At 39.3% G+C, this 573104-nt stretch overlaps 39 protein-coding genes, 1 long non-coding RNA gene and 2 pseudogenes across 82 annotated transcripts in view; 23 read left to right on the forward strand and 19 right to left on the reverse strand.

Annotated features, from left to right (window-relative positions):
- The first annotated feature begins 4759 nt into the window (after positions 1–4759).
- On the forward strand, positions 4760–23556 carry cblc (Cbl proto-oncogene C). Of its 7 annotated transcripts, none has more exons than XR_015777922.1 (14): positions 4760–4962; positions 5197–5485; positions 5613–5996; positions 12802–12948; positions 13060–13216; positions 14081–14202; positions 15264–15401; positions 15490–15577; positions 15734–15865; positions 19177–19359; positions 19877–20032; positions 20133–20456; positions 21109–21164; positions 22959–23556. XR_015777922.1 is itself a non-coding variant. In XM_042489654.2 (14 exons), exons 2-14 carry the CDS (start codon positions 5310–5312, stop codon positions 22976–22978), a joined length of 1818 nt encoding a protein of 605 aa, XP_042345588.2. In that variant the 5' UTR covers positions 4760–4962; positions 5197–5309; the 3' UTR covers positions 22979–23556. The 7 variants fall into 7 exon arrangements, 5 of the variants coding, with proteins under 5 accessions (XP_042345588.2, XP_042345585.2, XP_042345589.2 ...); XM_042489654.2 differs by having other exon boundaries at positions 20401–20456; positions 21106–21164; XM_042489651.2 differs by having other exon boundaries at positions 4761–4962; positions 20398–20456; positions 21106–21164.
- A 74-nt stretch (positions 23557–23630) lies between these two features.
- On the reverse strand, positions 23631–26860 carry LOC121945468 (trypsin-like). The gene is made up of 6 exons (XM_042489660.2): positions 26740–26860; positions 26444–26600; positions 26061–26159; positions 25776–25939; positions 24070–24206; positions 23631–23974 (listed from the first exon to the last, which is right to left on the reverse strand). The coding sequence occupies exons 1-6, from the start codon at positions 26777–26779 to the stop codon at positions 23822–23824; spliced, it is 750 nt and encodes a 249-aa protein (XP_042345594.2). The 5' UTR covers positions 26780–26860; the 3' UTR covers positions 23631–23821.
- Positions 26861–29436: 2576 nt separating this feature from the next.
- On the forward strand, positions 29437–31621 carry LOC121945469 (trypsin-2-like). The gene is made up of 5 exons (XM_042489661.2): positions 29437–29589; positions 29674–29827; positions 29906–30165; positions 30987–31123; positions 31236–31621. The coding sequence occupies exons 1-5, from the start codon at positions 29550–29552 to the stop codon at positions 31386–31388; spliced, it is 744 nt and encodes a 247-aa protein (XP_042345595.1). The 5' UTR covers positions 29437–29549; the 3' UTR covers positions 31389–31621.
- A 4820-nt stretch (positions 31622–36441) lies between these two features.
- LOC121945466 (trypsin-1-like) lies at positions 36442–38201 on the reverse strand. The gene is made up of 6 exons (XM_042489657.2): positions 38045–38201; positions 37599–37749; positions 37130–37380; positions 36904–37040; positions 36677–36778; positions 36442–36594 (listed from the first exon to the last, which is right to left on the reverse strand). Exons 1-6 carry the CDS (start codon positions 38178–38180, stop codon positions 36547–36549), a joined length of 825 nt encoding a protein of 274 aa, XP_042345591.2. The 5' UTR covers positions 38181–38201; the 3' UTR covers positions 36442–36546.
- A 3800-nt stretch (positions 38202–42001) lies between these two features.
- LOC121945467 (trypsin-1-like) lies at positions 42002–43475 on the forward strand. Its single transcript, XM_042489658.2, has 6 exons — positions 42002–42146; positions 42242–42392; positions 42507–42757; positions 42864–43000; positions 43143–43244; positions 43338–43475. The coding sequence occupies exons 1-6, from the start codon at positions 42068–42070 to the stop codon at positions 43383–43385; spliced, it is 768 nt and encodes a 255-aa protein (XP_042345592.2). The 5' UTR covers positions 42002–42067; the 3' UTR covers positions 43386–43475.
- A 1131-nt stretch (positions 43476–44606) lies between these two features.
- On the forward strand, positions 44607–46082 carry LOC121945470 (trypsin-1). The gene is made up of 6 exons (XM_042489662.2): positions 44607–44755; positions 44847–44997; positions 45095–45345; positions 45433–45569; positions 45664–45765; positions 45900–46082. The coding sequence occupies exons 1-6, from the start codon at positions 44716–44718 to the stop codon at positions 45945–45947; spliced, it is 729 nt and encodes a 242-aa protein (XP_042345596.2). The 5' UTR covers positions 44607–44715; the 3' UTR covers positions 45948–46082.
- Positions 46083–48061: 1979 nt separating this feature from the next.
- On the forward strand, positions 48062–49295 carry LOC148188267 (trypsin-2-like). Its single transcript, XM_088084306.1, has 5 exons — positions 48062–48211; positions 48309–48559; positions 48646–48782; positions 48877–48978; positions 49114–49295. Exons 2-5 carry the CDS (start codon positions 48433–48435, stop codon positions 49159–49161), a joined length of 414 nt encoding a protein of 137 aa, XP_087940432.1. The 5' UTR covers positions 48062–48211; positions 48309–48432; the 3' UTR covers positions 49162–49295.
- A 1783-nt stretch (positions 49296–51078) lies between these two features.
- Positions 51079–52519, forward strand: LOC121939546 (trypsin-2). Its single transcript, XM_042482552.2, has 6 exons — positions 51079–51187; positions 51279–51429; positions 51527–51777; positions 51868–52004; positions 52100–52201; positions 52337–52519. Exons 1-6 carry the CDS (start codon positions 51148–51150, stop codon positions 52382–52384), a joined length of 729 nt encoding a protein of 242 aa, XP_042338486.2. The 5' UTR covers positions 51079–51147; the 3' UTR covers positions 52385–52519.
- A 1748-nt stretch (positions 52520–54267) lies between these two features.
- LOC121945472 (trypsin-2-like) lies at positions 54268–55736 on the forward strand. The gene is made up of 6 exons (XM_088084305.1): positions 54268–54408; positions 54500–54650; positions 54748–54998; positions 55086–55222; positions 55318–55419; positions 55555–55736. The coding sequence occupies exons 1-6, from the start codon at positions 54369–54371 to the stop codon at positions 55600–55602; spliced, it is 729 nt and encodes a 242-aa protein (XP_087940431.1). The 5' UTR covers positions 54268–54368; the 3' UTR covers positions 55603–55736.
- Positions 55737–57474: 1738 nt separating this feature from the next.
- LOC121945471 (trypsin-2-like) lies at positions 57475–58951 on the forward strand. The gene is made up of 6 exons (XM_088084304.1): positions 57475–57615; positions 57707–57857; positions 57955–58205; positions 58296–58432; positions 58528–58629; positions 58769–58951. The coding sequence occupies exons 1-6, from the start codon at positions 57576–57578 to the stop codon at positions 58814–58816; spliced, it is 729 nt and encodes a 242-aa protein (XP_087940430.1). The 5' UTR covers positions 57475–57575; the 3' UTR covers positions 58817–58951.
- Positions 58952–61861: 2910 nt separating this feature from the next.
- On the forward strand, positions 61862–67059 carry LOC121945473 (trypsin-2-like). The gene is made up of 6 exons (XM_088084888.1): positions 61862–61946; positions 64780–64930; positions 65036–65286; positions 66443–66579; positions 66692–66793; positions 66923–67059. Exons 1-6 carry the CDS (start codon positions 61862–61864, stop codon positions 66968–66970), a joined length of 774 nt encoding a protein of 257 aa, XP_087941014.1. The 3' UTR covers positions 66971–67059.
- A 4553-nt stretch (positions 67060–71612) lies between these two features.
- Positions 71613–73961, forward strand: mrpl17 (mitochondrial ribosomal protein L17). The gene is made up of 3 exons (XM_042490497.2): positions 71613–72010; positions 73290–73358; positions 73465–73961. The coding sequence occupies exons 1-3, from the start codon at positions 71837–71839 to the stop codon at positions 73717–73719; spliced, it is 498 nt and encodes a 165-aa protein (XP_042346431.1). The 5' UTR covers positions 71613–71836; the 3' UTR covers positions 73720–73961.
- Positions 73962–75869: 1908 nt separating this feature from the next.
- tmem145 (transmembrane protein 145) lies at positions 75870–125854 on the reverse strand. Its single transcript, XM_042490738.2, has 15 exons — positions 125589–125854; positions 108616–108690; positions 107044–107121; positions 103993–104079; positions 103192–103293; positions 93350–93434; positions 92792–92863; positions 89519–89587; positions 88866–88946; positions 88531–88609; positions 86480–86573; positions 83693–83865; positions 82819–82939; positions 81977–82165; positions 75870–78376 (listed from the first exon to the last, which is right to left on the reverse strand). Exons 1-15 carry the CDS (start codon positions 125697–125699, stop codon positions 78137–78139), a joined length of 1656 nt encoding a protein of 551 aa, XP_042346672.1. The 5' UTR covers positions 125700–125854; the 3' UTR covers positions 75870–78136.
- A 2365-nt stretch (positions 125855–128219) lies between these two features.
- lipeb (lipase, hormone-sensitive b) lies at positions 128220–162890 on the reverse strand. 5 transcript variants are annotated; one of them, XM_088084307.1, is made up of 16 exons: positions 162733–162838; positions 162297–162333; positions 157157–157197; positions 152914–153155; positions 151378–151662; positions 149540–149630; positions 149149–149175; positions 148320–148465; positions 147786–147971; positions 145773–145925; positions 141812–141956; positions 140829–141056; positions 137962–138147; positions 135040–135221; positions 133964–134230; positions 128220–132434 (listed from the first exon to the last, which is right to left on the reverse strand). In XM_088084307.1, exons 1-16 carry the CDS (start codon positions 162821–162823, stop codon positions 132030–132032), a joined length of 2712 nt encoding a protein of 903 aa, XP_087940433.1. In that variant the 5' UTR covers positions 162824–162838; the 3' UTR covers positions 128220–132029. The 5 variants fall into 5 exon arrangements, with proteins under 5 accessions (XP_087940433.1, XP_087940436.1, XP_087940435.1 ...); XM_088084310.1 differs by lacking the exon at positions 149149–149175 and having other exon boundaries at positions 162733–162858; XM_088084309.1 differs by lacking the exon at positions 162297–162333 and having other exon boundaries at positions 162733–162830.
- Positions 162891–163085: 195 nt separating this feature from the next.
- cd79a (CD79a molecule, immunoglobulin-associated alpha) lies at positions 163086–167717 on the reverse strand. Its single transcript, XM_042489130.2, has 5 exons — positions 167558–167717; positions 166752–167084; positions 164980–165095; positions 164649–164711; positions 163086–164454 (listed from the first exon to the last, which is right to left on the reverse strand). The coding sequence occupies exons 1-5, from the start codon at positions 167604–167606 to the stop codon at positions 164329–164331; spliced, it is 687 nt and encodes a 228-aa protein (XP_042345064.2). The 5' UTR covers positions 167607–167717; the 3' UTR covers positions 163086–164328.
- A 1361-nt stretch (positions 167718–169078) lies between these two features.
- Positions 169079–224360, reverse strand: arhgef1 (Rho guanine nucleotide exchange factor 1). Of its 9 annotated transcripts, none has more exons than XM_088084314.1 (33): positions 224261–224306; positions 208512–208576; positions 203014–203100; positions 202800–202913; positions 199230–199328; positions 196837–196879; positions 196573–196678; positions 193114–193254; positions 189955–189984; positions 188927–189038; positions 188255–188330; positions 187997–188026; positions 186970–187170; positions 185856–185997; positions 184297–184308; positions 182889–183050; positions 180439–180629; positions 180207–180353; positions 179808–179890; positions 179339–179464; positions 179114–179228; positions 177905–178005; positions 177672–177746; positions 177481–177556; positions 175811–175978; positions 175615–175702; positions 175426–175533; positions 175232–175284; positions 174977–175120; positions 174738–174863; positions 173707–173891; positions 173060–173164; positions 169079–172113 (listed from the first exon to the last, which is right to left on the reverse strand). In XM_088084314.1, exons 2-32 carry the CDS (start codon positions 208536–208538, stop codon positions 173090–173092), a joined length of 3243 nt encoding a protein of 1080 aa, XP_087940440.1. In that variant the 5' UTR covers positions 208539–208576; positions 224261–224306; the 3' UTR covers positions 169079–172113; positions 173060–173089. The 9 variants fall into 9 exon arrangements, with proteins under 9 accessions (XP_087940440.1, XP_087940437.1, XP_087940443.1 ...); XM_088084311.1 differs by having other exon boundaries at positions 182889–183053; XM_088084317.1 differs by lacking the exon at positions 208512–208576 and having other exon boundaries at positions 182889–183053; positions 224261–224360.
- A 3509-nt stretch (positions 224361–227869) lies between these two features.
- erfl1 (Ets2 repressor factor like 1) lies at positions 227870–335794 on the reverse strand. Of its 3 annotated transcripts, none has more exons than XM_088084897.1 (10): positions 335418–335794; positions 331808–332480; positions 312483–312573; positions 311218–311337; positions 272395–272562; positions 237003–237106; positions 236156–236390; positions 234139–234316; positions 232135–232264; positions 227870–230474 (listed from the first exon to the last, which is right to left on the reverse strand). In XM_088084897.1, the coding sequence occupies exons 6-10, from the start codon at positions 237091–237093 to the stop codon at positions 229657–229659; spliced, it is 1452 nt and encodes a 483-aa protein (XP_087941023.1). In that variant the 5' UTR covers positions 237094–237106; positions 272395–272562; positions 311218–311337; positions 312483–312573; positions 331808–332480; positions 335418–335794; the 3' UTR covers positions 227870–229656. The 3 variants fall into 3 exon arrangements, with proteins under 3 accessions (XP_087941023.1, XP_087941024.1, XP_042345065.1); XM_042489131.2 differs by having other exon boundaries at positions 227871–230474; positions 237033–237106; XM_088084898.1 differs by lacking the exons at positions 311218–311337; positions 312483–312573; positions 331808–332480; positions 335418–335794 and adding an exon at positions 276341–276459.
- A 1543-nt stretch (positions 335795–337337) lies between these two features.
- On the reverse strand, positions 337338–341522 carry LOC121945818 (uncharacterized). The gene is made up of 3 exons (XM_042490162.2): positions 341352–341522; positions 340628–341086; positions 337338–339144 (listed from the first exon to the last, which is right to left on the reverse strand). The coding sequence occupies exons 2-3, from the start codon at positions 341049–341051 to the stop codon at positions 337760–337762; spliced, it is 1809 nt and encodes a 602-aa protein (XP_042346096.2). The 5' UTR covers positions 341052–341086; positions 341352–341522; the 3' UTR covers positions 337338–337759.
- Positions 341523–342555: 1033 nt separating this feature from the next.
- On the reverse strand, positions 342556–368190 carry megf8 (multiple EGF-like-domains 8). The gene is made up of 44 exons (XM_042489533.2): positions 367737–368190; positions 366239–366428; positions 365973–366136; positions 365670–365879; positions 364346–364526; positions 364072–364160; positions 363069–363282; positions 362764–362947; positions 361687–361832; positions 361483–361593; positions 361228–361379; positions 360305–360406; positions 359998–360145; positions 359460–359623; positions 358895–359098; positions 357487–357684; positions 357025–357285; positions 356463–356581; positions 356223–356354; positions 355870–355983; positions 355593–355676; positions 354760–354999; positions 354431–354615; positions 354057–354270; positions 353626–353866; positions 353365–353497; positions 352795–353045; positions 352392–352502; positions 352166–352284; positions 351013–351250; positions 350746–350917; positions 350365–350528; positions 350098–350233; positions 349772–350003; positions 349528–349654; positions 349218–349428; positions 348730–348944; positions 348437–348632; positions 347760–347928; positions 347451–347643; positions 347192–347362; positions 346982–347112; positions 345851–345983; positions 342556–345676 (listed from the first exon to the last, which is right to left on the reverse strand). Exons 1-44 carry the CDS (start codon positions 367758–367760, stop codon positions 344177–344179), a joined length of 8673 nt encoding a protein of 2890 aa, XP_042345467.2. The 5' UTR covers positions 367761–368190; the 3' UTR covers positions 342556–344176.
- Positions 368191–369045: 855 nt separating this feature from the next.
- On the reverse strand, positions 369046–389646 carry trim35-28 (tripartite motif containing 35-28). Its single transcript, XM_042490454.2, has 9 exons — positions 389509–389646; positions 388254–388361; positions 385121–385271; positions 375497–376212; positions 375087–375182; positions 372999–373229; positions 372859–372881; positions 371727–371845; positions 369046–370708 (listed from the first exon to the last, which is right to left on the reverse strand). The coding sequence occupies exons 4-9, from the start codon at positions 375920–375922 to the stop codon at positions 370173–370175; spliced, it is 1431 nt and encodes a 476-aa protein (XP_042346388.2). The 5' UTR covers positions 375923–376212; positions 385121–385271; positions 388254–388361; positions 389509–389646; the 3' UTR covers positions 369046–370172.
- Positions 389580–391249, forward strand: LOC121946046 (C-X-C chemokine receptor type 3-like). Its single transcript, XM_042490455.2, has 2 exons — positions 389580–389969; positions 390090–391249. Exons 1-2 carry the CDS (start codon positions 389580–389582, stop codon positions 390825–390827), a joined length of 1128 nt encoding a protein of 375 aa, XP_042346389.2. The 3' UTR covers positions 390828–391249.
- A 2290-nt stretch (positions 391250–393539) lies between these two features.
- On the reverse strand, positions 393540–402831 carry LOC121946047 (C-X-C chemokine receptor type 3-like). 2 transcript variants are annotated; one of them, XM_088084325.1, is made up of 3 exons: positions 402577–402831; positions 398157–398510; positions 393540–397445 (listed from the first exon to the last, which is right to left on the reverse strand). In XM_088084325.1, exons 2-3 carry the CDS (start codon positions 398505–398507, stop codon positions 396687–396689), a joined length of 1110 nt encoding a protein of 369 aa, XP_087940451.1. In that variant the 5' UTR covers positions 398508–398510; positions 402577–402831; the 3' UTR covers positions 393540–396686. The 2 variants fall into 2 exon arrangements, with proteins under 2 accessions (XP_087940451.1, XP_042346390.1); XM_042490456.2 differs by lacking the exon at positions 402577–402831 and adding an exon at positions 399849–400375.
- An 891-nt stretch (positions 402832–403722) lies between these two features.
- On the reverse strand, positions 403723–406544 carry cxcr3.2 (chemokine (C-X-C motif) receptor 3, tandem duplicate 2). The gene is made up of 2 exons (XM_088084324.1): positions 406451–406544; positions 403723–405419 (listed from the first exon to the last, which is right to left on the reverse strand). The coding sequence occupies exons 1-2, from the start codon at positions 406481–406483 to the stop codon at positions 404313–404315; spliced, it is 1140 nt and encodes a 379-aa protein (XP_087940450.1). The 5' UTR covers positions 406484–406544; the 3' UTR covers positions 403723–404312.
- A 6856-nt stretch (positions 406545–413400) lies between these two features.
- cnfn (cornifelin) lies at positions 413401–415228 on the forward strand. Its single transcript, XM_042490806.2, has 4 exons — positions 413401–413653; positions 413939–414058; positions 414154–414290; positions 414912–415228. The coding sequence occupies exons 2-4, from the start codon at positions 413941–413943 to the stop codon at positions 414999–415001; spliced, it is 345 nt and encodes a 114-aa protein (XP_042346740.1). The 5' UTR covers positions 413401–413653; positions 413939–413940; the 3' UTR covers positions 415002–415228.
- Positions 415229–415661: 433 nt separating this feature from the next.
- Positions 415662–421964, forward strand: tlr21 (toll-like receptor 21). 2 transcript variants are annotated; one of them, XM_088084322.1, is made up of 4 exons: positions 415701–415781; positions 416398–416466; positions 416610–416680; positions 417794–421964. In XM_088084322.1, the coding sequence occupies exon 4, from the start codon at positions 417943–417945 to the stop codon at positions 420838–420840; it is 2898 nt and encodes a 965-aa protein (XP_087940448.1). In that variant the 5' UTR covers positions 415701–415781; positions 416398–416466; positions 416610–416680; positions 417794–417942; the 3' UTR covers positions 420841–421964. The 2 variants fall into 2 exon arrangements, with proteins under 2 accessions (XP_042346730.2, XP_087940448.1); XM_042490796.2 differs by lacking the exon at positions 416398–416466 and having other exon boundaries at positions 415662–415781.
- On the reverse strand, positions 421704–428219 carry prr19 (proline rich 19). The gene is made up of 4 exons (XM_088084323.1): positions 428075–428219; positions 424655–425930; positions 424011–424150; positions 421704–422706 (listed from the first exon to the last, which is right to left on the reverse strand). The coding sequence occupies exons 2-4, from the start codon at positions 425877–425879 to the stop codon at positions 422077–422079; spliced, it is 1995 nt and encodes a 664-aa protein (XP_087940449.1). The 5' UTR covers positions 425880–425930; positions 428075–428219; the 3' UTR covers positions 421704–422076.
- Positions 428220–428378: 159 nt separating this feature from the next.
- pafah1b3 (platelet-activating factor acetylhydrolase, isoform Ib, gamma subunit) lies at positions 428379–433129 on the forward strand. Of its 3 annotated transcripts, none has more exons than XM_042490804.2 (6): positions 428379–428443; positions 428724–428817; positions 429526–429615; positions 429741–429857; positions 430014–430136; positions 431568–433129. In XM_042490804.2, exons 2-6 carry the CDS (start codon positions 428737–428739, stop codon positions 431826–431828), a joined length of 672 nt encoding a protein of 223 aa, XP_042346738.1. In that variant the 5' UTR covers positions 428379–428443; positions 428724–428736; the 3' UTR covers positions 431829–433129. The 3 variants fall into 3 exon arrangements, with proteins under 3 accessions (XP_042346738.1, XP_042346736.1, XP_042346735.1); XM_042490802.2 differs by having other exon boundaries at positions 428386–428443; positions 428720–428817; XM_042490801.2 differs by lacking the exon at positions 428379–428443 and adding an exon at positions 428465–428600.
- Positions 433130–434298: 1169 nt separating this feature from the next.
- Positions 434299–436368, forward strand: LOC148188269 (uncharacterized). The gene is made up of 5 exons (XM_088084326.1): positions 434299–434623; positions 434699–434749; positions 434873–434953; positions 435092–435166; positions 436084–436368. Exons 1-5 carry the CDS (start codon positions 434560–434562, stop codon positions 436182–436184), a joined length of 372 nt encoding a protein of 123 aa, XP_087940452.1. The 5' UTR covers positions 434299–434559; the 3' UTR covers positions 436185–436368.
- Positions 436369–436420: 52 nt separating this feature from the next.
- LOC121945135 (cell adhesion molecule CEACAM5-like) lies at positions 436421–447456 on the reverse strand. Its single transcript, XM_088084321.1, has 13 exons — positions 447197–447456; positions 446693–446983; positions 445176–445457; positions 444817–445080; positions 443058–443333; positions 442553–442804; positions 441756–442031; positions 441128–441379; positions 440743–441018; positions 439658–439909; positions 439289–439576; positions 438165–438422; positions 436421–436991 (listed from the first exon to the last, which is right to left on the reverse strand). Exons 1-13 carry the CDS (start codon positions 447246–447248, stop codon positions 436909–436911), a joined length of 3102 nt encoding a protein of 1033 aa, XP_087940447.1. The 5' UTR covers positions 447249–447456; the 3' UTR covers positions 436421–436908.
- Positions 447457–449953: 2497 nt separating this feature from the next.
- On the reverse strand, positions 449954–454659 carry LOC148188270 (cell adhesion molecule CEACAM1-like). Its single transcript, XM_088084889.1, has 5 exons — positions 454432–454659; positions 454028–454333; positions 450505–450783; positions 450124–450390; positions 449954–450045 (listed from the first exon to the last, which is right to left on the reverse strand). The coding sequence occupies exons 1-5, from the start codon at positions 454475–454477 to the stop codon at positions 449954–449956; spliced, it is 990 nt and encodes a 329-aa protein (XP_087941015.1). The 5' UTR covers positions 454478–454659.
- A 3835-nt stretch (positions 454660–458494) lies between these two features.
- On the reverse strand, positions 458495–463411 carry LOC148188271 (uncharacterized; annotated as a pseudogene). Its single transcript, XR_015778048.1, has 6 exons — positions 462712–463411; positions 462016–462273; positions 461106–461124; positions 460449–460737; positions 460122–460367; positions 458495–460024 (listed from the first exon to the last, which is right to left on the reverse strand). The product of XR_015778048.1 is annotated as an uncharacterized LOC148188271 (transcript).
- A 1098-nt stretch (positions 463412–464509) lies between these two features.
- LOC121945722 (cell adhesion molecule CEACAM5-like) lies at positions 464510–479562 on the reverse strand. Of its 4 annotated transcripts, none has more exons than XM_088084330.1 (12): positions 479407–479562; positions 478429–478746; positions 476799–477077; positions 476221–476487; positions 474148–474426; positions 473715–473981; positions 472935–473207; positions 472562–472816; positions 471482–471598; positions 470604–470630; positions 470427–470467; positions 464510–468412 (listed from the first exon to the last, which is right to left on the reverse strand). In XM_088084330.1, exons 1-12 carry the CDS (start codon positions 479450–479452, stop codon positions 468185–468187), a joined length of 2397 nt encoding a protein of 798 aa, XP_087940456.1. In that variant the 5' UTR covers positions 479453–479562; the 3' UTR covers positions 464510–468184. The 4 variants fall into 4 exon arrangements, with proteins under 4 accessions (XP_087940456.1, XP_087940455.1, XP_087940454.1 ...); XM_088084329.1 differs by having other exon boundaries at positions 470421–470467; XM_088084328.1 differs by having other exon boundaries at positions 470604–470632; positions 471478–471598.
- Positions 479563–480163: 601 nt separating this feature from the next.
- On the forward strand, positions 480164–486370 carry LOC121946059 (cell adhesion molecule CEACAM5-like). 8 transcript variants are annotated; one of them, XM_088084334.1, is made up of 10 exons: positions 480164–480284; positions 481698–482015; positions 482396–482674; positions 483037–483303; positions 483839–484117; positions 484208–484459; positions 484896–485000; positions 485434–485471; positions 485621–485691; positions 485883–486370. In XM_088084334.1, the coding sequence occupies exons 1-10, from the start codon at positions 480239–480241 to the stop codon at positions 485887–485889; spliced, it is 1662 nt and encodes a 553-aa protein (XP_087940460.1). In that variant the 5' UTR covers positions 480164–480238; the 3' UTR covers positions 485890–486370. The 8 variants fall into 8 exon arrangements, with proteins under 8 accessions (XP_087940460.1, XP_087940462.1, XP_087940461.1 ...); XM_088084336.1 differs by having other exon boundaries at positions 485886–486370; XM_088084335.1 differs by having other exon boundaries at positions 485624–485691.
- Positions 486371–489387: 3017 nt separating this feature from the next.
- Positions 489388–505726, forward strand: LOC121965568 (cell adhesion molecule CEACAM2-like). 5 transcript variants are annotated; one of them, XM_088084341.1, is made up of 8 exons: positions 489388–489547; positions 491085–491402; positions 491784–492062; positions 492153–492404; positions 494373–494466; positions 494889–494926; positions 495080–495150; positions 504645–505726. In XM_088084341.1, exons 1-7 carry the CDS (start codon positions 489502–489504, stop codon positions 495130–495132), a joined length of 1080 nt encoding a protein of 359 aa, XP_087940467.1. In that variant the 5' UTR covers positions 489388–489501; the 3' UTR covers positions 495133–495150; positions 504645–505726. The 5 variants fall into 5 exon arrangements, with proteins under 5 accessions (XP_087940467.1, XP_087940468.1, XP_087940470.1 ...); XM_088084342.1 differs by lacking the exon at positions 495080–495150 and adding an exon at positions 504421–504491; XM_088084344.1 differs by lacking the exons at positions 494889–494926; positions 495080–495150 and adding exons at positions 504236–504267; positions 504421–504491.
- On the forward strand, positions 498811–515926 carry LOC121965470 (cell adhesion molecule CEACAM5-like; annotated as a pseudogene). Its single transcript, XR_015777924.1, has 12 exons — positions 498811–498949; positions 500466–500783; positions 501165–501484; positions 501523–501751; positions 509932–510210; positions 510524–510790; positions 512214–512486; positions 512568–512822; positions 513797–513908; positions 514012–514049; positions 514225–514329; positions 514512–515926. The product of XR_015777924.1 is annotated as a cell adhesion molecule CEACAM5-like (transcript).
- Positions 515927–517149: 1223 nt separating this feature from the next.
- LOC121945419 (cell adhesion molecule CEACAM5-like) lies at positions 517150–523889 on the forward strand. 2 transcript variants are annotated; one of them, XM_088084333.1, is made up of 10 exons: positions 517150–517337; positions 519005–519322; positions 519412–519690; positions 519854–520120; positions 520830–521102; positions 521258–521512; positions 522241–522352; positions 522487–522524; positions 522676–522802; positions 523509–523889. In XM_088084333.1, exons 1-9 carry the CDS (start codon positions 517292–517294, stop codon positions 522771–522773), a joined length of 1686 nt encoding a protein of 561 aa, XP_087940459.1. In that variant the 5' UTR covers positions 517150–517291; the 3' UTR covers positions 522774–522802; positions 523509–523889. The 2 variants fall into 2 exon arrangements, with proteins under 2 accessions (XP_087940459.1, XP_087940457.1); XM_088084331.1 differs by having other exon boundaries at positions 517152–517337; positions 522999–523889.
- A 569-nt stretch (positions 523890–524458) lies between these two features.
- LOC121945421 (cell adhesion molecule CEACAM1-like) lies at positions 524459–527139 on the forward strand. Its single transcript, XM_042489578.2, has 5 exons — positions 524459–524593; positions 524683–525009; positions 525168–525440; positions 526128–526373; positions 526471–527139. The coding sequence occupies exons 1-5, from the start codon at positions 524548–524550 to the stop codon at positions 526548–526550; spliced, it is 972 nt and encodes a 323-aa protein (XP_042345512.2). The 5' UTR covers positions 524459–524547; the 3' UTR covers positions 526551–527139.
- Positions 527140–530326: 3187 nt separating this feature from the next.
- Positions 530327–541026, forward strand: LOC121945422 (cell adhesion molecule CEACAM5-like). Its single transcript, XM_088084345.1, has 14 exons — positions 530327–530454; positions 531574–531906; positions 532814–533092; positions 533239–533505; positions 533862–534143; positions 534239–534514; positions 535629–535907; positions 536089–536355; positions 536440–536724; positions 539612–539866; positions 539981–540101; positions 540299–540330; positions 540455–540535; positions 540629–541026. The coding sequence occupies exons 1-14, from the start codon at positions 530409–530411 to the stop codon at positions 540631–540633; spliced, it is 2808 nt and encodes a 935-aa protein (XP_087940471.1). The 5' UTR covers positions 530327–530408; the 3' UTR covers positions 540634–541026.
- Positions 541027–548053: 7027 nt separating this feature from the next.
- LOC148188272 (uncharacterized) lies at positions 548054–554659 on the reverse strand. Its single transcript, XR_015777925.1, has 3 exons — positions 554554–554659; positions 553266–553474; positions 548054–551862 (listed from the first exon to the last, which is right to left on the reverse strand). It is a non-coding gene; the product is annotated as an uncharacterized LOC148188272 (long non-coding RNA).
- LOC121945747 (cell adhesion molecule CEACAM16-like) lies at positions 552912–556701 on the forward strand. The gene is made up of 6 exons (XM_042490073.2): positions 552912–553108; positions 553239–553559; positions 554591–554866; positions 556079–556327; positions 556420–556506; positions 556621–556701. Exons 1-5 carry the CDS (start codon positions 553057–553059, stop codon positions 556491–556493), a joined length of 972 nt encoding a protein of 323 aa, XP_042346007.2. The 5' UTR covers positions 552912–553056; the 3' UTR covers positions 556494–556506; positions 556621–556701.
- Positions 556702–560447: 3746 nt separating this feature from the next.
- On the forward strand, positions 560448–565321 carry LOC121945748 (uncharacterized). The gene is made up of 8 exons (XM_042490074.2): positions 560448–560586; positions 560858–560909; positions 561456–561525; positions 561817–562155; positions 562469–562571; positions 563157–563191; positions 563276–563331; positions 563482–565321. The coding sequence occupies exons 3-8, from the start codon at positions 561465–561467 to the stop codon at positions 563605–563607; spliced, it is 720 nt and encodes a 239-aa protein (XP_042346008.2). The 5' UTR covers positions 560448–560586; positions 560858–560909; positions 561456–561464; the 3' UTR covers positions 563608–565321.
- A 7678-nt stretch (positions 565322–572999) lies between these two features.
- grik5 (glutamate receptor, ionotropic, kainate 5) overlaps positions 573000–573104 on the reverse strand; it is a 118858-nt gene continuing 118753 nt past the window's right edge. For both annotated transcript variants that reach the window (XM_088084347.1, XM_088084346.1), the window contains exon 22: positions 573000–573104. This exon is cut by the window's right edge and continues 2478 nt beyond it. The gene's annotated coding sequence lies outside the window, so the exon portion shown is untranslated.

Consider the following 573104-nt stretch of genomic DNA (forward strand, 5'->3'; position numbering starts at 1 on the left):
GGTAATGCTGATTTTCTCACCTCAGTCTCAGACTATATTGTCACAATTGTGGTACATTAGAGTTGATTTTACGCTTTTACAAATGACAGCTTTCAGGTAAAAAGCAAGCTGAACTCACAAATGCTCAATTTTATGCATTATATGTTCTGTATTGCATATTATGTGAACTTATTTCTTTATAATTGAACACTATTTGACAATTTCAGTCAACCTTATGCTTAATTCTGGATCATTTAACAGTAGTGTCAATTGGAGGACACAGATTTTGCACACTGCAGTACATCAGAGGCATATTGTCAGTTCATCTGTTGCCACGGGTTAGTCATATGGCACCAGACCGGAGACTATGAGCTGAACTTGAACTTCCCAAAAGCAGGAATGCAGAGAAAAGCTGAGAAATTCAGAGAAATTATGCCCTATTTAAAGTGACTTGGTGTCACTGTGGCCCTGCATGTGGCCATGTTAACAGATCACAATACAAACCATAAATGTGCATAAGCATGCATATGCACCCACACAAAATGCACACCTCATCTCCTCAATCCTATCTTACCCCACCCTCAGACCAGGGTCTGATTACCAGGGTCAATTTGGGACTTTCCTCTTTCCACTGAAGTGTGGAGCCAGCAACGGAAAGTCAAGCTAGGTGTCTAAAGTCCCTAAAACACCCTAACACTACACAAACATGCTCTGCAGCTGTCAAGGCACTGAACCATTATGGTCTGGCATTAAGTATCATTGTTTATTAAAGTAGGGCCCACCTCTGTAACGGCCAGTCTTATGCTGAACACACACTTTACAGAGCTCATTGCTTAATGAATGAGACACGAACTTGGGTAAAATGATCTTTAAGAGCACACACATATGTAAATAGAAAAATCCCCATACCTCTTTAATAAATTAGGGGTTCAGTATTGTGAGCCACTGCAGCATTATGAATGCAGAGGTGATCATCAGCGGCACAGATCATGAGGTGGCATGAGGCCCCCTAGTGCCATGACAGCAAAGGTGCAACCAGGATGCAATTAGACTCCACAAATCTCCAAATAATGAAACTACACTGCACAGTAAAGGACAAACTACTGCTCTGTCTGGCTGCTGAGAAAATCTAGAAAAGTATTTTTGTCACCTCTTCAGTTAAGATAAAGACATTTATTGCACAGACATTTATATGGGTTAATCCTTTGAAACCTGGGGCAATGTCCCTTTTTTGGGCTGCATTCAGATGCTTTTCACAAGTATTTATACCTTTGAACCATGAACAAACTGATTTCTTTCCAAAAAAATGGGAGAGAAGGCTTTGAGTAACTTGGCACGAAATGTCACGCAAATTGCTATAAATGAGTACATTTGTACATTAGCACAAAATTAAATAAAAAGCTAGGAAAAAAACTACAGAGAACTATTCAAAATTATTTAATGGAATTATTATATTTTTAGGCTTTTTTTCCACAGGTCATTCCCTTGTTTGTTTTTCTTTTGTTGTATTGTTTCATTTGTTTGTTGTTGTTTTTATGGGTTTCTGTTTGATTGTTTTGGTTTTTTTTGGGGGGCGGGGGGGGTGTTTATTTATTTTTGCTAATTCTTTGGTAATTTTCTTGTACTTTTTACCATTTCCATGCTTATTTCTGGGTCATTTCAGGTTTCAGAGGGTTAAACATCAAATTTCAGTAGTAACACTAAACAGGACAAGCAGTGGTTGCGTCAATGTCTCCCTCTTGTGGATGTTAAAAAAAAAATCTCATTGCAGTGGTGCAGATTATGTGCCATGTGAAGTTTTAGTGCCACAAAAGACACAAAAAATATTCACTTTTTACTAAAGGTATTTAGAAATTAATGACTCATCCATTGTAATGGTGAAAATACATTATAATGTCAAAAGTTCTGGATACAAAATATGTAATATTTGACTGAATATAAGGTTTTTCAAAAATATCCTAATCCTATCTTTAAATTCACAGTCATTTTGGGTGTGAGCTTCTAGTTGACACAGATTCTTTCTACTTATCTGTCTTATCATACACATCAGTAAATATAACAGAAAAGAAATATAACAGCAACTTTCCTACCTTTAAAGTGACAGACACATTGTTAAAGTTCACGCACACATAGTAAGAGTGGAGTGAGAGACTTTTGTACACAGCCACGCTAACATTAGCTAATTTGTGGCCAAGTTGGTCATCCGCATGTTTTCAAGGAAATCAGACCAATTGGGTTAAACAGCTTGTGACAGGCTTTTGAAGCCAGCACAAGAAAACTGATGTCCAACTAGGTTTTTAAAGGGTTAAAGGGCCCCAGGCTGACATCCACGTGATAATTATGACTATGAAGCAAATGCTTATTTTAAAAGATGTTCATAACAATATTTAGCTTCTTTAATTAAATTGTCTCATTCCAAAATGCAATATGCCTTACATAAAAAGGCTGAAAAATAAGTTAACTGCTTCTGCATTTACTAATTTAAGATTACATCTCTTTTACTTTTTGGTGACTCGGTTTTATTTTAATGAGTAATCTGTCATTGCACAAGACTAATTTAATGATATTGTTCTACTTTGTGTGAAACAACTGTTGTGATTAAAATAGTTTAAATTGTTTATTTTCCCAATAAATGCCAACATACATTGGTTTTAGCTTCTTAAATGTGATAATATGCTGCTTTTCTGGTTTGGTATCACTGGAAATTTAATGCTTATTAGTGCTAAACATATTACATCTGAGACTAAGTGGAGAACAGGTGTGCAGGTACAATATTCGATCAGAAAGCAAAATTTGAAAATTTTGACCAGATGATGGCACCGAAGGACATAAACACCAAAGTAACTAGAATTCATCCTGAAAGGGGGCCTGAATTCGTATATTAAAGCGATAGTTTGGGATTTTTGAAGTGGGGCTGTATGAGACACTTATGTATAGTCAGTGTTTTACATACAGTAGCGGGCGGTTGGCGCACTCCAGGTTTGCAGAAACAGACGGGGAGCACACCCATAAGGGCTGATATCAAAACGTATTTTAGCCACTTTAAAGAAGGCCTACGCTTAAAAAAAATAAATCAATATCATTTTAAGTGGATGCTGTATTTAGAGTATTTTCATCACTTTACCTTGCATCACACAGCCTTTCCTTTGGCACTACATTTCTCATCTGCCGTCGGTCAGTTGTTTTGGCCAGAAAGTGCTGACCATCAGCTACTATATTTATTACACTGACTACACATAAGTATCCCATAACAGCCCCAATCCAAAATCCCAAACAATCCCTTTAAAGGTTCAGTGTGTAGGATTTGGGAGCCTCGTCGCAGAAATGCTGCATAATGTTCTATGTTACTACTGTTTTTATTAGTTTATAATGTTCAAAATAAGAATTTACTTTTAAAAAGTAGCAAGTCAGCCTTCCTGTGTGCCACTGATTTAGTATCTATAAGAAATTTTTGTGTTTCATTACCTCCGAATGAGCATTCGATATCTACATAAAGAGCAGATCCACTCCATGGATGCATAAAGAGAACTGCATACAGCGTTGAAGGCAGGGCCCCACTCATTTCAATGACAGTTTATCAGTAGCGCATGAAGCCAAAAAGGCTTGATTTCACTGACATGAAATTGCCCAGATCTTTTGTAGGGCCCACAGAGCAAGCAAACTAGAAACTTACGGTGGTCGAGCGACTAGATTCTGGTTTAGCTCTCCACTAACTTGAATGGGGATAAAATTATTTAATCGAGCAATTCTTCTGGAGTTTTGAATTTTTATCGGACAGAACATATCTAATTCTAATAATGACACAAGTAATTTTGTGCGGGTTGTGGGGGTAAAAATAAAAATGCATCCACTGATTCACAGATATCTCTTTTACAATGCAAGTCTATGAGAACAAAGTCATTTTGAGCCCCATGGCATCACCCGACTGACCAAAACGTTGTGATTCAACATTAGGCCTCTATGTTAAACTTGCCTCAAAGCCCAGTGCAGTTCCTGCCAGCGTGGTCTTCTCCACAGAGACTGCCATCTTGTTCTACATTAGCCCAGAACAGATAAACCAAACAGTGGCTCTAGATAGGGCCACTCATGTTTTGGCATTTCACATCGGCCAACATAGTTCCTCTGCACACTTGACACATGGGAAAAGTTTCAATCTGCAACCTCACCACTAGATGCCACTAAATCCAACACACTAGACCTATAAATGTAATGGCAATCCATGCAATATTTGAAAAATTTCACTCCTGTAACTAAGAACAAATGTCAACTTCATGGTGGCATCAGAAAAAAAGTCAGGGGATCACCAAAGTCACTGGGACTCCTCCTCTTAGGGACAATGTATGTCTCCACATAATTTCATGGCGTTCCAACCAACAGTATTTGGTATTTTAATTTACACTTTACAAGAGACCAACTTTATAGCAGAAATTCTAGTGAAATTCCAACACAATCCATTTAACAACACAACTGCTCTTGCTGATACTGAAGATGACGATTCTTTTACACCCTAACTGTTGAAGTTGCTGAACTTTGACCTTTGCTTTGAACGCATAAAACATCCTGTCTGTTGGTAAGCTGTCTACCTGTCCTACATGTTACTCAGGTCCTCTACACTGCTTTCATTCTTAGTAAATGTTAAATTCTGAGTTCACACCTCTCTGTCTTCCTCCCTCCAATCTCTCTTTCTTTCCTCGCTCTCTCCCTCCCTCTCTCTCTCTCTCTGCTTGCCCGCCCAAGCAGCAGAGCAAAGAAAACAAACCTGTTCGGCAGGCTGCAACCAGGAAACCAATCAAAGGGTGCACCAAGAAGAGAGAAAGAAAGAGAGAGAGAGAGAGAGGGTGACATCAAGAAAGAGGGGAAAAAAAGAAAAAGCAGTTACGTTTCAGCCAATGACAGAGGACATGTTTCCACTGTGCTGCGAGTAGATATCTCATGTTGACCCTGACGATGTGCTCTGCTGTGGAGATATACCCATAAATATTGGTAAGTGTGTTTAAACGGGAATAAGAAAGGCTGAATATGTTTGGTAGAAGAGAGTGAGGATGGGAAAAGTTCAAAGTGTTTCAAAGGTTAAGTGTCAGTTTAAAGCTTTTGTTTTAACTCTTTCTCACGCTCGGCCTCTTGCGTCGTTCTGTAAGTAAGTGTTGTGTGTTGTGGAAATTGTCAAAACAAAAAAGTTATGTGTAACAGATGTTCTATTTTTGTATTTTCCTAAAGATCTGACTGAGGAGTGAGAGGCTACAAACGGACCAGAGTGGCTGTTTTGGGAGGAAATGCTTTGATTGCATTTTTAGAGATGGCGTGATTGAACGTGCTTGTTGGATAATGTGATGCTTTTGGATTATTATTGTTATATGGATCAAGAGCGGATGCTGTCTGAGGAGGCTGAGATGTCTGCTTTTCCAACGGAGCTGGGAACTCACAAAGTTCATCGTAAGGACAATAAATTCCAGCTGAAACACTCAAAATCTCTAGCCAGTATGAACAGCTGCTCCTACTTTTGCTCGTAAGCATTCACATATTCAACCGAAAGCTTTTGCATCTCGTTAAAGCCACTATAATTTACTGTCACGCCCCCACACGTGCAGGCAGACTGATATTTAAGGCCGATTTTCCTTCACATCACTTTACAGCAGCGTAATGATGGCGGAAGCAGGTTCAGGGGCCTCCCTGAGCCCAAAATTGAGCTCCCGGCCCCTTACCAGTGGAGACTGGCGGCTGGTGGACAAGGCCCTTAAAAGACTGGATAAGCTCCACCAGCTGTGCACCAACCCCCGGCTGGGCCTGAGGAACAGCCCGCCATACCTTCCAGAGCTGGTATCTGAGACAACAACAATGCTAGCGCACGTTTGGGAGCCCTACAGGAGCCCCAGGGTCGCAGGCGGCCAGATGCCACGAGGAGATGAGGCCAAGTACCTGAGGGTCCATGTCAGAAACCTGCTGGATAAGACGGACAGGGCTGTGCTGCTGTTCAAGGAGGGACGGGAGAAGATATTTGAGGAGACATCCAGCTACAGGTAAGACGGCCTTTGGCTAACATGCATCCTTACACAAGAAAAGAACAATTTTATTTATTAAAAGGTTTATATAAATCCTTTAATCAAATTCTTTATTCACTCATTCATGATTGCGTCCTTTGTCCTCTGTCTGTTTTGACATAACTCGGAATACGTAATTGATCATTTTACGTTATATGTTCCTTGATTTGGAGTATCGACAACGTTTTAATTAACTTGAGATACATTAATCAGCAAACATTTTTCGATAATCTCTTTAATTGTTTCCATCTTTTATCAACTGAAAATGCCAAAATGTTCTGCTTCCAGTGTCTTAATTTGAGAATCATTGTAAATTTAATATCTTAAGATTTTGGACTGTCGGGTAGTTAAAAAAATATATCCAAAGACATCACCTTGGAGTTTTTGCAATTTTTGAACGCTTCATAGACTACATGATTAATTGATTTTTCTGATGGATGATCTACTGATTAATCAATTATGAAAATAAATTTTAGTTTCAATCCAAAAACTCATATTTTCCATTTTTAAAGAAATATTTCACGCAAGTAAAACAAATAAAAACCCTTTTTTTGTAATTTTCCTGAAACACTATCCAAATATTTTTGTTTTATTTGTGCTTTTTTTGTGATATCTGTCTCCGGTTTCTGCGATTACGGCACTAAATCACGATAATTAAAGAAATATACAACATGTCCTTTGAGAAACAATGTCTCTGTATCTCTGGATAATAACTCTTTAAATTATGAAGTAACTTTTTCTGGAATTACATATTTCATTTGAATCTTTAAAATTTGGGGCGGCTAAAGTGGGTCACCAACTAATCGTAATATCAGCAGATCAATCCCCGACGAAAACTAGAAAGGTGCTATACAAGTGCAGGTCCATTTACCATAAATTAAATTTCATTCAAACAAACAAAATGTTAAAAACCTTAAGACAAAATATAATCCAAAATATATGCATAGCTAGATATTGCCTGAGGTAACCAATCAAATAGCCCATCCGTTAATACGATTAGGCATTTATTGTGGTTGCCGTTTTCTCTTCAACTCAACCGGATCATGTTCCTCAAACCAAAAATATGATCTTTTCCCAGATGAATTCCTCTCTGTAAACTGAGCATGGGGGTCAGAAAGAGGCCCCACATCCATCAAATCTTTATCCGGTACCATGGGACCAGGGCTTGGACTCTTTACTCAGCTCAAGCTCTTAAAAACAGTAAAAGAATCCAAAAATAGTCTTCTATATTAGCATGACTAAAAGAGTCATACTTGAGAACTATGATAGAGGCTGTGACCCACTTTCAACGCTAAATGAAATGAAATGAAATAACTATGTTACACTATCTATATGCGTTGCAGTTTAACAAAATAACTTCTCCGGTTCCCACGAGTCAAATATAGACTTTATTGTGTGCCAAGGGGGAAAAAATGACCACGTTTTTGTAAGTTTGCTGTTTGGCTAAAGTGGATAATTTGGAACAGCTTAAAAAGACTGACTTTTTTATTTTGGAGTTTGGGCTGCGTCTGCTGCTCCTGTTGGGACTACTAATGACGAAGGTGGAAAGAGGGCCAAACCTGCGTCTTTGTGATGCTAATGTGGAGGAAACTTGGCAAAAGCAGTGACAACCCCAGTATGTGAGCAGCTTGGGAGAGAGACTGTCTGGCCTTGAACAGATTTTTTTTTCTGTGTGTGTCCATACAGTTGCATCCACAGGGTACACACACACACACACACACACACACACACACACACACACACACACACACACACAGATATCCCCTGTATTTTCTAACCTGCATGTGGCCTGAATTCAGGACTGAACAAGCATCAACTACTCTGCTGTATTTAGAGCTGGTGATAAAGAGAAAAACAAATATCAAAATATATCTGACCAAACACCTCTATATCGATAATAGTATTGTAGGGTTAACTAATGGTGCTTTGACAAAATATTTAAACAATAAGATAAAAAAAAAAAAAAACAATAACGTGGATATAATGACCAAGTGGGTAAAGGCAATTAATAGAACAGCTGTTTGATAACTTCAGCAAATCACATCATTTTACTATAATGCATCCTTTGAAACAAGAAAAAGACAATTATTACAATATCAAAAATCTAAGACAACATTTAGTCTAATATCATAATATTTAATTATATATATACAACATTATATAATGTTGAAATATCGCCCAGCCCTACTCGTGAGCAGCATTTTTCACAATCTTAAGAAACAAAATGCTAATTGCAGCCCATTATCACAATATTTGTGAGAATAACTTCTGGTACAGATTAAACATTAAGATAAAGCAAATGTCTGCAAAATCCCACACAAATTAATCAAACTAATCAAAACAATAATTTGTTCACTATTATGCATTAAATATCATCAGACTCTATGTGCGTAAAACAAAAACATAAATAACAAACACCAGTGGAGCTTGACAAAGCCAACTCTATCCGAAAGCGTAAACTCCATTTTCTGAGGAAGATCATGTGATATAACCAAAAGCACAGGAACAACTACAAAACTGACTGAACGACTAATTGATTTAGATTTTAATCATAAATTGACTGTAAACATTAATTTAAAAAATCATTTTCTGTAATGCAGCCTTTAAAACGAGGAAAAGACAACAATTACATTACGATGTCGAAAATCAACATATATATATATATATATATATATATATATATATATATATATATATATATTTATATATATATTGCCCAGCACAATCTGTAAATTCATCCCGATACATATAGGAGAGACGAGACTTGCGGCACGTTTATAAGTAAGGCTTTTACTGGACAGAGACTAAAGGTTCAACAACCAGCATGTCAAGAGGACATCGTTTTTATTGAAAGGCACGTATTTATATTTATATTTTATGTAACTTATTGATTCTATTCAATCACATTCCAAAAGCAAATATTGTTGCTTTTTATTCTACTACTACTATATATCTGACAGGTATAGTTACTTTTATTTTGCATACAAAATTAACTTGATTTATTATTGAAAATTAAAGGCTACGCAGACCCACACTGGTGTTTTCAATTATGTGGCTGATTAGACATATTCAGGCTGCAAATCTATGCTGGGCGTTACATGAAGACAACATACTTACTTATAAGACGGATAAAGTCGTAATTTTTACTGCAGTACATTTGTCTCGCGTCTTTATTTATTTTTTCATACCTCATCTGTCCAGTGAATGTAACTAAGCTAAATAAACTCTTTAAATACCCCCTTGGAAAATGCATCATCCCAAAGCTTGTTTTTCTGACAACATGAAAAGTTTACTTTTTCCTCAACTTTTCCGTGATTCGCACAGGACTGCGACACTACAAGCATACATTGATCTTATAGATTACGATGCATTGCTGAAGAATAAACTATCAACAATATATAAAGGTGATAGAATGAGTACAACTTAAAACATCTTCAACAGTAAAATGCAACAATATTAACCCTAAAACATCACATACTATAGTAAAACATTTAACATTTTGCTGCACAATGAGTAGTATAACTTTCATTACATTTTGCTTACATACGGTTTTGAATATAGTACTTTTACTTGTAGTGGAGAATTTGTACTATTACATAAGGATGTGAATACTTTATCTAGTATTTATCAAATCTAATCAAATCACAACAACTTGATTATATCATGTTTTGTTTTACGAAATATATTCACAAATGTATTTAAAAACAAAATTTAGTTTTTTTGTTTTGTTAGTGCATAACAATAAAACAGTGCAAAGCACTGAAGAAGATAAATTCAACATTGTATATGTGACATTATTTATCATTGCCAATGTTAGATATATTAATATCTGAAAAAATATTCTTTTGCTATTATTTGTAATTCCAGCCTTGTTGAGTCAGTTGAGGCACCGCTGAGCTCCAATGTGCACATTGATCTGTTTCCGCTCTACTGTACACAATACGCTCATTATAAGCAAATTATATGCAGTCTTTATCGGAAATTTTATTTCAGCATAATCTGAAAATCTGATAAGGCCACATTTAAAGTTTTACTGCATCATCTTGCACACACAAGATAGCAGATGTTCGCCTCACCACAGCCAGGTCTGCATGGGCACTCATGCAGCAAATTCACTTAGTGTTATGTGTAATGTGACTTAGATTTCATGCCAGATTGTGTAAATATCCTCTTTTATGTTTTTCTTAAATGTCCTGCTATAATATCCAATTATTCTGCATACTCAGTCATACTCAGGCCAGTAATCCGAAGGTACTCAGTCGCTTTAAAATGAACTTGACAGTTGGATGTTTCAATAATAGTCTCACTTTAGTGAGTGAAATTGCAATCATGTGAGTCTGAAAAGAGAACTGAGATCAGACTGATGTTGGAGGCGACAGAAAGTGGAAGGTTTTAGAGGCTTGAAGGTAATTGTTTTTGACTTGGTTTTGACCTCTTCTGACTGGAATTTAAGAAAAACATGCAAATGTGCAAAATCTGCTTAACATACAACTAGAACTGCGAGCATAAACAACAAAAGAAACACACACATTTCTAAGTCAATAACAAAATAAATTAGTTTATGTAAGCTTATGCTTTTAACACTGACAAATATTTGATCATCTCTTAATATCTTTTTGTACTCAAGTGTTCTGGGTGTGTTTTTTATGTTAATTTAAATTTAAATTCTTAATTTGCAATAATTTTAACATTTTTCCAAAAGAAACTGACAATATACCTCAGTGGATTTTAAGATGCGGGATTATAAGGGTCATTCACAGGGAGCTTTAGGTTTTGAGTTTTGAAAAGCAAAGCAAAAATGATCATACTTTCCATACTGTGTCTGAAAATGTACAGCAAGGGGCTTTTACGGTTGTACGAAAGTGGTACACAGCTGTCTATAGTTATGTTAAAAACATACTGAAAAGTCAGGTGGTGTAGGAAAGCCACAAATTTCGCATTGAGCTCCTCCAAGTTGATGAGCACTCAAATCTCTAACACTGACACAAACACAGTTTATGACAATCATCCAAACCAGGGATTACCGTAATACAATGCACTGTCCAGTTTTACTACTGAATACTTTATCTCAGCCATCGTCTACAAACTTAACAGCTACACATAGTGTGTTTGCCGCAAATGTGTCCGCCACCAGTGTTTTTCATCAGATTTTCATACGCAATGTCAGCCAGAGCGGGAGATGTGGCTTACACATTTCCTCCCACGTAACTCTCCTCTCTTGAGCACCATAGAGGTTTTCCTTTCCCCATTGAGGTGGAAATTCTTTGACCACCACCCACACAAACAAATCTGCAGAAAATTCCAGGGGTGCATCAAAAATGTACTGCAATAGAGGAGATGTCTTAAAATGAAGATGATAACTTTTTAATAAGATTTGATACATATGATAGAAACGGCATTCGTGTTACAATAGTGGAGTCATTATTGTGGAGTGTGTATTTTTTTAAATAAAAATCCAAATTTTAGAAAGGAAAACTACAATAAATCAAAGCATATTTCAGTATTTTGACATATTTTTGAATGAATAATGTAACATATAGTAGTGTAAGTTTGATGCAATCAAGTTTTAAAAAAATTAAGCTCTCCTTCACTCAAATATGTATTTTATTGTTACTTCACTTGAATGTTTGATCTGTGCTGAGCAGAACTGACTCTTCAGTGAAGCCGCAAACATCTTGTATAATAGCTAGTTGAACTGTTTTGTTAAAAAAAAACAAAAAACCTGAGACATAAATTAAAGCAATTCACCTCAGACTGTTTTATATTTATTACATAAAATATGTCCAAAAAGGACCCTTAAAGACAGTTCAAAGACAACATGATGCATTTTAACTTTTACACCACACAACTGTTGTCAAAGTAAGGTCTTCTCCTGGCGTTACAGCAGATAAAATTGATTTTGGACGTAGCATTTTGGTAATTTTAATCTATTTTGGGTGTGAAATTACCTGTCCCACCACTTTGCATGTTGACAAAGAAACTTGTAAATTGTGTGTTTCTTTTTTAAATAAACTCTGAGTTGAAAAATGTGCCAAAACAATTGACAAAAAACAAATCAAATGTATGAAATAACCTCAGAAGAGATAGAGAGTACAGTAACTGGTAAAAACTGACCTGAAGTGACACACTGGCCACTGGAACATTTTGTGGTATTTACAGACGAGCATGCTGCAGAGAGCATCCTGTTTGCTAGCTGGACCTGTTGTATGAGTTTGCATGCATGTGTGTATCTATGGAAAGTATCAGCATGCTTCTTTCAACTGAAATGAAGCAGTAGAGTGTCAAAAGTACAACAGTTAGAGCCACAAGTATGGCTCGCCCAAAAAACAAGTGGCTGAGGAATTATATTTTTGATTATTTGTTTCTATCTCTGCACAATCTGCTCAGAGCCAACTCCCAGTGTTTACCTCTGTTGTCTTTGCTGAAAATTCTTGTCTGGTTTAACATCCGCGACTTCACACCTACACAGCAGGGTGGAGTCTTAAGTCTAAGCATGTGATACTTTATGTATGACCTTAATATTTTTTTAAATAGACACAAGTAGATAATTAGAGATAAACATGATATAAGATCAATAGAGACTGCATATTTTTCTGCAGATATACTTTAAATGTCCCAGATCTTTGAGATGTTTTATTGACCTACAAGATGGGCTTATATATTTGTTTAATGGAGCAGAATTTTTCAACACCACTGGACCAGAAAACATTTACATGTCTGAGAAAAGTATTTCTATGCGTATCTATTTCTGCATCTGAAAACTTGCTGTGTTCTTATTTCTCAGGAGGAACTTGACCAAACTGTCCTTGCTGTTCAGTCATATGCTGTGGGAGCTGAAGGCCATGTTTCCAGGGGGTGGTTTCCAGGGTGACACCTACAGGGTGACTAAGACAGAGGCTGAGGAGTTTTGGATGCATTCATTTGGAAACAGGTGAGTGTGGGGAACTTTCATAACAAAGAGACTATTTTGGGCTCTTTTGTTGTTGTTGGTGCCATTTAGGTGTGTCAACATTCACTACATGTTAATAATATGTTCTGACAGGTGCATAGTGCAGTGGAATAGTTTTAAAGAGAAGCTGCGGAGCGTGCATGCCTTTGAGGAAGGGATGGAGTCCATGGCTCTGAAGTCAACTATAGATCTCACCTGTAATGATCACATCTCTGTGTTTGAGTTTGACATCTTCACTAGACTGTTTCAGGTAAGGTGAAAAACTCTTGTTAAAGGTACAAAAAAAAGATTACTTAAAGGTTCAATGTGTTATTTAGTGCCATCTAGCGTTGACAACTGCAGACTGGAAGCAGCTGAAACTTCTCCCATTTTTCCTTTAGTGTTCATTGTTTAGGAGGTTTTTACTAGTAGCCAAATTACAAAAAGACCAGGTGATTAAAAATAATAAGTAAAAGCACTGAATAAAGCAGTTTAACATTACAAAATATTTTCGACATATTTTCAGCTTGTCTAGGCGGGGCTGCTAACTATGTTAGCCAATGCGAAAACACAAAAACATGAACGGCTCTATCTAGAGCCGGTGCTTGGATTGTCAGTTCTGGGCCACTGTAGAAACATGGCAGTGCAACATGGACGAAGACCCGCTTCCTAAATAGATAGAAACAGCTTTTTCTAAAGTAACGAAATACACTGATTCTTACTTTCTTGTGATAATACACTAAAGAAAACATTAAGTACTTATTATATTATATTCCATATCTGTCAGTCTGTCCCACATTCTACACACTGGACCTTTAATGGAATAGTCTGACATTTTTGTAAATACATTTAGACACTTGCCTCGACTTAGATAATTATACATTTAAACATAGCCAGGCTAGCTGTTTCCAGTCTTTATGCTAAGCTAAGTGGCTTTATATTTAGAAAAAATAATTAGAGTGATATCTTCTCATCTACAATAAATCTTGGCAAAACAGCTCATGAGCATATAGAAAAAATGTTGAACTGTCCCTTTAATGATGAACTCTCATCTCCTCCTCTCCTCTCCTCTCCTCTTCTCTCCTCTCCTCCTCTCCTCCTCTCCTCCTCTCCTCCTCTCCTCTCCTCTCCTCAGCCCTGGAGGTCACTCATAAGGAACTGGAACCAGCTGGCTGTGACTCATCCAGGCTACATGGCCTTCCTCACCTATGACCAGGTTATAGCTCGTCTGGAGCACTACCTGCACAGACCTGGCAGGTGAGGATGAGCACAGCGACAAACTCTTACTAAGAAGCAAAGTTAATTAATGTCACACATATCTCCAAATTTACAACAGCACTGTAACGCAGGTTGTTGCAACTGATCTAAACTAAATTAGGTCCTTGAAGCAAGATAGAACCACAACACTTCAATTTTAAGTACCTATCTATTAATTACAAATAGAAGAATTCATTACTTTTTTAATCTGCTTTGACGTTACATGTATTTATTTTCTTTGAGTTGTGGGCCTCTTTTTTTTAAAGCACATCAAACTCAAGGTTTCAAGCTTTCTATCTGGTATTCAAGAAGTGTTGTCGTTATTATGGTTAGTACAGCTCCATGAAATACTGTATGTAGACACAAACCAGGCATGGTCCAAAGTGCAGCAGTGGAAGAGATACTATAGAAATACTACAATGTAAAAATACTCTTTTATGGGGCACCAGGTGGCTCAGTGGAAAGAGCAGCGCCCCATATACAGAGGTTATATCCATGCTACATTGGCCGTGGGTTCGATTCTGGCCTTGGCCCTTAGCTGCATGTCGCCCCCTCTCTCTCTCCCCCTTTCACTCTCAAACGCTGTCCTATCCATTAAAGGCATAAAAGCCCCCAAAATAATCTTTAAAAAAATACTGTTTTAAAAGTCCTGCATTAAAAATCGTACTGAAGTGAAAGTACAAACGTACTAGCTGTCTGTCACCCTAGTTTGGCGGTGTGTCCCGCGGCTGAATTGGCGTTGGGAAACAGAATCAAGGAAAACAAACGACTAAACTCACAAATAAATACATAAAAGTTGCACAAAAATACAGCACTTGTTAATGTACCTTGTTATATTCTACCACTGGTTAGACACGTGTACTCTGTGGCATCAGTATTAAAGCTCTTCTGGAAATGTGAGTGATTTTATCATAATGAATGGCACAAAAGCAGAAGAAAAGAACTTGCAGCCAGAGAAACACTAACACCCCAAAACAAAAAAATGTTGAAGTGACGTATCTGTGAACTCTAATCTCTACATGTAAACAAGTGTGTATTACAAGGATTTTTTTCTCTTCCAGCTACATCTTTCGTCTGAGCTGCACCAGAATGGGCCAGTGGGCTATTGGCCATGTGACCAATGAAGGCAGCATCGTCCAGACCATCCCCCAGAATACACCTCTCTACCAGGCGCTCATTCAGGGCTTCAAGGAAGGCTGGTTAGGACAAACACACACAGCTCTCTGGGTTATTTTTTCTCTTATTTGTGTCTTTTCTCCTACGTGCTGTGTGTTTGTGTACCTGCAGCTACCTGTATCCAGATGGCCGCGATGTGAACCCTGACCTGATGAGCTTGTGTGAACCGGCCCATAGGGGCAAAGTCAAAGTTACAGAAGTAAGTGGATGCAGTTCATACCATTTTATCAATTAATCAAACTGCCAACAACATCCAGAGGCGTTACCGAGACAAAACATAAATCATCTCCAGTTGTTCTTTTATCATTTCCTGTCTACCCATCAACACCAACACCGCTAATGTAACAACCAACAGGAGCAGTACGAGCTTTACTGTGACATCGGCAGCACCTTCCAGCTGTGTAAGATCTGTGCAGAGCGGGATAAGGACACTCGTATCCAGCCCTGTGGCCACCTCCTGTGCCAGCCCTGCCTCACAGGCTGGCAGGTATGAACCCTCATCCACGTGCACATTGTAGGCTTCTGTACAGTACAGTTTCAAAACACATGCTAATCTGCAGTCACCCAATACTGACATGATAAACTGAGGCGGGTTGTTACCGTGATGGTTTTGCTTGGTCAGCAGCGTGAAACAGTCTGAGTTGACTTAACAATTCATTTTTGTAATCCCACCTAAATCAGGGCTTGGTTTGTATTGTAACAGTGCTGGTTTTTTGGATGTGGTTTGGGGTTGATGTCAAAAATATGCTTGTGTTTAACAAAGCGTGCAAGCTATATTTACATGTGTTTCTACATAAGAAAACCCTCACAAATCAATGCCATGACTAGTTTATTCCTTTTAAACTAATAATCTGAAATTTCTCACTATCGCCACAATGTTTTATTGAATTGTCGAATTGCTAAAAAAGAAATTCTTCTCAATTCATTAAAAAAACTCGCAAAACAACAGCCTTACCCTTTAAAACAAAACTATGAAGAAAAGCTGATTCTATAACGTGACTTCCATCGGGCCTTATCCATTGGCACTTTTGACTGCACTCAGTCAAAGTGCTGATTCGTGTCTCCTTTGTCAGTTTCGACATGCACAAACCCCTCATGACTGACCAGAGAGAAAGGTGTTTTTAAAGTCTGTGTTCAGCTCGAAGTGCTTTTGTAGCTTCTTGATGAATCTCTGTGGTTTGGAGTTTCATTTCTCCATCCCTGTTTTTACTTTAGATATCTGCTTTATTTTACGGTTTCATGTTCGCTTTCAGCTGCACAAGAGTCAAGTTACTGCTGAAGAAATCACAACATTTCCTTATTTTACTGCTCCACAATAACAGCTTTTGCATTATAAACTACTAATGGGGGAGTTCATTGTGAAGAAACTATAGGAAATTCCATGTTCATCACTGAATTAGTGGGGGTTTAATAATGGCTTTTCTTCAATGAAAACAAGTCTGCGGACTACACAGGGAGGAAAGAAAAAGCAAAAACAGCCACAGCGAGATGTGAGATAAAAAGCTGCAGACAGCAGACTCTTACTGCACCTCTGTAAACAGCTCAAGTCCAACAGGTAAACTTATTTCACATGCCGTGCTGAGTGATGGAAAAACACTTGTGGAAATATAAGTAGGGAGTTTAGCCATGGATCAGCCCGCTGCTTTGTAACGTCATTACTCAAGACAAGCCGTCATCAGCTAAAGACACACCTTCAAGGGGATGGCCCTGTTGTAATGGAGATGCAAATCCCTGCTGCACTTGCTGAACCAAACCAAACCATGCCAAGCTAGCACAAGTCTTGAAAAGGGGTACATGTCATCTGTAGTGGCTGTTTTAACACGCCCTCGTTCCTAGGCCACTTTGTCTGAAAGGTATCTCAGTTGTGCCTTGTGTTCCAGATTCTTTTCTGAAGACCTGAAGTCCTCACATGAGGCAGGGAAAAACTTTTTTTGAGAATACAAAAAAACAGCTGGCAAAGCCCCTCAAAAATTACATCTCATCTGGTGCACTACCAACTCAGCGTCCTCTTCCTCTGTGATCTCACAATACTGCATGTTATTACACACTATAAGACTGCATAACACGGACTAAAACTTATTACAATCCAAACCTACACAGACTTCACGTCATCTTCCAGCACGTCATGTCAATCTGCTTTTGTCAGGTCCACCAAACCGCCTTACGACTGTATTCTTATACAGAAATAATAGTAAATATAAACATCACCTTAGTGTAGCTCACTACTACGCACTACTGAAAATATACAGAAACTGTTGTGTAAACTTAAATAATATCAGATCCTTTATATGTCATATAAACACAGAATATTTTACCATGCATAAATGCGTGCTTTAGTGGCTCTCACATCGTGCATGATTTTCAATAGCTGAATCTTCCTATTCAAAGTTAATATGAAACTACGACAGTGCCTTTAAAAGGATAACAGAACATGTTTATATCCCACTTCAGTTTTTACAGTGAAGTCACATTGCATCAGCCAGCCTTGTTGACACAACACCTGTGCCTCTGAATTAAGTCACACTACAAAAGCAAATGTGTCAACACTCTTAAACCAATTCTCGCATGAGCAAATAGTTTGATAATTCACTGGAAAGAAAAGCACAAAGCTCGGTTCAATGGTTCAAAAAGAAAAAGGGTGTGAAATGAACCAGTTCTATCAATGACAGATGCAGTCAGCACATAAACAAATAATCGTCAAACTGACAGGGACTTTTAGCCAGAACAAATCTACAAATGTCAGAAATAAATATACAGAATACCTTTCAATCAAATCAATAACATTACATAGATAGCACACAAATCCCAAAAGTCTGCCTGTACATAAATATATGGCCATCATGTAGACAACGTGTCATGTGTGCATTATTCTTTTGCAACGGGACTCCCCCGACTTTCTACTTCCTCTTTTGATCACATACTGACACTGAAGACACCCAGTCAGAATCAACGCTGCTGCTGGCAAATTAACAGCTTCATACTCAACTTCTATTTCTCTCAGATAGACAGCCAGTAGCTTCCCATCTGTTTTAGAGGTATTTAACTTTTTGCAAAGGTTCACAGCATCATGTCCTGACATTTGGCTGATGACTTCCTGAGTGAGGACAGGCTCACATCCTCCTCAAACGGTATTGGTCACATTTACTCTGAGTAAAAGTGTGTACAAGAGAGAATAAAGGGGAGAGAAAGAAAGAGAGAGAGACAGGAAAAGAAAATTAGATATGCATCGTGGACGTCAGACCACAATGGAAAAATTGTAACTCAGTCTAGATTGTGGTAAACCAAACTTCCTCATCAACAGTAAGTTTACAATACAACACAATGAGCAGAGCCAAGTAGCTGCACACATTTGCAGCTGAATGTGTAAAGTTATCAAGAGAATATTAAACTTGTCTCAAATGACTTTGAAAGCAGTAAAGGCAAGTAGGAGTTTGAAATAGGCCAAATAATAATTACAGGTGTATCAGTCAGAAAATGGGCAGACTGCATCTGCAAAGACGATCACTCGTCACATGAATCAACAAAAAATGCACCATTGTCCTAAACCCTAGAGAGACACTGAAAATAAAATGTTACAACGATAAATCTTCATCTGCTTTACGTTCGTTCAAAACCACAACCTACAGAGTCTGTTGAACCGGGTATTTTCCACTTCCTTTATTTCATCTGTAATCTCTGAAGACAAGTCTAACATGTTCCACTTCATACACATCAAAAAATAATGTGTTACTATTGCTTTCTACAGTCATATAGTGTTTCCATTACTCTGCCCATGACCACGCGATGATAACTATCTAGCAGAAGTCAGCTGGCCACACCTGCCCATACTGTCGCTGTGACATCAGAGGGACGGAGTCCATCCTCGTCGAGCCCTACCTGCCAGGCAGCGGTCAGTGGGAGGAGGAGAGTGAGGACGACACAGAGGAGGCGGACCATGAGGACATTGAACTGATGGTAAAGGAAATGGCTGCACTGAGAAAGGTATGTGAATACACTTCTTACATGTCCATCACTTTGATCCAGACTGACATAACTCAACACCTGTAGTATAGTTTGGTGGAGATATTCTTGGTCGTCATTGACTTGCCTGACTTTTAAGTTAAGATAAACTTTATTGTCCCTGGAGGGAAATTTGTTAAAAAAAAACACACGCCCATGACCTCACAGGCCGACACAAGTGTATTTGCTACTTGCACATCGTGGGTGCTGGTTGTGAAAATGATAAATGTGTCAATCTGAAACTAGTAATGGCAACTGGGCTGCACTTTGCACCAGTGTGTGCAAGATAGGGCCCTTAGACCTCTTTCCACGTATTTGTCTCCGGCTGCAACTCATTCAGTCTTTAAGTATTCTTATACAGTAGGAGTGTATTTGTTGCAACATGGATCCTCATCCCTCCTCCGGGTTTCTTGCCACGTTAAAGTAATGCTCTCCAAGGATGAAGAAATACTTGCTGTTTTTTAATTTCCTCACTGGTTGCCTAATTTTCTCTCAACAGTTATCGACTTTGGATTACCAGGTTCCCACCTCCCGCTCACTCAGTGTTCCACCTCTGCCCCCAAAGCACAGCACAATCCCGCACTGTTCACCGCCCTCCAGCCAATCGCAGACATCCGAACCCAAGACACTGGACACACACTTCCATTCCCGTTCAGTGAGTTCCCACAGACACTCTGAAGCTATATGCATATTGTTGCTGTATTACTTTTTGGCAGTTTGGTTAGTGATGTGTTACATTTCTCCATTCCTCACAGACGCATTCTGATGAACGGTAATTCATGCACATCACTGCAAAGGCTCTTTTCCTGTGGTGTGAACATTTTTATCAGCCGGGGGTGGAAGCAAAAAATTACATTGACCTCGTTACTGTGACAAAGTCTTTTTGCTTGTACTTGTACTTTTTGGAGCGTTTTTAACATGTGCTTTTAACTTGATTTTTTTCTCAAGTATTGTACTTACCCACATCGCCGGTGGTAGCTGATGGCTGCGTAATCTTTACAACGTGTCTCCTCTCTTCAGCAGGCCCACAGTGGCAACGACGCACATAGAAGACACAAAAAACAAACAAATGTGAAAAGGTGAGACATTGCTTAAAGCAGAGCAGTGAAGAGGAAATATTCTTTTGTTGTCTGCATGTACATCAGAGGAGTCTAAATTTGAGCATGCTGCTCACGCTTTATAGAGTGACTTCTTTCTTCTGAGATTATTTATAGTGTCAGTTTCTATAAGGGAACTAAGAGAAGATGTTTCCACCAAGTTATTGTAACCTTTAACAAGTGTTCAAAATAATGCAGGTAATATTAGATGGCTTTATATACCCAGAACAACTGTGCAAAGACTCAGCATGTCATATAGATCAAATTATACTGTTTGTTTTGTGGCTGTCATGTCTTTGTTGTTTTAATTTTGTGTCATACATGTTTCTATGCAGACATTGAACAGTAGGCTGTGTCAAAATTTACATTATTGTTAACAGCTCTTGTAGTTAGATACACATAGACTAGCTGTAATTCCTAAGTCCTAACTCTGTTTCTTTATTGTTATTTAGGTGATTGCTGATATGCAATATCCTTATTTGTTTTGGATCATCTCTGTATTGTTTATTGTTGGCTTTTGTTGATGCTGTTGCTAGCCACATACTGGGACAACATCTTTACATTTATTAAGTGTCAGGGGGAAGAGTCACTAAAGATTGACCTATTTTTTTATTTTATGTTATGTTTTAAGCAGCACTGAATTCCGCACAGAAGCAAAACGTTCATCTTCCTCATCGAAGGATGTCGCCAGTAAGTTGTGGCATTTTAAGCTTGTATCTTGAACTGTTTACATACGATGTTGAAACTGAATACAAGTGAAATTACTCTACACTATGCAGACGATATTATCCTAAAACAAAATTTGTGTTGTAATGTTGTAAACTAGTGGTTCCCAATCTGCCGCGTCTCCCTTAAAGGCCCAAACATACCAGGGTGACATTAAAGAACTTGTGGCGCCAAAGGCCGACTGTTGCATTGTTTCATGTCGCTTGTGTCTCGCCAAACAGTTGAACTTGAACATATCACAAAGACTACAGCCAATGGCCAACTAGCATGTTTACGCCTGCATGAGAACACATAATAAATAATACCAGCAGAAGGCAGTCATCTGTAATCCTCATTCAAAAAGGGAAAGTGGGAGACCGACAGGAAGAATTCAAGACGCTAGTTAGCTGGTTAGCACACTAACAACAAAACCTGATGTTAAAAAAACAAAGCATATTTACCTTGCGCTACCGAATAGGAATGGAATTGGTTTCTGCCAAAGAGCTCAGTCATTTATTTGCTTTGCTCACTCCCATTTCTCTCCTCATGCACTAAACTGAACTGCCAATCAAAGTGTTTCATTCACTGACGGGCGCCAATGCCGTTTCAATATGCTGAATCGGCTTAAAAACAACTGACAAGGGCCAACTAGTGCCAATGTTTGGGACACACCACAAAACTACAGCGTCAGACTTTGACCCACAGCCGACTCTCAGCTTGGTGTGTCAGGGCCGACAAAAATTGTCAAGCCAGATACACAGATTGATACCAAACTGGAACACAAGTAACAAAAGGAGGTCATAAAGCCATTATTTTAGATTAAAAGTTATTAAGACAATACACTGCATGTTTCTTTTGGCTTTCTCTCTTGGTTCTATTATGCAAATGAAAAATGTGAGCTCAACTTTGAGGTTTTTCTATTAAAATACACATCTTTCATGCTGTTGAGCACTTTTTTTTTAACTTCTCTTTACAAAGTCTGTTTGGACTGTCTTGTACTTAACATGTTGTTATGCTTTCTGTATGAATCCTGTTAGACTTTGTAGCATCTTGTTATTTTATTGTCCCCTACATGAATCATATTCATAAGCCCTTTTTCAGACAGTTTGATATTTCATTGCAGAAAAGCACAAGTGGAACTATTTACAATAATCCTGGTTCGATTACAGCAGTAATTGCAATGCAGTGCAGTAACGTCAAGCGTGTAGACTTTCAGGTCAACTGTTAGCAGAAATTGTATGTAATATTAATGACTATTTTTCATTAGTTTATAATCACCTGAAAATAAGAATTGTGTTTTTGTTGCCTTAGAATATATACTCATATACATATGAGTGGATGCTCTTATTTGGAGTCTGCCATGTTGTTTCTACAGAAGCCTGCAGTGGCCACAGTAGTTCCTTATACGTGCTTTAATGATGTTACCAAAGATACATTTGTTTAACAGGCTAAAATGTTTGTTATAAAAAAGGTCTTTTCAACTTAAGTTTCACTCCCAGTATTGTACGCTTGGTTCATACACTCTCAGGCTTGCTCTCCAGTTTAAGAACCACTTGTGTAAGGATTCGGTCTTAAGTCTGCTCAAATCTAGTTAAATTACTATTTAAAACTGTAGCAGTAAGCCATAATCTAATAGAAGTCTAATGCTAGAATTCATTTATTTGTCTGAAATGGTGGTACATCTCATTATACAATCATGACTATTTCAAAGTAGTGTCTTTTGCTTAGATCTTCTGGATATTTACTCTTCTCATGTACATGACCTCTCTCTGTGTGTAGGTGGAGTAGCATGGCTCTGACCCTCCAGGCAAGTCAAAAAGAGACGCAAACATAAAAAGAGGGTGGAGCTGAGAAAACTCACAGAGGACAAATGTGACCTGGGGGAGATGTCGACCTGACAGAGAAGCAACCTCTGCAAAATAAAGACTCTTTTAATAAAGTGAGAAATACGTGGCAAATAAAACATCTTCATTTTCAGAAATAAGCCTGCATCGAATGTAAAAATAATTTTTGGTGTCATGATTAACTGTAAGTGATTGTGTGTCAGCTGCACCGCCGAAGTTGTGATAAGTGGGTGGGATTGACAAGAAAATTGCTTACTGAGGCCTCCTACTGTTCAATAATCACAGTGCCATTATCTCCACAGTGGGTTCAGCACTGATTCTTAATAATTTAAGTGATAAGTGAGGCTCCATGAGATTCATTAATGAAAGGCTTGGTGTACAATTGAAGGGGGATATTACTCATCTAATACATGAAACAATAGAAATATGCTACCTCGTCATGTAACCCCTGACATTTTTCTTATAAATAAGTTATGTGAGTAAATAAAGGCCTCTGTATAACTCAATTTTATTAAAATCAAACCTGTAACTGACATACTTGTGCTTATTGTGCAGTGTGTGTTTTTTTTTAATTTATCCCATTGTAGACATGAATAGAGAAATGAAATATACACCAAGTGGTTTTATTTTGTTGTTTACGTTGTGGCACGTGTGTTGGATATATGAGGGAGAAATTTTCAAAGGAGACAAGGCACCGGAGTGACAGAAAAATAAAAGTCAGGGCTTTAAAAGAAAAAAGTAATGAGGAGAAACAGAGGGAGAGATGGGGAGAAATGAAGTGAAAAGTGTGTGATTTCTTCAGGGGTTTGCTGCAATGGTGTCTTCAATCCAGTAGAGGAACTCACACACCTTGACGTAGACTCCAGGGTAGTTAGGCACAGCACATCCCATACCCCATGACACCAGGCCGTGGACCTCTCCAGCACACACCAGAGGGCTGCCGGAGTCACCCTGACACACACAGAGGGAGTGAGTGTGAGCATAGGATTCATTCACACACACACAGAGCTGTGTTAGCCTCTGGAAGCTTTTACTTTAAAACTCACATTGCATGCATCTCTGCCTCCGTCCATGTATCCGGCACACACCATCCTGCGTGTGATCATGCCGGGATAGGCGCTCTCACAGGTCTGGTCGTCAATTATGGGAACATCCAAACACTGCAGACGGGTGGGCACGCTCGCTTTGACAGACAAAAGAGATATAGTCATAAAAACCTCTGAGACAGAACAATTATTTTACAGGAATATGTTGGCAATATTTGTTTTTAATTTTTGTTGCTGTTGTTTTTAAAAAAATCCCATGAAAAAAAGTTTATTTGCCGCCTAAAGCAAATACTATATATAAAAAATATCAACTGAATCTAAAATAAAAAAAATAAAAACTCAATATAATGCATAAAAAAAGATCACAAATATGTTAATTAAACAAAGGTAAATTATTTTTTTTGAAACAGCTGGACACCGTTTTCTTTTTGTGTGTTCGTTGTGCAAAAGCTGTTCAAAACAGAAGAATATAATGTATTTGTTGGGGACTATTTTCAGCCATGGATTAATACACATTTTGTGCCCTTGAGAGTTTTTACCAGAGCAGGATGATGTATGAGGGGTCAGCCACAGGGTGAACTGCAGTGCCAAAATTTATTGTAATAAAAGGAACACATTTCAATGATGTCTGATGTTTTTAGACAACAACGGAGGTCTATGACACAGAGGGAAAAGACTGCGTCACACTTCGGCTTCAGAGGCACTACTTTTGTTTGTATGATCATTTAAGTGCTTTTTTGAGCTTTTGATGAGATTTGATTAGAAAAATAAAGAATCCCACTAAATCCCACTAAAATTCATCCATTAAGGCTGCTATGTGTACTTCTATTTATTCCTATGTTCAACTTTTAACTAAGCGATCAACTTTGACACTATGATTGGGGGAAAAAAAACGATACAGCATAATATTGCATAATTTTGCGTGGCAATATTGAATCAATGCACAGGAATCAATAATCTGATTTTTCATTATTTAAATTATTAATATTACATATATAAATAAGAACGACAGGGGCCAACTAGATAATAACAAGGTTCCCTAAGTAATTTATGTCGTTTCATGTTTTCTTTGTCTTCGAATTTGGTTATTGTAAAACTGGTCTTAAATTTCATTCATAATGGCCTTAAAAAAGTATTAAAAAGTCTTAAATCTAACTTGCTTTAACCTGTAGGAACCGCTGAATAAAATCAATTGCCTTTTCAGTCCACTTGATCAAATTTGCTGCAATAAAAAAAGACTGATTTGAGATGAACAAACTGAAATCTTATGATGATGTTGACTAAAGTTTTCCTTTGGGAACATAATTATTAGTTGAAAAAAAGTTAATATATCAGTGTTTTGCAGCACATGTTATTGCAATACTCAGCATATTGATACACATTAAAAATTGCAATACTGTATCGTGACTTAAGCATCGTGAAAATATTGCATCATGGGGCCTCTGGTGATTCCCACTCCTATTTAACCACCCCCACACCCCACCCCACCCCCACCCCAGGTTGGACATGAGGGCAGAGCTGGTTTCAAAGCAATATACTGAGTCACCAATTTGATCTGAATTGTCCCATTTTTCAAGGACCTAAAAATTTTGCAATTACAGTAATTAAAAAGAAGCTAAAATCACATTATACACTAAAGATTATACACATAATGACATTAGGCATGATGTTAAGATGTACAAGTAAAAACATTTAAATCAACCCACCTTCACTATCGACAGAAGTCCTACCCCAGCCAGACACAGTGCACTGGAGACCCCCCATTGGGCACCATGTGGGCAGAGGGATGGGTGCGACTGCGTTGGTCACCTCCACTGGGTGGAAGAGCTGGATCAGCATGATGTCATAATCCAGAGTCTGGTAGTCATAACTGCACTCAGAGAAATATAAAATAAGCTCTTCTCTGCACTGAATGAACAAATATGATGAGAATGAAATCATGCAAAGGGCAGAAGATTCTCAAGGCAGTATTTTCTCATTTTTTCACTCACCTGGGGTGCCAGATGATGTTTTGGGTCTTCATAAGCTTCTCTGTCCCCTCAAACACTCGCACATCGTGTTCTCCCAGCACAATCTGCATGGCAGTGGGACTGAGAGAAAAATGTGGAAGAATAAAAAGCATTCAGTAGTTTATAACTTATCAATATCATTCAATGTCAGTCTCCATTTTCTTTATTTTGCAGAAAAACTGACACTACTTTTAGAGCATGTCTTCCACATATGGTGCTAAATTGAAAAGCATAAGTCTCACACCCTCATGCTTTACATAAAAAAATCTTAATAGAAAAAAATGCAAAATATCAAACAAGAAAAAAGACAGAGAAATAACTGAAAACATTTAAAAGCAGTCTTTTCTCCATCAGTGCATACTTACCTGTACCAACAGTGGGCAACAGAGAGCACCCACTGCCTATTGATGAGCACCCCACCACAGAAGTGGTAACCGTAGTTGAGGGAGGCCATGTATGGACGAGAGTGAGGCTCACACTCATGCCCGCCAATGATCCTGCCATCCTCACGGGGAACTGCCGCTGTAAAACACACACACACACACACACACACACAAATAAAGAGGTCAAAAGAAAGAGTATGATGTGTGTTTCAAAGTTATCTCCAGTACACCTATGTGTGTCTGAGTGTGTATTCTTGTGAATGTATTTCTGTCTTTACCAGCAGCTCCGATCATCAGCAGCAAAGCCAGCAGTGTCATGGTGTCAAGAGAATGACCAGAAGACACCTAGACACACCCTATCTCATATTTATATCCCAGCAGCCCCCCATGTGCCTTGGCCTGTCTGCCCTCGTCCCTTCCATCTTTCCGTTGACTCCGCCTGTGACCTCACAATGTTGGCACCAAGTGTCAACACAAATATTTTCTCTTATCACTCTCCTATTTTCATGTTTGCCATCTTCTGCCCCAACGTGGCATAACCCCTGTGGTTATGTCATCTGTGCACCTCATTTACAAATGTGGACCAAGGTCTCCAAACATTTAACACCTGTTTATGGTTCTCTCATGGGTCACTCATTGTTGGCAAGCTGCGTCAAAGAAACAGTTAAAACAGTTGCTCACTTCTGGTCAATAAGAAATAAAAGGAAAAAAGAAGAAAATGACAGCAATTTTGAACCAAGACGTTAGCAGACGTTTTATGAATCATAGTTTAGTGAAAGGAAAAGATAAAAATACAGAAATAAGCTGTTTTATGGCTCTGCTTTTAGTTGCCCTTGAATACAAGCCAAGAGAGGTGAGAAAGAAATCATCTGTTGCCTCAGAAGCAGAAAACTACGTGCCGTTTGCTGTGTTGTTTTTGGACAGCAATCAGCCGCCTTTTAAGCTCTAATGAGTGCAGATGAAATTTTAATATTCTATTCCAATATGTACGACATCCTGTTCCAAAACATGATATAATCCCTTGCCCCCTTATAACCCCTTAGGATGCACCATCTCGTTTTCAAGTGGTTCCTTAATGACAATAATAAAATAAAACACAATTAGTCAAAACACACAAACACAAAAATAATAAGATCAGCGTTACCAAATGAAAAAAAAAAAAGACTTAATCAAATAAGACATAGAAAATCAGGAGATCATGCTCCAAACAGAACATGAAAACTGACCATTCATTCATAGATTATAGAAAAGTACAACAAATTCTGACTCCCAACTCCTCAAATACCAATGCTTGGCCAGTGACCCTACATGTTATGACACTCTGGCACGCCTTGAGCATCAGTTTTGGACACTCAGGGACAGTGTGTCACCTTATGCTCGTTAGATGCGTTGTTTCTTCTCGAAATAAACTTCATTTCCTTAAATGTTCACAGTCTGTTTAAAAATAAACTTAGAGCAAAGTTTAAAAAAATGGTTTCAGGTTTACTTCCTTCAGTTTAGCAACAAAAGCATGTGGTTAGGTTCAGAAAAAAGCATGTGTGTTTGTTACTAATGTTAGTATGTATTTTTATGATTATGCATTCGCCATAGTTAGTTCGAGACTCCATGTCTACCTCAAGGAAGACCTACTTATGCTTGACCATGGATACCTGAGCTGGACCAGTGCCAGTAAATTTAGCAACACAAATACATGCCTCATTCCTCAAAAGAAGTCTAGTACCTGACATGTTAGTAATTGATAGCTACCATCTACGTCACAGCATTGTGTAAATACTATAGCCTTTCTATGTGATCGGTGTCAGCCAGCTTTCTATGTTCTGTGTCAGTTAGTCTGCGTTTAGTCTTGTCTCTGTCTGGGCTGACCCGAGCGCTCGTTTTTGTTGTTCTTGTCCTCATTTGTAGTCTTCGTTTTAGTTTGTCATTGTACTCATCTTCATTTATGTTTTACTCGTTTATTGTACTCATGTTCATTGTAATAGTAATTTTAATTGCATACTCATACTTTTACTCATATTAAACTTGTGCTGATTGAAGCTTCAACAGGTGTCTCTATCCTTCAGAAGTCATCACAGAAAACTCTACTATCGACTAACCACTGTTAGCGTCATGTGAAGTGCGTCACATGCAAAGCGCGGTATGCCACACATTTCAGCAAACTATGTTATTATTAAAATAATTTGACACTTTCACACAGGAAAAAGTCTCCCAGGTGAAAGTCCTGAGTTCGTTTAACCTGCCAAACCTAGGCAGACTTTCCCGCTTTTTACACCACAGCAGTTGCTTGGAGCGTCAGAAAATACTGCCACTTAGTGTGTCTCATACCGCAGCTAAAGGGCGCCTTGGGGCGTTAATATCTGATGCAAAGTGTCAGTATTTGAGAAGCTAGGTTTTAGGCCAGCATTGGTATTAAGTAATACGGTTGTAAAACATAATTATAGAAGCTTTATTATGGACATTTACAACTGATGCTATGAGAAGAATACAGCGAATTTTGGAGGGGAAAGATGATATGGATGGAATATTTACACATATGGATTATTTCAATCAGATGGAGCTTTAAACATAGTGGTTTTCTTACCAATCAACTTAGAGACTGCAGGAACAGGAGAAAAAAAACCTGTATAGAGTGTCTCAGTTGATTAGAGGGGAGAGATACCATAAACGGTTTTAAGTAGTGAGAGTAATTGAAATGTATACATTTAAAAACTATATGCAGTATGCTTGGTTACAAAAACTCATTGTGGTGACTGTTGAAAAGGGAGTTACACACCCTTAAAAGAACAGGGACATTTATTGAGGTACATAAAATGATGTGTCAAAAAGAGTACGGAAAACACTCTCCAAGGCCAAAAGACGCCGCTCACTTATTAACTGAAAGGATGGACGTGGCACATAAGAAGATAAGGTTATTTTTCAGGACAGGGAGCGGGGGCGGGAGGAGTGGGCACAGATTCAGCTGTGGGTAGGTGGAGGTGTGGAGGAGGAGGAGGACACTTGGAAGGACACAGAGGAGTTATGGTATAAATGCAGTGAGTGACAGATCATTGACGTCCAGTCTGGTCATAGGAAGGCTTGAGTCAGCCACAAGATGATTGGCCTGATAGTTGTCACTCTCCTGGGTTCTGCAGGTAAACATCTGCAGTAACAGTTGGATAAAAAAGAAGTGTAACTATGACCTGGATGAAGTATTTTAAATTTCTCTCACACCACAGCTGCAGCACCTACGGATGACAGGATCGTGGGTGGCTACGAGTGCGCACATCACTCTCAACCCTGGCAGGTGTCTCTGAATGTCGGCTACCACTTTTGCGGTGGCTCCCTCATCAACAACCAGTGGATCATCTCTGCTGCTCACTGCTGGCAGAAGTTTGTATTACATTAATGCATTCAAATGCTTCTGTATGAGCTTAAAGAGAATTCTGATCATTTTATTTTTTGTCTCAGTCCCTATCAAATGATGGTCGTCTTAGGTGACCATCACATCTGGAACAACGAGGGCTCTGAGCAGTACATGGCAGTGGATGCCATCTACTGGCACCAGAGCTACGACTACCAGACCATGGACTATGACATCATGCTGATGAAGATGGCGCACCCCGTCATCATAAATCAGTACGTCATGCCCGTCGCCCTGCCCGCAGCCTGCGCCGAACCCGGCGTCATGTGCACGGTGTCCGGATGGGGGAACATCTACACTGATCAAGGTGAGCAAGCACCTGATCCTCACATTAAAAGTCATCAAAATGTTTTCCTGATAGCAGAATTAGTATACCGTAGTTATGATGCTGTTGAAGAAACAAAACCTGACATATAATTACACTCACAGCCTTCCATGCTTTTATCATGTTTAAAAAAAAAAACACCTCACCTGAAGCAGCAACGACTTCAGCTGCTATCATAAAAATGATCACATTTTTTATGAAATAAAAAATTATTCAGACAAGAAGAAGCATTATTGCACACATCTGATGTCATATAATTGAAAGAGTGTTTCTATTGTTTTGACTGTTACTTAGTAACAACTAATTCATCACAAGATAAGATGCAAAAGCAATACGTAGCTAACCACCTAGGGCGAAAGTCTGTCTGTCTAAAAATATATGTTTGCAAGTGAGAATATAACATATATACTTTAGTAAAAATGATAAGTGCAAGATACAAATACACAGGATTTTGGCAGTCTATCCTTTGAAAGGAAGCTTGAAAATTAGCTTCAATACATAATCTGACTAATTGACCATTTGTCAATTAGTTTTACAGCTAGTTAATTTTCTTTTTTTTATGAAGCTGGTTGAAGATTCTTTAATATGTACTTGACACCATACTGTCTGCATAATGGATATGATGCTAAGAGATGCTAAAGATCCAAAATGTAGCCTGACAGGTTTGTCGTGCCTAGTTGTGGTCACTAACTTCACAACTTAAAACCTTCCTTAGCTCCATAAAAGTTTCAGAGATAGCCACAGAGGTCTGCTATTGTTAAAAATATTGACCCTTTATCTTCCTGTCTTGCTCTCACCTGCAGTGTTCAACCCGTTTAACCTTCAGTGTGTGAGGGTCCCCATCCTGTCTTACAAGGAATGCGATGGTTCCTACCCCGGCATGATCACGGACCGCATGGTGTGTGCTGGATACCTGGAGGGAGGCAAGGATGCTTGTCAGGTATTTCCACACAATTACACATCACATAAAATAAAGCTTGGCGGTCTGTGACCAGAAAATGTTTAATGGGATAACACGATGAAAGTATTAAACTCCTCTCTTCCCTGCTCAGGGTGACTCTGGCGGTCCTCTGGTGTGTAATGGGGAGCTGCAGGGGATTGTCTCTTGGGGCTACGGCTGCGCTCAGCCCAACTACCCGGGCGTTTATACCAAAGTCTGCTCTCTGATGCCCTGGATCAACGATATTCTCTCCAGATACTCCTAGGCTGTGATCTCCCATCACAGAGCGGTGTGAGAGAGGAGGAACCAGAAGGGAGATTGAAATTGAAGGAGACAGAGACAGGAGGCGGTGGTGGGTAGTGTCAGACAGAGAGGCAGCAGGAGAGCGACTGAGAGATAGAGGCACACAAGGAGAAACAGAGGGAGAGGAAGAGAAAAAGAGATGTTAGATGTGTTTAGTCAGGGCGCAATCAATAAAATCTACTATTTTGTGATGCATCAGTGTGTTTATTATTGTTGACAATATTGTAGTGCTGCATCTGCTCCCGGTGCAGATGCTCTCGGGAAAATATGAATCTGTTTTCTGAATACTTTATTTTAATTCAGGGGTGACATTTCCGCAAAATAAATAGAGACCACAGTCGAGCAATAACAGCTAATGTCAGTAGACTGCAAAAAATTGCATCAGCTTGTGAGCAAATACGACATATTGTGTGTGTGTGTGTGTGTGTGTTTGTGAGTGAATGAGCTTTCTCTTTGACCTGCATCACAATCACTCCATAAAATTTCCTTAAAAATAAGATGCACAAACTGTGGCTTTTATCTTTAGTTCATGTGTGCATAATACACAAGAAAAAACATACAATAACAAAAGAAAATGTTCTATGCAAGTTAATAGTATTGGTGATCGGGATAAAAAATCTGCATGAATAGTTTTAACAGAGGTTTTGTCAGCCTTTTAGGTTTTTCTGATGAAGCACATGAATATGGCCCTCACTCTGATTTTCTGTCTCCTGAGTGCAGAATGCTTTATACACCTGGAAAGGAAGGGCGCAGATGTTGCAATACCCCATTTATCACTGTCAGTATGCGACAAGAATCTGAGACAGAGTCAGACATAGAAATGTGTCCAATGAGGTTCCACTCAGAACCGAGATTCTGGGCTTGAGTCTCTTCTGCAAAAATCTGGTAGCAGAGAAACTCAAAGAAAAGAACAGTTTGTTTCCTCAGCAGGAGGCCTCACTTCTAATCTATATATAAAGTGCTGTGGCGTACAAGTCATGTAGTGGAGGATGACTCACAGTCTTTTTCCCAGCACAACGCTTTTCTGACAATATCTCCTTTTATACTGACAAAGCCTAAACTGATGACGAACATGTCGTAAGGGCAGCGTTGGGGAGTAGTGTTACATCAGTACTGTTAAGAAATAGTACATTTTGCACCACCTCACTGGTAGTTTACATTTAAATTTGCATAGTGATTAAAGTAGTTACATTTTTGCCATTTTTTTGTAAAGTTAACCACAAAAGCATACAGCATACAGTTTTGGGCCAGGAAAGGAACTATTTGTTCATTATTATTATTATTAGTAGTAGTAGTAGTAATAGTAGTAATATTGAGTGTCATTACAATTATCATTAATATATATTGTTTTACCACTGCTTCTCTACTTTAATTTTGAACAGTCCAACAACCTTTTTCTTTCACCCTGACTGCTACAGTCGAGGAAGTGCATTCTTCCGGCAGTATTCATAATGCTAAACTTGAATATTGCTGCTGTCGTGTGCAAACCTCCCCTCTCCAAAACTGCTATTTTTCAATAATTAGAAAAAACACTTTTTTTCAAAGGATTCAGTGGAAACAGGTTTAGTCACAAGTTTTCTAAATATATTTCACTGGTTGAGAAATGGTAAAACCCACTGATGGACGTAGAGGAGGACCAAAATAATCAATTTATGAAAAAAATAAATAAAAATGTGGAGATACGAGGTTTTGCGCCTGACAACAATAATATATTAGGTGACAATTATTCTCAGGTATTGATTATTGCTATTCATTAACAAATGTTCACAGAAGTCGTTGCATGCTATTTTAGAAGTCACCTGGCTAACTGAGTCATCCTGCCCAGTATGATACCCCCATCTGGACTCTTTCTAGAAGGAAAGTGATGGAAACTGTCTTCAAAACCAAAGCTCACATCCTCGCACTCTCCCATGAATAGTGGGTTATTTTATTTTTGGGATTTTGGATTTATCTCGAGACATTGGCTGTTTTTTGTTGACATGTACCCCTTTTGTATTGTAATTTACTCAGGGCTCCTACAGCAAAAGGCAAGTTAGATTAAGACATTTTTTAATGCCACTAAGAATAATTTTATAGTAATCAAATTGAAGAAAATAAAAACAAGAACCAAAATCATTCATGGGTTATGAACAATTTTGCCCAAATGTTTAAAAACGTCACTTTTTTGTCTTGTGGAGGAGATGAGGGTGAAACAAAGCTACCAGAAAAACCTGCCGTTCATTAGTGAGTTTTCTTGGCAAATTTGTGTTTCTCACTCTGCATGTGGGACACTACCTGTATTCCCATCACACTGAGTTTGAAACAGTTTTTACCTTTATCACAACGAGCCTCACGCGATGCCTTGTACAGATTCAGCCATGCTTACAAATCTTGGTTTAATTGCCAACTTTGGCTGAATTCGCACTTTCCCATGTCGTCCGGAGAACAGTCACAGCTAACGGCAGACAGTGGATCCTCCACCATCCCGATCTGTGTGATGTTAATGTGAAAAGCATATGATAAATTATTTTTTTTAAAACAGGTGTTACCAATTGTTTTAACATTAAAAGTAGCTTTATTAAACCAAACTTGATTTCTCCCCTGAGGGGAACTTTGCTGTTGTAAAACTTCTTTCAGTGTGAAGTAACTGGTAGCTTGTAAAGCTATGCTTTCCATGTTATATCCCCAACAGTGTATAAAGCTAAGTCACTCTCATTTAAAAAATTTTCTCATTTGTATACAGATAAATGTATCATCATGGTTCAGTCCAAGCAGAGCATTAAAATCAAGGACCTTTTTTATAGAACTATCCAGTATGAAATGAAGTGACTGTTTTTTAGTTTTGCTCAGGGATTCATTTTGTGATGTTTCTTAAAAATGGTGCTTTAAAATACTTAATGAGAAGGGAATACAAGTTTGTTAAAGAAAAATAAATTAAAAAAAGGTGGGGCACCCACTAGCTCACCTGATGGAGCAGACATCTCATGTACAGAGAAAGTGTCCTTGTATCAGCAGCAAACAATTAACTAAAACATTTAAGCTTTTGAAGTCATTTAAGGCTTGAAGAAAAAAATGGAACTGATGCAACACAAGCTTGAAGTCACATATTTTGATTGTTCAAAAAAAAAGGAAAATCAAAAACCATCTTAAACTGACAAATTAGGGACAACTTTATAATGTTCAAAAACACAACATTTACTTTTGCTCTTTAAGAGGAAAAGAAATGTCATGCTTACCATAACTGTCATGTGTTCCTGTCCTTGAAAGGCTGGTTGCTCTCAGTTGTGATGGAAGTGATGGCTCGTGTCTTGAAATCACGTGATGTACAGTTACACAGAAATATCTCCCATCTGCTCTTCACAGACAGCTGAATGTGGATTAGCCCTCTTCACCATCATCATCACACTGAAACAACATACAGAAAGAAAAGAGGTGATGAAATTGAACATGACAGTTAGACAGATTAGCTAATGAATGACTAAAGCTAAAATTTAAAGTCCCTAATACATATCCATTTATGATTAATTTATTCACGCTTAAAATGCTGGGAAATGAAGTTGAATTATTAACAGGCAACAACCAGAGCAGACATCTCTCCTCTAATGAGTTAGGAGTTTTCTAATGTATAATGCAGAAGTACCTGCAGTCCATTCATAAACGAGCTGTGAAGTTTTGAGTTTTAGCTGGACCCAAAGAAGCCGAAAGCCGGAGTCGAAGCAGTTTAAACATTTTATTAAGCACACAAACGAAGCCATGAGGCGGAGCGGACACAAACAGTGGGGAGGGGAAGCAGGGAGTTTGAGTCCGAGGATGAGCCAGCAGGGACAGGTGGAGGTGATGAATGGAGATGACGCTGGGAGGAACGGCAGGGAGCACACAGGGAGCGACCTGCAGAAGCAATGATGAGTCCGAGGGGAAAAGAGTCACAATAGGCAAAAAAAACGCCGAGCAAAAACACGAGGAACCGCTGAGCGCTGTGGCCGCTGATTACCACCAGAGAGCGGAACAGGTGTGCTCAGCGGGAAGAAGGTGGCCACGCCTCCACACACGCACGCACGCGCACATACGCACACGCACACACACACACACAGAGCAGGGGACAAGGGGCGGGGAAAACAAAGCATACAGGAACAAACACAGGCAACAGCAAAGAACTACAAAACGTCACGGCCAGGGCCATGACATGAGCTGCATTATAAATCCATTAAAATCACAGAAGGTTAAATCTTTTTAAATTAGAGTTGAAATGTTAATGTGGAAGAGACATCAACAATAAAGTGGATGTAATGCTTTACCGCAAAAGATGATTTCATATTAGGCAACCCATTAGATAGTAAACTTACATTTTAGGAGGAATTGATTGCATTTGATTGCAATCTGCAACCTCACCACTAGATGCTACTAAATCCTACACATTAGACTTTAAGGCCAGTTTTGTTGGACTGTTATTTCTACAGTCTGCTACAATATAAAATAACTTCATTTATATAGCAACTTTAACAACAGAGTTTACAAAGTGTGTTGACAAACAAGGAAAAGCAGAGGCAATAAAACCATAAGAGTAATTCTGACCACCTACTTTTTCATTACTAGCATTTACCTGTACTTTTACTTTCAATACTTTAAGTAGTACATTTAATGGCAAAATGACTTTGTTACTTAATTATAGAAAATACCAGATACTTTAAAAGACTTTTACCCAAGTAATATTTTAATAGGTGACTTTAACTTCTATTAAAGTCATTTTTGGTAAGATATCTGTGCTTTTACTCAAGTATGGCTTTCGGGTATTCAAACACCATTGCACAATACACAGTGTAAGGAAAACTTTGAGCAACAAGTGAAGCTTAATGAATCCCATGTACATTTCTAACTATAGCAGCCACTGTTAGGAGCTTTATTTATCATGTGGTTTCAAACCTCATGTCATATTGTTCAGTGCTTTTGGGAAGACAGTCATAATAAAAAATTAAGAGCCACCTTTCTGAACTGTACTCTGCAATGTGGTTTTTGAGTATTTCTCATACCCCAAATGATTTGCTTTAAAGTGTTTTATTTGTCACAATGTTCAGCACAAAAGATGGAACATAAACAGCAAAAGATGTTGAGCTGCTTCACTGAACTTGTTCGTTTCGAATCACTTAGTACTTGGCCATGGTGGTCTTGAGCCACTCGGTGAAGATGCAGACCTGAAAATGAAAAACACCAAAGTTAGAGCAGTGAATAAACCAGACACAGCATGTTAATTAAATTTTCATCTTTGAGAGTTACCTTGGTGTAAACGCCGGGGTAGTCCTTCTCAGCACATCCAAAGCCCCAGGACACAACACCCTGCAGCTCATTGTTACACACAACGGGGCCACCGGAGTCACCCTGGGAGCAGACAGTGTGGAGTGTGAAATGACTTTGAAAAGTTTGATAAAAGCCAACAAGCCATGCCGGCCAAGCCATTTCATACAGTTATTGCTGTATTCCTGCGTGAACACTGAATTACATACCTGGCAAGAGTCCTTGCCACCCTCCAGGAATCCAGCGCAGAACATGGAGTTGGTGATCATGCCTGGGTAGGCGTTTTCACAGTCAGTCTTAGACAGGATGGGGATGTTCAGGCACTGCAGCTTGTTCCTGTCAGCAGCTGGAGATCAAAACAGATGTGAAAACTAGAGCTGCACACTGCAGTAAAAACATACATATTGATAACACAACACAGAAGTTATTACTCACTGGAGCTCATGGTGTTGCCCCATCCGGAGACAAGGCACATGGTACCAGCGGGGGCACAGCTGGTGGGCAGAGCCACAGGCTGCACGTACTGGTTGAGGGTGGCGGGCTCGCTCAGCTTGATCAGCATGATGTCATTGTCGATGGTGTAGGAGCTGTAGTCGGGGTGGCGGATGACACGGGAGGAGCTGATGAACTGCTCGCTGCCCTCGGTGACCTTGATGTTGTGCTCTCCAAGACGCACCTCCACACGACTGGAAAACATTAAAAAACAAGTAATTTAGAGACAAAACACAAATATTATCATCGCATACTATCCCATTATCCTAAGGTTCACACTTATGCACTGCTGCACCTCTTTAAAATGTTTGTTTCTCTAGTTTCCATCTTCAAGTTTATTGTAATTAATATTATATTATCAAGGTAAGACCATCCGACCTATAACGCTGGGAAACATGAAGAATGTGCTTACGACTTGTAGCAGTGAGCAGCGGACACAACCCAGTCCTTGTTGACCAGGGAGCCACCACAGAAGTGGTAGCCGGAGTTCAGAGACACCTGATAGCGCTGGGAGTAGGGCGTGCACTCATACCCTCCGACGATCTTGTCGTCGTCCGTGGCAACTGAAAACACACGTCAGCAACAAGTTAGTTGTTTTCTTAAATTACTCTACACAAGCAAAAAACGTCAACAACACAGACATATCTTTGAATGCAGAATGTCCTTTTGTGTATTTTTAGTCAAACCCTCAAGTGTGCATTTTTAGTCAGAGTACTGTGAAGCTTCAAGATCAATCAGCTGCTCTCTAAACCCTCGCTTCAGGGAGACGCTGTTATTCTGGGTAAAATTCTGGGATAAAGGCCAACCGACTGTTAGCAGACAGGAAGGCAATCTGCTCTGTAAGAACTTCACACTCACAAGCAGCTCCGATGAGCAGAACGAAGACCAGAGACCTCATGGTTGCTGTGTGATCCTGTCGATGGGACGATGTCACTTGGAAACATGGTTTATATCCACATTTAGTAGAGCGGCCCTGCTCTCCAGCCCTCCTCATTGGTCAGCGAGGGGCCAATCTCTGTGGTGGGATGCTTGGGATTAGATTTCCAGAATTTAAAAAATCATTGAAAAGATGACAAGCAAGAATCCCTTTCCTGTCAACAATTTGGGAAATCAAAAAGGAGAGTAAGAATATGAATCGTTGAGGCTCCTGTATTATGTGCTCATTAATTTGTTACAAGTTAAAATAATTATCCTTTGATGAACAAAATCTGGACAGTGTGCAGCTGTTTATCATTACTTCATATGTTTTTTTATATTAGTGTGATAAAATAAATAGTTAATACATGTTTCTTAAAAATAAGAATTGTTTATGGGTATACCACTTAATTAAATAATTAAAAATATATATAAAACTCCAAGGAAAAACTAAAAATCAATGGGATAATTTAAAAAAGAGCACTGCATGACAGTAAAATGCCAGGGGTAAGGTACGATAAAACTCACTGGTTAAAAATAAAATTAAACTCCAACATTTAAAAGAAAAATTCTAGTAAAGACTTTCCGTAAAAATAAGTCTTCAAAAGTGATATAAAAAAAGATATTGATGTCAGCTCAATTCATTGTTTTTTTTTTTTTTTTAATATTAGGAGTGGCTTTATTTTTTATTTTTTTTTTCAACTTTATCTTGACTTACACGATGACAGAGGAATACTCCCTTAGAAAAACTCCTGGATAATATCTGAGACTAAGGACATTGTATTTATGAGCAGTTTTGAGGTGCAGGCATAGTGCTGAAATACAATAACAGTGTCTATACTTTTTATCACTCAATTACATTTCAGAGAAAAACTGTTTTTAATCCACTTCATTTATCTTTCAGCAGGAGTTGCTCAGCAGAATTACAGTTCAGATGCAAAGTAAATGACCCATCTCTATAATATGATTTATTGCCATAACGCAGTATATGGGGTTTGACTGAGAACCACTTTGTCCAACTCATCTTTATATGAAAACATCAATTATTAAACTGCAAGTCTGCAAGGGGAATATTTTTCACAATAACTAGTTCCTCTACATACTTTAAAGATCTGTATGCTGGGTTTTCACTGGATTATTTAGTATTGATACTTTTATTCTGGTAAAGGTCAAAATCCACCACCTGAAAGTTGCCTCATGTTTCTCTGTCCGATTGTGCAGGTACACAAGTCAGCTCTATATTTAGATACGAGCAAACAGAATCTCACATCTGCACGATTCTCAGCCTCTGTTACCTAAACTGGGGTGAGGCTGCTTTGTAAAACAAATAATAATCTTTGAAATAGTTTTTAAAAAGGCACTTTTCAATAAATTAGTAGCCTGAGTGTTGGAGGAAGTAGTCCTTCTCTTAAGTAACAGTAGCAATACCATGATTTAAAAAATACTGCATGTGTTTTTTAGTGTGGTTTTACTCAGCCATCATACATAATAAAATAAGTTTAAACAATACAAACAAAATGAAAAAGCTCTGGCAGAAATGCTCCTCTATAGGCCTGTCCTACATTTTTTATCAATTTAGGCTACCCTCCAAGAATAAAAATAATATATTCAAACCCTCAACACAGCTTTGTAAACCATTCATTTCAAAATCGAAAATTAATTTTTAAATCTATGTTTGCATCGTTCCATCGTTTCCCACTTTTTCGTACAATAAACTCCCAGATACCGCTCATATCGATTTTCTCTCCTGCTCTAAAAAACTTCTGTACAGAGTCTGGGGGTGACTTTGTTTTTGCTCTGAACATTATTTGCACTATTTTATAATATAGCAAATGATTACATTTTCATGGGAATTTGAAAACAGTGCACTAGTGTGATTATAACAACTATCCTTATTAATAAAATGTATGGCCTATTTTTGTGAGAAGACTGATGAATTAAACCTTACTTGAGTAACATATCAAAGTATAACCAAGAGAAAATGACTTGATGAAGAACTTGATGAAAGTCCAGAGGGACCAAAACATTAGTACGCCATAAACAATAAGTTGTGATGGTGAGCGAGAGCAGTGTGTTGGATCTTTTTTTTTTTCCACATTAATTCTTGAGTAAAAGTAGCAAAGTATTACCAGAAAAATGAACTTAAAGTATCAAAAGTAAAAAGGTACATTTCAGAGTAAGTATAGAATTAAAGAGCCCCATAAGTCCCAAACAGTGATACGCTTTTGTACACAAGTTGGTTATCTTGTTGGTCAAGTTACAGCTTTATCGTCCTTATTAGTACACTTTGGCCTCATATAACCCCCCAGCATAGCTTTACCCAACTTCAACCTGAACATGTACAATCAGCCATGTAACTGAAAACACCTGTGAGTACACATAGCAAAATATTTGCATTTGCGATGCAGTGGAATAGAGGCATAAAGTAGCATGGAAAGGTAAGGTAATTTATTTTTCAGAGAATCATGCACCAAAAGATACCCAGCCTGCACACTACAAACATTAATAACAAGTAGCAATTCATGGGATGAATGGAAAAAGTACATCAAGTACATAAGTATAAGTACATCAAAAAACATGTACATCAGCACTGTGCTTAAGTACAATATCTAAGTGAATATACATTTCTCCACTGGCAGAAAAGCTTTGCAACAAGAAACATCTTATAACGTTTGAATAAATAAATAAAAAATCAGCAGCAGGTAAAAATGTTAATACCATAGACTATTGTCATCAGTGTATTACAACATTTATAAATATTGAAAAAAAGATGAAAGGCAAAAAAATAAGAAACCAAAATGTGTTAACATTGAAAAATTATTTTTGAAACGCCTTATGATACAAATGTGCTTTGAAAATTGACTTAAAAGATTAGATAACTCTGCCAGCCTAGGATCCTCGGGCAAGTTGTTTCACAGAACAGAACTATTTAGAATAAAGTTAATTTGTTTTTTTTTTCTTTCAGTCCACATTGGGTATATAAAGCTTACCCAAGTGGGTAAAAAAACAAACAAATCCACTTCTAAATGGTATTGCAGTATGGGATTTGAATGTCTTAAAAGTAAGCTGGTAGTGTTTTGATAACATTGTTACAATGAATAGGGAAAGGGAAGAATTAAAATTAATACAAAGAATTAGGACTGACTACATGAGAATCACAAAACCTGCACAATCATGCAGTTAATTACACTGATGACTGTGTTAAAATTCAGTGCAGATCTGCTGTCGGTGAAGTTTGAGTCAACCTGAGGTACACTCGGCTGTTTAGAAGTTACAGTGGAGCAGCTGCAATTTCACATGATAAATATGCATGAATCGCATGAATATTTGTGAGAGATTAACAAGAACAGGTGCAGTCTGAAGATTTAAAATCCACACAAGGATTTAGAAGGATTTAGAATCCACTATGTACAGTATTTTCTTAGTGAATGGTGGCATTTGTTATAGGATTTTTCCTCACATTTATAGTTAAATGACACTGTCTCAGTTATATTTTTAACCACACAGTCGTTGTTTACTGGGACTGTTAAATGTCACAAAGCAATAATAGGTTGTCAAACAGAAATTAGAAATATGCAGTGGACTACAGTATTTCTCTTCCAGTACAGAAATGAGTCAGAGTTGAGGATAAAAATGAGCAGAATTCATTTGATTATAAAATACACACCCATTATGTGTCATTTATTACATGAGGCTTGTTCTGAGTAAAGTGTCAATGTACTCTTGATTAGATCTCAGCTGGCCGCTCTGGTGCTGATCGCAGAGTCGGCCTTGAGTAAAGGCACTCTGTGAATAATCCAGCTGTTCAGCCATATTGGATTGATTTTTGGATCACAGACCCATGAGTCATCGATTTCTGAGTCAGTCACCTGAAATGAACCGCCTACATCTGGTACCTCACTACCAAGTTTCTATTTTGATTGTCAATTATTGGACCAATCATGCAGCTTAGAACGGATATAAAAGATGGATTCAGGTGAACGGACAGGATCACACACAGCAACCATGAGGTCTCTGGTCTTCGTTCTGCTCATCGGAGTCGCTTGTGAGTACGATACAGTCCTTCATGCATTGTGCACTTTTGTATAGTTGCTATACTACAGCAAACTAATAACGCTTTCTGCTGTTTTACATTTTCAGTTGCCACGGAGGACGACAAGATCGTCGGTGGGTATGAGTGCACGGCACACTCTCAGCCCCATCAGGTGTCTCTGAACTCTGGGTACCACTTCTGCGGTGGCTCCCTTGTTCATGAGAACTGGGTTGTGTCTGCTGCTCACTGCTACAAGACGTAAGCACGCTCTTGATATTTTTAGGCCCAGTCATCTGATGGGGCGATAAAAACACGCAGACATAAAGGAAACAAGCGCTTATCTATTACCATCTGCCATGTTTTATCTTTTAGTCGTATTGAGGTGCGTCTTGGAGAGCACCACATCAGAGTCACCGAGGGCAGCGAGCAGTTCATCAGCTCTTCCCGTGTCATCAGAAACCCCAACTTCAACCGCTACACCCTTGAGAATGACATCATGCTGATCAAGCTGAGCGAGCCAGCCATCCTCAACCAGTACGTGCAGCCTGTGGCTCTGCCCACCAGCTGTGCCCCCGCTGGCACCATGTGCACTGTCTCCGGATGGGGCGACACCATGAGCTCCTGTGAGTAGAAACCACCCTGAGGCCTAAATACGCTGTGTGAAAAATAATTTGTAAACCAACAATCCATCCCTATTAAACACATCCTTGTTGTTGTGATGATGTACAGCTGCTGACGGCAACAAGCTGCAGTGCCTGAACATCCCCATCCTGTCTACTGCGGACTGTGAGAACTCTTACCCCGGCATGATCGACAACACCATGTTCTGTGCTGGATACCTGGAGGGAGGCAAGGACTCCTGCCAAGTGTGTATTTCTGATTTTTTTTTATCACTACATTTTCAAATTGTACTACATGTTTCACTCCTATCTAATTCAAATTTGCTTTAAATGCTGCTTTAAATAGTTAGTTAATAGTATTGCACATTCATATTGCACTCTCTCTCAGGGTGATTCTGGTGGCCCCGTTGTGTGTAACAATGAGCTGCAGGGTGTTGTGTCCTGGGGCTACGGATGTGCTGAGAGGGACTACCCAGGTGTCTACTCCAAGGTAACATTTCAACTAAATATATAACAATTACCCTCATGAATGTTTATCATGTTACACTGCAGCAAACACACTAACATCTTTTTTTATTTTCAGGTGTGTGTGCAGACTCAGTGGCTGCATGAGACAATGGCCAGCTATTAACTCCACATCCAACCTCCTCATCAGACACTGTCCAAATGCCATCTTGTCTGAGCTGGAGTCAAAATAAAACAAATAAACTGTTTGACATTACTCACTGGTTTCTTTGTTCATTTATTAGCTTATTGTCTGCAACCAACTTCCAACCTGTTGCCCTTTGCTGCATGTCATCCCCACTCTCTCTCCCCCACCTTTTTCTGTCAAAACAGCTGTTTTATCAAAAAATTGCCCCCAAACAAATCTTTAAAGAAAAGGCATTTGTCTAATTAATTAATTAGGGTTTGTTCTTAAGTCAACTAGAAAGTAAATAAAGATAAAAAGAAATGAAATGAATATATAGTTTCTATTTGTGGCAATTGATCATGGGTTGATATTAATGACACAGATATTCAGTATTTCTATTATTGATTCATTAATTAAGCTTTGCTTCACCATCTCTTGTATCTGAATATTATTTCTTCAATATTAGTATATTTTATATAATTTATTGTAATATTCCTTCACTCTGAGACAAACAGAACATTGGTGCAATATAACTGTATAAATGTGAGAACATCCTTAGTTAGTTGTTAAATTGATGGTGGTTTTATACAGTGACCACGATTAAGTGATTTTATTCCTCTGTTGCTCGTCTCTTGTCATTTCACTGAATCAATTCTTTTTTTTAATTTGTTTTTGAGGTGGGGGGTTATCTAAAGACACAATGGTTGGTTTTCCTGTGAAAGCCACACTCAACAACTGTGGTTGTGAGCCAGGCCATCTGCAGCCCTGCTACATGTCTTCACAGCGCAAATCCATCCATTGCAAGGTTAAAATTTTTACAAAATCAATCCGGTGATAAACACATGTATAGATGCAATTAGTGTACTCTGTAAAAATGTCACATCGAAGAAGATTTGGTTGAGAAATTCACATCATGGAATCTAGCTAATGCAGAGATCAATTATAGTTTAAGTAAATATAAATTTAAAAGGGCATGCAGGCAAATGTCATAAGAATAAGTGTTATATCAATGGCAGATATTTGTTACACTGAATTTTAAAATGCATTTAAATGCTAGCTGCCTTAATGTCACTCCTTTATAAATTGCACATAACATGCGTCTTAAAAGATTTCCACATACCATTTTCATCCATGTGAAAATGTGAGTGCAGACCACCCTCACGACCAACACAATATTTGCTTTTCCAGGACTCAGAATTGTGTTTTCCAGGATCCTGATTGGTCAAAAACAACCTTGGAGGTGTGTTTAGCAGGTAGAGAGGAGAGGAACCGCTCCATATAAACTGGAGCACCAGGTAAAGTTTCTCATCGACAGGATCACACAGCAACCATGAGGTCTCTGGTCTTCGTTCTGCTCATCGGAGCTGCTTGTAAGCATGTCTCTCTGCTTTAACTTCTAGTAACTGTGCTGAAAAAAGCAGTTACTTGGCTGACTATTTGGCCTCCTGTGTGTGTTTTCAGTTGCCACGGAGGACGACAAGATCGTCGGAGGGTATGAGTGCACGCCCTACTCCCAGCCCCATCAGGTGTCTCTGAACTCCGGCTACCACTTCTGTGGTGGCTCCCTGGTCAACAAGGACTGGGTTGTGTCCGCTGCTCACTGCTACAAGTCGTATGTCACATGTCAAACTACAGAGACCAGAATTCATCTGCTTTTAAAAGGCCTCTTCAAACTCAGCTGCCACTAATCATCTCTTTTTCCGTTCCAGCCGTGTGGAGGTGCGTCTTGGAGAGCACAACATCAAGGTCACCGAGGGCAAAGAGCAGTTCATCCGCTCCTCCCGTGTCATCCGCCACCCCGACTACAGCTCCTACAACATCGACAATGACATCATGCTGATCAAGCTGAGCAAGTCCGCCACCCTCAACCAGTACGTGCAGCCTGTGGCTCTGCCCACCAGCTGTGCCCCCGCTGGCACCATGTGCACTGTCTCCGGATGGGGCAACACCATGAGCTCCAGTGAGTAGCACCTGCATTTAGCTGCAAGCTACACAATGTTTGTGGGCAACATTTGTCATTTTAAACCTTTCGTTTTACACATTGTAGCCGCTGACGAGAACAAGCTGCAGTGCCTGGACCTTCCCATCCTGTCTGAGAGGGACTGTGATAACTCCTACCCCGGCATGATCACTGATGCTATGTTCTGCGCTGGATTCCTGGAGGGAGGCAAGGACTCTTGCCAGGTATGGACTCAGCAGGGGTCCTTGTCTTAGACTAGTCTCATTTGCAAATCAAAATAGCAGAAATGTTCCTCACAAATACACTCTATGTTCTCAGGGTGACTCTGGTGGCCCCGTCGTGTGCAATGGTGAGCTGCAGGGTGTTGTGTCCTGGGGCTACGGATGTGCTGAGAAGGGCCACCCTGGTGTCTACGCCAAGGTAAAACTAAAATATCTTTTTACAATAAAAATAGATATTTGAAATTCAAATTTCAAATTCATGCCCAGTTAAAATTCAACATATTTGCTATTGGCTGTCTGTGCTGAAAAATCTCATTTTGTCTCTACCCACAGGTCTGCATCTTCAACGACTGGCTGGAGCGCACCATGGCCAAGTACTAAGTCTGTTCCTGCGATCACCATCTTACTCTGCTGCCTTTCTGCCATCATTCTTACTCCAGCATTGTTGGAGAGTTTTAAAAAATGTGCAGCCGTTTTCCATCTGAGTCAATAAAATTTTACATCTTAACTTTCAAATGATGTTTCTCTCCTGTCTTCTTGTTTTCACATGCAAATTAACTTATCATAAAGCTGTTAAAGTGTTCAGGATACAGAACAAGGCAATAACTGCATATTCTGTATCTGATAGAAATATAGTGACACTGACAAACTTGTCATTGCATAAACATACAACGTTCCTAACTTAGAATGAAACTGATTTTCATTCACACATATGCCTGCAATCAACTTCAACTATTATTTTCACTACTGATTCATCTGCAGACTATATTCAAGATTAATCTATTAATTCTGTAGTCTATAAAATGTTGAACAATTGTGAAATAAAATGCTCCTCACAATATCCCAGCGCACAAAGTGACCTCTTTGAATTCCTTGTTTTGTCCAACCAACAATCTAAAACCCAAATACTCATATTTATAATCATATATGACAAAGCAAAGCAGCAAATTCCAATATTTAAGAAGCTAGAACAAGCAAAAGTTTGACACTTTTGCTTAAAAAATGACTGAGACAATTAACTGATTACCAAAGCAGTTAGTGATAACAAATTTTCAATCAATTTATCGACTAATTATTGATTATTGCAGCTCTAAACACAAATACATTTGTGCAGTGCAGTCTTGCAAAAATAAACTGGCAATCTGATAAAGAGCATTTATCGTTTGTTACATAAGTTACACAAAAGTTAAAACTGTTCGAGATATCTGTCTTTAATGGTAAAAATAATTCATCTTGTGCTAAAATAGTTTAAAAACACGTGAAAAAACTCAGAATCTGAAGTTGTACTTTAATCATTTTAAATGTCCCTTATCCTCATGCACATCACACACACATAAATGAATCTACATGTGGGAACTACTTTTGTTAACACCATTTCTTTGAGAACTGCAACTAATAATTATTTTTTATTGTTGATTAAACTGTTGATTATTTTCCTGATTAATTTTCTAGTTTCTTGGTCTATCAAGTGCAACAAAATGGTGCAAAATGTTGATCAGTGTTTCCTTAAGCCCAAGATTGAGTCCTCATACAATTCTTGTTTTGTCTGCAACCAAAATATATTCAGTTTACTGTCATAAAGGAGCAAAGAAACTGGAAAATATTCACATTTAAGGAGGTTAAATCAGAGATTTTTTTACTTTTTTTTCTCAAACCAATTACTGAAGCCTTTTCATTGATTTTTAAATGAATTGGTACTTAATTTATTAGTAGACAACTAATCATTGCAGCTTTAGTTTCTTTCACTCAATTTTTTTTTTATGTGTTGTTCTATGAATAACCTGGTAATATGCTCCTATTCATTTTAATCAGATTTACCTAAAATCTTGTCAAATATAACCTGCTCTGCAAACAGCCCATTACTGTGAGCCACATCAAGTTAAGTTGATTTATGTACAGAGCAAATAACACCCCTGCATCGGAAATGAATACATAAACAAATGTAATAGACAAGATAATAGCACTGTAGTTGTGTTTATAACTGTGAGAGAATATGAAGTCACAGAAAATCATTTCACAGATAGACATTTACGGCAGATACAGAGGAGATAAAAACGAAGACTGAGATGATAAAATGCATTCAAATGCTAGCTGCCTTAATGTCAATCCTTTATAAATTGCACGTAACATGCGCCTTAAAAGATTTCCACATACTGTTTTCAACTGTGTGAAAATCTGAGCGCAGACCACCCGCACGACCAACACAATATTTGCTTTTCCAGGACTCAGAATTGTGTTTTCCAGGATCCTGATTGGTCAAAAACAACCTTGGAGGTGTGTTTAGCAGGTAGAGAAGAGAGGAACCGCTCCATATAAACCGGAGCACCAGGTAAAGTTTCTCATCGACAGGATCACACAGCAACCATGAGGTCTCTGGTCTTCGTTCTGCTCATCGGAGCTGCTTGTAAGCATGTCTCTCTGCTTTAACTTCTAGTAACTGTGCTGAAAAAAGCAGTTACTTGGCTGACTATTTGGCCTCCTGTGTGTGTTTTCAGTTGCCACAGAGGACGACAAGATCGTCGGAGGGTATGAGTGCACGCCTACTCCCAGCCCCATCAGGTGTCTCTGAACTCCGGCTACCACTTCTGTGGTGGCTCCCTGGTCAACAAGGACTGGGTTGTGTCCGCTGCTCACTGCTACAAGTCGTATGTCACATGTCAAACTACAGAGACCAGAATTCATCTGCTTTTAAAAGGCCTCTTCAAACTCAGCTGCCACTAATCATCTCTTTTTCCGTTCCAGCCGTGTGGAGGTGCGTCTTGGAGAGCACAACATCAAGGTCACCGAGGGCAAAGAGCAGTTCATCCGCTCCTCCCGTGTCATCCGCCACCCCGACTACAGCTCCTACAACATCGACAATGACATCATGCTGATCAAGCTGAGCAAGTCCGCCACCCTCAACCAGTACGTGCAGCCTGTGGCTCTGCCCACCAGCTGTGCCCCCGCTGGCACCATGTGCACTGTCTCCGGATGGGGCAACACCATGAGCTCCAGTGAGTAGCACCTGCATTTAGCTACGAGCTACACAAGGTTTGTGGGCAACATTTGTCATTTCAAACCTTCGTTTTACACATTGTAGCCGCTGACAAGAACAAGCTGCAGTGCCTGGACCTTCCCATCCTGTCTGAGAGGGACTGTGATAACTCCTACCCCGGCATGATCACTGATGCTATGTTCTGCGCTGGATTCCTGGAGGGAGGCAAGGACTCTTGCCAGGTATGGACTCAGCAGGGGTCCTTGTCTTAGACTAGTCTCATTTGCAAATCAAAATAGCAGAAATGTTCCTCACAAATACACTCTATGTTCTCAGGGTGACTCTGGTGGCCCCGTCGTGTGCAATGGTGAGCTGCAGGGTGTTGTGTCCTGGGGCTACGGATGTGCTGAGAAGGGCCACCCTGGTGTCTACGCCAAGGTAAAACTAAAATATCTTTTTACAATCAAAAATAGATATTTGAAATTCAAATTTCAAATTCATGCCCAGTTAAAATTCAACATATTTGCTATTGGCTGTCTGTGCTGAAAAATCTCATTTTGTCTCTACCCACAGGTCTGCATCTTCAACGACTGGCTGGAGCGCACCATGGCCAAGTACTAAGTCTGTTCCTGCGATCACCATCTTACTCTGCTGCCTTTCTGCCATCATTCTGACTCCAGCATTGTTGGAGAGTTTTAAAAATGTGCAGCCGTTTTCCATCTGAGTCAATAAAGTTTTACATCTTGACTTTCAAATGATGTTTCTCTCCTGTCTTCTTGTTTTCACATGCAAATTAACTTATCATAAAGCTGTTAAAGTGTTCAGGATACAGAACAAGGCAATTACTGCATATTCTGTATCTGATAGAAATATAGTGACACTGACAAACTTGTCATTGCATAAACATACAACGTTCCTAACTTAGAATGAAACTGATTTTCATTCACACATATGCCTGCAATCAACTTCAACTATTATTTTCACTACTGATTCATCTGCAGACTATATTCAAGATTAATCTATTAATTCTGTAGTCTATAAAATGTTGAACAATTGGGAAATAATATGCTCCTCACAATATCCCAGCGCACAAAGTGACCTCTTTGAATTCCTTGTTTTTTCCAACCAACAATCTAAAACCCAAATACTCATATTTATAATCATATATGACAAAGCAAAGCAGCAAATTCCAATATTTAAGAAGCTAGAACAAGCAAAAGTTTGACACTTTTGCTTAAAAAATGACTGAGACAATTAACTGATTACCAAAGCAGTTAGTGATAACAAATTTTCAATCAATTTATCGACTAATTATTGATTATTGCAGCTCTAAACACAAATACATTTGTGCAGTGCAGTCTTGCAAAAATAAACTGGCAATCTGATAAAGAGCATTTATCGTTTGTTACATAAGTTACACAAAAGTTAAAACTGTTCGAGATATCTGTCTTTAATGGTAAAAATAATTCATCTTGTGCTAAAATAGTTTAAAAACACGTGAAAAAAACTCAGAATCTGAAGTTGTACTTTAATCATTTTAAATGTCCCTTATCCTCATGCACATCACACACACATAAATGAATCTACATGTGGGAACTACTTTTGTTAACACCATTTCTTTGAGAACTGCAACTAATAATTATTTTTTATTGTTGATTAAACTGTTGATTATTTTCCTGATTAATTTTCTAGTTTCTTGGTCTATCAAGTGCAACAAAATGGTGCAAAATGTTGATCAGTGTTTCCTTAAGCCCAAGATTGAGTCCTCATACAATTCTTGTTTTGTCTGCAACCAAAATATATTCAGTTTACTGTCATAGAGGAGCAAAGAAACTGGAAAATACTCACATTTAAGGAGGTTAAATCAGAGATTTTTTTACTTTTTTTTCTCAAACCAATTACTGAAGCCTTTTCATTGATTTTTAAATGAATTGGTACTTAATTTATTAGTAGACAACTAATCATTGCAGCTTTAGTTTCTTTCACTCAATTTGTTTTTTTTTATGTGTTGTTCTATGAATAACCTGGTAATATGCTCCTATTCATTTTAATCAGATTTACCTAAAATCTTGTCAAATATAACCTGCTCTGCAAACAGCCCATTACTGTGAGCCACATCAAGTTAAGTTGATTTATGTACAGAGCAAATAACACCCCTGCATCGGAAATGAATACATAAACAAATGTAATAGACAAGATAATAGCACTGTAGTTGTGTTTATAACTGTGAGAGAATATGAAGTCACAGAAAATCATTTCACAGATAGACATTTACGGCAGATACAGAGGAGATAAAAACGAAGACTGAGATGATAAAATGCATTCAAATGCTAGCTGCCTTAATGTCAATCCTTTATAAATTGCACGTAACATGCGCCTTAAAAGATTTCCACATACTGTTTTCAACTGTGTGAAAATGTGAGTGCAGACCACCCGCACGACCAACACAATATTTGCTTTTCCAGGACTCAGAATTGTGTTTTCCAGGATCCTGATTGGTCAAAAACAACCTTGGAGGTGTGTTTAGCAGGTAGAGAAGAGAGGAACCGCTCCATATAAACCGGAGCACCAGGTAAAGTTTCTCATCGACAGGATCACACAGCAACCATGAGGTCTCTGGTCTTCGTTCTGCTCATCGGAGCTGCTTGTAAGCATGTCTCTCTGCTTTAACTTCTAGTAACTGTGCTGAAAAAAGCAGTTACTTGGCTGACTATTTGGCCTCCTGTGTGTGTTTTCAGTTGCCACAGAGGACGACAAGATCGTCGGAGGGTATGAGTGCACGCCCTACTCCCAGCCCCATCAGGTGTCTCTGAACTCCGGCTACCACTTCTGTGGTGGCTCCCTGGTCAACAAGGACTGGGTTGTGTCCGCTGCTCACTGCTACAAGTCGTATGTCACATGTCAAACTACAGAGACCAGAATTCATCTGCTTTTAAAAGGCCTCTTCAAACTCAGCTGCCACTAATCATCTCTTTTTCCGTTCCAGCCGTGTGGAGGTGCGTCTTGGAGAGCACAACATCAAGGTCACCGAGGGCAAAGAGCAGTTCATCCGCTCCTCCCGTGTCATCCGCCACCCCGACTACAGCTCCTACAACATCGACAATGACATCATGCTGATCAAGCTGAGCAAGTCCGCCACCCTCAACCAGTACGTGCAGCCTGTGGCTCTGCCCACCAGCTGTGCCCCCGCTGGCACCATGTGCACTGTCTCCGGATGGGGCAACACCATGAGCTCCAGTGAGTAGCACCTGCATTTAGCTACGAGCTACACAATGTCTGTTGGCAACACTTGTGTCATTTTTAAACCTTTCGTTTTACACATTGTAGCCGCTGACAAGAACAAGCTGCAGTGCCTGGACCTTCCCATCCTGTCTGAGAGAGACTGTGATAACTCCTACCCCGGCATGATCACTGATGCTATGTTCTGCGCTGGATTCCTGGAGGGAGGCAAGGACTCTTGCCAGGTATGGACTCAGCAGGGGTCCTTGTCTTAGACTAGTCTCATTTGCAAATCAAAAATAGCAGAAATGTTCCTCACAAATACACTCTATGTTCTCAGGGTGACTCTGGTGGCCCCGTCGTGTGCAATGGTGAGCTGCAGGGTGTTGTGTCCTGGGGCTACGGATGTGCTGAGAAGGGCCACCCTGGTGTCTACGCCAAGGTAAAACTAAAATATCTTTTTACAATCAAAAATAGATATTTGAAATTCAAATTTCAAATTCATGCCCAGTTAAAATTCAACATATTTGCTATTGGCTGTCTGTGCTGAAAAATCTCATTTTGTCTCTACCCACAGGTCTGCATCTTCAACGACTGGCTGGAGCGCACCATGGCCAAGTACTAAGTCTGTTCCTGCGATCACCATCTTACTCTGCTGCCTTTCTGCCATCATTCTTACTCCAGCATTGTTGGAGAGTTTTAAAAAATGTGCAGCCGTTTTCCATCTGAGTCAATAAAATTTTACATCTTAACTTTCAAATGATGTTTCTCTCCTGTCTTCTTGTTTTCACATGCAAATTAACTTATCATAAAGCTGTTAAAGTGTTCAGGATACAGAACAAGGCAATAACTGCATATTCTGTATCTGATAGAAATATAGTGACACTGACAAACTTGTCATTGCATAAACATACAACGTTCCTAACTTAGAATGAAACTGATTTTCATTCACACATATGCCTGCAATCAACTTCAACTATTATTTTCACTACTGATTCATCTGCAGACTATATTCAAGATTAATCTATTAATTCTGTAGTCTATAAAATGTTGAACAATTGTGAAATAAAATGCTCCTCACAATATCCCAGCGCACAAAGTGACCTCTTTGAATTCCTTGTTTTTTCCAACCAACAATCTAAAACCCAAATACTCATATTTATAATCATATATGACAAAGCAAAGCAGCAAATTCCAATATTTAAGAAGCTAGAACCAGCAAAAGTTTGACACTTTTGCTTAAAAAATGACTGAGACAATTAACTGATTACCAAAGCAGTTAGCAATAACAAATTTTCAATCAATTTATCGACTAATTATTGATTATTGCAGCTCTAAACACAAATACATTTATGCAGTGCCGTCTTGCAAAAAAAAAATTGGCAATCTGATAAAGAGCAATGATCGTTTGTTACATAAGTTACACAAAAGTTAAAACTGTTAGAGATATCTGTCTTTAATGGTAAAAATAATTCATCTTGTGCTAAAATAGTTTAAAAAGATGTGAAAAAAACTCAGAATCTGAAGTTGTACTTTAATCATTTTAAATGTCCCTTATCGTCATGCACATCACACACATAAATGAAACTACATGTTGGAACTACTTTTGTGAACACCATTTCTTTGAGAACTGCAACTAATGGTTATTTTTTATTGTTGATTAAACTGTTGATTATTTTCCTGATTAATTTTCTAGTTTCTTGGTCTATCAAGTGCAACAAAATGGTGTAAAATGTTGATCAGTGTTTCCTTAAGCCCAAGATTGAGTCCTCATACAATTCTTGTTTTGTCTGCAACCAAAATATATTCAGTTTACTGTCATAGAGGAGCAAAGAAACTGGAAAATACTCACATTTAAGGAGGTGATATCAGAGATTTTTTACCTTTTTTCTCAAACCAATTACTGAAGCCTTTTCATTGATTTTTAAATGAATTGGTACTTAATTTATTAGTAGACAACTAATCATTGCAGCTTTAGTTTCTTTCACTCAATTTGTTTTTTTTTATGTGTTGTTCTATGAATAACCTGGTAATATGCTCCTATTCATTTTAATCAGATTTACCTAAAATCTTGTCAAATATAACCTGCTCTGCAAACAGCCCATTACTGTGAGCCACATCAAGTTAAGTTGATTTATGTACAGAGCAAATAACACCCCTGCATCGGAAATGAATACATTAACAAATGTAATAGACAAGATAATAGCACTGTAGTTGTGTTTATAACTGTGAGAGAATATGAAGTCACAGAAAATCATTTCACAGATAGACATCTACGGCAGATACAGAGGAGATAAAAACGAAGACTGAGATGATAAAATGCATTCAAATGCTAGCTGCCTTAATGTCACTCCTTTATAAATTGCACATAACATGCGTCTTAAAAGATTTCCACATACCGTTTGCAAACGTGTGAAAATCTGAGCGCAGACCACCCGCACGACCAACACAATATTTGCTTTTCCAGGACTCAGAATTGTGTTTTCCAGGATCCTGATTGGTCAAAAACAACCTTGGAGGTGTGTTTAGCAGGTAGAGAGGAGAGGAACCGCTCCATATAAACCGGAGCACCAGGTAAAGTTTCTCATCGACAGGATCACACAGCAACCATGAGGTCTCTGGTCTTCGTTCTGCTCATCGGAGCTGCTTGTAAGCATGTCTCTCTGCTTTAACTTCTAGTAACTGTGCTGAAAAAAGCAGTTACTTGGCTGACTATTTGGCCTCCTGTGTGTGTTTTCAGTTGCCACGGAGGACGACAAGATCGTCGGAGGGTATGAGTGCACGCCCTACTCCCAGCCCCATCAGGTGTCTCTGAACTCCGGCTACCACTTCTGTGGTGGCTCCCTGGTCAACAAGGACTGGGTTGTGTCCGCTGCTCACTGCTACAAGTCGTATGTCACATGTGAAACTACAGAGACCAGAATTCATCTGCTTTTAAAAGGCCTCTTCAAACTCAGCTGCCACTAATCATCTCTTTTTCCGTTCCAGCCGTGTGGAGCTGCGTCTTGGAGAGCACAACATCAAGGTCACCGAGGGCAAAGAGCAGTTCATCCGCTCCTCCCGTGTCATCCGCCACCCCGACTACAGCTCCTACAACATCGACAATGACATCATGCTGATCAAGCTGAGCAAGTCCGCCACCCTCAACCAGTACGTGCAGCCTGTGGCTCTGCCCACCAGCTGTGCCCCCGCTGGCACCATGTGCACTGTCTCCGGATGGGGCAACACCATGAGCTCCAGTGAGTAGCACCTGCATTTAGCTACGAGCTACACAAGGTTTGTGGGCAACATTTGTCATTTCAAACCTTTCGTTTTACACATTGTAGCCGCTGACAAGAACAAGCTGCAGTGCCTGGACCTTCCCATCCTGTCTGAGAGAGACTGTGATAACTCCTACCCCGGCATGATCACTGATGCTATGTTCTGCGCTGGATTCCTGGAGGGAGGCAAGGACTCTTGCCAGGTATGGACTCAGCAGGGGTCCTTGTCTTAGACTAGTCTCATTTGCAAATCAAAAATAGCAGAAATGTTCCTCACAAATACACTCTATGTTCTCAGGGTGACTCTGGTGGCCCCGTCGTGTGCAATGGTGAGCTGCAGGGTGTTGTGTCCTGGGGCTACGGATGTGCTGAGAAGGGCCACCCTGGTGTCTACGCCAAGGTAAAACTAAAATATCTTTTTACAATCAAAAATAGATATTTGAAATTCAAATTTCAAATCCATGCCCAGTTAAAATTCAACATATTTGCTATTGGCTGTCTGTGCTGAAAAATCTCATTTTGTCTCTACCCACAGGTCTGCATCTTCAACGACTGGCTGGAGCGCACCATGGCCAAGTACTAAGTCTGTTCCTGCGATCACCATCTTACTCTGCTGCCTTTCTGCCATCATTCTGACTCCAGCATTGTTGTAGAGTTTTAAAAATGTGCAGCCGTTTTCCATCTGAGTCAATAAAGTTTTACATCTTGACTTTCAAATGATGTTTCTCTCCTGTCTTCTTGTTTTCACATGCAAATTAACTTATCATAAAGCTGTTAAAGTGTTCAGGATACAGAACAAGGCAATTACTGCATATTCTGTATCTGATAGAAATATAGTGACACTGACAAACTTGTCATTGCATAAACATACAACGTTCCTAACTTAGAATGAAACTGATTTTCATTCACACATATGCCTGCAATCAACTTCAACTATTATTTTCACTACTGATTCATCTGCAGACTATATTCAAGATTAATCTATTAATTCTGTAGTCTATAAAATGTTGAACAATTGGGAAATAATATGCTCCTCACAATATCCCAGCGCACAAAGTGACCTCTTTGAATTCCTTGTTTTTTCCAACCAACAATCTAAAACCCAAATACTCATATTTATAATCATATATGACAAAGCAAAGCAGCAAATTCCAATATTTAAGAAGCTAGAACAAGCAAAAGTTTGACACTTTTGCTTAAAAAATGACTGAGACAATTAACTGATTACCAAAGCAGTTAGCGATAACAAATTTTCGATCAATTTATCGACTAATTATTGCAGCTCTAAACACAAACACATTTATGCAGTGCAGTCTTGCAAAAATAAACTGGCAATCTGATAAAGAGCATTTATCGTTTGTTACATAAGTTACACAAAAGTTAAAACTGTTCGAGATATCTGTCTTTAATGGTAAAAATAATTCATCTTGTGCTAAAATAGTTTAAAAAGATGTGAAAAAAACTCAGAATCTGAAGTTGTACTTTAATCATTTTAAATGTCCCTTATCGTCATGCACATCACACACACATAAATGAATCTACATGTTGGAACTACTTTTGTTAACACCATTTCTTTGAGAACTGCAACTAATGGTTATTTTTTATTGTTGATGAAACTGTTGATTATTTTCCTGATTAATTTTCTAGTTTCTTGGTCTATCAAGTGCAACAAAATGGTGCAAAATGTTGATCAGTGTTTCCTTAAGCCCAAGATTGAGTCCTCATACAATTCTTGTTTTGTCTGCAACCAAAATATATTCAGTTTACTGTCATAGAAGAGCAAAGAAACTGGAAAATACTCACATTTAAGGAGGTGAAATCAGAGATTTCTTACTTTTTTCTCAAACCAATTACTGAAGCCTTTTCATTGATTTTTAAATGAATTGGTACTTAATTTATTAGTAGACAACTAATCATTGCAGCTTTAGTTTCTTTCACTCAATTTTTTTTTTATGTGTTGTTCTATGAATAACCTGGTAATATGCTCCTATTCATTTTAATCAGATTTACCTAAAATCTTGTCAAATATAACCTGCTCTGCAAACAGCCCATTACTGTGAGCCACATCAAGTTAAGTTGATTTATGTACAGAGCAAATAACACCCCTGCATCGGAAATGAATACATTAACAAATGTAATAGACAAGATAATAGCACTGTAGTTGTGTTTATAACTGTGAGAGAATATGAAGTCACAGAAAATCATTTCACAGATAGACATCTACGGCAGATACAGAGGAGATAAAAACGAAGACTGAGATGATAAAATGCATTCAAATGCTAGCTGCCTTAATGTCACTCCTTTATAAATTGCACGTAACATGCGTCTTAAAAGATTTCCACATACTGTTTTCAACTGTGTGAAAATCTGAGCGCAGACCACCCGCACGACCAACACAATATTTGCTTTTCCAGTACTCAGAATTGTGTTTTCCAGGATCCTGATTGGTCAAAAACAACCTTGGAGGTGTGTTTAGCAGGTAGAGAGGAGAGGAACCGCTCCATATAAACCGGAGCACCAGGTAAAGTTTCTCATCGACAGGATCACACAGCAACCATGAGGTCTCTGGTCTTCGTTCTGCTCATCGGAGCTGCTTGTAAGCATGTCTCTCTGCTTTAACTTCTAGTAACTGTGCTGAAAAAAGCAGTTACTTGGCTGACTATTTGGCCTCCTGTGTGTGTTTTCAGTTGCCACGGAGGACGACAAGATCGTCGGAGGGTATGAGTGCACGCCCTACTCCCAGCCCCATCAGGTGTCTCTGAACTCCGGCTACCACTTCTGTGGTGGCTCCCTGGTCAACAAGGACTGGGTTGTGTCCGCTGCTCACTGCTACAAGTCGTATGTCACATGTCAAACTACAGAGACCAGAATTCATCTGCTTTTAAAAGGCCTCTTCAAACTCAGCTGCCACTAATCATCTCTTTTTCCGTTCCAGCCGTGTGGAGCTGCGTCTTGGAGAGCACAACATCAAGGTCACCGAGGGCAAAGAGCAGTTCATCCGCTCCTCCCGTGTCATCCGCCACCCCGACTACAGCTCCTACAACATCGACAATGACATCATGCTGATCAAGCTGAGCAAGTCCGCCACCCTCAACCAGTACGTGCAGCCTGTGGCTCTGCCCACCAGCTGTGCCCCCGCTGGCACCATGTGCACTGTCTCCGGATGGGGCAACACCATGAGCTCCAGTGAGTAGCACCTGCATTTAGCTACAAGCTACACAATGTCTGTTGGCAACACTTGTGTCATTTTTAAACCTTTCGTTTTACACATTGTAGCCGCTGACAAGAACAAGCTGCAGTGCCTGGACCTTCCCATCCTGTCTGAGAGAGACTGTGATAACTCCTACCCCGGCATGATCACTGATGCTATGTTCTGCGCTGGATTCCTGGAGGGAGGCAAGGACTCTTGCCAGGTATGGACTCAGCAGGGGTCCTTGTCTTAGACTTGTCTCATTTGCAAATCAAAAATAGCAGAAATGTTCCTCACAAATACACTCTATGTTCTCAGGGTGACTCTGGTGGCCCCGTCGTGTGCAATGGTGAGCTGCAGGGTGTTGTGTCCTGGGGCTACGGATGTGCTGAGAAGGGCCACCCTGGTGTCTACGCCAAGGTAAAACTAAAATATCTCTTTAAGGTTAAAAAATACAGATATCTGAAATTAAAATGTCACATTCATGCCCTATTAAAATTCAACATATTTCGCTATCGGCTGTCTGTGCTGAAAAATCTCATTTTGTCTCTACCCACAGGTCTGCATCTTCAACGACTGGCTGGAGCGCACCATGGCCAAGTACTAAGTCTGTTCCTGCGATCACCATCTTACTCTGCTGCCTTTCTGCCATCATTCTTACTCCAGCATTGTTGTAGAGTTTTAAAAAATGTGCAGCCGTTTTCCATCTGAGTCAATAAAATTTTACATCTTGACTTTCAAATGATGTTTCTCTCCTGTCCCAAACTTGTCATTGCATAAACATTCCTAGCTTAGAATGAAATTGATTTTCATTCACACATATGCCTGCAATCAACTTCAACTACTATTTTCATTACTGGTCAATCCACAGAATATATTCAAGATAAATCTATTGATTTAGTCAATAAAATGTCAAACAAATATGAGAAAATGCTGCTCACAATATCCTAGTACCCAAAGTGACCTCTTTAAATAGCTTTTTTATCAAACCAACAATTTAGAATCCAAAGACTCATATTTGCAATCATATATGACAAAGTAAAGCTACAAAGTTGGATATTTAAAACCCTAGAACCAGCAAAAGTTTTGCCTGAAAAATGACTGAAACAATTGATTAGCAAAGCAGTTGGCAATAAAAAAAAATTAAATTGACTTATTAATTACCGAGTATTTATTGCAGCTCTAAACACAAATAAATTTATGCAGTGCAGTCTTACAAAAATAAACTGGCAAACTGATAAAGAGCATTGATCATTTGTTACATAAATTATACAAATGTTAAAACTGTTAGTTATCTGGCTTTAATTTAAATTTAAATAGTTTTAAAATCCTTTTGTAAAAAAAACCCTAAGAATCTGAAGTTGTACTTACTTTAATCATTTTAAATGTCCCTTATGTCATGCACATCACACACATAAATTAAACTACATGTTGGAACTAATTTTGTGTACACCATTCCTTTGAGGACTGCAACTAATGATGATTTTTATTTTTGATTCAACTGTTGATTATTTTGATTAATTGAATAGTTGTTTGGTCTATCAAATGTAACAAAATGGTGAAAAATGTTGTCAGTGTTTCCTAAAGCCAAAGATGGAGTCCTCATACAATTCTTGTTTTGTCTGCAACCAAAAGATTTTCAATTTACTGTCATAGAGGAGCAAAGAAACTGGAAAATATTCACATTTAAGGAGGTCAAAATCAGAAAACTTTTACTTTTTTCCCCCCTCAAACCAATTACTGAAACCTATTAATCAATTTTTAAATAAATTGGCACTTAATTTATTCATTGACAACAAATCATTGTCGCACTAATTTCTTTCACTCAATTTGGGGGTGTTTTTAATGTGTTGTTTTATGAATAACCTGTGAATACGTTTTTATTCATTTTAATCAGATTTACCTAAAATCTTGTCAAATATAACCTGCTCTGCAAACAGCCCATTACTGTGACTCACATCAAGTTAAGCCAATTTATTTATAGAGCAAATAACACCCTTGCATAGGAAATTAATGCATAAACATATGTAAATAAACAAAATAATAGGACTGTAGTTATGTTTATAATTGTGAGAGATTATGAAGTCATAGAAGATAATTTCAAAGACAGACATCTAAGGCGGATACAGCGCTGATAAAAATAAAGATAGAGATGTTCTTTCATCTGAAATGTGACCAATGTAATCATATTAGAGAGGATAATGTGAACAATTCATTTGGCAGCATATTTTGTGGCAATATGTGTGAATGCATGGAGTCAAAGTAAGTAAGAACATTATGATGAACTCACTGACTACAGCGTGGAAACGGGTATAACACTAAACTTTAAATTCTTTAAGACCTTTGATATAATTTTTAAGTCCAATTTAAGGGGGACTTTTGGATATCTACCATCTTTTTCTTATTCAAGAATTGCAGGCATATAATGTTCAAATATACATTCAGTCCACTGCAGGTAGGTTTTATGTCAGACTGTGGTTAATAGAGTGACTTAAGTTAATCTACATTTTGCCTAAAGATTTAGTGGAAGTATGAAGTATGAGTAAAATACTTATTTTGACAAAAAGAAATTAAAAGATGAAACGAATGACATTAAAATATTTGTAGCAATATGGACCTCACGGTTTCAAATTTGAGAGAAGTTAATGATTTTTTAGGTCTAACATTCATCAAATCAAAATTTAAGACACTTTAAAGACTTTTGAAGGAACTTCAGACACCCTAAATTATAACTTTTTTCAAACAATATCACAGCTAGAACAGTCTGATAATTTCAGAAATGACACCACTTTACTGTAAGACAGCCTTTAAAACCAGGAACAGAACACTTTCGATATTATTATCCAAAATCTAAGTTGATATCTAGACTCGTATTACAATAAATCTCAACATATTGCCAAGCACCTGCTCATAGCATTTTACATTTTATCCAATAACATCAATCTGTAAAATTTATTTGCTTGACTTGTTTTCTTGGTGAATCATATTGAACTGAGAGAAAAAGAAATAATTCATCTATACATTATATAGTAGTTGTTCTGTGTAGGTGAGCTTTCCCTGCAGTTTTCATTTGTGAAGGACAGAGCCACTCAGTAAGCCAATCTGTGAGAGAAGCTCCACCTGGCATTGCATCTGAGGCCCAGTGAAGGTCAGGATGCTGATTACAACCTGTACAAAACATACTGTACTGTACTCAAACCCGGCCGGTGCAACAACGGATCACACTAATATAATACACAATTTCAAGGTACATTTTTGTGACAGAACTCAGCAAAATCCTTACACCAGAGCTCCATTATCATAAAACTATAAAGCTGAATCTTATGGCCAGTTCACATGAGCATTATTTAAGGGCCCTGTATTTTCAATCATTTTAATTTTAAGTACCCATAATTTAGAACAGGTTATGCCTTCTATAGCCAGGGAAGGCTGTCTGTGCCTTTGTTGTTGTTTGGGAAGTTGGATGTGTTGTGACACAGGTGATCAGAAAAACAAATATTCCTTTCCCTGTATAGTGACTCTTCTATTCATTATTGACCATCAATAAAAAAGACATTTGAAAGCACTACTGGAGGGTTTTGATTGGTCAGCAGCAGTGGGGGACGTCCCTTGACACTTGGCTTAGTTTCCAAGCAGTCAATATAAACCCAACATGCGTCAAGATAATCTTCGCATCTCCACCTGGCATCAACCAAACATGAGGTCTCTGGTCTTTGCCCTGCTCTTTGGAGCTGTATGTAAGTATGTAAGTATGGATCCCATTTAGAAACAATCACAGAATAGATCTATTGTGGGATCCTTTCAGATTGCGGATTAATAATTTACTGAAGAAAATCTATTACCTAGAAAAAAACACCAAAAAGGCAAGGGGCATATAAAATTTTGGGCATTTGCTGGGCAATGGCGCCCAAGATATTTTTAATGAAGATCTTGGGGTGACACACCAAAACCAAAAGCTATAACTCCATATCAGAAACTCGCTTATGCTGCTGAAGTTTGGTCTATAGGTTGCTTTCAAACTATGACAATCTGCAGTGATGAGTAACCGCATAATGATATACTTTGAGTTCTTACTTTACACTTAGTATTAGGGCTGCACCTAACGATTATTTTTTTAGTGATTAACCTATCGATTATTTTTTCAATTAATCTCACGATAATTTTTTTATTAATCGATTAATATAACAACAAATTTACTGAAAAATAACATTTTAAAATCCTGCATTATTCCCCAACAACAAATAGCCCTGTCTTAACTGGTGATCTGTGTTTTACAGTCTGATATAAAGTCTCTCCAAAATAAAATTAATGCAAGAGTTTGTTCCACTCAAGTAAAAGGAATGTAGCGCAATCTACATTTAGCGATCCAACATTAAAATAAATAAAACAATGTAAAATTCAAGTCACTTAACAAAACAGTTACTTTTTGTTACAGTAAAAAAACTCAAATCTAGCAGTCCAACAAAACATCTTACAGTAAAATTAGTGCAATTTGAATAACACAATAACTTTTCTCTAACAGAAATAATAATAACTAGTACATTCTTTCTGCATCCAAATAGTCCAGCCTTAACCGGGCCTTAAGGCATATCGCTGCCTGCTGATGCCAATGCTGTATTTTCATATTCATAAGCATATATTCCACTCATTTATGAAGTTATACAAACTGCTGCACAGCTGACAACCCCACCCTGTAATTGTTTCAAAATGAAATGCATTGTATCAGCAACTGATGGCACTCTGTCTACAGAGACACAGATAGCTTTGTTTTGAAAGGGAAGCAAGGAAGTTAAGGTAAAACAAACATCTTTGTGTTTCCTCATCTCTGTGACAGAGACAGACTTTAAACTGCAGAATAAAGTGGTATAGTGTCAATATAATATATATGAGGCCAGTGTGTTTTTTTATGTTTTGCAATGAGAGCAGGTGTTTACATTGCACTACAAACACCAGCAGTGTGATGAGACGCTGGCCATGAATTCTGCACTAAGCACTGCAGGTTGGGCGTTTTTTTTTCTGTTGTTTGTGTTTTTCTAGAGCACCAAGAGTTGAAAAATGTTTAACTGTGATTTAAAACACTGCGCTAGTCACTGTTATTCCAGCAATAATAGCAGTAATTTATTTTTCTTAACAGGCTGGTTATCCTTCTCGTAAAAAAAAAAAAAAAAAAAATCAAATATAAAAGCTTTAATTTAAAGGAGTACTTTGGGACATTTACTGGGAACAAGCCTTCTCAGGTATAGCGGGACACTTGTGTGTACACATAGAACGCACTTTCATTAGGTATCTTGAGGTGAGTGTTCAACGGACCCCTGTGAGAAAGGCCACACCAGCTGTTTCCTAATCGAAATTTAGCCTAAATTTGGAGCGTGACTTAGCCTTCTTCCTAATAAGCTATGCAGCTATTGTTGATACCAACGGTTGCCTTAGGTTGTCTAGTTCCACGAGATACCACTACTGTCACGCTAGCTTAAATATGAGCATGCAACAGCTTCTTAAAGACAGTAATTCTTTCATTCATCCATTCATGACCCCTTATCCTATTTAGGGTCATGGAAGGGTTGAAGCCTTTCCCAGGGTGGGAAAGAGGGGCACACCCTAGACCGGTCACCAGACTATCACAGGGCTAACACAGAGACAATCAACCATTCATGCTTACATTCACATCTACGGACAATTTATAGTCCCCACTTAACCTGACTTGCATGTCTTTGGACTGTGGGGGGAAGCTGGAGAAAACCCATAGGATGAAAACTAAAGAATTTTTTTTTTTCCAGACAAAGCTAGTGGGCTCCAGCAAGTGTATCAAGGGACCGACCTGACCCGGCAGGTTCTGGCCAGGCTGGGCCGCAATTTCTCACTATTCCCCAGACTTGACCTGGGTTGGGTTATCACTGATTTAATGTTTATTTACTTAGGCAGGAGTTTTAAAGGACTGAATTAAGAAGGAAAGAGAGAAGGAGGGGGAGAGAGAGAGGGAAAGTGACAGAAGCAATTTGAGAACCGGGGGACAGAGAGTGCGTGTGCACGCTAGAGAGGGACAGGAAACAAAAGAAAGAGAGAGAGGGGCTGCAAGTTGCCAAATTGATTGGCAATGTTTGCCTCTGCTTCCTGTTCCCAGCAGTGGGAGAGATGTGCGTAGCATGTAGTGAAGAGTGGTAATTACTATCCACATGCTACATCGCCATCACCATGCACACTAGAAGCACCAAGGGGTGCTTTGCTGAACCGGTCATGCACGAGAGGAGGAGAAGAAGAAGAAGTGGTGCGAGGAAACCCTCCATCCCTTCCCTTGTAATACATGTTTTAATATTTAAAAATATTCATTTTCTAATATATAAGTGTAATATACTATAGGCCTTGTTTTACAATATAATTTTTTTAAAATCGGGCTCAGGCCAAAAACTGCTGCCATGGATCAGGTTTGGGTAGAAACTATGCAGGTTCACGTAGGGTCAGGCCTGATTTTTGAGCCCGATCAGAGCTTGCCCCCACCCCACTGTATGGGGGGCGCCACTGATGTGGAGTAACTTTTTTGGACAGATATTAACTTTTTTTTTTTTTTTCCAGTCGCCACAGAAGATGACAAAATTGTCGGAGGAAGGGAGTGCACACCTCACTCCCAGCCCCATCAGGTGTCTCTGAACTCTGGCTACCACTTCTGTGGAGGCTCTCTGGTCAACGAGAACTGGGTGGTGTCTGCTGCTCACTGCTACAAATCGTGAGTGTTCCTCAAACATCATCTCCAAAACGTGAAAAAAAAGCCCTAGTCTCTAAAAAGTCAAAATTATCTTTGTCTCACCAACAACTTCTTCCTGTCTTTTAGCAAAATGGACATTGTCCTCGGTGATCACAACCGTTGGTGGTTGGACGGCAATGAGCAGATCATTGCAGCTGAACGTGTGATCCCTCATCCCAGCTACGAGTCCTGGCTGGTTAACAATGACATCATGCTGATCAAGCTGAGCAAACCTGCCACAATCAACGAGTATGTGAAGCCTGTGGCTTTGCCCACCAGTTGTGCCCCTGCTGGAATCACATGCACAGTCTCCGGATGGGGTGTGACCATGAGCTCCAGTGAGTATTAAACACTGAATCTATAAAGGTCTTTGATTATTCACTCTACATTTGTAGCGGTGAAAGGAGCATTCAGATCCTTTACTTAAGTAAAAGTACTAATACCACACTGTAAAAATAGGCTGTTAAAAGTCCTGCTTTGAAAGTTTTACTGAAGAAAAAGTAAGGAGGTTTATTCAGAAAAAGTACTTAGTGTTAAAAGTAAAAGTTCCCAATGCAGAAAAAGCTAAAATACCAACAATAAAACACACCCACAACTCAAAAACGTAAAAAAAAAAAAAAAAACAGAAGCAGACAAACACACCCAAACTCAAAATTATTTGAAAAAAAACCATCCTAAAAACTCAAAATTATTAGAAAAATTAAAACAAAAATCACCCAAAAACTCATTTTTTAAAACAAAAAAAATCCTAAAAATGATGAATAGGAAAAAAACACCTTCAAATCTCAGAAATATTAGTTTAGAAGAAAAAAACCTATAAAACTAAAAAAAAATTTAATGGAAAAAGACTTAAATGTTTATCGAAACAGTTGTTTTTTCTGTTGAATTTTCTGACCAATCATGAGCAGCTCCGTTGAATGCGAGCATATGGATTGGATGTCACGGCTGTCAATCATGGCGGAAAAGCCCCCTTTTGTATAATTTAATAACTCACTAAAACCGAACTTAAACATTAGGGTGATGCAAACTTATTCAGTGACACAAACCATGTTTGGGAAAAATGTATTTGGTGTGTACTTTTATTTTGGCCTATGTCATGCACTTACATGGAGGGGCGGGTCTTAGGACCTGTAATGCAGTCAAGACACCAGGGGGCGACTGAATAGCCTCACTTTGGGGGAGCTGTCATGTTGTCCATCTTTATATTCAGTCTGCGGTGTAAACTGTTAGGTAATCAAATTTATTACATAACATTTTATGGACTCTCATCAGCTTTAGTATAGTAACTAAAGCTGTCAGATAAATGTAGTGAAGTACAAAGTATGTCACCGTTTGAAATTAAGTGGAGCAGAAGTATAAAGTGACATGAAAAGAAAATACTCAAGTAAAGAACAAGTACCACAAATTTGTACTAGAGTATAGTACTTGAATGTAATTACCTTCCACCACTGTACATTAGTCTATAATTCTGTATCTGGCTGTGGATCCCCTCAGCTGCTGACAGTAACAGGCTGCAGTGTCTGGAAATCCCCATCCTGTCTAAAGAGGACTGTGACTTTGCGTACCCCGGCATGATCACTGAGGCCATGTTCTGTGCTGGATACATGGAAGGAGGCAAAGACTCCTGCCAGGTATGACTCTCTGCTGTTGCAAAGTACACAAAGTATTTACAACATATTGGTTTAGTATCTTCAGCACTTAGCAGAGACTTTAATTTTAAACTGCTTTGCTCTCCACTCGCAGGGTGACTCTGGTGGTCCCGTTGTGTGTGACGGTGAGCTCCAGGGTGTTGTGTCCTGGGGCTTTGGGTGTGCAGAAAAGAACCACCCAGGTGTCTATGCCAAGGTAAAAAGAAAAAAAAAGTTTTGCACAGCCATTTTTTATTTCTATATTATGATTCAAAAATATTCTCAAAGCTGACAGTTTTTACAATATGCCTTTTCCATTTATTTCTCTCTCTCTCTCTTGCATCAGACTTGCATTTTCACAGACTGGCTGGAAGAGACCATGGCCACTTACTGAGTCCAATCACTCCTCCACAGCTGTTTCTATACTGCAGAAAAATTCTGCTTCAATGAAACACTGCCTATTGTAATGGAGATGTAAATTAAATACGTGCAACACCTACATTTTAGTGCTCTCTCTCTCTCTCTCTCTCTGATATACACAGCAAATCCACAAAAACGAATGAGACAATGGAAATATTTAACTTAAAGGTCACATATTTTAAAAAGTCAAACTTCCATGTATTTTTAAGAAAGCAGATATAGGTGCTATATAGAAATACTGCAAAAGTATCTAAAACAGGGTTCCTACAACTTAATGCAATTGCAATTTGAGACTTAAAGACCTTTTCAGTGGCACTTGTAATTAAATTTAAGACCAATTTTACAGTAGCCAATATCAAAAGGGAAAAAACATGTACCGACATCAATTACTTAAGGTTACTGGAAATTTTATTTTATTTTCCAATTATTTATTGTTACATAAAGCACTACTCTTTAGTGGTGTTAATGCAAGACGAATTTGGTGAATTATTATTATTTAAGTAACAAGCTTTTGCAATGCTTGAAGTCACAAAAAAAGATTAATAAAGAACCCACCTCCAAATTGTAAGCATTTTAAGACTTTAAAAAGATTTATTCAAGACATTTTAACGTCAATTGAGGCCTTATTTTTATATTAATGGATTCAATGTCATGTAAGACTTTTTAAGCATCAGTGGGAACCCTGATCAAAATGCTCAGTCCACGGAAAAATGCACACAGACTGTGCTTCTAAACAACCCATCAGGATTTCCGTGAAGTTGTGATGTCACAAGACTCGTTCAATCGTTCTGGGCCTCGCGCCCTGAAAGAAGAACAGGCAGCCACAGCAGGACGCAGCGACAATGATCTTTGCGATCAAGTCGGAGGGTTTTCTGACTTTTCCAGCAGCATTCAGACTGAGCAGGAGGTCACAGAAACACTCACATTCTGTCAGATCGGATTCTGTTTTATTACAGCATTATCTGACCCATTTAACAGTTTGTTTGCAGTCTCCAAGTTTGACCCAGGAGCCTATTAAAATGCTCTACAGGCAATCCGTAATGTCTTTTCTTGGTTTAACTTTCAGTTTACATGAATTCTTATGTTAAGTAACATTATATCAGTTTGTTGCTGTATGTAGCTGAGCAATCAGCTGAGCAAACCTGTCACTCTCAAACTACACGAACAAACCAAAAAACATCAGCCTTAGTCACAAAGAGAGAAAACTAAATACAAGATAAAACAGCATGTTACTTATGTACTTGCAGGAGCAGTCTCTAAGGGGTTAACACAATAACCAAGCAGACACCAAACACAAGCACCTACAAACAAAGTCATTTTTGAAACGCCAGATAGTCAACATCTATAACAAGCCTTTACCAAGACAAATAATTAATATGAAAATACTTACCGACGATGTTTTCATCAGGCGGCTGTTAGCTTGAATCCAATCCAGCAAAAATGACGCCTAGTCCACTGGAGCAAATGTCAAGTGTCCACAATGTCCAATGTCTGAATACGAAAACTCCCAAATATTCCCAAAACTGTCCATGGCGATGTCCTCTTCCCTCTGCTTTAGCGCACTTCAAAGCGTCCGACTTGAACTTTTTCCTTCATGTTAGCTAACACACGGCTAACTTTAGCTAGCTTACCCGCTACCTAAAACACATCCAACCGCGCTTCAAGTTCCCCAGACACGATCCGGACTGACGTCGCTGATGATAATTTTGCCTCCGCTAGATTTTAAATCGACTTTGGAAATTATTTTCTGACTTTGAGTGACTCGGAGAAAATGCATGAAGTGTTCGTCCCACATGATATGTTCAAGGACCGTCGGAAATTTAAAAATTCAACGATAATTTCTTGTTTTTACAGTCTCTGGCTTTTATAACTGGTATAATTTTGGCAAGTTTAAAAATGTTGGCGGGTCCAGGTTTGGAAAGCATGTTATCTTAGAAAAATACCCAAAACATTTTAAAAGAAAGAAAAAAATCACTAAAAATTGTGATGGAAATAAAGTCGCTATTTTTTTAAATCTCACAAAATAAAGAAAAAAATTAAAAGAAAAAATAAAACTTTATATATGTAAGGTGCTCGGGCCCTAATAAGTTTAAGATAAGTTTAAAAATGTTGGCGGGTCCAGGTTTGGAAAGCATGTTATCTTAGAAAAATACCCAAAACATTTTAAAAGAAAGAAAAAATCACTAAAAATTGTGATGGAAATAAAGTCGCTATTTTTTTAAATCTCACAAAATAAAGAAAAAAATTAAAAGAAAAAATAAAACTATACATATGTAAGGTGCTCGGGCCCTAATAATAATAATCCCTACAGTTTCAATAGGGTCCTCGCACTCTTTGATGCTTGGGCCCTAAGGAACCAACATTTTTGTACATTAGAGTTAACAGTTTATTGTAACATAAAACATTTCATTTTTGGTTCAGTAAAAAAGTTACATCTGGTTAGAATTGGGAAACGAGCTACCTACCTTTTTGTTTTTTGGTTTGTTTTCTTAATTCCCATCACGGAGAGTTCAAGAACAAGGTTTCAGTATTTTTTATTTATTTTTAATTGACCAGTTATTTTGAGATTTTATAAAGCAATGAACGATTTTTTAAAATAAATCCTGCTTTCCATATCTTTGCATTTTAAGGCTTTTGAAAGGTTGATTTAAGACACTTTGAATCAAACTAAACCTTTATTTTTGGATTAATATTTTCAATGACTTTTTACGGATCGGCGGGAACCCTGCATCACTGCACATTATCAGCAACGTTTTTGGTGCAATACAATAAAATTTAACAATTCTACAATTTTACATAACCACTACCTCACATTTTCCCTCATAGTCTGACACAGGTGAGCACCTACCTGTTCGCCTCGGGTGCTGTTCAGCTCCCCGTCGGTCTTCGCTCAGTTTGGCCGTTAGCCTGTTAGCTTTGCCGAGGAAGCCCAGTTTCCCCCCGTTGTCCTGCTGGTGTAACGTTTGGTAATCCTGTAAACAAGGCGCTTGAGATCCAGAAAGCCTGTTCTTGACCAGATACCGTCCACTCCGAGGATTAAGACACGGGAAGCAAAAACGAGTCCTCTCTGTTAAGCTAACGTTAGCGGTTCCCAAGGAAACACTCCGTGTTAAACCGGATTACTTTTACCGGCGGTTTGGTTTGTAATAAAACCCGGCTGGTCAAGTTTTTCTTCAAAAGACGGACTCTTAAATGTGTGCTGTAGATACTCCACATTGTTTTTGTTGTCTGTAGCTAGGCCAACTTTCTGATAACGTTACTAATTTAAGCTAACTAAGAACAAATCCCAACAACAGCGATCAAATCCTGGAGGCATCAAATTTGGCTTTGAGCATGCGCATTGATGTTTTCCCGCACGCGCGACACTTGCCATTTTTTACTTCCTCTTTTTTTATGGATGTTTTTCAAATTATACAGTACATTGTAGATGTATATAATTAATTTTTAAATAATTGAAATTAAGATTTTTATAACTATTAGGCAGTGGTTGATGAAGTACCCGAGAGCCATAATTGAGTAGAAGTACAGGCATTTTACCAGAAAATGACTTAAATAGAAGTTAAAGTCACCTATTAGAGTATTACTTAGGCTAAGTAAAAAGTCTTAAAGTATCTGATATTTACTGTACTCAAGTATCAAAAGGAAATTATAATATAAAAGTTTATAGGGTATTGCTTTCCTATTTTGTAATAAACAACTAAGATGCTTAAGGAAAATTGGAGTACAAGTAACTATTTTATTTATGAAATACAGTGGAGTGAAAGTTAAAGTTGACAGATACAACTCAAGTAGAGATACTCCAAAAAATACTTAAGTGCTATAATAAAGTAGCCTTTGTTATAGGCCTATTAGACTATTGCTATCAGGCATATCCAGCCACTGACCCTGAATAGTAGAATAGCAGCAGTAATGTTATGTCATGAATTTATTCATAATTTTATTTTATTTTTTCAGTACCACTAAAACCATTTTTTCCTCCTGCCAGAAGGGCTTTGCCAATGAGCAATAACTCATCTCTATTTATTATGATCCACTGAGGCCATGCAGTTATAATAGACAATTCACAGAGTGAATATTGTTAAAATGGGAAACTTTCTCAAAATGTGCACTCTGAAACAATTTACTGAATCATCCCAACGCATTAGCTATGAACTTAAAACACATTACATTAACCCCCTGAATAAAATATACAGAAGGAAAAAAAAACAAACATGGGATAGATGACTCTATCTCAAACAATATTTGTCCTGAGACCACTTTCTTACAGGTGCACATACATTGTATTTTTGTATATAGGCTATTGTCTGTTTTTGTGTAGTATGCTTTAGACATTTTTCAGTGTCCATAAAAGTTATTATTATTATTATTATTATTATTATTATTATGAAACGCTGAATTTAAATGAAAATTGATTTAACATGATTTCCCCATTAAAATTATATTGTAAACTGAACTACATCTTTGAATAAATAAAAATACAAACAAACATAAAGATTAACGGACACCAAACTGTCACTTTAAGAAAAAAAAAGTCAGTATTACAATAGTATTTTGATATTTTTTTCTGTGTTTTTATTGTTTGTGGCTGCAGTGGGTTTAGCGGAACTATCGCTCCTCGGTTCAATGACCAAGTCGGACAGATTTGACGACGCACCATCAATGTCAAACCAGCACACTTCGCACTGACCTCAGGATTTGTTGTCATATTTTCAGGTTTCTGCTTCATTATAAAACCAGAGGACGATTCAAAGACATCACAACCTTCTCCGGTTTATGTAACGTTAGTTGGTTTTCCGTTCGTCTGTCGCGGACTCTCGCGGGAGGAGTCTAACCGGACAAGATGCGCCTCACACTGCAGATGCTGATCTCACACGGCCGGGTGGCCCGGAAGATCGGTATTGGTCCTCGGTCCCGGATCGACCTGCTGCGGAACATTTTGACAGGACTGGTCCGACACGAGAGGATAGAGACCACGTTGGCCCGAGCGGATGAAGTCCGCTTCTACGCCGAAAAGGTAACGACGACCCGGTGAGATGCTACAAGCTAACTTAGCTGTCCGATGAGGCTTTGCTACACTGTGCTATTTTGTCCAGGTCTAATTAGCCAAATAAAAACAAAACTAAAGCCGCCCGATAGAAAATACATGTCGTACTGATATTTTGTTGTTGTGAAGGATCAGTAGGAAGCTTTTGTCCATATAGTTTTAAAGTCAATCACAAAATAAAACCTCAGGTGAAAATCATATTAATATTTACAACAAAAGAAGCTATAAAACAGCGTATGTATTGTTAGCACATTTCAACCAGTTATACACTTTCCAAAATTGCATTGGACTGACAAAAGGCAACTGCCTTTTTACTAATGGCAGCATGTTATCAAGGTATATGTAGGCACAGAACTGAAATGTAAAATAAATAGCATATATATATAGATATAGATATAGATATAGGTATATATAGATATATATATATATATAGCAGCATGTTATCAAGGTATATGTAGGCACAGAACTGAAATGTAAAATAAATAGCATATATATATATATATATATGTATGTATGTATGCTTGTCTTAGTCCTGTCTAGGTTTTGTAATGTTTGTATTTTACTTACTACTTTTGTTATCTTTATTGGTCTGACCAACTACTGCCATCAGATTTATTTGTTCTATTTGAAAAAAAAAACTAATTAAGAGATTGTGGGAAAAAAAAGAGTAAAAAAAAAAAAAAAGTCAGAGAAGTCACAATGAAGACATGAGACATAACATTGATACATGACAGACCTATACAAATAACATGACAACACCTCCAACCTCACAGGAAGTGTTGTACATTTCTTGATCTCACAGATCTATTGCTTTATTTACCAAAATGTTGCATTTTTTAAGTAGAAGTTTTGGGAGCTTTAGTCCAGAGCTGTGATACCCTCCACCTTTCCTTCACTGCATCTGGTCTAAATATTACATAAGATGTGTGTAGTGCAGTGTGATTAGTTTAGTCATTAAAAATGTTTGCACTGTGCAAACTGCTGGTGATTATAATGTGAGGATGGTTGAAGTGTTCGCGCAAAACCTCTGAGACCTCCTCCAGAACGCTTTAGGGTTTTCTGCACAGAGTGTAATAATTACTGCACCAACTGACACCTTCATTTTGCTCACTCTAAAATAAGCTTAACCCACAATACCAAACTTCGTGTTAAAAAGAATATTTTTACATGTAGACAGTCTGATTTTGATTTCTCTCCAAGCCACATGCAGTGGTTTTGACTGTATGTGTTTTTGTGTCTTTTCTCTCAGCTGATTGATTACGCTAAAAAGGGAGACACTGATGAGAAGGCGATGAAAATGGCCAGTTTTTGGTTGACGGTACGTGTCTGCAGCTCTGTTTAACTTTGTAAAGCTACAAGTTGTGTCTGTGACTGCAAAACATTTACTTGAATTCATTAAGTTTGAGTCTGCTTCTTCACATCAGGAAAAGGATCTGGTCCCAAAGCTCTTCAAGGTCTTCGCTCCACGGTTTGAAAATCAAACACATGGCTACACACGAATGGGACGCCTTCCTAACAGACAGAACCTGGACAGAGCGAAGATGGCCGTCCTGGAGTACAAAGGAAACCCCTACCCACCTCTTTATCCTGTGAGGAAAGAGAATGAATTGACACTCATCAACCAGCTGCTCAAAGGCTACAGAGAGGAGAGGGCACAGAAGTTACCTGCAAAAGCTTAATCAGAACCGACCTGTTGTTGGATCAGTGATGGTCGTCTATGAAGGGTGATGGTTGGGTGCTGAAATGCTTCTGAAGAGTCTCTTGCAGATGCTGCAGGTCGTGGCTCATAGACACTGATTCATTTCTTCACTAAGAAAACGATTCAAATGTCCAGCCAAGACATGTTAAGTCAAGAGTGTTTCTGTAAAAGGACATGTATAACTGATTATGTGTTAATAAATATTATTTCTTAACAAAAGTATGACATTTTCACTGTCTTTGGCCAGCACACAACAGCAGCAAACAAAAGGGAAAATGCTTTTATGGTTCGCATTCAAGACATACTTCATTTGGTACTGCACTCCATATATATCTATGGACATTTGGAAGCCCTTCAAAAACAAGTTTACATAGTGCTTCATGGACATAAGAACAGGAAATACACAGTGCAATTACAAGATTGAAATAAGTTCAGTGCAGCTAAAAAAAAGAAACATAAAATAGAAGACAATGGATAACAATCTGAGAATAAACAAACGAATTAAAGCATATAACAAAAAACTATAAAATAGCTATTTTATTATATTTATTTTTAAATTTATCAATATAAATCAAAATGTCAACAGTAAGTCAAGACAAAGCTAAGTTATCAGTAAAGTGGGCCAGTGCGCACAGCAGCAACACAAGATAAGTCTTTTTAATTAAAAGCCAGCAAACATCACAAGCACAGAAGTGGTATAAAAACTGTTAGAAAACCTGCTCATGTCTTACCTTCAGAGGTGCTCCTGGTCTTCTTTGCTGCAAACCTGCTGTCTCCATAGCTGATGCTACAGTTACGAGATTTGTGATTATAAAAATTACAACATGCTGATATATTTTGCTCTAGCTCAGCTATAGACGGGGTTCTCTGATTTCAGCCAGCATTTTCTTAGGCTTGTGTCTCAGGAGGTCCCTGGTAGAGTCTGTTAGAGATCTGGGCCTGGGACTTCAGCCCCAGTAAGCCCATGCAGTAAAGGAATACTTCACCTTTAAAATAACCATTTTAACCATTTTATGTATCAATTACTCACCTTGCGTAACAATAAAATCCTGAAGAAAATGTTTTTCTTGCAAATTCTGTTCACATTCTTCATGAATTAAAGTAAACAGGGACCACGTATAACAGCAAAACTATATCAAAACACCTGTTTAAAAACTTACACAACTCGTGCAGTATATTCCAGGTCCCATCCAGTCGTATGCTCAGTACGTTCCAAACACATGTATTTTCACGACAATATTCTGATTTAAAACACAGTAGGCGTGCACTCATGGCCAAGTAACGTGCCTGGGCAAGCGCATCTTTTTGCAGAGCTTATTTGCATGCTCAGGGCACTACTGTGACGTGAAGTTATTTAAATAGTAAGGTTTTAGCCAAAATGCATGCATGTAGTAATCACTGAGTATATAACAGTGAGACTTGGATTATGCTGCATGAGTTCTTAAACAGATGTTTTGGAGTTATTAAACGCGGCCCCCAATGATTTCAATTTATGAAGAATGTTTGTCTTTTTTAAATTCTCTTTTCACCAGAGGCATGCAAGAAAAAAAATCTTCACAAATTTAAGGTAAGAGGATAAAACGGTACAAGAAATTGATTTACAAATGGTCATTTTGTGGGTGAAGCATTCCTTTAAAGTGGCTATGGTTTAACTTTTGTAATTGGTTGCATTCATTTTTTGCTGATGGCAAGGAGTTAATGGAAGAAATATTTCATCACAAAATAACTTGCATTCAACATCATTAACTGTTACAAAACAAAGCAAGTAGTTTGAATTCCCCCTATAAAAATCGTGGTGGTGATTAGCCTGAAAGCCATTTACAAATTTAGAGCTTTCCTGGAGAACAAGCACAGACAGACGCAGCTTGTTGTGACTCTGCACTCGCAGAGTGAGATACTGGCAGGGACTGTGAAATAATTAGGCTAGCCTACATCAGATTGTGACCAGCCTGGAGTCTGTCCCTGTGGTGTTTTACTTTAATGGAGTCTTGTAATGAGAACAGATTCTAAATATGATTTACGGATATTAGATCGACTCCTTTGGACACGTGCCCTGGTCCTAACTGGAACACAGACGCTCGTGCTTATTATCACAGCAGCCAAATAATACATACACCCAGACGAGGCCTCTAATAAAACCATATTTTTTATTATTTTGGCAAAAAGTGTATATGTACAGCGTATTTAGAATCGTCATTTGACACCATTAAAATGCATTAGAACAGTGCTTCAGTGATGTGCTCTTAACCAGATCGCTCTGAGTAGCCTAAAAGCTGTGCTGTTTTCTGTCATGCATACATAATCTCTTTCGTCAACTTCTCTCCGCTAAAGTGTCTCGGTCCTGTAATTATATGTCAGTATGCACAAGGTTGAAGCAGTGATACAGTATCAGTAAGCCTGTCTGTTAGTCGAGTCAACCAGTGTCTGTTCGGTCAAGTCATGGCAACCATAACAATAGGCAACAGCAGACAAAATGGCAGACATGCCAGATAAAAACCGGACACAATCAGAAATTACGACTAGTACTCTAATTCAAGTATCATTCTGTTTCACAGACTAAGTTACACCTCTTACAAGTTACACACCACAGTCCTAACATCCTACAGTACTCCATTACAGCAAGATTGCCACTGATAAATCTGCGGACTATTAGCTGAGTACCACCGTTTATCAGAAGTCAATGAACGCTCAACATAAAACTGAATTTGTTAGTGTCCTTTCACATGTTTTTAAGCAGAGCTAGTGGTACACTCAGATTCAGTGACTCTTACGCGACTTATCAACTTCGGCAATCCAATGTTAAATTACACTGACTGAGCGCGATGCGTTCCATAAAAATGTCCGCGCAGTCGATGACATTTTCAGACTGTATTTACAGGTGTAATATGCATCTGGAATACTACTCAAAGTGGTGTGAATACAGGTTTCAAAGCAGTTGTATAAGGTGACATCATCACGAATAAACAGACTAAGACCAGGAACATTAAAGTGCTCCATGCAGGACAGACAGAATGTACAATTGTGTTGCCGTTTTCACAGTTCATCTACAAGGCTTTTTTTCTTTAGCTCAATGTTAGGGGATACAAAACTAGTAATATTTGTTTAGCTTTTTGCACGGTTTGAATGTTAAAGTGAGATAAAGCCAATGATTATTAATGTTTCAGGTACTAGACAGGGGTGACGATGAAGTTACTTGTGTTTTTAAAAAGGCAACCCTTCCCTGCTCTTTAATCATGAAAGCCCAAATGAGAGAACAGATAATTTGACAAAAGGTGTACTGTGTTTTCCAGTGACTTGAGAATCACCCCTGTCCTTGTGCTGTATTGCATCAGTACATTCACCAACGTCTACATACACAGAAATGACATTTTCGAGCAGGCATATTCTGCACTCCGGTGTAAATTCAACTAAAACCGACATAGTATAATACTGATTTTATGTTGTGTTTCAGACAGCGCAAGGTTTTGATCCAACAGGATGTATCCAGTTAAAAATATACTAAAGCCTATTGTATGTATTTACAAAAGTATAGACTTCCATACACACAATAAGCGAATATGGTCACGTGGATTTACACATATCAGCTTTTTGGACGGGAAATACGATACAAACATGCGTGTTTTACGAGTACCTAGAAGTGCCCACAGTAAACGTGACATTTTACATTTACACATCAGCATATCAATCCAGAATAACCAGCTGCAATGAAGGCATATAAGAATATAAATTAACCCAACAAACTCCATATAATATCTATGCTTTATCAAAATGTGTCAAACATAAAAAAATTTTTTTTTTTTTTTTTACATGACTTGGGTAAATGTAATGGCATGAGTTTTTTTCTGATGGTCACAGCACCAACTGGAATTTAATGATGTGGAAAAAAACATGAAAACAAATTTCCTTTTTTGTTGAAATAAAACTATATAGAGTGGTAGCTCTCTCCAGTTTTAGCTATTTACAAACTCGCCCAGGCACACCATCAATGCCTCATGAATTTTTGAATAGAAGTATTTCAAGAATTTTGTTCATTTCCGCATCGTGCACAGCTATCATCCTATTGCTCTGGCTACATCCACTTTGTCATCTTTCTCCCTGTGTGCCTTTTACTGGTCAGCATCAAATATTTATTGCTTCTTTATTCTTTAACAAGCTCAGCACTCCTATCTCACAGCCATTTCCCCCACACTCCTCCGTTATTTCCATTCACAGGTAAAAAGGGACCGTTTAGGGATTCAGATGATTTCTCTTCTTCGTCCATCCAAACTTTTTTTTTTTGGCTGTCTTTAATCAGTAACACTTTCACTTCCACTCTGACTCTTTTACTTTGTATTGTCATTCTGTCCGTTCCCTCCGCGCCTTACCCCCTCTCCCTCTGTCCTGCCCTCTGTCCTGCCTCATGCCTTCGTTCCGAACCCCCCTCCTCCTCCACTCTGCATGCTGAAATACTCTGTGAAGGAAGGGAGCCGGGGTGGCAGTGGGGGCGAGCGTGCAGCCAGGCGTGGGGGTATCGGAGGAGGAGGTGGGGGCAATATCGCCGTTAAGTCGGCCGCAGTGGTGATGATCTTCTGCTCACTGTTTCTCGGCACCTCAGGTCCTTTACGGGCCACCGTCTCATCCACCGTCTTCACTGGGTCCTGGAAGGAAGGTGGGGATGGTTTTACACCTTTGACCTGGTCTGATCCTCTGGAGGCAGGTTACTGTGACACTGTGTCAGTGACACCACACCATACATCACATTTTGACAGCTTCCACGAGAGCACACTGATACTGTGGTGGTTATATAGGTCGCGGTAAATTACTCCTGACCTCCAGTTCAGCTACATCGCTCTCCACAAACTGGCCATACTGTGTATCAGTATCTCTGTGTAGGCCTGGGGCAGGCGTCACTTAAAAAAAGCCTTTTTGACTAAAAATGAAAAATGAAAAAATCCACCTGATAACGAAGGTAACATCGCCTGTTCCGTCTAAATCAGCCAGTCAACATTTCTAATGAGCATTCATTGATATGCTTTACCACAACGTGACCACTCTGCACTGGATTATGTGGCACTAATTATGATTATTTGGTAGATGTTTGTGAAAGAAAACAAATCTGTCTACACAGTGTTAAATTCTATTATCAAAGCTATTGAAGTTTACTCAAAGACTTTTCCTTTTTTGGATTTGGAATCCATAGCTGGCCGAGGTCGGGAAACTCAAGACTAGCCACCACTACTGAGGTTTGGACGTAGACAAATGAGACAAATTTCAGTTGACCAAATATTGTGAAAATATGTATTTTTTTGGTGTATAGAGTAACCCAGCAATAAGTCCTAAAACTTGGAAATACATTACCATTTCCACACCTCTGCTTCACTCTTCTAAATGTAATAGTTTTTTTGAATGGGTTTTTGATAAAAGTTTAAAGAAGGTCTGTGGTTCGCTTGGGAGGACTTATAATATATCAGTATAATAACACGGCATAAAATATATCAGTAAATACACCACTTGTGATCTTTTATCACAAGTGGTAATCTGAAGCTTTTATGTATCTTAAAAAGGCCCAACATGGATTACAGACTCGCTATGGTGGCAGCGTTAAATCATGCGACCATAATCGTTACTAGCCTAGCAATACCTTTTTTCTTCTGGCAATGGCATTTAGGCTTCAAAAATCCTAAAAGTGATGTTCAGCTGTGGAGATTAACTTGCTGTTGTGTATTGTGTATTTACTGTGCTTTTTACCTTGCTGTGCAGCACTTTGAAAACCTTGTGTTTGTTAAAATCGTGCGATATAAATAAAGTGGATTGGATTGAAAAAAACATGTAAGTATCATCCGCGTTTGTTTGCCACAGTGCATATTTTCTGCAGTGATCAAAAATGCAACAGAATAATCCAATTATTTCAACCCTACAAAAATCACACAGATTCTCAAGGCCATAAACTGTGCTCCACTGCTATGCATCACAGTGTTTGAGACCAACATTTTAGTAAATAGTTTTGTCAATTGCAATTACAGCTTTTCAACAAGACTCAATAGAAAATAATATATAAGATCACTTAATTGTTGTATGACTGCTGCTTAAACTTGATGACTGAATTATAGGCCAGCTCATCAGTCATGTTGTCCATGTAAACAAAGTAGTAGAAACACCTTCCTATTGATTTGGATTATTCTCCACAATCCACATCTCACTTTTAATTATTGTCATTTAATTCTTTCTTTACATTATTTCACACCTAATGTGCCGCAACCTATGAATGGATCGTTATGCATCCCTAAAACCTGAAGGTAAAGAGTTAAGCTGCTCCAACGTGGGTGTTTTACATAATTTTGTAAATCCAGTATTTTATACTGTAAAAAAATTGAACTTTTCCCATCTTGGAATAAGTAATCGTAAATTTGATTTATCTACGTATGGTTAGTATGTATTTTTCAGTCTGGCCTCTGACCGTATTATAGCTGCTGCGATAACCTCAAAATTCACCCTTCAAGTCAAATACTTCAAAATAATAACACTGCATACTAAAGCTTCAGAGAAAAAAACCCTCAGATTTACTCTTTATACCAAATGACCCTGGTCTAATAGACTCACTGTGTCAGAGGGAGTAATCAAAGGCAACTACATCCCCCTGACTTCAATAAAGACGAGAATGAGTGCATTTCATACGACAACAAAGGGGAGAGATTCTTATTAGCCACACTGACATCAAGGTGAAAAAGACAAACGGCCAAGCTGAAAGCCATGGTCTTTTTTTTGTACCTGGATTTTTAGCAGCCACACTCTTGCATTGTCTTCCAATTAGAGGTTTGCAGCAAATGCAGCAATTCTAAGTGCTAGATTTCTAACAAGAACTCGGAGAGGTAAGCACATTAAGCCTCTTAACATTTGCTTCCAGGAAGTCAGACAATTAATTTAATTCTGTGGTAGTACTAAAACACTTAATGGCTTACATCAGAACCAACTTCATTCATCCTAAGACTCTTTCAAATGCAAATTAAAAGAGTTGCTTGTCTCCTCTAGTGCTCTTTTGGATTATTTATTACTGCCGTGTAACTTTATTAATTAAAATTATCTCATTATAATTACATTTTATGTAATTTTAAACAATGAGCACTCGAAACTTGCCTTTTCATGTCATGACTTTGTGTCGCTTGTCATGCATTTTGTTGCATCACTCCTACCACTCCTAACATGTCTGCACGTTCTATCAGTGTAGCTGAGGAGTCAGAGCTTTTCTACTGTCACTCATTTATTCGCAGAATTAAAAAAAAAAAACAGCATCCACAGATCTGAAAGTTCCCCGAGCTAGACAATTCATCACGACAAACACGACACCTTAATTTGGTCTTGTCAAAGTTTCTATTTAATCATTATTTCCCTGTGCCCAAGTGTTTTCATATCAGTGCGTGTGCTCTGTTACGCTGTGCTTACTGTCATTCACCTGGCGCCCACAGGAAAAGACAGCACTTTCCGCCAAGAAATAATCCTCAAAAACAAGTCTTCTAACAAACGGCATTGTTCCACTGATGCCTTCTAATTTGAGGCATCTTTGTTAGATGAGACAGCGGTTAATTTCAAGCTAGGTTTGATACAGTAATGTTTGCATTTTAAAAGCATAGAAAAATTAGTACAACTTATGTGAATCTAATTACACAAAGCGAGCACTGTAAAATGGCCGGGAGCCATTTAAACTGGATACGGACACACATATAGTGAGTGGGCTAAAATTCTCATTCACCTTTAACCTATTGCTATACCTTCATTTCCTTCAGTTGTTCACAAAAGGGACAGAATTAAAATAAATTAATGAATAATAATAATGGTTTTCACAAAAATCTATCTGTCCAGTAATTGGCATAATTAGTAGGGCTGCGTGATATGCAACAAGAATCGTATGGCAATTATTCTGACAGATATTGTCATTGGAATAAGAGTTGCGATTGCAGTGTGTAATTTTGTGTTTTTATTGTCACTATAAATAATGCTTGGGTTAGTACCAAACAAGCATGTTCCCTCACATCTAGAATATAATTTGCAGGCATCTCTCTGGCACCACATTGTGTCATTTATAAAGCTATATTGTGACACATTTTACCTTTATCAAAAAATTGCAGCTTCTGCTTTTTGGACATCGCACTTGGCATTGTTGCAATTTCAGTAAAACTCAATTAATTGTGTAGCCCTAATAAAAACAGCACTTTGATCCAGGGTTTTAAACATGCACCAAAAACATGTAAAATTAGACTCACTGATTGGATCGAGAAGAGTTCAGTAAAGTTGGGTTGAGAGTCTCCCAGGAAGGAGCCATTTCCATAGGCATGATGGGGGAAGCTCTCCGCGCCCTCGCCTGCTTTCGGACTGGAAAGCAATATCCCGATCTGGGACGTCCGCACATGGTATGGGAAGTTCTTATTGGCTGCTGAGGGTCGCGTGATGACCTAAGGGACAAAGGACGAAAAGATGTGATGATTTCTGTCGATTCTCATACATCTAACTATTTGGTTCCTGCCTCAGATAACCATCTATCAAAACTAACAGATATAAATTCTCTTTCATGCCCTCTGTAACGTACAAGTAGCATCAGCACATCTCCAACCATGCTAGTTTCACATTTTTGCCCTAGGGGTCTCATATTTATTATTTTTTGTTTATTGCTAATGCAGCAACAGTAATTGCCCCCCAGAGACAAATAAATGTCTTGACCTTGAACTATAAACATTGTATACAGTGGATAGCACATAGCCAAAGCATATACAGTCCAAATGAGAATTCTGGGTTGCAATGCATGGAGCGAGCAGGAACATAAAAGGACATTTACGTGAGCAGTACGGCCCATTAGTAAAGAACAATGTGTCGTAGGTGAGGAAGAGGTAGATAATGATGTGTGGAGGAGACAATCAGCATGAGGCAGTTATGACTCAAGGATAGTGAATAATGTATGACTGACAGTGGCAATAATGACTGTTGAATAATGTGAACTATGTAAAAGTGCAAGGGTCTGCATGAGCTCAAATGTGTGTGTGTGTGTGTGTGTGTGTGTGTGTGTGTGTGTGTGTGTGTGTGTGTGTGTGTGTGTGTGTGTGGTACGAACAAGGAAGACGATGTGAGCATAGAGGTGGATGCCGAGCTGGATGCCGTTGACAATCTTCTCCCGGGCCCAGCGAGGGATCCCAAAGTTGGCGATCAGAGCCATAACAGGCACTGCAAAAAACCTGACGAAGACAAGTGAGTAGATTTAAGATAACGAAAAACACATCAAAAGAAAAGAACAGAGTTTGATGGTGAGAGAAAAAAAGGCAGAGGAAGAAGAAGCAGATGTAAAGCACACAGACAGATAAAGATAGAAGAAGAGGGGAGACGTAGATAATGAGGCGGGAGATAGAGGCAGCAATGAGATAGAGATACAGAGATAATATTAGTCTTTGTAATCTACACTTCATTTGAAGCTCATGCTATTACACCCAGTGAGTGAAGGGCAGAGAGCCGAGCAGTGTATTTAGAGGAGTTTTTCTCAGAGTTGTTTAAAAGGAAATCGCTACTTTACAGTACAAAGCTTTAAACTATCTAGAACACACACATATATATATATATAGAAGCATAAATTATTCTAATAGAAGAGACCTCATCAGCTGAGTAAAAATAGATGTTTTCCTCTAGCAATCATTCACTCAAGTACAATTATCTGCAGTGTTAGCAGAGCACAGAGATTGGGCACACAGTGTTGTCGAAGGGTAGTGTAAAATAAACAACTTTTCATTCCTGGACCGCTAAAGCATCAGCTATCTCACGCACATTTTTATAGAGCTGCATAAATTATTCAAATTGGAAAGACCTCAAACAGAGAAATGTGTATTTTTCTACTCCTGCAATCTCTCTCAGGTGCTATTATCTGCAGTGAGAGCAGAGTGTGTTTGCGTGTGTGTGTGTGTGTTTGTGGTGGGGCGGGGGGGCTGTGCGGGCCTCACCATAGCGTGTACGTGGTGAAGAAAGGGACGTAGAAGGGCTGTTTCTCAGGGTAGTGTTTCAGAGAGACCAGCACAGCGTAGCAGAACCACACGTAGGCCAGCAGCTGCAGACCCATCAGTCCGTAGCCTGCGGGGCTGTCGTAGGCATACAGCACTTCACCTGGGTCAAAGAACTGGCACAGGGACATGAGACGTTATGCCAAGAAGAAGACGCTTTAAACAAGCTAAACTTTTACACAAAGTAGAAAAGAAGCATCTTTCGGCTTGGCTACACATTACAGTCTGTGCCCTAATTACTAAGATGGATTGCTCGTGGCTCAGCTGATGCACTGCAACGACCGAGCCAAAGCTCAGCTTGTTGCATGCTGTGTGGGTATTTGACATTGATACTTCTTCTCCACAACTGGGTCATCGACATGTGTGTGCACAGGTTTGTGGGTGTGTGTGGCGCCTTGTGCTTGCATCTGCGGGAACTAGATTGCATTTCACAGTCCAGTGGCTGGTTGGCCATACAGGGTTACCCATAGCTACATAATGCATAGGTCTGTGGAGCTTTTTGGGATCCAACCAGCAAGCCCGAGCACGTCAGATTCCCCAACTGCAGCCCCAGTACCAAGAACACTCCTTGACTCTTTATTTCAGTTCCAATTGTAACCTAGTTTGGCATATTTTTAGCAGGAGCTCCCCTGAGCTTTGAGCTCTTTAATAGCGGGGACCATGTAAGAGGGCAGGCGGCAGATAAATTACACTGCTTCAGATCCACATATTGCAGTGTGAGAGATGGCTATAGGCTCCTGTATTAAATATAGCACGGATACTTCCACTGCACAACTCCCACTGGGTCATTAAAATGCTGTATTCAAAGGCTGTAATCCACTGTCCCTGAATGTACCATCATTACATTGGACTCTGCTGAATTCTCTGCAGCGCGCACAGAGGCATGCAGCTGTAACACTCACGAATGTCTTATTAATTCATGAGCTCGTATGCTACATATGCTATAACATCATAGCTGACGAAATCTGTTTCCGTCCTCACATGCAGAGATGCAGTCTGATGAACGAGTGTGTGCTGATTAGTAATCTGATCTAAGATTTATTATGTCAGGTAAAATACTAAGTACTGCAAACCTCTTTATCTGCGTTTGTAATTGGGAGTTGCCTCGTTGTTCCCGTTTGGATCCATAATTTGTTACTCATCAAGGAATTTATTTTTTATTTTTAACAATCGACTTGATGCATATTCATAATTAGCCATGTATCAATGTAATTAAGTGTCTTGACAGAAAAAGCCATTACAGCCCACGTTGATCTGTGGGCTCGACTCTTGCATGAATATTTATGGGATTATTAAAAAAGCCAAAGACAGCAATAATACGGGTTGCAGAGATACTGTGTCGAGTCAGAAATCATCACTAGTCATGCTGGGTGCAATTTAGATGCTGCTTTCAAGTCACATCTGAAGTGTTGGAAAGTTTCACATATTTTACTTGTTGGAATCTGAATTTTTCTAAAAAAAAGAAACCAAACTGCAATGGACTTTACTTTTGCCATCTACTGTACAGATGATTTTATTTACTCGTGTGAAAATAAGGGCTGCCACTAAAGATTATTTCTGCTGCTCATTATTCTCTCAGTTAGTTCCCCAATTAATCAATTCATCTTTCTCTATGAAGTGCTGTGAAGAGAAGTGTTAAAACAGTGAAAAGTGCCACTCAAAATTTCCCAGAGAATAAACTGAAGTCTTCATATTGTTTGGTCTGTCAACTCAAAAGTCCAAATTTACATAATACACTAGTGAGTAATAGAGGGTGAGGGACATTTGAGAAGCTGAAACCAGTGAATACTTGGAATTAAATGATTTGTTATCAGAACCAACTAATGTTTTTGGCTCTGGTGAAAAAACACAATGGATCATTTTTGAAAGCAAAGGTAAAAAGTGTGGATTTGCTACTTCTTTCTATAAATGTGCTATTCTGGGGTTTTCAGTTCAGTGTCTTTGGGATACTTTATGCTTTGGGAATTTAGTAAAAAGATAAAAAAAAAAATCTTAGATTAAAAAAGTATTTCACTACATCTCATTAAACTGGGCTGTCTATGCAGAAGAAAGACACAAAAACATTTGAAATTGGTGCAACATGACCAGAAAAAACAGATGGCAGAAACCAAAGAAACTATGGCATTTGCTTTTGCTCAAAGGTTTGGAAAACTTACAACTACCAGAATGCACGGCACCTGACCAATAAATACTCCAGCTTTTGGTTGAATTAATGCAAGTCGCTCATACATAAAACAAAATGGCAACAAACGTTTTAGGTAAAGGTGTACATAGTGTATATTGATTTCATATTATTTTGTTTTTATTTGATCTAATTTGTATTTTTGCAATATTTTCATCCTTTTTTTTTAAGCTATTAATCACTTTTTTTTATACATTTTCTCTTTTGCTTCTGACTCTTGAGCTGCTGTAACGTGAATTTCCTTAGTGTGGTATTAATAACAATAATAATAATAATAATAATAATAATAATTTATCTGTAGCTGCCTGCATTCAAATATGTGAAAGTACAGTCTGTAATTCAAACAACAGCCCAAGAGCCAGCAATAATTTGCCGGATGAGGTGTCGCTGGCATATTAGCAGGGAGATCTGGGTGCTGGCAAGATGGAGGGAAGTTTACCACAGTTCAGTTTTCACACACTACCCACATTGTTATGATACAAAGCCTCACTACAGTGCAGTGTGAGTAATATACTCTGTGTATGTGTGCGAGTGTGTGTGTGTGTTACCTCTGCCTCGTAGATGAAGAGGATGACGTAGGTGATTGTGTAGACTGTCATGTAGATGCTCAACTTTACCGACCCACTGTGACTGATCCTCGCCCTGAGACACACACACACACAAACACACACACACACACACACAGACACACACACACACACACACACACACACACACACAAACAGGGTCACACACAAGTTAGCAGGAGATAAACAAATACAGGATCACTCAAGGACACACAAATGCATAGAAACACACACGCAAAACACACAAAGCAAAGACAGCTTAATCTAAAAAGCAACTATTCAACAGCACACAACACAAAAGGACTGGTGTGCTCAGCTCTAAACTTTATAAACATAAAATGGCAGCAGACTCATGGACACGGCAGGCTGTGGAAAAATCTGTCCGCACTCACAAAAGCACAAATTAATGCTTCTTCATTTGCAGTCAACAAACATAAGCATTTTCAAACATCCTTTTGCTCAGACTAATTCAGCGCCACACACCAGAGACAACATATCAAAGTAGTTGGGCAGTTATCTCCAACTGTCAACTTATCAGTCACTGCAGATAAACAGCCATGCTTTTAGCTCGATGCTGATGCAGTTTTGAGTTATTCACCGGGGTTTTTAAGAGGGTTTAATAAGTCTAAGAGATCACAGAATCTTCTGAGCCCAGAGGAGGATGTAATCCTGGAGTTGAAAAAGCCAGCTTAAATCTTGCAAGCTCAGTTTTCGCTACAAGAGTTCAGTCTGGAAAATTTCCACAGAGATTCGACTGAGCCCGGAGCAGGACCAATCTTCAAACTGTGAGCAGCGTTTAGATGATGACTCACCGTGAATCAAAATTCAAAACCTGGTGAACTGCCATTTAATTGAGCTGTTTCTTGCATAAAACTGACTCGGAAACAGACATCTGGGGATAGCTTGGAAGAAGTCTAACAATGTTTCTAGAACAACCGGCATTTTTTTATAACCGGAATTTCAGATTGGAAATGAAAAACTGGAGGGCACTCGTGACTCATCTGTTTTGAATGCTTTCAGAAATGATGCCTGTCCCAAGCAAATGTCCACTAAGTCTTGCCAGGAAAGTGTGCGAACCAAAAATTTGTCAGCTGGCTTTGCTGGGTAAAAGTTAATCCTGCAGCAGACACAAAAACATGAAAATGAAGTTTACACAGGGTTCCTACAGCTTAAGGTAAACTACATTTAAGGCTTTTTTTTAAATAACTACTCAAAATGAAATTAAGACCAATTTTACCATTACCAAAATGGAAATACAGTTTGGCCCAAATGTTTATTATAACATGATTTTTTTTTCCTGTGAAAAAAGTTAATTATCTATGTTAAGTGTTGAAAAAAAACTTTTAAAGTGGAGCACATGGAAGACAACAAACATTTTTTATCATAATAATCTATTTGATTTACCAACCAAAGTAGGAAATATCTGAAAGTTGTTGACCAACTTTGCTGAAAATTTTGTGTTTTTCACTCTGGAGTCTGCTGTCAGGATTTCCATCATGACAAATTCAGGAAAAGGGATTTGGCAAATTATTATTTTCAAAAATAGATGTTTACCGTTATTTATCAATTTTACAAAACACTGTGTAAAAATATAAAATAAATTAAAAATAATCCCACTTCCCATGTCTGGGCATTTTTAAAGACTTGAACAATTAGTTTAAGTTATTTTAATAGAAATTATGGCCTTATTTTTAGATTTAAAAATTCAAAGCCTTTTCAGACTTCTTAAGGATCTGCGGGAACCCTGTTAAAGCATCTATCGTCACATCCCCCCTGACATATCAGGTGTTCATCCGCACAATCACACCCAGCTTACTGACTTCTTGATTGACATCTAACATTGTCATGTCATGAGATACTGTTATGACTGTGACAGCGCAGCCTGACAGCAAGAGACAGTGGCAACATAAACACAACCACACAAGGTGACAGACGTGCCTAAGAAGAGACACACATAGGCTTGAAGAAATATACACAAACACACACATAAGCAGCAAAAAAAAAAAAACAAAAACAAGAGAGTAAACCCCCACCTGGTGACAGTGAAACCTTTGCCCAGTAATATGAGCATCAGGAGGAACACCAAGAAACTGACGGAGAACAGTAATTTCCCTGGAGACAGACAGAGAGGAGGAGTGAGACAGAAAGAGAATTAGGTTGTGGTTTCCGAATCTGTGATATCAGAGGGGAGAGATGAAATCAGGTCTTTACAGGCACGCAGAGTCACGCGTGGTCCTGTCTGTGCCCATCAAACCAGCTACTGCACTTCTTCACCCGCGCACACATCCATCATCTCGTTCATTCTGCTCGGGCAGTGAGTGATTCAGTCAGTCAGAAAGTCGGTGGCTGACGCAGGAGAAGAACTCACCAAGTATTTTCAGGCTGCCGTTGCCAACTCCATCTCTCGCATACAGGCCCCAGTAGACACAATGGAACAACAGGCTGAGCACTGCCAAGTAGAAACAACGCAGGAAGCACGGAAAATAAGTAAAAGGGAGAAGGAGGGGGGGGAGAAAAGAGATGGAGAGAGTAGGAGAGTAAAAAAGGAAGAAATGATGTCAGAGAGAAGTAAAGGTAGAGGGGACAGGGAGATGATAATGAGTAAGGGGCAGGGGTAGGACAGGGGGAGAGAAATGGGGAGTGAGACAGAAAAAGAAGAGGAATTGATAAAAGGAGATGAAAAAGAAGCTTCAGAGGAGTGGGAGAGGAGAATTTAGGGGTGGCAGGAGAATAGAGAAAGGGATTTGGAGAGGGGACAAGCAAGCGAGATAAGGGTGGGGGGGGTGAAAAAGGAGAGGATAGGTTTAGGAGGGTATTCATCAGTAACCATACGCTCCACTGAGCACTGTAACGCAGCACGGCTGTTTGCAAAAGTTCCTATTCAGAGGCTAATAAGGGCGATAATATCTCGCCTCTTGAAGTGGGGATTAAGGTATGAGATGCTGCAGCCGCGCGAGAGCCTCATTGTCGTCTTGAGTGTGTTGTGGCATAATGTGTGTGTATTCAGGACAGAGCGCTCACCCTCCACACCTGCCGCCGTCATAAACATTTTGTAGGTTGTGTGAAGAAGCTGTCTTCCCTTCAGATTGTCTGCAGGGGGGAAAAAAACAAGAATGAGATAGAGGTGATGGAGTTGTGTGTGTGTGTGTGTGTGTGTGTGTGTGTGTGTGTGTGTGTGTGTGTGTGTGTGTGTGTGTGTGTGTGTGTGTGTGTGTGTGTGTTGGGGATAGAGATAAAAAGAATGGAGATATGCTAACAGATGGCGAAGGAGAGTGAGGGCGGTAAAGAGAGGGAGAGAACAAGAAAAGGAGAAGAACAAGGGAGCGGGCCAGATAAATGAGGAGGGGGGAACGACCATTAGTATGCATCCATCTTGTGACGCCGTCTCCAGATTAGGCCTTATACATCTCTTCCACTCCCTCTCCCTGAGCTGTGGGGGAAATATTTTTAATGCCTATTTAAGCAGCCAATTTTACTACCAAAACACTCCTGCAAACAGAAGCAGCCCCGGGGAAAATTTACAGGGGTACAAAGGGTCATAAACGTTCACACACACACACACACTCTCACAGCTGCCCTGTATAACCGCAGGCTTGGCCAGCCAGACGCTGCTGGATCCTCCTGTGACTTCCTCAAACGTACTCTAATGACGGCTGTCGATGGAACATTTCTCCCAAAAGGCCTTTAGGCGTGTTTTGCTCTATTTGCACAGCACTCTACATTGTTAATTTTTATGTCCTTTGTTTGACTTTAACTTGTGCAGATAAATAAAACTCAATAAAACTCAAGTCCCCATGTCAGTGAATACTCAAATGAGGCTGGCAGAAGCGACATGTGCATAGTGAATGAGATACAGCGGTGCATTCAAAGCTTTTTCCCAATCTGCATGAAATCTCAAAAAGATCTCAGCAGAATTCAAGAGCCAAAAGATGCATTTTCATCTCATTATATTTTTCCTCTGCAGGATGGCAAGCAGAGCAAGAAATGCACTTTCCCAAACCCCAAGTATTTAAAGTTCCACCTCCATTTCTGACAAATGTACTTATTTTACAATAGGATACATGTAACTACAAAACGCCTGAGTGACACCGCTTGGTTTCAAGGATATATGATGCCAATTTTGGGGCATAATATACCAACTCTTTTCATTTAAAAGGATCAGTTTTACCATTTTACGTGATAACTAATTACGAAACATAATAAAGAAATAGCCTGGACAAAAGCTATTGACAGTGTGCTCTGTGGATTATGCACAGTATCTGTTTCTGTTGAATTTTTCAAAAGATATTACTTTTAAGCTGTGAGCACAAAAATAAATCCACTTTGATTCTGTTGGAGTGGATGCAGAAATCTGAGGGACAGATATCTTAAAATCCTGGCTAATTAATTGTATAGTAGTTTTTAGCCCGAACGCTGAATAAATGCATGAGAAAGAAAAAAATCCATTTCTGTTGCACCTTTTTTTAAAATTGATTTCAACTTATGTCTAATTTTCGCTGTTTTTCAGGCATTTAAAAATCCTACATAAGTAGCACCACAAAGTACATGTTTTTTAACTTGTCATCGCATTGTCAACTTCTGCACATCACAGAAGACTCCAATAATGCACTTGGGTTTTTTTTGGAGTAGAATATGTTATTGTCATTGTAAAAGTACAACGAGATTCCATGTGCAACTTAGGTCACAATTAGGACTGGGTATTATAAAAAAATAAAATAAAATAAATAAATTTACAATACCAGTACCTTTAAGGTATCACTGATACCAAATTCTTCTTTTGATGCCCATAATGTGAATGGAGTGGTGTACAGTACAACTATACTTTAGGACTTTTTGGTAGTATCTCGGCACGCTGAACTACAAACTCCATCAGTTCTGTAGCCTTCAACTTAACCACAGCACAGACTGGCTGCAGGAAAATGAGCTCTGTGCCGTGAAAGTTGTGACAGTTCGCCCAGCGGCGCACGTACAGTGACAGGGTCTAACTGTCATCATCGTGCAGATAACATTACCCAGCGGTTAATAATCCGTCTAAGGACAGAGTCGAGACATTTTAATGTCAGTGTGAATTTTTTGAGACCATTTAAGAGCTCGGTGTTGTAAGTTAGCTAATGCTGCTGTGTTAGGTGTTTAAATGACTGTTCGCCTGAAAGAGAGCGACACCGAAGACGGCAGCAACAGAAAGCAAAAAGGCGCAGGTATCGTTTGACTGGAGACTCTTTGGTACTGTTACTTTGGACGACAGCTTGAAAGGTATCGAGCACTGTTACCCTGCCCTACTTATGATGGTAAAATAAATACAGTTAGACAATCAGACAGATTATGGGGGGAACCTAGTGGACTGATTCAGTGCAGTTAAAACTCTACAGAAAAAGCTACATAGAAGGCCTTACAACATCAGCCAGATGAAAGGAGTTCGAACATTTTGGCAGTATGGGTGTGTTCTTGGTCCTTTCAGATGCTGGAGTTACTTGGACAACGAATCTGTAGAAAACTGCACTTTAAAATGTAGCTTTAATTTCTTTGGTGTCCTTTGTAGGAGAAAAATATCCTTTCCTTTTCCTTTTCTGTTGTATGTTATCAGTATACCAAGGGCAGCAGAAAGAACTGAGTACACTTTAACTAGTAATTTATTTATTTATTGTTAGAAATATTGTTATCGGGATGTTAGCGTATATCATACATTATCCTCATATTGTGCAACCTTAGATACAAGCCAGTAAAGGTAGGAGCCTTTTCACTTGAGGTAAGAGAGGGAATATGTTTAATGATTGCTTAATCAATCCTTTAACAGTTCAGAAGAAGGCAGGTGGCTGCACGGGAAAACCTGACAGACCTGACAGTGAATGAAGAAAGCAGGAAATGACAGAGTTTTCACTGAGCACTAAGTCATTCCTTGGGCTCTTGTTCTCAGCTTCAGGTTATTTGAGCTGTGACCTTCATGTGACAGACTCGCTTCACTAACCTCAAAGCTACAGCTACCTCCTCCATTCAACCGTTCACCTTTACAGGAGAACCAAGCCCCGCTCTCCATCCTCTCTCTCCTGCTTTCTGTGTTGCTCGTGCTCTGTTCTGACAAACTCACGGCCCCGAGAAAAAACCTGCATATGCTCGCCTTTTACTTATCAGGGGAAACATGAGAACTTACTCCTATCCCATCAAGAAAACATGTAGATTTTATTATAGATCTGAAGCAAAGGGCACTTAATGACTGCTGCGGGCTCTGAAAGTCAGAATAAATTGGCTGGTTCGCAGAGGAAGAGGGATATAGTAAGTGGAAAAGACAGTACTTACAGGCAAAGTAGCAGGAGAGGAGGAACACCATGGAGAAGATGACCAGGAACGTGATGTCCGTCTCCAAGATTCCTGTGAATAGAAGATGGATGAAGAGGAAGGGAGCAGAATAATTGATGGGAGAGAAAGATGAGGAAGATTAGAAAGGGAGGTGAAATCAAAACAAGGGTCAACGAGGTTCAGGGAATATCAGGGTGACAAAGAGAGGAGAATCAGAGGAAGAAAAGAAGCAGAAAAAAGAAGGGATGAAAAACCCAGAGAGGCAGGTACGTGATGGGGATTTTTGATTAGTTAAGAAACCAAGAGAGATACAGTATGAGAGAGTGAGCGAGAGAACGTTGGAGATGTAGGAATAATTCATTTAGAAGCTACTTGGGCCCCCGTCTTCTTTTCATCCCTTCCTCTCAGTTCATCTATCATCATTAATTCATTCAGCCGTCCCTTCATTATTGTAATTTGTTCAGTTCAGTGTGCTTTATTGGCCGTGCTAAGTGGTGTTGGCTTGTGCCATCAGCAATTCCTTCCATAATCTCTCTCTTTCTGTCTAATCACTCTTACCGAACTCATCTGCAGAGAAATGCTGCGTCCAGAAAGACTGGCCATTGGTCAGTTTCATCTCGTACTCCAGCTGCAAGCCATCGCCCTGAGAGACAGAGAGAGAGAGAGAGAGAAAGAGGAGAAAAAAGAGAGAGAGGAGGCAGGTGAGAGAAAAATGCATTCAGGGCTTTGTGATTTGTACATAACATACATTAATGCTTAAAGGTGCAATAAACAACTCGGCAGGTCGTACAAAGAAGACAAAAAAAACAAATTGTATATTCTCTGAGATTGGTAAATTTGTGAAAAAAAATATTCCCTGAGATTCTGAGATTTTGGTCATAAATTTATGAGACAATAATCAGAAAGTCACAAATTAATGAAATAATGCCTTCAGGGCTTTCTGACAGAAAGTCAGGTGATGTCGTATAAAGAGGGACAAAGTTCATGATGGGAGGAAGCCGTCGAGGATGATTTGGTTAATCAGGACTTTGACTCAGGAGATCGGAGTTTGTGTCCTGTGTGAGTCAATGTTCGCTTACTGTTTCTAGACTTAGTTGACTTTTCAACCTCTATTCATAAAAGTGCTGCTTTTTTCTTTTAAATTTGTGAGATTTTTCTCATAAATTTACCATTTCAGTCTCAATGAGAATATCTGATTTTTTAAAAGTTTTCCTTGCCTTTTTTTTAAAATCTACAATGAATCTAATATGCCATTGTACTTATGTGCTATGTTATCCCCTGAAAATAAAATCATATACCAAAACAGAGAAATTTATGTTTTACAGTTTTGGTCGGCTTGCTGGCGCCCCCTCTCTTTGCATTAATCTTTCAAAGTACTGCTTTTTCTCTTTCAAAGCAAATAGTAGAACTTTTTGGGTACTACTGCAAATACAGAGTCTGAAACCAATACCAAAATGAAACTTTGTTTTCATTACCTTATCAAAACTGCAATATGGCCAAGTGCAACATTCAAATTGCAGAAGCTGCAATTTATTTATTTTTTTGTTAATGGTAAAATGTGTCACAAGATACAGTTAAAAAAGAAACATTTTAGTGCTACAGAAATGCACCAGCCTAAAAATCATATTCAAGGCATATGGGAACATGCTTGTTTTGTATAAACCCCAGCAAAAAAATCACATGATCATTTTTATATTTTTTCACATTACCTTTCCCACCCTTATTCACTTACTATGGTCCTGTCCCAAGGTTCAGAGATGGTGGTCAGCAATTCATGACAACATTGTTTTGGTTGTGGGAATGGACATCCCATTTCCACATAGCCTGTATATATTGGGAGATCCTGCCCATTTAAAGGGCACCCCTAAACCACTGATGGGATGGATCCACGCAGTCATCATGCTGAGCCGAAAGCTCACTTGTTAGAGAATGGAAATCAGTGGATCTTCCTCCGGCCACTCTGTGGTCTACCCAGTTTAGCATAGTGGCAGCCTATGAAGAGCTGACATACAGGATGGTAAATCAGTTAGACCTGTACCACACTAAATAGGGAAAATATATTGACCTTACAACAGGACCATAATGTTTTCCATCAGAGCTCTTGATGTTGGCATGCAGCCCCCTGCAGTTCAATGTTACCATTTAAAAATGGTTGACTACTAAGCCTTCCAGTATAGTGTAATCGTGTATTAATGTAATTTACTTTCCATGTATTTTGTGTATTATCTATCTCCTCCTTTTCGTTGGTCTGCCTCTTATTTTTTATTTTTTATTTTTTTTTTTTAAGTTGATTCGTGAGGTTCTGTTCAAACTGTTTGTGTTGGGTGTTCCCTTTCGCTTTTGATTTCTCGTTGATGAATATGTCTGTCTATGTGCTATTCTCTGTCAGTTGCGTTGTTTTAGAAACAAAAAAACAATAAAAAACTTTTGGTCCTAAATTTTTTAACCTTTACCACCAAAATTAGAACTCATGCTGCAATACCTGCCAAAATCAGAAAGTTTTGTCTTTTTTGGGGAGGGGGGGCAGCTCTTTTGTCAACACGCAAAGCAGCGTCTTGTTCCCACAAAACTATTTGTTATTTAGCAAAAGAAGCCAGAGTTGTAAAAAGTTAAATGAAGTCTAAACAGCCATACAAGAACTTTAAAATAAGAAAATAAATTTAAAATAAATAAATAAATTGTGATTTAAATCAGAAACTAAGAGAATATCAAAAATACCCAACCAACTGAAAGTTGCTGATATTCAGTTGGTGCCAAAAAAGTATTGAAGATCAACAGTGAGCCTTATTAACAATGTTGATAAAATGACTGGGCAAGCAGAAGCCTCTAATACTCAGTGCTCAGAAGGATCAAATCCAATCACGGCAACACAGCCTGTAAGACAAGGAAAACAAAAATCCAAACTTGGCCACCAAATTAGGAAAATAAGACTCCAAGAGGATGTTTAGTCTCATATCAAGATGTCAACACACTGATTTTACTTCTTAAAACGCATCTGTAAAAAAAGATGAAAAACATCTTAGTTGCTCGATTGCTGCTGATCATGAGACAGTTCTGCTTTTCTTAGATCACTGATTCATCTTTTTCTGCTGCAGTTATTTTCCCACTGATGTCCATTCTTCACAGCAGAATGTCATGAGAGCGAATGAATATGCTGCATGCAACTTTGTGATTCTGTTTGATGGGACTGTTTTTATAACATAAAATTCCTGCCTGCCACAGCAGAAGTCATATTTCTTCCAACCATTCCTGTTACAAGAGGAGGAAAACATTCAAATCCTCCCTGGGGAGCGACACACTGTCGGTTTAGCTGCTCAGTGTAATTGTGCCCATATAGTCAGTCGGTCCCCCAGTCGGCCTGGAAGTGCCTCGGGATCCCCCAGGTGTGCAGAGGAAGTTAGAGGAGAAATGAAAAAAGGAATCTAGGCTGTTCTGCCTACTGAGCTGCCAATGAGAAGATGACCCAGATTAACAGGAAGGAAGGACAGATGGATCATATCCATAGCAACAGTTTGCTCTGCTTTTAATGCAGTGGCTTCTCTTTTTTAATTCATTCATAGTGTGGCGCACTTATCAATTATTTGTTAGACTCATTATAATTATATGTCAATCAGACATAATTATTCTGCATAGCGATGTTATGAGAGAGAGCAAAGAGAGAGAATATTTGGGTGTGTAAACATGCAGTGAAGGAGAAATACCTTGGAGAAAATAAACGTACCTAAGTGCTAAACCCCTGTTGGAATCATGTTAATTTATTGCAGACGCACAAATAAAAAAGTGTCAAACTGAAAGTGAATTTGGGGAGGTGAGAAAAAAGTATGATGGGGAACAAGGGGTGGGGGGGGGGGGGGCAGAGATGGGTTGACAATCAGAGCACAGAGAGCTCATTTCACACACACAAGTTCAAAGCCAATGGAGTTCGCGCTTGTTGCAGTGGAGCGAGGGGAAGGGGGGGGGGAGAAAAAAAAAAAGACTTTGATTTCATTTGGCAGCCTGAGACTCCATCTCACTCCCTCTATCAAAAAGGGGCGAGAAGCATGGAGCATGCACTGCCACAAAATCAATACAGACACAAAGAGCAAGGAGACAGAGATAAAGAGAGTGATAGATGTAGAGACGGAGAGAGTTAAAAACACAGGTAGAGAGAAAACCAGACCTAAGAGAAAGGAGCACATGCAAAGAAGGAAAGAGTGATGTATGCAAGGGGGAGAGAGGAGAGATGAGGGAAGAAGTAGCACTTCACACAGCAGGGATTATCTCTCGGTGGGACTGACAGGGAGTCACGGGATGATTTTGGGGTAGCTTGTTGGTTTCAGGTGTAAAAAGGCATCCACTTCTGATACACTGCACCGATACATCAAACACTGAATGTGCTCGAATCGTAACACCTGTGTAGTCTTGTACATCTTGTGCTGCCCTTGAGCTGCAGATAACTGCATTTAAAAAGGACTTCTGAGAGGCTTTTGAAGGTTTGCATCTTTTCTCTGGATCAAAAGTATGTATGGAAAGCTGAACGTTATGCTCATATTGTGACTGTTGGACAAGTCACTCCAAAACCACAGAGCATTCAAGAGATACTTTGGATATTTCGAAGTGGGGTTATATAAAATATTTATCCATAGTTAGTGACTATCAGTTGGCACACATCACACATTCAGTCTCCCTCTGCAGAAGTTCATCTGTATGCCACAGTAAATGGCATTTCGTCTTTGCTGTAATTTGTTTTGTTTGTTTTTTTTTCTGGTACTGGTTGTTCTTCATAGAGCGCTTTAAGTCTGAGTCTAGTGCCAAAGGAAAGGGCTGTCTGGCAGCAAGGTAAAGTGATGAAAATATACTCAATGTGACGTACAATTAATCTGATGTTTTTGGGTGAGTCTTTTTTTCAGGGGGGCTAAAATACACTTTGCTATTAACCCCGTTCACAGCATTGAATTACTTAGCTTCTGTGTTGGCACTCCTGTCTGCTTCTCCAAACTGCAGGCATGCTGAACGCTATTTAGTGAAAGTCAGAGGTGGGACAAAGTCATTGTTTTCCAAGTCACAAGTCTGAAGTCTCAAGTCGCAAGCACTCAAGTCCAAAGTCCAGGCTGACAAGTCCCAAGACCAAAATTTTAAGTTTCAAGACCTAAAAAAGTCTAATGCACTCTTCAATAAATGTAATGCAAATAATAACCATACAAATATTGAGAATGCTTCTTAAAATGGACACTGAATTGTTAAAACAAGTTTGTTTAAAAGTTACCCAGCTGTTTAGCTAACATTAGCTAAGCATTAGCTCGCAATGTTAATATTATCCTCGAATTTCCGTTCTTTGTACAAATACAAAAAGTGAGCAAAGTTGACAGTTGTATCTTCTACTGTAATTCTTGACCCGCATATTTTGCAAACTGCAATTAATTTTTTTGGAGACCACCACATATGCTTTGTTTGTGAATACAATTATCTTTAGTATCATCTTTTCCAGCTGGCGCTCAGTAACGTAAAGTTGGTTTGTCATAGTTCACCTGCAGCTTAACTGGACGCTGTTGAAATGAAATAATGACTTGCTGGGAAAGAATAGCGTTAATTTTAGTTAAATCAGAAAATGAAGGGAAAAATGGATTCATTGCACACTTTTTAAATAACACACTTTTCAATATTAGTCTTGAGGATAGGTATCAAATATTTTCAAGTCAAAAAGCTCAAATCCTGATTAAAGCCAAGAGTCATTGGTATTTAAGTCGAAATCAAGTCACAAGTCCTTTTTGATTTTGTCAAGTCGAGTTTAAAGTCAATAAATTTGTGACTAGAGTCTGACTCAAGTCCGAGTTATGTGACTCGAGTCCACATCTCTGCTCAGGCAATACACGGCTATGAATAAGTACCTCATTAAACCCCCACTCTGGTACTTCAGCTGCGCTTCCAAAAAGTTGGGGGGCTCACAAGAAACAGATTTTTTAAAAGGAAAGGTTACATATATCCTGAATTTTAGTGCCTCATATGGTTTACCTCCAAAAATACCATATTTTATATTTCCTGTGATGTAACTTGATGACATATTTTCATTAGACCCTCCCCGCCTGACAGATGCCAGTGTCTCAGACTGCACACTTCCACATTGTAAGGCAGGCTTTCTTTCTCAGACTTGACAAAGCTCCTCCAAAGCCAAATGAGCCCTGTGTCCCTTTAATATGCTGCTATAACAGCCCCCACTCGTCCGGGAAGGCTTTCCAAAAGATTTTGGAACCTGGCTGCGAGGATTTGCTCCCATTCAGCCACAAAAGCGCTAAGTGAGGTCGCGGCATTGATGTTGTGCTATAAGGCCTGGCTCGGGGTTGGTGCTCCAATTCATGTTGAGATTTTTTGATGGGGTCGAGGTCAGGGCTCCGTGTCAGTGCCAGTCAAGTTCTTCAAAAACAAACTCAAAAAAAATGTTTCTTCAAGTTGTTCGCTTTGTTTCCCAAACTGTTGTAGCAGTCTAAAAAAGTCTAAAATGTGCAGTTGCAAAGTCCCTTAAATAATAATTTAATCAAGGAAATCATCACCAGAACAACTGTGGTTGATAATGAAAATAACTATCATTAGCAGCCCTGACAAATTATTTTGACATCCAAATGATATTCTAGCAGAATCACACCCTTAAGTATTGCAGTCCTTGTTTACACTGTGAGAAACACAATCTACAAATCATCAGGTTTGTTCATTTCCTATAAGAGTGAGTATCTCTCCCAAAAGACTCCAAACACTGTCAAATACTCCTGTTATTGTTTCTTGTTTATCACATTAAAGAAGTGCAATGTTTCAAGTCCAAACCGGCTCCCCATCTGGCAGCAGAATGATGTGATAAGGATCCTGACTTTGTATGCGACTCCGTCTAAAGTTCTTGTGAGAGATACAGTTTACAATTTTGGAAGAACCGCAGCAGATGTGGGTGTGTTTCTGCTTTGTTTGGTGTATAAAGATGAGTCACCTGGCCAGTCTAATTTCAGTGCTTCCCTGGTTCCCCACAGAGGTAATTTTGTTTCATTAGCAGCGGCTCTGCTCGGCATAATAAAGCAGAAGTTGATTGCAGGCATTCAAGTTTTTTCTATTTCTCTGCGTTTGTTTGAAAGACCACGAAAATAAACGGCTCATAAAACTAACGCTCAGAGAACAGTTTCTGGGGTCGATGGCAAGTAATGAAGCCATGTTATTTAGATGTTCTGTCTTCTGTTTATTTTCAATTAATGGTATAATTAGCTCCAATTAACGAGTTATTGCAACTCATGAAAACAGGTTCATGAAAGGCAATAACAGAGAAATAAGGGTTGCCTTGTGAAAACTTTGTAGCTGTACAGTACACCGCATATGCAATAAGGACTGGAATGTACATTATGATGTACGTTGTTGATGCAAGTTTTTGAGATGATAAAATATCAAGTCAAAAACTATTAATGCAAAGATGTCCGCAGGAGAAAACACAGCATTGAAGTCGGCTATTATTAGGGAACTTTGGTTACTCTGCAATTTACTTGTCGGATAAACCTGATTGCCAGAGGTCTTCTGCTCTGTAATTTGTGATGACCTGAATTTTATTTATAATGACTGTCTTTTTTTCTCCCTGATGAAATAATGATTATTTGCGGCCTTGAGGTTTCCTGCTATAATTAAACAAGAGAAATTGCCTGGAAATGTTAAACAACAATCAGCCTCACATTTTATCATTTCGTGCAGGCGAGACTACACCTGGGGATTGAGAGCAGACATCCTGTGGTTTTAAGGGGTTTATGGGCTGATATAGATTTAGACCCACTTCAGCACAGGTAAAGACCAAGATGGAAAGAACATGAAAGGAGAGCTGGCTGAAAGAGCAACAGGGACAAAGAGAGGAGAATAAGCAGCAGCACATAAAAGTGAGGGTTCGTGGAAAAAATGCATGGAATGAGCAAGAGGCGAAGGAGAAATGAGACCAGCGAGATGGCAAGATGGAGAGGAAAAACACAATTAGAGATAGGCTGATGGAGAGGAGCAGGAGACGAAGAGGTAAATGGATATGAAATGGCGTGGAGCGCGTCACAGCTTGGTGACAGGGTTGAAAGAGAGCGGGACGCAGCCAATGATTGTGAGCGACAAAGGAAGAAAGACGGAGAGGTGTGAAAGCGTAAGGGGAGCAAGGAGGCGAACGGCGAGAGGCGAGGGGTGGAAATTGGCTGCGGGGCACGTCGTGCATATGTCCCCGGGAGTGGAGACGAGCTTTTACACTTTAGTCGCACAGCATTAGGCAGCGTGTCTATCAGTGGACGCTGGCGTGACACTACACCACACTGTGCGGGAAGCATCCGTCCTAATCATATCCCTCTTCAACTGACAGCACAAAAAACAAACTAGCAAAAAAAAACAACCTCTCTCACACACAAACACACAGACACATGACCAGGAGCATGACACTGATGCAATCCAGAGTGTCACTGATAGGCAGGCAGGCAGGCTCACACACACGCACAGACAGTAATACACATTCAGCAGAAATCTCACTTCCAAAAACACGAAAACATTGCACACAAAAAACAACACGGATCTATTTCCTAGGATTCGTCCTTGACTGAAGCCCTCTGTGTAGGAGGATGTATCATCACTGAGCAGAGCTATCATTATACAAGCTCATGATTTCTTCAACGAGTGCCCCAGTCCAGACTCACAACAACAAACAACACACCGCAGCCAACACTGTGCTCTTTCTTTCTCCCGGCACGCCATAAGCACAACATTGAGTCCCATTATAAAAGAACACAATGCTTAAAAGTCCCTGAAGCTAACTAATCAATAGGCTACAGTGGAGTCCTTGTTAAGGGATGTTTAGCACAGTTTAAGCAGAGAGTCGCATATTAACAGACTCTGCGCTTTGCTGCACAACTGTAGCATGAAAGAGAGATAAAGCTCTTTATGATGTCCAGAGGCAATTCAAAGTAAGATGCACGGATACTGAATCAGCTGTGAATTATGGAGAGAGGAGGGCAAGTGGGTGTGTGAGGCATTTTGGCCTGCAATTATTACTATCGGCTGTGTTACATTCGGGATCGAGTCTGATGCTCTGCAACATGCAACTACATTATCCATCTTTATATGGCATTTAGCAGTGGTATCTATCTTTCCATCTATGGCATCTTTCAGGGATGCACAATATTGGAGTTTTTGCCGATGTCCGATATGCTAAAGTGTTTAGCAACTCATTTGGCCAATACCGATAAATATGCTTTTTTTCTCGATCTAATTTTAGTGTTAATAAAGTCTCTTCTGTAGTGGAATTAACATCACATATGCATACTCGTAACGTGATCATCCACCAGCAGACAGAGGCATAAAATACAATGCTTTTCAGTGTATGTCACATTCATTCATTGTGCAAAATAAGAAAAATACTTCAACTCAGGGTTGATATTTTTGTACATGTTCACTTTGGTATCTATCCTTCTATGAAGAGTATCTATCTTTCCATCTACGGTATCTTTCTCTGCATCCATCAATCCATGGTATCTCTCCCTGTATCTATGATATCTATCTACGATATCTATCTATGGTTTGTATCGACGATATCCATCTATGCTATCCATCTATCTATGACATCTTTTTATGGTATCTATATATATCTATGTACGCTATCTATCTACACGTATCTATCTCTCTATCTATCCATCCATGATATCTATGGTATCCATCTTTCTATGGTATCTGTCTATCTACCTACTTACGTATCTGCCATCCTATCTACACTGGAGACAAACTGTGAATCACAGGGTTAAACTTCCTTGCAGTTTTTCTGCCTGCTTAACTTCCATTACTTTACTTCTAGAATTTAAAATGTAGCCTTGTGCAAAATGCTCAAATGGGAAAGCACATACTGGGACAGAAATTATGCTCAAGTTGATTTAAAATTTATGGCGAGAGACGGCACAAAAAAGTTTCGCAGAGCCCTCCTCGGGGTGTGCTGGTTATATTTTCACCTGAGCTTTCTCATTTTAATATCTGATGCTGCTGCTGCTTCTTGCACCTGAAATCTGCTCATCCAGTTGTTTTGCTTTACTGCAAAAACCTAAATCTATGATTTAAATTGTTGAAATAGCTCCTTGTTGGGGATTTAAATTTTAAAAAATGTATATATATTTCTAAGACATATATAAAATTATTTTCATCAAATACAAATGGAGAGTAATCTGTCTTCATTTCTGATGGATAGACGACCATAACAGCAGTGATTTTTCTATCTGAAGAGCAGCAGAAAACAAACACAGTGGCAGCACGGGTATGTTTGCATGAGAGCCCTCTGAGTCCGTCTGTGTGATAAAGGTGGTGTGTTGCCATGGCAACCACCTTGTAGTGCACCTGCCCCTGTGGAGAGGTAGAGCTGTGGGGTCTGGGGGGAGTCAGAGGTCAGAGCTTACCCCGCACTTGCTGAGAGCGATGTACCACCATCTCTCCCTCACCGAGCGGAAACTACGGCCGCCCACGCAGCTCAGAACCTCCTCATTCCCGTCTCCTTCCACCTGAGAGAGAAAGATAGAGGAAACGCATGAAGGGGGGGGTTAGGGGTGTGCACAGAGGATGTTTTCATCCGAAAAGGCGTCACGTTTTACCTCAGAGACACTCTGAATTATCACAGCAGAGTGGGAGTCTGATATAACAAGATACAAACATATTTCACACCCCAATATAGCCTGAAATGTGGCAACAAGATCCACTAGCCGCCACAACAACAAAGTCACGCTGGCAATCACACTCCCTAATGTGATAAACAAACATGTTATGTTGCTTATTGAAAAAATAAAAAAAGAGGATATTATTTTTAAAAGGTGTTACAGGAAAGAAAGATCTTTAAGACCTGTTCTGGTTGACTGAGATGCATCATGCACAAGTGGGAATGTGCAAATCAGTAAAATGTTACAAAAACACATTACAGGCCATTAGCTTTCACTGCGTCTCTGGTATTTGTTTACCTATTTTACATATCTCTGTTTCCTTTTTTTTTTGCATTACAAAAGAATACGCAATAGGAAAGATGAAAATAAGTTTGACTGTCTGGTGATAAAAACGGAATAATCTGATACTCTGAAACACACAGATGTTTCACAACACAGAGAGGTCAGAGGTCAACTTTGGCGTTATATCCTGCATCTTTCTCACGGACAGGGTGCCCCTGGTAAAAGTGTGTGTATATATATTTGTGTGTGTGTGTGAGCACTTACCACACAACCTGACCAGGTGTAGCGTGTTGTGAGGTTGATGACCTGGTTGTTTTCGGGCCTCAGCACCGCTTCCTTCTGGTAGCAATTCTGAAAGTAGACAACACAGTCAAATTAAAAAAGGAAGACTGCCCTAACTGAAATTTCTGTTGTATCTCATCAGAATTTCTCATCTATTTATACTACAGTTTGTACACATTTCACAAATATTTTTCAACAGAAAAAGTGACCAAACTTGTTGCATTGTGCCGTAAAATACCTACGTACAGCTGTATGCATATTAAAGGATTACTTCTACCACAAATGATCGTTTGAACCCTTTATCAATTAGTCATCCCATGTTGCAGCGAATTTGTGAATCCAAAAACAGAGGGTCCCTCTTTAACAACAGCATAACTGCATTAAAACAACTTTTTACAAACCCTGTAACAGCTTGTGCAATATAATCCCATTGATACAGTCATATGCTCAGTACTTCCAAAAAACATGCATTTTGGCTAAAACCTTACTATTTAAAATGTTATGAATAAAGAGTCTTGAGCACAGAAAAGTAATGTGCTGCTCATTAACAAAGTGTTTTAAACAGTAACTTTTTAATGTGTTTGAGTTTGAGTTAAGTTCTGAGCACACAACTGGACAAACAAGACATGGATTATGCTGCAGGAGTTTGGTGAGTTTTTAGGAGGAGGATAGTTTCACTGTTGGTGAAGGCACTCTTTTATAGCAATTTCTTAAGAATTTTCTCCTATTTTGGATTTTTTGTGTAGCCATACAAAAAAAGCAAAGTTTTCTTTACAAATTTAATGTAACACGGGGTGAGTAATTGATATAGAAACAATCATTTTGAGTGAAGTATTGCTTTAAGTAAGAGACCGTTTTTCCAGTAAGGAATATACAAGGTGCTTTTAATCAAAATGTAATTGAAATTGTTACTACATTGCTTTTTGGTCTATTGAAGCTGCTGTAAGTGAAATTAAGTTGTTGGGTTTTTTTGTCTCTCCTGGGAGGGATTTCTCTCTGTGAGACTGTGAGACTGCTGAATATTGGTGAATGCAGAATAAAAGCCCACACTATTTGATTTTGGGAAACTCACACCAAATATGTCTGAGAGCTGAGAAATGCAGTGCTGTTTGTAGCTGTGCTAGAAATATCTCAACATTATGTTACATCTGTGTGTGAAAAGATGTCAGCAAGAAAAGAAGTACACCACTAGATGACTACCTGGTCTTGGAAATTAGGGCTGTATATCAGCCAAAATCTGGCAATATGATATGTACCACAATGCAGGGGTCATGATTCAATATATGATTAGATTTTGATTTAAAAGCACAGCAACTCGAAGGAGTATCACAAAAATCCCAAAGAATATCAGTTAAAAGCATAAATAAAAACATATATTTCCAAAGCGGTTCTATATGTAAACAACAGGCAATACATGGAAACCTACAAATCACTGCACACAAACAAATTATGTTGTAGTGGTTCAAAAACTTTTACAGACAAACCATAGACCTTCCCCACAAATGCTCCTTCATTTTTGTTATAAAAATTGTTTCGTATACAGGGGCAGGTTGTTCCATAAGGAGACCCCAGTAGAGTAAAAAATAATCTTCATACATACATCCTGTTGCATCGAACATCATAGCACTACTTTTAATGCAATCTAAACAAAGGAATTAACAATTGCCTATATCACAAAAAATAAGTAAAAGTGCTTGCAGAATTGTTCAGGTAAACAAATTGCAAAATAAAACAAATGTATGCAACGTTCTGTAAGAATTACTAGGTATTTGGGCGAGGTTATTCTTATTTCTTACAGTGTTCAACCACCTTAGCATGCATGTAGTACCCACAAAACACCTTATAATGGTAAAAAAGAATTTTCACTGAGAAGCTCACCTTACTTTAATAACACAAGAAACCATCAGATGCTATGTGTGTATAAAATAACACTAAGCTGGTTAAGCTTTAAAGTGGGTAAGCGGCAGGTACCAACGTCTGCCTACAGTAAATGGTTGCATTATACATTATTCATTGGTTGTGAAAGCAATTTAATGTCGACGTTATATACTGTATCATGTTATATCTTTAGAGTACCAACTGACTGACATATACACAGGAATACAACACAGATGAAGGATTCATGCGTGCTACTCCTATAGCTGAGCAGAGTATTACATGAATTCACTCTCTCTAAAAGCCAGAGATTTCAGACCTAAGGCTCCAAATTATGGAATCAACCAGGTGTTAAATGTACACTGCGTAGACCGTGGATGGGAGAATAAGTTTAGGAGGAATTACTCTGAATGCAGACAGTGCAGTCTGTTAAGTACGTGGAAAGAGATACATTTTCTATTGTTTTGGCTCTTTACTGGAGTAGATTGGACTTAAAATAAAACAATAACTACGAGGCTGGAGTGCTGATTTTCAGTTTTAATGGTAAACATCAACATCTCTAATTTTGAACAGTGCAGTGGTAGAAAAACAGGGTTGTAATTCCAAAAAATGTTCATGCAAAATGCAGATAAATATCCTCAAATTGAAGCAGATAGTATGCGCTTTTAATGAATGCTTTATTTAAGAACTAATGTGTTTGTGTACTGTACCAAAACAACCCCAAATCTCTCACTGCCCGAATGCTTGACACGTGTGACACAGGTTTCCAAAAAGGAAAAATAGAAATCCATCCACAAAAAGTCTTCCAGCTATCATTTTCTGTGAAGCAGCTTCAGTTCAGGCAGAAGTCTCTGGTGTCTCACTTTGCGTTCACAAATATGGATTGTACATCCTTGATCACTGCATGTATCATCAATAATATATGATTGGCTGTGAGTGAAAAGCCCTTCAAGAACTCAGAGAGGCAGCTTTGTTTTATTCGAAGCAGCATGAGCAGCGCGTGAGCCTTTAGTTCAAGTTGAAATGTGAAAATTAGCTAAATTGGAGACACAGGGCTTTTTCATTACAACACTTACATGCAAATTAGTAAATGGAGGTGTATTTCGCCTTAATAATGGCTTGTCAAAAGACATGTTGTAGACAGTGTCAGTGTCTCACCTTTTCATGCCTCTTGTACACAGCTGGCCACTGAGAACTGTCATCAAAGTAGAGCAATATGTTCTGACAGCAGCGGGACTGCACAGAGGAGAGACAGAGAGAGGGAGGGAGAGACAGAGAGAGAGGGAGGGAGAGACAGAGAGAGAGGGAGGGAGAGACAGAGAGAGACAGAGGGAGAGAGAGAGCACAGATCAGCGAGGAGGCAGCAAGATGGTTTGAGATTTATACGACAAAAACTGTTTCCAAAGTCTGCAGGCTACAACAGTAAAGCCAGGCATTGGTAAGAGAAGACAGAACGGAAGAACAAAACAGGCGCAGAGAAAGATAGAGCGGGGGAGAGAAAATAGGAGGAGGAGGGGACAGAAAAAGAGGAAGAGGTGGGTAAAGCAGGAATAGCCGGAGGAAGACGGAGAGAGGAAAGAAAGAACGATGGCATCATTTTAGATAAGGTAAGAGGAAGGAAAGAGAGAGAAACAGATAAAGGCAGAGAAAGAAAGGATGAAGGAAGAAGAAGAGTGAAACACTTATGCTGCCAGAGAAGAAAGCGTGGGCAAGCCGAGGCAATGTGGTAAAACTGATTGCGAATAAAAGATGTAGAACAAATGCAAGATACAAACAAAGACACACAGCTACAATAAAGGCCTTTGCATACAGAGTCTCTGTAGTTTGTCTGAAATTGATGCACATTCAATTAAAAAAACAAAAACAAATAAAATACTACCTCAGTTTTTGTCAATCACGTTTACACACCGATTTCAAAAATGTCATCTGCTTAATGTTTTTGGAACAGGTTCAGTTTTCTCGCACATGTAAAAGACTAGAGAGAGGTGTTTGACCAAGAAGCAGTGAAGAAAATGTGCCGTGACCTGCGGGACATGGGCTACAAGAGAGGGACGTAGCGCACAGTATCATTTCATAACTTAAATACTTTCAGTGCATCAGATAGTAACATTCAGGTGGATGACGCTGATGAGGAGGAGGATGTAATAGAGGATAAAGACCGCACAGACAGAGAGAGAGAACAACAGCGTGGAGACAGAGAGGGAGGACAGCTCAGCCCCTTCAGGTAGCTGTGGTGCCAAATTCAAGTCGTGGGCAGAAAGTGGCAGCAGCCAAGGAGGTAACTCCAATGGAGAGAGGCAAGTGAGCAAATGTGTCTTTCAATAAACATGTTTTGTGAGGTCACAGTGACCTTTGACCCTCAAATTCTATTTAATTCATCCTCAAGTCCAAGTGGACCTTTGTGCAAATTTTTAAGAAATTCCCGCAAGGTTTTCTTGAGATATCGTGTTCATGGGAATGGAGTGGTCCAGGTCACGGTCACCTTTGACAACCAAATTCTAGTCATTTCATCCTTTACTCCCAGGGGATGTTTATACCAAATTTGATGAAAATCCCTCTGGGCGTTTCATGAGAAATCTCGTTTACAAGAACTGGACAGGCAATCCGAAAACATAATGTCTCCAGCCCCAGCTATTGCCTACGCAGAGGCATAAAAATGCACACACACACACACAAACATACACAAAAAAAACCCAAGACTTGATATGCAAAGGCTCAAAGTCATCTTACCTTTGGATAGCGAAACCGAAAATCCAAACGTCCAAAGTCGGTGAGAAAGCAGAAGCGAGTGAGGAAAACCCAGTCCTGTGTGCAAAAGACAGAAGAGAGAGGGGTTAAAAGTGAAACAAAATAACAATTATCATGGAAGTAAGAAACAATATGTGACTCTACAGCCACACTAGCAGCTCTGTGCTCACATGGCTAACTCAGAACTGAGTCACATGTTTCCGTGGTAACCATCAGTGACATCTGTTGACTTGTGGCACAAAAAAGACAAAAAGGAGGAAAACATGGGATAGGAAAAACTTTTTAGAGACAGCAGTAACTCAAGCAGTAACTTATGCAGTAATTTACGCAGTAACTTACTGGAAATACACCGCTGTGAGGAGATTGTCAGCTGTTTCGAGCGTTCTGACTGAAGGGTTGGCAGAAGTACGAGTTCTGCTGCATTGGGAAACCACAGCATCTCAGCTCTGCAACAGGTCTGCAATGCGCTGAGATTTCATGCTACTGTCTGAAAGTTTTTGTTATTGTCACACTCTTTGCTGAGTTCTTCACAGTAAAATGTCTTTGCCACTGCTGAAAAGGCAAACACTTACAGATGAAGTGAAGGGAATAAAGTGTATTTATATGCGCCTTTTTAACTCACTGGACAAAGTGCTTTACAATTTACTCTCATTCACAGATACATTCATACACCAACGGTGGTAGAGCTGTTATGAAAGGTGCTGGTCTGCCCATTCAGAGTAATTTGGGGTTCAGTGTCTTGCTCAAGGACATTATGACATGCAAACAAGAGGAGCCGGGGATTGAATCGCCAACCTTGTGATTAAAAGACAACCCGCTCTACCTCCGAACATGCTGTTTGTTCGGACAGCCATGATTATTTAGTTTGAAACAAGTATTAATTTATCCGGAGTTCAGGGCAAATTAGTCCGACTTAATAGTCAAAAACTAAACATCTTTGTTAAAAGGACGTCTTATTATTAGTTTGATCAAAGCCATAGTCAAAGTCTGTCTGTGTCTGTGTCTGGGCCCTGATGATGGTGTGAGATGAAAAGACAACAGATGCCAAAAGTTATTTCAAGTCATCCTGAGAGGAAAATATCTGTACCAGATTTCATGGCAATCCATCCAACAGTTGTCGAGACATTTTACTCAAAACCACAAATGTCAGCCTCATGCCGGCCCTAGAGGAAAAGTCCGGGGACTTCCCAACTCTGAAGCTTTTATTGTCGGAGAACCATAAATGTCTGTGTAAACATTAGTGGCCATCCATCTTTTAGATGCTGAGATATTGCACAGGATAAGTGAAAAATTTGACCTGCTTGTAGCACTTACGGAAAAGTCAAGGGAGCAAGGTGTTCACTCTCTGCTTGTCATGATTATCTGTGCCAAAATTTAACATTAAAGCTGGGGGAGGCAGATAGATTTTGGATTTTTGGACAAAATCCCATAAAAAACTCTGAGCAAATTTTAATATAAGAGGACTGAAAAAACACTAGACTTCTGCATCTCTTTTTAGCACTGTTTTCTTTTTTCTGTCATCTAAGCTATGACGGGAGACTTTGGTTAATCACAGCCCATTTCAGAGAGAGGGCATTCCTATTAGCTGTTCTACAAATGCAGATGCATGTGCACATCCCTTCTGTGAAAGCCCGATTCAATGGTGGAGAATCCTGCAGAGCCAGGTGCTAATCCAGCATTAGAAACAACTGCCTACGCTGCAAACCAACCCAAAAAAGGAAGATGGACTTATCAAAAAGAGTCTGACGATAAACAAAACAAAACGTGTCAATAAAGTGTTTCACAGATGGAGGGAAAATGTTGCCGATAGTTTAACTTTCTGCTAACTGTAGCTAAAGGCTGCTGAGTTCACGTTTATGTAGCTGACTAGGGGTCGACCGATATTGGTTTTTCAGGGCCAATGCAGATAATTAGTAATTAATGAGACCAATAACTGATATGTGGAAGCCATATGCATTTACAATAAAAATGAAAATCTTTCTGTCAGTATTTAAAATTTGGAATATAACAACCTCCAACACAAAATTTTGTTTAAATGCCTTTAGCGAATGTTTAATCGAAACTGAGACTTTCAACATAATATATACAGCAAATTCCCAGAAACTTTTTATATGAAGTGAAAATTTTAAAAATAAATGAATAAATAAAAATAGCTCCCCGAGGTTTTAAAGAGTAAAAGTTCTTCCCATGCTGACACTTTCTTTGCAATTGTTTGATTAATTAATTTTATCAGTGATCATTAAAATAAAACACAGATAAAGATAATCTGCAAAATGCCAAATATCCAATAATAACTCCCATAATCGGCCAGGCCAATAATCTGTCGACCCCTGTAGCTAACATTAGTGAGAACCTCAAACCACGGTGTGCCTCTGCCTCACTCCCAAGCACTATAGACCACGTTACTGGGAGGAGAGTGGGTAGCAGCTCCAGAGACAGACCCCCAGTCAGCGGCCGCAGCAACACAAATCCAGGCAGTACAAATTTGAATGCCAGAGGACTGGATAGCCACATTCCCCTCAACAAATTTTCTGTTGCTGCCCTTACTTAACTTAGACCCAACGCCGCCGCTGGCCACCAGCGCCCCCAGCTTGTCTCATTTGTGGTCTGACAGAGAAAGAGAGAGTGGAGCAGGGAGAGGCCAAAGTGTGCAATAGAATAGGTTAAAATTAATCAATGGCTGGGAAACACTGGGTTACTATATGAAGAGCATCCATATTCCTGTGGTCATCTGATAGGAAGGGCTTAGGACAAAGAGAGGAGAGCTGCAGGAGGAGTGTATTTTGAAATCCTGCCTTTCTAGGTGTTTGCATACCCCAATTTTATTATATACATACAGATGTTGAGGTATTTCAGTCTGGACCAAAGTGACGAAGTGAATGACCGACAGAATGACAATGAGATCCCAAAAGCTAGTGAGGCTGAAAAAAGAGACGTTGTGAGGAGGCATACAGAAGAAAAAAAGATGTAGAAAAGGGAAGGGGAGCCGTGGGGAAGAGAAGAAAGAAGATAAAAGTTAGAAAGGGCATTTATGGGGCAATAAAGAAGAGAAAGAGTGGAAAGCAGGGAAGGGAGTTGAAACAAAAGGGCAGAGTTTAAGAAAAGTTAAAGAAGAGGGGGAAGAGGAGTGAAAAAAAAGAAAGGTTTAGTTATATGAGAAAAAGAAGCAAAGCGGCGAGGAGGGAGGTAGCGCCAAGAGGGTAAACTTTGAGAGAGGGTAAACAGAGAGGGCATCAAGGGGCTGCTGAGCACATTAATGAGGGAGAGAGAGGTGGAGAGGAGGGGAAAAAACCTATCCATTCCTAATATTATTCAGCCATAAGCTTGGCAGCATGAGACCAGATAATAGTGCTGATGGTGTACTTCACTGAGCTTACATAAAGCACTGCAGCAGCATCGGCATGGCGGATCAGTCAGTGGTGGTCTATATATTTATATATATCCCATACAGCTGTGAGCAGACACATACTGTAGATATGGATCGCAGTGCTGAACACAGCAATAACACCACATCACTTATATGATGTTTACACACACTTCTTATCTGGAGGACTGCCCAGTCTGAGTAGGTCCGACTGAGGCAGCCAGAATAAATGAAGAGTTTTGAAGCAGAATGAGACATCAAATCTTTTAGAAAGAGTAACAGCTAGTCTTACAAAATTAGTGCAACAAATGAGAGGCGTTTTATTTAGACGAATAACCGTAGAGAGAGGCCAAGGCTGGATTAAAATCTGGAATACTACATATTTGTGGTAAATGGCTTTTAATCAATAAGATGCCCCCCATTATGTAATCTATGTGCTTGGTTTACAAAATGAATTATAGACTAACACCCAGGCTGCACCGCCTGTGTGAGCAGACCCAAATGAAATGAATTAAGAAATAGTCATCCAACATAATTCATTATGCATCAGCAGTAATTACTTTTAGTTACTATCAGACAAGTATTTAAACTTAGTTTAATTTTGTGTGCCTGTCTCAATCTAATCTAATGCCAATCACCGGCAGTCCAGCACTGCAGTAGCAAGATGTCAAAAAAACATCAGGCGTTTGGAAAAGTTTCAAAATTTGCAAAGATGACCCCCACAAGTCAAGTGTAAGGAACACCAAAGAAAAGCAGTATACCACAAATCTACAATGAGCCTGGCAAATCATCTGAAATTGATATTAACAGTTTCGTCATCTTGCAAACTATTCTTTTTTCTAGCTATTATGGCTAATGGACAATGTGCATGCACGGAGTTTTCAACATAATTAGACTGTAAAAATGGTGTTTTTATAATCATATTGACATCAAATCACCTCTTACAACAAGATCGATGTCCATATATGCATTTTCAGCTCAACACCTCCCGTTTTCGTGTCAAAATAAAAACCCTCTGACAGAATCCCTGCATTGGTAACACTGGGCTTTTTATTGTGAAATATTTGCAGAACCATGTTGCTGACAATGCAGTGGCTTGCACAGCTCTATAAATGTATGGAGTATTAGTTTTTAAATGCAGGAATACAGTAATTACAGCAGCAGGCATCTCTGCAGCAGCGGCACATAAGACTTCCCTTAATTTTCAAAACAAGATACTCGAGATAAAACAATTATGTGTAGTAGTCACGATATCATAAATACATTACATTTGCTTGTTTATACATCTCGCTATGACATTTCTTAAGTGACGTAATATATGATTTGACTTTCTATCAGGCAGTGGAGGGGATGGTGGATCACGTATCATCTAAGCGAGACAACTGCCAAGCTGCAGACCGATGTCAGAAACCAACAACACTGTTTTTTTTTTTTTTTTGGTGACAAATTGTGGCACTTCCTAACGGCATTTGTGGAGCCATAACCTAGGTGTTTTCCATTGACCCATCCCTGCTTTTCCAGCTGCTTTTATACACTCAGATGTAGATGTTTTAAGCAAAAAATATGATCTTTTCCTAACCCCAACCGAGTGATTTTTGTACCTTTACCTAACTTCACTTTCACCACAGCCTTGTTGAGAAGTGTAAAGTTTCTGGGTATGCATTACAAATGTACAATACTACTTTTTTTTCTAGCAGTTGTGTTGAAAAAGTAATATGTTTAAATATTCAGCCCCACTCGTGCTTTCTTTTAACACCTAATCCTAACTGGAGTTATAAAAGTTATCTGGATATGATGACACAACAGGCGTTCAGTAATGATTTCAGAGAACAGTCAGTTTTGCAACGTGGCTTTCAAGACTAGGAAATTACAATCACACAATAAATACTATACAAATAACAAACTCCCAGACAGGCTCTCATATCAGGAGATTATTTATGAATCTCCATATCCTGCTGCAGGTAATGTTTATTTTCCCTTAAATAAGTCGTACTTTTCAAATTTTAAATAAGCAGATCCATAACAACTGTAGTCACACAAAAGTTTCAACTTGTACAACTACACACAAGAATCTGTTGCACAGCTTCTTCAGGGACTCGCACACAGTTCTCCTCTCCTTTATTAAAACAGGCCTTAAGGTTGGTTGTTATGAACTCTTGATCTCCACCCAACCAGCAAAACTCCCCGTGCACCATTATACTGTAATTACCTCTGCCCTGCGTTCTCCCTACATAAACAAGCACAGTAATTTCTGTGCTGAGAAATAAAGTGCAACCAGAGCAGTGTAGCGTGGCTAGCCCTGCTGCCTCCATATATCACAGCAAACAAAACCGCAGCCATATTTCAGCTGCTGCCAGGCAGCTTCATCCCCTGGAGCCTCTGGGTTATAATTCATGGCAAACTCCAAAAGTCACTGAAGCCCGAGACTCGCTCCCCACCTATGTGTGTTGTCCCGGGTGACGCTCAAGGCTGAGACCATGACAACCAGGGCAGCAGAGAGGAGCACTGACCCAGGGACGAATCCCTGGAGAGAGGAGAGAGGGGTGGCCCGGTCGGGATGGTGGGGGGTATCATTTAACTCTCCATAGACGAGGACTGTGAAAGACCCCCTTGTTAGACGCACACAGAATTACCCAGGAGCATCTGTCACACACTTTTACAGCACGGCTGGTCTGGAAACCAACATGCATACCCACACTCATCAACACATACACCAAATGTCAATCCCTTCACCCCACCATTATTATTGTCATAGCAACCGCAGCATGCCTTAGTTTACAGCTGCCATAGAAACATCAAAAGGCCAAGCCGTTCATTTAAACACACACACAAACACTTTTACTTCGTCACGCTCCCGTAGTCCCGTCCTTCAAATTCCCTCCTAACAAACACAGCAGTGGTCGAGCACAGCTCACACTGAAGAATAGTGTTCGGGTCAGATAATTAGTTAGACTTCCTTCTTGCTATATGAGCCAATTATTGAGTCTTGGACACACCAAAGAGGACACAGTGGCCCTTTTTACATAGAAATCGGACTATAGGGCCCTTGCATTTTTACACACAACCATATGGCAGTAGCATCATTCCCCTCCATTGGGTTATCTTTGATAGCATGCCGGCATCTCAGAACCAAAAGTGGCATAAGCGTGAGGTTTAACACAACAGCGTCGACCTTGCATGTGACATATAACATATGTTTATACATACATATAACAATGGCATAATATGGTCTCCTGCTCAGATGGTAGGGAGCCCAGACCTCACTGTTCTCTCAATTTGCAGACATTAACAGCCACTGTTCTTCTTCTTTGAGTTACCCTCTAATTGAGACTAGCTGTTATACAAATCTCTTGCGACTCATCAGTCGGTGACCCCTCAGTCGACTGATGATTTAAGCCTCCGACTATCAAGGGGCAGTCCTGTTTTCCATAAACCACTTTCTGTTTCAATCACACCTGCACATGGGGGCAGATGTAATATTAGATATCTATTATTCAAGTCAATAAAAACAATTGATGACTGTTAACAGATGGAACACAGGTAGAAGTTACCTACATAAAAATTGTATCCAGATGATTTGAGAGGTTTTGAGTAATGGCATTAAAACCAAAAATTGTTCCAACTGTCCCCAGTCTCCCCTAATCACACTTGTGTTTCTAGTTAGAGAGCTGGTATACATAAAGATGCCATTTTCGTCATGTGGACACAACACAGGACGAAACAAAAAGTCAGGAAAGTGAATCTCTACAGAAGCCTTCAGTATGGTGTGTGTTTTCTGTGTGTGTGTATGTGTGTGTGTGTGTGTGTGTGTGTGTGTGTGTGTGTGTGGTGAGCAAGGAGCAAGTAAAGAGACAGTGTGTCTACCCTCGGGACAGGCAAGTGAACTGGACGTCAGTAAACCATGAATGTAACAATGACACTTTTTTAGCGGCACGTCTCTGATAGACCCGTCTGATCTGATTTTTTTTTTTAAAAAATAAGTTAATCAGCAGGGCAGAACATGAAACCAATTTCATTAACTGTTGAAATTATGAGTCTCTTATTGACCCAAGTTTATTAATATCACAAATTCAAATAAATGTCTGTAAAACAACCAATGACATCTAACTAGAAATTCAACCAACCAATCAGACAGTATCTTAAACTGGTCATACAGGACTGTGATTAAACTGGACCAACACATCAGAGCCAACATGAAAAACCTGAACTATGTGACCAAAAGTAAGTGGACTCCCAAACATTACAGCCATATCAGATTGTGGAAAATTTCATTTCTAAACCCACAGAGATTAATATGCTGCTACAAAAGCTTCCACTCTTCAAAGAAGGCTTTCCAAAAGGATTTTGGAACCTGCAGAGATTTTCTCTCTTTCAGCCACGAAAGCACCAGAGGTCAGGCACAGATCTCCAGTGATAAGTCCTGCCTCGCAGTCTGAGTTCCAGTTTATCCCAAAGGTGTTTGATGGGCTCTATGCAGGCCAGTCAAGCATTTCCCCAACAAACTCAGACAACCATGTCTTTATGGACCTGGCTTTGTCAGTGGGGGCACCGTCATGTTGGAACAGGAGAGCGTCTTTCACAAACTACTGCCACAAAGTTGGAAGTAAAATGATGTCTAAAATATCAATGTGTGCAGCGTTAATAATTTCTCTTGAACAGATCTATACAATAGAGCTGAAACAATTACCCACATTTCCAACAAAGCAACTCAACCATCAACAACGTTTGGCCAGAGATTTGGGTTGTCATGTCAGGCCCCCAGGAAGTTTGCCGAACTTTGAGGCCAATTTGACATCCATCATGTGACACCACTGAGCCAAAATACTTTTCCCCATATACTTACATTGGGAAAGAGACATTCTTAAAGCAACATTATGCAACTTTAAGTTGATTGTTAAGTGCACCAACCCAGAAAGTTGTTGACTTGGGAATGAAACTCCACCAATAGCTAGAAGTTGCATAATGTTGCTTTAAATAAATAGATTTTTTTTTTTTTTGCATCACACGTCCCCCAAAATGACTCGTTTTATCATCAGGATTGGATCTATTTGGGCTGCCAACATTTCGCAAGTCCATTAGAGCTGCACAATCATTCAGTGGAGGGCTGAACCGGAAGTTAGCCATTTGGCCGGCGAATGTCTCTTGTGCGCTCGCTCTATGGGTCTTTTTTGGACATTTTTGGCATCATGCACCATGGCTTCATGTGCCATTGAGCAGCTTTCATAGGAATGAACGGACTCTCCTCTCACACTGCATCTAGTTCTCTTTATACATCCACGAGCCTCTTGGTGTTATTTTCATGCATCTAGGGTGGACCAATCGCAAGTGGACAGCACTAAATAAAAATGTAAACGACCACTAATACGCATTGTGGTCCGATCACTCAAACCACTTGCTTTTATGGTCTGAGACACATTTGACCATATATCTTTTGTAGTGTAAATGCAGCTGGAGACGTTTGTAAGACACAGGTGTGAATGGTGCAGTGCTTGGCTGTCTGCTTGTGTTTCCATCTCTGAAACGCAAGTTAATACCATGCATAATAAGGCTCTGTATGTTATGCTAATAGCAGCTAATGTAGCTTTGAGGCATTAGCCTCAAGCAGAGATGAGGAGTGGACTGCAAAGGTCCAGTAAACTCACTTCTTTCTAACTCCACACGCCCAGATTTTTTCAGCCTTTCTGGGACTCTGCATAGTTTTGGTCTTCAGACTGAACTGATGCTGACTGAAGTTTTGTGCAGCTTTTTTTCACACATGAATCAGCACTCCCGGAGACCTGTAAACAGATGTTAATATGTAAAATAGGTGGAGTTGCTCTTTAAGAGGCAGACCACTAAGTCTGACAAGGCCAAGTTTGCATCCACAAGTCAGCATGCTGCTCAGACAACTGTAAGCACAATTTACCACCAGGATCGAGCTATTACACCAACGTCAACAACTTAACCAAGTGGCCGCTAGTTAGCCAAGTGTAGTTTAGTGTGTGTGTGTGTGTGTGTGTGTGTGTGTGTGTGTGTGTGTGTGTGTGTGCGCGCGCGTGCACGTGCGCGCGTGTGTCAGTAGAGAGCAGAAAAGAAACTGAGCCCTGGAGAACGGCAACAGTGGATGAGGTGTCTACCTTAATCCCCTTTTAGTCTTTTTATTTCCCCATGGCCACTGCATTGTGATGCAGAATCACTCAGCCACCTCCCAAGTGTGTATGTACGTGCATGCACATGTGTGCGCGTGTGTGTGTATGTACACCCCATTAATCAAGGCCTATGCCTTGATGCAGTATCCGGTCAATTCAGCATCTCCTCGTCTCATTCCCTCCGACTCTTTCTTTCTTTCTTCTGTGTTTCCTCCCTCACAGTTTCTGTCCTTTCATCTCTGTAGCTTTCTGTCTTTTTCTCTTTCTCTCTAGATCCCTGTTTGCTTGCTAGGCCTCATTAACAATTAATTACCAATCAGCTAGTCAAGTCACCCCTGGACCGCTGGGCTTCTCAATGATTCATTAGTCAGGGTTACACAACGCTGCGATGCATAAACACACTCACGCACCGACACACACAAACACACTCAAGCTCTGTCCCTCTCTGTCTTTCGGGGTGTTTCACGCGAGCACACACAGACTCTGCAGACATGCAAACACACGAACATATTAAAGCAAGCATATGGACCCATGAAAACTATTGTCCTCACACCTGCACACTCACACGCTGCCAGTATCTAATCACAATGTCCTCATTAAAAAGAGATGCGGGGAAAACTGATTGAGTCGGAAATTTAACACATACAGGGCTCCCGAAAGTTACGTCAGTGTCAACTCGAAGGATTTTTCAGTGACTTTCAAAGTCTGCAGAAGTTTAAGAATTCTGTCTTATCTGAAGATAAGACATGACATTAATTAAAATATGACATCACATCGCCGCTTTACTTCATGATCCTATTACGTCCAGAAATCCTGGTGAAATCCTTCATTTCAAAACTGCTGCTATATCAACTCCAACATCACTCACAGTGTTTTTCCTCGGGATGTGAGATGTTGATTTTAGGATGGAGGAAGGCCCGGTGAGCTGAGGCATGCTGATGAATATGGCTGCAAGATTTTTAAATTAGAAAAAGAACTTTCAAGGGCATGTGTTCATTTTCATTAATTTTCGGAAGACAAAAGTTTAAAGACCTTTCTGGTCCAATCCACATTTTTTCATTAACTGCAAAAAACCAAAGACCAAAGACATTTTAACTTGTCTATAGCCACATTTTTTACAGAATAAGTATTCAGCAGTCATTCTCTAAACCCCCAACCTCTATTCACAGGAGAACGCAGAAAACTGGGGGAGAATGATTGATTATTTTTAATATCAAAGTTGCAATTTGAAAGAGTGTCATTCTAATATTTCAAGATCTGCATTTTTTACTAGAAATTATAGACTTAAAAGTGTCAAGCTGGAGCAACCCAGTTCAAGCTGACAAGTATTTTCTGCCCTTTTACTTATTTAGTTGCGGTTAATCAGCATTCAAGGTTCAAGGTAAATTTATTTTTTTCACTTGCCCGGTCAGACAAGCGAGCCAGAAATCTTGCACAAAGTCAAATTTTAATTGTCCCTATACAAATAGTTTTTATTATTAGCAGTAATTAAATAACAACAGAGACTGAAGTCTGCAGAAGAGCAATCCCACTAGAGTATGCAGTGAACAGCTGCATGTTTTTTGAAAAAGCAGCCCCTTTTAGTTTTCTAAATATCGCGCCCTTATGCCACCTTGCCATTCTGAATATAAGGTACAACTGCAGAATAGGGGGACATTTGTCTTGCTTTTAAGCCACCATGGGAGGTAGTATCAGTGTGACGTTTTGATGACGTGTTACGCGTGTGACCTACAGCAGGAGATTTACAGTAAATAGTTGCTGTTAGAAGTTAGTGACTAACTCAAAGTAGAACAGCAGCCGCAAAATGTCAGCAAATTGTAAAAATAATGAGATCCTGGAGGAAGCAGAGGAGATCAGCTACCACAAAACAGGGACGGTAAATTACTGTTTTTACCATGTTATGCCACTGTGATTATTTAGAAAGAGCTGCTGACAGGCATGTTTTATGTTGCACTAGAGGCTGATGATGTTAACTGTCACGCCTTTTTTGATTCCGCGATGCCGTAATGCTATCTGAAACCGCACTGTGTAAAAAAAAATTAAACTGAAATAAACTCACCAACCTCCTCTAATTCCTTTAAAACATTATCTAAACTTGATTAAATGATATAAGTGTATTTTTAAAATGTGCTTCAAATATAAAACTTATTTTTCCTTGTGATGGACAACAATTGGTGGCCTGTGAACGCAAGATGTTTTTCTCTTATCTTGGTACAAGTTGCTGGCATGAATCATCTCGTCTTTTTGAGATGAATGTTTTTATGCATGGTCCTTAGAAAAAGACATGAAAAAAAGAAGAAAAAAAATCAATGGATACAAACAAAAAGAACAAATCCTGGATACGAGTAAAAATAAGAGAAAATTTGTGCGTATATAGTGTCTTGCATGGGGCTCAGTGTCTATAATTCTTCTGTACCTCTTGGCCAATCTAGTAAATGAGTTGCTGGATTAGCTAGCCCGCTGTGGCATTTTAGTAGCCACAGCTTATGGTTGAGCCCTGAATATTTTTTCTTAATTTTGTCAAACAGCAAAAAGTCTGTTGCCTGGTTGATTAACTGTCTTCATGCTGGTGCCTGTTACACGTGGACTTAATGTAGGCCACGATGTGGGCATATGTTTTCTGCTGATCACAAGCCAAGTTCATTTGGTCGTTCACTTTTCTCTACCTGACTGATGTGAAAAAGACAACAAAAAACTGCTGAGGCTTGGTAAAAAATATCCCTTATTTATGTTGACCACAAGTAAGGCCTGTAATTTTATCTATAGAAAATAAGCACATGTAAAAATTGCTATCACATTGGGCCTCATTCACTAATATATGCATAGAAATATTTTCAGTTTGTGCATAAAATAAGTGCACATGCAAAATTAGCATTTGATTCCTGACACATGCACACCGGTTGATCTTGTTCTCACCAAATTGAGTATGTAAGTGAACGAGAATCATTCTAAACTAACGACTCCCACAATTAGCAACCAGCATACTACCAGAAACCCATTTCTCTATATAAGGAAATTTGTTTGCCTTGAAGTTTATCAAGGAAAAACTGAATAGCTGCACATATCAAGGCCCTTAATATAAACATTGCAATGACGTGTTTTCCCCAAATCCTTCTGCATTATTGCAAACTAAGGTTTGAAATCTGTAACAACAAATGTGTGCTGTCAAAATACAACCGAGCAACAACCCACTCCAACCCAAAATTTGACAGGAGCTCTGCTTTTGTGCTTTTGTGGAAGTTCAACATCTCTGTGGACACAGGGGAAACAGACTGCTGGAGGAGTTCAAGGTTTTTTATTTCTCTCCCAGAGAGTCCCAGCTGGATTCATATGCCGACCTTCCCCTGACCTTAAAGCCACTGCTGCTTCTCAAAGGGACATTTTATCGGTTCCTCCACACGCCATGAGCCACTAAAGCTAATTCTACACATCGACCAGGCCAAATAAAGCCTTTGACCAGTCTGCCGCACCGATGCCTCCGGATAACTTTACTTGTGTTTCTCTAAAATTCTCCAGCAACTCCACAGCTACCAACACTTCATCCCTCCCAGTGTGGTAAATTGCATTTGTCAATTTGCAGCTCTGCACAAACTCTGCCTTCAGCTCTGCAGACATTGACACAACCACAGCATCATGGGAGTGAAGCTGAGTGTTTTTGTGTGAGAGTGCCGGGGTGTATTCTGTGTGCGTGTTTATAAATCTGAGGGAGAGGAGGGATGTGGGGGGGGGGGGGTATAATGGGTGACCTTGGGGCAAAAATGCACGAGCAAGACTGATGATGTGTTAAAGTGTACACACGCGCACACACAATATCAATATGTCAAGGCAGGTGTTGCCTGATGTCATTCAGAGCGCGCTGTTGTTTTGCTTAGGTTGTCAAATGATCCCTGACGGTTTCAGAAGCACAAGGGTACGACGGGAAAAGCAATGACAAGGTTCAACAAGGAGTCTGAAAAGCAACAAATAAAGTGCATGCCTCCATGTTTAAACATCGCTTTGCTCTTGTTTACTCATTTTCCTTCTAATTTGTCTAAAAATGGAGAAAATAAAACATAATTACTTGTTAATCCATCAACAGATAATTCACCATAAAATGTTTCGTTAATCTTTTTTGAAGCAAAACTGCCAAAAGTCCACTGGCAGCAGCCTCTCAGACAGATCCATTTTTTGTTGCCTCTATGAAAGTAGACTGAACATCTTTGGGTTTTTCGTAAATAGTTCGAAGCACAGTTCACTTCAAATTTTTCTCTATTTTCCGAAATTTAAAAAAAAATTGAACAATTAAAGAAAAAGAGAAAATTAAAGAAAAGTCATCCGATTAATCAGTAATGAAAATAATTGGTTGTAGCTTACAATTGCACTATAATCTTGTATTTGTGGCCTGCGATAAAGAAAAAAAGGTGGACTTAAAGTATATTTTTATCTATTGAAGGTTTCAGAAGCACAAGAGACGGTAAACCCAATGAGGAGGTTCAAGAAAGATTCTAAACAGTACGAAATAAATCGCTTGTCTCCATTTTTAAACATTTATTTACTGTTGTGTACTCATTTCTTCGTTCTAATCTGTCAAAAATGGAATAAATATTAAATAATTACTTGTTTAACCATTTAGTCAATTAATCCATAAACAGAAAATTCACTAGAAAATGTTCTGGTAATGTTTTTTGAAGCATAAACGCTAAAATTCCAGTGGCAGCAGCCTCTCAGATAGATGGATTTTTGTTTGTTTGTTGCCTTTTATGAAAATAAACTGAATATCCTTAATTTTACTGTCTCATTTGGACAAAACAAGCAGTTCAAAGCACAGTTTACTTTATATTTTTCTCTATTTTCTGACATTTTATATACCGAATGATTAAATGATAAAGTAATCAGATTAATCGATAATGAAAATAATTGGTTGCAGTCTACAAATGCTGTAAAATCTCTTGTTTATGGCCTTACATAAGAAGACAAGTGAACCAAAAGTATATATATATAAATGTATATTTACTGCAGAGGACTGGAAAAGTAGGTGCCCTCTTTGTCAAAAGCCAGAGAGTCATGCACACTAAAGCACACTCACACACACTCATACACCCTCACACACATTCACACACACTCATACACCCTCACACACATTCACACACACTCACACACACACATTTGGAAGTTGCCCAGTGAAACCTATTGCCGGCCACTGAGCAGCTCCACTGGAGCAGGTGCAGATTCAGCGCTGCGTTCAAGGGCATCTCAACCAGTGATGGATGGATGAGTGCTTTTGATTCGATTTATCCATTCAGATTCCCTGTCGTCATCGTGGGGATTCAAACCGGTGACTTCAGTCTCCCAGTTCATGGCGCTTTTTTGAGTCAGAGTTCAGGGAAGGTGAGCACAACAAGTCAGCCTGCTACAGTGAGAATTAAAGCTGTTGGCTTAAACTGCCTGCTGTGCTGATAGATTACATTCTTAAGTTTTTGGGGGGAGCCAAGTAAGGTGATATGCAAGTAAGGTGATACAGTGGTACTAGGTAGCAAATTTCAATGCTTTTTTGCTGCCAAGACGCTTTTTGGCAGCGCATGAAAACCTGTGGTACATGAAGCACCTGAGTAGTCTATACACAATATTTATACCGTGTTTCAAAGGAGGGATATTTCTAAACATGCTCTTGCTTTACATTGTGACCTGAGCCGAGCTGTGTAACAGTATAATCCTTCCCCTGCTGATCATCCACTGGAGATAACAGCAGCTGAAGGTGCTCATGCTTGAGATGAAACAATTTGTTGACTAATCGATAACTTTGATCGATAAGTCACTGCTCGTTCTAGCTTCTCAAACGGGAACATTTGCAGCTTTTTCATGGTTTTTGTCATCGTGCACACGTCACCGCTCTGGGAAATTGTTTTGGTGTCCAACTCTTACATATGTTTGCTCACCCTTTGAAACCTGTGCGACATCAGATTCTTGTGTTATGTTCGGACGCTTTTCACAGGTGTTCAGCTTTTTCGATCTGAGCATCTGGTTTGATTCATTTTGAAAACACGGCTAAAAAGGCAACAAGCACCTTGGCAAGAGACGCTCCAAAAATTGCAAGAAATTAGTAAAAGCTGACAAGAAAACTAACTTAACATCAGTTAAAAAGGAACCATGACAAAAAGACAGAAAGGAGAGAGCAAGAGTCAGAGAAAGAAATTAGAAAATACTTATTTAATTATAATGAAAGTTAATTACATTTGCAGTTTTAGCCCCTTTTTGTAGCCATTTTGTTGTTTGTTTTTTGTTTGTTTGCTGTTTTTTTAACCTTTTTCTTTTCTTTTGTTGCGTGCTTATTTTAAGATAATTTCCATATAACTTTGTTTTAATCCCTTGCTAATTTTGGTAAATTTCTTGTGAAGGTTTTCATTGCCTTACATGTTTTTGAAAGATATTAAGCCTTTTGCTCAGGTTTCAAGGGGTTAACAGGTTGTTTTTTTTTACCCATGGTTAGAATCTAGAGACACAGCTGACCTCAAACATTGAAAGGTCATATGTGTCCTCTGTTGTGTCAGAGAGATAAATACTTCCACAGCACAGATTTGCAGAAATTCCAACAGAACAGACATAATATTCTTAACAATAAATTATTTGGACCAAAGCTTATAACAGCCAGTTTTGTCATAAAGGCTACTTTGTCTGGCCTGCCTTGTTGAACTCACATTAAAATGGGAGCCAGCTCTACTGTACTAGTCATGTATGTCAAACTTGATCCACAAACTCGTGAGAATACAAACCAGAGCTGTGGAACAGCAGGTGGTAGCCTGCTGAATCACAAACAGCCCAGAGCTACAGTATCTGCTCAGCTGCACAGTTAACATTTTAACTCGCACATCTTGTCAGGGCAGCGATGATATCTATGCTGATCTGTCTGAAAACAGACTCCAAAAAAAAAAAAAAAAACACCCTCTCCATGCTGGACTGAGCCCAGTTTCTCAAGGATCACCACAAATCCAGCGCCGCGCGCCAGCAGCCATATGACGCACACCTGTAACGGCTCCTCTAATCACAAACAGAAACACCGCTGCTAATTTACATTTAACAACCGCAATAAAATCACGCGCGATTCAGCTTAAAGATGAACAATCACAACTGGAGACTCGACTGGTGGCCGCTGACTGGTGGGACTGGTGGGGCTACAGTGATGCCAAAGACCATCACAATGAGGGTAAAATATTGCGTTACGCCACAGATGACACGCACGCAGATGGCGCGCAATTGCAAGGCAGAATAGAGGTGAGTGTGCTTCATATGGCGGCAGTAAACACACATGCAAATGTCCGAGGCAACTTAGCGGTGAATTGGTGATAGCCTCTTCGTGTATCAGTCCACCACAGAGACACCTGCGTGCGGATACGCAGTCGAGTCCCTTCCCCACTCCCACTGTGGCGCTGTCATTGACGCAAGTGGCAACTAATTAAAGAGGTAAAGAAGAAAAAAACAGCGCTCACCTCTTTGGTGTTAACGATGCCTTTGACGTATTTCCCGAGGACTGAATCCACGAAGAAGACGCTGGACAGCACAGCCAGGCACAGGAGTCTCTCCCCGACCCTCACCTCCATCTTTCTCTCTCCCCGCTGCCGCTCGTCTGCTCTCCGGGCTCCCTGAAGCCTGTCTCTGCGCGGGGGCGCGCACGGAGCAACGGCTCGAGCACGGTGCGCGAGATAGGGAGAGAGAGTGCGCGTTCACGCTGGTCCCTTCAATGCATGTGGCCCTCTACAGCAGTCGACGCTGGATGGTGGCTGCTGGTGTGTGTGTGTGTGTGGCTGTTTGAGAGGAGAAGGGGGAGAAGGAGGAGGAGGAGGAGGGGGGGGTTAGAGAGTGCGCGCTCCCGGTTCCGCTCGTGCTTTGAGAATGCGACACGTCCACACATTAAAAATGCTTTCGCTGATTGCAATCATGTTTTCATTAGAGGTCACACACCTCTAATGAAGTCGCACTGAGACAGATGATGCCTGGCCTCCTGCCTCAAATTATTGTTTCACTAATCAGCAGGATGTAGACCTATATCAACAGGATCCAATAGGCTGCATTACTGCTAAATTTAGCCCACATGTCAAAAAATGTTGCATCTTTAAAGTGTCTGCAACACTGTGTCCATGCAAAATAGCGTTAGTATATGTGGGCTGAATATAGTATAAAATAGCAGTCTTTTAGAAATGTGTAAAATACTAAAGTATTTTCCCTGCATTCAAATTTTACTTCAGTAGAAGTACAGAGATAACACCAAAATTTACTTTAAGTATGAAAATTTATGAAGAATTATGCAAAATGTCCGTTTTACATGTCGTTTTACATATTGGATTTTAGTTAAATTAATGTAACTGATTTATATACTGTTGGGCAGTTTAGCCATTTAAAAACCTGAGCAAATTGGCTTGATTTCTTTCAAAAACACGGTAAGGCAATGAGCAACTCAACAAGAAGTGACCCAAATATCAGCAAGAAATAAGTACAAAAACACCTACTGAAATTATTTTTTATATATATATTAAAAAAAAACAGGAAATTGCCTTTGTAATTGTAATTTTGTCTGTAACCTATTTTTTCAAGTCATTTTTTGTTGTCTCCTTCACAAGACATTTGATGCTTTTTTTTTTTTTTTTTTGCTGTTTTGAAAAAAAAATCAAATAATTTTTCTCATGTTTCAAAGGTTTAAATGCTTGCAAAAGGTGTCTGAATGCAGCACAAGAAAACTAATGCTGATCCAGGTTTCAAAGGGTTAATCTATACAAAAGCATCATATTTTATGAGATCATCATGTTTTGTATGTTTAATTTTTATCGGCAAACTATTGCTCTCAAAGTACAGCGCATAATTTGATTCACAAATGCAGCTGAATAGAAGTATGAAATATCATCAAAAACTGTAATTAAAGGCAAAAGTGGAAGAAAAACTGAGATGCCCTTCTTAAGAAAAAGTAGATATACCACTCTGATAATGCTCTTAAGGAGTAAAAGTCCTGAATTCAAAGCATTAGGGAAAAGTACATCAATATTATCAGCAAAATATACTTTAAGTATCAAAAGTAAGAACACTCATAATGCAGAGTGGCTCTTTAACAGGGTCAGGTTACTATAGAATACATCATTCTGTTTTTGACACTAGCAAATACATGTACAGTAAGAGCATTTAAATATCATCAATGTGTAGCCAATTTTAGATACTGTATACTACTGAGTACTTTAATAGTAAAGCACTGCATCATGTCATATTAGCATATCATATGTTTTTATACGTAAAAAGTCTCCAGTAACTTAAAGTGCCACACAAGTACAAGAATAAGGTAGCATAGCATGTACTTCAAAATTGTACTTTAGTAAAATATTTGAATAAATATATGTAGTTACATTCCTTCACTGCTTAAAGGAATACTTGATCCACATAACCTATATAAGTTAGTTTCTCACATGCCTCCACAGAAAAAAAATATTGATTTATTTGATTTAACAACAGCAAAACTATATCAAAACACCAATTTACAAACTCTCACACAACTCGTGCAGTATAATCAAAGTGTCATTTATCCAGTCATATGCTCAGTACTTCCTAAACACATGTATTTTCACCAAATAATTACATAGCAAAAATGCATGTGTTCAGGAAACCCTGAGCATACAAACATACATTTCAGTGGAGGCATGTAAGAAAAGAAATGAGGTTTTCCTCACAAATTAAATGTAGCACAGCATGACTGATATACAGGTACAAATGGTCATTTTGTGTTTGAATTGTTCCTTTAAATAACTTGCATACTTTCCACATCTGTGGAGAGAAATGACAAATATATATATATATATATATTGAGTTAACAGAGCTCCCTGCATCGTGCTTTTTTGGGGGGATGTGATCTGACGTTTAACAAAAGGTCAACCTTGTAATTGACATTTCCCCCAGTCGTGACTTAATCACAATTTGGGTAACATTCAGTTGAACGCAATCTTAGCCACAATCATATACAAAACAAAATCAAGTCATCGAGATGCCAAGAAAACCAGATTGAATTATAATCTCTCTCTTTTAGTTAACCTTTAGTTTGATCAATGAAAAGGAAAAGGTTGATTCATGAACACGGCAGCAGGTTCATGGGAGAATATATTTATTTAGATAAAAATCAACAAAAGAAGAGCCAGCCTACTCGTGGCAGATCATACACAACTTTGTAGTATGAAACCTGCAAAGAAAATGCAGTCAAGTCAATCTGCAATCAATTTGATTAGCAAATCTGAAAGTAAAAATATCTACATGAATAATATAATGTTTAATATACATTCTTTTTTTTTTTATTCACAGGTTTGCACTTGTGGTGTTTTGAATAAAATAAAATAAAAACAAGTAAACTTAAAACTACTTTGTTTCCAGTCTATGGCTTGTTTTTTTTTTTTGTTTGTTTGTTTTTAAATACTACTCATATTCTACATCAGAATTACATTTTACAGTGCGGAGCTATTTGCATATGGAGTGCAGACAGGCTATGGCACTGACTAGCACCTGCATCTTCAATGATACCAGTTAACAGCAAACACTAAACAGCAAGAACTACACATCTCTTGTTAAGACTGTGGCTGCAGTCTTTGGTTGTGTTTTCAAACAATGCAGTTAGGATATACAACTGATTGATTTAATTAGTTTTTTTCATTAGGAAATATGTCTGAGGTGTGGTTGAGGTCAGTCACATCAACTCATTGATGCATTTGTAAAAGAATGAGGTTTCAAGGAGGTTTGAAACGAGTGTTGCGGTATATCACTTGGTATGCAAACAATGAAGATTCAAACACATTGCACAAATAAATCACAGCATGTCTGAGTGAGGAAACAAACACTGTGAAAAACAAATGATGCCATGCTGGTGTGTAGCTGCATAGCTTTACTGTAAGTGTTGAAGAAGTTAGCTCATGTTTGTAGCAGCGTTGCACTTTGCATTGCACTTCCAACAAAATCAGCCTGGGGTGAAGAAAATCTCCTGTGAGGAGAGCGTTTGAAGAGTAAAACTGCAAATGAATGCTGTACAACCTGGTAATTGAAACAAAAGACAAAAAAAAGCAGCATTACACTAAACTACTACAAAAAGCTTGTACTCACAAAGACAATTATTAAAATTGGTCTGTTGGTCTCAACAAGTCGACGCTCTATAATGCAGCAACTCTGATTGACACAATATTGAGTCAGCATTTCTAAGCTGCACAAAGCACACAGCCGTCAAACCATGCAAACCAGCAAAACCATGAAAGAAATGTCAGTAATTGGGCAAACTAAAAAAGGTAACACTGCAAACATATTTGTCCAAAACACCACATGGTCTCTCTGGTACGTCACATGCAGTCAGGTTAGCCTGAAGCATGAGTGGTCATCGAGGTTAAGAGGCATACAGAGGTCAATAAACAGAAAGTGGGTGAATTTGACACATTTTTTTAAAAGTCCTCTAGTAGTTCACATCCTTTGTACAACAAAGTGCTAATGGCTGATCAACCCGGCTGCTAGGCGCCGTAGGCAGCGGCGTCAGGATTGATGAAGTCGATGTAGTACACACCACAGACAGAAAATGTTGCCCCATAGTGGCTTGAGGTTGCTCCCAATGACAGATGATAAATACTATGAATAGTCTCTTGACGGTAAAGTGCCATTCCTGCCTTTATGCAAACACGACACAAACAAAGAGGACGCGCTCGCATGTGAGCTCATGTTTCTCACACTCCACAGGGAGTCATCACGTGTATGTGCACATGCAAACTCAACTTGAGCTGCACGTATAGGCACCAAGCAAAAAAAAAAAACACAAAACAGTGACATGTATAAAAGCTTAAAATACACTTGCATGGATCGACAAAGTACTGCAAAAGTGCAGAGTGAGCATAAACAGCGGCCAGTAAAGCAAGTACAAACTTCAGCCCAGTATCTCCGTGAGGATGAGTGTATGACTTTCTTCCTCTTCACGGCCCTGGTTCTCTCCATCAATCTGACTAAAAATATTGCAGTAAGTACTCCGAGCTGACAGAACTGAGCATGGTCTAATCCTGTAGCATGACTTTGTTGCTGAAAATCCTGCTCTTCTACAGGGGGAAGGATTTTGCACTCGGAGCTTCGACTAAATCCTATTCATCAAACAGCATCCCTCTCTACAGACCTGGCAACCCCTCGCCCTGTTACCAGGCAAGGGCAGGACAGTGCCAGCATTGTTGGCATCTATATTTAGTTGGACCTGATAGAGGGACTGACCCTCCGAAGGACATTTTTGTGTACTTCAAAGTGCTTCGGCGGCAGTGCGCTCAGAGGAGCGCCCACAGGTTATCGAAAACAAAGTCAACCTCGAATGTGATGTTGGGGAGCAAATACATCTGCTCCACCAGCCACTTTTAGCTGGCCAAATACAAGTTTAGTGATTTTTACACAGCGCTCCTCCTGCAATCTATTTTGTTGGTCAGAGTCCTCGACTTTTGCCTAAAAGCCTCTGATTTGTAGAAACAGATTGTCAGGCAGGAAATCCCCTGACTCAAGAGAAGTGGTATTTTGACACGCTGCATACTGTGCAGAGGAGTAGTGACTGATAACGCCTGGTCTGGAACTGGAACAACCTGAGAGGAAATCAGTGCAGTGGAGTTTAAAATGTGTATTGATAGCTGAGGGCTTTTTGCTGCCCTTTTCTTTCTTACTCCAGTTCTGCAGAGGGAGAAATGTCCAGCAACTTTCTACTAGAAATTAACATTTCGCCTCCTTCTGACATCTGAGAGCTTGTTCAAGTTTTTAAAGTGAATGCTTGTCTTCAGAAAACGATGCATCTCCACTTATTTCACTGCAGCAAAGAATACAATGCGATCTTTGCATTAGTAATAACAGCACTACAGGCAGCATCTAGATAGGGCGCTGTGTCCCTGTGTAATATTCTACATTTGCCCCGTCCTATCGGTCCGCATTACTGAGAGGAGGACATGAGTTTAATTGGAAAGGCCGGGGTTGTCGGAGCAGCTGTGCCAAAGAAGCAGAGGTAAATATTGAGCACATTCAAAAATGTGGAATAAACAGCATAAGATTACAATAAACAAATATGGAGTACAAATCAACAAACAAACCTGTAATGATTCAAAGATTAAAATACAGCAAAAATATATAAATAACATAAGTAATACTACTGCATAGGGTTGATAATATGATTAAAAACTGCGACAGAATCTCATGAAACAAGTCAATTCATCCAGTTTAGAGCCTTTCAGTCTGTTCCGTTTTAGCGTCGTAATTCTATTTGGGAGAGAGTCAACAGAGTTACTACCCACAAAGTGAGCTGTATTGACTGCCAAACTGGCGTAATGGAGAACACAATGTGGAGTTATTAAGTGTGATTTAGAGTGGCTCCCTAAAGGACAAGTGGCCATTTTGATGCGGATGACTCTATACAGAAGCATATAGTGTTCCTACCGCGATCTGATTAGGGCCTCAAATGACTGCCTTGGCCGAGATGAATCACCCATTCAGGCCTCGTCTTAAGTATCCTCTGCGCTGCTTTATGTCCGAGCCTCAGCTGCCCAACGGCAACTTAAGTATGTGTGCTGCATGTGTGGGTGAGTGCAGAGTCTTTGATCTAAGTAGCTGGTAAATTAACATTTTTATTCTAAAACATGACAGTCTCTTGTGGGTGTGTTGTGTTCGTTTTGTCTGCCGGCTTCGCGTTGGTGCACAACGGTGCAGAGGAAGTTGTATTCTACTGCGCCTCCTCGATTTTTTTTTTTTTTTTTTGTCTCCCAAAAACTGGGCAATCACTTAAGACTACCACCCTTCTGTTTTCTTTAGGATGCTTTCTCTCTCCCTTTTAGGCATTGCACTGCTTAAATTAGTTTGACTTTCATTTACTCTGTCTCCCTTCACTCCTCGGGGTGAACTGCAGTCCTTTCTAACCTTATTTAAGACCCAACACCACCAGCGTCGGGGCTGTTCTGGGCTGCCACAGAAACTAAGCCCTCCCCATCAACAATCTTAGTTCCCCTCCCAATAGCTAGCTCCCCTTCCTCAATGGGGCCGACAAAGAGAGAACCGGCTTCCCCAGAAGAGGCCGACACACCCCTATCGGTCCGTTCCAGCTTGCGGTGCTTGCGTGGCTCCGGGGGTGTGTCCTTCTGGGTGAAGACGGCACGAATTCTCTCCACGCAGACGTTGGCAGCCTCCCTCGTCTCCCTGGAGAGCTGCGATAGGCTGAGGAAGCCGTGGGGGAGGTCGTCCACCACGCACAGAGTGACAGGCTGGTCTATGTTCCTCAAACGCTTGGCAAACATCACAGAGTCATCCAGCATGGGATCTAACGCACAAGCCTAAAAGAGAGAGAGAGAGAGAGAGAGAGAGAGAGAGAGAGAGAGAGAGAGAGAGAGAGAAGAAGAAGAAGCGAGAGGGAGGGGAAGGGGAGGGAAATGGTGAAAAGCAAATTAGGATTCCCTTCAGACATGTCAAGAATCTTAATTAAGGGATGAAGAAAAAGGAAGCCAAGCATCCCAGTCTCTTTTGTCCCTGCTTTCTTTACATTCTCGCTGACTCACTCGAGCCACTTTAAAGTCAGCACCAATTTCTTCATTTTCATATTAACACCCTTCTCACATGAGAGAGCAGGCTTCAACCTCCCCATCGCTCCCATCACACTCTGTCTCACTCCGACACAACAATGTGGGCAGTGCACAGTCCTCAGTGAACTATCTCTATCGCTTAACACTTTTGCCTTGTTTTACCTCTCTGACCTCATTTCTGCTCCTTCGTTCTCTCCACCATCATAAACAAATAATCCAGATCCTGGAAACACATAAGCAACCAGCTTTCTCTTAGAGGGTCATACATGCAAACAAATGTTGACAGTTGCAAGGACTCACCTTTAATGCACTGATTGACAGCTTGGCACTAGGTGTATTTAACTCAGGGTGTCTACAGGTATCAGACACTTGAATTTGATGCTTTTAAAGACTTTTTCAAGATATTTTTAACCAAATTTAAGACTGATTTGAGGAGAAATCATTTCTTTCTTATTCAAGCCTTGCAGGTGCAGTAAGTGTTAAGCAGTATACTGCGGTGCCATACAGAGGCAGGTTTTATGTAGAAATCTGGTTATTAGAGTCAGTTAAGCTATTTATATTTTCCGAGCGGTAAGTGCAAATATTAAGTATAAAATATGGGTAAAGAGAGAATAAGGTTCAGTGGTGGGTTTAAAGATTTGAGAAGAAATGTTGACTTTTACGCAGAAGAGTTTGACTCACAAAAAGAAATTAAAGGATGGATGAATGGAATTACACAAAATGTGTGTCAAGACCTTACAATTTGAAATTTAAGACTAGTTAATGACATCCAGCCTTCCCATATATTTTCAAATATAAATTAAACATAAAATTTCAAAACTTTTCCATAACCTTTCAAGGACCAATAATAATTTTATTTTCCCGACCCTTCTTGCACACCGGGAGTGCGGGAATGCGCAGAGAAAATGAAGATATTAGAGCTAGGTTCATCAGCCACAGAAATTAAATTTGACGTTATGTTACATTACGTGATAGGCTACTACTACTGTTACTATTTCATTAAACACAATAAAATGCCATGACATTTCCAAAATCTTCAATTTCTTTTGCAAATTCAATGACTTTTCCAGGCATGGAAATTTGTGAATGTGAAAATCCATTACTTTTCCAGGTTTGCCATGACCGTGGGAACCGTGGACATCTAAGGGTCTAATATAAATTCAGTTAAATTTAAGACATTTTTGCAACTTTTGTTAGGACCTGCAGAGACCCTGATGTAACTGTATAAACACCCTTCTTCCTACATCATCCTGTCAATCAATCCAACTGCTCTTCCCTCTTACCACTATATGCACAGGAGGCAGCCCTTTCAGCATGCTATCAGGAGCCAGCAGAGGAGAGCAGAACGGATCCTTGACCACGGGAGAGCTCTGTAGCCTCATCTCAGACAGCTGCTCCGAGCGCAGCGGCTCAAACCCCAGGGGAAACTCCCGAGGGTGCTCCAGCTCCGATCCCTCCTCTCCAGCAGGGGGTGGTATGGCCACTGAAGACAGGTCGCTGGACATGAAGTGATCTCCATCCTTGGAGAGGAAGAAATTCACATCCTCTGGCTACATAAAAGAGATAAGAAATAATTCAGATGAGGCTAGACAGCACTGAGTCGAGGGAGAGGGTAATGTCAAGGAAATAAGAGGAACGGCATAAAATATTACACAGGCAAACTTGATTACAAACACACACACAGCACTTTGTCCTTGTGAAAATCTTCTAAAAACCTTGGCTCAGTGCCTGAGACTCTTGGCTGAACAAACCCCATTTCAAGGAGGAAAAGCATATTTAAAATCTTGCGTCACCCCTGCTCGCTATTTTTCCCAAGCCAACCACTAATCCATGCTGCCTGTGTGAAAAGACATGCGAGGATAATCTGCAATACCTCGCCGGTACGCGCGTAACCAAAAAGTTTTGATATTCTGTCAGCATTTTATAGCCAAATCTATTTATGAGGCATGGGTAACATAATCTGAGCTGAGTTCATCGAGATGAAACACGCACATCGCTGCAGGGTGTAGAGCATTGTATGATAGAGGGCCAAAATATCTCCATGCTGATGAACAGCCTCTTATAAAGGCTGCAGCTGTATGCTAAATCATTTTAATGCAAGCTGTATGAAAGCAGAGATAACCTGATCACAGGTGGGAGGCTGCTGTGATTTCTCTTCACTGCAGTGGTGCAATAATTATCATCAAAATACAGACACTTCCATCATTACAGGTTAAATTCCCCCAACAATCCCCTCTATCAGCCAAGTGTTCTTTTAAGCAGCCGCCCTTAGCCATTTAATGCTGTTAACTTCTTCTGGATAAGAGCATCAGCTGAGAGCATGATAATCTCAATGTAAACATGTTCAAGCGTGACGTACAGTGCGCTCAGACAGCAGCGGCGCACTGTGAGAAGTGGAATTGTTGTGGGACCCCAAGTCCTGACAAGTCTGGCTCTTCACAGATAATTTCCTGGATGGGAACTGTGAGGTCTCTGAGGCTACAGGGGGGTCAGCGTGTGGAGAAGAGATGGACGCCTCCGAGATACTCTTCCTCACTGTGTCTAAGAGACAAAATGAGAAGGGGGGGGGGGGGCAGAGTGAAAAATGAGACATTCGGCAAAGCCAAATCAAAATGTTTGAGACAAACACATGAAGGAAATTCAAATGGAGGATAATTATGAGATTTTTTCTGACACTAGAAATAGTGGTTTAAATTGGCCCAAAACCCTCAAATGAATATTGTGGTGCACAAATTTGCAACCACACTCAGATATACCCTAAATTAAAAACCTTTAGGTAAAAGTTCACCAAAATCTCACAAAAGATCCAAAGGTGGTACTACTTGGAGTAATACCAGAGGGCATCGATTGAAGACCAAAAACTCTCTTTTAAAAAATATTGCTAACAACCGCAGTTAAAGGCATTACAATTACATGGTAAAAACCAGACCCCCAAACAATTAATTAATGGACTAAAAAGGTATGGGAACCATACCAGGTGGACTAAATAACAAAATGATACGTTTATGAAAAGGTGGAGCCCCTGTTATGGCTATATTCACACAGTAAAGTAATCTAATTCCTTCAGCAACCTGAATCATACATGTAACTCATCTTATCTCCTTATGCATGTGCACACAAACACTCATACCACACACAACTCCTCTGACCCCTACCCCCCATCCACACTTTTTTGGCCTTTTTTTCCATTTTCTTGTATAAATATTTGTTCTTTTTTTTCTATTTTGTACCTCTGTTCTACTCTAACCATTACGATAAAAAATTCAAGGTTAAGTGTAATGGTGTGAGGACCCTCTTAAATCTGAAGGGGTTATTAATTATCATTATCATTATTAATATTATTATTATTATTATTATTATTATTATCATTATTATTATTATTATTATTATCTCAAATTAGGGATATATATTGGCAGAAATTGAATACAATATAGTAAGTTTCCTTTAAGGTATTATCACCTTAAAATGAACTGTTTATATCTACAGTATATAGGGAGCGGATCCTTGTCTATGGAATCCACCATGTTGCACAATAATGTTGCTTTACAATAGAGAGGAAACAACCAGTGGCTCCAGAAAGGGCTATTCATGTTTTTGCATCGGCCACCGTTTTTAGCAGCCCCTCAATGACAAGCAGCGTTGGAACAACACTGATTTCTTTAACGTGAAACTGCTTTATTCAGTATTTTACCAGTTTAAATCACTGGGAGCATTTGTTTTGGAGAGGAGGACACCCTTGTGAACATTGGGGCTCATGGTAAAAACCTCCTGAATGTCTGGATCAGAAATAAGGTGAGCACACATTAAGTTATCTGAAAAAAGGTAAGCTCACAATAGCAGGTGCTGGGGAACAGCATCAGAGAATAATTGATTTTTAACATGAGTTTGAACATAACTGCCTTGCACCGTTTATTCTGGTTCGGAGAGGAAGAGATCTCTGAGGATAATTCAGCTTCTGCTAAAAATCTTCTGAACAGTGGACACTGAAGGAATTCTAACAGGGGGAAGTTTCAACTGATTGTAATCTGCTGTCCTCACTGCTAAATGCTGCTAAATCCTGGTAAACCTTACACACTGCTCCTTTAGATTGTATTCTGTTTTTACTAATTTATCTACGAACCATATCAATATAGCTAAAACAAAAAAAAATGTAGATAAAATTGTGATTATGATTATATAAGTATCTGAAAGCGAAACAAAAACTAAGTTAATAAAATGTGTGAGACAGTCAAAAAAATAAGTCTATGAAAAAATAACCTTTAACCACATAAGCTACAGTATATGGTGTGTAGAGGATAAAAGAGGCCACTCAAATTTACTTGGGGTCAATAGCAGCTGGAGGACACAGAGGAAAAAGTACACAAATAGTAGTACACAATCACTTAAAACTTATTCTCCCGTTTCCACTTATCATATGTCCTCTGGTTGACAGCCAACAGTTAAAAGCCTAAAATGCTAATTGGGATATATCAGGAAGAAGAGAGGAGAAGTGGGTGGAGGAAATTCAAATAGTGCTGTCATGGTGATATCATTCCCCCGCCCCAGCCGTCAAAACACAGCTGTAAGAGTCGTCATGGCTGGTCTCTCCACAAAGAAAGCGCCACCGATCTCCCATCTCTTTAATAATGAACCATCTCAGCACCATGATGGCCTTTTAATAATGTACACCCACCAATGACATTCTCATTAGTTTGGGCTTGCAGCTGTGGGGGTGTCACCTGGCTAAGGGGACACCGGGGAAATTACGATTCGCCACCAGATTTACGGTGGCTACAATTAACAATTACTGTCGAAGCTCGGCTGCTCCAAAGAGGTGAATTGATATGAATGGGCTACGGGAGTGTTACGCAACAAGGTGGGATAAAGTGATAATTGGTTAGCTGAATGCTGAATAATGGGGATCCATGTCAATAACCTCCTCCATATGGGCTGTAAATGAATTTTGGGGCAGTTGATGTTGTGCTCATAACACTTAAATTGGCTTAATGAAGACTATGAAAACGTGGGCGGTGTACACACACACACACACACACACACACACACACACACACACACACACACACACACACACACACACACACACACACATTAAGCTCTGATCTGAGCTTTCAGCAGATAGATGATCAAAGACATGAGCAGATTGCATCTATAAAAAACTCTGAACACAGTAGCTGCCGAGCAAAAACACATTTGTGCCACCCACATCTTGTCTAATGTTCCCACCTGACTGCACATGCACGCACAAACACACGCATACACACAGACACAGTCGGCGGTATACCAGTGGCTGCTGGTGGCGCCTCTGCAGCTGTGCTCGGGGAGGCCGAGGCTCTGTTGGAATCCAGCAGAGAGTGGATCCAGTTGGAGGCTCCCTGTCGGAAATCTCTGAGCAGCAGAGCCGTGTCTCTCCTCACAAGGCTCAGCGTGCTCACTCTCTCTACCTGCGTCTCTGTCTGCGGCTCATTGCCTGGAGAAGATAACACGGAGTAAGGTTTAGCGGGAGAAGATAGATGTTAAAAAGAGATGAAAGTGTTTTTGTTATTCTTCAATCAGCATGAATGAGTAACAGAAGAGAAGATGGGAAAGCAATAATAGGAAAGGTATAATAGTAAAAAAAAAAAAAAAAAAAGAAAAGCACTGACAGAGTGGGTTCAATACTGCAATACAGCAATTTGTATTATAGGCAGCAATACATAGTGAAGACAGAGGGACTGAATAGAAAATGATTAGTGTTTTAGTTCAGTTATTGAAAGGCGACAGGATAAACAATATCTCTGTGTCAGAATTTGGCATAGTTGGCCAATTACTACAGTCCTCCTTTTCTAGTGAGACAACAATTTATCAGAGGACTCGTAGGAGTTTCTCCTGCTTTTTACTGCATTAATGACAACACATGAAAAACAATCTATATGCTAATAAGCTGAGATGTTAGTGCAGATTTTTCAGATACAATACAACACGACGAGAATAAAATCCATAAAGATTTATGATTACAATTTTTATGTTATACACATTGTGTATTACATAAGGAATTGAGACAAAGGTGAGATCCAGACAAGAGCAAAACAGTTTTATGATTAATATGATGATTATTCCTGTTCTGAAACAAAAAGATGGGGAGTGTCAACAGTTGAACTGACATAAAATCCCTTTCAATTTTGCTCATCAATCAAAATTGTCAAAACTGCTTGCTTTTTCCTATCATAAACTGAAAACTGATACTTTGTGTTTGAGCTGCAGGTCACACTTGGTGAGTAATTTAAAGACATCACTTTGGGGCGTTTCTAATAGAGTAACTTTTTTAAAAAAACTAATGGCTCAGAAGAGAATAATATAAATAATGAAAGCAAATGCTCCAGCCCTGCAAAAAAAAAACCAAACACATCAACTTACAGGGATAGGTAGTGTTTTTTTTAAGTAATAACTTGTATGAGGTATTTATCTATTCTCTAGTCAGTGTATTACCTACAATAGATGGCAGTCAGCACGCCCCCACTTTGGAAAAGCAGTTGGATGTATCGCCAAGGAAGCTAAGCTATGTACTGCTGTGGACGGGGGTTAGCAACCAAACACATTTAAGCCACTTTAAAAGGTCTACCTAAAAAATCAACACCAGATTCAGCGGACTCAATATTAAGACCATTTTCACTGCTTTTTCTTGCTGTCAGACAGCCCTTTCTTTTGGCGCTGCATTTTCTCAACTTTTCAATTTTCATTAGCTGTTTGAGTCAGAGAGCTTTTTTGCACAATCCAGCTGACACAAACTTTACTCTTTACTCGCGCTTGTGTTTTTGTGTGCGGTTCAAGCAGAAATAAAAACAGTTTTGGCAAGCTGCCCTGAATATAGACATCAACACTGCGCCCATAAGAGTGATAGAAGTCGGCGTTTGTCAGACCATGTAAAGCCACCGCTATGTAAGTGAGAGAGACACTTGCTGAAGAGGACATTACCTAATCATCAGTAAAGTGTGAAGCGCTGGCATCCTCTGATTCATCTCTTTTTTGGCCTCCAGTTTCCTCTCTTCTTGTTCTGTATTCTCTGGTTCATGAATGCGCCCTTTTGTCTCACAGTAAACAGCATTTCATTGTTGCTGTCATTAATCACTTCAATTCATTTAATTTAATTGTTACTGGCATAATCACTCATATAATTTTCATGTATTATTTGTTGTTTCCTCCATAAACTGCTGAAAGTCTGACCCATAGAGCTGACTTGTGGGGAAGAGCCTGTACACATGCTGCATTTTTTGCACCCTCAAATCAATCATTTTTCATGTAGTCCCTCAGAATGTGCACCCAAAAGCAGAAGGAAAAACCAACCACAGTGGGTAGATATCTTCCCTTTCTTCTGCAAATATTAGTCTGTGAAAAATATGGTGCAGAATTTGATCATTTCAGAGAAAGGCTACCCAGAGCTTTACATCTGTCCCACTGAGACTATTTACGGCCCAATATACTTTTACAAAACAACACCTGGATGAAGATCTGCTCCAAATTCTGGATTTTTAGTAAGTAGGCTTTGACACGTTGCTAGTCATGGCTACTTGGCAACGTCGGGCCCAACCTGCCTCCATGCCCTTAAAAACTGGCACAGAGTAGGTACAAGAGAAGCACTCAGCACCTGACCTTGCGTTTTCCAGATGGTAAAAGACGTGGCATGTGTTCCCGCACTAATTTACTGCGCAGTATGGTTGCCCTTCTGCGTAAGAATATGGAAGTTACACAGCTGAGAAAATGTGGTGCCAAAGACAAGCTGCTGTCTGACTGCAAATCAAAGTCGTGGAAATATTCTTAATATAGAGGACACTTACAAAGATTTTAAAAAATTTAAGTAGGCCTTTTTAGTTTCTTTTTAGTGGCTAAATACATTTTGCTGCTAACCTCCATCCACAGCAGTGCATTACTTAGCTTCTGGGTTGGTACTCCCCCCTGTTTCTTCAAACTGGAACCGGGCCGACTGCCATCTAGTGTAGGTAATAAACTCACAATGGATAAGTACTTCACAAAACCCCACTTAAAAAAATCCTTATTATAATAACCTAATCACTAAACAAGTAGTTGTCAGCATCACTGTTGTTAACAACAGTGCAGCACAGTAAAGACCATTATGTATGATGTGGAACAGCAAACATACACACACACCCCTACCTGCGTAGGCGCTTAGACACCTGGAGAGCACACTCAGTGGCAGCAGGGGATCCATAAGTGTCAGCAGACGGGAGGGCGATGCGTAGGCGGTCAGCAGCGTAGCCGGGTAGGCTGCCACGATGCCATCTGGCATTCGCACACCGAAGGCAGCAGCGCGCATCGACGTCGTCACACACAAGTTGCCTCCAGCGCTGTCACCAGCCAGACACACTTTCTCTCCGGTCCAGCCTGGAGAGATAAAAATAGTCAGTGATGATAGAGGTGAAGTGAAAGTGGGAAAGAAACAAAAAGCAAATCAATAGGGAAAACACAGAAAAATGGAGCACAAAATAAAAAGAGACAAGAAAACAAACATCTTTTCTGCAACTATAAGAAATCCAGTGTGGTGTAAGAAAAAGCAGTGACACACATCAAGGAACAGGATCCCTTTTCTCTACTATAACACTGCTGAATATTTGGCTGCTATGAGGGGGTATTGTCTCGCCGTCTGCCTCATGGCCATGATATTGTCTTCTTGTACTACACCACTACAATATTGCGCTGCGATCACTGTTAATTTGACACAGCGTGCTTCAGCGGCCGGATGTATCCGAAACCGACCAGAGGTCTTTTGTTGTATGGAGGAATACTGAGTATCACAATTTGCGTGATATTGCAGAACAAAAAGTACAGCGCAAGACATCGTGCTGCAGCATGATTACTTTCAAAGTGATGAATGAATCCTCTTGAGAAGTACAGGGAGTTAGTAAATGTAAGTGAGGATATACAGAGACAGTCTACAGGACACCTTCACTCTGCAAGAAGCCTCTTTGTTGTGCCTGCTCATTAATTCTAATAAACCAACTTTCTTTTACCTGCCTAATGTATTTAGCATTTCAACTACATATACTTTTCCCTTTACTTAAAAAAAGTGAACAGAAAATGCACTAGGGAGCTAAAAAAAAAAAGCCAACAGTCTGATATAAACAATGCTGTGTTTTTACCTAGTAGGTGGTGGTTTCTAAGAGCCCAGCAGTAGGCATAGAAACACTCCTCAAGAGCCCTTGGGAAGGGGGCCTCTGGGGCCAGAGAGTAGTCCACTGACAGGATAGGGACACCAAGGTCCTGGGACCAGCTCTTCAGATAGGGCTGCATGGGATAGGAGACATGGGAAAGCAGTGGTGAATTTATGAATGGAAAAGCTCTCAGTTTTGGTTTCACAGTGAATATATTATGTGTTGTTAAATTTATGAGAAACAACAGCGGACACAATAAAACACAGAGGAAAGGAGACAGAGGGAGAAAGAAATGTGGGGGAGAGATGCATGGGGGTGAACATTAAGAAGCAAGGATAAAAAGTTATGAAAATTATGAGTCCCTCTGATGTCATCTGTCTACTTTCTGGCTTACAGTCTAGACAAGGGGAGAATGAGCGCTGCCCTCACAGTCACCTTCATTTCCTTTCTTCTCATACAGTTATAAAAAAAAAAAGGTGCCCACATGTCCTAGTTTGTGGGGATGAAGGAAAAAGACGAAGACAAGGGGATGGTGTGGATTTACAGGGATTGTCTCCAAAAACAAACTCACTGTCAGAATACTGAGTGTTCCCTTTATTTTTTGTTGCCACAGTTAGGTTAAGTGTTTACTATTCCTATGCCAACCTAAGGTAAGTTCTTTACTTCACAACTGCAATGCAGTGACCTTGAGATGCAAGAAAGGCATCAAAAATTGACAAAACATTCCTTCTACAAAGCGTTCCTCCTTTCCTCCTCTGTCTTTATCTTCTACCAACACCTTTTTGACTAGCTATGACAGGGCTGGCGGTAAAAGCGACAGCTCTCCGTTCACAGTGCCAGGAACAACACGCTGTGTGTATGTTTGCATGTTGCTTCACCCACCAGTGATTCAGTATGGAGAAAAAAAAAGTAGCTCAGGCAGTCAGCTGTGCCGCCTTAAAGTGCTACCTGTCACAATAAATCTTAAAGGGAGACTGCTGACAAGTGAGTGTGCAGCAGTTAAAGCACTGTTCAGGTTAATGTGGGATTGTACGAATAAGCAAAGTTCCTCCTAAGGTGTGTGTGTGTGTGTGTGTGTGTGTGTGTGTGTGTGTGTGTGTGTGTGTGTGTGTGTGTGTGTGTGTGTGTGTGTGTGTGTGTGTGTGTAACTATGTGTGAAGCTATTGTTGCCAGTGAGTGTCAATATATGCCAGAGTCCATGGACAGGTGTGTCATTCAGACAGTTCATCATCTCCCTGCAGCTCACAACAAATGACCCACCGGGCAGAGAGGACGCACAAGTGTGTGTTTTTGTTGGGCCGGGACCAAGGGTAGTTAAATTTTACATGACTCAGGAAACTCTTCTTGTACACACACTCCAATTCAGAGGGTCCCAGATCTGTTCTCAAAGCAGGAATTAATGGGAGCTGCAGTCCCACTCATTCTCAGACAGACAGAGCAGTTAATCTGCAAGCTTATACCTCTGCAGGGATCGTGTGTATGTGTGTGGTCCGCACCCGAGTTGCTAAATGCACAGATGCCAACACATCCATTCCTGTGATCTCAGCTTAATTGGGCAGTGAGAGCACCAAAGGCTCATGCCACTGAAGTCCGACTCTCCATCTCGCCCAGACAACAGGAGAGACAGAATTGAGGGAAGGATACAGGGGTAGCAGACAGATAAGAAGTATAACAAACAACACTGTCCACTGCCCTCAGAGAAACTTTTCATTTTTGTATTCCTCTTCTGTGGCCTTGCTTCAGGGATTAAGAGAACAGAAGGCAGCTAGTAATAATAGGAAGGCTAGAACATGTAGCCCAAATAAGACAAAAAGGAGATGGGAAAAAAAAGGACACTGAGTGAACAAAAATGATTTTGTAAGATATTAGAACGATTTAGAGGGAGGATGTAATAAAGAAAAGAGCCCTGAAGAAGAAGAGAGAAGGATAGTCTGACAAGTCTTCCATTAGTGCCCGGGGTAATCTTTCTCTGCGGGGTTGTACAGTTCTCCGTTAATTCAACATGACAGCCTTGTTCACCCCCATCTCTGATTGCTCCCTCTCATCCTCTGGTTGCTATGCAGCTGCAGATCAAGGATGCCCATGTCCTTGGCGATTTCACAGAGCCATGTCTTGCAGTAGCTATAAGCAGCGGATGCCACATAAAGACCGCACACAGCCACAGATGACCAGATCAGCGTAGGAGAGGTGGGGGCACAAACAATACACTTTCTCATTGAGATGAACTAAGTAGGTTAAATGCTTCTTCCTGCTACTATTACACATGTTGTCACTAATGTAAAAATAAAATTGGACGACAAAATAAGATTTTCTTTAAGAGCTTTCCAGAGCACATGACAAGAGCCAACAATTTCTTTAAATGATGTGATGCCAAAACTGGGTGTTTGCTTTGGTGTCCCTTTTTTATCACAGTGATCTAAAAATTAAATTTAAGACATGAGTTTCTCCTCTATTGAAAACAATGGAGGGTTGAGGGTGAGGTGAATAAAAGGAAGCAGTAATTTACATGAAAAAGGAGAGCAAGCTCTTTGTGCACTTTACTCATAAAGAGGGCATGGAGGGAGGGCATAGTGTCTGTATTACATTTTGAGGGATTAATTACAAAATAATTAGCACAACAGCATTCTATGTAACACTGTTGATGGAGGAAGAGATTCAGACTGGTAACTCCTCTGTTCCCCTGCTGTCAACTACTGTCTGTCTCCTCAACACTTCAATTAGCTGGTGTTCAATTACAATTAGTCCGAGAAAAAAACAGAAATTGAAGCCTAGAAGGGATGAAAAGGTGAACTGGATGAGGTTTGTTGCAACACTGGCTCAAATCCTGCAAAAACAACACCTGAGCCAGGCGTCTAATGGTGGAGGTGTAGTGTTGTTTGCATCTGTAAATATGTAGGCGCCACATCACATATTATACACTGTTTCCTGTGTTTTGGCTGTTCCATTACAGTGGAAACCACATATTGTGATCATATGGATCAAAAATCTTGGAACAGAATCATTCCTATACACATGTTGTTTAAATAATTTGCTTATAGAAATGAAGTAGTCTCTTACAGTGCTCATTTTGGCTGTTTTCATACATCACAAAATATGGAAAAACAATGTAAAACTGAAGTTATCCCATCCTTTTTTACTTTACTTCCATGATACTTTGCCTTGCGGTACCCCGTCTGCTTCCAGCTGGCTACAAGAGGCTGGTGCTGAGCGCACATTGAAATCATGAAGGGAAAGGAAGTCATTTTCTCCTAATGAAAAACGTTGTCTCCTCGAGGCTTATGACAAATTGGCAGAAATGAGCCAACAAGATGCAGCAGCAAAACCTGGTGTTCCTCAGGCTGCTTCGTACAGTCTACTCAGACAACAAGAAACAGTCATGGCTGCTGGTGATGGAGACAGAAAATTAATGTGCACTGGGAAAGCACTTGTGGTGGAAGCCCCACCCCCCTTGACAGGTGGCTAGATAATGACCAGTAAAGAAATGTCCCCTGTAACTGCTGTGCTGTTCTGTAAATAGTGAAGCTGTCTGTTACATTACTTCATATTCATGTAACAAATATACACATCGCCACTTTAGAAATATAAGGTTCTAATTGTGTTCTGAGCAGTTTTGAGATATTTAACTTCAAAGTTTTTCAATTCCAATAGCAAAAATGATATAGACCTTTTTGTGTTCTAAATAAAAAGTCCAAAAATACATAGAACTTAATATATACCTCAAATAATGTTGGTTATCATAATCCGCCTCTTTTCAATTTGACTTTGACAGACGTGATCACCATTAGCAGTTTCCACTGTATAACTGGGTCAAATACTGTCACAAACACTACATGATACAAATATGTGAACAGTTTTTGAATTTTTTTTTTTTTTTTTTGCAAAATAAAACTTATCAAACTGCTTTGCTATTCAGGGTGAGGAAAACCCTTCTTTAAGAGTACAATCTCACCTCATGGGACTTTGAGGTCTGGGCCACAAATCCTCCCCCGTGGAAGTGGATCAGGAGGCAGGGAGATGAGGGGAGGCGCTTGGTCTTCAGCCCCAGTGACAAAGAGATGGCGCCCCCCTCAGAGCGGGAGAGAGATAGCAGAGTCTCGCTGTCCTGAAAAGAGTGAGACAGACAACCAATCAAGTTGCAGTTTACATCCATGTCAGTCCAGATTAACATAATACATGTAGTATAGATCTTGAATGAATTAACAAAAACGGTATTACGGTATTTTTTTTGGCCAAATGGAAGTTATTGCCATATTGAAACATATTATTCTAGTGAGTAATTTCCACTGAGAAACATGCCATTTGTTTTTTTAAAGGGGAGTACGGAGGACTGACAGAGAGTAGTCACATGGTGCAAGCCAGATATCAACAAAACCAGTGAGCTTCTGGTGGACTACCAGAGGAATAGGAGCCATTCTTTCCTGTTTGTAGTCCAGGGAGAAGACAAGAGGTGAGTGGACTCATACAAGTATCCAGAGTCAAATCCTTGTTTGTGTTCACACGCTTTGCAAATAAAGCTGATTCTGATAGAACACAAAATTGTTGCAATGATGCTTCAAATATGGATGTTTCTGCAAAGAGGCTATAAATTGTAAAAGGTGGATGCTCAACACACATCTTCTACCATGCAGAACAGAAGATCTATACACTCAATTACAGGATGGACACCCGAGATAATGTAATCAATTCAGTATCTGACCAAATGTCTCCCCTTCTGTTCTTGAGTCATGGCGTTGAAAAATGGCCAGAAAAGTGCTTTTGCAGAACATCTGATGTCACAGTTAAGTTGACCTTTTGGATATATATGTCATCATTATTATACCCTATATGACATTTTTGTGAAATTGTGTCATAATAACAGCATTATTTCTTGAGTTATGGTAAAAATGTGTTTGATGAGGTTACAGTGACTTTGACCTTTGACCACCAAAATCTAATCAGTTTATCCTTGAGTCTAAGTGGATGTTTGTGCCAAATTTGAAGAAATTCCCTCAAGGTGTTTTTGTGACATCACATTCACGAGACAGGAACAGACAGACAACCCGAAAACATAATGCCTCTGGCAAAGACTGTTGGCGCCATAAAGGCATTACAAAAACAAATCACAAACAAATAACAAATAACATCACATGACGACAGATGGTGATGTTTGCATCACTCTGATAACTGTTCAGAGACAGTGTATATTGCAAACAAAGCCGTGTTTTCATTGTTAATATATTTTATTGCTAGTGTTAGCAACAGGGCTCCTCTGAGAGAAGGATTAACTAGCTGTTCTGCGGCAGCTTGCTGCCAGCCTCGCCTGCTCCTGCATGAACGCACACTAATTCCCATTCATTAACAGAAACAAGGAGGGAGGGAGTTGTGTCTGAGGAGGAGGGTTTCCGCTGATGCAGGCTTGTATTCTGCGACATTAAAAAAAAGACACTGTTGTTTTGTTGTAGCGTGATCAATGGCTGAAAGTGTTTGTTGATAGCATGTCTGGGTAAATGCCAGGCTACAAAGAAAGGAGGAGCGCAAGCTTGGATCGAGACAGGGTGTCTCCTGAGAGAATTAGGGATGGAGGCAGAGTAGAAAAAGTGAGAGTGATACCTATGACAGAAAGAGAGAGAGCAAGAGAGATAATGAAGAGGATTAAGTCCATGAGGATGAGCTGGTGCTGTCGTTTACTCTGGCTCAGAGAAATACCAGATATGCCATTACATATTGTTAGAATATTTTAAGAATTTCTATGACTGGTATATGCAAGGTGGTTTAAAAAGAGCCAGTGGAGGAAAACTGTCATAAACTAGGTCACACAACAAATACTTTATACTTAGACAGGCTACAAGGAAGTAGTGTGGGACAAGTGTGCAGCAAATACAAGAGCTGGTCTAGTTTCAAATCAAACTTGACATTATGAAACTTTTCTTATTGCTTTTTCCACAGTGCCACTACAGTGTGAACTGAATAATGATTTAAATACCTGTCCTTCGCGTAAGTCACAGGAGATGAGCCTCATCTGAACTGGAGCAGTGCCGATGTGTGCTGATGGTGGAGCTATAGTCACAGATGCTCTGTGGTTGGCTGCCAGGGGAAGGTCAAAGGGCACGGGGGGCACAGAAAGAGCCCGGTTCACCTTAACTTGAGTGGATGTCATACTGGCAAGACTCTGGAGGAAGAGAGATGGACAGGAAGAATTGAGACGGAGAGAGAAACAGAGAGGTGCAAGTTACAGAGCGAGACAAGTCACCCGAGAGAGAGAGAGAGAGAGAAAGTGAGAAACCGAATGAATAAATCATGAACCCCATTGAATAAATTGAATTCCACTCTATTATTACTAACGGCCTGTAGGCCAAAAATGCATAATGATAGAAAGGTTCTTTTACCAGAGGAAAGTAAAATATTCCTGTTTCAGTTTTAAAATTAAAAACAGGGCAGAGCACTTTTCTGTGAGCATGGGTTAGTGGTGACAACATGGGGAGATTACAGATGTCGTCTGCATTAACAGTCAACTCACCGACAGGACTTCTGTCTCAGTGATGTTCCAGAAGGTCTTCCAGAAATGGACGTCTAGGTTCTGGGTGATGCGTTCAAATTCTGCCCCTCTCAACTCTGGGTCTATGGCATACTTCCCTGAGGTAAAGAAAGAGCTGGCTGCTACACCTGGGGGAGGAGGGAAGGACGACACAATGAGGAGGGTATGATAATGGGTAGGAGACACAAGAGACAGGACATGCAGAGGATAGAGTAAAGGAAGGTGTATGGTTGAGGAGGTAATGGAAATGGAAATGGAAATGAAAAGTGATTGGCAGACAAAAGCTCAGAAAAACGGGAATGAAAACAGAAATTTCACAAAGATATAAACAGTAGGAAGGGGGGCAGGGAAAGGGGACATTTAAAGTGAAGTAAGTGACTGGACAAAGCACATAAAACAAAAATAAAAGAAAACATAAACCTGCTGACAATGTGAAAGGATGGAAAGAAAGATGATAAAGAAGGAAATCGAGTGCTATAACTCCAACAAACCTCAGGGAAGTGGCCCCAACTGAGAACAATCGCCACACTCAACAGTGAATTTATGTTCTCACAGTACTATAATCATATTGCCACTGGTTAAAATAGAAGCATTTCATGGTATTACAATCAAATTCTACCCTGCTTCTTCAATGTCCAGCAAGCAGTACAGAAAGGGGAAGGAATTGCACTCAAACCTCCAACTGTGAACCAAGATACAGACATAGGACAGCTAAGGAGCTGTTGAAGAGCTACTTCTTCATATATTCATATAGCCTGTGTTCACTACAGAGGACTATGATGAAGGGGTGAGGGGGTTCAAGTGCACTCACCATATGGTGCAATACCTCCTGCCTCCACTGTGGTGCAGCACAGAGCACAAGAAACCATGAGAGTTGAATGATTCCTTTTTGAATGTTAAATATTTACATGTGTGCACGGTGAAAATGTGTATATGGCGGTGCATCTTCTTCCATCTCTGCCTCTGTACATAACTGTGTGCATGTTCAAAACATTTTGAAATATAGAAGAAGCACGCCAGCTAGCCGTCGAGATTCAAAAGGATGAAAGAGCATCTACAATCCAAGCACACAACATCAAAAGCTACTCAGTCAGGGGCCAAAGAGCAATGTAGACGAGGGCGTGTGGATGAGAACGATCTATGAATGAGAATTAAGTGACTGGATGATGAGAGGCTACAGCTGCAGACGAGATGATGCCGACCTATTCCTGATTGATGGCGTCTGTAGTTTTCTCCAAAGGCCACAAGGCCAATAGCGATGGTCTGGAGACAGGGCCTGATGGCTGGAGTGAACTGGAGGGATGGACAAAAACAGAGACAGGCTTTAAATTCTAGTCCACTGTCCATTAAAAGACATGAAATAATATCACAATTAACACTGCTATCAATCAACCACAGAGAATGAAACATAGATGGTGGGATATCAGAATATGAGATGATTCTTACACATTATAAATTGATGGAGACAGTGCTGGGGAGGTTTCATCATTTTTTCCCTTTAGTTTGATTTTGACCTCTGTCTGCTGAGGGTTCAGCCTCTCTCGTTAAACTCAACTAAGAACAGAGACTGTGGCTTTAAAGAGGAGCCTTCCCTCTGTCCATCCAAATGCTTGACTCACTACATTTCACCTGCAGGTTTGGGCAGCAGGAGTCATTTGTAGCTCTGTATTCCTTTTCAAGCTTTTACATATCAGACTTCTGACCACTCTTGCTCAGTTTTCAGGGCATATCTGTTTAGTCTGATGACCTGGTGACAAAATAACCCGTGGCAAATCAACAGGTCACTTCTTTTTTCTTAAATGGCATTCTTTTTTCATTGCAAGACTATAGGAGCTGTGGTGAGCTTTACTCTGTACATGAGTGCATTAAGTAGACACCAATAACCTGTTATTGAAGTTTATCCCCGTTATGATCATATTTGGGATATGTTGTTCACATGAGCACAGAGAAATTGGGATATTCATATTCCCCCTATACAGAAAAAATACTTAAAACTGATTACTGCAGTCTCTTTGCACAAGCACTGGGATGTTTCAAAAACAAACTTACAACAGGAGATGAGAGCAACCGGAAATATTAAACACTACACTGTACATTTATGACCACTTGACAACTTCACTGCCTATTTCTTCTGTGCTCCCATCACCAGCAGCTGTCTGCTCTGCGCACATCCCCGTCTCTCTTTCTCTGTCTCTCTCAACCGCACACAAACACGTATTTACTCACCTAACGTTTCTAAAAGCAGCTGAGCAACTCCTATATATCATAGTTATAGTGGGGAGGCTGAGGATGAGGATAAAGATGCGCAGCCTCTTTCATTATCAAAAGACAAAACCCCTTTTTTCATCCTGAAGTGAGACATTGTTGCTGCCGTCATTTTTTGTTTTTCTGCCGGTGTAGGTAGTCGGCAGACTCGACACCTCTCAATAACCGGAATAAGGTGTACACACGTAAGAGTATCTTGGTTATTTTTTGTAGTACTAAAGTTAGCATTTTTGGGTTTCTCATGAACAGGATAAGGGCTAATTCAGGTTTCTGAAAACGAGATATTATGTTTATATGATTAAAAACATCAAGAGGATACTCCAAAAACCCATTTTCATTTATTCATATAAACACACTCACTGACAAGTCTTAATATAATTACACATAATTACATTTTTAGAAGCTGCAGAGGGTAGCATGGACAGTAACATGCAAGCGTATCTTTGGGTAGTCAGTTGCTTGTCTGTATGTGTCAAGTGAGAATTGGTGAGTCTGATGTTGCCTTCAATTGTATTTTCTCTGTATTGTTGTGAGATGTTTTATTGTTGTAGTTTTAAATGAATATTCATCTCACCCCTGATTGCCTACAGTGGTAACTTTAAGCACATTTAATTATTTCCTGCCTTTCTTAATTTCCAGTGTCCCACTTCACCTTAAATCCTACCTCTAGACCATCAAGCATGAAGTGCTGCTTTTCTCAACCCTCCCAATTCTTGACTCTTCCCATTTCTTATCTTTCCCATTTCTTATCCCTGTGCCACGCAACTCATCTCACCTGAAAGCCAAGGCAACGGCCATAGAAGCACCCCTTGTGCATGGATGCATATTCACGGACGAAGCTCTCACTGAGGCCACTTTCATCTTGGAAAAAAAGGTTGCCATGGCTGTTGTCGTGTAGCATACGCTGAGCCAGGTAGAGCAGGGCGCGCAGCTGGCACAGAGCGTTGCAGTAGGCCTCCATCTCCCCCGCATTGTGTGCTACTCGAAAGAAGATGCTGCGGCGGTTGGTGGTGATGTAGCGCCCCTTCTGGATGATGTGGAGGAGGCAGCAGCGCACTACCTGGAAAAGGATGAGGAATGTTTCAATAAAAATTAAGGATAATTGGTGAGTCTTAGAGCCCTAACACACCAAGCACGTGGTCGGCCACTGGTCAATGTTGGGCCCCCAATAAGCGCGTGTTGCACTAGTTCGGCTTTTTCTTGGTGTCGGAAACAGCAGAGCTTCAAAGCACGAAAACACAAATGGAAGTAAGGAAAGCAAATAAACAAAGTCAAAAGGGGGTAAGATTGAAACAAACGTGTTATAATAGATTGGATCACGTTTTTAACTATTGAGCTCTTTAGCAGAAACAATTCATAACTGTTGTATTGTTTGCTTTGCACAGTTAATTTGTTCTTTCTCCATCAACAATCGGCCTTTGTCACCTCTAGTTCTTTGATGTTGGTTTGGTGTGTCTGAGCCTTTATTCCAAAAATGTGGTATCTTACTGTCCCGTGCCGTCCTCTCTATATGCTGAATTAAAACCAGCATAGCAAAGTTGGTTAGGTTGAATTGCAAGCGAATAACATAAGTCATGTCATAAGCAAATAAAAGAATAGAGTTTTTACAAAATGATAAATGTAACAATGCATATTATTAAGATAATCAATGGTGATTTTAGGGTTATTATTTCTTTTCTACAAAAAGTGATGCATTCTGCACTATAACAAAGCAAATCACAGTTCTTTAATTGTGCAGTCATTACAGAGCCATGTCTTCTGGGTCTGCTTAAGTTGTAATTAAGATTAGGGTGGTAAGCTTGAAGGGAAAAAAACGATGCATGATAGCATGCCTGAGTGCAAGCATGTGAAAGGCTTGCTACTTCACCAGGGTCTTACAGATTAGTCCAAGTAGCACTGTGGGAATGAGACGGATTAAAAATGGGGAAATCGAGTGGCAAGAATACAGAGCAGCATTCATTTGCTGCTCTGCTAGACTTTTGCAGTTATGGTGGGTTGCAACTACTGAAGGTCATGATGTTTCATCAATAATGGTAGAAGATAAAGTACAGTGGGTACAGTAGATATTCTGCAGCTGGAGGAATTTATCTAACCTGATTTGCAACATAAAATCAATCTGTAAAACAAATGGACTGACCTTGGAACAAAGCGATATGAAGGTAAAAAGGCTGGTGAGCAGTTTCTCACAGTGTGGAGAGAATATTGATAAGAATGTATTGCGGTATGGGGGCTTATTATTCTCAAAGCTGCAGCGGATGGAAACAGGAACACAGACACAGATCCGAATCTCACAAAACATCCCACAGCTTACCTTAACCAGTGAGCGGTAGCCATTGGCAGGTATGTGTGGGTCAAAGTCAAAATGATGGTAAACTGCTGCGAAGCCAGAGATAACAGGCTCCAGGCTGCGAGCATGCTCCTGGATCAGCTTCATGGTATCCACCAACCTCCGAGCCGCATCACCTTGCGACCCCTTGGCTCCTCCTGAGAAGAATGTGGCATTCTCTTCGCACACGCTGTACAGGGCCGTAAACACTGCCTTGGTGTCCATCACTAAGAACAGTGAGACAGAGAAGCAAGGCGAGGTTGAAACAAAAACAATTGTAGGCAAGGGTGCATAATAATACTTTCTATAATTATTAATGTTATGCTTTATTCATTCTAGTGGGTAACATCTTTTTCATTACTGACACAGGGGCTTAAATCCCAATAGCACCCACTGATCTCTCTATCATTTATGCAACCTCGCTGACCCACATGCATGCTTAATTTGTAAAATTAAAGATCTTTTTTTTCTGTAGCTGTTAAAACTTGACTGTCAGCTGGTATTTGGCCCCGCAAGCATAAAAAGGAGCACCCTGATCCCTATTCTGTGCCGCACCCACTCTTGTTATTAGGATGTAGACACTGTACGAGGTGGGATATCATTGGATATATCCTACATAATGTTCTCTTACCCCTATTAACTAATCCCTAACAGCCTGGCGTATAGAAGCCCATTGATTGAAACGTGTTAAGCAAGCCTTGAAATTAAATGATGTAAAGCCGGGGCTAAGCAGCCAAAATCCATCGAGATCTAGGCAGACATGCATGGAACAGGAGGAGAAGGCAGAGGTCCTTTGCTAACGTCATGCTGCTGGGAACAAGCACAGTTATTAGTCATACACTGCCAAAAACACATAAACAAACTCACATGAGAGTCCCAAAGGGAGGTATACAGCTGCAAAAACACAGCTGAGTGTGTTTATCAACTGTGTCTATATCCCTGGCCTAATGCAGCAACAAAGATAACAAAGATCTATGTCCCTGTTGGATTCCTACTGCTGAACTGAACTTCTCTGTTGAGTCACCTGAGACATCTGTTTCCACAACACCTAAGCCTGGGAAGTATCTGGTACTTACTGTATAGGGTGACTGGCACGCTGAGAGATAAAAGAAAGAGGAGAAGGGCTGGTGGACACACAGAGACTAAAACAAAAGGCACAGGCACAGCAGTGCCTCCCTAATAGATGAGAGAGTGAGAATTTTAGGGGAGAAGCGGAAAAATAATTTCTTTGTTATGGATGGGTGTTAACCAATTACCTTGCAGGACTGAGGCACATTTATGGAGAGATAATAGATCGTGATCAGTTCAAAATGACTCTGTGTTAAATCATCTTTAGTTAAACTATGCATACCTAATGAAAGTCCCAAATGACATCAGTCGCCCTTGGAAATTAGCACACACTCATCCTCAAACTTTTGCTATTAAACTTCCACTGAATAAATGCAGAAAAATAAAAAAATAAAGTAAAAACAGCACAGAGGGATGTGGCGGGGAGATTGCATATGCATGCTAAGAACTGAACAGATCCTGCAAATGTGAAATATTGTTTTGAGGGTCAAAGAAATAATGGAGCCCTTATCGCACAATTATTCTGCTATTCCCTGCCATTCAGGAAGAGTAATGGGAGAGGCAATTTCAGTTTGCTGGGAGGAATCGCAACCCTGACATCCATGAAAGAACATTTATCAGCCAGATGACTTCCAGCACACACGTACTATATTACATGAAAAATCTCTTTAGCCGTTGCCCGTCATCTCATTTTGCCGTCTTGTCTTTACCTCTTGCTTCACTTCTCTTTCAGAGGGATTTTTTCTAGCATACCATACTAGGCAAGACACCCTTGGAGCTGGCCATCCATTTAGGCTTACTACTCTGCTACTGGCTTCTATTATGCTTAAAATAAATGGGACACTGACACAGTGACTAGGGTGTGCTGCCTCACTGTTTCTTCCACTTGGTATTGGAAAAGATGCTTATCTGACCACACCCAACTTTAACGCCATATATTAGACAGAAGGCCGTTGTAAGATACGAGAAATCAATGACAACACAGAAATATGTGTGCTAGTTGTGTACCAAATTTCCTTATTTATGTCCCCAATTCTTTTTTTTTTCAGGACTGTTTTCTGGTCTTTTTGCAGTTATTTGATGGGACAGCTCAAGCGTGAAAAGGGGAGAGAGAAGTGATGACATATAGCAAAGGGCCACGACCAGAACTGAACCTGTGGCCACTGTGGCGAGGACAAAGCCTCTGTACATGGGGCTTACACTCCACCAGGTGAGCTACTAGGTGTCCCTATGTCCCCAATTTCTGTGATAACTTGTCTTAATTATTTGCAAACAGGAAAGCCTCTGTATAAATGTGTGCGTGATGTTGTCATCAAGCCCATGGCGAATGTCCCTTTAAATTCTAGGGAGGCAGTCCCTGGCCGGGGGGTATAAGGACAAACCAAAACAAATCTGCACAGCAAATGAGTGGACTACCCAAAACAGCACTGCAGCTGGGGGAAGTTTTTAAATTGTAATAACGTTCCACGTATTCCCACAATGCTTAATAAAAGAAACTAGCAATTTCACATTGATTCAACCATGTTAAAGGAACACTCTCATCTGGCATGAGCTCATCCCATGACTTAACAGAAAACTCCACACTAAAACAGAATTTACATTGTGCTAGGATATAAATATGGCCAACTGTCTCCCTAAGCTGCCTCTGAACCTCAAGACTTTGTGATCTCTGATGACCCATTTTGATTCATTTACAGTTAATTAACATTAACATCAAGGGCTGGGCTCAGAAAATGTTTTTTAACCAAACTACTTTCACTGGAATTCAGAGCTCACGTCTGTAAATGAGCAGTAAAATGTCAACTTAATTTCCTGTTGTCAGAAGAGCTGCAGGATACATCTCCACATGACCACATAACTATGGATTGTTCATTTTAGAGACTTCCAAACAAAGAAAGAGCTGCACAAGATCATGAAAATAACATAAATAACATTTTTGGTTGGATGTTATCTTATTCAATGTCTCAAAGATTGTAGAGGTGTAGCAAGAGAGAAGAACTGAGGAGGCACATAATGGGAGTAAACTGGAGTTTTGCAGATAAATTATGCAGATACTAATTATTAAGATCAGTGAAAGAAGCCTACTGTACTTGTAAGCATCCTGTCAAAACAACTGAGCAACAAATACACATATACAGTACAATTCGGGCATTGTTGCTCTGTCTCCAGATTTGGCCGAGAACCAGTGGATTACACGCCAATTGTGAATGTTCTGAACACACAGGAAACGGTTACTTAATGTGCAAAAACCCAACACATTGCGTCAGCATAAAAACCAAGAGACACGCACAAAGAACATCTATAAATACACATTCATCTGTCTGCATGAACACAGGCATCGGTGTGGCCTTAGGGGACATAATGACTTCCTTGGTCAAGCAGTCACCCAAATGCTGCAGGACCAGCTATAGCAGTGAAACCAGTTTGGGCAAGCAGCCAAAATTAAAATTACATTGCTTAATTAGAGCTGGGGGTACAACTCTCTCAGCTGGGCAAGCCGATAGGCCTTACGTTGACAGAGTAAGCTAGGCATGAACTTTATGAACCCCTGGATCAGCATAAGCTGCTCTAAAACTTGCTTAATGATAATGAAGCCAGCCCACATTACACCCCTGTCTAACGGCAGGGAGTATATCGTATGCAAATACTATGCAAATGAACACAGTTATGTGAACCGGAACAATCTAATCGAGAGCTCACTCGGAGTTCAAACATGGCATGGCCCAGTGAAGACTTCACCTTTGTTTGACATAGGATAATGCCTCAGACAGAGCTACAATAAGCTGCCACTACATAAAAACATGACTCACCCGCTTGCCTTATCACCCCTGCCTTTTTTTGCAGTAGCAAATGTTCCACATATCCACGTCTGGCTATGTCACTACCAAGCAACATGTTTCAGCATCATCCCTTCCTGTGTCACTGACACAAGTGACCACTGTAATCCCATTGCAACCATTAAGTTGCACCTGTTCTCTCTACATTAAAGATGGATGAGAGACGGCATTAATAAGTCATGTAGGACAACCAACAGTAGTGACATTACAGACATAATGACTCCTGCGAGGCCCACATACAGTGTGAATTGAGTGTTTGTATAAAATCACCCACAGGCTGCTTCTGGCAAAAGATAGAAGATTAAAAAAGTAAAAGTGTTTACCGGCATCTGAGTTCAAGGCTCTGTCCTTGTCTGTCTCCTCTCTTCCACGAAAGCAATGAGAGCATGGAAAAGAAGAAAGAGAGAATGAGAGAAAGAGAGGGAGGGAGAGGTGGCAGAGAGGAAAGAGGTACGGTTGTTCTCCCCCTCACTGTCTGTCACTCGCTCATCTTTAGGATGTAGCTCTTCTCCTGTCAGCCTCTGTATGTCAGCCTGTCACAGCCAATACTACTCAGAGGCAATGTGTTGTCCTTTTCTTTCCTCTCTGCTCGTCCCTCCTGTGCCTCTTTTAAAAAGGAGAAGGGAAGCTACAGACAACCCTGTCCCAGTTAACTTTCTCCTTGTGACAGTGGTCTCTTTTGCCATAGGCTGTTCAGCTTGTAACTCCCCGTGACCTTCAACCTAATTGGCAGATCACACACATGCAGATATTGGCAGAGACACAACCGAGAGATTGTGCGATGATAACAATTTTTCAAATGTGACTCTTTCCTTTCATTGCATCTTGAGTGCTTATTCACTGTTTAAAAGGTCAGAAATCAACTGCAGAGAGCAGTGAAATCAGTAATTATCAATGAATCTTTTCATTAAAAAAGCAGAATAGTTGATAAAATCAGAATTTTTGGCTTTGAAATTTAAAAATTATGAGTGCAGTATTTATCAGGGGCACACGATGATGTTTCAAAATACCTTATTTTGCCTGATCAACAGCAAAAACAACTAGAAACGTGAACAAATGACAACAAACAAAGACCAGGAAGAAACTAATCACGTCCTCGCTAATCACGACTTTACAGTACATTATTGTATCAAACATTAAACCTACTTGATTCCGGGCAACTGCAGACCAGATTTCAGTGCGGACGTACTGTACCCCAACTGAGTGACGTCAAGTGAGACCGTGACTATAAAGACAGTCCTCACATAAAACTTGGCTGTCTCTGCAGCAGAAAGATGCAAATACTTTTTAAATTGGTGCTACATGACCAGAGAAATCAGAGAAAAAAAGGTGCTTTTGCTCAAGAGGTAGAAAACCTACAAATACTAGAAAGCTTCGTTGGTGGGTGACATAATGTGGACTCGTCCATGTGAAACAATGCCGGGTGGCCAGATCTCGTATTACAGTTAAATGGTAACAGAATCTTGGTTTATATTTGATCGGCACCACTTAGTTTTACAGTTTGATCTCCAGTTTTTCAGCCTCTGTTTTCACTGTGCAGGAGGCAGTGTGGCATCCAATTCTAGTTAACAAAACCTCGCCATTTCAGCAAAAAGAGGCATTTCAATACATTTATGAAAACATTTTAGGCAAGAAAAAGGCAGTGCAGTAATGTAGTCTCCTTGAAATGACATAATTTACATAATTTGTTTCACTGTGGGTGGAGGAGGGATATTTTGGCACTGGTTAGATGGAGGAAAGTCTACCACGGTTCATCCACACATACCTTTACTACCCACATGGTTTTGATACAAAGCTGGTTGAAAATCAGTGAAGTTTTCCTTTGTAACAAACTGCTTTATCTGGTGGTTTTTCCTGGTTAAAATCCCTCGTCTGTTAGTTTTAGAGATAAAGAGACCTCTGTGGATAAATCTGCTCCCGCTAAAACCACCACATGAACACTGAGTGAATTCTAACCAGGAGAAGTTTCAGGTGGTCGCAATCTGTAATCCTCACCGCTAAATCCCTCTAGATTTTAAACATTGCACCTTTGAGTCCTGCACCTACAACTGATTATACTATTGTAAGTGCTGTCTTTTGGTAGTGTCTGTGCTTGACTTTCACCTGCGGCACCTTTGAACATGTATATTTGTTGTTAGTGTATACGGCAGAAATGCTCTGCATGTGTGCCAGCTGTTTAGAAATACTAATGTTTAGCAATGAAAGCCACGCATGGACAGCGTGTGCCCACCCAAAACAGAGTGACAAAATGTATTTCAGAGAAAAATATGCGCTTAGTTTAGACTTCTTGGCAGATATCACAGATGACAGTTCCATAACTGCAGGAGCTGTGACATGAACTCTCACCCACTCACAGAAATACAGAAAAACACAAACACACCCGGGAACACTGAGTCACAGATACCACTAACACCATGTCGCACCTGTTGCAGCCTGTTATTGCCTGTTATTGTCTGTCATTCAAGACACATAGACATTTTTTAGACATTATTGTACATGCTCGGTCATTGTTACACTGTCATGACTTTTTGGGACACTTCACAGAATAGTACCATCACTACTGTTAGCAGTAACATGTACTTTCCCTACAATGACAAATCAATATGTCTGTAAGCTACAAGATAAAAAACTGTAAATAAAGGCATTTGGTGAAACGTAAGTCCATAACCCAGAGTTCAAATGAAAGGTCTTTGGTGTGATTTTTTTGTTTGTTTATATTTCTTAACTATTGTTATACTGGGCATTTTTAGCTATCTTCCCAGTTTTCTCATAACAAAGCAAAATAGATTTAAGACTTTTTAAGACTATTATTACCACTTAAATTAAAATTTAAGACCAATTTTACATTAACCAAAATTTAAGAATAAAAATATGAACTGACATCAATTACTTGTTAGGGAGAATTTTGCCCAAATATTTACTTCAAATTAATTTTTTTTTGTTCTAGATATAGAGTTAGATGATCTTCATCAAATGCTCTAAAAAATGTAACTTTCTAGATTCACAGACATGTAAAATAATGAATATATTATGTTATTAAGGTATTTGTTTGGGTTACCTTGGGAAAAAAGCTTGTTCATTTGTCATGTGATTAGATGTGGTAAATGTACAAGTATTGGTGGTTCCTTCATCCTAATTTGTGTGATGTTAAATTTGATAATTTTTTTTTTTTAAAAGATACCAATTACCAATTATTTTGAGATTCTATAATGCAATGTCAGAAAAAAAAATATAATATTGCCCTCCTAATGATTTAAGACATTTTAATACCAATTAAGGCTTTATTTTTAGATTAATGGATTTAATGCCTTTTGCAAAGATTTTTTTAAGGATTTGTGGAAACCCTGCATAATCCTCTCTGCATTTATCTGCAAAGAGCTTGTCTACTAGTATGTATCTTTTTATATAGAGGGGGGGCCTTAATTGTAGCAAATTCAAGTCAGACTGTGTAAAAAAAAGTCCTATTTAATGTGTTCTATAACTGAAATATAGTTTACAGTTATATATCCTCTCTCTGTGGGAACTGATTAAATGTTAACAATGTTTCAGACCATATGCAGGTGCATCCTATAACCCAAACAGTCTTGTGTGCTCCTAATAGGTTCAGAGCTTTTTACTGCATAGTTAAGTATACAGAAATAGGGCAAAGTCCTTTACTTTTTTGTCACTCCTTCTGCAGTGTAAGTGTAACTTCTGTACAGACATGCAGATAACCAGTTGTTCTTGTTTGTAAAAACCTGCCTCTTGGGCTAGAAAGTAGAGCCCAACTGTTTCCTTCCACACAAAAAAAACTCTAACTCACAGCTCTCATGTGTTTCTCTTATCACACCTAAACAGACAGTTTCAAGATGTTCAATAAGTCTGGCTAAATGTAAGTCAAAGGATATGAGAACGCAGCGGCTGTTCCTTGAAGTGGAACTCACTGTCACAATGCAGTGTTTTTTTATATCTACGCAAATGCAGAGTCTCAGTCTTTGTCATACATGTTGAGACCAGACAGTGTGTTTTCCTTGATAGATAAACTATCTTGTCAGTCTTTTTGAACTTGACCAGATATCTGATACTCTACAAAATGTCGTGTCTATAGGAAGCAGGCTATAAAAATAGAAAACTCTGAGCAGCCCATAGGCAAGAGGAAGCGCCAACAGCAGGGGCTCTGTCGTCTCGTGTTTAGGAGGCTTTGACCCCTCTCCCATACAGAGCACCTTCAAACACACAAGGCCAAACTGAACAACAGGAAACTAGCAACAATGAGCCTCCACACCCCCTTCAAATGGGACATACAGGGCTTCCCTTCAGTTTTATAATGCATTCAATGAAACAGAAAATTATGAATCTGATCCTCAGGTCAGCTGAGAACAGAGCACAACAAATAAGATTAAGTAAAAACACTTCTAATCCAATTATCCAGGCCTAAGTCTATTATAAACAAACCATTCATAAACAGGCAGATATGATTTTTTTAACCGTAGCAAAGACATTGTGTGGCATATTGTTAGGCTCTTGACAAAGCTAAGGAATCCTTTTGAAAGTAATGGTCGTTTGAGGCAGTTTGGATTGTTCTAGTCAAAGTGAGATAGTGGTCCAGACAACAGGAGGGCAACAGGGGGAGTATTTAGTCATAGCACCAGATCCACAATGCCTGTCCTGCATCCTGTTAAGTCTGTTACCTTCTGCCCCTTGGCACAGTGGTGGAGAAGTATTCAGATCCCTTAGTGAAAGTACTAATACTAAATTGTAAAACTACTCAGTTAAAAATCTGTTAAGTAAGTCCTGAAAATTTTACTGCCCCCCCCAAAAAAAACCATAAAATTAAAAAAACTGGTAAAAACTAAAGATTGGGGGAAAAGGAAAAAACACCCCAAAACTCAAACTTATTTTTTAAAAAATCAAAATAATAACAAAATAGAATCAAATACCCTCAAATATCAGAAAAAAACCCTCAAACTTATTATTTTGTTAAATAGAAAAAGGCTTGAATGTTTATCAAAATAGTTGGCAGGTAATTTTATGTCAATTGGCAAATTGATAAATCAACAAACCATTTGTACTTGTATAAGCTGTTAGGTAATTAGATTATATTTTATTAACTCTGCTTATGTTTATTAGGCAAAAATATTAATATGTACACGAACTTAAGTTGTTCAGTAAATGCGGTGAAGTAAAAAGGACAATATCACCCTCTGAACTGAGTAGCAGTATTAAGTCACATGAAAAGAAAATACTCAAGTTACAAGTAGTTCTAATTTGTACTTAAGTACAGTACTTGAGTAAATGTACTGAGTTACATTTCACCACTGCCCATTAGTCACCACGTGTGTCCCTGTTATTATGCCACACAGGCAGAACTGATGACGGCTTCACCAGTGACTGCATCACTTCGATTAATCGATTTATGCTGGGAAGGTTAATCCAGTTACACTCCATCCTTTACCCTAGCCTTCTTGTTTATGTTTGGAGTACCTGTTCATGAGGGTCCTGTCCGTGTCTGCGGCTGAAACTAAGGACACAGATTGTGAAAAAGTGAATATAAGTGGAGCCAAATACAGTGAGGACATTACTACTAAGTTACTGCTAAAACAAACGACACACACAACTACTGTAGCTGTGACCTAGGGATGCTCCTAACTACGGAAATGCCGGCAGAGGAGGCTGACTCGTTTCATGAGCGCGTTTAAAAGTCTCCACATCCTCGTTTTGATGTCACACAACAATCACAGCGGCTGACACAAACCAAGCGGCTTAAATCCAAGTTGTTCATTTCGGCTACCCGAGGCCAGCTAACGGGAATGCTAACGACCGCTAACGGGAGGAGGGAACGGCTCAGGAGGGGACGTTAATGACAGGAAAAACGACGGGGGGGGCTGTGACGACGGTGACACGACACAGACAAACTCACCCACTGGACCCTCTTTGTGTTTGGACGAGCGTCTTCCATTCACACCTTTCTCAAATCTGCTACTCCCACCACTCTTCTTGCTCGACGCCATCTTCGCCCACTCTCTGTTTACGCACCGCCTCTCCCTTCACATCTCCGCTACATACCTGCCTGCGAGCCCCGACGCCCCGCCCACGCCAAAACTGGGAGCCAATGAACGACAGCGCCGCGGCCGAGTAACCAATCACGACGCTCAGAAATCGATTAGTGTCCGCCCCGTTGCCTTTGTTGTACACTTGGTCAAAGAAAAAGTGAGCCATTCATAGCAGATTAGGGATTATGTTTGCAGACAATTCACAAAAGACTTAATCAGATTTTTTTTTCTTTTACACAACTTTATTCTTTAAGCAATGGCAGGAAGCAAATAGATTGTCACACATCATAGAGTCATTAAGTAAAATTCAAGAAATTCATTTTCATAGATTTTTTTTTGTTGGTGAACATAAAATGATGGCAAAACAATCTCACCACATACTCGACTCAGAATATATTCTGGAGCTTTTGAACGCATCACACAGTCTCAGCAGATGGAGCTGCTTGGTTGTCATGAAATTTTAGGTGTTACCATTTTTTTCTAAGCACTTTGACCCTGGCATGGAAAGTTTTGTTTTGTTAACAGGTTTTTATTTCTACATAGAGTAACTACTGTCATTACTAAATTATAATTGGCAGAATAAATTGGTATAAAGACTGCGTTCCACAGAATAGTGGAAGCTCTCTGAGGCCCCTCTTCATAAACTGCTGGATCACCAACACACACAATCATATCATATCTATGAAGAGAAATCAGGGTTTTTCTTTTCCAAAAGGAAAAAAAAGAAAAGAAAAGAAAGTTAAAGAATGAAAGCTAAAAAACTGGCTGTAAAAAAAATCAAAAGGTGCTAGAGAGAGACATAGATCAAGAAAGGAAGGGCGGGGTGCCCACAGAGATTGCTTACGAATAGGGCCCAGAATTTGGTGCGACACCCCTGTTTAAAAGATGCACCAAGTTATGTTTGAAAGGTCAGAACAGCAACTGAGTGCAAGGCTGCAACTACTATTTGGGTACACCGAGAAATCAAGTCCTCTGTTGTTGCTGTTGCTGCTGTTGTTGTTGTTGTTGTTGTTGTTGTTGTTGTGTAATTAGGGTAACTGAAGGGTTGTTTACATTTAGCCATTTTAAGTTATACATATAAAAGACAGATATGATTATTTTTATAGACTCAGTGTCCTTCAATTTAACACACTAAACATTAGGATGTATGTCGCATCAAAACTATCTTGGACTTCTGGCCTCTATTATCCTGGCTAAAGCCGTGACTGAGCGGACCCTGTTGTGAGACTGTTTTGCCAGCTGCTGTTCCCACAGTCAAAAAACAATTCTCAATCTCAACTTAAACAAGCTAAATAATCAATATGTTATCAGATGCTGAAACTGCAACCGCAGGTTATGTACAAAACTGTGTGTGGCAAAGAATGAACCTAATATTCAAATATCACACAGTGAAACATTGGCTCTCAAAATAGACTCAGCACTCTCCCTTTCTTCCTCCCTTTACTCTATTTTTCCACTTTCCCTCAGGGTTTCTCCAGCTGGATCGGCTCCTCTTCTTCCTTTACGTTGCCCACATCCTGGTACGGGCCATGTGTCTGGGCACGCTCGATCTGATCATACGTTGACCAACATTCGTCCAGATTTAGCCCCTGGTATGTGAGATAACGGATATAGAAACCGAGTACACAAAAAAAATCAATAAAACTTATTCATGTTAAATTGATTAGTACAGGATAACATGTTTATTCATATCTTTGTTCCTGTTTTAAGCAATGTGACTTGCACAAGTGTTTCCCAAATGCTGTGTCATGCGTTTGACGCAGAGAGGATCTGACTAATTTACCTGATATATGTTTTCCTCTTCCTTTTTCACTTTCTTCTTCTCCAGTTGGTTTAGTCTCTTTGACTGTCAGGGGAAAACAGAAGTTGGTAAAATTGTGAAAAAGTACACCTTCAGGAAATGCAAGAAACTCAGAAAAATAATATCAATTTAATAAACTCGTGGACAGTCCAAGTAGAGTCTTTAACAGATCGCAATAATTATTGGTGTGTTGACATGAACTATTTATTGAGACATTTTGGAAAGCATCCGTTGCTTCAGCGTTGAGTCAGTGGTGTTTGACAGATCAGTGGAGGGTAAAGTACACACAGTCTTTACACAGTGACCTCCTGACCTTGAAGAGAAAAGTGATAGAGGGCCCGAGAACACACAGTAGCAGTAAGACTCCTTCAGCCGTCAGGATCTTGTTTTTGGTGCTTTCCTTGAGGTTTAGCGTCTTCTCCAAGTGCTCTAAGCATACAAACAAGGTTCAGAGGTCAAACAAAATAAACATACATGTTTTCATTGGTCGATACTAAAGATTACTTGTGATTTTCTCGAGTATTTTTTTTTTTCATGCCACTATTTAATTCTACACCACTACAATTCAGATGGAAAATTGTACTTTATACTTCACTACAAATATCTGGCAACTTTAGTTACTTTATTAATTACTTTATGTATGTACAAAGAATGTACATTTACTCAAGTAATTACTTGAGTAATTTGAGGTATTTTATTTGGGTATTTCTATTTTATGCTACCTTCTACTTATACTCCACTACATCTCAGAGGCACATATACTTTTTACTGCATTACATTTATCCGATGACTTTAGTCACTCGTTACTTGGTTTAGTTATGTTTTGTATCAATAACCTAAATTTGCAAATAGGTTTAATCTGTTATTTTTGACTATACAAAGTAATTTGAATTCACTCCACCCTCACCAGCTTTAACATTAAACTGATGCATCAATAATCATACTCAAATAATATAACAGTGCATATTATTCTGAAATGGGCCATTCTGCTTCATATGTGTTTTAATTTCTGGTATATTTTATGCTAATAGCACTTTTAGAAATATATTGAATGTAGTACTTTTAACAGAGTAATTCTACATTGTTATATTTTTTCCTCAACTAAAAAAATCTGAATACTTCATCCAACACTGCATTCAAAGCACATTAAGAGTTTAGAAAATATGGGTTGTTATAAATTAATACATATCTGTTGTCACAATTAAGTAAAATCCTCACTTGGGGAGCCCTTTAATCTCTTATTTGGGATTTAAAATGATCTGAAGTTAAATTTTGCAATAATTAATAAATCTAGCAACTTCTAGCAACCCATGTCAATTTCAGGTTTAAAATATCAATTTCCAATCAAGTCCCACCCATTTACGCTTTAACCCCCACGCCCTCCCAGTTTTAACTACACCCATTCTATGTACAGGTACTGATATAGATTATTCAGTTGGTTGAACAAACACAGATAAAGATAATGGTGTACTTTCTCATCTGTAATTTTTACAACATGGCATTAGTACTTTTACTTAAAGGATCTTGATACTGTGTACATTATTTTCGTTTTAAGTGTGAATGCACGTCAAAGAAAGTTGAGTGCACATAAACAGTTAGGCTAAACAGACTTACTTGGGGATTTATTGTTTCGCTACATAGCAGTACTATTTAGTATAGAGAACAAAGTCTAACATATAGAACTGATGAATAAACAATTGATAGTTGGGTAATGGCACTCTTGCAAACGAATGCACATAATCCCCGGAGGAGTTTAGCGGTTGTTTTCAATTTCCACATCCGCCATCTGCTTTTAATGAGATTATGATGCGAAATGGCATTTCAGTGTGACAAATCCCTCTATACATTAGCTTGACTGCAACTTGATCTAATCTTGGTGCTATTTAAAGTAAATGACTGGGCAGCAGACTGCAGTGAGACCATCCTGATGATGTAAAGATTAACCAAACTGCAGCATTGAGTGATGCTGCCACTCACACAGCTCTTGGCTAGACTAACGTTAACAGGATTTATGGCTTATGAGGTGTTAGCAGCACTCAGAGCTTGCTTGACTCCATCTCACTCATCACACACATGGACACTCACTGTAGACCTGCAGGTAGGTGCCATGGGAGAGGAGTTTACTGTCATTCAGCCAACACTGGTACATCCCGGTGTCCTCCAGCTGGACTCGCTGGAAGGTTAGGGTGGAACAGGAGAAATTGGCAGAGAGTTTTGAGCTTCCTTTAGTCACAAAGTCCGAAAGCTCCACAGCACGTAGAGCCTGGGTTTTGTTGGAACTGCGTTTTATCCAAGTGATTTCTGACGGTCTGGTGGTTGGTGAAGAGTAGCAGCACCTCAGCTTAACTTGGTTAAGGACCTTCACCCTCTCAAATGGCTTGTCCGGATGTAAAATCACCTCACTCTGAGCAATACCCACTGTATTGAAACAGAAATTATTATTATTATTTAATGCATTTGTTATAAATGTGTTCATCATTTGGTTTGAAACCAACATTTACTAAATTATTTAATTATGATTGCATATATTGTAATAGCATAACCTGCATTTACAATGATATATAAAAGTTGACCAACAAAAATAAATAGAATGAGCTGTAAATGTGTAGCATAACGAACCAAAACTAAGGACAAAAATACAATATGAGAGCACAGCCATCTGCTGTGACGGGAGATGTGGCTCACTGAAGCAGAACTCAAAAGAGCTAAATTTGAAAAAAAGTCATTTAAACATATACTAGCTTTAATTTACAGACATGCTTATTTTCTACAAAACCCAGAGAATTATTGCATCTACATAAATATAAACAGTTGTGTATATACTTGTTTATATACTTAACAATGCGTATTTCTGTTAATATTGCATCTAAAAATGAATTAATCTGACTCACCAACAAAGCTGCAGAGGAGAAAGTTTGTCACTGTGCCCATTGCGATCATGAATGTTTGATCTGGAGATCAAAAAAATGTACCAAAATACTGCAGGGAAAATTGTTTAAACAATACTGATCCCAGTCTTCACTGCTGTGGCCCAAGGCACTGGTGTCTTGTTTTTCTCGGTCAGGATTTACGCTTGAATGCATCTGGACTGTTCAACATTTGCATTAAAGTTATATCTGTATACATTTAGAAAACAGATCACTATGGTTACTCATTAGTTCTTTGGCATAGATACTATATTGCACAGCTGCCACACAAAAAACTTTCTAGGCCCCCGTATGTTTCTTTAGAGGTTCTCTGCTCGTTCCTTGCCCACAAAACTAAGCAGAAGAACCAGGAGAGACTCTTCTTCAGCTTGGTTCAATTTACAGAATAAAAACACAACATTAAAATAGCCCACAAACAGTGTTTTTCCAGAGGATGACACATTAAAGCAGTGTCTCTAAACCTTTGTGCCATGTGAACAGAAATATTCCACGTTTGAAAATATAGTGTATTGCATTTCTCAGTATTTAGTACAGCAATCTAAATCTTCAAAGCCAACATTTCAGAAGAAATTCTTAATAATCATTTGATTTGGGATCCCAGTGGTTTTAAGTAAAAGTGGTATTATCTGGCATCATTTAAGTGCCCCCAGGCTCAAATTTTTAAAAACAATAAAGTGTTATTTGGTATCTAATGGTTCGATATAGCACAATTTGACAAAGGTCCTGTATAGCACATTTAAAGGTCCACTTTGTAGGTTTTAGTGGCATCTAGTGGTCACGCTACAGAACTAGAGGCAAGGTAAGTTTATTTCTATAGCACAAACATCAAAAACATCAGAAGCACCAAGAAAAGGTGCAAAAGAAACATATTATGAAAGGACATTTATGATGTCCTTAAACATCTCCCATCATCATCTGTGAAAAACGTACAGGAGAACTATGGTGGCTGAAAAACACAACAACATAAACAAAAATGTGAATGGCCCAATCAAGAGCCAGTGTCTGGGTTGCCCATTCTGGGCTACGAAACAACACGGAGGACTCCTTGGACGAAGATCCGTCCCATACATATATATAAACAGCTGATTTGAAGGTAACAAAAACACAAGGATTCTTATTTTCAAGTGATTTTACACTGAAGGAAATGTGGTTATGAATGTTATGTTTCATTTCTACCAATTGATGCCTTTAAATCCTGCACACTGGACCTTTAAAAGATGGGTGCCAAATAGCACAAAAACAGGTTCCCCTATGATTACACACCAATTTAAAAATGCCATGTTTGTTTAAACTGCATATGTTCGTTTCTTCATGAAGGATTTTGTATGTGTATGAAATCAACATACTTATCTTTGGACAATCCCTCACTAAACCCTGTATCTATAAAGAGTCAAACCAAACTAAACACGAACTCCAAATCAATAGTTTACAAATTATGCTATCATACGCACTGGCTCGTAGCTATATAAAATGACAAACCAGGAATTTATTTCCCCAATTTATTTAAAAAATGAAGAATTAAAAAACAGAACGTACCACAATTTTCCTTAAGTATACATCATTAAAGAGCCTCTTACACGATAAAAATCAAACCCCAAATACACAGTATAGTTCTTGCATATTCATCGTTTATAGATAGACAAGACGCCTGTATGACAAGGAGCAGTGTCTTTTCTATACAGGGCACTGGCTGGCTGAGTTGGTGGAGGGCTCGAATCCTGCTGCTGTAATGGAGGTGGACACAAAAACAGAATCCTGGGATCATCTCTTGATCGTTTTCAGTCTTTTTGTCATTGTCTCCCACTATCAGAGGTCGCAGTCCTCCGTGAGAGAGCGCAAACAAAACAGTGATTGTGTTTATAGACCTAAGAGCCCTTGATGAAGATCATCGGAACAAGGCACCACTCTATAAATACATTTTCTATACATCTAGGTATTGGTATATAGAAGGCGAGAGGAAAAGCATCTGGAGGAGAGAGAGCGAGAAGCGCCTGTAGCAGTCGGTCAGCCAGCGAGTGAAGGTGTCGCTGTAAGCCGGCGTTTGACCAGCAGTTAAAAATCCCTGGTTGAGATGATCTGTTCAAATGTATCCCATCGGTAAGCTGGATGGCCACAAGACAGAGTTGCGCTTTAACGTGCACACCAAAAGAAAGTCGTGGTTACAATATTTGCATAATTATAAAACTCATTCATGCATAGACAAGTTACAGACAAGTCCTGTCTCTCTCACCGTTATGGCCAAATGCATAGTACATAATGACGAAAAATTGCTTGGAAAAACAAACAAAACAAAAAAAAAACAGTAACAAAACCTCCCCTACCCATTTAGGTAAATCAAATGAAATACACAACATATGATAAAACTGTGCGGTAGGTAGGAAAAGGTGATCATGCCATCACATGTGAGCATCAAGAGGTGTATGGAGCTGATAGGAGGACAAATGTATGCTTTTTCTACAATTGTTTTTAAGCTAACATCTATTTACAATTTCTATGAGGAAGACACGGGGAGAGATGGCAGTAATTTTCAAACACAATGTTATAGAATTTAGCATCTTGTGACTAATGGCACTGACATTTGCATAAGTTTACACTGATGTTCAGTGGGGTCCAAAGGGGGCGTTTGTTGTTGCAACAACAACAGTGAGAATGCATATCAGGAAGTGATGGTGATCACAGTGCTGGCGACTGCAGTTTTCCTTCCTCCAAACCTTAAACATTTCCTTTGTGTCCTCATCAGGCTTCTTAAACTTGTCGCCTTTTTTCTGCAGCTGGAACGGGTCCCATGTGTCCAATAACTCTTTACAGTCACACCACAAGCTGCACTGTAGAAATCTACACAATATCTTTGGGTTTGGTCATGAGGTGAGGGCAGTCTAACATTCATCTTTGCATCAACTTGTACAATTTATTAGAAAATCCAACATTTTTCAACCAGTGCTTTATTCTTCTATGTGCTTTTGAAATCTTTTAAGTTGCCAAATGTTTGGGGAGAGGAAAAGCAGGTTGTGAGCAATCACTCCTGCATCAGTTTTAAGTGACAAGCTACTGCGCAGATGAAGCAAAAGAGAATTACAGCTCGTATGAGGATCTAACGGTGCTTTGTTTTTGTCTTTGGTCCTGTGTGCATGGCCACAGTTATGCCACTTCTCAGAAATTCATTATAATTACAATCAACTGCTGAATAAAATACAAACACAGAGATCAGTTCTGATGCAAATATTGCTACCAGGGAAAAATAGAATCTTCTGCTAATCTACCGTCATATGATACAGTTTATTACCCCAAGTTAAGTCCGTGTTTTGGATCAGGAGGAGGAACTGCAGGATTGATGCTGCCTTTGTGAATACTTCTGTAGCACTGGGCTCTCAGTGTAGGTCGGCGTACATTTCTGTGTGTGTGTTTACATTTTTCAGTACATTGAGCACAAATCCTAACCTTATTTTCTACACATCTTCTCATGACCGTCTGGTTCAAGCTGGCTTCAAATAAACCAAAGCAACCTCTAAACTCACGCCCCATTCCTTTCCGAAATCTTGCTTCTTCTCTCTCTACCTTGATCTTTGTTACACATTCCAGATTTGCCTTCTAACATTTTCTCTAACGCATTCTTTTTCTTTGGCCCAGTGCTCAACAGTTTCAGTCAGTTGAGGCAGCTCACTGACCAAAAAGAACTCAGAGGAATAAATAAAAGTGGTAAATACAAACTCCATTATTAACAGCATGATTACCTATAGTGCCACTATTTATACATGTTTCTATGTGACCTAATGACAGCAAGAACCCTCAAAATAAGCACATCCTTATTAAAAACTTTGTAACACACATACACACACTTTCTCGCATGCAATCTTTTCATTAATGAGTGCTGCCTACATGAAGCTCAACTGTTCAAAAACTGAATAGAGAGTAAATAGATTTCGCAAAAACAGTGTGGGTTCAACTTGGTTTGATCACAAAAAAAGTGCATCTCTGTGATACTTTGGCATAGTCAAGAAATAACACTATATATCAGCAGTAGTATTTCAATACATCTCCAAACGCTACATTGGCCCCTTAAAGGCTTCCACCATTGTAAAAGCTAACCTGGTGGGCAAACATAGGAATTTCTTCGTTACTGCACATCTGCTATTGGTAATAATGATAATTATTTTCAAGCTCGCATGTCTCTGGTGTGAGTATGTGTGTTACAGCAAATAACTACATTTTGATAGGCAGCATCTCTCTCACAGCAAAAATATTGCTTCTTTTTTTGGCACCTCTCTGCAAAATCAACCTCCTACTCAGAAGTAGGACGTCTCCTTTTTTTTTTCTTTGTATACCTCTCTATCAAGCATGCACGCAAACAGACACACATACATATGCACACACCTCCAACGTTCTGTCACTGAACCACTGCACTGTGCATACAGCCCCCTAATGCAGCAAAAGGGTCCAGGCATGACTTGTGAGGTTTTAGGAATTTCCAGGGAAGCCTCTGAAAAGTCACTCTTGCACTCCAAACCAGCACCAGTAAAAATCTGGAAAACAGGAGAAAGGACGAAGGGAAAGTCTGAATGTGAGATGACAACATGTAAAGTTAATGAGCTTAATTATGAACAACGGTGTAATTTATGCTGGGGTGGAGGGTTGGTACAATTCAGCGTATATCTGTATGAATTTAGTATGTTTGTATATGTGTTAATGTTTATATAAATGAAAAACTCTTGAATTTAAAGCTGCAACTATGCCAATAAAAACTAAATTCAGCAAGCGATTTTTTAGAAATTTTTACCTGCATACCAGGCTAAATACAGGTTGTCCTATCTTATTCATGAGGGTTTTTTGGGTCGTATGTAGCCTGACAGGAAGACACCTGCAGACCCCTCTTAGAGCTGAAAAACATCCTTCCATTGTGCATGTTTCTTGGCTTCAAAATGTATTCAATATCTTTTATTTACAGTTGCTATAACAGATGCATGATCACTGAGTCTTTATCAAGTAAACTATAATGATTTTAAGTTGGTTCATTGCATAATTAATCCAAAAATGTATATTACATTATAGGGATTATTACATTATTATATATGTTTTACATTTTAGATCTAATACATTTTATCCATTTTTTGTTTATTTAATCATTTTACCTTTTAGTTTGAGTGGTCAGATTTTATTTAATGCATTTTTTTACTTGACAAAAGAGTGTAAAGGCATTTTATACGTCTATTCTGAAAAGTGCTTTGGGAGTAAAGTTAATTAGCAAAATATTCTCATTATTATGGAAAGCTTGTTAACCAATTTTATTTTTATTCTGGTTTGATGGAGGAAAAAAAGACACAATCACATTTTGTCATTAAAAAATATATTGTCATACCCATGATGATGAATGGTGAGACTTAATCTGATTCTTCTGCTTATATTATACTGGAGCATCACTTAAATTACAATAATAATACTTCAGTTACATATTTAGCTCAGTTTTCTCACCTAGTGGCCAGCAGGTGGCGTGATGATGTCTTACTGAAAGTTACCCCCCTCCAGTGAGAACTTGGAAAGGGCCTCCTGCAGCTTGTGGTGCTCCTCTTCTACTGTCTGCAACACACAAAATCAATATCACCTAAGGAACTGAGGACAGACATTTGTACCCCCCCCCCCAACCCCTTTCGCACACGCACGCACAAAGAGACACACACACACACACACACACACACACACACACACACACACACACACACACACACACACACACTTCAACCTCCTCCTCTTAACATCCTCTCTTCGTCTCCCTCGCTGCTTCTCTGACACATCCCATTGCAAGCGCTGGACATAATAGCCATTTTCAGAGAAGTCCAATTTCACAAGGCAATTTTCAGCCAAGCAATAACAGCAGTGGTTAAATGGTTTTCTATTCTCTAGTTTCTCTTTTGTGCCATTTTGGCCCCATTTGTCCAAAGTATACCACAGCTCGCTCCTTACTTAAGTTATCCTCTGTGAAATCCTTGATGCCCAACTGTGTGTCTCTTTCCAGTCGGCTCCCATCTTTTGTTATGTCTCTCATCTTTATCTGCCCCTGTCATACTACCTGCTCCCCGCTTTTCTCTCTGTTCTCTCCCTTTCTGTTCACCTCCCCTCACCTGTAGTCTCTTTAGTTGTTCCTCCAGACTGTGGAGCCTCCTGCACACTTCCTCCATCCTCTCCTGGGACAGCACCAGGGGCGCACTGATGCTCCTCTCCTCCTCTCCTTTCGTCCCTGCACCTTCTTTTTCACAGGGGTTATCGTTCTCCTCCTCCGCTGCCCGGTCTTTCGCCTGGCTCTCTTCTGTGGATGGAAAGACTCAGTTTAGATGTGTTATGAGTCAGCTTTGCTTTGAAATGCAGTAAATTTTGGTCAGTACAACTAAATTCAATCTGGTCATGTGGTTAGGTCTGAGAAGAAAATGGTACATTTCCAAAATATGTGAAAAAGGAATGTGAAAATTCAAAGAGTAAAGAAATTAAAACATCTGCACAGTTACAAAGACAATAAACAACATTTGGACTTCTATCAAGGCTAAAAAGCTTTACAACCAAACTTTAACCTGATGTTTAAAGGACAACCTTTTGAAAAATACACTTATAAGCGTCATTGCAGATAATTAAATAAGAAGATCTTTACAACGCTTACATTTCTCCGTATAAATATAAATATGAAGCTACAGCTGGGAGATTCTTAGCTTAGCATCATGACTGGAAACAGCCAGTCTGGCTCTATCCAAAGTGCCCACTAGCATCTCGATAGGTAACATATTAAATCTTGCTGGTTTTATTCGTACAAAAAACAAAGAGGAAAAATGACAGTTTGTGGTTGTGAGCACTGCCTGGTAACATTAACTTTACAGTGATGTTTCAGGGAGTCACTGCTCTTGTCCATGAGTGATAATGAGACACTGGGCACAGACATGCAAAAGGCAAAAGTCTCTTTGGGTTATTTTGCCCATTTTTTGCAGTTATTTTTGTCTCTTTACAGCTCTGTTGCATCTCTTTGTGGTATATTTATGTCTCTTTGTGGTCATTTTGAGTTTCTTAGTGGTTGGTGCGAGTTATTTTGAGTGACATTTTGCAAGTGAACGCCAGCCCATTAATGAATAATGTCAAAGTGTTCCTTTAAAAAAACACAAACGCCTACCCGTCGCCTGACAGCTATCCGTGTCTTGACTGGGCCTTTCTGATTGGTCCTCTCCATTTTCTTCATCAGGCTGTGAGTCCACTGACAGACTGATGCTGCCCACCAACAGCCTTTTCAGCGACATGACTAACACAGGAGACACATTTCATTATAAGGACAGGCAAGCTGTTATGAAAGAAATGAAAGGCAAGAAAAATAGAGAAATCATCTATAGAAGCACAAGGAACCCCCTCAGTCACCTTCATCCAAAGCACTGTTGGCCACCTTCTCCTGATCGCTGTTGGAGTGGCCTATCAAGTCGAAACCTTTGTCTGACAGGAAATCAATCAGCCTGTGCCTGGGGTCTGAAGACTTGTCATCTGTCAAGCTGTCCTTATCTCGATCTACAGACAGACACAAGACTTAACTTTAGCTCAAGCTTTCCACAAATGTGTAACAATAACAAATGTGTGCTTGTTATTAAGTTCTCTGTTGATCAAGTGCTGCGGTCTCACCACTGCTGCTTTTCAAACCCCCATTCTCAGTCGGGCTCAAAGGGGCAGACAGCCTGATGGAGAGAAAATGACAAAAGAAATGAGATATCTCGAGATGGGTGAACTTCGGCAGCTGATGAACACGTCCCGCTCTTTCAACAGATGAGTAAAGCACACACACACACGTACACACAAAAACACGGATTGACACATACGGGGAAGGACTGAAGGGAGCTCCTCCACTTAGAGGAGGCAGCGCCAACCTCATGGGTGCTCCACTCTTCTTCAGATCATCCACTGCTGTCTTTATCACATCAGTCCAGCTGTAAACACACAGATCAGTTAAAAATGCGTCCTATGATTGGCCCTCTGAAACAAAAATGGTCAGTCTGTGTATTTCTTACATTTTCCGCTCTCCGATAGACTGAGCCACCAGTTCATAGATCTGAGCACCGCTGTCCCAGGTAAATATCACATAGAAGGCCTTCCGATCTGACAGAACAGGAAAAAACAGCAATTGGAAAGTTGAATTGTATTGATCTCACAATGTAAGTGAGCTTATCTGTCTGTGAAACTACTGTACTGTCGTGTGCGGCTAACCTGTGGCCACCTCACGTAAGAAGACTGAGTCCAGCTTGATGATGGGACTCAGCATCTGCTTGCCTTCCTGCACGGCGATGGTACTCTTGCTCTGGCATTTGAGAACCATCTTATCGTCCTGCCTCTGAAGAAGCACCAGCAGGTCCCCGAGCAACACACACTGCACCTCTGAGAGACGGGGAGGGGAAAGATTAGGATGGTGAAGGACAAGGATGAAGAGAAGGAAGAACACAAGAAAGAGAGGTTCTCTTCTATTCGTTTCCCTTTCACTTTCTAATAGGTAATTTTTTATGCGTATATCTTTACTGTTCTCTATCTCTATCTCTATAGATAATCTGGACTGAAACCCATTTGTTTTTGTGTGAATTTTGTTTTTATTTACTTCAGAAATGTTTTTGCATATTTCCTGTGAGATGGTTCATTGTAGACAAGCAAAGTTTTCACCAATGATTGAAAGCTGTGTGCAAATGCTGCTCAACAAATACGATACCAAATCGGCCAGATGGGGCGCTATAATCAAGGCCCAAAAATTCAATTTTTAAAAAGGCCACACTCCTAACATGGTAAATCGAACTGACTTGAAATCCGGCACACAAGTACAGCTCAGTGTACAAAAAAGCACTGAGAATGACTAAGGGCTGCTGAACTAGATCTTCCAGCATTTTGACCTTTTTGACAAATTTTGAATTCTCCTTCTAAACCTAAGTCAAGCTGTCCACAAATGTGTAACAATAATAAAAATCCTTAATCTAAGTCTGTATTTCTATCAGATTTTCTGCGGATCAATGCTGGATCAAGTTTATTAAAAGTTGTCAAGAGCTTGTTGAAATCGCACTGTATTTTGAAGATAATGACCAATGAACTTTAAGGGGGCATGGCTCAGCACATTAATAGACCTAACTCTGGAAGCGTTGGTCCAATCATCACAAAAAGTGCAGAAAATGTCGACAACACCTGAAACATACCATGAAATTTTCATTTAAATCTACCACTAGGGGGCACCACAAAAATAAGTGTGGAAAAACATCACTAAACTTATTTATTTATTTATCAATTTTAAATCAAACTATTGAAGCATGTCTCCAAAATGCTTCTGCGACTGATCAACTGGGATGAACAGTGCTGCCAAAGAAGAGCGTGGCCCAGATTTGAAAATTAATGCGCATTTGTATCCGTTGATCCAGGCTGCACACACTTGCCCATGCAGGAATAAATAAGTTGAAGTGAATTGAAATGAGGTTTGCTTATTGAACGGAACTTAGTTAAAAAAAGGAAGTCAAGGGGACAATGAGATCTCACTTAAACAAAAAAGAAGAAGCACCTTCACTGCAGCTGGGTTTCCTTATATAGCAAACATTAATCTACAAAATGTAAAAAAGGGGAAATGACAACAGAAAAAAAAGGTACTAATGTTCTCAATATCTCAAAATAAACCATAGTGGTTTTTTGGGTTGTGTGTTTTTTTGCCTTTTGGAACAATATAACTGACCATGTAAGTACATTTTATAAATTAAATGTCATACATATTACCCTAAAAATTGTTTAATTTCAGAGAACTGTTCAAAAATAGTTCAGGTATTTTTTTAATGTGCGAAATATTAGTTTTTGTCTCTGCAGCAAACGATCCAAGGCAGCTTGCATGCATTTGATGTACACAAGCATATATTTACCAATGGCCTTCTCCTTTGTGACTCTCCAGGTCACAGGGCCTTCATAAAGCATCTTCTTATGTGTCAGGTCGATGTTCTAGAAAAGACGGAGAGAGAATAATGAGATCATTTCATGCAACAAAAATGTCAAGAAACTAAATTCTGTAAAGTTCAACAGTGTAAGCAAACAAACTTTGTTGAAAAAAACTTACCTTATATTCAGTATAAAGCTCATTACTGGGTTTGAGCCCTGATGTGTCCAGTCTTCGCTGGTAGTCCTTCAGAGTCTGGGAGCAGAGAGAAAGGTTAGCTGGTCAGAGGACACAGAAGTAGAAGCAGTCTAACAAGCAGAGACCTTCAGAGTTCTCAAAATGAATTCACCAGACTCCAATAGGTGCTCAATCACTACTTAACAGTGTTTTGAGTGATGGATTGTGATTCTCACCAATAGGTTCTCCATCACTTTGACCTCCTCATTGACATGGTTGAGGATCTTTCTGCAGCACTCTGCGCTCTGCTGGATCCTCTCCTTCTCTGTCGGGTCCTCTGTGGAGAGACAGAAAAACACAGAGGTGAGGAAAACACAGCTTTCACAGCAGAGCCCAAACAAAAGCCATAAATCACAAGCGTACACCAAAAATGTGGGGCAGTAATCGATTGTTTAAATGTTTTGCTGGTGTGCTGAAGTTTGTCCACATTTATCCTGGTTTCTGATATAGATCGGCATATATTGTTTAAAACATGAGTATAGCAATTATCTGCTTTCTGGTCTGGAAATGTGTCACATTTTCAAAAATGCATGGATCATCAAATGGCTGTCATAAAAAATATAAACCCATACGTCAGCTGTCAACATAAAACCAGACATGGAGTCATTCGTAAATAAGTCTCTTTCATTTTAATAATTTTTATTCCATCTTTCTTTTTTAACACACTTAAGTGATATGATAATTATTCAAGTTTTGTACTGTTAACATCTGAACAAACACCCAAACTGATTTCGGTACCTAGATTTTGGAATCGGTACACAAGGGTGCCTTTTTTTCTGTTTGAAAATGAACCTTGTGGCTTCCTGGAGCTTCACACCAGACTTTTGGGTGCTTGGCAGCACTTCTGCCTTTTATCTAAACGCAGTGTTATTACCCAGATGTGCTGTCAAGTACCAAAGTTGGCACTGATGTATTTAACATCAATCGGTACTTGGTAGTATCAACGTACTTCTGTCCATACCCTTAAAAGAACCGAGTATGGTACCCAACCCTAAAGATTATACACCATGAGACAATATAATATTTTTAGTTGATATCTATTTTATATAAGTGTATGTGTTAGAACACTATATTTTTGCATCTATGTAATACAGTTGCTTGATTGGTCAGGTATTTAATTCGCTGAAACAACAGATATTCCTGTCAATTTACCAATATTTCTTTCCCAAAAAAGTATTATATTACAATATGCAGTATACTGATATCAGGACATAAAATTAAATACAACATGATGTCCACTTCACATTTTATTTAGCAAAATAAAGTCACCTGCCATCAGTTAACAGCATAAAGGTCTCATTAAAATATTAACAGTTATGCCAGGAGCATACTGACTTCCAAAAAAAACATGAGCCAGACAGACACACACACACACACACACACACCTGTGTTCTTGGCAATATTTTCCAGCAGCAGAGGGTATTTGGTCAGTCTCTGCATCTCTATGGGAATTATGTCCTTGAGCTGCAGCCTGCGGCACTGGGGCCGACTCTCTGCCTCCTGGGATTAAACACACACATACAGAGTCAGAGTGAGAACACATGTATTGGAGCACTTAAATGACCTTGCATGTCCATGCATCTGTGTGTGTGTATGGTGTGTGTTTATACCTGTATGAAGGAGTTGAAGCGTGGCTCTTTCTTCTGCCTGCTCTTGATCTGGTCCAAGGCCCACGACTGATGACTGCAGAACCGAGCTGTCAATTTCTGGAACCACTCGCCCTCTGTGCCTTCAAACTGGAAAACACACAAACACAGAGATGATGCTGTGCTGTAGAAGCCAGAAGTAAAAAAAAAAAAGAAAAAAAGGTGAATAAAGAGATGGACAGATGGAAGAAGAGCTGGAAAAGGTACAGAGCAAAGACAACTCATTTAACGGTCTACATGTTACAGCCAATATTTTACTTTTATAGACAAATAGCTTTCAGCATTTGTTAAACCGACAAAATCAGATTTTGGCACGACTACTGCCAAGTTATGTTAAATTAAATTGTCAGCACAAATCCGTTTTCCTAACAGCAACACACATACTGAGAGAACAGAGAGCTGGGATAATATAAAGAGAAAGATTATGACTCACTCTGTTGAGCACTGTGGTGCTGATAGATTTGACTATGAAGTTGTCATCCAAACGCAGTTTCTTCAAGTTCTCATAGAAGTTATCTGCATTCAGAGCCAGAGGGAAACAAATGAATCATTTATTTTTAAAATACACTGAGCAACTGTCCGTCATACAACAAATCACCAACGATTTTTTTTTTTGGTGAGTGGTGGGATTATTTTTGATTTCTGAGTTATTCTTGAATGCGTTATATCCTTTTCAAGTAGAGACTTTGTGCAGGAAGTTATCTTTATAATTGGCCACAAATACACACAACAAGCAGCTTCACAACCAGAGCATAAATTGAGATTCACATCATTCATGTGTCTGACTGTGGGAAGACACAAACACAAGTCAGAAAAGGCCTCTGGCACTCACAGTGCATCTCAATGATCTCATCCAGGTTGGGGAAGATGGCGGACAGCTCAGGGGAAGTCAGGAGCTCCTCTCTCTCCAGGGGCTTTGAGAAAACCATCTGAAGGACACTGAGCATCCGCACATGGGCATGCTCCGTTGCAAATAATTCTGAGAGGAGAGAGGGAGTAAACACGGATTTAGAAACACTAAAAAGACTCAAGTTTCCTTCCCACTTCATCGTTCTCCTCCTCACCATTGATGACCTCCTGCCTCTTGGTTTCCTTCTTGCTGAGACTGGACAGGGCTTCAGGGGGAGCCAGCTCCCTCCAGTTGGGCGGGTCCTGCTCAAACTCCAGGAGGCGCGGCTCTATCTCCTCCAGCTGTGGGGAGGGGCTGGTGGGGGAGTGGCCGGGCCCTTCGGGAAATCCGACTGGTCCATCGAAACTGGGGAACAAAGAAAGTGGGAGAGGGATGAATTCAGGAAGGCTCACTTGTGTACAACGTAATTCAAGTACGACCCAGGTGGCTATCCAGTGACGGTACACACACACACGTGGCACCAGTGGAGGTTGTTGGCTGAGGGACAAGAGTAGCTGTGTGCAGCTGGTGGCATTTCTAATAAATGCACTCCAGGGATGTCTTAACATTGCATAATGTAAATGTTAATGGCTTATGGAGTATTCAGTAGATAAGCTAACTGTCAATGTCCTGTTGCTGTTCCTGTAGCTTAAATACAGTATTTAAGCAGAGCCTAGCATATATATTATATATCGCACTACTTTTGTGAACCTAGACGTTGGTAAAACTATTTCAAGCACCAGAACAAATGGTTCACAAACGTAAAAGTATGTTTCATTAAAGGTGGAAGTAACAAAAATTAACTTATAAAAATGGAGGAAATGAAAATGAATTTAAATTAAAAACAGAGGTTTAAAAATGGCTTTGAAATATAAAATAGAGTGATAAATTATCAATTGATTTGATTAATTTATTTAGATTAAAACAGTCATGATATGAAAAAAGAGCCATGCTTCATCATTTTCCCCGCTAACTGAGCAGCCGCTGCTGCCGCCTCACTAACTAGCTCAATTAGTCTAGGATGTATTTTAGATCACTTATTTGCACAGTTTCAGTAAATGATAGAAGCCGGTCAATGTGATATTGAAAAACATCATTAGTAGTTGAAAAATTATCTACGGAGATTTGTAGGATAAATTCTCTCACTTTCCTCCCTTTATTTCCTGCTGCCAAGCCAAGATAAAAGCTCACGAGCACGCCTGGCCTGCAAGTTAGACAAGCAGGCATTGTTTTTGATTTGACATTTTGACAGAGGTAAATGAAATTGCTTGCTGTAACAATAAAAGTAAGATCGGGTATTGTAAATGATGAATGGTATATAATACCACAGCCCCGTTTATTATCGGCGCAACACTGTTTTAAATGAAATGTCCATCAAGTTTATCAAATCAATTTTGTCACTCTATTTTTCATTTTTCAATTTATATACATTTTAGTACATTTCTTCTATCATTTTTGTGACTCAAGTCCTTGAGGCCGCTTTCCTGAAATTATAAATGGCCTTTTTGTGAAGCATGTAAGACGAGAGAAAATGAAACATGGTTTCCATCATTTCATTACTGTTTTAATCAAATCATCTTTAAATAATGAAATCATTTGATAATTTATCACCCTATTTTTGCATTTTTGCTACATTTTCATCATCTCCATTTTTTCAGCTTTAGGACCAAATGATCTCTTTGCACAGTTTTTAAGGACAAACTGCTTCATTATACAGAGAGCTGAAATACTCTAAAAATTTAGATAGAAAACACATGGGTATCATTTTATATGCAAGCACCTTTAAAAATTAATAAATTTAACCAGATATATAAAATCCAGAAAATGCCGTTAGACCTGAGAGGATATTATAGTTTTGGTAAATAGTACAGTTTCTATACAGTGACAAATTAAAGGTGATGATTTAGGTTGAATAAAACTGAAGATTTTCAATTCAGACTTAGGGAAGAGCCATAGCAGTTTTCTGTTGCACAGTAACCATTACATGACGGACATGGTATTGCATCAATTAATTAACTTTAACATCACAATTTTAAACATTTTTCCCTCTTTTTCTAGCCTTCTTGTTAAACACCATTGGGTTTTATCTGCACGTAACAGCTCTCCCCTCAACCTCTAGATGTTTCCCTCTGATTCCTGACAAAATGCAACTGACTGCGTTGTGAATTTATAGGCAATTAACAGCCAACAAGCTAACCCTTAATTAGGGGTTAATCAATGATCGATTATCATTCCTCTACAGAGCAACATGTCTGAGCTTTTACTGAAAATAGGAGAGCTGTTTAACTGTTTATCACTCCTGTCAGTTGGAGCACAGGTCAGCAAACCCGTCTGAAGGTGAACAAGTCAGTAAACCTGTCAGCCAGATCGATTTAGTTTGTGTTTACAGGAGACAATGGACACTTACATTTAAAAAAAAGTCCCTTTCACAAAGATCAATTTAAATATTCTATCAAAGTGATCTACCCTATAGTTCTGAATGAGCCAGGTTGGTTTGATGCATCAATTTTCTCATTATTACTTTCTGATTATTTCACTCATCCTGTTTTGTCTGCCAGCCTGTCTGTCCCTGCAGTGCTCCTCTCCAGTCAGAGAGGCATTAAGACGGGGGTTTGTCCATCTTACGGATGGAGGTGCTGAGGGGTGAGCGGGGCAGGTGTCGTTGTCGTGGCAGAAGGCGGCTGGAGGTCCACATCACTACGGGAGCGAGACTGTTTTGCCCGGGAAGAGCCACGGCGGCGAGATGAGTGCCGGTCCACGCGCGCACTCTCGCTACGCATCACTTTCCTACTGTAGGGAGGGAAGGATGAGGGAGGGATGAGGGACAGAATAGAGGGAAGGAGGGGTTGAGATAGGGAAATAATGTGGGAGCAAATGCAAGAGAGGACAGATGGGTAAGAAAACAGGAAAAGAGGCCACAGAGATGACGAGGAGAAAACAAGAATAAAAGTGTGTAAGGAGGAAACAAAGAGATCCAACAGAGAAGAAGGAGGAGATACCAAAAGGAAAACATTTTTGAAGGAAGGGACAGCAGAGGAGAAAGTCATATGCAGCCAGTGTGCACAGACATTTGTGTTAATGATGAGGGAGAGTTGTTCAAAAAGGAAAAAGAATCACATCAACAAAAGATAGAGAGAGATGAGAAATGAGTGAATATGCATGACACATTGTATGCCATGCATATACTGGTTAGACTAGAGAACAGATGCTTTATATACTGTAGACATGACAGCAGTTGAATGTCTAATGTCTGTCTAATGAGTTACTGGGACTACAAGAAAAAGTACAAGAGTATGTTGAAACCTGAATCAACATCACTTTTCTTGTGCTGCTTTTGGATGCCTTTCACACATATTTCTTACTTTAAACCCAGAGCAAATTGGTCTGATTTCTTTCAAAAACACTGGACAAAAGGCAAAGTACACCTTGACAAGAAATGTCCCTCAAATTTCAAGAAATCAGTAGATTTGGGAATTAAAAAAAGCTTGTAAAATGTGTCCACAGGGCCATATTTACAATTATCATATTATCATGATAATTTATTGAAATTATTTGAATTTTTTCCTTTTTTTGTTTCATTTTACTTTTCTTTCTTTTTTTTGCTTATTTCCAGGAATTCTGTCTCTACTTTTTTAATAATTTCTTGCCATTACCCCATTTTTGGGTTATTTCTTCTTAAGGTGCTCATTGTCTTCTTGTGTTTTTAAAAACAAAAAAACCAAGCCAATTTGCAAAGGGAGCAAAGGATTAAGAAAGTAGCCATGCACTGCTTCTACATTATGTTTCTACCAGGAGGTTGCAGTTAGGCAACTTAACTGGTCATTTACGTCAACAAATCCACACAAACGTGCATTCACATCCACTAAAAAAAATCCAACTGATCTCAACAATCAAGCTTTTTCTAATTCCTTCACAAGCGAACACATGATACTTAGCCATGTTTGTGTTGGTGTGTATGCATGTAAGTGTTGTTTGTATGATCACTATAAGGCCTGAAGCATGTCCATGACTCAGTCAAGGCGCTGACACCCACCTTGTCTTCCGTCTGTAAAAACACGGGACACCACATTGTTACACACCTGCCTTTCAAACAGCTGTCAGCCACAGTTGCAACCATCACATGCAATAGGCACACCCCGACATGATATACTAAACTAGTTCTAACCTCCTTCAGTGTAGCATGCCAAGTAAGATGCCAAAGCCCCTGGCAAAACATGTAACCGCACACACTGTGGAGACAAGCAGGACAAAGGACGGGCCCTGGCCACAACAGACGCAGACACCTTGGAAAGCACACGGGGCGAGCAACAAAAACTGAAATGTCAAATTAAACTTTTTGTCCACTTTTGACTATTAGAGCTTGGAGTTGGTAACTCTTATGAAAATAACTTTTTGTCATGTTTGCCGAAACTATCAGTACTGCCACACAAAAGCACATGAGGGCCCTGACAAACCGGGCCATCGTTAAGTGTCTGATGCCCGTCCATCGTCCATCTAGTTGGCTGTTGGCTGAAGTCTTTGCAGTGTGGTCAGATGCAAAGTTTTGGCTGAGACACAGGTGATGTGGGGCGTTTCAAAAGTCGACCTTCTTCGCCAATAAGTTGTTTTTGTGATTCTTGAAAATGCTATAGAAGCACTACAAGGAGGCAGAGGAACATGATTTTATTAACAGAGCAAATGTCTTGTACTACTGCGTGGATACAGTGACAGTTTCAGCAAATATGACAAAAAGTTATTTTGATAAAAGTTACCAGCTACAGCTTTAACTAAATAGCTGCACAGTGTGAATATTAACCACGTTGTCTAAAACTTTGCGGTAGACTCAGAGGCAAATTTTAACTTTTTTTTTTCAAGCTGTGGAAAAATTTATCAGTATCACCATTTCTATGCATTCGCTAAATTGTCTAAATGAAATGCCAAACCTGTTTACTGGTTAGAGAGTTGCAGCAGAGTAAGCCTCATCTATAATCAGTGCCATACAACCGTGGCAAGTACAAGTGTCTCAGTCTAGGAGAAGTCACCAGTGCATTGACCAACAAGTACCTGAATCCAATAAAAACACGAGAGTCAGAACTACACAAACAATGCCTGCAACAAAAACTGCAAGGAAGCTCTGTTGTTAACATTAGGAAATGCACAACAGGATGCACACAGAAGAAGACAAATGGGACAGAAGGATATTAGAAGCACACGAGCCGTTGTGAGAAGAGAAAGAAGAGAGGGCAGGGGGAAGAGGGAAGGCAAAGGGCTGGAGGGGAAGTTTGGGTCCGAGTTCACCTGGTCAGGGTCCTTCTCAAATCTGCAGGATCTGTTAGCGAGCGAGCAACGGGCAGCATGACAAAAGCTTGCACACGGCAGGGACAGACTGCTGGGGGGAGTTTTACCATGCTCCCTCAGCCTGAGCACCTCAAACGTGTCCCCCTTCCCCCTGGTCATTGGATTTATACACCTCTCATACAGTCTGATTATAATCTCATTACAATCTCTAATCCTGTAATTTCTTATTATTGAGTCTCCACACAGCAGTTATTATCTCACTCCCTGGATGCTACTGTTTTGTTTTTTTTTTATTACCATCTCCTTCATTCTCACCTGTCTTTCTCCACATTGTCCTCAGTGGGAGTGTCCATGGGTGAGAGGGGCTCCCCGACAGTTAGCCCTACTCCCAGCCCGACAGGGGACACGTCACCACCATCTGACAGGGTCGGAGGCTCTAAGCGATTGCTTGGGAGGCCTGGAAGATTAAAAAAGGAAAATTAGTTTGTGCTTTTATCCTGCAAATGAACCTATGTATATCTCATTAACAATAATGGATAAATAAAGTACAGGTATATCTATTTACACAAGATATATACATTTATATCTTTTTTTACACCAGATATCAAATTGTGATTTTTCTACTTCAAATGCTGATACCACACAATCATGATATGCTGTTTATAAGCCAATATATATATATATATATATATATATATATATATATATATATATATATATATATATATATATATATAGTATTTCTTTTTTCATTATTTTAATAGAAGTTTTTTTTTAGATAATTTGAATGACTAAACTAAGGAGTCTTGAGTGTGCCACCAAACTAATCACAAACATCTTAGTGTTTATCTGCAAGCAACAAATACATTATAAAAAGCAGTGACATGATTATTCACAGTCACATTAAATTATGTATTTAAAGCATGTTAACAAGTTAAACGAAGGTGGTGAACATTGAATATTAACCCCTTGAAATCTGGAGTGATATCACTTTTCTCGTGCTGCTTTCGGACGCCTTTTACAATTATTTGATAGGCAAGAAGAAAAAAGTGAGGGAAAACTGTTTTTTTTACTAATTATATTTACATATTTAAAATTATGTTACAGAATTATTGTGATTTTTTAACACTTTATCCAGGTCAGTTACTTGTTTGTTGTTTTACTTTTTTTTAAATATACTTTTCAGGTAATTTTCTTGTACTTTTTGCTAATTTCTTCCTAAATGTCGGGCCATTTCCTCTTTCATTGCCTTTTTACAATGTTTTTTGACTGAAATCAGGCCACATTCCTCAGGTTTCAAAGGGTTAAACCTGCTAAACATCATGTCAGCACTGCCACTGTGAGCATGCTGAAAATAGCATTAAGCTCAAAGCACCACTGTGCCTCACAGAGCTGATAGTAAGTTAGTCCATTCAATGAGCAGGTTTACCATCCATGTGTAAAGACTCGGGGCTGTTGGCGGTGCTGATGTTGTTGCCTGACCCCTCACTGATCTCTGACCCAGGCAGGGAGGCGGGGCTTCCAGAGGAACCAGACTTCCTGCTGGGAAGGGAAGGAGCTGCAGGGTCGGTCAAGGAGCATCTGCCGGGAGTTGGACCCTTACGCTCTGGATTCACTTTCTCCTTTTCCGCTGAAGAGGAGGTAAAGGTGTGACAAGTTAAACAGTGCTGAACTAAAGACTAAGAAGATTAGGGCTGCACAATATTTTTTTTTCATCATCTTCACGATGTCAACAACACGATAAACACATCGCAAAAGACTACAATATTACACTCAGGCATCTTTTGAGTTAGTTGAAAGAGAGAATTAGTAGAAAACTGCACTTTAAAATCATTCTTTTTTTAACTGGTGTCTTTTGTGTTCACTTTAATGTTTAATTTGTTCAATAAAAGAACACTGGAAATAATTTCCTTTGATTTTATTAGCTCAACAGCCAATTTTCTGTACTTAAACAGTTTACTGAAAGCAACAGAAAACTGAGCACAGTTTAATATTTGTTTATTAAGTAATATTTTGATTGTGCAACAGTGTTATCGCATATCACGTATTTTCCTCATATCGTGTAGCCCTAAAGCAGGTACCACAAAAAAAAAATGTTATAAAAGCACTTTAGTCAATGAAAAAGGGACTCTGAGACAGACAAACAGGCAGGATGAGTATGGTGCAATCAGGGCCTCTGTAATAAATAAGAGGGTTAGTTTGGTGCAAGAGAACACCCAAAACCCCTGCAGATGGGATACTATGTGAGCTGTGTGAGGTTTTTCTGGTAATTACAAAATACACAGTGCAACTAATTCTTCAAACAACCACCCTGCAAAACAGAACTACACAATTCTCCACCCACATCCCCTCCCAGTTTGATTTGGGACATGCAGGCATGCTAATGGTGTTGATTAGTTCGGATGTGAGCAATCTACAGATAAAAGGGGGGGTTGGAAACTCCGAACGACTAGTACCTTCAGCCTCCGTTTTAGGTTTGACGTCAACTGTAACAGGAAAGAAGGGCAGGACAACATGTTCTCATATCCAGGCCACTCATGAAAAATCAGTATTCAATAATACCACATAAAGATATATGTCACTATAATGCATAATCATACATATTTATGCATACGTGTAGAATACTTTCAAAAATCATTCAGAAATGAAATAAAAGATGCAAAAATAAAGTAACAGAGCTAATGTTTGCTGGGACAAAAAAAGCAGATACATACTGTTGCCTGCGATCCAGCTGGGGATGCCAGGAAACACCCCTCTGGGCTTGCCCTTTGTAGATTCATCCTTCTTGTTCTGGAGAGACAACACAGGTAGGGGCAAGGGAGGTAGTCAAATATGTGTGAAAGCATTTTTTGTTTCTTTTAGCCCTTAAAACATCGATACTCAACCTATAGCCTACGGGCCAAATCTGGCCCCCAGCTGTTTGCCAGGTTGCCTCCACCATTTTCTAATTCATGATAAAAATGAAGTGATTCACAGTGTGACTGTGAATTGTTTTTGTACTTTCAGTATACATAAGGTGCAATCATGCATAAAACAGCCTCAAAATAGAGCTTGTTTATCAAAAAAAAAGGGCCAGTGGAGGACCCCCTGCATCCCCAACAGAGGTCCAGCAAAACCCCTAATGTTCCTAAAATCCTAGAAACATCCTAAAATCCAAGAAACATCTTAAAATCCTAGAAACATCCTAAAATCCTAGAAACATCATAAATTCCCAGAAACATCTTAAAATCCTAGAAATGTCATAAAATCCTGGAAGGAGATGAGTATCCTTTCCTTAAAGGTTTCATAAGGACAGTGCATTTATTGACTTCGGTGATGATTGATTTATTTGGTTTTTGCTAATAGGATGGGGATGTTGTCCCTCCACATATGTGATGGCGGCTCACCTTCACTAGCTGTCTCCTGAAGAAGCCTCCTCTGGACTTCTTACTGTCCACCGCTCGGGTTTTCACCCCGAGGTGCTTCATGTAGAAGGCCACCGCTGTAAAGATGGATTGGCTGCGAGAGAAGTTAGATAGAGAGTATTAATTAAAAATACCCATTGCTGTTTTTACTTATTTGTTAATGTTCTGTTTTGCAGAATTTTTTAAAAAAGTATAATTAAACTTATTCAAATTCATGGTAATACGATTCTTGTAGATGCTTCTGTCCGTAGTGTATTTCACATTTAAGGCTGCAGCAAAGTATATTTGCATAGTCTCTGGTGTTACTCATTATAATGCTGAGAGACTTGCACAAAATGGACAGTGCAAAAGCGGGGAGAGAGGATGAAAATGAGGATGGGCAGATGGAGGGAGGTGGGAAAAGGGGAGGTGGAGAGTCGAAGAGGTCCAGAGAGGGAGGAGGAGGAGTTGAAAAAAGTCAGGAGGAGAGTAAACGTGACAGATAAAGACAAAGGAGGAGTTGAGAGAAATAAGAGAAGTTGTGAGGAAAAAAAACTTAGGGAGGGGCCTCTGGGGATGTGCAGAAGAGAAAAGCACAAGTGTCTCAGTTTTACAGAGCATGCTGTCTGAATATACCGAGTCTAACATAAAGAACTTTAATCACAAAGGACCAGAACTGGTAAAAGAAAAGGAAAAACAGTGCATGACAGGGTTTAATAATTTACTGTATGTGCAACACATTAATCAAGATGATGAACATTTTAAAATGCATTGCAGTCTTTTTTACAAGTTTAAATTATAAAGATATATATTTGCACAAAGGACATATTATGTAGAAAAACTAAACTGAAATCAGCTCAGACTTTAATGAGTATTTGTTGCACATTAGCCAGTATAAAAATCTTGTGGTTTGACCACACCCAGGCTCGGAGAAGCATGCAGAGATCAAATCAGCTCCACATGCACAAATACAAACTCAAACAGAAAACTCATGCAAATATTACAAACATCACTAAAAAAACTTTACTCACCATTTTTCCTCGTCTGAGACAATTGTGGGTCTGCAAAGAGAAAGACAGGTGTCAGTGACGTTACTATTAAAAAGGGACAAAAGCAAAAACAGGCTCGCTTATCTTGCAGCACCAAGCTCACCTCTTCCTCTTAAGTAGCATTTTTCCTTTCTCTTGCTCGACTGATTATTAGGTTTGTTTTGGGCCGGTGGAATCTGAAATGACTTTGCTTTTCCTGAGCCAACTCAAAGCTGATTGTTGTGTTTTTGTGTTCAGAGCAAAAGCTATTGAACATATTCTAAAATTTGCAGAAAAAAAAAGAAAAAAAAAAAAACTAAAAAAGATCAAAAAAGTAAAAGATGCATCAAAAGCTGCACCTCTGTCTGCTCTAGAAAAATCAAAAATCAACTGCACTCTTAAAGATCTGCAAATAATTTAAACTTTTGCCCCTAGGCTGTCTAAAAGTTTTTCTGCTCTGGTCTGTGTCTCCGGTAAGCTGTCTGCAAAAGGGAATCCGACGTAAGAAACGGTCAAGCACAGCGGAAATGTCTATTTAACCATGTTTTTGTCTGATGCAACATGCAGGCAAGACTGTGGAAATTGGATACTCATGTTTTGAACATAAAGGGTGGGAGGGGTTTCCCCGGGAATTCCCTGCATAATCCAATGAAATGGTCTGGTTGCCTCATTGTCAGCACCAGAAAGACCAATGAGAGGGGTCACTGTGTTGTGGTCGAATGGGAGGGGGGTCAGCGGGTGCAAGAGTGTGGGAGACGTGTGAGGGTAACAGAGAAATGACTGTCGGCAGTAATGAATAAAGTAAGTGAATCTTTTGTGCATTGTGGATAAAGATCCAACTGTGTGATGGTAACCGAGTGAGTCCAAAGCTGAATTTTCAGAGACACAGAGTGCTTTGTCGGCTTTTTGTGTCTTCTCCACTGACAGCGCGGTTATATCCACAGGACGAGGGCAGCTCGTGCACAGTGCATCTCCTATCATTTCTGTTGTTCTTTTTTTTTTCTCTGTTCTGACAAGATGAAGTTAGACAGTCTCCTGCCCTCTCGCTGGCCTCCTCTCCCTCTCTGTCTGACTTGCTTCTTGTGGAGGATAACACATTGTAGTTGGCCACGGGGTCAAGGATAGATTAACTTTCCCCTAGATCTCTTGCTTTCTTTCTTTAACCGTGTCCAGGGCAGGAGCTGTCCAGCACTGATAACCCTCTGGCCTTTTCTCTCCCTTTGCTTCTTCCGCTGTGTAACCCCCCACAAACACCAACACCCCTCCCTCCGCTTGGCAAAATGCCATGGGAGAGCCTTCCTGCCAGCGTGGCACTGCTGACTCCATCTTTTCCTCTCTGCCTCTTCATTTCCTTCTTGCTCTATTGTGCTCTCTTCCAATCACTGTTCCCTCTCCAGCTCTCTAGTCTACTGAGTTTGATTTTCTCCATCTCCTGCCGGAGTTGTCTCTGTGAGCCTTGCACTAGATTGGTTTATGTGCAGAGCTAATGCTGAATATACCTACTATAGAGCCTTATAGAAAGTGTAGTGCCAACTGCAGAGGGAACGGATTCAAAAATGCTGCTTTTCCACCTTTTTTATCTCACAAACCAATCATCCCCTCAGCTTTAAGGGCAGAGCAGCAGAGAAGAGAGAGGACACTGAAGTGTTTTCCCTACTGTCCAATTACTATTTAAAAGTTGTTGGGTTTTTTTATAATATCATTGTGACACTCAGAAGTATTGTTTTCTCGTGGGTGAAAATTGCATTTCGTCTTTTAATCAGTCATCAGCCACACTTGCCTGATTCCCTCAGTTCTTCAGATGTGGTAGTGCCAACAGGAATACACAAGAAGGCCACTTAAGAGATTTTCAGACTGGAGAAAGTTATTCCTAGTTCTTATTCATAGGTGCAGACACCCATTTTTGTTGTGTCCCCACCGCAAGAGCTGGGAAGGATTGTAGTTGTTAGAATGAGGTTTTGAGGGACATTTTTAGCTCCCATTTCAGAGAAGGAACTCGCCCCGCCAAAAGAGGAACAATGAGTGATGGAAATCTAAAAGTGTATTGATTTAAACTGCTGCGTGTATACCAGGTTTCTATAAAGCGAAAGCTTCACTGTTAACAGCGTACACAACCAAAGTGCTCCTTGGAAGTGGCGATTGATCTCTCCTCATGTGTTTAAACTGGAATACAAGTTTTTTTCCTCAAAGAACCCGATATTTTCTACAGCAGTTGCTATTTTTGTCCACTGATGATGTGACTGGTCGAGTTTGGTGTCCTCCCAAGCTTTTGAAGTGCTCACCAACATCTAATTAAATGCAGAAAATGAATTTCACTTTTACTTCGGGGCACCCAAAATGGTTACTCAACTAAGAATTTTCGACTCCCAACAATTACAAAAACAATGTACTCGAGAAAAAACAATAACAACTTTTCCACATCCCATTTTGCAAGCGCACCCTTATTTTGTCTTGTGCCATGAGTGCCACGTGCATGCACTTTTTTGCTGCTCCTTCCCTCAGCCTAAGCTCAACACAAGCAGCTGAAAGTACCAGCGAGGCAAGTTGTATCAGCACGAGGGAAGATGACGGAAGAAAAGTAACAGTGTTTGGTGAGCAAATTAGGCAGGACTAATTCCGTCGTATGGGAACACTTTGGATACGAGGCATCCGACGTGGAGCAAAAAAAAAGAATAAAATGCAAGATTTGCTACATGGTGGTGTCTGCACAACACGGCAACGCGTCAAATCATTTTAATCAATTTAAGTTTAAACACAAATTTAACGATGACCAAATAACAAAAAAACAAAAGGGAGAAAAGAACAACCCCATCGAAATCCACTGCAAGTCATCAGTTAACGACACATTATAAAAAGTGACTCAATAGGAATTCAATTAAGGAATTAAAAGAAGCTCAATGGGAAAAGTTTTAAAGGGAAATTAAAATTCAACTGTTTATAGAAGTTTTTTATGTTCAATAAATGCAACATGTTTACAATGTAAATGAGTAATCATGGTAAACAATCCTGACATCAATATTTACCTAAATAATCGTGATTACGATTTTTGCCATAATCGAGCAGCCCTAAGACAACGATACTGCAAACAACTCCTCCTAATAGGAAGAATAAATAATCTTGTTCTTGCTGCTGTGAGGAGCAATGAGAGAGAGAAACACTCACTGTGTCTCAGACATCTTTTCCAGCAGGTTCTCCGCTACAGACTTCTCCTTCATCTCCATCGGGATGCGGTCGGTGGGATAGTGGCTCTCCACGTCGATGAGCTCAGCCTCGTTGGGTGTCATACCCATCATCCTCTTTTGCCTGTGCAAGATACAGCAGAAGGAGTTTGGCCAGATTAATATTGGGGAAAAAAAGGATTATTAGAGTAAAGTGATGAATGTTTTCCTGATTCTGTGAGCAGACACATAATATAGATGAAGAGGGCCGCTCAGTGCATTGCCATGCCTAAAATATGCCTATTCATCAACAGTTCCAAGTGAACAGAAACCTTTTTAATTCACAAAAAGACACTAATTATCATTATCCTGACCGTGATGTGCACATTTTTTTATTGTGAGCTATGCTTTTTGGCAACTTACTCTGAAATCTCACATTTTCCTGTACGTTCTTATCCAAGGCAGCACAACTTCTTTGGATCAGATTAAAAACTAATCTTAAGCATCACAGGGGCAAAATGCTAATAAATGCGAAAAAAAGTAAGAAAGATCAAGATGACCTTTTCTTGCTTTAAGGGAATGTCCTAGGATTTCTCCCCTGGCTGACTAAACTGTGCCCAGATGATGATGATGAAGTGTCGGAAGAAGCCTGAAACTCCTGCAGGGTTCCTACAGTTAAAGGCCATTTTTTTAATGCTGCTCGGGATGAAGTTTAAGACCAATTTCACAATAACCTACACTGAAAATGTAAAAAATAAATACATAAATAAAATAAAATAAATTAACAAACCTTTTTTACAGAGTTAAGAACAATTTTATTCCAAATCTTTTTTTATTAAATTTTCAACAAAGCGACATACAGAGATCGACAACATTGTGGAGAAGTTTGATTTGTGCATCAGTAAGTCTAGTTAAGAACAATTTTGCCCAAACATTTATGTTAACAAAAAATATTACATTTTTGGTCCAGTGGAAAAAGTCTGACCTGGTTAGAATTGGGAAATACCTTGCATTTATTAGTTATTTTTATTACTGATTCTGTGTGCCTCACACTGTATGTGGGATTATTTCACTGCTTTAATTCCCATCATGAAGAGTTTGAAAAGAGGAATTAAGTGAATTATTAAAAAAATAAATAAATGTTACCATTTATTTAGTGACTTTACAACGCAACGTCAGAAAATAGCAATTCATAACATCCTACTTCCAATGTCTTTGACTTCTAAAGATTTTGAAAGATTAATCTTAGACATTTTAATACAAATTAAGGCCGTATTTTAAGATTAGTGAATTTAATGCCTTTTAAGACCTTTTAAGGATCCATGGGAACCCTGTCCGACACTGGATATGCGGAGAGATTAAACGCTGGAAACCATTGCATGTGAAAAGATGTTGGGAAGACTGAAGTGTAAAAGTGAAATGGTTCAGGAACAATGGGATAGTTTCAGCAGATATATGTCTGGAGGGAACAATTTGACCATGTAAAGTTACTGATGGTTCTGTACAGTGAACTTGTGAGTGAAATGTTGCAGTATTGCCTGGCACATTATTGTGACTAAATAGTTGCCTTTTTTGTATCAATGTCTGTCACTACTTGTTAGTTTACCTGCCTGTTTGTTTGTTTTGTTTTTATTTGTTATTGTCTCATTCTTTTTCTAATTTTCTTGTTAAAAAATCTAATAAAAAATTTCACAATAACAAAAAAGAAAGATGAACTTTTCTTGTTGTCATACTCCTGCTATTCACAGTGAAAGCCTTTCAGAAAAAACAATGTATATATGGCTTTAGCTGCGAAGAAGCAACAACAGAGAGAAACTTTTAAGGACGTCCTAAGTAGCGCAGCATTTCCACATTATGGTGTGCAAATCTCTACTCAACTTGACTTGCTCTTTTTCCGTTTTCCATCAGCAAAAGCTGTGAATCATACCTGTTACTGTTTTGGTATCAGCCAGTTGAGCCAATACTAGAGAGTGAAGTTGACACCCTGCAGACCACTGATTGGTCAGGGATGGGAAATCCGACAAACCCGACAATTGAAAAAATAAATAAATAAATAAATTATATATATATATATATATATATATATATATATATATATATATATATATATATATATATAAAGTAGGCCATATAACTATGCCCCACACTGTGTACTCTGCGCCTGACAATCCTGCCCACTCTGAGAGGGAACTATCTGCAGTGGAAAACCTGATAATGGAAATCTACTAAAAGTGAGGTGAGTCGATCTCTGCAGAGGAAATGAGGCATAAAAGTCAGTGGCAGCAGCTGCATGTAGGGTAGTTAGATTTTAACAAATTTTTAGGGAAATGATGGTTATATATAAAATATGAACACACAATTAGCTTCCTCTGAGATAAATTACTCATCTAAAGAAAGTTTCAAAACTCCTCTCACACTTGTTTTTGGTGTAAGGTTGTGGAGCCTGGAGTTTTGTATGTGTGTATTTTATCTGCAATGTTTAAATTTTAAATAGAGACTTCATGTCAGCTTTTTCACCTTATTACTTTGTTAATTTTTTCTTATGTAATGTTTTTATTTTATTTTTACAAAAACCTTTTTTTGCTTTATTTTTCTTTTGTTTGTCTTTTGTCTTTATCACTGTTTTCATTGTTTATTTAGGTGAGATATTTTAATACCCTTTATGGATTTTTTTTTCTCACCTGCACAATCTGTTTTAATCTGCAGTTTTACTTTATTGTGTTTTTTTGTGCAAATTACATAAATAAAATTCAAATTTTTGCTACTCTGAACTGTGGCTGTAACTAAACTGTTGAGAAAATAGTGAGTTGCAATAAGTTGTAGTCTGCAGGCTGACACATGTAAAAAAAAATTAGATCACTTAAATTGACTGTTTCTGATTACCTCACCTCACCTCTCACAACTCTAAACAAAAAAAATGCCACAAAAAATAGAAAACAAACATTGACTGCAGGATTCAACTTTTACTGATACAAAAGACAAACATAATCTAATAATCGGTGCCCTACAGATGAAGCCTGACTTGCTCGTGGACCTGTTAAAACTACAGACGATTTGCTAATTGTACGTGGCTCTTGTAGAACAATATTATGACGATTTATGATGATTAATGATGATGATTTAGGCAGCAAATCAACTCTGCCTGGTCGCTCCACAAAAAAGAATCAACATCGGGCATGAGAGTCCTGCGTGGACTTTTCCTAGTTGTGTTCAAGTTGTTTTGATTGTTTTTGAACTTTGCAACAATCAACCCAAACAAAAAGCAGTTATGTCTTATTGCACAATCCAAATCTTTTTTAAACTTGCCATTTTCATTGTGGAGGTTGGACAGTGTTGCTTTTGTTTCCCACAGCAAAGGGGATTTTTAAAACGCTAATATGCAGATATCAGAAGGAGATTGGGGGGATGACTAAGTTGAAACTATGCTTTACTGGCTGAGTAGAGGTCAGGTTGGGATTCTCACCTGAAATCATCCAGCTGTTTGGCCACTTCAGCAGCCTGCAGGCTCTGAACCTCAGAAGCATAACGCCTTTGGGTGTCCTCGTGGAGCAGATCTGGACGCGTTCGGTCTTCGTGAAAGAGGACAGGAGAAACAAATGAATGAGAATTAGCAGGACAGTAAAGAAGACACTCAGTGGGGCTGCTGAGGTGTGTATAATATAATATGTATAATGGAAAATAAATGCAAAATGCCTTTTTTTTAGAAATACACCACAGGAGAACTTACCCAGTTCATAGGCTACATTAGGTGGTAGCGCCACTCTGAGAATCTGTAATGTGAAGACAAAAGACAAAATGAGTACAGAGACAGAAAAATAATATTATATTAGTGTTTATTACATAATATATATAAAACAGACATTTACAACTTATGTCTGAACCTTATTTTACTTTGATCCACAATCATTTTCCAGTTTATCAGGTACACCTTGTTAAAAATAATCCTGTCTAAAACAACAGTTCTGCAGTAAATCTTTCATGATGATTATAATCTTCAGTTTTTGTAGAAACTGTTTGAGAGAGTTGTTGATTAAAACTTGTGGTAATTTTTGGAGGCTACAGTTTATTGAGATTAAGTTTTTATTATTCTGTCCACTCCACTTATATCAATTGATGTAAGCTAATCAACACATATACCTCTCAATATAATGCAATACAGTTAAACTGGGCTGGACATTAGTTGGACTTGTTTAGGTCAGGTGTACCTACTAAACTGGCAACTGAGTGTCTATTGTCTCGTTGTTATGCATCATCCCAAGAAAAAACAGTGCAGTATCAACTGATTGGCATCCAAATCCAGTATGTAGTAGCTACATTTCACCACAAGGGGTCATTTTAACCTTAGAAATAAAACAACCCCAGGAAAAAGCACATGTTCCAGATAGGAGACACACACAGCTCTGCCTCTGACATGAAAATAACCACATGGGCCAACATCGAGTCAAGAGATGAAAAAAAAGAAGAGCATGATTCCTCCCAAAGGGCTTTCCCACGATCCTGACAGGAAGCTGTGGGGTCGGACGAAAGACAGACAGACAGACAGACAAGAAGACAGACAGACAGGCAGGCAGGGAGCGAGTGCAGCACAAACCAGCTGAGCTGACAGACGTGTGCAGTGCATGAGATCTGAGGAGGAAATATAACAGAGAGGCGACAGAGGCCAGGTGTGCAGGGAGGACTGATGGAGAGTGACGGCCAGAAACTGAAGGGTGCTGCACAGACACAGAATAAAGGCAAAGTAAACAGAGTCGACATCCGCAAACAATTCATGTGCACACAGACTCTTCTGAGTTCAGCTTATGGACTACAGCTGTGCAGTAGATCAAATTCCTATCGATGTAACACAATGAGAAAAGAATATAATATCTATGTTGCGATGGCTGCGATGTTTATCTGAATTGATTTTTATATAATGCACAGCACCAAACACTGAAAGAGCGGGAATTAGCGACTAAATGACATGACTGCCTTAAGATAAGAAACACCGAAATATAAAACAGAAAGAAAGAGAGCCAATAGGAAGATTCAACCCTAAAGTCTATTATTATAGGACTATATTGGAAGTGTTTCAAACCATAAAACCATGCAAACATAAATAATGTGTTAATTCAAGTCATATAGTATCTTTGACATCTGCTAAGGCAATCACAATAAAGTACAGAGTCCAAACAGTACAATGGAGCTGTACTACATATTCAGAAAGTTGCAACCGACCAAAAAAAGATGCTCTGACTTTCTCCCCGCTCACCCCAAAACCCAAAAACACAATTAAATGTCCAAACACACACTTGGAAAATGTAATCAGATTGACTATACCACCCTAAAGAGAAAGTGATACCACAGCAGCATATCGTTTTCTCTGTAAGAGAGAGTACATTTCATAAATTTGGGCTTGATAATTCCTACCATACACGAAAATACTTTTAAAGACTGAAGTATGACAACATTTCACATCTACACAATGTCAGTTTTTAGTCTTAAATAAGATTTTGCAAAAACTGGGAATCTTGCAGGGGTCACTATTTGCAAGACTGCAGCTCGATTTCTCTTGACATCATTTTCCATCCTGCTCCTGGTGGAAAATATTACACCAAACTCCCTTTAAGAAATATGACATATTAACAATTCCTCGTGCATCCGCAAAAACACACAACTCGAGAAAGTCAAGATAATAGGCATCAATAGGCGACAGAGTTCTTGTCAATTTTGCATCACTATGTTTTATAAAGAAAAACTGCGTTTGCATACAACAGATACATTTGGGGACTTTGTCGCCTCAACTTGCTGCCAGCCTCCGTTGGTTCGCTGCATTTTCGTAAAAGGAGACAGTAGGGAATCACTTAAATAAGCGCTGGTTGGTGGATCACATACACACCAAAAAAGACACATTTAGTCCAAAACTCCATCAGTTTTTCCTCCTTTTTTAAAGTACACCAGTTATCACGTTATCAGAGTGACGTCCTCCCTCTCTGTTCTCTGGCAAGGTTTTATATTTTACTGATTTATTACTTATTTTACCTTCATTTTACAATAAACTCCATAAAGTCCATTCGCCTCCACATAAAGCTGACTGATACAGACAAATATGTAACAAGAAATGCTGTGTGGTGTGCTACTTACTGCACCCTTGTCCAAGAACGTGTTGAAGAACTCCACAAATTGCTTCTTCGTCTCTTTGGCGCTGAGGTTCCTGAAGAGGTCGGCATGGAGGTAACACAGCTGAGAGAGGGGAGACGGACAGAAGGTCGGTGAACGCTGACAAAATGTCAACAGTCATTTGATGTCCTGTGTGTTTTGTTAATGTCTTTGCCTCCCTTGTGTGCATCGACTAACCGAGTACTTCATATCACACCTCAGATGATTCACTGGAAAATCATAACATATAAAAACCTCATTTCGCCTAATTTCCCCTGACCTCAATGTCAAGCTGCTGACATAAAATGAACAAAGTGCTGTTCATCAAAACACAGACACTAATTGGGTATTTTAATCATAATGATAATATCTCATGAAATAACAGTCATTGTCAGCCATTATCGTTCACATACCTTAATCTCAATGAATCATTAAACACTATATTAACTGTCGTCTGTGCCACCGATTCAATAACAAAGATAGTTAATTTAAAGGAATATTTCATCTTTAAAATGACCATTAAAATTACAAGAAAATTCAATAGTCACTCTCCTTTTAGCTTTGTTTATCCCTCCAACACTTTCCAGGGGAAATATCTGTCTTTTTATCTGTTGAATGCTTCATTGTGTTCACCACCTAGTTGCTAACTTTGGGTACCATTTGTTGCTGTGAAGTTAATTAACAGTGGCATTTTTGCTAAAAAAAAAAAAAAAAAGAAGAAAAAAAAAGCTCCCTCTTTTGCCTGTCAATAATGCTGATGCGAGTTGATAGACTAACCCAAAATAGTAAACCTGTGGGCGATAAAACCAAAACAAGTTAAAAGGCACTTTAATGCTCGCTTGAGTTGAAGGACACTGAAGAGTGTGGTGATCTTCTTGACCACTTTCACATTACATGTAATTATTTGAGCTATTATTAATAGAAACGACATTAAAGCAGCTTTTAAGACGTTACCAACATACTTGTTTACCTATGACTCCCGAAATCCCAACCATTGAAGAGTACCAGCGAAACACGCACAAACTAATGGTCATAGTTTTAAACAAATGTATTAACGTTTTAAAATGTTAGATTTTACAACAGCAACACTTAATCGAAACATCTGTTCACAGACTAACACAACTCGTGCTCAGCTCAACACATTTATCCAGTCGTACGCTCACAACTTCCAAAAACAAAAACGTTAACAGTTTACAGCAGGTCAATACAAACAGTGTCAGGTACGTTCAGGGCTTGCTGAGTGTTTTATATTGAAGTTTTTCATTTAAAATGCATGTGTTTGCAGAGGACTGAGCATACTACTCGATAACTGGACCTGGATTATCTAGTACGAGTTGTGCGAGTTTGTAAACAGATGTTGTGATAGATTTGCTGATGTTAAAAGTGGACCATGATTGCTTAAATTCATGGAGAACGTTTGCCGTGTTTGGATTCTCCGTTCACCCCGGAGGTATACATGGAGGTATGACACACTTTTCTTCTCTACATGGACCTCTGTGTTGTAAAGAAGGTAATGAAGGAGAGGGTGAGGGAGGGTGTCATGACTGTGGGAGGTGTAACAGTACCTGGGTGGGTCACGGTGTCTGCATGCAGAACAAAGGGGAGAGGACGGGCATGCTTTACATCAGCACTGACACACAAGTTGTCAAACACACACACAGAAGGGGCCATGTTTCCAAATATGCAATCTGAATCCACACTTCAGTAAAAGCTCACAGTGTGTGCATGTGTTGTTTCATGAGTTTCACACAAGCTATAACATAACTGACTCTTTGTGTTTAGACTTGCATCAAATCAGCTGACTGTATTCGCAGGTAAACCGTCTGTCTGATCGTTTGTTTTGAGGACGCTAGAATAGTTTAATTATTTCAGCATCCCAGAGTTGCTTGGCTGCAGGCAAAGAAAAACCTGTAGTGTAACATTGACTGTTTGTTCTACTTTTAACTTCTTTAGTTTATGTGGCTTAACTCGGATTTCTTTATAACCTGTCAGACTGCTTGTCTTGTTTACCCAAATGGACTTTATTGACGAGTGGAGCTGCCAAACACCTCAGTTTGTGAATGAAAAGTCATCATGACAAAAACAAAGAGAATTTTCCTCAAATAAAAAGAGATAAAATGTAAATCTATCGTATAAGATCGATGAGCAATCATCAACAATCAATAAAATGAGCATATAAACCTCTATTATTTTAGTCACAATCTTGGAGTCCTTTTAACTTTCCCATAGAGGAGGCATTTGTGTGGCTGCGTGGTTAAGACAATGTCTGTATAACCAGAAAGTACCTGGATCACTTCCAACCAGGAACTCCGCGAATATCATACCTCTCTTCTCTGTCTGTCAAAATCTCCTGTCTGTATCTTTAAAAACAACAACAAAAAACTCCCATGTGGATCTGTAACCTGTTTCAAATATTAAACCAATCAATGATCTGATGCATGTGATCAGTGCGGGCAACTACTGTAACCCAGGGATATCTGCGATTAGTCGACTAGTCAATTAAACTTTGCTGCCCTCACTAGTCAGCACCAGAAATACTACTTGATTAATCTTAATATTAAATGAAAATGCTGTTGTAATAATCAGACATGTTTCCTAAAGATTCGTCTTGTTATTTGCTAACTTTTACTTAATGTGCATATTCATAATATATTTCAGTGGCACGATTTGGTTGTTGAAAAAACGTAATAAACAATTTTATATAGCTCTCTATATGCAAAATTTCAGAATATTTCAGACAATCAACCTTATTGATTAAACTCTGCTGAATTTTGACTGTTTTCTTAAGGTTTTCTTACTTTTAGATTAGTCTTTTGTTAGTTTAAATTTATGTTCAAAGGTCAGGTCAAATAGTTGTTGGAAACATCCCTACTGTATACTGACTAAAGCTGATCTTACTAAATATATCAGGACATCTTTCTGTTCAAATACATACAACCCCAATTCCACAAAAGTTGGGATACTGTCTAAAACATAAATAAAAACAGACTGCAATAATTTTCAAATCCTTTTAACCAATAAAACATAATTAGTATGAGCGTGAGAGTATGAGCATTAAATATCTCGTCTTTGGACTGATTTTAATTGCATATAGGTCAAAAAGGATTTGTAAATCATTGCATTCTGGTTTTATTGATGTTTTACACAGCGTCCCAGCTTTCTGGAAATAAGGGTTTTGTATACTGTGGCTAATTTAATCAATATTTTTTCGGATTTTTACGTCCATCAAACTTGTCATTGATTCATTTTTTGTCAACCACCTACTTGAGCAACACCTAAACAATGTTTGTGTTAGATGTTGTTTCAGCAGCTGTATACAAACACGCACACTCCGGTTAATGAACACACAAACTGCAGCAGCGTGTCTACGCAGACTGTGTAATGAAAACAGCCTCTAAATCCTAAAAGACACTTATGGCCTGTGCAGACAGCAGTATTGATTAAAACAGACACATGTCTGTTTCATTAGAGATTTACGAGATGGATGACCGAAAAACGTGGCTGAAACACATCCTGTGTGACAGGATGGTGCATTATGGGAGTTGTGGTTCTCACCAGGGGAGCTGGGTCAAACTGTAGAATGACATGTTGCGTGAAGACCAGCAGGTGGGTCGGGTGATCCTTCAACAGGTCTATGTTGTTGAAGTGTGGGCACTGCTCATCCGTCACCTGAGAGACAGAGAACACCAACAAAACAACGTGAGAGAGAGAAAAGGATAACGAAAAAAAGGGAGAATTTCACTCAGCTGCCACTCTTTTATTGACTCACATCGTTCAGATCATTCTCGAAATCCTCATCCTCAGCCCCGATGATGCTCATGGCTGGGTTAGAGCACTTAGCCCCAAACACACCCTGCTGTGGAGAGACAGAGAGAAAGGGGGAAAAAAAAACAAGATAATTAGCAAACATTATGGGCTATACTTTGAACCGGTAGGCTTCCTCTTTGACGCCCTGAGCCCACGCTGAGCAGAGCCAGACATTAAGACACATTAGGGTTTGGACAAAGTGAGCTTTCCCAGTGAAACTTCACATCAAGCGTAAAGCAGGAAAACTTCCCAGCATCTAATCATGACTCATCAAAAGAGAGACAGAAAGAGCGACAGACAGGCCTGATGTGTCATAACGCGTACCGTCTTTGAAGTAAGTGGGACGCCATTCACGTGAGCCGATTTAAGGCAAAGAAATACAAACCATCAGGTGCAGGTAAAGAGATATACAGTGTATAGAGTCTGTGACTTGAGCCCTGTCTACATGTAAACAGATTAATGCTGTCAATGATTCTTTGTTTTTTAAATCACAATTAATTGCAAGATTTTAATCGTTACTCATAATAAATCACCTTTTTGAATCACACGTTTTCAATTCCATGATTTTGCATCACAGCAGTTCTGAGGTTCATAGTGACAAGGTGAAGCGGTTCTTACCAGACTGTCTTGATTAGGAATCAGGTGATGGCAAAAAACTGTTTCGGACGAGCATGAAGTGGGCAAGTCTGTAAAGGGGAGACTCGTGTGTATTCACTGAAGCTGTTTTCATTCAGATCTGGGGGAGATATTGTGTTAACGCTGTGAATGTGTGCGGCTGTGTTCTCTCGAATGAACACTGATTAAATGAACATGGTTTTTTTTAAAACGCCTTCTCAAGGTGAAGATTTTCAAAACTCTAGTTACTTTGCGTCCGTGTAAACGGAGTATTTGGTAACACATGTCCATTGTTGTTTTGTGTATTAAGAATGCACCACAAACAACAACAGCAATGGCGTGGTACCAGTTTGTCACCGTTCAAAGTCATTTTTGCACTCTAATTTCTATGGAAATATTTTGTAAAACGAAGGGCCTATGATCTTGGGAACCACTGACAAAGCATGCAGTATTCACAATATTTTCCTTTAGTAAAGCTTTTTTTCTCCTGAAATAAACCATGAGGCTACTGGGTATAGTACACTAACAATAAGTGATAATGAACTGATAATGAAGCAATTAAAAACTATTTTGAACTAAATAATTTTGAGTATTTTATTAAGATGGTCCTCTCCCCCAGGCCAAACTGAAACATTTAAATTGAATGTGAAAATCAAGGGGTAAAAATTCAGTGTTTAACATGCATTACAAAGTAGCATTTTTTAATCTGAACTTTCTCTGAAGTTTGGCCAAATTTTGCTTCTGAATTTCTTTTTCTTTTAGTGGTGGGTTCAATAATACACTCAGTGGAAAAAGCTCTTCTAGCTGGCATGACATAAACCTTCCAGGTCTAAAAATGTAACTAAGCTAATCTGAAATTAAAGGTTTATGCCAATCCTTGCCTTTGAAATCCATGAATGGGAAAAAATGCATTGGAACGGATGACCAATTTACCCCCACCATTTACACCCTGCATCACTTCCCCTGCACGCATACACACCCAAAACACACAAACAACACATAGCTCTTGCATTCAGTTCTCTGAAGGCCGCAGACCCAGCGCCGCTACCAGGGAACACCCAAACACAAACACACATCAAAAAGCCAACACTGTACAGCATTTACCATTGTCCACTGCGAGGTGAGGACAGACGACAGAGTGTGAGTACAGCGCTGTAAAGAGGTGTGAAGAATGAGCCAAAATAATGAAAGGAAAAAGTGAGTCGTTTAGGAAAAAAGTCTTAAGGGCTGTTGGTAAGGAGGTTTTTTGTTTTATTTAGTCATTTTATCAGCCCAGAGTTATGAATACTGTCCCATTATTTCACACATTCAAATCTGAGTTTCATGTCCATTTTGTATGATGGTACTGAAAGACAATATGAACTCAGTTTGAATAATTTTTTAAGAAAAAAAAGCTAACCCTTTTCTGATATTCTATATACCAAACAACTGATTGATCAATTGAAAAAATTATCAATAGAAGAATATTATTTTCAAACCTAATTTTCTGGAAAGGGCCAAGCCCCCAAAAATCAGGAATAATCAGCCTGAGAGGATGCGCTTCACTTAGTCTGTGTCCACTTTATTTATTACACGGTATATACACTGATTTTGGTTCTGTTCATTTTCTTATATGACCATTTTTAACCTGTTTTTCAGCCTTTATCGTTTTATCTAGTTTTATTTTCCATTTTATTGTACTATTACTTTTTTAAATTGCTTTTGGTCATTTTTAGATTTTCTTTGAATATACTATCTATATACTAACTATAAATACAGTTTATATAATTAATTGATTATTATTATTATTATTATTCCTGCTATTAATAGTCGTCATAGTAGTAGTAGCAGTGGTACTAGTAGTTCTAGTAGCACTAGTAGTAGTGTACAATGAAACGATAAAGATTTGTAAGCCACCAGTGATTTTGCCATTTCAGCTGGGATGGCTAATCCTTTAATAATTATGGTTGTATGAATCTGAGTAGCTTTATGGGAAAATCTCTAAGCAGAACAGCTTAATAGCAAGATTGGATTAACAAGATTGTTGCATCAATGAAACAAAATAACTTGACTTGTCAGACATTACGGTGAGGTTAAATGTAAAATTAAATTACATTTTTACTTTAAAGCACTGTATTTTAATAAACACCAGTGACATGATATAAAATGACATATACTGGAATAGAGGATTTTGAATATTTTTCAATGTAAATATTGGCACAAATGTCAGGTGAACCATATTGCCAAAGCATCAAGGATAACACAGTTCAACCATGACATAAGAAAAAGAGGTAAATGTATAACAGCACGAGAAAATGTGAAACATAAACATGTGTTTTGCGTGTGTGTATGTGCATGTGTGTGTGTAAATGCATGCGTGTGCTGTGTGCGTATACGTGGGTCTGTGTCTCGGTAATTTCCTGTCCCTTAGGTTGTGTCATGTTGATGCATATTGAACGGCAAAATATGTTCCATATTTCACTGAATGTTTCACAGTGTTGCAGAAAGTGCATCTCTATCTCAGTTTATATCACTCACCCTTTCTAAGCATCTCCAAAAGGCTCATTTAATCGATTTACTGTATGTTCTCTGGGTGTTTTCCCTGATGAATAATAATACTTAATAAGAAATTCAAAACTATTCTGACTGGATGTGCAGACTTGATAATGGTTTCAGATTTGTTAATGATTTGAATAAAAACTGAATTGAAGAGCGTTTTTGTACATGGTTGCATGTTCACAGAGCATGTCTAATTATACGTGTGAATGTGTGGTTACATGCAGGTCATTAAAGTGTTATTAAGTAGGAACTGAAAAATCACTAAGTGGTGAGAGTTCATACAGGAAGTGTGTGTTTGAACGACCGCGAGTTGATTCTCGGCCTGAATACAGTGTTTGTGAACGGCGGCGGACACAAGAGCTGTCAAATGCTTTGAGGTCAAGGTGAGTTCTTGTAAAGAGAGAGAGAGAGAAAGAGGGTGAAACTGAGAGATACACAGACGGAGAGAGAGAATGTGTTCATTCATGGCTGTATCCAGTGGGCTGCGGGTTGAGAAAGGCCAGTGTTGGAGCAACATGCGTAGGAGGGGTTAGCCAAACAGAGAGTCACAGGCCTGTCAGGGCCATGAACGCACATCTGCATGGACACTCAGACATAAACACACACACACACACACACACACACACACATGGACACACCTCAGCTTTCACACACGCATCTCAGCCACCGAGCTCCTTATCAAAACAACACCACCAACACCACCAACACCACCTCAACAGCAAACACAAAGTAATTTCCGTTGACAACTACAGCTACAAATGACGAATACCAAAAAGGCAAATCTAGAGATTTCCTGGTGGAAAGATGAGATGCTTTCACTGTTACAGCTTCACTGAAAAACTATTTCCGTGCAAAATATAAAGTCCTTATGAAAGGTGCGTCGATTCATAAACTCTGATCACTGAGAGGGAATAGGAAATTATGGACAAAGCCGGTCACTTGTTTTCACTTTATTTAACCTTCGTTTTTTGGTATGAATTAAAGTTTGTGACTTTGCTGCCATGTTGGAAAGTCGAGCCAAATCATCAGCGGACGGAGCAGCTTTCTTATTTTACAGCTATTTTGCATGCGGATGAAAGGCCAAATTGCAAAAAGCCATCTTTTCTAATATACCCGTGTACTTGTGGACAAGGCCTATATGTGATATAGTGACAATTTCAGCAAATCGGACAAAAGTTAATTTAAAAAAGTTACCAACTGTAGCTCTAAATGTAAACTTCTAGTTGGACGCAAAAGCAGAAGATGTTTGTGAAACTTTGCTGCATGACAGCAGTATTTAAGCCTCCTCATTATAGGAGATGCTGAATCCAATCCCTCGTTATTCTTAAGTCTCGGAGTTACTGTAAGACATGTTCGTACTCTCGAGAGATAAATTGGAGCGGTCAGCGGGGGGGGGACGCCAATCGCGGTTACTCAGAGGGAAGCAGGGAAGGTCACCGGTGCTCTGCTGTTAAAGAGCACATGAGTACAGAGAGCGGCAGGAGCCTGCTCTGCCCAGACGGAGCCAAGCGGTACATTCCAGCATATGGCACAGTTCAGACAACAGATGGAGACAGTCTGTGATCCTCAACAGTAACCAGACCCTCTTCCCTTCACCTCCATTAGCACACGATAGCTGGCATAAGCTCCGAACTGAGAGGGTCCTTCCTGTCTGATACAGACGTGGCCGAGCTCGAGAGGAAAAGACCACGAGAGCACAGTATTTGAACAGAGCGTCCCAGAGGTGCCGAGATCAGCTCCGGTGCTCCTGAGAGTCGGCAGCTGCCCCCCTGCCCGGCCCTCCCCTCCCTCCCATCACATTCCTGCACTAACTAAGTGTCAGGTGGCATCAATCCAATGATAGCCATCAAGCGTACGTGCCTTTGTGTGTGTGTGGGTTAAGACCGAGCACGTATGTAGGAGGGGGCCATTCCTATGTGATTGTGGGGAGCTGCCGGTGAACGTGTGAGTGTGTGTGTGTGTGTGTGTGTGTGTGTGTGTGTGTGTTATATGACAACTGGTCAGCAGCATTCCTCTCCATCTCTGACCAGCCGAGCTCTAATACTGTACAGAAGCAGGAGGAAAAAAAACAGCACCTGTTTACTCAGACCTCTTGAAAATTTAGACAAAGTCGCAGCTCAGTTTAGCATTTCATATTTCCACCAGGTCACTAAGAGGTTACGCTGCAGCCTAATAATAGCTCAGTCTTTGTTACATCAGCTCTTATGAAAAGCCCTCGTCCATTGTGAAACCGCTAAAACAATTAGCTGTTCTAGTTAAACCCCTCAGACGGAGAAGAGAGGAGGAGGCAAGTTGTCGTGACCTCACCCCGAAGTGGGCATCTTCAGCGTCCATGCTGCAACCGCAGAGGCTCGCACCTGTCAATCAAGCTCCTGCAATAACATGACGGTGGCTGTCAGAGGAGAGTGCGATACGTTTAGTACAGCAGGATCATGACCAGGTCAAATGATACAGTGCTCATACATGCAGCAACACCACTAAGTGCTTTAAGTGTGCCGATATCTTGTTTTTCAGAACCAACCAGAAGAGAGAGTTCATCATTAGGTGGATTTGCCTAAAATGATGAAATTTATTATTGCAGTTACAGTCTTTTATTTTTATTGTCTTCTTCAGTCAGCAAAATTATTATCCAGATGTTTCACTCCATCCAGACAAGTCATTAAAGAGGAAAATTTAAAAAAAACCCAAAAGTGTTTACACAGTGACATGACAAACAACAAAACAGTTTTTCTCAAAATTAGCAGTGGTGTAATAATGAAGCAGAAATACCTCATGTACTTCCTTTTTTTTTAAGAGTATCTGTACTTTACTTGAGTTTTTATATTTCTAGCAACTTTCACTTTTACTAAATTCCCTGAATAAAATGTATACTTTCACTCCAATATATTCCCCCTAAGCTTGTTTGTATCTTTCTTACTTTAAAAAGAAATCGGTAGGTTTGGCTTGCAAGTTACGTCAAAGGTCGATCAGGGCGAGAACAAACAACTGCTCTCACAATTTCCAGTGAAGTCCAGGCTTCATGTCATATCAGATACTGCATGCTAACAACAGAAAGTAGAGTCCCATAGCTGATAGTGGAAGTAATGATACAAGGAGATTAACATGTGTAACAAGTGCTAAAAACCTCCTGAACAGAAAGGAAAACTCACCGGAAGCAGTTTAGCTGGTTGCAATCTGCAACACTCACCACTGAATGCCAAAAAAATCTCCAATAAATTGTACACATTGGGCATATAAGTACATTAAATATGATAAAAAATGCTTTTGATATATAAGTACAGTAAATATCAGATACTTGAAGACTTTTCCTTCAGAAATATTCTTACAGGGGACTGAAACTTTCAGGCTTTCAGGTACTTTATATAACCCCGACATAAAACTCTTCACTCAACATTATATGAGCTGCGATTTGATGCAATTTTTAAAAAACATTATCATCATGCTTTTTCAGGGCCAAGCTGATACTGATTGTTTGTGCTTAATGAGACCGATAACGGATATTTGGAACCGATATGCATTTACAATAAAAATGAAAATATTTCCTTCAAAATTCAATATTTGGAATAAAACAAATTCCAACACAAAACTTTGTTAAAATGCCTATAGAAAACGTTTAATCAAAATTGAACCTTTCAACATCATATACAGCAAGTTCCCAGCAACTATATTTTTTATAACATTCATGATTTTTTTTTTTAAATAAACATTAATGAATAATAATAGCTCCCTGAGGTTTTACAAAGTAAAAGATCCTGCCATGCTGACACTTTCTTTGCATGTGTTGCAGACTGTCTTCCCTGGTGTTGGCTGAGTGTAATATGCACACTTTTTCCTTAAGTAATTTTTATCAGCGATTATTAAAATAAAACGCAGATACAGATGATCAACAAATATCAGGCCTAAAAATCGTCCAGGCTGATCATTTGTTGACCCCTACGTAAAAGTTTAAATGATTTGAACTTTGAGTGCAGCAACGAGATGTAAAAAATTAAAACATTCCCTGTCGATACGCTCTCCAGAGGAAAAAATCAGTAGTGGTATCTGCAAATCAAGGAATGCTCGACTTCAATCTTCCTGCACAAAAAAACACTACAATTAGATCTTCTGTCATGCACAATCACTAAACGCACCTGCACAGAGCCCATTGTATAAACACAGGTCACCGTTCCCTCCTTATACTCTGTCACAATAGACTGTGTCCTGTCCTCTATATGCTATGAGGGCAGCGGCCAAAAATAGCACAGCAGCTAATGGCTATAGCTTGCTGTGTTTGTACTGCTGTTTATCTGGCTCTCTCATCAGGCCACAGCCTCATTAGCAGAGACGTGGGGATTCCTACCAGCACCGCTGCTCCTGCACTAGCAGCTCCCTGAGGCGCCTGAGCAAAAAAAAAAAAAAAAAAAAAAACTGGGGGAAGGTGGCAAATGGGGAGGCACATAGACGGGAAGTGGGTGTAATTTCCTCAGGAAGCTATCAGAGCCATTTCTTGTATGACCTATCAGATGAAAAGAGAGACAAAGAGAAAGCGAGACCGAGAAAAAGGCAGAGAGAATGAGAAAAGGTGAGGAAACAGGAGCCCGCAAGAGCTTCCATGAGAAACATTAAAGACAAAATAAAAGTATCAAACAAACCTCCTGTGCCAGCGTGCCGCTTGTCTCTCAGTTCACGTGGGAACCAGAAAAGGAAGTGACCGAGCACAGTGTGAACGAAACCCAGCGATGAACAAATGAGGAACAGAGCTTGAGAGAGAAGAGTGTGAACAAGAGAGGAAGGAGCCTGAAAGTACAATTACATTGTAAGGAGGTTTTTTTAGACACCTCATAGATGTTTTTGCAGCATTAAGATGGTTTTAAGGCCAAGAAGTGAAATAAAAGTGGGATTCTTTACAACATTAACAGTATAGTCATATTTGCATCTCAACAATTGCTTTTTTTCAGATTTTCACATGACTTATTAACGTTTAAACGCCAGAAATTAACTTATTTTTTGTACTTTTACTGATTTCAAGACCTGTATTGCATTTATCAACTTACTTGGACTAGTAAACACAACTGTGGCTGTAAGCACTAGCCTATAGAAACACTATAGACTAAACAGAGAGAAAAAAAAAAGCAAGGGGCCAAGTAAGGAGGGAGGAGGAGGAGAGGGAGCGTGGAGAAGAAATTTAAAAGAGGGGACACACTGCAGCAGGAAATGAAGAACACGGCAGTAACAGTGGAAAAAAATCAGGCAATGGAAACATCAATGTGAGAACCTCTGGAAAGTCCAGCAAACACAGAAGCAACCAGAAACGGTGTTTGAGCGCAGACCTGCACCTGAAAGCTTACAACCTGTAAGCAACAACACACACAAACAAGCACACACACACTGAATGCTGTCAACCTCGACCAAGAGGTTTTAACTGCAGCTGGCAGAGTCCACAGTGAGCTAGCACCTCGGTGAAAACAGACCCAGAGGCATCTGTGACTGGAGAGTGTGTGTGTGGGGGGTGTGTACATGACTTTATATTTAACATGCAGCACGGCAGCGTGCTACATTGTTACATAACTGGAAGGTGCATGGAGCCTAATAATGTACATAAGCAGAGTGTGTGTGTGTGTGTGTGTGTGTGTGTGTGTGTGTGTGTGTGTGTGTGTGTGTGTGTGTGTGTGTGTGTGTGGTTAGAGTAAGATCTGAGATGTTTAATGCTAAAGTTAACTCAGTGTAATAAATAAAATGGGCTACAGCCATGTGCTTTCAGACGACTGGAAATAAACACAAACACGGGCCAATAAAAAAAAGAAAAAGAAAAAAAGAAGTTTTTTAATTTGTCACAAACACAAAAGAAATGTGCAGTGAAATGCAGAATGACTCTATGCTAAACTATGTGTATAATGAATACTGTATAAAAGTACAAGTATGAAAGTATAAATAAGAATCTGACAAAAAATTAAAAAAGGTAAGAATATGTGTGATTTCAGTAATTAAATGTGAGCAGCTTGGTGGAGTGTGCAAGTGGGCTGTGCATTTGCATTTCATGTTAAAACTGTAAAATGTCCATAGACTGCAAGTATGAGGAAAATTATACAATAAAATTTGGTATAAACTTGATCAAATATGACAATTTAACTAGTTACACCACTATTTCTCTCACTGTCTGTCTCTCTGTCTCTCTGTCTCTCTGTCTCTGTCTCTCTGTCTCTGTGTCTCTCTGTCTGTGTCTCTCGGTCTCTGTCTCTCAGTCTCTGTCTCTGTCTCTCTGTCTCTGTCTCTCTGTCTCTGTCTCTGTCTCTGTCTCTCGGTCTCTGTCTCTCTGTCTCTGTCTCTGTCTCTCTGTCTCTGTCTCTCGGTCTCTGTCTCTCGGTCTCTGTCTCTGTCTCTCTGTCTCTCGGTCTCTGTCTCTCGGTCTCTGTCTCTCGGTCTCTGTCTCTCGGTCTCTGTCTCTGTGTCTCTGTCTCTGTGTCTCTGTCTCTGTCTCTCTCCATCTTGTTGTGAGGACACAGGAATTAGTGTCACAAATTTTGGCATTAGCCCGTCATCGTGTCAGCCCATGTGTAGCTCGACAAAAAAACTTGATGTGTAAATGTGACAGTAGTCACAGTGGAAAAACTATAGAAGAAATTAAAGAGCATTCAGGTCCGAGTGAAAAAAAAAAGTCTCAATATTTTTGGATTTTTTTCAAAAGCAAAAGAAGAAAAGGGTAATTATGTTGCCTATGCAATAACTTTTAAATAACATACTTATTTTGCTGCACTTGTAAGTTCTTGACATCAATAACAAACTATTTGGTAGTAATCTGCCATAGCATCAAGGATATCACTGTCACAGTAATACCCTGAATTACTGTAATATAATTTTAAGGCCATATCAGGCTGGAATACCTTATTCACCTTATGCTGTCTGAAACACTAAATTTTGGTACCCGTCTCTTTAAGCCCCCTTCCTGAAAAGCCCAGTCCGCTGTGATTGGTCGGTGTTTCGAGGTGTTCTGCGTCTGTGATATTGGTCATTGCATCAAGAGCAACTGTAAAGGAGAACAGCTGCACTTTTTATCGTGAGGAAAAAAAAAAAGCTTCTAAACACAACCGACATGTTCATCTGAAATCTCATATGAAATTAAGGAGATATTAGAAAAAAATCCACAACCAAAATTACATATTTTCTTAACATCTTGCTACATGTATAAGTGTATGTAATGTAAACACTTGCATAAGCATGCCAGGAGCAGATGACCATATATAAAAAAAAAAAAAAAAAGAGACAAGAGTAAGAGACAGAGACAGAGTATTCAGCATGGTCTGGGGTTTTAGCTCACAGGGATTACTTTAACATACATTTATTTTACATTTTAAAATGTGGCAAAGCATAATAGGTCCTCTTTAACAAAGAGACTTTGTCACAAACTGGCAATGTTTAGAGAAATGTGGACATTTAGCGGACATGAGCTGTGCTGAAAGACGCGGTGGAGTTGGACTATAGGAAGTGCTTGACCCGCACTAATCTCATCGTCCGCTGCTCTGATTTTGACCTCTATCTTTTGTCTTTCCCAAGCCCCCCGACTTAGTGAAAGTGCAAAAAAGGTATTACTTCTGAACAAATTAGCCTAACAGACAACACAGGCATCTTTAATTATTCTACAAATAAGACTCGATTTAAGATAAGGCTCTTATCAGCTCACGGAGATAAGACATTTCAAGATAACAAGGCCAAATGTGACTGAGTGTCTGTATGTTAGCTGGAGGAGGTAAAAGGGCAACAGAACTGTGGTCTGAACATTACAGAGGGCTAAAGTTATCCCAGAAATCTCGTCACTGCACTGACAGTAAAGCAAACAGCAGAGGAGAGGGTGCACTGCCAGATACTGAAGATAGCGCGTGCACAAAGGAAGTGACATCAGCGTGTGCGTGAGGAGGGGAGCGGCTCGTCTGTGGCAGAGGTGTAAAAAAAAAAGAAAAAAAAAAAAGATGCCTTTTTGGAAAGACTTCATCCTCCTCTTTTTGACAGCCACAGCTTTTCTTTTACCATCTCTGTACATCTTGTTTCATTTTCCTTCCTCTCTTAACCTCCCTCCTTCGTCTCCACCTTTAGCTTAAAATAAAGCGGCCCCTTGTGCGAGCGCTCCAAGACAGCCAGTGCATTCATGGCCGGCAGACAAGGGCCAATTATGTAATTTAACGACCATTACGTAGCGGCTAAAATAAGATTATGTCCAATAGCGCAGGGAAAACACAGGCAGGTCTTTTCATTGCTTTACATGTTCTTTAGCTGTAAGTATTGTTGAATCTCTCTGGGTTTCCTGATTTCAAAGGGACTTTTTGCACCACCGACTCCGAGAGTTTTACTGCAGTGACCTTTTCTTGGTACGAATTTATTTGGATGCAGTCGCTTCAGAGAATCATTGACCTTCTCTTCATATGATTTCAGTTGAGCGGACATTGCTCTCAGAGGTTTTTAATGATGCTCAACAATCCCAACCCCCACTCTCTTAAAAAAAAAAAAAATCTAAACGCAGGACATTTAAGAGTGATGTTAAACAAAGTAACAAGCTACTGCTGCTGAGCGTCCGCCCTCCCTCACGCACGCAGCCGTGCATATTCACCGAGGCCTAACACACCTCCTCGTTCTCTCTCGTCTCTCCTTGGAGCCAAAGTACACTTCATTCTCCTGCTCCAACAAACTGACACCCCGCCCCCACCCAAACCCACCCCTCCCTCTCCCTCTGTCCCCATATAGAGGTCACTGGCTTCATGGAAACAGTTGATAGGCTGGGGCCAATCGACTGGCATGGATTGGCAGCTCGCAGAAAACCTCCAGCTTGGCCTAACTGCTTCCATCTGTGTGTGTGCGTGTGTGTGTGTAGCTGTAGTTTCTGCAGCAAAAACACACAGAAACGTCCGATTGACATTTTGTGACAAAAACCGCTCTTCGTTCACTCACAAGCGTGTTTATGTGTCCGGCGTTCACTCGCTGCTGATTTTAAGACGACACCAAACAGAGCAGCAGCAACAACAAGCCGATACCAAACAGTTTTTCAAAGGAATTCAGCCTGACCAGAATCAAGGTCTCCGATGCCAAAAAAGCCTCTGGACGTGCACACAAGCACACCTTGGTTCACGGTGCTAACCTCACGCCAACAATTTGCAATTCAGATATGCAACATTCTTCTCTCTCCCTCAGGACAGAACGATTAATAAGGCATAATAATCACGCAATAACTCAATCTCTATCCTGGCAGTTTTCCGCTCTGATCATAATCAATGTTTTATAGCAAATTTTAATCGACAACGAAATCACGACTCCAAACGCAAACACTCTAGATAAGGCAATCGGAGCTGATAACTTCCATATTTGAGAGTCTACAGCCAAAATATTCAAAAACAAGGTAGAAGAGCACTCCACTGATTTAACGTTTACACTGTCAGACTCAAAATGGACAGTTTTTATTAGGGATGCATCGACCGTGAAATTCTGAGCCAATACCGATGTTTACAAAAACAGTTTGGCCATTGGCCATTGTCATATCAAAAATAATAGTCATTCATTACAATACCTTTAAACAAACACAAATTCATTCATACACATTTATGAAACGACATGTAATAACCGTCCACATAAACTGCATGAAAGCCTTTTAACTGTATATAAAGTATCACAATTCTCTCTCTTATGTCTAATTTATATTGTTGTAAAAACATCAGCACATTTCCCCTTCAAAACAACTGTATTTATTCGAGTTTCTTTCCAATAACTACATTTTACAAGATAACATCTGCATCATTTTGTCCTTAGAGCGTCCAGGGAAAGACCTCTGTCAGACCCTAACATGTTTTCTATTGTCCCCAGAGAGACAGGACACTGTAAGTCTCATGTCCTTCTTTTTAGCCGAACATAGTGAAAAACCATCGGCCGCTGCGATCGGTGAGAGCCGTGTCGTTTGACTGACTGACGGCAGTCAACACAGCAAATATCAGCCGATGCTCATGTGCTGACAGTAAATCAGTACATCCCTAGTTTTTAAATTATTACAATCAAAACTGCAGAACACCCAATATGGCCTTGTTTAATCCAGGTGTTCTTCTTCTTCATTAAAATCTGACACCTACGTTACCCACAATGCAACTTGACAATCGACGGTCCAATTAGAGATTTGAGTGTGTTATCCTCGTAGCAGCTAATACAGCTTTGCGCCGCCGCTGGCCTCAAGCAGAGATGAGGGATGCTACGCGTAAATTTACTTGTTTTTAACTCGAAACCACCAGAAATTTTTTTTTCTTTCTTTTTTAAACTTGTCTTCAGCCCCAACTTATGGCGACTCAAATGACTTCACTTCAGGCAGTTTATTAGATTTCACACAAGTCCTTAAGAAGCCACAAAAGACGTAATATACCCAACAAAAAAATTATCGCAACAATTGCGTTTTTGATCCCATTTTTCACAGGTTTAAGTTAAATATCTGAGACTTTTTTGAATCCGCTCGATAGATATATTTCTCTCAAATTTTGGTTGCAAATTTGTTAAAATCCATGTCAGTGAGCATTTCTCCATTTCAAAAATAATCCATCCAGCTGACAGGTGCGGCACACCAAAATGCCGATTAAACAGCAGCATTACAACACAGTTGTGCCTCGGGGATGGTGAAAAAAAAGGCCGCTCTAAAATGTGCAGTTTGTTCACACAGCAAAATGCCGCAGATGTTACAAGTTTTGAGGGAGCATGTGATTGGCATGCTGACTGCATGTACTTCCACCACAACTGTCGTCTTAGAGCTGAATGTTCATTTCATTACCATAAAACGTCTCCAGTGTCATTTTTCACATGTGGAGCAGCTCAGGACCTCCACATCCAACTGAGATCAGCCACCCAAACTTCTGACGCAGCAAATGCTTTGCACAGACGAAAGATTTCTGCAGAAACATTCAGAAATCGTCTCAATGGCGTTCATCTGCTTGTTGTCTTCAACAGGGTATTGACCTGACAGCAGTTCGTCATTAGGCAGGTTTCCATTGCAGATTTGCTTGAGCGATATGTTGAAAACATTAATAGGTTTATTTCTATTGCAGCCACCGCACTTGCTGTCATTATTTCCAATCGCGGGCGACGTGGACAAGGCAAGGTCCTTATTTGTGGGAGTGGCCATGTATGAGGGATTTCTGGGAGGTGATTGGCCACGATTTCACAGAGGAATTGTGAATTCAAAACTTCCGGATGATACGCTCAACTTTTGAAGAGTTATGTGATGCTTATTCTACACTTATTGTAGCGCCTCCTGCATCGTGCCTGAGGGAGCCAGTTCTAACCAAAGGCTCATGTGACTGATATAAGCCAAAAAGTGTTTCCATTGCATTTTTTGCAAAATGTGGCTTTTTCCAATCGCCTGAAATACCACTCCATGCAAGCAAAAAAAATTTTTTTGCGATAAATGGAAGGTGTAGGTTTTTTTTTAATTGACGTGTTTTCGGTGCATTTTAAATTTGCAATTTCAATTTGTGCAGTTTGAGGGTTAATGAAACCCATCTAATGCAACCAGCAAGTGTGGCTGTGAGAACGCAGAAACCAGAAAACATTCATTTAAAAAGCTGTATTTAGAGATTTTTTTATTTTTTTCTTGAAAATTACCCAAACTGATTAACTGATTAACAAATTAGTTGGCCATTAGTTTAATAGTTGACAACTAACTCATTAATTTCTGCAGCTCTAATCTGTGTTAGCATTTACGATATGACGAATACAAGATTCGTATTTGTTTGTAAAGGCCTGAGTGGCAACACACAGTGAGCACAGTGTCTACAGAAACACTCAGTCAGACTGGAGGACCTTTCACCCCACCGTACCCCCCATCATTCACTCCTCAAGAGTAAACATCATCTACGGAGTCGAGGCTCGCTTTTTCCACCCTGACCCTCCAATGAAAGAGCTCATTCTCTGTTTCCTCACTCGCTCACACACTCTCCGTCACATCAGCTTTCCAGCCATCGCTCTGACTCACACTTGGACAGAAGGATGTAACTCTTTCCATTTTCTACCTTTTTTTTTTTCAGAGTGTGAGGAACAAGCTAATGCAGCCGGGGTTTATACTTGCACCAAATTTGCCTGTCATCGAGTGAGAAGAGCTGAGATTGGCTGCATTAGTTTTGGTGAGATGCACACATGACTCACGTCTTACACATGCACTTGACCACACACGCTGCAAACAGGGAGTCTCGTCTCGTTTAACTGCTGCCTGTGAATCAGTCCTGAATGACAGCAGGGAGGTGACGGAGATTAGCAGGTGAATACAGCTGTCTGTGTGAGCTAATTTAAAATCAAAAATGACTGTCTGTGACTGAGCTGATACCATATGAATACTGAACAAGTGGCATGTATGTGTTAGCTACACAGCAAATGGTTTGAAATAAGCATTTGACAACAAAACTCATCAATGATTAACCTACATTAAAACACTGTCGGATCAAGAAAGGGGCAGAACAAAACATCGAGTTAACTTATTATTACTACTCTGGTTGGGGAAAAAAGTTGTAAAATATATTTTATTTTATTTTAAGTCCGAGAATATAACCGAGATGATGTCGTGGTTCCATCGTCGGGGTCATTGAAGTACAACTGTAAACATGACGAAGCAAAAGAGGAATGAAATGACAGATTAAGATGTTGTTGGTGCAACTGGGAAACAGGCATGGTCACGGTTTTACAAACACAAGAGAGCCAGCATCAAACACATCGCCATTATTTCGTTACATTTTTTGTTCCTGGAGGCTCGTTCCTAGCACCTCCTTCCTAATGACATCAACCATGTGATAAAAGACAAATGTGCAGTCTGTCATGTCTCTCAGCCGAGTCACAGCAAGACATTATGACTCTGTGATCGCCGAATCAGACACAGTGACAATCGTAACTGGAAAATATCCAGTTTCAAAGTCAAGCGTTTCAAAGATGTCAGCATTTACCAGGCAAAGAGGCTCTCATGAAATACACTGTTGGGTCGCATTTTGTAGAATCAAATGTTTTGTGTGCTTGACGCATATTTAGGACTAACGCTGTGTGACATTTAAGCCCGAAGTCAAAGGTGAGAGCGGGGAATAATATCACAGCCGAGCTGACCACTGCTAATAAAAAAAAAGTAAGAAAAGATGTTTTTAACAATACCACTTGATAACAACACATTACACTGTATTTTGTGCTTACAAACTCTGTAGTGACATGTCCAGTAATAGACGTTTGACAGTAAGTACAGTACAGTTGTACTATACATTTTGTGTTCTTTATATTCTATTTTTTCATTTTATTTCTTTTAAACTGCTTCTATATTTTTGTCTTTTACTATTTAAATTCAATATTTTTAATTCTTCCTTTATGTTAATTGTTTTGCACCAAAACACCAAGTCAGATTCCTTGTATATGTAAATGTATTTGGCAATAAAACCGGATTCTGATTCTGATTCTGATTCTGATTCTGATTCTGATGTGTGTACGACTGTTAAAATGAGACTCAAATAGGACCACGGTGCTAATATGCAGCATATTAGTACATTTTTCACCACTGCTGATGAGGGTAGCAGCCATGCTGTGTGAGGTTCGGGTTGGTCATGTTCCCCTAAGTTTTCGTTTGAAATTTCCACTTAAGAACTTGTAAATTCAGGCTTCCCAGTGCAAACTGAACACACCATAAAATTCAGGATTTCTGAGCCTCTGCTGCTTTTATTTTGACATTTCTGTTTTTCATCTGTCTCTCACAAGTCCTCCACTACACCCATACAAACTAGAGATCAGCAGCATGGCTAAAAACAGCACATTCAATCTTACACTGCAATATACTGTATTTATACTGTGATTTATGGTGTAAATTTTACTATAAACGACTTAATTGCTAACCGTCTCTATACTTAGTTCTTCTTTGATGTGTCCTGAAGTGACTCCCACAGCTGAATGAATAAAGTGGAGTCCGTGACATGCACACAAAATAATGAGGCATGCGATACAACACCTGTCACTGATGATGCAAAATTATCATAATTAGTAGAGTAGTAATTTACAGCTCGCGGCAGAGTTGGCGATTATAAGAGAGAATTGAATGAGGGAGTGATTTTATGATAGGTCTATTTCACAGCAGGCATTTTATTCTGACTCATCATAAAACACAGGTGTTACCAACAACATCAGCGACAGCTCTGTCCTATTCAAGTGTCCCAGTGAGTCACCAGAGTGAGACAGTGAACCAGCGGGCACAATACTAAGACTCTGAAACCGCAGCAGCTAAATGGAATACAGCCAAATATATAGCATTATTTACACCTGTGCTTTTAGGGTGAAAAGAGATATTGTTGTCTGTTAAACTATCAATTCTTTGTCTTTTTATGGTGCTGTTGGAATATTATAAAAGAGAGTACTCTCCAAAAATTTGACTATGAAGTCATTTATAGATAAGATGCCCAGATGGAGATATCTGTTTGTGGCTAATCCAGTTTAAAATCCAGTAAATACGGGACAAATGCAGGCACGTAAACCATTCCTGCTCACTGATTTACAACATTACCCTCTTTGATTGATTGATTGATTGACGGATAGTTTTATTTTTGTGTCACGGTGACACAAACATTTGCCCAACCCTCACAACTATATCAGACACTATTACAGTTTATCTGCAGTGATCAAAACAAAATACATGTTATCTTGCTGCTCAGTCCGTAACAAAATACTCGGCCTTTTTTCCCAGGCCCGGCAAACACCGTCCCCCATAAGAAAGGTTCCCCTTCAGAAAACACAACTTAAATTTATCTCTGTCAGCCAACCAAGAGACATAACTATAAATGGACGTCATTTTTACGAAGAAGTACATCCCTTATGTCTTCATACGCAGGACAGTAAAACAAAAAAATGAACTGCATTATCTTAACATACTTCAAGTACATGGGTGTCCATGTAAAAGGGACAGTCGGCAGGATGGGATTATGAACGGGACAAGTGAGACATTTTGACGGCTTGTTATGCACACAACTGACAGTGGGAGGTCGTGGGAGGACAGTGAGAAAACAATGAGATTTGGGAGTTCCTTACCCTCTTAGCAGAGGATGAGATAAGCTGGAAAAATACAGAGACGGTAGATGACCGCTATTGCAATGTGATGCAGTTGTTTAGAAAGAGCTGCCGACGTGTATGCTATCATACAAAATAAGGAGATGCTGTTGTGTTACACGTCATGCCCTATTGGTTCTGCAATGCCGTCATGCTATCTAAAAATCACACACTAGAGTGCAATTATGCTACCACTGTTTGGTTCTGTGTTAAAATGCAAAGGATGTGAAAAGAAGGGACTTAGTGGTGGCCCTGTAGTGCAATCTTTGTCTAAAAAGGACAAAAGTCTGGAGCAGCATTAAACCTACCTACCTCCACATGACCTATGACATCCACAGATATTTAAAAAAAAATCAAAATGTAGACAGATCTGACAAATCTGTATAGTCTGGTTTTACATTTCTAATAACATGCTGCATACGTATCCCTGAGTGATCCAGTGTGACAGCTGAGGAAACACACACTGCGTCACCTTGCTCAGTGCTGAGATTAGTTGCGGTTTCAGGTACAGCTGTGTCAAAGGCGCAGCACAGAATAACCACCTTCCTGTGTGCACATGCACACACAGAAACACAGACTTTAGGAACTTCACCCCACCTCACCCACTGCGCTCACTCAGGAGGAATCAGTAGATTTCACTGCTGAGCCGCAGAGAGAAGAAGAGCGGCCCAGTCCGCTCTGTCTCTCATTATCTGCTGCCTGTGCGTCAATCTAACTGCAGCCAGAGAAGAATACCTGTGTTCCCTTTGAAGTCCGAGCCTGACTACAGTAAATTATTAGCTTGCCTGCAACACAGCTCCAGGCCCTTAGGACACCCCCTGGCTGTTCCACCGCGGGTGCCATTACCTGTCATTCCAGTTGTTGGGTATCTCTCATTGAGGCTAACAACAACGCCACGCCGCAGCCCTATCCGAGTTTATTCCCCTACCCTCTGAGAGACGGTGGATGTGGGTGAGTTTACGTGGGCCTGTAACAATCGAGAGAGAGTGAGCGAGACAGGGAGGGAGAGAGAGCGGCACAGCAACTCAGATTAAATAGCCAACATTCCTTTAAAAGGAAGAGAAGGTAGCCTTTGGGCTCCAGACAGGCCTGCACTTGTAAAACGTGGAGAGAGAGAGATGACAAGTGCAGTGCTCCTCTAGTCTAGCAGAGCGTAACAGGAAGTGGCAGGGCTCTGCTTCACATGGGGCCTCTGGGGTGCAGCGTCTGGCCGGGAACGCGTCACAGTCTCCGAAAAACCGCCAGCTGCAACGCCCTTAACGTACACACATGGTCATGTCTAAAAATCAACTCGTTATTAAAATTAAGTGCTATTATGAGTTTGTCAAGACAGAGCTCGTGTATGCAGATTTGAAAAAAAACTGCAGGAGTGAAACTCGGAGAGGTAAGTCAAACTGGCCTGGCAACCTGGCAACAATAAAGTTATTTTTTGAAGAGCGATTAATAAAAACATGACTAACGGCTTACTGGCAAGCACAACCCACACTGCACACTCCAGTTGCCTATCTTTAGTTAATGACTACAGTGAGATAATGAAGCCACACTGGATGTGGAGTAATTGCAGTTTCCTGTGAGCACAGGAAACTCTCGCCTATTCTGCACAGGCAATGTCCTCTATTTCACAAGGCAAAATCATCATGGGTAATCAATTATATGCAGACACTAATTACTGACTGTCTGGACTGAAGCACCCACTCTATATGGCTGATCAGATCAGTGAGCGGTATAGGAAAAAAGGAGGAGGGGGTGACTCATGTCATACATAGCCTCATTTCATGCTGTGCAGAAAAGCATGGATGGATTACTGAACTGGCCCACCAGGCACAGGGGCCCAAAGTTTTAGGTGCCCTCGCCTGCAAAATGTCAAATTAACACCAATCAGTGAAGACTTAAAAAGATTACAAAGGACACAAAAACACCACAAAGAGATACAAAGAAATTGCAAAGAGATGCAGCATAACTATAAAAAAGGGCAAAATGACAAAAAAGACATAAATTCCCTCGCAAAAGACACAAAATGACCTCAACAAACCCCAAAATTACCTCAAGGAGCCACAAAATTACTAGACCAAGGCAAAAAACAACCACAAGAAGACACAAAATTACCTCAAAGACACAAAATGGAGAAATAATACACAAAATTACCCTGAAAGACACAAAAAGTGACTAAAAAGAGACACAAAACAATGTATTAGGAGAGGTGATGGGGCTTTTTGAATGTCTCAGCCCAGGGGCCCATTATCTCCTAACCCGCCCATGGCAAAAACCAATGTTGACTAACAGATAAGAGGAAACCAAAAAAAAGCTTGATCTAGCACTTATTATCTAAATTAAGTCTGTAATCACAGAGTCTTTTTGATCAAAAGGATAAAGCAGAAAAGATCATTTTTAAAAAGAAAAAAGAAAAGCAGGTTCATACTCTAAAGCAGCATTTTCCCTGAGAAACAGCCACAGCACCTCTATGACAAATGCCAGCAGGATACTCTTGCAAAGAAGATAAGGATACATAAAATTTCACAAGGTCACCAGCTATAAACTCCAAATGACACAACATAAGCCCCTTTGGAAATATTAAAGTGATTTGTGGTTTGGTAAACGACTCGTAAAATACTGGATGGCTTTGCCAGAAAACACTCACGGGCCAACTCTGCTACCTGAAGTTGTTCTGCCCACAAAACTGCTCCTGACACATGCTGCGAGTTTCCTAACGGGAGTCACATTTGCTTCAATGCCACATTCATTAACCACGATGTTAAATAAAAGCGTTATCAGCTGGTTTTTTCATCCACAGACGACGTCGTGCACAGCCAGCCGAGCACAGCATTCCTGTATGCGGACGCTGCCGTCTGCAGCGCGGCCGGGCTGCGGAGGGCAGGAATCAGCCGTTTCTCTCGGTAAAACAAACAGCCGTGACGGTTTTAAAAGACAACATTTGACCGCGTGAAGCCTTTAAAAGTTCAAACTCTTTGAAATGTTCGTCAGCGTTAGTGTGGAAATTAAATACTCACCCGTGAATACAGAGAAAGCGACAGTCGAAGCGTCTAATAGGTTTCCTGTTCGAAAGTTGCCGTGTGTCAGTGGGAAAAAAACATTGTACGCGGAAGTACACATCAAAAAAAAAAAAAAAAAGCACAGGGTGATCAGAAGGCGGATACAAAGTAAACATTGGCTGCCAAAAAAATCGATTACAATGTGTCCCATAACATAAAAAGCGCTTTACATGCAACTTTTTTTTTTCTTTTTTTTGCGCTTTTCCGGCTCGATTGAAAGTTTTTTAAAAAAGTAAACCGTCTAAACGGGTTGTTTCCGCACTGTGTTACACAGTAACTCGTCCCCATTCAGTCCTCACCCGCTGCTGTACTGATTATAAATATTTTATAAGCGTGATATTTACGATTTTACATGTGCATTTTGTAAAAGCGACATGATAGTCTTTGGTATGACAGAGTGTTATTTGCACTTTGAAACACTGCTCTCATATGCTGTCCATCATTTTGATATTTTTTAATTAATATTTTTTATTTTTTGCTGCTGAACTACCCACATTAATGATAAATCACCCCACTTTTACATTTTTTTCGCAGCTGGTGTGCTACATCTATTTCATAATCAGCTCAACTTAATCTATAAAGCACCTTTCATACAAACATTCAACCCAACGTGCTTCACATAGCAATATTAAAATAGCACAAACATAATTGAAAGGATAACATCAATAATTACACAAAAAGTTTTGCAGGGCTAGAAAACTATAACAATAACATATTTTTCAAAAGCAAACACAAAGATCATTAAAAGTCTATAGAATAAAAAGAAAATAAATAAAATGATTTAAAAACAAAACAAAACAGCAGGGATAAAATAAGGTAAACCAACTTAAACTTAAAGAATAAATAAATAAAATGCACACATTACAGTGAAGCCATGAATAGATTATAGGCTAGTTGTTTCAGCGCCATAAAGGACGTGAAATCAAAGCGACTGTTTGCAGAGTTGATTGCTCAAATCAAACTTTATCTGCTCGGGCAACACTTACTTCCTCTATTCTGGCCTCCTTCCGCCACCTTGTGGAGAAACGCAGGCACGAGCTGCAGATCCTGCTCACATCTGCACATTTACTCACTCGGCTGACCTCAGAATTTGACCTGTACTCTCAAAATAAAATGTTTGAAAATCTTTCAGAAAATCGTTAAGGTTTTTAAGTCACAACAGAATAAAATATCAGATGATCTTCATCATAAACAGTTTTCATGAAACTGTAGATATTCAGAGACATTCGAAGCCTATTTGCTCATGTCCGTTTCTTAGATTTTGGAATACAGGTCGACACAGCACTGTACAATGTACCTCTCTATTTAAATCCTATTTAATTTACTGAAGCTTTTAAATACACTGCCCCGGCTTCTTGGAATAACAAACAGAAAGACCTGAAATTGTCTGAGCTGATTACTTTGGGGGATTTTTTGACAATTCTAAAAGATCAGAAAATAGCAGTCTTGGTCAGTGTGATTGCTACTCAAATTTTCACTGAAATCATTTTAGAAAACTGTATATGTTTATGTATTTAAAGATCTTTTTTGGGGTGGCTTTTTTGGCCTTTAATGGATAAGACATAGTAAGTAAGTGTGAAAGGGGGAGAGAGAAGGGACGACATGCGCTGTGGCGAGGACACAGCCTCTGTACATGGGGCGCCCGCTTTACCAACTGAGCTAAGGTTTTTAAATGTTTTTTGTAATTCATGTTAACTAGATGTTGTGCTTACTCATTTGTGGTGTGAAACTGCTGACTCACCTGCTTATGTTTATTGTTGTAGCAATGTTTAGGCTGCCCTTTTGGCCAAGTCACTCTTGAAAAAGAGATTTTAACTGGCTGCACTGGCTGTTTGTCTTAAAATAAACGGATAAAAGGACCTTGTCACTTCCTAACAAAGGCATAGGTTTCATTTCAGTATTATGGGGGACACATATGAAACGAAGGGTTTAGCTCTGCCAGAAAAATAAGACTCAAGCATGTAATTTCCTGCACTCTGGTCATTTTTATGCACCAATTTGTGCCTTCTCAGCAAACAACTCGTGGTGTAGATATCTGTAATTTTATCAGAGTAAAGTTCCTCTGCTAATTAAAATGTTTTCATCAGGGAAAAATGCACATGTACTAAACTTTGAGAAAGAAGTTCGCTGTCCCCCCGGACAATCTACGCCTGTACTTTTCTCATAGAGTCAACCTCTGTGTCTGTTTTTCCATCAGGTCCACTCCTCATTGTTTGTATCATGGTCATAACCTTGATTAAATCACACATTTTGGGCGGCTGCCATTCGTCAGTTTAAGATTGTTGCTGTGATAGTCGAGAACACGAGGTCATAAGGTCATTTCATTGACTGTGAGAATGTACAAACACTCCTGGGTTTTGCCCTTAAAGTCCAAACTGTGTGAATGTACTTAAATGATGTTTTCAGACCTCATACATCATGTCACTGATTGTCACAACTGCAGAGTTTGACATGTTTTTCATTCAGGTTATGACTTAAACATTTTTTATTGCTGTCACACAACTTGGATTTCAAACTAGTAATTGCGGAGATCACAGTTAAGGAAAAAGATACTATTTTCTTTTTTAAAGATTATTTTTGGTGCTTATTGCCTTTATTTGATAGGACAGTTTAAGCACAAAAGGGGGAGAGAGAGGGGATGACATGCAGCAAAGGGGAGAGGTTGGAATCAAACCCACGGCCTCTGTGACCAGGACATAGTTCTGTACATGGGGCGCCCGCTCTACCCGCTGAGCTACTGTACGCTTCAAAAAAGACCAGTTTTGTGAATTCTTATCTTTTTTTTAAATTCTCGTCATGAATTGGAAATATGGAAAACGCCTATAAAAATGTAACAGTAATTAAATACAAGCTCCAAAACTGTGTGACTGCATCATTATTATTGTTACTGTTGTTGCTATATACATATTGTTATTATTATGGGAAAAAAAATAAAGTGTGAGTATTTTTACCAAATTATTGTAGCTACCAGTAAAAGTTAAACAGGAAAACAATAATTTGAACACACCAAATTAGTAGTAAATTGTAAAAAATACAAAACCCCATTAGGCTTCAAATCTACATATTACTATTTTTGGCCATTCCCTGATTATTTAATTGTTTGTTTGTTTCATTTTAAAAATTTAGAGCAAGCAACACTTTTTGCATTCTGGTGAATTTATATGCACCAATTTGTGCATTTTCTGCATTAATTTATAATATAAATGTCCTTAATTTTGACAAAATAAAAGTCTCTGCCACTGTAATTGGGGGAAGGGGACGACAAATACAGATGGTCGAAATATTTAGGGGGATGTGTCACCTGTGTTCCTCCTCCCAAAATCTAAACCTATGATTCCTTTAATGATTTTGTTAATCTGATTAAATGACAAACTCAGTGGTCAAATCTGAAATATCAATATTATACTTCACTGTCTATCAGAGATATAAAATGACCAGATAGAAAAATGTAGTCTCATTTGAAAAATTTAAAGATTTTTTTTTTTTTTTTTGCCGCTCGATGTCATGCAATAAATGCACAGTCAACAACAGTCCACTATCCAGAATAATGTTTATTGCTTTTGAAGATATTAATCTTTTTCTTCTTTTTTGCACTTTCCATTTTTCCTCTTTACAGTAAAACAAAGAGAGATGACAGGTAAAACCACTGCATTGTCATTTTTGGATGTGTACACACACATACACACACAAAGGAAACAGTATTTACAGCTGTTAGTTAGTGAACTTGACGTTTGTGGAGGTGACTGGAAGCCTTTTCCCATAGCAACTCAACAAACATAGAGCTTTACATTAACTTTACAATAGAGCTTTCACAACTAATCGTATACCGCCACTGTTTGACAAACCATAGGCTATAAAGGCTATGAAGCTGTACAATATGGTTTAGTGTTCACTCTGTGCAGAGAAACGGGGCCGGAGGAACGATGTCGGTCATTTGATTTGCAAACATAAACAGTTTTAGATTTAAAAAAAAAAAAAATGTCCTCAAGCAAAACCAATTGCCCTGCTGCTGGCATGGACAAAAAGTACTGATTGAAAAATAAAACAGATTTTCGGGGAAGGATTTAAAAAAGAAAATGCAAAGACCAATATTATTCACATTTGACTAATTACAGTACAGTTACACTGGGTGAATGCTAACTATAAAAATAAGTCTACCGGCATATTTTTGAACCCAAAGGGTTCGTACGTTTGGGCGTCTGGCAAAAATGACCAAAGGGCACAATTAATTGGGGTCGAGAAAATCAGACACAATTCCCAGTGTGAACTCTGTCCTCATCATAGAAAAACATCTTCAGAGTGCAGATCTTCTGCCATTAATAATTTAAACTTTGATACACCTAAGCTTATAATTTTTCCAACATGTTTAAATACTGAATTAAATCACAACAATACAGCTAAATCTTATCAGAGTGAATAATAATTAAATGTAATGTACACCATAATAAAATATATACACTGAAATATTCATACAAATTTCTAGTTTGGTCCGGCTCCCTTCGCTCTCTTTTTCTTTCCTTTGAGAAAATGTGCAGGAAAATACTTGAACCACAGGACAAAATAAATATTCACAGACTATCACAGTCAACACTATAAAATATATGGATTTTAACATTTAAATTAATCCGCAGGAAAGAATATCGTAGCCTATAAAAAGAAAGCGCAAAATAAACTAAAGGGCGACGATTTCACAGGATTACGGAGGTGAGATGATTTCACTGAAGGAGACTTTAATCGAAAGGACCACTGGGTGGCAGTATTTGACTATGTCTCAAAAGTCATAGTGATTATAGATAGTCCAAATCTCAAGAATTACAGGACAAATCTGTAAAATTGGATCGATCTGAGCATTATTTGTTGTTCTGTTCTGTTAGTATAGGGATGTTGTTTGTTAATGTTTGTCAAGGCCAGCGTTGCTGTGTTGCAATTTACCACCTCGCTGCCTTCTATCATAGCTCGGCCGCAGACAGCAAATTGTAGAGTCCTGCTGGCAACGCGTAAAACAAGTCTACAAAGCATGGAGCAATCATTTGGTGTGAGAGATCAAAACAGAAAGGACAAGATGGCGATGCAGACAGCCGATACCGGCAAAACTGTACGCCCCATAGAGTCTAAGATGGACGAGTCGGAAGTGTAATGGACTGTGGGAAAGTTAAAAACTTACACAGCAAACAGGGAAACGGTAATTTCAGAAGTAAAGAGCAGAAGTGCCTTTCCTTGTAAAAAGTATCTATCGAGAGTGATTGTGGATTTGACATTTTAAAGCAGAACAGTGTCTCCGAGAAAAGAGAGGAGAGAAAAAGAGAGTTATCAGAGCACAGACTGGCAAGATGGTGGACGCGGGAGAAAATGTATTAGCTGTGTATCATTTTGAGAGTCTCTGTCTCCCTGTGTCTTTCATGCAGAGCCATGGAGGGGGAAAGTGATGGAGGCAGGGACGGGGGCGGGGGACTGATGGGCATCAGGCTCTTCAGAGGATGCGGGGACACTGTCGGGGGAAGAGAGGAGATGGGTGGCAGCACGCTCCCTTTCTTTCCGTCCAGCACTATCTGTGATCGGTTCGCCAGGCTGGAATCCTTCCTGATGCTGAACTCGTGCTCGTTTTCGTTCTCCGAGCTGCAGTCGCTCAGATCTGTGATCTCCAGGTCTGAGTCTGACTCCGGGTCCTGCTTCACCCCTCCTCTCCTCTCCGTGGGGCTCTGCTGCCCCGTCCCAGTCCCGGCTCCCAGGCCGACCGCTCCCAGCCCCAGACTGAGCCCCGTGCCCGGAGGATTGGCCTCCACCCTCTCTCTCTCCCCCAACGCCGCCCCGTTGCCAATGTCCGTCCGACCCATTGACAGGCTCCCGGGGTAGGGTGGCAGGCACAGTCTGACCGGCTGACCACCCGCCGTGCCGTTTGTCCCTCCGGTTTGGCCCGCCGCTCCCCTCTCGCCCCCACCTGCCTCCCCTGGGGGGAGCAGGGAGGAGAAGGGGTGAGGCAGCTGGGAAAGGCTGCTCTGCAAAGGGTTGGGGTAAAACTGGGAGGGGTAGAGGGAGCCAGGGGGCAGTTTGGGGCAGTTATTGAGAGAGAAGGCCCCTGGGAGGTAGGGGTTGAAGCCCCAGGGGTAGTCAAAGGGTGGGTTGCGAGGGTACGGGCCCAGCAGGGACGGGGGTTTGGTGTAGCACGGGGCACCTATAAGACAGAGAACATCCAGGGATGGCGGTGAGCTCTCATAAGGGCCAAAGGTTTCTTGACATACAACATCCAAGAATGTTCACTAATTATGCTCATCGGTATTAGCAAGTCTAATCAGAAGCCACAGGGGCCGATTCTGCTTTCAACAAAAAAAAAACCAAAAAAAAAAAAACCCGATGGTTCATTTATGCATACCGGTACTGAGCAGTGGCTGAAAACCAGATGTGAAAAAAAAAATCTAATCAAGCAAAGTTTACATCCTCCAAACGTTGTACTATGTGTTTTTGTATGTTAAAAAAAGGAGATGGGCTGCCACTGCCACACATCATCACAGCGGTGACAGTCACCTTGTTGAAAAATGCAGCAGAGAAACAAAAAACAATGCATCAGCGCCCTGCTCCGTGTGCTTCCAGAGGTTAAGCAACTGACAGAAAGGAAACTTGCAAACTGTCGATCTCCTGTACCCCGAATGTTCTCGTGTGTCACCCCATCGTTTTAGATTAAAACCTTAAGATGGAAGCAAATTAAACATAGCACCGCATTTGAATTCAGTTCCTTGTGAGCAACGCTCGGTAACAGAAAAAAGGGGGTAAATTTGAGGTGATGCTGGAATTCAATTTTAATGAACAAACAAAAGCGTTGCCTCTCCACCTACTGTACTTCCTTCCAACTGACAACCAACTCAAAGATGCTCTCTCTCCGCTGCACCCTCCACCTCTCTCAGCCTTCTTGCCTCTCTCTCTCTCTCACTCTGTTATTTACTATGCAGGGCTAATTTGACAGTGGTGAAGTCTCTGCGTGCTGGGCCAGGAGTAGCTGGCAGACACATGAATATTGAATCAGTCAGGCAGGCCTCACTTGCTTATGAAAACACAGTAATGGGCGCCCACAGGCCACAAACTGAAGCCTGCACCCTCAATTAGGGCCTTCCTGCCTGGGAAGGGATTAGGACAGCAGGGACACATGGGAGGGAGAGGAGGGTGAGAAGGGAAGAAGGGGGGAAAAGGACCTGAGGACAAACAGAGTCGGGGAGGAGGAGGAGGAGGAGGAGGAGGAGGAGGAGGGGGCAGGTTGTGTGATGAGGAGTGCATGTGTGTGTGATCTGTTTACACACTGCCTCTCTGGCTCTGCACACACATTCTGATGCACGTATAGAGCGCGCAGGAGTGCAAACAAAGGCAGACGCATTAACGAGCGTATAGTGATAATTATGCAAACAAATAAGTGTGTTTGTTTCAGAAAGAAGGGGACAAATGCGGATGACGGTGCCGAAAAAGGTGGATGATTTCTCCAGCTTTCAACTTGTTTCTTACCACTGCTGAAATGCATAATTCACAAGCTAACCTGGTCTCTCTCACCTGAAGCGCAGCCTCACTGCGGGCTGCGATGGGACAGCCATCTCTCTTATTTCCTTTAACAATAAATGTTCATGCCTCCCCATATCCTCATTCCTCTCCCCGCTCTCCTCTTTCCCTCTACCTTCTCCTCCTCCCTTTGTTTAAGAAGCTCTGTTTGTTGCCTGTGCGCCTCGTGCCGCTTCGGTATAAGCTGTCTCTCTCCTTACCGAGAAGGCTTTGTCTCTGGGATACAGAAAGATTCCTGTTTTTGCACCGGCACTCAGAGTTTCTGACAAACTTTTCTCCTTCTGTCAGCTCACCTGAACTGAGGAAGGGGAATGTATCCAGCCTCAGCTTGTCTCCTTCGGGCCCTGGCGCCGCGGTGCCTCGATCAAACAGGGACGTTCCCCTGCCAGAGTCTGGCAAACGAGGAAACAGGGACTGTATGGCCTGAGCGGCAAAGAGAGGGGAGAAAGATGAAAATGAGTTTGCATACTTCCAAAACAGAGCACACATACTGCTACAAATCCACTCTGATGGCGCTGCAGCGACGTAGAGTCATATGTCGACAGCAGCGCCCTGCAGAGTGTGATGCAAACAGTGACAGAGTCGCAGCAAGGACAGGATAAAAAGGGGTGTCATGGGACTCGGGGTAAAAAGGGAGGTAGGAGGACGCAGAGGCTCAGAGACTCAAAGGCAGGAAGAGTACAGAGTCAAATGGAGACCAGCGATTAAGATTGTGGGCACAAAGGATAAATGACGAGGAGAGAGGGGGATTGTGGGCCTTCGTCCTGCGTGAAGGGACACAGGACGAATAGGACTGAGATCTGAGAGAACGACATCCATTCAGGATGCGGGGCAGCTGCGTGTGTGTCTGTTATCGCACATATTTTTGTCTGTAAAATCCATGAAGGAGAAGGAGGCAAGGTAAAATAAATGAAACAGTTGAATCTCAGGAATCACAGGGACAGAGGGGGGGATTTTTCCCCCCCCTTCGCAGGACTTTGGATCAATAGTATCTGTCACCCCGCAGCCCCAAGTTTGAAAGGCGAGACTGTACTCCCAAGCTGCGAGATCTGCGTTGCTTAACAAACCGCATTAATGACCCGCCATTGATCTGATCTGACGCGACCCCTTTGCTTTCTATTTCTTTCATTTTCAATCGATGACAGATGGATACGCCATCGGAGACGGGGATGAGAGAAGGAGGGGATAACGTCTTCTTTTGTTTTAAGGACAAGTTAAAACCGCCCCCCCCTCCACTGTCTCCTTCAGAGTCTGTGTCTCCTTATTCCATCTTAAGGAGAGCGCAGACAAATGATGGATGAGTCTCTCTTACTGTACTTTCAAGTTACTTTCTAGGACATTAGTTGCTTAAACTAAAATTATCTGCACACTGGCATTCACATCAAAGTTAAAAAAAAACAACTATTTATCCATAATATGGTGTGGAACCTAACACATTAAAATGAATTTGTTCATTGTTTTAATTTTTCTACATATGTTATCACTTTAAAGACCCATGAGTAAAATCATGGCATCATTTTTTAACTGAATTCTGACATTTTTCTTTCTCTGATCTCATACCATTTATCTCCTTAAAAATTTCACCATCTCTCTGGGCAAATACTAAGTATTCTATTACAATCACTATTAGAGATGGTGAATGAAAGATAGACGCAATGATTACCACCTATTCTCTTGTTAAAAGAGAACGCACAGCAGGGGCCTGAGAAATACAACAGCAAAATCACTACGGTGAAATGGATTTCAGTTACCTGAATTAAATCACTATTAATAAAAAATTAAGGCGTTGAGCAGCGTCCCTCGCTATTTCTCCTTCAGTTTCTTTGTTCCAGTTTTCTGTTTTGTTTTTTTAAATTCCTTGTGTATTTCAAATGCTATGTTTATTACCACACACTTTAAAATCAAGGAGTTAAAAATAAAATATAGTTATTATAATTTAGATTTCAGTCTGTAGGTGTTAATTTCTGTTCATTTTTTATATCAGTGGTTTCCAACAGGTCCAGATTTCTCCTTAGTCATAAGTTCAAGGTCCACATTTTAGAGAAATTATATTCATATTCAATTCTATTTCACAAAATGTGAACAGCATGTTGGCACAGAACACAAAGAAATAAAAGATATTGTAAGAATAAACAGAAACGGCTCTTTAAATAAAAGCTCTGTCCCAGAAATTCACAGCACTTTGTGTGTACTCACGTGCGGACCACAGCTCTATATTATCAAACTTAATTATCTGCATTTTTATCATACAAAATATATCCATCTATCAATCCCACCATCTCCCAGTCCCTCCGTACCTCTGGGCTGCAGTCTGGTGCCGTGGAGCCCCCATTGAAGTGATTCTGGGCCAGGAAGAAGGGAGAGTTGGCCATGTCCAGGATGGGGTAGTTCACCAACACCACCTTACTGAAGTTAAACTTGTAGGTAAAACGCTTCCCTTTGGTTTTGTGCAAAATGCGCTTGTTGTAATAATACCTACAAAGACGGTGGAGAGGATATTGAAGGAGGGATGGAGTGGGGGGATAGAGGATAAAGGGAAAAGGAAGAGGAAAAGGAAAAGAGGAGGGAAGGATTAATATAATGCTCGCATCAAGGTTCTGTGTTTCACCGCTAACAGAAACGAATAAGTAAACAACTTCAGCGCTGTAGGACAAGAGCTATGCTGATTTCCCACTGTTTTTATTCATCTCCTCCTCGCTCGAATCAATTCATGTCTGACTGCCTTGATTCAATACGATATGGTTCTTTAAAGGGAAATTTTATTCAGCTGTTAACAGACAAAAAGCCAAAAAGCAGAATCCCTTTGAGCCTCAGAGGCCCCGAACATACAGTCAACATAAGAATAAAAACAACAAAAGAAAATACTCCTTTCACTGTTCACTAGATTATATCAATTCAAAAACAAAATGTCTGATTGTGATATAATATGTTATGAATTATAGGATAAAATAAATGAAAAGATACAATTATGATCCTTAGAAATATTGGTGTCTTAAAATGACAAATTCTGCATACTTTTACCAAGTTAAAAAAAATGTAATGTAAATTTGGTAAATTTTTGGATGGATTGATTTATTTTTAATCATCAAACGAAAATTGGGCTCTGAAACGTGATATCCAACCCAGTTGATGTGTAAATGTAAACGGCACTGAGATGCCGCCACTGTTTTAGACAGCAAAGCACATTTACAAAGACAACAAGAGGAGTCTCCATGGTAACGACCTCAGGTGTCTCCCGCTGGGCATGTACAGCCGTCGTCATGCCTGTTTCCTGTGCCACCCACTGAGGTGTCACAATGTACAGTCTGCCAGGATGCGAGTCTGATCAACAGTAAAGGAAAACATGGAGCCATCTGGTTCAGGTAAAGGAGCTGAGTGCTCAGGTGGGGGAGTGCAGAGGAGTGTATTTGTATGTGCGCACGCGTGTGTGTGTGTGTGTGTGTATACGCTACAAACTTAAAAACCTGCACATCTTATCGCGAGACAGAAGTTTAAATCCCGGACGTTGTTTCTTTGAGCACTTTTTTGTTTCAGAGTGACCACAGTGAGTGCAGCAAATACAGAATGCATTAGACAACCTCAGCATTAAATACTGGTGAGCAACGGCTCATTATGCAGACGCACGATACCAACAAACACAGCAGCATGTAAGTATCAGCATGTATCCACAGTGGCTGCGCCCGGCGCAATGATGTGTACGTGTTTTGCTTTGCGTGGCAATTGTGCCGTGGCCCTTAATTGAGCAATTAAGTGAGGCTAATTAAGAAGGCTAATTGTGGCCCCAGCCAATTCATAACAATTAGTCTCTGACGACAGCCCCCATTAACAAGAGGCCAAAGGAAAGCAGAGGGAGGGGGCTGGGGTAGGGAAACAAGTCGGGGTAGTGTGTATTTGCATAAGAAAAGTGTGTGTGGAGTTGGGAGAGTACACTGCTGAAGGTGTGGAGTGTATCATTTTAATCACCTTCGGCAAGTTCGGTGCCGAGCAGTTTCCCCGTTTTCCACTCCGAAGAAGTCCAAGCAATTTCAGACTGGGGCTTAATTTTGAAATCCCTATTGAATTTTTTATTTGGCAGCTCAATGGTGAACTTTCCATTAGGATGTCCACAGATAAGGAGGAATTGAGGGTATTGACGTTCCCCGGGAAAAGTCCCACCTTTATCTTTCCATTAAACCAACATGAAAAAGAGACACGTTAAGTGAGGATTCGGCCAAACAAGAGTAAACAATTAATGTAAACCAGAGCGTGATAAACATCTTGATTTAACCGATACCAGCAGTGTTTTTGTTGGCATTCAACACATCATGTACAAACCTCAGTGCCCGGCTCAGCTTGTCGTAGTTCATGTGAGGTTTGCATTTCCGTATCCCCCACAGCCGAGCAACCTCGTCCGGGTCCTTGATGACAAACTCTCCGTAGTCCCCCTGCCACGCAATCACCCCCTGGTACTCCTCCTTCTGCAGCAGCTCCAGGATGAAGTGCCACAGCTGGATCTGCCTGGACCCGGGGCTCGACTCAGGCTTGTAGGCCCAGTCTGGGAAGGCGAACCCTGGGCAGAGGGGAGCAGGAAAAAGGGGAGGATGAGGTTAGGGCCTGTCATTTGTCCTGCTGTTTGCCAGGGGGGATCGCTGTCTGGATGACTGATGAGTGATGGAGGTGAGGGATGATGTGTTTAATATCACAGCACGTGCCTTGAGCAATGTTAGTCTGCGCTAATGCCCTCTAGCCTCAACAGATTGGTCAGTGGAGTGATGACAGCTCGCTGGGAGAGGTCTGATTGATGCTGCTTGGGCCCAAAAAGTCGAATGTATGCACATCATAGACGGAGTTAAGTAGCTTTTTTGAATCATCCCACAGTGAATCTGGCGCTAACTAGCCTTGTAAAAATATTAGATACACAACCAATTACTACCAGAGACTGAATTTGTTTACCAATGTGAGCGTGTATGGTTAACTTTTTTAAATAGCTGAAACTTTGAGGCGCATTTTTATCAGTTTGATTTTCATGATGATGGTTATTTTTTATCATAAACTGAATTTTGGCTGTCTGATTGCACTCGATTCACACACGTGACCCGGGTGAAGATTTAGAGATATGTTTGAAGATGCATGCTTTCACAAAATACATGAGAAATTAATGCAAAAAAAAAAGAAATTATACCCCTTGCATGAGCTTGATGGTGGGACTGACCTGGCGTCCAGAGTGCTGGCACCGGGGGGAGCAGCAGATCACTGACGCAGTTACAGTCCATACCTCCACAACACCTGAGCACAACAAAGAGATGACAAAGAAGGAGAAGACAAAATGAGTTAACACGGCTGACTTTGACATGTGCGTTTGTACACTCTGAAAAAAGGTGGAAACCAGAGGAGAAACATTTCAGAGAAAAACCAAAGCCAGAGACAAACTACCCAGCAGGTTTATATCACTGAGCTGAAGTTGAAGAGTGTAAACTTTGTTGAAAATAGGGGTATTGCATAAGGGTCTAAGGGCGCAATATGAGTTCAAAAACAAACTTTAAATCGAAGTGAAATATGGCAAGGTTATGTTTCATATGTCTTTGGTAGAGATCAGGTGTTTGATGGATGTGATCTTGTGTGGCCACCTGCGGCTGTGTCTGATGCAACACGGTGGACATCCCTATAGTGCATTTATGAACAGGAGGAATTAAATAGACTTTTGAAAACCAAGTTAGAGTTGAGACATATTATAAATTTAAAACAGGATCTTTTAATAGATAATGTGGTTTGGCTATTCCTTAGTGGAGCTTTTAAATTTGAAAACTGCACATTAGGTCAAAAATCTCTACGTGCAATGTTATGTTCAAGTGTGCTGCAAGAACTGGTAGGTTTAATGGTCTAGAAGAGCAAAGGCAGGTGTGCTTTGTGGTTTAGGCATTTATACCAATGAGAATAGCGTAAATAAGAGCAACGCCTCTCAAAGGGTTCCTAGGCAAGTTAGATTTAAGACTTTTTAAGACTTTTTATTGCCATTTGGAATTAAATTTAAGACTAATTTACAATAACCAAAACTTTAAAAAAATAACATTACCTCTATCAATTACTAAGGTTTAGGGACTATTTTGCACAAATGTTTATGGTAACATCAAACATGTTTTTTTTGTCTCATGGCAGAGAAGAGGGTAGAGCAAAACTGGGAAATGCGTGGCATTTGTTGGCAAAATGTATGTATGCCACTGCCTTGATTCCCATTGTGCTGAGTCTGAAAAAGTTTTTGCAAAAATATACCAGCCTTATATGCATTGCCTCATAGCGGTTTGAGCCATGCTGTAAAGTACTGGTCATATAGCCAGTTTTCCTTAAACTTGCACTCCCTTACGTTGGAGGATACAGTGACAGGTAGCTAGCAGACAGTGGATCACCTGCTCTGAACATCCCAGCTGTAAACAACAGGATTGTTTTTGGTTCCACTGGCCTGATCTGTGTGACATTAATGCAAAAGGTACTCTGCAACAACAGAAAAACAACTAGCAATAAATTTCTTCTTCCCATGTCTGAGCATTTTTAAGTCTTTTAAAATATTGGTTTAGGGATTTTAATACCAATTAAGGCCTTGTTATTAGATTAATGACTTTAAGATTTTTTTTTAGGGATCCACAGGAAACTTGTCTTAATGCAGTTCAGAATGACCAAAAACTACAGCCTCCAAAATTACCATAAGTTAAATTAGTTACTAAAAAAAACCACCTCAGTCAAAAAAAAAACACATAATAACCTTTACGAGGGAGGATTTATTCCATGACTGTTGTACTAGACTTACTCAGTTTTACCAAGCTGCACCAAATAACCTGAGAAAGTGTCTGAAGTAACATAAAATGGAAACGCTCAAGTACCTAAAAACTGTACTTAAGTGCAGTACTTTGAAGACATTCCACCACTGTTAATTACAGTTTTTAATTAATACTTGAAGACAGGAAAAAAAAAATCTAAATAAACTTCAGGTTATATTACGTAGCCATTAAAAAGTCAACAAATACAGTGATGATTATACTGATGTTCTCTGAACACTTCCAGGTTAGATATCACAAAGGACCAAAATATACAAAATATATACAGCTGCAATAGACAAAAGTGAGTAAAATGTATCTCTAAAACAATAACTAACTCAAATCTATTCTCTATTGTATTTGATTTTTTCTTAAAAAAAAAACTCAACCTAAAAATGACCATTTGGATATCAATTAGTCCCCCCATGTTACTTAAATTCATGAAGAAAACAGCAAACATATTGATTTATTGATTGGTTGCGGACCCATTTAACAGCAACAAAATTATATGAAAACATCTGTTTACAAACTCTCATACAACTCATGCGGTACAATCTCATTTATCCAGTCGTACGCTCAGTGCTTCCTAAACACATTTTTGGTAAAACATGAGTACCGCGAGCTGAGCTGAAAACTTATCCATGCTCTCTTCAAAGCCAGACTCTTATACTAAGATGGTTTATCTGAAGTGCATGACTGTTTGTAAACTGATGTTTTGATATAGTTTTTGCTGGTGGTAAAGGTGGTCTTCAATCAATCAATAAATCAATGTGTTTGCCATTTTCCGTGGATGCGTGTGAGAAAAAATTGAATGAATTCAAACATGGCATGACTCACTGATGTTCCTTTAATATCTCAGCTGTTATTTTGCATCATTCATCTCTACAAACTCAGCTGAGCACCTCATCTGTGAAAGCACCACAGGTGTGCACGAAAGCCTTTAACAAACTGTTGACTTTCAATCCATCGCATTGCGTCACACTCCTTTTTAAGATGCGAGCAGGTGATGTGAACACACCCCAAACAATAACGTGTGCGTTAAATGACAGCTAATAAAGAAAACGCCTGCCAAAGAAATGCATATAGACGTCTGCTGACAGGAGGAGGTGAGGAGATTTTAGTGTTTCCATGACGAGCGAGGGGACTATGAGACGTGATCTAGTTTGGATATCACAGTTTCATCAGGGTTGTTTTACAAAGCTCAGATGGAAGAGATACCCTGCTGCTACACTGGTATCTTTAATGCTGGCCTCTCTATCTCTCCCTTCACTCTCTGCCTCTATTTAATTATGCTCTGTGAATTTTGGATTTTCCCTCCAGCATTGAAATGGAACGTGAATTATTAAGGTGTGTTTGTATAAATTATTATTGCTAACTCCAGGCATTTCTCTCTCTCTCTCTCTCTCTCTGACCGACTCTATCCATCTCTCGCTCGCGCTCACCCTGCTTCTAGCCTTTGGATTGTGGCCCCTCTCACTCTCTCCTCCCTCTCTTCATCTTTCTTGTTTTCAAGCCGCTCCTTCTGTCTTCAAATATAGAGTTGGCATTCATCCTATCTCACTCACAATTTTTTTCTCCTTATCATTCATGTTATTTCTTATTTTTCATCTTTTTTTCTGTCGGCCTTGTGTCTCTGCCTGCGCTCACTTTCCCGTAATGAGTCAAAGTTATCAGCAGGGTTCAGATAACAGTTATGTCTTCACAAAAAGCTCCCCATTTCCACGTGGGATTTTTCCACGAAACTACACTACACGCAGCCTGTTAGATCGTTTTGTATTCAGTGCACCAGTAGGATATTAAAACACACATTGGCCTTCGCACAATTAGAAACGCCTCTCTTCCAAATGTCCTTCCATTAAAAGTTGATACAGCCTGTACATCTGACCGAAGGCCTCAGCGGAGACTGGTCCGTGTCTTTAAAAAATAAGATATTCTTTGTGTTTGAGGTAGTAATCTATAAGTTTCCTCTTCCCTGTGGGCTACAGGTCATCAATACTGCATCATCCGTTACATTTGCCATATTCTCGTGGTCCACCGCATGTATAAGCTGGTCTCCTCTGAGGATAATATACTATATGTGTGCTCCTATCTGTCAGGGTCTCTCCGGCTACCTCTCATACCACCTACACACCCGCCTACATCTATATCCATCCTCCATTTTCCCATCCACCAGCGTGAGTATACAGGTGAATCCTCCTTTCCTCTTTCCCACCTCCTTTCTATTCACACACACCTATCCACTGTCTGCTCCCCCGCCCCACCCATCTCCTTTTCTCTCCCTCTCTTCCTGCTATGTGTGTTTTGCTTCGGCGCAGTAATTTTCCGTTTGATTTCGGAGGTAATGCATTTTTTACAAATCAAAGAGGAAGCCAGGCAGCCCCCCCTCCTCCTCCTCGTCCTCCTCCTGCCTCCCCTCCCTCCCTCCTCCTCCCCTCCCTCCCTCCCCAGTCTCCCGTTCTCGCCCCCCTCGGCCCCCCAGGCCAGAGAGGAGATAAAGGAGCCCCCATCATTTCCTTGTTAGTTTTGATTTGGGCAGCGCAGGGCTTTCAAGTTCCCCCCATCACCCCCAGAAACATTATAACTAGCAGCCCAGGGAATACTGTTCCTCGTACGCACACACACTCTTACACACACATGCACAGACTGTCAGATACAGACGCTCGCAGATTGTAATGGATTGTACATGCACAGTAAACACACAGTCTCGAGCTGAAATGCCACAAATACACAGGTATTCAGGTAGCTGGCGCACACACACAGAGAGAAGCAGCACACAAAATAAGACATGGAGCCCATAGATATTGACTGAATCAATATAGACACACTAACACACATCTCACAGAGCTGAAAGAGAGAATGCACTTTGTTTACCGAAGATGGTACTGATTGAGCGCAGAGATGTGCGAAGACAAAAACACAAATGCAACACAGAGCGACTGTGGACACAACAGTCCAAACAAAGGACCTCTCGCCCACAAAAGGCCACCGAGAAAGTCTGGATGATGGATCACACAGTTAGCGGTGACAATGGCAAAGACATACAATAGGGGCACCGGGTTACTGTACACAGTCACATGTTGACAAAAGCACCTTCACCGTTCAAAGGAAACCTCAGCTGTGCTCCTCCACATGTTGTGGGCCCACACTAGTTTTAGCAAACACACATTTCTGCTGCAACCCTCTGGTGTGTTGATGAGTCAGAAGCTTTTGATAATTCAGTTGAAAGAGTCGACTGATTTTAGGGACAGTTTTCCTGTTTCTTTAGGATGCTACAAGGATGCAAGGACCCTTATGTCAAGGCTGAAATGTCTTTTGCTCCACTTTTTTTGCTCCAGAAAGGTCAGTGCACATTTTTCAAAATCATCTTTTAACCAACAATAATGTTGGGTTTTTTTTGGCCTTGTGGGAACGATGGAAACAAGCTGTAAACACAACAATTTAATATAAGCACCTTCCAGTTACGATTATTTTGGCAGCTCACAGTTGTTCATTTACACATGCAGAAGACTCAGAGCAACATCGGCATTCATTTAGAGCACTTATTTAGACACATATAGATTATATTTGTAGGAAGTTACAACAACACATTTACCTTCTTAGGAGATGGAGGCCATTTCAAGGAAAAAAACAGATCATGTTATTGTTTTTCCAATCTATAAAACAGAGCTTTATGCCATATGTAGGGTTGCAACAGTATGAGAATTTCATGGTGGGATAACCGCCTCAGAAAATAATGCGGTTTCACGATATAACAGTATTACATTATTATCATCAGTCAGAATGACCCTTAAAGGACTAAAAACAGATTCATTAGTTTTAGTTGAACAAATGTTTTATCTCTATAATTAAGACTTGAAACCCCTTTTTAAGATGGAAGTATGTGTAAAAAGTCTACCTTTTGAAAAAAAAACTAAGATAAAGGTGTAATTTTCCATCTAGCTGCATTTTTTTCAATATTGTAGATAAACAAATGTACATAGTTTTATAACCGTGAACTTTGATATCATGATATACCTTAAAACTGGTATATCTCTGCAAGCCTAGCAGTAAGGAATCGGTGCATGGTAAAGCTGTCTCTTTGATCGGCTTCAAGCTAGACTCTCTTTATGGCTATGTATTTGCTCAAAGACTGTGGATCAAATGCTTGAGAAAAGTTTTTAAACTGCATGTACTAAAAGAATGTTGTCTCTCGCAGTTAATATTATGTCCATTTTCTAAGATTTTGAGTCCCATAAGCTCGACTGAACAGGTTGAGGGACTCTTTTGTTCCTCAGTCTGTCAACCTAGAAAATCCAAGTATGGTCTCTAAGTAGCCTCAGTGTTATGGGGTTGAACACTGAATGAAAGACAAATGGTTAATTTGTTGCACTGCATCCACTTCTCGTAATGTCTGATGTGATTTTTAACATTAGTAGAGTGTTTTTGTTGTGTAGCTTAATAATGCTTATGTATTCATGTGAAGCAGTTGATGCTAGTGAAATTTCAATCAAATCAAGTCCCATGCTCACTTCCTTCCAAATATATGATTATTTTGCTATTTAATGTCCCACTTCATTCTCCCTTCTTACATTGTCCGTCTGTCAATTATTGGCAGACAGGTAGTGTACTGTGGGTTTTTAAAGCTTTTTCATACACTTTAAGAGGTTTAGGGAAACCAGAGAGTCAGCTGCTAATTCTCTGCAGGCTCATCACTACATCACCCCTTTCACATTGCATAGTCATTTAATCATTTCAAAAGAAAATTATATTGATTATAGCAGCTTTAAACTCACTTTTTCTTGATTTTATAGCTTTTGTTGTTTGCGCTCTTTGTCTCCTTATATGTATTTCTTCTTTGCCTTATTTTTCATTTCTTTTGCTTAAAAAGCACTTTGTTCCTTTTTTTGTATGCTTGTTTTACTTAAGTCTGAAATTTTCAGTCGTATTATTTCAACACATTTTTACTGAGTGGAATACATCTGCTGACTGATAACTGAAAAAGATTGGTGGATCGGGCATCGGTATGCACCAATCAAATACTGGTAATATATGAGTTTGTTTTGTTTTTTAAGATCATTTTTTAAGGCTTTTTACCTTTATTATAGTGGAGCAGTAGAGAGACAGGAAAGTGGGGAGAGAGAGCTGGAATGACATTCACCAGTGGACTGCTGCAAAGGCCTCGTCTATACGGGGCGCACAATCAACTGAAACATAGTTTGACACCAGGATGAAACGTCAGTGATCCTGGAACTAAATTTTTCTCGCTGCTCTAAAAAAGTAGCCTACATAGCAAGTAGCTCTGTGCATCCACCAGCAAATACTGCTTTAGAGGGGCGAAGAAGGTTTGATTTCTGATTAATAGTGTACCATAAGTTGTTAGCAAAATTTCAAATTAGATAATAAAAGAAAGTTCTATGGCGTTTATTCCCTATACGTATTTTCTCATGTTTTACAAAGGGCTGATTTTGAGCCATGCTATACTGCAATGACAGCAATCATTTCACATCCATACAGGGTTGCAAGTATATTTTTAAATGCAAAGGTAACAGATCAGTACTTGTTATCAGCCGATACGCAAGTTCAGGTATGGGAATCATTACTGCGAAGGTAAATATGGTATTTGAACATCTCTACTCATAACTGGAATAAAGTCGGGATGCACAATATTGGATTTTTTGACGATAAGCCTATATATAACCACTCATATGGCTGATAACCGATACTGATATCAACTTATCCACTTTTTTTTTAATTTTAGTGATCGTAAAGTCTCTAAGTCTGTATTATGCATACTCTTATCATGATGACCCACCAGCAGATGGAGACAAAAAATACAGTGCTTTTCAATGTATTCATTCACAGCACAAAATAAGAAAAATACCTCATCTTAGGGTTAATCATTCGCACATGTTCACTTTGTCAATTACAAAAAAAAAGTTTTGAGATATCGGCCAAAATCCGCAATTGGCCGATCCCGATATTACCGATGATGTGCCAATATTTTGTGCATCCCTAGTGGAAAGTCATATAAAATTAAGGTAATTACTTTTAGCTACAAACTTGATGTAACATGAGGCTCAGTATTTTCTGCTGTCGACAAACTATTGTCCAACAAAAGATCAAAACAAAAATTCAAGCCAAACTGAGTCCAAGAGTCCGAATTTTCTAAGTTTTCAGTTGTATGGACGAGATCCGAAATGGATGATAATTTGGAACGTAACATCTTCTTCCCAAACACGACTGACGGACACACACTGATGCAAGTTTGCAACCGGGCTGGTAATCTGTAGGACCAGGCCCGTCAGCAGAACTGGCGTAATCGTGGAGCCAAGGTTAGTAGGCCACCGACGGGAGCGAGAAGGAAACAGTGAGCGGAATACACTGTAGTACCAACTCTGTTTTGAAATTCTGCAGAGTGACTGGGGTAGAAGGAGGAAGGGGGGCGGCCTGACATTCAGGCAACATTATATCTCCAGTGCTGTCTAAAGAAGGAAAGAGTGATGGGTCACGATATAAAAAGATAGAAAAATATGAGAAGCATGAAGAGTCTGGCCTCTCCCGCTTTCTTTTTCCACTAGATGAAACGGGCTCTGTACATCTGTCTCATCTTCCTTTTTTTGGTTGCCCCTGAAAGAGGCCCAACTGAACCCTCTCTCTCTCCCTTTCTCTATACTTGCCTCTCTCCCGCTATCTCTGTCTCTCTCTCTCTCTCTGTTCCTCTCCCTGGTTAGCTCTGACACACTGGTCAGCCTCAGGGTGGAAGAACAGAGGGACTCTGCTATGGGTTTGTTAGAGGAGATGGAAAGAAGGAGAGAGGAGAAACAAGGAGGGGAGAAAGAGGGGAGAGAAGGAGGAGGGGGAGGGTTGGTCAGGAAGAGGGAAAAAGAACCTGTCCATCCAAATGTTAGAGAAAAGTCAATGCTGAATCAAATTTTAAATCTACAGAGGCCTAGAATTCTCCTGATTTAGCTAAATCGCTTCTATAATTTATGAAGTAACATTACCAACAGGGCAACAAAAAGGAATAATGATTTATTTATATCTGTTATTTTCATTAAATTGTTTTATGTCAGATTTTTTTAAACAAATTTTTTTTTTGTCTGTCTTAAAAAATCTTGGAACTATCTAAGCAATAACAGTTCTCACTTTTGTTATTCCTTGAATTGATGTGTTTGTAGATCCATGAATTAATAAAGTCAAACTGTGATCTCTAAGAACACTGGAAAAATATTTTGTACAGTGTTTCAAAGAGCTGCATACACCGACACTTTACGGGCTGTTTTTCAACTGTTGTTTCAGCTAAATGTCCACATGTTGGCTCCTTTTGTACTTTGAGCTCTGTATACCATACAGACAGAGCAACACTGTGATATGAACAGACAGCAGTGCAGTACTGTCAGTGTATTTAACCAAGATGTATAGTTACAGGAGTACTGAGGCTTTGTGACTCTCCAAAAGAGCACCCATTACTCCACACTGCAGGGGCAAAGTTAACACTGAGTCCTTCACACCGGGAGACCGGCTATCAGCTGACAGAGCCGGCTTTTTTTAAACAGGCAAAGAAATGTTTTGATTTTTAAGCAAATGTTCCCCAAACTGGAGTAAACTGTGCACAGGGACTATTTTTCACTCGTGGATTAATACACGTTTGGTGCCCCAGTGAGTGTTTACCAGGAAATGGTGTAAGGGGCTGGTATAAAATAAACTCTAATCGCCACGTTCATTATAACATTAGTGTAGATTCCAGGGGCGACGCAGGGGAAACTTCCCCCTCAATATTAAGAACATGTCCATTTGTCCTCCCAAAAATAATGTGAAAGTAGCAGAGTGTTTAATGCTCAAAATACTCTGGCAGAGGACCCCGAATCCCCCGTTTTATATTTGTCCCCGCCCCCTCAGCATTGAAAGAAAACCTACCCCTAGCATAATAATCCAGAAACATGTCAGCCAATTCAACATGGTATCACAGTTTGTGTTTTAAATGGGGCTGTCGGTGTTAATGCTTTTCTTGCAATGCGATTAAGGTTCACACATAACACTTTTTTTGGGTTTTTTTAAAATTACAAATTAATTGCCGGACGACATTCCTGTCTTTCAGAGTTTCTTTCGGGCTGAGTTTTATAGTGATTACACTGGTGTCATATGAAACTAGACGATCTGAGAAATCCAGTGATACCAACCATGTCATGCCATCTGCTCAGCGAGGGGGCTAAATAATGCTCCAAGACTAGGCTAAATGTCTGCGTTTTAAAAACATCATGGCCATTTTACAGGGGTCCCTTGACCTTTGACCTAAAGATAAAATGGGTTCTGTGGTTACCCATGAGTCTCCCTTTTACAGACATGCTGAATGGTAGTCCTAGGCAATTTTTTTGCAGTCATTTGATTTCTAATCAAGACAGTACAGTAAGACTTGATTTACCTTGTCAGTTTGAATTTAATAACTGTTTTGTTATGCAAAATAATTAAATTCTTAACATGTGATTAAAAAATGTGAAATGAAATTCTGCTATTAATTGTGATTACAAAAAATTAACCTATTACTAACCTGAGTTTTTGATCATTTTTGGATAACAATGAGGGTCTAAAACACAGAGGAATACGCACACTTGAAAAGGATAACTTCATTGTTGGATTTGTTGAGAGTAATATAAATATAAAATAAAAGCAGCCTTAGTTTCATTCATGTTGAAGTTTCGGAGCTCTAATGATTCCTACAGTCAGGTGAGGTTGAGACTGTTCAGGTCATAAATAGGATACAGTATCTTCTGATAAATAAGGAAACCTGTTTTTGGGGCTTTTCATTAAAGGTGGAGAACTCCAACAAGTTTAAGAGGAGGTGAACGGAGATGAGGATGTGAGCGCGTGAACCGGTATTAGTGTGGTATGGAGCGCCGGCCTTAAGAAAATAAGGAAAAGAAGGGGAAAAAAGGATGAAGAAAAAAGTATCAATCGATAGGGTTAAATTATTCATCGTCATTAATTATCGATCGCTCTCCGCTGCCGGCTCGTCCGCCTCGCGCCAGAGTTGAAAGGAGGGAAAGCGCGCTTTATTAAAACCGGCTCGAGCCTCATTGTTTCATGTCCCGCGGCAAAGAAAAAGCTCGAGTTTGGCTCTGCCCGCGCCAGTAGAAAAAACACACGCACGCACGCACACACGCGCGCGCGCGCACACACACACACACACACACACACACACACACACTCACACACACACACACACACACACACACATTGCTCCACCTCTCTCTTTTACGTTCTCAATCTCTCCTCCTCGCGCTCTCTCTCTCTCCGGACGCGCGGGAGGAGCTTTGGGGAGCCTCGCGCGGTGTTCACGGGGCGGCTGTGTCTCGCGTGGATCGATGAGGGATCAATGGCTCGCGCTGACTAATAGCCAGAGAGCGCCTTTGATCTCGCGGCTGAGAGATCAAAACCTGCGCGAGAGGGAAGAGAAATAGGAAAAGAAACTGCGCCGGCGAGCTGACCTTCACTCACACTCACACTCACACACACACACACACACACACACACACACACACACACACACACACTTACGCAAAACCCACGTAGCCTACGCACGCGCGCAGCTTTTAGGAATTTGACTGCAGGACATCCTAACAGCAAACAAACGATGAGAGATGCATCACTGACGAAACTATAGGCGAATACGCATTGGACACACTTACAGTAATAACCAGTCTATCTATAGGCAACCCTTCACACTTCCTCTCACACCACAAACACGCATATATATACATACACGCAGGTGCACGCGCACTAACTTGCTTCCTAGTCCTAGTTGTTGCTCTTGATTTTGACTTCCTAAGACAAGGTGATACAGTGAGAGCAAGGAGACCATCTGTTGTTTCCAGCGAGCAGATGAGTGTCCTATGGGCTCAACTTCACGCCTATAGAGACTCAAGAGGTGTGTGTGAACGTGTGTCTGCGTGTGGATGTGTGTGATGGATAAAGAGGAGGAGGTGGTTGCAATACCTTGAAAAGAACAGTTAGAAAAGGGCAACAAAACCATCTCAACATATAGTTAAATTTGTTTGAGATGTGTAAACAGATTGCTTACAAAAATGATCATGAACTCTTAAAGGAACCTGTAAATTTATGTGAGGAACACTGTAGTGATAATATGCTGTAAAATATAACAAGTGAATCTTACTGACAATCATCTTGAAAAACTGAAAAAAGTAAAGTAAATCTAACTATAAATCTCAATGTATGTTTACTTTATATCTAAGTGTTAAGTTTACTTCAAATTTAGCTGTATTTACTTAATTTTGTCAAGTTTTTGCACCTCGAACAAACTGACAAGAGAGATTACCTTGTTAGCAACTTCAGTAAACCTGTTAGTCTGATTTACCTTGATCATGAAAAAGAGGATTTTGGTAATTATTAAGTTAGAAGATCTGTGAATGCTGTTTTATTAACATGTTTAAGAATACAGAAATATGACTGACTAGATTTTAACCAGCAGAAAACAGAGATATAGCACTTTAAACTTGGTTTACTGAAGTTGCTAAAACTTATAAAGATTAATTCTATTAAACTTGTCATTTTTAAGTTGCAGCAAATAGTTATATTTACTTACATTTGCAATCGGTTTCCTAGATTTCCTAGAACACATAAAGCAGTACTGCCCCCAAACAAGAAATAAAGCCCTTTGTAATTAATTTTAATTTTAATTTATAGCAGGGATGCACGATAATGGGTTATTTGCAAGTAGCTGATATGAAACCCATTTAGCTGATACCAACAGATATATCCACTTTTTTCTGCCACCTAATTTTAGAGATCATCAGGTCTCCTCTGAAGTGAAATTAACATCAGAATATGCATACTCTTGTTGTGATGGCCCACCAGCAGATGGAGACATGAAATACTATTCCTTTCAATGTAGGTAATATTCATTCATTGTGCAAAATAAGAAAAAAAATATTCATTAAGGTGTGTTTGATGTTTTGTACTTCATCACTTTGTAGAAACAAAAATAAAACAAAACAAACCCACCAACACTGGCCTGTTGTTGGACATTTCTAGTATTTCATTTTAAAGCCAATAATTGACGATACTGATGACGTGCTGATGTTATTGCGCATCCTTATTTGATGCTTAATGACGTCTCCTAAAATCCTGAGAATTGCTTGTTAATATAATTACTTTTATGGGTCTGCTACATAAAATGACACATTATTATCAAGCCTCAGCTGTGTCAGTGCGATGTGATGCAATACTTTTCTACAAATTGAGGTTTAAATAAGGTCAGAAGAAAAAAAAACAATATTATTCTTACACATTCAGCAGTGCTACCCCCAATACAACAAGAAATAAAGCCCATTTCAACAAAAAACAAGGGTTAACAGAGCCTGAATTAGTCACTAAGAACCCCAACATCATCCATTGCAAAGTAGTGTCTTGTTTTTTCACACTTTTACCTGAGGAAATGCACTTCTCTCTCTCTCACTCTACTCATCCTCATCACCCTCTCTCTTTACCCCCCCCACCCATTCACCCGCCCTCCCCTCTCTGGTCAGTGAGTTACTCTCTCTATCGCTCTCACTTCCCGAATTAACCACTCAAGAAGTCACCACCGACTCAATCAATAGCTCATACATAAACCCTGCTATAATCGCTCCCCCAGCCTGTCTGTCTGCCCCCTCCCTCTCCTCTCCTCTCCTCTCCTCTCCTCACCCTTTACCCCCTTCTTCATTCAGCTTCTAGCTGACACTCCTCTTCCTATCCTCCCCTGCTTCACTGTTTGTCTTTTTTATGTCTTCATCCTGTCCTTTTCTAATTATTTTAGACACTCTGCTCTCATATAACAACACCGAGCCTCTGTCAGAAACACAAAGGAGGTAATTACTGCTCTTTAAAAATAAAAGTCCTTATACCTCTGCTTGTGCATCCTGTGCAACTTTTCTCAAAGAGCATGACATTGGGCAATTTTGACCTAATTAAATGCAAAGAAATTTCTTTTTTTTAATAACAAAAGCTGCAGACCATGTCCCTAACCTTAACCAAAATAGTATAAATTTGTAAAATGGCTCTGCAGTTCTCCAGGCGAGGTCACATTGATTTTGCACATAGCTTACAAATATAAAAATGTCACTTTTTGTACATTTCCATATAGAATTTTGTTCTTTTGGAATTTCTAAGACTGCCATATTTAGTTTAGTTTGGTTTACACAAAATGTATTTTTTATCAATACAACATTTAAGACCTTAGAACAATATAGTCCATAGCTACTTATCCCTGATGTTTACACAGTCCATCAACCTTTACCGAAATGTTAGAAAATTAATCATTTGAATAAAAAACTAATAGCCTTAATAGTACAATTTATTACTCACCAAAACACGTCTATGGAGTCTCCTTAAGGACATAAAGATATACAACGCCATCATTCAGTGACCATGATTCATTTTGAATTGTGCCACCTCCAAAATCTTGAATTTAAAAATCCAAATGCATTAAGAGTCAAAAATGAAAAATAATAATCTGGATTTGTGAGTCTTGTGCTGAATACTTACTCTGAAATGTGACCTGATGCTACTTTGGGAGTATTTTAACTCCTCTGGTTTCACTAACTCTACTATATTCCTTTAGGGACTTTGTATTTGTGTAGCATCCCTCTAAAATGTATTACAGGATCACTGTAATTCTTTTAAGTGCGAGGGCACTATTGGCCCATCATGTTAGTGTGTCCAGCCAGAATGGGCCCAGTATTGCGTTATAGCAAAGACAAGGAGACATCAATATTGCATTATCTCATGTTTAACTGTGAGACACAGATAGTTGTTTTGGGGGCCTTAAAGATATTGTATTACCAAAGGAGATACAGGCAGACATCAACACACACAAACACAAGAGGAGAGCAAGAAAAAAAAGGGAATAACACACAGAGAATTTTAAAATTATAAGGCCTCTACACACCCTCTGCTCGTACCCCTTCTCTCTCTATCTCTCTCTCCTCTTCTCTGCCTCTCTCCAAAGTCTTTGATTCGTCCGTACGGTTTGATCTGCGAGAGAGCGAGTTTTGTAAACACATTTTTCACGATCATATAGCCACGGGCAAGGGGAGCGTGAGGCGCGGAGGAAGAAGAAGAAGGAGAGGGAGAGAGGCTGAGAGGCTGAGAGAAAGAGAGAGAGAGAAAGAGAGAGAGTGTCTATGTGTGTGTGTGTGTGTGTGTGTGTGTGTGTGTGTGTGTGCGTGTGTGTGTGTGAGAGAGAGAGAGAGAGAGAGGGACGTTTAATGAGCGTGCAAGATGGAAAGACAGACTGACAGAAAATGCAAGGATGGAGCCTCAAATATGACTTATACTGCACAGAACAACAAAGACACACACACACACACACACACACACACACACACACACACACACACACACACACACACACACACACACACACACACACACACGGAGCCCAGACTGATGGTTTTGGCACAAGTAAAGCATCACAGGGGTTGACGAAATGTGAAGCAACAAGGAGAAAAAGCAAGTTATTCAGTTTTCCTCATCATGCAGAGGAGGGTGACACTCCAACACTGTATTTCCCGATATGACACTTCCTGACTGGTGCAACCACAGTCACAGTCTCTCTCTCACACACTCACACACACATACACACACACACACACACACACACACACACACACACACACACACACACACACACACACACTGATGCATCTCGTTTGGGATGATGAACACAGAAAACCGAGAGAAAACAGCGTCTGAAAAACAGATTATGGCGCGAGCCAATAAAACGCAGAGCACAGACGGTAAACACACCGAGGTGTAAAGCTGAACTAATAAAAGTGCGAGGCTCTCATTCCTTACATTTCTTTTTTTTTCACTTGGTTGGAACACTTTCTTTTTTCATCTGGCAGCTGCTAATCCGGTTAGCTTCGATTGGCTCCGGTAATGGCGCTAACGCGTCGCTTCTGTACCGAGTCCTCTCCACGGGACACGGCGGAAAGGAGGCGACTCCGGCTGGGAGTGAGCGTCACACAGACACCGATGAAAGTAACGACCGAAGAAAATGACAAAGTGTAATTTGTCCCCACAAACTTTCAAACTTCCCTTCATTTCTGCCTTTTTTCTTTTTAAAAGAGACCATGCAAAATTAAAGGTCTGAAAATCACACACAAAACTCAGGAGGAAATGTTGACTTCCTTTTTGGGGAAAACAGTTTAAAAGATACATTTTGCCGCATATCCCTTCAAAATAAAAGATTGCATTTGGACTACTGCATGCATTAAAACGCGTGCGATTTTGCATATGGAGGCCCTAAGGCCAATAATATGCATTAATTATCACCCCGCAATAATAATAATTATAGTAGCACTACTAATAATGATACTATAATAACAATAATTTGCATTTATGTCGAGCCACAGCCGAGCGCCTGCTCCAACTTTCTGATGAATTGGCTCCTTCGACTTTTGGCAAAGCACGGGCTGGGGTTAGATGCAGGCCATCACATTTAAAGTGCTTTTCCACTTCGAGATTTGTTTGTTTTCCTAAAAGACTGGGAAACACTCCTCAACAATTCTGCAGAAATCCCTCGCGTCAGTCGTTAAAAAATGATTTTCTTTTCATTTTTCCTTTCCTTCCATTCTTTCTTTTTTTTACTTAGCCTACTGCTTTTTAGAAAGAAGAATAGCTGCAAGCAATAAAGTCGGTTGTCAGAATATGTGTGTGGTGTGTTTGTGTGTGTGTGTGCATCTAGTGCAGTGCAGTGTAGTGTAGCGTTTCCTCTTCCTCTCTCTTTCTTCTCTCAGTCTTTTCTGTCCGGGGAATTGTTCACAACGTCCACAAACACATTGCAAATACCCGCCGGCCCAGCTGCATCGATTTCTAATTAGACGCCAGGATAATCGTTGGAGAGAGATGAAAAAAAGGAGAGTGATAGCGAGACCGAGTAAATAAATATATAAACAAATTAGAGCCCAGATTAATTGAATGAATATGAGCATTAAAAAAGAAACAAAGGTGATCTTGGCGGATAAACCTTGCGTGGACTGAACGGGAAATAAGGCTTATACACACAAGAGGGACACATACATGCAGAAAAAAATGTGCTTATACTAATTGATTTTTTTTTTTTTGTCAAACGTATCTTTTGCAATCAGCGTTAAAGGTGCGCGTTGATTTGATTATTAATTCTTAACATTTTTACATAAAAGGTTTCCATAATTTGCATCAGATAGATGTACACTGCAATCTAACAAGTTTATTTTACTTTTTAGAAAATCGATTGCCTCAAAAAATGTGAGTAAATATAACTATTAGCCTTATTTAACTTTAATTAAGTTTACTGAAAATTTTGTGATTTTTGTGAAGTTGTTGCAACTTAAATATGACAAGTCAATCTAAGTTTTGGTAACTTAAGTAAACCAAATCTACCGTGCCATATGTATTCTGCTGGTTGCAAACTAATCACATTTGTATTTTTGTATTTTCTTGTTACATGTTAACAAAACAGAACTGGCAGATCTCCAAAATGTATCACTGTTAAAATCCTCTTTGTCACGATAAAGTCAGATTAACTGCGTTTATTGAAGTTTCCAACACTTAGAAAGAAGAAGGTCATTTCACTTGTCATTTTTTTAGTTGCAACAGCTTCACAGAATCAAGTATATGCAGCTAAATTCCTAAACAATTAGACATAAAATAAACATAAATGAAGATTTATTATATACTTTCCTTTTTCAAGGCAATCGGTTTCCAAGATCAACTTGTCAAATTTTACAGTGCAAGCAAGAAGGATGCAGTGCAAGAAACTATCCCCGAAAGCAACTAAAACAAATTCAATCAGAAGTGGAGGGATATGATCATAAAAGTCTGACAAATATATATATATATATATATATATGCTTGTATAAAACAGCCCGAGCATAAAGAGTGCACTGATAATTGCCGCATGTGGTCTGCAGACCTGCGCCTGAAACTGTGACAGCAATCAACCTTGAACTAAAGCCACAGCTGGATTATCCAACTTCTCTCCTGTTCAGTCAAATTTCCACCCTGCCTCCTCCTCCTCCTCCTCCTCCTCCTCCCCCGCCTCTCCTCCCCCCTCTTTCTGTCTCCTGACAGAGTGTGACAGGGGGTTAGCCGGGGAGCTCAGGTAGCTCGTTTACTTTAATTAACGTTTCATCATCCTCGGAGCGGGACCGCGCGCCGTATATACTCTTTCATGCTGCTCCGTCTCTCATCCCTGTTCTCCATCCATTCATCATCAGCCCTCCCCTCTCTCCGTCTCTTTCTCTCTGCTCCCCACCTTCGGGCTCAACTCTCATCTTTTTCTTCAACAACTCGCCATATCGCCCCCTGCTCTCTGTCTCATGTCCACTCAGGCATATACAGGATAATAATTCAAACACTTTCCTTCCTTACTTCCCTCCGCCTCTTCCTCCTCCTCCCTCAACTTTGTTACTTCTCTCCCCTCACCTCGACTCCTTCTCTCCCCTCCCTTTTTACTATCTTTTATTAACCACATAAATACAAGCTGGTTTAATCATTATTTTTTTTAGGATCCTTTAGCACAAACATGCACGTTCAGACTATTAATATGCAATATTATAATACAACTCCAAGTGGACACATTGTGGCAGTGAAGGGAGGATGAGATGAAAAAGGAGCAGGGTTATTGACCGGTATTGATTGCCTCTGATCATATAATGGAAAATAAACCTCCAGTCGGTGATCATCATCAGGCAACCAACCGCGATAGATAAAATCAATGTTTAGGTCTCTTTCAGGAGGCTCGAGAGCCAATTAGTGAGGTCATGTTTCTATAAGAAGAGCGCCTTGATATTATTATTTATGTCTAACACAGTTATAGAAGCCAACAAAATTAGGCCAACGATTTTTAAACTGTGGCTATTTTTTGTTGGTCCTCGTGTGTAGGAAAGAGGGATCCAGTGAAGGAAAAGTGCACATGAAACGACTTCTAAGATTAGTGAACACAACATCACTTCACCTCTTACATCTGGTTAGATCTGAGTCACGTGGTTCTTATTTCCATCATGATTCTGATTTGTTGTTTCTGTGTAAATTTAAACAGATTGGTGTCTTAGACAAGTGCTGCGAAAGACAAAGATTTGATTTATTTTAGATTTTTTTAAGCAAAGATATTGCAAAGAGCATCAGATAATGAGACTGCGCAGATGAACTTAAGAGACAACTTCGCACTTTGGACAATTTTGTGCACAATAAACTATAAATAGATGCTGTAAGAATAATGGCTAACTTCTCCACATGCTTCCAGCTGATGGGCGGTAACGCTTGGGAAACGCTTTACAAATAACTTTTGTCTGTGCGCAAAACGCCATGAGTTCCAGCGTTATTAATGCGAATATGATACGTAATAAGCGATTAATTACATATTATTTAATTATAAGTTTAAAATGCTCAGAAATAAGTTGCTTTACATTAAAACAAAACAAACAAACTCCCATCGCCTATCATCAGTCCCGTTTATCTTTTTCTGACAACAATGTTATAAGGTTAAGCCACCTTATCGCATGTTTGAGAAAAATAGCCTTTTGGAAAGTTATGAAAAAGTGAAAAGATGGCGTGATGAATTCGTGTCTTTGAAATGAGCATCAATGTATATTTAGAGGTTCTCTTATGGCTGAAGGCTCCGCTCATTAAATAATTTCTCTGTGTCTTTCTTCTTGCAATAATTGGTCCCTGCTCACTCTTATTTGAACTTTGAAACATTTTCTTGGTCGTTTTAAGGTTTACTACATTTCTATATAATTCTTATTCACCTGTGAGTCACTTTTAAGTTTTGGACAATTGAGCTGGTGGTTCAATCTTAATTTTAGGCCTTTAAAAGGTTCATTATGCTAATGGGAAATATGTGATCAAATGTGATAGAATTAAAGCTAGTCAGAAAGCCTTTAGTCTTGATGTGTTCATATTGATTATTATGGACATTACAATAATCCTTTAATATTGATTTTTGGTTAAAATAGAACAACAGTCATTCAGGGGATTGTGCTGATATACTCCAAGTGATTAAGTGTAAAAAAAATCCAAAGATAAAAACTTGGAGGATAGTCCAATCACATAAAAGTGTTTTATATTTTGCTAACTTGATGTTAATGAAAAAAGGAATGATGAAAATGAATCAATAAAACCAGCAGGAAAAACTTGAGACTATCACAAACCAATAGTACTGAATCCCCTCGGAGTTGTCTTGGAGCCTGAGTTTGATGAAGCGGTGGAAATGGCAGGTGTTATATGAAGCAAAAATAAGATAATAGAAAAAAGTAAAGTAAATGCAGTTAGACTCATATGGTTCAGTGTGGTCCGGGCGTGACTGGAGCACGGCCTGGGACTCAGCATGGAGCATTTTGATAGTTTAAACAGTTTAAAACACTTACAGTGGTAACCGGATTTGTAGCCTTGTGGGGTTAAGAACTTGATGAAATCCACCGTGCCCACTGGGACTATAGAGGTGAGCGCTCACATACAAATTGCCATTGATAAAGAGAGAAGGGGAAGCCCCAACATCACAAACCTTAAACCCTCTCACATGGGTTCAGACAAAAAAAAAAGACTATCCTACCCACAGTGCACTGCTGCTGGCACCATCTGGGATCCCAAAGGGAGGAGAGATCGACATTATTGCATACAAATTTTGCAGTTGTTTTTAAATGGAGCCATTGACTGGGGATCACCCTACAACAGCATATGCAATCAATATTGTGTGACATGTGGGGAAAATTCAGCTTTGCTGAAGTGCAAGTGTTGACCTTTGAGAGTGCAGTGCAGCCAGTGACTGCTGCTGCTCAAAGGTGCTATCAATAATGGAGGACTAACTACAACAAGTATATCTACAAGCTTGTTTGTCTGAATTTCCAGAGATGATTATTTGGTGCCATTCAGCATCCACAAAATGCAAAACAAAATGCCTTAAAAAAGGAAAAAATAATTAGGTGACATTAAGACGGGTAATTTGGATTAAATATAGACCACAAATTAGGTATGAACGAGTTACTTAAGAGACTCGTTCATACTCATTCAGACTCTATGTCCTGGATATAGGATGCTGAAGGGATGATGTTTTTGTAGGCGTCGCCAGAAGTAGCATCCCCCTGGGACCCTTGACAAAAAGCCAATGGGATTATTCCATTGGATGTTGTATTATTGCAGAAAATAATCTCTGGAAATGAATAAAATGTACACCACTTTTTGAAGCTTAAATGCAATCACCAAAAATAAAAAGGTAACGTTAAGCTATCAAGAATCTACACCACAGCTGCATGACTTCAGCGTCGCCACCACAACAAGGCTGTAAAGCTGTGTTTGGTGTGATGACATCCTGTAGTCTCATTGTTAGCAACCTCTTTTTTAAAGACGCGGATAAATTTAATCGTATCATATTTCACTGCAATTTCACAAGTGGGGTATTAATTGACGTCTTTTATGTCGTCGAACAAAACATGAAAATCTCTTAAGCTTGATTTAACTACAGACCTTATTTCAGACATCTATATGAAAAATCAAGCAGCACCATCTGAGGCTGAAAAATGAAGCCAACGCGCAAGTGTAAAAACTGCAGTTCCTTAAATGGTCACTTGAGGCTGTGCTCTGGAAGCTAGTCAATTCTCATAGACATCCATGCTAAAATGCCCAAATTCACAGCAGAAATAAACATGTTTACAGCCTGGTACAACAAACACTTTTGGTCTCTAAACATTCAGACAACTGTACGAGAGGTGAGTTTTTATATAAGTCACCTGTTTATTTTATCACAGATTAAACTTACGCATATTTAAGGGTTAGGGCCACTTGAGTGACAGGCTGACTGCAGGGTGTTATCAAAGTCTCGGAGTCAGATCCACCCTTCGCTCCTCCACAACCCCACCCTCTCTTCCAAATATGGTCACTTCATGCTCCAAAAAAACCAAGATGCCAACAGCCAAAATGCCGAACTCCAAATCTTCAGAACTGGAGTCCACAAACCAATGGGTGACATCATGATAGCTATATCCATTATTTTATACAGTCTATAGGAAAAACCCATTACATTTGAGTCAAGGGAACCTAAAGTGCAAAAATGCGAAATCATTTTTCGTGTTTTAGGACTCATTCCTGCAACACTCTAGGCCTGTTAATTGTTGCTGGTATTGAGATAGCACAAAGGAACCAAAAGTGCGGGTAGATTGGATTTAAAATCACGTCTCTAAGTGAGCTGGAGCGGTTAAACACTGAACTGTACAAAGCAGCATGCACTGTGCAAGAGTCATGTTTGCCTGCGGTCATGTCAATGTTCCGTTACCACGTAACCAGATATCTAAGGCAGAGCTGAACCGATGAATTGGCCAGTGTATACGCAGATATTTGTTTTTATATAAACAAACACAAAACATAAGATAGACAGAAGCAGGTAAGATAAGATAAGCACCTGCCTTACGGGATCATTCTTATGGATCCATCCCTTGTGCATTCTTACCCTAACCACCACAACATCTTACCTAAACTCACTATGCCCAACTGAACCTACACATTACGATTTCTCAAAACTTCTTGTGGTTTACACTGAAACATAATCATTTTTTAATCTCACTTCTACTCACAAGCTTTGGGTTTGATGGGCCTATCATGGTGCTTCTACACATGGGATGCTCAATTTTACATCAGAGTGCAGAAGTTTGCAAAGACGCCCACTAAAGATCTGGGAGACGTAATGTTTGGATCTCTGTTTGTGGACTTATTCCACCACTGTGGGATGAGTTAGATAAAAGTTAAACAAAAACTGGCACAGCTTTACGCTGCTGTTGTTGTTGTAGACTGATGAAACCTTGGCGAACACCTGGCCAATGAAGCCTCCTGTTACATCCCTTAAGGGTGTCTAATATTACTCTTCCAGTGTCTCTCCCTTTAGTCCATTATTATTAGTGTCTCCATATGATCTAATAATAAAACGTGGGGGCGTCCAGGTGGCTTGAGGGTTTAAGACGCTGACCACATAAACACAATGTCCCTTTTGTTGCATGTCATCACTCCCCTCTCTCCCCTGGTGTTCTGACATCTCTCTATTATAGCTGTCAAATAAAGGCAAACATGCCAAATAAAAACGATTTAAGGCGGCGCAAGTAGACAAGGTGATGAGATGTGAGGTGTGAAAAAAGGACAAACAATTGATGGGACAAAAAGTTAGATCTTAACTTCTTTTCAAAACTAATTTTGTAAATAAGCTTGTATTTAATGTATTTTGCAATTTAGTCATTTTATGAATTATTCAGTTCTTTGAAACCTTCTCCCAGTGTTGTTAAAAACATTGATTTATTGATAGTACTCATTGACTCAAAATACTGAAACAGTTTCAATACTCATTTTCTGCATTATCAATATGATACCAGTTGCACTTTCTTGCTCTCTCTTGTTGTTTATGTTTACTGCAGTCGTTCTGATGTTCTCTACTTACCAAATAAAAAGAGGCAATAGCTGTTATGTTATACTCTTGTTATATTTACATTTTGATTAAAAAAAATCATGTCTTTAATGTCAATTTTTCCCTACAGTATCAATAATGGCATCATATATTGATATATTTCAAGTTTATCAATGTTAGAAATTCCAATATCATGACAACACTACATTGTAATTTTAAAGAACCAAGTAAATATCAATCACAAATGTTGAGAATAAATGTAACTTAACACTATTTAAAAACAGCCTGGATTTTGTGCTGTAGGCTTGTATGATAGCCTAGTTTTCAGTTTTATATGCCCTATACTGGTCGGCCGGGTTACTTGGACCTTAAGGTCACGAAACATATTCAGCGCATTGATGAACACAAACTTTGAAGTCAAGAAAAATATTTCAGACACAAACAAGACAGGGCAAACTCTGAGTTCAATGAGCACAGATTCTAGATGAATGGATATAAAGTTTCCATGATGTTCTCTCATTCACTTTTCTGAGGAACATGCTTTCTAAAATGACTCCTCTGCTATCACTGTACTATGATTTCTTTGTCTTTTTAATACTATTTCTGTCTCTTCCAATAACACAGACCTCTTGGAAGTCATATATCCATGTGCACACTAACACACACACACACACACACACACACACACACAAAAATTCAATCTCTCCATCTTTCTATCTGTGTTTCCATCACTCGCTCTTTCTGATACGGACACACACACACAAATGTGCATACACACACACTCCCGTCTGCCCCGGCCCCCGTCGGCCCTCTCGCCTGTGTGCGCGTGTCAAATCGAATCTCCACCTCGGTGCGTAGTACACCTGCTGTGCCGGCATATAATGCGCTGCATACAGTGAGTGCACGATGACGGATTACTGAATTAGACCAATAATGACAAGTGACACTTCTGTTACCGCTCCCTGAGCCACTGCAGAGAGACGGGGAGAGGTGTAAATAAAGAACAGACACAGTGACAGAGTGAGAGAGAGAGAGAGAAAACAATAGATCAGAGACAAAGGAAGTCATGGAGAAAGATTGGGAATTTTCAGCTTGTTCTGTAAAAATAAATAAGTTCTGTTTCATTCAAGTGCAACTTCTATGTCCTGTATCTTTTTTTTTCTGTTCCTTCTCTGTTTCTACCGTGACACTCAGTTGTCACGGACTCATGATGTCAGCTCAAAAAAGATCCGTATCACAATCACCAGTGACAGTTTTTTATACCCAGTGTAAACCAAAAGCTATTGTTTTTCAACCTTAATACAAATTTCAAGACGTGGTCCCACCTGGATTCAAACTGAGCTTGAAAGTTAAATGTGGTCAAGGCATCAGCTTGGGTAAAATCCAGGCAAAATTGCACCAACTCGTATGTTTGGCAAGTCAGAACTGTTAGGAGAACTTTTGGCATGTTTTCATAATGAATATACATGAAATGTAGAGCAGGGTAATTTGCGAGTGTCCACCAGTCATAGATAGGGGCGGTGTATCTGCAGGATGTCTGGCCCCCCCATGGACCCCAGGTCTCCGCAGGCCTGTGCTCAGGATACTAAACCATGCCAAATGAGGAAGAGGAGGTGCAATCCTCCCTGGGACCACATGAATAAATCAGCCTACCACCCGGTGCTTCTGTATCGGGGCAAAGACTGACTGGAGGAGTGCACATACAGAGAGACGTACACAAACACATGCATTCATTCATACATACATGCAATCATGCAGAAGAGAAAAACAGGGACAACGTAGGTGTGATAGGTGTTTAACACCAGTGGCTGTCTGCTTGTTTTTTGGGGGGTTAGACGCAGACTTTATGATACAAACATCAATGAGAATATTTGCGTTGGCGCTCTGTCAATGATGTCAATTTAACTGCAAGGCTCATCATCGTGCCTGTATTGCATCATAATGTGGGAATCAGCGGGGAATACACGCCTGCCAAGTCCTCGGGCCATTGTGCCACAGTCGTGTTTGGCTTGCAAGCCAATGCTCAAAGGCAAGGACGATTTCCAAAACGTACACCTTCTGTATATCTGTACCCAGCTAGAAGAAAGAGGAGCAAAGATGAACAAGGCTGCTGTGAAGAAGAAGTGAGCACTTAACTGGGACAAACATACAGTAGAGAGGGAGAGGAGGCACAATTGGAAAGAGAGAGCACAGGCGCGAGGAGGCAATAGGGGAAGCACAGAGGAAGGAAGACAGAAAGAAATATTGACAAAGCCTAGATATACACATAAGTCACCCGACACGACCCGCCTGCTCCCTGTATTTTATAGAGCTGCTCTGCGCTGGCGGAACAGCATGACAGGCCAGTTCCTTCAACGGAAAATATGGTCCCTCTCTACCCTCCCGCCTCTCGCTCCGCTATCACTCCTGTTTTCTGTCTATCCCACCTGATATCATTCTGTCACCTCTGCGCCGGGCTCTTTTTTCCATCATCCCCCCCTATTTCTTTCCTCTCACGCTTTTATTGGTGCTCTACATTCCCGCCCGTCATGTTTCACTCCTCTGTTTCTATCCATCTTCATGTCGCTCTCTTAATCCCCTCTCATTTGCTCTCCTCGGCCCTCATCCCTCCCGTTTCTCTTCCTGGCTCTCCCGGAGCCGTTTCCGCGCTGTCCCATTTCCACCTACTCCTCTCCGTTTCCCTCATTCTTCCTGATTCATTTCCTCTCCTCTAGCCCCCCCCCCCAATTGTGCTGCGTACATTGCCATCCCTCTCCACCCTAAGCTCTCCTATCTCCATCTTACACCTTTCCAACTATATTTCCTCTGACCTCCGTGGTTTTCCTTTAGTTCATCTGTCACTCTGTCTCTCTATCACCTCTGTAAACTTTATCCATCTACTTCTTTAAACTGAACACTGGCCTTTTCACTTTTGCCCTTTTCTTTTCTTCCTGCAGCTTTTTTCTGCCTCCCTATAGATGTCTTTTGTCTCTCTCCTCCTTGAAATTAAGCAAATGCATTCACCACATTTTCCTCTGTGTTACTGTTTACACTGTTGTCTTATCCTCTAACTCCTTCTCCCTCCTTTCCCTCTTTTTGTTCATTCCTTCCTTTCTTTGCTCTCTTTTCTTATTCTCTCCCTCTGCATTCCAGCCGGCCCTCCCTCTCTCATCCGCAGCCTGAGCACAGAGCCCCATGTGTCGGAATCAATTAGGGCTGAGAGCCGTCGCGGCCGCTCTTTCACGGAGGTAAATATTAAACTGCACCAAGCACCGAGGAGGAAGAGAGGGAGAGAGAGGAGGGGAGAGAGGGAGCCCTCCGTCCCTAATCCACCGCATCGATCAGGCGGGGATGAGGGTAATATATTATTTTGACAAGATACGATTCTCCGACGCGCACCGCTATCCCCGGCGATCGATTTCTTTTTTCTCTCCTTTTTTCTTCCCTTTTCTCCCCCTCAGCGAGTGGGACAGAGTTTGTGTGTTACTGTGTGAGCGTCAGAGATAGGGTGCGTGTGTGTGTGTGTTGTTGTCGGGCGTCTTGGCGTGTGCATGTGCACTGGAGTGTGGATGGGTGACAATAGGAACAGCATTAGGAAATGTGGGGAAGAGATGAGGATGGTGCTGCTAGTAGGTCTGCACTTTTACAAACAAGCTCCTGTCTAAACAGCTAAATCACACACTCGCCCAAAAGATGGATCGTTGAGGGGAGAATCTAAGAATTGTATTTTGTGTTCATTTTCTGGGGGTATATGCACGGTGCGGCACACAAGGAAGGATGTCAAGGCTAACAGTTGGTCAAATAGGCAGAGCTGACCTATTGTAAAGTTAAGTGTCCTCCCCCGCACAGTCCCCTCTGCTCCTGTGACTCCCCTCTATGTCGCTTTGTAAACTGTGTCTAAATGCAAAATTCACAGATCAATTTTTTTTATTCAACCTCTACCCCCCATCAACGCGCTCCCTCTGCCCCCTGCCTCTGTCCTCCTCAAACAGCTTCACATCTCGCTGTCCTCCAGTGTTGGAGAGTGTCCTACCAGCCTAATGTACATCTGTGTGTGTGTGTTGTTGGGTGTCCACATTTGCGAGTGTTTGTGTGAAACCTATTCTCACAGCAAGTCACAGAAATGACACAAAAAGCTGAACTCCTCGCATCACATTCTATGGAAAAAAATAGATCTAGTTTTTGCGGTGCTGAATTTGTAGTTTCATCAGAAAACTAAAAAATTTATTTGTGAGTGCTTGTGTGATATTTTTTACATAAACAATAAGCAAGTTTGTAATGTTAAACCCATTAAAGATCCACAGCCAAATCTGAAGCCATACACAGATTTTCTTTTAGCAACCCAACCACTTGAACAAATGTTGGTGTTGTTTCTGCAAATCAGGGATATGTAACAATTGCACATTATTATGTAGTGGATATGTTTAAACTTCACATTTCTTTACATTTTAGCAACACTGTGATCAATGTGTGGGTATGTTTATGCACAAAAAACACATGGATACATAAACACATGGATAGGGTTACGAAAATATTTTTTGGCTTAAAACACCCAGTTATGTTGCCAAATTCATGGTTGTAAAAGTGGTACTCCATTTAAAAACAACTGTTTTTGTTGTTTGCTTGTCTTGAACAACGGCCGCTGCTTTCTGCAGCTTGGCAACCATTTCAGCTAGGTGACGTGCCATCCCCTCCACTTCCCGATGACAGAGTCAGCTCATATACAATTAAAAAGAACTACATTACTTTAGAAATGTTGATTTGACAGTATGAAACACGGTATGATAGTATGGTGTGGTATGACAATAGTATGAAACAGGGATCTGTGGTTTGCACAAACGTACAATGCTGACATTTTCTTCTGGCCACTGTGCTGCTTTAAGAGTCTCACAGCTTCATAAACCCCTTCACAAAAGCATAAGATACCATATAATACACCTACATACGGTTAATGTATGTTACCTGGCTAATATGAAACAGCAGAAAATTAAAATGAACCAGTAGCTACAGAAGGAAGTTCAGCCTTCTAGCAGGATTAAAAGCTAGATATTTTTATCAGGTGATGGGGGAGACTAAAATGTAGCAAAAAGGCCTGTGAATACTGGCCAGAAACATACATCCACTCTGATGATCATGCTTCTCTGTGTCTACTGGAAATGTATACATTGCGCATTGAATGTCCGTGAACAGCTGTGGTCATGCAGACACGTACACGGTTTCACTCACGGTACAATTTAGGGTCTGCGTCAGCCCTCAGCATAAGGAGGGAGGGCAGATAATGGAGCTAATTGTGAAGACACCCCTGGGTCCATAGTGAATGTCTAACAAATATCCAACTTAAAACTAACTTAACTGCCGTGTTGCGGCTGCAGTTCGCCATAGACCGCACCTTGCTGTGCACACAGTCTGCGTGGTCACACAAACAGGGGTACTTGCACATACCCTCTGCAGACAGGGGAGGATGACAACATTTAAATCATGCAGATCAAAGCGGACTCTTGTGGACACATGGACATAGATAATATGAATTAGACTCAAGTAGGCAAATGTTTGCTAACAAGTTAGCTATAACTACCTTTACTACTACTAGAGAATAACGTCAATACTGGACTATTCTGCAAAACCTGAGGATTCGTCCATTGTCAATGTTTTTAAAATGATTGCTTTCTTCAGTGTTTGCACAAGGCAGCTCATTTGACTCAGTTTAGAGAAAGATTGTTGTGATGATCGATAAAAAAACAAACATTAAGTAATTTAAGTGATGAGACACGAATATGCCGGACACCAAGCCACACCCTTACACAATGTCTACAAAGCCAGCAAAGCGAAAGCAGCATGTTAGCAGAGCACCAGGAGGAGTTTCACGAGCGTCACAAAGGATGTGTTCAGGCACAGTATCAAGTGTAGGTCACCCTAATTTTGGTAGAGCTCTAAGCCAAACATGCAATAACTGTATATACGTATGTAATATGGAGGAAAATAGACTTGAAGCGCAAAACTCTACTTTGGGTTGTGGGCATGTGTATGTAGCACGATTCAACAGCTAGCCGTTACGCTGCCTAAGCAGCTGTATTGATTACAATAAAAGCTCATTTTTTTGGATTGTTTCCTTTATAAAACTCTTAAGTTTTGTTTTCTTGGATTAACATGATTATGATTAAGTTAAAGCAGACCGTCCATACAGCCTATTTGAGATCAGGCTTATGCATGAGTGTGTGTAATTGTATGTGTGTGTGTGTGTGAGCACTCCTACATGCAGACATGATGACCCCGGCAGACAGCAAAAATACAACCCATAGGACACCGTGTCACACAATGCAGAACTATCAAGGTTATGCTGTGCATGTGAGTGTATCGAGAGTGTGCACAATTCCTAAATGTACATGTGTGCCTGCACTCTGTAAGTATGTGTTTTTTGTGGACAACATACTTTAGTTCCAACCTGTCCTTTTGAGCGTTTTGATGATATAAACAAGTCATGTCTTCATGCACACACACCCCGGCACCCAACCGGTTTCCTCTCTCAGAAAGCTCTGTCCAAACAAGCACAACATCACCCGCTGGTGTCTCCTCCCGCTCGCTCCACTCTGTCTTACTCCTTGTCTCCCACTTTCTCTGTTTCTGCCTGCCGTGCGACTTAGTTTTCCTCTTTCTTTCTGTCCGCTCTTGCTTTTATTGTGCCATTTTCTGCCACTTTGGTCCAAGAAAGGGAGGCCGTAATGCAATCTCTCCCCCTCTCTGTCCCCTGCTGTGAGGGAGAGAAGCTTGGCCTGTGTGCTGGGCCGGGGAGAAGGGGGAGAGACGGGGTCAAGGTGAGCTCTAATACACTATTGATCCGCCCCAATTGAAAACCTGATGGAAATTTTACCCCCCTCCCCTCCCTTCCTCCTCATCCTTCCCCCGCACCCCTCTCTCTCTCTGTTTTTCTCCCCCCTCCTTTCGTCTACCGCGCCCCCTCCCTTCCTATCTCCCATTCTCCTCTTCCCTTATGTCTTTTTTCCTTTCCTGTGTGTATCCTCCCTGGTGTCTAGAGTCTTCCTCTTTTTCAGTGTCTATCGCCGTTCACTCCAATCTGTTTTCTCTCCCAGCTGAATGTCTCTTTCAACCACTGACCACTTTCTCTCCCTTGCTATCTATCTCCGTGCTGGGCAGCACTCTGCCTCCATGTCTTTTAAACTGTGCCTCTAATCATTTCCTCTCCTCTCTTCTCCTCCTTTTGGTCTCGCCATCTCCCCTTTTCCAAGCCTGCTCCTCTCTTTTTCTTTTTAAATCCCTTGCTACCCCACCCCTTCCTGCTGTTTCTGTCTCTCTCACTCATTTTCCCTCATCCCCCTCTCTGAGTGTGCATCAGATGGTCCATTTCTCTCTAACCCAGTGCATATTGATCCCTATGGCAGTAGCATGCAGGGTGAGGGCTGTGAAGACCACAGCTACAGTGTATTAAACGCCACAAACGCTTTGGACGTGGGGCCTGAGACACGCCTCCCCGGCAGGGCCCTGTCAATAGCTGCTCCCTCCTGTCAACAGCAGCCAAATGGCCTCTCAATCTGGGACTTGTGATGGGCTACAGATTGGTACACAGAAACTGCAATGGATGTGGCACAGAAAAATGGACAGAATCTTGATGGGAGAAAAGCCATAATTAAAAAAATAAAATAAGGAGATGTGTATAAGGTAATTTTCTCTATAATGGCGAGCAGCTTTTAAAAAACTGAATGGAATCATGTAAAATAATTTCCATTCAGATGCCTAACATGTCGCACAACAAAATCTATGACCTCAGCTTTCAATTTGCCCCATTCTTTGCCTTAACGGGCTTCATAATAACACACTCTCGTCCTGCAGTTTTGGTGGAACAGCAATTATGGACGCGGTCGAGTGTGCTGTACACTGTTCAGGCACATCAAACAAAAGAGGCACAAACGCTGGGAAGGCCTGAACAATAGAGATGGCAGCAACAGAAGTAAACCTTTCACAGCTCCCCATTACTATCCCACTTAACAAGACAGACCACAACCCTCTCCCTCTCTCTGACTCTATGCAGAGTTGGCTGCTATCACCGCGCTGCTCGAGTGGGAGATAAATGGAGTGAGTGTGTGTATGTGTGCGTTTGATTTATGTACTGTTGTGTACGTGTCAGACGGCCGAGCTATCAGGACCACCATCTCCCAATAGACATACAAATGCTACAGCAGTGGAGGGACCCCTCTGTCGACCCCGAGACCTCTGATACACATCTGGAAACAACAGAGCGCACCGAGCGGGGATTGGAGGGGTTTGTTAGTGTAGGAGGAGGAAGAGGAAGAGGAGGAGGAGGAGGAGGGGAACTTCCTTCATTGCTTCTGTGCTTTTTTTTCCATTTTCATTCAAAGGAGATTCACTGGGTCCCTCACTCTCCGTCTCTCCATCTCCGCTCTGCCCTTTTCTGTCTCGTGCTGACGAGAGGAAAACGGCCTCTGTGCCTTCACCTTACACTCAACTTTACAACTTCTGTCCGCTCTTGGAGGAATAATCTCACAGGTAGCGGCGCTCTAGCATGCAGACTGGAAGTCCTGCTTGGTTGCTTTCACATTAAGTTTCCGTCAGCAGTGTCAGGAGGTATTTCTGTATGATCCTGATCTCACGAGAAATGTCTTATTTCTTTTGTGGGAGAAAAAAACACGACCAAAACCTAATGTACTACCATCTTTTCTTTAATTTCACCTCTCACCCTAACCTCTGTTTGACCTTCAACAGCTTTACGTGTAGGTTGATCTATTTTCATAGAGCATGTTATTAGAACAGTGTAATGTAATTGCATCTCACGGTTTAAAATATGTCACCACGTTTTCTGCATTGCTTCTAATTTGTCCGCTAACCTGCATTCAGAGTTCAGACACCTGTTCTATTTTCCCACTTTTCTCTTTCAATCACTCTTTTCTTCTCTCCCTTGCTGTCTCCCCTCTTTCTCGCCCCTCCCTCTCTTCACCCTCTCCATCTATTTCTTTCTCTCTAGGAAGGAATCAGTCTCACCTTAATTGCTCTTAAATCGGATTAATGACTGACCGGGGACAACTTGACTTAATCTCTCTTCTAGTAAATCTCTTCCTCTCCCCTCTTCTCGTACATCACTCTTAAACATTTTATCCTCTCCTGCTCCCTTTATCTCTCGTCCTCCCTTTCTCTGTCCTCAGTCCGCTTGCTCCCTTTTCACCTCCTCTACCTCCATTTCATCTCCCTCCCTTCTTTCTCCTCTCTCCCTCCATCACTCCCCTCATGAGTCAATCATTCTTTCATCTTTTTTTTTGGACGCACTCTGTCATGCTTCAGCTCTGCTCGTCATCCGGGTCCCTTCATCATTTTCCCCCTCTTTTTCTCGCACTCTTTCGACAACTTTCTATCATCCTTTAACTTCATCATCCTGAGATTTTGCCAAAACCTCTTTGACTTGGCTGTCACTCTGTCTCTCCATTCTCCACTTTGTCTTTCTCTCTCTCTCTCGCTCACTCTGTTTTTCTCTCTCTACAAGGTTGGCCAGTCGCAGGGTGTTGTGTATGTGTTAGCGCGCGTCGATGTGGTCCTGTCATTGCCTCCTAAGTGCTTTGGCAATACTAGGGATCTGCTGTCATGCCAGTGCAACTAATCTCAATCGAATTACACTGAACTTGTATTGAGATGGAGATAAAGGACATGAGCGTCCGTCTGTGTGATTGCTCAAGCAGCTCTGTAGAAAAAAAGCATGCAGACGGATAGTGCACATGCACACGCATGCATGTAGGATATCAGTTTTGATGGCAATGACACAGTTTTGGTCATAATCCTAAATTAAACCAATGCCAATAAAAGCACAACAATTCAAAAAGTGTGGGGATGCTAGATATTTTTGCCGATATCCGATATGCTGATAAATGACAACTCAGTTAACCGATAACAGATATCAATATACAATAACTACCCTTTTCCCTCTAATCTTAGCGATCATTGAGTCTCTTCTGTAGTGGAATTAACATCATATTATGCATATTCTAATTGTGATGGTCCACCAGCAGATGAAAACATAAAACACAATGCTTTTAGGGATATGTAGTATTAATTGTTCGTGCAAAATAAGAAAAATACTTTAATTTAGGGTTGATGTTTTGTACATGTTCACTTTGTTAATAAAAATATATATCTGTTTATCATATAGGCAGAAATCAGCATGTTTGCTGATTACAATATTTCATTTTAGAGCCAATATCTGCTGATACCAATGACGTGCCAATATTATTGTGCATCCCTGAAAAAGTGCATTACAGTTTAATCCAAAACAACAGCAGCAGTGTCATACTAGAGTGATCCTTGTTAAGGGTATAAGGGCAAAGAAATTGTGCCACCTCCCAAACCCCTGCAGTTCAAAAAAACGGAGGGAAAAAAGAGGCCAGCCTTGTGGACAAAAGCTCATTTTCCTCTTGGTTGCACACTGCTGCAGGCGGGCTAACATGCCACAGGAGAATTCAACCACTCATACCTTTGTTTTGCTCAGGTTTTTCTCAACTTTACACACAGCAGCAGAGCCATAACTGAGAGTGAACCAGGATTTCTATGTCAACCCACGAGGCATGTGCATGGCTTGTCCAGCTTGAGGCCAACCTCGATGATCTGAGAGCCACAAAGTCGTCCCTTTTTTTTTTTGTTTGTGATTGTGACAGAGAAAAGGAGAATCTGTCATTTCCAAATGCGTCCACATTTGTTCACCTTCCAGTTTTGCTTTGAGCCACTTCCACGTCTCCTTCTTTCTCCCATTTCTCTCACACTTCAAAGCCCCCCCCCCCCCTCAACCTCCCAACCTCTTTGCATGCCCATCTGCCTCACATCGCTCCTGTATCTGTCCTTTCTCTCTCTCTCTCACACACACACAGTGCAGTCGGGATTAAGCATTTATCTCGGTGGTCCTCCTTTCGGCCCTAAACGCCCGTGAGGATGATAAGAGTCGCTGGGATTTGTCAAATTGTGCACCATTGATTAACTGACCTTTCACGCCTGCAAGTCTCTCAGCCACTCCACTAACTGCCGACAGGCTAGATAGAGAGATAGATGGATACATCTGGCTGTTATTATTGTGTACAAGTTTGTAGTTACCAGGTGTGGCAGCAAGAGACGACAGGGGTATGAGGGCCATGGGAGAGAGGGTGGGGGGGGTAAATGAGGGAGGGGGAAGCAGGACAGAGGCTTGGAGATGGTTGGAAAGATACAGAGGAGTCCTTCAATTGCCCTATAAGCTCGGAGTCTAACAGGTAGAAGTGTGTCTACAAGCAAACAGTAATGCATGCTGAATAATGAATAATAAAACATAAATTTTAAGGTGAGCCAAGGGGCTAATATCAGACAGGAAGAATTAGTGAGGGAGCAGAGGAGCCGAAGGAAGCGTTCAGACATTGGCTGGCTGGAGGAGAGTCTTGCATGTGATCAGTAATGGCCGAGGGCTACTACATGGCGCATTTGACACCTCTGATTATTCACAGACAGGTGCTTTGACGCTGAAATGTTTTAAAAAGCAAGAAAGAGGTTTTAAAATAAAAAACAAAAAATAAAAAACTGAATCCAAAGCTGATCAAAGTGGGGTTGCCATGGTATGACATTTTCATGGTACAATTACTATCTCCAATATAATACAGAATACAATACAGATTTAATATTATTATCAGTCAGAATGACCCGTAAATGACTGAAAACAGGAGGGTTAGTTTTGGTTGAGCAAATGTTTTTTCATTATAATTAATACTTGAAACCATTTTTTAATGGAAGCATGTGTAAACAGCCTCCCTTTTGAAAATAGCTAAAATAAACAATGACATTCTCAACCCAGTTACTTTTTTACCCCCAATATCGTTGATAAGCAAATGTCAATCGCCATATTTTATATGGAAGGATACCTTAATCAACTTTTATGTCACGGTATATCTTAAAACTGGTATATTACTGCAAACTCCTAAAAGTAAAGAAAATCTTGCAACTTTCATTATTGAATCAACACATGATGTCATAATCAAAATGTCTTTGTTCATAATTTGCAGTGAGAGTTCCTGAATAACATTCACTGAGAGAAGGTTTCAAATATTTCATATTGTAATGTAGCTTCAGATTAATACAAAAACAGGGATAAAATTACTAATCCATCTGCAAGTGTCACAATGTAATCTCCATATGTACAGTTTTAAAGTAGCGCCACATGACTCTTCCCGTGGAAAAACATCTTGACCTGAAGTGACTTCAGGTCCATATAATGTGAAAATGTGCTGTTTTTCTTTGCAATTAATGAGCGTGTTTTATCAAAGAGAAACGAAGGCGAGAGCAAGAGAAAAGCAGCGAGTAAAGCAAAGGGAGATTGAGATATTGGCAAGTTGAAGGTGAAGTCCACCCACCTGGACCTCCGCGTCGCCCCGCCTCAGAGATGCACCTGAGGCCGAAGCCCGATCACCGTCTCTCGGACTGGACTGGAGTTTGCTCGCCGCTGCGCTTCTTGAGTTCCGATCCGGGAAGGAGGAGGCGAGAGGGGGAAAGTGCCGCTGTCGCACTGCACGAAGGCGTCACTGTAAATAAAATTATAGTCCATTAAATTCTCACGGTGAAAACACAAAGACAATTCTTTTCATTCAAATCTGAAATGAAAATAACAAAATGAGAGTAAATAAATTAGGGCAGCGCTGGCGCTTTGGTCCAACTGAGTGGAGCCGATCCTGGGGCTTGTGTTGTTTTCCCGCAGGACCACTGCTGCCACATGGACCACAGATCAATCACCTTATTTACTCTTTACTGTCGTACAGTAACGGAGACAGCTAACGGGAGGAAGAGATGCCAGAACGAGAAAAATCACTATAATAACCCCATAATGACTTTGGTACACTTAACGACTTTATACTCACTCCACAAGTTAATGTCTCTGAAATATTTCAACAAAATCCCCAATGCATTAATTATATGGAAGTATATATATATATATATATATATATATATATATATATATATATATATATATATATATATATATATATGAATGAGGTTTTAGCTCTTTTTACGCACAGGGTGTATCCGGGTTTCTCGGCACACAGAGCGGATCCAGAGGCCCTGAATGCAGCTCAGCGAGAGGCTCTGCTGTCTTGTTATCGATATATGAGAAGCTTGCTGGAAAGGATATTGACCGCACTAACTAGCCGCACTTTGATCATACGAAATTGCTTTCCAGATGACAACACATTAAGGATGAGAGCATTTTTAAAAAATCAAAACCCGCCTCTCGCGCCAGTCAGAAGTTTCTTTTCCGAATGAGATGGAGATGAGGAGAGGTGAGAGCCCCCATAAGTCGACTGCCTTGATGAATAAAAGAAAGGCGATAGTCTATTTCCAAAAAGAGAAAAGTGGGGGGGAATATAGAGAAAAGAGAAATATATTAGGAAGGAAGGATACATTCAAAATCTTACATCCTCATCAAAGAATCACGATCTTAACCCCGAAAGAAAAGTTTGATTCACAGCCTGTACTTGACATAAAAAAGCCCAAATAAAGTAACATGTAAAAATTTAGGAGTATAATATAAGAGAATAATTAACAGTTCTCTAAAAAAAAACCAGCTATAAAGCAAAAGCAAAGATGTACGAGTAAAAAAGAAACGGCAATATTTGTATTTTCCTTTAGTGGAAGTTACGGCGAGTGAATAACTAATGAATAACGGACAGAACAGCAGTAAATGAGTAAGGCGTTTTTTATTCTACATGATATTTTTTTAAAAGATGAAATTAAATCGATTATTTTGAAGTTATAAAAATTATGGTATTATGGTGGCAACCTAATTTAATATTTGTACATTTTGTGGAAAAGGTGCAGCATCAAGTTTTGAACAGGATGCTTAAAAAATAAACTTGAGTACAAACCATTCGTTCGATTATAATAATAATAATAATAACAATAATTTAGGGAATAGGCCTATTACTTTTAAACGAAAGTTTTATTTTACTTGTTATATGAGAGCAGATCTACTTAATGTAATCGACCTTTTATTATTATTCTTATTGACATTGTTATTATTAATTATTATTATTATTATTATTATTATTATTATTATTATTATTATTATCCCTATAAATAAACGGAGCAAGAAGGAGCTATCAGTGGCTGCAGGTATTTATATGATGTGTCTGCACAGTGTGTGGCAAATAGCAGCAGCGTTAAAGCGCTGATATTATAACAAATGTAATTGGACGGGTTAACGAGTTCAAAGCCAGTCGTGTAGAGGTGAAGGATGAAGGAGGGGAGGGTGAGTGACGTGGGGAGAAATTTCCCCAAATGCCATTTAATGTCGGAAATATTTCCACCAAGTATTGACAGCGCAGAGACGGATGAGACGGCCGGCGAGAAGCGGCACAAAACCAGGGCAATAATCCAATTAAAGCGGCCTGAGCTCGTGGACGAGGCTGCAGAGGAGAGGCTCACGCGTTGGCCTGAAACTTCACACACAGGAAACACAGACAGGACGAAGAGTTACAGGCCAACGTGCTGAAGAAGAGTGAGACTGTTTGATAAGTTACAAAAAGCCAGAACGAGTTTTAATGATGCCGGAAAAAAAGCTGTTAATTTAATAAAATAATTCACTGTAATTTAGTATTATTTTATTTATTCTCTGTATTTATATAAAAACAAATACATTCAAAATCGATAGACAAAATAGTAATATTATTAGAATTATAATTATTATACATTTTGGTAAATCTATTTGCCGGTAAATTAAACAAACAACCAAAAGCTTTCTCCTTTTGCAAATCTTGTTTTTCTGTCAGACACACGCACACACGCGCGCGCACACACACGCAGCAAAACTTTGTTGGTGTTGTGCAAAGTTAGATGTGAATAATTGACGCCAGAAAAACAACATTGGTCGGGGTAAGGGTGGATCCATTGATCGATCTCTTAATCTGCAATAGTTACATGCATGTATTGATTTACAAACACTGTTTATCTGGAAATATACTGGCACAAATAATTGATGGAGTACACCCACGGCGCACATAAATATGCATCAAAGTTGTAAGGGGGTAAACACCTAAAAAGAAAAAAAAAATCTAAGGAGAGACCAGCGAATCCACGTAAAGATTATTCCAAATATTTTGGCTCGGCTCTGTATCGATGCGCCCACTTCTGAAAGAAACTCCCATGCGAGTCTGAGAACACACATACAAATCATCGGCTCGACTCCTGTTAGAGTAAACTTCGGCTTTTTCCTTTGGAGAACACATTGACGGACGGTCACAGAAAGTCCAACAGTTGGAGCTGGTTGGCTTTTTTTCCTTTGCTTTTGGTGGTGGTGGAAATACTGTTTTGTGCAGAACTGGGAATATAAACTTGGGGAAAAAATCAAAATGTTTGTATATATATATATGACTACGAAATTCTTTGAAAACTCTTTAAGGCAGACGGCTGAATTTGAAATTGATTCCGACTGATTAAAGTCGAAAAAGTAAAACAAAAAACTGATTAATCATTAATTTAAAAAAAAAAATGCTAAACCAAAATATGAGCACGTGCAATTACATACCAAAATGTGAGTGTAAAGCAAGAGCAGCATGACACACACCACAAAATAAAAAATGCACTAGAAAAAATAAATGCACTAGAGCCAAAACATCACACACACACACACACACACACACACACACACACACACACACACACACACACACTTTGTAGTATATTTAAATTAAATGGGGTCACACTCACATGCATAAACACACATACACACACACACATAGATGGACCAGAGAGAGAGGGAGAGAGAGATGCACCGGCTGAGGTCTCGTGCAGCTCGCCGTGTGTGAGTGGCTGTTTAATTGACTGATTGATACGGCGGTGTGGAGGTGAGGGCTGGACGCCTTAACAAATAGAGACACTTAAAGGCTAATCCGGGCCAACGTCGACAGCTGAACGCATCAGAGTGCTGCCGTGTAGCCGAGACTTTCACATCTGCACATGCACGCCCAAAACCACAATATAATGTGTGTGCTAATATAATGTGTGTGCTAAAGATTTAAACTTGCACGAAGTTTCCAAAAAGAAACCGAGAGTGGAAAACAAGCTTCCAAATACTAGCAAAAAAGAGGCTGCGTAAATTACGCACGCTTTTCGTTACAATGCAATCCTCTAACTGACACAAACAATAGCAAAATTATTAAAAGCAATAATATCGCCAGCACAAATCCATCAACAGACAAACGCCGGTACACACAACTTTTTTTCCCCTCAACAAAAAATAATTCATGCACTAATAATAAAAAAAAGATGTATATTATATGCAATAAATTGTACAAATGTACAACATACCTCCGTTTTATATTCTCAGGAAGTGGTGTTAAAGCTCTCACCGGCTGAAGTGCGACCAGTCTATCCACACGCATTCACTCTGACGGCGCAGCGAGCCAGCGACCGGAGAGGCAGCACTACTACCAACCTGAACCCGAGGAGGAGAGCAGAGGGAGGGAGGGGAGGAGGAGGAGGAGGAGGAGGAGGGAGGGAGGCAAGTAGAGGAGGTGTGCATCTCTCTCTCTTTCTCTCTCTCTCTCCTGTGTGTGTGTGCGCGTGTGTAAGTAGTTAATTAGTAAATCCCCATTCGCTGTGCCTCGGGTCGGTTTGTTTTCCCCGGTCGACAAGCCGAGAGGAAAGAGAATTTGAAGTAGGATTCGACCCGTTTCCGCTCCTGTGTCTCATATATGAGGTGTGTGTGTGTGTGAGAGAGAGAGTGTGTATGTGTAATAGTGTGTGTTTTCTCTTTTTTGGGGGGGGGGGCTCTATTTGCTACCACAAGGGAAGCCTCTCCATCTGTCTCACCTCCCTGCCACCAAGGAGTCACCAACATGCTGACCCCAAAAAGTTGCTCAACTTGATTCAGGGAGCAACTGCCCAAAGACAAAAAGAAAGTGGTGACATGAAGGATTAACTGGTGCAAGTGCAACTGTGTTTTCTCTGAGAGAAAACCACCTAAATCCAACACTGGATTCAAAGTCACTGCTATTTCCTCTTTTTATGTGAAGTCAAATGCAACCTGGCCACAATGTTATCTTCTTCTTCGTCTTCCTCTATATAAATAAAGGAAACCTAAAACGCCACTCACCAAAGGTCAAGCTCTACCTGTCAGTCTGGCTTTAGTAGACAGCCGAGCAGAAATTCATCAATTTCCCTGCAGCGAAATCCACATTAAGATGAAACACATTATCTGTCTTCAACTCAATAGCATCACTTCTATCAATCGTCTGAATAAATGAACTCATACACACACACACACACACACACACACACACACACACACACACACACACACACACACACACACACACACCTGTGCTAACACACACACACACGCGCACAGAGTGAAGAAGAGCATGCCCTGGTTCCCGTGCCAGTAAATTGACTCTGCCCTTAACAAACTTTAATTATTTAATTGATCCCCAATCAGCAACTTAATAATCAATTAGGTAAACCTATGGAGCTCACTCGAGTGCAGAGAGCCGGAGTCTATGACAAGGGAATCAAAAGAGGAGAGGAGAGGAGAGGTGAAGGGATCGAAGGATGAGGGAGAAGGGGGGATTGAAGCTGGAAGGAAGAACGGGATGCTGAGATGTTTGCTGGGTGTCTTGCTGAAGTTACTCTGATTTATAACGTCTCAGACAGTCAAAAAAAGGGTCAAATTCTTGCACTGATAACATGACATGCACCCACTGCTAAAGAGGGTAAAGGGCATATACGCAGTGATTATGTGCTGGAGGTGAAAAGCAGCTTTGGGAGGTGATAGTTTTTTGGTATCTCTTGGTTTGGTGCTGAGCAGGAGCAATGGGCCAGTAAGAAGTATTTTTACCGGTGATAATGGGATGACAGGAATGTCAGCTGAAATTACTGGTCAGAAAATCAATCTGCAGCTATTTTGATTATAAATTTCTTTATGCCAAACATTCACACTGGTTCCAAAATTTGAAATGTAAGGATTTATTTTTCCTATTTTACAGTGATTGTTTGTAAATTGATTATCTTTAGGTTTAGTACCGTTTCTTGAAGATGTCATATTTGGGCATATTTACCACCTTTTTGACATTTTATAGAGCAAATGTTTAATCATCTAATCAAGACAATATCAGCAAATTAATTAATGATGAAAATAATCATTAGTTGTTACACTAATTGAAATGTTTTAAAAGGCAAATTCACTCCCCCTACATACCTCATGTTTTTGAATGAGTTTCAAATCAAAAGAAAAAAACGTGTAGACTGCTGGTGGCTAAAAATGTTAAAGTATGGAGCAATGATGCTACAATGTGGTCATGGTCACAGCCATACATCACCACACACTCACACACACTTTATCGCCCTCTAGTGTTGACTGCTGATCCCAGCCTCCCTACACTGTTTGTTAACCCCTCCAGCTCACATTTTCCCAACTCTTCAGCCAGATTTTTGGGTCCAAACCTGCACAAATCTGCACTGAGTGTAGCTTTGTATATTTGATTGTGTGTATGGCTGTTTTATCTCACTGTATGTTAAGCTTGAGTGTGTGTGTGTGTGTGTTAAGAGCAGGAGTATCAGACGCTCACACACTCAGCAGATGAAAGCTTTGCCAATACTGCGAGTCCCCTGAGGGTCATGGCAATATTGATGTGACCACTGGTGTGTGTGTGTGTGTGTGTGTCTGCTGCCAGTGCATGACAGTATTTGCACATGTACACAGTGTCTGTTACATTTGTGCATGTCACCTCTAAAATCCAAAAAAAGGGCAAAAGCGGACACACTCAAACGTGCCAATAACCTCTAACCACTGATCTCAAACCAGCGCATTCTCATGTCCACAGCAGGGGCGTTTTTTTTTCTTTCTTTCTTCCCCGCTGATCCCTGCTCAGCAGCTGGAGCGTCTGCGCCTCCGACACCTGGGAGGTATATGTGACAGAGTGGGGAGGCGCTGGAAGAGGATGAATAACTGACCTATCACATCCCCATTGACTGAGTTAATTAATATAAGTAGAGCAGGGGATTCTTAGCTCACTTTTCACTGTATGGATTTGCTGTCTCCTCACATTTGGTATGTTTTATGTCTATTCAATGCAAATCCAATGTGTTCTGTCCCGCAGCCCGATCATGACAGCTAATTTTGGTATGTGAGCTGTTCTGATAGGGCGGACTTTAATTGTGGCACGACACGAGGCCTCGCTGTGACTGATTGATATAAAATCTCATGTGAATGGATGTCAAATTGCAGCCGAGTGAACTGGTAAAAGGCTCACAATCTGTGCATTATATTTCTGCTCGGGGCTACTGTATACTTGTTGTCAGCCTCTATGCATCTTTTAGATGTGGCAAAGCTAAAATGTGATGCTTTGAGAGAACAGAGGAGTTTCTCGAGGGCGCAGAAATTAGGAGAGGAGAGCAAGGGAGGAGGGACATGGAGGAAAGGACAAGGAAATCCTCATAGACTCTTGGACTCTCTTATACATGCAAACACTTTCTTCTTCTTCTTTGAGGGTGAGAAAGACAAGAGAGAGGGAGCATGGGGATGGGGGTGGGTGTGGGGGGATGACACAAGCAGGACAGACAGGAAGACAGGCAGAAGAAGATGGGAAATGGAGAGAAAAGGAGGGGAAAGAGAGCAAGAAAGAGCTCCACTGCCTAGTCTTAATCTGAGCTGTTCTGATCAATAGCCCATTTCCCATTGTTGCCAGAGCTGTTCGATCGCTACACCACGGAATTAACACACCCACTTTAATCTAGGGGGAGAGGAGCGAGGGGAGGGAGGGAGAGGAGGGGGTGGAAGGGAAAAAGGGGAAGAAGGGGGTTAAGGGGGTGAGTGGGGAGCAGCTGTGGAGGCATTCTCAAATGAAATCAAATCTAATTGTTATCACTGTAGCTGCTGCACTTATTACTACCACTGTTACAATTATCCACCCACCATATAGCTCTTTTTTCTCTCTCTCATACCTTGCGTCATGTGGTGTAAACTGGACGTAAATAATCCGAATTAGTGTTTATTTGTTTCATTTTGCCGGCTGTAGATTGGATTGAGTTGGGAGGTAGAAGGGGGGGGACTCAGCTCATTCCTTGGTGACAGGGATTGGGGGTTTGCGGTCGAGTATATTGTGCCGGATACGTTCGAACATCTGGGTGTCTCAATTCAGCTTGACCGCTGTGAGACTCTTTCAGCAAGGTTTCACGAGATAATGCTGTTATGTTACGAGAATGTGTTTGCGATGGCAGTGTAACCTTGTTAAATGTAGGAGGATTCGTTCTGGTGGCACCAATCAGCTATTTTATTTCTGCCAGTCATCTCCAACTGTGTTGTTTTGATGTGGAGCAACCTAAAAACACGACTTAAAAAGTCTGTCAACACAAATTAGAAATCTACATATATGTTTTAATTTACCTATTGGGTTAGCCATGTAGGTAGCTTTGGTATTACGTGGCCACAGTTAGAGATATCTGTACAACACAACGGAGGTGAACTGAATTTCAATTATGGTGCTCACAGTTATGAAGAAGGGGAGTTATAAACTCTATTTAAATGTGTATTTCCAAAAGTCCTGAATACTCAAAATAATTTACAGACCTAACTGTGAACACGTGAGAAGCTTTCTTTCAAACTATATCCTAAAAAATTGTTCCTGTGAAAACTGATCAGAGTGAAATTGTAGATTACCCAGACCATGCTGGTGGTGTTGCTTTATGGAGGCAATGTTGGTTGTTTGATGCACCACTTTGTTTCAGACTGAAATACCTTAACAACTTTTGGATGGATAGTTCCCAAAGGATGAAGCCTGACTTACGTGATTCCCCACTTTTCCTCTAGCACCAAAAGGAAGCTGAAATGTATGCATTTGACTGATACGTGTTAACAGTTACAGGGTGGGTTATTATGATTAACAGTTAAAATTATCTGAATGCTGAAGTTAGTATTTTAGCTCAAAGCATCACTGTACTTAAAAGGTTCTGTATGGGACATTCAGCAGCAAACCGTTACTTGCCATATTAAGATATTGTTGAGTAATGGCATCCTAAACAGAGAATAAAGTCATGCTTTCTGTGCAGTCTGGGCTTTGTTTGTTTTTTTTTTTTGCAGTAAGACAATCCGTCCACATGCGGTGCATTTTAGTGCATGTGTGAATTCCAAAGGCTAGCTCACCACTGCCAATTTGCACTACGCTCATATGTTAGTTATGTCTAAAATCAGGACGGTGTCATGGTTACAGCGTAGCGTACCCTTCAGTTCCCCTGTTTGGCACCACAAGCTGTCTGTACTGTTGCTGTTAGCTTTTTCGCCGCAGCTAACACAGAGCCCCATTACGTACTGCATTTAGACCTTTAGTTTGGTTAAATGTGATTTTTCAATGCTGTGGGAACCAAAATGACATTCCATTCACCTCCACTGTATTGCAATGTAGGCAGAAAATGAAAACAAAGCCATCTGTCCTTACAACATACGAGAGGTAAGTAAGAAAATGTTTGTTTCTTTTTGTTATTATTTTATATTTGGATGAGCGGACACTTTAAATTTTTTGATTTTGTAGCTAATATAAAACGGTAAGCATGTATTATATGTACTGTGTTGCAAAAAGCATGGTTCTCCAAACGCTTTATGTCCACTTGAAGCAGAAACTAATATTGGGTGCAATATTGTACATCATAAATGCATCAACAGCAGGCGCAATATGTCTTTGACTTGAAAAGACCATGTTAGTACAATGATTACAGGTTGCCACTTTCAATTCATGAAATGTAATAAGCGTCAGCTAAGAGACTGACCATAATTTCATCTCACACAAAGTGCAAGCAATCCATACAAAATCCATTGGTCACACCAGCTATAGCTGTTATTTCTGTGCAGTCAAGAGACATGATTGAACATATATATCTTTAAGTAAGACATGGAAGCTATATGTATTGCATATTTTAAACTCTTCTGGTTAAAGAGACCAAACAGGCAACCAAAGTCTTTTCCCCTCTCACAACAAAGCTTCCAATTACTGATTCCATTACTAAAGTGAATACTTGTGCTTTCTTAGTACCAACACTTGAGTTTAGCTGTTGAATATTGTAGTCTACAGCTTTGGGTGTTGCCAGCGGAGTCTTTGCTTACTGCCTTCCACTGAGACAGCTTGAGGGGAAAACACAGCACAGAAGCTCTTCCCTGCCACCCGAGGCTATACCCAACTTTTCCCTCCAATCTATTCTACTTACTCTAGTTCTTTTGAAGTCATTTCATAACAGAGCAATTTTCTCGTTAGCATTTGGCTTTAATTGTGGGTAATTAAGCGTGCTCCAGCAGTAGAGAGAGCGCTGTTCGCAGGACTGGGGGGAAATTAGCCGTAGTTCAGCTGTGAAATATGGGGTTAAGTGGGAGACGGGGCAGGGAGAAGAGAGAGCCGAGGGGGGTCAGTGACTCCAAAACAGGGGGCACGTTGTCTTAAAGGAAAGCTGCTTTGGGTGTAGCGGAAGATGGGAAGCGAACTGAAAGAAAGTGGGGAACACAAATAGGTAGTTTTAGCAAGAGAAACAATTCAAACAGGAGCTCAACAGGGCTGAAGGAGGCACTGTGGGGAGTGCAAGAGAATAATGATCATTTGGAAGAGGAAGGAGACAGAAATGAGTGGACACAAGTTCAAGGGCTTAGATTTGTGCCAGCATGCTGACAGTGGAAATACACGTGTAGCAAGACAAAAAACAGAAAGATAGAAAGAAGGAGCTAGATTTTTTTAGGTTGTTGCTCGCTAATGTAGGAAGTTTGACTGTAAACATTGTACACTAATGATTAGAATTGTTCTGATACAAATGTCAGTATTGGAGGCTAGATTTGAGCACTATTTAATGTAATCATAATGTAATCTGAGAATTTTATGCACAATTTGACAAAATTAAAAGAGTGCATGTAAAAGTCAGTTTGTTGCACAAATGCATGAAGTTTGACTGTAGACAAGGGGACACTATAGATATAAGCGATTCCAAAACCAAACCCATTATTGGAAGATAGATTTTTATCACAATTTGCATGTCATTATACTGTAATCTGAGTATTTTTTGCACGACTTTATACAATGAAAAGAGTGCATGTAAAAAAGAAAGAGTGCAATTGCAGGAGATGTGATTTTAAATGTGCTACACTACAAATTTTAAGTTGTTCCTGTTACTAATACCAGTATCGTAAATTAGCTTTTAGCACAATTTGCATGCCATCATACTGTAAACTGGGTATTTTTAGAAAATTTAGTACAATAAAAAGAGTCCATGTAAATGGAAGTGTGTTGCTCACTAATGCAGGAAGTGTGATTTTAAAGATCATGCACTACAGACCGAAGTTGTTCTGATACCAATGCGAGTATTGGAACCTAGAGTTTAGCACTATTTGCATGTTATACTGTAATTTGAAAATGTTATGCATAATTTAGTACAATAAAAAGAGTGCATGTAAATGGCAGGCTGTTGCACAAATGCAGGAAATCTGACTGAAAACAAGGAGACAATATAGACAAGGGTTGTTCCAAAACTGATACCAGTATTGAAAGTCTGATTTTAGCACAATTTGCATGTCATCATACTGTAATCTTGAGTATTTTCTGCATGATATAGTACAACAAAAAAGAGTGCAAGTAAATGGAAGGTTGTTGCTCACTAATGCAGGAAGTGTGGCAATAAACTTGGTGCACTAAAGATTAGAGTTGCTCTGATACCAATACCAAAGTATTAAAAATGCTTTCAGTACTGCCTAAAATGCTGTTTCTCGGATCTATGAGAACAGGAGTCTATGCACCAATAAAACACCACGTACATTATTAATAAACTTCAAATAGTTTCATACTTGGATAAAATGGCAGTTTTCTCAGAAATTAATTCTTCCCTGCTCTAAAACAGTAGCCTAAACAGCAAGCTGGGCTGTACAGCCACTGGCAACTACTGTTTAAGAGTGGCAAAGAAGACATTGCTTCTAGATAAAAGTCTGGAAGCAACACGAGCCATTTGCAAAATGTCAAACTAGATAATGAAGGAAAGTTTTATGCCATTCATATTCTGTATGTATTTGTTCATGTTTACGAAGAGTTTAACCTGAGCCATCCCATACAATGATAGCATTCATTGCACATCCATACACGGTTAGTAATATACAGCGGTTAATGTTTTTTTTAACACAATAGTATTGGATTGGAACTTGTTATGGCCAGATAAACGAGTTCAGGTACTGGTATCAAGATGGGAAAAACGGTATTAGAACATCTCTGGCACAGATAATCTGAAAAACACTCGCTGCAAAGAAAAGATTAAGATTCCGCATGAGAAAATTTATATTATTATTTTAGAGATGTAGTATTGTATATTTTAGGTAAGTGTTACTAAAAACATCTTGCACATCAGAAACTCTTATTGACAGCTGTTCCGAGTCAAAAATTCGAACAAAATTATGCTTTTTGTCGGTATGACTTCACAAGATGAAGATCTTAGGACCAAAACATCATCGATAAATTGAGTACAAGTGATTGAGAGTGTGCAGGACTTTTTTTTCACACTTAAAGTAAATAAAATGAGTTCATTTCATACCATCGCCTCCCCTGAAGCAACAGTGTGTGTATACAAGCAAAACCCTGGGGTGGCCTTAACTGTCACCAAGTGGATTATGGACTTTACACAGAGTGACCCTTGATTAAATGCAGCACCCTGCTGAATAGAGCGCCTGCCCTTCGCATCCATTAATGCTTTTATTTTAACCCCATAACAGCTATAAACGTCTGTGTGGCCATAAAGCAGATGAGGAATGATTGGAGTCATTGACTGTACTGTCAAATGCTCAGTGGATGGGGACATACTCCGCTGGGCCCTTTATGAGTGCTCCATCCCTCGGAGGAACCATCCGCACTGACTATAATGAACCTGTTAAAGCCTCTATAAATATTGGCTCCCATGCTTAGTGATCGTTTGAATACCTCTGAAATAGAGCGCCGTTTGCAAACAAGTGGCTGGGCGTTGGAGGTGGTGAAGCTAATACCTAATCAATGGAGGGACGCTCCCTAGCAGTGGGCCCTCGCAGAGCCTTGATTCATACACAGGGTGCGGATATAATGCGGTTTAGAATAAGCACAAAACTGCTGTATTGATTAACACATTATCAGTGTCAATAGGAAAAGTTCTTTCAGGAGGAAGTGGAAACTGCGGGGATATTGGCATGGCCATGAAGAAAAAAAACGTATCAAGACTGCAGTGGGAACAAATCATCTCCCTGCCAGTCTTAAGTCTGAGAAATTCAGACTCAAGAAGTCTCGGGCAGGGTCACTGGTGTCGGTGTTGCAAATTAGATGTGAATCTGGTTCTTCAACCCCAGGAAATCCCAACATTCCTAACTCGACAAAAGGTAGATTCTCTCCATGATGAGGGGGGATACCTAGATTTACAAGGTCTTAAGCGAGGCTACTCTGTGAAATTTCAACTACTTAAAGGAGAATAACACTAAAATTCAATGCTGAACCATGAAAATTAATCTGAATTAACCAAAATAGTCTATACCACTCCAGTCCAATGGGGTGTACACCAGAATTGTTCCTCTACTTCAGCATCTAATATAATTTTTGACGTGTCCTAGAAAAGCAAAAGTATCTTAGGATGCTACTTAGTTTGCATTAATTAGTGCGTTGTATTTAAGAAATGCAATACTTTATGGTGAAGTCAAAAAATGAAAAGCTGCACCTCGTTACCAAAATATGAATGATGTTTGACAAGTCACTGTGGTTTTTGACTTCAAAACAAAGGCAGAAAAAGTCAAACTGACCAAATCAGCAGGACTGAAAACTACAATCAATCTATACAGCTACTAAAGTTTTTCTGGAAAATTCACCCATTAACTTGTGCATGTAATGAAAGCTTATCTTTTTCGTCAATTTTGTTAGAATATTCACAAAGTGAAAACAACAGCAGGAGTGTTGCATCGTCACCAACTGACATTTTAAAAGAATACTTTTGGGCTCTTTTTTCCATTGTGATAGCAAAGCTAAGGACTGACAGAAAAGAAGGGAGAGCGAGGGACGATGACATGCAGGGAAGGGCCACAGGTTTAAAATTGAACCTTGGCCACTCCTAGGGAATGAGCCCATATGGGGCGCACGCTCTACAAGATGAACTAGACACCGACCCCCAACTGACATTTTTCATCTATAACTGCATGGCTAACTCAGACACAGAAGATGGCATTCCTCATTTCCCAGCATATTTAGAGCCGTAAAACCTGCTGCACATTGGATTTTGATCTATAACTGAGAAAATCAGCTGGAGACATCTCGGTTTTACAACTGATGCTTTTGGCCTTGTGTGACCTGAACTTGAAATCAATGAAAAGGTCATGCTGACAGTTTCTTTGTGCACCTTATATGAGAGGAGAGGAGCCACAAGAAAACAGTTTAATACTTTTAACAGGGTTAATATTAAGCATCAGTGCACTATTTTATCAATAATTTGAGAATTTTGCTGTCCTTAGTAAAATGTTAAGAATATAAACTTTAGTTCAAAGGTGTTTGCAGGTAATAATCTTGGAAAATCGCCATAATAAAACTGCAAATGTTAAAAGTGCTTAATGGTGCAAAAATTTTGAGACAGTTATCAAGGAACTTTTCCATATGCACTGCATGTGATAAAAGAGCCTCTGTAACCTTGACCTCCTCAGCCGCATCCACTTGTTTTGAAACTGAAATCATAAAGATATCATAAAGCTTGCAATGATGTATAAACTCAACCAAACATTGTACAAGTTCAGAGGGTGAGTCTCCCATTCTGTATCAAAGCAGCAGCTCCAAAGGGTATATATCAGCTAACATCAAACATTATAGTCTCACTTCTCTGCTCTCTGCGTTTGGGATGGAGTTATTCATAATCACAAAAATTGAGCAGACCACCGTGGGCCAAAATAAATGATGTTGTGGTCTTAAACTGAGTGAAATTCCTTTTAATCACAGCATCCGCAAGTTATACATGAACATATTTGGTATGCTTAAAGATATAAAAATGGTATATGTGACAGAAAGATGTAACATATGCATGCATGCTTTAAAGGCATGATTTTCTGTCTTTGGGAACGTCAATAACTATATTACTAAGTATATAAGACTGCAGCTGCAGGGTTATAGTCACCTTACATACAGTATATAGCAGTCATGTCCAAAGTCCAGCCTGGGGGCCAACTGTGGCCCTCAGACCAATTTTAAACAGCCATCAGCTTGTCTTTCAAATTATACTGTATGACTAAAACAATATTGTTTAATCAAGCAAGATCTCTTTGCATTTTTTTCATTCACCTCACAATGGCAGGGCTATCACAGTTTGTAGACATGCACCTAAGAACTGTAGCAAAACGTATGTGTTTTCATAAACAGACGGTAGATAAGCAAACTAAAGTTTACCTAACACTAGATATTTCCTGTTAGGTAGCAGACATGGCCATGGCAAAGAAGCATAACGTCGAAAGTGAGGGCTGCTACTTTTAGGAGCAGTGGAAAGTTGAATATTTTTTTTCACTTGAAGATAAAACAGTTGTGTTTGTGTCATTTGTGATTTGTCATGTGATTTTTTTAAAAATCTGTAAGATGCAAGGAGGAGCTGGCCCCCATGTATTTTCACATTATCCAATCTGGACCCCATTAAATAACGTTTGGACGCCCCTGGAAGAGTATTAATACAAAATAGCATAAAGTCATCAATTATTAGAATACGACCCTGTGCAAGCGCATATGCACGGATGTCCACTTACGCCGTTTTGACTTGCACAACTTTTTTGAAGTGAATCATTCCCTCAAGTTCGTGTTCCACTTCCCCGACCGCTCTTGTACTTTTCATCTTTTTCATCTCACATTTGTCTACTATCTGCCTCTCTCTCTCCTTAACGTCTCGGTCCTCGCAGTAGGATATAAATCACAAATGCAACGCACAAACACGTTTTCACTTTAAAGCAGAAACCTTTTAGGAATTGTTGCCGGTGTATTTGGGGGGAGACGTATTGCGTACTGCGCGCTGTTCGACAACTCTCCGGCGCGCGAGCGTACACACTGCCTACATCAATCAATTTCTGCAGGAGGTGCGTACGTTTCCCTCTCACCAAAGTGCATTATATTTCTCACGAGAATCTCATTTCTGACGCGTTTCTCAATTATTAATGCCACTTGTCCGTAACAGAATAGGGAAGTGGGATGCTTACCTTCACCGACGCGCCTTCATTGACTTGACCAGCGGCTCCCTCTTGGGTTGTTGGGAATCCTGTCGACGTGCGCAGAGGACTGATGGTAATCTGGGCAATTTAACAGATCGGAGCGCGCATCCTTCCTCCCGCATTAAACTACATCGGTGAAGAGTAACGCTGGCATGATGTATGAGTGGCAGTGTGAGTGAATACCGCCCGTAGGGGGAGAGACGGAAAAAAATCAAGATGAGTGAGATGGGGAAGGAGCGCGCAGGACTAGAGCGGGAGAAAAGTTGTCCTCGGAGCAACAAAAAGTTGGAAAAAAGCGACTCCAGTGCCACCGGATCCTGTCCGAAATTGATGTTTTACATAACCAAAAAAAGGAAAGCGGGGAGAAACAGGCAGGTGTAAGGGGAGAAAGCGCGCAGGGGAGAGATCCGGGATGAGAGCGCAGAGAGAAACAGAGAGAGAGAGAGAGAGGGGGGAGGAAAAAGGGAGACTGAGCCTCCAGCTCACATCAGCCCGGCTGCATTTAAGTTTCTATCAGCTGCAGACTGTGTTGTGCACGTGCTCCCGTGGACGTGAGACAGAAAATTGACCTGCACAGTGAAGAGAGCGCACAAGGAAAAATATATGTAGACGGTTGGTGGCCAGAAAGCGGATCGATCGGGTTATAATTTTGTCCAAAGTCGGGGGAAAATAAAGTTCATGGAGGAATGAAATTTGAAAACAGATGGCGAATCCCGTCGCCCCTAAATAAGATTCGATCTCTGGGAATGGAGTGTAGATAATATTTGGTTGGACGTTTGATGAAAATGACGGATTTTTCATTTTGGACAGGTGGGGGTAGATGGAGTGAGGGGGAGGAGGGGGGTGGAGGTGAAAGAGGGTGGATATGATGTGTCTGGGGACAGAAACTAAACTTGGGGAGAGGAGGACGCAGTGTTTTTCCCCCCTTCAGATTTCATCCAAGGATCTCATCCCCTTTCTCCATTTGCCCCCAGGGCGCACACAATACCCCCCACCCCCCAACACACACCTCCCCTCCCCTCACCCCGCAAAAGGGGCGGCGGGTGGAAGGAGGAAAAGGAGAGAAAACAAGAATACCAAATAAATGAGAAATTTTCGTACAGGCCCCGCTTCCGTGCGTTCCATGCTAGCAATAACAATTAAATATCGACCGCTTTCCCGGCCGGAGAGAACCTGAGATACCCAGAGACTGCCAAGTACCGAGACCCCCCTCTCCATTTCTCCCCATCTTCCACATATGCACTCACTCACTCCCTCACTCTCCTCCTTTTCTCGTCATCCCCTCCCTATATACCTCTTTTCCTTCTAATCCAAGTCCATCAGGCCAATCTCTTCTAATTTGGTGTATCTCATTTCTCTTGATTCCATCCCACAACCCATTTCAGCTCCACTTTTATCATTGCTGATTTGGGGGTGGCCTCTCGGACACACTCCCATTTTCTCTCAATGCGAGAGGACTTCCTCACACCATGCATGTTAGTTTATCAAAATCAATTATGGGATTGAGATTCGCGTTGCTTTCCCTTTGGGCGTGAGAGCTGCGGGCTCCTTGGAGCTGTACTGGCAACACTCTGCTTCAGCTTCACTCTGACAATTGATGTGTCATTTTCAGCACATCTGTGTGGCTGGTTTTCAACACAACATGCTCACAAAGACACTTATTGACACAGCATTGTGTTATTAAAATATGCTGTGTTTAAAAAGAGCACAAACATGGGCACAAATGTGATGGAAATTAACAAAAAATGTGGCACGGGAATGTCAAAACCAACAGGAAATGAGATTAATATGAAAGACTATAGTTAAATGGACAATCGGTAAGATCCTCCTTGGGAACTTCTTATTTTGTGTTTTCCTTTGAGGCATGGATTTCTTTTGGATGAATTCAGGCTTGGCAATTTATTTTTGAGACCTGCAAGGCTCATTGTTGAATACGATGTGCTATAATTTGGTGGTCTATCATATCTGTCAAGAATAAAAGTGCACAAATAAATGTTGCAGAAGTTGGACACAACCAAAATAAAGACATGGATATGTCATATGGCATGTTTTTGACCATGAGTTGTTATAAAATGGCAAAAAGATGAGCTCCTAAGAGATCCACTGACTCTTTGAAAACCATTCGCCTCTTCTTGGGCGACCTATGATTTGGTGAAATTAGAGATGATCCAAAAGATAAAAGTGCACAAATTAAATGTTGCAAAAGTTGGTCACAACCAAAATAAAGACATGAATATGTCAAATGGCATGTTTTTGGACATGAGTTGTTATGAAATGGCAAAAAAAGATGACTACCTGAGAGATCCACTGACTCTTTGAAAATCTCTTGCCTCTTCCTGGACTGTATGGTTTCCTTTTATGGCGGATAAATGGATTCTTGGCATTTTATGAAACCAGATCACTATAAAATGCGGCGAGCTAATTTGGTGGGGTTAAATGGTCCAAAAGAAATAAGTACACAAATAAATTTTGCAGAGGTTTGTCAAACTGACCAAACTAAAGAAATGCATACTTTTGGCTATGAGCTTGCAGAAGACTGTATAGTTTCATTGTATGGCTTCAGTTTATAATGGATAAATGGATTCTTTTATGAAACCTCTGAGGATCATTATAAATTGTGGTGAGCTATAATTTGGTGAAATTAGAGATGTTCCAAAAGATAAAAGTACACATGCATTAGCAGAGTATACATTTTTTGACCTCTGGAAGGATTTTGTGCCGTACACAAATGCACCTTTCCGGGCATTGATTTCAAAACCTGTGTGGCTCCCTGTGCAATATAATGACCTATAATCTAGTGCTCTATATACAACAGGGGACAATAGAGTCTGGGGGTCTCAGACTTTAGACAAAAAGACAAACAGGTAGACTCCATTCCTTTGCAACAACCTCCTTTTGTTGATTGACGGGCCCCCTGGATTTGTGCAACTCGTGACAAGACTGCCAGAGAAGTGGCATTATGTTGGACTTATAAGTCCTGAGCACGCCAATGCCAACTTTCCAAACGAATTGCACAACTATCAAAAGTTTCTCCATCATTGTCGTTGTGTCTTCTCTCACTCCTCTTTATATTTTTTTCCGCCTCAGAACTTCTCTCTGCTCGCACCCAAGCCATTCAATTTCTATTTATTTCACCCCCACCACCACTACCCCCACCACTACTCGAGCCCCCCCCAACCCAACACCTCCTCTCGGTCTCCCTCATCCTCCTTCTCATCTCTCCTTTTTCACACCTCTGCGCATCTCCTCACTCGCTATTAAAACCCATTCTTCCCCTGTTGTCGCCCTAATTCTCCTCTCCTCCATCCCGTCGTCTTTTCCCTTTTCCTCAGACTTCCCTCCACCTCGTTATCTCCCCCGTTTGACTTTAATTAGTTAATGCATTAATTATCTACGCCCCAATACCTGCACCATTAACATACCCTCTCCTCCCCGTGGCTCCCCTCTCTGCCTCACCCCGAGGCCTCTGGGCTGGAGAAGCTGTATGGACACGCGGGCAGGCGCGCGCACACGCACAGACACACAAAACTGCGCTCTCCCTTTTTACCCCATGCCTCTTTTTCACTCTATTTCTCGCTCTTCCACTCTTTGCCCCCTACCTATTTCCCCCAAGTCATCTCTCTCCCCCCGTCTATCTTTCTCCTGCCCCCCTATACTCTCCTCTTTTTCTCTCTGTGCCTTGCAGTCGCCTCTGCCGGCTGGTCTCTCTCCCCGGCGACGGAATTATGAAAAATGCGCCCATCGACAGAGCGCCTCAGCTTCGATTAGCCGAGATGGGACATGACAGGCCGCGATCAATACTTATACCGTCCTATAACGTGTCAACTAATGAATCAATCTCGGCTAAATTTTCCATTTTTCAAAAGCCGACGCGAGAGACTGGAATATCCTCTTTTGTAAAGATATTATTATCGATTTCGTCGGCAATTTGACATCGGGGGTAGTTAATTCCACTCTAGAATAAAATTGAAAACACTTGAGATTGAAGTGAGAGAGGGAGAGAGAGGGAGAGAGAGGGAGGGGAGAGGAGAGGAGGGGAGGCAAGGGCAGGCAGGAGGGGAGGGGGAGACGGCTGTTGACTTGATAAAAGAGAATGGGAAGATGGAAGGAAGGGGAAAGGGGATGGGAAGAAGAGATACTACTGGCGGTGTTGCAGAGACACAAGCAGTATCTATCTATCTATCTATCTATCTATCTATCTATCTATCTATCTATCTATCCATCCTGAGAATAAACATAAGAAACTGGAAGACAAGGATAAAATACCTTTTTGTTAGACTATGTCATGGGTGAACAAAATAACATGAACGCCTGCACAACACAAATATGGTCTTGCATATACCACATATGTACTGTTTATACTTCTCTATTTATGGTGCACATAGGGCGCTGAATACATTTTTAAGGCTGTATATGTTTCCCGGTATTTTGTCAAACCACTTACAAGATTTACGCTGAGCAAAATGCTCAATGTTTTTATTGAACATTTCAAAACGAACTCTAGCAGGGTTTGTACAAGGTACAAGGTAGATTTATTGTCACTTTTCTAAAAAATGGTTTAAGAAGAAATGAAATAAAGGTTGATCCTAAATCATTCAAGTGCTGTTTTAATCGACTTGGATATATGAGTGACAAGTGTGATGTATGTCTACATATGCACTGCATGCATATATATATCTATATCTATCTCTATATATATATATAATATTCTATTTTCTTTACTTGTTCATTGACCTATTTTATCCTATTTTATATCCATACAACTTGTTTTTTTTATTTCATTCAATGTATTTTAACTGTAATAGTGCTTTGGCAAAATATCAAATGTCCTGCCAGTAAAGCCTACTGAATTGAATTTTTTGACAAATCCTCATTAAAACAGAAGTTGCTTGTCAGCGTTCAGTCATGTGATTGTCAATTAAGCTAAAAAGAAGTTGGCCGACTTGTTTCAGATAACTACCATGTGCATTTTATGTCATATTAACAAACCGTAAGTTATGATAACATGACCGTCCGTGTGTTTCCGTGCACAAACGTGCACACGCATGAATGTGTGTGTGTCAGGGGAGAGAGGCAGCGAGTCAGCATGTGTGTCAGAGTGAAATATAGATGGAGGAGGCCAGTGTGTGTGAGGGTCAGCGAGGTGCAGTGTAACTGTCGACAATCACAGCCTTATTTACCTGTCAAAAACACTATCATCCCACACAGCCCCAGCCAAGCAATTTCTCCTGTCTCTTCCTCCCTCCTCTCCCTCGCTCTCTTTCTCTCCCTCCCTCTCTCTCTCTCTCTCTCTCTCTACCTCCAATTACAACCTAGAGGGCTATTTCTCTCCAGGACAAAAACACTCCCCACAAGCCCTCCCTCTCTTTTCCGATAGCCCCTTCTCTCTCCCCATCGTTTCTACCCATCTCTCTCTTTTTTCCCACTCTCACCCGTTCTTTTTCCTCTGCTGAGAGTTGGAGAGTGGAAATGAACAAGCTGTAAACACACACCACTTATCACAGTGTATGCTGTTGTGTATTTGTTGGCGAAGGCTGGTGAGGTGAAGGCTGTGGTATATGAGGCCAGAGGTGTGGGCTACTGTACCAGACGGAGAGACGCAAAATAAAGATGCACCACAGGTTGAAAGGCAGTTTGATCAATGCACTGCTGGTCGCTCACTACACCCTTCTGCTATAAAGCTGCAACTCCTTAAATGTGCATGGTTACAGAGTATGTTGAATGTTTTTTACAGACTGTGTAGAATAAGTCTTGTGCTGTCTGCTCTCTTATGCTGTTGTGAGGGCCCGCTGTCCCTGACTGATACTGCAGTCAATATTCCATATTTTGTTATCATCAACAAATCCCAAATAAAAGACCCAAACCATCAACAAACTGATCCTATTAAGTGGTCGGATGTAGATTATTCCTCTGTGTGACACACGATTGAACTGGTGTCATGATACTTATGATAAACACAGGAATTTGAGCTTATTTTATGTCAATCTAACAACACCACAATGCCATGCATAAATGTGTGTTCATCCACTGCTGAAAATAGTCGCTAACAAATGCACTGTTCACTAATGTTTAAGTAGAACTTGCTAAAAACTACACTTGGTGTTTTAGGATATTACCGAGTCTTTTTTAAAACATGAAACCATTTGAGTTCCTTGTGATTTACACGTTGGGCATCAGGCTGAATGTACAGACACGGTAAGGAAGTTGTTGAGTGTTAAAATACAGAACAACACATAGTGAGTTTCATGGGAATTGTTGACAATAACAAAAATATAGAATAAGACCAGACACACCAAAAACAACAAAGCTTTTTGTATACACAGATTTTCCCCCTACCCATCTTACTGCCTATGTGGTCATAGCCAGCCAGGTTAAACTACACTCAAGCCTGTGTACTCACCCTATACACAAATCCTAATGGTATCAGATAAAAAGCCAAGTTATCATCATCTCTGTAATATCCTAAAAATTACAGTTTATTCAGTTTTAATAACTTCTTATTCTACGCTGATGCGTGTCGGATGTTTAAAATCATTTATGATCTCTCTCGTCCTAGACGATGCCCGGTCTATATCCAGCAGTGTCAGTGGCTGAAGTCGGCACTCAAGTGTCATCTCCAGCGATTTTAGTTATCAATTAACACTGACTGACTTACATGTGTTATGCTGTCTTACATGTATATGCTGCACTATTGTTGTTTCAACCTGTCAAGAAACAACAGACTCAAACTATTAGCTGGCTAACTTTGGTGTGATTTCTTTTACTTGTGTGCTGTCCCTGCATAAAGATAAACAATAAAAGTAAATTCCCTTAAATCACACTTATTAGAATGAAAAGAGTAATAAGAAAAAGAGTTATATTAGTTTAGTAGTGTCCACTGGAGAGCATCAAAATGTCTTTAATACACATTAAATGACAGAAATCTAAGACACTGTTTGAAGTAGTATGGTTTTTACTGTTCTGCTGCATTAAATATAGAAATAGAGGATATTTTTCAAACGGCTGACCATTTTGTCAAAGACACTATGCAAAAAAACCGGATCATAAGCCCTCAATTTAGAATGTTTCAGCCAGTAAAACAAGTTCACTGTCCAAAAAGGACAATGCTTAATACTTTGAGCATGGCTGTCCCTGGTGCTGAAGTTGTTTTCCCCCCAAAAGAGAAATGTTTTTCTGTTAACATTGTAGAGCTTCAAAAGTCACAACAAGTAAATACTGTCTTCTGGGAGTTGGGGGCTCTGTAATGTCAAAAGCAGTCTCATTAGATATAAACAAGAGGGGTTTATCATATCCACTGCTTTTAGTAACAGTTTATTTTAATTAATTATGCTTACTTTTGGGCATTTTCCCATTAAAGGAACAGTGTGTAAGATTTAGGGGGATTTCGTGGCATCTTGTGGTGAAGATTGCAGATTGCAATCAGCTGAAACTGCTCCTGGTTGGAATTGGAGGCGGTTTTTTTTTCTCCCGTAGTTGAATTATCATCAGAGGACTCTGTCTCTCCAAAACAAACTGACCAGGTGATGAAAACTGAAAAAAAAATTACTGAATAAAGCAGTTTCACGTTACAAAATCATTGTTCACCTATGCTGTTCAACACATTGTGGGCAAACTGCTAGCCCAACACCTGCTAATGTGTGCTCACCTATAACTTAATGTCAGCTCATCCTATATCTGCACCAAACAATCAGGAGCCGAATTTGGGGGCAGAATCATCCACAGGGGTTTCCTCCTCTCCAAAACAAACAAGCCAGATGATTTAAACTATTAAAAACACTGAAAAAAGCAGTTTTACATTTTAAAAAAATCAGTGTTTTTTTGATGCTGCTCATCATTAAGGGGCTACTAACTACTGTGGATGATGTGAAAGCGCAAGTGGCCCTATCTAGAGCCAGTGCTTGGTTTGTTTGTTCTGGACTACTGTAGAAAAATGGCAGTGAAACATGGCAGAGAAACATGGCGATCTCTGTGGATGTGGACCCGCTCCCTATTTAGTTAAAAACAATTCCTTCTAAGGTAACGAAAACACAAATATTCTTATTTTCAGATGATTTTACACCAAATAAAATGTATTTTTAAATAGACATTATATCACATCACATCTCTAATTGCCAATATATCCCACACTTTACCTTTATATGAAATTTTTATGTGTATTTAGATTGAGCATTATAGTACAACAGACACACACACACACACACACACTCTCTGTTTTGCCGTGCGTACAATGCATCTGTTAATGGCATCTTTGCACCTGCAGAGATGTAAATTTAGATTCACGAGATGTTGGTTTGTTAAGTGAATTTACCAGGATTTTGCCAGTAATCATCTCTCTACAAAAAACCATACCAGGCTGATTACTGAGTGCGATAGCAGGATGTTTGACAGACAGTGACAGATTGGAACGACGACTGCTCTGCCGCCTGGCTCAAAAGCCACTCAGAGGATTTTTGCTGATACATGACTGTGGTGGATACTTGGGTGGCCTTTTATTTCCTGAACTGAGCCTTGATGCCTGTGACTGAAACATACACACACACACTCACACACACACACACACACACACACACACACGAGCAGACTGATAGCAGTCCGCTGTCTGTCTTCGTGACTGGCTCTGTGAAAAGGCCATCTGACAAAGCCATTAACAGGGCAGTGTAATACCTGTGTCTGTAGTGAGCTGAGTGACACAAAAAGACATTTATGGGCACTGCCATGACAGGAGTAGTTCAGTGACATCTGACTGACTGGATTGCGAACTGGTTGACAGATAAAGGCAGGCAGAGACACTAACACCGATGAGACAGTGATGGAGACAAGAGACAGGACATGACAGAGAGAGCGATGGAGGATTCACATGTTCCACAAGACTGTCTACACACGGGAACATGTCGGCATAATTTCACTCACTGTATCGACACTTCAGCGCCAAAGTTTTTCAAAATGATCAAAAAGGGCCAAGATTTTACCCAGCTGGGGGTCAAGTTTGAGCACACAAGGTGTACAGTTAATGGAGGGCTGAGTGTTGTATTTTGAAATTTCAGCACAAAAATGAATTTTCATTATCAGTAAGTGTAGCACTTTGCTGTAAATTATGGGGAATTGAGATGTCATTTTCAGATTCAAGCCAGAGAATGGACGCACAACTGTAAGGAGCAAAAGACAGAAGGAGCTAGAGAGAGTTATAGACAGTAAGACAAAAAGAAAGTCAGGGCAGAAATGTAAAGTGGGAGACAGAGACAAAGCATGAGACCAAGGGAGAAAGAGAAAGAGAAGAATGATGTTGAATTGAGTGTGTGTGTGTGTGTGTGTGTGTGTGTGTGTGTATGTGTGTGTGTGTGTATGTGTGTGTAGTGTGTGCAGCCAGGGCAGTAGGCAGAGGCAGCTAAGCAGAACCAGCCAGCCCTCACAAACCAATCAGGCCTTCATTAGGCTGGGCGGGAGGGATCGATGGCCAGCCCGCATCAATTAAACAGCACCCGCACCACACTATATATACACACACCTTTCTATACACTGCCATCACCACCACATACGCACACTGTTCACACACCTATTATGTTACAGCAACACTAAACACATACACAAACATAGAATGCAGACCTACAGAAAAGAGCAAAAAATATGCAAAGGAGACTCAATTACGCATCTTTCACATCCATGTCACTCAGTATTATTTTTTCAATCGCCAAACTGAAAACAAAACACAATATATTTGTGCTTTTCTTCATACAGTAAATCCAACACTGCTAATATGTGCAATAGCTAAAACACGAACTGATTTTATAAGACAATAAATCGATTCCTCCAGGTTTTGGAACACCTTTGCTGAAAGTTTCATAAAAAATAAAACGCAAAATAATCTAAGAGTAACAATATCCATTACTTACTTACTTACTTACTTAAAAAAGAAAAGAATTATCAAAAATAAATCCTGCCTTCTAAATATAGGAAAAAAGTGTGTACTTTTAAAGGCATTCTCCAAACTGCAATCACACTGTAAGCTGTCCATTCGCTCTTTCAACCCCGACATACACTCACAACATCGATAACACCCAATTACACCCAAGCTCACACATGGTGGGCCCTGAAAACACACAATTACATGCGCTCCGGACACACTTTTTATTAACACTCAATTACACACACGCATAAATCACTGACGAGCTGTTGCACCCACGAGAGCGTAACTGGGGATGGCTGTGTGTGAGGGATGGATCATTTTCTTTTTGCCATTGCTTTCACAAAAGGCCAAAAAATTATTTAGAAGTCAGTCTACAGATTGGTCAGGGCATGTTATGGATCTTTCACAGAGGATAGACACTGTCTGGCATGAGTTGGTCCACAACAGCTATAATATGTCCTTTAAATTTGGTGTTGATTTGCAGATGCAAATGCAGAACCACTGACATCTAACTAGCAAGCGAGTAGTGTCTAATACAAAGCCAATTATTCTGATACGTTTTCTACGGCGTCCCAACACCAAAGCGCTGTGTGCAGGAAGTTCACCTCCAAATAAGATTCCCAAAATTGAGTTGATGCTGTTGCCTCAATACAAGAGAGTGCTGGGTTTTAATTTCTGGTAAAGTTGTTTGTTCTCCCCACGCCACGTGGGTTTTCTCCAAGGGCCCTATTTTTCTCCAGTAATTCAAAGGCATTAAAGTGAGGTGAAAATAGAGTCTAAACATCGCCAAAACAGAATGTCTCACAACCCAGAGTCTAGTCCAGCGACACTTAACTTAAGGCCAGATAGGGTGCCAGGTATCCTGCCAAACATTTTTCTAATTTACAATAAAAAATAGACTGGTTAAAAATGGGATTGTTTTTTGTACTTTGAGTGTAAATAAGATTGAGGAGTGCATTAAAAAGCTTCAAAATAGAGCTTGTAATAAAAGGGGAGGATACTGGATGCCCTAACAGAAGTCCAGGATTTGCCCCAAATGTCCTCAAATACTAGGAAAGCCCCTGCGTTGGGTTGCTGTGACTGGTTTTACTTCTTGGCAGAGGACAGAAAACATTGAAAGCTTGAAAACAGGCAAAAAATGTTTTATATATACAGATAAATAATATCAATGCTTGTTATCAACTGACCTCTGTGATTTTGCAAAAGTGGCCCACAGGCAAAGCAAGTTAAGCATCCATGAGCTAGTCTATATATCCAGCATGCAGTGATACACAGGATATAATTTGATGTGTTGTATAGTACAGAACATGATATTCATTGTGAAGCACTTTGAGAGATATAGGGACAAACATGACCTCACTGAAGTTGTTTACAGCAGAATCAAAGACATGATCCAAATGTAAACAAGTGTAGCATCACCACTAAAACCCAAAACAAAGGGTTAGGGTTATATTGTATTCAATAGCTCCTATATTTTTAAGCAAGCTCACATTTGTAAGCTTCGTATAGTATGTTTGTTTAGCTGTATGTCAGCATCTGTATCGTCCTGTGCATTTCTACTCTGCACAGTGTTTGAGTATATTGAGTATCAAGCTACACAGATCTGCATTTAAATTCCTTGTATGTCCAGATATACTTGACCCATAAAGGTGGTTAAGAGGATAAGAGGTCATTAAAAAACCCAAAGACAACAACTGATTTGGAGTTTAAAATGTTATGTTGATGGTTTGTTTACAAGGTTGTGTCCACTGCAGGAAATATAGCTTATCTTTATAATTATGAGCATCTTAAAACAAACATTTTTTTTTTACTATTATATTGTTCTTTGCTCGCTTACCTTGTATACACATTGCCGCTGTAACAATGCAAATTTCCCCGTTGTGGGACATATGTGGGATTATTTTATCTTATCATGAATTATTATTGGGATCTTAATAGTTTAAGCTTTATTGCACAGCACATCAACAAAAACAATAACAACAACACATCTAGAGGAAGTAACACTCAAAACGTTAACTCGGTCATGAGTCTAATGTTGCACAAATCTTCTGATTTTCAGGTTATTAGATGTATCATGGTTATGTTATTATCAGAGCGTCGCCTATAGTGTATTTCAGATATGTTAACAAACAATTATAAATATTGCAAAATTTTATTAATGTTGAATTAAAAACTGCTATGGAAAGAAAAAAGCATGATTTTTTATTTTTATATAAATCTTTCATTGCTTTTTGGATGAGACAGATAAGATGCAGAGGCTCTTCCCTGACCGGCAGACTGACACAAGTTCCCCCCCTAAATCCCCGCTGCGCTTGCGGCAAAACCAGCGTGGTGAAAATATTCAACTCCAAAATAAATGTGTCTGTATTGGGCGATTACCGGGCCACGCTTCCTGAGCCCCACGCGTCACCTGCTCGCCGTGGCATTGACACGTCAGTCTCCCGCGGCTAACGCAATGTGACAGTGTTGAGATTATAATATCTGGCCCGTATTACCGGGCATTAACGCCATTACCGCGCCCCGCCCGCTCAGGTGGGACACTCCGGGACTAAAAGAGAGACAGAGCGAGAAAGATCAGGAAATTGAGAGAAGGCATTGTGGAAAAAAGGAGGGAGGAGGACGACGGGATAGATGAATGAATTTGAGAAAATGAGGAAGCAGTTAAGGTCTGTACAGTGTAGTGGAAGGGTGGTATGAACATTTCACAATCAAATGAGAACGATGGGGCGTTTCTGTCTGATTTTATGGCATTTCAGGAGGATGCATTCAAGGAGCAACTGCAGTTTATTGTGATATTGCATGTGGCAAGTAAACCATTACTGAATAATGATGCTGAAATCTGCCAGAGTATAAGTTTGTGTGTGTGTGTGTGTGTGTGTGTGTGTGTGTGTGTGTGTGTGTGTGTGTGTGTGTGTGTGTGTGTGTGTGTGTGTGTGTGTGCGCTCCTCATGACAGAAGAGGGGCTGCGGTGTGATATAATAACAGAGAAAAGGGCTAAGAGGGGGCAGCCCAATTGGATAAAGCTATTCTAATAATGAACAGCTGAACAAGCACCATCACTTCACATGATTTAATGTTTACACCACGCCACGCCTGGTTTCATATCGCTTTTCCAGGGCCTTCATTTGTTTCACCCAAAGAAAACACTTCTATTCCACAGCCTTGTTGTTTTAATTAGGGAAATTAATAAATAAGAATAAATTAATGTGGCCTCCTCGCCTCCTCCTGTACCCCCCAGAATGGTGGCAGGCACCGCCGCCTGCCTCCCTGCTCGCTCGCCTGCATGGGATGTATTTGCGTGCCATAATTAACGCTTAATAAGTAAGTGATTCATTATGATTAGCGTGCGGATTCGCCGTAATGGCCCCTCTCTGTGCTAGCAATCAACCTCACTCTGTTTATCCACACGTTAGCCCCCTGATCCATCTCTGTCTGCGCTCCCCAATCTACATATCCGCCACTGTACTCCATTCCTCCGGTACTGATGCCGGGCCATTTGTTGGGCTGCTGGTGGAGGCCTCTATCAATCTGAGTGTCATTAGGGATGAGGAGGATGAAGGGGCCTCATTGTCATCAAAATAAGGGGGGGCTGTCATGAGAGGGAAGGATCGCTCATTTTGGGGATGGGGTTTTAGATGCAGAAGTGAAAGACTTGTTTATCTGAAAAGGAATTAATAGGTTTGTCAAGTGAAAGGATAAGCTGTTGTAAACTAGGCTTCGTGTGTCAAAGGATCACTCATTATCACTCATCAAATCAAGTATGTTGATAGGTCCTTTGCACAAACCCCAGGAGGAAAGGAGATTAATTCATTATTGTTGTAATTTTTGGGGTGGGGGAATGCTGAAGTACTGTGACTCTTGTAATGTGATAGAAACTCATTTAGATAAAGTCTCTTGGGGGCAGTCTGTTTAATGTTTTGCATTCACTTGTACACCCTGAGGGTGGTGTTTAATGCACCAGCGGTGGAGTAATCTGAAGAGCAGTGCTTGTGATGACACCATGAGGCCTTTGTGACAGGAGGCACTGATGGATTTACAACTCATATGTATATTGAAATAATTCCTCTCCATACTGCTTGTAAAGATTTCCCTTCCTAGTGCAACTGCACTGTAAAGGCGAGGAAATGCCTTAAGTTTGTACAGTGTTGTCCGACCAAATCTGATTGAACAACAGTTAGGCTGGTGTAAAATTTTTCAAACCAGTGTGATATCGAGTCAAATACTAGAATGGACTACTGTATTAAATTTTACTACTACTGTGTTGCACTTGACTCAGAAACCACTCGCAAGTGCAACATCATAAAACCGTGTCATACCAGCAAGTGTGTATCCAACTATCATCTCCCAATGCACAAAACTGGGGCTCTCTGTCCACACTGAATACATTAAATATGCTGTGAAGTTACATCATGTAAACAAGCCACATAGCTATCAGCTGTGCACTTAAGATCAGACTGGATGGGTGAGTACTTGCTATTTTCCAACATTTTTAAACAGAAAACACTTTTTGTCGCTGTGAGTTTTTGTGATATTTACTATAAATGGCAGACAATATTGCCAACAGTTAGATGGTTGTTATTAGTGCCAACTATTTACCAGAAACTTTTAGCTCTGTGGCGATATCTCTCCAGCTAGCTGACATCGTAATTCAGATTTTGTAGCGACGATCTCTTCAGTTGCTTTCAAAGCGAGTGACAGGAATAATCAGAAACAGGGCGTTCAATAAAAGATCAGCTTAAAACGACGCACCGTGTTGTTCGAGGCCAGTTAGTATACCCTTTTCAGGAGCTTCAAATTCAAAATGTTGCCATACTGTTCTTGTCTCATCACCCAAAAAACACATTAACTTTCTTGTAAACAAATAAAATCTGCACTGCTCTGGTGAAATATGATCTCCTTCATGTTGCCGCTGCTCAATTCAGTAGTAAATTGTGGCTCCATTACTCCATTCATAAACAAACACAATATTATGTTAATCACCTTGTCATGCTGCTTATTACTAATACAATGCATGTTAAAAGGTTCAGAAGGTTTGCATAAAATCCAACCAGTTTAAGTTTGAACACCAGACTGGACTGGCAAAGCAGAAATCGACCCAACTCTAGCAGGCAAGTGTAAATAGCTGGTCTGAATGGCTACACTTAAAGGCTATGTTTGTGTGTGTGTGTGTGTGTGTGTGTGTGTGTGTGTGTGTGTGTGTGTGTGTGTGTGTTTTGTGTGTTTCTGTGAGAGGGAGAGAGCCACTGGAGAGAGTGAGAGATCTGAAACGTTGATGGTGGTGGCTGAAAAAAAATGATGTGACAATTTATACTCAATGTTCGCGATAAAGATATTTTACACACACTACTTGGAACAAACCATAATACATCGGGTCTAATTGATATATCGCCCGTCCTTTTCCTCAAATGACAAATTTGCCTAAAAGGGATCGACAATCTGAACAGCATACAACACCTTATATCCTTGGACTCAATATTTAGCAGACTTTCTGTTCAAACAAAAATAACAGCATCAGTTGTTTCAACACATTTCCAACAATATTTATGTTCAAAATCACAAAAACCACTGGCAGCTGCAGGAATTATGACTCTTCCAATCATGACCCTGATTGTTGCCTAACCAAGTCGGTTTTTGTGTCTAAACTCAACCAAACTTTAACCGTAGTGGTGTCAAACTAGAAAAAAACTTCTACAATGGTGATTTGTAACAATTTTGGAAGACATTGACAAATGATGTCATCCTGCCAATCCGAATGTCAGATCAGAAAATTACTATATTTGATGTTTTTGGAGGGCAATTACAGAAGGTGTACTTTGATGTTTAATTTGTCAGAGTTCTTGTGATTTGGATAACCTATGCTTTCATTGGAGATCCCACAAAGTCATTTTCAGATCTGCCACCCCTTTGTGTGCACATACATGCAGGCAAACCTGCAGGAATGTCAACACACACACACACACACACACACACACACACACACACACACACACACACACACACACACACACACACACACACACACACACACACACACACACACACACACACACACACACACACACACACAAACAACACACACACACACACACAAGCATACAAAGAAACATGCACTAACAACTCAGCCAGCTTGGAGGGGATCTACCTGAAGATCACCTCAATGAGCTTTCTCACCAACAACTCCTCTTGACAGCAGTCTGCTTGAGCCATTTTGTACCCTGTGAGAAAGGTTTGCACTCTCTCTGTGCTCCCCCTCCACCCCCCATCAAACCTCCTAGAATGTTCATTGCCCAGAAAATAATTTCTCTAGTCATTTCAGCGCCTTTGTGAGCGGCAATCAATTTCTCTTCTCTTCATGATGGTCCCGCGTGTGGGCACAGAAGTTTGACCTTCTCTAAAAGATCTATCAATTTATCCGTCCATCCTGCAACCTATCCATTAATGTTTTCATCTTCCCCTGTTGTCTTTTTTTCTTGTCTCTCGCTGCTCTGACTGTTGGGTGGTAAAGTGGCTTTAAGCTTATGTGCTCTTCAAGACCTGTTTGTGCAATTATTCCACAGTCTTTGAGCTAGACCAAAATCAGCCGGGGGAGAAAATGATGGTCATTTTGAGGAGGAGAATATGCACTTGAGACAAAGGGAAGGGAAGCCCATTTTTTGAACATGGTGACAGTTGTGAACCCTGGGAGGGAACCAGGTCAGGCTAAGGCTAAATGACATATCACATTACCAGCTAGGGGTCACCCAATTTCTCCCAATCTAACCAGCATTTCTGTAGCAATAAAAGCTAACCTATTGTTTATCTGTCGGTCTCCTCCTGCTCATACATTCATCAGCCACTCTATAAAAAATATACTGTATTTTGTTGACATGTACCTTTTTCGCAAAAACCATATTTACCAAAAAGACAAAATTTTAAATGTAATTTTTTCCCTGCACCAATACTGTTACATAATTCTATTTTCTCAGGAAGTGCAAATTTTTAGAAGAAAGTGACAATGTCAGTGCTGGTAGTTTGATTAGTCCATTATTCGTGTGGAAGGGCACTAATAACAGTGTTCATTTCAAATTTGCTAGTTCAAATTATGGATTAAGATACAGCGCACTGAGTTCACAGGAGTACACCTTGATGTGAGTTTTGAAGAATGTACTCTACATAAAGATGGACGACGTGACAGCCCCCCGAAAGTCAAGCCAAAACATGTCGATTGCCACCTGGTGGCAGGCTGCAGTATAGTTCATAAACTCCACCCCCTCCACTTTAGCGGACAGGACATGGGCCTAAGTAAAATATCACAGTACACATCAAATACATTTTTTCCAAAATGGTTTCTGCCATTTTTTTATCATGCTGGTGTTTGCTCAAGTGTTCAGTCAGTGTGGACTTGATCATTGGTGCTGTTCCTAGCTAGCTAGCAGACAAGTGAGAAACCCCAATGGGGAGCAGTTTTTAACTTTTCAAGCAAATTTCGTACCATATCAGTTGGTCAAACATGACAACAATCAATCTGTCTCCTCTACACATACTTCTTTGCTTTTGGTTGAGGCTGCAACTCCCCAATCAAAGTTTACCAAAGTTGAACATCATGCGATGTGAAGATGGAAATTTGCTTTGCTACCACAAGCAGGTGTTTTACTCGCCACTCTGCTCACATAGAATTGAAGTGAATGGGAAGCAAATATTCACCAGTGTTAATTTTGCTTACATGTGACTGTGCTGTAACATATTCTGAGTGGCATACAATCTTAACAACATTATGGGACCTCAACTATGTCAAAAACTGACAGCTTAAATCACATAAAGGTTTATAGCCTACACTATGTGGCTAGCTGACAAACAAGAAAAAACATCTATCAACACTCATAATTATCACGGTCACCAGCGCACCATGAAACTTGACAGCATATCTCATTGTAACACCGGCACTTTGGAAACACTCACATAGAGATTAAAAATCTGGATGATAATACCACTAATATGTCCAAAAACAGTTTTAGCCTCTTTATAAGATTATGTACAATCACAGCATGCAGATTCACTGTAATCTATATTTTACTTGTAATTGAGAAGACAAGAAAACAAATTTAAGTTCAGCATTAAAATCTGAACCCACTTTGATCCATGACTGATTATTTCAGCACTGAATAGGCATGAACAAAATAACTATTAAGTTTGGAGAATATTAAAATATAGAATTATTATGGGTGTATCTCATGACAGTATTAGAAATGTCTACATTTGCTTTTTCTTGCTTAGGACAAACTACGGCAAAAAAATGCTGATAAATTTATTGGTAGATGCATGTCCCATATGAGCACATAATGATGTAGACTAAAAGCGTGCTCTTCGCTTTCTGTGCCAGCACCACTGGGAGAGAGCTGACAACATAAGGAGGTTCCAGGCTCCGTGAGAGGGGTCGCGACCCCAGGAAGTAAAAGCAGCTTATAAAATAGTGACAACTGCCTCCTCTCTTCCTGTCTGGAACATAAAGCCAGACAACAAGGACAGAAAATGATTTGGACTTGCTCAAAATAAGTTTGTTTTAGGCTGAATGTGTGTGAGGTTCAAAAAAGACAAATTGTGCTAATAGTTAAAGTGTTCTTCTCTTTATAATACCGACGTAATCCCTTTAAACTGATGCTGTTTAATCTTTGCTTTTTGTCTCTGTTGGACTGTCAGCTAAAGAGAACTTTGGCTCTGCAGAGCTTCTCTCTATGGGCCTATTCTCCTGTATCCTCTCCATCTCACTGATCCCTTTCTCTCTTTTCCGCTCTCCCCACTGCTAACGCTTTCCTCCTCTCGTCCCCTCCACCTACCCGCAGCCTTTCCATTCTCATCTCTCTCCCTCACTCGTTTTCTCTTTCCCTCATTCACACTCCTCTCTCTGTCCCTTCCAATCTCTCTCCTCCTCTCGCTCCCCCTCTCTCTAGCTCGCAGGACAGTATTATATATTCCAGTCTCATGCTTTGCATGATTTGGGCAATAGATGAAGCCATATCCCTCTCTCCTCTTCGGGCTCTCCCCTCCCTCTCTCTCTCGCCTTGTTGTTTAATGTTTCAATTTGGAGGAAGCAAACATTCAATCAGACAGATTAACTGTTTAATGCATGTCATCAGTCAAACTGTCTACGAGAGGGGGGCCCCTCGGCCTGGCGCTGCCTCCCCCCCCCCAACTGCCGCTACGTCCTTCTCACTCCCCTGCTCTCCACGCGCACACTGTCTACTCTCATATAGATGGGCCCATCCAGGCTCGAGCCCAGACGCAGAGGCGTCTGTGCACACACACATACACATGCACGCAAGTACAAAAACACATATTCACTCATGCACACACACACAGCCACAAACGCAGACATATTCATGAAACGTACACTGGCAAGCACACAACCATGCATGGACACACGGTCATAAGCACAATCATATGCTTAGACAACCATATGCGTGAAAAGCCACATGCTGATATCCATATAAATATAGTTTAAACAAAACAGAGAATGCATGGGGACACCTGCAACCACAATACAAAATGTGCGTTTGTGCTTGTTTCTAAGGTACGAGGATTACATGAGACATCCCATGTAATTCAAATGCCACATATACTGATGTGCTAAAGGACGCATCCACTGATTCACTTACAATTGTGAAACTGCTTTACACAATTAAGTCGTGCTCTCTTTACAGACAACACACACGGTAACTCTCTCTCTCTCTCTCACACACACACACACACACACACACACACACACACACACACACACACACACACACACACACACACACACACACACACACACACACACACACATCCCACAGGCCAGTGGATAGGGAAATCAAAGTGACACGGAGGTAGAGCAAGGGAGAGTGAGAGATTAGAGGAAATGAAAAGAGTAAAGAGGAAAGAGGGAAAGAGGGAACGGGAGGCCGAGCGTGCTGCAGACTGAGCAGACTGTAAAATAGGGAGTGACGCTCACACTGAGTTTATAAATGATACTGTATGAATTCTGGATGAGGATGTACAGAATGACATCTGCGATGACAGCCTGAAACATGACTGAGGTTCTCACACTGACTTATAATTGTTAACCTGAGTGCACACTGAATGTTCAATACATCTATCGTTATCAGTAAGTTAAAACAACATGTTTTCAGTACATTAATCCCAAATCTGTGGTCATGCTCTGTGGATTTTAGCTTGCACATGCACACTTGAGATATAGTCAAACACCAATGTCAGCTGCTGCACAAATCCCTAATGCCCTACAAAAAAGTATAATTTCTTACTTATTCTTATTGCTCACTCTCTATGTTTTTAATCAGTAAAAAAAGAAGAGCATATTTATCTGTTTCTAAAGTTTATTTATAGACTTACTCACATTATGATACATGTAGATAATTTATCAATGTTGATGAACTTGCATTGCTAGTAGATGAACTTGATGCATTGCTTATAACTGAAAAATAGGTTTAAGATATAAAACTGACTAAAGGCTGGATTTATTCGTATTCATTCAGTCAGTGAATCTTTCTTTGTTTAAAAGTATGTGTAAAGTAATATCATGAATATATCGACACAGTATGATCCTAATTATTATGGTTTAATAAGAAACAAAAATTTAAAAAATAAATAGAAATATATATGAGGATGTTGGCTTTTATACCAGATATATGAATTGCATGTTTATTTTTTTAATCTATGTTTTATGTCATAATTATTATGTTTTGTGTTCTTATTTGAAGACTATTTTGTTTTCCTAATTGACAAAAACTGCTATTTACTTTTGATTTATATGTTCTTAGTTATTACTCTTATTATCATTATTAGACATATGCCATACTAACTTGCTGATTTTGCTGTCATTGCAGCCTATTACTGTTCTACGATGTTAAATTTGTGACTTTACTGATTTTGTCTTTTTATTGGTTTTAAGAACATCTTGCCAAAAGACTGCAGTTGCAAATTAGTTGGCTGGCTAACACGGACATATTTTCAGACATGGTAATTAATGGTCATTGTCTTTGTGAATAAAAAAGTGAAATGCAATGTAAAGGACAGATAAACTGCAAATGGAAAAACATGAATATCCACAAATGCAACATTTTGACATGTAGTAGTAATGTAGCGAGATAGCAAGGTCTTAAAGAAAAGTTTTATGAAGTTTAATTTGTGCAGCTAACTACAGATTTTGCAATTTTTGTTTAAAATTTTCACAAGCTACAGTATGTCCTTGAATAAGGACAATTTTAAGCTTTTTGTATCAACTGTGAGGCAACATTTTTGGTTTTTGTAGCAAAACAGAAGCTATGTAAAAATGTCCTTGCGCTAATAAAGTCTAGGTCTTGGCCTTTTTTCTCAAATCTTAACAAGTAAAAGAACACGGACTGGTTAAAAGAAATAGCTGCATGTGATGGCTGCAGATATCTGGGGCAGCTAATTGTGATGGTGCACTGTCCATGAGCTCGTACGCTGTAACGCTTCGCATGCCAAAAACCCAGAAGGCTCCACTAAAGTGTAGCAACCTTATAAGTTTGCCAACCAGCTGCTTCACACACTGCCTCCCTCCATCATTTTCTTCTCCATCCCTCTTTGTTTTACTCTCCCTCTCATTCATTTTTATTTTATCTCCCGGTGCTGTGGAGCATCTCGTGTATCTCCCTCTCTCCCCCACTCTCTGACCACAGCGCAGAGGGTGGCCAAACCTGGTAAGTATTGACAGGGAGCTCCAGTGACACGGAGAGAGCCAGTCAATGCCCAGACACCCAGGGCAGGGGTCAATGACAAAAGGTAGGCCGCCTGGAAAGAGGGAGATCGTGAGGGAGGGAGAGAGAAGAAGAGGAGGGAAGGCAGTTGATAAATGGTGAGGCATGGGAGATATGCAGCAAGATAGTATAACTTTGAGGTAAGATAAATACAAGGTGAAAGAAGAAGAATCACAGAGGCACATGCCAGAAAGGAGAGGAACAAAGAGAGATGAGAGACTATGGTTGTTTATACTTCAAAGATGTCATCTGATGGCTCAAACAAGACCATCTTTAATGACGGTTTGGTTGTGAATTTAAAGGCATTCATCGGTATATGATGATGTAGATAGCCATTGATCAAACCTATGTGAATAACAATTAAAAAATGTTGTTTAAATAAGGCAACCATATATAGATTTCATGGCAATAAAGGCAGCTTTAGGTGCTATTGGTTGATAATATTGTGTTATAATGCAATTGTGATGCAATATGGCACAACTTCCTTCATTATTTTGTCATTATTTTTGTGTGTTTTTTGTTTGCCTTTTAAAAATGTGCTTGTTTTGTCTCTTAATGAAGACTGTTAAATTATTGTTCATTTATAAAACATTTTTTAATTTTTCTTAAATTACTTGCACCACTGGGTACAGGGTAGTCTGTGGAGGGTAAGGTTTGAGTGGGTAGGGGGAAGTGGGCATAACTGTATAATGAACTGTCTATCTCTGTGAAACCGTATAAACCCCCTCACCACCGGCACCAAAAAAATAGTCACTGTTGATTATCAAATCAATTCTAATAAGGGTCACTGGAAACTGGAGAACGCAACATGGAAGTTCAAGACAAACTGTGATGCAGGGAACGAGTGAGATTGACATGAACGTTCCTCTGAGACCGCGGATGGGACAAGTGAGATAGGACGCAAGACTAGGATTAACAGAGCTATACAAACACACACACAGGCACACAGTGTGTTTGTGTATTGACACAGAGAGAGAGTGTCAGTATATATTGAACGGCGGGCGGTAAGTGAGCCCTCCTCTCCCGACCATCCCCTCCTCCATCTCTCCTTCTCTCTATCGGATATCAGTCCCTTCTCCTCTAATCATTTCCTTCCTTTTGGCCCTCTCTTCTTTCTAATGCAATTATCCCTCGTTCCTCCTTTCCTTCCACTTCCCATCTCTATCCCTCTGTTTCTACTACTTACACCCTTCTCTGAAGTACTTTCTGTTTTACTATGTACGATTTTTTTTGTTGCTTTTTCACCTTTTTTTCGTTATCTCTCCAGTCATGTTCTGGCTAACAACGCTGTGTCTACCATTGTCAGTTGTACTTATTGTTCCTCCTTGTTTGCTCTTACCTGGCTCTCTCCTTTGTTTTGATCTTCAGTGATCAGCCTCCCGTAGCCTCGGTGTGTGACAAAAAGGTTCTCATTAATCAATATCACTCTCCAAATGTGATAACATTCTTCTCCGAGCCTCTGCAATATGGCAAAGAGAAACATACATAGTACTTCAGAGCAAATACAGGGGTTAGAAAAAATAATCAACACTTCATCATCAAAGACTTTGCAGCAAAAAGGGAGGTCATACTTAGCTGCCTGATGGCCATTAGCAGTATTTGTCACAGCTATATAAATTGTATATCCTATCCATTTCTTTTTACCTTGTGGCTACCATTCCTATCTGTTGATTAAGGTTGTGTTGGGAATATATTGCCCCGAACATTTTTCTACAAATAACTTACTACATTAATAAGCTCTGCTAGTTGCCACATGTTACTTTGAAAACTCACAGATCAAAGCGCTAATTGCCAGACTTGTTTCATAGCTAAGTACTGCTGCTAATTGGCATTGTATCTAACATGATACACCTTTGTAGCAATGTTTGCACTTGTGATCAAATTATTCAAAGACAAACATGCTGGAAATAAGCAACTTTAAGACGCATCCTTTATACTTAAACCACAGCTGTTAAAAGTGTTTATCTAACTTGTATTTGTGTATTTTCATGATTAATTAATTCTGTTCTGTCACAAAGTGTTAAAAATGTCTACAATGTCTCTAAAGATAGATTGCAAAAATAGAGTATGTGGCTAAGAGAGCTGATGAATGCACTGTACTCAGAAAGTTAAGGTTCTCTAATAAAACCAAGACTCAAATATTTTTTTTTTTTAATTTAGAGCCCTACATAAAGGTATATCAAGAGTAGTGGATTGTAATGAACTGAGGGTATAACAGCAAATCCTCTGTCGCTCTGTATACATTTTTTATTTTATTGCTATTATTGAAGTCCTAGATGTTTTTTTTTTTTCTATTTGTAAAGAATTTCATGGCTGAGACGTTTAAGTGACGTACTGAGCATTTTTTATATATTGAGAATCCTAAAATAAATGTTTTTAAAAATGTCTACAGTCAGTTAAATACTGCCTGTGTGCATTTTACCAAAATATTTACCAAGGCTTGTCTCTGCAGCTGTTCATGATACATGGGAATTTTTATTATGGAAAAAAAAAGAAATACAATGAGGAAAACTGTACAAAGGAGAAACATGTTGTCCTTTTCACACATGAATAGAGATCTCTTTCCTCAGCCTCGGGCTATGACTGTTAACACTTTCCACTCACTGTGAAATGTCTGCAGATTCCTTTGGTCTCAGGTGATGCATCTGCAGGCCCCATCATCTCACGTTTGCAAAGGTGGGAGAAAGCACACCCCCTAAAGTGGGAGCAAGAGGTGATCTCATCATATTTCTGGATCTGAACCAAATTCACCAAAAGCTGCAAATGACAATGCTCTTTAAACCCCGCTGCTTGACATTTTCCCTCAAATTAATTAGTTTAAAATAAAATTAGGAACAGGCCACTAATTTATCTGATTTAAATTAGATTACAACTAAAAATGGTAGAGTGTAAAGATGCGAAGATCATATCCTCTCCACAGTGCAGTCTTTGCTGCAAATGCTCAGGGCACTTCTCAACAGAGAGGTGGAGATTAGTTTGTCACTCTGCCAGTTTACCTTGACACCAACTTTTTCCATTCTCTCTCACACACACTCACACACACACACACAAAAGCGCGCACACATACACACACACACACGCCTGTTAAGTATTTGCTTGGACCAGCACTTACTAACATTAACAGAGGTGCCCATACTCAACTGTATCACAACCAGTTTCCCTCTCCCTTCATCAGTGATATATCTCTACAAAGTACACTAATTTGACACTTTCTCCTCGTGCACAGTGATTAGTTTACTGTTCCGCTCCGTTCTGCAACACTTCGTTTCTCCTGTTAGGTACAACACTACAGATAGGAATCCAAGCAGAGGAGGGGGGAGGGCGATATTTCACAACGAGCGCATTGGCAGACAACCACCTTTCCTCGCAAATTTGTGAGCCTCGCTTCCTGCATGCCCCGCGCCCGGTGCTCTGCCGGAAACAGATGGTTCCCGGAATGTCCTCGAGCGGAGTTCCGAAGAGCTGCTAGTAGCCGAGAGGCGCGTGAAGGAGGGAGGGGCGCGCGTTGTCTCTCCGACAAAACTTAACTTCATCTGCCTCTCTCTGTAGCTCTCCGTCTTCCTGCTCGATTAGGATACTTAGTAACAGTTCAATGTGATTACACTGTCAAAGAGAGGGGTTCTACAGCAGCTAACGTAGCTTCATCTCAGTGTTATTTTACTAACACCGCTTTATTGCAATGAAAAAGTACTACAGCAAATTCTAGTTGTGCTTATTGTGATGAGAGGTATTGCTTTCTTGATATAAGGCTACAAAATCCAGTGTGACTGAAAAAAGAGAGCTGGTTTCAGCACCTTGGACAGCGAACAGATGTCCATCAATGTAGCCGTGGTGCTGTAGGCCCACAAATTCAGCACCCTGGACAGCGAAGTGGGAAAAAACATGGGACATTTTTAGACCACCTCCAAGTTTGTGGAGGTTTTGTATGTGATGCAAAGTAACCATGGCTAGACTTAGGAGGCCAGATTTAGGGGAAGACATAGTGAAACCAGTATAACATAATGGAATCCTCATTTATGAAACTGATAACGTCAAACTTTAATTGACACTCAGAAATGTTTTGACACCTACACACCCAGCTGTCCTTATCTGCACTATAAACAGCGTTTATACCAATAACATATCATCTTTCAACATAGCCTAATTTATTGTTACTTTACCCAAAGGTTTATAAAGCAGTTAAAATTAGCTCAACTTCGACCAGCTAAAACAATAAAATGTTGCATATACCATGCGTCTTTAACTAGGGGTCCACAGCCCCTCTTGGGTCCTCAGTTACTGCAGTGAGTCTGCCAAATTATTGTAACTATTATTGTTTGATATTTTTTGAATGTGTTTTTTTTTAATTAAATGTCTCAAAGCACACAACAGCATGAACCTAACCTATTTAATTTACAGTAAATAACATTGACAGAGGCTAGACTTCCAACAACTGACAGCAAAATCAATGATGAGCCTTTTCCAACAACTTATCTTTGTGAAAGTAGATTTTCCAACCTCACCTACACCTGAAAAGCAAAGACAGAGGCCTGTACTACGAGGCAGGATTTGGGGTTAGTTTTACTAATAAGGGGTCCCTGCCTTATCTCTCTTTCAGCTCAGGGCTCCTTGGCTAAAAAACGCTGAAGACCCCTAGCTTGTCCTGTATGTTCCTGCATCAGTGATAGTAATCAACTTATGAAAAATAACACTCATTCTACATGTTGACTACTTGTACTTCAAATACAGTACATTAAAATGAGAGCACTTTTGTGCTTCTACTTAAATATAAGACTATTTTTACAGCATGGTTTTGCCTATTTTAATTAAGTAAAATTATATCAGTGCTTCTACAACCGCATACAAATTACCTTAAAAATATTATGTGTAATTTGACTAAGGGCCCCACCACTAACTCAGTCTATAAGTGAACACAAAATCTTGGTCAAAAGCGAGAAAACAACAATGACTTAGTAACCCTGCGCTATATTTGAGCCCCATTAATAGACTGAAAGCATCCTTTCCGATTAGCCCGCTGTAATCCGTAGCTCATCCCTGTCTTACGCCCCACTTGTCCTACACCCGATACTTTGATCCAGACTCGTCGGCACCTGACGATCCGGCCCTTTGTTATAGAGCACGCCGGGGCTAATCTCACTGACCCGGCGCAACCTTGACCACCCACTCCCCCGGCCTTGGGCTTGGTTCATCGCCGCCCCGGACACACAACGCTTCCCGGGAGAGAGAGAGCGAGAGAGCCCTCTTGATCGTTTCATCAAACGCGTCCCCGCTGAGCGAGCATGTGCGCGCCGCCGACCTCCCACTCGTCCCAGCAGCGGGGATAAGAGGGAAGTCGATGCAACAGCGCCAACACAGTCAATGATCCATAAACAGGAGCCAATAGGCGAGTGTGTAATGAGGGACTTCATTTGAACTTTATGTAAACAATAAGGAGCAATACTAGGCTTGCCTGGGAACGGGGCAGATATGAAGGCTGTAACCGAGATGGATGGACAGCTACAGCGTAAAATGAACGGATCTGGCGTCTGCCGTGAGAGATACAGAGATAAACTATTGTTGCCTTATTTGCTTATAAATGCAAAAACTGCATATATATATATATATATATATATATATATATATATATATATATATATATATATATATATATATAAATGAACAATTTCAAAACAGATGCTTTTACTTCAAAGCAATGGGCAATAAAATACACACACACAAACACTTAAACTCAAACAGAGAGAGAAAGAGAGGAGAGAGAAGCACCTTTCACCGCTCCCCCTGCCCCCTCCTTCCCCTCTATCTTTCGTTTTCACCCCCACTCCCCCCAACACCCCCCCTCTCCCTCTTTCTCTCTGGAAAAAACGGCAAGGAGGCGCGACTCGCAGGGCCGCACATAGCTGATCAATATTCGATTTAGTTGCTAATTTAGGGCCTTTCTATAGCTGTCATCCCGTGATGTATGAGTCCTAACCCGAGGTCGCCGCGGAAAAGAAGAAGAAGAAAAAAAATAAGAAAAAAAATCAAACACCAGTCAACTTTTCACTTAACAATAGAGCGACTTGAATATTATTTATGGGCGAAAGACCCACTTTATGGGTGAATTGCTCCTATCGCTGGTGGGATGATGAAGCGCCTTGTAAGTACATGCCACACAGGCTCTGACACCGGCGTAAACAGACATGCAGGCAGGGGAGAAACATGTAAACACACGGGGGAAGCACGCTGCTTTTAAAATAGGCGCAAAGCCGTGCAAAGAGGGGAAATATTCATATCAACACACGTCAATATCTCGGTCTCTTGGAGTTCACAATGCAATTTGAACGCACACATTTGATTAATGGCGTGTGTGTGATAAAGAGATCCCCCCCCATCCGCCCCCACACTTGCGCGCGCTCACACGCACGAGCCACGGACTCGCACGTGCACACATGGGGGCAAGTTTGAAATGACACAAAAGATATCCTATTTGTCATGCGGACGAATATTATGTATTATGGACCTAATTGTTTTTGCACATCGCTTTAAGCGCGCGCGCGCACACACACGCGCGCGCGCACACACACGGGCACCCATCAAATCTGAAAGCGGCTGTTTTATTTTGCCACTTAATGTCTTCCCGATCGATCACTGTTCTAAGGATGTTATCAATAATTTGAAAGCTTGATTAACTTCAACGTTTCCATAACAATTCCACCACGTTTATCCTCTCTTGAATTTTTAATTAACGCCTGCTTAATTAGTTCGAGATCATTTGGGAGTGAGATACTTTATTTTAGGGGAAGAGGGGGAGGGGGAAATTAACATAAAAATCTCTGCTGATAAATTGATATATTATCAGGAAAGAAATGTTGTAGGAATTTCTAGGCGGAACGAGTCATAAACAGACATCCATCAAGATAAGACAGCTTGAGACAATGTATAATTCTTTGGCAGTATTTTTTAATTATTTAATGACTATACTAGTCTAATTTCTCCAAATAATGAGGGTGTAAATTCTTTCTGGTTGAATCATTCATAGACAAAGAGACCGATTTATAACATGCAGCATAAACAGGAAACCAATTTCCTCAGGTGACAAAGTATTTCAAGGCCCAGTCAGACTGGTAGTTAGACACTGCATGCATTGTGGTCTTGAACTTGCTTAAACCGGTATCATCCTGCTTAATTAAAAGTGTGGATTGTAAGTTTTTGAAGAAAAAAAAGGAGATCTTTGCCAAAAACAGTATCTGCAGAAATTGTTGAGACAAATTTCTGTATATTTGTATAGCAATTGATCCTTAAGTGCAAACAGTAGGCTGCCATGTAAACCATTGAATGAATAAAAGGCATTTTAATTAGAGTGATTAGTTAAGGAATCAATGGGCTGGCACTAGCAGACTCACAGGGAGACCTGAGATCAGCTAATGGAGCAGTAGAACACTAAAGTAAGCTTTTTACACCCTAGAAACTCGTTTTGTTATTGGCTGGTTCCTGCAAGTGCAACCTTCACATTCTGGAAGTTAGGGATGTTGTAAATCAAGAGCGCCACAAAACGAGGAATAGGACTAAATATTATCAGTTATAGTGTTCTTTTTAGATTCCTATCTCTAATGCATTACAAACGGTTGTATGGGGGCTAGATGTGTGATTCTCAGTGAATTCTGAATTTTTACGCAGGCCATACATCACAGATCCAGTGTGTTTAGGAGTCTCTTTGCATATAAACTAGGATATGGGGAGTGGGAGTGTGTGTATTGCCTGCTGCCAGCTGCCATGCAGCCTCCAGGTTGTTTGGTGAAAGTGAGAGTGTGATTTCCCCAGACCCTGCTCTCCGGGGACGCCTGGCTCCCCCTGCCATCTCCCCAGAACCCCAACGGTTAAACGGACAGGTCATTGATGCACGCACGCACACGCACACGCACACGCACACGCACACACACACACACACACACACACACACACTCTCTCTCTCTCTCTCTCTCTCCCTGCCTGCCTTTCAATCTGCTCTCCCTGGATGGGCCCCCACTGCCATATAAAGGCCACATTTCCCTGGTCATTACCGGCAAGTCAAAGAGAATCTCTCACCTCACTGTATACACGATAATCAGATCAAACCTGGAGTTACAGTCATTAGAAATATTGCAGGAGGCGAGTCATAAGGAAACGACCTCGTGAATAATAGCCTACACTGCCAATGAGAGTTGTAATTGTAAATCTGATTCTACCCCTCAACCACATGCTGTAATGAGCACCCGGCATTGTTTAAATGACTCAAATGAAATTGGTGCCGATTTACCAAGCATGAATGACAGCTCATATGAAGATGTGTGCTGGGAATGAGATATGATGGGGGTCTGAGAATGTGTGTGTGTGTGTGTGTGTGTGCACATTTCAGTTGTGTGTATGTCTGCATGTGTGGACGGGGGCGGCCCTTGAATGGGGTGTTAAACAGTGGTATTAATAATCTCCATGATCTATGAGCTCGTCTGGTGTCACTCAGCCATTAGAGACACAGTCTCTCTGTGTTCTCCACACCTCGTTTCCTCCCCCTCGCCCGTGTCGGCCCCCAAAAATAATTGTGTGTTAATGGGTGAGGAGGAGGGGTGGGAATGTGGCGGATTAGAGCCTGAGGAGGAGGGATAGGAGAATTATCGGGGAGATGGGTCACTGTTAACAGAGGAGATGATTAGGTGTGATGACTGACCCTCTCCTGGTCACAAAGACAGTGAAGGAGATGTGTGGCAATAATAAGGAAACAAACATTAAGCAGGTGACTACATATGTCCCAATCGAGTTTTTTGCCCACCCGATCCGAGTCATTTGATACTGAGTATCTGCTGATCCAAGTCCTGATCGATACTTGTACCAGGATAATACAGCTGCCCAGTTCAAACTTCAAGTGCTTAAAGTTATTAAAATCAATCCAGTGTATATGCTTTTAAGTTAGATTAAGTTGTGTTTTTTTATTTTTAATTTTAATGTTTTTTAATTTCAGATTCAGAAATCACTTACAGTCTCACAGTTATTGGGGTAGCAACACTATAATAAATGCTACGAATCATGCTCTCCGTTTATGACACCTGTATGATGTGGACATAAACAAAGCATTGGGCATGGAGTGTGCTCAAAATAATTGAACCCAATCAATTAAATGTGTTGATTGGACTCAATACTGATCCTTACGAACAGGACATCCCTACAGGTGATCAAAAAAATAAATAAACAAAAAAGTAAGAGGGGAGAGACCTATTAGGGCAAGATTTATCTGACTGTGTGATAATGAGAGAGTAAAAAGGTAATAGTTTGCCTGTATTCCTGTGAGATGGGGAGATCCAAAGCCAGGTGAGGTAGCCTAAAGCCATTTACAGGTCCTAATCTGGGTGGAATGAGCCGTGAGAGGAAGAAGGAACTAAAGTACACCGACTAACAGGTCTCCCCTGACCCCTCTCCAACTCCCACTCTCCCACCTCTACTTTTCCTCTCCCTCGTTTCCTCTCTCCTTCCAACCCCACTTTCCACCACTTCCATCTACAAAACAAAGTTGCCTGGCATTGACGGGACCCTGGAGGCCGTCAGCGAGGAAAGGTGGAGTCGCCCTCATGCAGGAGAAAGAGGTAAGAAAGCGAATGAGGGAGAGAGGGAGAATGGGAAGGGGGGAGTGAGGAGATTGAAGCGTTTCTAATTTAAATAAACCCTTTGGCAGACTGAAACTGGCAGCAAGCTTCCCCTTTGCTCGCAAGGAAAAGAGAGAGAAGAAAGGAAAAGGGGAAAAGAGGGAGGGCAAAAGGAAAGGAGCGATAGATAGATGGATACAGAGATGTCTCCACTCTGGTTTGCTTACCCGCATGGGAGAGTTAGAGACCAGAGGATGGGGAATGAGGGAATATAGAGAGTGAAGTGAAATAAGATAGGGAGCTAGATGGAGGAGAAAGAGAGGGGACACAAATAATGGGGGAAAACACTGACAAGATACAGGAGTTAAGGGAGGGGAGAATAGGAAAGAGCTGTGAAAGTTAGGTAATAGAGAACTGTGTGTGTGAACAGAGAGAGGTGTGATCCATCTATTGGGGCGAGTTCATCCATCCACACACACATACATACAAAGAGAGAAAGTCAAACAGGGTCTCTCAGCAGTGGGTCCGATCAGTCTCATCTCATCAAAACTTGGCTGAAGTTTTTTGGATGGATCCCAGCTCCAATCTACTCGAGCCGCCGCACTCTTCTCCGTCACACTGTCTCCCCCTGTCTGTCCCTTTGGCTCGTCACAGCAGCCGCCTGCTCACCGGTCTATACGCTCCTAATGGGCTGCCATGGAGAGAGAAGCCGCAGCGATACAGGCTGTAATCTAAAGTCTCACTACTGAACACCAGAGGATGCCCACTTTGTTTGTCTGCTGTTTGTTAGGTTGGATGGGTAAGAGGTGACAACGGGCAAAGCATACAGCTCGGAGATTCAAAGAGGAGAAGTAACTCAGAACAGCACCCCAAAACACAATCAGGGTTGTGTGGTGGGAACACACAAATAATTTGTATCTGGAGATGAGTAGCTTGACACTTTAAATGTTTGAGGCATCAAACTAATGACAATGTAATGATATACATACAGATATTTTAAAGGAGAAAAGGTTACTTGCCCCAAATCAATTTGCCTTTGTGGATTAATACATTTGTATTGGAATTGAAAGTTACAAAGGTCTGACTTTTTGTTTACGCCATTTGAAGGTCATCTAGAGCCTTTTTTTTTTTATTTCTCACACCATCACTTAACATAATGTTTGATTGAGTACCAGGCTCGTATGCATGTAGACAATATGTTATTGACAAAAAAAAAAAAATCAGGGTTTGACACGCCTGTTGACAAAAATGACAAGATGCGATTACACAGTCTCTGGATTAAAGGTGCGTGTGTGAAAAGGCGCGACACGCATGTTGTGTATAAACCCACAGGTAGGGGCAAAGTCTATAGGATGGATGAAGAGAGGGGAGAGGGAGAGAGAGAGAGAGAGAGAGAGAGAGAGAGAGAGAGAGAGAGAGAGAGAGAGAGAGAGAGAGAGAGAGAGAGAGAGAGAGAGAGAGAGAGAGAGAGAGAGAGAGAGAGAGGCGAGGAGGGGGAGAGACTCCCGACCCCCTCCTTCAAACATACGCACCGAGAACTGGCTCCGGCTCCGGCTTCGCTGGAGTGGAGAACCATAAATCTTCATATAGCGGCTGTTTTGATTAATGCAGCCGAGTCGAGCTAGGGGGCTGGACCTATCCCATTACGGCCTAATGGAAGATGGAGCGGCGCTGTCTCCACCACTAGGCCCCTGTCATTTGTTCCACTTTGCAGTCCATTTGGCCGAGAGACTACAAGCCACTCCATCAAAAATATTTTCAGAGTTAATTTCCGCCCGCTTAATTCGCCTTGATTCGGATTGCGTATCGAATGGCAGGATCGATTTTCGCCTGGCGTCTAAATTAAATAAAAGAGAGGGGGGTATACTTTAAGTCTGCGTTTTCTTTCTTTTCTCTTTTCCATTCCATTCTTCCACCTCTTTTCCAGACATCCTTTACCGTGGGCTCCTTCTTTTTTTTTTTTAAGATGCATCTCATTTCCTCCTTTTTCTCAGATTTTGATAGACCCCTGTTTGCAGGGGAGGAGGAGGCACAAATCTGATTGTAGTTACAGATGAAGTGAAACCTATTGAAAGAGGAGCTGGGGTGGATGGATTTATGGATTTCTCATAAATTACAAACTGATACATAAAGACCTGAACATGAGGGAAACACCTTTTTATGACAGGTAGGTTACAAAAACAGAGAAAGAAAGTAAGAGATCCTATATCTTCACGATAACGCCCTGACAGCTCCACAATGTGTATATCCTGAAGAATAGATTTGGAAAACATGGAGTAAAGAAAAATTGGAGAGGCCTACACGGGAAAAGTGGGGTAAATTAGGGGCATCGGGGTATTGAGGGGGTGAAAAATAATAGGGGGGAAAAGTAGCAAAAAAGAAATGAAAAGAGGCAAAAAGCACAGTGACAAATTGGTCGAGTGTGTCGCGAATTCCCTTTTAGATTTAAAGCCGCGTGTAGCCTATCGTCATATCTTTCCAGAGTAATTTATTTTCTCATTTCTCTCTCTCTCCCCTCACTACCCTTCTCTCTCTGTGTGTGTGAATTTATCTGGTAGTCACGTGGACAGAGGAGGGGGGAAAAAGTCAATAAAAGTCTCTGGCGACAACTGTTTCCCCCATCGGTCTCTTGTCTCCTTCTTGCATTATCTCTCCTGCTTTGCTTTCTATTTGTTTATTCGCTGAAGCTGCTTTGCTCCTCCCTATTTCCTCCTCCATCGCCTGTGTTTCCTGTTTCAGATCCTCTCTCATATCATAGGACTACAAGCTATACCTACTCCTCTCCAGAGAGGCCTATTGATTTTATTCTCCCACTAACAGCAAGCCCCACGCTTTGAAATTACTAAATCAGGAAGCTGTAGGATCCATCTCTTGTATCCACCTCAGAAATGCTTCGATAAGCGTCAGAAAGTTCTCAGAGGCTTACAAGTTACAAATGAAGGCCAGCAAACTTCGGCCTGGAGACACGGAGCCACTTGTAGATTGCTCAAATCAACAAAAGAATTAAATTTGAATCAATTAGATTTTATTTGACTCTGCCAAATCATATGAGCACTTAGAAGATCTGACTGAGGAACAAATCCTGAAACCTGGGCTCCACATCAACTACTTCCCTCTCCAATTCAAAACCACGAACAATATATCTTTCATAATGTAGGGCTGGACAGATGCTGACCTAAATATACCTGGACCGTAAACATGGCCATTATTGGCAATGTTTTTTTATTTACCAATAATATTCTCACTCAGACAGTCTAAAAATGCTGGAAATGGCATCTTACTTAACTATAACCTTTAAGACAAAAAAAAAATCAATATTTATAAGCTACAGTATTTTAAAATATTACACTGACAAAATGCTTGTTGAATATATCCATGCATTAGAGGGAGAAGCATTCAGATTCTTTAAGAAAAGAAGCTCAACAAGTAAATGTTTTTCAATCTAACATTTACTTGAGTAAAAGTGCATTATGTTGTCAAGTATCAGTTGTTTAAGTACTGGTTATGCAGGCAGCATGACTCCTGTCAGTGCTATTTACTTAAATATAAACTGCTTTGTTTGTTGTTTGCCGGTGCAATAACTGATAATACTCTTGTAACTGCAAAGAATGTGAGGAGAAAAGGCTACATTTTTTGTTTGATCGGTTTATTTCTCAAGAAACACTGATGTTTTTAGAAAAATTGCTGCCTCTTAATTAACAAAAAGATATTTTATACATTTGATAGTTTTAAAAAATAAGACCATCTTATTTGTTAAATATGTGGGCTTATTAACATCACGCCTGTCCTCACCTGGACAAAAATGAATAAGCTACAAATACCATCAGATTAACTTTAAAAGGAATTTAATAATCCTTTTTTTTGGTCAGAAACGCATGTTAAGTGACATTTTTTAGTCCACAGGCATTGTAATAAAGGTTCCGCATTAACAAAAATAATTATTATCTCAAATTCCATTATCTAAAAGAAACAATTGAATTTCCTAGCCAATAATATACCGGCCACCAATATATTGTGTATCCATAATTACAGATGCATGAATGTTTAAGCAGCTTTTTAATGTTGAACCTGATCAAAAAAGAAATAATTTGAACCATGTCATATCAAAGATAAATATATCCCCTGAAATTAGCTACTGCAGAGTCATATCAATGTATATATCAACTGACAACAAACTGCAGCACAGTTTTGCCAAAGATATTTTTGATTACATTCAGAAACAGTAATGCCATTACATAGTTTTCCACAGATCACTAACAACTTTATTTGAACAGTTAAATTCCAGGCTTAGCAAGTATTTTGGTTACAATACTTTAATAAAACTAACTTAAAGGGACACTATGGAGGAATTGTTAGCTATTGTCTTTTACTGGTATCAGCAGCAAAAGTGAAAGCCAACCTCTGATTCACTCTCGTTTTGAAACGAGTTTTGTCCACTTGTCATTTTGCCTTGCAACATTTGCTATTTTAAGGTGCTAAGTCTACAATTTTCATAGCTTCCTCTTGGATGCTTGCCGCTTACAGTCTAGCATTGTTTGCTAACTGTCTATAAAGTCCCAGCCTCACCTACATGGTGTGCACCTGAACGTCCTCAACACAACACAACAAAAGAAGAAAATAAGAAAATACAGGCAGAGGGCAGAGTCTCCGCAGATAAATACACAAAGAGCAACACACAAGCTACAAGAAAACAGTAGCATTTAAGCAGCCATAACTGACTCAAACAGAGCAAGAGAAGTAACCGCACTGTTTGGTAATGTTACATTTATAGCCCCAGATATCAGGGAAAAAAAATAAAACACATGCTTATGAACACACTTAAAAAAAGTTAACCCCATTACACTATTCCTTCAGAAACCCATTTCAGCCAGACCATGCTTTGCAAATAAATAAATAAATAAATAAACAAACAACTGTTTTAATAAATTAAAAATGCTAAAGATCAAACAATTTTTTGGCATTTATATGTTTTTGGTGTTTCAAGACATACTGAACTGCAAAAATTACTGTGTGGTATCGAACCTAACTGTGAAATTTGTTAATTGTTACGTCTCTAATATGAAGCATTTAAAAGTCTTAATACCCAATGTACTAAGAAACTATCGGTCAAATAAATGTAGTGGAGTAAAAAGAACAATATTTGCTCTGAAATGAAGTAGAGCTCATAAGTATGAAAAATAATTTAAATGAAATTGAAAGAAGTCCAGAACTAAAATGTATATGTTTATATTATATATTTTCGTACAAATCCGTGCATCAACTACTACAACACTATGTACAGCGGCCTATGGGCCATGCTACTGTCAAGCTGGTGGGGTTGATAAAATTGAAGAGTTTCTAGGTACCCTTGGGGGTTTACACTTCCACTGCAAACAGGACTGATGGCCGACCCACCCGGCAATATGACTTGTTCACTCAGCCCCTCCAATATCAGTGTCTCTATTTCAGTCGCCACATCTGTTATTGTCTGATTCTTAAGAAAAAAGTGGCTGAGCAGAGGATAATGAAATCAAAGCCCAACACACACAGTCAACAAGCCCCTGGTAAGAAACACACTGTGTCAATATTAATCTCCCTGACAGAAAGTCGAAATATGGCATCTGTCACACATCATCTTCCCTCTCTCCTGTCTTTCTGCGGAGTGGAAAAAGATGGAGAGGAGGTGGTTTTGGTGGGAGTGAAGAGGGGGAAGTTGTTGGAAATTGAGGACATAGACCGGAAAGGGCAAAGGATTCTGGGATTTTGAAGAAATAGTTTGTTGTTGTCTTTGTCTCCTTGCATTTGGTGTGGCATGCATTTAGAATATTCAAGCGTTTAGTAAAATAGAGGTTAATTTCAAGGACAGTTGTAAGTGGCATGTCAAGGGCACTTTTATCAAAACATATTTGTCACAAGGTACTTAAAAGAGCGATACTGGACACTAGTAGAGATCATCTGCATTAGCGTTTGAGCAGATATCAGGGAACTTGAGTAACCGTAAGTATGTAACAGCTATAATGTCTTTGGGACCGATCTTTTTGACTAGGACTCAGAAAACCTGAATTGATTTGCTCGTCACTTGGGGTGAATCAATAATCAATACTGTATGTATCTCTATAATCAAATACATCTTGTGCACTGCTGTCGGCTGCAGCCTCAGTTTCGATGCCACCAATGGGAGATGGTGAAGTCACAAATGTCAAATCCTAAAAATACAGGCTTTAAACTAACACACTCCTTTAAAAAAAAAACAGGAATTTAATTTTGGGGGGAAATCTGTAAAACATGAAAACACCAGATACATTATTGATAGATTTATTGCAAAGAATATGCATGCCTTTTTATTTATTTTGTGGAAATCTATGTTGGCTTTGGCTAATATGATCCGTTTTGTTGTTTGTTTTAAAATGTCAACATTTCTTCAGAATAAACTGTACAGTGTTTGGTTAACACTGACATTTATAAATGCACATAATAGAAGAATAGCCCTGGTTAAATTCTATATTGTCATTGCCTGTGTATCCAAAGCATAACATGGTTTGTTCTTCTGTGCCATAAAACTCCACTGTTATACAAGACTGTTAAAAACAAAACACTAAGCCACACTGTTGCACTCAGTGACATATTCCTTTATTACAATGCACATGGGCACTGTAGTTTATTTTGAGCCAATTCCACATCCCAAACTACTAAACTGCACTCGTAATTATGTCATTTTGGCAACTTAGTATCTGCCTGGATCATTTTCAAAGATGTTTCTTTCAGGTAATGAAACACTACATTCACGTTGAGTATAGCCTTTGGAAGTAGGTGGTTGGGGAGGATGCAGGACATTGACACTGACACCAGAACCTCAAGTTCACGTCCAGACTCCTGTCCTATGGTTGTTCCCAGAGTAAAACTAAACATGGTGAAGCTGCATTAAACCTCTTTGCTGCTAAAACGTGGAACACATTGCCAGAAGAGGACTTGAGACAATAGAGAGCACTTTCAAATTCATGTTATAAAGACCTGCCTTACAGTTCTGCTTTTAATTTATTCTCTTTTAAGTAAATTTTTAGTGTTTTTTTTTCTCCGTTCAATGTTCTTTTAATTCTTCTGTTGTTTTGTGCTTTGGACTGCTTGCCTTTGTTTCTATTCTATGTGCTTTTGATCACTTGCCTATATTGTTTTTATTTATGTTTCTCATGTCTTTACTAATGTAATTTGTAAAGCACTTTGGGCTGCCTTTGGGTAGGAAATGTGCTGTATAAATATATTTACCTGGCCTGTTTTAGGTTTAGACAACAGAAGTACTTTGATTAAAGTTAGGGAAAGATTGGGATTTTGGTTACAATTAAAAAAAATACGTTATTTACGTAATTTTTTAAATAACGTAATTTATGTTATTTAAAAAAACATGCTGTAGTCACTATGAGCTGATACTGTATTTTAGATCGCCTATTTTGACAGAAAACTACTAAAATACATTGCCAATTAACATTTTGCTGATAAATGAAATACACTGTCAGCGAACATTTTGCTGATATGTTCAGTATCAAATTTTTTTTCAACTTGCCAGATACATTAATTAGTGTAATTTCCTCATTATGTTAACAGAAAACATACTTTGCTCTCCATTACATTTCTTTCATGATGTCTTTACTTTTTCAGATTAGCTGTAGATAAACAAAATGTCAAGGAGACAGGGCTGCACATCTGAGTTGGTGTAGGACATCAAATTTGCATCTGAAAATAGTCCCAAACAAATGCCCTTTTTATTTGTGTTTGAGTATTGTTTACTACTAATTACAAATGTATTTTTCAGTATGACTCTGCCAGCATGTGCGTCTCTCAGTCTGAGAGTCTAGAGAGGCTAACACATTGTTCTTTATGGGATTCTTTAATAACATTTTATGCTAATTTAAGTTTAGACAACTATTACATATTCTCCCCTCATGCCCTGCTAGCACGTAAACTCTAATGTGCATAAAAACAACGCGCAGTAATGTAACATGACCTCCAGATCCGAGCACATATCCTATAGTACATATTCAAGGTCAAAATGCAAAAAAGCAACAAGTCAGAGTGGACAAAAGCTTCCTGACTGGAGGGCAACAAAACCAATGTTTCTCTCATAACCAGATGCTTAAGGTCAGCGATCACAAAACAAGATCTCTTGCTGATGAGATATTAAATGTCCTCCAATATTTCATCAGTTTTCTCATGCTTGAGGTTTCTTTTCCCCATGCACATCCGCTATCCTTTATTTATCCTTCAATCATCCAGGACTCTCTTCCCCTTTTCAGCCTGTTATCTCTTTCTCCCACTCATTTCACCCAGAACACTTTCCTTTCTTTCATCCTCTTTCCATCTGCTTCCTATTCCTCCCACCTCTCTTCTTCCTCCCTCCCTCTCTCTGTCTTTTGGACATTTCTCTTAGTCCTTTCGGTATCCCTCCACCTTGCCTCTCCACCCCCTCCCCCTGCCCCCCCCTCTTTCCCCTGTGATGAATGAGTCTGTCTGCTGGGTGCAGTTCATATTTACTGAGCAGGGGTGCGCACACTGTCAGTCTCTCTCGCCCTCCACATCTCTATCCCTCCACTAAAGAGACAGAGAGAGCAAGAGGTTACAGCAGGATGAGAGGCGGAGGGAGGCCGTGGTCAAGAGATCCACTCCGGGAGTCACTGCGATAGCAGCTGGCTTGGTGGGGAACACGTTCGTCTTGACCAGCATAGTTTCTCAGTGCAAGCATTAGAGGTGGTTGAGGGAGAAAGAAATCTTCCTCACCTCTTGACCAACCTGTCAATGTGGTGATACTAATAGGGAATAAACAGTGTCTTTCCATCCTTTATGTGTAACTCAGCAGCCCACTCTCAGCACTCAATGCAACACAATTTAATGGCGTTTTCTCTCTCCTTCCTTTGTGTGAGCCATGCTTTTAGGCACATTTGGACTTGAGAGGGAGAGAAGTAAGAGCGGCTACCAGCTGCAGCTTACCAAAGGCCCACAAAATACCCAGTTTCATCTACACCCACACACACCAGTGTGTTGCAGGGGAGTCAAACGGTGTGTTTTGACCCGTGTGTTGACCCCTTCATGAATAAGAGGAGTGGATGTGGGCCTGCCGGAGCCCAAAGGGACAGGCCAAGAGCCGCTGCAAAGCCCTGCAGAGCCACCATCTCTTCCCACACACTGACCTCCGAGGCCAGCCAACACCAAAACCACTGTAGCGTGACGACACCAGTGACACCCAGCGCCAACGCACAAAATGTGTTCCTCTGCCAAATTGACAAAAATATAGACAGTAAATACGAGGAAAATTGGATAGCTCAAATTACATCACAAAAAGAAAATCCCCTCAACTGGACTTTTATAAGATTCAATACAGGGTAATTCAATTCTCAGACTGCAACCTAAAACACTACCGACTGTCTGTCAAAAGGGGCAGATTGAAAATGTTTTTTGCCATTTGGTTCTGGGACAGGGAAGGCTAAATAAATGTAAGGTTTTATGTTTCGATTTGCGGATGATTTGCTGTACACTCGCAGCCATCGTAGTGCATCTATATCTGCGCTGATTAAACATTATGCCACTGTAAACATTCATATCATGTAGCTGTGTGTCAGAATCTAAGGAGGAGAGTGGAGGAGAATCAGGGGAAAATAGGAGCAGGAGAGGAAAAGAGTAGAACGCTGAAAGACGGGAAGGAAAGCATCATGCCATAATCATCTGAATATTAGGGAAAATTGGACACGGGAAAGGCGAAAATTGGATATGGGAAAGATTTCTGAGGAGCAGAGAAAAGCCCGAATGCATCAAATGTGAAAACAATGGCCGGTATCAAAACGGATGGAAACAAATGTAGGCCCCTGTGGATAAATCACTGCTGTAAAATATCCTTTAGGAGGTTCTAAAAGCCATCGTCTGCAGACAAATGACAGGGTCAGAGGTCTTACACAGGGAGCACTATCAGGTGGAACAACACTGTTTATGATGGAGGAGTAGGTATGATGAGAGGCTTTTCAAAGGGACAAAAAAAAAAAATCTATATGCAATGCTGACCACAGGCTCATTCTATATCATAGTTCTAACAAATTGCCCGAACTTCAGAGTGAGAGACATTTCCTGAGCTCGCCTATTCCCCGAAGCATCCTTTCCACAGCTATCCATTTCCCCCTGGTGCCTCAAGAGAGGAACTACTGCTGTTTCACTGCGGCCTTTCAGGGAGGAATTCATCGGCCGACTCATCTGCTCTGAAGCTGATGTAGGCCTCAAACTGTGATGTATCCGGCTATCACCTACAAGACGATGAGATGCACTCACGCTGCACGGAAAGGGTAAACAGTACCACCTTTATTTGTCAGGATGCATTCTCTGCCAGCCTGTGTTTGTGTGCTGCAGCGTCCGCCCCTCCCTCCACCTCCTCATCCCCGGATCATATTTGTCCATCTGCCTGCCACGCCGATGGAACATTCCAAAAACGGCTGCTGTGCAATCTATCTCAATTTTCCAAATCTATTAACTTTCTTTGTGTGGCCTGCCTCTCCTCGAGCCCGATCTTTAAAAACCGTGGTTGTTCAACAATTATGATAACTGCAACAGGGGGAATTAGAAAATCCACCCATTCATCTCTCTGCCCCTCCTCCGCACAGACATGACGCGGCTAAATGAAAAATGGACACGCTTTAAGAAGTATTGATTCCAGCTTTAAACAAAGGTACAGTCAATATTATTTACTCCTAAATATATCTTTGTTATCTGCGCTGGAGTCGTAGTTACTGCTCTGTCCTCGTAATTGCGGACATAAAAATAATAGACCAATTCCCACCGAATTGACCGAGACAGGTTTGGTTGTGGCCCTTGTCCTAGTGATGCATATCCAGGGTGAAAATGAATGTGTGAGCAAGGTTTTCCTCTGATGACTGCCCCACTACAGGCAGATATGTATTCCTATCCAAACAGGAAATAAAATACTCGAGGCATGCTGGGATTTTATTTTTTTAAATTACATTACATTTCAAAGGGAATCCAAAACACTAAAAAGGCAATCATCTTCTTTCCATTATTGTTTTTTTTTACGCAACTGACTATAAAAAATACTGTTTTCCTCTTTACAGAGTTTTGTCATGTATCTAGTATGGAAGTTTTTTTTATTATTTATTTTGAGAAGCCCCCTGGGGTTTCCACTCTCATAGAAAAAATCTTCAAAGTTTTTTTTTTTATTGTTATTTTTTATCCAAGTATATTATATCTTGTTCCATGTCAAACTTCTTACTGGTAAAAACAGGCCTTTGAGTTTTCTTATGTTAATGTGGCTCATCTTTGTGTGGTCATTTAAGTCTTATAGTAGTAGTAGTATAGTATAGTAGTATTTATTGGCAATTTAAATCAATTTTTCAAGGCTAAAAAGTAGTAAAGGACCATGCGAGCTACAACTTGCTGGTATCACACAAATGCCAGTACTCTACCAGTGCATAAAAAAAAACGTAATCAGCAAATATTACAGTACAAGTTTTCATATATGCTGTGTTCTATTAACACGATTCTTAATATTTGTTGTACTGTATCATGCTGTTTAAGCAGTAGGCATCAATAAAATGGAAACAAACAGCTGAATGGATCCTACTGTGACTGTTAAAGGCTGCGCTTCAGGTAGAAAGGTTTTGCATGTCTCACGTGCATCAGAGTGGATCTCAAAGTTAAAGCAACAGTTCACCCAAAAATTAAATACATATTTTTCTTTTTACTTGTAGGGCTGTTTATTAATCTGGGTTGTTTAGGTGGGAGTTGACGAGTGTCGGAGAAATGGGCCGTTGAGATGTCTGCCTTCTCTTGAATATAATGGAACTAAATGGTATTCACCTCGTGGTGCTCTGTGTGCACTTTATGGCAATGCGCACAGAGCCTGAAGCAGAAAGCTTGAGTTAACGGAGACAGCTGATAAGCACCTTCTTGGTCCCCGTTATCTCTGACCGAGACTTCAGAATTTGTTAAACCATTTAAGGCGAGGTTTGTTTTAGCTATGCAGAGATTGACTGTTAATATTCTGCACCTATTATGAAAAAAACAGAAATTGCTTATTTACCTGCCAAATAGAGTTTGGTCTTTTATTAACTTTGATCTGATTTGGTAATGGCACAAGCCAGTGAACAACATGCTGTTTTAAATGTAGCTACCAGTATCAAATAATTTAGGATTTTTTAGACAGATAAAACATCCATGTAAGGTTAAATAATCATTCAAAATTCTCAAAACAAATCTGTACTGGTCCAAGTAAGAAGTTAATATTTTGGTGACTAAAAATAAGCTTAAAAAACTCTTCAGTGAAGCATCTTGCTGCACTGTAGAGGATTAGTGAAGATTAGATTAGCTTACTTGTGTTGCTTTCCACTGCGACGACCGGTGGTGTCTCCTCACAGTGTCCAGTTAAGCGTGGCTCAGTCTCTCCCTTAACAAATGCCTCCAGGCCTTCAAAGTCCCAATTCCCAAACTTTGTTACATGGCAGATTTCATGTGTCTCTGGGTCTGCTGGCTCCTATTCGACTTGTTTACAGTTGAAATCATCCCAGCTCATGCTCTGCTGTTCATTTTTCAACTCTTTTCTTCTTTGTGCAGGGCAGAAAGGAGAGCGTTCTTGCCCTTTTTTGCAGACCTAATTATGTTGTTAATAAGGGACAATTTATGTAGATTTTCAGAGGTTAATCCTCCACAGTAATGCTTTGTTTTCGGGCATCCTCTTCTCTTTTTGGTAGTTGGTAGATTTTTGCAACAGTTAATAATAGTTTGTACAGTCTGGTTTGGGCCGCCCGGATGACTTGGGAGAACAGATATTCTAACGGGCAAAGATAGCTGTTTCTCATCCTGTCATGGTTTCAGTCTTTTTTTAGCCGACCCGGTCTTCTTTCGAATGAGTGGATCCTCTTCTTAGCAAACATAAGATTTCTGAGCTTGATGTTTGGAGTCTTTTGAGGATGCTGAAGTCCCGTCTTACCAGACAGAATCATTTTACCAGCTGCCATCCTGTTCAGTGAAGAAGAAATATATCAACCTATAGAGAGAAAAAAGCAGAAGCCAATGAAAGCTTACCAAAACAATTGCTACTATGCAATTAACAACATGATTTTCTAGCTGAACTTACACTATTATGCAGCATTTCATTTACAGCAGCAATTTAGCAATGAGTCCACTACAAATGACATGTAATCGCAATGCCTTAACTAAATATTAACTGGAAATGTTGGACTTAAGGTGTTTTTTTTAGCAAATACACCAAAGCTTTTATCAGCACTTATCAGCAGTTGAAACGAATATTAACCAGATGTTTACGAATAAAAATCACAATGTTTCTTAAAGGGACGATTCACCTCAAAAACAAAAAACATTTTTCCTCTTACCTATAGTGGTATTTATCAATCTGTGAGATGCCGTTGATGTTGGAAATATTGGCCGTAGAGATGTCTGCCTTAAACTATATGGCACTCCACTTGAGTGAATGAATTACAACTACAAAAAATTAATTGTTTGACAGTCCTAATAAAACATATTTAAAAAACTCCACATCAATATCTCTTTCCAGATATCATGACCTGGTTATTCAAGATAATCCACAGACCTCCTGAAAATATTTTCTTTCAGCCGAATCACCATCAGAAAGAAGCTTGTAGTTAAGGACGAGAGGCTCATGACAGCATGAGATGTAAACATTAATGCTGTTTCCCTCAGCTGAGTTGTAACTTTGGCAAGCTGAGTTGTGCTGGGTGAGCTAGCGGTAGATGCATGCTTCATGCTGCGCAGTGATACAGTTGGTGGGTGTAGCTCAGTAGACAGAAAATAGTTTCTATGTAAAACTTACAACACGGTCTGTGGATTATCTTGAGTAACCAGGTCATGATTTCTGAAAAGAAACATTGCGTTTTTTCAAATGTAGTATTTTGGCACTCTGAGAATTAAAACCGAATGCCATCATGTTCTGTTATATTCAAGACAAGGCAGACATCTCCAACACTCAGCAAATCATACCTAAACTTTTTTTAATTTTTTTTTTTATAAATAGCACTAAAGAGAAGGGAAAAAAGCACTGTTAATTTTGGGGTGAACTGCCCCTTTAAACAGGAATTATGCGATTTAAGGTCCATCTCCTCCTCTAAGTATTTTGAAGAAACTGCCTAAATGCCACATGAGGTCTCTGTATGTGCGGTTTTAACTTTATTTTGCTGTAAGGGTGATAAAGATTGCTGGGAGCCTGAGTTCATGTCATTGTTTCTACAAGATAAGATGTAACATCATGCATGCAGTTATGAAGGCTACTCTCTTATGACTGTGAATTAAATGTATTACTATGTAATCAAAATGTGTCACATCCCCTCAATTCATTTTAAATACAGGGGGAAGGTTATTGATTATATGACAAACTGCAGAGGCCAATTCACAATAAACATGTGATGCATGACCACATTCTAAGACATGCAAATATAACCTTAAACTCATTTGTAAATTAAATGCGTAAATTGTATGTACCTGTATGTTGTAGGGGTAGGGGAAAGAATCCATACAGTATAGTATCACGATATTTTTGCATGTCAATATCATATTGCTTCATGGACACCAAGTATCATTTTTTTAATTATGTAAATGATTGATATTACAAGTAGAGTTGCAAATTGTAAGCACTTTTCTTTATTATTGGTAAAAGTAATCATCAGCTGATCAATTACTTGATTAATATTTATCTTTAAAAAAAACAAACATTAAAACTTTGCGTAAACAAAATAATACCAAATGTGTTTTTTCCTCAGTCAAATCCTACAGCAACATAATGCGTATACTTTTAACATTATTTCAGTTTATCAATTTATCATTGTAATTTCACATGTTCAATACATTTCTTAAGGACAAACTCACCAATCCTCCATTAATCATTATCACCCTTAATTACAAATAAAAAATTATCTTTTGGTACCATACAAGAAAAATAAAATCAATAGTTTTTTCAGTCCAGTTGAATTTGATGGATGAGATTAAAAATTGATTGAATTGAGATCAACTGAATGAAAACACTATCTTATTAGTTAAACCAGGTGTTGACAAAGCTTTCTTCTAGGGGCATAATTTTAAGATTAAAAAGGGTAATAAATTGCAGTATGTTGATGTTGATGTTTTTGCAATACTAAGCATATCGCAAGACATTTAAAATCGCAATAATACTGTATTATGACTCAAGTATCTTGACTATATTGTATTTTTGGTGATTCCAACCCCTAACAGGCCAATGTTAAGCTATTTTTTCTGGTCATTTGTAAGGGCAGCTTCTTGTGGGCTGATTGATAAACTGAATTTTAAGTTATATCTAATACTTCATAAAGGGTAAATTGTTTGAAAAATAAGAGGCAGTTTGCATGTAAGAGAAAGTACTGTAATAGTTACATGATGTGCTGACTTTCAAAAGGCATGAAACAGTAAACTGTGAAGTCTGAACCCAGTTGACCCTTTGAAACCTGGATCGTTATCAGTTTTCTTGTGCCTTTCCCAAGCATTTAAACATTTGTGACACTGAGCAAATTGGATTGATTTCTTATAAAAACAACAACTTTGCATGAAATGTCTCACAAATAGCAAACAAAACTGTAAAAGGTGACAAGAAATGTGTCCTAAAAATAAGCTAAAAAGGAAAGAAATACTTTTTTCTCCAAATAATTGAGGAAACAACACACACAAACACACACACACACACGCATACAAATATATATATATAACTTCTTTTTTATGTCAATTCCTATTTTTGGTTCTTTCACTCTTCTTTTTTCGTTTGGCTAATTTCTAGTAAGTTTCTTTTAACTTTTTACCAATTTCTTGCTTATTTTTGGTCTTTTTTAAAGTTGCTCATTGCCTGCTTTCCATGTTTTTGAGAGAAATCGAGCAAAATTCAGGATTCAAGCGGTTAAAAGCGGTTACACTTTAAAGGTGGATATGAAAAAACTGAACTTACTTATGAAGCATGTACTTGGCGTTCAATGAATCAGGTCCATCTTGAAATGCTTTAGGCGTAGCTTCACTCCTCGTCTAAATGCAAAACTTGGCCCCAGAAAACCAGCTTCAACTCGTCAACACATTAACAGCTAAAACTCACCGCAACAAGCTACGTAAGCTAGGTTAGCACCGTTAGCTTGTGCTCGCGCTGCTGCTTCTCATTTTTTAAAGTTACTATAGTCCAGTCTGCGTGTGTCTGCTAGCTTATAAATGTTTAAACGTCTCCGAGTGAAAAATTCACTCGTTTTACGCTTAAAAAAATCTCAAAATTTGACATGTCGGACTGTTAACTGACTGTGACGACCAAACAAATTTGGCTAGACTAAACGCGTTTGGCAAGTGTCACGTGCATGCGCTGTCGACTAAAAGTACGCTTGTTGTTATATCCGCCTGCCCCTCGCGGGCGGAGATTATAAACAAACTGTGGTCCGCCCCGCCGGGATGCACCGTGTGTTGCATCATCGCTCAGTTACCTGCAGTGTAAACAAATAGAGCATTATGCATAAATTTTAGACTTTTGGCCTTTATCCTTATGTCCCATGTTTTTATGAACGCAGCACTTAAAAAAGTTATGGTTTCGGGGGGTTTATAACATACGCTTTTAGTTTGTTTTTCCAGGGTCCCACACATTTTCATGGACAAGACTTTTCCATGATTTGTCAAGGACCCATGATAAATATCAATGACCATTCACAACTCATATCATGAACATAACTATACTACACTCCAAATGTTGATGACTGAATGAAAAACAACAGCAATCTTTTCAATCTCTATTAGTTGGTTATGTCCATTACATTACATTATCCATGGAAGAGTAGTGCAACAATAAATCTTATTACACACCACAAAATTTGAATTATTTGATATTTCCTTGACTTTACCAGTACTGGAAAATGTGATGAATTTCCATGACTATTCCAAGTTTCCCATGACTGTGGGAACCCTGTTTTTAAGAACATAGTGGGAGCTAAAGAATAATACAATTTATGGTCTAATAAAAGTTATCAAGCACTAATAAACTCCTGATCCCAAGTTTGAGAAACGTTGTGCTATACAGTTACTATACTGTTACGGTTGCTACACACTTACCCTGCTCAGTAAAGGTAAGATAGTGTATCAATTAAATGTAGTGTCTAATAAATTTGTAAATTTATCTGCAAGATTAACAAACAACCACCCACTTCTCCGGTACAACAGAAAAAAGGGTCACTTTTTTAGTGTAGAATGTAATTATACATTATGTGATGACTTTCATGAAGCAGAAATTGACTAAATAAATTCACAAAAATATATTTTTACTCAAATCCCTAGTCCAAAGTTTTACTATTTAGTGTTACCCATCTAAATGTATCAATCCTGCTCCTAAAGGCTATCCAAGGTTTGTCTATGAAACAAAAAAAACTATTAATATCTATAATCTTGTTGAATCTGTTAAGGGTTTTGGTGGTGGTGTTTTTTTTTTGTTGTTGTTGTTTTTTAGGATTATTATGAGTAAATTCTTCAGTTTTCAATTTCTGGTGAAATACAACCATATTGTGGGTGCTAAAAGAATATACTGAAATTTCTACCGTGTGCCAAGCACGTCGAAAAAGTATGGTGGCCGACACAAAAACACAGATGGCCCTGTCTTTGAGCAAGTTTCTGATTTGTTCGTACTTAAATATGAACTGCTCCTTCTAAGGTAACAAATATGCAAGAATTCTTAGTTTTAGGCGATTAAACACAAAAATAAAACATTAATGAATATCATATTCAATTTCTTCCACCATATCCCCCTAAATCCTACACACTGGACACTTGTGTACAAATAATTTTTTTTTTTTTTAAATAATTTGGCCTCCCCCAGCGACCTTACACAGAGTAGCATCACACACAGTGTTCATGCACTCATCATATAATTTATTACATTTTTACAAATAATTACAGCAATGATCTGTGGATGAAAAAAACAATTCATTCTGTATGTCCCACTGAACTGTGCGTCATACAATGTCCTCAAGTGTCAATTATCATAGTGTTTCGCCAAACCACTTTAGCTCTACCCTGCACAAAAATCTTAATAGTGCGTAAAAAAAGTTCCATGCAATAACAGACTTGATATGTGTTTAGTCACTTTTTATGATCAATTTTAACAGTCATCAGACAAGAGTGTTACTTAAAATTCAAATAAATACTTATTTATGGATATAGTTTTGACTTTAACACATTCATTAAGAAAACCTTGTAGAAGATTGGATACAGCTCCCATGGTTATCACTTCAAATCAGCGTAGCTTATTTACAGTCCTCTCGTCAAAGCTCAGCGACATTTAGCCACGTGCCCAGAAAGATGGTGCGAGCGGGCAAACCTGCGGAGGCAGTTGGGGCAGGAATATGGCTTCTCACCTGTGTGAGTTAACATGTGTGTTTTCAAGTGGCCTGACAAGCGAAAGCTTTTTCCACATTCTTGACATGTGTATGGACGCAGGTTAGTGTGGCTCCTCCTGTGCTTGCCCAGATCACCAGAGGAGGTGTAACGATTGTGGCAGTCTGGACATTCAAAGGGCTTTTCCCCAGAGTGTATCCTCTTATGCTTCACCAGGTCGCCTGACTGAGTGAAACTCTTGTCACATTCATTGCATTTGTAGGGTCTCTCACCAGTGTGGGTGCGTTGGTGGTTTCGTAAATGTGCAAGACGAATGAACCTGTTGCCGCAGACTGTGCAGTGGTAAGGCCGTTCTCCAGTGTGTGTCCGCAGGTGTATTTTCAAGGCCCCGAGATCTCCGATCTTCAGACCACAGTCCCCACACTGGTGAGCTTTCTCACTGGTGTGAAGTTTGGAGTGAACCCTCAGGTTTCTCTGGGTGTTAAAGTTCTTCCCGCACACGTTGCAGTGGAAGGGTCTCTCGCTTGAGTGCGTCCTCACGTGGAGATCCAGACTTGACTTGAACCCAAACTCCTTTCCACATTCAGAGCAAGAATATTCCTTCTTGCCCGAGTGTGTGGTTAAGTGGCACTTGAGGTGGTGTGATCTTAAAAAGGCCTTCCCGCACACCTGACATTTGTATGGCTTCTCCCCCGTGTGTATTTTCATGTGTTGCCGCCAACCGCTGCGCTCCACAAACCTCCTGCCACAATCCTTGCAGACAAACGGCCGGTCGCCTGTGTGTGTGCGCATGTGATCCTCCAGGCTCTGAGGTGTGCCCATCTTCTTGCCACACTCTGGACACTGCACACCGGTGTCCAGACAGATGGGTTTATCCTCAGATTCTGTGTTGTGCGGTTCATGACACAAATGCGGCCCTTGACCCCAGGTAGCTTTGAAACTCTTCCCACAGTCTGCGCAGCTGAGATGTCCCCCTCTGGTAGACACGGACATGTTGTGCCAGCGCTGACAGTGATTCTTCAGATTCTTTAGGTACTGGAAGCTGCGTGCACATGTTGGACACGGGTGAAGTCTGCGGGGAGGAGCAGAGGGGTGGGCTTCACGCACATGGAGCCTGAGGTGAACTTTAGAGTTAAAGGTGCTGCTGCAGACAGTGCAGCTGTGTTTAGGGATGAGGTTTAGTGTTCGGCTTGAGAGGCAATTTTTTAGCTTGGCGAGATACTGTTTCTGATGGACCCACTTGACATGCTTCTCCAAGAAGTCCAAGTCAGTGAAGGAGACAGTGCAGTGAGGACATGGATAGAAGTCAGGAGACGACTCTAAGAGGGTGAAGAAGATACACACAGAAAGGAGAGCACATTAAAAAGGATGTTGATTATGATTTTACACTTCCCTGTCTTTTTTTTTTTTGTTGCCATTATTTAACCAGGTTTGTTCCACTGAGATCAAGATTTTTTTTTAACAAGGGAGATCTGGCCAAGACTAGCAGCAACACAGAGTTTCAGCAACAAATAAAATTCACATAAAAACACACAGGTTCCAGAAGCAGAAAGATCAGATAAAACATTTGTTTTGTTTGTTAAGATCATTCAGCGAGTCGTTCCATGCTGCATTTATAACCTAAAAGTGTTTCATCCCGACTGTTGGCACACTTATTTAATGTTTTTATTACATGTATTTAACTCATGGCAGAAGAAGTTTTTTAAGTGCATAAATGTCTGTGAAGTTTTATGTATGTGACAATGACAAATTTCCACGTGAGTGGATATTAAACACATCTATGCTATTCTAAACATAGAGCCTGCTGATCTATTCATGCCTCTATCAGTTAGTGTTACTGTGTGACTTTGGTGAATCCAAACTAAAACACCAAAGTCACACAATAACACAGATCAACTAACTGGTCAAGGCAGCGATGGGCCGGCAGCTCCTGTGTTTAGCGAGGTAAAATTGCTCTTTTTGTGAATGGAGATGATGAATTGATGAGAGCACAGATATGTTTCACTCTTAGCTCAGTCGGAAAGGGCTGTCTGTTTGGGAAGTACGAAGCATGTGATGGGTATACGGGACTCTGTTCATACTGCAAGAGTTGTGTTAGAGTTTGTGTGAATGTTTCGATATAGTTTTGCTATTGTTACATCTGGACCCCTACGACTTCAATTCATCAACCATTTTCTCCATTTTTTGGATTGTTTGTTTACTGGAGGCATGTGAGAAAAACAGAGTTTTCTTTATAAATTCAACATAACATGGGTAAGTGTTTTATCAGAGACCGTACCGATTATTAGAAGTTATGAGACTGATAACAAATATTTGGAACCAATATGCATTTACAATAAAAAATGAAAATCTTTCGGTCAATATGTAGAATTTGGAATGTAGTGAACTCCAACACTAACCTTTGTTTAAATGCCTTTCGCAAATGTTTAAAACTGATATTTTTAACATCATATACAGTAAGTTTCCAGCAACGTTTTTTAATTTTAAATAAATAAAGAAAGAAAAAAAATAGCTCCCTGGGCTTTACAAAGTAAAAGTTCTTCTCATGCGGACTGATTCTTTGCACTTTTAAAATAAGGAATTTTATCTGGGATCATTAAAATAAAACACTAACACGAATATTGTGCAAATCGACAAATATTGACCCCAATAATAGGCCAGGCTGATAATCTGTCCACCCCTAATACAAATGTTCATTTTGGGGATGATGTGTTCCTTTAAGACCACATCTTTATAACAAAGAACACTTAATAAAAAAACACAAACATCTAAAAGCAAATAACACAAACCAGGGTGTCCTACCTGTGCAGAGCTCCTCCTCCTCTCCATAATCTTCCTGAATGTTGTCTGTCACCTCCTCTTTACTGTCTCTCTCCTCTTTAATCCACTCCTCAGACTCCTCTTTAACAGCATCTTCAGAGAAATCACATTCAGGCTGATGCTCAGAGTCACACTCCTCCTTCATGTGTTGGTGATCAACATCTGACCTGAGAGCCAAAGTGTCCGGTTTAGTGTCTGAACAGCTTAATGAGCCTCCACTGTGCTCCTCACTAATCTCCTGTGCATCTGGTTCCTCCTTGATTCGGATGTTGAGACCTCCTCCGTTACTGTGGACTCCATCACCGTCCAACTCTGCTCCGTTTTCAGCTTTAACTCTGTCCACATCGCGTTTTTTCTCTCCTCTCTGCGCTTTGTTTGACTTCTTCTTGGCAGATTTCATCTTCATGTTGTCACCATCAGGACGTCGTCTCTGTTGGTGTGCTGAGGACCAGAGGGACACAATGTTGAGCTTGTGAGACAAAGACAGCCGCACACGAGACAATGCAGACAACACAAACACAAAAAGACAAGCGTTAAATGTCTCTATTTTGGTCATCTTTCTGTTATCGACCGTTAGCATCTGAGCTAAAGCTACACTAACGGCAGCATTAGCATAGCAACAGTGCTAACACACGTCCTCTTGTGACGTTAGCTCAGCAGCTGTCAGCATCACTCGACTTTTGTCTGCGACAAACGAAACACTTACCGCTGAAACACACGCAGTTCAGCCAAAGCTGCTTTTAAATAATTAAGCTAACGTTTACTGACTGGCGACATTAGTGTGTGCTGATAATAACACAGGAAGAGAAGCACACTTCCTTCAGCTCTGGCCAACCAGCTCACACCAGTGATGACCAGGTTACAGCCCACTACCCGATTAAAGTGACAGACAGTCTACTAATGTTTAGTTTTTATTTTAGGGAGTGTTCGTTATTTACGATAGGGGAGGGGGTGATGCGAAAAGAGGGAGGCATGTAAATTTTTTATTAAGCAATGGGGAGGGACAATGGGGAGTCCTAAAATATGAAAGTCTGGTAGCCTTTTTGCACTTCTGGTTCCTTCGTCTTAAAGTCCATGTGTTTTTTGAATGGGTTTTCTGAAAATACATTAAATAAGGTCTGTGATTAACACAGGATACAGATATTTAGATTTTTTGTTCTGCAACATAAAATCCATCCATACAAACCTGATTTTTGAACTTTTAAGGTTGGGACAGATAATGAACAAATATAAATAATATTTATAAGATAAAATGAGTAAACATTGAAAGGGCCACAACTCATCTTTCTTTAATGATCTTCTCTTTCAACTCACTTATTAACTCGACTACACTGACATTTGGGGCCTAAGCCAGACTTTTGTTGGGCGGCATGGAGAATCATCCCTAGCTCTTGAAAAAAAAAACTCTATTTTGATGCACTCTGACACCATATTTACATTCAAAGTACAAAAAAAGGCTTAGAAAATGTCTGGGGGGGACACCTGACATCCTGTCACAGGCCCGGTATAGATATTGGCATTTCAGGATCTATTAAATAGCAAACTGCCAGATTCAAATGAGACTCTTAATTAGTGTTCAATCAGAAACAGGTGCACTACGAAGATGTAGTAACAACTGAAAGAAGGAAACAGGCCGGCAGTATTTTAGTACCAGGTCAGAACGACTCTCGAGTAATTCTGAATAACAAGTCTCATTAAAAAAAAAAAAAAAAATCACAATTCTGACCTAATGATAAACCTTCAAATTATCTTGTCAAAAATTTAATATTTACATTATGGCAGCCCCATTTGCATCCCAGGACTAAAGATTTATTTTCTAGGTCTCATGTCCAAACAGTCTGTTTTAATCGACTTAATAAAACTAACAGTATTAACTGTGTGATTTTACCATCTGTACAAAACACACTCAGTCACGTTCCAGACTTTATTTCAGCCGACTCAGGACAGAGAATCTTGACGCAATCTTCTGTACAACACTGTTCCCTTCTTTGAAAACAAAACAAACACAACAAAAGTTATGTACAAAAATATGTTTTAAAAAAAGAACATACACAAAGATACAGGACAAAAAAAGACAGTATTAATGCTTATCTGTGGAGGGCTGTTATAAATAGTGACCGTATTTAATTGAGTTTGCTTACCTATGCTGTGAATATTCAGTTCATGATAAAACGATAATTTTGTCATGATTTTGTTCATTTGATAAGAAGCCAGTAGCGTCTTTCTGAGTTCATCCATGACACCGTGTGCCATCTGAGGTCGGACGACTTCCCATCTTAGTGTTTCACATGAATAATGGGGCTCATTGCCTCCGTGCAGTGCAAAAAGGAAAACAAAAAATACTAATGTCAACAAAACCAGTGAACAAGTAACTCAGTCTCATTGCAAATAAAATGCTGTCAAGGCTTCTCAACATCTCTCGCCAGGAGAACTCTTTCCGTTATCATTGTAATTTCATTATAGTAACATTTTCCATACCGTTTTTTTTTCCACATCCAATTTTTTTAAGTCAAATTGTAGCTATGATTGGCTTATACAATCAACTAAGCAGACAAGTTGCCTGAATAAAGCAGTCCAGCAAAACTAGCCAAACACCAACATACATTTCATGTCAACAAAATGTAATCAAACGTTTCAAAAGGACACATAATTTTACCATTTTTATGGACGAGTTCTGTTGTGTTTTTAAATTATTATAGGAACTGAAGACTAATATTGAAAACATTATCCTTCATATTTTTTTTCCAAAAAAAATCATAAAAGTAAAATATGTTGTTAAGTGCAAGCCAGTCGACTCACAGGCAAGGCAAGAAGTGAAGGCAGATGAGCAGAAAATCAAACAGAAGTGTAACACAGCAGGTGAATGAATATGCAAAAACATACGCAGGAGTCTGTTTAACATAAACATGTAGCTTAGAAGCCTGCCATATATTGAGTTACAGTTATAAATCACTCATATCGACTATGATATAAAAACCATCTCACAAGCAACTTTGACTTTTTTTTTTTTTCACCTGCGCTGAGCTGACAATCAAAGTCTTGCACATTATGCTGAACCAAGTCTTTTGTTCTCAATGGCAATTTTGATTGTCACTTTTCGGGGTATAAAGCACATGTTGGTTCCGAAGAGAGCGGCTGTATTTTTGAAATAATTTTAACAACAGTCCAGCTTCAGTCTTTGTATGAGACTGACTGTGGAGTGTGCTCATACCTCTTTAGCGATCGCAGACAGGATGCAACATCGTTTTGTTGATACGTATAGCAGTTGTAGTGCATTCTAGAGACAGCTGGCTTGGTCATGTGAAGCACTGAAATACAGTACGGCAATACATAATACAATAAAAGACACTTATAATTCATTATACAGTGTATGTACAACTCTGTTCAAAATGCTCACGTTAACCGTCATAACTCTTTTGCACTTTTTTTTGCCTCTCAGCTTTCAAAAAATTAATTTATCATATATCAAACACTTTACAGATTTATCCCATCTCTTTTAACCCTGTCGTCTTTAAATATATCATTGCTTCCCTACATAGCCATAGTGGTCAGGTGTTGATGCCCGAGCAGCCCCTTGCGCCCTGCGCCCGCCCCTGGGTGCCCCCCTCCATTGCCATGGCCACAGTATTCCTGCAGGTTCTGGCGCAAAGTAACCAGTGCGGAGCCCAGACAGGCACGATTTGGAGCCAAGACCCCCCCAGGCAGCTGGAAGAGGACAGTGGCCACCCCAGCCATGCCGTCATCCGTGGGCTCCAGGGTGATGGGCCCGACCTTAAAGGTGGAATAAGAAAAGCCCATGAGCTGAGAGAGGAAGGGGTCGGAGCGGCAAAAGTGCTGGTAGCCGCTGTACGTGGATGGGTGGTGATGGTGTGAGGCCGGGGTGCCAGATGTGGTGCTGGCATAGTGGTGGGTGTTCAAGTAGTGCAGCGGCAGGTGCTGGCCGCCGTTGCCCCCTCCACCCAGGGCGAGGTGGTGGTGGTGGTGAGCTGTGGGTCCGGAGCCCGGGTCATGTTTGTAGGAGACGGCTCCTGCCCTGCCCCTCTGGCCCACCACCACTCCTCCTAACTTGCTCGTGCGGGCGTGAGCGAGCGACACAGTGCTGCCCCCCACCCCTCCGCCAGTTGAGGGCAGGTAGATGAGCTGAGGCTCCTCCGGCTCAAGGTAAATGGTGAGTTTAGCAAAGGGCCTTGACGCCATCTTGGTCATTTCCTGGATGTGGCGACGCTGCTCCCGACGGAAGTCCAGGAACTGCTTGACCTTCCACAGGAGGACGCAGACGGACAGGAAGAGGAAGAAGCAGGAGAAGAAAACGGAGAAGAAGACAAAAAGGTCGATGTGGGCTTGGTCCTGTCGCAGAAACAGCAGGCCCTGGGACTCGCCCTGCTTCTCGCCAGTCCCCACACCTCTCAGAGCGATGTAGAAGCGGCTGGACTTCAGGGAGTGCACCTCGTGGGGGAAGGTGATGACTACACGATCTCGAACACCGCGCACAATCAGCACGGTCTGTGGTTTCCACACAGTGATGTAAGTGATGAGTCCTTCAGCCCGCTCCTCTGTAATTTCTCTCTCCCCTCCTGGAGGTTTGGCTTGTAGCTGAAGTGGGTTGTGGGAGAGCACAGGACCGCCGAGACTGGACGAGGCATTGGAAAACACCTTTATAGGGGACGGAGGTGAGTCCTTATCTACACCGGTTGTCGTCCCCCGAGTCACAGATTCCTCCTCGATTCTGATGGTGTGAATCCCTGTGTTTCGGTCTACATCCACAATGAAGATGTCATGAGAATTGGACACGTACACTTCCACCTCACCGAAGGTAACGTCGATGGTGACCCGAATGTCCACATTGGTGAACTTTGGCTGTGCAGAGAAAAACACAGTGCGCCCCTTTGGCAGGTTGCGGATGGTGGGATCATGGAAGCAGTTGGTCTGGGATGTGGGGTCAAAGCAGCACTCTGTGTCCACATTGAACTGACGGTAGCACTGACGCCCATTCACAGGTGTGCCATTGAAGGAGTCTTTGCACTTGGCACACTGAACAGAAAAGCACAACAAAAACTATTTGAGCAAAACCAGTAATGGAAAGAAAAAGGTCACAAACTTTTCTCTCAATTCTAAATATTGCTTTTATCAATACAGAGAAATTAAAATATAAAAACATGCTTACATTTTGCAACCCTTCATATTTGAGGTGCTTAAAGTGCATACCTGTTGCCTGTAGCAGTCTTTTCGGTCACTCTGAGGGCTACTGAGACAGGAGGAGGTCTCTGTGTTGTTTTGGCAGGGACACCCTGTACCATCATGTTCATTACACGTGTCTGCATGGCCGTTACACTGACACCTGCAACGAAGAGGAGAAAAACCCAAACACTAAAAAGAAATTCAAACACTAAAGAGGAGAAAATCCAAACACTAATGAGGCCTCTTTAGGTATTTTTGCTGATGGTCCTTTTGCAACATTTGCATATCCTATTTATCTCATTTGAAGGCATAGGTAAATTTCCATCTCATTACTCGCATTTTCTTTGCTAAGATGATGCGAGTAATGAGATGGAAATTTGTGTAACAATGTGGTAAGCACTGCATGTTGATGCAGATTTTATCTGATAGACCGGGCCATTGTGTGTACCTAAAATAATGATGATTGTGGAAAATGCAAAAACATACAATACAGAGGCTTTTTAAAAAGCCCAATGTATAATACACACAGACCTGCCAAACCTGGACAAATTTTTTGATTACCACTTCCGTGACTGAGATGCATCAGATGTGAATCACTGCTATTTGCACTATGAAAAACTGTAAATACTGTAATCTCCATCAGGGTTTCATACACATTCAATTATTTGTGGCGGCCCGCCAAAATTTAATCATCTCCCGCCACACATACATTTTCTATTTTTGGAGCTGGACTGTTTATTGAAGCACTGTTGAAATATATAGGTCAGCTGGAGCGAGGAGGCTGCACGAGAGGGATGAACTCAGTGTTGTGTTGCTGTCTTCAAGATGATCAGATCATCCCCATTTGATATTTGGGCAAAAACGGGGGGAATTTATCAGACGCTATGACTGATTGAACTTCTACTTTTCCTTTTCAACAGTCACTGCTTCCCAATAGGTCTTTGCTGCTGCCTCTTGATTTGACTTCTGTAGTCTACTGCATGTACAAAATTAAAGGCGTCACCAGCTTTTTGCGTAGTTTAGAGTGACAAATTGTACCAAAGTACTTTAATGTCAAAATGCATACCTACTACACAAAAAGTGTACAGTTTGGTAGGTCTACATGTAAATGCTTCGTCACAGGAAACCACTGACTGCTGAGCAGCAAACATTACTCACTTTTCACACTTCCCCTGCAGCAGGAAGAAACCACTGAGGCAGCTCTCACACTTGTCCCCCACACTGTTGTTCTGGCAATTGACACACACAGCATTCTCTTCTGTGGGACCCTCAGACACCCAGTTCTGGATCTGATGAAAGGACAAAGAGAAATAGACATCAGTGTCAAAGACACATGACTAAGCACACACAAAGACAGCAAACACTTACGCTGTTGGGGTCCAGAGGGAAGAGCCGTGGGTTCTCAAGGGCCTTTTTATGTTCATCTCCGGATAAACACACATCACTGTTTCCCCGGCAAAACTCCCGACATGGACGACAAGTGCCGCCCCCTTTGGCAGAGCCCACAAAAAGGGGCTTACACTTCTCACAGTGCTTTCCCTGAAAAGGGAGAAAATAATTCGTCACGGGTGAACATGGAAAAACTATTAACAGTAATATGTGAATGTGTTTTACTCTAAGCACTCACGATGGTGTTATTGTGGCACTCAAGGCAAACATCTGGTTTGCTAACACCAGCACAGTTGCTGTGTTTGTTGCAGCTGCACTGAGAGGAGCAGTTATCCCCCACAAATCCAAAGTGACACTGGCAAACTCCTGGGGACATGCATGTCCCGTTCACACAGCCCTGTGCACACACTGGCTCACACTGACCAGACACACTGCACAGGAGAAAAACAAGAAGATCTGGTTAAATCTTAACCATTTCTTACAAAACAAAAGGAACTATCCTTGTGTATTCACTGCCTGAGTCTTAAACGCTAACTCCTGATCTTACCTGCTGAGTATGTAACCATGTTTGCAGGTGCAGTGATATCCCTGGGGTAGGTCGTGGCAGTCCTGAGTGCTGTTGCAGTGATGATGGCCATTGGCACACTCATCCTCTTCTGGACAGTGAAGGAAGGACCAGCTGCTGTTTCTCAGGGGGCAAACGCCCTCACTCACACCTAACGGGAATGACGGAAGGTGAGTTAACAATGATTAAAAAAAAACAAAACGTAAGTTTAGATTAATTAAAAGTGCAGAAATTATAATCCTAAACACATTTTGTAAAATTCTGAGAATATCTCTTCACGGTCTGCTAGCAGAAAGTTCTGTGTGCGCTTAAAAAAAATCTGTTGTTCATTAAAAGACTTCGCTATGTAAATGGCAAACAAAAAACACGGCTCGGACTGAGCTACATAACACTATTCCAACCTCTTAGCAACAGGGGGTGTTTGTGCTTGTGCACAGGACAGGGAAAAGGCCATTTTTTTAAAAGAGGAAGGCAATGTGAGTGAGAGGGATGGCAGATCTGACATGTGCTGAACACTTGTTTGGTTGTTGAGTTCATCTATCAACATTTTTTCCTCCAGAATTGCAGACTACACCTTTGACAGAGAACTGTAACCCTGAACTCTTTACGCTCCACAATGTCTCCACTTCCTGTGCACATCAACTAAAGATATTTCTCACCATCAAGTCCTCCTTGTAGGCAGCGTCCAGCCCCATTGCCCCCCCGAGTAGCACACCAACCACACTGAGGCCTGGCAATGCACTGGGAGCACTGGGTGAGCTGGGAGCACTGAGGAGAGCACGAGTCGCCCCCTGAGAGCAGACGACCACACTGACCTGCCTCACATCGCAGGGGCACGAAAGACGGGCTCATGCACTAAAGGAAGGGGAGAGAGTTTAGCAGAGTGTGAACATAACTGTATTAAATAGCTCACGTTAGATATTCTGCAAAGCTCAAACAGCGCAGATTTTACCTGCTGCAGAGCCATGCTCCACACACAGTGCTGCCAGCCGCCATCAGAGCCTCTGGAGCCCAGACAGAGGCTGCAGTTACTGAGGGTGTGGCAGGGTGGAGGGCACGGCATGGGGGGAGAAGACTCCACCTGCATGGGTGAGACGTTGAGCAGGGCGTAGCTGAAGCACGTCCAGTCATAGGTGGGGTTCACGCTCAGGATACGCCTCGTCTCACCTGAAAAAAAAAAAATCACATCACAACAATTTTTAGTGGAAATATTCATAAACACAAAAATGCTCTAAATTTGGATTATAAAACTTCACCTGAAACATTATTTATCATCTCCAAAACAAATATTCATTCATATGTTTCTAGGTGTGATGATTAAAATTACTGAATCACAGTTTCTTCATACATGGGCATCTTATGTGCATCAGCTTTAGACTGGAAATTCAAAGAAGAGAAATTCATAATTTCCTCAAGGCTCTTCATTACTTTAGCGTGTACCTGTGCGTTTGAACTGGCGAGTCCACATGCATTTTCCAGAGGCAGTACACTTGGGGCAGTCGGAAGCCTCGCAGCTGGTCTCGGTGCAGTTGCTGGACAGGAAGATCTCTCTCTGGTTGATCCGACAGTCATGTTCAGATGTACAGCTAACAGAGCTGCTGATGCAGGCCCCTTCTGGGCAGTTTGTGCACCACTTGCACTGCAGAGCAGGCTGGGAAATTCAGCAAGGAACAGATTTTAGTTGACAGACAGAGAAAGACGTCTCTTTTTGGGCTAGTGATTTTTTTGAAGCATGGGTGCTATATGTTACCTGTGTTGGATTGGAGAATGTTTTGGGGTGTCGGGCGAGACATTCACTGCACGTCTTCAGCCTGCGACACTGGTCGGGCTGACGAGGGGTCGGGGAACAGGGAGACTGGCCAGCAAAGCAGCCCATTCTGATGGACAGGGAGGGAATGAATTTTAAGGACGCATTTCATTTAGTAGCTGCACATAAGTTCAAGCTTTAAGAACAGAGTGCTGTTTACTAGAGTTGCTTTTAGCGAACGTGTTACCTCTCTGCAGTGTCAGAAGAAGCGCAGGTTCCCCTACACCAGACGCAGCTGCCTGTGGTAGTGTTGCAGGCCTCTGGTGTAGGCAGCAGCGCACAGGGATCAGAGGGCACAGTCAGGGTCAGCAGTCTACCCAGCGTTACACCATTGAAGCCTCCTGATAGGAAGAGACGGTCGCCCCAGCTCGTCATGGCAAGAGACACTGAACGATTGACTGGATCTCCTATGACTGAGACTGAAGAAAAGAGATTAAAAAAAAAAGTGGTTAAGTTACTGTAGGTTATAAGTTGACTATAACTAAATTTGCAGAAAGACGCTGAGACAGTCACCTGGTTGTATCCAGGTGTTACAGTTGATCTGATACAGAGACACTGAGTTACTGTAGTCTTCAGCTTCTGTCCTTCCTCCGACAATGACCATGGTGTCTTTGATCATGGCCGCAGCGTGGAAGAAACGGGACAGGGGCTGCATAGCAAAGAGATGATACAGCAAGAATAGATGAGTTATCTACATGCACGGGACTGATGGAGGATAAATGCTTGGCTTGTGTAATTTACTGGCCTGTAAGAGGAGACCAGATGAGGCCGGCCTCTTACCTTATTACCCTGTGAGGGGACCAGCAGAGACCAGGTGAGGTTGGGGTAGTACAGACTGTAGAGCTCGCCTGAGGGCTCCACAGTTTCCACATGGAAGCGGTAGCCTCCAAAAACATAGATGGCGTCAGTCTGCTCATGGTAGACTGCTGAGTGGCCGTATAAACCTGAATGAAGAACACGTCAATGCAAAAAAATGCTGTATCTGTTTTTGTGTTATCTAATTTTACACACTTTAAAAATGTAATAGCAGATTTCTCTGTGAAGTTGACTTAAAAATGAACTATGTTAATACTTGTATAAGAGGTGAATCCAGCAATAAGTTATTGACCTAGTAAAAACTATGTTACGTTCCATCAAAACAAAATAAAAGGCCTCAAAAACCTGTAGGTGGTGTGCCAGTGTGGGGGGCAATGGTCCAGTTTCCAGTAAATGGACTGAACTCCAGCAGATGGTGGTTGAAGCCGTTGTCTGGGGAGTAACCTCCAATCAACAGCACAGAGGAGTCTCTGCGTACAGTTAAAGTATGGCCTGCAACTGGGGGCAGCACTGTGCTCTGTCGAGGTAACAAAAACCAAACAAATAGTAAATTTGTGAAGGTTTAAAAATTTGTCAGGTATTTGGTTTTTCTGTGATAAATCTAACCCCAACCTTGTGCTCTCTCCAGACCAAACTGCTGAGATTAAGACTCCAGGTATCCATGGCAACACCGTTTTGAGTGACACCGCCCACAACCAACATGAAGGTGTGGCTGGCTCCGTGTCCTCCGGAGCCAGACTCGTGACTGGTCAGCAGTGCAGAGGCGTGATGATAGCGAGGGCTCGGAGTCGAGCCTTCCTCCACAGAGCTTGTCAACATTTGAGTCCAACGGTGCTCTGACACAGAATATCTACAACAAACCAGGAGCAAAATGCGTTATTATGCACATAATATGTAACATTTATTGTTGGTATTTTCACTTATTATTATTTATTAGTTGTTGGACTTTTTTCTTAGAATAGTTATTATTATGAAATTTCTATTCATTGTTAGTAGTTGTTATTTCAGTTGTATTTCATTTTCCACCTATCTTTAATTTCTGTCAGTTATTTAAAATTATTTATTTTCTTCCTGTTTATTTTTAATGAGAGCCTTGTTATCTTTTCATAGAGGGATTTACCTATTTATATGCATTTGGCCGGAAAAGGGCATTCAAACTTAGACAATGAAATACTGATTTATTTATTTTTACTAAGATTTATTGCATCACTAGAACATTTCTTCTTATTATTCTTAGATTTTATTCCATTTTTTAGCTTTAACATCTTTATTTTTAAGTAAGTTTCTTTTACATATTTTTCTATAAGCATTATTATATCTCCCCCTTCTCTCTCGCTCTCTCTATATAGAGGTATCGATTCATTTTTCTGGAAATGGATGCTGAAAATGAGACACTGAAGTATTGGATCACTTATTGATTAATTTGCTTATATTTGTTCACTATCACATCTCTATTTGATTTCATTTTAACCTTTGTTTATTTTTATGTCTGTTTTAAAAATAGTTATCTTCATCTTTGTGTTCTTTTTATAATTTCATTTATTTTACTTATTTTTTTATTATAACAACTACTATCTATCTCTCCATGTATTAAGGTATTTATCTATGTATATTCTAATGTAGGAAATGGGCATTGAAACTTAGACACTGAACCAGTCATTGATGTTGGCCCTGAAACAAAACTGTGAAACAAAAGTGTTATACTGTATAAAATGTTCTGGGACATTAATACTACTCAGGACATTCTCAGATTACACACCCCTACCTGTACACATTTCCCAGAATGCCCTCTGACAGAGAGAGCCCTCCATACATCCAGAGGTTGCCCTGTGGTCCAGACACCAGAGAGTGTCCCATCCTGTGGAGGAACCTGTGGGCCTGGTTCTGTGGAGAAACGGTGCATAATGAATGTGTGTTTGTGTGTGCTGGGGTTTAAGCTTCATGAATTGTGAAAGATTTGTTGGACTGATTGTGTTATGTTCTGCCCCTACCACTGTCAGTTGTGTGTCAAGCAACGTTTCCCAGACCAGGCTGTTAGAGTCCCGAGGAACAGAGCAGTCTGAGCCGGCCCAGCTGTCCGAGCACACACACACTCCCAGAGACTGAGACAAAATAAAATATCTTGGTAAGAAATCAAGAAACATTTTTTCTCTAATCCTTAAGAGTTTTCCACTATAACATGCACACATGATTTTACAGCTGTCATTTTTAGCTGAAGATTATGAACACATCGAAACAAATGAAATGGCAGAAAGTACATATATACAATTAAACCTGCTGTGATTTGGTTATCTTATACTGAACAATATTTTTTTTCCTATTCCCTGAAATAAGTGATTTCCTGAAAATAAAAGCAAATGTAAACTACTTCAAATAAATTGTCACCACTCTTACTGTATTACAAACTCCTCTTCCTTCTGCTATTCCACAATCCTGAGGGCACATGGGTCGGTCACAGTGGGGTCCGCCATATCCCTGAGGGCACTGACAGAGTCCCCTTTGGCATTGTGCTCCACCTGGACACACGGGCGACCCCTCCTCACCCTCATCAGCGCTCTGGTGACACCGCCGCACCCAGAAAGACGCATTGAAGCCTTGAGGTTTGTTTGAGGTGACGTTGGCCTCAAAGTAGACTGAGATCACACCTGGTGGTAAAGGACAATATACGATATAGTGAAAGTGACATGGTGACTTTCGACTCTGTTTTTGAACTCCCTCTATAACCTGATTAATTCAAATAACTGGATTTGGGTAAGAGTCTGTATGACATGTTTTAAAGGATGAAAGTAAAAGGACTTCCCCTACAACCCGAGGTGTTGAAATCTGCTGGGTAGTTAGTGGTAAATGTGATTAGAGGGACGTGTGGTAGTCCTCAAGTGCCAGATCATTTTTTCCTGTGTGCCTGTAATAGACTCATGTGAAAGCAGATTTCTCCAAGAAAAATGTTTATTACTGTCCGGATACCTGAGGTGGCTTCCACAGTGATGGGCTGAGTCCTTGTGGTGCCACAAAATGCCCCGATCAGGTTGTGATCTGAATGCACGACTCCATTGGCCAGGAAACGAGGGAGGCCATCAAACACATATACAAAAGAGCTCTGCAAAACAAAGCAAAGGCAACATCAGGGAAAGTTATACAGAGAGGAATTCTGACAGAGTTTGATGCTACAGCTCAGTTAACATGTTCATTATCTTGTGTGCATAATCAGGTTATGTTTGTACGTACTTTACAGTGTGTATGGGAATCTGGGTGCAGAGTGAGGGCTACAGGGGGACACAGCTGTCTGGGCAGACAAGGTGCCAGGTTTTCAGTCACCGACAGGACCCACAGGCAATGGGAAAGGCCTCCCTTTCCCTCTGTGCCACTTCGCCATCCCAGAGAAGATGAGAGAGGCATGGCAGAGGAGGTGGTGGAGGAGAGCAGCACAGAGCGGCCCTGGCACTGGCGGTAGCATGTGCCATTGTTTCTATTGGAAAGAGAACGATTTCAGGATAGACGAGTCATGATGAAAGAAAATACAAAAAAATCAAAAGATTCCACTGTTTTCACACTTTCTGCGTTTATCAGTATATTATTATAATTTCAACTCCTTGATTTTGATTTGTGTTCAATCAGTTTAAACTCAAAAAAAAAGTTAAAGATAACGATTTTCTTACCTGGGGTCTCCATAGTAACCAGGCAGGCAGGACTCGCAGTGGGGTCCCTGAGTGTTGTGGGTGCAGTAGCACTGGCCAGTCTGATTGTGACAGTATCCTCGGAGAGGGTCGCCATGGCCGTTACACTCACACTGCACACAGCCGCCACCGCCAGCCAGGGCTGAACCAAAGCTTCCTGGACGGCAGTGCTCACAGTGGGGTCCTGTCGTCCAATCTGAGAGGAAGAACATCAGCACAACTTTCAACAAATGCAGTTTGAGTTTACAAACCACGAGTATGAATTTACCTCATAAACTGGCCTGGTTCTGTCTGATTTAAATACAAAAGATGACTGAGAACAAGATATTGAAATAAGCCATGTATTCAGTGCTCACCCTGGCACTCGTCACAGATCCCTGGTGCGGTAATACAGGTGGAGTGAAAGTTGCAGCCGCAGTCTACGTCGCATTCAACACCACTGAGAACCAGAGTGGCCGGGTCAGACGTCCAGCCGAGGGAACATTCACACTCAAACCGCGGGCTGCCACTACACTGGCCCTCACGACACTCATTATAGCACCTGTGAGAGGGGGGACAAATTATTGGAGGCTCAAAATGTCCTAGAAAAGCAGTCCTGCTGACTAAATGGTAATTGAGGAAGATTTTTTAGGTTAAGAGATTTGAAGTCAACACAGAAACACATTTTTTATGTTCAGACTCTTACGTCTGGTTGCAGTGCAGTGTGCCGTCCCCCGTGTATCCTCTCTCACAGTGACACTCATATGAGGTGGGAGTGTTGATGCAGGTGGCGAAGGGGTGACAGTTGTGGAGACCCAGCCTGCATTCCTCTACATCTGGGCAGGTGGGGTAGGACCAGATCGCATCTTGCTCTTCGTCCTCTAAGTGCTCCAGCTCCATCTCCATTTCCAGCGGTCGAGGCGGGGCCGAGGTCTGGGGCTCAGGGCTGGAGGAGCAGGACGAGGAGACGTGAAGTTGGACAGGTATACCATATTCATCTACATATATTTCCATCCAATGTGTTATGGGTCTATGTAGAAATTCTGTTTTTAAATTTTAATTTGGAGGACATTCTAAGGTATGTAAAGGTTTCAGAAAGCCAAACCAAGTCGTCATTAAGCAATAAAAAGCACTTTATCCCCACCTGGCGTATGCCTGGAGGGCTCTAATCAGCTAATTGTTGAGTCCACTCGGACATTTGTGCCAAATTTGAAGAAATGCCCTCTAGGTGTTTTTGAGATGTAGTGTTCACCAGAATAAGACAGATGAGGTCACGGCGACTTTGACTTTTGACCTATGGCCACCAAAATCTAATCAGTTAATTATTCAGTCCAAGTGAGTGTTTGTGCTAAATTTGAAGAAATTCCCTCAAGACATTCTGCAGATATCGTGTTCACAATAATGGGTTGGTCAGACAGGCTTACGCACGCACAATCCAAAATCATAATGCCTCCAGCCTTAGCTATCAGCGGCGCAGAGACATAAAAAGTGATACGCCCACTCCATCAAGTCATGAAAGTGTAACAAGAGATATCTTACTTTGCAGCACGCGCTTCTGCCACAGCCACGCTGCAGTTATACACCGAGGGGTCGTCCATTCCCGCCCAGTCTCCCCTCAAACATCTGGAAAATGTAAAACATGGAATAAATGTAAGAAAATCGCAATAAAGACAATAATGACAAAATATCAGCAATATGATAATGAAAGGGATTTGTCAATTAGTAATTTAAATTAGATTTGTTGGTTCTATATGTACTTTTCTCTGTACAGTGTGATCGTCAAAGTATTTCTCAGTTAGACGTCTGCATTACTTACTTTCCAATAGTAGGATTGTTGTAGTCACCACACCAGCCACACTGGAATGTTCTCAGACAGTCTGTGCACGCGTTTAAAGCTGAACATTGCTTACACTGGGGGACCGAATGAACACTGAAAAGGACATCATAACAATAATTTTAATCAGATTACTGCTCATTTCAATGCACTGATTGAATCTTTACGTAACAAAATTTGGCCAGTTCTTTGTCTTACTTTTAGGTACTTTGAATGGACTGCTGTTAAGAAATCACCAAATCTAACAGGACAGTAGGTAACTGTATATGCAACTGCAAATAGGTAATATGTGTAATAGCTAAAAATAATACCAAAAAAAAAGCTCCTTGTTTTACCTGTCGTACCAGTCCCTGCACTCTCCATAGGGGTATTTTGTGAGGTAGGCAGCAAAATAGAAGCAGGCCTGGGCTGATTCACACCATGCACACTGGCTGGAGTTAGAGAGGCACTCACCACACGTCCTTCTCCTTCGCAAAACAAAAATGGGGAAGTTTCATAAGGGTGAGTTGTAGTTTCTCGTTGAAATCATTTATGATCTGTAATTACTGTCTTAAAAATGTAGTTTTTCAGCTTACTGGTTGCAGACTTTAGGACACCCCTTTGAATCACGTATGGATCCATCGAGTCTTCCTCGTCGACTACACTGATAGTCACCCTTCTTGCTGGAGTTTATCTGCCACTCGCAAAAAGGATCCTGCAAGTCAGAGTTAGCTTCACATGAGTCTGGACTACAGTGGCTCCAAAATAAGCTGTTAAGATCAGCTGCACAGTCGGACCATAAACAAAAATACGTGAGCTTAACACACACTCCTCCATTGAGAGTCTAGCAGCAATTATAGCCTAAATATTGAAATACTTCTTAACTGGACACAAAACTTTTTTCCTACTACAAGTAGATCCTAAACCCTTCAATATAAAACGTGTCATTGCAATTGGTTGATAGATATAAAAGTCATTGTGCTTTTTATGCTGAAAAACTGCAGCTTCTCTTTTTACTTGCATTTGTTTACAGGCAAATCCTGCTTTCTCCAACATGATAGTATTGATGACATACAATCCAGAAGCCAGTGAGGCATCATTGTTTTTGTATCTGTAAGTGAGACTCTATTTTAAAATGAGGTGTTATCTGTGATGTACCTGAGTACAGGCAGAGCAGTCTCTGTACTCCTCACACAAGGTGCAGTGCTGGGGTGCCAACAGCAGATGGCGCTGACCTTCTCCCTTTCCTTCTCCCTTCTCTCCCTCGGGGCAGGGCTCGAGGTCTGGGCTGTCCCGCAGGAGGCAGCGGGACAAAGACGGGCACCAGCCACAAGACTGGTCGGACAAACAGGCCAGACAGGACATGTAACTGGAACAGGAACCTGAGCGGTAAGGCTCCAGGAACAGGAAGGAGATCTCCTAAAGGGAGAGCAAGTTAAAAGGAGAAACATGGTAAGAGTTCAACTTGTGTTTTACAACTGAATAAAAGTCATTGTGCAAAAAAATGACAGAAATGTAATTGTGCAAAAAACACCAACAAGAGTTCTTTTGTTTTACTTTTACTGCTTATGTAGGTTAAATCTCGTTATGACGACAATGTTTAGCAGTGCCAGTACTCACGCTCCCTCCAGGCAATGTCCTGTTCCATATCAAGGCCATCTCACTGGTCTGCCCTGAGCCTGAGTTGTTCAGGTAGCCCTCAGCCTGAACAAGGTAGTGGTTGCCTCTGGTCAGGTTAGAGAACAGTCTACTCCCATCTGTGCGAGCCAGCAGCTTCAGCTCCTTCTCCTGCTGGGCTGCCCAACGACCCACCACCTCCTGCTCAGATAGTTTAAAGAAGCAAAGAAAATTTCAGGGACAGAAAAAGTGGAAAAAGTTCAATTTATTTAAAAAGTACACAATCATTAATCTATTGAAACACTTGTCCACATTCCATTACACTATTCTAGCTGTTTAATCTCCAACAGTTAAGCATCAAAACTGTAAAATGTATATGCGCAGTATTGTTGTCAAGTAAGTTAAACATCATTTATAGCAGGTAAAGACACATGAGAGGTTATTTGTCCTGCACTGATTACTCCTGTGGAGTTGCCTGCCCTCCAAAAGCCACAATCCTATTCAACATGAGACCAAAATCAGTGCAGTATCTTGGGTGAAAATAATATTACAAGGAGGGCTGTTGCAATAACAGCAATATTACTGCAGTATTCACACACCAGCCACAGGGGACACCAAGCAACCGCCCAATATGCTATGTTCACATTTTTTCTATTTTTCACTGTAACACTGTATGTTTACACACACAAATGCAGCAATGTGAAGAGTCGCTGAGAGGCTATTCTGCGCTGATCTCTACACATTTGCTGTTTTTCCTGGATACCAAGAGTTGAAAATATTCAACTTTGGGTAAAAAACTGCAGCAGTTCATCACTGTCACTTTTTGCCCAGCTGTCCAATCACAGTGGAGAAGGGACGGGACAAAAACCACAAAGACAAAACGTCACATCGCTGAACAACAACAACAATGGAGGAGAAATTAATATTGAACCCACATGGGCTGACCCTGGACTGACCTCCATGGATATTCTGTATCATCCCAACCAGACGCAACCAAAGCGACTCAGCTGAAAAAATGCTGCGTCCTTTATTGTACTTCAATGCTCTTCAGTTTTCAGTATTAAATATTAAACAAGGATTTGACTGGAGTTAAAACAATGTCATCTTTGTGATTTAAAAAAGCAACAATATACCTAATATTATTCTTACAATAAAGCTTATTTACAAAGCACTAAAATCAGGACAAAGGTAGTTTATTGAAAAAAAAAGGCAATAATCTCACATATCGTGCTGTTCTGCCACTCTTAATAACAGCAAGAGTAATTCCACAACCACGACAGCCCCAATTACAAGACACTTGTTACATCTAGAACAACCAATCCTGTCAATACTTTTCAATTTCAGATCAGCAATTTGTTTTAAAATTAATTATCGGATAATAAAAAAAGTGTTGACAAGCACTTTCCCTCACCAGTTGGCTGGAGTTGGGCCCTGAAGCCATTCGAGCCTCAAAGTGGAGCCTCTGGATCCGAGCCCACATGGAGACAGTCTCAGTGGAAGGGGGTGCAGGTGGAGGGGCCCCCCACAACGGGTGGATGAAGCCCCTGAACTGCAGGGCGACGTCCATTTCTGTGGTGGGGCTAAGGATGATGGTGGTGCTGCGGAGGATGGACACCTGGCGAAGGGGTGAGGAGGATGGAGGACAGTGGAGGATGGATGGAAGTGGAGACACATCAACAGAAGCAGTATTCTCTACAAACTCCTCCACAAGTTTGACAAACTACTTGAAAGAGGAACCTCTCTATGAGTGCATTAAAACAGAACAGTGAAAAAAAGAGCAAAAAAGATCAAAGTGAGCATTGAAGTCAAAAGGTTAAAAATATAAGGCAGAAAAAAAAACAGTAAAGAGAAACAATCATAATATTGAAGTTGGAGTCAAAGTGTTGGAGGAAGGAAGGAGGGATAAGTGTAAGCAGAGAGGGAAGTAGTTACAACCACAACTTTTACAGTCAGCACTTGAGATTTGGACTCCGTACCTTGTCAGGCTGGGAGTCGTTGCGGGGGTGCTGGAAGGTGAGCAGGTGCAGTCCCGGGACATAGTTCTCGGTGCGACAGGAGTGGAGGGAGGTTAGGAAAAGGGTACGCTCCCCCCACCAGCCGTACGCCCCTGAGATCTGGTCCACACGGCACGCACTTCGCTCTGTGAGACCGAGAGGGAGAGGTCAGCACACAAAGAACACATCTGACCTCTAAAAATCTCATGATACAGCAGTTTCCTAACGTGTGCTACTGTGCTGAAACGGGTCTGTGACTTTTGTGTGGCGTGTGTCGAAAAAGAGTAAAATGACATGACCTCACTGCATCAAAAGAAACACATGCGATTGAACGGGCAAGTCAAATCATGGTCTGAGTCGCCGGTCCAGTCTCAGCTGGGTGTGGTCATGTCACTGTGCCCCATTTCTTAAACACGCCCAACATAAGTCCCTCCCATGTCAACTCCCAACATCTTTTTTTGTTTCAGTCTAAGGCTTTGCTCTTCTCTTCTGCCCTCCTTCCTCCCTCCCTGCGGCTCACCTGACACTGGCAGGCAGGACTCATTCTGAACACACCAGCCAAATTCACCAGGGGCACGGGCCAGAGAGGCTGGAGTGCCACTGAACACCAGACAGGACTGGCAGTCAGACAGGAAGCGAGCCAGGCCCAGGCAACCAGTGCTGCCACACTGCAAAGACAAAAGTAGAGTTATAAACTACTCAGTAATCCTCGTAGATGTTCATACAGACAAATCAAAGTGAAACAATGTTTTGGCTGAATATAATAATGTGTTTTACTTGTTAATTGTATGACTCAGTCATTGAAAACAAGCCGAGGGAAGTGTTACCTGATTAGTGGGCTGGTACTCTCGACAGCGGCCTTCACACCAGCTGCACTCTGGGTTCTTCAGGCACATACTTTCGTCTAGCGCCTCAGCACAAACAGTGTCCTAATAAGGCAACGCACAAACACACAATCACAGATACACACATACAGTTTCAAAACAATTTATTTATCCCTTGTTTGCTTTCTTTCTTTGGATCCCAGTTAGCACCGGCATCCAATAATTGTTATTCTCTTAGCATAAGCACTGGCTGTTCTTCCTGGGGTCCACACACATACAGTCACACACACACAATCTAACACATAAACACAACAAACAAAACAGATCACCTTATTGGTTTAACAAAGTACGGAAAAGAAACAAAATTGTAATCCTTTTAAGGAAAATCAGAAAATTATAAATCAATCACAAAATTCAACAAGAATTCATAGCAGGCTTGATTTTTTTGATGTTCATTTGAATAAATGGTGATTTCTAATAAACATACATTTTTGTCTGACTGACCTTTAATTATATTTTTTATCAATTATGTGCTTTCATATATTAAATTCCAAAAAATAGACTGTTAAAAAGCCATTTTATTCTCTTCCAAGAGGGATTTCTACTCTCACCCACATTTAATATTTACATTATTTTCATAATAAACAAACACAATTCAGTTGCATTTCTAGATTGTTTGGATATATTGTTATAACAAAATTTTAAGCCAATCCTCAATATTCTCTTGAACAATATGCACTGGCCACATGACTATGGCTCTGTACATTACTGTTTTCTGTATCAGCCTTGTTTTTGCTTTGGGTAACAATGCGTCTGATATCTGTGTGAAGCAAAATGGGAGAAAACCATTTTTTAACCAATCTTAACCAGTCTTCCCATTAACATGACATTAATAAGCTATGTTACTGTTGAAGACTTTCACTCACCCTGTCACCTTGATCGCTGCTGACGAACAGCGGAACTTTGTAAGCCACCAGGTCTCCGCGGGCAACTCCGCTGTAACCCCCGGCAACCAGCAGCACTCTGCCCTCCATCACAGCAGCAACATGCGAGTAACGCCCCCTCACAGCCTCCCCTCCTTTAAAAACAAATGAAAGTTTTATTGGCAATGTTTGTGTGGATGCACAAGAAACGAGCTGCAGATAAAACTGGACTGTGCGTGAGAGTCCACGGGAACTCACTGAGTGACCATCGCTCCCCAGCAGATACCCATTGGTGACATCCCAGATGGTAAAAGAAGATCTCCTCATCATAGCACTTCTCCTCTTGGTAATGAATATGTACATTTCCCCCTGTGAGAGAGAGAGAGAGAAGCAGGGAGAAGATTTGTAAATATACACAAGACGGCAGTGATTAAAATAAATCATGTCTGGTCATTTTCTTACCGTAGACCACCATGTAGTTTCCAATGACAGTGGCTGAGTGGAAAGCTCGCTCTCTGGGGCCGGTTGCTGGGAAACGGGAACGGAAGGAAGTCCAAAACCGCCGCTCCACATGAAACACGTCTGTGTTGTTCACCCTCACACTAAACCTTAGAGGAATAAACAAGTGTACTTGTAGCATTTGTAATGCTATACATAAGGGGAGGGCAATATTGCAAAAATTTGGCTTTGCCCTTATTGGATAGGACAGCTATAAAGTAAAAGGGGGAGAGAGAGGGGATGACATGCAGCAAAGGGCCTTAGGTCGGGATCATACCAGCGGCCGCTACGACAAGGATATTGCCTTTGTACATGGGGCGCCCGCTTTACCTCGTGAGTTACTGGGCGCCCCCATGACCAAAATCTTTAACCAATTCGAATTGTTCTGTAAATTCAGTTTAAAATGGTCTCAGATAACCATACTTAATAGCATTTGATTATTTTCTTCTTTTATTTGGAACTTTCATTTAAAAAAAACAAAACAAAAAAAAACCAAATAAACAACTGTTCCACATGAGACAACACTTAAAAACAAAAGACTGAACACAGTAAAACTGAAACAGTTTCAAAATGTAAGCTCTGAGGTTCCTGAGATCAATAATTACAAGTGTAACAAGTCACTGACTGTAAGATAATTCAAAATGATAGCTAGAATCACGAAAATCACAAGATCACGCCTGAATCCAACCCGGATTTGCCACATGGCCGTAGTAACTATAATGCCAAAGCTTTAATTGTGGTGACATCTCTAATGTTTCACATTATACACCATCATGTCACACCCTACTGTATATGTTTTGATTCACTAGCTGAATTATTCTCAAAATACTCTTTTGGTAACCACTTCTTTAATTATTTAAAATAATTTCTATCCCTGCTGTACTGATGTTTTATTTCCTTCTGATTTCTTCATTTAAAAGCTAGTCAGCCAACTGTTCTCCTTCCTCATTAACAACCACAAAAACAAAAGTGTGAACAAATGTTCCTACTGGCTGTGTGTGTTACTGTATCCACTATGCTAATGCACAGGAGGGTGTGTACCTGGCTGTGGTGGGCCTGTGGCCTCCATAGACCAGCAGCGTCTTGGATGGGCTGTGGAAAACCATGGAGTGACCAGCAGTGGCTGGGGGCTTTCCTCCGGTGGGCTGAACAGTCTCCCATCGGCCAGATCCGTGCAGGCCGAACCGATACAGAGAGGAGGAAAACATATCCTCCTCAGTACGACCTGGGAAATAAGGGGAGAGAAAAAAAGAAAGATGCAGCATAAGTAGGATTTATTTCTCAAGGGCTGCATGTATATCAATCTAAACACAGACTGCCGAATGAAAATCGAATGTGAAACCCACCTCCAAATACATAAAGATAATTGTCTACTACAGCTGCAGCGTGATTGGCCAGTTTAGGAGCCCCTCGTGAATTTGAAAAGCCGTGCTGTTGCCAGTCATCCTGGATTGGCCGGTACATCCAGACATCACTGGCCAGGGAGCCGTTGGCTAGCTCACCTCCAAAGATAACCATATTACCCATCCACTCTACTGCTGTGTGGGAATGACGAGCAACCTGAGAGCAGAGGAGAGTCAAACAGTGCAGGGGGGACGTTAATGAAAAGGTGATGTAAAATAATGAATGGGCCAACTTACATTTAAGTTGACTGTGTTTACATGTATACATAAAACATGAGATTGGGAGAAATCAGGATATAAGTGAACACATTTATATGGACTGCAATAACCCGATTAACATACAACCTCCATTTACACACTGTCAGTAATTAGATTTCTGCCCTACCATATTTTTAAACCACATCTGGCATATTTTCAATGAATTTGTCATGATGATGTTGGCTGGTGAGTTTTTTTGTCTCTGACAACATATTGAGGGGGAAGGTCCGCAAAAAAAGACATGCAAAAATGTGCATTAATATCTTAAATGTTACAAACAGTCCATCTACTGTTCAGCTGTCGAAACAAACTTTGTGAGACTTGTACAATTTATCTTGAGTTTGAGACAGATTCTGGATGAAAAAAAAAAAATATTTTAGGAAGACTCGCTTACTTGTTAAGACTAATTTTGTGCCCTTTTATTCCTCTAGAGAAAATGTTTTCTCCAGCAGCATTCTAGCTGTTTTGACAGGGTTTCTCTAAATATCTTATCATGACCAGGTTTCTTGTGTACATGACATTTAAAGGATCAGGTTACTGCAGAAGGCTAATGGTACCCAGGTCCCTTACTTTGAAACGCAGTACATGTGATGCAAGCGCGGGGGTAAGAAAAAACTGTGTGTGTGTGTGTGTGTGTGTGTGTGTGTGTGTGTGTGTGTGTGTGTGTGTTTATCCACAGCCCACTTACAGGAGAGTGACCATAAGACCTGCTTTCCCATTGGTTGGATGTGAAGTTATATTTGATCAAGTCACCAAGAGCTCTGTTCAGGTCAAACCCTGGAGGAAAAGAAGCGATAATAAAAGAAACACAGATGTTTTTAATCACAAAACACATTATCAGATTAAAGAGAAAAGTGAAAGTCAAATGAAGGACTGCGGCTAAAACAAAAGGGCTGGGAAGTGAGTTTGTTTGCTGAATATTAAGACAACATCAGTGGAAATTAAGGATATGTCTCTCTCACCGCCAAACAAGTACATAGCTCCAGTGGAGGACAGGTACACGCCAGCAGAACCCGTCCTAGGAGGCGTGTAGGGGTCTCCATCACTCACACGCCACCACTGCCCCGCCCCACTGTCATTATGGAAACCAAGCTGGCAGCTGTGACCCAGGAAGCCTGGGTTACACAAACAGCGCTCTCCTTTCTGAGACAAACATGCAAAATAAGAATAGTTAGAGACCAATTTTCAGTGTGTCAACAAACTTCACAGCTTGGAGACGTATGAGGTTCCCACAAAATTTTAGTTTTGGAATTTCATAGACAATATTTCAAAACTTTCCCATGATTTTTCAAGGACCCGTCATACAATTTTTTTCATGCCCAACCTGCCCACCGTTTTCTACAAACATCTCAGATACAAACTCTCTTCACACTGACGCATATTAAGTTACGTTGACGTCTACAGATTTGCCTTTATGTTACACTGGAGGTTGATTCACAGAAGATTATTGTCACAATTCCACCATACATCCCAAAATTCCATGACTTTTCCAAGCTTTCAATGATTTTTACTAATTCCACAATTTTTCCCAGCCTGGAAAATATGACTTCGAAATTTCAGGGGTTGCACAGACAGGGGCAAGTCAAATTCAAGGACTTTGAAATATTTCTCCAAGCACTCTTTTTTTTCAAGGATGAATTTGTTTTCTCCGCAACCATATATTGTAAGAGAATTGTGAAAAATGGAGCAAAGACATGCTACCAAGACCTACACTTAACTTAATTAACAAGTTAAACTACTAAAGCATGTGGTTGGCAAAGGACAAAAAAAGTAAAAGCCCTCCTTGCAGCCAAAAAAATAAAAAGAATCTATTCAGCAGTTACACACACACACAGCTGCTTATTTTCTGCCAAGTTACAAAAGACAAATGGCTGATGCTGCTCCAGTCTGACTGTTTTGCAGGCCAGCAAAACATCCTGGCGCCAAATATTTACTGGTTTTTACCAACCCGTTGGTGCTTGGAGCTCTTAGATAAAAATTGCAAGCACTGCCATTCTTTGCTTCCGAGTTTATAACATTGATCTAATACATTTCATAAAATAATTTATCATTTTGTTCTCTTTTGTCGTATTTAAGCACTTTTTCCAAGGACCACGTTAAAGATGACAGATTTTCAAGTTATTCCAGTACTTATAAACGTCTGAGTGTCAAATTCAAGTACCTCAAGCACTTTGTATGACCCCTGTTTAAATATTTTTCAAAGTTTTCTATGTCTGTGGCTTATTTGAGGAAAGATGAGCGACCCTTTGGTTAAAGACTGATTCCTTTGTTTGTCCCCTCTGTTACCTTGTCACACTGGCCATTCACAGAACAAGCCTGGGAGCACAGAGGGGTTGAACATGCTGCTCCTCCCCAACCCTGATGGCAGTGGCACTTTGATGTCGAGGAATCACAGCGGCCATGACCGCCACAGGCTCCAGGACACACAGAGAAGGTGTAAGTTGCATTGAAGCCCAGGAGGTTGTAATTAGCATCACTGAAGAGATGAAGCAGCATCTGGAACAAGGACATTAAATAGCGGAAACAAAGTAAATATTTGCCATAGTTAAAATGCTTCAGAGTTTCTTTCATTGTGTTTTTATTGCTTACCTTCCCAGATTTGGCTTCAATGGGTTGAGGCAGAGTGTTGCCACTCAGGCTGGCTAGGAGAGGGCTCTGGTAGGAGTCTCCGTCATACACAAACAGGTAATCATAGGTACACTCTGTGTCCATGAAGGTGAAATTTAAGACAATACGGTGACTGTTGCTTGGAGCTGAAAGAAAAAAAAAGGCGGGAATAACAGTCAATCTAACTGGTCCACAGGCTGCAAGTTACCTGTTTAAAATCAACAAGATATCATCTTGGCTCATTGTACCTTTGATAAGCCACTCGCAGTTCCCATTGACAGAGTAGTTTCCTGGTCCATCTGTGACATAGCCTGGTGGTCCCCTCAACACCTGCCTGTGGCCCTTGCAGTCCCCTGCCTGGCACACAGACGACTCAGCCAACAGCAGAACCACCAGGATGAAGGAGACAGGGAGGGGGGAGGCCATTACTGGCACCACCTGGTTAATGGGAGGCAAAAGGAGGGATTCATTTGATGTGGGTCCAACAAACACATTACCTCCACAAATATGTAGCAGCACCATGCAGCAAATGTGGCCCATTCTCCTAAATTTCAGTTGGATGACCACTTAGCCCACAACACAAGATAAAAGAACTATGCCAGCAGGATATAGAGAATTATTTCATTGGAGAGCCAGATCTGGTGCTCCCATTAACAACTGTTTACATCAGTAACACTCAACTTACGGCCCCTGGCCAAACCTGGCCCCTCAACCTTTTTCTAATTCACAATAAAAATTAAGTGATTCATACTGGGAGTTGTTTTGTACTTTTACTTTACAGAAGGTTTCCAAGTGCATAAAACAGCATTAAAATACAGCATGTTCATCAAAAAATTGCCAGAGGAGGATCCCTCGCACCCGTGACAGAGGTCCTACCTAAGCCCCCAAGTCCTAAAATCCCCAAAACATCCTAAAAATGTCCTGAGATCCATGGAACATCCTAAAATCCTAGAAACATTCAAAAACCTAAGGATGTCTTAAATCCTACAAACATCCTAAACTCATAGAACATTCCTAAAATCCCCAAAACATCCTAAAATCCTAGAATCGTCCTAAAAAACTAAAGATTTCCTAAACTCCCAGAAACATTTTAAAGTCCAAGAAACATCCTAAACACGCCCTATATTCTAGAAATGTCCTACAATCATAGAAACGTCCTAAAATCCTAAAAACGTGAATGGAGTTGGTGCCACTGGCCCTTGGTCTCCTGTCACTTTGCAAAAGTGGCCCCCAAGCAAAGCAAATCGAGTATCCCTAGTTCTCACAATCCTGTTTTTGCTACAAAATCCCATTTAACACCACATGATCCTTGTGTAAAATGCAATGCCACTCACACTGCAGACCTGAACAGACCCGAAAGCGGCAAAATGACAATGCTTGATGCGCATTGATGCAGTCTCTGGGAAAAAAACACTGATTGTGATGGAGCTAACAACTGTTAGCCCTGTGCACATAGCGCTAGCTCAATAACGTACCAGTGCACCAAATCTCACACACAAAACGACAACGGTACACGAAGGGTTTTCACACATGCAACGTTACACACAAAGGCTGCTATTCACCAACACAGCGTTCATCGACTGTTTTTCTGAGAGACAATTAGCGAAAGATCAACAAACTAGCAACGAGGGGCTCTCCGCAGGCTATCACAACAAAGCTAACGCTGCTCGGCTAAGTTAGCTGATCGCCGTTAACAGTCAGAGGCCGTTAGCTGGCCAATTTGCACATTTGCATTATCAAACTCACCTGTTCCCGTCTCTTTGGCCCCATGGTAATTTACATTTTCGGCGACCCTTTAACGCTAGCTACCACATGAGCTAAATATATCTAATGTGTGCCTCAGACTGACGGTTAGCCGAATTAGCTCCTGCTCCGTAATAAATGCAGAGGACAGCCCTGACTGAGGCTAACACTGCGCTCTGCTAAGCTAGCCTGTTCGCTAGCTAGCGGCTCGGCTGAATCCAGATGCGCAATCGTCAATAGCTGCAGAATCTACCAGGAAAAGTCATTTTTGAGAGAAATCCATCCTTATGTAATAACGAGATTATCTTTCTGAAAATCGTCTTCTACGTCAGTAGGAAATGCTGCCAGCTAACAACGAAGCCTTTAACGTTATCGAGCCGATTCCTGCAGTCCATTTTGAGGACAGATGTCCGTTGTTTTGGTGTTTATGGCTGGTTAGCGGTAACCGGTGGTCGCCAACACAAAAGACAGCGCCGCCAGTGACATGCCGCACCACTGCCATCCAGCGACGAGCAGCAACGCTTTAACATCTGGATAAAAGACACAGTCAATAATATAAAGGACCATGAATGCTAATAGTTAATATTTTTATTTTAATACATGGTGAAAGAAAATCAAAATAAGATTCCGCCAGAATACTTTTGGTAAGGGTCTGTTCCTTATTTATGAGGGGGAGGCATGTCAAAAAAAACAAACAAACTAAGCACTGTGGAGGGACTTGTGTTTTTTATACTAGCTTTTTGGAGGGACATATAACTTTATAATGCTGTAGTTTTATTTTTTTTATTTAAAATGACAGACTAAAAATAATAGACTGCTCCCATTGTCTGTCTTACAAGTCAAAAGGCTACAATAACTTTATAAAAAATACTGCATGACCATTTAATTTTTTATTTAACTTTATTGTGATTAAGATCACCTTGAAAATAATAGTTTGCCATCACAGGCTCTTTCCCCTATAGGTCCTACAAAATCTTCCCCATACATTGGAAACTCATCTCGATTTCTCTTGAATGAAGTAGATGCATCTTGGATGGTCAAAAGATCGTACGGAGGAAAAGCCGATGATACAGAAATTTATATAATTTTTGACCTGGGGGCATTTACTTGAATAATTTATGTCAAAATATACTGTGGTGCTTGAAATACAGTGAGTCTATGTTACCCTCTGAACTCCAAAACCCACTGTCGGGCTTGAAAGGCATGTTTTTTGTTGCTGTTTTTTTTTTTAATCTCTAAAAGCTAGCCCCAGCCGACCCTCTGCTCTGATAATCAACATTCCCTTACTTTCGCATAGTTTAACTACATGCAATTTGATCATAACCATATGTATCTTTATTGAACAATTGTTCACACAATGATAGCAACTTCATATTTTTGCACACCATATACAGAATCAGAGCAATAGTAGTAGTGTATCCAACTTCAAAGTATTGCCTAAGATGTGTCCTACTGAGCAAAACTATTTCCAGTCCAACACTGTGTAGTGTGCACTGAACAGCAATCAAATACAATTATTTTAGACCATAACATTTAAGCACAATCAACAAAAAATATAAAAGTGCTATTATTAAAACACATTTCCCAAACATAAAGACACTGCATTCAAATGATTGCTAATAGAACAGAAATGATTCAAAATGTAAAGATAACATAGCTATTACCATGACAGCCCCCAAACCAACTGAAGCAAGCAACTTCTATTATGTTCACACACTTTCCATAATTGACCTCTCACATAATATCACAGATTTCCTGCAGCACAATGATAAATCAAGACTGAGACTGTTTAATTCACCTCTCCAGACTTCATCAGTATTGGCCACAAGCATCAGCCATGCTGCCAATTATTTTGATATCTCTTTTTAATTTTTATTCTGGTCTGTCTTTCCACAATAAAGGGACAAAAGACAGGTCAATCCAGTTTTATTCAGCTAAGGCACATCCAAAAAATGCAGTCTTTGTTATTCTCTTCTCACCCTGAGACAATCCTCACATCTAAGTTTTTCCAATTTCCTGTACGGCGTTGATATTCAGCAATGTGTATCATGCAGGTACAGGACTTTTGATTAATAAGCCAAATTTATTTGGAATGATGAGGCTGACTTTCAGGTTTGGCATAAATGACTAATGTCAAATAAATTCCAGTCTTTTTTTTGAAACCTGTACTGTCTTTTATATTCTTCAATAATCCAACTCAAGTATATTTTATGTCTCAGTTAACATGCTCATTTATATATTTTTCAGCTTCCTCAATTTCATACTTCATTGCTTTTCATTGGCAGATTTTAACATTTTATTTGCAACACTGATTTGTAAACCATCCCTGTGTGAAGTGTAGTTATGCTAATCTGTTATTTAAAAAAGGCTTATTTTATTATTATTTTCAATCCTTCTGCTTTAGGTTAACAAACAATCCCTCTGCATTATACTGACCCATCATGAGGTATGTACAGCTATTTTTGCCGGAGCCAGAATCATGGGTGCAGTGTGAAGCCCTGGACCAAAAATAGGATACATCTTCTCATCAAACTTGTGTGTTAAGGTCACAAGATGCTTTGCTGTTCCCCCATCCCAGAATGACACCTCTCCCTTATCTATATTCAGCTTAACGCGGATCCTTTCGGGGCGCTGCTGCACCTTGAGCTCCGTACGCTCAGGTGTTGACACGGTGTACACCCCTTTGCTCAGTCCTATAGACCACACACCACGGTTTGTAGAGACAGTGAACTTCTTTTTACGGGGCACAGACTCTTTGCAAACTCCCACAACCCACTTGGGGTTGTCACCAACAATGACATCCCATTTGTGCTTCCCGGAGGTGTAACCTTCAGCACCCATGACAAAGACGCAGGGGTCGAAGCGCTCTGGGTTGTCTGGGGTGGTCAGGCGCTCTGAGCTTTCCTTCACACTGGAAAGGTCGGCAGTAATGGACAGCCACGGAGAGGCTGTGTTTGGGTTCAACACCACTGGATCTGCACACAGGAAGAGACAAGACGCAACTCTGTTTAATCAGCATCGCTGCTGTCGGGCGCAAACCTCCAAAGTCCAAAATTGCTTCTTTTTTTTTTTGGAATTAGGAAAAAACGCTGTGTTTTTAAAAGGATCCAATGGAGATAGGTTTAGTTAGCATTTCTTTTAAATACATTTCAATGGTTGAGAAATGGTAAAACCCACAGACAGACAAAGAGAGGGACTAATAAATTAAATTCAATAAAAAATGAAAATAGTGAAATGTGAAGATACAAAGTTTGCACCTGATGATATCAGAATATACTGACAACAAATTTAAAGTCACATATAATTATTATAGACTGAAGAATGGGTTATTTTGTCCGAAAATTCACAACAGTGTTCCCCTGATAGTGCAGCAGATAATCGTGCACTTAATGAGAAAAGCTTGAAATATCTAAGATACTTTATGCATACCATAATGTTTATTTTCAAATGTGGAGGGAGGTCAGATTTGACCTCTGAGGACTGTAAAGGGTCAAGTCCAAGATGGCCACCAGTCCTCCATCCTGTCTGATGTTCAAACATGTTTAATTTTGAAACCCAACAGTGGAGAATACAATTTGAGGTGTCATATCCAAATAAAGTGTGGGTGCACAATTATTTGCCAATACTTTTGAGATTGCCAGAATTCAAGAAGCATTAATGTCAAGATCAAATTATATTAAAAATGTATGTTTTGGACCTGCTTTTGTTAATACACTTATTTTAGTTTGTACAACAGATTGGACAAATGCAATATAGTGTTACTTTGCTTTCATTTTGACACACTGAACAGAATAGATTTATGGTGCTAGTCTATTTTATTCATTCATTAGCCATAAGCATATATCGCATTAAGGAGACCTATGTTTCAAGTACACCAATAAAATTCAAAGAATACCAGAAAGCCCTTCAGGAATGCTTTTTCCGGTGTCAAATTAATATTAAAACAAGCTCAAATTGTTCTGGTATAAAGCTCCTACAGTGTAATTTACTCACTATATTTGACTTGGGCCTGCATGTTCTTCCAGATGTTGAAACTCAAAGCACCAACGTGTTTGCCCATGTTCAAAAGAGAGTTGTTATGGAGACAAGGTTCTTCCCGAGTCCACTGGGCTCTAAAGCAAGGACGGCAATATGTGAAATTAACAAAGAGACATTTGTTCATCCACATAATACATCAGAAGCAAGGTTTAAAGAGTTAGATAGAAAAAAAATGTGTAACTATGCAAAAATGTAAATATATGGTTAAATGTACAAATGTATACATGTAGATTTAAGCTGTGTTTCATTAGTAGTTGCACTTACCCTGTTACACTTCCCCTCAGCCCTTTGTATTATGTAATGGCATTCATCGCACAGGAGATTGACATGAAACGCACCTGCCATTCAACACTTTCAATAGGTTTGGTGCCATACTGTTTTTCAACAATCACTACAAATACCTGCAGACATTTCAGTGTCGTGAAGGGATCTTCTGCAAATAATTGCACACTTGGTAATTAGTTGCCTCAGTTTTTAAGTATGAGATCTGTATTATGACTTTTATTACAATTACTTACAGCTTTTTTTTTCATTACACAGGTTTACGTTTAAGGTGGGGAATAAAGAAATTAGACAAGCTATACGCAACAATAAAGTCTTATTTTCTTTAATAATAATAAGTAAATTTCAACTGCAGTTATTTATGGCATTTTTTCAGTAAAATATCAAGCAATAAATGCAGGTTCAAAAGAAACTACTTAGTTTTGAAACAATACACATGAAGACTTACCGATACAGACCTATGCGATTTATATTTATTTATATATAAAAAACTTACAGTGAATATAATGTCAGCTAATGAAACTCCGGCCTCGGCCCTGTGCTGTATGTCGTCCCCTCTGTCTCTCCCCCTTTCACACTTGTGCTGTTCTATCAATTAAAAGGCAAAAACGCCCAAAAAATATCTTTTTAAAAAAAGAAAAAAAAGATCACTTAAGTTGTTTTAGTCAAATGGTATAAAACGTGCGATGGCATCCGGGATTTCCTCGGTGCTGAGGGGAAGTCAAGGAGGGCACGTTGAACGACTAATGAAACGCAGCCTTAAAGAGTTTAACCCATTGCTACTGTGAGTTTTGCAGTCACTTACTCTCTCTTTAACTTCTGGAAATTCTAAAACATAAAAGAAAATAACTGATATAAGTTCATACACTTTTAAAAAAAGAAAAGAAAAAACAAGGTGCAATCGTATACATCTCATAGCAGCAGGGAGGAGCTGCCCTCTCTTACCCGCAGAAGAGGTAGATCCTCGTTGCCCATCTCTTTCTTCAGAGTATCGCTGAGCTTGTTCAGGGCTTCAATGTCCTTGTTTGTGTTACTGATCAGCTCCTGTATGGCAGCAATCTTCAGCTCCTCCTCTGAAGCCAGGGCTTTTAGACGCAAAGCTTCCTCTGTGACAAGCGCCGTGTGGAGCCTCTCAAACTCTGCCTTAATTTGCCTCTCTGCCAGCCCAGCTTGATACTGCGTGAAAAGAGGAGAGTTTTCATTTAAAGAGCACATACAAGCTAGAATTAAGATATGTGTAGTCTCTGGTGTGTTATATGTCTCGTACTATCTCTTCGCGGCTTGAATACCATGTATGTACTTCAGAACAGTGACTACGTTCACATTACAAACATATGTGGGCCAGAGTTTGTTGCTATCGTGTTACACAGATCTGATTTTTCATAGTATTGAAACATAAATGAGACTTTTTTTCCCACTTTGATCTTGGCCACTTTGATATATTTTCTTATTTTATATTTTATATGGCTTATAAGGCTATTTTTGAGTTACACATTAAAATGTTTTTTTTGTTTGTTTATTGTCTTTTCTCATTTTTATTATAATTTTCTGGCGGGTAGCTTAATTAAATGCAGGATTTTATGTAGGGTAGGCATATATAAGCATTTTGCTTCTGCTTATATCTTTTCAGGTATTATCACCATATGTTATTTACTTTATGTTGTTATCAAAATGTATATACTTAATATTGTAATTATTTTTGTCTTTGCAGTGTTTGTGTGTGATAACTGAATAAAAACACAACTACTACTACTACTTAAGTATGCCAGAGCATACAGACCACTACAGTGTCAGAGCCATTAATTGAAATTACAGAAGAAGAAAAAAAATGGAGGAGGGCAGTCAGTGGGTCATGCTGTGACAGCCGTGTCGCAAGGTGTCGACAGAGATATTGGGATGGAAGAACTGTTCTTCTGTGAAACTTGCCAACACTCCTGAGTCCTCTCCAAAACCTACACCTTTCTCTCCACAGAACTACCAGCGATAGCTGCTAATACAGCTATAGCTACGACTTCTGCAGTCCCTCTGCCATCCCAGCTCCACAGCAAACCATTTGGGAGATGAAGCATGCACTGCTATGTCATTCATTTTCTCCTCAAATGCCTGTCTTGCAAACGTGTTGTTTATCTGTTGTGTTCCAAAGCGCATGTGTGTGACATTAGGATTATTATGTGTTTAATGCGCATATGAGGCATTTGGAGGCAAATGCTGCAATCCACTGCAAATCTGAAGTTGATAAAACTGAGTTGGAAGTCTGGATTTCCTATCTAAAAGTGTCCCTGCGCATCTGTTCAGGAAAACATGGACACCTGCAGTACACTGCAGCTTTACAAGCATCTAGAGAGGATCTACATCAGTTACCACAGTGCTGTTAGCAAAGAGAACATGGCACATGGAATAAGTCAACTGTTTTGCTCGTCTTGAAATAAGGTACAACAGCTAAAATTTTGGTAAACAAGTGCCAAATATGATAGTGTGATGACCAAAGCCTACAGCATAAAATTGTGTGCATTTGTTTTTTGTGTATGATGACAGAGGTACGCAAGCTTGCAAAGACTTCTACAAAGCACGCAGCAACTGAATGGAAATGGCAGCTACAACAGTGTTGCAGTGTGTACGCTGCTTGGTGGATCTTTCCTGAGATTCTGCTTGAAATACTGACTTTAATGACCCTTCAAGTGCACATTTTGCAGGGAGTGTGTGCATACTGATGTGAGATATGAGTCACAGTTACACCAAATGATCAGATCTGGGGGAAAAAACCTTGGAATTAAGCACAACGCCCTGTGATGTTAACATATTTTATCTCGTGCTCTCAATGTGTAGGGGAAGAACTCTTTCCAAATATAAAGCAGGATGCCAATTTTCAGGGGCAGATTACTTGTGTGAACCTGGTGGTATCTGGTTCAAGGACTGAGGATGTCGGAGGACAACTGATCAGTTTTACAGCTTATGTAAATATAATAAACTAGTTTAATGATTACACACAGATTAATGCTATATAATCACCGTGAGACACGACAGTAACTTTACCTTGATGTACTCCACTGCGTTGCTGAGTTTACGGCTCATTTTCTTGTATGACTCCACTTTCTTTTCAAAAATCTGGACTTTGAAGCTCAGCTCTTTCTGCAGGTAGAAAATGATGAAATCGAAAGAAAACAGCATCATCAAAAGATATTTTAGGATAGTGACTGGCGTTTTGTCAAAACCTGTTATCCCTAAATCTGCATCCATATTGAGATCGAGACATGTTGTCCTCATTATCTTCTGTTGTCAAATTATTGTGCTGGGAGAAAAAATGTTACCACAAAAGGTAGGTTGTGCATATTACTGAGACACAAACCAGACAATAAAAATTCAGAAAAGCACAACTGTAATTAAATGAGATGAGACATAAAAAAAAATGGGGGTCCCTTGTTGATAAGTTAAGAGTGCTTTACCTTACACATCGGTGCCCCCTCTCTCAGTGACCACAGCCTGTGTGTGTTGTGCAGAGTGACACAGTCCACACACACGGGCTCCTCATCCTTCTCGCAGTACAGCTCCAGCGGCTTCAGGTGCAGCTTACAGGTGTCCTCGTTGCAGGCCCGTTTCCGGTTTGTCCGCGAGTTCGATTGCTTGAGGAAAGTCTCGCACGCGCTGCTGAGCGCGCGGTTGGAGATGGACTGCCCTTCCTCAAACACGTCTCTGCACACGGGACACTTCTTGCTGAACTGAAAACTTCTCTGCAGACACTCCCGGCAGAAGCTGTGAGTGCACGGCAGCAGCACGGGGTCCTGGAAGATGCCCTGACACACGGGGCAGGTCAGGTCCTGCTGCAGCGGCAAAGGCTCCTCCGGCATTTCCTCATCCATGCTGTCAGCCATGGCTTCACTTTACTTTCGGTTTTAAGAAAACCCCAAACTGACCGGTTTAAAACATAAAATTACGCACCAACCTGGCTGTGTGTGGTATGTCAACGCTCCGCTACTTTGGTAACGCACACAGGAATGAGCAATACTGTCCAAGGGAGGTTTGGAAAGTAAAAAACACCCAAACTACTCTCTCACAGAGCGAATCTGCTTCATGTTTGTGTCAGCGACTCCTTTTCCGTGTTTCAGAGGCAGAAAAACCTGATCCCAGTTTATAAAACGCTGCCCTCTGCTGGATCTGGAGGCTGTAACAGAAATTAATATAGTCAGGAAATGTGGCGGTAAACGCATCTGCACCTGTCTGCACACCTGACAAAGAGAGGGCCACAGTTATGATAAAGTATATCTGGGGAAATCAGGTTATCTAGGACACTCTTTAGTAGATAACAAAGAAAACCACCAAAGAAGATCTTGTTATGGATCCCTGTTGTATTTCTATGAGAAAACATGTTGCCAAATGAAATAATTTGGAAATTTTAGACCTTCAAATACATCAAGAACTTCTGCCTTACCCAGGTGGAATATTCCTAATATGCACGCACGCACGCATACACACACACACACACACACACACACACAGCAGTATGTAAGAAATTGGCAGTACCTTTATAAGCTGCAATATAAGTGATTCAATGCATCACTAATTATAATCCAATATACATTATATATATATATATATATATATATATATATATATATATATATATATATAATTTTGCATAATGAGTGTTTCTACCATTGGTGCTTTAAGTTTATTTCAATGCTAATACCTATATGTGTTTACTTAAGTTTGATTTTGAATTAAAGATTTTAACAGAATATTTTTACACTGTGGTATTACTTTACTTCTTCTTCCACCCACATTTATTTGAAACCACAGGTCATGTCTTAATATCTCCTATGCGCTTCATTTGAACAAACTTTTAAAAAAAACAAAAAAAACTGTAAATTTGATGTTTTGTGTAGATGTTGTGTGTGTGTGTGTGTGTGTTTTTTAAATTTTGTCTGATGTTTTGTCATTTTTGTACTCAGGTCCTGGAGAAACAATACGTCTTTCAGCTGCAGTTAAAATGACAAATGAACACGACGACCCTGACTTGACAGTTTACTTAACAGGAAAAAACCATGCCAGCTTGTATTTCTGCATGTTTCAGATAACTCAACAGCTGCTGTATCATTATGCTTTATCATGTGTAAGTTCAGATAACTTCCTCATTAAGAAGAGCACAGTGTGTGAGGGCACATTTTAGTTAACTTGTGTTGGCCATATTATATATCACATATATCACATATTATTGCCTTTTAGCACATGTGACACAGCACTGTTTTAATTTTATCTTATTTTTTCAGGACATTTTTAGCTGCAAGAGCAGAATCCAAAGCCTCCTGTTATCAGTGGTTGTTTTTTTTTTAAAAACCTTTATTTAACCAGATAAGAAACCCACTGAGATCAGGGTCTTTCACAGGGGTGACCTGGCCAAGAGGTCAGCAGCACATGTCATGATGAACAAATATAATCAGACAGGTAACAAAAGATAAGTTAAGACACTCACCTATTTTACAGGTGCAAACTACCTCACAATTAAATTGCAGAATTTTTTGACACAAATGACAATTTAAAAACACCGGCACTGTTCAGTTGGTCTTGCGTTGTCTATCTTTTAAGACAAAACAAAAGGCTCCAAATTAAACAAGTTCTGACAATTTAATTTCAGTCTGGGGAGTATTTCACGCTCTTTTTTTCCCAATTCAGTCCTCACACGAGGAACAGACAGATGAAAAACATTACAAGAACATAAGGCATAGTGGCTTTTAGTTCTTTGTAGAAAAGTACATAAATAAGTAGTAACTAAGCCAAGAAGAGCCTTGTATATCAGAGTCAGCCAGTGTGTAGACCTGCGTACACTCAAAGAGGGTCAGTCATCACAAGACGGTACTCAAGGACTGTAGACATTTGGAGGAGGAATTCATATACAGTACATCACCATAATGCAGGAAAGGAAGAAAATTTGCCGAAACAAGAAGTTTCCCTGCACTGAGGGAAAGCAGGATTTATTTCTGTATTAAAAACCGAGCTTCACGCTGAGCTTGGTTACCAGGGTGAAGCTTGCTTATGTGTCTCTCTCCTGCTTGTGCTTTGGGTCAAACTACTCACACGTCTGGACCTGTTAAACTTGTTTCTTTCATTTGGCACACAGACATGGTATCTCACAACAGTAGCAGTATCTGTTTTTTTAAAAACCTCTTCACAATGTTTCCATATTTATATGTTCTTAGCTTTGTATCCTCTTTTAAAAAGCTAATTGTCATCATCGACTGGTCCACATACTGATCCCTCTGAGAGTTCATAACATCCAACAGATGGAGCCACAGAGCCATCATGTGACAACACGTTGTGACTTGTGATCGTCTGTTAGCCTTCAGATTGAAAACGGCTCAAACAAACTGCATTCAAGCTCACCATGACATTTTACAAAGCTCTTTTAAAGGTCCAGTGTGTAGGGTTTAGGGGGACAAACGGTCAGAAATGGAATATAATAAGTATGTTTTCTTTAGTGTATAGTACTTTAAAATTATATGTTTATATCTGCTCAGGGAGTATGTCATGGATGTATTAACCCTTTAACAATCACACTAAGAAATGCCTTCACTCTATAAACATATAATAATAACTAAGAAAAAATACATAGATGCAAATAAAAATAAATCCCGTGAAAAAAAATCCGTTAAGCAATTATGGTTACATAAAATTGGCAATGTTATATAATAAAAATACAATAGTCAGTTCAGTATAATAAATATAGTACTGAACAGCATTACAGTATAATCAAAATAATAAAATGCATTGTATATAAACATTTGTATAATATTAAAATTACCAGGTTATTAGTGGAGCAATTTGATCGCAAAAAACGTCTACTGTGTGGTTGCAATGCCTGTTAAGGGGTTAAAGCAAAAAGATTCTGAAGCAAAATGTATGTACTGAAGAAAAAAAGCAAATTTTCCATATAAAAATACCCAAATGTACTGGCCCATAAGGCACGCGCAATACAGACTTAAGGTGCCCAAGCAGGTAACTTCAGCCGGCGGAGCAAATTACTTCTGGTTTAACTCTCTGCTAGCTTGAATGGCAGACTAAAAAATGTAATCTTGCGACCCTTTTAGACTTTCCAGATGTTATTGGACTGGTTGGCTTAAAATAGATAGTGAAATGGGTTGTTTCACAGGGGTTTTGATGCTCACATTTTTTTTACTTTATTGATTTACAGACATCTCTTTTCTGATGTCAGTCAATGGGGAAACGTCTTTCTGGGCCAGTGGGCATCACGTGACTGACCCGGATGATGGTGTGATTCCACTTTTGGACACTGTTTAAAATTTGCATCAGAGTCTGGGGGCTTGGGAGCACGTCCTCATCCTCAGAGCCTGCCATGTTGTTTTTACAGTAGCCTATAATGGATAAACCAATCACTGGTTCTAGATAGGGCGAGTTTTGCATCGACCACTGTATTTAACAACCCCTCCATGACAAGCAGCACTGCAAAAACAAAGATTATTTAACATGAAAACTGCTTTATTCAGTGTTTTAACTGATTAAAATCACCTGGTCTGTTTGTTTTTGAGAGGAAGAGTCCTCTGTAGAAAATTCAGCTCCCAGTGAAAACATCCTGAACAACAAACACTAAAGAAATCCTAACTGGGAGTTCGTGCTTGGCACATGGGAGATGTTTTAGATGGTTGCAATTTGCCATCCTCACCACTAAATGCAACCTAATCATATGATTCCTACATGCTGGCCCTTTAAAGGACACACACACAAACAACTATTTAAAACAGAAACCAGAACATACAAACACAAAATAAAGTAAAATAGGGGTTTTCAATGGTGCAGCTCCAATATGTAGAAATAGCATTACATAACTGCAAGTTTGACCACAACTTCACTCTTTTATCAAATGTTGAGCTTATTCCTATCACAAACTGGTGTATTTCACACAATTACTGAACATTTTTGTTAAACTATAGGCCTACATGCTACCCTGATAAAGAGACAGAGCAGTAAAAGTAACACAGGAAATCCTCAGGGGCGACAGGCATGCTTTCTTTTTTTACAAGTCATGCAGATCACCCATTTCGCACTCTTGAGGGCTGACAGCTGAGGAGGGGAGTTTTTTGCGATCTTAATGTGGGTGCTGTAAAACTTTAGGGCAAAGAATTCACAGATTAACCAAACTGTCATTGACACTACACATTAATCTCAGCCGATATGTCTTTGTAAGACTGAGCAAGGTAACAACAAACACTGTGAGACCACATAAATATACTAGTATACTTATACTAGTATAAGTATTTCACGTACCATGTACAATAGTACTTTACTTATGTTTATGTACAATTTAAATTCCACGTGCAATCTTAATTTTTACTTTTAAACATTGTTATTAGACACTTTGTATTTTTTTCTTTTTTAATTTGGTGCTTTTTTGTATTCTTTTTGCAATTGTATTTTTGGAGCAATCTGGCACAAGACTTTCCTCCGGGATTAAGTTCTTTCTCATTTTAGCTCATCAACTGGCTAAGATTTTAAAACACAGTTTAGACCTGATATCTATCTCTTTAACATCTGGGTGCATTAGGTTACAGTCGACAATGTTCAATTAATATCTAATAAAAAAGAAACCACTATATCCTGTTTATCAGTATTGCAATATAAAATCATATGCAGTTCAAGGCTGGACAAACGAGGGGACACCACACACAAGCGGTAACTAAGAGTAAATGCATGTTAAATACCACAACAAAGTCCCAGACGCAGAAACACCTCCATCTTGACAACCCTTAGTTCATCTCTGCATCGGACGGAGCATCTTAAAAACCACTGAGGGAGGTAAGATTACAGCGAATATGAGCAGAAAGTCAGAGCAAAAACCAAGTGTGACACTAGGTCAATATGTACCAGTGTTCATGATAATCATGATATTTAAAAATGAAATATTGCTAAAGTACGCATAATGATTTCTCATAAATAATCCGGTGCCTCTTACAGGAATACTTCACACACAAAATGACGATTTGTAAATCAGTTAGTCATGCTGTGTTATCTTGAATGCGCATGCCTCCATGGAAGAAGAAGAATATCTCGATTTTTTTTTTTTTATTGATTGGAGACTATGTTTAATAACAGCAAAACTATATCCAAACATCCATTCACAAACTCTCACACAATTTACGCAGTATAATCCAAATCTCATTTACATAATCATATGCTTTGCTAAAAAACCTTTGTATTAGAGTTTGGCTTTGAAGAAAGCATGAAGTTTCACTATCAGCTTAGTTTTTTTAAATAGTATAATTTAGCAAAGAAAAAAACATAATGCTTAAGAGAAATAAAAAATACATATTTTTATATTGCTATTTTACACAGTCTAGGATGTTTTGGTGTAAGCTGCTGAGTGAGTTGTGAGTTGATATCTGGAAAGAGACATTGTTGTGGAGTTTTTAAGATGTCGTTTTTTGGCGCTTTGGGCATCATATGCCGAGTGCCAAGTAGTTCTATTATATTTAAGAAGAAGGCAGACGTCTCTACGGCCAATATCTCAAACACTCGCACCAAAACAATCCAGAGTATTAAGTAGCATTTCAGCTGAGAGGAAAATAGGCATTTTTGAATTTGGGGCGAACAGTCTCTTTAAATTGATTTTGTAAGCGATCTGAGGCCATGTCTCTTTAATTCTGTCAACCAGGTAGATTATAAACAAACTATTTTTGATGTGCCCGGACTTAACCCTTTAAGTGCATCATCAGATGATGTCACCATCATTGCTGCCATGGATGTAAGGCCTGCAGTGTATTTGGGTTGTGATGTTAGTGACATACTAACCTACAATGTGGTGACACCACTTTTAGTCAAAACCAGAAACTGCAAAAGGAAAGAGAGGTTCAAACAGAGTGGTACACAAAACAATTTCTGCAGGTGTTCTAACAGCAGCGAAAACGGTCTGTTAGTTTTGCTCTTTAGTAGTTTTGTCATCTTATATTGCTGTGATCTACGTGTCTTACTAACATCATTAAAATAATCTGAAGATGATGCAACACTGATCTTTGTATTTGTTGAATTAGTACACTGATTATGATTGGTTGCTATGCAGTCTTTGCAACGTGACGGCCATCACAATAGAACAGGATAATAGGAATTAAAACTACAATGTGGAAATGTATTTTTTCTTATTTTTCATATTTGTTTTTTTTCACTTCCTCATGTTTATGTCTCCATGGTTTCACAGCTGTACTTTAGAACAAAACCTAAATTTAGGTAGTGATGGAAAAAAAAAACCCTTACTTGTTTGACACTTTCTAGGTTGAGACGACAAAGGCTAATGACAGTAGGAATATTAAGTTTTCAAGTGCAAAAATCTTAGATAAAATCAATCTCATTCTTTTTTCCGCAGTTCGGTTTTCAACTAAGTGGTTATGAAACCACTCTGAGGTTCTCAACATTTCCATATCTGCTTTATGCTTTCAAATAATCAATCATCCTTCTTTAAACATTTGAAAACTGTTACACGTGATTTTTTGAGGTAATGATTTGACCCTTTTTACTCCAACATACTGCATTTCACAGTTCAACCAAACAGTATGCAACTTAAGGCGAGCATGCTGTCTCCATGTAATGTAAACTTGCTCGTGCAATTCACAATTCAAATAGTTTCCAGCAATGTTTGTCTCTAGGGGGCAAAAAAAAAAAGTCACTAAGTTAGTTTCATGGCCAGATGCAAGCACTTCCATCAGCCATTTCCAACGCAAGGATTGCAGAAACGATGCAAAAGAGAAGAAGGAAGAAAAGGTGTGAAAACAAACAGGAACGTACTCTTAACCTTCTGCACTATAGATAGGCGAGAGGAAACAGACAAGACATTTCAAACCTTGTGCTGCCGCAGGTGTCATGTTTGCATGCCGGTGTGCACACACATAAGCAATACCGAGAAAAAAAGAGGTGTTATAAAAATCTTGTGGTTTTAGAGACAGTATCTGTGCTGAAAAGTTTGGTGAAAAGGATTTATAGAGAGATTTTACACAGATATACGATTTATGAATAGTATCTGGTTTTTGAAAGGGCTATTAAAAGTATAAGGTTTAGTTACTTTTTTACTTTTAGTGTCTGTCCTGAGGTCTAAGAAACAAGCATTTTCTTCCTCATAAAAGAATTTAGGAAAATCTTATTTCCAGAATTTGTTACATCCATGTTCATCTGTTTCTTCCCCGTCTTTGCTGGCACACTGCAGCATATCTCAGCATGTTAACACGTGTTGATCGCTGAAATAATGTCACACCACCTGTGTGCATGTGCTTCCTCGTGCACAAGATAAAACACTCACAGACAAACAGCCCAATAGAGCTAACACGAGGTCTAAAACTCCCTGGGATATAACAGTTAACCGAGAAGTTCATTCATTATTTTTCATTCTTATCTTAATCTGATTAGACACTGAAGTCTGTCAGCCTCTTTATGTCAGAGGGGTGTGAGCTGCTGAGGTGCTTGTATCAGTATAACTGTTCAATTTCATCTCTGTACATAACCGCAAGAACCAACCTCAGCTGTTCCTGCAAAGTGGTTTAATAAAGTTGAATAGCATTACTGCACGATACTCATTTCTTTGCTCTGTTTGTAGTTAATTGTATAATTTTCATTTGCCTCTCTGTTTTGCATTTAAGTATTTTAATTTGTATCATTTAAGGCTTAGTTTAATGTGTATCACAAATGTATTGAATTGGTGTTTTAAGGTGCATCACTTGTGATCATGCATTTGTCTATTCACTGCTCAATTATAATTATACTGACTTTTAATTTCGTGGCTATCCTAAGCTATATTAAAGTCCTCTTTGAATGTGTTTCTGTGTTAGTGCGACTACTGTAGTCGCAGTTTCATATGTTGTGCGCTGTGACCTTGTGTCTCTCTTACTATTGTCATAGTGCACAAATGACAAATCTGGCTGTCAATAAAGTTTTCTAATCAAATTGAAATGTGCAGCTCAGAAATTTAACAAATGCCAAATCCCATTAAATTCTACACATAATCATGCCACCATGGATGGCACAAGCACACACATGAATGAGTTCAGTTGCATGTTAGAGGAATAGAAACTTTCCTGCAATAACTCTGACTAAATGGCACGAGGATGGTTGATCGCTAATGTGTTTAATAAAGGAAGTTGAAAAGCTGTGAGACATTTCTGTGAGACAAAGGTGATCTGAAAATTGTCTGAAAAGTGCAACTTTCTGCACGCTGTTGTTCAATGACGGGAATGAATGCAGGTCTGTTCAGCTTTACTGAAATGTCAGTTAGCATACAGTAGTCATATCTTTCTATTGAACACAAACATATTCTGCAATAGGTTTCAGTTCAAAGAAATGTTATTCATCAGCTTCTGTGAAAGCCACACCCACCTACTCACACGTGACTTACTTTGTTCTTCTCAGCACGCCTTTACACTGTTGTAAAGTATTAACACAAGACAAGACAAGACGAGCGGGCATCATGGAGAGTGCTGGCCTGTTTCCAGACCTTTAAATCACCATCCTCATCCCTGATTTGTTTAAAGTTCCCATTAATGAAACTTCTTTTTACAAATTCTTTGTCAACATAAAACATTACCAATTACCAAGCTTTTTTTTAAAGTGGAAACACAACTTTTCACTCCAAGTGACTCTAAAATGTATAATTGTTGGTGCGGCTGTCACAAAGACAACCAGTTCCCTTTCTGTTTTCCTTAAAACCAAGTAAATACTGACACAGCCCAGTCAGCAGAAGAAAATGTTGGCATTGTATGTGTCTGCAAACCACAAGCACATTGCATTTGCACATTTAGGAATTACCCATAAGACAAAAGCCGCAATGAACACACACACACACACACACACACACACACACACACACACACACACACACACACACAGATACAAGATTGTCACATCTTAATGATCAGTATTAAATTCATCTGCAAAGGTTAGATATGAAGACATGAAGCTAAACAGAGCACGTGTGAAAAAAAAAACAGGTAAAAAGATAAAAGGAAGTTAGAATTAATATCAGAGGCAATGGGTGGTGTGATGAGTTAGTGATCAGTTGGAATGACATAAACACTTTCATTTACCCTTGGTTTTAAGCACTGAAGATCCCCCATTAATTGTGAATAGTTGCATCCCCACGTCTGGGAAGGGAAACAAAGTTCACACCGCTGCCATCACGCCGACACTGGTACAAGCTCTCACTCTTTCTCTGTTTCCTCTCGGTGTTAAATGCAACTGAAAAGGGAAACAGAGGAAAATAAATACATGCAGACCCTGTAAGACACTGTGGCACTGAAAGTCTGTTTTTGTTCATCTGTATCTTGGGTAAGGGAACCGTAACCACCTTGAACATGACGATTTCTCCCTTGTTCACACAACCTTCAACAACCTCCAGCGTGGTAACAGCAATAATCAGATGCCACAGGTGAACTAATGACACCTGTTATAGTTGCACGGGTTAAAGTGTATCATTGGTATTTTTCAACTTGGACCCTATTTTCCCATGTTTCGACACTTTCTGAAATTGGTCCATTGCTGAGCGGAGCTGCTGCCAAACAGGCTGTAATGTAACTACTGCGGGCATTTTGTACTTTCCGTTTATATCCACTAAAAGTTCTTGTTTCTGCCGCTGACAGACTCACATTATAATTATAAATGTCTTGACAACATTAAGGAAAGGATCTACAGAGATAGACCTTTTGTTTAAAACAAGGATTATTTTCATTTAACAAAAAAACAGCCCCAAAATTGCCACAGCTAAAACCACCGGACTCTCATAAAGAGTCATTTTATCAACAAAAAAACACACTCTGAGTCAACAGAAACCAAATAAACCCACAAAAGCTATCTTGGTTTATCTTTTCACAGTTAAAACAATCCCCAAATCTGGTTTGATTGAAATAAAGAATCAATTCACCCACTAAGATGTAAACATATGCTGGCTATATACACACTAAAATGACTGTTTATGGAGTTTAGTAAGTCTCACAATGGCAATTTGGGGGCTATCAATAATGTTAGTGTTGCTTGTTTTATGTGTTTCTTTTATAATTATGATTGACTGATTGATTGATTGTTTATTTACGTGTCATGCACACAATGTGCCCAACCCTCATGGGTTTAAAGGACACCAAAAGAAAAACTCCATTGCAGCAGTCTGAACAATTCATCACATTTCATTTCATCATTACAGGGATACAAAACTTTTTGTCTCACAGCTCAGTCTTGAGCAGAATACTTGCAACAAAAAAGGTTCCTTTCTTGAAGCATAGTTTTTCGTAATCATCCAACCAAAAATACGTATGTTTTACTGTTTTATCCATACACATTAGACTTTATTAAAAATAAAAAAAGTCTTATAAGCTGTAACTGAAGATTTTCACTGTAGGTTTTCTACTTTGTAATCTGGATTGATAAGTAACTGATGTTTTCGAGGCAGCTTGTAAAGAGGTTATCAAACCGCCCAAATATATACTTTAATACGTACTATATACACTGTAATAAATCTTGTAACTGGGCTTAATTTGACGAAACATCAAAAAATAGGGTGGATGCCCATCTGATGACCTGCCGTAGTCACTCAACTCTTGCCAGTGCTGGTGCCTGAAAGATGGAAGGAGACGAGAGAGTGATGCCACTGGCCCACAGATGGTGCCGGGCAGAGTACGTGTAAAGGTGGGTCGCTTGCGATAACCCTATCGTATATATATGTATATATATCTATATATATATATATAGATATATATATAGATATAGCTGATATGGTAGATAGAGAATTCTGCAGAATTCACACTTTTAACTGTAGGGGAAGTTAGATTGTGCAACATCCCTTTCTATTTTCTCTTCAATGGTAAGAATAAATGTACGTGTTCTTGAACTTTTGAGTGTAGCTCAAATGTCAGTGAACACAGTTTTGTCATGTTCGCACACAACATTTTACAAAGTAAGCACTATGTATTTCTTTTCAACAAAAATATACCCGGAATGACACTCATAAAGTGAGTGTTCATTAAAGGAAATGTTATTCGTCAGTTTCAGTGGAAAGTTTACCAGCCTACTCACACACGGGACTTTTATAGTTGATCTTACCCTATTGTTAAGTTTCATTGTCTCTGTTAATCACTGTTTAAACGTCTGGTTTGTTCAGTATTTTGATTAATAAAGTGAAACATGTTTTTAACCACTTCTTGTTAAACATAAACCATTATTTGTGCAATAACTGTTTTTTAAAAGTGAAAACAACCCTTTTCCCCTTTTCAAGCAGTATTATTGTTGGTGCAATTGCTACAAACACAAACAGATAGCTTTACATTTTTCTCGGAGCCTTTGTTACTTTGGTTGACCAAGATTTCAGCTACTACTGGGCCACAATGAGCATTTTGTTTTGATTTTCAACCGAGACATCACTGCATTTCCAGCTGGGGTAGTGCCATAAAAATTTGGTTGTTTTTTACCAAGACATCGGCAACTTCTCCAACTGTAATTGTGCCACCGAAATGTTTTTTTTCAAAGATCAAACATGATCTTTTCCTAACCATAACCAGGTAGATTTGGTCCTAAACCTAACCACATGTTAACCACAGCATTGTTGAAGCGTCAATGTATCCGTTACATAACAATATACAAATGTAACATATCCCTGATTTGCAGAAATATTAAAAAACAATGTTGTTTTCTGGTGATTGGGTTGACCAACAACACCTGACACACTGCTTTTTGTTTTCCAGTTATTTTGGTTTATCCACAGTTCACAATTTCGGCTACTGGGGATAGTAACCGCAAAGAACTTACACTGATACTCTGTGGTGACTGGGAGTAGCTACCGATAGCCACCAGGGGAAATTAAAGTGCTACCCCCTTCCTGTTTTGGTTGCGCAATGGTCGACTTCCTTTTTGCCGTAACGTAAGCATTGATTTTTCCCGGGAGATTGTGTTGGTAGCAGACAGAATCGCACGGTTAAAGCGAGGCTCACAGGGAACCAGTCTAAACGCAGATGGTGTCATTATTCTATAGCCATTACATTATGCAATCAACATTTACTTGATACTATACTTGATATAAGTTTGAGAAAAAAAAAAATCTCACTTTAAATAGAGAAAGCAAAAAATAAATGTTAAAGTTAGGTTTAAATCACAATAAGTATCGTTACAACAATAACAACAGTTTCTTTAAAGTTCTCTTAAAATATTAAACCCTCTGCATGATTGTGCTTCTACCTGTTTCCACGCTTGAGTTAGAGGCGGGTTTTTTGTCTTGACTCTGGACTTCCTCTACAGATGTTACTCACAGCACTGGATCACAAAATCTCATTTGAGCACATCTTCCTGTGGAGAATACAAAATCAGAGGGTTACAATTCAGTAAGTTGTTTCCTTAACTATATTTTTTGTAGATGATGCGTAATTGCTCTTGACATGCATATATAGATAATCATTATTTGAGAATTTGAATTGATATATATGATTATTTTATTAAATATGGGGAATTTAGTTGGCATGAATATTTAAACTGCTTTTGTACAGGCTACTTTTCTGTGTTCCTGTTCTATGCATGTGATCTTCATTTTATTGAATTACTCATTAATTTAATTTTGTTTTCATCTTTCACCACCCCTTTTGCTGTTTGTTCTCACACATTAAATTCACAGTAAGAAACCACAGCGTTAAACTGTGATGTGGTTTGTAGCCTGACAGTGTGCCGTTAATATTAACATGCCATTCACTAAAAAACACTGCAGTGTAGTTTGACAATGACATAGCTACAAATTTAGAACATTAACAACCACCACATTATCATTTATGCAATTAGCTTCATACACAAGTTAAAATTGTTATTCAAATTCACTGAGGCATTTAAATTGTTAACCTGTCTGAAACTGAATGCATACATACTTCCTTTGTGTATAAATTTCTCTTCCCCATCCACGAGCATAAAGCAATGCCGTGCATACCCCAACAGTCGTATGACTGAAGTAACTTTTTTGTAGTTAGACAGGGAACTGAGATCATGTTGACTAGAATTTTACCTTAAAACCTTACAAGGCTTTGTACTGCTACACCAGTCAAAAAATGAGTGGTGATATCTCATCCTGCACCTGCAAAAGGGTCCTCTCACCTCCAAAATATTTCAAAGATGATGCCAAATTTTCTGTTTAGAGGACCACACTGAGTGATGCACACTTTTGTCACTTATTTGGTGTGGTACACATCCTTTATAGTCTTATTTCAAAATAATTAGCACTGATACAACGAGGTTCAATCAAAAAAAAAAATATATATATAGCTGTTTATATGTTTTAAAATTTGACTTTAAAGGATTATGTTGAACAGACGGACATAACATATTGAGCATATTGAGACAGACAGACAGACAGACAAGATAGACTAGATAGATAGATAGACAAAAAAACAGACAGACAGACAGACAGATAGATAGACAGACAGCACCACCTAGCGGTTGAAAAAGACTTTACCTATAAGATGCTCAAACTAAATTAATGACTGAATTTCTTCTTCTTCCTCTTGTTTTGTGCAGAGATCACTGATGGCCAACCCTGGAGTGATTACACTGAACGGACAAAGCCTGCTTGAGGGCCTTGAGGATTTATACAATTCCTCTTATGAAGATGACGAATATTGCTGTGAAGGGGGTGATGTTTGCGACCTGGAGGAGGGCATGCTTTTTGAGGCAGTCTTCATCCCAATTCTGTACTCGGTGGCATTTGTCGTGGGTGTCCTAGGAAACGGAGTGCTGCTGGGAGTTCTGGTTCAGAGCAGGAGGACCTGGAGTGTGACGGACACCTTCATCCTCCACCTGGGTCTAGCAGACATCCTGCTGCTGGTGACGCTGCCCTTCTGGGCTGCACAGTCTGCTCAAGACCAGGGGTGGACCTTTGGCACTCCTCTCTGCAAGATCACTGGGGCTGTTTTTACGGTATGAGGCGTGCGACAGGGAAAATGCAACCTTAAGGGCATGAATGTAAATGTATAATGGATGCAAAAAAAAAAAAAAAAAAATAGATTTTTCACGTCTTTGGTTTCTTTGTGCCCTCAGATCAACTTCTACTGTGGGATCTTTCTGCTGGCCTGCATCAGTCTGGACCGCTACCTGTCCATCGTCCATGCCACCCAGATGTACTCCCGCAGGAATCCCTTGGTCGTTCATATCAGCTGCTTGGCAGTGTGGCTCTTCTCCCTGCTCCTCTCTATCCCTGACTGGTATTTTTTGGAAGCTATGAGGGATGACAGACGACAAAAAACAGAGTGCATTCGCAACTACTTCATAGTTTCCCCTGAGGCAGTAGGCGACTGGCGATTGGGATCACGTCTGCTGTACCACACAGTGGGCTTCCTGCTGCCTTCAGCCATCCTCATCTTCTCCTACTCCCGCATCCTGTGGCGACTGCAGTGCGGCTCCCAGAGCATCCAAAAGCAGAAAGCTTTCAGGGTCATCATGGCTGTGGTGCTGGTTTTCTTTCTCTGCTGGACACCATACAACATCACACTCCTGGTGGAAACGCTTCATTCCAGCTACACCATGACCACCTGTGGAGTCAGAACATCTCTGGAGAAAGCCAAGATAGTCACCTCGTCTGTCGGTTACCTCCACTGCAGCCTCAATCCCATCCTGTATGCCTTTGTTGGTGTGAAGTTCCGGCGTCAGCTCCGAGTAATCCTGAAGTCTCTGGGCTGCAAGCTGAAAACAAGCACCACACTGCAGTCTGCTGCTCACAGCAGGAAGAGCTCCATTTGGTCTGAGTCTGCTGACACCTCCAACTCAGTCGCTATTTGAGAGAGACACAAACATATCAACGAACACATGAAGAGGTCTACAGAAACTTAAAAACTGGCATGAAGACACAGACATGAACCAAGAATGCCTCACTGTTAACTTCCTGTGGTATTCAGCCTGTAAAAGAGATGCATTCTTTCAATTTCCTGTCGCTCTCAGCGCGTTAGCGGCTGAACAGGAGCATGACCACTCGACAAAGATAGTTTTTGACTCATAAGGATTTGAGGTCATACACCTGTACTTGTAGATATGTATTTTGTTGTGGTAGAAATACCACACTTCCCTTTTCTAACTGCTAAGCAACATTGTAGCTACTGTTTCACATGCAAGGTTTTATATTATGTATTTTTATACCACAATTACACATGATTTTCTGAATGTAACATTTAAATACAGAATAAAATGGGTTTTTTTATCCTAAATCAGTGTGTTTTTGACTTGAAGTACAGCAACAGGGCCAACAAAACCCTTAAAGGCTCAGTGATTTAGTGGCGTCTAGCAGTGAGGTGAAGCCGAAACGTCTGCTGCCTCAAATTTCTTTATCCTTTAGGAAGTTTTTACCAGGAGCCGAATTATGTGAAGAGGTCTCTTTCTCTCCAGAATGACTGGACCAGGCGATTAAAACCAGTAAAAACACTGACTGAAGCAGTTTTAAGTTACATATTAGTTTCTCCGATGATGTTTAGCATGTTGGAAATGGGTGGCTAATGTCACTTTTTTCCATCGATAATTTAATGCATACTCACCTTTTCTTCTGATCCAGATGTTCAGGAGGTTTTGACAGGAAGGTGAATTATCTGTAGAGGTATTTTCCTCCCCAAAACAAATGGACCTGGGGATTCAAACTTGTAAAAAACACAGAAAAAAAGTTTCACATTACAAATCAGTGTTTTTCCAACACTGTTTGTTGCATTGGGGCTGCAAACTACAGTGGCCAAAGCCAAAACACAAATGGCCCTGTGTGGAGCCAGTGTTTAGCTTCCTTTGTCAGGAACATGGAGGTGAACATTGAAATTTCCAAAACTGGAACTTGCCCCCTGTGTAGATATAAACAGCTCATGCTAAGGTAAAAAAAACTCAATAATTCATATTTTGACTACACACTAAAGACAACATATGTGCATACCATATTCTATTGCTACCAATCTATCTCCCTAATTTCTAAATAGCTGACCTAAAAGGCCAAATTCTGACATATTCTAGAAAATAAAAATCATCTTTAAATGTTGCTGTTTTGAGGCATGAACATACCTAACAGATAATGGACTTTGAAACATGTCAATCATCGTATAACGTTACAGAAACCTTTTAGAAGGAGCTGCAGCTTACTGCACAGAGGATCAGATTTCCTGCCAACTGACACTATGAGAAACAAGCTATAGAGATGCTACAATTTTAAGTATTTTAATGACTAAATCACAGCCACAAGTCTTTAATCTTTAGTCACTCATAGCTGAACTTTTAACGGCATTAACTCCATCTCATTGTCTGTTGGCGACAGCACAATAAAATAGGAAATAACAGCAAAAACAAAAAAGGCCTTCCTCTCTGCAGACATTTTGACTTCTCATTGCAGGAAAAGCACAGGTGTCACGGATAACACTAACAATGTCTCTGCTCTGTTTAGGTGCTCCAGTGTGAGATCAAAGATCAAAGCAGCTGAATGCAGTTCAGACATTATTCATTTTATTATTTACACCTGTGCCGTTCCTACTGTGACATGACAAAATGCCTTCTGTAAGAAAGAGCCATTAAAAAAAAATAATCTGCAAGTCCACAAAATCTTGCTGTCAAAATTCTTTGCTTTTGAAATGTTCCCAGTGTGGTATGATGCTGTGCAGTGGACAGAACAAAAGCATGTCACAGGCAGACAGCGGAGAGCTGCACTCCTCTCAGCTCCCTTACACTCAAGCTGCTCCTTATCTCTGGAGCTTACTCCCACCGGACACCCGAAACATCCACTCTGTCCCTCTCTTCAAATCCAGACTCAAAACTCACCTGCTCAAGATTGCATACTCTCTGCAATTGCATTGTTCCATTTTATAGTGTGTGTAGCTTTTATCTGTTGTTAATTTGTATTTGTTTTATCTTTGTGTGTCCTTGGGCGTTGAAAAAGACGCTTATAAATAAAATGTGTTTCTATTATTAAGATGGTGATGAAGATAATAACACAATAAATAAAAGGCTTATTTTCCTGGAGCAAAACATATCAGGCATGGAAATAATCTGCAGAAGCTCTGGTTTAAAATGAGACCAAAGTTTTTTTTACAATTGTCAGTTTTTGAGTCATAACAAAGTCGAAACTGTGGACCTGCAAAAGATTAGATAAGGCTTGTTGTTTTTAGCCAAGATTATGTCTGAAAATATCACAGCGCCAGTTACAAGGTGTGAGTCAGCAGTCAATGACGATATACAACAGTCAATTAAAAAAAAAAATATTCCAACTATTGTGAATCACTGCAACCATGAGAGATGCTTAACCATACAGTCATACATGTGCACACAAAATACAGGGCTGCCTGGTCAAATAGTTAGCGAGATTAGCAGCAAACTGATACATTCACTCACACAAAGAAATTGAACTGTGAAATGAATAGATTTTTAAATTAAAATACCTGGAAAACATTAGAGTTTGGTTGGTTGCTGGTGAAAGAGGTGCTTTCACGGTGTATAATGTAAAGGGATGAGGACAAATGTTATCACAGCTCCAAATGTGGACCTTAGTCTTTCTGACTTTATTTATTTCATTTATTATTTGTTTTACTGTGTGATCCAAACACATGCTTTTATTCAAAGACTTGATTGGTAATTAACAGAAACTGATGTTTGCACATTTTTCATAGAAAGCTAGTAGAGAGGTTACAAAATCCTCCAGGTATGTGCTGTACGCAGTGCAACCAAAGTTGTGAGTCACATGGAAGATAAAAGAAAAGTTTGCAGCATGAAACTTGACAGTTTAAACTTCAGAAGTTAGATTATGCAACATCCCTTTCCTTTCTCTCCTCTTTCTGTATGTATTGAGCATCTGAGGCATTTTAACACACTAACTTTTCTAAAAAAGGTCAATATGCTTTTGAAATAGTTGGCAGCAGGCGACATATAACACAAAAGAACGACAATGAAAACTGCAAACCCACATGAAGCGGTTTCAGTGGAAATTACTTACATCTTTCTGACAGGAAACAGAAACAAAGTGACAAAAAAACAAAGTGACATCCTCAAACATGCGGTTTAAGCAGAGGAGTGGAAGGCTGAACAAAGAACACCGAGAAATGCTGTGACTTCTCCAAATCAATCGATGTGCACACAAGTGCTATAAAAACATGCCACCACGCCGACTGTTTACCACACGTCTCATTCACAATTTATATGATAGGCAAACATTTGACTACAGCAGGGTAGTGGTGTAGAAAGAGATCATCTCTTAAACTGGCATAAGTTTGATCCCAATAAAAACCAGTGTCAGCTATGATATAAGCATTTGAGTCTGCAGCTCCACTGTCGGTCACTGTGGCAGAGAGCAAACTGCTTCACAGAGTTATGATCTTGGCTGCACGCCCATCCACACACATCAAGCTCTGTGGCAGGATATGTGGTCATCATGCACCGGTTTTAAACCATGTAGTCATGATACTCGAGTTTTTTTTTAAACTTTTGTACATAACTGGGGCGGGGTGCCTTGATCTTACCTGGGAAGTAAACTCCCTTACTTGCAGACAGTACAACAAAATTTGCGTTTGATATCATTTTTTTTAGTTATTGTTTTATTTACTATATTATTATAGTTATTGTTTCTTAGTAAACTGACAAGCTGTGGCTTACTGCTTCACAACATGAGTGTCCTGATCCCCCACCAGGGGTCACCAAAGCTTCACAGAAGGTCACAAGGCCTTTTTGATTTTGATGATGTAAGAAAACGTTTGAAAAATATATACAGTGAGCCTATACATTAGCATTTCATTCATTTCTGTAAAGAAAAGTAAATAAAATAGTTATTATTAAAGTTTAGATTATTATTCAAGATGTACATTTTTTTTTAAAATCTCACAGGATAAGGGCACGGTCAAAATCTGAGCATGAGCTCTATTCAAAGAGCCTTCATCCTCTTCCTGGATTTGGGAAAATTAAACAATCAAAGAGCTGACAGAACATCAGAGAGAAAAAAACACCGGCTTCAAAAAAAGAAGCCCTTTAAGTACTGTTAATAACAATATAAAAATACACAATCTGGAGAATCATATAAAAAGTTCCTAAAAATAACCATAAAACTTGTCTCTGATGCAATATTCACAAAAAAATGATCTGCTCAAACTTCATCAAATACACTCCTGCAGTTCTTTTGGTCACTATTTGGGTTTTTAAATTCAGCTTAACAGTTGTTTTACACCATTTAAAAAAAAAGGGAAATATACTTAAAATCTGTCAGTCTGAGACTGTCAGTTTACTCAGCGACAGAGAAGTTGTTCGTAAAAGAAAAAGGATGGGAAACGGTGCTGTAGCTGACAGGAAATAACGCTTCAGTCTGATGCAATACTCAACACTAATTATAAACAGTTATGCTATAAACTTGATAAGTTGCTGCTGTCACAATCAACCAGCATTTCTCAGATTAGACCACATTCTTGATGAGACTTCAACTAAAGATGAACTTAAATTAACCCTTAAACTAAAAGAGAAAGAGGACTAGAAATATGCAGCCTAAGAGGGGGGAGTGGTTCTTTTAGTGAGTCTCTAAATGAACACTCAGTTGTGAAAGTACACTTTATCAGTTAATGTTATTATCTTGCCCCAAGTGCACAAACCAAGCATGCCTTGCAGGCCATAACCTGCACAGCAGTGAATGTAAAACTACAAAGTGCTCGGCACAACGTGCACTGAGATCTTTTAAAATATAAAAAAACCCTCTTTTTTTCCTCCGTTTGACACCTACACTCTTTTTGTTCCCGTCGACCGGCCTCACTCACAATGTACGCCACTGTTCTCTCCACCAAACAGACAAGTCTTCAGATGACAGTAAACAGAGCTATCAAAAGGCTGCTGCACAGAGAGCTTTTTTCCTCCTCCTCCTCCTCCTCCTCCTCTCCCTTGCTCTCTGTCACCTGACTGATGACATCACCACCTGTTTGTGTCACCCTGTTTCCTACCGTCCACACAGCCATGGCGCAACAATAAAGTCAAAAAGACATAAGACCGTGGGATTTGCCGAAGGGAAATTCCCTCACTGAACTCTGGTCTCTCTCACACACACACACACACACTGCGCAATTGTGGAATTCACGCTGTCTTTACTGCTGGATGATAACAGGATAATATGAAAAGTGAAACAGTTTTTGTTATCAGCAATAAAGTTATAAACTCCGTCTGGCTGTTTAATGGCAGATCACAATGACACTACATACTGTAATTATGTTATACTGTTTTGACGAGAGCTTATTATTCCCACCAGTTTACCATTACGGCATTAGCTTTATGATGATTGTGTAACAACTAAAAACTCTTCATTGGCACATATCTTTCACTAATATATGAAATAATATAAAAAACAGTTTGCTTTCAATATTAATAATAAAAATAATACACAATAAAAATACAGATGTCCACAAGTGAATGAAATGCATGATTGGGGTGACAAGCTATTGACAAGTGATTAAAAAAATAAAAGTACTAACGTATGTCACCATGACTTGGCTCGGAAACTTTCATATTAAAGTGCAGTGTGAAAGCGTCATTTTTATAAATATCTGTTTGCATCATGATTTCATCATCCCTTGAACCCATGACACTAAATTCCCCTCAGGGGTGGAGCATTATTCAGGTCACTTCTGAGTCACAGGATTGGCGTTTTTGTTTTTGTTTTGATCAGCACTGAGTTGACTGAACCTGATGATCTACACTTGTCATCTGTTTTAGCTCTTCGGCCTCATGATTCTGGTCAGGCGGGGCCTCTTCGCCCACACCCAACTCCCACAGCGAGTCCTCTGATTCAACTGCTGCTCGTGTCAGCATGGCCAGCATCCTTTTTCTGAAGTTTCCACACAGGCCGAGGTAGAGCAGAGGCCTGAGGCAGGCGTGCAAGCAGGCCAGACCAGATGTGACCATCAGAGCTTTATTCAGCGACTGTTCAGGATTCCCAGATAAAACATCCACAGATTTCTTAGAGCCGCCCCTGAAAGTGTCCACCATGAGTGTGATGTTGTATGGCATCCAGCAGAGAAAGAAGACCACTACCAGGGGCAGGATGACCATGATGGCCCTCTTCTTCTGGAGGCTTTTGGTGCGGCGCTGTAGACGCAGCAGGATACAACAGCAGCAGGCGATCAGGGCGCCTGCAGGCAGCAGGAAGCCCAGTGTGTGGTGGAGCAGGCGTGACACCAGCTTCCAGTCAGTGTCTGACTGAGGGAAGCTGTGATCACACCTTAATTTCTCTGAAGATTTCGTCACCGCCATGAAAATGCAATCGGGGAGGGCAAGGGTAAGAGAGACGAGCCAGACCGACAGGCAGCTGATATGAACTAACCTGGGGTTATTCTGGGAGTACAGCCGAGTGGCGCCGATGATGGACAGGTAGTGATTTATACTGATGCAAACCAGAAGAAAGATCCCACAGTAGAAGTTGATCTAGAAAAAAAAGGGGAGAAAATTAAGCTTTGATACAGTGCATCGGTTCCTAACCTGGGGCTCCTGACCCCCACAAAGGGTCGCCGACAGAGATGTCTCCATCAGATCTCAAACACCGGTTCGGGGGGCCAATAAAGACATTTTTTGGACTGATGGGGATCGGGAATAGCTGGCTTATAGAGCATCCCATCCTTTGTTTTGTGTCAGCTGTCACACATTTATTTCTACTTTCATGCAGAGTAAAAAAAAGTTGAAAATGCATCTAAATCCCCCATTTACACAAACTTCCTGCAATTATTGCAGTTTTTCTGCACTGTTATTGTTATGCATTGAATATAATATTTATAACGTGTTACTCAGTCAGAGGGTCGTCAGTTTGCTCAATAACAGAAAATGGGTCCCTCCAGGAAAAAGTTTGGGAGGCACTGATCTAGTGTAATACAGCAGCCTTCAGCCATCTTTAACCCTTTAACCTCTCCCCTCCTCTCGCTTCTTCCCAGAAATGCTGCAATGCCTGGAGAAATGCTGATGTCAGTGGGGAGTATACTTACACAACTTAAGTATTAAGTACAACGACCCTTGTCTGCCAAGAGTCTCGATTAAGCAGGAAATAACAGCCTAAAGCAAACACACCCTTCTTACAGCTTCACTAAAAAAGAGATCTCTTTCACTTTCCATTCTCTGCATGTTCCTACCAAATAAGGTACTTACATTAAAAATTGCTCCACTGATCTTGCACAAAAAACCTTTAAAGCACCATCCACTCTGCAGAGCGGCCTGTGCAGCCCAGAGGGGCAGCGTCAGCAGCAGCAGGATATCCGTGACACTCAGGTGGAGGATGAAGGTGTCTGATATTCTCCAGGACTGCCTCTTCTGAGCCAGAACGGCCAGGAGTAGTCCATTTCCCAGCAGACCGATAACCAGCTCCACGGAGTACAGAAGCGGGATCAACACCGCGTCACTGGCCCTTTGATCAAAGTCCTCTTTATATTCATAGTCCTCATCGTAGTCATAGGTGTCGTTGTTGCGAAATATCCCATCGAGATCCAATTCCATGTTCATCTACTGTGGAGGCAAAAAGGTTCAACTTTAAGGCAAGAAATCTAAAAAATGATGCAGTGCCTCAGAGGCCAGATGTCAAAAATACCAGCTTTTACACTCCCCTTTCTCTGTATGAAAGCATGAAAATCTCCCCTTGGAAAGTCCAGCTGTACTTTACAAACATGCTCAAGCTCATACATCACAACTCACATGGTGCGATGTCACTGGATGAAGCAACAGCCGAGTGGGTTTGAACGGAAAGCCCAGTTCCTCTTGGATCATTCACTCATACAGAGTCTTTGATTCTATTTTATGCACTGTGGCTGTGAGTGGTAGTCACATTTTAGACTCATGAAAGTAGATATGCAAACAAAGAAAACCAGAAGTGCTGGTAGATCTAAGTGGTATGATAAGGCAGAAGTGTGTGCAGTGAAATATGAATAATAAAACAAGGATCCGGTTTGAAACTGAGTCAAAATAAGAAAGAGGAGGGAAAGAATTGAATATTAATAGTGCAATACTGACTATGGCTGAAATAATGTATCAAGTGTCTAGTCAAGATAGGGAGATATCAGGTAATTTGGGACACTTTTTGGTAGTTTACTGCCCAAAAATTTTGAATATTACCTTAATTGTTGCTTATATCACTCGGTAGGGTTCTGTGTTATATTTCTATGAAGAAAATATGATGACAAGCGCATTTTCTTATCATTAACTGTGGACCTTAAAACACATCGAGCACTCCGTTCTCACTCTAATGACATGTTCAGTTAAAACAGGACAGCTGCTAAGATAAAATGGGACAGTCGTGTTTGTTTTTTAAATAGTTAAATCAATTTTTCCTTTTTTTGGGTCCCATTTTATGTGAATGCATTAAGGTTCACTCAGAACCCTTTCTCATAAAAAGTCACGTGTATTGTGAAAATAAAAAGCAACACCCTAAAACCACTTTACTGTTACACCCTTATCACTTTAGCTGCATCACTCTTTTTACCAACATAAGATGACAAACATGAAAACATAAAAAAAAAGACAATAATACAGCAGCAATGGACTGCTTAAAAAAGACGGTCAACATGTCACACAGCTTTTCTTGCAAGTTCTGTGACCAGGTGGTTTTCTGGATCCTTGGTTCCCATACTAGCTATCTCAGATCAATAAACATGATTGCTTCATGCAAAGCACATTAGCAACAACAATCCTAAGAGCCCAAGATGTTAAGATGTTAAACCTTATTTGTAATTTTTTACCTGATGTTACAAAATGACCTGACTTCACCCTATATTATAAATGTCAACACAGTTTACCATAAAACAATAAAACGTAACCTTGAGAGATTTGCATGTATTTGATTTCACTTACCATAAATGACTTCAGCTGCAGATCACCTGTGTGCGCTGTGGACTGATGACACTAAAAAAGGTCAAACTCAGCCACCGTCAGAGTCTCCTCTGCTCTCACCGGGGTCAGCAGCTCTGCAGCACCGTCGCTGTTTTTTTGGGGGGGGCGGGCGGACTGCAGCTGTCAAGCGTCCGTCAAGTCCAGCAGAAAAACGCACAAAATCTTTCTTGAACGCAAACTTTTAGCATCCCACGACTAAAAACGAGAGGGAAGTCGCTTTTAAACACGCAGAAGGCAAATCACAGAAAACACCACCTTCCTGGGTAGCAGGGCAGCGCAGGGAAACCAAACGGCGGACGATGACAAAAGCCGCGCTTCCTTAAAGTTTTACAACACGGACGCACTCTGCGTGCAGACTGTGCTCTTATCTGTAACATGTAAATGAGTTACTCACATGCACTTGTATTACTCCCCAACCGGATTGTTTGTGTTCAACAAGCGTCACTTCTCGCACGCTGCCAACTCTGTCCAGTCTGCCAGCTCACAACAGAAACAGAGTCGCGCTTTCAACTGCTTTTCAAAATAAAATGTTAAATAAAATCCCCGGCAGTTTTTACTGATTAAACTCCAAAACGCGTAGACTGAATAATGGACTCTTTGTTTGTTTTTCTAGTAAAAAGCACAAGATAAGATAAAAATGGCACAATCCTCGTTAATTGTTTCATTTTTGGAGGTACGTGTCGTTTATTTTGAAGGTCAAATTACTCAACTTCCGCGTTTCCGCTTTCTGTGCCTGACTTGATGCAGTTATTAAATATCTATGAACCTATGCTGTGAACACAAAGCACACTCAAACAATGGCGCACAAAGAGACACTTTCCACCAGATGGAGATGTTGTGTTACTAAAATCTCAGACCTGCTACAAGCTGCTTTTCTATACGGCTATAAGAGTATTATATTATTAGAATATTATTAGTATTATAAAATTACCAGTAGGTGTTTATATATTGGTGCTTGGGAGGGATTATTTATTTATTTATCGTCTGTGTGTGTGTGTGTGTGTGTGTGTGTGTGTGTTTCTGGCACATGACTTATTTTGTAGTGCAGTTTTGTGCCATTCAGCTACTATTTTATTGCCCTGTTCTTGAGATTATTTGGCCTATAAACATGCAGTGCATTTGCAGCGTTTTTATGTCACTGATCTTGGAGCAATAATATGTACTTGTGTACATATTATATATGTGCAGTGCTATTTATTTACTAAATTTTAAGTGACTGCACTTTAGTCTTGCAATATGTTTTATTGCATAATGTTCAAAATAAATTTTTTTGTAATAAAATTTAATATGTGGTAGTTTATCTTGTGTGTGGTCCTTGAACTAATGAAGAAAGAACAAAATTTGCATCTTGTGGCTGGACAAATTAGGAACCACTAAACAAACACAGTATTGCTGTGAAAATTTGGCGGATTTAGTGGCATCTAGTGGTGAGGGTGCAGATTGCAACAAGGGGTGGAAATCTGCAGGCGCCTCACAATATGATCATGATTACGATTCAGATGGCTATAGTTCGCAAGAAAAAACAATTATCAATGCATTAAAAACATATTTCTATGCATTTTTTTTATTTTTCTAACTGTGAGACTACTTGGTATTTTTAATATGACACATACTGTATTTTTAGTTATCCATAAATAAATAAACTGGAATTTATTTGCATACCATATGGCTCTTGTACAGTTCCCTTTCTCCTTCAACTGGATTATATCCATCTGCGGTTGCAAAACGCTATTTTTTTATGTAATACTGCATACTGTAATATTTCACTGGAAATAGTATGAAATTACTACATACTATTTAACAGTAAATTGTCAGCAAGGGAACACTTCCGCATGAATAAAACCATTAGGCTAAAGCAGCAGAGCTTTTACTTATGCATAATTAAAAATATTTACATCATAAATTGATGCACAAAAGGCACAAATTAGTATGGGGTGTAAATCACTACTTCCATCACGATATGATATTGTTTAGATTCTTTGAAATAGGAAACGATGTTTACCGATAGTGAGACAATATCACATAACACAGTCACTTACAAAAGAAGCTGCTACCTGTTTCTTTTTTTGATTTTGGCCATAAAAGATTACAACAACACATACATAATTGTAAATAACTGTAACCAATTACAGTTTATTTTAAACTGAATCCACTAACATAAAACGACACATGGGATGAGTTAACTTCAGGGCTTTCTGACAGAAAGACATATTATATGTATGGATAGTGTCAGGGGGGCCTCTGGCCTTCACTTTCAAAACGCCAAAAGTCAAATTAACATATACCAACCATGTACCAAGAAGAGACTCAACATGATCACAGACAGTGAACAACAACACAGACACAAAATAACCCAAAAGAGACCCACAAAAGATGCATAACGACTAAAGAGTGATGCAAAACTACAAAGTCTGTGTCTTGATCCAGTGTAGGAGGGATGGATAATTCCCTTTAGGAACCCATTATGTCATGCATATAGCAAGCCAAATGTGGATTAACAAGATGATTCAACAAAATTCAACTCAATAATAACTGTCAAAGTTCACAGACAAGGGCAATTGTTTTGCTCTTCACTGGTTATGAGCTACAGCTCTCTTAGCTATGCAGCATAAATCAGCCAGCAGCAAGATTTTTCCACTAACTATAGCCAAACAAATTACATGTGTCATTTATACTTTTTATTACTCACCAGTGGTTGAAGTCACTGCATCTCCCATCGAACAGCAGGGTTGATTTTCTGCCTGCATGCACGTTTCAGCCCAAAACTGATTAAACAGCAGCTGATGTCGCCTTAGCACAGAGACACGCGGCCATGCAGGTGTCATATTTCCTAAATCTTTTACTTGTAACACATATGACATGTTCACTGTCTGTTGACCCACGTTTTTTTTCCGAAATCCAAAATATATCTACTCTTTTGGTTTATTCCTGACTAAATAAGGTGATCTGGTATTTTGTATGGGTGCCTGTAATTAACGCCGGTTGTGACAGAATTTCAAAATAAAAGCACACCGAAAACATGTTTTAAGACATAAAATTTTTATGTCTTGATGTTTTGACTTTGTATTGATGATACAAAGATTAATGGATTGTTACACCCCCACAAATTGTTTCATATAAATGCACCAAAATGCTCAAAATATTATATATGACCCCCAATAGGTTATCGAAACAAAACCTATGCATTTGTTTGAAATTAAGATTTTAAATCATCAAAAATATTGTACACTTAAAAACGGCAATTTAACTTCAAAGATTAAACTAGTTCCTGTCAACGTTTTTGGCTTGTGATTGATATGAAAGATTAGAATCTAAAAGGAAATAGTAACTATAACTGTCCGACAAACTGTCTGAGATGTAGTGGAGAAGTGTACAGTTGCATAAAATTGAAATACTTAAGTAAAGTAGGCCACAAGTACATTGGATTTGAACTTATTATAACATACTATATTTGGGGAGGGAGTATTGAAACATTCTCACAAATAGTAATGGTGTAGTATGTCATAAAAGTAATTTAAAATGACAATATAATATGCCATAAAAAAGTCATAATATGTGCATTTTTCCTGGGAGGATCTCAATCATCTGCTGACTCCCTAAAATCACACTCAGTGGTCAAAACTTTCAGGACCCCTGATCTAAGATATTTGTTTCAAAATGCTCTTAAATCATCTGTTTGGCTGTTCAGTTTCTAAAAATTGAAAACAAACAAACCTTTGATGGTTGGATTACAAATGTTAAACAGGTGATTATAGCCCTGCATTTGGCAGCTAAATGCTGAGCCGGATAAAAGTCGGTCAGACATTGCAGAGAGAGAACCTGAGAGATGCATATATAAACGTGACATTACATTTTATTGTGAAAATATTTATTATAAAAAATGTTGCACATTATAAATGGGCTGTGATGTAAGCTAATATGCAAAATTCAAAATGAGTTACACTGTATACATTCCCTCTTTTGCAGTTTTAAAGGACACAGCTGTATATGGTTATTGAAATAAAAATAAACAAGAAATGAGAATTTCAAATGAGTGACATTTGAGTGATTGCTGAGGCCACAGGCTACAACTTAACTGCTGAACAAGCTTTTCTCGAAGTATGAAGAAATCTAGATATTTCACAATAATTGCCCTACAGACACAAAAATTTACAAGAAAAGAAAATTACATGACAACATCTGCATGTGGGATGTGGCAGTTGGATTTACTCCATGCTCTCACTTAATGATTTTACTACTCTTGAAAAATAGAAAAAGGATGACAAAACAACAACTAGTAAGCTGCACTGTACCAGCAATTAGATGTAAAAGCACCACTTTTCCCCTGAGAGACTTTTTAGATAACTGAAAGTATACTCTTATCTCTTATCTCTTATACCACACACATCTCCCCTCATCTCCCTCTTCCTGTCTCTCTCATCAATCTCACATCATGACAGAGTACGAAGTGTTTTCGCTATCTGCAGAGCTGCGAGATCCTGCAATTGTACTGCTTCTACTGCGCTTCCTATGCCTCCATTCCTCCATTCCCAGCAAGCCTCTCTGTCCCAGCAGCCCCTTACACATTTTCACCAACTCCCTTCTGAACTTCACACCCACAAAGCCATACAGCAGAGGGTTCAGGGCGCAGTGCGACAGCCCCATGCTTTCAGTGATCAGAGTCCCGATGTCCACCACATGGCCGAACTGGCATCCTCCAATCACCACACCCAGCCTGTGCAGACTATCCGCCAGCTGGAAGCAGTTGTACGGTGCCCAGCAGAGGACAAACACAGACACTAGAGATATGATGAGGCGGAGAGACTTGCGCTTTTGGCGACGACTGGCATTGCAGAGAGACCTGAAGATGCGAATGTAGCAGTAGAGCATGATCAACAAGGGGAGCCCAAAACCCAGAACCACACTGAGTAGCTGCAGCCCCACCTGCCACTGGGTAGAGTTTTCGGTGAACCACACCTGGCACAACAGCATCTTCTGATGCCCAACAGCGTTCACCTCCACCACCTGTTTGAAGATGATGTCCACTCCGCTCAGGCCCAGGCAGCACACCCAGATGATTGCACACGCAATCTGAGCATGGCAGGTGTTGCGCTTCCAGCCGGAGCTGACAGCGTGAACAATGGCCAGGTAACGGTCGAAGCTGATGCAGGCCAGGAAGAGGATGCCGCTGTAGCGGTTCAGGGAGAAGAGGGCGCCGGAGATCTTGCAAACAGCCAGGCCAAACACCCACTGGTGAGCCCACTGCACTGCAAACAGGGGCAGAGTGAAGGCCAGCAGGAGGTCAGAAATGGCCAGGTGAAGGAGGAAGGTGTCTGTCAGGGAGAAGGCGCAGGCTCCACCACTCTGAGAGTTTCGGTAGCGTTGGATCACACGCAGCACCAGCACGTTGCCCACGAGAGCCAGGATGAACACCAGACTGTAAACAACAGGGGAGTACCTCTGTGCAAAACCATAGATGTCCTCCTGTGAGCACGGGGCAGCATGACTCTTGCTCGTTTCAGGGGACCAGGTGAAATTGTCATAGTCGTAGTCCTGATGACAAGAGAGAGGAAAAGAGTTCCTTCAAATTCTTCAAACAGGCTGATTATTCAAGAAAAAATGTACATCTCAGCATTTTAGAAACTTTACAATTCAGAAACCAATCATTGTTTTAATTAACTTGGGCCTCAGTGATGGCGGTTGTCTGAAGAGTCCCAAAATGTCAAATAAAACCTCTCACAGTATTTCATCTTATCAAAAACTAATTTTAAAGATAACTGATGTGCAAGACAGTAACACCTGCACACTTACCTGCCGTACTAGTTTAATGAAGACAGCCTTAATACAATTTTGAACACAGATGACGTGAATGATGAACTTAAATATTAGGTATTTAGATATTAAGATTCATTTTGATATTAAGAATCCTGAATAATGTTTTTTTTTTTTTTATCTATTAAGATATGTTTGATGCTTTGCAGTATGGCCTCAGCATTAGGGTTTTCTTTGCCTATGTTCTACTTCTATGTATTTTCTGTGTAATTTATTGAATTGTTAATTGTCAATTGTTTTACTAACCTGAGTGGTTCAGATAGGTAACCACACCTGCCACCATAGAGCTAGTCAACCTGTTGGTGTGCTTTATGTATAAAAAAAGGGGGGGGGGGTTCAACTTTTCATACATTTTGACAAGACAAAGATCCAAGCAGGATCGAAACATTGTACACATTAAACTTGTGTGGCATGGACTAAGTGTGCAGGTGTTACTTTTCCTGTCATGTGCTTTATACTGTGCAACATTTGAGTAACTCATCTGAAAAATATCTGATGGAGGAATGTGCACTCTACAGTGTGTTAAACCTGCTCATGTTACAAAGAATAAAGAGCAACCAGAGACAAAAGTCTCAGTTTATGTCTCCTTATGATGCACAAAAAAGATACCAAAACACCATAATATAGCATGTTGAAAAAATGACCACAAAAGCAAGGCTATAGTATAGCAAAAATGTCCAAATTTGAAATGTACTAAAAACAGCTGAAAACACCAGTAAATGGCAGAAAAAAGCATGCTGAGATCCACTTACCCAGTAATCTGTGGTTGCCGTGACATTATCCATATTCGTGGGAGACAAGGAGGCAGCAGAACACCTGAAACCCTCCTGCAGTCAAGACAGCACACTCATAAACACAATGGGTAAACATCCTTTTTTTTCTTTCACACTTGTACAGATGGCAGAGGATCAGAAAGAAGAAGTTGGAATTTCAGGAACTGAATCCTCACACATTTCAGACAGATGCAAACATAGCTAGTAGGAATGGATGACTGTGTCAGGGAAATTGTGACATATTTCTTCAAAACGTGTCTGCAGGCAGCTATAATGATCAGGTCGGCAGTGCATGACTGACATAAATACTTGGAAAAGTATTTTATATTTTTTCTGCTATCTCAACTATTCCAGGTCCAATTTATTTTAATTTAATGTATACAATTCTGAAATTTCATAATATCAAAGGGGAAATACATTTATGGGAATTAAACCCTCAATCCTTCACAAATGGAAGAGAAGTGAAAGTATGTATCTGGCAGGATTTTCACAGTTTTAGCAGTCCATTACCTTGTACTTTGTGTTCTGCTTGATCTGAGATATTTAAGCATCGCACTCAGACAATAGTGTAACAATGATTACAAATCTACAAAAATGTAAAAATAAAGAGATGAAATTTGTTCAAAACACCTTAAGATAATTTTTGAATTTCGCGATTTTTAACTCTAGTACCTTGTACTTTGCTAAGTGGACAGAAGAGCTCCGATCATATGTAGTAGATGTTCAAAGAAATTAATTCTTGCTTACTTACCGTCTGAGACCTTGCAGAGAAGACAGGATGGAAAAAAAGGGGCCAGTGTTTTTTTTTTTATATAAGTTGGGCACACTTACAAAGAACACGACAGGAAAAGGCGTAGTTTACTAATCTGTAAAGATAAAAATGACTGACTCTCAGGGGAAAAACATGACATATGGTTTGAATATTCATTAGAAGTGCTTGGGACCAAATGATACCAAAACAGCATCTGCAAGAATGCACTATGTATTGAGGTGAAATACAATTAAATCTCTCTCATGCTGGGGCGCCTGGTGGCTCAGCGGATAGAGCAGCACCCCATGTGCAGAGGCTGAGTCCTTGCCACAGCGGCCGCAGGCTCGAGTCTGGCCTCGGCCCTTTGCTTCATGTCTCGCCCTCTTTCTCTACCCCCTTCATACTCACACTGCCCTATCCATTAAAGGCAATAAAAGCCCAAAAATATAATCTTTTTTTTTTTTTTTTAAATCTCTCTCATGCTCTGTAAAGCAACGTTAAAGTGAGTTAAATTATCTTGTGAATGCAGTTTGACACCTCTCTGCAAAGTCCAGATAAGAACAAACACTTCAGTGCTTAAGAGTCGAAGGCCTCCTCTGGAAGTGAAACTCATTTTCTGTCCACAATACAACTCACTTCTAAAGTTTGGAAGGTTTTAAGTGAAGGAGTTAATATGAAAAATAAGTTGAAGAATGTTTTTAAAAAACTGTCTGTTGACCACATGCAGACTCAGCTCGGGAGCACACAAATGCTGGTTCAGAGATAAAGTGTGGCGATGAGTCAGAGAGCCCCCTTTTTTTGCTTTACTTCCACAAACCAGAGCAGACACCATCGACAAAATAGGCAAATTCCCCTTTCAGTAAATCGTTAGTATTTCGTTTCAAAAACAAAATGTGTGAGGAACTGAACACTCACGTTCTTCATATCTTGCGGTTACTTTAGTCTCTACTGAAGGTCTTCTGGTAAATTATATTATTGTGCAATGTCACTGATTGTTTTTCTCCTCCTGTCGACTCGTCTGATAATGGCCTGCACAACACACACCACAGAACTATACTGTTAAGCTTTATATGCTGTATGTCCGTATGTGTCAGCAAAATGTCTCGTGAACAGAAACGTACTGCCCAGAGACTCAGAGACACCTAAAAAGACACCCAAAAAAGGCTACAAAGTGACACAAAATGACTGTAAAGAGATGCAAAACTGATGCAAAAAGACACCAAGAAACTGTGGACAAGGACAAAAAAAGGGGGAAAACAAGAGAGAAATGCAAAGTGACCACAAAGAGATTCAAAACAACTACAAAGAGATGCAATATTAAGACAAAAAGGGGTAAAACAGCCACAGATACAAAACCTTAATAAAGAGACACAAAGTTACTATGAAGAAACATAGACTACAGAGACACAAGAAGACCACAAAAAGATGCAAAACAGCTGCAAAAAGACACAAAGAGACTGAAAACAGCTACGAACAACAGCAAAACAACCACAAAGAGACTTGAAATGACTGCAAGGAGATGCAAAGGAACTACAAAGAAATGCAAAACAACCACAAAGAGACACAAACAGCAACAAATAGATGCAATATGACAATGAAAAGGGGCAAAACAACTACAAGGAGACACACAATGACCACAAAGAAACATAAAATGACTTCAAAGAGACATAAAGAGACCATAAAGAGATACCAAACAGCGACAAAAAGACACAAGGACAACTATAAAGAGGCACAAAACAACCACAGAGAGACACAAAACAAGATACAGAGACTGAGGATAACTAACAGTGGCAAAATAGCCACAAATAGACATGAAAAGACCACACAGACACAAAACAACTATAGAGACACATAATGACGATAAAGAGGTGCAAAGCTTCTACTACGAGACACAAAACAACTACAAAGAGGCATGGAATGACCACAGAGAAACAAAATGATCATAGAGACATTCAAAGGAACAATGAAACACAAAATGTACACAAAGAGACACAAAACAACCAGAAAGACACACAAAATGACTACAAAGACAAACTGATCACAAAGAGACAAAGTGGCTGTTTTTCCTTCTCCTATGTAGGAGAGGTGGTGGGGACTTCGGCATAACTTTGCACAGGGATCCATTGTCTTATAAGGGTCTGGTGTCATGATGGTACACGTCATTTTTTAAACTGGGGACATGCTTGAAATGTCCCTGTGGCTTGTGTAAGTGACATGAGGGCAATACTGAACCCCACGGCCCTTCACAGTGTTTCACTTTTAAACAAACTGTGCACATGCCACTGTATATAAGAAGTTTAATCCTGACCAGCGCTAGGTTTTTGAGGATGATTTTGATTTTTGGGAGTTCAAAAAAATGCACATCATGATAAAAAAATCTTGATACCAGGTGACCAGAATACATAGTAAGCAGGACTTCTTACAGTGGAAAAATCAACTAGTCAGTGCTCTCTGCTGGACAAACTCTGTAATGGTGAAACTCATCTATATGACCTCAGACCTACAGTTTCGCCATTCTGTACTTTAAGACTTACCAGCCTTCATACTCATCTTGAAAGCGGAGATGAATATCTTTTCTTTTTGGTTTACAGTTTTCAAGCAAGCTCTTACCTCAGAAATGTAGCACTGTGAAACAAAGCTCGAAAACACACTCGCAAATGCACTCGCAATATGAGAGGGATTGAGTCAAGGCAGGGCATAACAATTCATTTATGTGTTCTGTATCATCTCGTGTTTCTGTAATATGAGTTTGGTTTAGAATATTTCAGAACTAAACTATCTGCTGCTTAGATCTGCTGACACAAATTGCAAGGTGATCATGAGACCACACCTCAACGTCTGGTGTCTGGTCATTCAGTAGCATTCAACTTGTAGTTATTACAAAAAGTTCATAAATGTGAGATGTAGAAATTGTAATGCATGACTATGATACGCCCAAATCATGATTATACATTTAATTGGTATTATCACTTTCTCTGGATGCATAAACACTTATAAACTGTGCATGCCGATCTAATATATTACATATATTATATACAAAGAAATACTTAAAGTGGTTAAATATTACCAGAGCTGTAGGCTTGAGTCACATATCTTAGACTCCAGTCAGACTCAGCAAAAAAATATGATGACTTTAGAGCCAACTAGACAAAAATGAAAAATAAAAGACCTGCAACTCCAACTGCCTTTAACCCTTTAACGTCCTCTTCAAGAAAAAAAGCAATGGAAAAAAATGTCTTTGCATTTTTTATGTCCTTGGGGCTATAATAACAAAAATCCATGTTTATTTTATTTTTATACCTTATACTTTTTGAAAGATAGGCCTCCACCTAATGGATGAGCCGGCCATTCATGGCAATGCCAAAACAGAAAGAAAAAACAAAGTTACAAATCATGTACTGCTAAAAGCTTGAAATATGTTAGTATATTAATCCATGGAATTGGTATTATTGCTCGCACTAATATTATTTCCATGCATATTTACAATTACAAGACTTTGAAAATGTCTCAGAAATGGTGAAAAAATCATACTGATATATTTTTATCCTCATAAATATATAATGGACTAAAATTAAATATATGACATTAACAACAGTGAATATTCATCCTTTTTTATTTATTAAAAAATGTTATTTTTTTGTCCCAGCATCATTACTTTTACCACAAAAGGCCAACTCAGGGCTAATCATACTTTTGATGTTTTTTCACCGTATATAAATTGGATAACATTAAATGCATTTAACAACAATCAATGATCAGAAGTTCATTTAAATTGTAGCAAATAGTCAATTTTAGTTTAATTAACTGAGCTTCAGTGCCTTTACCACAGAAGGCCAAATCTACCGTTTGGTAGAGCATGTTTAAAAAAACAATTGACCCCTGTAAGATTTTAAGATTTTTTATTAAGCTATGGGAATCTGTTCATTAAGACCTCTGGAACTTTAACATGTGGAATAAACATGCCTACCTTTTTAAAATCTAACAAAGTCTAATGTGATTTTTATTGTTCCTAACTTCCTGTAGGAGGTGAACTAAGAGGGCGGACTGTTTAAAGTCACAGCGACATCTAGTGGATTTTTTTTAGAATAACATATCTCAACCAAATGGTAGCGATGGCTCAATAAGTTTGAGTTGAATTCAGCACATTTCTAATCAAGATATAGTGACAACATGTGCTCTACCAAACAGCTGAGCTGACAGTTAAAGGGTACCACTGACTCATTACTTCACATGGATGTCAGCATTTTGACTTGAAAATACTTGATAACTTCCCCCCAAGCTTAAAGTTTAAAAAGTATGTTATTTAAAAATTGTGTCATGAATCAATTCATTTTCCTTTATTTCCTCAATTACCATTAATGCTATTCATTCCCAGCAAGTTGACGATTAAACCCCAAGTATTTTTAATTTCACAAAATCCAGCAGTGTCCAATAAAGTTGTGGAAGAGAGGAGAGTCATGAAGAGCCAATGTTACGTTAATGAGCACCAGTTAGAAATAACAATACCAAAGATCATTTTGTTTATATACATAAACAATGTGGGGGTCAAACAAAAACAAATAACAGTATGCAAAACTTGCAGGTAAAAAAGAAGAGAAGCAACTATTTCAAAAAACTTTGTGAACAAAACAAATAAAATTAAAATTAAAAAGCACTCATGATTTTTGTAAATTTAGTATATTATTTCTTTGTTGTTAGAAATGTCTGACATGTATGACTTTATCACAATGTGTCGGCTGCTGTAACTAAAAAGTAACCAGAGTGTACACAGTTTAAGCTCAGTGTACACAGACTCACCCACACCGGGTTTTTACAACGTGGTTTCTGTTTGCAAAGTTGGCTTTTAAAGGAATACTCCAGCTGCAAAATGAACATTTGTATATCAATCAGTCATGCAACATTACCTTGTTTAGAAAGCTTTTTTTCTCACATGCTTCCAAAGAAAACATAGAGCATACTGATTGATTTATTGATTGGCGATCACAATGGTATGCTCAGTACTTCCCAAACACATGCATTTTCACTTAAACCTTACTTTTAAATCTTATCTAAAAGTGAACTTTTTTTTGCTCCTTTCAAACCAAGCAGCAAAAAAGAGGCTGAAAAATGACATCAATGCAAAGTGCCAAAGGCTGCAGTCCACTTGAGTAAATCCAAACTCTACAGCAGAAATAAATGTTTACTTTTTTCGCCTCTATAGCTAATTAACAACTCATGTCAGTTGCACAGGTTTTTTTTTTTTTTAATATAACTTGCCAATTTACATTTTATTAAGGCTAAAACTTGGCGTACTTATTGGCAGGGCTGCTTGAGTGACAGGATTGAGGCTGAGGCTGCCTGCGAGGCGTCGCTTCAGACTGCGTCAGGTCCACCCCTCGCTCCGCAGCTTCAGCCTCTTGTCCAAATATGGTCACCTCTGTCTCTAGGAAAACATTGTGGCAAAAGCCTACATGCTGAACTCCAAGCTCCAAAACAGCAGTCCACTGACTAATGGTGGATGTCAAAGTTGCCACAGCTTTTAAATATAGTCTGTGGTTCAAAGCCAGATTTCAAAACGTGGGCTTTTGGTAAAAATGGATGTGTTTGGGGAGTACTGAGCACAATTAATCAATAAAACAATATGTTTGCCATTTACAGAGGCATGCAAGAAAATCAGTTTTCCTCACGAATTTAAGATAACAGCATCAATAAATGATTTACAGATTATCATTATCTGTCATTCATTGTCATCTGTTCTGTACTGTTAATACTTATACTCAATGATAACAACATCACTAAAGTGTCGTCCATATCTGGAACGAGAGAAAATGGGGTCCCTGAAGGGAAAAGGGTTTGAACCACTCTATTATATTGTAGCAATAATGTGGAAGTTGCAAACTGAGTCTTGTTATTCTTGTTCAGTGACAATAAAGGTATTGTCTTTTGCTCATTTATACAGTGTGTACTATTGTCAAAAGTGTACATTGCAGAACACGAGTACAAACCCTTTTTCAACGTACGTCTATGCTTGAAGGTCAAAGTTCATTTTTTACACTTACTTTCCCATTCATAGTGTCAGGCCCACAGTGTGTACACACACCACACCCGCCCTGAAGTCAGAACCTGGTGTATAAGTTGTTGATATACAAATACATACTATATGCCCACTTTGTTCCTCAATTACTGACCTCGTCATATTAGGTACACCCATTTCAAAGGAGATACGCCCCAAAACTAAACACTTGGGTTTTGTCTTTGAAGGTGGTTGCAGCTGCCCAAATAGCCATTGTTTGTCCTGTCCTATCAGCATAGAAACTGGGCCCTGGCAAGAGTGATGTCAGACTGGGTATAAGAGTTTTGGCCGTGCCTTTGCCCTCCTGTTTGCGGATTTAGCCAGCGGTCATCTACACTGCCAGACCCCCTTGTCAGGAGCCGTACAGGAATCTCTACAGGTGAGATCAGGGGAGATGTAAAGCAGTGTTTCCTCCAAACCAAGGTTGTCCACTTTGGCAACCTGGGAGCGTCTTAACGCCTCGCTCTCAGGTTTTTGGTGTATTATCAGTGAAATAAGATTAAACTGGCTCTAGTTGGAATGAAAACCTGCAGAAGCTTCGATGACGCAGGAATGGACGCAGGAGGATATTTGTTTCGGGGAATTGTTATTGGAAAATACTACCAGATATGAAGTGAAATTTTAAGTCTTTTACATTTTAATATTTCTTTGCGTCTACTTGCAGCGATGGCGTTCCAGTCAAATGTGATCAGCTCGCAGCCTCAGACCTCACAGTACACTGTGTCCTCCGGATTAACCGACTGGAGTTCAAATGTGTGCGACTGCTGTGAAGACTGCGGCATCTGTAAGAGTTTACGTGTGTTTGTGGAAGTAAGCAAGCAGTAAAAAAAATTAACCGTCACTGTGACATAAACGTGACAATATGTCTCTATCTGCCAGGTCTTTGTGCAACGTTCGTCCCGTGTATCCTGGGCTGTAAGGTGGCCCAGGATAACGGGGACAGCTGCTGCCTGCCCTTCCTTCCTGGTGCCATGATTGCTCTAAGGACAAGCATACGTAGCAGATACCACATTGAGGTAAGTATGCTAAAGTTCTCTAAACTAAGGCTTAAGCTCAGAGGGGAGCGAGCATTTGCTCCAAAACTGTGGAACGGATTGCCACTGCACATTAGACAGACCTCCTCACTGTCTCAATTTAAATCGCTTCTTAAAAACCACCTCTTTTCTTTGGCGTTTGACACCATGTAGCGTGTTGATTTTATGACTTTTTGTGTATATGCATACTTTTTTATTATTACCTTGTGCGGGCATTGCACTTTATTTAAAATATTTGATTTTATTTATTTTATGTGATTTTATTAGTGTTTTTATCTTATTTTATTGTGTTTTTATCTTATTTTATTGTGTTTTATCTTATTTTATTTGATTTTATCTTATTTTATTTGATTTTACCTGATTTTATTTTATCCTATTGTGCAGCACTTTGGAAACCTTGTGTTTGTTAAAAGTGTGATATATAAATAAAGTGGGTTGGATTGGATTGGAAAAACAAATGTTAGATGATGAAAACGATAATGCTGATTTCATACTGAAAACAGAATACTATTTTGGAGAAACTCCAGAATTGTTCTTTTGATTTTTTTTTGCATGAGATAATGATGTTAATCACCAGTTTAATGTCCCCTTGCTTCTTCCCAGGGCTCAGTGTGTGATGACTGGGTAGTCATGGCCTGCCTGCCTCTGTGTGGACTGTGTCAGATGGCACGGGAGCAGAAGAGGAGAGGATAAAAAGATTTGACGTTGAATCTCATTTTTTAAACTACAAAGAAAGAGGACATGTGGAAGTTTACATTGCTTGGTTTGGACAAGATTTTCTGTATTTAAATTAAAAATGTTTAATTTACTGGCATTACCACTATTAGGTACTGCCAACGAACAAAATTTACAGTCTAAGAATTATTGCCTGATAATCAGACTGAATTGCCAATTTATTTCATATTATTATGAAATGATATCTATCTATTATATATATATATATATATATATATATATATATATATATATATATATAAATTACAACAGTGAAAAAAAATCAACAAGCCTGAACTTTTACACCGAACATTGAATAATAAGTGACCTTCTTTATAATGAAATTGTCTTAATGCAACAAACAAGTGATGAAATGATGTAGAAAATTAAAACTTTTCCCTCACAGTAAATACACAGTTTTACAGTGGTGAATTTACACACATTGTTTATTTTGGAATAAAATGATACCTGAATACTGCTTTTCTTAAATACTATGTTATTTAATAATGCTTATCAAGCATTCTATTAATTTTCTATAATGATATAAATGTATCTATGTTTAATTCACTAATTTATAATAACCTGAGCAACAGTATTTCAATAAAAAAGCACACAGATTTCTCATGTTGTGGTCGAATGTGAAAGGAGAAGAAAGGGTTGCACCCGTCTTCCTTTTTCAGACTAAATGTAGGAAGAAATCCACTGCACAAGAAGCTCTCTGAAGAGGGGAGATGAGGTTAACGGCTTTTATTTCAACAGGTGAGGCTTTTGTGACAAAATAAAAAATGTTACTGATTTTAACTTCAAATATAGCAACATATTTGGAAACTGGCAAGTGTTTTTCAGATCAGCCGAGTGTGAAAGATCGTGTGGAAGATTATAAGAGGGTGACGTCTCACAGGATATCGTTGTGATTCGCAAAACATGTTTATGGGATAATGGACAGTTTTTAGACTAAAAATAGCTCTTTTAATGTGGTTGAATTTTATATGTAGGAAAAATAATGGAGGAAAGTATATGACGTTAAACGTACGTACAAAGATTTTTTGGGAATGGTGTCATTATTTACAGAAGGGTCGTCGTAAAATGTTGTAATAATTTAGTTGTTGGTAGCTCACACCTGTAGCTAAAAACTCCAGCCCAAGTTATTCACATTTTAGCCCAGAGTGTCCACCACTTGTGAGATGTTTTTAAAGTAGGTAAAGCTGTGGAATATAACAAATATAACAAATGAAAGCAAATGTTGGGGGGGAGATGAAGAGGAACATGAGCAAAAAGTGAAAGGGGATATGAAAACAACACAAAAGAGGAACCCTTTTTTTCTTTGTACTGTGCAAGGTTCAAAATTTGTTTTGTAAGAGCAATACCTCCACAGATACTTATTGGATATCGTGACATAAGATTATTTTGGGAACCTCACTGGTGAACTGGAGTTTTGGTTCTGGTATGATACACTAACAACACTTTTGGCAGGAATACAAAGAATTTATTATTATAAAAAATATCTATAAGATTGAACTAATATTTATAATGTTTTCATTAGTCTATAATCACTTGAAACTCAAAATTGTGTTTTCATTACCTTAGAATAAGTACACAAGTAACCTGTGACCTCATCACTAGATGCCACTACATCCAACAAGCTAAATCTTCAAAAGGTAAATGTAAAGCTTTTACAGATATTTACACTGAAATTATCCACCTACTGTATGAATACCAGAGACCAAAGCAGTTTAGAGACAGATACCTTTAAGGAAAATTTCACCCTCACCCTGTATATCAGTTACTCAATGTATGTTACCTTGAATTTGTATGAATCAGTTATTTTTTTTACTCTGTATGCCTCCATGGTGAATGGAGAATATAAAAAGGTGAACAGTCTCCATGAGTGGAAGTAATAAGGTTCAGCGTTTAACAGCAGCAAAACTACAACCTGATTCCAAAAAAGTTGTAAGTATAAATAAATACAAAATGCACTGATTTGCAAATCTGTTTTGACCTATATTCATTTTAATACAATACAAACACAAAATATTCAAGGTTTAAACTGATAGGTATTGCCTGCAAATTATTTTAAAAAATGTTGGGAAAGGAGCAACAAAAGACTGGAAAACTTGTGAAGTGCTCAAACAACTCCTGGGACATTCAGCAATTAAACGGGTTAACTGGTAACAGTTTAAAGTATCATGATTGGGTATAAACGGGTATCCTCAAAAGGCTCAGGTGTTAATATTCAAGAACAGTGCAAGGTTCACTAATTTGTGAAAAAAATGCACGGGCTATTAGTTTAAGCACAACCTTTCTCAACGCATAGCTGCAAAAAATTAAGGGACTGGAGTATGTTGCAGGCATTACATTCAGAATGGGTGTGTATATTTATAAAAACAAAATTTTCAGTTTGAACATTAAATATCTTGACTTTGTACTGTATTCAATTGAATATAGATCAAAAGAGATTTCCAAATCATTGCATTCTGTGTTCATTTACAGTTTACATGGAAATAGAGCTGCACATCAAAACTTTAGTTTGCCAACAGCCTCATGCACGGTCGAGTAGGGTACCTGAATATGCCCCGATGTTTGCACAAGTTGAGCTCATAGCATGTGCATGCTCAAGCACGCTCAGGACACGCTATTTAGTGGTGGAGACGTTTTACATTGTCACATTCTTATTTAGACAGTGTCACACCAAAATGCACTTGATGAATGAGATTTGGCTTATAATCCATATCCAAATACTTTGACATAGTTTTTCGTTTCTCTGTCCTCAGATTCCTGAACCATCTTCATCTGATGAACAAGGCCAGAGAGGCCTTCTTGAAACATACTGGCAACATAGTATTCCTACAAACCAAACCAACAAAGAAACTGATGAAAGTACTGTAAAAGACAAGTTTGTTCAGACTCCCAACAAGATAAAATGGCAAGTCTAACCTATCAACTGTTGTCACTTACAGTTGTTCTCAGTGCTGTTCGACTCGTCAGTGGTTACAGCTTCCACAACTGCATCGAAGACGCAAACTCATATAGAAAAAGTTTCAAATGTGCCCGTCGGAAGGAAAGTAACCTGCCTGCTATCATAAAAGACCTGCCGCAATCTGCTGTAAATCTCACCATCACCAGTAACCCCGTGTGGCACATTCCCAGAATGAGCTTTGCTAATCTGACGAACCTTCAACACCTCTGTATAGATCACAATCACTTGAGGATCATTGATCAATTTGCTTTCCACAACTTGCATCAACTCAAGTCTCTAAATTTGTCCTTTAACAACATATCAGAGCTCAGCACTTCTGTGTTCAATGACCTGCCCAGCCTCACCTTTCTCTCGCTGACAAACAACACGCTAAAACAGTTCCCTGAGAGCATTTTCTCCACTCTTCTCAATCTGACCACCTTAATCATGAGGGAAAATTTTCTGACAAATTTTACAGGGATTGCTAAGTCTGTGTCACATCTAACAAAGCTGGCGGTATTAGATCTTTGCTTTAACAATCTCACCTCTCTGAGCCACTCAAATGTGTCACTACCCAAATCCCTCACTACATTGTACATATGTAGAAATAATCTGTTGACATTAGGATGCAAGCATTCGTTTCTTAGCTTCATTCAGCGGCTAGATTTGTCATACAATCCAGGGCTCCCTACCATGGCTTTTCAAGGCGTCGATTTAAGGCGTATAAACTATCTGCGTTTGCGTTCTACAAATGTCAAGATAGTGGAGTTTTTAAACATCAGCAATGTCAACGCAGGTCACGTTGATTTCTCTGACACGGGCCTAAAAAATGACAGCCTGCTCATGAAATTATGCATGTTGCTACAGAGAAAAGTAAAATGGATTAAACGATTAGGCCTGGGTGATAACGGGATTGAGAGTATAACAAACTACACATTGTACCATTGTCCTAAAATCACAGGGGTTTTGGATCTATCCCGCAACAACCTGAAAAGCACAAACTGTCTTGACTTTCTTAAAAATCAGACACAAATAAAAAACATCACTTTAGAGCATAACCATCACACCACCCTCAAAACCTGTAAAACAAAAGAGATGATTTATCTAAAAAGCATAGAAGAGCTGAGCTATCGTTACAACCGCATCCTCTCAGTCGACGCTTACGCTTTCTATCATACACCGAATATCAAGACGCTAAAGCTCAACATAAACACAATTGCTTTTCTCCATCGTCAGGCTCTCAAACGGCTGACAAAGCTCGAGATGCTCCGTCTGGACAATAACCTCTTGACCGATTTGTTCAATGACACCTTTGAAAATAATGCCAACCTGCAAATCCTTAACCTACGCAACAATCGTATTTCTGTCATTTTTAATGGGACCTTCCTCAGTCTTGGAAATCTGAATACACTGGACCTAGGAGGTAATAAGATCACTCATTTTGAGCCATCTGGCCTTGATGGACTAACAAGTCTGTCCAAATTCTATCTAGATGGAAACAACCTCAAAAAGATTGACACATCCCTCTATCATGTGTTTCAAGACACACTAACAGTTCTGGATTTACAAAGTAACTTGATTACCATCTCAAATGAAGAGAGCAGTTCACCATTTATGAATCTCAGTAAACTCAGTGATCTGAAATTGGATGGGCAACGGCCACATGGCATTGCCGTTTTACCCCGACATTTTTTCCGTGGCCTCCACTCGCTGAAATTTCTGTATCTCACCAATAATAACATTAATTATCTTGCTCCTGATGCCTTTGATGATCTGACAGGCTTAAATTTCCTCTCACTGGATTACTGCTGTGTTGGGGTGACAAAATTGCAACCAGGAGTTTTTAAAAATCTAAGAAATTTAACCATCTTGACTGTAGAAAACATGGGTATTCAGAACTTCTCGAAGGACGTTTTTGGTAATCTAACAAGGTTATACAAACTGCAACTTAACCGCAACGTGATGCAGAGCATTGAAGTCGAAGCACTAAAAAGTTTACGTGAACTCCACTACCTTGACATACGTAATACTCCTTTAAGCTGCACCTGCGAGAACAACTTGCTCCAAAACTGGACAGTGAATGACCCACATGTCCACGTGGTCTATCTGTACAATATGCCATGCCCACATGACGGCAAACAAAAATTCTACAACTTTGCCACCAACGTTTGTTACATAGATCTAGGAGAGTACCTGTTCTTGAGCACAGCAGTTGTGATTTTTCTGTTCACGGTCACTCCTCTACTTTATGTCAAACTCTACTGGAAAATGAAGTATGGCTACTATGTGTTCCGCTCCTGGTTTGGCGAGCATTGGCGCAGGATAAGAGAGCAGGAGGAAAACTGTAAATATGATGCATTTATTTCCTACAATTCCTCTGATGAACAATGGGTCATAGAGCAGTTACTGCCAAACCTGGAGGGAAATGGATCATCTTTTAAACTTTGCCTCCATCACAGGGACTTTGAGCCGGGCCGCAATATTGTGGACAACATCGTCTCTGCTGTATACAGCAGCCGGAAAACTATTTGTGTGGTGAGCAGGAACTTCCTACGAAGTGAGTGGTGTTCTCTGGAAATCCAACTGGCCAGCTACCGACTCTTCGATGAGCACCGGGATGTTCTCCTGCTCGTGTTTCTGGAGCCGATTTCTGAGAGGCAGGTGTCATCCTATCATCGCATGAGAAAAGTCATGTTGAAAAAGACGTATCTGCAGTGGCCTGGCTCAGACTGCACTGATCCGACGCAAGCCCAAGAAATGTTTTGGAGTAAGCTACGTAGAGCGATGAGAACAGGGAGCCGACTCGAAACAGAACATTTTGAGACTCACACGATGGATGAAAACAATTACTTGCAACCATAAAAAGATCTAACATTTTTGTATACCATTGTCAGGACACGCATCTGAGTATTTAAAAAGAATAATCACATTATCTGCTGCAGGGAAAGGGTCATTAAAGAAATATTTCACTGATATAAGGAAGGGCCTCATATAAAACTAGGCTGTCTGTGCAGTAGAAAGATGCAAACACTTTTGAAATTAGTGCCACATGATGAGAGAAAAAAGAGAAAATGGACTGTAGCACTCAGTTTTGCTAAAGAAGTAGAAAACCTATAACTACCAGACTACGCTGCACTGAACAGGACCAATAAATGCTCCTGCTGGTAGGTGACATGATGCACGGTTGTCCATTCAACACAAAGACGTTCCGCTTATAATATCGTGTATTAAAGTTAAACAGGGAGCTAAAAATCTTTATTTACAATCAACAATCAATGCCTGGCTTTATTGTTTGATTGGATTTTGGGCCAAGTCTGAGAGAGAGAGCGTGAGACAGAGACAGAAAGCGAGAGAGAGAAAAGCAACTTTGAATTTGAGAGAGAAAGACATGTCTCTTGATCTGCTTCTATACTCTTTGTGTCCACAGTGGCATGATAGGAAGCGGGCAAGTACAGCCTGTAGTTTAAGCAACAGCCTGAGAGCCAGTGATGACGTATCTTACATCATCTGGCAGAGTTTCTCAGGAGGGGGAGGATGGATATCTAGGCACTGGTTGGATTGAGGGGAATTTACCACAGTTTATCTACACATACTACTCACATTGTTATGATACAAAGCTGGTTGAGAATCAATGAAGTATCCCTTAAATATATGATGTAAATATGTGGTGTGATGCATTGTTAAACTAATACTGACATAAATCATACAAGCATGAATCAGAAATGTCAGGTAAGATATTGTACTTATTTTTATTTTATATTTAGCAATGCTTGACAATGCATGTGTTTCTTATAATTGCACAGATGTATTTGAATTTCCCATTGTAACACTTGTCCTTAAGAAGATGTGTGTACAGTTCTGCATAATAATAATTGTGCGTGTCTTTATCAGAGCATAAATTGGACAAAAGAATGAAAGAGGTAACTCTTACAGCTGTAGCTGTCACATTTAATACTGTGCTTCTAATAAAATATGAGCGCACCACATACATTTTTGCTAAACAAAAAGTCTTGATGGTATGAGTTAAGAGAGCTTTTTTAAAAATTATTATTTAGCCAAAGTTCACAGGCATGAGTCTATGCAGTGCTTCACCATGCATTAGTATAGTCTCATAGGAGGGAAGGACCACTGCTCAGGGCTCGGCAAAGAAGAGAGGGGAGCTGCTGGGTCTCTTTCAAGCATGTAGGATGGTGGGTAATGTGTCATGTCAGTGCGGTGGGACCTGAGGGGAGGGCAAGTTGAAGGATGACTGAATTGGTTGAAAGGCTGGAAGCTCTGATGAGGATAGTTATTTTGGGCAGCGAAGGAGAGTGCAAAAGAGTATCTGTCAGTTTCAAATGAGTCTTTCTCCTGGGGAAAGTGCATTGGCTCTGCTGAGCGTCTATCTGGCAGCTGTCCTCTGCAGGGAAAGAGAGGCTGGAAGTTGCTGCCACTGTATTGAGACTCACTGATCCGCTCTGGAACTGCTCTGGTGTGCTTCATAAAGCTGTTTTCAAATGAATCCAAAACAACAGTCTTGTTGCTCTTTGGCCTGTTGAAAATGTCTTCCCAGTGCTGAGATGCTGAGGCTTTTTCTCCCCAGCAAGAGGTGGGAGAGAACAACTGATGGCTGGCTGTGACTCCAGAGGGCTCAAACTCCATGCAGAACTGAGGGCTGCAAGTAGGTCTGAAGATATCATCCAAAAGGCTGACAGAAGTCTCCACGGGGCTCGACAACCATTCAGCAGTCTTTGCATAAAAATCAGAAAACATTTTACTTTTTCCAGGGTGAAGGAATACATTTAAAATATGGGAGGATTACTGTAGACGAATCTGGGTTAAATAAGTTGCCATTACTGCGATGGCATCTCCCTCGGTTCAAAGGGCAAGTTGTCTAAAGAAGTGCAGGTGATAAGTGATTTTCTACTTTTAGCTTTTCTTTCTGGTAATGTTACTTTTGTCAATGACGCTGAGGAGTTTGAGGAGAACCCCTGCAGTTATCAGCTGCTGCAACAGTAGCGGAAAACTTTGACTTCGTTAAAAAAAAAAAAAAAAAAAAAACGGATGGTGAAACAGTTGACATCAGCTAAGTTAACACTGCTTGGCTTGCTAATGTTAGTGGGTTATCATAGGGTTTTCCAAAGAATTGCAAAACTCATGCAAGTATTATTGCATTGCAGTATTATTGTGAAATATAGCGTCAGTTGCTCTAACAAGGGCAATGACCATAAAATAAACATTATACGGTCGACATCACAAACAGAATACGTACAATGTTTTCTGGTGTTTCCGCTTAATACCAAGTGTCGACTGACTGGTGACTCTCAGCATAATGCATCATAGCTACTTGAATTTACAGCAGGCCGCTGTTGAAAACACAAATAGCACATGTGGCTTTCCTGGTAAAAGCTTTCAATTTTACTTTAATCAGTTTTACATATGTACTCATTTGTTTATCTATGCCAACAACTTACGCAAGTTACTAAGAGCACAAATGAACACATTTGGCTGAAATTGAAGAGTTAAGACATTTGTTAAAGCAAAACACCAGCAGCTATGTTTAGCAGAAGTATTTCTTTTTAACCATGGGAAACCTAACTGTCATTTGGCCAACAGTCAATAATGTTTTATGCCAAAGTTTGTCATTAGTTATCTGAGTTGGTATAGAAAATCAACAACCTGGGGTACTCAGATAGTAGAGCGGACGCCCCATGTTCAGAGGTTATTTCCCATGGCAGCCGGCACAAGTTTGATTCCAACCTTGGCCCTTTGCTGCGGGTCATCCCCTCTCTCTCTCCCCCTTTCATGCTTAAGCTGTCCTATCTAATAAATGCAAAAAGCCCCAAAATAATCTTAAATAAAAAATATAAAGAAAATTGACAACCTTTGCTGCCGTCACCGTCAGCAGCAGACACAAAGGACAGTAATGGCGGCGCCAAGTTGGCATAACACAAAAGAAGGGTCACTGGATTTGTGTATAGGAAGAGAAACAGCTGGACTATAAGAGGAATAACGTAAATTAAGTGGGTGGCACAGTAAACTTAAGGTCCTACCTGGTCCAGGTTGTGGTGTAGCTGTGATTTGGACTTCCTGTTAAAATGCCCACTTCCCCTCATTCTGAAAGATGTGGTTTTCTGGGTGTCAAAACGAGGCTGACTGGCAGTGTCGGTTTGAAACGTTGTTGTAAATACATCTGAAAAGGAGAAAACACTGTCGATACATTTGATAGTATCACATTTTCACGCACAGGTTGTTTGCACAGATAAAACAAGCAAAACAAACAAAACAGATAAAACAAGCAGGAAGTACATCAACGGTTCCTCAACATACAGCTGTTATCTCAACAGCATAAAACCCACCACGTGACTGGAGGCGTGTGTTCAGTTACTTTTTCTGTACCAGCACAGTGTGCAGGTTGGTGATTAAAAAAAAAAGAAAAGAAAAAAAGTTATCCTATATTTGGTGCCTAGGATTTTTTTATACAGTTTAAATATTAGGACCAATTGGCTTTGCAAATGTTTCATAAGGAAAGAAATGCATGAAAAGACACTTAATGTATACATGGATGGGAAGTACCCATTTTTATTGCCTTTATTTGACAGGACAGACAGCGTGAAAGAGGGAGAGAGAGGGGGGACAACATTACCTATTTGATTTTAATTAAAATCCCGGAGCTGTCTAGTATTTTAGTGCTTACCTGGAATGAGAAGCTCATCCATCATGGTTCGCTTCTGACCCTGGACTTTCTTTTCGGGAACAACACCAAAGCTGAGGCATCCCTGCACCTTGAGGAGGTTCTCCTGAAGCCGGGGTCCATGTCTCTCCCGTAGGGCTCTTAACAACACCTCCCTGCTCTCCGACACCAGGTTTCTCCTCCTCAGAAGTGGGAACCGCAGACAGTCACACAAACTTGCTGCCAATGCGCTGACAGACCGGGCTACGCAGTTAGGATCTTGTTTTCTCTGCTGCATGTCAAAGCTGTCAGCAGCGTTTGAGCTGGACAGCTGAGGTGGACTCGGGCTGCGACCGTGAGCTCGTGTTTGGTGGTTCGGTGAGTCCAGATGAAGGTTCTTTGGGGTGTGCTCCAGAGTAGATATCATGTGTCCCTTCACCTTCCTGTTTAATGTCTTCACATTTTCTCTGACAACAGTGGGAGTCTGCTGTGACTCTCGTCCCTTTTCGGACACCACAGGGCTGCTCTTTTTGCTCTTGGTTATCGGCACATTAAGGGAGTTGTGTTTAGACGAGAAAGTGCTTTTAAAACTTTCAGATGAAAGATTAAGCTGTTGCTGCGTTCTCTGCCCCGGTGTCAAATCTGATCCCTCACTGATTATCTGCTCTGTCTTCCGGCAATCATCAAGGTCTGCTTTTTGCTCAAATGGTACGACCTCATCAGTGTCAGCGCACAACAAATCGTTAGTGGAAAATGAAGAAGGAATGTGAGATGTTGAAGACGGATGTGAAGCAGCATAGCTCCTCTCTGGTACTTGCTGTCCACTTTTCTCCCGTTTGCTCTGCTCAATTAACAAGCGCTCAATTTTGACAGACTTCACCTCGTGGTTGAAAAGGCCATGGTGTCCAATCAGACGACTGTCTGTGATGATACTGGGCTCCTGTGCAGCAGGACCGACATTCGGAAATGACGCATTTCTCCGTGCAGGACAATGGCAGCTACTATGACAGCAGTTACGGGAATGTGCCATGTCTGTGGCACTGCGTTGGTGATGGCAGTGATGTGACTTGTGCTTCGAGGCTTCTCTCCCATCACCTCTGATCTGACTTCTCTCCTTGCGACTCCGCAGTCGTTTCATCTTGCGCTGCCCATATGTCTTACTGTGCTTGTTTGAACATTTGTACCCTGCAGCGAATCTGTTCATCGAGCAGCGATTTTTAAGATGTTTTAAATTGCTTGTTGGAAACATTTACCACGTTGTGCCACCCTGCCACACGCGTGGCTCATTCTGCACCAGACTCTGTAGGAAGAAAAGTGCAGTTAGTAATCTCTAAGTCTGTAGAAATCAGAAATAAAAGAGCTAGAGAACCTCGTTGCACTTCAGTGAGGTCGGTTCTGCTATCAAATTATCAAGCAAATTCCTTAAGATTAAATGACAGTGGCTGAAGCCAAATGTTGACTGTCGACTTGTGGATTGTTACCTTACTAACTCTGATCATTCATACCTAAAGTGCATGCTAAAAGTATAAATTCATGACAACATGTACGTTAGAAATTCATGCAAGAGAGTGCAGAGTCTCTGGTGTGGATACTTTAGCAGACGGACAATAGCTGACATGTAAAACACTCACTTTATATGAGCATTAACTCATTCATTTTCACATAGAACCGCCTAATGAGGTTCCTCGTATTTTGGGTGGTTGGATCTTTTCTCTTAGCTGATTGAAAACAGATCTTTTCTTGTCTAAAGGCCATTTTACATAGATGCTAATCTTAATGCAATTAATGTCTATTTCATTTAAAAACATCTTACTCATGAAACAGTTATTTTAGTTATTACAATAGCAATCCTGAACACAGCTGCATAAAATTCTAACAATTTTAATGATAAGTTTAACAGACTACCATTTCTGGTGCATCCATTTTGCATTTTTGCACAGTTTATTTAATGTGCACCAAACAAATCAAAATTCCTTTGTATCTGTATGTACATTATATCAGAGCTTACTAAATTTCCTCATCCTGTGATAAAGAAAGAAAGAGATATCAACAAATATGGTATATTTTGACTAAAGCCTGACACAAACTTTACATTTTGAATGACTTCACGCTTTCTACAAGTTAGCAGTCAAGAACGCGCCTCAAGCTTATAATTTCTGACTCGGCAAACGTGACTCTTTCCAGGAAATGAACCGGTCAAAAATAATCAAATACTTGGTATTTCTCTTACTTATACTTAAAATTTAACATGAGTAAGTATAGAAAAGGCATCTGATGGATCACCGTCAGAAAAAGTGACCTTTACTAATGAAAGCCTATATCTTGAAATTAAACATACAGTATCCAAGTATTTCATCCACTTTAAAGACCGCATAAAAATTATTATTACTGACAACAGCAGCTTATAGAATTGTGACAATAAATAATGTAACTGCGCCCCCTGCAGCCACCTGACATTTGGATTCAGCCAAAGCATAACTGGAGCATATATCTGTAAGCTATGCTATTTGTACACATTTTATTAATAAACAATATAAAAACAATACATATGTAAACAGATAATACCAGGGGTTCAGAGCACAAACAGAAATCATATACCAGCTCATCAAATGCTATTCAGTGTACACAGATTCAATGTTTTCGTCGCTTTCCTAGTTTTGGAATACAGAATTGATGTAATGTATTGTTTGAGTTCATTCTAAAAAAAAAGAGAAAGGTTTTTGTTTGGAAAATTAATATTTATGAATTTGAGATTTTGCAAGTAGCCTGACAGAATCAAAATGATTATATGGTATTGATTTTCTTTGGTAGAGGGGTAAGTTAAAAAAAAAAGCCAACAATACATTCTCATAAGAAAGGTCAAAATTTAAATCAATATACTTGGGAATAAAAAAACAACAACACATATAGCAAGTTAACGCCAGAAGGAGGGCAGGACCAAAATAAATGACACAAATATTCTGGAATAAGTTGACAAAAATGAGCTGCACAATGTCCTTTATATATATATATACAATATTATATAATATATAATACATATATTTGTAGAAATACCTCGGTGGAATAAAAACGATGCATCACCTTAAAGTCACTTTAAGAGCTATTTCGAAGGTAGGATTATTCCAGTAGAAAACATTTGGAACATAAACTATTACTTTTTAAAATAAAGCACGTTTAGCCAAATTTATTACTGATCTTTTTAGAGCAGAAACAGGTCCAGTCGCTATGCTAGCTCGGATGGTGGTTAGCAAACAGGTGATAATGTCACCAGGTGCACTTTCACTTGCAGCGCACGTGTGTGCAGTTAAACGTATTTGAATGTAACTACTGGGAAACACTGTAACTAAACCTAATTTTAGACACATATCATGCGACAGAAACATTAAATCTATCACGAAACACTTTTATACAATCTTAAAACCGTAAATTAACAGCGCTGCTTACCGTCAGTCGTTTCTTGTCGCTTATCGATCCGTCGTTACTTGGCAACATGTCGTAGATGCGTTTCTATGCGCAGCAGCAACTCCCACGAACACCAACGAGCAGGGCGAGTCCACTTACACAGACGAGGGGGGGAACTGCCTCATCTTTTATATGCTTCTTCACTTAAACAAAGCTCAATTTAATTAATTTCTCCACGAGATGTGCTTTCACAATCAACGTCAATCACATAGTACTAATAAAGTGTAATATAATTCTAAAACGCACGAAAAAGTATATGTTGTTGCCCATGATCAGCAATGGTACTGGCAACTATAGTGAAAATTTACTTCCTGAAACTGAATTAGGAGATGACGATTTTTTGATTACATGGTATCCTATTTTCTGTAATATCTTGAAATTTTTGCTTCTATACAAAGCTCTGCCTTTTCACTTTTGCACAATACAAGCGCGCATACTTTAATAACAATCTGTGTTAGTCGTGTGGCCGGTATCTCTCTTTTAAAATACATCTATCTTGTGCTTCTAGGTTAGCTACTGTGGCTAATTCTAGCAACCTCTTTAGCAAGCAATTATAGCTATACTGTATTGATTTAAAGGATTGTTTCCGTTGTGAAAAATTACTAAAAACGTGACTGTTTTCCCAAGACAGATAGAGACAAGTCATGAGTGCAGGAGAACCAAACCCAGCCGCCACACCCACCCCCTGTCAAGACACCCAGGGAGATGGACGATGGATGTCTTTGGTGTGTGAAATAATACTATTATTATGGGTTTTCTATCACTTGATCCTGGTGCTTTACATAGCTAGTATAACAGCCATGATTTCTGAGGTTTTGCTAGTCTGCATGGTTGCTAATGCTAAGTTTTGTGCATCCAAAGTGAAAACAAAACACATTAATAGTTAATTAGCTGTCATGTATTGTGATTGTGTAGGTTATAACTGTATGGTCAGTGTAGCTATTGTCCTCCAATGTCCACCCAGAGGGAAGGACAATTCCAAATATCTATTTGTCCTAGACATAACTGAGCTCAATATGAGATTTTGACCTTTTTTTTTTCATTCATAATACATTAAATTCCTAAGAAATAGCCCTCCTCTTGTCTCAGCCAGATCCCAATTTAAGATCTCAAAATGCTCCTTTTCCTGTCTTGCTGCAGTAATCTTAATTTGTCTGAAATAATCAGATCTTGAAATTACAGTAAGATTAAAAATGAAATTTGATTGTCTTAAAAGACAGCCTGCTTAATTTCAGAAATTAGAAACAGATCAAAATGTAGTAATCTCCAAATAAGAACCTGACTGATTTCTGATGAGACAAAGAAAAGACTATTGTGGGCAGCAAACGTTTTCCTCTGGGCATATCTAAAAGTGAGTTTATGAGTCTGCATTTCTCACGTAAAGTCAAGGGTGATTTCTAAGTCTGTGTCTTTTTCTTTCTGTCTATTTGTAGCATAACCGCTTTGTGTCTGACAGCAAAGATAAAGAGCCTGATGTTCTGTTTGTTGGAGACTCGCTTGTTCAGCTCATGCACCAGTTTGCGGTAAAACATGAATCACACACTGATAGCTTGTCTTGTTCTCTTAATGATCTTCTATGAGAACTTTAAATATTGTGTAAACTTATATTACATCACACGGAGGGTTTGTTGTTGTGGTTTGTGTGCAGATATGGCGGCAGCTGTTCTCTCCTCTGCATGCCCTCAATTTTGGAGTGGGTGGTGATGCAACACAACACGTGCTGTGGAGACTGATGAACGGCGAACTGGATAACATCAGCCCAAAGGTCCAAATCCCCGCCAAAAAGAGAGAACATGATCATGCTTGTTTATTCACACAGTAGACTCATTGTGCTTTTTGCTAAAATTCCAGCTCTAGGTATTTTGACCCTTAACCGTCAATGACATGTGCTCAGTCATGTGTTTCTTTTTTGTCGTTTTAGGTTGTGGTGCTGTGGGTAGGCACTAACAATCATGGTCACACTGCTGAACAGATCTGTGAAGGCATCATGGCTATTATCCAAGTCATCAAGAACAAGCTCCCCCATGCCCAGACGCTTGTACTCGTAGGTTTTATTTTGATGCATTCCTTTAGGAAAATGTTAATCTACCTGCATGTCTGTTGAAAATGACAAATGAAGTTCATACAACCATCAAACTGCACAGTGATGTCAACCCTTTTAGCTCCATCTTCGCTTTGTGACTGACGGACGAATGTATGTGAAGTGTTTGGAACACAGTAAAGTTTTATGTGAAAGCAGAGCCCCGATTGTACGCTGAGTCCCTTTAACTAGCCAGCTGTGGCAGTGTTTCCCCAAACATTCATTTATTTGTGGCAGCATGCCACGATTAAAACACCTGCCACCACAAATAGATTTTCTATTTATGTTGCCGGACCATTCATTTGGAGCGCTGTTAAAATATATATATATATATATTTATATACACACACATCACTCTCGGAGTGCAGAGTGTACTTTGGTCACAGACGGAGCAACAGAATTTCAGGCACATGGAAAATGAACGTTTTTGTTTTTTTTAAACTCACGGAGGGCTCCACCTGTGCTACAGTCTCGAACCCGTGAAAATCTCAAAATTCAGAGAGACACAGACTGATACAAAGGGAAAGGCATTTAAAAGAAAAAGAAAGGTTGCTGCTGTCATCATGAGGTGATTAGATTAGATATACCAGCATGGTTAATATGGAAAAAGAAAAAAGTGGGGACTCATTACCTCTGAAATGGTCACAAAGTTCGAATATGCATCGATTCCTTGATTATTTATATTCGTTTAGTCCGAAAGGGTCCACCTATCAAAATAATCAAAACAAGTTTGCATAAAAATTAATCCAAGTTGTGAATCTTGTTTTAAAAGGATAAAGAGGTGTTATACAAATTGGAATATTCATAATGATGTGTAAAAAATACAAACAAAAAAGGTCATAGTGTTTCCAACTGTTGAGCAACAATTTTGTTAGAAAGGAATTAGGTCCGTTACATTAAAAAATAAAAATAAATTTATAGCGCACTTTTCATACAAGGAATGCAGCTCAAAGTGCATCACGATAAAAGAAGTACGACACTAAAAAAACAAGATTAGACAATCATAAGACATGTTGTGATAAACAAGATCTAAGAGTATTTAAATGCCTGTCCAAAATGTATGTCGGTTGAGTTCAGTGTTTGAAGCAAAGCCCGGGATATTAATTGAAATTTTACAGTATGCTACTTTTGACACTAAATGTAAAAGTCCTTGTTTGGGTTGAGATTTAACTCCATGTGTAGTTGCTGTGTGTTCGATGGGGCTTCAAACTTCATTGGTATTTCAACTAACACGTGGATGCCTGATTAAGCCTTTAATGTTGCCTTGAAGTTTTAATGTTGGGAAACTTTCCTTCAGACAGTAAACATTTTATTACACTGAGGCCTTTATTTCGTGAACTATTACTAAAAATCCAAAGGAGTGTTTCACCTTATAACCATACACCTGTTTTCCAGGGTGTACTGCCCAGAGGTAAATCGCCAAACCCTCTGCGGGACCGAAATGCCAAGGTGAACAAGATGGTCCAGGAGGCTGTATTGTCCCTCCCCCATGCCTCTTTCCTCAACGTGGACCCGGGCTTTGTCCACTCCAATGGCAGCATCTCCCATCAGGACATGTACGATTACCTTCACCTGACTCCTCAGGGATACCAGGCGGTGTGCGAACCTCTGCACGCCCACCTCAAGTCTATGCTCGATAAACCTGCTGAGAACTGAGCAGCCAGGCCACAAACTTACACTACAACAGTGGTCATCATCCCTGTTTCCAGAGAGCCTCACGCTCAGCCTGTCATCACCTTAAAGGATAGATAGAATCAGTTATTTGGGGCTAAGAGCTGCACTCATTATTTGTCCTCTCCATGGCCAGGGTTGGTGACCACTGTTACAGATAATGGGACCATAAAGCTTTTTGTGTTTATGATACAGTCTGAAATCAAATTTGCTGCATTATAAAAAGATAAAGACTTGCCTCAATTCCCGCTCAGCACCTGTTCCACTAGCTTTTGGTTCCCGGTGTTTTTCCATTGAAGGATTACTTCATTTCTCTGTCACGATACAAATGATGAATATGATACCGGGAACTCCCGTCAGTCAACCACGGGGATCAGAGCCAAACAGTGAAATGAAACATGAAGGGATGACTCTGGAAAACACTGTAAATAAATCCAGTGCTCATGAATAAAGCTTTAAAAAAAGATGCAACTTTTTACTCAAATGAAGATATGTTGTAGGTCAAAACATTAGTTGCTGCACCTTGTTAAAAACTTTATTTTAGAGCTGCACCCCAGATCTCGCCCTTACATGTACAGCTCACATGAGACTATAAGAGTAATAATTTACCTTACAGTAATGACAGATATCTGCTTTCCAGAAGAAGAAAACCTGGAACAAAATGCTCTGTCCACCCGAGGCTACTAGAACAGGTACAAGTAGGGAAAGAGTGTGAGACTTTGACTCTTTAGGTGCCAGAATATGTCTGGTAAAAACAAACAAACAAAAAAAATACAACATACTATTACTGCCCTAACCTTGAAATTGCTGTAATTCGTCATTTTGGTTTCTCACTTTCACTATGGGTTACATTTATTTTTGCGATAGCTTTATTTTCTTTGTTGTGGTGTCTTTTGTTTATGTATATGTTAATTTGAATGACCAAATGTTTATGATTGACCATCACTGTTTACTTGCCTTTTATCATGTCACAGGTCTCATTATTGTCCGTGTACCTTTTTGCTTCACCTATTGTAACAGCGACAGGTTTTGAGAGGCCGTGTTTGTTGCAAACATAGATGTATTTGAGTAGGTCGTGAAGTCGTATAGATATATCTAAAGTCACTAGTGCTTCAAGTTTAATATCTGCAACATAATGGCCAATCAGAATATTCAAAAAAAAGCTTTACTTTACACTAAAATGCTTCTGAGCCTCTTGGACAAGGATTGTGTCGCAGGACTTGAATTATGCTTCAGGATGGCTGATTGTGTAAATGGTGGAAGAATGCATTAAAGATGAAAAACAGTTTCAGTGTCTCTTGATTGATTGATCAGATCTGCGTGCTGACATTGAGTAAGAGATGTTGATGTATTGTCATTGATGCAGCGCTACTTTTTTTTGCCTCATGGCTGGTTACTAAGCAGCAGGTTCATTAAGAGTTTATATACACAAAGATCTATTTCTTTCGGTCGACTTGTTTTGCTCTGGTCTCAGTTGTTAGCAAGCTTTTCTGAAACCCAAGGAGGGTGAACAAGTCTCATCTCGACCTTAAGCTGCAACAACAGTCATCACACATAATACGATACCTTATACTTAAAATTTTGGCTGTTACTTATAGCAAACATGATCTTACATGTGACAGTTAGTGGCATGTTCATAACAGTGGTGTTGAGGGGCGGATAACAAGCATTCTTAATTGTGATTGATCGTAAGACGCCTTTTTGGAATTAAATGCTTTTACCAGGAATGTAGAATTCACAATAAACTCCAACCAAGTTTTAAGAGCACAAGTATCATTTTGACGTCTCAGTTTCCTCCCATGTTGATTCTAACAGATGCATACCAAAGACAGAATATGTGATGCACCAAACCATCCAACGGTGTTAGAAATTATTATTTTGTGCAATTAATCACATTTTTGAGGAGCTAAATGTGCTCAAAATGGCAGAATTTTGCACGTGCATCAGAAGTGGTGAAAATTTTTATATTCATGGGTTTTGTGCTTGAGTATTCAAAAGGCTCAGTGGTGCCCTGTACAAAACTTAACAAATCAGCACCCATGGTGCAATTCAATAGATGTCCAGAGTTAGCGAGGGACATGTAACATCCCAAAACTAAAAAAAAAAATAAATAAAAAACAACTCTGTCGGTGCAAACTTTTCAATTAACTGTGCAACTTAACTGGATTTTTTTGGCCATAGTTTCAGGGGTGATGCTTAAAGACGCTACACGCTCAGATATAATCTCATCGACTTCAATTTTCTTCCGTGCCATCTAAAGACCTTTCAGATGAAAAATTGTAAAAAACTTGAATTTTCATTGAACAGTGTGGCTGTGGCGAGGTGTTTAATTTCAAGGTTTCACTGTAAGCAAAGTTTCACCTGAAACTTAAAAACGGAGGCACATTTGGTATCCTGCTTCAGGTCAGTATCATGTTAGTCTCTCACATTCACACTAAAGCAAGCCATAACTCAGAACTACAATCACTTTTTTTGGCACAGGTACCCGTTTTCTGTTATTCACAGTCACCCACTGGAAAAAGTGCTGGTTGGGCATGCTTCATGCTTTACATAACTGGCAGTCAATGAATGTGCCTCGGCTGTAATTTCAGTCATCAACACCTTCCTTTATAACAAACCACAGCTCCACCATTATTCTCATTCCCTCGCTGGGACTTAAGTTACACGCAGGATTTCTTTACCTGGACTTACTGTATTCGACTGGCTTTACTACAACATGGGATCAAGGATGCTTTTGCTGCTGGTTGTTGCACTGCTTATATTTACTGATCACGGCCAAGGTATTGTATAATGAGATAAAACAAGACAAAATAATGAGTCATAACGTACGTTTACATTCTTTGCATTAATTGCAGGTGTTCCTGAGACACATGAACAATGCTGGATTGTCAGCACATTCACAGATGGTATGTGACATTAAAAATTAAAGCAAATTTTCCAGAGAGTGGTTCAACAATATCTAGAGTTTTTGCATTTCCATTTGCACTCAATTAAACCTGATTAATTTTAAGATATCTTTTGTTTTGTAGCCTCTACTGTTGGAACAGTGCTGACAACTGCAAATCCAATCAACATCCCCAGACAGCATGGCAGACTGTGTAACTGTAAAGGTGAAAGCAAAGCATACAGTGAACAAAACATGTCGAGTTCGCATCTCATCAGTTTATATGTAAGCAGAGCCTCGGTGTTAGCCAAGTGCATTGTCCTGACTCATTCTGCTCTTTTGTCCTTGTATGTGAATCATCCAGGAAAGGGAAGAGAGATGGTGAGCACCCACTGTCTTTGTCAGAAGTCTGGCAGACACAACGGCAAGCGCAAAATATGTGAGTTCAGTGCAGATTTTAAGATTTTTAAAATACTTAAGTAAAATCAATTCTGTATTCAGTAACATAAGCAAAGGGGGAAACTACAGGTGAAAATGTGTTTTTTATGCAATGGTCAGTTTTTAGATTTTGGGCTATTTTAATGCAGTAAAATGTCTTGAAAGACTGAAAAAACATCCAAAATACAGTTTAAGTGTTTATTTTAGTTCAGTTCTGGAAATGTATGCTAAAAGAACATATTTAATTAGATACTTTCTGATTAGCATAATTAAAAATTACATTTGCGAAAACTGTCTTATCAAAGACATCATCTGGGTTAGTTTCATGAGTACATAGTTCAGTTAATTTTGACACTAATGTCTGTTTTTTGTTTAAAGCCACAAATCTCCAGTAGCACTTATGCACACAAAACTTAACAGTTTTAATCCTACCTATACATTTTGAAGGTTTTTATGTTTTGTTTTATTTTGGTATTTGTTCATATAACTTTAATTTGTTTAACATTTTATTCTCAAAAACATGGCAAAGTGTACTTTCTTAATGGCTGTTGACAGTATTTTCAAATTTAAAACAAATAAAAAAAAGAGATATTAGAATTTTCCTTTCTAAAAAAATTTGACTTTTATGTGACCACAAGTGGAGCAAGAATGTTCAGATTGTGGCCTTAGAAATGTATGCAAATCAGTACATATTTAGGTAAATAATGCACCATTTGCTTGTTTACAGTAAATACAAAAAAAAATCTGAAAACTTTTAATATGAAAAACAATTATCTTAATTTAAGTAAAAGACTGAGGCTGAAAAAAAGTGTTAATTACAAATTTGAAAACATTTTGGACAGCTATCTTAAGCTGTTTTTTTTTTCTTTTTTTCCTCATGCCTTTGCTGTATTTGTCTGGATTTTTCCAAACCACAAGTGAAAATATTGTGCCAAAGGAAAAAGAATAAGAATCTGAAGAAGTGCCGCTGGATGAAAGGCGTTAACACCAGGAAGCACGGCCCCAGCGTCCCCATATGAACGACACTAAGACGCAGTATATATCCTTCTATGTGGTGATATCTATGCAGCTGTCACTGTCATACACATTTCTTTGGATACAAGTTGTTGTATTTTTAACTGTTTGACAACAAAAGGTTTTTTTTTTATTGTACATCTATGAAAAACACTGTATGTCCTGCTTAATAAAGTCCTAAAAACATTTTATTTGTTGATTATTTATTGATTAAAAAATAAATACCATGAATTAAAGCATGTTAAGACTTACATTGACTTATAGTTTTATTATTATCACGCGCGACAGAGAAATCTGCAGTTGTTCAAAATGATGAATTACAGTTGGTACCAAAGTATGCAGATATTTTAGAGGACTATATTGGCATTGTTTCTGTTAAGTATTGAATCACTTGTATTAAACTACCTCAAGGGCAGTGTCAGCAGCCACCACAACAACACTCACAAAGCTACTTTTACTTGCTAATAATGAAAACATTTGAACATAAAAACCACTTGGAATAATAAGATGATTTCATTGCCTTTCACTGTATTTTGTGTGATAATGAAAATAAATCTGACATAGTGAACAACAAACTGTAACCTAAATCAAAGTCTATCACACAAAGAACAAATAACATATCAACAGGATATTGACCACCCGGTACCTTCACATTCATTTTACAGTCAGAGGTTCAGACTGTAGAGGGAGCACGACGCCTTTCAGTCTGGATTCCTCAGCGTGAAGGACTCAGTTGGACAGCACAGGGACAGACAGAGCAAACACACCCATCAACATCAGGACACCTCGAGATGTGAAGTGGAGGGCGGAGGCTGAGAGGGAGAGAGGGACGGAAACAGTGACCAGTAAATCTCGTTATATTCGATTCAGCCTTGGATATCTGTGATTGTAATCACAAATATTGAATGAATAATGTGTATTTATATGGCACTTTTCACACAGACTGCACACAGTGCGACAATTTCAATTCAGCAGCAGGAACAAACACAGCAAAGAGATACGTTTTTGTTTTTTTTTTAGATTTTTTGGGGTGTTTTTGCCTTTAATTGATAGGACAGCACAAGTGTGAAAGGGGGATGACATGCAGCAAAGGGCCTAGGCCAGAATCGAACCTGTGGCCACTGCAGCGAGGACACTGCCTCTATACATGGGGCGCCCGCTCTATCCACTGAGCCACCAGGTACCCCGAGAGAAATACATTTAAAAAATAAACATAAAACTATAAAACAATCATGCAATAAAAAAATATATAGAAGATAAAATATATTAACAGACAGCTGCTGGTTAAAGTTTAATAATAATAATAGAAAATATATGTTTCGAGTTGTTCAAGACTGTTGAGCCTGCAAGTCTAATATTTAAAGGCAGAGTGTTGCATGTTTTTGGGGCGTCGAAGATAAAATAAGCATCCCCAACATTTTTTGTAATAACCTTGGAAAGAGTTAAAAGAGCAGCTGTGGAAGATATGAGAGTTCATGGAGAGAAATACATAATAAATAAATAGGTAGCATATGGAATAAGATGCGGTGAGGCCATTAATTGACTTAAAAACTAATAAAATGACTTTAAAATCAGCTCTAAAAGATACTGAGAGGCTGTGTAGGTTACATAAAAATGGAGTTACAGAGTCTCTTTTTCTTTGGTTCCTCTTGAATCAAAAAACTGGGAGCAGTATTCTGAGCGATCTGTATTACAGTACTTCTAAGCATCCTGCTGGCTCAGCAGAGGTCTCACCTTTGCTCTGTCATTAAATGACAAAATTAAGTTTAATTTAACGGGCTGTAAAATTAGGATCAACATCTAAAATGACACTTATTGATAATGAGAGAAATGATTTAGGTGATTTTTTCTTTTTAAATATTATACACAAAACGCAAAATAATCCCACTTTGAACTGATTCTATCACATCAGATAATTTCATTCATTTTTTGCTCATCAGCACATGAAATATCACAAAATTACTGTTGAAGTAAGGCTCACTCACCAGCGGCAGAAAAGGTTTTAGTCTTGTACATTGTGATATTGGTCACAGGGTTCCTCGCCATGCATATGTATGTCCCCTCATTGCCTTTCGTCGTGGGGAAAGTGATCATAGGGCCAGTCATCAGAACCACTGATGGCTGGTTGTTGAAAAACCAGTAGAAGTCACAAACTGGCCGAGAATCAGCGGAGCAGATCAGGATACTGTTGTTGCTACCTTCTCTTAAAAATGGACCAGAGATTGTCACGTGCAGAGGGCCATCTGGAAACACAGAGAGAGGGAGTTAGTTAAATGTGGTTATGCGGTTAAATGTGCTGTTAAGTTATGAATATTGTGCTGCTTTGGCACAAAAATCTTTTTTTTTTTCAGAATCTAATTCGTGTTTCGCAGCATTTCAAAAAACTAATTCAGGTATTTCTGGTCAAACTCAAACCATGTTATAGTAATTAATATCATAGTGAATATAATACACACACCGATTATTAACATCAAATATTTATGTTTACCTGCTCAGCTTTATTGTCTTTAACTGTATACCTGTTTCTGTATTTGTACACCCAAAGCACAGAAAACTGAGTAAAATTCATTGTATTTCTACACTTACTTGGCCATTAAAGTTACAGTTGGTAGTTTTCATGAAAATAGCTGTCACCATATTCTGAAATTTGTAAAATTCAGTGAGTTCTTTGATCAACAGGGCGCTCATGTGCAAGTTTTTATATTTAGTAAAAACAGCAGCAGTCATTTAAGAAATGATGAACCAAATTCACCACATTAGTATAAAAGTTTTGACATATTGAGCTTCAGTTTCTCCATTCAAAATAAGCAAAAATGATATCAACCTTTTTGTTTTCCTGAATAAAAAGTCCAAACATGCATGTAACTTAAAAAAAAACACCTCACGTAATGTCAATAAGATATAACAGAATACAAATTTATAAAAAAGTCAATTTTGACAAAAATGTCATATCGAACCTCGTAATTCTAAGGTGCCGAAATGTCAAATTATGTTTTTTCTTTTCTTTTCACTTTTGTGCTGAGGATGTTAGTATTAACACAGTCATGCAATATTTTAAAATAAACACATTTTCTTAAAAAAACAAACAAAAAAAAACAACAATACTCACAGTTCACCCAGACCGTGTATTTGGGGCTTTTATGTCGGCCAGCCTGATTAGTAGCAACACACTGATACATCCCGTCATCATAAATCGTCACCGGAGTGAAGTACAATGTGTCGTTTTCAAAGTAGTACGACATGTGTGCGTCTGCAGTGGAGTTGTTCATGTTGAGGTACACGCCGTCCTTCATCCAGTGGATGGCGTCATAGGGTCCAGTGACATCACAGGTGAGGGTGAAGTTTTTGTTGTTTATTGGAATTGTTTTATTTTTGATCATCACTGACTCTATTGCCTCTGTGGGAAGAAAACAGCAGAAATAAATTAGTATTTGATCAGCTGTGCATGGAAGGAGCTGATCCCGCTGAATTTTCTTACCAATGACTGTGAGCATCTTGGAGCTTGAGCTGTTCTTTCCTGTCACATTATTGTGGGCCTTGCAGGTGTATTCTCCACTCATATTAAAAGACAAACGGTCAGTTGTATATGTTGAATTATTGCCCACGTTGTTGCCATCGAACCACCAGCTGAAGTAACTGGGAGGCTCTGACGTGGCCGAACAGTAGAAGGTCGCGTAATGTCCCATCTCAGCAAAGGCTGGCCCACGAATCATCGGTGTCTCTGGTCCAACTGCAGCGACAAAGGAGAAAATGGTTTGACATGGTAGCATATTTCAGCAACAAATAATACATTACAGTAAATATATTTTAAGGTCCAGTGTGTAGGATTTAGACGGGTTTATTAGCAGAAATGGAATATAATATAATATGTATGTTTTCTTTAGTGTATAATTAGATTATAAAAAGAATCATGTTTTCGTGACCTTACACTTTAAAAATAAAAAATTTGTTAGGGTCCGGGCATTTTTAAATTTTTAGGTTGACTGAATTTAAGAAGAGAGGTTGAATCATGACAAAATCATCTCAACTTGACTTCTAAAATTCAGCAAACTTTTTACATGTTTAAGGCAGCCCAGGTATTGACTATTGAAGTTAAAACAAATAATTCAGTGTTAAATTAGCTGTTTATATCTACATGGAGAGCGGGTCCTCATCTACAGAGATAGTAGAGAACATTTTTGTGTCAGCCACCAAAGTTAGCAACACCTCTGCAACGAAAGCATCAGAAAAATGATTTTTTTTAAATAAAACTGCTTTATTCAGCGATTTTACTTGTTTAAATTACCGGATCGGTTTGTTCTGGAGAGGAAGAGACCTCTGTGGATAATTTCACTCGCAGTAAAAACCTCCTGGATGTCTGATTCTTAAGTTATCAGTAAAAAAAAGGGGGGAGCACACGTTAGCAGATAGATAGATAATCCGGCTCCTGGTAAAAAAAACTCCTGAACATTAAACACTGAAGGTACTCTAACAGGGAGAAGTTTCTTCTGGCTGCAATATGCAATGCTCACTGCCACTAAATCCCCCTAAATCTTACACAATGTTCCTTTAAAAGTTACTCACAGTTCACAAGGAGCATGTACGAAGGGCTGGTCACGTTGCAGGCATCAATAATAGCCATACACTGATAGTATCCAGCGTCATTTTTTTCCAGCGGGTTGAAGGTGACCGTCTTGTTATCCATGTGAAAAACAGTTCTGTGGTCTTCATGCAGCAGCTCACCATTTTTCATCCAGTAAATATGTACAACAGGTCCACTCACATTGCATGTTAGCTTATAAACATGACCTTCTATGGCAGGATTCATAGGTGGTTCCACTTCTACATAATCGATTGGATCTGAAAACAAACCAAAAAAAAGCCCATCAGTTATTGAGCTCTCTCCTGAGACATCTTTCCTGTTTGATACGTTTTTACAGAAACATGAAAACAGCAATCCAAGTCTCACCAAAAACAGTGAGCATCGTGTATGCAGTGCTGTTTTCGCCAGTGATGTTGTTGTAGGCCTTGCAGGTGTACATCCCACTCATGTCTTTGGTGAGAGGAGGTGTGATGTACTCAGACATACTGGCCACCACTGAACCATTGTAGAACCATTTGTAGGAGCTGGGAGGGTTTGATGATGCGTGGCAGCTGAATGTGACATTGTGTCCTGTCTTTGCCACATTTGGACCAGTGATGGTTGGCATCTGCGGTCCATCTAAAACACACGAATATTACCTTAAATCAATGAAAACATTTTCACCACCGTTAAGACGGTGATTCAATGCAGAAGTGTACATGAATGAAGAAGTCCACGTTGGGATGACCAGACACGATTTGATGTTTAGTTAATTTTACTTGATATTTTTTTGTTGGAGAGTTTTGACAAGTGCTGTACTTAAGTACAGTTTTAAGGTACTTGTACTTTACTTGAGTAAAGTCAGAACTTTTTCCATCACTGGTGGCCACATATAATAATAATGTCTAATGTCTTATCTAATTCCTTTATAGTAATTCATTTCCTATGTTTTTCAGACTTGATTTTTCTAAAATGCAGTATTAAAATGTTTGAGGGTGCTATAGTGAGTACTCACAATAAACTTCCAGAGTGAAGACTGGACTGGATAAGCTGCTCACTGGGTTGGAGGCTACACACGTGTAGTTCCCATTGTCAGATTTCATGACAGGATTGAAAGTGAGGGTGGCGTTTTTCATTGAGAAGTCTCTTGTGTTGTCAGGATACAGTTTGGATCCATCATGCATCCACATAATTGACTCCACATCTCCAGCTGTGTCACAGGTGAGAGAGAAAGTGCGGTTCTGGATCGGCTGAGCTCCGACAATCTTTACTGACGCCATGGTCACGGGAGCTGCGAAGAATCAAAGGATAAAAAAATCTGAATCAGAATCTGGTTTTATTGCCAAGTACATTTATATACACAAGGAATGTGACTTGGTGTTTTGGTGCAAAACAATTAACATAAAAGAAGAATAAAAATAGTGAATTTAAATAGAATGGGACATAAGATAAAAAATATTAAAGCAATTTAAATATATAAAATGACAAAATAGAATATAAAGAACACAAAATGTATGTACAAAAGCTGCAATGGAGGGAAACGGGGAAACAGCGAGCTCGGCCCTGTTCAAAGGTAAGAAAATCAGCCCACTAGCACCTCCCAGGCTCACCGACCTCTTATATCTGATTTATTTAATCAAAACCTAAATGTAAAAATCACAAATTGTGGTGTTGTAAGTATAGATTAGTTGTTTTTTTTCTACCTTTAGATAAAGCCACCTAACTGTTTCGCCCTCCATCCAGTCTAAGTTAAATGTTTGCTGGTTGTAGTAAAAATAATCTCCCAAAAGATCAAACAATGCAGTAATTTACCAAAAACAGTGAGCATCGTGTATGCAGTGCTGTTTTCGCCAGTGATGTTGTTGTAGGCCTTGCAGGTGTACATCCCACTCATGTCTTTGGTAAGAGGAGGTGTGATGTACTCAGACATACTGGCCACCACTGAACCATTGTAGAACCATTTGTAGGAGCTGGGAGGGTTTGATGATGCGTGGCAGCTGAATGTGACATTGTCTCCTGTCTTTGCCACATTTGGACCAGTGATGGTTGGCATCTGCGGTCCATCTAAAACACACGAATATTACCTTAAATCAATGAAAACATTTTCACCACCGTTAAGACGGTGATTCAATGCAGAACTGTACATGAATGGTGAAGTCCACGTTGGGATGACCAGACACGATTTGATGTTTGGTTAATTTCACTTGATATTTTTTTGTTGGAGAGTTACTAAGTACATTTTGACAAGTGCTGTACTTAAGAACAGTTTTAAGGTACTTGTACTTTACCTGAGATTAAAAAAGATTAAAATACTTACAGTTTACTTGAACTGTGTAGGGGCTGCTGGTCATGTTGCTCACAGGATTAACAGCCTGGCAGCGATAATCTCCGTCATCTGAAAGTTGGACTGGGTCGAGAATCAGCGTCTTGTTGTCCATGTGAAAGTTTGTTGCATTGTCAGGGTGAATCAGTTGACCATTTTTCCACCAGTGAATGCTGGTAACAAATCCAGTCACTTCACAGTGCAGACTGAACGGCTCGTTGAGTATTGCAGGTCCACCTGTGTGCTTCACCACAGCTGCTGCTATTGGCTCTAGAGGAGGAGAAATGAACTGAGCAGTTTAGATGATGTATGTAGGTTGAGTGAATATGCCACTGAAATATTTGAAGGTTTAGTTTCACATTTTGGTACACACTCTGATTTGATGCCACATTCACATCTGGCGCAACCTGAAAATCTGCACACCAGCACCTCTAAAGCTCACCAATTTTCACTTTAGCCTATTATTATTAGCCTACATACAAAAAAAACCCAAAGTGTAAAAATATAATATCAGCTTGTTGCCTGGCAACATGATGACAATGCTAAGTTATAGTCCATCACATGACTAGTATAAAACCACAAGTATTTGTTCTTACAGTTTGGTATTTGCATGAATGAAGCAAACTTGATGTGAAATGTTAATTGGTGAGCCTTAGACGTGCTGTTAGGCACATTTTGTTATCTCCAGACAAAGTCGAGCAAGCTGTTTGCTAACTCTGTTCTCCTCAGTTACAAATAACTGGCTCCAGGTTTATATTTAACAGATAGATGCGAGAGTGGGATCAACCCTCAAATTTAACCCTTGGCAAAAAAGTAAATGAGCATGTACAACCCAAAATGCCAAAATATTTCTTTAAAGTGGAAACAGACAACTTTTTCCCCTAGTATTTTAGTGGTGTTACTGTTTCTCAGGTTTACTCTCAGCTTTTATCAGGGCCGAACTACTATCACAGTTACTTCAGTTGTTCCACAATCTGCCATTTCCACAACTGGGGATAGTAAAAGCAAAGGATTTATACTCTTAGGTAACCGGATATAATTACTAATAGCTACCAGAAAAAAGTGCTTTTCCCCTCCTGTTTTGGTTGTGCAATGATTGACACACTTTATGTTGTAAATTGAGCCTTCATTTTAAGACAGAATTATATTTTTAAAACAAATCTAGAAGGTAACCAATCTAAATGCTAATGGTGTCTTTATTCTATAGCCATAGCATTGTACAATCAAAATTTACTTCATAAAAAAAAGTTAAAGATATTATATGCAGGATTTTCTTAAAAATAAAAAGGATTATCTGCAGAATACAGAAAAAAAATCCCTCTCATTCATCGCTTATGATCATAGAGGTGTGCGGTGGTGTACTGTGACACACTGCCCCCTGTCCAGATTTTCTTTTTTACTGCTTTTTTTCGTTGTCCTGGATGTTCATAAGTGTGTACCCCCAAAATGTTCAAGTGAGGTTGGGGCTTTACAAAAAAGGTATCGACCAGCTGCCAGACAGAAAGCAGCAGGCATCCCAAAGGACACAGCGCTTTAAAGACAAATCTAGCAAGGTGAAACGCCGAGCGAGAGTTAATCTGGGGTTGGCTTTTCAGTGGCAAGTGTCCTCACAAACAGTAGCTGACAATCCTGCATAGTTTACCTTTAAAACAAAAACTCTATTTAAACTTTAAAACAATCTCAATGTTTTTGCTGAGAGAAACAAAATCAAAGATGCAAAAAAAATGACCCTCTAAACAAAATCCAATCTTACCCACAATCCTGATGATTGCACTTTTGCTGCTGAACCTGGACGTGACTGTGTTGTGTAACAAGCATCTGTAATTTCCCGAGTTGCTCTCTGTAACCCTCTCGAGCTGGAGCATTGGGCCAAAATGATTTAGGGACGTCCCATTAACCATCCACTGGATCACCGCTGGAGGGCTGGACTCCGCTGAGCACCACAGTGTGATGTCAGATCCTGTTCTGTAGGCGGATTTCATCGGCATGATGGTCATCGTGATGTTACTTGGACCATCTGATGAGGCAACAAGAGGGAAATGTTTTAGGAGTTTATGTTGAGTGACTGGATTTTTCTTAATACATACAGCAGGCCAATATATGTCCACTCACAGCTGATGTTCAGAGACACAGGAGGGCTGATTTCATGGCTCAGGCCATTGGACACGTTGCACCTGAACGGCCCCACGTCATCGCGGGTCACACTGACCAAGGTGAGAGTGGCGCCTCCGTCACTCAGCTGTATCCCCCCACCGGCTGTGACCTCAGAGCTGCCCTTGAGCCAAGCATAAGACAGGGACGAGCCGCTGAGCGCAGAGCACATGAGAACTGCTGTGTCGTTGAACTCCACCAGGTTGGTTGTGTTCGCTGTCAGAGTCACACCTGAAACGGGCACTGTAGAAAGAAGGAAATAACAAACCATTTGTCGAGTTTTGTGGAAATGTGGGATTGCAGTAGACAGGTAATGTTGCATCCTGTCTCAATAGTAGGCAGAGGTTGAAAAGTGACTAATAAGACTTGAAGTGAAGTTTGATTTCGCCTAAAGTTTTTATTGGCCTTGCTAGTGGTGCCGCTCAATGGATGGCGATATCGGACTGTTGGTCAGCGAGTTCACCACTTCAGACTGAAATATCTGAACAATGTTTAAATGGATTACCAATAAACTCTGCAGAGTTATTGATGTGTACCTGAGGTTACAGTTAAATCACTTTGATCCTTTGATCGATTTTATTATGTGCCAATGTTTGGTTTATGGCTAAATATCTTTAAAACGAATGACATTCACATTTCAACGTATCCTACCTCAACGTAGGTTGGGCGTCATCACATTATGTCCTTTACATAAAGCCACTTACACAACGTAAAGTTACGTGGGTTAGATTTAGGAAAGTAAAGTCACATGGGTTAGGTTTAGGAAAGTGAGGTAAAGTTACGTAGGTAAGGAGAAGGATAAGAATCCGCTGGGCGTCATCATGTCATGCAGTTAATGTAAAGTTACTTTCTTAACATAAAGTTATGTAGGTTGTGTTTAGGAGAGTAAAGTTACTTGGGTTAGGTTTAGGAAGGTAAAGGAAGGCATAGTTAGTTTTTTTCTAATTCACAATGAAAAAAAAACATTTACAATGGGATTTTTTTGGTACTTTAAGTATAAATAAGGTGTCAGAATGAATAAAAAAGCTTCAAAATAGAGCTTGTTTATTCAATAAAATTTAAAAATAGAGAGGTTCGTCCACAAATCCTTTAAAGACACCTTCATACACTTGACCTGTACTTTTAAAAGTGGCCCCCAGGCAAAGCAAGAGGTTGCGTTACATGAAGTTTATTTCAGACTGTAACTAACTTCCATTCAAAAGCTGACTCGATCTGCAAGCTGTTGCCAAAGTCAAAGTGACCGCAAATGCCACAGACTCCCGTGCTGCTTTTATTCTTTTGTTGTGCTAATCAAAACGTGGAAGTACACACTCGACTATGTAAACACCTCCTGCTCTTTGTGTTTTTTTATGTTAGCATTTGTATTTAACACAACACAGGAGAGCTTGTTCACATGTATCATGCATGTGTGTGTTTAGATTGAGTTTAATGTCAGGAGTAAAAGGAGGGTGTGAGTTAACACGAAGAGTGATCCTTACCTTGGACTGACAGGGTTAACTGAGCACGAAAAGAATTCACTGCCTGTAATGTGTAAACTCCTGAGTCCTCCAGCTGAAGCGACCTTATAGTCAATGCTGAAGAGGTTGAGTTGAAAGTAACCCTGGCACGCCAACTGTCACCTATGATTTGATCCCCTGGGAATATGATCACAATGATGTCATTGTCGAACAACCATGCCCCTGTAGTTACATTTTCCTGGCTGAAAAGTGTGACTGTGCTGCCGACTGGTAACGGGTTCTCAGAGGCATATATCTTCGGGTCACTTGCAGCTAGAAACAAAAAAGAAGTAAAAGGTTGAGTTTAGTAATCGACTGCATGCAGATATTGCTAAAATATTGTTTAAAGTACTTATATAAAAATCACATAAATCTGCAGGTAGTTTTTTTTTAATCATCAAGATCTATAAACTGGCTCCCGTACTCTGAACTAAATCAATTTAATTTAAAAAAAAAATTAATTAATTATAAATAATTCAGCCTTACCTGATGCAAAGGTTGTCGTGGCCAGAATCAGGACAAATAACAGTGGGGACATTTTACTCCTCTGTTTCTTTTCAGTCTTCTTTGTTGGCTAAATGCACTTCACTCTGGCTGTGGTAAATTCAAATCTGGTACTGCTGTGTAGTCACAGTCGCCTTTTGATCAGCAAATATTTGCACTTCTTCCTTCAAATGTTCTGTTCTCATGATGTGAATGCTAACCCCTACCATCACCATACCGCCCCACAGTCCTGACCACACCTTGTTTTGCCCTGGTCCTCACCGCTCCACACCAGGGAGTGTCCATTTACTGTAAACCTCAGTCGCTCTGCAGCTTTTAACCAACAAGAGGACGTGACGGTGACATTTTGTAAATGTGCTGTATGACTCTTAAAGTTTGACAAAAGCAAAAAGCCATTTAATGTAGCGTTGTTTCTCTGATGCAAAATATACTGTGGGCCTCTGCAACACTTCTTCCCATGATGCAGGTGGAATAAACAATGGAAACTTAAGGAAAAGATTTCGGGGAAAAAGAAACTTATTGAACAGTTAACTTATTAACTATTCAGTAGACTTAAGAGGTCATAGAAAGAAAATAAAGCACACTTGGAATTTTGTTAAATATCCATCACTCATCACTCCACATTTCCATCAATAAATGTCTGTTAGATTTATTTTATAATCAGCTGCATCATTAATAACAATATTAACAGAATTTTATAGAGGAAAATTGACCATCTGTTCCTTTGCTGGATGTTTCCCTTTCTGTTTCTTTGTTTAATATAATTACTACAGAGTTAGCACTGAATTTTTTCGCAAAGGAGATCCAGTTTTTGTTAATTTCATGTAAGACTGGCATTATGGCTTTTGAATGTCTGCTCTCAATAATAAAAAACAGGTCTCTTTTCAATTGTCAATAGTCTTGTTTTTTTCCTACTGATTGTTATTAATGATGATTTTAAAGTTTCTCCATAGTTTTAGGCTTAAAATCAGCCATTACAAAATGAAATGTTTTCTTTCTGTTAGATAGTAAATACAATAATCTCACTTTAATGATAAACAAATTACTCTTCGATAATAAAAAAAGTACTTTTAATAACAAACAAATGCTTTTTCAATAATAAATGCCTTTTTGCAAATAACTGAACTTTTAAAAAATGTAATCTGCGCTTCAGAACTCAGTGTTTGTAAACAGCGATGCACTTTATCTTGTTTTTGTCTTATTTCATTTTTTCTATTCATTGCTATGTGTGAGTTGTCCTATGTGTAAATTGAAGTGTGTTACTTAATGTGCCTTTTAAATTCGCCTCATGGGACAAAAAAAAAAGATACAAATGTGTGTATATATAATTAGGGGGTTATGTTGGGTTTCCATCAAAATAAACCAATAAACCAAATAAAGCCTGTGGGGGTCAGATTATAAAAACACAAAGAAGTGCCCCGATGCAGGTGACAGCAAAAAAGGGCCCAGAGACCAGCGTCTCTGTCTGATATGCGGTTTGCATTAAGACGAGGAAAGGTCAGAGTGTACAATTACTAACCTCACTTAGGCCTTACGAAAATGCAGTGTCACGCCCTGATTGGCCGAGAGGAAAAACGCGCCACGCTGCTCTCAATTCTGTCTCAGGATTCAGGCCCCACACCCTGCGAAACAGGTGATCTGACTAACCGACCATTTGACTCAGAGGAACTGTGACATTCAGATAAAATAAATTGAGGTAAAACTAGAAATAACAGCAAATTCCAACTAATGACAAACTGCTACCAACCCTGTCTCCTAGACATTACATTTGAACGTTGTACACGGAAGGCCAAATAAGATCTTACGGCACACTGTGCAGTAACACTTTATTAAAGATAAAATGATATTGTTTTTTGGCAGGGTAACACAGTTAATCTACCTGTACCTGATTAATGTGTTTGAGGTATGTGGCTGTGCAAAGCATTTTCTGCTCACTTTAAGTCCTCTTAATCATCCAGAGTTCATTGTTTGACACTGAGCACATTTACAGCACACTAAGTCAAAGACACAAATACTTGACATGAGTGATTTTAATTAATTATTTCATAATTTAATCGCTGAATGAAAAAATAAAAAAATTTCAAGACACAAAAGTTGCTGTGAAAGCCGTATTATTGCTCAAATGTTCTCCGAATCCTGTTTTTTTCATTGTATTTGAGTCATCAATGGACTGAATGAGCCACCAACATCTGTGAAAGAGAGGCGGTTATTTGAGTTATTAGTCATGTTACTTTGTTCATATCTTTACAATGTTTGTTTGTTTTTTTTCATCCTGTAGACCTTGTGATTTTTTTCATTTTTTAAATGTTTTCTTTTTCTTTTTTACATTTTTCAGTCCTCAACAATATCAAATAGAATATCTTTGGATTTTGGACAAACAGAAGTTTTTTGAACTGCAAACCGACAGCTTTGATGAAAATGATAGGATCATGGATGCGTTTCACAGACATCACTTTTAAGTGATGATTGTTGTTGCAATCACTAATGCAAATAATTGTCAGTTGCAGCCAAATGTCTCAACAGGAAGCAGAGTTTACCTTATATTTGCCACCTGCTGTACGTATCTAACTATTTAACTCATTATATCTGATTCAAGAGTTGAACTGATCTGAAATATCACAATTTTGAAGGAACAATATACTTTACAGAGAGAAAAATGTTAAATATCAATCCCTAAATTAGAATATTAATTTGAAGTGCATGAATGACAAAAAGTATGATCATTTACAAGCCATTATTCTACAACTTGCCTGGTGATGAGAAGAGAAACCCAACCACCAGTACCAGCAGAAGCAGCCGCACACTGACCGCGTGTGGTTCAGACCCCGACTCTGTAGAGACAAAGTGAGGATGACGTTGGGATCAGAAGGAGAAACATGGAGGTTAATGTCATAACCCAACAAACTCACTTGCTATCACGATGTCTGCGGTGATACTGCTGTTCATGTTGGTGTGATTGTTGAAGGCCAGACAGGAATATGCACCACTCTGGTCCTCGCCGACACTGAACAGCTCCAACGATGGACCCGTAGTGTTCACGAGCTCTCCTCTGAAAGCCCACTGAAGCTGAGCTGGGGGATTTGACTGCGCTGAACAGAGCATGGTCAGATTGGATCCAATAGGAAAGGAAGTTGTGCTCTGTCCATTTACGGTTATTCCCATATTATCTGGACCATCTGAGGAGGAGACAAACACACAGAGGAGAGGCATGCAGCATTTTAGAGCTCTGTTAGCAAAACTAGACGATTATTAACGCAAAATTATGATTGAAATGACGCCTTCCTACTCACAGCTGATTGTCAGGTTCACTGACTCACTGGTGCCATTACTGACATCATTGATCACATGACACCTGAATGGTCCCTGGTCGTAGCGGGTCACGTTAAGTATAGTGAGAGTAGAATTTCCATCAGTGAGCTGAACTCTGTCGCCGGCCGTAACCTCCGAGCTGCCGTTCATCCAGAGTAAAGAGAGCGAGGATCCAGAGGTGACGGAGCATTTAACGACTGCTGAACTGAATTCAATCAGGTCGGTTTGATTCGCCCTTAGCCTCACATTCGAAATGGGCTCTGTGAAAGACAAGTGGATGAGACATGGATCTCAGCACAGTGTACAATGTCAGGCTTTGTTACTACATAAGCAATAAAGGAACAGAGCCATACAAAGAAAAGTATGTTAGTGTTTTATTAGCCTAAACTTTGTTGCCACTTTATTAGGTACGTCTATACAAACTAATGCATTCCAGTACAACAGCAATAACATCTATCTTTATCAGACTTATAATCAGGGCCGGCTCTTGGCATAGGCGATATAGGCGGTCTCCTAGGGCGCCATCTGCTGGAGGGGCGCCGCCATGCCGCCAGTCCTCCTCGGCCTCAAGGGAAAATAATAATGAAATAATAATTTTCTATGCCCACTGGCGCCCTCACTTAGTGTTTTCTGTCTAGAAAAAATATATATATTAACATTACAAATAAATAAACAGTGACATGTTCCTAAATTATGTGCGAGCATGTGATGTGTCGTTATTGGGTGCGGAGGTGCGGGTTAGGTTTAGGGCGCCTAGGGCACCAAATTGGGTAGAGCCGGCCCTGCTTATAATGCTACGTTTTTGTTGTTAATAAGTAAATTTAACTACATGTTTATTAGTGAGATCATGTACTGGTTTGAACTTTATTCAGAGGTGTTTGTAATTATTTTCTTTTTTCCTACAAAAAAGGAGTCAGAGTATTATTTTTAATGCTAAAATGCATAATTTAATTAACGCCTTTACATTGTGTATTGTATGAATATTATAGGAACTACATAAACTTTGAACTACATATAGTCTACATCAGGAGTCCAGATTATCGGCCTGGCTGGTTATTGGGGCTGATATTTGGCATTTTGCTGACTATCTGTATCTGCATTTTATTTTAGTGATCGTCGATAAAATTGAATGATTAAAAAGTGCAAAAAAAGTATCAGCACGGGAGGAACTTTTACTTTGTAAAACCTTGGGGAGCTATTTTTATTCATTCATTTTTCATTTAAATTTTCACTTGACTTTATAAAAAAAAAGCTGCTGGGAACTTGCTGTACATGATGCTGTTCAGTTTTGATTGAACATTTGCTTGTGTTGGAGTTTCTTATATTCCAAACTCTAAATATTAACGTTAAGATTTTCATTTTTATTGTAAATACATATCCGTTTCAAATATCAGTTATCAGTCTCAGTACCTAATAATCAGTGTTGGTATCGGTCCTGAAAAACCAATATCAGTTGACCCCTTGTGTACAGTAATAATGTATGAAATCTATATTCAGTGACCCTAATCATGCCAGCGAAAACACAAATCCTAACCCTCTAACCCGTGAAACTAAAAGAACAAGAAACACAAAAGGACGAGTTAAGGTGAGTGTTGACGGACACAGATACAGACAGAAACTATGACGGTCGTGTGACCAAAACACATGCAGGCTCTTTCAGCAGGCAGTGAGCTTTTTCAGTTTGCTGGTTGTTAGTCCAAATATCACGAGGCAGAAACATAAATTCCTCTGAGAATATTGTTTAGGGATCGTCGTTTCTCATAACATCAGGAACCTGTTTCAGAAGGGTAGTGTCAACAATTAATCAGCACATTTTTCTCTGCTTGTGTGTTGATGTTCACCTTTTTTTAATGCTTGTCAGTTTGGATGTTTGAATTAAAATTAATAAAACTTTACTGACTTATTTGGCTCTTTCTGTTCACACATCTTTATTTGCTCACAAGAGTCATGTTTGTCCTGTTACACCATCTGTTTTATGACATTTCCATTGTGCCTCTAAAACTAATATCCTTGTCGACTGTACACACTCTTAAGTCCCTTGCATGCGTCATTAAATAAGTAATATAAAAATGTATTAAATGTATTAGCTCAACAATCTCAAGAAACAATTTTTCGGGGAGTATCTTTATATGGATTAAAAAGAAAAACTATACAACACTCACATATATTTTTGTGTTTCATTATACTCAACAATGCCATCAGTTAAAGGGTCAGTTCTGTATTTTTATCCTAAAATCTATTTTGTCATATTTTTGCATCTAAATGACTAATGGGAAGAGTAATTTTTGGAAGTGATCCAGAATTGAGTGACAGAGCTGCAGCTGCTCGGGGCATTCATGCACCGTAAAGAACCATCATATTTTCACATCTGAGTAAATTAATGGTTCATTTCAACCAAACAAGAGTCAGTAATTGATGAACAGTGTAAAGATGAACCAAGACGGTTTTGTGAGTTGATGCTGAATTAAGTGTGCTTCACCATGATAAAATTACTGTTAATTTTAATGGAGTCTGGTGGGTTTGGCAAAGCAATTTTAGGGCTTTTACTGGTTAAACAAAAAATAAGTCACTTTTTTAGTCGCCAGACATTTAAAATTATAATATCAGCCTGTCAGTGGCAAAACAAGCACACAGTGGACTAAAATTGAAAGTGCCCTCAAGCCTTGTTACATGGCAGCAGTCTCACTCAATACTCGACCAATTTCAAAATTTCCCCCTAAGTCATCTAGGCACAAAAACATGGGACATTAAGGGCCAGGTTAAAACACAGACGTTACCCTTTAACTCTAAGCCTTCCTTAAAGCACTAACCTAATTAAAAGTCAGTAATAACGATTAATGTAATGAAGGAAATGCAGGATAAATAAGAGCTTTTCACTTGACTTGATTTAACATTTTAGGATCTGATCTTTTCCATGCAGTTCAACCTTTTATATCTACTCAACTCCATCTACTGCAATCTATTTTATCTACTTTATTACATCCACTCTAGTCTATTTTATCTTCTCTACCAATTTTTTTTATCTAATCCATTTTAAAAATATTTTATTTACTTGACTATATTATGTCTTCTACTCCATTCACTTAATTTACTGTACTCTATTTTATGCACTGTACTTTATTTTATATGATTCCTTTCAGTCTACCTTACTCTATTTTAGCTACTCCACTCTTTATATCCTGCTCTACTCTTTAACTGCCCTAATCTATTTTATTTACTCTAATCTTTTCTTCTTTAATCTACTTTTTTTACCCTTATCTTTTATCTACCTTAATCTGTTTTTTTCCTCCTCTAATCTATTTTATCTACTCTGCTCAATGTGAGTGCTTTATGGATAAACTATACATATATCCAGATTGCTCCCATTCTGCAGAGAGGACAGAGCAGTGACTATGTAACTATGAGAAAACACGGCATGGCTGCCAATGCAATGTTTAGGAGAGGCTTTAAATTTTTAAATGGATGAACTATTAAAATTAGTAATGAACATTTGCTGTGTCTCACCCAGAACAGTGATGGAAGCACTGGCCATAAGCTGGGGGTCACTGCTCTGCACTACGTAGACTCCTGAGTCAGCCACCTTGACGGAGCTCAGGGTGAGCACTCCTGTGAGGACGTTGACTGACGCTCTGCCACTGTGACTGGGTGAGACTGTCTGCACGCCCCCTGTCCAGGTGAGGACGGGGGACTCTCCCACTGCCCAGCTTCCACTTGTCAGGGTCGTCGAAGGAGACAGAGACAGCGTCACAGTGTCCCCGACTACAGCAGGGTTAACAGAGGGCTGGACCTCCACAGCAGAGGCCAGGAAACCTGAAAAAGAGAAACTCTGTTATTCGCTGTACCTAAAACAAGACCTTTTCTCCCTAATTTTAACCATGATTATCTAGTTATCATATAACAGAGCTTACCTTGTATTAAAGCCAGCGATACGACAGCCAGGACACTTTTCTCCATTCTTTATCGATGGTCTGAGGACGTCTTCAGTATTCCTCCTCTATTATACTTGTACATTACGTCCAGCCCCCTGCCCATAAATACCTGCAGCAGCAAACCCCAGTTCTTATCTGCAGGTGGTTTCTGGTTATTTGGTGTTCACTCTTGTCAAACTTACAAAAGATGCATGACATTTTTCGTTTGCCATCTTGGGTGAAGTTCTGTAAACAGCCAATGAGCAAGATGACAAATTATGACAGAAGGTATGTGAGGCAGGACTGAGGGGGCAGGGGTTATGGATGGCGTTATTTATACATATTTTAACTAAATAAATAAAATTTAAAGGAAGGTTTGAACTGTTTTTCCTCATCAGGTTCAAGTTTGTCTTTGCTTTGCTGACGTATTAAGCAAGGGCTAGATTTTGAGGTTGTTTTCCTTTTTTTGACTTTCCACCCCTACTCTTGAAAGTTTCGGTGTACCCATATGAAACCATCCGCTCTGTTCTGTGACTCTGTGTGTGTGTGTGTGTGTGTGTGTGTGTGTGTGTGTGTGTGTGTGCTTTCCATTCAAAATGAACACACCTGCACCTGCAGCAGCTTTGTTGTTTTCCGAGAATGTCTGCTTTCTGTATGCTCACTGCACTTAATCTTCCAAGTATAGTGACACGACCAATGACAGCCGTCTACTTTTCATTTATGATACAGACACAATAATATATATGATACATCTGCAAATTAACGACACAATTTAATAAGAGTAACTCTTGAGAAATGCTGTCTTTTCCTGCATTTCAGTGTTGTGAGTAGGCAAACCATTATACCTTTCACAATAACACTCAGCAAACACATGTGGCCTTGTTTGAGCAGCGGTGGTGCAGATTTCTGCATGTAAGCACACCTGTGTTGTTTACCTGAAACACAGCAGGTGAGACTGATGACTGGGCTGCATTATTTCTAGAGCATTAAGGTGAGAAGGAGTAGCCCCATTAGAGGACAGCTTCTAATTCTTCAATTGTTTGTCATCAGACCTTTAATCTTTTTATTTCACTACAAATGTGGAAAAGAAACATATCTTTTACTTATGTGCCCAGACTTTATTTGGTATGTTAAGGAAAAAGCAACATATGATCTGAGTGGTCTAAAGTCCTGAAATCTGGTATGGTTATTCTATTGACAAGTATTTAACAGCAAAACTTTAAATGTTGAGATCACATGAAAAGCCATGCCTTTATTAGTCAATCAATAGTCAAAATCACAATTTCTGAAAAAATAGGAACTGAAATATTCCATAGATTTTTTTTCACACTGCATGTGTGCATGAATCTTTGATATTCAACTTGTTAGGAGTTGATAGATACCAAACACGTCATTGTGCTCCATGTAGTTTCTAAAATACAGCAATTTTCTTATCATTACTACCACATACCCAAATATAGTATGACAAGAAAAACTCACTTCTATGCCAAACACCTTGACCGATTTTGATGATTTCTTCAGATTTATGCTTTAGCAAGCAGAGAGAACACGTCCAGTGAAGCATATTCAGAATTTAAGATGCATGCACAAGTAGCAGTTTTTTTGCAACCAACCAAAAATGCTGTTTATGTTCAGATTTTCACCTAAACATATTGTGAGTATCCTTGAGATCTAAAAAAACAAAGTGAGTGTCTTTCCGTCCTCATGAAACATTTGACAAATCCAGCATCGTTTAGATCCACGTTTACTAGTTTACAGTCTGTCCTGCCTTCAGCTTGTTACTTGGGTGAAAATACACAAGTATATGCATAAAAAATACCAAAGTAAAAGCACTCATTGGGCAGAATAATCTATTTCAGAATACAAACCATATTACTGGATCATAATAAACATCACTTTAATCTTGATAGTAAATAAGGGGTTAATATCCTATATTTCATACACTTTATGTATTCTTATCTATAATATTATATCATAATTTGATAATCTGAAAAGTAACTATTTGTCAAACATATATTTTGGAGTAGAAGTGCTCCAAAATAGTACTTAATTTTTCCACCATAGGCCAAACTGCCTGAGGACCAACTCCACACATCCAAATGAACATAGCTTGAATAATGCTTCCGTGACATTCAAAAAATGTGGTCACCTCCTATAATACCAGCCTCACACTAATGTGAGAGTTAAGAGTTCAGGTCTGTACAGGAAAATAGTTTGCAAGTATAGAACAAGTCCCAGCGCATGCTGTTCTGTTTTGAATAAATGTCATATTCAAAATGATAAATGAAAATTTGTATGCAAATGTTTTGTGTTAGGCTCCATAAAAATAAGCAAGGTAGAACAACAACAACAACAACAACAATAAAATAATAATAATAATAATAATAATAATATTCTAAAATAATTTACATTCCACAGAATGATCCTGACAGCATCTCACTAATTTAGTCTAAAGCAGCTGCCTAATGCCTTCATGTCCTGACCTTGTAATTTAACACCCTGACCAGAGGAACCTTATTTTCCTATAAGAGAGCAGGAAGAGTATTATTATTATTGCACCTGTTTTATAGGGGCTGGAGCTTGTCCTCACGATGCCTTGTTGTGGCTAAAATGTTTAACCAGTTTGACAGATGAGGGTATAAAGATGCTGGTGCGGCATGACTAATCAAAATCCAAATAGGTTTGTCCTTAATGCTTTCAGGTCAATTCTTGAGTTACGGGAAACCTGAAACTATAAGTTTACCCTGCTAGTTATGATTTGAATGTAATTTTGTGCAGTTTTTAAAAAACTGTTGTTAAATTTATTTGAAATGAATTGATCGTATTAATTATGATACAGGTGCTGACTGTGTTGGTTTGCTGGTGATTTGATGTTGCCTAATCACTTTGGGTACTGGATCCTTGCCATTGCTATCTAAATTAACACAATTAAAATTCGTCTTTGGACTCAGTGTCACTGTATCACTAGTCTACTGTTGTATTAGACTAAACTAAACTTCAGACAACATTCCTCTGAGGGAGATACACTCAAACACATACAGCGCGGTAAAAGACAGCTCAATAAGGAGAACTGTGCCTCCCTGTGGAAAACAAACAGCATGTCCAAAACTGAAAAAAATGAGCAAAGTAGAGCAAACGAAAAAAAAGGCCAAAAAAATAAAATAAAAGCAAAGAAGATAAAATAATACAAGTTCTTGTTTTACATTCCTAAAATAATCTTCGTCACCGAGATCAAAATAAAAAGATATTTTAGTGCTGCTGAGCGAGTACAAATTAGAGTTGTAGATCATTGAAACATATTCTAACATATATTACACCCCATATTTCATGGGGGAAAAAACAAGCAAAATGTAGCAAATAAACACAAAAGAGAGTAAAAAAATTTTCATTGAGGGGCGAGTCAAAGGCTTTGGGCAGTTAATCAGATTTTATACCACTAAAACAAACCAAAGTTGTCTTTGTATTGTTTCTAACAATACTATACGTTTGTAGTTTACGACAAAATGGACATAAAAACTTTGCAGTGTTTCAACTGATGCTTGAATAAACAAAAAATCTTCATCTGTGTAGTTTGGAATTGCAAACTTTCTTAAGTCGTTGTTTAACATAAACAGATTAAAACAGCTTTCTAGTGTTGTTTCCTCATTCCAACTACAACACAGGGCGAAAACGATATGAAACAGGTGAGACAACAGCAAAAGAATAAAGAAAAAGAGAGATTATATTGTTGCATGGCAGGACAATGGTTAAAGCAGCAGGAAGCCTCTGTCTCCCTCATGTGTTTGCTCTGCGTGATTCTCTTATCTGTCGTATTTGTTCAGGTTCAGGAGGGTCAGAGGATCGTTGGTGTGTCAACTAAGCCCACATCTTTCAAAAAGACATCAGTATAATGAGTCAGTTATCCTCTAGATAGAAGCTGACCTCACAAAAAAACCTTTTTCAGTAAAAAGGTGAATCATTAACCAGGTCAGAGGTCAACTTCAAGTCAAACAACTTCTCATGATGCACAAAGAGTCTGCACCTTACTCGAAAAAAAGGTTTATAATTGATACGCACAAAACCATCAGAGACATTCATTTTATTTTGGAATATATTTAAATGATAAAGAATTTCAGCTTTTTCAACAGGATGCGACGGCAGCTGAAACACCATCAGGACACATTCAATCTCAAAACGGTATGTGTTTCTGAGTTTGAGTGACAAACTTCCTTAAAATGTTGTGAAACACTGTGCAACAGCTTTTGATGTAAGTTTTCTCTTATTTGGTGGATGACTCAGAGCTGTTACCCAATCAGCAATGATGTGTATGTAAAATAATTTCTAGTAGATAAAGCTATGTAAACATGTTTCCCATGACGATAAAGCCCTCTTGACTTTGTTTGAATTAAACTCAGTCGTATTATAAAGTACTCCGTTTACACATCTCAACAGGGTGTTGAGATGTGTAAACAACAAACACACTAAACCTTTTGCTAAGTTTTGTCTGAGTGAAACACAGATATGAAAACAACAATGCAAAAATGTCACAATTTTTCTCATAAAACCAGAATTTGGATGTATAAAATTGGGAAAAAATAATGTGAATGATGTAATTCGTAATCCGTGTAATTGTAGTTTATTAAAAAACAAACAAACAAACAAAAAATACTGCAGCTCTGTATCTATAGTGATGCACCTTCTGGTCAAATTAATCAAATTACACTATAAATTCGCCCCAAAATTTGTTTAAACTGCGAAATAAGTCATTAGATAGACTTCACTGTCAAATGGAAAAAGGCAGCAGATAAAAACGGATGCATTCTGTTACTGAGGTCCTGCTGTTCACGTTGATTTTAGATGCGACTGTAAACAATGAGAAAGATACACAAATAATATTTATTTGTACACTGTCCAGTGACAAACTATGATATAATTGTCCGGTGTATAAGTATTTGATTGGAATTGTGCCATTTTGAGGTTAATTTGAACTACATTTTTTAATTTTTTCTTAAAAAAATTTTTTTTAAAAAAGAAAAAAGCGTTTTAACTCAACAGGATTTTATGGTACACAATAATTAAATTGGTGTACTGACATGGAAAAACCAATATATTTAACCCTTTGAACTCTGAAATAAAGATGGTCCGCCAGTGCCTACATTAGTATTTTTGCTTACTATGATGTAATTTTGTGGAAGATCTTCAAATGCTTCATATCCATTCATAAAGGAATGAATGCTGTAGCTATTCTGGTTCCTATTTTAAATATATTAAAACAGAATCACGCAAACAACGGTCTCTCCACGGCTTCAGGATGTCCATTTTTAAAGAGTTAAACTCTTAACTCATTAGTCACGGGAGCTGCTGGTCTACCGCTGCCTTGATCAGTTTGATGGATAACTATTGGTAAATCCAAGTAAAACCACTTTAAACATAAGCAAGTATTTATGAACAAGATATATGGCAAATAAATATACTTCAAAAGGGGCAAATACAAACCTTAAACAACAAAAAAGTGAACAGCTCTATGAATCAAAAAGCAGCAGCAGTCCCAGGCTGATGATTACTGTAAGAGGTCCACTGAGCTGCACCGCCTCTGATCCAGGAAGAGAAACACCTGTGAAAGGATGAAGATGTCAAATATTGTGTTTAACATGAAATCTGACACTAACGCGACAGCAGACACACAAGATCAAATTCTACAGAGTTGTCACCTTTAACTTCGACCATCTTGGTGGCCTCAGCAGAGCGTCCAACAGCTACATTTTCTGCGACACAGGTAAAATTTTGGAAAGTACCCGGCATTGAAGGGGTCCACATGAGCTCATTTTCATGCACTGAAAAGTAGGTTCAAATGGGAAAACCCTGTCTGAACTGCCACCTGACTGCACAGTCCACATTCAAGGTACAGCTCGACAAGCAGGTGAATTTACTCAATCTGCCAGGAAACAGATAAAACACTATAAAACAACAGAAAATTCACTCCAACGTGTGAAAAACAATACATTCTTTAAATTATTCTTCCAATAATGAATACTTACAGCTGAGCAGATAACCCAGGCTGAAAACTCTTGTCTGTTGAACCGTCGTACGTAACTCACGTAACTCTCACACTGGTAGTATCCAGCATCAGACGGCCGCAGTGAGCCAAAGCGAAGTGTGAGGTTGTTTTCACGCAGGCTCCTTTTCTGTCCGTCCTTGTACCAGACCACCTGGTTCGGCAGGTGTGGGAGGTCACCTGATGGAGTGCCATGGCAGACCAGATCCAGCGGCTGTTCAGGAGTTGGGACAGTGTTTTGTGGACTGAGCTGCACCTGATAAAGAAGATTTCTGAATCATGAAGGAAGAAGAACTCACATCAGAAATAAAACATCTAAATTACGTGTTACTCAAACTCGGTTTTCGATGCATATATCGTGGTGGAGACGTATTCAGATCTTTTAGATGTATAAATGGCAAAATGTACTTCAAGTTTCAAAATCAAAGTTCTCATTAAGGAGAAAAATGGCCCCTTTGACTGATTTATATACTGTTATATAAACCGCCTCAAACGGTCCCAATCTACACTTTTTTATTCTTAACCTAAAAAAACACAACTAATTGCAGCTGTCAAATAAATATACCGGAGTATAAAGTTACTTTAAATGGATGTAAACAAGTAAAATACAAATAACTCAATATTGTATGAAAAGGGATACTTTGCTGATTTTTTACCAGCTTTATATCAAACAATGTGGGATGTATATGTAGATAAACTGTGGTAAACTTCCCTCCATCTAACCAGTGCCTAGATACCCTACCTCCCCACACGGCTAAACTCCACCAGATGATGTATTTTGCATCATCCGGTTGAGTTTCGCTGGCTCTCTGGGCTTTACTGTAACTACAGACTGTTCGTCTGTGTTTTCGTATTCCCCGCCACCACAGACAGAGAGTGTAGAGCTTTGATCAAGAGACAGATCCTCCTCTCTCTGTCTCAAACTTGGACCAAAATCTGATCAAAATGTAAAACTAGGCAGTGCTGATAAAAAAAAAATAAACGTTGGTGGTGTTACTGTGCTGCATATTTCTCACCCAAAATGTTCTTAGAAACACATTTTAGTGCTGCAATTAGCTGTAAAAGCGAGAGATTATGAACAGGAAGCGGCTGCCATACTGCTTCCTGCACAGTGAAAACAGAGACTGAAAATATATAATATATTAAATGGTAAAACTAAGCTGCACTGACCAAATATAAACCAAGATTCTGTTACTGTGTTAAGCCTCAATCTTTTCAGAAATGTGTTTTAGCTTACCGTTAAACTGTAATACGAGATAATTTTCTTACCCTTCGGCCTTCCTTGTTTCACACAGATCAGTCCACATTACATCGCCCACCAGGAGGAGCATTTATTGGTCTGGTAGCATTTATTTGGTGGTGCATTCTGCTAATTGCAGGTTTGTTTGGGGTTTTTTTTGTTGTTGTTGTTTTTTTAAGCAAAAGCCACAGTTTTCTGTTTTCTCCAAAACAATTAGCTTCAATTTAAAAAATATTTGCGTCTTTCATCTGCATAGACTGCCTTTTTTGTGAGGACTCTTTTCGTATAGATGAAGTAATTCTTTAAGTACTCTTAATTTCTACAATGGAGCTTATACTGCTGGAGACTCCTGTTTCTGGATTGAGTACGTTGCACTGTAATACCACTGTGTTTTCCAGTCCATCCGGTGTCCAGGTTAACCTGCTCCCGTTGACTCTGCGGCCTTTGAAGGTCCAGGTGTGAATGCAGTTTGTATGACAAGAAGAGGAACAGGTGAAAGTCGTACCAAAACCAGCCGTCACCTCACCAGTCCAGGAAATCTGCTCCCAAGCCTCCAAACCTGGTGCACCTGAGGAAGAGAAGCCGTCAGTATCAGATATTTGTACTTGTTCTTATTATTCTTAACGTGAGTAAAAGGCTATTTCATGTGGCCTGCTCAAAGAATCTAAAATAAAGGTGTAATCTTACTATTCACTCCAGAAAATGTTAAGACATATTTACAAATCACATAAGTGGGTCAAGCTTTGTCTGAATTTAAAATACATCACCAAATCCTGTAGATTATAATCCTTGATACATGGAGAGCATATTTAGTTCATTAGCAGAGCCAAAAATGTAAGAGTTAACACAGAGGTTAATTGTTTATTGGTTAATGTTTCTTTTTTAAATACAGACTGTTACTCAAGGGTTTGACTTAAATACTATAAATAGATAAACAGGCGTTTATTAAGAAGGTTTATGATATTATGAGAGAGGCTGAGAGGCTGAAAATATTAAGCGTCCTTACCCATCAGTGCCACCAGCAAAGCGCAGTAAAGACTCCTCCAGCTGGGTATAATAGAAAAGTCTCTCATGGCTGCATCCACCTTTCCTGATTTTATTTTATTTTTTTAAAATACACCTGCTGTCGTTTGAGTAAGAGGCAAGAAGTTATCACATAAACCTATGACTAAACATAAATCACTTCCGTCACTCCCATCATCTTGTTAAACCCGAGAATTTACGAGATGACGAAATCAATGTAATCTTTAAGCAACAGGAAATTACAGTAATTTCAGCACAAAGGTCAAATTAGCTGTTGTAACTTTTTTTTAAAAAAAATTATTGTTGTGTGATCTGGTTGTTTTTTTTTATTCTGTGAGTATGGATTGGTCTAAATTTGGGAGAAACAGTGAAAATACGAGTCACAACTACTGAGTTGAGATTGCACAATTGTTCTGAACCATTTTATCAGAACATCACATTAAACACTAGATGTCACTGTCTCACTGGAGTTTGTTACTGCCTGTAGTTCCCTCCTTTTTTAAATATGGCCTATATACAGACCATATACAATGGTCTGAATTGTTTTATTACGACAACAGCTTCCCAGCAGGAGCACTACTAAATGGTTTTCGATATAATCATAAAGCAGCCTTGCAGTGTAGTATCTGTTGTGCTCCTTAAAAAAATGTTTTCCTCTGTGATCACTAGACAGAGTCAGGATGTGACATCGAGACCTCTAAAAATGGGAGATGTAATTTTAAGTAGAATGCAAAATACATCTAAAATGAAATATTACTGATGTTAGTACAATATTTCTTAATGTTTTTTTATACTTTTAAATTATTATTTGTGATTCCAAAGAAATGTTGCCTGTACTCAAACAGCTGGAGCTACTAGTAAACAGAAAAACACATTGTATTTTTTTGTGAGAAAATATTAAGTCATTATTTAGATGTGTTATTTTAGAAATTATAGAGCCCAAAAAACCCTTAAGTTATTTGCCTTTGCACGCTGTTCCTGTATTTGTAGTACAGTGTTACTGAAACTGATTGCGTAGCTTTGATGGCGTCATGTTGACACAGCAACGGATATTTCACAATGAACTTTGCATTTATTACAGTAATTTCAATGCGGTGTTATTCAGGGAAATGGGCGTAATTTTGCATCTTTTTTGCCAATATAATTTCTTCACCCCTCTCTATGATTTTTATTTTTAGACATATTGTTTACTTTCTCTTCGTATGTTCTTTTAAATTCACACTTGTCAAGAAAGCAAGTATGAAAACAACTCTTATCAGTCTGCATGACTCATAATTAAATCAACATTTGCTACGAGGAGATTGAAAGGTGTTTTTTTTGTCAGTTTTCACTATTCTTAAACTAATTAACGACACACAATAATTGTGAATATCCAAAAGATTAAACAATAATCATTACTAGTAACAAACATACACAACCCTACACAATTCAGATTTACCCTGCACTTATGTTGACCCCAGGTATTAAAAAATAACAGACTATGCTATTGTATGTTCACAGAATTTATGGAACGTACCATAAACTTTGCAAATATGTAAACAAAGACACCAACATACTATTGTAGGATCAGACTCTGTTAGCCTGACATTGCTACACCAAACTGCAAATGAGCGTTATCTGCCAGAGCAAATAAAACTCGAGCTGACAGATTTGTGTGTTTCCCTGGCTCAGACTCTGTGACGTTTACACACAAGAGAAAAGTGTGTGAGATCAGTATGATGTATGGATAATCACGTGCAATGTCTGCAAATTTACAAATGTTACTTAAGCGGGACATGCTCTACAAATGTCAAAAATAAAAACAATTTATTCATCTGAATCAGAAATCAAAATATTACAAATGCAAGCTGAGAGTTCCCTTTACGGCATTCTTTCTTTGGTCAATCATTAATCACACGATCACTTTGGTGAGGCAGTTAAACAGAAAGCTACGTTCAGGCTGAGAGAGGACAGAGGTTACTGTACAGCAATGAATGATCCAACACAATTCACTGACAAGAATTACGACTTAATTTATCCTTGAAAACACACAAAAGCCCTTAATATTGGATTGAGTTGTCTAAGTGGCCAGGTAAAAAAAAACCTTGAAACATCTTAATTCAAAAAGCCCTTAAATACAGGAAAAAAAAAACTTTAAATTAAAGGGTACATGACTTATTATAGATTCTATCCCCTTTAAACATAGTTTAAATTTTAAAAACTGGGCAAAAAACATGAAAAACACGTCTTGATTTGTAGCTCAAATAAAAAATTAAGGCCTTTTTACATTATAAACTAGGGAATAGTTTTCAAGTTGTTATTTTTACCCCTTAAACTGTGCATATAATCCATTTAAATACAATATATTACAATCCTTTATTTAGCCTTTGATTATTAAAAAATTCCTTACTTTCATCAATATTAATGGGTACATTAATAACATTTTTAATGTAAAAAAAGGGACTCAGTTTCATAATGCTTAAGGTGTGGGAAAGTTAAAGAGTGTAATGTAATACTTCTGTATGACGCAAGCAAAATTACACATACGAATAAGTCACAGGAAGTTTGAGCTTTACTAATAAGTAACCAGCGGGGAGGGGACACACACTCATTCACACATTAGCCCAGATGAGGAGACTCATTTTCTTTCTTCTCATTTCTTCTGAAACAATCATTGTTTTAAGAAAAAGGGAGTAACTAAAATGTGTATACAGTCTGACAGAATTGATCTGGTTGAAGACAAATTACTTTCTGTGTTAAAGTAAAAACTCCCTCTTTAAAATGACATTTACAACTCAGAAGACATTTATCATTTGCCATATGTGGTATTTGATACATTTACAATGACTGTTTTACATCTGTCCACTTAAAGCAGCTATAATCAATATTTCCGTGCCGACAAACTATTTAATAAAAATCGAAAACAATGTGAAAGGGGGCATATGCAGTGTTGTTGCCCCCACAGAGATTTACTGCCTGAGTCTGCAGCTCTCTTTTGATTTTTGTAGAAAGTTTGAGCTCATTGTTCAGCTGTCTGTCCTGGTTCACTCTCACTGCTCACATAGCACTGTCAAAGACTTTGGATTTACTTATTATTATAGGGTGCTAAGAAACAACAATCTGAGGTACCACCCAGGATATAATCTCAGTCATGACTTTAATATCTCCTTATACTACTTCCAAATATTTCTACTTTATTAACCCCAGAGTGAACTTACTCACTACACAGTGTGTTCTGATATATCAACAAATGAAACACCGTGTCAGTGCAAACATAATGCATTTAACACCTGAGAATAATGGTACAGTCCTTAAGATGTAAAGCGTAAGTAACAAACGTCTTCATCAAAGTATGTTCATTTAATTCAGAAGTCACACTGCAATTTATTACTGCAGCAAAGTAAATTTGCTTCCATTTAACTGCAGTGTTTCACTCTGAAGGACTACCCTGTTGGCCCGAGGCCTGAGATATGCTTGCTGAATGCACACCATATAATTTTATCACATAGCAACTTTTGTTGATATTAACAATAAACGTGTCCTAAATTACTCTGATGATAACTGCCAGTAGAGGTTGTAAATGTTGACTTAACTGGTCAAAGTTTCCTTAATGGCTGTTGGACGGACTTTAAGACTTGAGGGCATTTATTGTACCTGTAGACATGTCGCAACCACTCGTGGATTCTTTATCTTTGGCTAAAATATTTCTGCAAAAAGTTGTTGTGGAAAGCCACAAATAAGTCTCATGTCTTTGCACTCAAGTCCCAAGTCAAGACTGACAAGTCCAACGTCAAGTCTCAAGTCCTCAATTTTGAGTTTTGAGTCCTATACGAGTTATAAATGCTTCTTCACAAAAATGCCACTTTAATAACAGAGAAATCATATTAAATTCATGAAAAACATGTGTGTCTTTTTATTAAGACAAGTGACTTAACATTATCATAAAAAGTAGCGCTGACATACGGTAAATGTTATATATGACATGTAGCACTTTACTTTGTACCTAAATTAGCTCATAGCACCAAAATTAGCTCACTAACTTTGTTAATATCACCCTTCACTTCTTTCCCTCATTCTGTGTGCAACTTCAAATGTTTAACAAAGTTGTAATATCAAAACTGTGTGTTTTGCACACTAGAATTCGTTTTTGGTGAATACAGCATAATTGCAGTACTAATTGTCTTAAGTATCCTTTTTTTCCCCCAAATGGGGCTCAATAACGTAACATACGTTCACGATTTTCTCCTTCAACTTGCCTGGATGCTGCTTGATTGGCTTGAACAAATTATCTGAGAAAATAAGTATCAACTTGCTGGGGATGAGTAATAAATATCTATACATCCGTCATTAAGTACTCTGATATCAGACATCCGTTTTTTTTAGGGTTTAATTATTATACTGATTTGTCAGTTGTCAATGTTTTTTAGATTTGTTTTTTTTTTTTTTACTATACACACTTCTTATTTTACAATTATTATCACTACATTGCCTTGTGTGTTTTTTTTAGTGATGTTAAACCTATTTTAACAACTTGGTTTTGTAAATGAACAGATTTGTGACAAACTTTTTAAATAACTTAATTCTCAATCTTTGGCTTTGGAGTAATGTATCAAATATTTTCAAGTCAAAAAGCTCAAGTCCAAGTGAAGTCAAGAGTCAGTGCAGTTGCAGTCTAAGTCTTGCCAAGTCTTTTTTAAAAAATTTTTGAGTCGAGTCTTAAGTCAGTAAATTTGTGACTTGAGTCCTCGTCATGAGAGTCAAGTCCGGCTTCTGGTTTCCGCTTTGATTAAAATGGACTGAACAGAAACCTCATGTTACTGCTTATTTTTTCATGCAAGCATTTTGAATTATTGTTTAACTTTATCACTGTGGAAATAAAGCACAAAGATGTGTATCTGTACTGATCTTTCAACTGTTCCTTTGGACCAACAGATAACATAATCTTTCCATTACCGCAAGGTCATTATAGTTCACTATACAAATGAAAAAGCTCAAGGTTTATCCCTGACAAACACCACTGTAATTTCAATGAACTAATGTTAAATAACTGATATTTTTTCATTTTGTAAGATGTAAAATAAATAAAAAAGTGAATCCATGAGTGAAAAACTAGAATCTCAACTGGAATCATACAGTACACACGAGGAGTCAAACATAACACCACACCGGTGTCAAACATTAAGGACAAGCAAGCAACAAGCGAAAATTTCCATTCATATATTATGTGCACTTTGCATTGACTGTGCACATACAAACAAAGCTTTGTGCCATCTGACCTCACAATCATGGCAACAACTGTCACAAACTGGTTGATTATTAACTGCTAAAGTGCTTTGACTAAGTAAACTCAGATCCAAAATAGTCCTCTATAAAAGGAAAGTGAGATTGGAGTGCAGACTTCTCTAACCGCATGTGAGCTGCTTCCGGCCTCTAAGTCTAAGTCAGTCTAAATAAATGATCTACCACATCCTGTGCGCTCACTTCTTACTAACTTGAGCATAAACTTCTGCACTGGCAGCATCAGGCTGAGGAGCCAGACTCTTTTGTCGCTGCAGGTGGTCATCATAGGTAGGAGGTGAGGACGGTCCCTGACCACTGTTGTTCACACGGACCTCGGCGTATTCTGATGTTTCATTTTGTGATCCCAGCTGGACGATTCCACCGTCTTTGTTCTGGAAAAATTGGATATCTGCATAGTCCAGCTCCTAGAAATGAAAAAGTGAGGGGAAAAATATTAAATTGCATTTACAGTTATATCTCATAATTTCAACAGGTATCCTATTTATATTTTCAAAAACAAGCATGGCCCTAAACAAGAAAAGCTGCATTATCTGCTGAGGTTTAACCCTTTAAGACCTGAGCAAATTGGCCTGATTTTTTTTCAAAATGATGGGAAGATGGCAATAAGCAAATACAAAAGAAATGACCTAAAAATTTTCAAGAAATTATTTCAAAAGTACATGGAAATTACCTACCTACCCGGGGGCAAATTACCTGGGAAAAAGTGTTTAATTTTGAAACTTTTATTTATTTTTTTTTTTTCATTTTTTCAAATGTCTCATTATGATAACTTTTCCAAAAATAATTTTCCAAACCTACTAATTCCTTGCAATTTCTTGAACATTTCTCACCAATTTGCTCATTTCCTTTTTCCAGTGTTTTTGAAAGAAATCACACTTTCACATTTGCTTTACTTTCGAAGGCTTTAATACTTGTGAAATGCATAGGAAAGGAGCACAAAAAAGCGATCTTGCTCCAGGTTTCAGAGGGTTAGGGGGAATTACTCCCTTTTTAGAAATCCAGATATGCTATTCCTATGGTCTAAGACAGTCCAAAAAATATTAGAAAACATAACCATGTCTCTTGCAAATCAAAAAATTTAGCGTATGAAGTCTGGAGCTGGAGGTAAAGACATTATAGATGACACTAACAGCAGCCAGGGGAATGTTTCAAGTATTTCGGTACATTTTCTGCTTTACAACTGAAAACACTAGGATGGAATAAAGCCCAATTGTGTATTAAAAAAAGGAAAAAAAACATTATGTAGATTTATACATAATCTATCTAAGTCAGTCTTATAATTATGTCTACTGAGGTGCTCCAGACTTTATACTGGATTAAATTCTGGCCATGAGAGAGAATAGCCCATGTTCACTAATACTGAACTTTCCAAGGCCCTGGAGATAACATATTGTACTTCTTAATTTAAGTGGTGTTCCCCTTTAAGAAACACTTCCACTTCCATATTGTGTCAACTAAATGTCTTCTTCCTGGTTCAAAGTCTGATGTTGAGCTCTGTGTGCAGGTCTTATATGAACCTGATGAATTAGGGAGGAAGCCTATTTGAAACAATCTACATAATCATAAATAACTGTACTTAGCTAATTAAAGGTCCAATGTGTAGGATTCAGGAGCGTCAATTGGCAAAAACAGAATGTAATACTCAACAATTTCATTGGTTTTTGTCATCTGAAATAAGCAAACCTACATGGTTCTCCTCCACAGAGTCTGCCATGTTATTTCTATAGAAACCCAGAACGGATCAGCCAAACACTTGCTCTATAAATAGGGCTATTTGCGTATTTGCATCGGCTACTGTAATTCTCCTTCACGCTTAGCAAACTTCAGAAGTTTCAATTCTGCAATCCCTTCACCAGATACCAGTAAATCCTACACCCTGTATCAGAGGTTGGAACAGCCAGCTCCGGAGCCTCATGCAGCTCTTTAGCCCCTCGCCGGTGGCTTTACAAAAATAATCATATGAAAATGAATAACAGGTTTTAATTTACATTTCACTTTTCATTTGTTATTGTTGCAGATCTTAAGATATTCTTACATTCTCTATTATTAAAAATGTGCGGCCATTTCACTGAGTACAAAATTTTGTTTTAACATTTTATCAATTATGTCTACAGCCTGGAACGCTTTGCTTAAACTTGAAGTAGTTAGTCTTAAGCTATAAGCTATAATAATAAGCTATAATAATAATAATAATAATAATAATAATAATAATAATAATACCACTACTACTACCACTACTACTACTACTACTACTACTACTACTACTACTACTACTACTACTACTACTACTACTACTACTACTAATAATAATAATAATAATAATAACAATGGGTAAGTTATATTGGAATTTGTTTAAGCAATACGGTGGAAATCATTCATGTATTAAACACGGTGTGTAAATGCACTAATGACCTTTACCGGACTTCCTGAGAAGGCTGTGTTCTCCTGGCCTTCACCACCTTTAAAACAAAAGAAATAAACAATGATTTTAGATAAGTGAGTGAAAAATACTGTATAAATGCACAAAAACCATATTCAATACACACACACACACACACACACACACACACACACACACACACTTGCAACACATACCTGTTCTATCAGCAGTTGTCGTGTTCATCCTGTTTGCAGAATTAATGAGTAATTAGTCATTTTTCTGCCTTTTTGCAGCACTTTGACAATAACAATATTACAGTAATATGTTCACTCTTTAACTATGCACTTCACACACTGTAATCTGCTTCTGATTACATTAAATCTTTGCTGAAGATCCTATTTTTCTTGTGTCTAACAACTGATACAAATAATGCAGCCTGATATTAAAACAACTCCTTTTACTTTGTTGCGAAAAAAACACATATATTTATTGGTAATTCTGAAACAACAGAAAATGTAGACCTTCTCAGAGAGTTGCAATCTTCATCTACCTGTATACCAAAAAGTTTTTTTACATTTCTAAAAAATGATTTACAAATTATTATAGTTTTACCAGTGTACATTTCAAAAACTCTCAAACAGGATTATGTAGAGGACTGTAAGGGTTTCATAACAGTGATGAAAGAGTTTTAGCTCAGGATGAGGCCCCAAAACCATCAGTTTAATATTTATACCTGACAAAAACAAAATGTTAAACTTGAAAGCTGTACAATGTCGAAGTGCAGCGTGAAACAACACTTAAGTCTTACATTCATAGCTAAAGTCTGACAGACTATATGGAAAATATATAACAAAAGCAGCAAATAGGCAAGTGAGACTTTGTTGAACATCAACCTCATGAAGGTTGAGTAAACAAAGTTTCACTAACGTCAAACGGATTCATATTCCAAACTTTCTATCTGCTCTCCTGCCACGACTGAACTCTCCTCACACGACTTCCTGCCTGGTCTCTGAGTTTTGCTTTTAGGTCCAAATCCTTTAACATGGAGCCATTATTTATCATAATTGCGAGCGATTTTATTCCACTTACCTCTTCCTCTTACGATAAAAGTAGTACCCTCCACCGCCAGCGGCAGCAAGGACGACTAGAACTGCGATGACTATTCCTGCGATGCAGCCACCTGAACAGCCTGATTTTTTATCTGATAGGGCTGAAATATAACGGGATAAGAACATAATTGTTACACCACTCTGTACACAGGAACTGTCTCGTCATTTTATCATGCTTATGGATACACAGAATACAATAAAGTCTCCCTTAATGTGATTTTAAAGATGGGCAGTTATGAACACAGATTTATTTTTGTAAGGTGCAAAGCCTCAATATCTCCTTTGGCTGGAGAACTGTTTCTGAATCTCTGTTTGGCAGGATGGTCATTGCATTATGTTGCTTGAGGAAACATGTTATTACAGAATTATGCTTTGCTTATAGGAACTCTTTATGCATCAAAGTCAGGTCTTGGTATGGTCTGCTTAAGTGGAAAAAAAGTTGTTTGAAGCCTTTTTCAACTGTAAAGAGATATACAAAAACATCTGATAAATTGCCACAAGTGATGTGACTTTATACTGGCTGCCTGTTTGCTTTGGCGTTGATTTTGAAATTTCTTTATTAGTTTATACGAGATGACATGACCTTGAAGCTGACTACTGAACATATGAGCCAAATTGGAAAGAAAAATACAAAGGATTTCTTGAGATATTGTGTTGACATGAATGAGACTGATGAAGTTACAGGGGCCTTGACCTTTGACTTATGGCCACCAAAATCTAATCAGCTTATCATTCAAACCAAGTGAATGTTTGGGCTAAATTTGAAGATACTGCCTTGAGGTGTTCTTGAGATATCACGTTAACAAAATGTGCCTCCAGAGGCAAAAAAACCTGCTCGATCCACAAATGTGACACAGTGTGTCCATGTCGCATGTATTTTGGCTGTTTAGTTTAATCGCGGAGGATGAATGCTTCAAGTAAAAGCATTGATTGATTCAAATGGATCTGTAAGAAACATCTTTGGGAAGCCTGCGACTCCTCGGATTATTAGAGGTATTACGTTGTGGGTTGGTCGTAATATTCAAGAGTATCAAAAAAATCAGCCATCAACATGATCTTTGTACCTTTTACAGACAATTCATAGTCAGCAGATGATGTCTTCTTGGTTATATCATTCATCGCTTCACAGGTGTAGATGCCTCCGTCTGACAGCTGAATGTTGGGTTTGCTGAACACAGTAGAGTTGTGTATCTTCACTGTCCCGTTCACCTTCCAGGTGTAAATCGCGGACGGCGTGGACTCAGCAGAGCAGGTTAAAGTTAAATTTTCATTCACAAATATTTCACTTGGATGTTTGATTTGAACATTTTCTGGTCCATCTGAAAAACAGATATTTGTAAAGTTCTTATAACAGCACAAATAATAAAGAATACAATAAAAATCCAAACTTAGCACTTATTTATGACACTCATCATTTTAAATAGTAAATGTACGTACAGATCACATCCATGAAGTATTTAGCTTTTTCGTTGCTGAAGGGGTTGCTGAGTGTACAGGAATATTCTCCACTGTCTAATTTATTCAGGCTGTTAAAAGACAGCACTCTGTTATTGTCGTAGAGTATTATTTCGTCAGTCGTGATCAGATCTTTGCCGTCCTTCATCCACTTTCTGGTTAAGACAGAGCCAGCAGCATCACAGGTTAAGTTGACTGAGTTGCTCTCAATCGGCAGTTTTGTTGACGACGTGATTGAAGCTCCTGATATTCTCTCTGTTGGGCAAAAGATCAGGCAAATAATGAAAACAGGAACAAAAGTAACTGTTACTAAAATTTCACCATACATAAAAGGAACCAAATAAAGGAAGAAGAAAACACATCTACTGTTCCTTGAATCAGGTATGTGCCAAATGTCTAACTGTCACCACTGAAGTTTTTCTAACATTTGCAGTTTTGTAACATTGAGTTCTTAGAAAGATTTTTACTCATCTGTCCGAAGGTACTGCTATTCACTACACAACCAGTAAAGCAAGCGCAGCTTTTAGATGCATATATTTCGGGTATATAAATCATTCCTAATAAAATTATTTCCGGTTTAACTGTATTTTGGGTAGTTGGGCTGATTGGGAAGCTGATGTGTAATATTTTTCATGTCTGTCTTTTTAAACTCATTATTATCATTATTATTTAATATTAAGTCGCATTGATTTGTCAATACAGATTACACAAGTGCCATATTTCTGAATACTATGTCCACTAAACCTCATGATTCTGACTTACCCAGTACAGAGACAACTGACGACTGTGATGTTTGATATCTCAGGGTTTTGCTGTTAAAGGCCTGACAGCTGTAGTTACCACTGTGATTCATCTGAATGTTCATCAGTCTGAGTTCTGGTCCAGTATCAGACAGCAGGTCTCCATTCAGAAACCACTGAAACTGGGCAGCAGGTCTGGAGACAGCCGAGCACGTCAGGCTGACGTCTGACCCTTCGCCACAGCATTCTTGTGACGGAGATATTGTCAAATTAATATTTTCAGGGCCGTCTGCAGTGTGCAGCATATGGGAACATAACCAAAACGTAATGTTAGCAGGTTGAAAATAAAACTACATGACATGCAGCTTAACTCAGCGTGAAGTCTGAAAATACCTTCAGCTGTGAAGCATGTATGCATATGTAGGATAAAGAGTATGCATAAGTTAGTAACTCACAGCTGACGGAGAGCTTTACTGGTTCACTGGTGCCATTACTGACAGGATTAAACACATGGCACCTGAATGGTCCCTGGTCGTAGCGGGTCACGTTAACTATAGTGAGATTGGCGCCTCCATCAGCGAGCTGAACTCTGTCACTGTCTGTAACCTCAGAGCTGCCGTTCAGCCAGAGGAAAGAGAGCGAGGATCCAGAGGCGGAGCAGGACAGACTAACACTGCTGTTGAACTCCACCAAATCTGATGGGTTTGAAGTTACCACAACATTGGAAACGCGTGCTGTGGGTGAAAAACACAGTGTTGTTTTTTTTTTTTACTTGCCAGCTTTCTTTCACTAGAAAAGAAACACTTTTTAGTATGGGAAAGCAATGTGGAGAGTGAGAATAAATGCCAATTTATTGCCACTACAATGAGTAATCATGGTTTAATGTTTAAGGTTTGTAAGTTAGATACAGTCACGAGAATGTTTACTAACTCATGATCATGTCATTATTGTTGTTTTTTTTATTTTACATTATTATTGCTGGACTTTTATTTGGACATTTCACCAAGAATGGTGAGGCATAGAGAATCAATAATGTCTGTCAGCAGATTACTCTACAATAATTAATCTGAATCAGCACAGATCATAGACCAGGCATGATGAGCTCAGCCGTCCAACCTTTTCTGGATGTTTAATATCTTATCCTACCTGCTGCCTGTGGTGCAATATTTAACCAGTGCTGGCTGATCTTATAGATTTATCTTTCCCAATGAGCCACAACCACATTCTCCTCATAAACACAAGAGTTTCTGAAACAATCAGACTGAATGGCAAGTTAGTTATCAATCACTCCAAAACAAATCTGAGATGTTGTATAGTCTGTCTGTGCCCAGACGAGATTACTGTTAAGTTATTTCAGTTATCACAAAAATGTGCGTTGACACGGCGACTGTGTTGAACTATCATTATCCTTAGTTTGTGTATTAGTTATAAGTGCTTGTGTCATCTTTTTCTGTGCTATTGGCCCACTGCAGGAGGATTTTAGTATGAGTTCAGACATTTTTCATTCTCAGCCTCAGTTGTCTCTGTATAAAAATTGCAGATGTATCTTGAGAGCGAATGCAGGGTTCAATATTGTTTTTTTTTCTCTTGCCCAGTCAGGCAACTGGGCCAAATATCCTTACCCAGAGTGAATTTTGTTTCTTGACCTTTAAAATTGTATTTATTATTTATTAGAGGTTATTATATGACAAACAGAATGACGTTATATATTGTGTTTAATTTTTTATCCAAATCCTCCTAACCACCCAAAAAAACACCTGTTTCCAGGATAACTGTGATGCTTGCTTGTGATTCAGCTCACAAACTTTATGTTTTATCACCAGCGTTTTTTTTCTCAAGTTCCCGTTCAGTGCTGTTCATATGCAACTCTAAACAGAGACGAGAAGGAAGTGAGTTGGCTAAATCCTAAACTACTTTCATCAACGTTTTTTTGAAGGTTGCTCGAATGGGGAGGTGAGTTGCTGCAGTTAATAGCCCAATGTGACATTTTACTCATCCCAGGCAACCGGGCAATCGTTATTGTTAAGCCCTGAAATGTATGTAGAGTAAATATTAGCTGTGTTGGAAACTGTCCCCTATACCCGAAATAGTGCATTATATATTGTGTTTTCCGTTCAGTAGTAGTGTTTGATTTCCCTGCTGTTAATTTCATCAACTCCGTAGTGCACTATAAAATACTCACAATGCACAGCAAATTTGAGTATACATACGATGTACCCAACGTTTTACTCCAGTATACCAGAATGCAAAGTGTGTGTGTATTTTCCAAAGGAGGAAAATTCCTGTGTAGTGTCTGAAATCTCGTTTGGTTATTCCCTATATAGTTCACCATTTAATAAACACTACATAAAGAATAGTGAGCAAGCGAGTGAATGAACAATTTCAAACACATCTGTTGTTTCTTTTTGATTTACAAATGCTCAGCGCAACCATTTTATATTTAATTAAGTACTATCTGATACTCTCACAGGTACATCTCATCTTTCACATCCTTGTTTCTTTGCACAAAGCCTGTTCTTCAAACTTACTCAGTACAGAGATGACTGCAGGTGAAGATGATTCATATCTCAGAGTTTTGCTGTTGAAGGCCTGACAGCTGTAGTTTCCACTCTCACTCTCCTGAATGGTCGTCAGATTGAACTGCGGTCCAGTGTCAGACTGCAGGCCTCCGTTCAGAAGCAACGTAAATTGTGCAGGAGGTCTGGAGACAGCCAAGCACGTCAAGGTGATGTTTGACCCCTCCACATAGTAGTCTTGTGATGGAGATTTTTGCAAATTAACATTGTCTGGACCGTCTGAATTTAGGGGAATCACAAAAGCAGAAAGGTTAGTACGAGCGATTGCATTAACATACATTTAGTCAAAAGAAAAAGGCAATATCAGCATAATGTAATCCAAAAAAACAAGAATGCAATAAACACTTTCCAAATGTTAGTCCACACTGAATGTAGTTTGCTGTGATGTAGCACTGGAGTACAGTAGGTCAGAATATGTGTTTCTAATACTCTGTACAACTAATGGAGAATAAAAAAAGAAATCCTCCAAAGTCTCAGTTTGCATGTCGATGTTGTCGGATAAAGATTGAACATGAAGATTAGTAACTCACAGCTGATGTTGAAGTTTATTGGTTCACTGGTGCCATTACTGACAGGATTGGACACTTGACACTTAAATGGTCCTTTGTCGTAGCGGGTCACGTGAACTATAGTGAGATTGGCGCCTCCATCAGCGAGCTGAACTCTGTCAATTCCTGTAACCTCAGAGCTGCCGTTCAGCCAGAGGAAAGAGAGCGAGGATCCAGAGGCGGAGCAGGACAGACGGACGGAGCTGTTGAACTCCACCAAGTCTGTGTTGCTGGCAGTTGCTATGACATCGGACACTGGAACTGTTGGTGAAAAACAAAATTAGATTTGCAACCACACAAAAGTACGGTAGAAAACTCAATTTAAAAGGTATAATAGCCCCTGCCACAAAAAAAGCATTTTTTCTTACCAATTATATGATGATGATGATGATGATAAAAACACCAAAAAATCTATATGGGGCTCCTACAAAATGCTTTGCTTATCAGAGGAACATCCAGGTTTTGTTCATATTGTATTAAACTGGTATTGCTTTAATTTTGTGGTATTTTCAGGCTGAGCCTTCAGTTCTGGTGGCTGTTACTAAAAATTAATTTTCAATGTAATGAACAAATTTAACACCATAATAAAAAGCTCAATCAAATTTTCTCTGATACACTCTCAACAAGAGCTAAATATAGAGAGATGATACAGGTGTAATTTAAACCGATAAGCTTAGTGTATCCATTGTAGGTATTTTATACATAATTACAAATAAACATATTGCTCAATGTCATCGGTGGCCGAGTGAAATTATTCAAATCTCAGTTATGATGCAGTTAATAGGTTGGAGACATTTAATGTTATTATCAGATTATTAGATATCAGATGTTGTTATCTTGCTTTTTGTCCCAAGTTTTCAACAATATCTCAGACATTTCAGTCGTTATTTTGTCTTAATACCAAAGGTGGGACCAAGTCATTCTTTTACAAGTGTCACATCTTTGCACTGACGTCCTAATTCATGTCCTAAATCAAGATGGGCAAGTTCCAAGTCAAGTCACAAGCTTGTTTTGAGTCCTAAACAACTCATAATTTGCTCATAATGGCATAATGTCCATTTTAGAAACACAGCAATAATATCATAAGTTCCCCAAAAGTATAAATGCCTGTAAAAATCAGTTTTTATAACAAGTAGAATTAAAACTGCAGCAGAGTGAATTTTCTGTGTTTCTGTATTTAACTCATCTCATGTTGGAAAAACCTCCATAACTCTATTTTCCCAAATTGGCTTGGGGAGAAAGATACCAAGCATTTTCAAGTCAAATTACTCAAGTCCAAGTGAAGTCATGGGTCACTGTTTAAATCCAAGCTGAGTTTCAGGTCTGTTTTTGGATTTTTTCAGGTGGAGTCTAAAGTCATCAAATCTGTGACACAAGTCTGACTCAAGTCGAAGTAATGTGACTGGAGTCCACACCTCTGCTCAGTACTATGTCATTATCATTATATTGTGTTATGTAATACTGAAATAATATAATCTGCATTCTGGTGTCATCGAGGATCTTATTTAAAACCGCTAAACACCTGAACACAAATGTTTATGTCTTTTTCAATTACTCGACATAATCTTCTGTCAGCACTAAAAAAGATAGAACATGTAAAATATTGTCTCACCATCTACGAACAGTCTCGTGCTTCCTGTCTTCTGTGGTTCTCCAAATGGAAAAATGCTAACGCTGTATTCTCCGCTGTCATTTAGAGCCACGTTTCTGAGCTCCAGAGATCCAGTAGACATGAAGAGGGTGATCCTGCCTTCATACTCTGGGCCAGTTGAGTTTGTGCCACTAAAAGTGATTATATTTTTGTCACCAAATGTCCAGCCCACTGTTAGAAATGGTTTTTCTGGTGGAGTCAGTGATGTGGTGAACATCACTGTTTCTCCCACAGCTGCAAACTGACTGTCTTGCAACACACCAACTCCTTTGGTTAAACCTGGAGGAGACAGTTCGACAGCTCTAAGAAGCACAATATTAAGTTGAGCACATTGCAAAATGGGACAGTGGAACAACATCACACAATAAAAACTGTTCTTAATCACAATTAATTACATTTGAAAGGAAAACACCTGAATCACCTTTTCCATAATACATTGGTATAGCTATTTTTCTATTAAAATCAATGAAGCAATCCTGAACTTGCGGTGGTTGCTAAACATAAGTGTTTGAAGTAGATGACATTTTCGGTCAGCAGGCTTCTTTTAAGTTAAGTTAGGGAAATCAAGTCTAACACAGTGACACGGTTAGCGACAGACCCTTGAGTCAATTATCTATCAGACCGACACACACAGTAAAGTAGCTAAGTTGTGAATAACTTTGATTCAAACAGTTTAACTAAAACTAAATTTAAAGTCACTTGAATTAAAAATGAACAGACATTTACGTATGGTCTAAACCACGCGCAGTACGGCTCACTATAGATAAATACAACATTTAAGTTGCTTTACTTGTTACGCTATGGTCTTCTATCCTTACTGCTACTGAATCACAAAAGCATAGATCATTAGCTAAACTTCTCTACAACATCTGCGTCACAATTGATCTATTCTTTAAATATAAAAAATGTATTTTAAGATTTTAAAATAAAGGTTCTTACCTGTAAAGGCTGCAGAGACAAGACACAGGAGAGGTAAAATATCCATTGATCTATCGTTATGAGATAAACAGCAGAGGAAAGGTGAACCATCAAACTCTGACTGTGCTGTCCTAACAAATGTGAGCCTGCGGCACTTCAGATTTTATGAGTCAGTGAATGGAGAGCAACATTAGTTACAAAGTGTCTGCATAATGAGATAAACCCACTGAAGCTGCTGCCATGCTCTAAAGCTGCAAGGCGTCGCCCTCCAGTGGTGTAATTGTGTTTGACATACTGCTGCAGTTTTCATAATCCCACAAGCAACAGATGATTTAGTAAACAGGGTATGTTTGGGCTATTTAGTTTGGGTAAAATTTACATATGCATGCAGTAAAATAATGTCCATATAATTTGACAGTCATCTGTGGATATATCAGTTTCAACTCAGATCAAACTAATCAGCTGATAAATTAAACTTCAATTTTATTAGCAAAAGCAACAGGGAGGCCAACAGGACGGTCAAGGCACACTAATGTTTGTCATAAATGTTGTAATAAAGATATAAAACGATACATGGGGCTTCTAAAATAAAGTTATTATTTAATTAATTATAAATGATCTTGATAACTTGGTGATCCAAAGCTGCTTGATGCATTATTGGTAATGACTGATGATGCAAAATGGGGCAGTTAATTGAACCGTTTATGATGAGGAAATCCACACCCTGCTGAACTTTATTGCACTGCCCTCATATATTGAAATCAGGAAACATTCTTCTGAAATCCGCCAAGATAAAGTTTAGTAGCCTGATCCCTCTCTCTGCCATAACACATCTGATGATACTGCAGAGGGAATGGAAAAAGCTGTGATACACTTCATCATCCTGGGAGTCATCTCAGGTGAGCTCTTGATCCACTTGAAACAGCAGATAAAAGTGATTTTTCACTTAAATTTAACTAGTGAAGCTTAGGGATGAAACATTTCCTTTTACCGTCATCATCACATTAATACAACCGGAGCCCGGTTCTTATTCTGTGTTGTGGCTTTCGCAGTAGACAATTTATAGGTCGCGTTAACGGAATATTTTCCGTCACTGACGGATTCATTTTTTTTAACAATGACAGATACATTTGGAAGCCATCCGTCATTTTGAGATAATGGCAATCACACTGAGGCAGAGAGGAAATTCACTCGGTTTTAATTCGCTTTTCAAGACGGCAAGTCCCGCGGAATCACGCTCACACAGCCAGACGCGTTTCTCCATTTTGCGCACAGAGTTCACCGAGGAGGTAAATAAATTAATCAAAAGGGAAAAAAATCCCTTTTGAGCATGTAGACGCCAACGCTGACCTGAACACCGTACTAAACGCATTTCGCTATCCAGGCGCTCACAGCGCGCTGAAAAACTCCGGACTGGAGACCTTGGAGCGCGTCGGTGACCACTATGGATCACAGAGGGGTGCAGCTGTGCTGCTGGCACAGAAGGAGCGCATTCAACGGGATTTCCTCCCAATGAAAAGAGTGCTTGTCTCCTTAACAACATTAAAACGGCGATAAAAGTCGTCTATCCGAGGCAAAATAGACAAAACCTGACGACAATCGCCTCTGCAGCGATTACGCTTGATGCAGTTGATTACGCACAAGTGAACACGCGGTTAAAATCCATACGGAAGAAGATTTGACATCAGGCTGTCGGCTACAGCAGGTCACTTCAGTTAAACCCAGTTAATTTTGTCGGTGGTTTGTTCATTGTGTAATTGTAATCGTCTAATTATGTAAAATGGCATTGTAAATTTGGTTGTTTATTAATGGCAGAGTTTTTGGTGGCCTCCGCTTTTACTGTGTGGGAAAAATCATTCATCTGCGTCGTGTAGTTCATACAACCGTAAAAAAATCTAAGAAAAATAGGGGTTAATCCATTAAGTGATGTATTAAACAGACCAGAGCGAGTGGTCGGTGTCAGCTGTTCATCTTTTTGCTTCAAGCCATGGAGTAAATACATAATCTCAACGTTGTTGTGTTTATTTTTTTTTAATTAACAACGCACATATTAAAAATATTACATGTCTTATCATTTGAAAAATTAAAGAGTCACAATGCTTCTCTGTGCATACCCATATACGGACGGTCCTGTATTTTAGCTTTTTCAGAGAGAACAGTTACTTTTTTTTTTACTGTCTTCTAATCAAGTTCTGTTTTTCGATCAGTTTCAACATCAAGACTTGAACTGATTTCAGCAAATCATCACAGAAGCACATTCTGCAATGTCCTTATTACAAATGTTCTCAGACTTGTTTAACTGTCTCCTCCAGGTTTAACCAGTGGACTTGGTTTGCTGCCTGATGTTCTGCATGCAGCTATAGGAGAGTCAGTGACATTCACCACGTCACTGACTCCAACAGAAAAACCATTTCTAACAGTGGGCTGGACATTTGATGGTAGAAATATAATCTCGTTTAGTGGCACAAACGCAACTGGCCCAGAGTATAAAGACAGGATCACCCTCTTCATGTCTACTGGATCTCTGGAGCTCAGAAACGTGGCTCTAAATGACCACGGAGAATACAGCGTTAACATTTTTCCATTTGGAGAACCACAGAAGACAGGAAGCACAATTTTGGATGTACATGGTGAGATTTCGCATGTATCTACTTCAGTATGTAGCAATCGAACAAGAAATAAATATTGTGTTAGTTCAAATAGTTGTGTTTATGTGTTCGAGTGTAAACTGAATTTTTTTTGCCAAATTTAGTTTTCCAAGGTCAAGAAAAAAAACTTTCACACTCAGACTACTTCAGTATGTCAATTTTGTGATGGTTTCTCACTGATGAGGAAATTTAAAGTCTCTAAGTCTTACAATAACTGCATCATAACTGAGATTTGAATATTTTAACTGGGCCACTGATGACAATGAGCAATGGGATTTATTCTTAGCCGCTGCAGTGTTACCCTCTACTGTAACTCTGTCATGTGGTGGCAAATTTAAAATAATTTTGTTTCTCGCCCACAGTACGAGTGTCCGATGTCATAGCAACTGCCAGCAACACAGACTTGGTGGAGTTCAACAGCTCCGTCCGTCTGTCCTGCTCCGCCTCTGGATCCTCGCTCTCTTTCCTCTGGCTGAACGGCAGCTCTGAGGTTACAGGAAGTGACAAAGTTCAGCTCGCTGATGGAGGCGCCAATCTCACTATAGTTAACGTGACCCGCTACGACAAAGGACCATTCAGCTGTCATGTGTACAATCCTGTCAGTAATGGCACCAGTGAACCAATAAACTTCAACGTCAGCTGTGAGTTATTAATGTTCAGTCTTTATCTGACATCTGCATGCAAACTGAAACTGAGAGTGTAGATAATTGTCAAGTCTTAATAAAATAGCCTTACATATTTTCTTTCTTTCTATTTTCTTTCTGTTGCCTCATCCGTTGTACTACATATTAGAAACACACTTTCCAAACTAATGGGATCCAGTATGTCACTGAAAACGACAGCAGTCAGTTTCATTTAGAAATGTTTGTTGGCTTTTCAGTCAAATTACATTTTACAAAGGTTTCTATTTCCTGGTGACCTGATGTATAACAATGATGTTGTTGCCTCATAATGAGTCGAGCTGCAGGTTATGTGCCTTTTTTGCTTGTTTTTTTCTATTCAGATGGTCCAGAAAACCTACATTTGGAAATATCTCCGTTACTAGAACACTATAAGGAGGGGTCCAACGTCACCTTGACGTGCTTGGCTGTCTCCAGACCTCCTGCACAATTTACGTTGCTTCTGAACGGAGGCCTGCAGTCTGACACTGGACCGCAGTTCAATCTGACGACCATTCAGGAGAGTCAGAGTGGAAACTACAGCTGTCAGGCCTTCAACAGCAAAACTCTGAGATATGAATCATCTTCGCCTGCAGTCATCTCTGTACTGAGTAAGTTAGGATTTCATTTATTTATTTTTTTTAACAAAGAAATTTTGATTAGAAAAGGCTGGATCTAGCTGTGATGGTGTCAAATAAATAAACGATTTCACTGAACAAAAAGTAACAATACCTGCTGTACATACATTTGCACACGAGAACAGCTGCATGATCGCGGATGAATAAAAAATGAATTTGTGTCTTTTTAAAAATTCTTTGGTGGTAGGTAAACTGGGGATGGCTGTCAGTGTGTACATTAGTTGTAACTAAATTTGGGAATTTGATGACACCATATATATGTGTTAAAAAAAGTGAGAAAGGGTTAGGCAAGTTTTACCTTGACTTACTCCTTTTCGCACACTGTACTTTTATTTCTTTTGTTTGTTTATAATATTTTTTATTTGTGTTTGAAATTAAGTCATTCATTCATACATGTATATGTCAAACTCACATTCAAACCTTTAACCTTTAACTTTTAAGCTATTCCCAATGTTACCAAAGGCAAGTTGGTTGGCCAGTATAAAACCACTGTGTTTCTCACCCACAGTACCAGTTTCCAATTTAACGGCAACTGCCAGCAACACAGACTTGGTGGAGTTCAACAGCTCCGTCCGTCTGTCCTGCTCCGCCTCTGGATCCTCGCTCTCTTTCCTCTGGCTGAACGGCAGCTCTGAGGTTACAGGAAGTGACAAAGTTCAGCTCGCTGATGGAGGCGCCAATCTCACTATAGTTCACGTGACCCGCTACGACAAAGGACCATTTAAGTGTCAAGTGTCCAATCCTGTCAGTAATGACATCAGTGAACCGATAAACTTCAACATCAGCTGTGAGTTAAGATTTTTAAGCCAATTATGGACCAAACTATCTTTTTAATATTTGTGCTGCAGTAAGAATTCTACAAACATCTGTTTTTCAGACGGACCACAAAATGTTCGAATCACAGGGCCGAGTACGAAATATCCAAAAGAGAAGTTAACTTTAACCTGCTCTGCTGACTCTAAACCACCTGCCACTTACATCTGGAGGCTGAATGGGGCAAAGATACACAACTCTGCTGTGTTCACCAAAAACAACGTTGAACGCTCCGACAGTGGCAGCTACACCTGTGAAGCGATGAATATGATAACTGGGAGAAAATCATCTGCAGTCCATAAACTGTCTGTAACAGGTACTACGATGCTACTGATTGCAGATTTTGTTGGTACTCCTGAACGTTGTGATCAGCCCACAGCGTTACACCTCTGATAACCTGAAGAGTAACAAGCTTCTGAAAGACGTTTCTCACACAGTCACTGCTCCAACTTTAAGTGTGAGATTTGTTTCAAGCTTATGAGACAACAATAACTTGAAATGCAAAATTCCACTTTAGTTCCCTTCAAGATTCAAGATTAAAGTAACTATATTGTCTAAACAATCTCCAAGTCACTCTTTTGAAATGTCAAAATGCCTTTATTTCTACGGCATGGTCATGATGAAGCTTTAAAGCACTCCTACACGTGTCGGCATACACGCCTTCTGGTTCTGGATGTATGCATGTCTGTGGAAATATTTTTCATTCACCATGACAAAAAAATCTTAACTTATCACTTTCTGTTTTATTTCAGACAAGGAATCAGGAGGTCTTTCAGATGGAGCCATTGCTGGAATAGTTATCGCATGTTTAGTTGTCGCTGCAGGAGCTGCTGGAGGATACTATATTTATAAAAAAAAGTAAATGAAAAATCTAATCATTCTTTAAAAATACTACTTCTGTCATGCTTGTTTACATTAAACTTACAACAGGGTAGATGAAAAAGTGATAATTTATTGACCTACATGAACCTTTCTAGAGTTATTATGAAAGGGATGAAAATGAAATGAAATTATTTACATATAACTCATCGGACATCACTTAATAAACATTATCTTAATCTGTGAATTAATTAAAACTTGTTAAAAATAACTGATGAAAAAATTAAAAACATCTGTATTAGCTAACAGTTAACAATCCTCCATTAAAAGTTTAGAAATGTCTTTTTTAATCTTTTGGTTTATTTTATGAAACACTACCCAAATATACCCAAAGATACCAAATGTTTGAATTTTTGAGTTGAGCCTGTTTACATGGCCACATTTCAATAATGCTTTATTTCTAATATTTAGAAATAACAACAAAGCTGAGCCATTTTTTGGAAATACAGGTTAGTATTTACCTGATCTAACTTCATCCTACACTTAGACTACCATATACTGTCTATTATGACAGACAGAATGGACAACAAACTACAGTTATATAAAAAAGACATATGAATAATAAGATGTAACAACACTTTTTTTTGCCTACACCAAGAAGCGCAGAACGAGGAGAATGCAGCAGAACATGAAAACACACAAACTCAGTGATGTTTTCTCCCATTTAAGGTGAGTTTTGAACTAAATATTCTGATCTGTTAAGAGGGGATTAAAGTATTTTGAGGGGAGAAGCACTGAATGGTTTCTGTAGAAATAATAGTTTATCTGAAGAAACTACGATAGGACATTTACTGCCAACTCATTACAACATACAGTTGATCAAAGCACTGACTTTTCCCTCTTTTTCACTTCTTGTGCAGCAGGTGATCTGAAAATGAGCTAAACTGTGACATCATACATATCCAACCTGAAGACAACGTTGATAAATGTAAATTGTAATGTTTTATTATTCTTTGAATGTCATGTTTGGCAATGCAGTGTCACTTAACAGTAGCTGAATTACCGTTTTACTTATGAAACAAGCTTACAACTGCAATAATTTTGCTTGGGGCAGAAGATGACAAACGGCAGCACGTACATATTAGTGCCTTATCGCCTATTATTACAGTGAGAAATCAGCTTTAACTCGGCCCCATTGTCGCAGATACCTGAGGAAGCTATTTTACTATCACAGTTTAAGCCCGATATCCAATCAGAGTGCATATTGATATCAATGCATCCCTACTTTTTAATAATCGCTATTAATTAGAATTATTGTCAAAAATGACAGTGACAAACAGCTAGCATGTTGCATTTGTGTAAATGATAAATGTAATAAATGTACATTTGCATAAAATGATAGTACAAATCTCCTGTGTGTCTTTTCATACCTGGATCTTATTTTTTTGTTTTTTGACTGTCTTGTCCTAATAAATGTGAGCCTCCAACAGCTCTGATCTTCTGAGTCGGTGAATGGGGAGCAACATTAGTTACAAAGTGTCTGCATAATGAGATAAACCCACTGAAGCTGCTGCCAGTCTCTAAATCTGCAAGGCGTCGCCCTCCAGTGGTGTAATTGTGTTTGACATACTGCTGCGGGTTTCATTATCCCACAAGCAACAGATGATTTAGTAAACAGGGTATGTTTGGGTTATTTAGTTAAGGCAAAATTTACATATGCATGCAGTAAAAAAATAATGTCCATATAATCTGACAGGTAGCTGTGGATATATCAGTTTCAACTCAGATGAAACTAATCAGCTGCTAAATTAAACTTCAAATTCTATAAACAAAAGCAACAGGAAGTCAGACAGGAAGGGCACAGCAAACTAATGTTGTTCAGCTATAAATGTTGTTCTAACAGAATAATGAAGATATAAAAGGATACCTGGGGCATCTAAAATGAATGCATAAATAAGCGTGGTTTAAAATATTTATTCTGTGCGTCATAATGAAGCTCCTATGAAGAGCTGGAACAAAATTACACATATGTCACACAGACTTTAATAAGATGTCTTTTAAGTAATTTAACAAGGACATTTTTTCAGTCCCAGTATGCAACAATAAAGGCATACATAAGTGAATGTTTGAATTAATGCATGACATCATAAATAAACAAAGCTTTTATGGATTTCTTTTGGGGGTTTTTTGTGTGGTTTCTTTTTATGTTTATTTACATTTGAGAATTTTGCACTTGAGGACTTTGAGTCCGTGAAATAAAGAGGAAAACATATTGTAACAAAATAAAGATTATTAAATAATTCTTCTACATGCAAGAGGATTCATTTGTCTGTGCAAATTTCACGGCAAACAGTCACTGAGATGTTTGACTTTAGCTCCGTTATGAGGCTGAATTTTTTTACTTTTAGTCAGAGGATCAGAAAAGTCAGAAGTTCTCATTCTCTGGGCATCTTAAATATCCAGAGAAAAATGTAAACTTTCAGTTTCATAGAAATTCATCAAACAGTTGTTGAGATACGTGAATAAAAATAAAAACTGTCAGCCTCACGGTAACGCTAAGAATGCCAAGGTGCTATAAATGTTTGGACTTTCAGTTTCACAGCAATCTATCAAACAAACCAAACCAACAGACAACGGCACAGAGCGTCGACTGCAGGCGAGTCCAACCGTCCAACTGTCCAGTGGCCCACAACTTGTCTTTCAAAATATAATTCACGTTATGATCAACACAATACTGTTTAATCAAGCTCGATGACGTTTTTCCTCATCGATCTCTGGCAGGACTATTATACAGTTTGCCGACGAGCACCAAGTAGGAACTACACAAGAAGAACTGATGTGTTTTCATAATCAGATTATAAACAAGCAGACGAATGATTATCTAAGATACAAAGATGAATCAGTTGTGTTTGTGTCCTTTTTATGAAATCATTTTTTACTTTTTAACCATATGATGTGAGCAAGGGAGTAGATTTTGGTTCAGCTTTGGGGGAACACAAATAGGAGATTTGGGGTGCCCTCACCAAAAGATTTTGAGCACCAAAACACAAATCACGATTTGCCTCAGAGGGCTTTACAACATACGACATCCCTCTGTGATTGGGCCCTCTCAGCGGATACGGAAAAACTCCCCAAATAACCTTTCTACATCATTCATGGTATGAATGCCTTTAATTTTGTCAAAATAAAAGTTCTCTACTACTCTCAAAATTGAGTGAGACATGTCCCCTGTGTCCTCCTGAAACCTACACCTGTAGATGCGAAAAGCAGCTGGCCCCCAGGTACTTTCACACTTTCCTAATCTGGCCCCCCATTTAAAAAAGTTTGTACACACCTGCTTTAGTAGAACAATATAACTAATAGGGCTGCATCTAATGATTATTTTTTTATGAATTAATCTAACCATTATTTTTTTTATTATTCAATAACAATAACAACATATTTACTGAAAATAACATTTTAAATCTTGTCATACACTGCAGGGTATTATTCCCCAACAACAAATAGCCCCGTCTTAACTGGTAATCTGTGTTTTACAGTCTGATATAAAGTCTCTCCAAAATAAAATTAATGTAAGAGCTTGTTCCACTCAAGTAAAAGGAATGTAGTGCAATCTACATTTAGCGATCCAACATTAAAATAAATAAAACAATGCAAAATTCAAGTCACTTAATAAAACAGTTACTTTTTGTTACAGTAAAAAAAACCCTCAAATCTAGCAGTCCAACAAAACATCTTACAGTAAAATTTGTGCAATTTGAATAGCACAATAACTTTTCTCTAACAGAAATAATTATAACTAGTACATTCTTTCTGCATCCAAACAGTCCAGCCTTAACCGGGCCTTAAGGCATATCGCTGCCTGCTGATGCCAGTGCTGTATTTTCATATCTATAAGCATATATTCCACTCATTTATTAAGCTATACACACTCCTGCACAGCTGACAACCCCATCCTGTAAATGTTTCAAAATAAAATGCATTGTATCGGCAACTGATGGCATTCTGTCTACAGAGACACAGACAGTTAGCTTTTGTTTTGAAAGTGAAACAAGGAAGTTGAGGTAAAACAAACATCTTTGTATTTCCTCATCTGTGGGACACAGTCTGTGATACAGAGAGACTTTAAACTGTAGTATAAAGTGGTGTAGAGTCAACAAACACGAGAGTCACGTGTAAAAAAAACGGCAAGGACATGTTGATGAATAAATAAATTCCTGAATGCTTAATCATGTTAAACTGTGATAAATGTTATTTTTGACAAAATAAATACTTGCTTCCTTCACATAAAGTCACTTTTTAAATTAATTCTAAATGATCTTCACAGCTTGGTGATCCGAAGTTGCTTGGTGTATTCATGGTTAATGACTGACAATGCATAACCGTTCACAGCGAGCCTTTGAGGAAGTACACTGCACTGAACTTCCTTGTTCTGCCTTCATATTGAAAGTTTGATGCCTTCCTCTGAAATCCGCAAAGACAAAGTAAAGCAGTGTGATCTCCTTTTTTCGTAACACATCTGCTGATACTGCTGAAGGAATGGAGATAGCTGTAATACACTTCATCATCCTGGGAGTCATCTTAGGTGAGCTCCCTATCCACTTGATACAGCAGATAAAAGTGATTTTTCACTTAAGCTTAACCAGTGAAGCTTAACAGTGGATCCATGTTAGCTGCTAACTTGTTAGACAGTGAAAATTACTGCCGCACAGTAATGAAACATTTCCTTTTACTAATGCCCTTCTTTCTTCCTATTGTCTGTGCTGTGGCTAGGGCTCGACAATGTATGGATATTATATGGATACTGTGATATGAGACTAGATATCACCTTAGATATCTAGTAATATTGTAAGTGTAATATTGTAAGTGTTGTCTTCTCCTTGTTTCAAAGGCTGCATTACAGTAAAGTTTTTGAAAGCACCAATGGTCAACCCGATAGTATAGTCACAATATTGGGTATTTGGTCAAAAATATTTGAAGTATTTGATTTTTTCCTCATTGCCAGCCTTTGTTGTGGCCACTCGTTTCCTAGGTTTAAAGCGGGAAAAAAAAGCACTCATAGATGCCCAGCCTCTAAAATGTAAACATACAGTGCATATGTATATATTGCATATATTACAGGAAATGATAACAGCCTTCCAAAAAAAAACTGTTGAAAAGATTTCTACTAGCAAAAAACATATTCATAAACCAAAGTTAATTATTTAGTGTAACAGAAAGGCAAGTAATTTCAAGTTGTTCCTTTCTCCGCTAAAAAGGAGTTCCCCTGTTCGTGACTGAAATCTTTTCTCAGTGAGAAGAAACAAATGTTGCTCACATAAGGGGGGTTAAAAAGGACACTGGGGGGAAAAGTCAAAAATAATCGAGAGTATTACGATCTGCACATCATTTGCAAGCGCTTTCTGCCCCATCTCAAGGTCCCATTAGTAAAATAAAGTGCGCTTATATTGTTATGGTGCAACAAGTGCATGAAGTTTTGCAGTGGAGTGCAATTTGCCCATTTCTTCCTCTAATTGTAACTACCCATGATGCAAAGTATAAATGTTGGAGGAAGAAACAGAGTGCGTGTTTGCAGCTGTCAGTTGTTTGGCTGTTTACACCAGGCCTGGAGCTCTGCTAAGCTTGTGCTTCCTATTTAGTCAAGTGGCCACATGCGGTATTGCAGCAACCCAAAAAGCATTTTCCCCCTTGGCCACCATTGTAGAAGGCACATCCGTAAAACTGATGACAGAACACCTCAAACTGCAAACAGGGTTAGATATGACTCTGTCTATTGTGAATTTCTGATCCATGGAGGTTTTATGTTTGTAAAGGTTTTCTCAAACCAGGCAAAGTGATTTAAAAATCTGTGAAATCATCGCAATGAAATATATGAGCTTAGATGGAAGTCACAGGCAGGCTAGCATGAGAAACACTACTATGCGAAATAAATAGTTACATAAAAATATAGACAGACAGACAGATGGATAGACAGATAGATAAAGAGAGAGAGAGAGAAAGAGGGGGCCATAATGCTTCTCAGTGCGTACCCATATAAGGACGGTAATGTATTGAAGCTTGTAGCACATTCTGCAATGTCCTTATTACAAATGTTCTCAGACTTGTTTAACTGTCTCCTCCAGGTTTAACCAGTGGACTTGGTTTGCTGCCTGATGTTCTGCATGCAGCTATAGGAGAGTCAGTGACATTCACCACGTCACTGACTCCACCAGAAAAACCATTTCTAACAGTGGGCTGGACATTTGGTGGTAGAAATATAATCTCTTTTAGTGGCACAAACACAACTGGCCCAGAGTATGAAGGCAGGATCACCCTCTTCATGTCTACTGGATCTCTGGAGCTCAGAAACGTGACTGTAAATGACCGTGGAAAATACAGCGTTAACATTTTTCCATTTGGAGAACCACAGAAGACAGGAAGCACAGTTTTGGATGTACATGGTGAGACAATATTTCACATGTATCTACTTCAGTATGTAGCAATTGAACAAAAAAATAAATATTGTGTTAGTTCAAATAGTTGTGTTTATGTGTTCGAGTGTAAACTGAATTTTTTTTTGCCAAATTTAGTTTTCCAAGGTCAAGAAAAAAACTTTCACACTCAAACTACTTCAGTATGTCAATTTTGTGATGGTTTCTCACTGATGAGGAAATTTAAAGTCTCTAAGTCTTACAATAACTGCATCATAACTGAGATTTGAATATTTTAACTGGGCCACTGATGACAATGAGCAATGGGATTTATTCTTAGCCGCTGCAGTGTTACCCTCTACTGTAACTCTGTCATGTGGTGGCAAATTTAAAATAATTTCTTGCCCACAGTACGAGTGTCCGATGTCATAGCAACTGCCAGCAACACAGACTTGGTGGAGTTCAACAGCTCCGTCCGTCTGTCCTGCTCCGCCTCTGGATCCTCGCTCTCTTTCCTCTGGCTGAACGGCAGCTCTGAGGTTACAGGAAGTGACAAAGTTCAGCTCGCTGATGGAGGCGCCAATCTCACTATAGTTCACGTGACCCGCTACGACAAAGGACCATTTAAGTGTCAAGTGTCCAATCCTGTCAGTAATGGCACCAGTAAACCAATAAACTTCAACATCAGCTGTGAGTTAAGATTTTTAAGTCAATTATGGACCAAACTATCTTTTTAATATTTGTGCTGCAGTAAGAATTCTTCAAACATCTGTTTTTCAGATGGACCACAAAATGTTCGAATCACAGGGCCGAGTAAGATACATCCAAAAGAGAAGTTAACTTTAACCTGCTCTGCTGACTCTAAACCACCTGCCACTTACATCTGGAGGCTGAATGGGGCAAAGATACACAACTCTGCTGTGTTCACCAAAAACAACGCTGAACGCTCCGACAGTGGCAGCTACACCTGTGAAGCGATGAATATGATAACTGGGAGAAAATCATCTGCAGTCCATAAACTGTCTGTAACAGGTACTACGATGCTACTGATTGCAGATGTTGTTGGTACTCCTGAACGTTGTGATCAGCCCACAGCGTTACACCTCTGATAACCTGAAGAGTAACAAGCTTCTGAAAGGCGTTTCTCACACAGTCACTGCTCCAACTTTAAGTGTGAGATTTGTTTCAAGCTTATGAGACAACAATAACTTCAAATGCAAAATTCCACTTTAGTTCCCTTCAAGATTCAAGATTCAAAACACTTTCAGTTAGGGGTTCAAACAACATAAAAGAAGAGTTACACACCCATCAGACTTACATAAAATCACAAAAGCAGTTCCATAAACCATCAAATATCACGTGTGCAAAGCTACATTAAAAAGCAGCACCTATTTAGCCTGAAAAAGACTACTCCAAAGATTTGCATTGCACCTCTATAACTTAAAATCGTTGAACCTACAATGGCCAGTTAAAAAGAAAGAAAGGAGAAAGGAAAAGAAGCAGAGCCAGAGATGTGTCTTATGAAAGCCAGGGTCACACATTCACTTCTCTGTAGTTGGCCACCACAATTTAAACATCTGCTGACTTGTGTTTACCATGCAGTCAGTCTTTGCACTACACTCTCGGAGCGCAGTGTGTACTGTTGTTACAGATGGCGCAGAAGATCAGTGAAAGTACAGTAGCAGTTAGGTGTCAACGTTATAATTTTTCTACACGTGTAAACGGGACTTCTAACCGACATGTACCTGGTTACACGATTTATGATCTTTTTCTATCGCAGTTGCGCTATATAACCACTAGATGGTTCTGTCTCCATTCAAATACCTCCTAATCTCATTAAATCAAAGCCATTCCAGTAGCTAGTTATTGCACAAAAACGTTTATTCAGCGAACAGAACTTAAAAAGTAGGCAATCCATCTCAGCATTTAAGGCTTAGACCTACTTATGACAGAAAGTAAAATGAGTTGAAAATAAAATCATCAATTTTGACAGACAAGAAAACGTACAAGTGAAAGCTGGAAAAGGTTTAACCTCCTTTTTTAATCATTGTTTTAACTATTGCTCCCTTTCGTACAATATATTTTTTTAAGCTCCGCTTGTTCATCGCTTGTTGCTTGTTGTCCATGCGGCCCCGAGTCAACTTGAAGTGACGCGACACTGGCTGTGGCTGCGTTTTTTTTTTATATCAACGTAACATTGCCACCTGTGCATCTATTATGTATGCAGATAACTGCATTAGTGGGAACATTTAAGTGTATAGTTAGTTAATGCTATTATCTTAAGCTTTCAGGCAACATTATCACCCCTAAAAATACTATTGGTGAGAAATGAACGAGGAGGAGGAGAGGAAAAAATGACGTGTAAACGGTTATTGATTTTTCTGAACGGTTATGATTTGTTATCCGTGTACCCGTTTACACGTGTAGATGTTGACATCCCTAGTAGCAGTAGTACACCAAGTACAGTGAAAGTGAAACTTAACCATTCATAGAGCTGGGTCTGAAAGTTTGCATTCACTCACTTGCATGCTGCGTCTTCTCTAATCAATCAGTCTGATCAAATTTAACCAGATCAACTGATCAATTATCCACGCTGCAACTCAAACTGCTTCTGAGGGATAAAAATAACTCACTAAAGTTTCGTATATACTTCTGTGGGCACAGAATGACATACTCCTGTATGTCTTATTATATCTGTATCTTAAACATACACAAGACAAAAACCAAAACAAAACACAACAAAACTGAAAAAAAAGGTTGCAAAAACAACCCCACGTCCCTGTCATCAGCTATGGCCACAAAAAGAACCTGATTCTGTAGGAAACACTGTAAACCCTGATGCCTGTATTACATTTGTAGATCATCAGAAGTTGTATTACAGTCAGTCATATAATGTAGACTACAGTATGTAATGATGTGTTTGTGATTGTTCTGCATGTATGTAGAAATATTTTTCATTCACCATGATAAAAAAACTTATCACTTTCTGTTTTATTTCAGAATCAGGAGGTGTAATATCTGCAATAGTACTCTCATGTTTAGCAGTTGTCTCTGCAGGAGCTGCTGGAGGATACTACTATCATAAAAAAAAAAAGTAAGTGAAAAACCTAATCACTTATGTAAAATACTACTTCTGTAATGCTTGTTTACATTAGACTTACAACAGGGTAGATGAAAAAGTGATAATTTATTGATCTACATGAACCTTTCTAGAGTTATTATGAAAGGAATGAAAATGAAATGAAATTATTTACATATAACTCATCGGACATCACTTAATAAACATTATCTTAATCTGTGAATTAATTAAAAATAACTGATGAAAAAATTAAAAACATCTGTATTAGCTAACAGTTAACAATCCTCCATTAAAAGTTTAGAAATGTCTTTTATAATCTTTTGGTTTATTTTATGAAACACTACCCAAATATACCCAAAGATACCAAATGTTTGAATGTTTGAGTTGAGCCTGTTTACATGGCCACATTTCAATAATGCTTTATTTCTAAAATTTAGAAATAAAAACAAAGCTGAGCCATCTTCTGGAAATACAGGTTAGTATTTACCTGATCTAACTTCATCCTACACTTAGACTGTCATATACTGTCTATTATGACAGACAGAATGGACAACAAACTACAGTTATATAAAAAAGACATATGAAGAATAAGATGTAACAACACTTTTTTTGAATCATCTACACCAAGATGAGCATAAAGAGATGAATGCAGTGGAACATGAAAACACACCAGCTCAGTGATGTTTTCTCCCATTTAAGGTGAGTTTTGAACTAAATATTCTGATCTGTTAAGAGGGGATAAAAGTATTTTGAGGGGGGAAGAACTGAATGGTTTCTGTAGAAATAATAGTTTATCTGAAGAAACTACGATAGGACATTTACTGGCAACTCATTACAACATACAGTTGATCAAAGTACTGACTTTTCCCTCTTTTTCACTTCTTGTGCAGCAGGTGATCTGAAAATGAGCTAAACTGTGACATCATACATATCCAACCTGAAGACAACGTTGATAAATGTAAATTGTAATGTTTTATTATTCTTTGAATGTCATGTTTGGCAATGCAGTGTCACTTAACAGTAGCTGAATTACCGTTTTACTTATGAAACAAGCTTACAACTGCAATAATTTTGCTTGGGGCAGAAGATGACAAACGGCAGCACGTACATATTAGTACCTTATCGCCTATTATTACAGTGAGAAATCAGCTTTAACTCGGCCCCATTGTCGCAGATACTCGAGGAAGCTATTTTAGTATCACAGTTTAAGCCCGATATCCAATCAGAGTGCATACTGATATCAGTATCATCCCTACTTTTTAATAATCGCTATTAATTAGAATTATTGTCAAAAATGACAGTGACAAACAGCTAGCATGTTGCATTTGTGTAAATGATAAATGTAATAAATGTCCATTTGCATAAAATGAAAGTACAAATCTCCTGTGTGTCTTTTCATACCTGGATATTATTTTTTTGTTTTTTGACTGTCTTGACCTAATAAATGTGAGCCTCCAACAGCTCTGATCTTCTGAGTCGGTGAATGGGGAGCAACATTAGTTACAAAGTGTCTGCATAATGAGATAAACCCACTGAAGCTGCTGCCAGTCTCTAAATCTGCAAGGCGTCGCCCTCCAGTGGTGTAATTGTGTTTGACATACTGCTGCGGGTTTCATTATCCCACAAGCAACAGATGATTTAGTAAACAGGGTATGTTTGGGTTATTTAGTTAAGGCAAAACTTACATATGCATGCAGTAAAAATAATGTCCATACAATTTGACAGGTTGTTGTGGATATATCAGTTTCAACTCAGATGAAACTAATCAGCTGCTAAATTAAACTTCAAATTCTATAAACAAAAGCAACAGGAAGTCAGACAGGAAGGGCACAGCAAACTAATGTTGTGCAGCTATAAATGTTGTTCTTACAGAGTAATGAAGATATAAAATTTTACATGGGGCATCTAAAATGAATGCATAAATAAGCGTGGTTTAAAATATTTATTCTGTGCGTCATAATGAAGCTCCTATGAAGAGCTGGAACAAAATTACACATATGTCACACAGACTTTAATAAGATGTCTTTTAAGTAATTTAACAAGGATATTTTTTCAGTCCAAGTATGCAACAATAAAGGCATACATAAGTGAATGTTTGAATTAATGCATGACATCATAAATAAACAAAGCTTTTATGGATTTCTTTTGGGGGTTTTTTGTGTGGTTTCTTTTTATGTTTATTTACATTTGAGAATTTTGCACTTGAGGACTTTGAGTCCGTGAAATAAAGAGGAAAACATATTGTAACAAAACAGAGATTATAAAATAATTCTTCTACATGCAAGAGGATTCATTTGTCTGTGCAAATTTCACGGCATACAGTCACTGAGATGTTTGACTTTTAGCTCCGTTATGAGGCTGAATTTTTTTACTTTTAGTCAGAGGATCAGAAAAGTCAGAAGTTCTTAAATATCCAGAGAAAAATGTAAACTTTCAGTTTCATAGAAATTCATCAAACAGTTGTTGAGATACGTGAATGCCAAGGTGCTATAAATGTTTGGACTTTCAGTTTCACAGCAATCTATCAAACAAACCAAACCAACAGACAACGGCACAGAGCGTCGACTGCAGGCGAGTCCAAAGTCCAACCGTCCAACTGTCCAGTGGTCCACAACTTGTCTTTCAAAATATAATTCACGTTATGATCAACACAATACTGTTTAATCAAGCTCGATAACGTTTTTCCTCATCGATCTCTGGCAGGACTATTATACAGTTTGCCGACGAGAGCCAAGTAGGAATTACACAAAAGGAAAATGTGTTTTCATAATCAGATTATAAACAAGCAGACGAATGATTATCTAAGATACAAAGATGAATCAGTTGTGTTTGTGTCCTTTTTATGAAATCATTTTTTACTTTTTAACCATATGATGTGAGCAAGGGAGTAGATTTTGGTTCAGCTTTGGGGGAACACAAATAGGAGATTTGGGGTGCCCTCACCAAAAGATTTTGAGCACCAAAACACAAATCACGATTTGCCTCAGAGGGCTTTACAACATACGACATCCCTCTGTGATTGGGCCCTCTCAGCGGATACGGAAAAACTCCCCAAATAACCTTTCTACATCATTCATGGTATGAATGCCTTTAATTTTGTCAAAATAAAAGTTCTCTACTACTCTCAAAATTGAGTGAGACATGTCCCGTGTGTCCTCCTGAAACCTACACCTGTAGATGCGAAAAGCAGCTGGCCCCCAGGTACTTTCACACTTTCCTAATCTGGCCCCCCATTTAAAAAAGTTTGTACACACCTGCTTTAGTAGAACAATATAACTAATAGGGCTGCATCTAATGATTATTTTTTATGGATTAATCTATCAATTTTTTTTTTTTTATTATTCAATAACAATAACAACATATTTACTGAAAATAACATTTTAAAACTTGTCATACACTGCAGGGCATTATTCCCCAACAACAAATAGCCCTGTCTTACCTGGTAATCTGTGTTTTAGAGTCTGATATAAAGTCTCTCCAAAATAAAATTAATGCAAGAGTTTGTTCCACTCAAGTAAAAGGAATGTAGTGCAATCTACATTTAGCGATCCAACATTAAAATAAATAAAACAATGTAAAATTCAAGTCACTTAATAAAACAGTTACTCTTGGTTACAGTAACAAACCTCAAATCTAGCAGTCCAACAAAACATCTTACAATTAGTGCATTTTGAATAACACTATAACTTTTCTCTAACAGAAATAATTATAACTAGTACATTCTTTCTGCATCCAAACAGTCCAGCCTTAACCGGGCCTTAAGGCATATCGCTGCCTGCTGATGCCAGTGCTGTATTTTCATATTCATAAGCATATATTCCACTCATTTATTAAGCTATACACGCTCCTGCACAGCTGACAACCCCATCCTGTAAATGTTTCAAAATAAAATGCATTGTATCAGCAACTGATGGCATTCTGTCTACAGAGATACAGACAGTTAGCTTTTGTTTTGGAAGTGAAACAAGGAAGTTGAGGTAAAACAAACATCTTTGTATTTCCTTGTCTGTGGGACACAGTCTGTGATACAGAGAGACTTTAAACTGTAGTATAAAGTGGTGTAGAGTCAACAAACACGAGAGTCACGTGTAAAAAAAACGGCAAGGACATGTTGATGAATAAATAAATTCCTGAATGCTTAATCATGTTAAACTGTGATAAATGTTATTTTTGACAAAATAAATACTTGCTTCCTTCACATAAAGTCACTTTTTAAATTAATTCTAAATGATCTTCACAGCTTGGTGATCCGAAGTTGCTTGGTGTATTCATGGTTAATGACTGACAATGCATAACCGTTCACAGCGAGCCTTCGAGGAAGTACACTGCACTGAACTTCCTGGTTCTGCCTTCATATTAAAAGTTTGATGCCTTCCTCTGAAATCCACAAAGACAAAGTAAAGCAGTGTGATCTCCTTTTTTCCTAACACATCTGCTGATACTGCTGAAGGAATGGAGATAGCTGTAATACACTTCATCATCCTGGGAGTCATCTTAGGTGAGCTCCTGATCCACTTGATACAGCAGATAAAAGTGATTTTTCACTTAAGCTTAACCAGTGAAGCTTAACAATGGATCCATGTTAGCTGCTAACTTGTTAGACAGTGAAAATTACTGCTGCACAGTAATGAAACATTTCCTTTTACTAATGCCCTTCTTTCTTCCTATTGTCTGTGCTGTGGCTAGGGCTCGACAATGTATGGATATTATATGGATACTGTGATATGAGACTAGATATCACCTTAGATATCTAGTAATATTGTAAGTGTAATATTGTAAGTGTTGTCTTCTCCTTGTTTCAAAGGCTGCATTACAGTAAAGTTTTTGAAAGCACCAATGGTCAACCCGATAGTATAGTCACAATATTGGGTATTTGGTCAAAAATATTTGAAGTATTTGATTTTTTCCTTATTGCCAGCCTTTGTTGTGGCCACTCCTTTCCTAGGTTTAAAGCAGGAAAAAAAAGCACTCATAGATGCCCAGCCTCTAAAATGTAAACATACAGTGCATATGTATATATTGCATATATTACAGGAAATGATAACAGCCTTCCAAAATAAAACTGTTGAAAAGATTTCTACTAGCAAAAAACATATTCATAAACCAAAGTTAATCATTTAGTGTAACAGAAAGGCAAGTAGTTTCAAGTTGTTCCTTTCTCCGCTAAAAAGGAGTTCCCCAGTTTGTGACTGAAATCTTTTCTCAGTGAGAAGAAACAAATGTTGCTCACATAAGGGGGGTTAAAAAGGACACTGAGGGGAAAAGTCAAAAATAATCGAGAGTATTACGATCTGCACATCATTTGCAAGCGCTTTCTGCCCCATCTCAAGGTCCCATTAGTAAAATAAAGTGCGCTTATATTGTTATGGTGCAACAAGTGCATGAAGTTTTGCAGTGGAGTGCAATTTGCCCATTTCTTCCTCTAATTGTAACTACCCATGATGCAAAGTATAAATGTTGGAGGAAGAAACAGAGTGCGTGTTTGCAGCTGTTAGTTGTTTGGCTGTTTACACCAGGTCTGGAGCTCTGCTCAGCTTGTGCTTCCTATTTAGTCAAGTGGCCACATGCGGTATTGCAGCAACCCAAAAAGCATTTTCCCCCTTGGCCACCATTGTAGAAGGCACATCCGTAAAACTGATGACAGAACACCTCAAACTGCAAACAGGGTTAGATATGACTCTGTCTAGGTTTTATATTTGTAAAGGTTTTCTCAAACCAGGCAAAGTGATTTAAACATCTGTGAAATCATCGCAATGAAATATATGAGCTTAGATGGAAGTCACAGGCAGAGCCAGCATGAGAAACACTACTATGCGAAATAAATAGTTACATAAAAATATAGACAGACAGACAGATGGATAGATAGATAGATAAAGAGAGAGAGAGAGAAAGAGGGGGCCATAATGCTTCTCAGTGCGTACCCATATAAGGACGGTAATGTATTGAAGCTTGTAGCCCATTCTGCAATGTCCTTATTACAAATGTTCTCAGACTTGTTTAACTGTCTCCTCCAGGTTTAACCAGTGGAGTTGGTTTGCTGCCTGATGTTCTGCATGCAGCTATAGGAGAGTCAGTGACATTCACCACGTCACTGACTCCAACAGACAAACCATTTCTAACAGTGGGCTGGACATTTGGTGGTAGAAATATAATCTCTTTTAGTGGCATAAACACAACTGCCCCAGAGTATGAAGGCAGGATCACCCTCTTCATGTCTACTGGATCTCTGGAGCTCAGAAACGTGGCTCTAAATGACCGTGGAAAATACAGCGTTAACATTTTTCCATTTGGAGAACCACAGAAGACAGGAAGCACAGTTTTGGATGTACATGGTGAGACAATATTTCACATGTATCTACTTCAGTATGTAGCAATTGAACAAAAAAATAAATATTGTGTTAGTTCAAATAGTTGTGTTTATGTGTACGAGTGTAAACTGAATTTTTTTTTGCCAAATTTAGTTTTCCAAGGTCAAGAAAAAAACTTTCACACTCAAACTACTTCAGTATGTCAATTTTGTGATGTTTTTTCACTGATGAGGAAATTTAAAGTCTCTAAGTCTTACAATAACTGCATCATAAGTGAGATTTGAATATTTTAACTGGGCCACTGATGACAATGAGCAATGGGATTTATTCTTAGCCGCTGCAGTGTTACCCTCTACTGTAACTCTGTCATGTGGTGGCAAATTTAAAATAATTTCTTGCCCACAGTACGAGTGTCCGATGTCATAGCAACTGCCAGCAACACAGACTTGGTGGAGTTCAACAGCTCCGTCCGTCTGTCCTGCTCCGCCTCTGGATCCTCGCTCTCTTTCCTCTGGCTGAACGGCAGCTCTGAGGTTACAGGAAGTGACAAAGTTCAGCTCGCTGATGGAGGCGCCACTCTCACTTTATTTAATGTGACCCGCTACGACCAGGGACCATTCAGGTGCCATGTGTTTAATCCTGTCAGTAATGGCACCAGTGAACCAGTAAAGCTCTCCGTCAGCTGTGAGTTACTAACTTATGGACCATACTATCTTTTAATATTTGTGCTGCAGTAAGAATTCTTCAAACATCTATTTTTCAGACTTCACGCTGAGTTACATATCCAAAAGAGAAGTTAACTTTAACCTGCTCTGCTGACTCTAAACCACCTGCCACTTACATCTGGAGGCTGAATGGGGCAAAGATACACAACTCTGCTGTGTTCACCAAAAACAACGTTGAACTCTCCGACAGTGGCAGCTACACCTGTGAAGCGATGAATATGATAACTGGGAAAAAATCATCTGCAGTCCATAAACTGTCTGTAACAGGTACTACGATGCTACTGATTGCAGATGTTGTTGGTACTCCTGAACGTTGTGATCAGCCCACAGCGTTACACCTCTGATAACCTGAAGAGTAACAAGCTTCTGAAAGGCGTTTCTCACACAGTCACTGCTCCAACTTTAAGTGTGAGATTTGTTTCAAGCTTATGAGACAACAATAACTTGAAATGCAAAATTCCACTTTAGTTCCCTTCAAGATTCAAGATTCAAAACACTTTCAGTTAGGGGTTCAAACAACATAAAAGAAGAGTTACACACCATCAGACTTACATAAAATCACAAAAGCAGTTCCATAAACCATCAAATATCACGTGTGCAAAGCTACATTAAAAAGCAGCACCTATTTAGCCTGAAAAAGACTACTCCAAAGATTTGCATTGCACCTCTATAACTTAAAATCGTTGAACCTACAATGGCCAGTTAAAAAGAAAGAAAGGAGAAAGGAAAAGAAGCAGAGCCAGAGATGTGTCTTATGAAAGCCAGGGTCACACATTCACTTCTCTGTAGTTGGCCACCACAATTTAAACATCTGCTGACTTGTGTTTACCATGCAGTCAGTCTTTGCACTACACTCTCGGAGCGCAGTGTGTACTGTTGTTACAGATGGCGCAGAAGATCAGTGAAAGTACAGTAGCAGTTAGGGGTGTCAACGTTTACAATTTTTTCTACACGTGTAAACGGGACTTCTAACCGACATGTACCTGGTTACACGATTTATGATCTTTTTCTATCGCAGTTGCGCTATATAACCACTAGATGGTTCTGTCTCCATTCAAATACCTCCTAATCTCATTAAATCAAAGCCATTACAGTAGTTAGTTATCGCACAAAAACGTTTATTCAGCGAACAGAACTTAAAAAGTAGGCAATCCATCTCACCATTTAAGGCTTAGACCTACTTATGACAGAAAGTAAAATGAGTTGAAAATAAAATCATCAATTTTGACAGACAAGAAAACGTACAAGTGAAAGCTGGAAAAGGTTTAACCTCCTTTTTTAATCATTGTTTTAACTATTGCTCCCTTTTGTACAATATATTTTTTTAAGCTCCGCTTGTTCATCGCTTGTTGCTTGTTGTCCATGCGGCCCCGAGTCAACTTGAAGTGACGCGACACTGGCTGTGGCTGCGTTTCTTTTTTTTTATATCAACGTAACATTGCCACCTGTACATCTATTATGTATGCAGATAACTGCATTAGTGGGAACATTTAAGTGTATAGTTAGTTAATGCTATTATCTTAAGCTTTCAGGCAACATTATCACCCCTAAAAATACTATTGGTGAGAAATGAACGAGGAGGAGGAGAGGAAAAAATGACGTGTAAACGGTTATTGATTTTTCTGAACGGTTATGATTTGTTATCCGTGTACCCGTTTACACGTGTAGATGATGACATCCCTAGTAGCAGTAGTACACCAAGTACAGTGAAAGTGAAACTTAACCATTCATAGAGCTGGGTCTGAAAGTTTGCATTCACTCACTTGCACGCTGCGTCTTCTCTAATCAATCAGTCTGATCAAATTTAACCAGATCAACTGATCAATTATCCACGCTGCAACCCAAACTGCTTCTGAGGGATAAAAATAACTCACTAAAGTTTCGTATGTGCTTCTGTGGGCACAGAATGACATACTCCTGTATGTCTTATTATATCTGTATCTTTAACATACACAAGACAAAAACCAAAAACAAAACACAACAAAACTGGAAAAAAAAGGTTGCAAAAACAACCCCACGTCCCTGTCATCAGCTATGGCCACAAAAAGAACCTGATTCTGTAGGAAACACTGTAAACCCTGATGCCTGTATTACATTTGTAGATCATCAGAAGTTGTATTACAGTCAGTCATATAATGTAGACTACAGTATGTAATGATGTGTTTGTGATTGTTCTGCATGTATGTAGAAATATTTTTCATTCACCATGATAAAAAAACTTATCACTTTCTGTTTTATTTCAGAATCAAGAGGTGTAATATCTGCAATAGTACTCTCATGTTTAGCAGTTGTCTCTGCAGGAGCTGCTGGAGGATACTGCTATCATAAAAAAAAAAAGTAAGTGAAAAACCTAATCACTTATGTAAAATACTACTTCTGTCATGCTTGTTTACATTAGACTTACAACAGGGTAGATGAAAAAGTGATAATTTATTGATCTACATGAACCTTTCTAGAGTTATTATGAAAGGAATGAAAATGAAATGAAATTATTTACATATAACTCACCGGACATCACTTAATATTAACTTAATCTGTGTGTTAAAAATAACTGGTGCAAAAATTAAAAACGTCTGTATTAGCTAACAGTTAACAATCCTCCATTAAAAGTTTAGAAATGTCTTTTATAATCTTTTGGTTTATTTTATGAAACACTACCCAAATAAACCCAAAGATATCAAATGTTTGAATGTTTGAGTTGAGCCTGTTTACATGGCAACATTTCAATAATGCTTTATTTCTAATATTTAGAAATAAGAACAAGCCATCTTCTGGAAATACAGGTTAGTATTTACCTGATCTAACTTCATCCTACACTTAGACTGTCATATACTGTCTATTATGACAGACAGAATGGACAACAAACTACAGTTATATAAAAAAGACATATGAATAATAAGATGTAACAACACTTTTTTTGAATCATCTACACCAAGATGAGCATCAAGAGATGAATGCAGTGGAACATGAAAACACACCAGCTCAATGATGTTTTCTCCCATTTAAGGTGAGTTTTGAACTAAATATTCTGATCTGTTGAGAGGGGATAAAAGTATTTTGCGGGGAGAAGCACTGAATGGTTTCTGTAGAAATAATAGTTCATTACAACATACAGTTGACCAAAGCACTGACTTTTCCCTCTTCTTCACTTCTTATGCAGCTGGTGATCTGAAAATGAGCTGAACTGTGACATCATACGTATCCAACCTGAAGACAACGTTTATAAATGTAAATGGTATTGTTTTATTATTTTTTGAATGTCATGTTCGACAATGCAGTGCAACTTAACAGTTACTGGATTACCGTTTTAGTTATGAAACAAGCTTACAACTGCATTAACTTACTTTTTGCGGCCGCTTAGGGCAGAAGATGACAAACAGCAGCACGTACATATTAGTGCCTTATCGCCTGTTATGACAGTGAGACATCAGCTTTAACTTAAACCAGTCTTATTTTCTTCTTAAATAAAACAAAATCTTAGATGTGTTGACAGCACTTTGAGGGGGATCCATTGATCTGATGTTTTTAGTTGATACCTGTATCGATACCAGGGCTTTTGGTACTGGCCGACACCAACTGCCGATCCAATACCAATATTTAATTAACATGTCATATTGCCTTACTGTGTTAGTGACTGAGATTATTATTTTCTGTATAAGGCTACATCAGGCTCCACTTAAACATTGCTTACCTTGCTTTTTATTTTTAAAAAACCAAAACAAACAAATTAATATATCGATATCAATCAACATAATTGTTTTTATTGGTGAAATAGTAAATTGTGCGTGTAATTAAAACTTTTAAAGGCAGTAACAAATTGGTAAAAACATGAGCAGGAATTAAAATTCTAGCATGAAACAATACAACTGCAAAATGTGCTGCTCACACATGACGAAGTATGCACTGATCATATGTCAACACAGAACTGATTTAAGTGGATCGGCCCCATTGTCGCAGATACTCGAGGAAGCTATTTGAGTATCACAGTTTAAGCCCGATATCCAATCAGAGTGCATATTGATATCAATGCATCCCTACTTTTTAATAATCGCTATTAATTAGAATTATTGTAAAAAATGACAGTGACAAACAGCTAGCATGTTGCACTTGTGTAAATGATAAATGTAATAAATGTACATTTGCATAAAATGATAGTACAAATCTCCTGTATCTTATTATATCTGTATCTTAATTTTTTGCTTTTTGACTGTCTTGTCCTAATAAATGTGAGCCTCCAACAGCTCTGATCTTCTGAGTCGGTGAATGGGGAGCAACATTAGTTACAAAGTGTCTGCATAATGAGATAAACCCACTGAAGCTGCTGCCATGCTCTAAATCTGCAAGGCGTCGCCCTCCAGTGGTGTAATTGTGTGTGACATACTGCTGCGGTTTCATTATCCCACAAGCAACAGATGATTTAGTAAACAGGGTATGTTTGGGTTATTTAGTTTTGGTAAAACTTACTTATGTATGCAGTAAAAAATAATGTCCATATAATTTGACAGGTAGTCGTGGATATATCAGTTTCAACTCAGATGAAACTAATCAGCTGCTAAATTAAACTTCAAATTCTATAAGCAAAAGCAACAGGAAGTCAGACAGGACGGGCACAGCAAACTAATGTTGTTCAGCTATAAATGTTGTTCTAACAGAATAATGAAGATATAAAAGGATACCTGGGGCATCTGAAATAAATATATAAATAGACGTTTTAAATATTCATTCTGTACGTCATCATGAAGCTCCAATGAAGAGCTGGAATAAAAGGACACATACACATCATTCAGGCCGCAATCAGATGTCTTTCAATTAATTAGAGGACTTTTTTTAAGGATGTTAAGTACTGTGTGCATCAATAAACGTGTGGTGGACCAACCAACCGACAGACTGACAATGCCACAGAGGGTCTATTGCAGGTGTGTCCAAAGTCCAACTGTCCAGTTGCCCACAACTTATCTTTCAAAATATACTTTATAATTAACACAATGCAGGTTAATCAAGCATAATCACTTTTTTTCCCCATTGATCTCTGGAACGACTATCATGCAGTTTATCGAAGAACATCAAGTCGGAACAACCTTGGAGGAACTAATGTGTTTTCATAAACAGATTGTAAACAAGTAAACAAATGGTTACCAAAGATTCCTTCACCAGAAGATTTTGAGCATCAAAAACACTTAATTTCTTGCATTCTGGTGAATTTCTATGCATCAATATTTGCCTTTTCTCGGCAAGTCAAGTCCATTTTTTTATAAAGCCCATTAGTACAAATCACAATTTGCCTCAGAGGGTTTTACAACATATGACATCCTTCTGTCATTAAACCCTCTCAGCGGATACAAAACGTCCCAAACAACCTTTCTACATCTATTCATGGTGTAAATGCCTTTAATTTTGTCAAAATAAAAGTCCTCTACTGCTCTAAAAACTGAGCGTGACATGTCCCCAGCGTTCCCCTGAAACCTATGGCACCCCCATTTAAAAAAGTTTAGACAACTGCTTTAGTACAATAATATAGCTAAATATGTCACACACAGTAAATGACTTTATCGCATGCAATGCAGGGTGTTTTCATTTATTAATAAACTCCTGAATGCTTAGTCATGTCAAGCTGTGATAATTGTGATTTTTAAATAAAAAACACTTCCTTCACATAAAGTCACTTTTTAAGTAATTCTACATCATTATGATAGCTTGGTGATCAAAAGTTGCTTGGTGTGTTCATAGTTAATAATTGATGATACAAAACTGTGTAGCCAAGTAAACATTTGATAGGCTTGATCATGGGTAATGCCCACTGCACAGAACTTCCTTGTACTGCCTTCATATAGTGAAATCAGGAAACATTCCTCTGATATTAGAAAGTACAAAGACAAGGAGTGTGACCCCTCTTTTATCTTAACACATCTGACAATACTGCAGAATTAATGGAGATAGCTGTGATACACTTCACCATCCTGGGAGTCATCTCAGGTGAGTTCTTATCACTTGATACAGCAGATAAAAACGATTATTCTCTTATTTATCAAAATATAACTACTGATGCTTAACAGTGTCAGAGAGTTGGGGCATAGCTGCAAATGGGTAGTTCAGTTTGTGATAAATAAATGCACTGACAAATTAGTTTAGTCTGTAAATTCTGTGGAGACTGTTAGCTGTCAATGTGTAAGACAGATTCTTTTTTCTTTATAGTTTATTTTATTTTTTTATTATATTTTTTGGGCCACGTATTGCCTTAGTTAATATGCAAAATGTAATTCACAACAGAATACAATTCATTTAGCTGTATTGTCTGTGTGTACTATTTTTTGTGTTGAATAATTTCCTGTTACTATTATTGTCATCATCAAATTAAGCCCAGCACATCCTTTTTATAATGTTTATATTGGCCACACACTGTTTTCTAAGAAGCACAACCCTAATGTGTACGTGTGTACATGTAAATTGCATATATTATATAAAAAACACTAGTCTTCATGAAAGTTAAAAATGTAATTACTTGTTAATAATATTCATAAACCAAAGTTATTCTGCAAAATACAGAGGGAAGTAATTGTACCTTTCTCTGATAAATTTAGTTCCCCTCTTGTTGTGATTGAAATCTTCTATCAGTGGGAAGAAACAAAGTTCCTCACATTGAAGAGGACCCTGAGGGGCAAAGTCAGAAACAATGGAGCGCATTATGAACCGTGCACCATTTACAAGCGCTATCTGCCCCATTTATCAGTCCAATTTGCAAAAGATATTGCTCTTATAATATTAAAGTGAAACACACATATAAAGTTTTGCAGCTGAGTACAATTGGCTCTTTTTTGCATCTAACATAGCAATTACCCATGAGGCAAAGTAAACACGCCGGAGAAACAAACAAGTGTCTATTTGCACCCAGGTTACTGCAGGTATGTGGCGAAGCCCCCAGAACTCTGCTTTGTTGCCCAAAAAGCATTTCCTGTTGTGTCTGCAAAACTGCTGACAGGACAACTCAAACTGCAAACAGGGTTATTATGACTCATTCTCTTATACATGTTTGATCCGCAGAGGTTTTATATTTGTAAAACTTATCTAAAAGCGAGAAGAGTGATTTAGAAATCTGTGATGTCTGTGAAGTCTGTGAGCCAGGCAGGAACTGGCAGGCAGCGACAGGGTGAAAAATACTGCTGCGCATATTCAGAGGGCCAGCTGAGTAGCGTTTTGACGATCACCTTACCTTTCATTCAAAAAAATGTTTTTTAAACTAACCTCAAAACTTCAACTGAGCTATAAAAAAGAGTCACAATGCTTCTCTGTGCCGACTGAGGGACAGTGCTGCATTGTAGCTTCCTCCGAGAGAACAGGCTTTTTTTGTCCTCTACTCCAGCTCTGCATTTTGAGCAGTTTCTACTTCAAGACTATATCCTGAATTTATTTTAGCACGTCATCACAGAGGCCAAATTTGCAATGTCCTCATAACAGCCTTTCTCACACCTGTATCTGTCTCCTCCAGGTTTAACCAGTGGAGTTGGTGTGTTGCAAGACAGTCAGTTTGCAGCTGTGGGAGAAACAGTGACATTCACCACGTCACTGACTCCACCAGAAAAAACATTTCTAACAGTGGGCTGGACATTTGATGGTAGAAATATAATCTCTTTTAGTGGCACAAACGCAACTGGCCCAGAGTATGAAGGCAGGATCACCCTCTTCATGTCTACTGGATCTCTGGAGCTCAGAAACGTGGCTCTAAATGACCGCGGAGAATACAGCGTTAGCATTTTTCCATTTGGAGAACCACAGAAGACAGGAAGCACAATTTTGGATGTATATGGTGAGACAATATTTCACATGTTCTATCTTTTTTAGTGCTGACAGAAGATTATGCAGAGTAATTGAAAAAGACATAAACATTTGTGGAGCTCAGAAATGTGACTCTAAATGACAGCGGAGAATACAGCGTTAGCATTTTTCCAGAGGGAGAATCACAGAAGACAGGGACCAAACGGCTGTACGTAGATGTTGAGCAAACGTTTTACATGTATTTCTGTCACAGCTGACTGGAGATTATGCAAAGCAATAGATCAAGAAATAGATATTTTTCTTGGTTCTAATAATTGTGTTTAGCTGTTCAGTGCTTTAATTAAGGGCTATGAGGACACCCGAATTCAGATTTTATTATAATTATTATTATTATTTTCTATCTAACATAATAATAATAATGTTGATAATAATAATAATAATAATAATAATAATAATAATAATAATAATAATAATAACATCAAAACTAAGAAAACATAACACTAAATCATCTTTTGTATCATTATTATCAAATAATAAGTGAGAACATTTTCAACATTCCATGATGAACATGAGAATATTTTCAGCCAATTATTTTTATTTTTATTTTTATTTTTATTTTACTGTTGTACCTGTTTTATGTGGTTGCAAATATAAAATATTTTGTTTCTCGCCCACAGCACCAGTGTCCGACGTCATAGCAACTGCCAGCAACACAGACTTGGTGGAGTTCAACAGCTCCGTCCGTCTGTCCTGCTCCGCCTCTGGATCCTCGCTCTCTTTCCTCTGGCTGAACGGCAGCTCTGAGGTTACAGGAAGTGACAGAGTTCAGCTCGCTGATGGAGGCGCCAATCTCACTATAGTTAACGTGACCCGCTACGACAAAGGACCATTTAAGTGTCAAGTGTCCAATCCTGTCAGTAATGGCACCAGTGAACCAATAAACTTCAGCATCAGCTGTGAGTTATTAATGTTCATGTTCAATCTTTATCCGACAACATCGACATGCAAACTGAGACTTTGGAGGATATTTCTTTTTTTATTCTCCATTAGTTGTACAAAGTATTAGAAACACATATTCTGACCTACTGTACTCCAGTGCTACATCACAGCAAACTACATTCAGTGTGGACTAACATTTGGGAAGTGTTTATTGCATTCTTGTTTTTTTGGATTACATTATGCTGATATTGCCTTTTTCTTTTGACTAAATGTATGTTAATGCAATCGCTCATACTAACCTTTCTGCTTTTGTGATTCCCCTAAATTCAGACGGTCCAGACAATGTTAATTTGCAAAAATCTCCATCACAAGACTACTATGTGGAGGGGTCAGACATCACCTTGACCTGCTCAGCAGAGTCCAGACCTAACGCCCAATTTACATGGCATCTGAACGGAGGCCTGCAGTCTGATACTGGACCGCAGTTCAATCTGACGACCATTCAGGAGAGTCAGAGTGGAAACTACAGCTGTCAGGCTTTTAACACTAAAACTCTGAGATATCAATCATCTCAGCCTGCAGCTGTAACTGTACTGGGTAAGTCAGAATTCAGAGGTTTAGTGGATATATAATCTGCATTGGCAAAGTGTGAACTCAAAGCAATGCGTCTTAATAAAAAATAATAATGAACTAGAATTACCACCAATTGCCTCCGTGCACCAGTCAAATTCCACTCTCAGTTCGCATCCATGTGTGGATACCTCACATACATCTTTCCCACGGCAGCACAGAAGATCTACACAATTAGCACAGTTTCAGGGTGGACACCCAAGAATAAAATCATCAATTTAGTATGTTACTAAATGTCTCCCCTTCTGTTTCTGACTTATGATGTAGAGTAATGACAAGTGCTTTTGCAGAATATTGTGATTTGATGCAGAAAGAATGTACTAGCTATAATTATTTCTTTTAGAGAAAAGTTATAGTGTTGCACTAATCTTACTGTAAGATGTTTTGTTGGACTGCTAGATTTGAGGTTTTTCACTGTAACACAGAGTAACTGGTTTGTTACTCCTCTTAAAAGTGACTTGAATTTTACATTGTTTTATTTATTTTGCCTTTGGATCGCTAAATGTAGATTGCACTATATTCCTTTTACTTGAGTGGAACAAGCTCTTGCATTAATTTTATTTTGGAGAGACTTTATATCAGACTATGAAACAAAAAAGCTATTTTTGTTGGAGAATAATGCCCTGCAGTGTATGACAAGTTTTAAAATGTTATTTTTGGTAAATTTGTTGTTGTATTAATCAAGTTATTAAAAAATAATAATTCAATAGTAAATCAATAGTAGATCAATTAAAAAAATGTAGATTAATCAATTTATCCAAAAAAATAATCGATAGATTAAATTGCTAAAAAAATAATCGTTAGGTGAAGCCCTACTTGTGTAATATTTAGGACTGCAGTAAAATAACAAATCAAAACAAAAAACATTTTTTAATTTAACATTTCTTAACCTTGTAGGCAAAACCCCGATTTCCTCTTTCCAATAATTTACTCATTCCAAACTATCCTTTAAAGTGCCTGAATCAATATTTTTAAATTTAAAATTGTCACATGACTGCTATTTATATGTGAAAGGTCTCTCAGGCTGGTGAACCCACGGAGATATATTGCCCAACTCTGCATCTTTGCTTAGCTCTATAGATGGACCTGTTTAGTATCTTTCAGCTCATTGTTTTGGTTTTCTGGCCACAGCTTGACTATCATTATCAGTGTAGTTGTGGGTTTTTGTTAAAAACGAAAGAGTAAACCAAACTCTTTCGTTTTTAACAAAAAACCACAACTATACTGATAATTTTCTCAGGTATAGGTTGCTGCAAACTATAATTGTTAAAATAACTAGGTGTGGACAGTCAAAAACTTTTAATGTTATACAGTATCTATGATAAGATATTATTAATTCAACCCTCAGTAACTCATTCTCAGATTTTTCACATGATCTTCTGCCCAATAGAAACAATATCAGGTGCTTCAATCATATCTTCATCTCTCCTGGAGTTTGAGGGCACCTCAGTCAACTTAACCTGTGATGCTGCCGGCTCTGTCTTTACCAGGGAGTGGATGAAGGATGGCTCAGATCTGAACATTTCTAACGACATAATACTTTACGACAACAAGAGAGTGCTGACTTTTAACAGCCTGAATAAAAAAGACAGCGGACATTATTCCTGTACACTCAGCAACCCCTTCAGCAATGATGAAGCTGAATACTTCATAGATGTGATCTGTAGGTATCACTTACTGTTCAAAATGATGTATAACCATTAATAACAATGTACTATGAACTTAACAAATACCTGTTTTTCAGATGGACCACAAAATGTTCGAATCACAGGTCCAAGTGTGATACATTTGAAAGAGAACTTAACTTTAACCTGCTCTGCTGAGTCCACACCGTCTGCTACTTCTTACATGTGGATGCTAAATGGGACAAAGATACACAACTCGGCTGTGCTCACTAAACACAACATTGAACTCTCTGACGGTGGCAACTACGTCTGTCTAGCACTAAATTTTGCAAATTGGGGAATATCGTCTGCAGAACATGAATTGTCTGTCACAGGTACTACGGTGGTATTAATTCCAGATTTCATTGATAATCATGAATATTGTGATCAACCCACAGCATTATACCTCTAATAATCTGAAGAGTGGCACCAACTACATGTGGCAGATTTCTTTCAAGCTCATGAGACAACAATGGCTTAAGATGCAAAACTCAACTGAAGTGTCCTTAATAAAGACTACTTAAAAGTTAAGCATTGCACTTTAACACTTAACACTTAAACACTGTCAAACACGACGGACAGTTAAAAAAAAAGTATAAAAAAATTAATACAGCAGAACCAGAGAGGTGTCCTTGTTATACCAGGGTTCCCTACACCTTCTTTTATTTGTGGTGGGCCACCACAATTAAAACATCTCCTGCCATAAATAGATTTTTTAGGCAGCAGAACACCCGGCGTGGTAAAAGTTAAACTTAACCGTTCATTTTGGTGGGTCTAAAAGTTTGTATTCACTCAGTCTGCACTCCGCTTCTCCTCTCATCCATAGATCTGAACAGCTCTGACTGGATCAGCTGACCAATTATGCACGCTGCAATTCAAATGATGAGTTTTGCCTGCATTCACAGACCCCTTCAAAAACATCCAAATTTATAGATGGGGCACAGAATGATTAAAAAAAAAAGGGACAAACACGCACAAGATAAAAAAAATAAACTAACAAAATGTGAAGTTTTGCTGACACCCCCACAAGTGTCACTAGCCACTGCCACAAATAGATTCTGATTCTGGGAAACATTTTAAATATTAACACCTATATTACATTTGCAAATCACTGTTGTATTACCTTCAGTGTTGTATGTTCTGTTCAACTCTTACTGTAATTGTGGTGGTGCAGCATGTACAAATATTTTTCATTCATTCAAAAACTTCAAACTTCAATTCAAAACTTAACTTATAACTTATCATGTGTGCAAATAGCCAATTTTGTAAGGTGAATTTTATGTTTTGTTTTTGTTCTGTTTACTTTCAGAAAGGACGTCTGGAGGTCTTTCAGCTGGTGCCATTGCTGGAATAGTTATTGCATGCTTTGTAGTTGCTTCTGCAGGAGCTGTTGTAGGGTATTATATCCATAAAAAAACAAAGTAAGTGAAAAATCCAATTGTCTTTTATAAAATACTCCTTTTACTACCACTTTTTAATATTACTTTGCATGGCCATAAACAGTGGTTTATTTCTAATATTTAGAATAAAGAACAAGGCTCCAGCACCTTCTCGTACTACAGGTCAGTAACTCCACCTAGACTATTACATACTGTATAATAATAATAATAATAATAATAATAATAATCATACAGAGATAGAATGAAGAATACATTCGAATTACACACCCATACATACGGTATATATACAGTATTTATTTATATATAGTACTATGAAACTTTTTTTGCCTTGAAAAAGAAGAACAGGTGCATGAGATGAATGTGTCACCCGAATATGAGAACACTTCAATGGTATATGAGAACATATAAGCTCATCAATCATCAATATTCTATTCCTTTAAAGGTGAGTTTTTAACTAAATATTCTGATTTGTTGTAAAAGGATCAATGTATTTTGAAGGGCAATCACTACATGGTTTTCTGCATGGTTTATCTGAAGAAAATACTATATGACATTTACTGCCCACTCATTACAACATAAAGTTGATCAGGGCACTGACTTTTTCCTCTTTTTCACTTCGAGCAGGTGATCAGAAAATGAGCGAAGCGGAGACATCAAAACCAGTCTCAAGACAATGTTTATAGATGTTAATGGTATTGTTTTATTATTCTTTAAATGTCAATGTCATCAATGCAGTGTCTCTTAACAGTAACTGAATTCCCGCTTTACTTAAGAAATGTGCTTATAACTGCATTAATTAATTTTTTGTGGCCACTTGGGGCAGAAGATGATAAACAGCAGAACGTCCATATTAGTGCCTTATCGCCTATTATGACGGTGAGATATCAGTTTTAAATTAAACCAGTCTTATTTTCTTCCTAAATAAAACAAAAACGTAGATGTGTTGGCAGCACTTTGATGGGGATCCATTGATCCAAATTTTTTTAGTTGATACCTGTAGCAATACCAGGGTTTTTGGCATTGGCCGACACCAAATGCTAATCCAATACCAATATTTGATTAACATGTCATATGCCTTACTGTGTCAGTGACTGAGATCATTCTTTTTTGTATAAAGCAACACCAGGCTTGAATTAAACATTGTTTCCCTAACTCTGTAAAAACAAAGAGATACAAACTAATATATATGTTATATATTATTAACTGATTAACTGATATTAACTGATTTTTTTATTGTTTAGATAGTAAATTGTGCACAAGCAATTTAGTAAAAAAATACAATAATCACAGTAAACAGGAATTAAATTAACAGTGTAAAAATTAGCATTGGTCAAAACATGAACAGGAATTTAAATTCTATCATAAGACAATACAACTTCATAAAATAAAAACAAAATGCGCTGCTGATGCATGCCGTACCACACACTACTTCTGTCTAAGCAGAATTGAATTAAATAGATGAGCCCCACTGTCACAGATACTCAAGCCAGCCAGAATCACAGCATATGCTGGATATCCAATCAGAGTACATATCCAACATCAGTGCATCTGTACTTTATAATAATCACTATTAATTATCATAATTATTGTCAGAAAAGACAGTGACAAACAGCAATGCATGTAGCTTGTGTGTAAATAATACGTCTATTTGCTCGAAACGCTGGTATGAATCTCCTGTGTTTGTAAGTCTTTTCATATCAGATCTGGAAGTTCAGAAGTACTACAGTACAGGAATGGGAACTTGCTATCTGGACTTATATTAAAACATTTACAACACATATTCAATACATGACTTTTTTTTTCTTAGGTGGATGTTCTAAATATAAAAATTAAAATTATCAAAATAGTTTCAGTAATTCTCAGGTGAGTTTTTGTGAGCAAGTTAATCGGGATTAGCATAAAACAACACAAATGCATAAAATAACAAAATGTGCTGCGGGCGCGCGCGTTTGTTTGTTTATGTGCGTGCGTGCGTGCCTCTGCGTGCATGTGTGTTTTGGTGGGGGTGGTAGATTTTGGTTTATTGTATAAAGCACTTTGTGTTACAGTTCATCTGTATGAAAAGTGCTACACAAATAAAGTCTGATTGATTGAGTCAAACAAAAAACTAAAGAAAAACTAGGCCTAACTGCGACCTTGGAAGCAGAGCACTTATCATTTTGAAATTATATTGGCAGGTTAGGGATACCACTGATTGTTGACTGACATCAGTGTGATTGCTGTAAACTGCAGTGACACTCTGCTGTTAACATGATTTACCAGCAAAGATCCACTGATCAGCTGGTTCATTAACAGTCATGAGATTCTTTGCATTGTATGGATGAATGTGGGGATGTGGAGGGCAGAATATGAGGCTGATCCAGGTGCAGCATTTCAAATCAACTTGGCATTTATAAAAGGAAAATCGTGCGCTGGCAGCAGTGCATACAGTTTTATAGGTCAGAATACTTGTTTTCAGATTTAACTACACTTTAGTGTGGATTCTGTGCACTGTTATATTTATCAGACCATTGGTCCTTTTGTTTTGGAGGGGAACTCTGCGTATAAGTTGGCTGCTAATAAAAACCTCCTGAACAATGAACACTAAAGGAATCCTAACCAGAATTTTCAGTTGATTGAAATCTGCAATCCTCAACTCGGGATGCCTGTAAATCCCCTGAATTTTACACACTGTCCCTTTATAAGAAAACAGATTAAGAAAACTATGTAGTGTATGAAAACCAATACAACAAAGGTGCACTTTTAGTGGTCCATACTTGGAACACTGTTGTTTGAAAAAGGCGAACCCACATTAATCTAATCTGTCGTCACATAATTGCAGAGCTGCAATCAGATTTTCTCAGCACCGTGCTTGTCTTTGCTTAAGCCATTATGAACTCTCACATATTTTTCTTGACCTCACAAGGTTTTCTATTGAAATCAAGGAAAAGCAAACAGGAATGGAATTTGGGGGATAATTCGAGCACCCTATATCACTTAGTACAGCGTCCTGGGTTAAATAATCAAATCAGCTGTAAAGGGTGTAGGGGGGAGCAGTAATATGTAAAAGTAAAAGTTTGAATGCAGTAATATCAAACCTGCCACCAGTTTTCATGCTGTAACTTCACTGCAATATGGGACCAATCTGAATCAACTACCGAATATGTTTTGTCATAATTACAACAGAAGTCTTATACAACAAATACGGCCACCTAAAATATTGCTTTGCAATTGCTCATAGTCCATATTGTAAATGATTAACAGGGAAACATGATGCAGGCAGATGAACCTTTAACATTGCAGTACTTCCTCATATTGCCGTCATATTCTGAAATCCGTATCTTCATACTGAAACCTCATGGAAAATTCAGAAGATCGACACAGATTGCTCTTTTTTTGTCATACTCGGTGATACTCCAGATGAAATGGAAATAGCTGCGGTACGCATCATCATCCTGGGAATCATCTCAGGTGAGCTCTCACCACATCAACTTTTTCAAGCTGTTCTTTAAAACGCTGAACATTTGAACACACATAGTGTGTATTGTTAAAGGATTGATCAGGTTATCTCTAATAAAATGTTCATGGTGTCAAAGTTCATATCAGTGTTTTACAGTTACAGTTCACATCCCCTGTCTGGGTGCACTTTCTCTGTTTTTAGAGCTGTGCTTATTTAAGGAGACTAGATGTTACAAAAGGATGTTCCCTGTTTAGTTCATATTTTATCACATACGGTGGCATGAGCTGCCGTTTCAAAAGATGGCATGGAATTTAAACTGGTGGCTAAATCAATGAATGGACACGTTTACCTTTTTACAATGATTCACAGATTCTGTGGCTGAAAAAATCCAAGCTACTCGACAAATTAGTTTAGCAAGTTTACTATAATAACCTTGGTACACACGGCACGTCACACACACACACACGCACAAAGTGCATAATGCACCCACCTCTTAATTCCACCTCTGCTAATTAGTAAAGCATTAATTTCAGTAAATGCTTACAAAGTAAAAACAGTTCATTCAGACAGGAAGGGCGAGGAAAAAAGAAAGAGAAAACAAAATGACAAAATAATCGAAGTGAGTTAAGTGGTCTACACTTTCACAGTGTAATATTTAATTTATGATAACATAATGTATCAGGGATGATAATTAATCGACTATCTATTAATCGGTGGTTTAGAATTTAATCAAACACATCAAATGTCATTGATCAATCGCTAGGAGATGCTATGCTGTCTAAGTGTTTGCAATATGTTGCTAGAAGCTTTGACTGAGGAAAAAAAACACATTTGTTTAAAATTAGCAAAGTTTTTGCTATTTTCAAATAACTAATAATAATAATAATTCATTATGGAGAAAGCTTGCAATTTTCAGCCCTAGTATCTACACAAGATCCTGCGATCCATGCTGTAAAAATTACTTTTAGTGCTCACACACTACACACTTATGCTGTTATTTGAAAATATTACGACAAACTTGGCAAAGACAGCAGTGCTGTTGGACTTAGAAAGCAGTGTGTATAGACCTCCTGAGTTTTTTTTTCTTATATTAATTATTTTTATTATTGCTATCATTATTATTTTTTATTTTATTTATTTATTTATTTACTTGTTCTTTTATACTTATTTATGTTTACATGCATGTACATTTTTTAACATCACTCATTTATTCACTTTTTCTTCTTCTTTTCATTTCTTTGGTTAAATTTTACTTACCTATTTATTTATTTCTGACTATGATTACTACTATCATCATTATTACTACTTATCTAATTATTATTACTATTATCTATTCATTTAATCTATTTTTTATTTATTTATTTATTTATTTATTTTTTGGTTTACCTTCCCTTACATTTTATTACATCTTCTTGTTACAATTTCAGAAATGCACAATGCTTGTAACTAGTTGATTTGATTTGTTATTGCCCTAAAAGGAAACAACAATAAAAAGTACGATTAAAAAAAAAAAAAGAAAGCAGTGTGTGTGGTCTGACCGGGGCATATTTTGAGTTCTGGTATTGGGCTGGTTTGGCAGTTGGACTAGTTTTGTCACACGGACGTGGCAGTTCTGTTTTAAGTAGATTTTGGACCACATTTTTTTCATGGATTGTGATGACACATGTGTCTCCTCCAGGTTTAACCAAAGGAGCTGGTGTGTTGCCAGACACATTGAATGCAGCTGTAGGACAGACGGTGGTGTTCACCACATCCTTGACTCCACCAGAAAAACCATTTCTATCAGTGGGCTGGAAATTTGGTGATAAAGATATAATCCTTTTCAATGTTAACAACTTCACTACCCCAGACTATGAAGGCAGGATCACCCTCTTTGTGTCTACTGGATCTCTGGAGCTCAGAAATCTGTTTCTAAATGACAGCGGAGAATACAGCGTTTACATTTTACCATATGGAGAGCGACCGGAGGAGGGAACCACAAGACTCAATGTATATGGTGAGCAAATGCTTTACACAGTGCATCTCATTTAAAGCTTAAAGGATCAAGCTGCAAAAGGATCTCAATCTTTTGTTTTTCGCCCACAGCGCCAGTTTTCAGTGTGGTGGTAACTGCCAACAACACAGACTTGGTGGAGTTCAACAGCTCCGTCCGTCTGTCCTGCTCCGCCTCTGGATCCTCGCTCTCTTTCCTCTGGCTGAACGGCAGCTCTGAGGTTACAGGAAGTGACAAAGTTCAGCTCGCTGATGGAGGCGCCAATCTCACTATAGTTAACGTGACCCGGTACGACCAGGGACCATTCAGGTGTCATGTGTTCAATCCTATCAGTAATGGCGCCAGTGACCCCATAAACCTCTCTGTCAGCTGTAAGTTACCAACTATATATGTGCCTGCTCTTTATCCTGCACTGTATGCATGCATGCTTTACAGTTGAAGGTACAACGAGACTTCACACTGAACAATAACACATCATCTCATTATCTTCAAGCTGCTCACAGTACTTTTTTGTTGTTACTGTTTTTTTTGCAGACGGTCCTGAAAAAATAGATTTGAGAGTATCTCCATCACAAGAACACTATGATGAAGGGTCAGACATTAGTCTGATGTGCTCGGCTGTCTCCAGACCTGCTGCTCTGTTTCACTGGTTTCTGAATGGAGACCTGCTGTCTGATACTGGACCAGAGCTCAGACTGATAAACATTCAGGAGAGTCAGAGTGGAAGCCACAGCTGTCAGGCTTTTAACAGCATAACTCTGAGATATCAAACATCTCAGCCGACAGTTGTCTCTGTACTGGGTAAGTCAGAATTCAGAGGATTAATTAATAACGTTAAGTGATTTGGGTCAGAAAAATGTCAAATAAATGTCCAGCTGCATTATCTGTACTGACAAAGTGTGTACTCGAATCAAAGCATCTTAATATTAAAGTATAATTTTAAAAAGACAGACAAGATATAGATTAGTTGTTTAACATAAAGCAAAATAGTCCTGTGCTACCTGCCCAGCAGAGGGGGAACGAGAGCTCGCTGGTGAACAAAGTGGATCATTTAGACAAATATTTTGCTGAGGAGTTGCTGGAGACCCTGTACCCTATCACCCTGTATGTACTGGATGTGTAACCTAAATGTTTGTTGTACAGATGTCATGCTGTCATGTTGAAACTGAAAGCTCATTTTATACAACAAAGGTCAGAAGTCCTGCAACTGCAGACTGAGTTTATAGTTAAAGAATCAGGTGGTTTTGATAAAACCGTTTTCTTCTCTGTTATTGAGTGTGTGAATCAAACACTATCTGGGAACCTCGTTGACTGTGTTATATGTTGTTTAAAACCATAAGTCTTAAATTAACTCATATTATATATATTTATTATATGCAGATTATAGGCCTACAGGACTCAGGGAACAGCTGTTTTAATGTTTACCCTATACAAGTTCTTTTCTATTTATTTATTTATTTGGTCAAATCTCAGTGATAGCGACTTTTGCTCCTGATGTTTTGCCCAACAGAGAGAATATCAGGCGCTTCAATCACGCCGTCAACAAAACTGCTGATTGAGAGGAACTCAATCAACTTAACCTGTGATGCTGCTGGCTCTGTCTTAACCAGAAAGTGGATGAAGGATGGCAAAGATCTGATCACGACTGACGAAATAATACTCTACGACAATAACAGAGTGCTGTCTTTTAACAGCCTGAATAAATTAGACAGTGGAGAATATTCCTGTACACTCAGCAACCCCTTCAGCAACGAAGAAGCTAAATACTTCATGGATGTGATCTGTAGGTACCAAACTGTACATTTAATATTTAAAATGATGAGTGTCATAAATAACTTTTTAGTACTGAAATGTTTTGCTTGTAGATTTATTTTAGATTTTTCTATATTATTTATTATTTGTGCTGCTGTTAGAACTTTACCAATATCTGTTTTTCAGATGGACCAGAAAATGTTCAAATCAAACATCCAAGTGAAATATTTGTGAACGAGAATTTAACTTTAATATGCTCTGCTGAGTCCACGCCGTCTGCTGCTTACACCTGGAAGGTGAACGGGACAGTAAAGATACAAAACTCTGCTGTGTTCAGCAAACCCAACATTCAACCTTCAGACAGAGGCATCTACACCTGTGAAGCCATTAATAACATAACTAAGAAGACATCAACAGCAGACCATGAATTGTCTGTAACAGGTACAATAATGGTGTTCACTGCAGATTAAAAAAAATGTTTCCTACAGATCCACTGAACCGACTAAATGGGGCAGATTTCTTTTAAGCTTATGAGACAACAACAGCTTGAAATGAAAAGCTTAGCTGCACTTAAAAAAGTACTCCAAAGTTTAGCCATGCATTTAGAAAGCTAAAAATTGAAGCAATCACAATAAAAAAAAAAAAAAACCGAGGCCAAACCAGAAATATTATCCTTATTATTCAATGCCTACATGACCCACACAATTCAACTACCAACAGAAAAACCTGTTGCTCTTTTTGCAAGACACTGAAGCAATTCCACCGGAGACCGTGACACCTAAACCACGTGGTTTTTAGCGAGAAAATCAGAGCATTTCCAGCTGCAATTGTGGCACCAAAATCTGGTGTTTTTTTAGCAAGGCACTGCAAAATTTCCAGCTAGTATTAGCAGATGTAGCCGAGAGACGCCAGCCATAAGGAGTTGGCTATAGAGTTCTTATAATCTCACATTTGTCTCCATACCTCCAGGTTTTATTTATTTTAAACTTGCACTATTTATCCTGATAAATAAACACTTTTAATCATGTGAAGAGTGCCAGGCACCCCAAATATGTCTGTTCTCTGTTTCTGCACCAGAAGGATGCAAAACTTGTGACTGTGTTGATTGTGTCAGGCTATAAATGGCTAATACTGCAAGATTAATTATGTTTTATTCTTTTTACTTTAAGATAAGACACCTCGAGGTATTTCAGCTGGTGCCATTGCTGGAATAGTTATCGCATGTTTAGTTGCTGCTTCTGCAGGAGCTTTTGGAGGATACTTCATTTATAAAAAACAAAAGTAAGTGAAAAATCTCATCTTTAAAAAAAAAAAAAAATACTACCCAAATATTACCCAGACATAACATAGGTTCCAGTTTGAATTGTGTTTGCATCTTGGCCACTTTTTAACAATCCTTCGTTTCTAATATTCAGATTAAAAAACGAAGCTCCGCCACCTTCTGATAACAAAGGTTAGTATTTATCTGATCTGACTTTATCCTACAATAGACTATAATATAGTATGTCACAGCATGGAGAGAATGCCGAATTAATAACAGTATATTGCAAATATACAAAAGTATATATGAATAATCAGATGTGACAAAACTTTTTTTTGCCCAGGAAAAGACGACGACGTGTATATGAACTCCTCAGCAGAATATGAGAACACTTCAGTGATATATGAGAACAGTTCAATGGTATTAGATGTGGACACATAAACTATAAACAATATTCTGTCCTACTAAAGGTGAGTTTTGAACTATTAAATCTGATAATGTGATAAAGAATAAATGTGTTTTGAAGGGGAGGGAGAGCCAAGTGATTTCTGAGAAATAATTTCACGTAGTTTATCTAACGAAACTACGACATAATTTACATTTACTGACCAAATATTAAAATTGATCAAAGCACTGACTTTTCCCTCTTTTCCACTTCATGTCTAGTAACTGAACAGGAAATGAGCAAACTTCAAACATCATAACCAGCCTGACGAATAAAAAAAGGCCAATAAATGTCTTTCTTATTGTTTTTTATCTTAATTGCTAAAATTTCTCTGCTATCAGCAAACATTTGCCATCAGCACAGAGAAACAGTGGCATTTCTGCTGCATTTCTGTCAATATTTAGTCTCGTTTGAACAGGTAGGTAGTGTACTGGAGGTTTGTCAGAGCTTAATTTTTGCTGAAAACTTATACCGGAAACAGGGTTTATGAGAGTGGAAGGGCTAAAATACAATAATAATGAACAAAATAACTTATATATATATTTTAATAATAACTACAGTTAATATTTTGTCAATATGAAATATATTTATTTGAAGTTAGCTACGCTGGCTTTTTTTGCAAAGACAGTTACGAAGAAAAAATGTTATCAAATAACACTGGTGAATATATATGATAATTAAAGCAAGGCATTACTTATTAAGTTTGTATGCTTTTTTTTTTTTTTTTACAGTGTATATCTGATGTTTGCTTTAATTCTCCTGTTATCCTACTGTGTCCAACTTCAACACTGTAAACACTGGAAACATATTGGGGTTGGAATAAGACATGCAGGTGATACTCAAAACAAGATACATCTAGTGTGATTAAAATAATTTGGAATATTGCATCACAAATTATTAATGATTCTCTGTTTCTAAAAGCAACTGAATATGTAACACTGATGTAATATGATGGTGCTATAATGATAAAACACCAGCTACTATGAAAATAAGATTGACATTTTAATTAAGCTGTATGTACATGTCTGCTCACTGTTTACTTGAATTAAGACTTTTGCCTTTTCATCATTTCCTGTCAGCAAACAATAAATAAATGTTGATGGTAAAATGAAGTTGTGCCTCTGGAGTTTATTCTTGACTGCTGAGTCCGTTTCATGGACAAGTGAAAGCTACAACAGCTGTAATAATGTGACTCTTGTCCAAGTTACTGAAAATCTACAGAAGTTTTGAGTTGTAAAATGCCTGAAAAATTATATATATATATATATATATATATATATATATATATATATTATTTTTAATTGCCTGATTCTTTTCCTCATCCTAATTCTGAAATTTTTCTATACTGGTGCAACCACGAAAACCACTTTGCCACTTTGTTTTTAAAAGTACTAAATAAATTATGTTTATTATTATTATTACAATTATTATTATGAGTTCTATCACAGTAACATTGCTCACAGTAGCTGTTATGCCTAAAAACAGCAGCATATGTGTATGTAAAACCTCTGACATGATGAAGTAATAAACTCTGATAATAATCAGAATTTATGGTGTTCAGATCTTGCAGTTGGGTTTTATTATCTTGTTATGTAAGTTTGAATAGGCCTAAAAACAAAGGGTTAATTAAGGTGATTAAGAGGGCCAAGACTGCGGAAACCTTGATGACATGCTTCATTTATTGCAGGTAATCTCAGGGACATTTATTCCGCTGCTTCACAAAGTCAGACTCAGATAACGTTAGACGAGGACCAAACTAAGTAATCCACCATGAACTACACGTTTCTCACGTCAGCCATACTTTTCCTCTCCTCAGGTAAGAAATGCATCAATGTTTTTTTAAATAATTCATCATGAATACGACTACAAGTGGTGAAATGTTCACTCGCTGTGTTCACATTTCAGCAAGTCTTTGCTATGGAGCCGGTGTGCTCCCTGTCGACCTACTCCAAGGAGTAACGGGGGACAGTGTGACCTTCACAACATCTGTAAAACCAACAGCTCAACCATTTATGGCAATGACTTGGAGCTTCAATGGTACCACCAACATAATAACATCAACCAGTATGGATGTGGTGGGACCAGGCTACATGAACAGGATCACAGTGGATAAATCCACAGGATCTCTGGTGCTTAAAAACCTGACTGAAAAAGACAGCGGTGAATACGAGTTAATCATCATCCCATACGGAGCGGAGCAGATTCAAGGAACTGCTAAGCTGGAGGTGCTGAGTGAGTAAGGCTTTGAATAATCTGACGCTTTGTTTAATGTTAGGAAGGAGTTAAAAATAATGCTTTTTTTAACATTAACAAATCTGGGATGAAAAATCTGAAAGAAGACGTCTGTTTTAATGTGTGTTGTTGTCTTTCCTTTTATGTTTTATGCACAGCCAAAGTGTCGAAACCCACCATGGCCTGCCCCACACAAAACTTAATAGAGGGTCAAACCTCCGTGAATCTAACCTGCAATTCTAACGGCTTCACGTCAAGAGTGTGGATGAAGGACGGCCAACCTCTGGTTTCTGGAGGCAGATACAGCTTTCATGATGGCAACAGAGTGTTGTCCGTCAGCCCCGTGAACAGGACAGACACCGGAGAGTTTCTTTGTAATGTCAGCAACAACATCAGCTTTGATACGGCCACATGCAGACTTCAAGTCTACTGTAAGTACTTTCAATCACACTGTAATTTACACTGTAACAAGAAACTACTTGTTTCAACTTAAAAAAAAAAGCCAGTGTCTATGCTGCTTTAAAACTTTAAGTAGAGTAAATCTGAAAAGACAAGTTGAGATACAAAATTATTCAAAATAAATTCCAGCCAAAAAAAATGTTTTAAGTACAACTGAATTGAGATCTATTTACATAAACTAAAAGATTTAACTACAAGTGAATTGAGATCAAGTTTTCCAAGAAAAAATCATTTTGACTTCTCAAATTCAGTCAACAAAAAATTTCAAAGCACAATGGACCCTAGCGTTTTAAATTAAAAAAAAAAAAAGATTTTTTAATTAAACTCAAACGTTATTTGAGGTTGGTTTAAAGGTGTCATACAGGTTATGAACCGAACCAATTCCAGTTCTTCAAAGCTTTAATAATGAGGATTGGCAAGGTGATGAACAACCTTTGAGTATACATTAAAATCTGATCCCATCAACCGAGAGGGTCTTAACCTCTAAGTCCAGTCCGTGTCCTTACTGAGTTAATGGGGATGCATGTAAAAAAAATTCGAAAAAATAAAAATACGGGTATTAATTAAATAAAAATATGAAATTATGTATACCTTTTATACAATGTGAGTATTAAGCTTATAAACCCTGAAGCTCATAATCTTCCTCTGCGTTTGTTCAGATGGACCTGACAGACCAGTGATCGTTCAGACGCCAATAGGAGCAGAACTTGAAGAGAGCGTCTTTCTCAGCTGCTCAGCCGACTCCCTACCAAAGGCAACTTTCTTCTGGAAGTTCAAGCACATGATAATGCACGGGTCTGTACACTACATCCATGAGATGATGCCGACACACCTGGGGCGGTACACCTGCATCGCCCGTAACCCTGTCACTGGCGTGGAAGCCTCTATGTTCCACAACCTGCGTGGTATTTAAGCTCTCTTTTCCCAACTCTCTAACTTTTTAATTCTGATGTGTGATTGCAAGCAAAAAAGACAGAGTAATGTTTTTTTCTTCTGATCCAGACTCCTCTACTGCGATCAGTGGTTCTATGTCCATGATGGTGTGCACTGTCCTGACCGCGGTGGCACTCGTGTCGGTATAAAGACTGCTTTTTGTCTGTCTATGGAAATAAATGTTGTACAGCAAGCTTGCTCATTTTGCTCTACAATCCTGTTTATTTTAGATCATTTCTTTGTGTTAAGTATTATTGCTTTGTCTCTTTAAATGTTTTGTTCGCATAATATAAAGCTGTGAATGATAAATGATAAACTAGAGGTCCTTCACATTTCTTTTGTCCATATAGTTTATTTATATTTGCTCTCCAGTAATACGCATCTGTGACATTCATTATTGTGTTTAATGACTAACAGCTGTCTCAGTTTTTCTTTAATTGTATGTTAAGACAACTTAAGTGTCGCTAATTACTGTAATGGCACCTCTCACTTAAAAGAGCAAAGAACGATTTGTGCCCGCAGCAGCTGTGGTCTCATCACGGCCAACAGATTCAGCTATGATAAATCAATTTTGACAGTACTGACATTTCAGGTGTTGTATAACAGACCTAACCTACTTAATATACTTTGTTCTTGTGTCATTCAGCCTTCACACTGTGATAAAGTGTTTAATGCTCTAACAATGACTGATAAAGTTCTATCAAATTGCCACAATAATAAACTTTTATTAAAACTTGATATCAGATTTTATTGTGTGTTAATAGATGCCATCGTGTACTCTCCATTCGTTCCTTTTTTTTTCCACAAGGGTGCGCCTGTACCCTGCTGCCATGAACCCTTACAGGTCCAGTTTATAGGATTTTAGGGGGATGTGTTGGCAGAAATTGGAAACAATATGCAGGGTTTTTTTCTGGCTCAAAATGAGGCAGAAGTGACACCGACCTGATCACACATGTGCACGTGTACAGTGCCGAACAAGGTTCGAGTAAACACCTTTTACAAGCAAAGCAAAGTGTTGCATGGATAGTGAGTTGTGTCTGTTAATTGAATTCCTGGATTATTAAACGTTGATTTGCAATTTTCTGTGGTGGTCCCACGGATTCATCCAATAAATTTACTAAAGATCACGTAAACTAGCTAAGCTACGTTTGAGACTGAAAACACGACCAGATATACTGACAGTGAATTCTGTAAAACAATTTAATTTTTCTGGCAAAATATTTACACAAATGTAAATCTCCTTTTGTTTGTTTAGCATTTAAAAAAACGTATTTAAGTAATCCTCTCTAACACATTTTTACAAGAAACTTATTTTTAAATGGGTATTTTTGGACTATTTTACCTCCTGTTTTACCTCCTGCTTTAAATTATTTGGTTTTATACGTGTGGCACTCATGGTCTCATGTATAGTAATGAACCAACATAATTTCATCATATTGTACAGATGTCTGTTTGAATTGTTGGACTAATAAAGTGGGAAAAAAGTTGATCAAAAACTACTTTATCTATTGGCTACATAAAAAAAGTGCAATAGATCACCAAGATCTGGATTCGAAGGTCCATCCTATAGTTGGTGAGATATTTCAGGCTGGACCAAAGTGCCTTTAATGACTGTGTAGCTTGAACTTGACATAACGTAATGGAATGTAACTATTGCCTTCTTATCAAATTATAACCATTATAAAGTTTTATTAAACCTTATATCAAAGTTAACATGTGAGTTAATGAGGAGCAGGACGTACCTCCAATACCACCCAAACCACTTTATGTCCCCGATCAGCCGAGCCACGCGGTCAAACAAACTGCTCTGTGATTTTACAAGAAGTGGACAAGCCGATTTAAGTAAAAGCAGAATTGGACAAACTGTGTCTCTACGAAGGGGCCAAATTTGTAACCACACAATCGATTCCCAGTAGGGGTGTCAACGTTTACAATTTTTTCTACACGTGTAAACGGTACTTCTAACCGACGTGTACCCGGTTACACGATTTATGATCTTTTTCTATCGCAGTTGCGCTATATAACCACTAGATGGTTCTGTCTCCATTCAAATACCTCCTAATCTCATTAAATCAAAGCCATTACAGTAGTTAGTTATCGCACAAAAACGTTTATTCAGCGAACAGAACTTAAAAAGTAGGCAATCCATCTCACCATTTAAGGCTTAGACCTACTTATGACAGAAAGTAAAATGAGTCGAGAATAAAATCATCAATTTTGACAGACAAGAAAACGTACAAGTGAAAGCTGGAAAAGGTTTAACCTCCTTTTTTAATCATTGTTTTAACTATTGCTCACTTTTGTACAATATATTTTTTTAAGCTCCGCTTGTTCATCGCTTGTTGCTTGTTGTCCATGCGGCCCCGAGTCAACTTGAAGTGACGCGACACTGGCTGTGGCTGCGTTTTTTTTTTAATATCAACGTAACATTGCCACCTGTGCATCTATTATGTATGCAGATAACTGCATTAGTGGGAACATTTAAGTGTATAGTTAGTTAATGCTATCATCTTAAGCTTTCAGGCAACATTATCACCCCTAAAAATACTATCGGTGAGAAATGAACGAGGAGGAGGAGAGGAAAAAATGACGTGTAAACGGTTATTGATTTTTCTGAACGGTTATGATTTGTTATCCGTGTACCCGTTTACACGTGTAGATGTTGACATCCCTAATTCCCAGTGTGTAATATACTCTCAAATGAAAACGTTCCTATTACGCTTATACAGTCCAGTCAACACACCTGTTTGCATGCAACCATGCCTGTAACTCTGTATATCATATTTGCGTGCTGCACATTCTCATGGAGTAATTTTGCAGGTGTGTTTAAATAAATAAATAAATAAATGGCAACACGTAAATAATGGCAACAATTTGCTGTAAATCTCCCAACATTACGGGCATGTGTTATTTGTACGGGTAACAGCATTAAAGTTGTCACAGTCACCAACAACCCACTTAAAACATCTAATGATTCCCATGGCAGCAGCACATCGTGTTCAAGTGGTTTTATTACTTTATCATCACTAAGTGCACTGCGCTATAAATAAATATAGTGAGGGAATGAAAAGTTTGACTGCATGAGAAAATGTCAAAGAGCCACCACCATGCTGTGGTAATAAAATATTCAGTCATGCTACATTTTTATAGATTTTAATGATGGACATAACTAAATCAATACATGGCAAAAAAAAAAGAAGCCGATAAAGGATCCATTTTTCTTTGCTGTAAGATACTCCAAAACTTGTTTTTATTATTCAGGAATTTATTAATGCAAAATAATCCTACACTGTTTACATTGTAAGTTTATAATAGAATAATATACCGTCAATGTTTTTGCAGTTAAACAATGTGAACTCATGTTGCCTCTCTTCTGCATGTGTTATCAGAAGTAACTGCCTATCTATTAAAAAGATTTATTACGAACACTGCAGCTTATGTACACTAGCAAAAAATCCATATAAGATAATAAAATGCTGATAGTGTGTAGAGTTAAATGGTGCACATTAAAGCTTGTGCTGAAACCAATGAGAGGAACAGTATGACTATGCAAACATACTGTCCCAATATTTTAATGCCGAAAGAAAACTTAAAAAAAAACCCAAATCTTTTAATTTTTCTCCCCTCATGTCAAGCACTTTATTCCACTTCCATGCTATTCAAGCTACTTTTATTGTGCTTTATTTGTTAATCGACAATAAGCACTCCTGTCCTGAACAGGATTTTGTTGTTGGTCGATATGAGTGACCCTGAAAGTTGTTTATGGTCCATATTTATCATGAATCAGATAAGCATATGAATAACCTCCATTAAACAACTTCTCACATTAATTGCATTGCTCTTACTCATTGGTTGTCACAGCTGTTATGGACAGAGCGTTATCACAAACGAAGTAAAGGTTGTAACAGGTGAAGAAGTCCATTGCCCCTCCTCTCAAACACACATACTGTACTCACAGCACCTCATCTGTGAAAACACTTTCTTTGCACCAGGAGACTGCAGGAGATATGGAAACATCTGTGAAACTGATGGTCATCCTGGGAACCATCTCAGGTGAGAAATAGGCTATTAGATGAATGGTGCATTTTAAAAACAAGTTTCAAAGTCTAGCATGAGCACAAAAGGAATATAGCTATTTTATTACAAGACAGACAACTTGGGGTCTGGAACAGGAGCGTGGTGGCGACGCTATAAAATTATGCGAGCAAAGTAAAGCAAAGCATTATTCAGTTATATTCAGTGTGTTTCATATGTAAATGCTCCTACATCTTCATAGCCTATACAGTAATTTAAGAGAATATTCAGTCTGTTGCTTTGAGCTTTGATTGAGGGAAAAATAAGAGTATAAGCATATAAGCTTTTATCACTTTTTAAAATTATGATAAATCAATGATTTATCATAACTTACAACATTTACAACATTTGTTGTAAATGTTACCAATGATCAATTGAGCAAAGTGCTAACAATTTGTAACCCGGGACATGATTATTTAAGTTATCGATATTAAATACAACCCTCAAATTTAATGCATCCCTTAAATTTTAGGTAGAAAACTGGTCAAATTTAACCAAAACCCAACAGGAATGTTAAAAAGCCAACAAAGCATATTACTTTAACAAAGTTGATTATTACATATTTAACAGTGTCATTCTGTCACAGCTGGATCCTACAAGCGGTAAAGACCAAAATTGTTGCACCTCTATTAGAGTATTATTCTCTAAAAAAAAAAAAAAAAAAAGCCATGGCATCAGAAAAACAAGCAGCACTTGATTTAGTGCTTTCTTGTGTGTTTTCTTCAGAATATCAATGTTTTAGCCATGATTTGTTGATTTCAGTACTTTTGCAGTCTAGGTTACATAACATTTTCTTGTTAATATGACACCTTAGATACTTAATATCACACTAATGACCTTTTAAAGGCCTAACATCTTGTCTTGCTTTCACAAAATAACAGTCTTGTATTGTGCTTTGGTGTAAAACGATAAGTTTTTGTCACATTTAGCAGCCGAAATGAAGTAGCAACTCTGGGTCTGATATTCTTGTAAAGACAGTTTTGAAGACTGACTATGATTTAATGTTTAACTTTTAAATTGACTGTCTCAGTGATCAACAACGCACTGTCATCTAACTCTCAGTAACATTTATTCCAAACATGTAACTGTCTCCTTCAGGTTTAAGCCACGGAGCTGGTGTGCTGCCAGATAATCTTATTGCAGTTGTTGGCGAGACGGTGACATTCACCACAACGGTGACTCCACCAGCAACACCATTCCTAGTAGTGGTGTGGGGTTTTTCTGACATCAATGGTGCTCATTCTAATATAATAACCTCGAGTAATGAAGACCTAATTGGACCAGGGTACACAGACAGGGTCACCCTGTTCAGAGCTACTGGATCTCTGGAGCTCAGGAATCTGACTCTTAGTGACAATGGAGAATACGCCGTCACCATTATACCGAATGGTGGAACAACGCAAAGAGGAAACTGCAGACTGCTCATACATGGTAGGTTGACACAAAACAAACTTTAAAATTGTGTGCCTTTAAGAGGATTCAACCATCAACCACCACCACAGAATCATGAATATTGCTATTATCTTAACATGATAAAACACACCTGAGATCAAAATAATTTAACTACTCCAATGTTACGATGGCCTAGGCTGACAATTAAAAATGTCTCCACTGATGGTCAAAATACATTTTTGAAGAGACTACATCTTTCACAGCTATTGCTAAAATTAGGACTTTGACCTGCAGACTATTTCTTATGCAATATTGTTATCAGCTCAATAAAACCTCACTTTGATTGATATGGAGAGCAAGAACAGCATCAAGTGGAGATGCACGATACTCGGTATTATTACTGATATCGGATATGCCAATATGTAATAACTCATTTGACCAATAACTGATATTGATATATATGCTTTTTCCCCCCACCTAATTTTAGTGATCATCGAGTCTCTTCTGTAGTGGAATTAATATCATATTATCCAGACTTTTATAGTGATGGCCCACCAGCTGATGGACACATAAAATATAATGCTTTTTATTGTATGTTATATTCATTCATTGCGCAATATAAGAAACATACTTCAACTTTGGGCTGATGTTTTGTTCATGCACACTTTGTCAATAAAAAACAAAACAAAAACACTTGTCACATTGGCTGAAATATGCATAATGGCCGATTCTGAATTTATTTTAAAGCCAGTATTGGCCGCTATTGATGACATGCCAATATAATGGTGCATCCCTATTGCCAGGTCACATTTGACCATCATGGATGTTTTAGTTTCAGGGTTATTTTACATCATTAGAGGTTGTCCCACCACAGAAACAAGGTAGAAAATCTAGAGGAATTCAACTGTGCAACACCCCCAAAATAACTTTTTTTTTCAACCTACAGCACCAGTTTCTAATGTGGTGGCAACTGCCAGCAGCACAGATTTGGTGGAGTTCAACAGCTCCGCCCATCTGTCCTGCTCCGCCTCTGGATCCTCGCTCTCTTTCCTCTGGCTGAACGGCAGCTCTGAGGTTACAGGAAGTGACAGAGTTCAGCTCGCTGATGGAGGCGCCAATCTCACTATACTCAGTGTGACCCGGTACGACCAGGGACCATTCAGGTGTCATGTGTTCAATCCTATCAATAATGGCACCAGTGACCCAGTAAACCTCTCCATCAGCTGTGAGTTACTGACATCAATTCTCAGTCGTAACATGGTCTTTCAAATCCAAGAGCTTAAAATTTTCACACGAATACAAGGTATTTTTAAAAATACTTTCACTATGTTATTTGTTTTCTGTTTACTTTCTTTGTGCCACGCAATGCAGACGGCCCAGAAAATACAGACTTGAAGCTGTTTCCATCACAAGAATACTATGGAGAGGGATCAGACATCATCCTGTCCTGCTCAGCTGTCTCTAAACCTCCAGCCTTGTTTCACTGGTTTCTGAATGGAGACCGGCTGTCTGATACTGGACCAAAACTCAGACTGATGAACATTCAGATGAGTCAAAGCGGGAGCTACAGCTGTCAGGCTGTAAACAACAAAACACTGAGATATCAAACATCTCAGCCTGCTGCCATTACTGTACTGGGTAAGTGGAAATTATTTGATCTTTTGAAGTGCAACACGAGATATCTAGAAATGATTTTACGGGGCATTTTTGCATATAAACGCAGGACTGGATGAATGGGACCTGGATTATACTGCGCAAGCCATGTGAGAGTTCGTAAATGGATGTTTTGATAAAGTTTTTCTAAGTTAAACATGGACAGTGGTTACTTAAAATTATGAAGAATATACGCCTTTTTTAGATTCTCCTTTTACCAGAGGCATGCGAGAAGTTTTCTTTATAATGCATCTTTAAGGTTTCATTACTGTGTTAGTGTTATTAGTGTTTTCATTACTTAAAATATACCAAATGATAATATATATATTTCTCTCCCACAGCACCAGTATCCAATGTAACAGTAAATACCAGCAATACAGAAATTTTGGAGTCTAGCAGCAGCTCCGTCCGTCTGTCCTGCTCCGCCTCTGGATCCTTGCTCTCTTTCCTCTGGCTGAACGGCAGCTCTGAGGTTACAGACAGTGACAGAGTTCAGCTCACTGATGGAGGCGCCACTCTCACTTTATTTAATGTGACCCGCTACGACCAGGGACCATTCAGGTGTCAAGTGTTCAATAATTTCAGTAGCAGCACCAGTGATCCAGTAAACCTCCTCATCATCTGTGAGTCAATAACAGACATCTTACATTATGTTTGCTGCTATTTCCTCGCCACATTTTATTAGTAACCAAACAATTTTTTATGTTTCTTGCCGCAGACGGCCCAGAAAATATCAATCTGACAATATTTCCGCCAAAAGAATACTACGATGAAGGATCAGACGTCACTTTGACGTGCTCGGCTGACTCCAGGCCTCCTGCCTTGATTCACTGGTTTCTGAATGGAGACCTGCTGTCTGATACTGGACCAGAGCTCAGACTGATGAACATTCAGATGAGTCACAGCGGGAACTACAGCTGTCAGGCCTTTAACAACAGAACCAGGCCTATGAGGAATCAAACATCTCAGCCTGCAGCTGTCTCTGTACAAAAATGTAAGTCGGAGTAATTTACTTGTTCTTGCTGAGGGCTTAAATAACGAGCACTCAAGCTTTCAGCATTTACACTTTCCCTTTGAATTCAGAAATGGTAGACACATTTGATACGACTTTTTCAAGCAGTCTGAGGGTTTGAAAAGAAAGAAAACATGTACTTTAAACTACTAAACTAGTTTTATAGGTCAAGATAATTCCAGCCCAGTCGTCAGTAGAAAGAAATGTTGGCATTGTACTATAAATTTCTACACCACAAATACATTTTACATCAAGGTATTATGTCAATGTTTACAGTATATGAGCTTGTTTTTCCATTGGCCAACAACAAAAGAAACCAGTTGTGATTTAGTGTTTTTCAAGAGGCGTCTTAGGCACCATACATTAGTGTTTTGTAGCAACTCGTCTGTGTGTTTTCAGCAGAGATAGTGCTACGAAAAGGGGCATCACAGCTTTTTCAGCAGGGAGTTGTGCCTCTAAGAATAGAGTATTTTAAGGCAAAAACATGATCCTTTCCTTAAAGGTGGGTTGACTTGATATCAAAATAACAATAACGCAGAAACTAACACTAATTTTGAAGATTGATTCCAACATCAATGGGACCTATACCAAAAAAGGGGGGAAAACCGTCTGTGCAAACAGTATTCCCTTGTCGTGAACATATCTTGTGTATGCACTGTTTGCTGCTCTGCTGCTGTCGTCGTATTTTGTGCAATCACACAACACACAGACAGCACACCCTCACTCGTTAAATTCAACACAAAATTGCTGTGATGACTGAATGAAAGAGGAAAGAAAACACAAAAAGGAGAACTTGGCCTTCAACAGAAAACAAGGAAGAAGGAGGTAGATGCATTGGCATCCAGACCCCTGCTACAGAGAAGCTCACATAACAAATGAAATGCATCTGTGGTTTGTGGTTTGTAGAAATGTACACTGCCAATATTTTTTTCTGATGACTGGGTTGATAATTTCTAGAGACCTTTGTGTTGTTTCACACAGAATTGGTACAGTGGTTTTAGAAACAAGAGAAATTCATTTGTGCAATTTTTCTTCTCCTAAATTATGGTGCTGAATTTTTTTTTTCTGAATTTTTTTTTTCTTTTTCTACCCGTAGCACAAGTCTCCAATGTCGTAGTAACTCCAAATGCCACAGAACTGTCGGAGCACAGCAGCTCTGTCAGTATGTCTTGCTCGGCCTCTGGATCTTTCCCCACTTTCCTCTGGCTGAACGGCAGCTCTGAGGTTACAGAAAGTGACAGAGTTCAGCTCACTAATAGAGGCGCCACTCTCACTATAGTCAACGTGACCCGCTATGACCAGGGACCATTCTTCTGTCATGTGTTCAATAATTTCAGTAACTACACCAGCGATCCGGTGCAACTCTACATCAGCTGTGAGTCCTCTCTGATGTTACAGCCTCTGCATTCAAACGCTGCACAGACCTCCGAACTCTGCAGCTTGATTCATGAATAATACAACCATCACTAATGACCCTTTCACACTGGATGCAAAATACAGTTTTCTCAAGATCCGTTCTTTCATTGGTGACTGTGCTGTTTTGTCTTTTTCTACAGTCGGCCCCGAAAATATTTTTTTAAAGCTTTCTCCACCAAAACAGTACTTTGAGGAAGGGTCAAACATCAACCTGTCCTGCTCGGCTGACTCCAGACCTGCTGCCGTATTTCAGTGGCTTGTGAATGGAGACCTGCTGTCTGATACTGGACCAGAGCTCAGACTGATGAATATTCAGAAGAATCAAAGTGGGAGTTACAGCTGTCAGGCCTTTAACAGCAAAACCCTGAGATATGAAACATCTCAGCCTGCAGCCATCTCTGTACTGAGTAAGTCAGTTTAATAAGTTCAATGATCACAGAAATGGGTGAAAGTTTTGGATAAGACTCCTGCAAACCTTTTCTTATCCACAGCACCAGTCTCAGATGTGATGGTGACTTCAAACAACTCACACTTGGGCCTATTTGAGCTCAGCAGCTCCGTCCGTCTGTCCTGCTCCGCCTCTGGATCCTCTCGCTCTTTCCTCTGGCTGAACGGCAGCTCTGAGGTTACAGCCACTTACAGAGTGCAGCTCACTGACAGAGGCGCCACTCTGACTATAATTAACCTGACCCGGTACGACCAGGGACCATTCAGGTGCAACGTGTCGAATGGTGCCAGCAGTGAAATCAGCCAGCCGGTGAATCTTTTCATCCAATGTGAGTAAATGGCAAAGGGAAATTGTGCTACAAACCTTGGAAGTAACTTTCAGGCTACACAACAATATACATATATATCCCAGCTGTTTCAGAGGAACTGACAGGAATAAAACACAAGTAAGGGTCTAATGCTCATTATCCAACCCTCAGTCCTAAAACCGTTAGAGGAACAGTGTTTAGCAGTGAGACTTTTAAATTGCAAAACATTGAAACTTCTTCAATGAGCCAAGCATGAACTCCCAGTTAGGATTCCTTCAAGGAGCTTTTAACAGGGAGCCAAATGGACAATAAGGGTCCCTTCCTCTCCAAAACAAACACACCACATAATTTATGCTAGTAAAACCACAGAATAAAGCAGTTTCACTGGGCTTTTTTTATTTTTAAAAAACTGTGTTTTTCCAGCACTACTCATCGTGGAGGGGCTTCTAACTAGGGTGGGTGACCCAAAAAACGCAATATGACCCCATCTAAGGCCAGGGTTTGATTTGTTTGCTCAGAGAAACAGTACAGCAGTGCAATGTGGCGGATTAAAATATCACAATATTTTGAACCAAATACCTTGATACACATATTGCAACGATATTGTAGGATTGACTATTGATGCTTTCACAAAATATTTACACAACAAGCTTTCTGATATGTTAGCATCAGCAATGTGAATAAAATGACAAAGTGGGTAAAGAATAAAAAATTTAAACAGCTAAAACTTTCATCACTTTACATTAATGCAGCCTTTAAAGCCAGGAGAAGAAAAAAAATATTAAGACGTCACATCAAAAATCTAAAAGAAGATCAAGTCTCAAATCATGATATTGGTACAATCTCGATATAAGATAGGGTAGGATAAGATAAGATAGTCCTTCATTAGTCACACAACCAGGAAATTTGCACAGCAGATTTGATGATTTGATTTGATTTGTTACCGCAGCAAAGGGATATCAAAGCAAGGTATGCACAAGATAAGTACAGCAAAAACAATGCAAATATCACAAACCACAATGCAATACGAAAAATAGAAATTGAAGATATATATGTATGTATGTATATATATATATATATATATATATATATAGAGAGAGAGAGAGAGAGAGAGAGAGAGAGAGAGAGATACATCCCAGCCCAACTGCTGCTTATAGTTTATATGTAAAATAACATGATTGTTCCTTATTTCTAGATGCAACAGTAGCAGTCCTTTCTGTATCAATAACAATGCCATTAATTATCAACCATACAGTATCTTCATGGACCAAATAACCAGATTCAGCTCTTATTGCAATTGACCTGCAACCTAATATGACAACAACAAATCAAAATAAGTGTGTTTTCACCATAATGTTATTTTCACTGCCATAATATGAGGCCTGGTGTTCTTCCATTTGATCAAACCACCAATGAACTGAGGACTTCATGCCTCACTGTGACTGTACAGAAACCACACAGTATGGATTTACAGCATCGTCATGTAAAAATATTTAACCAGCATAAAAACAACCGCTGTCATCAGTCAACCATCATTACCAACACCACAGACAAGAATGCACAAAACATTATCGCTGCAGAACACAGAAATTTGTGACCCGTGAGCCCAAACTAAACAGCCCACGTGGCTTACGCATCGTCCCAACAAGAGTACACAGTTTAGTCCGTTTAAATAAATATGTACTTACCGCTCAGAAGTCCTGTTCAGTCTCTGGTGCAGTCCACTTAAAAATCGACACTGACGATAACTTAAGTCCCATTTTCTTTCAATATTGCGCTTCGTCGGTTGAAGTTCATCACACAGATTATCGTCATTAAATCCAAATTGTAGCGACGTTTTTCTGCATCACAGTCCATTTTCACTGTCGCTTGTTTAACAGAGAAACAAACCGGTCCGTTTCGCACCACCGGGCAGGTTTTATTCGCACTCTCGACAAGTAGCTTTAACCAAACGTCTCTCTGCGACACGTGATCTTTCAGCATCCAATCAAAAGACGCGGTCAACTGGGGTCAATTGTATGGCACCGAATTACTACAATTATTTATATTTTAATTTCATCTGATCACATTTCATGCACACGATGAATTTAAAAATATATATTTTTTAAATTAAATTAAATGATTTTAATTTTCAGGGAGTGCTCGAGCGCCCCCTGCCGCCGTGCATGCTTTATTTCATTTGAAGCATAATTTTTTCCCACTTTGAATTTCTTTTTTAAAAATTACAAACAGCACAAAACATTCAAGTGATACCAATCTATCACAATAAACAAGCAAATACCTGGGAACAGTAAGAAAATAATAATAATTATAGAAATAATAATTTATAGAAAAACATTTGATAAGGTGCACAAATTAACTTTCTGAACTGCCTTCTTGTTTTTGAGTAGAAGTTTGTGTTTATGTATTTAGTTTCACTTTCAAATTTAATAAATGAGTGTTTAAAGTTATTAAATTTGGATTTGTCAATGTAATATTTTGCACTCTCATATTTATGCCAAAAACTGTAGAGGCTGATGTAGGGTCTGGCCAAAAAAGTGTTGGAAATTCACTGAGTAGATTTTAGCAAGTAATATATTTGAGTTCAATTCTAAGGTACTTTTATTTTCATTCATACTTTTTTCTGCTTCTCCATAGCCTGCTTCTACTGTATGAGGCCTACACTTCAGAGGCATGTTTACTACATTTATCTGATACATTGATTTAAAGTTAGTACTTTGCAGATTCAAAATAATTATACAAAATTCAATAAACAAAAAAATACTTCTATCAATAGCTTGTGTTTAGTCTTTATTGTAAACTGGGGGTACATTTACAAAATACCCTATATTGGTGAAATTAGCTCCACCACGACCAGCAGCAAAACAAACTAACAATCAAACAATCTAACTCTCTGGTTGTGTTGCAGATGGACCTGACAAAATAGCCATCAAAGGACCTGATTCAGTACTTAATGGAGATTTCACAATGCTTTACTGCTCCGCTATGTCTGTACCATCACCAACGTTTACGTGGCTTTACAACGGGAGGCCAACCAAAGTGCGTGAGGCTGCATACGTCATCGAATCCATCAGGAGCTTCGACGGTGGGATGTACACCTGCACTGCTGTGAATGCTGCTACTGGACTCAGCCAAACAGTGAGCCACGAGTTAACTGTTGAAGGTATGTGACGAAAAGAAAAAGAAAAACTGCAACATAATGAGACAAGTACCTGTATATTTCTGTGGGTTTTGGAAAAATGCATTAAGGGTCCTCTTGGCTTGTTTTTGTTTTCAGGTGTCTCAGACTGTGACTGCTCCCTTGCTGCTGGGAGAGCTACTATTGTAACAGCTGGATGTTTTTTACTTGTTGCAATAGTGGGTGGCACAATTCTGTATGGTATGATAAGGAGAAATAGGTAAGCATAAAACACATTATAATTTCTGTCAAAAATAGCAGCCACTGGTGGAATGTAACTTGTACAAGTACAAGTACAAGAATGTAACTTGTAATTGTACAAGTACAAGTTACATACAAGTACAGTACCTAAGAAAAAAAGGTGACTTAAGTCTGACTTGTACATCATTTAAGTATAGTTCTGCTATTTTTTTTCAGGGGTGACAAAATCTACGCAGCACATCGTCAAGGTCAGTATTCATCTGATTCAAGTTCTATAGTTGTCTTATATACAATGAACAGACTTGTTTCTTAATCATTAAAGTGACCTAATAGATTACAATATTTAATAAAATTCTTGTTTTGACTCCACAGAAAAACTAAGTGTGAGGGACAAATGTCCAGACGTGTATAAGATCTCAGTCACAGCACAGAACGGTTTGACTGCCTTTGAAGGTGAGTTATAATAATAAAGAGAGAGAATTCACAACTCATTAGAGTACATATTTTAGTATTTTTCTCATGATTTATGAACTCTTTCTCCTGCAGCATAAACAAAATGAAGAAACAAAAACACATAAGAAGCCTTCCACAATTTCCAACACAGACAGTCTCAAAAAAGAACAGCAGTGTTATTGTTGTTATCGTTTTATATTTATTTATTCAACTCAACCATTTTCTGCCTCCTTCAGATTACAGTCCATTGCATTAAGTTTGATGTTCGATGAATCGCAGCATTAAAACAATTTTAATGATACAGTCTTATGGATTCACAAAAATAGCTCAAAATGAATGCTTATACTAAATATGTCATATTTTACTAGAGCTAAATGTTAGTTAAAAGTAATTATTTATCCAAATTAATTATTGCAATTAAGTCCTGTGTCTTTTATCATAAAAGACATGTTGTGTAAATATGTGTATAATCAATAAACATTTTGTCTGGATCCCGAGCGCCTCCTGTGTCACTGCCTCAGAATACAACAGAACACAAAGTCTTTATCATAAATCTACAAATTATAACATCAATTTTTACTGTTATCTTATGTTTTCTCTGTTGCTTTATGTGTTTACATTCTTAACTTCTCCTCCACCAACAGCATCTTGATGTAGGTTTCTCTTCATTTCAACATCGTGGCATATCTCTGCAAAAACAGCCTCAAAGCTCTGCTGTCAGTTGGTACCGGTCGGCATATTTTTGAAGTCAGTAAGCTTGCCCTTTCCCTCTCCGTCCATCCTTGATGCAAAGCTAATTTCCTGCTGGTTCTAGCACCATACATGGCCTACAGCTGTAAGTGGTTTTTAAATGTAACCATTTTAATAGTTACAAAATACCAAAAATGTTATATATATATATATATACACATATATGTATAAAATTGGACCATGTGTAAATAATGTATGTACGTTACATAAATGTAACGTACATTTTGTACATGTACATTTGAGCTCTGTCCAACTACATAAGGAATGATTAAAATCATAATCTCTCTTACCTTGTCAGCTGTTAGTAGCACTGAGTGGCTGCTGCTGATTTTCATCATCAAAAGTCAAAAAGGCATTTAATTTCCAGAACTAAAACTTGCTGAGAAATTAACCTCATTGAACCTGTTTCTATCAAAACCCAGAATTTAAGATAAGATGACTTGAATTCATCGTGACAATCTCAATTATTTTGCATCTGATGAAAAGGTCCACGATTGGCACAATGTAATTGGAGATAAAAATGCAGCATAACAGGCTGATAGTTTTATTTTTTAATGCTTTATTGACTTTTTAATGCTGTGTGAATGCATATATGTCTTGAAGAGTCTCCAGGTGGATTATGACTCTTCCTCCTGCTTCTCCTTTCTCTTCCTCCTCAAACCAATGCGGTGCCTAAACTTTTTCCAGGCTGAGGGTTTCTTTTTCTCCTTCTCAGGCTTTTCCTCAGAGGTACCAGAGATCTCAACCTCTGATAGTTCATAGAGGGAGCCCATCTTCTCCTCCTGCTCCCTGGTCTCATCCCTCTGCTCTTCTTTCAGCCTGGCGAGTTCAGCTTGGAGGCTCTGAGAGACCTCCTCCTCAGTCTGGAGCTTAGTGACCAGCTCCTGATTGGTGGAGGCCTGTTGTTCCTTCAAATCCTTTAACTCGCTGACAAACTGCTCTTTCTCAGAGAGGTTTCTCTTGAGCGTCAGGATCTCGTGCTCCATCTGTTGGACCTGAGTGTCCTTCACAGACATCAGGTCCTCCTGCTCCTTGAAAGATGCCTCTTTCTCAGAGACATCTCTCTGCAGGGTCTGGATCTTCTGCTCCAGTTCTTGGACCAGAGTGTCCTTAGCAGACATCAGGTCCTCCTGCTCTTTGATAAATGTCTCTTTTTCAGAGACATCTCTCTGCAGGGTCTGTGTCTGCTGATCCAGCTTTTGGACCACAATGTCCTTCACGGACATCAGGTCCTCCTGCTCCTTGAAAGATGCCTCGTTCTCAGAGACATCTCTCTGCAGGGTCTGGATCTTCTGCTCCAGTTCTTGGACCAGAGTGTCCTTAGCAGACATCAGGTCCTCCTGCTCTTTGATAAATGTCTCTTTTTCAGAGACATCTCTCTGCAAGGGTCTGTGTCTGCTGATCCAGCTTTTGGACCAGAATGTCCTTCACGGACATCAGGTCCTCCTGCTCCTTGAAAGATGCCTCTTTCTCAGAGACATCTCTCTGCAGGGTCTGGATCTTCTGCTCCAGTTCTTGGACCAGAGTGTCCTTAGCAGACATCAGGTCCTCCTGCTCTTTGAAAAATGTCTCTTTTTCAGAGACATCTCTCTGCAGGGTCTGTGTCTGCTGATCCAGCTTTTGGACCACAATGTCCTTCACGGACATCAGGTCCTCCTGCTCCTTGAAAGATGCCTCTTTCTCAGAGACATCTCTCTGCAGGGTCTGGATCTTCTGCTCCAGTTCTTGGACCAGAGTGTCCTTAGCAGACATCAGGTCCTCCTGCTCTTTGATAAATGTCTCTTTTTCAGAGACATCTCTCTGCAGGGTCTGTGTCTGCTGATCCAGCTTTTGGACCACAATGTCCTTCACGGACATCAGGTCCTCCTGCTCCTTGAAAGATGCCTCTTTCTCAGAGACATCTCTCTGCAGGGTCTGGATCTTCTGCTCCAGTTCTTGGACCAGAGTGTCCTTAGCAGACATCAGGTCCTCCTGCTCTTTGATAAATGTCTCTTTTTCAGAGACATCTCTCTGCAAGGGTCTGTGTCTGCTGATCCAGCTTTTGGACCAGAATGTCCTTCACGGACATCAGGTCCTCCTGCTCCTTGAAAGATGCCTCTTTCTCAGAGACATCTCTCTGCAGGGTCTGGATCTTCTGCTCCAGTTCTTGGACCAGAGTGTCCTTAGCAGACATCAGGTCCTCCTGCTCTTTGATAAATGTCTCTTTTTCAGAGACATCTCTCTGCAGGGTCTGTGTCTGCTGATCCAGCTTTTGGACCACAATGTCCTTCACGGACATCAGGTCCTCCTGCTCCTTGAAAGATGCCTCTTTCTCAGAGACATCTCTCTGCAGGGTCTGGATCTTCTGCTCCAGTTCTTGGACCAGAGTGTCCTTAGCAGACATCAGGTCCTCCTGCTCTTTGATAAATGTCTCTTTTTCAGAGACATCTCTCTGCAGGGTCTGTGTCTGCTGATCCAGCTTTTGGACCACAATGTCCTTCACGGACATCAGGTCCTCCTGCTCCTTGAAAGATGCCTCTTTCTCAGAGACATCTCTCTGCAGGGTCTGGATCTTCTGCTCCAGTTCTTGGACCAGAGTGTCCTTAGCAGACATCAGGTCCTCCTGCTCTTTGAAAAATGTCTCTTTTTCAGAGACATCTCTCTGCAGGGTCTGTGTCTGCTGATCCAGCTTTTGGACCACAATGTCCTTCACGGACATCAGGTCCTCCTGCTCCTTGAAAGATGCCTCTTTCTCAGAGACATCTCTCTGCAGGGTCTGGATCTTCTGCTCCAGTTCTTGGACCAGAGTGTCCTTAGCAGACATCAGGTCCTCCTGCTCTTTGAAAAATGTCTCTTTTTCAGAGACATCTCTCTGCAGGGTCTGTGTCTGCTGATCCAGCTTTTGGACCACAATGTCCTTCACGGACATCAGGTCCTCCTGCTCCTTGAAAGATGCCTCTTTCTCAGAGACATCTCTCTGCAGGGTCTGGATCTTCTGCTCCAGTTCTTGGACCAGAGTGTCCTTAGCAGACATCAGGTCCTCCTGCTCTTTGATAAATGTCTCTTTTTCAGAGACATCTCTCTGCAGGGTCTGTGTCTGCTGATCCAGCTTTTGGACCACAATGTCCTTCACGGACATCAGGTCCTCCTGCTCCTTGAAAGATGCCTCTTTCTCAGAGACATCTCTCTGCAGGGTCTGGATCTTCTGCTCCAGTTCTTGGACCAGAGTGTCCTTAGCAGACATCAGGTCCTCCTGCTCTTTGATAAATGTCTCTTTTTCAGAGACATCTCTCTGCAGGGTCTGTGTCTGCTGATCCAGCTTTTGGACCACAATGTCCTTCACGGACATCAGGTCCTCCTGCTCCTTGAAAGATGCCTCTTTCTCAGAGACATCTCTCTGCAGGGTCTGGATCTTCTGCTCCAGTTCTTGGACCAGAGTGTCCTTAGCAGACATCAGGTCCTCCTGCTCTTTGATAAATGTCTCTTTTTCAGAGACATCTCTCTGCAGGGTCTGTGTCTGCTGATCCAGCTTTTGGACCACAATGTCCTTCACGGACATCAGGTCCTCCTGCTCCTTGAAAGATGCCTCTTTCTCAGAGACATCTCTCTGCAGGGTCTGGATCTTCTGCTCCAGTTCTTGGACCAGAGTGTCCTTAGCAGACATCAGGTCCTCCTGCTCTTTGATAAATGTCTCTTTTTCAGAGACATCTCTCTGCAGGGTCTGTGTCTGCTGCTCCAGCTTTTGGACCAGAATGTCCCTCACGGACATCAGGTTCTCCTGGTCTTTGCAAAACTTCTCCTTCTCAGACAAGTTTTTCAGCAGGGTCTGGATCGTCTGCTCCAACTGTCACGGACATTGTTAATGAAGACTTCTTTGAGGCTCTTCTGACGGACCAGCTGTTGTTTCATGTCGTCCAGTTCTTTGCTGAGATGCAGATGCTGCATGGCTCTGGAGAAGCTGTCTGGTATGGACTCAAGATTCAAACTCTTTTATACTGATTCCACAATGATGTCATAAAGGCACTCGGAACATACTTTGAAGTCATGATTTCATCACATTCCGAACGCTATGGAAACAGTTCCATTCAAATCAAAAAAGCTTTATTGACATGATTCTAAATTACTTTATTGCCAAATTACACTTCATTGAATAATGATGTTTTACTCAAAATAAACCATAATCACAAAATAAATACATTCTTTTATAGATATAATCACTCTGAAACATTTCGAGCTTTTTCTTTTTTTGGTATGGCAACATTAATTTATCGTTCAACCTTTATTTAAATCTCAAGGAATCATTTAGGGCAAGCCCTCATTTTCAATGATGTCAAGAGAACAGAAAACACATAGAAAAAAATAAACAATAACAACAGACTGAACACCATTAAAAACAGTCACCAGTGTGGTCAGTGTAATAAAGCGATGAGGTATGGTGTCTTGTTGCCTTTCAAGACTTTTTAAATGAAAAAAAAAAACCAATGCATAGCCCTTCTCACAGATAAAGGTGTTCATCCCTACTCATCTTTTAAAATGCAATGATGGGTGGAGTAACTGTTACCAGTAGCATTATATATTTTGCAGCTAATATTGCACAGTGATATTTTTCCCCACAGAGTAGTTTCTGAGGAGCGAGAAGACACATAATCTCATCATGAGGTTCAAAATACTGTGTAAATTTAGCAGACATTTCACACCAAGCTGCTCTGCGAAACGATACTGACTACACGACTGTGACTCATACAGCAGAATTTACAATGATGCCAAATTTCCTCAGGGTATCATAAACCTTTTATTTCACTGAAAGTGATCAACTTATCTTATTTTTGAAGCTCATAAAGTAATCACAGGTGAGAACAAATAGATATGCTGTTTGATATCAATTTTTTTTTTATCATGTTAAATGTAGATTTTATATCATGAGTATTGGTCCTCTGCCATGTGGTTGGTGGTGTTTATTTATTTATTGTAGCTTTTTTTCTATGAGCATTGTAACAAAGTATTGACTGAGTCTCAACTGCATTTTATTGGTGATTTCTTGCCTCTTTTTTTCTTATTCGATAATGATTGTAGTTTTGTTTAGATATTCAAATATGAAGCACTTTGTAACAGATTGTGCAAAGTTACTGCTTACTTGTTGTACTTACATAATGCCACACAATACATGCCATTCACAATGCATTAAAATTTAACCTTGGAATTTTTGATTTGCATATTTTTGTCTTCTTGATGCTGTCTTACTATCAATACAATACATTGAGCTGATTTCTCAATTTTCAATGTTTTTGACATTAATATAAGTATCCGTATGCAATTATTCAACTGAACTGGTGACATGTTCCTTTCCCTTGGCGCCTGCCCAGTGTAAATGGGACAAGGCTCTCGGTAAATAGAATAAACTGACTGGTTTCCTCTTGAATTGCGGCCCTGATGAACAACCAGTTTTGTTACTGAAGTGCCACATTAAACATGATTACATTTAGTAAGTGTAATTGAAAGTCAAAATCAGGAATCTCATTTTAGCAACTACAATAGTTTTTAATTTTTTTAAATTGTTTTTTCCATATTAAGAGAGCATATCTTGTTGGTCTAATTATCTACTGAAAAACTATCCCTTGATTTTCATGAAATTCACGTTTTGGTCTACAAATGATGTAGACTGAGATGACGTAGATTTTGTGTGTCCAAAGGAAGTAATTCACTATGTGGAATATCTCACTCAAGGGTCCAAGCTCTCTGAGTGACGCAATCAACCATTTCAGTGAAAGTTGGAAAAAGTACGCAGAGTCCCGCCAGTATCCTGGACTTGCGTGGGGGTGCGAGGGCCCGTTCATTGCTGCTTGCAGCTTTAAATTACATTGTTTTCTCAATATTTAGAGAGCATATCTTGTTGGTCTAATTATCTACTGTACAACATGTGAAATATTCATCTTCAATGTATCATCTAGATTCAGATGGGAAATCATCACACCATCAGTCTTGCTGATTATTATTACTGGACTCTTTCGAGCAATATTTCTTCGTTCATAATTTATGTCTATAATAAAAATTTTATGGCATCTGTTGTGTAAAAAATAAATGGACTTTGTCTGTTATTTATTACTGACAGCATGAAGTTATGCATTTGACCCTTAAACAGATGTGTCCATGTGCATCGAGCCAGTGTGGTCCGACACAAAGGAAGTCATGGAGGTGTGCTTGGTAGCTGCTCTGACCTGTTCTCAGGTCAGATCTTATCATTTTTAGTTTTATCGGGCTATTACTCTTGAACTCGCAAATGATTAATCCACTAGGTTTGGGCAGAGCAGGACAAGGACAGAGGAATTTAACTGGTTTGTCAGGCCATATGATCTCAGCAAGCTTATTACAAAAAAGACTTACAAAAAAGTCAAAAAGTAGGAACACTGGAAAATTTAAGTAAGAAATACAACCTCCTGTCTTTCACACTTCCTCTGTACACTCTAAGGTTGCAGTCATACATCAGATAAACCAGGCTAATATCTCTACAGTAGCCCAAATTAACCCTAATTCCTGGTGACGCTGTATGACGTTGGACTAGTTAACTGACTCAGTCAATAACAGAACCAGTTCTCAAAAACAGTTTTCCTCTTACAGGAACAATCAAGTAAGCAGGAACAGTTGAGTTACCATCCAGTGTTTTTGAGTTAATTTAACACAAAGTATCAAGAAGAGAAAATTACCTTCAGAGGAATTTTCATTATTACACATTATAAATTGGGACGAATTTCTATTTTTATATACTTTGGAGGACTTGATCCTCTGACTTACGTGGCAATTGCTCCCTTATACAGGAGGCACATCACTGACCATACAAAAATCTACTTGTGGTTTTATAGCAGTATTTGTTTTGTATTTCAGCACCACTGAGTCTGCATTCACACATTTTCAGTCTGTTTTAGTCTTTATATCATATTATAACATACACAAACAGGAGATATGAAACAATGAGATAATTTATCTGAGGTTAAAAAGAACACTAAAAAAAACATTGCCAGCCAATAATCTCACAACTCATTTCCATCTCTCATTTGGCTGCAGGAAAAAAAAAGTGGACTGACAAGCATTCAGAGCATTTTCAAATGAAATGACATGACATGATATGTAAGGTTAGCTTTCTAACTTACTTTTGGTATTTCAAATGACTCAGGACACCAGAGTCTATACGGTACAACATTGTGACTTTGACTTGAGGTTTTGGCATATTAACAATCAACCCAATCACCAGAATAAATGCTGGCATTGTATGTTACTGCAAACCACAGATATGTTACATCTGTAGTTTTGATATGTAGCTGTTGAAAATGTATGTTGTTCTACGTTTCAATTTTAAGTTCTGACAACCCTGGTTAATGTCTAGTTAGGCACAGCACAACTTGGCTTGGGTTAGCAAAATGTGTTTTGGCTTATAATACCTCATTTGGTTGCTACAAGCTTAAAGAATACCTGCTTTTGTTGGGTTGGAGTTTGGGCAGTCTTTCCCAAACCTGTCCTGCATGTTTTAGATTTCTCCTGCTGCAACACCTCTGAATGAAATGATCAAGTCGTTATCAGCAGCTTCGGGAGTTCATAATGAATTGATTATCTGAATCACCTGTGCTGCAGCAGGGAGAGATCTAAAACATGCAGGACTGGTGGTGCTCGAGGAGAGGTTTGGGAAATGTTGGGTTAGAGGTTAGGATTTGGGTTAGTTCCCTAGTCTGCTGCTTCCTCGCCTCAGTATCACCTCATCCACCATCCTCTCTTCCTCCTTATTATAATCTCAGCTCACATACGTACATCTAATCAGATCTTCATGTATGTAACATACAAATGCTGCATGTTTATGTTTTGCACAAATGTACAATGCCAACATTTTATTCTGGTGACTGGGATGTAACAAAATGTTACTTTGTATTTTCTGATTTGGTTCATGTCAGTCAGGCAACATCATTACATGAATATTTTCTGACAGCTGATAGCTTTTCTCTGTTGTAAAAATATTAACTAACAATTAACCAAGTAAGGCAGTGGCTACACTCTCTAAAAGGTCAGCCAGATCTAAAAAGCTGAGACTTTTTCCAAAAGCTTTTAACTTTTTGTGAAACTCAGACACATAATTCAACTCACATTCTCTTCTGAAAACATTCATTTTAATGTTACCCAGAGTTAAGCTTCTCCACAACATTGTGGACTAAAATCTAAATTTCCTTTAAGTTTGGATGTTGTCTTGAAATTTGAGCATCATTTATCGCTGCATACATGTAAAGTGTTACAGGAACATATGGTCAGCATATGCGAAAGAATGTGTGTGTTGTCCATAAATTGATCAGCTTATCAACACTAGAATATCTTGACAATCAATTAATTATTTTCAAGCAAAGATTTAATGATGATTCATATACAGTAACTTTGTCATATATTACACTTTAGTAAACTGAGTATCTTTGGGTTTTAGACCTTTGGTCAAGCAAAGACATCCGAGAATGTCACCTTGGGTTCTGAGGAGTTTTGTTAGGCTTTTTTAAAAGCACATTAAAACATGGAGTTTATGCAATAATGATAATAACAATAATAATAATAATAATAATAATAATAATAAAGTCAGTTGTAGCCCTATCACCTTTATTGTACGAGAAAAGACAAATTGGAGGAAAATGGAGATAAAAGGTAATCTTTTGTAAGACGTACGAGTTTACATTGTCTTCTAAACCAAAAATGATAGGAGGGATATCTTTTATTTTGCTTATTCTTTCCAATAATGCAGGACTATAGTTACTTCATTAAAATCTTGGGTGAGAAGGAGTGCCCCCACACACACACAGAACAGCATTGTTTTTCAAAAGCAAAACACTGACTCGACTGACGCAATTATTATGTTGACAAAAGGGGTTTGGTTTTTAATGTAAACTGCGTCTGTCTGTGGTCTTCTGCTTACATTACTGTAAACTTTACAGACTTGGAAAATAGCCCAAGAATCCAAGCTCATAAAAAGAGATGCAGAGTGACTCCATATGTTAAGAATGCCTTCTGTATCACACAAAACTTAAGTTTCTGTATTAAAGTAATTAAAGTATATGGAATTAAGCTTTGTTAGATTAGTTGATAGTATGCTTCATTCTGGTTTGACTTTAAGAACATTATGATAAAACCTCACTAAATCATTTCTCTGTACAAAGAAATTTTTTTTGTTTGTTTTTGACAGTTTGGTTAGTTACACTGGATAAAATTTTCTATATCCTAAGTGTCACAAGATAAATCTGAGATGTTGTAAGATGATTTAACAGAAAAAAGTTATCTGCTACGTTTGCATTTTCTGTAAATTAACCCCTTAAAAAATGTCTTTTATCAAACAACAAACCAAAATTGGAAAGTTATAAAGATAACATAAAAAGGTAGAATTGGAGATAAACATCGAGAACCGCTTCTCTTGTCTTATCAATCACTCTGCACCTAATGAGTCACACCAATCCATCACTCCCAGTAAACCGCGTGACAACATGACAGCAGAGGTTGAGTAACATCATATTTACACTGTGAATACCACTTACAAAAGCACATTGTTACTGAGAGGCCAGATTGTATGTGGGTCAATCCAATTATGCAGCAACATTTCAGTCTCAAACCCCCTAAAAATGAATTTCTATTCATTTTTTATTGTTTTGCATGAAAAAGAACAGTGTCATGTTTAACTGTCAGAAAAACATATTGGTCAGTCAGGCACTCCAGTAATAGTGCTGATGGGTGGACTGGTTCATATTGGTATTCAGATCTAACAGGGTGGGAAATTTTGAGGTAAGTAACCCATAGCTCTGTGAATTATCCAGATTTAGCTTGCTAACCTTCTGCAAATACCCATACCTTTATCAACTATATCAAATATGTTAATTTTTTTGATTTGATTGGACCTACTTTCTTCTTAGTTTAACCCAACAGGGAGGAAGTTGAGGTGTGGGACAAACAGATTATTATAGGAAAGATGAGAGGAAAAAGAAATGAATGAAAGTTCTCGCTCAACCTTCTTTACTCCTTTAAGCCACTCCCATAAATAAATATATAAATAAAAAAAATCACTTCTTGGAAATGTCCATCATAAAATTTCTGTTTTAAGCTCAAAGGAAGAAATTACAGTAGCAGAGGGTGGAAAATTACTGTATCTGCAACATTTCTAGCTATTAATACTGTCCCTTTAAGTAATTTGTTGTAAATATTTGACACATTTTAGAGAAAATATGAGGAAGTAATTCATGAAGACAGAAATCGTGCTACATAACGGGAATGACCCATCTGTGATTGACACATTGACTGACGTCTCACGTGTTACATTGTGAATACCCCATTGTCTCAGCTGATTTGTGCTTGGGTCACAGTACAAGAACCAGTATGCCACTTATACATATTCACTAATACACATTTAGCCATACTATATATAAAAAAAAAAAAATCTTGTACTTTTTTCCTATTAAAGATTCAGTCTATCTGTAGACATTGAAGGCAGAGACGTGTTTGTAAAGCTATCTGAAGGAAGCTAAATGTCTGGACGTCTTTGATCCTCCTCCCTGAGGAATGCTATGCCTCACTGCTGCTTCCCAAACACCGTCCTGTAAGAGACCCAAAAGCACTCACCGAGCAGCTTGTAAAACTGATGCACAACACGCCTCCAGCACCATGACTCAGGACTTTGCTACACATATTCAAATGCTTACAACATACCCCAAAGCATTCATAAATCTAGTCGATACGTAAAATGAGGAACTAAACCGGAGGCTGAATTATTATTATTTTACCCCCAAACAAAACATCAAGCGCACAAAGTGTAAAGATGGTCAAAGTATTGTGCTCTCATGCCTGTTTTATGAATTCTGGTTTGGCCAACTTGAAAATGTCAATTCATGAGTCTAAAAGCAGAGTTTGTATCATTTACAAATACATGGCAGTCAAACAGTCTGATGCAACGCCCTGCAATGCTGCACTGCTCTGAGATGTTTTTTAATCTTCATAACTGGTTTAAGTTTGAGGAGACGTTCATCAGAATCAACTTCATTTGAGTCTGTGTGTGTTTGACTGACTTTTCAGGTGATAATACACTTAAGGAAAACATACTCCTATATATAATATTCCTTTTCTGCCAATATATTCCCTTGAATCTGGACCTTTGAGAAACATTTTTAAGGTGGAAACTACCTTAAAATTGACTGAGACCTCCTATGGGTCAAGATTTCTCTTAACAATATTACTTTAGTAGCTTTCTATCTTATTGTTGAACTAGAATTTAATTTAATTTTTAAAATTAAATTAAATTCTAAAAATTGTATTAAATTTTAAAATTAAATTTGTACAGTAAAATTTTTTGCTTTTTTGTTGTTTTTTTTTTTACAAGAATCGTGTCAAGGTTTAGTTTAATGATGTAAGATCTGTTGAGTTGTTTAGTGGCTGTAATTCTTCTTTTGTCACAGATTTTGAGCGAAATCTGTGACAAATAATTATTGTCCCTTTAAACACTGCTGAGCACCATTTGCCCGATCAAAGGACACCCCCCACCACCCACCCACCGAAAAAAACACCAACTCAGTCCATTAACTTGAGCCTGGGTGAACTCCTGAGTGAACACATACCCACAGGCATTCTGGCGTATTTACACAGTGGCATCTTAAACAGTGTTTGTGCTTTTCATTACTGAGAGGGGGGCTGGAGTTTGTTCTGTGGGTGTCGGAAGATAAAAGAGCAGGAGCACTTTGTGATTCTCCATATTTTTGATTTTGGACAGGACAGCAAGACAAACATCATTATTCAGCATGGAAAAAAAGGTGCTCAGGACTGTGGCTTGTTTGGTGCTTGTTTTATCAGGTAGATCAAATCCAGATGACGTTTTGATAGGGAAAATTATGAGTTAATAACAAGGATTTATCATGTAACTAAACATTAATGCCAGAACTCTGACGGAGTTGCTCTTATTTTTTATATTTTGTGTGATTAGCTATGTGTGCAGGTGAAGGTATCTTACCCCCGGGACCCCTGAGCGGAGCTGTAGCAGGCACAGTGAAGTTCACTACCACCCTCAGACCTCCAGAGAGTCCATTCCTCTCCGTCAGCTGGAGCTTCAAAAGGGTGAACATCATCACCTCTACCAGCAGCGACGTCATCGAGCCCGGACATGCCAACAGGATCTCATTGGACCGATCCACGGGGACCCTGGAGCTCAGGAACCTGCTGCTGGAGGACAGCGGAGAGTACACCGTCACCATCATACCAGACGGAGGGCTGGAGACACAGGGGAGGACAACCCTGAGTGTGTATGGTAGGTTTAATGCTACAGTCATGTTTAAAATATCTGTGAAGAATTCAGCTGTGTTTCTTTTGAAGAACAGCAATCCTTCTGAAAATGAGTGTTATCTTTTAATTGAATTGTATATATATAAAAATAATGGATAGCCAGTGTTTAAGTATAGAAATCTTAAATTTAATTTATACCTCTTTTAATACAGCAGAACAGTTGAGTAATCTTTGAGTGCACAGTTTAATGCTGTTTTGTGAATAGATTCTGGATTTGTTAGATTTTAGGGAATTAATTGGACGTAGCCCAGTAAATCCATTATTCTGTTACTCTTTGTGCTGTTTATGTGTGAAAGTTCCTGCAAGGATTTAAGAATTTTTAAGTTATATTTGCCACATTCACAAACAATATGTGTAGTTAAATGCAGTGTAGCTACTATTAAAGGACCAGTTTGTAGGATTTGGTGGCATCTAACTGTGAGGATTGTAGATTACAAGTTGAAACTTTTTTTTATATGGCAAATGTGAACTCCCAGTCAGAATAATTTCAGTGTTCATTGTTCAGGAGGTTTTTACTGTGAGCTGAATTAACCAAAACTCGTGGACAAACACTCACTCACTATGTAGATATAAACGGCTCATGTTAAGGTAAAGAAAACATACAATTTTTTATTCTCAGGTTATTATACACTGAAATATTTATTTCATTTATAACAAGTCATCCCCCTAAATCCTACAAACTGGGCCCATAAGACTAGTCTGAATAATACAAGTTCAAAAGAATTGATTAGTAAAATAGAAAATAAAATTCTTTGACATTTTAGAGCGCAGAAAATGCTACAGGATTAATATTAGATCACAACTTTTTCAAAATAACTAACACATTCAGCCTGTATCAATGTGGCACTTGTTAACCTTTAACAGACACCAAACAAACAAACAAATAAATAGGTAAATTAAAAAAATACATCTGCATGAAGTGAAACTGGAATGATTGAAGCAAACTCAAATCATCTTACCATTTTCACTGTATTGACGATCTTTATGTTGTGCCAGCGCTGATAACTGGAGCCACCATCCACAGCCCCGCAGCCATCCTGATAGAGGACAAAAGCTCCACCAACCTCAGCTGCGAGGCCTCCGGCTCCATCAGCACCAGAGAGTGGATGAAGGACGGCCGGCCCCTCCATCCGAGTGACAGAGTCAGCTTCTCCATGGACAAAAGGATGGTGTTCATGAAACCTGTTCACAGCTCCCACCACGGCACCTACCAGTGTCGACTCAGCAACCCCGTCAGCACCATGACTGCGACCCTTGATCTCACTGTCAACTGTGAGTACTGCTCTCCGTACAGTCAGCTCCCCGTTACTATTTCTTAAAAAAAACAAAAAAGACAATGGAGAGTCATGTCAAAATGAAAATGGTGTGTTTTTTTAAACTTCAGGTAGCAGATCTTAGTCCTTTGGTACAGGTCTGAACTTTACAGCCTTAATATAGCATTCAGTGGCAGAATGTAACAAAGTACATTGAAGTAAGCACAAAACAAGACTTAAATTAGTTAGAGGGAATGCTCATTTATGTTAATTATGGCAGCTTTCTTTTATTTCTATAATAGTGTTTCTAAGTGCCACTGCACAGGTCAAGTGTGTTACTGTAGTATCTTTACAGGTTCAACTATATTATAGTTATATATATGCTATCAAGTAAGAGGATTACAATTAATGTCAGTGTGCAGCAGTCAAAGAAAAACTTCAAATCTGTTACAGCTTTGTCATCGGAGCAAACTCTTTAATCCTGATTCGTCCAACCGACTAGCGGTTTCGTCTCTGAATGATGAAGATTTATTGCATGAGTAATTGATCTAATGATATAAAATATATAGTACTGTAATGGTCACAGGGACATTTTTCTGCATTTGGCTCTTTTGCTTTTAATACTTTGGGCACATTTTCCTAATTATACTTTTTACCAAGAATATTCAGAATAAAAGTTGTCATTAAATGTTTCTGCAAACCACTGATGTGTTACATTTGTGATTGTTCTGTTTCTACAATGCTGTGGTTAACATTAGATTTAGGTATTAAAACCACTGGGTTATGGTTAGGAAAAGATCATATTTTGGACAGAACAACTGCTTTTTGTGGCACTATCCCATATGGAAGCACAGCAACTGGTCCCTAAAAAACACCTTTGTTTGGTGGCTGAATAGCATCTGGAAAGTATTAATGACTCACTAAAAAAACAGCTAGTTTTGATGTTTGTTGGTCTTGAATAGTTGAATAGTGGTCTGGAGCTTGGGAGACATCTCGCATACAAGTTACGTCATCTATCACTCCCTCCACCTCCCGATTACAAAGTTAACTCGTATACTACGTCACTTTAGAAATGTCAGTACAAATGTAACGCATCTATAGTTTGTAGAAACGTACAATGCCAACCTTCTCTTCTTGCAACTAGGTTGCTTTTACTCAAATAATATTCTTTCTCTTGTATTGGGATGTTCTTCTTACAAAGAAGTATTTCTTGCATGTTTTCCCTTTACAGTTGGACCACATAATATCTCAATTATTGGACCATCTGCAGCAGCACCTGGACGCAGAGTCACACTGCAGTGCACAGCAGACTCCGTCCCTCCTGCAAACTTCAGCTGGATGTTCAACAACAATGAGACACATGTTAATGAATCAATGTTCATCATAGAGAGGCTGGAGGCAGAGAGCATTGGGAATTACACCTGCACTGCCAGAAACATGGTGACCATGCTGGAAAATTCTACAGTTCTGTATCTGAGAGGTGAGATTTCACTTTTTTCAGAGCTACGTACATTTTAAAGCTGAGTGGCATTTTTGAGGGATGATAATTGTCTTTTTTTCTACTGCATAAAGCGTCCTGCACCACTCCCTGCTGGTCGTTTTTACTGCTGCTGCTCAGTGTGCTGACTCTGAGAGAGTCACTGTAACAGGAGGAGGCAGGTGAGATTAATTTCATGATATATTTGTCATATTATATATATAACATCTTTAATCTATTTATTCTCTTATCGTCACATTAACCTACATGGCATGTATTTTATCCTTTTTTTTCAGATTCTTTCTTCTCAGATGAGTTTGCTTATGACAGAGCAACCTGATTAAAATCAATAAAAATGTGCTATACATAAAAAGTTATTTTGACTCAGGAGACTTCGATGCAACAGCTCAAAGCATAAACTCTCACATAGGAAAAGCAATTACCTTATACCTGAATTTAACAGACTTTTGGAGATGTAAGAGTGCAAATAAATGCCTGCGTGCACATTTGGTTTCACAGATAATAGCTTCATGAACGTTATTTCTATAGTGCCAAAAAAAAAAAAGAAAAACAATATCCCTTTTAAACACAAACACACAGAGATCAATAGTTTATAAAGGAAAAGAAAAAGAAATGTGTTCTTTCACTTAAGATGTGAAAGTCTTCTGGGATTTTTTTGAGAAGCTGAGCACTTTTAAAAACAAACAAGATTACCATTAACATTTGGATTCATATTTTTCAATCCTGAAGTTAACCCAGAAAAAGCAGCAAACATATATTTTGTCTTCTGCTTTTTTTTTTTAAGTAAGTTGTGCAAATTCCCCTCATGGGTGAAATAAAGTTCAACAGTGTTGCTTCACTGTTGCAAACTTTGTGATACTAACCCTGACCCAGTTTATCATTATTACAGCCCCAATCACTGAGTATCAGCACGCTGTAGAGTTTCCACAAACAAAACTCCTCCTGTTTCTCTGTTAAACACTCAAACTGACCAAGAAATTCTTCACATAGTTTGACTTATAAGTTTGTGTATTTGATAACATGCAGGCATGACTGTGCTGTGTCTGGCATATCACACTGTATGGAGCACATCTTGTGTTATTCAAAATGATCTTTCAAATAAACATCTAACGTATTAAGTAATGTCAGATCATGTTGCTGTACATTTACAAGATGCAACAAATATCAGGTCGAGTTTTTGCCCAAATATCACTTCTATTTAAAGCATGAAATACATTTAAATGTTTGAAATAAACATTTTAATGCCGGTCAATTAAGAAATTCTGCAATTTTTTTCTGTGTGTTTTATTTTTTTTAATCTTTGTACCTCTTGTCTGCACTTTTGCTATTTTTAAATGGTGTTTTTTTGTAAATTGTGAATCATTTAACAATTAATTTTACTTTCTAATGTTTGATTGCCCTGTAAATCACGTTGAATTAACATGAAAGTAGCAGAGGACGTTTATTTTACTAAATTAAAAAATATTTACACCATGAACTGATTCAGAAAAGGCACTGGAGACAACTTCACCAGAATGCAGGAAATTGAGAAATTGAGTATTTCATGCTCAAAATTTTCTAGTGGAGGACAACCAAACACCCTGTTTCTTATGTGTCCCCCAAATGTTGGGATTATTAGTGTCCTTTAAGAGTAACAAAGAAGTGTATCTGCAACGTTTTAGCTATTACTACTTTAGCATCACATTCACAGTGTTCAAAGCACCACGATTAGAAAACATCTTGTGTGTTTTTTCTTTAAGGAATGTAACTGAGGATGCAGAGCTCTGCAGGTTGCAGTTGTTATTCCCGTCTTCCCCCGTTAGACCAGAAATTTACATGCAGGCAACAAGCTGAGTTCGACCAACTGAAACAGACAAAGCTTTGCAGACCTGACCTGATTACCCTGTTGCACACCTGGGGTTAATTAGCCAGGGTCTCTGATTGGTGGAGATAATTATACATCACTTTTCCTGGATGCAGCTTCTATCAGGAGGCTCGACTCGAGGTCACTGGTGCGAGGCTAAAAAATTAATGCAGTGGTCTGCTTGATGCTCTTTTGTTTCCTCTCACTGTTATCACAGCATCTGAACTGAAACTGTGGAGCGAGGCCAGCTGGACCTTTGACTGACAGACTGAGTACATGTGGTGGTAAAATCTGTACAAAGTACACAGAATTAAAGAGGACATTAGATATTATATAAGACAGTCATTGGTCACTGGCATTAAATCCATCTTTACAGACCTGATTCTACGTCATGTTGTCTTTTTATTGCTTTTATTCTTTTTATTTGCATGTATTTATATTGGCATTTTGAATCTTGGCTTTTTATTTTTTTCTTTGTCTGCTTGCTTTATCAGTGCGCCTTCATTTTGTCTCACTTATGTTTGGGAGAACTGTTAAGCTTTCAGTTGTTATATTGCCCTCTGAGTTACCTGTCTCTGCTTATGTTTTGTGAGCTCTGCTTTTTAAGGCACTATATTAATGAAGTTATTATTAAGTAAGTCAGATCTTGCAGTAATAAGGCTCCTCTTGAAAGCATTTTATAGATCTGCTGTCATGCTTTAAAATATGCCCAGACCAGATTTTACTGCATATGATATGATGTGATATGACACAGTGACTTCTCCTCTTTTTAACCACTTTTGGGGCCTGGTCCTTTTACACAGTCTGCCATCGTGTTTCGACAGGAGTCCAGAAGAGACAAATCAAACACTGACTCAAGATAGGAACATTCACGTTTTCGGGTTGGTCACCGTAGTTCTCCTACACGCTTAGTTCCCGGCTCTGCAACCTCGCCACCAGATGCCATCAAATCCTACACACTGGACCTATAATGTGATGCTTAATTGGATATCCTCAAACTTGTCACTGTTATGTTCCTCTTCCTCTTTCTTCAAATACTTTTACAAGCAAACGCACAGATTCTCAGATTAATAATTTTCCTCCTTCATATAACAATGTCCTCCTTCATATATAAAAGGGAACAAAAGCATGGTCACTGCATAACCATTAATAGAACAGTGCGACTTTAAGTACTGTGCAAGTGTTATATTTATAGAATATAAAATAACATATCACAAGTATGACATGTAAAGACTGAATATCAAACACTATTAAACTTTGTGGGGCTAGTTTACGTGACAATTTTAGAACATTTTTAATAGTTTAGCTCCTCCTCCACTATATGTCTTTATGTATATACTCTGTCAGTAAATGCTATTAGATCCTTAGGATTATCACTGTTCAAGACTGCAATAGACCATTTTGTCGCTCTGAATTTGGGCAATGATCTTTTTCTGTAAAAGCTACAATTCAGTGGAACACGCTGCCTGATGATGTGAGGAGCTGCACCTCTATCAGGACTTTCAAAACCACCTTAAAAAGACAGTTGAAAGCTGCTCAGCTCTGTGATCGCTGACCTTAAAATCGGGACTTTAGAAATTGTTTTTAACTTGACAGACTTTCATTTGTGATGTGCTTGTGTGTGTGTGTGTGTGTGTGTGTGTGTGTGTGTGTGTGTGTGTGTGTGTTGCTTTTTATTGTATGTGATGTGCTTTTGTACGATGTTGCATTGTCTGTCTTGTGTCGTCTCATTTATATGACTTTATATTGTGTGTGAATTGTTTTTCTTGTGTTTTTCTCTCTCTCTTTGTACATCTTTATATTATTATTTTATTGTGCTGTGTCTTTCATCTGTAGAGAGACTGCAGATGTGAATAAGCTCTAAACTATAATCTGGTATGGTGCATCAAATGGTAACATTTCTTTTTAAACCTGTCCATGGTCCCCTTTTAAATAAATAAATACATACAAATCACCAGGAAATCTACACACCACAGCAATGCAGTAAGTCATTTTGTGTTTTGAATTTGTTATCACATGGAGCTAAAATAAAACTAAATGAAAAAAAGTTGTTGTTTTTTTTTAATCCACCATAATCAGGACATTTTGGATACTTTTTATCAGCCAGTGATGATGGAAAGCCTCTAATGTTGATACAGCTCTAAACTGTAAAACCACAACTCTCAGTATTTCTCTAGTCATGATCATCATCATCACCTGACCACACGAGGTCGCTGTTGTACTGGTGGATGTTGCAGTAAAGAGGAATAAACAGTCGGAAATCAGGCTGTCAGCACTTGTAACTTGAGCACTCAAAAGAGAAACAATTGGCTTGTCACAGTTTGGTTTTTATTGCCGGTGAAAGTGCTGAGAGATGGGAAAATGCTTCCTCGTGTCCGTGTGCTCTTCTCTTTGTTGGGTAAGTTATTTTAATAACTTTTAGTAAGACAGGTGTGCACGCACTTCAGTAAAACGTTGAATGTTAGGGGATCTGATTTGAAGCTCAAGGAGACTACAGTAAGTGGACAAAACACTGAAAACACAGGATAGTACTTTTTATCAGTAGCACCATCTGAGTCTCTGTGGTTCAGACTCTACGTTCCTCTTTGCAAATGTCAAGTTTTCTCTTTGCCACATGTCGTCATTTATTTCAGACTTTTCTCCTGTTGCCACACTTCATGTTTTCTCAGTGTTTTCGACTAAAGCAGCTGGACATCCACGCTTCTGCCTCTTTGTAACTCTGTAAGTTTACTTTATTTTCATCTAAAACCTCAAAATAAAGAAGTGATTTTTTTTAAAAAAGCTCAAAATAAAGAAGTGATTTTTTTTCCCCATGACTCACTCATGTTTAATCTTAGAGGGGATCACCACCTAAAGTGAGCAGTTTTAGTATGTTATTTCCATGGCCTAGGAAAGGTCTCTCCTCTCTCTAAGAAACCAGATAAGTTAAGTCTCAAAGTTGAGATGTCATAGGGTGCAAAGTCTGAACCTGCTCCATGAACGATAAATAGCCTGATTTTATGGACCTGCAGACTGTTAGTCTTCTATTTTATACCTAAATGAGCTTTATTTTATTGTCGTGTTTCAGTTCTTGCACAGAAAATGTGGCTTCAAATAAGCTCACTCAGTTTTTTGCCTCTCTTTGCAATGTATACTTTTATTTTTGCCATTTTGTGTATTTTAACTTTATTTTAAAATAAAAACTTATTAAACTTAATGCATTAATTCGTATATGCATTATTGTGTTATGCTGTAATGCGCTTCTGTTATTTTGTCGATCACCTGTAGCTGTGAACAATGAAAACTTGCACCAAATCACCCGTCGTGTTGGAGTTGATTTTCATCGCATTACTCCAAGGTAAGAATTAATTTTTTTTTTAAAAGCTAATGTTATAATATATTAACAATACTGGTAATAAAGTATTTTAATGTTTCCCTTTCAGAGACTCAGCTGTGAATTAAACACATTTTAGAGCCCACTAGTTCTATTAATGGTACACAGCTTCCTAAATACTCAGTGACGCTTAAAGATAAGTTTGTAAGTGCTGCTGACTTGGCCTTACAAAGATGAATTAATTGTGAAAAAAGTGCAATCAGAGCTCAACAAAACTGCACATCTCCTGTCACCATATTACCTATTTTTTGACAGTTCTTGAAGCACAAGAAGTCAAAGTTTGGCCTGCAGTGACGGGATACCTGGAGCACGATGTCACCCTGCCATGTGAATTCATCCAAGGACCACAGCGCGCTGATATTACTCAGGTTCAGTGGGAGCTCAAGTCACCAGAGGACGTGCAAATCCTCATTGTTTCTAATGTTCAATTTGGAGTTAGTGTTCATAACACGTCTCTGAAGGGCAGAGTGGAGCTTGAAAAACAATCTTTGATCATTAAAAATGTGGAAATGACAGATGCAGGATCGTACACCTGCAGCATTGCAACTTTTCCCAGTGGGGCATTTGAAGGAACCACAAACCTTGTTGTTAAACGTGAGTATGAAGAGCATGTTCACATAAACTTTCCATGTTAAGATGATGTATGGCGAATCTTTAAAATCAACATGATCCCACACCAAAAGCTCTATTTGAATACAAAAACTAGTTTCTGTTTTTTGACAGATGTTTTACTTGTCAGTGGGGAATAACATTAATTCTCTTAGTCAATAAGTGGGATCATTTAATACAATTGCTTCGTTACTTTGTGTGTCTAAATATACAGCAGTGATAAAGGAACTGGACTTAAATGAACAAAACTAATGTAAAATACACAAAGGGTTAATCACAGTCATGTTTCTTCTCCCAGAACACATGCCGTTATCATCAGGGGAGGTTTCTGCTATAGTGATTGCTGTTTTGTTGCTGCTGGCGATCGTGACCGCCATAGTTTACCTACGCTTCATCAGAAGGTGTGTGTGATGTATGATGTGTATTTTATGTAGTTACTTTGGCCTACATAAAAAAAATTCTTAAATTCTTATTTTCCAGTATTCTGATCAATGATTGGGCACCAATTTGTGCATTTTCTGCATCCATTAGTGGTGTAAATGTCTTCAATTTTGTTAGAATAAAACTCCTCTACTACTTCATGTTTTTAATGGGGGGACAGATGCACATGTTCTTAATAATTAGGGGGTGTTTCCCCTGTATACACCAAAATCCTATCCTGAACTACATTTATGTTTTAATTTCAGCTAACCCTAACCCTAACCCTAACCCGCAATTTATTTAACATACCCTCAAAATAACTCTTCCCACATATTTTGAATATTCATGTAATAAATTAAGTTTAAATTAAGATTAATTTAAATTTATATTCAGTTAATTCGAAATGTAAAATGTGCCTTTTGTTGGTTTGTTTTAGCTTTTTTTTTTGTTTTTACATTTAAACAAAAAGGTTTCTGGGACTAGAGAGTTTACTTGAGATGAAAGGTTGAATCAGATCGATCACATGCAGAAAATCTAATCACAACTCTTTTGATTCCTTCACTCAGACGTGATCCTACGGTCAGACATCGCGTCTACATCGGTGAGAAGATCTTCACTCTATATCTAGACAACAACCAGTTTAGTTTGTTTCAGTTCCCATGTCGGATACGTGTCTGTCTTTCAGATGCAGGTGGCCCGGTGATGGATGTGGCCAGGCCATCTTTTATTGTGAGAGACGAGGTGAGCTGCTCTGTGGTCACATCTGTGGATTTAAGTCGCATACGTTTCTGTCTAATGATGCTGTCGTTTTGATAAGTAAATTCAGAAAAAAATCAAAGCAAAAATAGCAATTCAACCAAACAACAGTCTCCATCTCTCAATCTCTCATAGGATGTGGTCTACACTGACGTCAAGCTCAAACCATCCCGAGACGCTAACTCTCCATCCAATGACAAACACACAGCGGATGATGTCACTTACTCCGAGGTCATAGTTTTGCGTCAGCAGCCAAAGTGAGATGAAATTCATGCAAAAGCGATCAAGTCTTCCTTCTTGTACTATTGCACTTTTTATACTGCTGCATGCAGTTTCATTTTTGTATCATTTAGTAAATCTGCACATCAGCTATTTCTAGCTGCTATTAAATACGACCTTTGTGGCTCCTTCTATTTATGGCCTCAGACAGGGTTTTTCACCAGAAGCTAGTGTTTCCACTACAGCCTCACAGCAGCTGATCCAGTACAGCGTAAAGGGAGTATAACATGTTAATCAATGAGTTAGCAGCACTTTCATTAGCAGTGATATTCTAAAATGTCAAGTGTTAGAGTCTACAGCCGTTTTTAGCAGTTCTTTGAGGTGGTACTTGAGGTAAATACTCACATCAGCATGCTGAGGTGCACACAGTGACAATGCCCGCTGATGTTTAGCCATAGAAGTATATTAATAACTATATACAGGGCTGCAAGATGGTGCTTATTCACACTAGTGCAACTGATCACTGCATATACCGATAAAAGTTTTGAGCTTTCGGGTTTATTTCCGTGGTATGCAGCCCACTAAATATGCGCGTTAGTGTTTTTCCCACTGGTCCCATCAGACCGTGCTCAGCTCATAAACTTTACATTGTAACAACCTCACCGATTTTTATATTTCTTTTCTTAACTCAAGGAAAGCCTTCAGAGATGTGTCTGCAGTGGAAAAACACTCTAACCATGTCAAAGTGACTGAGTGGTTACAGGAGATCTCATAACACAAAGTTCCTATTCCTCCTTTGTTGACCAACAAAGGAGGAAGACAAAAAAAGGAAGACAAAAAATGGAAAATGGCACAATCAACAGGGAACCAACTCAGCAATGTAACACGTCACTCTTGTGACAGCAAGAGCTAAGAGATTAAAAATGACACCAAACTTGCACAACTGTGCAGTAAAATTAACCTTCTTGACACACATTTTGTTGCAAACCAGTTAAACTGGACATCATGACGATAAGCAACTGTGAAGTTTACTTGTAGCTTTAACTCAGTGTTGCATGTGAGCCTTTTTTTGGGGGTTGGTTTGTCAGAGAGGGAGGCTGAAGTTGTGGTTTTTCAAATTCTTTGTCCTTTCCTAATCCTGTCTGTTTCTTCAAACCTTATTGCAGCAGCTTTAAACGAAAAACGACAATAATTGATATTATAATAGAGTACTTTGTGTGCTCCATTGGCAAAGATTCTGTCTACTTTGAATGTCATAATAGTGTTCACAGATGTTGCAGTCTAAACGTACCTTGTGTAAAAAGGTGTTAAATGTGGTTTGCAGAGTCACTGTAACAATGTAAACCATCACTGCACAATACCAACAGTCACCTTCTGTTAGTTTTAGTTTCTGATTTTCAGCAGCATTTCCTGACAATCATTTTGTGGGTGTGAGAATATGTCGGCTCACTTCGTGTTGTCAGATCATAGCTTTTTTTCTTTTTTTTGGGTGTGTGTGTGTGTAAATATTAACTTTAGGGCTCATTCAGTTTAAACTGTATTTGTAATTTAGTTTATATTTGAAAACAGAGCTTGGAACTTGTATCAGTGTAATGCATTTAAGATATTTCAGTCTGGTCATTTATCAAATCATGCAGATGAGCAGGTAGACAGAGTCGGGTCTGTTAATTATCTCTACATTTTCTTTTAGACGGAACTTTTGGTTTGTGGCAACTTTTATTTAATAAAGTTTTACATTTTCAGTCACTTTATCAAACATGTGGTATCTCATTTTTGTTTCCTTTTACTCCATTTACAGGAGAGTTCTGTCACGACAGGAAGTAGATCAGGGAGATAAGACTGGTGCTGTTTGAAAGGCATGAATTATGAAAGTCTTTCTACAGCAGTCATCGTGTTACTCAGACATTGACAGAAAAAATGCAGACGTGTCACTGTACGAGACATTCATGAGCCACGTTATTAAGAATTTAACTGAGGAAAAACAATAAGCAAGTAGGGACGTTGTAGAAAAAGTGATGCGCAAACTGACAGCTTCTTGAATTAAAAAGGTTTCTAGTTGCTCAAAAATGTTGAAGTTTGTAGTAATTTAGTGTTTATTTGTAGTAAATTTAGCTTTTCTTTGAAGTTGTTTTGTGTCCCTGTTTTGCGACACTCTGGTAATTTAGTGTCTTTGTGGTCATCTTGTATCATGTTTGTTTTATGTCTTTGTAAACACGTGTCTCTCTGTGGTTGTTTTGCGTAGTTTTGTGTCTCTTTGGTCGTTTTGCATCTTTAAGTTATTTTGTGTCTCTTCATCTCTTCATGCTCATTTTACATCTTCGTGGTTGTTTGCATAATTTTGTAGTTTTGTGTCTCTGGTCTTTTTGTGTCTCCTGTTGCTTTGCCTTTCTTTGTAATTTTGTGCCTTGTGGTCGTTTTGCATATCTTTGTGATTGTTTCGCGTATTTTGGATGGTTTTGCATCTCTTTTTGGTTGTTTGCATTTCTGTGGTTCTTTTCCTTATGATTCTTTTGTATTGTTGTATATGTTTTGTGTGTCTTTTACAATTTTGCCAATTTTGAAGCGCTTTAGATCTCTTTGTGGTCATTTTGTGCATACTGTGATCATGTTTCTTTGCACTCTTTTTTGCATCTCTTTGGTTATTTGCGTCTTGCATCTTTGCATTATGCCTTTTTTTTGTAATTGTTTTGCGTGTCTTTGATCGTTTTGCATTTTGATGATCATTTTGCATCTTTGCAGTCATTGTAAGTCTCTCATTGGTCCTTTTACATCCCTTGTGGTTGTTTTGCTCCTTGTGTAGTCTTGCTTCACAGCTGCGGTTATTTTGCATCCCTTTGTACTTGTTTTGCTACTCTTTGTGATTGTTTTGTGTATGTTTGCACCAGGTATGTCGAAGGTTTTTATTTAATACTAACAAACTAACATGAATCACCTTCTCCTAGACAGTTTTTAGAGATTTCCTAAAGTCTCTTTGATGATGAAAGCTTCATAAAAATGGTATGTAAAAACTGTGATCCTAGAATAAAAAAAATTGTTGCATACATATTTAAAATGATCTTATATACAATTATATTAGAGTGAACATGTGTGTACAGTGCAGCTGATTTGAATATTTAGTGAAAACAGATTATTTGGTGCCTATTAAATTGGTATCATTAAAATAGTAGTTGCAGTAAAATATTACTATCATTATTGTTATCAGCTGAACAGGAGCCGAGGTTTAAATTTATTACTAAAGACCTGAAGTCTCTTTGGTGGCGATAACTTTATATGGATGATTTGTAAATATTGGGATCCTAGAAAAACCAAACCATAGCCAAAGCATATTGTTGATGTTGATTAACATTTTAAGTTTCATCCAAGATGTGAAAAACTTTTACCCACTCTTCCTTTTGCATGAACCCTGGGCTTGTTGTGCACAGATCTCAATCTTTTTTGTGTCCTGCTCTCTAGTTTCACCTGCATTTTCACAGAAGACGTTCTACCAAAGCTTCAGGAAATGAACTTCCTCCTATAATTTAGAGTTAAGGAAATGCCACCCCGATGAAGACATGATAGCTGAAAATGTTTGTAAAAGAGTTTTTCTTTGACATGCCACTGACTGTCTGTGTGTATTCTCAAAATAAGCAATAAGAGAACAATCATGTGTGTAAATTTACCTTGAATTCACTGTATTCTTCAACTTTTTATAGCTCTTAATGTTTTGGGACCGGCCTACATTTCAGACTCTCTGTCCCTCTATCGTCCTTCACGAGCTCTCACATCTTCTGCTGCTGGTTTTTTAGTACAAACAATTATACACACAAGAAAATCGTCTGCCCAGATTTTGTTAAGTGATGGAATATCTGTAAGAGAGGCGGCCTCTGTGAACATTTTTAAACAACTGAAAGCCTGTTTATTTAGTCTGGCTTTTAATGAATGAGATTCTTGTTATTATTATTATAATTATTATTTATAATTGTTTTCTTAGATTTACTGTTCTGTACTTTTTACTTTGACTTCTATATCTTGTTCATTACCACCTGTCTTTTGATTGTCTAATCTTGTTTTTTGTTTATTTTTCCTTGTATGAAAAGCACTCTATAAATAAAGTATATTATTAGTTTTATTATTATTACTATTGTTCTATTTTACACATGTATGTCTAGTATTATCCATTATGTTTTATACAACAACACAGGAGTGTTTCTTTATAAATCATTATGGTTTGACCACATGAGGTCACTGTGGCACTGAAGCTTACGGAGGCCGACAGGGAGGAACGAACCAGCAGAAGTGAATTGTGAAAAGTCGGGAAAACTGAGAAAACTCACTTAAGTTTAATTTTCCTGTTGACCTGAATGTGTGCACAAAGACAACTAGCAGCAGAATATCCTGCTACTCTTGTGGTTCATTCACATCATGATCCCAACAAAAAAGGGTTTTAATACTGCAGTGAAAGTACAGTAAAATATTGGCAGCAAAATATCGTTAAAGCAGCACTGGAAAAGCACTTAAGGAAAGGCTTTGCCTCTTTCACAGTGTTGTATCAATGCATTATATATATAAATTAAGGTGAATATGAATGTTCTTCTAATTTTTTAGCTGGTTGAAGTAGAGAACATAGTCGGGAGGTAAAATAAGACATACTTTATATTTAATTACATTTTAAAAGGAAAAATTGTAAGTTTAAATAAAGGCACTCAGGTAAAGAATAAGTATGGCAAGCTTGGACTCCAGTACAGTACTTGAATAAATGTACGTAAAACTACCTTATGAGTACATTCAGGAATGTGATGCCTGGAGGGACAATTGCTTATTAAAAACAATAATTGAATTCAAAAATTATTTTTTAATTAGAAAATATCTAGAGATTTTTGTGATAATTATAATTATAAATATTTTCATTTTTTTTAATTTTTGCACTATTTTTCAGGCCATTTCCTTATTTTGTTTGTTTTATTCCAATTTTCAGGCTAATTTCCTGTTACTTGTAAGTAATTTCTTGCTACCTTTGGGCTATTTGTTGTTAAGCTGAAGAATAAATGAATCCAATTTGCTCAGATTTCAAAGGGTTAACAAAGAAGCAGAGCTGGCCTACCTGATCTCCGCCAGTAGGTTGTTCCAGTCATGTTTTAGTCATGGGGTCGAGTGCAGCAGACAGAGACAGCTCAATGATGCATTGACAAAAGTGAAGAATCGTAAAGGTTACGGCCATGGGCAGAAAGTCCGAACAGAAGAATATGATAATCCACAGTAACTGTTATGGAGCAGGAAAAAAGGTGTCAATGAAGCTTTCAGGGAAAGACTCCTGCAGAGGACAAAGACAGGAGGGCAACGACATAAAGCCCACAGAAACACTGGTGAACTGGCACCTGACTGGGAAAAGGGTATGGTGTGTGCACTGCAGGGCTGATTAGGGAAAGTGGAAACAGGTGAGCAGGTGAGTGAAAGGCAGGGGACTGGGACCAGTGGGAAGGTGTGAGGACATCTGGTGGACAGGTAGAGAATGACAGGGGGGCAAAGCAAACAGGAAGACAGTCCTCATAACAGTTAGACTCTCTGCGCTGTCAGAATAATTGAGAATAACATTTTACTGTGTTAAAATATTCTCATGGGCTCATACTTTGTTTTTTGTTTTCTTTTAATTTGCTGCGCTGTTTCAATTATAATATATGAAATTCAGAGCTTAAGAAGTTGGATTACAGTTCCCATCTGTGCTGTCGGGACGCGTGAGAACAAAGTTTGTTTTCAGTGTGTAAAAATACTAACATGAGGGCTTATTATTTTCTTAATCTGTTGTGTAGTTACATCTGTTTTCTGTTGAAAGCTGTGCTTAAGATTTGTTTACAATCAGCATAATGCTTTTGAGATATTCCGCCCTGTTGCTTGTTTATCAAACCAAGCTGGCAAGTGGAAAGACAGAAACTGCTAATTGTCTCTACATTTGCTTTAAACCAGAACTTGTTTGTGGTTGTTGCTGAATGAAGTTCTACTATCTCACCGACCTTAACTAAATTCATAGTTTCTTATTTTTTGTACTGAAAAGTTCTGTCATGAAATAGATTAAAAAAAAACCATAATGCTAACGCTCTATAAAGGGAGTGGGAGTCATTTGTAGGCGGCACGGTGGTGCAGTGGTCAGTACAGGTGCTTCATAGCAGAAGCGTCCGTATTAAAATCCGCTGGCCGGCTGCAGGTTAGGTTTACCGGAGACTCTGTAATTGCCTGTAGATATGAATGTGAGCACGAATGGTTGTCTGTACATCAGCCCTGTGATAGTGTGGATTTTTGTTTAGTGTGCACCTCGGCTCGCACTCAATGACAGCTAGGACAGGCTCCGGCCCTCCCGGCGATAAACAGATTTACAGAAAGCGAATGACTGAATAGGTGCCATTTTCCTGCAGAATGAGTACTTTTACTTTTGGTACTTTAAAGGAATAATTCACCACCCAAGTGACCGTTTGTATATGAGTAACTCACCCTGTGTTGCGTTGAATTGGTGAAGAAAAAAGTTTTTCTCACATGCCTCCATGGGAAATAAATCCAAAGAATCCAAAATCTGAGAAAATTCTTGAAGTCTTAGCAAAACAATATAAAAATGTGTCTTTTAAACTCCTTCAGTATAATCCATGTCTTATTTATCCAGTCGTATGCCGAGTACATCCCAAACAGAATCCTTTTAGACGGGAAACTGGTCGTAAAGTGTGAGTGTTTAAACAGATGTTTTGATATAGTTTTAATGCTGTTAAATGTAGAGCCCTATGACTTTAACTTATTTAACTTTACTTCGTTCAACAGAGCTTGAAAGAAAAACTTTTAAAAAGTTTTCCTCATGAATACGACTTAACCCAGGGTGAGTAATTAATATACAAATTGTCATTTACAGAGTGAAGTATTCCTTTAAGCGCACTCTGCTGATGGTACTTTTACTTATTTAGAAGTTTGAATGTAGGAATTGTTATGGAGTAAAATATCTGAGTACTTCTTCCAGCCCTGGCTTTATGCCAGTGTCCTAAAATCAGACATGAGAAGGAAAAATCCAGCAAACAAAGAAAAAGATAGGTGTCACTGTGAGACTGTTTGAATATTTTTATTCCAAAAGAAGTTTGTGTGTCTATAGGTTTGAACAACAGGGCGATCTCTCTGTAGACCATCATTGCACCTTCGTCCCAACACCGCCCATCCCCCGCCCTTCACCCAATATCACACTATAGAACCTTTTGCTCTTCAATAGGAATAATAACAACAATTTAATCATAATATTCATCATCGGTTTTAATAATCCATTTAGCACTAGTATAGAAATATGAAAAAATACCAAAGAAAAGAACATAAAAGTAAACAAAAAGGTTTGTTTTGTGGAGCGACTGTTCAGACACCCCACTGGATCTGTTTTGTGACCCTCCCTTCCCTTTAAAATTCATACGAGCAGTATTTTGCACCCTCCGCCTAACTCTCCACAATAATGCTTTGCAGCTCATAAATGCTTTCAGCTGATGGTTTGAAGCTGTTGATAGTCGCTGACTGGCTATGCGGTGCTGTCGCATATCAAGTTTTGTAAAGTCATACACAGAAAAAAACAAAAAAAAAACAAAGAAGACACAGAGGAGAGACATATTTGAAAACGGCAAAAACAACCAGTGGGTTTACAACCTTTGGACAACGAGAGAATTGGAAATGAAGATGTTGTGGGTGCGTGCGTGCTGTGACTTCTTGTGAAAAGAGGTTGGCTCCCGTTGCTTTGTCAGCACTCTGAACACAAAGGCAGAAGTAAACAGAGAGAAAGAGACACATCAAATCCATTCCAGCTTCTGCTGACAGCAATCATTCAGAGAAACAGCGTAATGTGTGCACACAATGTTATCAGTCATTATCTGGAGCACAACACCGTCGACAAAAATCTGTTTCACTGCAAAATGCACACTTTTATACAGCGGTGCAATGTTTGCCAAGACAACAATGCCAGTATTTTATATTTCGGGGGATTTGTGAGGGGCTGAACTGGTGGGTTTGCATGTTGTGTCACACACTTTGCATCACTGCTGAATATGGATGGGTGGGAAGCCGGTGAGGGATTATCTTATCATTCCGAACAAGGGGGCAAAAAAGTGTGTGTGTGTGTGTGTGTGTGTGTGTGTGTGTGTGTGTGTGTGTGTGTGTGTGTGTGTGTGTGTGTGTGTGGTGGGGGGATCTCATAGATTCGTTCAGGAGGCAGTGAACGCTGACTTTAAGAATTGAAAATCAGCGACTGAAAAGCACTACATTCATAAAATCTGCTGTCAGGTAATCTAACACCAAAAGACAAACTATAAGCAAAAAACTGAACAGGATTATGGGAAATCATGCATTGAAAACGTTGCATCAGCAAACCCTCAAATTTAAGATGTCAGAATTTCACTGATCACCCAGAAAGACTTTTTTAGAACAAAGTATGTCAACTGTAACTAAGGGTGTGTATCAAACCGCCTCCTAGTTCAGTAAGTAGTGAATCACTCCACAGTGAATATTTTGGGAAGCGATTAGATAACTGATTCAATGAACACTGGGACACTGATGAGTCAATGACCTGCAGTGCAGAAAATGCTAATACAGCACTTGATAATGATTTCATATGAATAAAAATACATTATCCATGGGATGATAGGCTATTGTGCAAAAATCAGGACATTTGCTTCAGAGGGAACTCGTTCACAGAGGTGTTGCACCGCAGAGAACGCTGCGGCGGCACATTAAAAGTGATTACAGGTACGTCAAGAGTGAACCAAAAAAAATCATTATGGAGTAACCAATCACATCTCCACACGCTTAAATTTAATGCTTTTTAAAACCTTTTCAGGAGAATTTTTAAACCAAATTTCTGACAGATTATTGAATTAATTGTCTTATTAAAGCATTGCATACTGTATATATATATATATATCTATATCTATCTATATATATATATATATATATATATATATATATATATATATATATCTATACATACATACAGTATGTGGTCCTGTGCAGAGGTAGGGGCTATGGTTATAAGAGTGAGTCAGGTTAATCTACATTTTGTCGACAGGTGTGTGCACATATTAAGTAAAAAGACAGTATTAGCTTCAGCGGTAGCTTTAAAGATTTGTAACACCAGAAATGTCGACTTTCACAAATCTGTTTTACTTGTGATCTTAAACATCAATGGAAGCAGGCACTTATTTCCTTTTGAATAAACAAGATAATCTGCAGCCTGCTGGTCTCACCATTTTGTGTATTTTTTTTTTTACTTTAAATAAAGCAGACTTAAAGGGTAAGGCTGCCAATGTTGTAGATATTGTATCTCTTGTCAATAACTCGCATGAAAAGACCAAATTCAATCAAAGTGCTGGTTTGTTTCTCAGTGGCCTCTTTGTGGCTCTCAGCCCCTTTTGTCCCACTGAAGACCTAAAAAATGGGCACAAAAATATAATTTATTTGTCTTTTTTATTGTTTTTAGCAAACATTACTCACACCAGTGCAACAGTGTGACTCAATAATGTGTTTTCAAACAATGGAGGTCGATAGCACAGAGGAATAAG

This window comes from Plectropomus leopardus, chromosome 11, assembly GCF_026936395.1.
Source record: "Plectropomus leopardus strain MGB_pleo_1.0 chromosome 11, ASM2693639v1, whole genome shotgun sequence".
Taxonomy (NCBI): Eukaryota; Metazoa; Chordata; class Actinopteri; order Perciformes; family Serranidae; genus Plectropomus; species Plectropomus leopardus.

Coding starts and splice junctions, on each gene's coding strand:
- cblc (XM_042489651.2), top strand. CDS start 5,310: ATGCTTTTGGATTATTATTGTTATATGGATCAAGAGCGGATGCTGTCT. Junction 12,949..13,059: donor ATGCATTCATTTGGAAACAG/GTGAGTGTGGGG, acceptor ATGTTCTGACAG/GTGCATAGTGCAGTGGAATA. Junction 21,165..22,958: donor CTCATCGAAGGATGTCGCCA/GTAAGTTGTGGC, acceptor CTCTGTGTGTAG/GTGGAGTAGCATGGCTCTGA.
- LOC121945468 (XM_042489660.2), bottom strand. CDS start 26,779: ATGACACTGCTGGCTTTGCTGCTGATGATCGGAGCTGCTG. Junction 26,601..26,739: donor GCTGATGATCGGAGCTGCTG/GTAAAGACAGAA, acceptor TGTGTTTTACAG/CGGCAGTTCCCCGTGAGGAT. Junction 24,207..25,775: donor GACTTCTGTCGATAGTGAAG/GTGGGTTGATTT, acceptor TGTCTGTCAAAG/CGAGCGTGCCCACCCGTCTG.
- LOC121945469 (XM_042489661.2), top strand. CDS start 29,550: ATGATTGGCCTGATAGTTGTCACTCTCCTGGGTTCTGCAG. Junction 29,828..29,905: donor GCTGCTCACTGCTGGCAGAA/GTTTGTATTACA, acceptor TTTTTGTCTCAG/TCCCTATCAAATGATGGTCG. Junction 30,166..30,986: donor GAACATCTACACTGATCAAG/GTGAGCAAGCAC, acceptor TCTCACCTGCAG/TGTTCAACCCGTTTAACCTT.
- LOC121945466 (XM_042489657.2), bottom strand. CDS start 38,180: ATGAGGAGGGCTGGAGAGCAGGGCCGCTCTACTAAATGTGGATATAAA. Junction 37,381..37,598: donor GCTGCTCACTGCTACAAGTC/GTAAGCACATTC, acceptor AATGTTTTCCAG/TCGTGTGGAGGTGCGTCTTG. Junction 36,595..36,676: donor ACCCCGGCGTTTACACCAAG/GTAACTCTCAAA, acceptor TTTCATTTTCAG/GTCTGCATCTTCACCGAGTG.
- LOC121945467 (XM_042489658.2), top strand. CDS start 42,068: ATGGATTCAGGTGAACGGACAGGATCACACACAGCAACCATGAGGTCT. Junction 42,758..42,863: donor GGGCGACACCATGAGCTCCT/GTGAGTAGAAAC, acceptor GATGATGTACAG/CTGCTGACGGCAACAAGCTG. Junction 43,245..43,337: donor ACCCAGGTGTCTACTCCAAG/GTAACATTTCAA, acceptor TTTTATTTTCAG/GTGTGTGTGCAGACTCAGTG.
- LOC121945470 (XM_042489662.2), top strand. CDS start 44,716: ATGAGGTCTCTGGTCTTCGTTCTGCTCATCGGAGCTGCTT. Junction 45,570..45,663: donor GAGGCAAGGACTCTTGCCAG/GTATGGACTCAG, acceptor CTATGTTCTCAG/GGTGACTCTGGTGGCCCCGT. Junction 45,766..45,899: donor ACCCTGGTGTCTACGCCAAG/GTAAAACTAAAA, acceptor CTCTACCCACAG/GTCTGCATCTTCAACGACTG.
- LOC148188267 (XM_088084306.1), top strand. CDS start 48,433: ATGCTGATCAAGCTGAGCAAGTCCGCCACCCTCAACCAGTACGTGCAG. Junction 48,560..48,645: donor GGGCAACACCATGAGCTCCA/GTGAGTAGCACC, acceptor TACACATTGTAG/CCGCTGACAAGAACAAGCTG. Junction 48,783..48,876: donor GAGGCAAGGACTCTTGCCAG/GTATGGACTCAG, acceptor CTATGTTCTCAG/GGTGACTCTGGTGGCCCCGT.
- LOC121939546 (XM_042482552.2), top strand. CDS start 51,148: ATGAGGTCTCTGGTCTTCGTTCTGCTCATCGGAGCTGCTT. Junction 51,188..51,278: donor TCTGCTCATCGGAGCTGCTT/GTAAGCATGTCT, acceptor GTGTGTTTTCAG/TTGCCACAGAGGACGACAAG. Junction 52,005..52,099: donor GAGGCAAGGACTCTTGCCAG/GTATGGACTCAG, acceptor CTATGTTCTCAG/GGTGACTCTGGTGGCCCCGT.
- LOC121945472 (XM_088084305.1), top strand. CDS start 54,369: ATGAGGTCTCTGGTCTTCGTTCTGCTCATCGGAGCTGCTT. Junction 54,409..54,499: donor TCTGCTCATCGGAGCTGCTT/GTAAGCATGTCT, acceptor GTGTGTTTTCAG/TTGCCACGGAGGACGACAAG. Junction 55,420..55,554: donor ACCCTGGTGTCTACGCCAAG/GTAAAACTAAAA, acceptor CTCTACCCACAG/GTCTGCATCTTCAACGACTG.
- LOC121945471 (XM_088084304.1), top strand. CDS start 57,576: ATGAGGTCTCTGGTCTTCGTTCTGCTCATCGGAGCTGCTT. Junction 58,206..58,295: donor GGGCAACACCATGAGCTCCA/GTGAGTAGCACC, acceptor TACACATTGTAG/CCGCTGACAAGAACAAGCTG. Junction 58,433..58,527: donor GAGGCAAGGACTCTTGCCAG/GTATGGACTCAG, acceptor CTATGTTCTCAG/GGTGACTCTGGTGGCCCCGT.
- LOC121945473 (XM_088084888.1), top strand. CDS start 61,862: ATGCGTCAAGATAATCTTCGCATCTCCACCTGGCATCAACCAAACATG. Junction 61,947..64,779: donor CCTGCTCTTTGGAGCTGTAT/GTAAGTATGTAA, acceptor TTTTTTTTCCAG/TCGCCACAGAAGATGACAAA. Junction 66,580..66,691: donor GAGGCAAAGACTCCTGCCAG/GTATGACTCTCT, acceptor CTCCACTCGCAG/GGTGACTCTGGTGGTCCCGT.
- mrpl17 (XM_042490497.2), top strand. CDS start 71,837: ATGCGCCTCACACTGCAGATGCTGATCTCACACGGCCGGGTGGCCCGG. Junction 72,011..73,289: donor TCCGCTTCTACGCCGAAAAG/GTAACGACGACC, acceptor CTTTTCTCTCAG/CTGATTGATTACGCTAAAAA. Junction 73,359..73,464: donor TGGCCAGTTTTTGGTTGACG/GTACGTGTCTGC, acceptor TCTTCACATCAG/GAAAAGGATCTGGTCCCAAA.
- tmem145 (XM_042490738.2), bottom strand. CDS start 125,699: ATGGAGGTGAGGGTCGGGGAGAGACTCCTGTGCCTGGCTGTGCTGTCC. Junction 104,080..107,043: donor TGTACAAGAGGCATGAAAAG/GTGAGACACTGA, acceptor GTCTACTTTCAG/AATTGCTACCAGAAGGAAGC. Junction 103,294..103,992: donor ACACCTGGTCAGGTTGTGTG/GTAAGTGCTCAC, acceptor TTTCTCTCTCAG/GTGGAAGGAGACGGGAATGA.
- lipeb (XM_088084307.1), bottom strand. CDS start 162,823: ATGGCGTCGAGCAAGAAGAGTGGTGGGAGTAGCAGATTTGAGAAAGGT. Junction 151,663..152,913: donor GCTACCGCTCACTGGTTAAG/GTAAGCTGTGGG, acceptor ATCCTTTTCCAG/GTAGTGCGCTGCTGCCTCCT. Junction 141,957..145,772: donor AGACCTCAAAGTCCCATGAG/GTGAGATTGTAC, acceptor TATCCCATGCAG/CCCTATCTGAAGAGCTGGTC.
- cd79a (XM_042489130.2), bottom strand. CDS start 167,606: ATGATCGCAATGGGCACAGTGACAAACTTTCTCCTCTGCAGCTTTGTT. Junction 167,085..167,557: donor TCTCCTCTGCAGCTTTGTTG/GTGAGTCAGATT, acceptor GTTTCAATACAG/TGGGTATTGCTCAGAGTGAG. Junction 164,455..164,648: donor AAGAGGAAAACATATATCAG/GTAAATTAGTCA, acceptor CTCACATACCAG/GGGCTAAATCTGGACGAATG.
- arhgef1 (XM_088084311.1), bottom strand. CDS start 208,538: ATGGACGCTGAAGATGCCCACTTCGGG. Junction 189,985..193,113: donor GAAAAGATGTCTGAGACACA/GTGAGTGTTTCT, acceptor TTCTCTTTGCAG/ACCCACAATTGTCTCAGACG. Junction 173,892..174,737: donor GGATAGCTGTCAGGCGACGG/GTAGGCGTTTGT, acceptor TTCCATCCACAG/AAGAGAGCCAGGCGAAAGAC.
- erfl1 (XM_088084897.1), bottom strand. CDS start 237,093: ATGGACTGTAACTGCGTCAGTGATCTGCTGCTCCCCCCGGTGCCAGCA. Junction 234,317..236,155: donor AAGCTGAGCCGGGCACTGAG/GTTTGTACATGA, acceptor CCGTCTTTGTAG/GTATTATTACAACAAGCGCA. Junction 230,475..232,134: donor ATTCCCCTTCCTCAGTTCAG/GTGAGCTGACAG, acceptor TCTGTCTTATAG/GTGCCCCGTGCTACACCAAA.
- LOC121945818 (XM_042490162.2), bottom strand. CDS start 341,051: ATGAAGATGAAATCTGCCAAGAAGAAGTCAAACAAAGCGCAGAGAGGA. Junction 339,145..340,627: donor GGAGGAGGAGCTCTGCACAG/GTAGGACACCCT, acceptor TCACCCTCTTAG/AGTCGTCTCCTGACTTCTAT.
- megf8 (XM_042489533.2), bottom strand. CDS start 367,760: ATGGGGCCAAAGAGACGGGAACAG. Junction 360,146..360,304: donor AGTACCAGCCCACTAATCAG/GTAACACTTCCC, acceptor TTGTCTTTGCAG/TGTGGCAGCACTGGTTGCCT. Junction 345,677..345,850: donor AAGACTGCTACAGGCAACAG/GTATGCACTTTA, acceptor TTTTCTGTTCAG/TGTGCCAAGTGCAAAGACTC.
- trim35-28 (XM_042490454.2), bottom strand. CDS start 375,922: ATGGCTGACAGCATGGATGAGGAAATGCCGGAGGAGCCTTTGCCGCTG. Junction 372,882..372,998: donor AGGATCTACCTCTTCTGCGG/GTAAGAGAGGGC, acceptor TTTATGTTTTAG/AATTTCCAGAAGTTAAAGAG. Junction 370,709..371,726: donor GCAGGCCCAAGTCAAATATA/GTGAGTAAATTA, acceptor TCCTGTGTGCAG/ATCCAGTGGTGTTGAACCCA.
- LOC121946046 (XM_042490455.2), top strand. CDS start 389,580: ATGGCCAACCCTGGAGTGATTACACTGAACGGACAAAGCCTGCTTGAG. Junction 389,970..390,089: donor TCACTGGGGCTGTTTTTACG/GTATGAGGCGTG, acceptor TTGTGCCCTCAG/ATCAACTTCTACTGTGGGAT.
- LOC121946047 (XM_088084325.1), bottom strand. CDS start 398,507: ATGAACATGGAATTGGATCTCGATGGGATATTTCGCAACAACGACACC. Junction 397,446..398,156: donor TCAGTGGAGCAATTTTTAAT/GTAAGTACCTTA, acceptor TTTTTTTTCTAG/ATCAACTTCTACTGTGGGAT.
- cxcr3.2 (XM_088084324.1), bottom strand. CDS start 406,483: ATGGATAATGTCACGGCAACCACAGATTACTGG. Junction 405,420..406,450: donor CGGCAACCACAGATTACTGG/GTAAGTGGATCT, acceptor TCTTGTCATCAG/GACTACGACTATGACAATTT.
- cnfn (XM_042490806.2), top strand. CDS start 413,941: ATGGCGTTCCAGTCAAATGTGATCAGCTCGCAGCCTCAGACCTCACAG. Junction 414,059..414,153: donor CTGTGAAGACTGCGGCATCT/GTAAGAGTTTAC, acceptor TCTATCTGCCAG/GTCTTTGTGCAACGTTCGTC. Junction 414,291..414,911: donor GTAGCAGATACCACATTGAG/GTAAGTATGCTA, acceptor GCTTCTTCCCAG/GGCTCAGTGTGTGATGACTG.
- tlr21 (XM_042490796.2), top strand. CDS start 417,943: ATGGCAAGTCTAACCTATCAACTGTTGTCACTTACAGTTGTTCTCAGT.
- prr19 (XM_088084323.1), bottom strand. CDS start 425,879: ATGTTTCCAACAAGCAATTTAAAACATCTTAAAAATCGCTGCTCGATG. Junction 424,151..424,654: donor GGATGAGCTTCTCATTCCAG/GTAAGCACTAAA, acceptor TCTCCTTTTCAG/ATGTATTTACAACAACGTTT. Junction 422,707..424,010: donor TACACCACAACCTGGACCAG/GTAGGACCTTAA, acceptor TTTTATGCAAAG/ACTGCTGAATGGTTGTCGAG.
- pafah1b3 (XM_042490804.2), top strand. CDS start 428,737: ATGAGTGCAGGAGAACCAAACCCAGCCGCCACACCCACCCCCTGTCAA. Junction 429,858..430,013: donor TGGATAACATCAGCCCAAAG/GTCCAAATCCCC, acceptor TTGTCGTTTTAG/GTTGTGGTGCTGTGGGTAGG. Junction 430,137..431,567: donor ATGCCCAGACGCTTGTACTC/GTAGGTTTTATT, acceptor CCTGTTTTCCAG/GGTGTACTGCCCAGAGGTAA.
- LOC148188269 (XM_088084326.1), top strand. CDS start 434,560: ATGGGATCAAGGATGCTTTTGCTGCTGGTTGTTGCACTGCTTATATTT. Junction 434,954..435,091: donor CAGACTGTGTAACTGTAAAG/GTGAAAGCAAAG, acceptor TGAATCATCCAG/GAAAGGGAAGAGAGATGGTG. Junction 435,167..436,083: donor CAACGGCAAGCGCAAAATAT/GTGAGTTCAGTG, acceptor CCAAACCACAAG/TGAAAATATTGTGCCAAAGG.
- LOC121945135 (XM_088084321.1), bottom strand. CDS start 447,248: ATGTCCCCACTGTTATTTGTCCTGATTCTGGCCACGACAACCTTTGCA. Junction 446,984..447,196: donor CACGACAACCTTTGCATCAG/GTAAGGCTGAAT, acceptor TTTTGTTTCTAG/CTGCAAGTGACCCGAAGATA. Junction 441,019..441,127: donor CACGATGCTCACTGTTTTTG/GTGAGACTTGGA, acceptor GTTTGTTTTCAG/ATCCAATCGATTATGTAGAA.
- LOC148188270 (XM_088084889.1), bottom strand. CDS start 454,477: ATGGAGAAAAGTGTCCTGGCTGTCGTATCGCTGGCTTTAATACAAG. Junction 454,334..454,431: donor ATCGCTGGCTTTAATACAAG/GTAAGCTCTGTT, acceptor TCTCTTTTTCAG/GTTTCCTGGCCTCTGCTGTG. Junction 450,046..450,123: donor CGCAGACATCGTGATAGCAA/GTGAGTTTGTTG, acceptor TTGTCTCTACAG/AGTCGGGGTCTGAACCACAC.
- LOC121945722 (XM_088084327.1), bottom strand. CDS start 479,452: ATGGATATTTTACCTCTCCTGTGTCTTGTCTCTGCAGCCTTTACAG. Junction 473,982..474,147: donor AGTAAAGCTCTCCGTCAGCT/GTGAGTTACTAA, acceptor TGCACACTGCAG/ACGGCCCTGAAAATATTAAT. Junction 470,633..471,477: donor TTTTATCGTAAGAGGAAGAG/GTAAGTGGAATA, acceptor TTCTGCAAACAG/GATGAACACGACAACTGCTG.
- LOC121946059 (XM_088084334.1), top strand. CDS start 480,239: ATGGAAAAAGCTGTGATACACTTCATCATCCTGGGAGTCATCTCAG. Junction 485,001..485,433: donor ATACTATATTTATAAAAAAA/AGTAAATGAAAA, acceptor TCTAATATTTAG/AAATAACAACAAAGCTGAGC. Junction 485,472..485,620: donor GCCATTTTTTGGAAATACAG/GTTAGTATTTAC, acceptor GCCTACACCAAG/AAGCGCAGAACGAGGAGAAT.
- LOC121965568 (XM_088084341.1), top strand. CDS start 489,502: ATGGAGATAGCTGTAATACACTTCATCATCCTGGGAGTCATCTTAG. Junction 489,548..491,084: donor CATCCTGGGAGTCATCTTAG/GTGAGCTCCCTA, acceptor TGTCTCCTCCAG/GTTTAACCAGTGGACTTGGT. Junction 494,927..495,079: donor GCCATCTTCTGGAAATACAG/GTTAGTATTTAC, acceptor ATCTACACCAAG/ATGAGCATAAAGAGATGAAT.
- LOC121945419 (XM_088084333.1), top strand. CDS start 517,292: ATGGAAATAGCTGCGGTACGCATCATCATCCTGGGAATCATCTCAG. Junction 519,323..519,411: donor CACAAGACTCAATGTATATG/GTGAGCAAATGC, acceptor TTTCGCCCACAG/CGCCAGTTTTCAGTGTGGTG. Junction 522,353..522,486: donor TTCATTTATAAAAAACAAAA/GTAAGTGAAAAA, acceptor TCTAATATTCAG/ATTAAAAAACGAAGCTCCGC.
- LOC121945421 (XM_042489578.2), top strand. CDS start 524,548: ATGAACTACACGTTTCTCACGTCAGCCATACTTTTCCTCTCCTCAG. Junction 524,594..524,682: donor CATACTTTTCCTCTCCTCAG/GTAAGAAATGCA, acceptor TTCACATTTCAG/CAAGTCTTTGCTATGGAGCC. Junction 525,441..526,127: donor ATGCAGACTTCAAGTCTACT/GTAAGTACTTTC, acceptor GCGTTTGTTCAG/ATGGACCTGACAGACCAGTG.
- LOC121945422 (XM_088084345.1), top strand. CDS start 530,409: ATGGAAACATCTGTGAAACTGATGGTCATCCTGGGAACCATCTCAG. Junction 535,908..536,088: donor GGTGCAACTCTACATCAGCT/GTGAGTCCTCTC, acceptor CTTTTTCTACAG/TCGGCCCCGAAAATATTTTT. Junction 539,867..539,980: donor CCACGAGTTAACTGTTGAAG/GTATGTGACGAA, acceptor TTTTGTTTTCAG/GTGTCTCAGACTGTGACTGC.
- LOC121945747 (XM_042490073.2), top strand. CDS start 553,057: ATGGAAAAAAAGGTGCTCAGGACTGTGGCTTGTTTGGTGCTTGTTTTA. Junction 554,867..556,078: donor CCTTGATCTCACTGTCAACT/GTGAGTACTGCT, acceptor TTCCCTTTACAG/TTGGACCACATAATATCTCA. Junction 556,328..556,419: donor TACAGTTCTGTATCTGAGAG/GTGAGATTTCAC, acceptor TACTGCATAAAG/CGTCCTGCACCACTCCCTGC.
- LOC121945748 (XM_042490074.2), top strand. CDS start 561,465: ATGAAAACTTGCACCAAATCACCCGTCGTGTTGGAGTTGATTTTCATC. Junction 562,572..563,156: donor TACCTACGCTTCATCAGAAG/GTGTGTGTGATG, acceptor TCCTTCACTCAG/ACGTGATCCTACGGTCAGAC. Junction 563,192..563,275: donor CAGACATCGCGTCTACATCG/GTGAGAAGATCT, acceptor TCTGTCTTTCAG/ATGCAGGTGGCCCGGTGATG.